The following is a 576,716-nucleotide window of genomic DNA, read 5'->3' as shown; positions in this document are numbered from 1 at the left end:
TCTTCTGCCAGCGTTCAGTAGGTGTTCTGTAGGAGTTGTTCCAGATGTAGATGTATTTCTGATGTATTTGTGGAGAGGAAGGTGATCTCCACGTCTTACTCTTCCGCCATCTTGAAGCTCTCTCTATGGCTCTATTTTTATTCAGTTGCTTTTATGTACTTTCTCAGTATGAATCATATTCCTCTAGTAATGACCAAAGACCACCTAGGCTGGTGGTGAGGAGACTGGCCCAAGGCCAGTGCAATCAGCTGAAATTAAGAGATAGGACAATATAATGGGCTGACTTATAAGACAGTAAATCTTTTGATTTAATGGTGCATGAATAGTGAACCCATGCACATATGACGATGGCTTTAAACTGTGTCTGCAAATTCTATGACACTTCTCCCTTCAAGAAGTGGAGTTTAAGTCTCCTCTTCATGAGTGTGAGAACTTAGTGACTAGCACTTTGTAAAAGGCACTAGAACTTCAGCCTTTCTCTCTCGGGTTATTCACCTGAAGGAAGACAGCATGATGACATAAGGGCACATCAAGCAGCCCACAGAGAGGCCTCCACTGCAAAGAATTGAGGCTTCCTGTCAACAGCCATGTGAGTGAGTCATCTTGGATGCAGATCCTCCAGCTCCAGTCAAACCTTCAGATTATTGCAGCCTGAGCTGACATGTTAACTATAGCATCATAAGAGATTCAGAGCCAGAACTATTCAACTAAATATTTCTTGAATTCCTAACTCATAGGAACAGTGAGATAATAATCATTAAGAATCTCTAAGTTTTGAGGGTAATTTGTTATGCAGCAAGAGATAAATTATACACCCCTGAAAGCAATATTTTCTGCATGTCTCTGAAATGGAGACACATTGAAGTTGAATTGAGTTGAAGATTCATGCAGGTTCTATTGATAAAATGGAAGAGAGATGTTCACTGCAAGCAATAGATGATTTGATCATTTTAAGAAGAGAATAGTTGGCATAAAAGTGGAGCCTTTGGGAAAGCTGCAAATAGTATGAAAAGCATTGAAGAATTTTCCAGTAAAGGTAACTGAAATCACTGAAGGCTACTGTTAACAAGAGGTTTTTGATGTTCATAGAAGAGGGAGCAAGGGAAAAATGAGACACATTTTCATTTACCAAAAATGGAATCTTAGGGACATTCACACACTAGATTTGGCAGTGAATATTTTCAAAATAGAAAAGCTTATGCAAACCCAGTTCGAACATCCTAGCAGAAATGAGAAACTCCTGTACTTGCTATTAAGAAGATTATTCCTCGCTAGTACACCAGAGTCCTGCACTACCCCTTGCGATTTCCCTATATCCTGCCTACACCTAAATAATAATAAAGGACCTCCATAGGTACTTTATTAATCTCTCCTTGAATTGCTTAATTTGAGAGTATCATTTCTTTCTTGCTGGTAGGGTCCTTGGAGATCTTCCCCAAACCCACAATGTTTCCCTTTTGCCATTAGGTGAGGGTACAGCCTTATCGAGGGCAGGGCCACCTTATTTTCATTTGAGGCCCCAGCAGAGCATCCAGCCCACAGTAAGTAGGCAATACAAGTTTAAAAAACACGTGAACAAACACACTCAGAGGAAGTGGAATTAAAACATTAATAAGGAGCAAGCGTGTGAGAGAAAACCCATTCAACAAAGTATATTTCGTATGAACCAGAAAAGTAATATATTCCATCTCCAATATTATGTAACTTGGGAATAATATAGGAAGCTGCATATTTAAAAATTCGCTTCAGATAAAACTGAACCTCTAAGTAAAAACTTGACCTGTAAGTGTAAGTTTTGTGTTTAAGAGCCAAATGCTTTGCAATCAGACAGGTCTCACTGAATCCTCATGCTCCTTTTCTAGTTTTACAAAGTTAAGGAAGTCATTTAAACTTTGGTAGCCTCAGTTTCCTCATCTGTAAAATGGGAATAACAATACCTACCTTTAAGTGTTGTTGTAAAAGTTTAGTGAGATCATGTTTGTAAGGCCCTTAGTGTAGGGTCGCACACTGGTACAGAACTCAACTAATGAAAGTTTTTGTGTTTTTTCCGAAGGCATTATGATTTCCTAAAAGACATACAAAGCTAAAAAAGAGTCAAAACTAAAGCTAAAGAAAACATATGCTATGGATAATCTTTTCCCCTTTATTACAAAATGTAATTCTTGTACTTGAAATATGCTAGTCCTTTCTGAGTCCCTTACACTTGGCCTGATCACTCAATCAATAATTATGTATTGAGCATTTCCATCTTGGCCTCCTTCCTATGTCAACTATGCTTCTGCTTTAGTGCCTTTGCGCTTCCTGTTTTCTCTGCTTCAAAAGCTCTTCTCTCAGATATTTACATGTCTCCGTGTTTCACTTTGTTCAGACTACTATGCAAATACAACATTTCACAGAGATCGTCTCCTTACCTGGCTTTACTTTTCTTTATAGCCCTTATTCCTATCTGGTATGTAGGTACACACAGCCCTCCATATCTGCGAGTTCTGCATCCATGGATTCAACCGACTGTGGATTGAAAATACTTTTCTTTGAGTTATAAAAAAATTCCAAAAAGCAAAACTTGAATTTGCCATGCACCGGCAAATATTTACATAGCATTTACATTGTGTTTACAACTGTTGACATGCAACTACATTGTATTAGGTATTACAAGTAATCCAGAGATGATTTTAAGTATACAAGAGATGTGCATAGATTATATACAAATATATTGCCATTTTATATAAGGGACTTGAGCATCCACAGATTTTGGTATCTGCGGGGTGTGCTAGAACTAATTCCCTGTGGATACTGAGGGACAACTGTACTTATCTCTTGGTGTATTTTCCATCTTTCTCATCCCAGTATGACTCAGGAGGGCAGCGACTTTGCCTTATTCACTGCTGAGTCCCAGTTTATAGAATAGTGCCTAGCACCTAATGAGTATTCAATAAATACTTGAAGAATGAATGGTTGAATAAAATTCTAAGAGTTACAAAGATAACAGTGTATGATGTTATATCCTAATTAGAGCTTACAGACTATCTACCTGCATTTGTCCATTTTTTTCTTCCCGCCTGGAATATCTAAATCAAGTTAGACTTCAATTCCCAGTCCCAACTCTCAACTGTTCCCCAAAAGGTTTGTTCAGTCAGTACAACTGACACTACTATATCCCTTCTCTGACTCCCTTAAGACAGATCCTGATTAATGAGAAGTAATTGAACAAGAGAAGCCATGTGACTGATTTCCTATGGTTAAGAAAGATAATTTGTGCTTTAGTGAAGGTAATCTCTATTTAACGTCTTTAACCTAATAGTTTTTGTAAATAGTACATACAAACTCACCTCGTGTTGGTACCTCTAGAGCCTCCTGTGGAAGGTATGGGGGCATATGAACTGGACAACTCAATTTCGGCTGGTACCTGAATCCTGTAGAAGTCATTCCAAATGCATGGACTGACCAGTTAACATAGATCTGCCCAGCCCTTGAGATAAATACATTAGCTTTCTGACTAGATAAGAGAAAGCATGTTCAAGTTATCATAATTCTATTCCAGACCCTGAAGAGCTAGGAAATTACTCAGTCATCATGCCAGGAGAGATTAAGGAAACAGGAGGCATTTCCCAAGAGCCATGGAGTAGATGGGAAATTGGTTCTAGGATCAATCTAGTTTCAAATACAAGCTCTGTGTTCTTGAGCAAATTGTTTAATTTTTCTGAAACTCAGTTTTCTCCTCTGGAAATGGGAATAATATTTGGCCAACTTATCACACAAGGATGATCTAAGAATCAAATGACTTCCTATATGGAAAATGGCTTCATAAGCTACAAAGAGCTTTATATATTTAAGTGAAATTTACCAAGTGCTGTGGTCTTAGCAGATAGCTATCGTGTACTAAGACAATGATTGTGGATGTGATAAGTGCTACAACAAGCCTTGGGCTACTGAATTAGTTTTCAAGGGCTGCTATAACAAAGTACCACAAACTGGGCAGCTTAAACAACAGAAATTTATTGTCTCATAGTTTTGGAAGCTAAAGTCTGAGATCAAGGTTTTGGTTCCTTCTAAGAGCTGTGAGAGACAATGTGATCCATGCCTCTCTCCTAGTTTCTGGGGTTTTTCTGGCAACTTTTGGCATTCCTTGGCTTTAGAAGCATCCCCTCGATCTCTTCCTTTATCTTCACATGATGTTCTCCCTGTGCGTGTGTCTTTGTGTCCAAATTTCCCCTTTTTATAAGGACACCAGACATAATGGCCTAGGACTCATCCTTATGACCTCATCTGAATTTAACTAATTACATCTGCAATGACTTTATTTCCAAATAAGTTTACACTGTGAGATACTGGGGGATAGGACATCAGCATATGAATTTTGGGGAGACAATTGTGTACCCAGAATACCTTGCCAGATCAGATTAGTGAGAGGCAAAGGTTTGTTTCTGAGTTAATCTAACTTATCTTCCCTTGGGATATGTTCTCTTTCCTCTAGCCCACTGCCAGTACACTTCCATGACACCTTCCCATTGGTGCCCAGACATAAGTGCCATACCAAGGAGGAGAGAGGCAGGAGTGGTCCACCCCAATGGAGATGAGTATTTTATCACTCATGTTGTTCAGAATTGTTGGTGCAAGGTGATAATCAAAAGCAGATGAACTTTTAGTTGGTTTTATTATTGTTGTTAAATTCTCTACAGACAATGCATCCCTTTATTGCCGGCACCCAGGGAGGATTGCTCCCACTGCCCTGCCCTTGACACGCCACTGCCGGACCTGGCCAGACATAGCTCAGTTCACCAGTGGGAATGGCATAAATGATTTCCCAGGAGGTTCCTCAATCCCTATGCAAATAGAATTTCACCAGACCTCATCCACGAATGCGTACACACGCCCAGATATGCTCTTTAAGAAAAATTATTCAAAACTTGAATAGGGCCAAGACAGTACAAAATGACCTTCTAAAAAACGTACGGGGGTATGGTTTAACGAGCCCAACAAGGACCATTTGTCTGTGGAAATGCAATACATTTTATGGCTCTGCTCTCTATTGTTTTTTTGGAAATGGGTATTCACTTTATTATTTTTTTAATAGATCTTTATTGGAGTATAATTTCTTCACAATACTGTGTTAGTTTCTGTTGTACACCAAAGTGAATCAGCCGTATGCATACATATGTCCTCATGTCCCCTCCCTTTTGAGCCTTCCTCCCACCCTCCCTATCCCACCCCTCTAAGTCGTCACAAAGCACCGAGCTGATCTCCCTGTGCTATGCTGCTGCTTCCCACTAGCTAACTGTTTTACACTGGGTAGTGTATATATGTCAATGCCACTCTCACTTCGCCTCAGCTTCCCCCTCCCACCCCGTGTCCTGGACAGCTACATGTGAAAGAATGAAATTAGAACACTACCTAACATCATACTCAAAAATAAAGTCCAAATGGATTAAAGACCTAAATGTAAGACCAGACACTATAAAACTCTTAGAGGAAAGAGTAGGAAAAACACACTTTGACATAAACCACAGCAAGATCTTTTTTGACCCACCTCCTAGAGTAAAGGAAATAAAAACAAAAATAAACAAATGGGACTTAATTAAACTTAAAAGCTTTTGCACAGCAAAGGAAACCATAAACAAGATGAAAAGACAACCCTCAGAATGGGAGAAAATATTTGCAAATGAAACAACAAAGGATTAATCTCCAAAATATACAAACAGCTCATGGAACTCAGTATCAAAAAAACAAACAATTCAGTTAAAAAATGGGGGCTTCCCTGGTGGCGCAGCGGTTGAGAGTCCGCCTGCCAGTGCAGGGGACACGGGTTCGTGCCCCGGTCCGGGAAGATCCCACATGCTGCGGAGCGGCTGGGCCCGTGAGCCATGGCCGCTGAGCCTGCACGTCCAGAGCCTGTGCTCTGCAACGGGAGAGGCCACAACAGTGAGAGGCCCGTGTACCGCAAAAAAAAAAAAAAAAAAAAAAAAAAAAAAAGGTGGAAGACCTAAATAGACATTTCACCAAGGAAGACATACAGATGGGCAAGAGGCACATGAAAAGATGCTCAACATCACTAATTATTAGAGAAATGCAAATCAAAAGTACAATGAGATATCACCTCACACCGGTCAGAATGGCCGTTGTCAAAAAATCTAGGAACAATAAATGCTGGAAATGGTGTGGAGAAAAGGGAACCCTCCTGCACTGTTGGTGGGAATGTAAGTTGATACAACCACTATGGACAACAGTGTGGAGGTTCCTTAAAAAATCTATTGATAATTAAAGACTCAGATTCTGTGAAGTTACATGTTAACTTCATGTAGGTCTTGTCCAGCAGAGATGCAAATAATTTTTTCCAGTTGAAGAGATAAACCCTGTAAGGCATTCACCTAGCAATCTTATTGTTACTTTTTTTCTTAAATGCCTATAAATATCCAGTTTCTCAAAATATTTTTAAATCAAATTTATCATCTTAGTGGGTCCATTATTAATTAGTTAATATATCTTTGATACCAGTCAAAATGTATCAGTCAGCAGTAGAAGGATATGCTTAGGCTGCATCCCAATTTTTATAGTTTGTGGCTTATTCCACTAGAACTGCTGAATGTTCTGAAGTATGGTTAATGAAGACACTGATATTTCTTCTGTTTAAAATATTTCTGTCTCTTCTTCCCTTTGACTCCTGTCAGTGCTTCACCCTTTTTTACTTAATGTGGGAAAAAGCCACCGATAAAAGGAGAGGGAAATTTTGTTCTAATACACGTACAAGAGCATTTAGAAGGAAAGTTTTGAGTAGAAAATAGAGTGAAATGTCTATTGGTTGAACTGTATACTTGCTGCACAATGAAAGTTAATCTCTGGGTAGATGATGTCTGAAGAGAGAGGGGACATGATTTCTCATTGGTGGGAAAACCGGGAAAGATACTGGAAATTCATTCTCTCTAGGACTCTTTCCATGTTTCCTGAGTAGGCAGCTTTCTGTTTTTTCAAAAACCTAACCAATAGGTGATTGATTATGAAGAGAGATGGCAAACTCCCTGTTTCACTGAAGTTAAAATTTCTTTTTCAGGTTCCCAAGTTGGTCACTGCTGTGTGTATTCCCAGGTTTTGGTTGTAGAAGAGGATGTTAAAATGGAAGGTATGTGGTAGAGACCCTTATGCACTAATATTAGACATTAAAGTGAGTTGCAAATCATCACCCTCTAGGATCTCCAAGAAGGAAATCAGAAGTCAATTACTCCCCTAACATTCATGAGGATTATAAAAAAATGTCTAGATAGGTGGAGATGAAGGGAGGAGTTGTGGCAAGGATTTCTTTGAAGAGAGCTAGGCTGAGTCCCATCCACCACCTTTTCCCTAAGATAAGGGGCAAGGGGTACTTTGTCTTTAGAGAGAGATGGCAACAGAGCTACTCTGAGAGCTTGTCTTATGTCCCTTGAACTTGGAAGACACAGTGGTTCTTGGTTGTGGAAGATGAGTTTATCTTTAAAACATGGTTTCTCCCTCTCCATCTCCATGAGTAAAGGGTACCTCACCTGCCCCTTGACTCATCCCTGTACTATGTGGCTTGATCTGTCAATGGGATGTTAACAGCTGATTCAGGCAGTGGCTTAGAATATGCTTGCATGGTTGGGCATGGCTCTTGGTGCCTCTGCCTTTGTCATGAGAAGAACATGCCTGGCTAGCCCCTGGTCCAAGGAGAATGAAAGATTCGTGGAACAGGCCTGCTGCTCCAACCAATCCACACGTGTAAGAATCAACTATTATTTGAAGCCACTGAGATTTGAAGTTGTTTGCTATGCAGCATCCTTGTAGTCATAGCTGATTGCTATCTTGTCTTACTGCTTTGATGGTAGAGAAAAAGAGATCTGCTGCTTGCTGCGTTAGAATCAGCCCCCACTCTCAGTGCATCCAAAGACATGCTTGAGTGTCTCCTATAGACCGGATGTGCACTCTGTGTTGGAAAGAGACTTAGCATGTGAATTGTGTCAGGCAAGGCTGACAGATTCGGTTAGTAAAAAAACAGTGATCTCTTATTTTAGTCAACTAGCTTATTACTCATATAGACAGCAAAATCAAGGGTAGTAAATGTGCTAGTTTTCTGTGTTCCTTGTTCCACAGGACAACGCCAGAACAAAAGGGGTTATAGATACTACAGCATGAATAATGGAACATCCTGGCCTTGAAAAGCCCATGCCTTGCTGCAGGTAAGCCATTTTACAGCCTGCAGATCTACCCTAAGTGGGAGTGAGACAGAAAGCCTCCGACCTTGTCAGAATCCAGGAGGCACTGAAGAACCATCTGGTGACAGCCTCCCAGGAAGACAGGGAGACAAGTGAGAGATGGCCTTGTAGCAGCTCCTTTCACACTATATATCATCATTAGTCCTTCAGCACAAAGGAGTGTTTGAAAAGACTGCTGCCAGAAGTAGTTTCAGATTCCAAAATTGCAAGCAAATTTTCAAGTGCCAAGAAGAAACCTACAGTAATATTTATTAAAAATGTTCTAGTTCCATTTATAATTATAGAGATTATCAGAGATCTTTTTTAAGGCGTAGCCATGGATGCAAGTAATCACAGCGCAGAAAATTTTCCTTTGTGCAATACTGTGTGTGTGTATATATATATATATAGTATATATATTATATAATATATATGCATATAGGATAATACATGTATTATCCTAAAAAGACTTGCTTGTAAGCCTATTGTGAATAAAATCCCTTCTAAATGAGAGTTCAAAATAATACCAAATTTTTGTGAAGACTCTCATGTTGAGTTAGAATTTAGAAAATTTTTACTGCCTTTGGGGAGATAATACAAACACAAATTTTAGTAAATATTTGCAGAAAAGCACAGAAAATATATAGTCAGAGTTGAAGCAAAGCATAGATGATTCTATGGGAAGTGCTGGCTGACCTGCCCATACTCTGTGTCATGCTGCTCAAGCAGCATTTGATGTCCTTTCTATTGGCATTGAGGTAATTGTCATGAAATTCTCGTACTTTGGCATTTGTATTGTCGGAATTGAGCAATTAAAGGATTTTTGTGATTTTGTTGGTATTTAATATTTTTCAGTCTTCTCACATTCCAAAAACCCATTGTCTCTCTTTGACAAATGCAACTGAGAGAATCCTCAGTTTATCTGAAGCATTGAAATCATATTTTTATTCTGAAGGGAAGCCCCTTCCCAAATTCTTACTGACTTTTAAAGTAATCTATTGAGGGAAGTCTACTAATTTCTTATCACTCACAGTTTTCAATATCTCTTTAGCAATAGGATAATGCAAATTAAAATAAAAGTAAACGGTGTTATTGAAGAATCCATTGCTTAAAGAAACTCATCAAGTGTGTTAAAGAAAAATGACAGAAAAATTTATCCTTTTAAGTGTCAAGGCTGTTCTTAAAAGGACAAACTTGGGCTTCCCTGGTGGCGCAGTGGTTGGGAGTCTGCCTGCTGATGCGGGGGGCATGGGTTCGTGCCCCGGTCCGGGAGGATCCCACGTGCCGCGGAGCGGCTGGGCCTGTGAGCCATGGCCGCTGGGCCTGCGCGTCCGGAGCCTGTGCTCCGCAACGGGAGGGGCCGCAGCGGTGAGAGGCCCGCGTACCACAAAAAAAAAAAAAAAGGACAAACTTACTTATGAGCAGAAAAAGAAAATCTGACTTGAAGTGGATAATTATTACAGTACTTGCCACGACTATCTTTTGAAATGGATTTCATCGCTTAAAGAATTCAATTATGTTATATGGATGTTACTAAATACTCTTGTAATATGTGTAGTGTTGAAGAAGGGATTGAAATTTGATGATCATGCTCTTTCTTTTTTGTTTTGTTTTTGTTTTTGCGGTACGCGGGCCTCTCACTGTTGTGGCCTCTCCCGTTGGGGAGCACAGGCTCTGGACACGCAGGCTCGGCGGCCATGGCTCACGGGCCCAGCCGCTCCGCGGCATGTGGGATCTTCCCAGACCGGGGCACGAACCCGTGTCCCCTGCATCTGCAGGCGGACTCTCAACCACTGCGCCACCAGGGAAGCTCCATGCTCTTTCTTTTTTGTCAGTGGACAACATTTAAAAAATTGTTGATCAAGAGATTCAATGTAATCCTGAAGAACGGAAGAATGTAATCCTGAAGATATGCCATGAAAGATAGCATTATGTGCTGCAAAAAAATCAAATCTGAAGAGCAAGTCTTAGAGTTGTTAATTTTATGCAAGTACACGTTCAGTGAAATGGCTCATAATGCTAATTTGACCGTAGCGTCTCATTAATGAATGTTCAATGGACAACAGAACAAAATAAGTTGGATGTGACCAACCAAAATAAGTTGGATGTATAAACTATGTTACAATGTGATGGGAAACTAGACTGTAACTGTAAGAAATTTCATAAGCAAATTCTGCAAAATAAGTAACTTGTTAGGAAAGCCAAATCAGCAGAGAAATATCATTAAAGAAAGAGGTATGTAATTTAGATACTTATCGGCTATTTCAGAGAGACAACGAGTAATCTTTTTAGTATCATATATGTCATGCAGTATTTTTCTTTTGTATCAATCTACAATGCATGGGCAATTTGAAATAATTAACATTTACCTGAGTATTGCATATCTTTATTTGCTTAATCCGACAGCCCTGGTCAAATGGAGCATGTCTCGGGGCTCTCCTAAGCGATCTGATTTACTTAGGAACCAATCTTGAACACAAACAGATCATGAAAGAAAGAGGAAAAATATCCATGATAATTATATGGTCTTCGGGTAGACGTAGAACTCTGGAAATTGTCTGGTCCAACAGGAGAAGAAATCCGATCACTAAAGATGGACATTCAGCTCTGCCTCAATAGCCTAACAGCAGGAAAGATGCAAGTAGACAGCCGACACACTTGTATAATTTTTTCATTACTTTGTAGACTTTTTAAAAGTCACAGTTTACATAAAAGTAACTCATGGCTCTTGCTGACTGTAGACAAAGCTAATGTTGAGCCCCGGAAGATGCTTCCCTTGAAGGAGTTTGAGCACAGAGGAGTGCGTAATCTGTCTACCTGAGGCTTGCCCATCCCTGGGGGCATCTGGGAGTCTCTGGGTTGCATTTTTAGTGTTTCTTAAGTAGCAGCAGCACTTCCATTAACATATTCCCTGGTTAGAAGGTAAACTTCATTCATAGAAATGTTCTCTAGGGTTTTCCTTTCTTTCTATAATGCTTCTCCTAATGGCCTCTCAAAACATTACATTTTCTGTCCTTGTTTCAATTTTACACCAAGAAGCATGTTGCTCTCTCCTGGTTTGAGTGTAGGGTTTAGCAAAATCCTCATGCCATTCTATTGCTTGCAGGTTACTGTTAGAAGAGGTGATGAGGAAAAGCAGAAGAGCCAGCAGGTGGGATTCACAGAAAAATAAGGCAGCACTTCGGGTAACAGAGATTCTTTAACAATGGGATGGTGACTGAGGGAAGATGCACAGGGGCACTAGCTAGGCATCCAGGACATGCCCGAGAGGCAACTCACCAACCTGAGGTCAGCCTTAAAAAGTGAAAGTGGAATTCAGGATGCACTAGTATTTAAAAATAAAAGGAAGGCTTTGGTGGAAAGAGCAGTGGATTCACACTCTTATAGATTTATATAGTGATAGGTCCGAGTTCAAGGTTTTGCCAGAAAAAAGTCAGTCCCTTGCACTGTGTTTCCTCTTTTGAAAAAACATATGGGTGGGATGACTTTCTCACAAAATTGTTGTGAGGAACACACACAACAGGCACTCAGTAACTGTTATTTGTCTTTCCCCTTCATTTATTCATGCCTCTATAGAGTCATTCAATCTACAGGTATTTATTGAGCACCTACTGTGTGATTGTACTCTGGCGGGTGTTAGAGATATAACGAGGACAAAACTCCCTCCCTCCAAAAAAGCCCAAAGCCCATGATTCTGACCCTTTATGGCTATTACACTGGTAGAGGAGACAGACATTAATAAGACATTAGACATCAGACTATAACTGGGATGCTTGATACGAAGGGGAGATTTTGGTGCTATTAAGAATACACATTATGGGGCTTTAGGTAAGGTTTCCCTGAGAAAATTAAAATTGAGTAAAGATCTGGGAGTTCCATGGTGGGGTTTTTTGTTTGTTTGCTTGTTTGTTTTTGCGGTAAGCGGGCCTCTCACTGTTGTGGCCTCTCCCGTTGCGGAGCACAGGCTCCGGACGCGCAGGCTCAGTGGCCATGGCTCATGGGCTCAGCCGCTCCGTGCATGTGGGATCTTCCCAGACCGGGGCACGAACCTGTGTCCGCTGCATCGGCAGGCGGACTCTCAACCACTGCGCCACCAGGGAAGCCCCATGGTGGCCTGGTTTCTAGGATTCCGAGCTTTCACTGTCGGGGCCCGGATTCAATCCCTGGTCAGGGAACTGAGATCCTGCAAGCTGTGTGGTGCAGCCAAAAAAAAAAAAAGAGTGTAGATTCAAAGGATGAGTAGGACATAACTGGGCTAACAAGGACTAGCATGTGCAAAGTTGGGAGGGAGCATGGGGCACCCCGGGAAAGGAAAAAGGCCATCAAAGATAAAGCATATTGGAAGCCATAAAGGAAAGTGGAGAGGGTTAGCACATGGTTTAGTCTTATTTGCAAAGTTGAAGGAAATGATGTCAGAACACTCCTATTAGCCCTAAAATTCAGTACATACAACTTCATGTTCCATATTGTGGACTGACTCAGTGCAGAATAATGGATTAGATTTTCCGTAATGTTCACTCAGTTCAATTATTTATTGACCAAAGTAACCAGATCATAACCAATTATTTCAGTTTTCTTAATAACACATTAGCTTGATTACAGCAATAATTGTGAAACATGACCCCGTTAATTGGTTTAGCGGAAAATGGGTTTTCCCATATATGTAGGGCTTAATGTAACCTAATATGGTTTGGTTAGAATCCAGTTGGAAATGGAAAGATGTGTTCATGACAAGCTAGTTTAGGCTTTAAAAATATGTCTTTGTTTATGATCTTGTAGTACTGATCTCATATTGACCTGACATGACCTGATATATATTATGCGTGGCTTCTAGGGTCCAAGGATATGTCCATATATCTGTCAGACAGCCCACATCAGTAACGGAAACCTTGAGTGTTTAGCAGAACAAGATACTGCACTATAGTGTGAGAGGTCTAAGACACATGACAGATCATGTCTATAGTGTTTATCCCCAGATATAGGTTGGTGGATCAAGCCTGAGATTTGGAATCACCCAACCTGGGGTTTGAATCTAAGCTTGACCATGAGCTGTGTGACTTTGGGCAAATGACCTAAGTTGTGTGGGGTCTCAGGTTTGTCATCTGTAAAATGGGAATTATAATGCTCATTTCTGAAGATTAAGTGAAATCAAATACACAAAGGTAGATGTCCAACGAATATTTATTACTTTATCACCTTTCTTTATAAGTTAATTGAGGCGCCTGGACACACACAACGAGGAAACTGATGACCCCAAATAGCAGTTCCGAGGACAGAAAGGAGGTCCACAGGAATGACAGTAGAGTCCTGTGGAGAGGATGTCAGGACAGAACTCAGGAAGAGAGGACAGCCTCTGGCCACAGAGGATTCATCACCCAGAGATGGGAAGTCAATAGTGGTGACTATTGGACCTATTAGACCCATCTGCAAAGAAGCTGGTGTGTTTGAGAATCACGGAATAACTTTGGAATATCTGTAGCTAAAAAGACCAATATGCAAACAGCTGTCCTTTGCTCTCCATGCAGAAAAACCACTGCTCTAAATGAATTCTTTTATTTCTTCAGCTCAAAAGACACAGACTCAAAAGGCTTGAGGGGAACTGATCTGCCATAACTAGTGTGAAGTCATTGTTGTTCTCAGGAGATCTACACAGAGGACCTGGCTATGCTTATTATTATCAACTCAGAAAGACATAGAACTCTCATTCTGAGGAAGCCAGTTTCAGTTTTCCAAGATCCTAAGGACCCCTCAGCCTGCAAGAGAATTCTGTCGGCGTTCGCTTGGAGTTGGCTGCAATTTGTGTTCAAATCACCATCCCATTAGCCGTGGAACTATTAATCTTCTTAGAGACTGTTAGACAGAAAACCACAGGCAGTGAAATAACAGCTGGTTGGGAGTGATGAAACTTTAAAGGGCACAGCTGAGAGGCCTGGTGTGAAACCACACCAAAGCCCAGGCTTCCAGCGGCAAACTCGATTGCCGTCCCAGATAGGCTGGCTGAAACACATTCTTAGCTGGAAGATCCACAAGGTGGATGTGAGGAGCCTGGGATGCCCTGTTACTCATGTCACTCACTGCATAAGCCTTGGAAGAGGAAGCCAAAAACTAAAATCTCTGAGCTCCCACAAATTCTGGCCAGCCTACAGCACATTTCTCTCTCTCCACTTCCCACACTTACCCTTGTCAGCCACGGCACAGGCACTGGCAAACTGCCCGGAGAAAGGTCTGGACATAGGTTGGAGAATTTATTATTCTATTAGGACTCATATTTGCTCTCAGAGCAATTTTCTCAGTACCCAGCCTGGGCTTTAGCTTAAAGAGCTATGTTATTGTGCTGGCTTAAAGAGCTATGTTATTTAAGCAAAATTTAGTCATAAGGTTCCCAAGAGTTAAAATGAGGATAACGGTAGCCAATCGGGTCAGCCACAGGAGGATTATGGCTTTAAGGACAGGACCTCTGCCACATCTCAGAGCTCCCAGTGGCTCTCAGGAGTCTCCAGGTGTGGATATGTTAAATTGGACTTGGTACAGTTATAAAATCACCCAGCCTCGTCCCATGAGCCAAGAAAAAATATCAATGAGGAAAAGCAAATGCTGATATTCAGCTGGAAATTGTCACAGTTGGGGCTGCAGAGTGTAGGGGAAAGAGTGCTCCCCTTGAGAAAGAGCCAGTGGAGCCCAGCATCTTTGGTGCAGGATGGCATTTTCCTAGGTGCCTGTGAGATGTGCATGATGGTAACTACTCAGGAGTTACCTTAGCTACTTTTCAGGGCTTTGCTTTCTCAGATGTTTTTCTTTCACTATTTGCAAAAAGAAACCTCCTCCATGAGGATGTGGAGAAATTGGAAACTTCCTAGTGTTGCAGGCAGGGCAGCCACTTTGGAAAAAAGCCTGGCAGTTCCTCAAAAAGTTAAACGTAGAGTTACATTATGACCCAGCAATTTCACTCCTAGGTATATACACAAGAGAACTGAAAACATATGTCCACAAAAAACTTATATTCAAAGGCTCATAACACCATCATTCACAATAGCCAAAAAATGAAAACAACCCACGTGTCCATCAACAGATGAATGCATAAACAAAATGTGGTATGTCCACATAATGGAATATTATTCAGCCGTGAAAAGGAACGCAGTACTGATATATTCTACAACATGGATGAAATTTGAAAACATTATCCTAAGTGATAGAGAAGTTGGATGCAAATTATGGTTCCATTTAAATGAAATGTTCAGATAGAGACAGAAAGTAGATTAGTGGTTGCCTGGGACTGGGGTGGGGGCCATAGGGAGTGACTGCTAATGCATATGGGGTTTCTTTTTGGGGTGATAAAATTGATCTGGAATTAGATAGTGGTGATGGTTGCACAACGTAAATATACTAAAACCCAATGAGCTGTGTAGTTTAAAAGGTGAATTTCATGGTATGTAAAAATATCTGAATTAAAAAAAATCTCCAAAGTGAAAAGACACTCTAGAAACTTATAGCTAAGAGACAGAATCTAGATTTGTGTTTGGAGGTTCGCATGCTTACTTGGAACCTTGCATAGACATGTTTCATTTTGAGCACTTTATAATGTCTATAAAAAGATACTTTTTTTGAAAAGGTAAAATCATGAATTTCAAATATCAATAAATATAAATAAAGCAAATATAAAATGAACCCATATCAGAGGCTTTAATTATTAATTAATGAGGAAATTAGTAAGATATAACAGCAGGTTCAAGGAGTATTCAAAGAATGAGAAATAGATGAGCAGTAAGGGATAATGAAATAAACCTTAAAATAAATATAAAACTAGCCTACCCACAGGGCAATAATCAATTGTGTTCCACAGGACATAATGTATTTGCATTTCTATGGGCAAGACTCATTTGCATTACTATCGGTATTCTTCAATTTACAAAGTTTTGAAATAGCTCAAAATCAATAAAAGGCAGAGGAAAACCCCCAGAAAGATGTGCTAGAGAGGAGATATAGTAAACAAAACTTTTTGCTCATTTTAAAGTTCATAATTTTTCTTGGCTTGTTTAAGATATTGTAGGTACTTTGATGGTTGAATGGAAGAATGAATGAATACTATTGTTTTTTAAATGTATTTTGTTTTAGTCAGGAGTATTCAGACTTATATATTCCATAATAAATGTCAGTCATGTCAGTCATTATCCAGTTGACACGTATTTATTTAGAAGCTGCCCGGTGCCAGGTCAGGAACTTACAATTTAGTTGGGGTGGGCTGGATGGGCGGAACAAAAAACACCTGAATATGGATGAGAAACACTGACAGCACAAAAGGGAGTCCAGAGGAAGGAGAAATCACTGCGGGTTGAAACAACCTGAGAAAGGAAGTGGCATTTTGAGCTGAACCTTCAACACACAACAAATAGTTAATGATCAATCACTAAAGGTAATATACTGAGATAAGTGCATGTGTTCAGATGACACTCAACCCGGACCTAATCTCAACTTTACTCTCTGTGTAAAGTAAGTCGGGCAAGCTACATAACCTTTCCGCACCTCAGTTTTCTCTTTTTCAAAATGGGACTAATAAATAAAACCTATCCCATGAATTTCTCGTGAGGATTAAGTGAGCTAAGAAAGGGAAAGTGCTGGAAGCAGCATGTTGCATATAGTAAACTCACAGTAAATAACACTTATGTCCATTAAACTGTTACTGAGTTCCATTTCTTGCCCTGTAATAGCACAAAGTCAGGAGGCAAGATAGCTGTGTACAGGGAAGGGGAGCCGATTTCTTAAAATGCCTATAAAGTGAAGGCCCTCCCTGACACTTTTATATACATCATTTCCTCTAATTCTTACAATAAACTTGTGGGTTAAATATCATCACACCCTTCTTAAAGGTTAGGAAAGGGGGGCCCACAGAGTTGATTAAAATCCTGGTTCATCTTGGGTTGAGAATCAGTGTTTGCCATATATATGCCCTGTGCTCAGAGCAGGAATATACGTGCATTGTGCTGATAGAACACATAAGGGGAGTCCTTCCCTATCAAGAGAAATGTTTTGGCAGGGGGAGAGCCTTCCAGGTTGGGAAACGGCTTAGATGGAGACACAAAGGCAAACGGGAAATGGGAAATGAGAGATAGGTTCTATAAACAATGACAATAACACATGCAGCAATGACAAGACAAGAGGAAAGACTAATAATATCTTTATGTTTGGAAGAAAACACACAAGGAGAAGGAAAGAAGGCTGAGAGTGGTGCTCTCAGCAGGAGCATGTAGAATAGATTTAACTCCTTCAAGCCTTGCCATTTCCCTTAGATCAGTGTTGTCAAGCATTTCATTGTAGCATCAGGATCCTTTTGTTCAAACACAACCTAAAATAACTCAGTTAAAAATGAACCTCTGATTGAGACTGAGGCTAGTTGGGGGCTTAGAGTCTTGCCCACTTGGCCTTCTCTACTTCCATTTGCCAAAAGACAGAACTTGAGGAAAATCTTTGGGGCCACAACATTTTCCATAGCTCCCTGGTTCATGGAACACTGTGCAGAAAAACTGAGCTGGATAGAAGTGACAGTCCACCTAAGCAATGTGGAATTCTACACCCAATGGGCAGCTGTCTGAGGTCAGAGGTAGGTGATGTCAATAGTGGTGAGGGCAATGATTCAGGCCAGTGGGGAGGAATGAGGTAACTCACAAGAATAAAAAATCTGGGTCAGATCCACAAAATCATGGTAGTAGACTGGAACTCAGTAGTGTAAAATGTAGATCAGAGAGCGGAAGCACGTAAGAGGGAGGCACAACTTCCAGTATCTTTGAGGTAAAACAGCTGTTTGTGGACTTCTGGTGACTTTTATACTCCTGAGAGCTTGACCGTCTGGCCTAGTCACTTTCTCTGAACATCTGTATCCAAATATGTATTGTACTGTCCATATCGAAGACAGAGTCACATCTTGTGGTTGGCCAGGGGAAATAGCAGGAGGGTTATCAATCCCAGGTGCTTCTTCATATCCAACTAGGAGGGTGGTTTAAGCTTGAGGTTTTGTGCCAAGACCTCTTCATCATCTGAACCATTGTTTTCTGAGACCCTCGTTGGGGGACTCTATTGGCTGAAAGTCAGTAGGTGTCTGAGGGTTCAGCTTACACAAATCAATAGAGCGTTACCAATATATTTGATGGATTTTGTCTCTGAACCTAAGCCCTAGTGACTTCAAGGTCACACTGCTCCTGGTTTTAATTTCAAATTTTCTTTCATGAAGAACCTTTAGAGAATCAATAAAAAATGTTCCAGCCAGGCTGCTGATGACAGAATATGGCCTTTCAGTTGTAAGAGAAAAATATCTATTGGACCTCCACTTGGCAAAGAAGGGAGGCAAAGAAGAGTCTAAGTTATGGAATTTTCTTTGCAAATTGTGAATGTCTTTGTGTATAGTAGTTTGTATAATATTCACTAAGGGTTATTAGAATCTGATAAGCTTCTTTCTTGCTTATAACAGGCCATGCATGCTGAGAGTAACAATCTAATTATCCAAACTGCTGGTATCCAAGATACTGTCTCCCAAGATTAATGTGTTTGCATTATGAGTTTCCCTCTGAGTGAGAGACAGTGGTCCTAAATAAATTGCACTGAATTGCTGTAATGAACAATGAAAATAAATCAGCTTCTCACGTCAGTTCTAGATGTGAGTGATTTCCACTGTTGATAGAGCAAGGCCAGTTTTGTGTGTTAGAATTAAAGCAAAGCAATTCTGTGGACCATAAAAAACCATGACAGTCCTTCTCAGTTAAAGAGCTTGCTGCTTTTCTCGAAGCTCTGTCACCTGCAATTGTCCATTTTATTATTCCTTTCTTCAGATATTCATTTCACCGCATGGCTTTCAACCCTGCCCAGATGCCTTTGTGTAGTCCCAGAGACTAGACTACCTGTGGCAGAGACACCCTGACACTGGGGTTGCTTCTAACACAGTGATTGAAAAGAGACTCTGGAGGCACATTGCTCAAGTTCAGATCCCAACTTCTGTATCTACTATGCACCCTGCAAAGTATTTAACCATTCTGTGCTTCTGTTTCATTGTCTGTAAATGGGGATGATATTGCAAAAATATTTAAATTTTTTATGAGGACAAAATAAATTCTACACGTAGAATGTGTAAAATAGTGCCTGGCACATAGTAGGTCTTAATAATGTGAGTTCTTAATATCTTCATTGTTACTACATACTATGATGGAAAGTGTCCTGGATGTGGAGTCAAAATCGCTGGGTCCAAACCCTTGTTCTCCTAGTGGAATTCCAGATCTACGAGTTTGGGAGGGAAATGTTATTTCAACTCTGAAGTCTGCTTCCCATCTATAAAAGGGGGTAGAGTCTACTTTATGGAGTTCGAGAGGATTATGTAGGAAAGCACATGGAAGCAGGGATAAATTACATAGTGGTCAAGGGCGTACGATATGGAACCACACTAAGCTGGGCACATACGTCAGCTAGCTATGTGGCCCTGGGGAAGTTATTTTTCCTTTCTAGACCTTAGATTTATTTGTAAAATGGGGATAGCAGTGCTATTTATTTTTGTGAGCATTAAATGTTTTAGCAGTTTCTGGCCTGAGTTCCACTGAGCAATCAATAAACAGCAGTGAACCGTGTTGTCAATAAAACACACAGCCAACACCCAGCCCATAGGTGATGCTCAGTGCACCTGTTTTCTACCTCCTTCCTCTCTTTCCGCACCCACCCCTTGGGACCTGCCAGCAGCCTCCTCCCCCTGCACCCAGTTAGGACTTGCTTGTCGCGGTAGCCACAGCTCTCAGACCCCTTCTCCCCTATATGAATTATACCTTATTTCAGGGACCTCAGCTCATGGAATGACTATTTCTTCTCCTACTCGTACTAACACAGGGAATAACACTTCACATTTTTCTTTTTGTAATGCTTTGCACTTTCCAGAGGGTTCATATGACAATAAAATTCTATGGAATAGGGGTATTTATCAGCATGGTTCAACAGATCAAGGGAGTGTGGGCAAGAACTCACATTTATGGAGGGGCTAGGATGTGTCAGACACTCATGAAATAGATCTCATATCCCAGTTATGCAGATGACGAAGATGAAACGCAGGAAGACCAATGGGCTTGCTCACCATAACACAGATGGGAAGACCCAGAGATGAAAATCAACAATGGGCCTGTTTGCACAGAAAACAAACTTATGGTTACCAAAGGGGAAAGAGGGGAGAAGGATAAATTAGGAGTTTGGGATTAGCAGATACAAACTACCATATAAAAAATAGATAAACAACGAGGTCTTACTATATAGCGCAAGGAACTGTATTCATTATCTTGTAATCAACTAACAGAAAAGACTCTGAAAAAGAATATATATATATATATATATATACACTTATATATGTATAATTGAATCACTTTACACTGGAAACTAACACAACACTGTAAGTCAACTATACTTCAATTAAAAAAGGATCTGCTTGATTCCCAGAGCTTGAAGTTTTAACACAAATCACAGAGAGAGTCAAGGACTTGCCACAGGTGTATTATTACTAAAAATTGGTAGGGAGAAGATTATTTGAATGCAGAGTTCGGTTTTTGCTTTCCTAAGTAAAGAAAATAGTGAAATGTCCTGAATAAGTCAAGAATCTGTCCCTAAGACACTCATAGTCCATGAAACTCATTTGTACAAAAGAGATATTTGTATAACATGCAATAATTCTGAAATAAACTTTTAGTAAAATCAAAACCTGCATTGTACAATATGGTAGCCATTAATTCTATGCAAATATTTACATTTAAGTTTATTCCAACTGAAATTAAATACAATTAATGCAATTAATGCTCTACTCTCTGGGGTCTCTGGCCAATACTGCCTGAGTCAAGAGCTGGGGAAAGTTGTGCCCTGCAGGAACCCAGCACCGTAGAAACTGCATTCTTCCAGCAGTGAAGAAAAGAGCCTGCTCTCCCGGGGACTGGGGAGCAGGCTACCCCACAACCAGGAACAGAAGCTCTTCCTTGCTCCAGTCTCTCTCCTAGAAAATGAAGAAGGGGCATGAAGAAACTTGGGGTAACGGAAATATTCTGTGTTGATTGAGGCAGTGGTTTTATGGGTGTAAACATCTGTCAAAGCTCATTGAATTTTATATTCTAAATGGATGTAATTCCTTGTATATAAATTGTACCTCAGTGAAATCGATTTTTAAAAAATATGGTAAACTCTAAACAGACACAAGTGCGTGCTTGCACACCACCCACCACACACACACTCAACCCAAGCTCAGGATGGCTAAGATGAGAAAGACAGAAAATACCAAGTTTGGTGAAGATGTGAAGCAACTGGAACTTTCCTAACACTGTTGGTGGGAAAGAAAAACGTACAGTGTTGGAAAACCTTTTGAAGGAACTATTGAACCTGAACATGTGCATACCTTTGTCCAACAATTCCATTCCTAATAAATAACAGAAATGCAAACATATGCTCACCAAAAGATGTGTAGCAGAATATTCATAGCAGCACTGAAATGTTCAGAACTTCAAATTGGAAAATATCCAAATGGCCATAATAGATGAATGGGTTAACCCGCTGTTGTATATTAATATAATGGAATATTAAATGGCAATGGCAATAGACAAACTATAACCACACAATGTGGGTGAAGCTTATGAATACCATGTTGAATGTAAGAAGACAAACAGGCATGGAAGAGTATGATTATTCCATTTATTAAAAAATTCAAAATAGGCAACAAGTTATGATTAAAAGTCAGGGTTGGACTTCCCTGGTGGCGCAGTGGTTGAGAGTCCGCCTGCCGATGCAGGGGACACGGGTTCGTGCCCAGGTCCGGGAAGATCCCACATGCTGTCGAGCGGCTAGGCCCGTGAGCCATGGCCGCTGAGCCTGCGCGTCCGGAGCCTGTGCTCCGCAATGGGAGAGGCCACGACAGTGAGAGGCCCGCGTACCGCAAAAAAAAAAAAAAAAAAAAATTCAGGGCTGTGGTTACTCATGTGGCGGTTAGTGACAGGAAGGGGGCATTGAAGGGCTTCTGGGTGCTCTACTGCATTCTTTCTTGATGTGGGTGATGGTTACGTGGCGTGTTCAGTGTATAAGTCGTTGCATTGTGCCCTTATGGTTTAAGTCCTTTTTCTATATGTATGTTATGCTTCAGTAACGAGTTTACTTTAAAAAAAAATTTTCAGCACTGCTTAGTACACTCAGAGCTCACAACCAGTTGGGTTTGAATCGGTTTTAAGGGAACTTGTGCTTCTTCAGAGGGAATGAGCTGTTACCATTTTAGTATGTTGTGAATCTGTTCTTGAGGACCCCCCCAAGTGTCATCTGCAAGAGCATATGGGGTTATCACAGGCAGGACAATATAAGGTGCTCTTCAACTCCCTGTTAATGCGAGGAGGAGAAACCAGGCTGGAGCAGAGAAAGCACTCCTGGTCCAAGGCTGAGAAGCCCTGGAATAAGAGCAGGTGAGCCTCCTTCCCTTGGTAGAAGTTTAAAAGGAAAGGACTTCAGATTGTTTCACTTTACTTTCCTCTGTTAGCTGTCTGTCTGTCTAATTTGTGCATCAAGGCAAGAGGAAACTTAAAGATAGGCCAATGACATTGGTGTAAGCTTGGGTGGTGGATGGTAGTAAGGCATCCTAGCGTAACAGAGGGAACTCAGGCCTTGCAGACACGCATGCCTGAACTTGAACTCTGAATCGCCATTCCTCGGTGTATCTGGGTAAACTTGGAGAAAGTTATGAACTCTTTCAGAGCCCCAGATTTCTCATGTAAAAGAGAAGAGATACATTTCACATTTGGGGTATTAGCATTAAAGTATTAGCATTAAAGTTCTATACACTTTTTTGACCATGATCTTCATTAAGATAAACTTTTAACATTTTACACAGGGACCCAATACAACTTTACATACATGCACATGCACAGAAACAAAACGTTTTACAAAATGATACTCTTGTTATTTGTGGTGGACTGATGTTTTTGACTCTATTTCATTTATTTTTAAATAAAAAGTGCCAGTTGCAACCATTTAAATCTATTTCATCACCTACTAGGAAGCCACTGCCCACAGTCTGAAAAACACCAGCACACAACCCTTAGTGCAAGGCCCGCAGTCATCAGGCATATGCGCGACCACCATAAAGTTGGAATCAAATAACTTCTTTAAAATTCCATCAGAGTCTGCTGTTCACTAGCAAAACAGGGTCTTTCCAAAGCAAAAACCCCTGAAAAGCATGGTTGTTGGTGGAACTCCTGACCTCAGTAGTGGTTCCCAACTTTGCATCCATAATAGAATCACCTGTGCTCTAAAAACTCCCCAGACCCAAGCCACACCTCAGTCCAATTGAATCAAAACTTCTGAAGGTGAGATCCAGGCACCACTGACTCCTGAAGTCCTCCGAGTGACTCCAATGTGCAGTCGAGACAGTGACCCCTGGTCTAATGGGCCACGTGGGTGCCTGTCCCTATGCCAGCTCTTGCTTCTTCCTTCTCAGGGATCAGAGACAACTGGGCACTCAGCCACCTATTTTGTCGAGGCCCTGAACGCCTGCCAGGAGCATTACCAATGCCCTAGTGATGATACCTTGATACCTACGCCCTGTTGGAAGAGGAATGAGAACTCACTTTCTCAGGCCCTGAGCAGTGACTAAATTGGCATTTATCTGTGAATTCACCTAAAATGACATGAAGGGGCAGTCTGGTGACTTCCTCGGGCTCTTGTTGGGATCAACAGGCTAACGTTGGTAAAGCACGTTGAGGTTCCTGGATCAAGTGACCGAGAGATTATGTTAACAGAGCTGTGGCATTTGGCGTTTACTATTGAGCAGAAATGAGGACAAGACAGTGTTTCCTTAAAGGGTTCACTCAGATCACACCCTGCTGTTACTTCAGCTTGCCATGTGTCTCATCATGTAGATGCAGGGAGAACAGAACTTTGCCTTTTTACCTGCATTCTGAAATATATTTATGATCAAAACATCTCATGGCACATAAGATGCTTTTCCAATCACATCAGAACATAATTGTAAAGACACCCTAAATTTCCAATCTAACTGCAGCACATAGCCCTACCAGAAATCTCTTCCTATTAAAGAAAATATAGCTGAAAAGTGACATAGCAGAAATGCTCAGCAAGTTTTCTTCTCTTGATTTTTGCAAGCTACCAGGGTTTAACCTCTCACAAATGAGCATTTAAAACAAAGGTATATTTGCTTCTTATACAAAAATATATTTCCACTTAGCATTTTCAGACATGCTACCATGGGAGAAGGAAAAGAGGTCTGAGAGAGCGCAGAGAGACCATCTATCTTTTGTGTGCGGTTCCGATCAATCATTCCATTTATCTCGTGGTACCAAGCACAGGAGTGACTGACTGCAGTATGGGACTTATCGAGCTCAGCTCTTTGAGACCCCATTTACTCTTCTAGAAGTATGTGCTCTGATTAATAATAGATGCTTAGCCACATAGTTAAGTAGAATGATTGGTACCTTTTACTGGTTGTTTTTAAGACTAATTTAGTGAAACTGGCTGACCAGAGCAGAGGTTTGTTGCTGGGCTAGCTAACAAATGTCTGCCTGTTTGTGAACTCAGAAAGCCCTCCTTCCAAAGATCAAGCTATTGGTGCTCTCTGGAAATTTGCTCCGTTATATGTGGTGCTCAAATCCTTGTGAAGACTATGGCCCCTGAGTCTTCCCTTCTTTTTTCTATAAGGATATTTCACCCTTTTGGTAATTGTGGAAAAGTTGATGCTGACACATGTGCCCCTCTAAGCCAACAACATAATTAGCTGTAGACGATATCCCATGGACTAGGTAAAGTTTGGGAAAGAGCAGACTGAAGTTCGGTTGCTAAAAACTCTGCTAAGGAATGTGGAGTAAATAAACACTTAATCCAAAACCTAAAAATCAAAAACAAAAATAGAAAGCCTGACATTACAGTTAACATTACGTGCATAGGTGAGTATATATATATATATGTTGAGATCTATTGATATATTGAGCGTGGGACAGGTTTCTTCAAACCCTGCACACACCCTGTAGATAATCCTTTTATTGAAATCTCCCCAACACCTCAGGTTGAGTGGGCCATCTGATTCCCTCCTGGGCCCTGTATGTAGAGATGAGGGTCTGGAAATTCAGATTGCATAAGTAACTTGGCCTTGGCCGAGGTCATATTAAGAGGAGTTGGTGAAATTGTGCTCCATCCTTCAGGAACACAAAGCAAGTATCATTAGATATTGCAGGATACACAGCTATGACTCGCGTTTTCTCAAAGGGGGTGGATGACAACTCAGGTGAGTGTATGAAAACAGGTGAGGAGGGCGGTGTGCTGGCCAGCAATTCTGATGCTTCCCATGGGTCAGTCACCAGTTCTGCTGCAAAGAGATATTAAACAGGGGAGTGAAGGCATCAGCACTTCTTAGAATTATAGGGTCATCTAGACACCAAGATCATCTAGAGGCAAAGCTGAAGCTCCTCAGAGACAGGAAGCGACCACTGTCTGACACTTGCCTCTGTACTATCAGCTCTCTGGCAACTCACCGAGGGATTCTTACTTTCCTCTAGAACTTTCTTAAAACTTTTGCAGTCCAATGGGACTTAAAGATTAACAGGATTGATGTATAGCAAAACATCTATGCAGGTGGAGCTACTCAGCCCATTAAAAAATAATAATACAACTAATATTCATTGAGTGGTTATTATGTGCTAGACTGTGATAGTAACTGTGTGTACACTGAAGTATTTAATTCATCCAAAAACCCATGATGTAGGTCTGGTAATGTTCCCATTTTACAGATGAGGAGACTGGGTTGTAGAGTGACTCAGAAACTTGCTTAAAGCTTAGTGGTAGTCAACGGGTAGAACTGGGACTCAAATCCAGTACTGTTTGATACCAATATCCTTGCTCTGGATCATTATACTCTATAGCTATATAGGTTAGCTTCATGGGTATTTTTTCCTTGCTATTTTCCCCAAAGCTGTATGCTTACAATTATCTCCTGAATATTCTCCACCTTTCACCTCCTCCTTAATACACATTTTCTCTTATTTCTTCCCAAGCACCCAAAAGATGTCCTTTCAATGATGGGAGAGCTCCTTTCTCCTAGCGTAAGCAAGACACTGTCTTTGATCTTCCATAGCTTTGAAATGATTGAATCTAGATATTGCCCAACTCTCTTGTCCATTCTGTAAGTGGAGAGAGCAAGTTTGTACTAAATGTTAAAAGTAATGGACCAATATCTAAGAAGCACTAAGAGCTCTTCCACTCAATACTTTCCCAGAATGTAGAAGTATTTCCAATTACTCTGCTTTTCTCCAAACCTAGGATCAACAAATGAATAAGAGATGTCAACTTTCATGGAAGGCTACTCACTGAATGCAGTCTGTTCTTGCTTATTGGAAAACCTTTAGCATGGGTTCTTTGTGTTTCGGTTACCATGACAATATTTGGTCCCTTCCCATGTTTTCTTTTTCCAGATCTGAGGCACACTTCACAGTGCCTCACTTCACAGGAAAAGTTACAACAAGTATTATTTGCTGCCTATGATGATAATCTTAAGTGGATTTCATTCACTGTCCTTTATCAGGATCATGCTGTTCATAAGATGACTTCAGTTTGTCAAGTTATAACATTTAGCACAATTGATTTTTTCATTATTTATGTTTCAGACTTCAGCTCAAAGATCACTTGCTAAGAACTGCTTTCTTTTTTTTTACATCTTTATTGGAGTATAATTGCTTTACAAATGGTGTGTTAGTTTCTGCTTTATAACAAAGTGAATCAGTTATACATATACGTATGTTCCCATATCTCTTTCCTCTTGCGTCTCCCTCCCTCCCACCCTCCCTATCCCACCCCGCCAGGCGGTCACAAAGCACTGAGCTGATCTCCCTGTGCTCTGCGGCTGCTTCCCACTATGTATCTACCTTACGTTTGGTAGTGTATATATGTCCATTCCTCTCTCGCGCTTTGTCACAGCTCACCCTTACCCCTCCCCATATCCTCAAGTCTTTCTTGACTCTGCAAGACTACACTAGACTGCTAAGGTCCCTGCATTATCCCTTTCATTGCACTTTCCACAATCAGTGAAGTTTTCCTTTTCAAAAAATAGGCTTTAGAGCAGTTTCAGGTTCACAGAAAAATTGAGCAGGCGGTATAGAGGGTTTCCAGACACGCCCTACCTCTACACATGGACAACCTCTCCATAACACATCCTGTGCCAGAGTGAAGATTCGTTACAATTGATGAACCTACATCAACACATCATTATTACCCCAAGTCCATAGTTTACATTAGGGTTCACTCTTGGTGTTGTACATTCAATGGGTTGTGATAAATTTATAATGACATGTAGCCACCATTATAGTATCATTGAGTACTTTCACTGCCCTAAAAATCCTCTGTGTTCTGCCTACTCATCCCTCCCTTGTCCCTAATGACAAGTACTGATCTTTTTACTGTCTCCAGAGTTTTGCCTTTTCCAGAATGACATACAGTTGAAATAATACACCTTTTCATATTGGCTTATTTCACTTACTAATATGCATTTAAGGCTCCTCCATGTCTTTTCATGGCTTGATAGTTCATTGTTTTAAGCACTTACTAACATTTCATTGTCTGTATGTACCACAGTTTATTTAACCATTCACCTAATGAAGGGCATCTTGGTTGCTTCCAAGTTCTGTCAATTACGAATAAATCTACTATAAACAACTGTGTGCAGGATTTTGTGTAGACATAAGTTTTCAGTTATTTTGGGTAAAGACAAAGGAGCACAATTTCTTGATCGTATGGCAAGAATATGTTTATTTATTTATTTATTTGGAAACTGTCACACTGTCTTCCAAAGTGGCTGCACTATTTTGCATTCCCACCAGCAGTGAATGGGAGTTCCTGTTGCTCCACATCCTTGCCAGTGATTGGTGTTGTGTGTGTTTTGGATTTGGTCATTCTAATGGGTGTGTAGTAGTGTCTCATTGTTTTGTAATTCCCTGATGACATATGATTTTTTTTTTTTTTTTTTTTGTACACGGGCCTCTCCCTGCTGTGGCCTCTCCCGTTGCGGAGCACAGGCTCCGGACGCAGAGGCTCAGCGGCCATGGCTCACGGGCCCAGCCGCTCCACGGCATGTGAGATCTTCCTGGACCGGGTCACGAACCCGTGTCCCCTGCGTTGGCAGGCGGACTCTCAACCATTGCGCCACCAGGGAAGCCCGACATATGATTTTTAACATCTTTTCATATACTTGTTTTGCATCTGTTTGTCTTCTTTGGTGAGCTGTCTCTTCAGCTCTTTGCCCATCTTTAAATCAGGTTATTCGTTTTCCAATGTAGTTGTTTAATGCCTGTGTTCCCGGTAGTAACATAAAGCCCCTAAAGGCCGGGGCTGTGACTTTTTTCTTACCGCTGTATTCGCAGCACCTAGCTCAGGGCCTTCAGGGATTCAATAAGTGTTTGTTTAATAAAAGAATGAGTGTGTTCATGAACCTGACCACTACTCTAGTCAACCTGGTATCATTGATACCTGTATTTGCCAGTTTACTCATTTAATGACCATAAGTAATTTATTTATTCTACGTCTCAGTTTCCTTATCTCCAAAGTGAAGATAATCCTAAAACCAAACCTTCTGACAGGTGAGAGTTATATGAGATAATAACTGAAAACACTTTGTGAACTTAGTGAACTATTTCTAAGATATTACTTATGATAAAGTCCAGGAAACTTGGCTTTAAAGAACTATTTCAGGAAAATTTTAGGTGTAGGATAATTGTCATCTACTTCAACAATTGCAGTCTGGTTACAATAAAGCTTAAGGATAGCTCCTGTTAAGTGAGTGTGTTCTATATGCCAAGTGTTTGTCACACATGACTTCTAATCATTGCAACCACCTTGCACTGTAAGTATCATTTTTCACAGATGAAAAACCTGCAGCTCAAAGAACTTAGATAACTTGTGCAAGATCACAGTGACTGAGCAAGAATTTGAACACAGGTCAGGTTGACAGCAAACCCTACATGTTTCTACTTGTCTGGAATGGTCTCTGACAACTAAACTAAATCAGCTCACATGAAAACTTTTAGCCTGTATATTTTTAGAATTTTCTGTAAGAATAACTCAGTCTATGCCAAAGAAAATTGAGAAACTAGAGAATTTCACTGGTTACTTTGGGTGGTCTTTGAGAAAGTGTCCCGCGTGCACATGCTCCCTTCATCTGAGCTGTGTGTTTGGGTCATTGAGAACCTGAGGCTCTAAAGCCCTCACGCACAGACGGGCAACAAGGACTCAGGCAGGGAGTGTGGTCAGCCCTGCCTTGGCCTTGCTGTGAAGCCAGCCTCTTCACGTCAAATATGGGCTGTGATTCTTTCCCCAATGGGACTGCATGTTTCAGCCTGAGGCCCAGATGTGAAGACATGAATATGTTCCTTACCCATCGGCACAAAGATCAGACTTAACTTGATGGAAGGTTCTTTATTACCTACAGTGGGATTGTTTGTTCATATCTGTTCAGTGACTAAAAGACTTGACTGTTGAGAGTTGATTTCACAGTGACCCTTCCCCCAGCATCTTGTTACATCCATAAGACTCTGCCAGAGAAAGATTAGGAGGCCACCTGGAGAACAGAGCACCTCAGAAACAGGGTTTGGAGCTGAATCTATTCCTGTTACTCAGCCACAACACAACAGATGTAGATCTAAAGGAGTCTGTTAGAATCAGTCCCGGGCAAATTTTAGGAGGTTGACAATTGCTAGGATTTCTATTTTAGTCTAGAGTCTGAAAATGTCTTTAGTGCTTATTCTGCTACCTAGGTACATAATTCTCCTAAAGAATGCTGGTCCTTGCCCTAGTTTTTCTTTTCTAAAAGTCTTTTCAAGGCAGAAACATTTCTCTTATTTGTATTGCTGTAGATTATTTCTTATAAAATGTATCACTTCATCTATGATAAAACTAGAAAATTGGCTAAGTGCTCTGTCATTATTAAAAGGCTACAAACAAAAATGACCTTTCTACCCCACTCTCTGCCAGCCACCTGCCCCCAACCAGGCCGTCATCTCTGTCCAAAAACATTTGATCAGGTCTTTTAGGACCTCACATGTGAAAGGGCATCCCCAGCACTAAGACTGACTTCTGCCCTGCATCAGTGCATTTTATTACCCTTATCTGCTTATTGGATTACCATTAGCTGCTTATCTTGACAAATGCACAACGATAAATATAATTTACAGGATTTTGAAACTGTAAGTCATGACTTGTTTACATCGTTCTTTGTTTCCAGGCAGGATTTAGTAGCACATACATTTTATTAAGGAATCCTTCCTCTGCCCCAGTCCAGGCTAGCGAATATATTTCCCAGCTCCTTTCCCCTTTATTTCCCTGCCAAAAAGGCCCAAATAGAAACTGTTGCTTGGTTTATATCCTCCTGAATTTTTTCCCTGTAACAGAAGGCTATGGCGTTTGAGCAAAATATGGTACTTCCTTCACAGCAATTTGTATGTTAGTGATGAGAATAAGCCAAAGTAAAATTCAGAAATATTCCTGACACCTATGTCTCATACATGTGCCAGCGAAGTTTCAAATGGGAATTCACGAAGTAAAGAATCTTTTCCTATTTCACCTTTAATGAATGCATGCCTTCCTTCATTTGAGCAGCGTATATCTTATGAAACTCTTGAAGACAAAGCACCTATACTTGGAATCTGCCATGGGCGAAGCTCTATTCTGCCTCAGCATCAGCTCTGGAAGTTCTTTAAAATGTCTCTTTCACTTATTCTAAAACAACCAAACCTTACTCTCTGCCTTGAATGCTTTCCCACTGATTAATTGATGTTTCTATTTGAAACACTTGCCTGGATTCTGTTGTGGGAGACTCAGGGGCAGGATATAAACACCTGGGTTAAAAATTTTTACTTGGAGTTGAAGGCAAATCCAGAAATAGAATTCAGTGGCTTGGGCATGGGAGGGCTTCAAGAGTCTGCAGACCCTGCTAATGGACTCTGCCCTCACTGCGTTTTAAACCTCGCATCAAGCTGTTCGTAAATAAGCAGGGAAGACCTGCCCTTTTGCCTGTTCTTGAAACACATGCTCTCCTTACTTCAGCTTTCAGAACCCCCAAAGGGACCCCAGGGCAGTGATCCAGGCTGCCTTCTGACCTGTAAACCCCCTGGGTTATCACAATATACCCTTCAGAGTTGGGAGCAGGTATAGCTCTTTCACTCACACAGGCAGATGCAAGGTAAAAGCATTTGCAAGTGATTTTATTATTTTTACCAAGTGTGCTTAAGAAAACAAAATACTCTATTCAAAAGACCCCAGAATTCGCCATTCAAATGTCTCAAACTCCTGGGGTGGCCCTTGATCTTAGTATGACTCAATAAGACAACCCAAGCCCCCATCCCACCCTCCAGGAGGGACTCCTCCCAATATCCCAGGAGATTTCTGGGGAGCTCTTGGTCTCCTGGTAAGTCCACACAGCATCCAGTTTGGCAACAGGCTTTAGGTTCTGTCTTGCTGGTTTCCTTCACCCCACACAGGAAGTCATTCCGAAACCTTTCCTTCCTGAGAGTACTACTAAGTCTTTTGTGTCTAGTGAAATTTATGGAGAGTTTGAATTAACAGAAGGAGATTACTGCAAGCAAAAACTTCACCTTGGATACTGGAAATCCCTGTCCAGAGATTCCATCAGCCAGTTCTCACCATAGGCAGTTTATCAGCAGCCAGGCTCTCTTGGGTACCATCTTGTCACCATCTTTTGGGGCCTCATCCTCCCTTGATGGCCCCTCTTCCTCCCTGCTTCCTGTCTCAGAACATAAACTCCTTACATGTCAGACAAGCTCTTGACTTCCTACCTCACATTAATTTATAGGGCTACATCTGCATAGGCAAAAACTTACTGAGGTCTTCTGAAAAACAAAGGATGATCTACTCCATCCAGCTATCCACATGTTATTGGCACAAATCCAGGGGCATATTAAAATATTTAACAACTGGTATAGCATGGACCTTATTAATCAGAGTGCCAGCCATAAAGCGCCACATGGCCAGACCATGTGCACCATTAATATTCAACTGTGGGGAAAAAGCATGAACAGAAACTATGAAATTATGGTTTTCCTAGGTAGAAGTTCCCTCCTTACCAAACTCTGCAAGCACAAGTGGAGTAGTTTAAAGATGTATGTTCTCGGGCTTCCCTGGTGGTGCAGTGCTTGAGAATCTGCCTGCCAATGCAGGGGTCACGGGTTCGAGTCCTGGTCTGGGAAGATCCCACATGCCGCGGAGCAACTAGGCCCGTGAGCCACAATTACTGAGCCTGCGCGTCTGGAGCCTGTGCTCCGCAACAAGAGAGGTCGGAACAGTGAAAGGCCCGCGCACCGCGATGAAGAGTGGCCCCTGCTCGCCACAACTAGAGAAAGCCCTCGTGCAGAAACGAAGACCCAACACAGCCAAAAATAAATAAATAAATTTATTAAAAAAAAAAAATCCTCTTCACAAGGAAAAAATCTTAAAAAAAAAAAGATGTACGCTCTCACTGACCAGGGCAAGTCCTTTGTTTTTTAATTTTCCTTCCAACTGCACTAATATTATTGATATTATTTATTAGTACATGAAATATCTAGACAGAGAAAATGAACATTCATCAGGTGCTTGCTGTGGGCTGGGTGCCAGACGTATATAACTGAAATCTCATACACTGATACTTGGAGGCAGGTAACATAGTCCACATTTAATAAGGAAAGAATGGGAGGCTCAGAGCCTCTAAGATGCTAAATAACTTGCCCGAGGTCACACTCCTGGTAAGTCGTGGAGATGGGATTTGATCCAAGGCCTGGCTGATGTCTCAGTCCTTGCCTCTCCCTGCACACGTAAGAGTGAGTTCCCTAGAATAGCTTCTCTGGTCCTACTCCCTTGCCTTTTGGGGAGACAAAGATCATAATTCAGGCAGTTGAAGAACGTAGGAAGCAGACGACTCCCAATAGCTTCAGCTCCTGCCTTCTGTCTCCTAAACATACACTGAACTCCTTAGAGAAAAAGTTTACTCTCCTGCCTGTAAAAACCCTTAAGTTCTCCAAAGCTTCACAGCTGTGTGACGCACACTATGCCCTTCCCCACCCGCTCCCACCCAAAAGCCCTGCTACAGAACATTTACTTTGCAGAAAGGCTCAGATTTTATTCACAAACACCTGCTGTATTTTATCCCAAACACCTACTGGCACAATTTATTAACATTGTTGTTATAAATATTCTAGGTGAGGAATTACAATAAACAAAATGACCTAGAATATAGAAATGTTCTTATTTTCCCCCCCAAGTGGAAGTTTAAGAATCTCTTTTCTCATGTTCTCCCATCTCCTACAGTGACCCTCCCAAGGTCATTGTCTCGTCCACTCATTTGGGATAATGACGGGGTGACTAATGGCCATGTTGGGAAGGTGGAGGTCAGGGATGTTTCTGATGGCACAGGCCTCTCCTTGTTCCTGAGATCTTCCAATTACAATTGTATCTGCTGACAGATGCAGACCTGCTAACTCAGAGAGAAAAAAGAAATTTTGGTATTTTTTCTTGGCACTTAGAGTTACCACGTTTCTCAAGATCTTCTTCACTGGAGGGAAAGAAGAAAGGATTCACTGACAGATTAGACCAGAATTGGCTTTTTCATAAAGTGATCCTGGATTACATCAATTGCCATTAATGAAAGGTATCTTTTCCCTGCCAATAAGCTTCCAAATGTTCAACAGAAATCCCCAGGGCAATGCTGAGACAAAATCATGGTGGACAAGCCACCATCATCTCTCACATGGATTAATGTCTCCCCTTCCTAGCTGCTCTCAACTGTGTGCTGGGGGGCCCCAAGACCACTCTCAGGCTCAGTGATTTGCTAGAAGGACAGACAGGACTCGGAAAAGTTGTTATATTCATGGTATAGTTTATCATAGCAAAGGCATACAGATGGAAATCAGCCCAGGGAAAAGGCACATAGGGTGGAGTCCAGGAGAAACCAGGCACAAGCTTCCAGGTGTGCCATCCTGGTGGAGTTGCACAGGACACACATATTTCTTTCAAGTGTGACAACGCTTGTGAATTGTTTCAGCCAGGGAAGGCTTGTGTCCAGGGTTTCTATTGTGGGTCAGTCGTGTAGGCATGCAGCATCTACCTGACCGACCCTGGCTACCCAGACTGCAGCCCTCTTATCTGGTAAAACTGGTACAGCCTGGCCTAAGGTCTCATGTTCAACAGAACTCTTTTCAAGCAGAGGATTCCAAGGGCACAAAAGTTATCTCCCAGGAGCCCAACAAAGGCCTCTCCTGAAACTAGGCCTTTTCTGTTGAATGTGCAGAGTTTGAGCATCCCAGGCCTGCTGAGTTAACCCTCACTTCCCTTGAGTCTATTCTCTGCAGAGATGACTGTTTAAAGTCAGAGAGGTGCTGTTTAAAACTCTGCTCAGAACTCTCCACTCTCTTCCCTTGGTAACACGACCTTATGACTCCACGTCATCTGGTTCCCTATCATGCCTTCACTCACCCCATTTCCTCCTCCTTTGCTCTCTGGACTCCAGCAAGACTGGCGTCCTCCCTGTTTCTCAAAACCACAGGCACATTCCTACCTCAGGGCATTTGTTTCCTCTGCCCAGAGTGCCCTTGCCTCAGATGTGCACACGGTTTCCTTCCTTGGCCACACCATCTGACGTTTAACCCCACTCCCAGCACATCACATATCTTATTCTTGTCTGTTTTTCCCTCCTTATCACTTATCATTAACCATCATCCTCCATAATTTACTTCTTTACTGTTCATTGCTAGTCCCTCCCCTAGAATGTAAACTCCTTAAGTGTGTTATCTGTTTGTTCTCTGCCGTATCCCTGGTTCCTAGAATCAGTGCCTGACATACTCAGTACTATTGTTGAATGAACAAATCAGTGAGGCAAAGTGGTTGCATCCATTCCCATCCTAAGTAGGTAGGGAACATTCATCAGCATCATCATATCACCATCATTAATAAAGGCTTACTCTTTTTTTCAGCCATTTGACAGATTACAAAGAATTTTTGTAACCGTTAACCACCTGAGCCTCACCACCCTGGGAAGCAGGTAGGATACGTGGCAAGTGCCTCTTCTGTACTAATGTGGGATATGGGAGAAGGTAGGTAAAAGGCAGGGAGATGCAGAGTAAAGGACACTGGATCCAATGTCTTCTACACTTTGGTCTTCCACAAACTTCCATTCTATGGGGCTTGCATGAGACACTTTATCATTTATGGATTCAGTTTATCTTTGTTTATAAAATAAAGAAGTTGAACTTGGATTTGCTAATTTGAAGTCCTTCTCCTTCTAGAAGCTGGTTGTAAAAGTCCAGTTTTATGAGGTACAGTGTGGTTTCTTTCGACTCATACTGTCCAACTCTTTTTCTGAGAAAGGGCAGCTTGGGTCAATAGTCTTCTCTCTTCAACTCCCATGATTGAAGTTGGGGCTTCAGACCTGTCCAGAGGTTCACTTTAAACTTCCTGTGGAAATCTCTGCTACTGAAACCAGGAAGGGTCATTAACCCCTCCTAAGTCCACCCTTTTATTCTAACCAAGAGTCTTTTGTGCTTTCAAATATGTAACAGTGTTTTAATAACATGGAGAAATGCTTATGCTGTCTTACTAAGTGTTCAAAGCTGCATGTAAAAGTAAATCTAAAGTATTGTCTTCATTACGTAAAAACATGTATAGCAAAAAGAATGGAAGTATGCAAAATGTCAGCTGTGGTTTCCTTTGTGTAGTTAACTTATGGTTTTTCCCACCTAGTATTTGTTCATTTCTATACTTTTCAAATATTCTAAAATAAATATGTATTGATAACTAACATTATTTCTTTAATTTGAAATTTTAAGACAAAGCAAATAATAATAATAAGAAAACAAAGTATAGAGAGGCATAATTTATAAGTTATTTTTATTTTCCAAGATCATATTTTGAGATTCTGAACACAGCTGACAACACAAGTTTAAAGTTTGCATTTCCTCTACTTGGGCTTTCTTTCAGCACTTAAGCAATGCCAACGGATAGCCAAACTCTCCTTTTGGGGATGTAAGCTACAGGATCAGAAGTTTATTTGAGGAGAGTAGCCACTAGAATCACAAATCTTAATGTAATTTAAATTGCTTCCAGAGCTATCTTTTGCCCCAGCTTAAATGTTTTTTCACCCATCACAATCCACTGAGAAGTAACTCAGAACCAGAAGGCTTTGCTCTTTATCAGTTCTGGGACAGGTAGACTTGAAGCAGCAGCAAGTTCTTGTTCCAAATGGATGAATCCAATGTTGTCGACAGTGGTTCAAAACAAGTAGGATAGTTCCAAAGCTAAAGCATATGTGTGTGTGTGTGTGTGTGTGTGTGTGTGTGAGAGAGAGAGAGAGAGAGAGATTCTTGATACTCTCTTAAACTGAGCACTTCCTGCCTGCCCATGTGTAACTGTCCCTAATTGTTGGAAAGTCATGATATACAATAACAACAACAACAGACCCCTCAGTGAGCAATTTCAATGCTTCACTTATGCCTTACCATTTAACTGCATGCTGAGGTACCTGAATTTAATCCTCTCTTTTTCTCTCTTAAGTGCCAAAACTGAGTGTCGGTTCTTGTACAAGAAAAGCAAAATCTGTTCTCTCAGGCATCAGGTTTCACAGGAGGATGTTGCATAGATGTGACCAACTATATCTGCATGTGTTTTGAGTAAACACTTCAACTTCCATTATTGACGTTAATGTACCAGCAAGCCTCTGCCTACATGTCCAAGGGATTGGAACTCAACTGAACTAACTTCCCATAATACAAATCACCTAATTGTGTTCTGTATCAGTGTATGTCAGTATATGTACTTCATCTTCCTTATAAAATTACAAGCTCTTAAACATTAGGGGCAGAATCTACTTTTAAAATTTTCAAATTCTGTCACACAGTGTCTTTGTAACAAGAGGTGATGGGTTGTCACTGAGACTACCTACAACTGGACACTAAGTGGCCGTGGTTGATGGAGGAATGGGGACAAAAGAGGACAGAGAACTAAGATGCATTGAGCACAAACTCTTGACAGTCACTGAACTAAGAACATTACAAAAATGCATCTTTTCCATAATATCTGTTAGAGGCGTATTATTAGCCTCACTTTACAGATGAGGAAAAGGAGACTTGAGTGAGTGACACCATTTATAAGTGGAAGCATTAAGATTCAAAAACATTTCAGTCTAATACTCCAATTTTAAGTCTTTTGATTGACTGTTCCAGGACTTCACAGTGGCCTTGGCCTTGAAATTTCCTCCAGATTACCTGACAGTCATGGACATTTCATTCAGTACAGCAAGAAATGTACCATCTCTCTCTTGCTTTTCTATAGGGTCCACTTCCTTATTTGTGACGGGCATCTGGAGCCTGGGAGAACAATTGTTTATTTTGAAACTTGGCTTTGAATATTAAACCCTTTTATTTATAAAGGGCACTTAAGAGCTCTCCAGGGGCTGATGGCTCTAGTATATGCAGGTCGATCCCTGCCCAAACTGAGATCATCTCTCAGAGAGTAACATTTGAAGGCAATGGTCTTTCTCTCTGCTTTCTTGTCTTGTTCGTGGCAGGTAGCTCAGTCAACAGCATGTCAATCAAATCTCAGTTATTAATGGATGTCCTCAGAAAGGACATTTTAGAAATGCACACATCACGCTGTGCGATCGTGAATGTATTTGCTTTTGCACATGACACCCTATAAACGAAGCATATGTGTGCAGTCTGGCCCCTTTGCTAACTCCAGATGTGGAACCAGCTGGACGGAAGTTCTTGCTCGCTGGGCTTTGTGATCACTCCAGTGAGCCAGCCTCCCTCCCTCCTGTTCACAGCATTATAGGCAGCTGGTGATCTTGGGGATACATCTTACATATATATTTAGGGAAAGCCGAACTGGGAAGGGCTGCTGGAAATGATAGGAATGAGGCACCCTGTGGGCTCCACACAGCCAAAGTACTGCTCATGTGGGTGGCTGTGAGGTTGGAAATTTACAGGGGAGGGGCCAGCGGTAAACAAGACGACCCCACCTCGGCAGGGACCCCCTCACTCCTCGGGGACCGTGAGGTCCCCTCCTAACCTTTCCTCACCCCCAGCTTACTCCAAAGTGGTCTGTGCTGGTTGAGAGCTTGGTAGGAACATTTGCTCACTTCACTAATTTATTTACACCACACCTGTGTATAAAGAGCTCCCCCTGAGATTTCACAAGACCCTTGACATTACCCAAAAAGAGCGTCAGGAAACAGGGAAAGCACGAGTGTGTCTGCCTACATGCAGTGGAGACGTCAGAAAGAGAGCCATTCTGGACACCCATGGATGGCCAAATGCTGTGAGCTCAGAGAGCCCACATGTGCTTTGTGAAAACAGGAACTGACCGTGGGACTCTTGTGCCCGTAGTTTCTGTCAAGTTCTTTCCTCTGAAGATTTTATTTTCCTTGCGCTTTTCTTTGGAGAGAGCTGGACTTGAGACCTCGTTGGTTGTTAATCGAAAACACAATAAACATCGCTTTTACTTAAAATTAGATTTTCATTCCTTAATACTGAATGGCCACATGAAATGGGTTGTGTAACCCAGGCCGACCGCCTGCTTCTCTTTTTCATAATGAAATGGGCTTGTCTCTGGTTTCATGGGCACGGCAGAGTCTGGGAAAGGCACACATCAGCTTTGCTCCTGAAGGAACACGTCGGTAAAATTCCTCTGCTCTGAGCTGCTTCTCTTTCCTTCACTCCCCCTGCTGAGATCTTCCTTCCTTACTCGACAGAGGAGGAACTGTTTTGGGGATGAAATAAACTTAAAATGAAGTCTGACTCTGTCCCTTACATGGGTAACTTCTCCCCACTTGTGCCTCTATGTGCGTCTCTCTGTATTTTCCTACCCTGACTCAGAGGTTTGTCTATTTTCACCAGCAGACAGCCTCCCACATGCCATGACCCTGTTCCTAAGGTCCCTTTCTGGTTTGTGTTAGAACCTAGAATGGTTGTGTTTGGAGGTTGGGTCCCAACCTCCACCCAGAGTCTGAGGTTCACTGTGGTCATAACAGAACCTGACCCCCGAGGCTGAGAGTGTTGGTATGTGAACCAACACTCCAATTCCAACTTGCTAAGGCAGGACGATGGTTGAGGTTTTATAGAGAGATGGGGAATATCCTACCAGGGAGGTGAGTGGAAAGGTGTATGTTTGGAGCGGTGGGGGGATCTTCAAACAAGAAGGCATAAGCCTCTGCCGGTCAGTTTCAGGCAATGTGGCAACTAAGGGAAGCTTATGAAGTGAGAGCCCTTCCCAGGGTACACTGACTCTCATCATCAAGGTAGATGCTGGCTGTATACGTGAAGGCCAACCTGGCTGCCCACACTAGCCCGAGGTAAGTCAGATACTCTGGAGGACAGGTGCTGTACTAGCAAGGTGGAGATGCCATTGGCCAGGAGGGAAACCCTGAGGAGGAGCGTCTCTTTTTACAGTGGGAATGCATGTCCCATTTCCCCAGCTGCTTGCTCCCTGGAATGGCATCCCAAGCCTTGACCCCAGGCTACCAGGCATTGGAGCTGAGCATTCAGCTTGGAATGGCTTGGCATCCAGTCAGTGTGCACATCTGGGACGTGCAGCTGGATTCAGAACTTTGCAGTGGACTCTGGCACTTGGCAGAGTTTTGGGACTGTTAGCACTGACTGAGCTTGGAGGGGTTACAGCCCATCTTTCCTCAGAAGGAGCATCTTGTTCATCAACACCTGCGGCCCAAGGCGGAGAAGGAGACTCTCCTCCACTCAGGCAAAGAGAATGAGGTCACGTTTAAGTTGGATGAACGAGCACATTGCAGCAGGTCCGGAAGTCTGTCAGCCATGGGACGGTGTTTTCCATCCAGAGGACAGCAGTGAACAACAGGATGTGATTAGGGATTCACAGAACAGACTGGCAGCCTGTGGCCTCTTCGTGGCACGCACAGTTCACCCAGGCTACAAAGCAAGGCAGGCAGAGGAAGCCATGCCCACCCTCTCTCCCACCGTCATACTTCCTTAGTGTGTCTGACTCTTGAACGACAGCAACAGCCATTTGTTGAATATTTATCATGTGCCAAGAATTGTACATACATAGGCTCACTTAACCTTTGCAAGAACCCAATGATGTATGATTCTTACTCAACTTTGAAGCAAAGGAAACGAGACTCAGAGAGTTTAAATATCTTGGCCTTGGAGACACAGCTAGGAAGTGGCCAAATGAGATTCTGTGTTGTTTCTATCTGACTTCAAAGTCCATTATGCCTCATGGCTTTGTCATGCCACTTTCCACCTTGCTTCCCAAGAGCTTTGATGAGGCTTACATCTGTAGTTGTAGCATCTAACTGCCCAGATTATCTAGGATACTGTGTGACTGCTGTAATGAAAACCCAAGATAAGAGTAGCTTATACAGATTAGAAATTTAATTTTTCTCAGCCTGAACAAAAGCAATCCAAGGCTGTTGTGGTAGCTCCACAACGCCAGGAAGGCACTACAGCCCCTGCTCACCCACATGGTCCAGTGTGGTTCTTCATGATGTCTTCTTCCAACTGGAAGGATGAAGAAAAGTGGGGCAAGATAAGGCACAGCCCCAAAACGGCTTGGTCATATACTCACACATAGCAATAAGGATAGCATGAAAATTAGCCTTTTTGGGAACATTTATATAGATGACTAAAGTCTAGTACCAAAGAAGCAAAGAAGAGGGCAAGAATGGACATTGGGGCACACCTCTCCATCTTTGCTGTATATTTTAATGGCCAATCTAAATTTCAGAAGGAAAAAAAAGTGTGATACCTCTAGTATAAAGGCATCTGGGACTTCCTGGAGGGAACTGATCAAGGATAATAGGAATCTGAGGTACAAGCAAGCCATATTCCTGGAGGGAGAGACAAACGGGAAAGGAAGAAAGATATCTGTAAAGACACCAGCGATTCACAGACCACTGGATAGAACTGGTCACATGACTCTAATTGGACTGCAATGGAGGCTGGAAAGTATAGCAGAGCTCGTGGATTTGGGATGAGCATCGGTTGTCTCTGCTATAGAGATTTCACATAAAAACTAGAATTTCCAACTTTTCTTGGAAAATCAGATGTAGCAAAGTCAGCTCAACTCTACTGGGCAAGATCCACAGGAGCTCCTCAACTGCCCCCTTTAGTCAGAGAAATTGGTTTCCAATGTGTCTTATTTACCATTTAACATCTCACCTTTGGGGCCCAATAGTGTCAGAATACAGTTTTGAATGATTTCAGAAGGCTTGCTCTAAGTTGCTCATGACAAGCCAAGGCAATCCATTTTATAACCAGAGCTAGAATCATTTCTCCCTAAATGCATTGCCTTACATTTTCCTCAGTGACTCTGTACACTTCCTCACACTTTGCCTGTGAGAACAACCTTCTTGTATTCCTGTGGGTTGATATTTTGTCACTCAAAGATTGTGGGAAACATCTAGTGTGGGCTTTGTCAGCAAGTATATATAAGAAATATTATTCTGTACATTTTAATGAAAATTTTATGAATGGCCATGCCTCCTCTTTTAATTCTATTCATGGAAGGTGTATAGAATTAGCAACCTAAAGACCTAGGTTGAAGTGTTGATCCTATGACTTGTTAGCTGTCTGACCATAGATGCATCTGTTAGCCTCTCGGAACCCTCATAAAACATTCAGTACAAAGGTGGTCGTGGAAATTCCCTGGCAGTCCAGTGGTTAGGACTTGACGCTTTCACTGCCATGACCCAGGTTCAACCCCTGGTCAGGGAACTGAGATCCCGAAAGCCACACAGCACAGCCAAAAACAAAAAACAAAACAAAACAAAAAAATGTGGACATGAGGACTAAGTGAGGTAGAGTTTGTGAAGGCATTGTAAACGGCAACACCAAGAACACCAATTCAGTTTCCAATCCAGTTATCTTTTAAGTTTCGTTGTTTTCCATTTCTTTTAAATTTCGATGATGCATTCTCCTCTACATTTTACTTTATTTTATTTTACTTAAGAAAAAGAAGGCAAGAGCTGAAGCACAGCTCTAGATATTTAGAAGAGACAAGAAAAATGTTCTCCTTTTACAGTCAAAGAAACTGACCAACAAGTAGGCTTATCAAACAGCCAAGGCAGAATAAAAGTTGAAAGTTTGTGGCAAAATTGAATGAAAGACCAAATACAGCTGATTCTCGTTATTTGAAGATTCTATATTTGCAAATTTGCCTACTGGTTAACATTTATCTGTAATTCTAGAATCAATACTCCTGGAGCTTTTGTAGTCATTTGCAGACACGAGCAGAGCAGTGAAAAACATGAATCACCCAACAACGCGCATTCCTAGCTGAGTTTGAAAAAGGTGACACTGCCTTCTTGTTTCAGGTCTCATACTGTAAACATGTGTCTTTTTGCAATTTTTTTTTCCATTTTTTTGCTTCTTGTTGATGTTTTCACTCTCTAAAATGGCTCCCAAACAGTGTTGTCTAGCACAAGATGTGTGTGATGTGCCTTATGGAGAAAGAACGTGTGTTAGATAATTTCATTCAGGCATGAGTTATGTTGCTGCTGACCATAAGTTCAATGTTAATGAATCTCACACACACACACACACACACACACACACACACACAGTATGTATACACACACACACACACACACACACATATATGGTATATATATTTAGTGTATACACACACACACACACACACACACACACATTGTAAGTTGCTTTAAATAGATAGAAAAACGTAAAACAAGATCATGTATTGATCATTTGATCAAAGTGTTGTGACCATAGGCTTGCAGGAACTTAACTCTATGTTTCCCTTAGAAGCAATCGTTCAGTATTAGCTAATTCGTATGTTTTAGGTGACTTCATAGAAAGTAATAACTGTGAATAATACAAATCAACTGTACATTGCCAAGTACAAACCCTTCATCATAATTCAAAAGTTTTAACAAGATTGCTTTCATTTCAAGCCCCCTTCAAGTATAATAATGGAACCAATGAAAAGTTCTGTGTTTTGGTGGGCATTCTTGACATGCCACTGACATTGTCAGCTAATTTTGGAAATATATGGCCCAGCCACGATCACTTCTGGCTCCATGTGAGCTGTGGCATCGTCCTAAATTCAAGACTTAGGTTCTAAAGTCAGAACTAAATGTATTTCATTCATTTTGACTTCATAATCAAAGTAAGCTAAAAGCTGAATGATTGGTAGGTTAGGTTAATGGGACAATAAATTATGGAACATTTAGATTCCTTATTTCCTTTTGAAATAGTTATGTAAATCGTCTTTTTGCCTTTCTTCTCTCCTTGCCTTCATTCTTTCCCTTTCTTTCTTCTCTCTTTTTTCCTCTGGATTTTAATCCCTTTTACCTTTCTTACGCCCCCCTCTTTCTCCTTCTCTCCCTCATTTCTCTTTTCTGATGTTGTTACACTTTTCTTGTGTACAGAGCACAAAGCAAAACAGAGACCTGATAATTGCTCATTTAATTTTATGACTACAGAGAACCAGCCTATCAAATCCACTCTGAGAACTCTCAAAATGCAAAGATCAAAAGGCAACTTGAAAGAAGCTGCGTTTTGAGATAACTTTTAAAACCCCAATTTGTTTTTCTCATAGCTCAGGGCAAAGGAATGAAAAATAATAGAAATACATTTTAAAGAAATCCCTTAGAGTTGAACTGTATTTCTAGGTAACTTAGATCACAAAAGTGACTTTTAAAAATCGAATTAGCTGTTGACTGCATTGAGCAAAGCCTGGAAATAAATGGAGAAACCAGTTCACTTGGAAATTTAGTTAGGAATTAAGTAAATTTGGAGCTTTGACTGCCCTTCATGAAATATCCACATGTTGCATATTTCACATTTTAATAACTAGCCTGGCTTTGTTAAAAATGTGTGAGCATTGGAGGTAACAAGCTTGATCTTGTTTAGATCTCTTGGGGTACTCTCTCTTTTCTCCCTTAGATACACACGTTTCAGTCCTGATTCATCATCCCACGATAAGAGCTGGAGAGTTTTTAGTTGAAGCGTAGCCATTTAGTGCATCTGAAGGAAGTCTCAGTGTGGCTTCCCCGTTAGCCTGGAGTCACGTTAACGATGCAAGGGAGCACATAATGCACTTTACCCTGATGTTTCATTACTTCGGGCACTAAACCATTGTCAGATCCACCATCAATATCTTATTAAATTCATCATTATGTCCTTGACATTATTTTAATAGCACTGGCAACTGCATGATAGATACAAATAAATCACAGCCTGAATTTTCTTTCATGTGACTTCCTGACTCAATCCACCACTCACTTTCTCTTTAGCTATAAAAATCCTTAGGCAAGACTTCCCTGGTGACGCAGTGGTTAAGAATCCGCCTGCCAATGCAGGGGACACAGGTTCGAGCCCTGGTCCGGGAAGATCCCACATGCCATGGAGCAACGAAGCCTGTGCGCCATAACTACTGAGCCTGCGCTCTAGAGCCCATGCGCCATAGCTACTGAGCCTGTGTGCCACAACGACTGAAGTCCACACGCCTAAAGCCCGTGCTCTGCAACAAGAGAAGCCACAGCAATGAGAAGCCTGTGCACCGCCATGAAGAGTAGCCCCTGCTTGCCGCAGCTAGAGAAAGCCCGTGTGCATCAACGAAGACCCAACACAGCCAAAAATAAAGAAAGAAAGAAATTTAAAAAAAAATGCTTAGGCAACCAGTCACTTTTTCAGTTGGTAGGAGCGCTAAGATGGAGCTTTTTGTAGCTGCTTTCTGAAGCATTTGCTTTAACATTGCAGATTTATCCATGGAGCCAAACCCTTGAACATCAAAGACAAGGGTTTTGTCTTTGATTGTTTGATTGACCCTGGTCTACTGAGAACTTGGCCACAACCCTCTCCAATTTCAGGTACCTGGGAAACACCTGTTCTCATGATTCATCTACATAGGTAAAACATGGATTGAAATGCTTTCTTCAATCCTTGCTAGATGGGAGCAGCATTACTATTTTGAGCTTAGCCAGCAGTCTGGATTTCTCTATTTCACAAGCTTGAATAGATCGAACATCTCATTTTGAAAGTTCTCTGCCCTTTTCTTTCTGTCTTTTTCTTTTTTTTCTTAGCAACATATGAGCTTTTACACCATTTACTGATGCAAATTGCAGATATTTTTTTAGAACTATGCTGTGGCTAGCTTCTTTAGGCTATAAATACTCCAGCTTGACTATGTTAGAGACAGATGATTTATGAATTTCGTGGAAAATCAGGGTAAGATCACTATTAGATAATATTATGGCCAAGGGAACACAAGTCCCCAAATCATGCTTCTTGAGTACTCGCCCTTCCATGGATTATGCCTGAGAAGCAGATGTAACCGCAGGTGATAAACTGCAAATGCAAAATAAAGTAGCATTATTTTTAGCTCACCCCCATCCTCATGAAAAACTTGAGTGAAGCATACTGGATTACAGGAAAGGAGATTTTCCTTCTACAAGTTAAACCCAAGTTGCTCAAATTTGAGCATGCATCAGAATCTCCTAGAAGCCTGGTTAAAATGCAGATCACTGGATCCCATCCCCAGAGTTTCTGATGTAGTAAGTCTGCGGTGGGGCCTGAGAATTTGCATTTCTCACTTTGAGACCCACTGAGTTAGGTTTTCATCACCTCAAGATAAAGCAAAACACAGGGTCCGACTGGCCTATAGCCCCTTCAAGTCCACACCCACGTTTTTGATCTTACCCTGTGATGTCAGGAAAACCCCCCGAGTTCCTGGCACTGAACTGGCCCCATCCCAGTACCCTGGGCATTGCATTGCATTTTAGTAGCTCCAGGCCTGCCTGATGGATGAGAGAGACTCACTACTGGGCCCCATGGGTGGAAGAGAAGAAAGAAGACAGTGCCACTCCCTCATCCACTGTTCCCCATCAACGTTGAGAAACTCTGCCCTTCAAACATGGCCCACTCATCTGTATGACGGGAACTGACCAGTCACCTCAGTCCCCCTCCTTGCACATCCAACATCAAGGAGGGCATGCAGAGAAGGGCCCACACTAGTTTTAGAAAAAGAAATTGTATCCCCATGTTTTCCTCCACTAGTAAGTTTCCTCTGATAAACCACAGACAGCGATAACTCCTGTGTATCTCTTGCCCACTGGTTCGAGGGATATTCTTTGCATGTGTGCCTCTATCTCAACAGCAGAGTGCACAATTATGTTTGAAAACAGACTCCAATTCTAAATGTGTTTGTAGAAAATATCCTTAAGAGTAATCCTATAAGGAGCATTTTTGTAAATTATGTCTTTTCTCCTTAAATCATCCATTTTATATATTTCTACCCTCAAGGGTACAGTCTGCTGTGAGACGTAAATTTGCACTTATCTGCCTGTTGCTTATTTTGTTGTTAACGTTTTATTGTGGAAAATTTCAAACATGCCTTTGTTTTTTTCAATTTTTTAAAAGAATATTCTTTGCTTTAAAAAAATGTTTTCCCCGACTTTTCTGTTGTTTCAGCTTTATCTGGTGTGGAGGGAAAATACAAAGCTTTCTTCAGAATTTACTTTAAAGACAGTATACTTCCTGTCACATAGTATTTTCTTATGAGCCTTTGGTGTTAGGAGAAACTATGCTTTACTTGAGGAAATGGTATCCTTTTATTGGGCAAATAATGTGAATCTTGCTCTGATGGTGTTTCCCTTTACTTTAGCTCGAGGTCTTTTAGAGTCAATTTGCAATCAACTTCTAGCATTTGTACAGAACCTCTGGACACTCATTTCGGAGTGTTAAAGTGGCTTTTAATTTCTTCCCCTTGTCTCTTTTTAAATTCTATTTTACTTATAACATTTTGGTAAACTCTTTTTGATAATCTTTGAAAAAGGAGATAGGGTAAAAACAAATGCATTTTTCATAAAAAGGCATTATCTTCCTGCCCTTAAAATACAGCCTGTGGTGGAATCTGTGTGCCAGACAGGAAAAGCACTTGATCTCATCGAGAGAAATCTGTACCCAGCAGCAAAGGGACAAACACCTCACAGGAACATCAGCGGTCATCAGGAGAATGAGTTCTTGTGGCCAGTCTAGATGGCTCTTTGCATCTGTTACCCTCATGTGGAGCTCACTTTACTGAGTTCCAGTGAAAGAAATGGCCTTTCAAGTCTGCTTCCTTCCAACCTGCAATAGGCTGTGATTCCATCAAGTTCTACTATTCCGGGTTGTAGAAATGTTATATATTAAGGTAAAAAAACCTGGACAAGATGATTTATAATATATAAAAAGGTGATACAAATCCATACAAAAAAGACCAACAACTCAGAAAAATGGCATTGGATCAAACGAGCAATTCACAGAACTAAAAAATGACCACACACATATGAGAAAAGTCCGGGCGATCTCATTCATAACAGAGAACAAGCAAATTATATAACCAATAAAATAGTGGCTTTGGCCAACTAGATTGGCGGTATTTTAGGAAGAGTAGGAAAGAGTGTGGGAAATGAATACTCTTAATCACTGTTGATGGGATTATTAATTGTCCTAGACTGAGGGCAAGTTACAAAGAATTATCCAAAATTTAAATGCAGAGGCTATACCAGGAATTCTTCTTTTAGGGACTTATCCTACACAAATATTGGCACATGTGTACAGAGGCATGCGTATGCATGGAATCGTCATATTAGTGATAATATTGAAAAAGGGATAATTAAAGTATGCATCAATAAGGGAATGATTAAATACTATATGGATGTATTCATACAACGGCAGCCTGTGCCACAGTTTAATGAGCTTGATAGCTCTCTGTGTGCCAGCATGGAAATACTCTTCAAAACATATGGTTCAAAGGATGAAACTAAGATGCAGAACAATATGAAAAGAGTATGAGTCCACATATGTAACAAACTACTGCAGACAATATGTTTTTGCGTATGTGTCTATAAGAATGCAAATACATAGGGAAAGAACTTTTTAAAAATAGCCCTCTCTGGTTAGGGGAGTGGGATGGAGATGGGGATGTCGAGAAGGAGAGTAAAGAAGGGCTCTTATTTTTTTATCCTATATCATTTTACATTGGTTTGAACTTTTTCATGTTTGCACCCCTATATTGTGCAATTAATTACCTCAAAAAACCTTTAAAATAATGAGAAAAATAAAGATAAGAGGACTAAATAGATACATATTCAAATATAATCTGGGTAATGGATAGTTTTTAGTTTTTTTGAGCTGTTGTTTCCAGATTTTTACCATGAGTATATACTGTTTTGTAAACGGACAGAAACAAACAAACAAAAATTTTTCAGCGTGATACATTTTACTCCTTCCTTTCTAAACACATAGAAAAGGGATATGACAAACCACTGTATTTCAACCACTATGATTTTCTTTCCCATTCTTTCAATCACTCTTATCATTAGAGGGCGGCTTCTGTTTCCCTCCATTCCTGTACTTTAATACTTTCTGACAGAGATTTCTGGTTCAGATTCTCTGTGTCTACTCCCAAACGCTAGGAATAAGTTTCAGCCCTGATAGTGTCTTATTCCCAGAAACGCCCATCAACTTCGCCTTCCTCCAGGGGGTTGTTAGGGGAAGGATGCTGAACATTTTTTCTAATTTGTCCTTTTCGTGGGTACAGCATTATGCAACCCGGAGTCTCCATCTCCTGTGGATTTACCTGGATACCTGGAAATTTCCTTTCTTAAAGGAAACATGTTTTCTTCCAGCTGTGCCCTCATGGGCAACCCCCCTCTCCATTTGGTCTGGAGCTTTCACAAGCTGAATTCCTGCCAGTCTCCCTTGGATCAGCTCAGAGTCACGCCTTCTCTTGAACGCGCCATATGGACTACTGTGGATGATTTCCCACGGCCTGCTCGCCTTTTATCATAAGCGCGTCAAGGCATCCCATGTTTTTGAGAAGTAAAAAGAATTTCATGGAAATAGATCCATGAATGGGCTTCCCTTCCCCCAGCCACCTTGCTTTTCCCCTCAATGGTATCTCTTCTGTATACAAATTATCTCCTTAGGGCAGACTTCTCAATCTGTAACACACATGCAGATGGCCTGGGGATCTTGTTAAAATGCAGATTCTCATTCATTAAATCTGGGGTGGGACCCAAGACTTTGCATTTCCACCAAGCTCCCAGGGGATGGTGATTTTGCTGATCCGTAGGCTGCACTTAGAGTGGTAAGGTTCTAAGGGACATTCGTGGGAGTTAGTCCCATCAAAGCCATGTAAGGGTGATGTGGGACTTGTTTAATTGCAAAAAGGAAACTGTCCACACAATAGTGCTAGAGAATCAAAGGTATGATTGAACTTACGGATATAGGTTTCATTTAGATTTATCTTCTTAAGCATAAACCAAAAGGCCCACAGTTTTATAGAGGGACCTGGTTATGAAACCATGAATCCCAGAATCTCAGGAATGGAAAAGCAGCCTAGAAGGTGTGTACTGAGCTCTCAAAGACAAAACATTTATTCCATTTCATTTTTGATACATTTAGAATTTATTTCAGGTTATCAAATGGGATATGGAGTAATTAAAACACAGTGCGGTTATTTGAACATTTTTTATACTGAAGTATTTGTTTTAAAATTTTCTTTATACTGAACATTATTTATACTGTTTTGAGTATATTATTTTATACAGTTTTCTTAGTAGTTTATCTATGTGCTACAATATACACATGTACCTTACAGACATTTAACCACTTCAAGTGAAATATAGAAACCTTGTATCCATTTACTTCTCTTTACTCTCTCTCTCTCTCTCTCTCTCTCTCTCGTTACAAAATACAAATAACATAAAATTTGCCATTGGTGATATTTAGTACATTCACAATATTGTGCAACCATAACCACTGTCTAGTTGTAATATTGCACATTCTAATCACCTTCAAAGGAAACCATGGACCCATAAGTAATTACTCTCCATTCCTCCTCTCCCTAGTCCCAGGCAACCACTAATCTACTTTCCGTTTCTATGGATTTGCTTGTTCTAGATGTTTTATATAAGTGGAATCATAACACGTGGCCTTTATATCTGGTTTCTTTCACTCATCATAATGCTATCAAAGTTCATTCATGTAGTAAGATGTGTCAGTACACCATTCATTCTCATGGCTGAATTATATTCCAGATCAACGGGTATATGAATGGGAAGCTTCTACAGTATTAAGTCATTATACATTTGTGTTCATTCAGGGCTGTGGCTAGGGTGAAGTAAATGAACCAAGTGAGGTAATTATTTTGAGCCCTAAATTGGAAAAGATGCTGAAAAACTTAGTAGTCATGATAAAATAGTAAGGCAATATTTTAAAAATCAAAATGAATGCAAAAAGTACATGATAAACAAAATCTCAACATTTTAAATAAAGACAGGATCAGTATTACTGATGTTTCCTTTTGACTTTGGCTGTGATGTGGCTTGGCACATCACTGTTATTGGCACTATATTTAAAAAGTTGATATTTTGTTAGTCCTACATTTTTATACTGATTTTGATAAAATATTATACTAGGACATTATTTGTTTTGATTCCTGAGTTTTTGGTGTCAACTTAAATTGGGCACCGGAGGAGAGAGTACCCTGCCTCAATCACTTGACCTTAATCCTGGCCTGTTGTCCATTTATTCTGGCAAATTAGCTTGCCCTCATGTTTGCTAATAAAACAAGACAGTTTACCAGCAGAATGAATGGAGCAAAGAACAAGATGATTTCCAAAGTGAAATTAAATTGAATTAAAAATTTAGTGAAAGGCTTGAAATATAAAGTCTGGACAATCTTCGGGAAGATAAATCCAAAGACAATGACATAAAAGTATGAGAGAAAAAAATGTAAATTTAGAGAATCAGACCTGAAAAAAATCTAACATCAGACTATCAGGAATTATAGAAGTTAAAACACACACACACATTCACACACACGCACACAGGAGGTATTTATTAACTAAGTCATACCAGAAAAATTCTATGACCTCAAAGATACATGTCTCCTTGTTAGAAAGGCCCAATGAATGATAAAAGATTCAAACTCAGGAACATCATTGTGAAAATTCAGGACAACAAGGATAAAGGCATATAGAGGGGAAAAAACAGTGGAAAAACAAATTGCCGACAAAGGAATGAGTATCAGAGTGACATCAGGCTCTTGACAGAACACTTTAAGCACAACGTGGGCAGATACTCTGCTGCCTGGTCTGCCTCATTGTGAATGATGGCGTTACGTCTGAAAATAAAAATACAATAATGGTAAGTGACATTTGTAGATAAATCTGAACCAGGTGGTCCCCAATTACAATGCAATCAAGAGTCTGAAAAACCCAGAGCAGGTGGAAGGTGAGCAGCCATCCTTAAAATGGCCTGTCCTCTTGTCCCTTTGGCACGTGCAGAATCACACCACAATATACGCTCCACAGGACCTGGGACCTGCTTTATCTGTTCACTGAAGTATCTGTGGCATCTAAAATATGGTGTGGCATAAACAAGTCCTCTGTAAAAACTTACTGAACAAATGAAGAAATGGATCTATGAGGCTCATCACTTATCATCTTATGAGGAAGGCAGATATCATGTAAAAAAATGTACATAGGTAAGCTGGGAGCAAGAAAACCCTGGTGTGGCATGAATAAGAACTGGCAAGGAGCACAGAGGCCTCCCATCTTTTCAGGTGCATATTGAGAATTTGGATGTCCCCCTTTGGCCTACTTCACGATACACACTTAGTTTTAATTAATAATGGAGACTTTAATGAAACACTTGAAAGCACAGAGATATTTAATAATAACACAAAAACACTTGCTATTAGAAGGCTTCATTTCTAATGCATGCCCACTTATTACCTTTAGGTTTGCTTTTATGTTTTCCAACAGTTTAAAATGTTTGTTTCCTAGAGAATTCGGCACGTCTATTTTCAGGGTTTGAAGAAAACATATTTTTGGCGTTTATATAGTTTCTGTCTCATTTGGTGGTTTACTTTTTTTTCCTGGTATTTATTTTTTCTCCTTATTTCTAATCCCTGTAATGAATTTAATCTCCTCCTTCACATGTATATGCCCAAGACAATGTTATGAACCCTGGAAGATCTCAACTAAGTACTTTTTAATTAACTCACTACCACTTCCATCCCTGGTTTCATTTGGACCAAAAAAAAAAAAATGTCCTCCTGTCTCTAGCAGATGCCTTGAGGCACCTGACAGCGCACTGTTGTGAAAGACTTCAGCAAATTTGCCAAGCAGACTGAAGGCGCCTTCCTTTAACCTTAAAGAAATGTCCCAATTTTAAAACTACTTCCAGAAATACATGCCCCCTACCCCAGGGGAAGAGGGAGCACAGCGAAGCCATATCATGTTTCTGCTTAAATTCTTGCTAATCTGATTTTCAATTTTTTTAAAAGTTTTCCTCTGGTAAATGTACCAAATAAGTGCATGTGATTCACTTCAGGGACCAAGGCAGTTCTGCATTAGAAACAGGCCAATCCTGTGAGTGATTAGAAAGTTTCCTAGAGGACCATTCCATGCAAATTGGACTTAGTACAAGATCTGACTTCAAAGGGCAAAACTAATGGTTAAGTGGAGAAAAATTACTCCCTTATGATTAAAAAGAAAATGGTATATTTTGTGCAGACTGGAAGCATCATTCTGATGCAAAAACTTTCCTCTCCTCTCTCCTGTTCTGTTTGTGCCTTCTGTGAGGAAGCAGCAGAAGAGAGAGAGAAACTAATCATACCCTTAGAATTTCCTCTCCCTGGGAAAGCTCTGGGCCAGTGCTACTTTAAGTGAGGACTGGCTGCCAGTCCTCACACTGTTGGTTGCTGTTAACAAGACAGATAACTTGCAAGGGAATGTAAATCCATTCCATCATTAAGCAGACTTTTGGGTCCAGCTGAAATTCACAAGGTGACTTTCTTGATGAAGGAAGCAGTGTCTTGATTCACATTCTGGAGTAAACTTGTCTCTGTTGGACTGACACTTTGGGTAGCACTGGGTTGTCCATGGTGTAAGGAAAACTCCTGAACTGACTCCTGAAGAAGCCACTGAACTAGTTCTGGTTGCAAGTAACAGCAATACACTCAAGCCAGCCCAAGAAAAGAACTTATTTTAGGGATACAAACATGGAACCTCATGGAAATCCAAGATCTGAGATCACAGAGTTGAAACTCCCAGAAGCTAGTGCCAGAGGCCAGCTCCAGAACAAAAGTTCTCTAACAGGAGCAGCAGCAAAAGTGTGGACCCACATACTTATGCTGTTCAATTAACAGGTTTTGGAGACATTTCACTCCCTTGTTTTTACTTACAGTTTCCACTCCCTCCTGACTGGGTATCTCTTAGTATCTAGCACTTAATGAATCTAATTCAATTTGAGGTCACTCTTCTCTCAGTGAATTCCATTAAAGGTAAAGGAAACTGGAGTTATTAAGCCTCTGGGGTTTCTAGAAAATACTGGGGCTTAAGCAATGTATTTGAAAAAGCCTTTTCTTTCCATCGGCAGTGATATAAAAAAGTTTTTGATGAAGGCGTAGATCATAATGCCAGTTGCCATAGATAAGGAAAGGGTGAATAAGAAGCAGAGCTTAAAATAAAACAGTTTAAAACAGACCAAAATCTGTTGTCTGAGGAACGGATCTACATTGCAGATGTGCTTTATTTGACCTACATATTGCTTTCATACACACACACACACACACACACACATATATATATATACACATATATGTATATTTAAAATTTTACCCATGTGTATTATTGCCACAAACTTGGTTCTTACAGTTCTGGAGGCTGGAAGTCCAAAATCAATTTCACTGGGCTGAAATCAAGATGTAGGCAGGACCATGCTCCCTCTAGAGGCGTTAGCTGAAGATATGTTCCTTGAATCTTCCAGCTTCTGGTGGCTGCCAGCATTCCTTGACCTGTGGCTTCATCATCTAATCTCAGCACTCACATTGCCTTCTCCTCTTCTATGTGAAATCACCCTCTCCTCCCTCTCATAAAGACACTCATGATGGCATTTAGGGCCCACCTACATAATCCAGGATAATCTCCCATCCCAAGATCCTTAACTTAATCACATTTGCAAAGACCCCTTTTCCATATAAGGTAGTATTCACAGATCCCAGGGATATCTTGGGGGTTATATTCAGCCTACCGCACCCTATGAAATTATTATTTGACTGTTTTTGATCTGTAAATGTAACTTTCATATAATAAAAAAATACTGGTTGCCAGAAAATAAATCAGGTTTAATATAAAATACAGATCTCTGTCTTTTCTTGAAAAATGAGAAGATCTGGATAAGCTGGGGCCAAATCCTCAATAGCAACACAACTGGATATCAGCAGCATCTGTCCCTGTGTAAGACTCACCTGTGATCTCCAGCTCACTGTTGCACCCATTTACGGTACTTACTTGGACCCTGAATTGATTTTGAGTTTGTAACCTCTGACAGTTGCAACATCCACAAATGCACACCTCTACTACAAAGCACCAGGATACACTCATGGAGAAGGTCTGTTTGAGGTGGTTCTAAGGGGTAAGTCAGGCAGAGTTTAGGGTAGCATGGAGGTAAGCTCATTCTAAGTAAGTGAGCAGAGCTTGGAAGCTGGAAAAGTACTAAGTCCTAAGCCACCTTATGGCACCCAGATATTTCTTCCTACAACCTTGAAAGCAAGACTGCTCTTACATAATGTGGTTGAACCTGCCTGGAAGGAAAGCTAAGAGAGTCTGAGAAATCCCACTGTGATCTGCACCCCATTGACCTTGTATCAGAATCTTGTGGTAGTTGGGCTTCTGCAAGGTCCTGGAAGAGAACATTTGTTCCTACGGCAACTTGCAGACACAAATGAAAATGCAGAAACAAAATGAGATCCAGTGATACTCATTGATGATGAAAAAGAAGTATACAGTTTTGATTACCTTTATCACAGTTCCTAAAATTTGCGAGGAGGTGTTTTTAGGTTTTTTCTTTTTTGGGGCACTTACGCGATAATGACGTCAAACCCTGTTATTTTTTCGGAGTTATGAATTATACCTATCTTAAAAATCTGTGGAAGACAATGTATTTCATCATGAAGAGGTAACATACTTAAAAAATATATATTGGGTCAGTCACTAAAAAGTGAGTTTAGCTGAGGTCAGGTTGACATTTTTGCAGTTTTTTTTGAATTAAAGGGAGGAAGTGGGAACAGAGATGTGTGGTTGTTCCCCCAGGTGAATTTGTGTCTTTGAGAAAAGGAGAAATGTGTGACTCCCTTCTTTCTTTCTCATTTTTCCTTCCTTTCCTTCCTGCTATGCCTTTTCTGTTCTCATGCATGAAACAAGTCTATTCCATGATTTGGGTGGAAGCGGGGAGGGGCAAATTTTGATGTTTTGAATTAAATTATAATGATTAGGGTGTGGGTTGTCCCTGATGAGACAAGGTAAACATCTCCAGTCAGAATCCTGGGCAAGAAACTGCAAGTAAATGTCCTGGCTGTAATTTAGTTAACTGTTTTTTCCTTGAGAATTATAATATGGGTGTTAAGAGTCAAATTTCTAGGTTCTTCTCTGGAGAAGAGTAAGTGAAGTTCACCAAAGTCTTGAGCATGAAAACATGTAGTTTTGTCTCTACCTTCTACTCCATCCACATCTTTAGTGAGTATCTTTTAATTTCTTATTCATTAATTCAACCAATATTTCATGAGTATCTAGGCATGGTTGGCACTGTAGAAGGTGATGGGCATATTTCAGTGAAAAGAATACACAAAAATCTCTGAAACTTGCAGATTACATTCTAGTGGGAAGAGCAGACATAAGAATACACCCAATAAATAAGGAATGATTTCATGCATTAGAAGATGATAAGCTGCCTCGGGGACTAAAAGGAGGATAAGGAGCTAGGATGCTAGGGGATGAGTTGCAGTTTTAAATGGGAAGGCAAGATGGACCTCATTAAAGAGGTAACATTTATGCAAAGACTTGAAGGAGGGAAGGGAGTGAGACTTGTGTTTATCAGGAGAAAAAGGAAGAGTGAATCATGCCGAGAGACAAACCAGTCCAAAGGCCCTGAGTTGGGAGCACACCTGGTGTGTTCCAGGAGCAGTGAGGAGGCCGGTGGGTCTGGAGTGAAGGACTGGATTGAGAAAATAACAGGAAACAAGGTGAAAGAGAGGCTTTTGTAGGCTGTAAAGGGATTTGATTTTTACTACGGTAAGATGGAATAATATGGGAAGATTTTGAGCAGGGGAGTATTATGATCTGATTTGTCTTTACCAGGCTCACTCTGGCTGCTATCTAATCTGGGGGTTAGGTTATAGCTAGTCCAGAGTGGCAGAGGAAAAATCAGAGAAAGAGTCACACAAGAGAAGAGAGCGTCTGCCCAGTGGTAGGCGTTGAGGGAGACATGTTTTTGAAGGGAGAGTAAAAAAAAAAAAAAGTCACAAACCTCTTACACTAATTAGAACCAAGAACATCAATATGTAATTGTGTCCTAATTTAAGGCAATGTAATAAGGTTTCAGGGGAAGGGCTATGGCATAGAACTACAATAAAACTCTACACCATCCCGAAAATACAGTAAAATGAGCAAAACATATGTTTTAAAGAATGGGAAAATAGAAGCGTAGCACTGAAACTGCATAGCTCCCATGCAGTGACCTCATAATTTATAGAGTCTCTACCATGATGCTCTACATTAGCCTATTTCTCATCCCCTCCAAAATAAATAAAATATACAGTGCCATATGCATTAGTAAATTTGACTGAAAATTCTGTGTGAAAAAAGGAAAGAATATTTATATCACATACAAAGATCCTAAGAAAATTTCTTGACATTTTTGTTCTTTGCTATTGATTATTCTCAAAATCCAAGTCTCTTCGTCATCATTCTCTGTACTTCCACCAACTTTTGTACAACAGCCCCCTTACTGTCCAAAGGAGTTAACCTCTGGCTCTCAACTTAAATCCTCAAAACAAAACAAAAACTAGTTGGCTCTCCCCTCACTCCTCAGATGCAGCAACAATCTATGTTATTGTTATTCAAACATAACTCCAAGTTCTAATCCTCTATTGCAAGCAGTCTATGAAAATATTAACCCAACAAATATAGGTCTTTTCTTGGATTGGGGATGCTGCTGCCAGGAAATATAATTTTTCTACACATTGTTACAAAAGGAAGTTTGCAATTTTTGTATCAAAACTATAAAATATCAAACACTTTGTAAAGTTTCTTCCAGAAATAGAGAAATGCAGGAGTACCTAAAATGGCACACAGCTAGTGGTGTCCTGAAACCAGTTCATAGTGGCTCATGAAAGCCATTCGTGTATGCTCTTCCCAACTTCCAAACTCAGTGACATCATGTTGCAGCTGAAATCAGCCATGATGGTGGTATTTACACCACAGGAATGAAAATACTGAAAATCAGGGTTTTTTTCCTCTATAGAATCAATTTAACACATACCACTTGGCACTTATTGGAAGAGATGGCAGAAAAAATATTATAAAAACCTCACTTTTATTCTCAACTTGAAACAAAGAAGATTGAGAAGTCTAAATAAAAAGTCTGCAGAGAGAGAGAGCTTCAAGATGGTGGAAGAGTGAGAAGTGGAGATCACCTTCCTCCCACAGATACATCAGAAATACATCTACACATGGAACAACTCCTACAGAACACCTACTGAACGCTGACAGAAGACCTCAGACCTCCCAAAAGGCAAGAAACCCCCCACGTACCTGGGTAGGGCAAAAGAAAAAAGAAAAAACAGAGACAAAAGAATAGGGATGGGACCTGCACCAGTGGGAGGGAGCTGTGAAGGAAGAAAGGTTTCCACACACTAGGAAGCCCCGTCGCGGGCGGAGACTGCAGGTGGCGGAGTGGGGAAGCTTCGGAGCCATGGAGGAGAGCGCAGCAACATGGGTGCGGAGGGCAAAGCGGGGAGATTCCCGCACAAAGGATCGGTGCCGACCAGCACTCACCAGCCCGAGAGGCTTGTCTGCTCACCCGCCGGGGCGGGCGGGGCTGGGAGCTGAGGCTTGGGCTTCGGTCGGAGTGCAGGGAGAGGACTGGTGTTGGCTGCGAGAACATAGCCTGAAGGGGCTAGTGTGCCACAGCTAGCCGGGAAGGAGTCCGGGAAAAAGGTCTGGAACTGCCGAAGATTGTGTCAATCACAATCTCGCAGTTCATCCCACCTCCCCCACCCCTGCTTTCCCCCGTTGGTGTCCATACATTTGTTCTCTACATCTGTCTCTCCATTTCTGCCTTGCAAACCAGTTCATCTGTACCAGTTTTCTAGATTCCACATATGTGCATTGATATACAATATTTGTTTTTCTCTTTCTGACTTACTTCACTCTGTATGAGAGTCTCTAAGTCCATCTATAAATGACCCAATTTTGTTCCTTTTTATGGCTGAGTAATATTCCATGTATATATGTACCACTTCTTCTTTATCCATTTGTCTGTCGATGGGCATTTAGGCTGCTTCCATGACCTGGCTATTGTAAATAGTGCTGCAATGAACATTGGGGTGCTGTGTCTTTTTGAATTATGGTTTTCTCTGGGTATGTACCCAGTACTGGGATTGCTGGGTCATATGGTAATTCTATTTTTAGTTTTTTAAGGAACCTCCATACTGTTCTCCTTAGTGGCTCTATCAATTTACATTCTCACCAACAGTGAAAGAGGGTTTGCTTTTCTCAACACCCTTTCCAGCATTTGCTGTTTGTATATTTTCTTATGAAGCCCATTCTAACTAGTGTGAGGAGATACCTCATTGTAGTTTTGATTTTCATTTCTCTAATAATTAGTGATATTGAGCAGATTTTCATGTGCCCCTTGGCCATCCATATGTCTTCTATGGAGAAATGTCTATTTAGGTCTTCTGCCCATTTTTTGATTGGGTTTTTTTTTTTTTAATATTGAGCTGCATCAGCTGTTTATATAATTTGGAGATTAATCATTTGTCCATTGATTCATTTGCAAATATTTTCTCCCATTCTAAGGATTGTCTTTATGTCTTGTTTGCAGTTGCCTTCGCTGTGCAAAAGCTATTAAGTTTCATTAGGTCCCATTTGTTCATTTTTGTTTTTATATCCATTACTCTAAGAGGTGGGTCAAAAAAGATCTTGCTGAACCTTATGTCAAAGAGTGTTCTTCCTATGTTTTCCTCTAAGACTTTCATAGTGTCCAATCTTACATTTAGGTCTTTAATCCACTTTGAGTTTATTTTTGTGTATGGTATTAGGGAGTGTTCTAATTTCATTCTTTTACATATAGCTGTCCAGTTTTCCCAGCACCAATTATTGAAGAGACTGTCTTTTCTCCATTGTATATCCTTACCTCCTTTGTCATAAACTAGTTGACCATAGGTGCGTGAGTTTATCTCTGGGCTGTCTATCCAGTTCCATTGATCTATATTTCTATTTTTGCGCCAGTACCATATTGTCTTGATTACTGTAGCTTTGTAGTATGGTCTGAAGTTGGAGTCTGATTCCTCCAGTGCCATTTTTTCCCTCAAGATTGCTTTGGCTTTTCTGTCTCCATACAAATTTTAAGATTTTTTTGTTCCAGTTCTGAAAAAAAAGCCACTGGTAATTTGATAGGGATTGCATTGAATCTCTAGATCACATTGGGTAGTATAGTCATTTTCACAATGTTGATTCTTCAATCCAAGAACATGATCTATCTCTCTATCTGTTTGTGCCATCTTTGATCTCTTTCATCAGTGTCTTATAGTTTTCCGAGTACAGGTCTTTTACCTCCTTATGTAGGTTTATTCCTAGGTATTTTATTCTTTTTGTTGCAATGGTGAATGGGATTGTTTCCTTAATTTTTCTTTCTGATCTTTCATTGTTAGTGTATAGGAATGCAAGAGATTTCTGTGCATTAATCTTGTATTCTGCAGCTTTACCAAATCCATTGATTAGCTCTAGGAGTTTCCTGGTGGCATCTTTAGGATTCTCTATGTATAGTATCATGTCATCTGCAAACAGTGACAGCTTTACTTCTTCTTTTCCAATTTGGATTCCTTTTATTTCTTTTTCTTCTCTGATTGCTGTGGCTAAAACTTCCAAAACTATGTTAAATAATAGTGGTGAGAGTGGGCAACCTTGTCTTGTTCCTGATCTTGGGAGAAATGGTTTTAGTTTTTCACCATTGAGGATGATGTTGACTGTGGGTTTGTCATATATGGCCTTTATTGTGTTGAGGTAAGTTCCCTCTATGCCTACTTTCTGGAGGGTTTTTATCATAAATGGGAGTTGAACTTTATCAAAAGCTTTTTCTGCATCTATTGAGATGATCATATGGTTTTTCTCCTTCAATTTGTTAATATGGTGTATCACATTGATTAATTTGCATATATTGAAGAATCCTTGCATTCCTGGGATAAACCCCACTTGATCATGGTGTATGATCCTTTTAATGTGTTGTTGGATTCTGTTTGCTAGTATTTTGTTGAGGATTTTTGCATCCATATTCATCAGTGATATTGGTCTGTAATTTTCTTTTTTTGTAGTATCTTTGTCTGGTTTTGGTATCAGGATGATGGTGAATGAGTTTGGGAGTGTTCCTCCCTCTGCTATATTTTTAGAAGAGCTTGAGAAGGATAGATGTTAGCTCTTCTCCAATTGTTTGATAGAATTCACCTGTGAAGCCATCTGGTCCTGGGACTTTGTTGGAAGATTTTTAACCACAGTTTTAATTTCATTACTTGTGATTGGTCTGTTCATATTTTCTATTTCTTCCCAGTTCACTCTTGGAATGTTATACATTTCTAAGAATTTGTCCATTTCTCCCAGGTTGTCCATTTTGTTGGCATAGGGTTGCTTGTAGTAGTCTCTTAAGGTGCTTTGTATTTCTGTGGTGTCAGTTGTAGCTTCTCCTTTTTCTTTTTAATTTTATTGATTTGAATCCTCTCCCTCTTTTTCTTGATGAGTCTGGCTAAAGGTTTATCAATTTTTTTTATCTTCTCAATGAACCAGCTTTTAGTTTTATTGATCTTTGCTATTGTTTTCTTTGTTTCTTTTTAATTTATTTCTGCTCTGATTTTTATGATTTCTTTCCTTCTACTAACTTGGGGTTTTGTTTGTTTTTCTTTCTCTAGTTCCTTTAGGTGTAAGTTTAGGTTGTTTATTTGAGATTTTTCTCGTTTCTTGAGGTAGGCTTGTATTGCTATAAATTTCCCTCTTAGAACTGCTTTTGCTGCAACCCCTAGGTTTTGGATCATTGTGTTTTTGTTGTCATTTGTCTCTGGGTATTTTTTTATTTCCTCTTTGATTTCTTCAGTGTTCTCTGGGTTATTTAGGAACATATTGTTTAGCCTCCATGTGTTTGTGTTTTTTACTTTTTTTCCCCTGTAATTTATTTCTAATCTTATAGTGTTGTGGTCGGAAAAGATGCTTGATCCAATTTCAATTTCCTAAAATTTACTGAGGCTTGATTTGTGACCCAAGATGTGATGTATCCTGGAGAAAGTTCTGTTTGCACTTGAGAAGAAAATGTAATCTGTTGTTTTCAGATGGAATGTCCTATAAATATGAATTAAATCTCTCTGGTCTATTGTGTCATTTAAAGCTTGTGTTTCCTTATTAATTTTCGGTCTGGATAATCTGTCCATTGATGTAAGTGAGGTGTTAAAGTCCCCCACTATTATTGTGTTACTGTCAATTTCCTCTTTTATAGCTGTTAGCAGTTGCCTTATGTATTGAGGTGCTCCTATGTTGGGTGCATATATATTTATAATTATTATATCTTCTTCTTGGATTGATCCCTCGATCATTGTGTAGTGTCCTTCCTTGTCTCTTGTAACATTCTTTATTTTAAATTCTATTTTATCTGATATGAGTATTGCTACTCCATCTTTCTATATATTTCCATTTGCATAGAATATGATTTTTATTCTAGCAAGCCTGTGTCTTTTGGTTGGAGCATTTAATCCATTCACGTTTAAGGTAATTATCGATATGTATGTTCCTATGACAATTTTCTTAATTGTTTTGGGTTTGTTTTTGTAGGTCTTTTTATTCTTTTGTGTTTCCCACTTAGAGAAGTTCCTTTAGCATTTGTTTTAGAGCTTGTTTCATTGTGCTGAACTCTCTTTGCTTTTGCTTGTCTGTAAGGCTTTTGATTTCTCCTTCGAATCTGAATGTGATCCTTGCTGGGTAGAGTAATCTTTGTTGTACTTTGTTCCCTTTCATCAGTTTAAATATATCTTGCTACTCCCTTCTGGCCTGTAGAGTTTCTGCTGAGAAATCAGCTGTTAACCTTATGGGAGTTCCCTTTTATGTTATTTGTCATTTTTCCCTTGTTGCTTTGAAAAATTTTGCTTTGTCTTTAATTTTTGTCAATTTGATTACTATGTGTCTCGGTGGGTTTCTATTTGGGTTTCTCCTGCCTGGATCTCTCTGTGCCTCCTGGACTTGGGTAGCTACTTCCTTTCCCATATTAGGAAAGTTGTCAACTATAATCTCTTCAAATATGTTCTTGGGTCGTTTCTCTCTCTCTTCTCCTTCTGGGACCCCTATAATGCGAATGTTGGTGAGTTTAATGTTGTCCCAGAGGTCTCTTAGACTGTCTTAATTTCTTTTCATTCTTTTTTCTTTATTGTGTTCCATGGCAGTGAATTCCACCATTCTGTCTTCCAGGTCACCTATCCGTTCTTCTGCCTCAGTTATTCTGCTATTGATTCCTTCTAGTGTATTTTTCATTTCAGTTATTGTATTGTTCATCTCTGTTTGTTTGTTCTTTAATTATTTTAGGTGTTTGTTCTTTAATTCTTCTAGGTCTTTGTTAAACATTTCTTGCATCTTCTTGATCTTTGCCTCCATTTTTTCCCGAGGTCCTGGATCATCTTCACTCTCATTCTGAATTCTTTTTCTGAAATGTTGCCTATCTCCACTTCATTTAGTTGTTATTCAGGGTTTTATCTTGTTCCTTCATCTGGTACCTAGTCCTCTGATTTTTCATTTTGTCTATCTTTCTGTGAATGTGGTTTTCATTCCACAGACTGCAGGATTGTAGTTCTTGTGGCTTCTGCTGTCTGCCCTCTGGTGGATGAGGCTATCTAAGAGGCTTGTGGAAGCTTCCTGATGGGATGGACTGGTGGTGGGTAGAGCTGGGTGTTGCTCTGGTGGGCAGAGCTCAGTAAAACTTTAATCCACCTGTCTGCTGACAGGTGGGGCTGAGCTCCCTCCCTGTTGGTTGTTTGGTCTGAGGCAACCCAGCACTGGAGCCTACAGGCCTTTCGGTGGGGTTAGTGGCAGACTCCGGGAGGGCTTACACCAAGGAGTACTTCCCAGTACTTCTGCTGCCAGTGTCCTTGTCCCTGTGGTGAGCCACAGCTTTCCCCCAACCTCTGCAAGAGACCCTCCAACACTGGCAGGTAGGTCTGTTTCAGTCTCCTATGGGGTCACTGCTCCTTCCCCACTGGGTCCTGATGTGCACACTACTTTGTGTGTGCCCTCCAAGAGTGGAGTCTCTGTTTCCTGTAGACCTGTCACAGTCTTGCAATCAAATCCCACTAACCTTTAAAGTCTGATTCTCTGGGAATTTCTCCTCCCATTGCCACACCCCCAGGTTGGGAAGCCTGATGTGGGACTCAGAACCTTCACTCCAGTGGGTGGATTTCTGTGGTATAATTGTTCTCCAGTTTGTGAGTCACCCACCTAGAGGTTATGGAATTTGATTTTATTGTGATTGTGCCCCTCATACCATCTCACTGCGGCTTCTCCTTTGTCTTTGGATGTGGGGTTTTTTTGGTGAGTTCCAGTGTTTTCTTTTCAATGACTGTTCAGCAGTTAGTTGTGATTCTTGTGCTCTTGCAAGAGGGAGTCAAGATTTCCTTCTTTTTAAATGCTGAATAATATTGTTCTGTATGGATATACCACATTTTGTTTATTCATTCCTCCATGACAACTTGAATTTCTTCCACATTTTGGTTATTGTGAACAAATGCTACCATACACCTGGGTGTACAAATATCTCCTTTGAGTTCTTGCTTTCCATTCCTTTGGGTACCTACCCAACAGTGGAATTGCTGGACATATGGTGATTCTATCTTTAATGTTTTGAGGAACCACCTTATTGTTTTCCATAGCAGCTGTACCCATTTCCATGGGATATTTTATATTAAGTTTTTAAATGAAAAGGAAACTTAAGACAGAAGCTAAGTTCATTTGTAGGAAAACAAAGAAAATTAAATTTGTTTTCCACACCTGTGTTTGTTAACTGAAGAAATGTATACCTGCTGTGCTCATCTGAATTAAGGATTCTGCTTTCTACCTCCTGAGGTTTGAATTCAGTAACTTCCCCCTTATTTTTTGTCATCTGCAGAGTGCCAAAAAAAGATGATTTGCATGGATTTTTCCTTTGCATCCTGTGTCTCAGCATTACGGAAACAGCCTTTCCTTGCCTTCTCATGGGTGAAGTCGGCTGCAGCTCTGACTGGGGACATTGCTTTTTCTTCTAGCCGTCCACCTCTTCCTTGACATCTTTGTTGGACTGGATCCTGCTGACCAGCCTCCTTTACACTTTGTTGTTCCTTGGTTTCCATTCCTATTTTCTTTTCTACTTCTGTGATCATGTCTCTTCCTCCCGAGATGTCACATTGTAGCCTGCAGTGCTCAGAGAACCCTAGGAAAGAAGAGTGGAGGCCAGGAGTCAGAAGCCTTTTGACATTGATGCAGCTCTCAGTGGCCAAGTACATGGTGTGGCTGAGGGAGTGGGAAAAGCCAGGGCTGAGATGATTCGGAGGTTCCTCCTTGGGCAGCTTGTGAGGGAAGTTGCCACCACCTGTGAGGGAAAGCAGGAGGAAGATAAGGACTTCAGTTTTAGACACATTAGGTTGAGCTGCCTGCAAGACATCCAGGTGGCATATGCTGCTGTTCTATCTCTCACATCTCCCCCCATTCCAATCCTCTGCCAGTGCCCTGATCACTGCTCACCTGGGCCAACTGAACAGCCTGAACAGGCCAGCTGAATGGGGTCTCTGTCTCCTGGTTTCTACTTCCTGTCCCAAATTCCCCTGTGCTGCTGGGTTAATCATCCCAGAGCGAGACCACAATTGTATGCCACTCTATCCTATTCACACAAGGCACAGTGTATGCTACCATACAATCATATCCCATACTTCATCACATGCTGCCTGTCACACAGTACACACTGTCACACAATCATATCACACACTGTCATCATATATTGTGTGTCACATAGTACACACTACTACAAGTCATATCACATGCTATCACATATCATGTCACAAGATACAAACCGTCACACAATCAAATTCTGTCCTCTCCTACATCACTCTTCTCATAGTACACACTAATATACAATTACATCACGTGTTACTGCGTTTGTCACACAGCACACACTATCACATAATCGTATCACATGTAAAAACTGCAACCCATCAACAATCTTAAAAGTCATTGCCTATCCTTCTATATTAAACGTAAATTTCCTACCCTGGAATTCCACGTTAGGATGTTTTTGGTTGCAAGACATAAATCCTTACTTAACATGTTTTAAGCGACAAGGATACTTAATATTTTTTACCCCAGTCAGGTAAATGATATTAACTCTGGATCAGAGAAGAGGAAATGGAGACGCAGAATTGTTAAGTAATTTGCCCAGCACTAAACGGCTAATAAATGTCAGAGTCAAGCCTTTTAACTCCATCCTCTGTCTCCAAAGCTCCTGATATACTCCCTCTCTATACTACCTGATGTGAGTTGACGTTTGCATTCTCCATTCCGTATTCTAAGAGGTTAGGTTGAGTGAGGTCTTGCCGAATGTCAACATTTTTTCAATTCTTATCCAGTGAATCAAAAAGTCTTTTTAGAGCATCTGCTGTGTCCCAGCACAGTGGGTAACATTGAAAATTGCATGGCCCAGTCTTTGCCCTGAAGGAGTGTCCAACCTGGTAGGAGAAAGATGGCATAAAAGCACAGCTAATCTTTAGAGATTAATAAAGTGGGTAAGTCTGTAATTGTGTAGAGCAGAAGATAAGCTGATCGTACTATGAATGCCTGGATCTTGTAAATGGGTAGGATTTTCATGAAGTGAGTGTGAGGAACATTGTAACAGCATGAACAAGGGCACAGCAGCAGGAATACATGAAGAAATCAGTATCTATTAAAGAAGAAACTCCCCTATCCTGCTTTTCTCTGTATGCCCATGGCTATATACATGTAGTTAATATATGTAACAAAGATCATATGTGGCCCCCAAAGCCTAAAACATTTGCTTTCTGACCCTTTATGGAAGGGGTTTGTGGACCCTGGTGGAGATCGGGCTATCTAGATGGCTCAGAAAAGTGTCACATTGGGGGTATTTCCATTTCCGGAATTGTCTTCATGGCCTCTGGGGCAGGTTCCCTCAAGGTCCACGAGGGACCAGACCCTCTTCTCTAAAGTTGTAGGGGCCACCCCAATCCATGGGAATCGCCTTCCCAGCACTGCCCTCATGGGAACTTAGGGCTTATTCTAGTGTTCAAGATTAGTCTTATAAATATTCTACATACTCGGGGTATTTTTTAAATTGAGAAGTATTTTTCAACAAAAGACTAATATAATTTTTTTAAAGGAGAAATTATACAATGAAAGAGTCTTCCTTCCACCCTAGACTCCAAATTTGAAGGAACTGCTATTGAGAGTTTCTTGTGTATCCTTAATCTGTGTGTGCGTATGTATGTGTGTTACTTTATACAATGGGGAACAAGTTGCCCTACTGTCCTGGCTCTTGCTTTCTTGCTTCTTTTTTTTTTTTTTTCTTTTTAACTTAGCAATATAATGAGAAGATCTTTCCACATCAGCAAATGCAAATCTGGCTCCTTTTGAATAGCAGCATAGTATTCTTTTGACTGATGTACTACATTTGAATGACCTATTCCCTTATTAATAACAATTAAGTAGTCACCAGTGTTTGTTACAAACTATTTAAAATTTCTAATCCTTATACAGGTAGCTTTGTACAAATGAGTGAATGTAACTGGAGGATAAAGTCCTAGGTGTGGAATTGCTGAGTAAAGGGTAAGTGTTTTAGATTTTGATACATCATGACAAATAGCCTTCCAGAAAAGTTGCACAGAATCAACTCTCCACCAACAGGAGATAAGAATTCCTTTTCCTCAACATCTTCCTTAACATTGAGCCTTATCACTACCAATTTGGTAGGTGAAAATCAAAGTCCACTGTATATGATTGTATAACATTGTATAAACCATAACCTTTCATGTTTATTTTTATGGGATCCGTCAGTTCATGCTTTGCTCATTGAGGTGTTGGAGTTTCTCTTTTTAATACCTCCTACACCTCATCCACACCTCATCCTTCCAGAATACAGGGACTTTATCTGTCTTTTTTGCCCACTGTAGCCCCTGATGAATGCCCAGAACTGTGCCTGACACATAGTAGGCAGATAGTATTTGTTAAATTATGAACAATTTAAAAAATCATTATACAGTAAGAAAATTAGGCCCTCTTACTCCCAATATGTGTTGCAAAAATTTTTTTCATTGTTAGATTCCCTTGGTTATTTATTTATTTTTACAATGTAAAAGGTTCATGAAAATTTCCATGGTTAAGAATATCATTCTTTGATTCATTTAAAATATATTTTGTTATAAGATGTGTGGAAGTAATCTAACTTAAAATTTTCTGCCTTAATGTGTTTGTGTGTATTTTTTTTAATGTCTTCATTGGAGTATAATTGCTTTACAATGTTGTCAGTTTCTGCTGTACAAAAAAGTGAATCAGCTATATGTATACATATATCCCCATATCCCCTCCCTCTTGAGCCTCCCTCTCACTCCCCCATCCCACCCCTCTAGGTTGTCACAAAGCATCGAGCTGATTTCCCTGTGCTATGGACACTTGAATGAGCCTAGAAAGCCCGCTGCATACTGGTTGGTCCACAAAATCCCACCATAAGCACATCATGCCTTCATCTCAAGGCTTTGGGTCACATTTCTGAGAAGTGTAGATTTTATTCGATGGAATGATGGGACAAAGAAAATTGCTGGTTGGTGTAGAGAGAGAAGTTTCCACTAAAGAGGCAAGTGTATAGGAAGAGAAAATTGGAAATTCCAAGAGTGAATTTTGCTTATTCACAATAATTCTAAGACTAACTTAACTAGGATACCTTGCTTTTGAGATATGTGCAATTTTATTTTGGAGTTTTCTCATGCAATACAGAGATGTCAATTCTGAGCCTCCGTGCCCCTTGAGATGTGAGAGACATTGGATGGTCTGAAGCCCATTCAAGCGTTTTTGAGAATTTCTGGAAGTCTTAAGTTCTCCTGCTTCCTCTGCCTCTTCATCTTCAGCTTGTTCACCAGCTCCGCATGTGAACCCCAGGCAAACACAGATCCTCCTCCACTGTCACTACCCAATCACCAATGAAAATCCCTCATGCCAAATCTTTGTGGGTGGAGTGGAGTTTACTGAAGACACTTTTGGGTGAAACTTTCTATCATCACTCTGGCACCATCTTTCTCCCCATCCTAACACTCTGCCTCTGTTTGTCACCATCTTCCCCACTGCGCTGGTCTAAGGACTTATTTCCCTCCCCTGAAATGTTGCCCAGCAGGAAGGGGAGAGACCACATAGACTTTTTCCAACAAAGACAGATTTGTACCCAAATGGAAATCTGGTGCCAACACTCGAAATCATAAAATGTTGTCTACCTCGTTGTATTTACATTACATTTAACAGGTCCATTACTGCTTTCTCCCATCACACTCCGACTACCACCACACACAGCCATCCACATGCACATACTTCTCCCCTTGCCTCTCTTTGTGCATTACAAAGCAACTTAACCAATATGAAAGCCAAGTGAATTAAAATAATTGATAGCCTTTGAGACACAGCTGAGTTTTTTTCTGGTTCAGACACAGCTGAGTTTTTTTCTGGTTCATTGCAGTGCAATAGATTAGACAGATGGGGTCTATACTAGATCCAGAAATTAGAACTGCAGACTCTTAGTGGGCTTAGTGGTCCCCTGACAATTTGAAGTCCTAGGACAAAGTCCAGACTGGTAGACAAAAGGTAACAGATAAAAGGGAATAGTCTAATACTTCCTCTGGCACCAGGGGAGTCTACATAGACTCAGTGACACAATGTCCAGCAGGTGGGCAGGGACTGACAATGGAGAACCCAGCAGCGGCTAATCACACATGGGTGGATTTGCTTGGTGTTCTCAATTGCAGGAACTTGGGGAGCATCAGCGAAATCTCACAGCAGGGAGCAGACCCCTGCTCTATTTCAATGCACAGAACTGTTGCCCCAGAAACAAGGTAAAGGTGTGAGAAAATGAGTGGGAAGTGTCGCAGGCTACTAAAACTGAAAATGGGGAAAAACCCAAAGGGAAGTCAACTTGACCATGAATGTCTGGAAGAGGGGTCAGCACGCTATGGCCTAATGGGCCAATCTCACCCACTACCTATTTTTATAAATAAAGTTATATTGAAACACAGCTACACCATTCATTTGTCTATTGTCTATGTCTGCTTTCATGCTGTAACGGCAGAGCTGAGCTGTTAAGACAGCGATCATATGGCCTGCAGAGCCTAAAATATTTACTACCTGGCCCTTTCACAGGAAAAAAAAAAATTGCCTACCCCTGCTTTAGAATGAGTTCTGAGAGCAGAGGGTTTTTTCCGTCTTGTCTACATCTCTATTTTCAGAATCTACAAGAGTGCCTGGCCCATCTTAGGTTTTCAATCAGTATTTGTTAAATGAATGAATGAGCAAATAAAGCCCTGAATGTTGGGAATCTCTTACATCCTAAGCTCCTTTCTCCAAAGAGGAGGACTGGTCATGGGGACTAGGATGGGGTCCCTCTCAGCTGTGGAGAGAGCAAGGTTTACAGAGAACATCCCAGAACATGAAGATCACCCTGTAGACAAAAGGAGGTTCTCAGATGCCCCTAACTGCTTTACCAGCAGAAACATCCACTGTGTATCTATTTCTGGAAATTAAGCCTAATTTTAAATCTGCAGAATTAGCTAAGCACTCTGATAGTTTTCACTAAAGAATTCTAATGCTTAGTTTCTTAATGGTTTTCTCCCTTCATCAGGTCCCTTTGTGCTGGCTCTGCTCAGAGGGCACAAAATGATACCTACTGATTGTATTTCTTCAACAAAGAAAGCTTTGAATTCACTGCAGTTTTCTTTTCCTTTCCTTATTGATCTTCCTTGTTTTCACTGTTAATTATGAGCTGATAGGAAAAAAGTAATACAAGAATGGCAACCAGTGGAACCTATACTGATAACCCATATAGGAATATAAGAAAAGAATCTGAAAAAACATACATACATATATATATATATAGAGAGAGAGAGAGAGAGAGAGAGTCAGTTCTCTCTCTCTCTCTCTATATATATACATATATATACATACATATATATATACATATACATATATATATATACATACATATATATATATATATAGAGAGAGAGAGAGAGAGAGAGAACTGAATCACTTTACTGTACACTTGAAAGTAACATAACATTGTAAGTCAACTATACTTCAATTTAAAAAAATACAGGAATTGCAATCAGCTAGTCATGTTCAGCTTTCAGTTCTTAAGTGCCTGAAGCTGACTTTTCAGACCTTGGGCTTGCGTGAAACTTGGTGTTAAGTGATCATCCCTCCTCCCCAACCACCAAAGTTTCTAAAGAGGTAAAATAAAGGCCTCATTCTTAGGATCAAAACTTGACAAGGATATCATATCCTACCTAAGGCACCAAAACTGCTAAGCAAGAGGCACCCTACTCTCTCAAGCCTCCCAGCTGAGCATGTAGCAAAGGGCTCCATTGGCCATTTCCCTCAAGTTTTCTTTCTTAAGGGAGAAGGTAGATTATGCCCTAATTGACAAATGTCCAAACCCCATAGGTGTGGTCTCCTCTTGTCTTAGTCTGTTCAGATTGTTACAACAAGAATACCATTTACTGGGTGACTTAAACAACAGAAATTTATTTCTTACGGTTCTGAAGCTGGGAAGTCCAAGATCAAGGTGTCAGCAGATTTGGTGACTGGTGAAGACCCACTTCCTAGTTTGCAGATGGCCATCTCACTGTGTTCTCACATGATGAAGAGAGAGATCATCTCTCTGGTATCTCTTATAAGGGCACTAATTCTATTCATGAAGGCTCCATCCTCATGACCTAATTGCCTCCCAAAGGCCCCACCTCCAAAAACCATCACACTTCACATATGAATTTGGGGGGCGAGAACAAACATTCCGTCTATAGCACCTACACCATTAAAGCACTAACATTAGGAAATGGTACACATGCTTTCCTGGCTTTTCTGTCACTCTGACTGGTTTACATCTTCTGAGGTTTTCCATGAGAAGTTACTGGATGTTTGTTGCAATCATCATATAGCCACTCTCCTCACTTCTGCACTCAATATACACTGTTTATACAGTTTGCCGTTGTGGATAATGAGGCATCACACCAGAAACTGCACCCAGTATTTGCAGCCAGTCAAGTCAGAAGTATTTATTGAATATGTTCTATGCATGTGACATTCATCTGGATATGTGCTGGAGCTATACGGATGAATAAAACAAGATGAGGACGCATCCTGAGAAAAAGTATAAGGGAAGATAAAGCTCAGAGGTACCCATATAGTTACTATTCAACGGGTACTTGATTAAAATCCCAGGATCATCCTTAAGTCCAACCAAGTAGGAATGTGATTGAAACATAAAACTTAGGTTCACTTACAGATACCACCCAAATGTCCCAATCCTCCCAGGTGAGGCTGGTGGGCCCTGTTGATAAGGCAGTTAAAGTTGCCTTTAGCAATCCTCCTCAGAAAATGCAGGTGAGAGATCTTTGTTCTCAGCACTTCTTTTAAATCTGCATAGGACTCTGGAGACACATCAGTTTCTGGATTGTCTGGATATTTTTCAGGATTGATGCTGAATTGGAAAAGACTAGTGATTGATTTGGAGTGAGTATTTAGAATTTTTCAATGTCAAACTTGTAACTTTCCCTGTAATTTTTCCTGTAATCTATTTTTGAAGTGAATTTAGAATTGGTTTTAAAAATAATGGATGCATACTAAAACCATGCTAGTGGAAGTTTTTCAGATTTAATAGAACTCTAGAAAATGATGAATATTATATGTAAATTTCAAACATAAAACGTACTCCCAAGTCATCCCCTGATGGTATTCACTGTGCAGGAGAATGTAGCTTTGGATGGGTATGTTTTGGTCATAATCAGAAAATTTGCATTTCTAAAAATAACTTTATGAGACAATATCTTCTATTATATAAAAATTTCACTTTCCCTGCTTCTCCTTACTGAATTTCCCTCCTTAAGTACCTTGTCTAAAAAAGCTGTCCTTCAGCTTATCCTGCCTCTTTTCACCCCTTCGACAGCTTTCTCTGATAAATCACTACCTCCAAGCAGGAGAGCACAGCAGTACTTTTAAACATGGGAAGTCTGCCTGATGAATCTGCAGTTCACTATCAAACAACCTGAATGTGCAAGAATGTTTTTTCAATTTGGAGCTTGATGCAACTGACTGGTCTTTGTGGATTTCAATGTAAAAGCTAGGATGCTGCTGGGGAGAGCAGAGTGGGCTACCTGCACTGGTCTCCAGGGCACAAAGGACAACTGGTCACAGAGACACAGGGATAGGACTGAAGGCAGAAGATGCTCATTGTATGATTTTAAACTTGTATCCTGCCAAGAAAAATTATCCACAACATAGAAATAAGGCAAAAGGATGACTATGCATCCTTTAGTGCCCTGGTAAAGCATTGCTTAACAAGCCTGCTAAAAAGACAGCTAACTCTCTAGGGGAATGTAACTTGGTTTGCACAACTGATTAAGGTCCAGACATTTACAGTTCTGTGAAACTGTTAAGCTGTGCTGAATTTCTTTACTGATTCTGAGACAGGACAGCCAAAGATGATACTTTCATGGCTCTATGGCATACTCACCAGTGAGCATCTACTTTACTAATCATACGTTGGCATTCCTGGATTTCCCATTGATCATAAACATCCCAAGTTTTCATATTCTCCTTTTTTTTAAATTGGAATATGATTGCTTTACAATGGTGTGTTAGCTTCTGCTTTATAACAAAGTGAATCAGCTATACATATACATACATCCCATATCTCTTCCCTCTGGCGTCTCGCTCCCTCCCACACTCCCTATCCCACCCATCTAGGTGGTCACAATGCACCAAGCTGATCTCCCTGTGCTATGTGGCTCCTTCCCACTAGCTATCTGCTTTACATCTGGTAGTGTATATATGTCTATGCCACTCTCTCACTTTGACGCAGCTTACGCTTCCCCCACCCTGTGTCCTCAAGTCCATTCTCTAGTAGGTCTGGGTTTTTATTCCTGTCCTGCTCCTAGGTTCTTCAGGACCTATTTTTTTCATTCTTTTTTTAGATTCCATATATATATGTTAGCATACGGTATTTGTTTTTGTCTTTCTGACTTACTTCACTCTGTGTTACAGACTCTAGGTCCATCAACCTCACTACAAATAATTCAGTTTCATTTCTTTTTAGGGCTGAGTAATATACCATTGTATATATGTGCCATATCTTCTTTATCCATTCATCTGTTGTTGGACACTTAGGTTGTTTCCATCTCTGGGCTATTGTAAATAGAGCTGCAATGAACATTTTGGTACATGACTCTTCTTGAATTATGGTTTTCTCAGGGTATATGCCCAGTAGTGGGATTGCTGGGTCGTATGGTAGTTCTATTTTTAGTTTTTTAAGGAACCTCCATACTGTTCTCCATAGTGGCTGTATCAATTTACCTTCCTACCAACAGTGCAAGAGTGTTCCCTTTTCTCCACACCCTCTCCAGCATTTACTGTTTCTAGATTTTTTGATGATGGCCATTCTGACTGGTGGGAGATGATACCTCGTAGTTTTCATTTGCGTTTCTCTAATTAATGATGTTGAGCATTCTTTCATGTGTTTGTTGGCAGTATGTACATCTTCTTTGGAGAAATGCCTGTTTAGGTTTTCTGCCCATTTTTGGATTGGGTGGCTTTGTTTTTTTGATATTGAAATGTGTGAGCTGCTTGTATATTTTCGAGATTAATCCTTTGTCAGTTGCTTCATTTGCAAATATTTTCTCCCATTCTGATGGTTGTCTTTTCGTCTTGTTTATGGTTTACTTTGCTGTGCAAAAGCTTTTAAGTTTCATTAGGTCCCATTTTTTGTTTTTGTTTTTATTTCCATTTCTCTAGGAGGTGGGTCAAAAGGATCTTACTGTGATTTATGTCATAGAGTGTTCTGCCTATATTTTCCTCTAAGAGTTTTATAGTGTCTGGCCTTACATTTAGGTCTTTAATCCATTTTGAGTCTATTTTTGTGTATGGTGTTAGGGAGTGTTCTAATTTCATTCTTTTCCATGTAGCTGTTCAGTTTTCCCAGCACCACATATTGAAGAGGCTGTCTTTTCTCCATTGTATATTCTTGCCTCCTTTATCAAAAATAAGGTGACCATATGTGTGTGGGTTTATCTCTGGGCTTTCTATCCTGTTCCATTGATCTATATTTCTGTTTTTGTGCAAGTACCATACTGTCTTGATTATCTTGATTACTGTAGCTTTGTAGTATAGTCTGAAGTCAGGGAGCCTGATTCCCCCAGCTCTGTTTTTCTTTCTCAAGATTTCTTTGGCTATATGGGGTCTCTTCTCTTTCCATACAAATTGTGAAACTTTTTGTTCTAGTTCTGTGAAAAATGCCAGTGGTATTTTGATAGGGATGGCACTGACTCTGTAGATTGCTTTGGGTAGTATAGTCATTTACACAATGTTGATTCTTCCAATCCAAACACATGATATATATCTCCAACTATTTGTATCATCTTTAATTACTTTCATCAGTGTCTTATAGTTTTCTGTATACAGGTCTTTTTTCTCCTTAGGTGGGTTTATTCCTAGGTATTTTATTCTTTTTGTTTCAGTGGTAAATGGGGGTATTTCCTTAATTTAACTTTCAGAGTTTTCATCATTAGTGTATAGGAATGCAAGATATTTCTGTGCATTAATTTTGTATCTGGCTACTTTACCAAATTCATTGATTAGCTCTAGTAGTTTTCTGGTAGCATCTTTAGGATTCTCTATGTATAGTACCATGTCACCTGCAAACAGTGACAGCTCTATTTCTCCTTCTCTGATTTGGATTCCTTTTATTTCTTTTTGTTCTCTGATTGCTATGGCTACAACTTCCAAACAATGTTGAGTAATAGTGGTGAAAGTGGGCAACATTGTCTTGCTCCTGATCTTAGTGGAAAAGGTTTTAGTTTTTCACCAGTGAGGAAGATGTTCTCTGTGGGCTTCTCCTATATGGCCTTTATTATATTGCGGTATTTTCCCTCTATCCCTACTTTCTGGAGAGTTTTTATCATAAATGGGTGTTGAATTTTGTCGAAAGAGTTTTCTGCATCTATTGAGATGTTAAGTGGTTTTTATTCTTCAGTTTGTTAATATGGTGTATCACATTGATTGATTTGTATATATTGAAGAATCCGTGCATTCCTGGGATAAACCCCACTTGATCATGGTGTATTATCCTTTTAATGAGCTGTTGGATTCTGTTTGCTCGTATTTTGTTGAGGATTTTTGCATCTATATTCATCAGTGATATTGGCCTGTAGTTTTCTTTCTTTGTGACATCTTTGTCTGGTTTCGGTATTAGGGTGATGTTGGCCTCATAGAATGAGCTTTGGAGTGTTACTCCCTCTGGTATATTTTGGAAGAGTTTGAGAAAGATAGGTGTCAGCTCTTCTCTAACTGTTTGATAGGATTCGCCTGTGAAGCCATCTGGTCCTGGGCTTTTGTCTGTTGGAAGATTTTTAATCACAGTTTCGATTTCAGTGCTTGTGATTGGTGTGTTTATATTTTCTATTTCTTCCTGGTTCAGTCTCAGAAGCTTGTGCTTTTCTAAGAATTTGTCCATTACTTCCAGGTTGTTAATTTTATTGGCATAGAGTTGCTTGTAGTAATCTCTCATGATCCTTTGTATTTCTGCAGTGTCAGTTGTTACTTCTTTTTCATTTCTAATTCCATTGATTTGAGTCTTCTCCCCCTTTTTCTTGATGAGTCTGGCTAATGGTTTATCAATTTCGTTTATCTTCTCAAGGAACAAGGTTCTAGTCTATTGATCTTTGCTATTGTTTCATTCATTTATTTCTGATCTGATGTTTATGATTTCTTTCCTTCTGCTAAAGTTGGGCGTTTTTTGTTCTTCTTCCTCTAATTGCTTTAGGTGTAAGGTTAGGTTTTTTATTTCAGATGTTTCTTGTTTCTTAAGGTAGGATTGCATTCGTATAAACTTCCCTCTTAGAACTGCTTTTGCTGCATCCCATAGGTTTTGGGTCATCGTGTTTTCATTGTCATTTGTTTCTAGGTGTTTTTTGATTTCCTCTTTGATTTATTCAGTGATCTCTTGGTTATTAAGTAGTATATTGTTTAGCCTCCATGTGTTTGTATTTTTTACAGATTTTTTCCTGTAAATGATATCTAGTCTCATAGCGTTGTGGTCAGAAAAGATACTTGATACGATTTCAATTTTCTTAAATTTACCAAGGCTTAATTTGTGAGCCAAGATATGATCTACCCTGGAGAATGTTCCATGAGTACTTGAGAAAATAGTGTATTCTGTTGTTTTTGGATGGAATGTCCTATAAATATCAATTAAGTTGATCTTGTTTAATGTATCATTAAAACTTGTGTTTTCTTATTTATTTTCATTTTGGATGATCTGTCTATTGGTGAAAGTGGGGTGTTAAAGTCCTCTACTATGAATGTGTTACTGTCGATTTCCCCTTTTATGGCTGTTAGTATTTGCCTTATGTATTGAGGTGCTCCTATGTTGGGTGCATAAATATTTACAATTGGTATATCTTATTCTTGGATTGATCCCTTGATCATTATGTAGCATCTATTAGCATCTATTATCTATCTAATAGCATCTACACTATTATGTAGTGTCATTCTTTGTCTCTTGTAATAGTCTTTGTTTTAAAGTCTATTTTGTCTGATATGAGAATTGCTACTCCAGCTTTCTTTTGGTTCCATTTGCATGGAATATCTTTTTCCATCCCCTCACTTTCAGTGTGTATGTGCCCCTAAGTCTGAAGTGGGTCTCTTGTAGACAGCATATATATGGGTCTTGTTTTTGCATCCATTCAGCCAGTCTATGTGTTTTTGTTGGAGCATTTAATCCATATACATTTAAGGTAATTATCAATATGTATGTTCTTATTACCATTTTCTTAATTGTTTTGCATTTGTTATTGTCCGTCTTTTCTTTCTCTTGTGTTTCGTGCCTAGAGGAGTTCCTTTAGCATTTGTTGTAAAGCTGCTTCAGTGGTGCTGAACTCTCTCAGCTTTTACTTGTCTGTAAAGGTTTTAATTTCTCCGTCAAATCTGAATGAGATCCTTGCTGGGTAGAGTAATCTTGGTTGTAGGTTTTTCCCTTTCATCACTTTAAATATGTCCTGCCACTCCCTTCTGGCTTGCAGAGTTTCTGCTGAAAGATCAGCTGTTAACCTTATGGGGATTCCCTTGTGTGTTATTTGTTGTTTTTCCCTTGCTGCTTTTAATATTTGTTCTTTGTAGTTAATTTTTGATAGTTTGTTTAATATGTGTCTTGGCATGTTTCTCCTTGGATTTATCCTGTATGGGACTCTCTGCATTTCCTGGACTTGATTAACTATTTCCTTTCCCATATTAGGGAAGTTTTCAACTATAATCTCTTCAAATATTTTCTCAGTCCCTTTTTCTCTTCTTCTTTTGGGACCTCTATAATTCGAATGTTGGTGCGTTTAATGTTGTCCCAGAGGTCTCTGAGACTGTCCTCAATTCTTTTCATTCTTTTTTCTTTATTCTGCTCTGCAGTAGTAATTTCCACTCTTTTATCTTCCAGGTCAGTTATCCGTTCTTCTGCCTCAGTTATTCTGCTATTGATTCCTCTAGAGAATTTGAAATTTCATTTATTTTGTTGTTCATCATTGTTTGTTTGCTCTTTTGTTCTTCTAGATCCTTTTTAAACGTTTCTTGCAGTTTCTCCATTCTATTTCCAAGATTTGGATCACCTTTACTATCATTATTCTGAATTTTTTTTCCGGTTGACTGCCTATTTCCTCTTCATTTGTTTGTTCTGGTGGCTTTTACCTTGCTCCTTCATCTGCTGTGTGTTTCTCTGTCTTCTCATTTTGTTTAAGTTTTTGTGTTCAGGGTCTCCTTTTTGTAAGCTGCAGGTTCGTAGTTCCCGTTGTTTTTGGTGTCTGTCCCCAGTGGCTAAGGTTGGTTCAGTGGGTTGTTTAGGCTCCTGGTGGAGGGGACTAGTGCCTGTGTTCTGGTGGATGAGGCTGGATCTTGTCTTTCTGGTGGGCAGGTCTGTGTCTGGTGGTGTGTTTTGTGGTGTCTGTGACCTTATTATGATTTTAGGCAGCCTCTGTGCTAATGGGTGGAATTTTTGTTCCTGTCTTGCTAGTTGTTTGGCATAGGGTGTCCAGCACTGTAGCTTGCTGGTTGTTGAGTGGAGCTGGGCCTTGGCATTGAGAGGGAGATCTCCTGGAGATTTTCACCATTTGATATTATGTGGAGCTCGGAGGTCTCTTGTGGACCAATGTCCTGAACTCGGCTCTCCCACATTAGAGGCACAGGCCTGATGCCTGGCCAGAGCATCAAGACCTTGTCGTCCACATGGCTCAGAATAAAAGGGAGAAAAAGAAAGAAAGAAAAAAAAAGTTATTACAATAAAATGGAAAAAATAATTATTAAAAATAAAAATTTTTTAAGTAATTAAAATAAGAAAGAAAGAAGAGAGCAACCAAACTAAAAAAACAAATCCAGCCGTGATAATAAGCACTAAAAACTATACTAAGAAAAACAAAAACAAAAGGACAGACAGAACCCAGGTCAAATGTTAAAAGCAAAGCTATACAGACAAAATCACACATAGATGCATACAAATACACACTCACAAAAAGAGAAAAAGGAAAAAAATATATAAACGTTGCTTCGAAAGTCCACCACTTCAATTTGGGATGATTCATTGTCTATTCAGGTTTTCCAGAGATGCAGTGTACATCAAGTTGATTGTGAAGATTTAATCCACTGCTCCTGAGCCTTCTGGGAAAGATTTCCCTTTCTCTTCTTTGTTTGCACAGCTCCTGGGTTTCAGCTTTAGATTTGGTCCTGTCTCTGCGTGTAGGTCGCCTGAGGGCGTCTGTTCTTCACTCAGATAGGACGGGGTTAAAGGAGCAGCTGATTCGGGGGCTCAGGTTCAGTCAGGCCGGGGGGAGGGAGGGTTACGGATGCGGGTTGAGGCTGTGGCGGCAGAGGACAGCATGACATTGCACCAGCTTGAGGTGTGCCATGTGTTCTCCCAGGGAAGTTGTCTCTGGATCACGGGACCTTGGCAGTGGTGGGCTGCACAGGCTCCTGGGAGGGGCGGTGTGGATAGTAACCTGTGCTCACACACAGGCTTTTTGGTGGATGCAGCATCAGCCTTAGTGTCTCATGCCCGTCTCTGGGGTCCGCACTTTTAGCCGCGGCTCGCGCCTGTCTCTGGAGCTCCTTTATGCAGCGCTCTTAATCCCCTCTCCTCGCGCACCAGGAAACAAAGAGGCAAGAAAAAGTCTCTTGCCTCTTTGGCAGCTCCAGACTTTTTCCTGGAGTCCCTCCCGGCTAGCTGTGGTGCACTAGCACCCTTCAGGCTGTGTCCACGCAGCCAACCCCAGTCCTCTCCCTGGGATCTGACCCAAAGCCCGAGCCTCAGCTCCCAGCCCCCAGCTGTCCCGGCCGGTGAGCAGACAGGCCTCTCAGGCTGGTGAGTGCCGGTTGGCACCGATCCTCTGTGTGGGAATGTCTCAGCTTTGCCCTCTGCACCACTGTTGCTGAGCTCTCCTCCGCGGCTCTGAAGCTTCCCCCACTCCTCCACCCACAGTCTCTGCCCAGGAAGGGGCTTCCTCGTGTGTGGAAACCTTTCCTCCTTCACAGCCCCCTCCCCAAAGTGCAGGTCCCGTTCCTATTCTCTTGTCTCTGTTTTTTCTCTTTTGCCTTACCCAGGTGCGTGGGGGGTTTCTTGCCTTTTGGGAGGTCTGAGGTCTTCTGCCAGCATTCAGTAAGTGTTCTGTAGGAATTGTTCCACATGTAGATGTATTTCTGAAGTATTTGTGGGGAGGAAGGTGATCTCCACATCTTACTCTTCTGCCATCTTGAAGCTCCTCCCATATTCTCCTTTTGAACTGGTGTTGTCATCCTTCTGTTTCTCCATTAATGAGTGAAATAATATATTGTGAAAACTTCGGCACATGTTCCCTATATATTGTGCAAAATTGTATTTTCACACCTTTTACCAACCCACAATGCCTATACTGACCTATGACCTAGTACCGTTTATAAATCTGTCAATCCCTTTGAGAATAGCTTGGTCATATGCTATTATGTGTTTGTTAAGAGCATTAAATTCTTTAACGTACGTTTAAATTATGGCATAATTCTTGTATCTCTGTTTTGGTATTTATTTTTGATATATCAGGAGTTTCAAAAAATGGAAGAGGCCTCACTTGACTTCTGAGAAGTCCTGGTTTATCACCACCTTCTAAAATGTGCTAGAAAAATGTGAGAAAGTCTCTCCTTGTTGCTAAATTGTCAATGGAATTTTAAAGACTTATTGAACATCGAGAAACATTAACACATACCCCTCTTTTCTTCCTGAAATAGGAACTTAAAGATGTCCCAAGGGGAAGGAAACCTTTCCCCCTTTCCCTTTGATTTTTCTTTCTTTTTTTTTAACGTCTCCTTCACAGTCTGGGTACGATTAACACCTGACAACAAAGTCACAGGCCAGAAACATGATCTTCCTCAGAGGAATTCTAGAGAAAATTACTTTTTAAAAATGACCAGTTACAGCCATGGTATTTTGGGAACCTGAAGGTAGAGAACAGAGATTAGAGACTGCCTTCTAGGGCTGCCTGGATAATGTTGATGTGTGTGCTCTTGGAAGGAGCCCCCTGGATCTGTGCAGTGCATCACCTATAGTACAGCAGCTCTGGTTGGGGGGCTCAGGAGAATCACAAATTTAGCATGTCAAAAGCTGAACTCACGATGTGCTCTTTCTCATCTTCCCCATCTTAGTCAAGAGTCAGATTTTCTGATGACAAACCTTGGAGTCAATTTTAAAATATCTTTCTCTTCTGATGGAACCCAACCAAGTCTCACTATTCAACCACCAAAATATCTCTTGAATTCATCCACATATCCCATGTCCATTGCCTCCAGCTAATGTGAGACAACATTATTTCTCCCCTGAATGACTGCCGTAGATTCCTAACTCACATACTCACATGGATCTTTACCTTCCTCCAGTTTTGGTAAATACAAATAAATAACAGTGCATCAGTTCACTGCTCCCTTAGAGTGAAGCCAACCTGTGACACAGGCTACAAGGCCCCTGATGACTTGCGCCCAGGTATCTTTCCAAGCTCATCCTATTCTTCTCCCCTTTATGCTCTCTCCTCCATCTGCACTGGCCTTCCTTCAGTTCTTGACTATGTCAGGCCCCCATACTGCCCCAGGATATTTTTACATGCTGTACCCCTGCTAAGAACACTCTCTTCTCTCCTTGTCCCCTTAGAGGTGACTTCCTGACCCTTAGGTGGGTCAGACCTTGTTACAAGTTCTCACCTTATTCCATGTTTCTCTATCAAACCATTTGCCACAAAGGGAATGGTAGCAACATCTTAATGTTTGAATATTCAGTGTATCATTGATATGTGAAAAAAATATATATATATACATATGTATATATTCTTTTCCTTTCTTTCTCTTTTTTGTGTGTTTGTTGCAAAAAGAGTCATTTTGCCCATCTTTGATGCAAGGGTGACTCTTTCTAGGTCTGAGTGAAAATCTACCTCTTTCCCTCTACTCTTTCCATCACATGGAGACCAGGGAATTCTTTCTCAAGACCAAGGGCATTGCACCCTTGAGAAAGGGGAAACATGCTTTCTGTTGAAAATGACTTGAGAGCAGGTCTCACAGAGACTCAAACTTCTCCTGATGAGTGAGATTCTGTTAGAAAAGACATAAGGGTTTTGAGCTAAAACATTAAGAGACCAAGGGCAGAACTGATGACACCTCGGGCGGAGGGAGATTTGTGATAAGAAGGAGAGGCTTCTGTGTCTGAGGACTTCTTGGGAACTCCCCATGGGGGGGCCTGATCCAGATTAGTTCTCTGTGAGTGGATTTGCTGGCAAAGCCCACCAGGCAGCCTTCATGCAAGTGGCAATTCCAAGTTACCTGTACCTAAGCCACTCTCCATCCCCTATGTGAGGAGAGCCCCAGGACATCTGTGAACCCAAGGGGATCTCTGGAAGCCTGATGGGGAATAAGGAAAGGTTATAGACTTCTAGAGAGGCTGAGTGCTCTGGAGCACTCCACACTGATCTAGACCACATCTTACTGTATCTTCTGGTAACACTACATTTAATATGCACAGGTCTTCCACTTCCACCCCAGTGGAATGCAACTTCCAAGAGTGCTGGGACTGTCTCCTGATCACTGCTTTATACCCATATCTGACAGCAACAAGACAAAATTCTTGTGGAAGTCCTCCCCAGGCAAATGGGGTGATTGGGCCATATAAATGATTCTTATGGTGACTTTAGCCTCAGAAGTGCCCCTAAAGTAACAATCTTAGAATCCTAATGTGAACATTAGTAAAAAATGAGGGTGCTCTGGCTGAGTCAGGCATAAGCATTTGGCCCTCAGCATCTCAGCAGACCCCTAACTTCCCTGCTCCTTCCTTGAGGGATCCTCTTCTGGGCTCCTTGGAATATCACCCAAAGGACTGGATCATTTATTAACAAACCTGCTCTTCAGTTGTGCAAAGCTGTCCAGTTACAACATGCTTCCCCATACATTATTCTCACTAAATTAGTGACCTTAAAATGCATCCTGTTTTAAGACTGTCTGAAATTTGTGAGCTAAAAAAATTGTAAGCTATAAGGGTCTTAAGGATATTCTTGATGCCCAAAGCTGGAATTCCTGGTCCCCCAAACAGCTTCCTTAGCACACTGTGATGAGCTGATTTTAGTATTTCAATGAAATAAGGAAAGGTTCTCCATGGCCATGGGCCTGCCTCATACCTGCCAGACAGTCAGAAAAGGTTAACTTAGCCAATTCCCACTTTGGATGGGGAGGTCTGTCTGGCTTCTTTGATTAGCTTTTGCATTAGACACACTGGCCTCATCTTAAATCTCTAGTCCTCTCTTACATCTGAGGAATGAGTGTGGGAGCCTCATTCTGCCAATTCTGTTTTCCATCTGCTCACTTCTCCACCCTGCCTTCATCAAACTGTCTGCCACATGTGTACCCTGCTGTACTCCACCAAGACCTGTCACTACTCTGCTCTCCTCCTCTCCTACTTACTCTTAATCACTGGCTTTCAGACTTAAGGGACTGTCCCCACTGAGTAAAGATGACATTGTTTAGACTGCACTTCCTAACACACTGGGGCCAGATTTTCAGCATAAGGCCAGCCCTTATGACAGACATGCAAATTAGCTTAGATCCAAAGGCTCAAGATCTGTAAGAAAGAAAGGGCGAATAGAGCTATTCACTTGTAGGAAAACACATTTTGTATTGCCAATATGACTCATGGCTCTAGGGTGGGCAATTTGGCCCACATCTTCTCCCCTTAATACAACTGATTGAGAGCAGCGCCTGAACCCTGCTGCTCTAAAATCCATAGATGCTTAGAAAGAGGCCCAGGTTCTCCAAACTGCAGGAGAAACCTGAATCTTCATAGGCAAAGATGGGTATGATTTTAAACTTCAATTTAATATTTGATAGACCCTTGAAAAATAACACCTGTGCTTTTTTATTAAAAAAGCGATTGCGTTGCTCTCTAGCTGTGCTTTGAAAATATTTGTCTGACAACAGATATAATTTGATTGATCTTCATGAAAATAATTTCTATAGGCCCTAATTACTATTATCGAGAATTATGACTTCCGAATTCTCTTAGAGAGGGGAGTACTGTCTCAGTTAACCACCCAGAGCCATTCCCTGCCATGGTCCCTCGCCTCCACTACTCCTGTATTTTCTCCAGATGAATTACCCCGTTACAGCATGGAGAAATTCAAGCTTGCGGCTGCTAAGCTGGGAAGCCGGCAGTTGAACTCACATCTGTCAATTTCCAAAGGATACGTGTTTTGCATTCTCCTAGAATAGATTATCTATAAAACCCTTCCTTCATCAAGATTTTACCCATTTTTATTTTTTCCTTCTCCATTTACTTCAGCGCATCCACCTACTTCCCAGCCCCTACCGATATCACTGCTACATTAAGAGCTTTTTTTTTTGTCTCCGTCCATTCTTACTTTGCAATGGCAGAAAGAGCCACAGTGAAAGGAAATCGATTAGAGGATTGGCATGTAAACATGATTGTGTTATTTTTCATCAATTGCACTAGATAACCAAGGATACCATGAGCTTTCCAAACAAGTCCCCTCATCTAAATTTGTTCATCATATAACAATTTCCTAATTTCCTAAGGGGAATATTATTCTTTTGGGGACTAATATGCCGTGTTAGGTTTCTTTTACAATAAAACTTCATTAAATTTGCCTCAAGTCACTGGGAAAGTCCCATAAAGCCCCTGCACTGGGAAAAATGGAGAGATGATTGTTTTTTTGCATGTGTAGGGGGGCATCTATAAAGAAATAATGTGTTAAGCAAGTAATAGTCCAAACCAGGGACATGTTTGACCTGCTTTAAGGAACAAATATTTGAAGAACCATGGTATTTGCATTATTTATGTTAACAACTTCTTCTAAAATACCTATCATTCATATAAAATGCACAAAATATTGGCATATCTTGAATTACATATACAGCTTTCCTTTACATCTACTCTCTCATTTTTAAAAAAATTAACCATTTTTAACCTTTTTTTTTTTTTTTTTTTTTTTTTGTGGTACAAGGGCCTCTACTGTTGTGGCCTCTCCCGTTGCGGAGCACAGGCTCCGGACGCGCAGGCCCAGCGGCCATGGCCCACGGGCCTAGCCATTCCGCGGCATGTGGGATCCTCCCGGACCGGGGCACGAACCCGTGTCCCATGAATAGGCAGGCGAACTCTCAACTACTGCGCCACCAGGGAAGCCCTTTAACCATTTTTTTATTGAAGTATAATTAATTTTTTTAGCATCTTTATTGGAGTGTAATTGCTTTACAATGGTAGGTTAGTTTCTGCTTTATAACAAAGTGAATCAGTTATACATATACATATGTCCCCATATCTCTTCCCTCTTGCATCTCCCTCCCTCATACCCTCCCTATCCCACCCCTCTAGGTGGTCACAAACCACCGAGCTGATCACCTTCTGCTATGCAGCTTCTTCCCACTAGCTAGCTATTTTACATTTGGTAGTGTATATATGTCCATGCCACTCTCTCACATTTTCACAGCTTACCCTTCCCATATCCTCAAGTCCGTTCTCTAGTAGGTCTGTGTCTTTATTCCCCTCTTACCCCTAGGTTCTTCATGACCATTTTTTTTTTCTTAGATTCCATATATATGTGTTAGCATACGGTATTGGTTTTTTTCTTTCTGACTTACTTCAATCTGTATGACAGTCTCTAGGTCCATCCACCTCACTACAAATAACTCACTTTCGTTTCATTTTATGGCTGAGTAATATTCCATTGTATATATGTGCCACATCTTCTTTATCCATTCTTCTGTTGATGGACACGTAGGTTGCTTCCATGTCCTGACTATTGTAAATAGAGCTGCAATGAACATTGTGGTACATGACTCTTTTTGAATTATGGTTTTCTCAAGGTATATGCCCAGTAGTGGGATTGCTGAGTTGTATGGTAGTTCTATTTTTAGTTTTTTAAGGAACCTCCATACTGTTCTCCATAGTGGCTGTATCAATTTGCATTCCCACCAACAGTGCAAGAGGGTTCCCTTTTCTCCACACCCTCTCCAGCATTTACTGTTTCTAGATTTTTTGATGATGGCCATTCTGATTGGTGGGAGATGATATCTCATTGTAGTTTTCATTTGCATTTCTCTAATGATTAATGATGTTGAGCACTCTTTCATGTGTTTGTTGGGAATCTGTATATCTTCTTTGGAGAAATGTCTGTTTAGGTCTTCTGCCTATTTTTGGATTGGGTTGTTTTTGTTTTTGTTATTAAACTGCATGAGCTGCTTGTAAATTTTGGAGATTAATCTTTTGTCAGTTGCTTCATTTGCAAATATCTTCTCCCATTCTGAGAGTTGTCTTTTCTTCTTGTTTATCGTTTCCTTTGCTGTGCAAAACTTTTAAGTTTCATTAGGTCCCATTTGTTTATTTCTGTTTTTCTTTCCATTTCTCTAGGAGGTGGGTCAAAAAGGATCTTGCTGTGATTTATGTCATAGAGTGTTCTGCCTATGTTTTCCTCTAAGAGTTTGATAGTGTCTGGCCTTACATTTAGGTCTTCAATCCATTTTGAGTTTATTTTTGTGTATGGTGTTAGGGAGTGTTCTAATTTCATACTTTTATATGTAGCTGTCCAGTTTTCCCAGCACCACTTATTGAAGAGGCTGTCCTTTCTCCACTGTATAGTCTTGCCTCCTTTATCAAAGATAAGGTGTGCATATGTGCATGGGTTTATCTCTGGGCTTTCTATGCTGTTCCATTGATTTATATTTCTGGTTTTGTGCCAGTACCATACTGTCTTGATTACTGTAGCTTTGTAGTATAGTCTGAAGTCAGGGACCCTGATTCCTCCAGCTCTGTTTTTCATTCTCAAGATTGCTTTGGCTCTTCAGGGTCTTTTGTGTTTCCATACAAGTTGTGAAATTTTTTGTTCTAGTTCTGTGAAAAAATGCCAATGGTAGTTTGATAGGCATTGCATTGAATCGGTAGATTGCTTTGGGTAGTAGAGTCATTTTCACAATGTTGATTCTTCCAATCCAAGAACATGGTATATCTCTTCATCTATTTGTATCATCTTTAATTTCTTTCATCAGTGTCTTATAATTTTCTGCATACAGGTCTTTTGTCTTCGTAGGTAGGTTTATTCCTAGATATTTCATTCTTTTTGTTGCAATGGTAAATGGGAGTCTTTTCTCAATTTCACTTTCAGATTTTTCATCATTAGTGTATAGGAATGCCAGAGATTTCTGTGCATTAATTTTGCATCCTGCTACTTTACCAAATTCATTGATTAGCTCTAGTAGTTTTCTGGTAGCATGTTTAGGATTCTCTATGTATAGTATCATGCCATCTGTAAACAGTAACAGCTTTACATATTCTTTTCCGATTTAGATTCCTTTTATTTCTTTTTCCTTCTCTGATTGCTGTGGCTAAAACTTCTAAAACTATGTTGAATAACAGTGGTGAGAGTGGGCAACCTTGTATGGTTCCTGATCTTAGGGGAAATGGTTTCAGTTTTTCACCACTGAGGACTATGTTGACTGTGGGCTTGTCATATATGGCCTTTATTATGTTGAGGAAAATTCCCTCTACGCCTACCTTCTGCAGGGTTTTTATCATAAATGGGTGTTGAATTTTGTCGAAAGCTTTCCCTGCATCTACTAAGATGATCATATGGTTTTTCCCCTTCAATTTGTTAATATGGAGTATCACGTTGATTGATTTGCATATATTGAAGAATCCTTGCATTCCTCGAATAAACCCCATTAGATCATGGTGTATGATCCTTTTAATGTCCTGTTGGATTCTGTTTGCTCGTATTTTGTTGAGGATATTTGCATCTATGTTCATCAGTGATACTGGCCTGTAGTTTTCTTTCTTTGTGACATCTTTGTCTGGTTTTGATATCAGGGTGATGGTGGCCTCATAGAATGAGTTTGGGAGTGTTCCTCCCTCTGCTATATTTTTGAAGAGTTTGAGAAGGATAAGTGTTACCTCGCCTCTAAATGTTTGATAGAATTCACCTGTGAAGCTATCTGGTCCTGGGCTTTTGTTTGTTGGAAGATTTTTGTTCGTTTGTTTGTTTGCGGTACATGGGCCTCTCACTGTTGTGGCCTCTCCCGTTGCAGAGCACAGGCTCCGGACGGGCAGGACCAGTGGCCATGGCTCACGGGCCCAGCTGCTCTGTGTCACGTGGGTTCCTCCTGGACTGGGCCATGAACCCGTGTCCCCTGCATTGGCAGGTGGACTCCCAACCACTGCGCCACCAGGGAATCCCTGTTGGAAGATTTTTAATCACAGTTCCATTTTCAGTGCTTGTGATTGGTCTGTTCATATTTTCTATTTCTTCCTGGTTCAGTCTCGGCAGGTTGTGCATTTCTAAGAATTTGTCCATTTCTTCCAGGTTGTCCACTTTATTGGCATGGAGTTGCTTGTAGTAATCTCTCATAATCCTTTGTATTTCTGCAGTGTCATTTGTTACTTCTCCTTTTTCATTTCTAATTCTACTGATTTGAGTCTTCTCCCTTTTTTTCTTGATTAGTCTGGCTAATGTTTTGTCAATTTTGTTTATCTTCTCAAAGAACCAGCTTTTAATTTTATTGATCTTTGCTATTGTTTTCTTCATTTCTTTTTCATTTATTTCTGATCTGATTTTTATGATTTCTTTCCTTCTGCTAACTTTGCGGTTTTTTGTTCTTCTTTCTCTAATTGCTTTAGGTACAAGTTTAGGTTGTTTATTTGAGATATTTCCTGTTGCTTAAGGTAGGATTGTATTGCTATAAAGTTCCCTCTTAGAACTGTTGTTGCTGCATCCCATAGGTTTTGGGTCATCGTGTTTTCATTGTCATTTGTTTCTAGGTATTTTTTGATTTCCTCTTTGATTTCTTCTGTGACCTCTTGTTTATTAAGTATTGTAGTGTTTAGCCTCCATATGTTTGTATTTTTTACAGATGTTTTCCTGTAATTGATATCTAGTCTCATAGCATTGTGGCTGGAAAAGATACTTGATACGATTTCAATTATCTTAAATTTACCACGGCTTGATTTGTGAGCCAAGATATGATCTATCCTGGAGAATGTTCCATGAGCACTTGAGAAAAATATGTATTCTGTTGTTTTGGGATGCAATGTCCTATAAATATCACATAAATCCATCTTGTTTAATGTATCATTTAAAGCTTGTGTTTCCTTTTATTTTCAATTTGGATGATCTGTCCATTGGTGAAAGTGGGCTGTTAAAGTCCCCTACTATGATTGTTTTACTGTCGATTTCCCCTTTTATGGCTGTTAGCATTTGCCTTATGTATTGAGGTTCTCCTATGTTTGTGCATAAATATTTACAATTGTTATATCTTCTTCGTGGATCAATCCCTTGATTGTTATGTAACGTCCTTCTTTGTCTCTTGTAATAGTCTTTATTTTAAAGTCTATTTTGTCTGATATGAGTATTGCTACTCCAGCTTTCTTTTGATTTCCATTTGCATGGAATAACTTTTTCCATCCCCTCACTTTCAGTCTTTATGTGTCACTATGTCTGAAGTGGGTCTCTTGTAGACAGCATATATACGGGTCTTGTTTTTGTATCCATTCAGCCAGTCTGTGTCTTTTGGTTGGAGCATTTAATCCATTTACATTTAAGGTAATTATCGATATGTATGTTCCTATTACCATTTTCTTAATTGTTTTCAGTTTGTTATTATAGGTCTTTTGCTTCTCTTGTGTTTCTTGCCTAGAGAAGTTCCTTTAGCATTTGTTGTAAAGCTGCTTCAGTGGTGCTGAACTCTCTCAGCTTTCACTTGTCTGTAAAGGTTTTAATTTCTCCATCAAATCTGAATGAGATCCTTGCTGAGTAAAGTAATATTGGTTGTAGGTTTTTCTCCTTCATCACTTTAAATATGTCCTGCCACTCCCTTCTGGCTTGCAGAGTTTCTGCTGAAAAACCAGCTGTTAATTTTATAGGGATTCCCTTGTGTGTTATTTTTCCCTTGTTGCTTTTAATATGTTTTCTTTGTACTTAATTTTTGATAGTTTGATTAGTATGTGTTTGGGCATGTTTCTCCTTGGATTTATCCTGTATGGTACTCTCTGTGCTTCCTGGACTTGATTAACTATTTCCTTTCGCATATTAGAGAAGTTTTCAACTATAATCACTTCAAATATTTTCTCCTTCCCTTTCTTTTCCTCTTCTTCTTCTGGGACCCCTACAATTGGAATGTTGGTGCATTGAATGTTGTCCCAGAGGTCTCTCAGACTTTCCTCAGTTCTTTTCAGTTTTTTAGATTTATTCTGCTCTGCAGTAGTTATTTCCACTATTTTATCTTCCAGGTCACTTATCCGTTCTTCTGCCTCAGTTATTCTGCTATTGATCCCTTTTAGAGTATTTTTAATTTCATTTATTGTGTTGTTCATCATTGCTTGTTTCCTCTTTAGTTCTTCTAGGTCCTTGTTAAATGTTTCTTGCATTTTGTCTATTCTATTTCCAAGATTTTGGTTCATCTTTACTATCATTATTCTGAATTCTTTTTCAGGTAGACTGCCTATTTCCTCTTCATTGTTTTAGGTCTGGTGGGTTTTTACCTTGCTCCTTCATCTGCTGTGTGTTTTTTTGTCTTCTCATTTTGCTTATCTTACTGTGTTTGGGGTCTCTTTTTCACAGGCTGAAGATTCGTAGTTCCCGTGTTTTTGGTGTCTGTCCCCAGTGGCTAAGGTTGGTTCAGTGGGTTTTGTAGGCTTCCTGGTGGAGGGGACCAGTGCCTGTGTTCTGGTGGATGAGGCTGGAATTTGTCTTTCTGGTGGGCAGGTCCACATCCAGTGGTGTGTTTTGGGGTGTCTGTGGACTTATGATTTTAGGCAGCCTCTCTGCTAATGGGTGGGGTTGTGTTCCTGTCTTGCTAGTTGTTTGGCATAGGGTGTCCAGCACTGTAGCTTGCTGATCGTTGAGTGAAGCCGGGTCTTGGTGTTGAGATGGAGATTTCTGGGAGATTTTCGCTGTTTGATATTACATGGAGCTGGGAGGTCTATTGTGGACCAGTGTCCTGAAGTTGGCTCTCCCACCTCAGAGGCACAGAACTGACTCCTGGCTGGTGCACCAAGAGCCTTTCATCCACTCGGCTCAGAATAAAAGGGAGTAAAAATAGGAAGGAAGAAAGAGGAAAAAATAAAGTAGGATAAAATAAAGTTATTAAAATAAAAAATAATTATTATGGAAAAAATTTAAAAAGTAAAAAAAAAACCAAAACAAAACAGAATCCTAGGACAAATGGTGAAAGCAAAGCTATACAGACAAAATCTCACACAGAAGCATACACATACACGTTAACAAAAAGAGGAAAAGGGGAAAAAATAATATATCTTGCTCCCAAAATCCACCTCCTCAATTTGGGTTGATTTGTTATCTATTCAGGTATTCCACAGTTGCAGGGTACATCACGTTGATTGTTGAGCTTTAATCCGCTGCTTCTGAGGCTGCTGGGAGAGATTTCCCTTTCTCTTCTTTGTTCGTACATCTCCCGGGATTCAGCTTTGGATTTGGCCCCACCTCTGCGTGTAGGCCGCCTGAAGGCGTCTGTTCTTCGCTCAGGCAGGACGGGGTTAAAGGAGGAGCTGATTCAGGGGCTCTGGCTCACTCAGGCCGGGGAGAGGGAGGGGTACGGATGCGGGTCGAGCCTGTGGCAGCAGAGACCAGCGGGACGTTGCAGCAGCCTGATGCGCGCCATGCGTTCTCCCGGGGAACTTGTCCCTGGATCACGGGACCCTGGCAGCGGCGGGCTGTACAGGCTCCCGGGAGGGAGGTGTGGATAGTGACCTGTGCTTGTTCACAGGCTTCTTGGTGGCGGGAGCAGCAGCAGCCTTAGCATCTCACGCCCGTCTCTGGGGTCCGCGCTTTTAGCTGCAGCTCGTGCCAGTCTCTGGAGCTCCTTTAAGCAGCGCTCTTAATCTCCGCTCCTTACGCACCAGGAAACAAAGAGGCAAGAAAAAGTCTCTTGCCTCTTCGGCAGCTACAGACTTGTTCCTGGACTCCCTCCCGCCTAGCTGTGGCGCACTAGCCCCCTTCAGGCTGTGTTCACGCAGCCAACCCCAGTCATCTCTCTGCACTCCAACCGAAGCCCCTGCCCGCCCCAGCGGGTGAGCAGACAAGCCTCTTGGGCTGGTGAGTGCTGGTCGGCACCGATCCTCTGTGCGGGAATCTCTCCGCTTTGCCTTCCGCACCGCGGTGGCTGCGCTCTCCTCTGTAGCTCTGAAGCTTACCCCCTCCACCACCCGCAGTCTCCGCCTGCAAAGGGGCTTCCTAGTGTGTGGAAACCTTTCCTCCTTCACGGCTCCCTCCCACTGGTGCAGGTCCCATCCCTTTTTTTTTTTTTCCCGGTACGCGGGCCTCTCACTGTTGCGGCCTCTCCCGTTGCGGAGCACAGGCTCCGGACGCGCAGGCTCAGCGGCCATGGCTCACGGGCCCAGCCGCTTCGCGGCACATGGGGTCCTCCCGGACTGGGGCACGAACCCGTGTCCCCTGCATCGGCAGGTGGACTCTCAACCACTGCGCTACCAGGGAAGCCCCCTATTCTTTTGTCTGTGTTTTTTCTTTTGCCCTACCCAGGTACGTTGGGAGTTTCTTGCCTTTTGGGAGGTTTGAGGTCTTCTGCCAGTGTTCAGTAGGTGTTCTATAGGAGCAGTTCCACGTGTAGATGTATTTCTGATGTATCTGTGGGGAGGAAGGTGATCTCCGCTTCTTACTCTGCCGCCATCTTCTCCAGACTCCGAAGTATAATTAATTTATAATGCTTTGTTAGTTTCAGGAGTATAGCAAAAATATTTTTTATATATGTGTATATATACTATTTTTCAGATTCTTTTCCATTACAGGTTATTACAAGATATTGATTGTAATTCCCTGTGGTATACAGTAGGTCATTGTTGTTTATCTGTTTTATATATAGTAGTGTGTATCAATTAATCCCAAACTCCTAAGTTACCTCTCATTTTTACATAAATAAATGTATCTCTAAGGAAAACTTCATATCATCAGATAGGTGGGAAATAAGACTAAGTCCATAAATAAAAGCTACCAGTAAATATTAATTCAAAGGAAAAGAACAAATTATCAACTTCTGTCTAGATATTGCCTGCTGAAGGCTCCCTGCCTGTCACTTATTTTCTCTCTCTCTCTCTCTCTCTCTCTCTCTCTTTCTCTCTCTTTTCCAGTGGAGACTGGCAAGTGTTAAAAAGTGATGATCAAATCATAGTCCTGCATTGAGTCTTTCTCCTTTGGGGAATCAGAATGTATGAAGTGACTTGCAAATGAAATAATTTTTGCTATCCAATTTTATATTAGTTAATACATTATTCCTTTATAACCCCCAATAATATTTTATACCATGAGTGGTATGTGTCCGTCACCCATGAGGGAAATGACTCTCACTCATTTATTCACTCAAAATCTCTCTATAAGGAGTATCATCGTCTTCTTGTAAATATTTTATATCTAGTGAATTTCCCAACTTAAATGTAACAAAACTTCATTCCTTTAAAATACTGCATAATTCAGATTCTTACTACTTTGCAGTGACCCTCTGAGACTTCTCCTCACCTTCTAATCAGACCATATTCATTCTGTGTTTCCATATAAGCAACGTGAATTCACTGGGATGATTGCAATAATCACCAAAATCTTGAGCGATTTCCGCCTGCTGGCAGCCTCTCTCATTCACCTTAAAGGAACCCAGGACCCCTCCTACAAGTGACGTCAGATTTCCTTTGCACCACCTGCTGCAAATGATGAATGGGAGGGGGACTAGTTCAACGCTCCTCCTACCCATCCTCCTTCCAAGATGGTGTCTGGTGAGGTTATCTCTAGGGGATCTGACTGATTAAAGGAAAATGGGCCGTAGTGGCCCATCCAGAAATCTGATGGGATGGAGTAACCGCTTGAGCTAAAGCTGACCCATAGGGTGGCCCATCCAAGTGCTGTCCTCCACTGGGCTCTGGGAGAGGAGCTTTGTCCCACTTATTACTACACACAAGCTTGGTCTCTGCTCAAGTCCTTGCTCAAAGGGAAGCTCCACAAGGACAGGGATTTTGGTCTGTTTGGCTCATTTCTGCCTCCATGGCACCTTCTAAGAGCTGTATCAGGCACATAATTGGTGCAAGAGGATCATTTCTTGAATAAACGCAGGAATGTAATTGTTTCCTCTTGTCCTGCTGACTCTGAACTATATTGTTACCACTGAGGCCCCGACCTTGGTGGCCTCTCTGCCCACTCCCAGGTGTGTGTCAGGACTCAGGCCTCTCAGAATCTCCTGTCACCTTGGGGGACGAAACAGAATTTTCCATCTTCCTGCAAACTTGGGCCCAGAAACATGTACAAAAAAGGATGCTGGAGAGTGTATTCTCTGAGTCCCATCTGTAGCTCAGAGAAAAACTCAAAAGAGCAAAGTGATGATGCTGCATTGATAAGAAATAACACAGCACCCCTTGCTTAAAAATTTAGGAAAAGTTTTCTCTCTTGCCAAAGACTACTGTCTTTCTGTAGGTTCAGAGATCCTATTTTTTTTTTTCTCAAAAGCCTTTTTTTCAAAAGCCTCTGAGAAACTGCTTAAACAGCTCTTGGAGAACATCCTGTCTGCCTGGACTCAAGAGCTCTTTCTCTGCACCTTCTTTGCGTGACTCACCTGTGGTGCATCTGAAGCTTCTGATGACGGCCCTGCTGACACATATGTTCAGTTTCCTGCCTACAGGAAGGAAAAGGGAAGAGGATCAAATGTAATCAGAAAGAGCAGTGTAACTACTGTATATAAAATAGATAACCAACAAGGATAACCCTGTGTACAGCACAGGGAACTATAGCCAATATTTTGTAATAACCTATAAGGGAAAAGAATCTGAAAAAAAATATGTACATATTTGTATAACTGAATCACTTTGCTGTACACCTGAAACTACCACAACATTGTAAATCAGCTATACTTCAATTAAATAAATAAATAAAAATAAAAAAGAGCAGTGTAAAACCTTTGTCCCAGGACCTGGAAATCTAGATTGTCATCCCATCCCTGCCACCACCATCCGCCGGCTCACCCTTAGGCAAACCACTTCACTCCTCAGGGCCTAAAGTTTCTTTAGAATGGAGAGATGGGGCTAGTGCCGTAGGATTCCTTCAGCTTTTACATGATAAGATCCTGTTAGACATGCATTTTTATTTTTTAAGATATATGAATAGAACACACATCTAACACCTTTGTGCCCACCTCCTTTCTGAAACACCAAAAATCACCAATACGCCTCTGTGTCAAATTCCCTTGCACTGTCTTCTCTGATTTCAATCCCCTTCCCCCACCTCAGAGGGAACGCGATTCTGAATATAGTGTTTATTATTCCTTGCATTTCTTTATACTTTGTATACATTTATGCTCCTAAGCAATCTATGGTACTATTACGCATCTTTTCAGCTCGACGTATGTAAATGTAGTCTAGTCTGTGTGTATTAATTTTCTTAGTTGTAAAATATCGTCTTAAGAATGTACAGAATATTTGTATTGATTCTCCAGCTGCTCAGCGTTTAGGTTGTTTTCCGTTGTTTGCTATTACAAACAACCATGTTTTGGTATGTGTAGCCTTGTATACGCTTCTTAGGGTGTATACCTAGGTGTGGGATTGCTGGTCTCAAGGGGCGTGCATGTTCAACTTCAGTAAACTACTTTTCCAAATTGTTCTCTAAAGTAGTTGTGTCCGTTTGCATCCCCACCAGCAGGATATTAGAGTATGTGAATCTGGAAAGTGAGGCCCTGCTATGGTTTCTCCTGGTAAGGCAATGTGATCTCCCCTTCATAGGAGGTGAAGCATTTTGTCTAGTTTAGAGGTGACAGTGATGGGAAGTGGAAAAGAATTAGCACGATTCATTTATTCCACAAATATTCTTGAGCATCTACTACATACCTGAGAAGTGCTGGGGATCAAGGGAGTCCCGTTCTCGTGGAGCTAACCGCGCATGCATTTATTAAATATCTCTTTTGTGCAGGGAGTTTATGCCCCATTTTTTTCATTTAATTGTTGCCATAGCCATTTGAAGGAGACATTGCCAAGCCCATTTTCCAAATGAAGGAACTGAGGCACAGAAAAAGCACATAGCTAAGAGATGGAGATGGATCAGAACCCTGATGTGACTGCAAATGTCCCGTCCATTCGCCTATTTGCTCCATCCCTGCTTGTTGTCTGAATGCATCTGCACAGGCAGAGAAAGCCCGTCCGTGTGCTTGGCTCACGCTGGGATCCAGGGTGGATGAACTGCAAAGCAGAGTGCCTACCTTTCAGACTCAGATGCCTGGAAATCCCTGAGAAGGAAACTGGTCTCTCAAGTTCTCATATCTGAAAATATTTATCAACTCTTGGGAACAGTTCTTATGTCTTCTCCCCTGCTTTCTTTCTGTATCTTTTGGGAGAACTCAAGTTTGAGTATGGATGCCTGGGTTATGGTCTCTGAGAAACAATAGACACTCGTATCCCACAGAGATATGAAACTGTGCAGGTGCTGAATGATATCGAGTTCTAAAGAGCTGCAGTGTTAAGGGGTTTTTGTTGTTGTTGTTGTTTTTTCCCCACAACATCTTGAAAGTATTTTCTCTGTGTCAACTACATATTCTAATCCTAAAAGAGAGACCTTGATATTTGGAATACACAATGTGCCTTTTTCCCTCAGCAAGATGTACAATTAATTCCTTATGTTCTCGAATAAAATGGTGGAGCAGAGAGTGTCTCCAGGATCCCCAGAGATTCCAGGCACACAATAAGAATGTTTATCTTTTCATTTTCAGAAGCAATCACTGCACACCTCTGCCTGCAGGAGAATGAATAGCTGGGATTTCTTTCAATTGTTTTCCCAGAGAGAGAGTAAATGAAGTCATCAAGCCATCTGGTTGACCTTCAGTAGTCATTTACTAAATTCATTTATCATATCTATGTAATAACAAGAAAAGAGCTAGCCACAGGAATAAGAATCGTGGGAAAAGTTTAAGCGTTAAAAGGTTAAAATTTATAAAAGGAGGAAATGGAAAAAGGGAATATAGCTTCCTCATACCTCACGCTTGCCTCAGTCTGCTTGTGTTTACCCATCTCTCCTGCAGTCCTGGCTCTTATTTTGACTCCTCATGGTGACAGGTGGTTTTCATACCTCCCCACTCTGGGGGAAGGGGGAGAGAGGGAATCAAATTCCCGGAGAGTTCCCTCTCTCTCTAAAATCAGAGGCTGTGTATCTGCCCTGAATCACAGCATTTTAGACAGCCTGGAATTCAAAATACTGCCAGGCTCCTAAAACTCTATCCCGCCCTCTCAACTCCCCATCATGGAGACCTAACTGGTTAATTAAAACCAAATATCTTCCTCAAATTAGAGCAGACACACAAAACCAATGCAAGAGTTCATGGGAACTGGGGCAAATTTTTGCAATAGAAGTGAGCTAGAGTAAAATGACTCCTTCCCAATATCTCCCCATTTCCTCTGAAGATGTACATGCAGTGTCCATATCTTCAAAGGACACCTTATCTGTAGGCTATCAAGTAAGAAGTGACCTGTCATCAACTGGTGCCGCAGTAACTTTGGATGTGAATATGCATGCAGGAGGGACACCTCAGAGTCTACATTCTGTCTACCATCATCTGGCTGCAGCAGATTCAGGGAACAAATTCCAACTCCCCACCTGCTGTTGGGGGGCCACCTTAATTGTCTTATCCCTTTGGGTTGTCTTAGAGGATGCTTTTGTTTGTTTGTTTTTGCAGTACGCAGGTCTCACTGTTGTGGTCTTTCCCATTGCGGAGCACAGGCTCCGGACGTGCAGGCTCAGCGGCCATGGCTCACGGATCTAGCCGCTCCACAGCATGTGGGATCTTCCCGGACCAGGGCACGAACCCGTGTCCCCTGCATTGGCAGGCGGACTCTCAACCACTGCGCCACCAGGGAAGCCCTTAGAGGATGCTTTTAAAACAGATTTTAAGAATCCTAATCGAGCTGTTAATTTTGATCTTAGGCTTCCTTTCCTGAATGGCCCTTAGCATATGGAATTTGGGTGGGAACTTTTTACGTTTGATTACTACACATATTAAGTTTTATAGCTGCCCAAATTTCTCCTTTCCTTAGAGTGTGGGAAGAGAGGGCAATGGGAAGAAATTAGGACTGTAGTTGGGGTAGACATTTTAAGGCACAAAGCTTCTCTGGGCCATTCAAAACATAGAAGAGACTATCTAATTTACCTCTACACAAGGCTGACCCTAGTTCTGCATTTTTGCAGGATAATAGGTTTTTTTTTCCCCAGATGCCCAGAATTTGTCAAGTAAGAGTTGCACGTATTTTTTCATACTGTATCTGATTTCTACATATAAAGGAAAAAGAAAGAAAATTAATTAATTAATTACTCTGATGGATAGATTGTGATATATTGCCCAAGTGCCCCTTTAATTAATTAATTACTCTGATGGATAGATTGTGATATATTGCCCAAGTGTCCCTTTAATTAATTAATTACTCTGATGGATAGATTGTGATATATTGCCCAAGTGCCCCTTTAATGAAAGATTTTTTGCCCCAGCTTCTGGGTGTGCTTTCAGCAGATAGCCTTCGATAGTACTTTCAGGTCTCCTTCACCTGGAGAGAGCCCAAGTGCCCAGAGTTGCACCTCTTTCTGTGGAACACAGCATGCTCCTGGGGCAAAATAGTTGGGTGGCTAACAAGGGTACTGATCAATTTGTACCATTACCACATCAAGGATGGATGATAAGAAGTGACATACCATTACATTTGCCATAATCTTTTGGTTAAAAGCACATCACAGGTCCTGCCCACGTTACAGGATAAGAATATAGGAGCACCCTAGCGTCTTTCTCCCACATTGGGTGATCTAAAAGGTTGCCAGCTTAAAGTACCCAAAACAGGAAAGGGCTCTGTGGAAGGTCCACAGTGCAGTGCAAACAGCACGGCTCTTTGGGCCATAGGTCCTGAGATACCCTATGGTATTAGAGGAAAAGTGCTGGGAAGAAAGGCCACGTGGAGTTTATTAATACTTTGGGTGTCATAGTTTCATGTAACACAATAAATAATAGTACTTTATTACTGTGATATCTTGATTGATCATGTGATTTTTCTGACTCACTTTTCTACAAATTCATCAAAACTTAGCGACCTCCTTTTCAATGATATAACTGAAAGCAATATCAGTTGCTCTTGGAAAGTGTAAGAGCAAAAATAATTTTTAATTTTTAGAAGGATCTTTCTGCTGATACAACCATTACTGGAGCTGGTAAGAGTATATTACAGTCTGTGATAACATTGGGACAAATTTCTGATAAATTATTTCAAAATGAGATTTCAGGACTTCTAGAGCATGATTCTAAATCCTTTTCTAAAAAGATTTAACTCTTTATACAAATCATTTTTGTTGAAGTCTGAGTTCAATTTTAAACATAAATTTATACAATGACATTTTAATGCTTCCTCTGAAATTTCATGGAGTTTGTGCAAGAAACTAAAAGTGGCTTTGTGATCTGTATACCATTCAAAATGTCTGTTATGTCATCTATCGCTGGATCTTCAATGGCAAGAAAACATTGATTTTCAGATTGCCTTTCTTGTTAGCAACCGGTTCATTGGAAAGTTTATATAAAACTACAGGTCTTTTCCATTGGAAGCAACAATTTGAAATTTGATTTCTATTTCTAGATATATGGATCTTTGCTTTCTAATCTTGCAACAGATTTCAAAACCAGAGATTCTAAACTCTCTGAAGAATTCTAGCAATTCCCTGATGTGCATTATGTCCTTGTTTATGCTTTCTAAAGGGTTCTGGTTCCAATATAGATATGTGTGTATGGAAGTAGAGGGCAGTTCCCCCACATATCCAAGCAATTCTCAGACACCAGCTGGGTGTCCCACAATTCAACTCAATTCTGACACTATCTATCCAAAAATAGTGTCAGATTCCACAGGTTAAGTGTTCAGTTCTACAAGACTGCTCCCCCTCCTCTTGACACGCACACACACACACACACACACACACACACACACACACACACACACACACACACACTTCAGATGCCAAGTCCAGGTCATCACCTGTGCTTCTGACCCACTGGCTAGAGATCAGAGGTTCCAATGACCCCCTCCTTGGTTTTGGTTAATTTGCTAGAGCAGCTCATCTAACTCAGAGAAACCTTTTACTTACTGGATCACTGGTTTATTATAAAAGGATATAAGTCAGGAACAGTCAGATGGAAGAGATGCATAGGTCTAGGTATGGGGAAAGGGCACTGAGCTTCCATGCCCTCTCCCGATAAGCCACTCTCCCAAAATCTCCAGGTGTTCACCGACCAAGAAGCTCTCCAAACCCCACCTTTGGGGGATTTTGGAGACTTCATTACATAGGCATGATTAATTAAACCATTGGCCATTAACGATTGATTCAACTTCTAGCCCCTCTCTCCTCCAGGGAGGTCAGGAGAGACAGTTTCAACTTTCTCATCATAGGATTGGTTCTCCTGGCAACTGGCTGCTTTCCAAAAGTCACCTGTTTAACATGACAAAAGACACCTTTGTAGCTCTCAGCACTTAGGAAATCCCAAGGGTTTTAGGAGCTCTGTGCCAGAAATGGGAATGAAGACCAAATATGTATTTCTTATTATAATTCACAGTCCACACTTTCCTTTTGTAATAATTCACTGAAATGGTTGCTGGCTGAGCCCAGGTAGTTCCTGTCTTGGTCCTCAGGCTGAAGAGTTAATATTGGTGCAGATGCCACAGGCACAGGCTCCAGGGATGGATGGGAAGGCTGGCCTCTCACCACAGGTCCCAGCATTAAACTCATGAGGTTTCTCCCCTTTCTCCCAGGGCAGTGGCTGCCACCACTGCTGCTTCTGTTGCTGCTGCTACCATCCCAGTCCAGAATACCTCTGGGGTCTTCAGGGCCCTGACCTGCCCCAAGTATGCTTGTGTGCACCAGGTAGCCAGGCCAACTGCTGGGCATGCATGCTGAACACTGCCCGCTGTGCCTGTGGATCTGAGCCCAGGTGTGTGTGCGCTGTTCCCTGGTTATCTCCCCTGCGCACACCCATGCCCTCTTGTTCCATTGGACTTCACCTTCAAGGCATAAGTTCAAAGATAAAACCATTACAAATTTCAAGATGGTATCCACAGAGCGTTAAACCAAGCATGCAGCCCCTTAGGAGAGTGGAGTCCTGTGCGACTACACTGGTTACATGACCATGTCCTGCTGGCAGAACTTGCTCAAAAAGTGAGTGTCACTGGAGGTCTTCCATGCTGCTGGCTGCAAAAGTGTCATAGGAGCAAGCAGGGTAGAACACACAGAACCAAGAAAAGAAGTGCCTTCTCTTTTCCACGTCCCACCAGGGTCCCTCTGGTGCTCTCTACTAACAAAGCTTAATGCCATGCCAGATGGCAATGAGAAGATCGGGTCCAGCTCCAGCATCACAATGCAAGACAGAGAATGGATTTAGAGGAAAAAAGAATTGACCTAAGTCACTTTGGAAAAGAGCGGAGTTTGAAAGGCTAAAGGCAAAAAGAACTGCACATAAAAAGAGTGGAGTTTGGAAGGCTAAAGGCAAAAAGAACTGCACGTAAAAAGAGTGGAGTTTGAAAGACTAAGGCAAAAAGAACTGCACGTAAGCACTGAGTTCTAGTTGATAGTTTGGTTTCATGAGGGTTTGGGTTAACAATTCTGAAACCATTATGCATGTATACTTGGGTTGAGCATTTAAGTAGACGGTGGGAGCCAGGCTGGAGTGGGAGATTATGAATAAGCAAGGGAATGAGGCTAGAATGCTCCATGTGGTAATAGATTAGAGTTGGAGACATCAGTATCAACCCATGATTGGCTCAATATAGATTTACCTGGTTACATATAGAAATATTTATACATACGAATGTATACACTGGTAGTATGCAACAAGTATACCTAGAACCCAGATCTTGGTTTCTAATACTGTTCTCCAATAAAAGGAACCAGGGCTAATTGAAGAAATGGCTTATACTAGGACTGAGGCAGGAAATATACAAAATGAGCCTGGAGTATCCATGGTGCCAAAAAATAAGAAAATGCTAAAAAACAAAAACAAAACAGAAAAATACACGGTAATGGGAAATCCCACAGTAAAGCAAAGGAATCCAGATGCCAACTAAAAGAGTTCCAAATGGCCAGGGCTGCAATGATTTGAGCAATAAAATAAATAATGGAGCATTGAATTATGGCTCAAAGTATAAACTAAATGTCTACGAGTCCATAGTGATATAAATAAATGATTAAATAAATTAATAAGTGGGAGAAAATAGACAAATCTTCCATGCCAAAGAATTCTGAATAATTAATGTGGCTTCTCCTCCACCTTCACGGTGACAACATGGAAAAAGAAAAAAAAAAAAGAGTAACTTTACAATGGAGACCCTGACAAACATCACCACAAGCCAGATGACCAGAGTTAGCGTGAACACTGACAGGTCATACTAATAGCATGTACTCTCCAGTGATGTGATCAGAATGGCCCACAGTTCTGTGACCTTCCTGCCCAAAGCACATTACTCCATGATAAAAACCTCAGACAAATCCCAACCGAGGAACATTCTACACGATAACTGACCTCAAAACTGTCAAAATCAACAAACACAAAGAACATCCAAGAAACTGTCATAACCAAGAGAAGCCTAAGGAGATTTGACTACTAAAAGTAAAATGGATTCCTAGATGGGATCCTGGGACAAAGCAAAGAACATTGGGGAAATCTGAATGAAGAACGGACTTTAGTTAATAATAACGTATCAATATTGTTTCCTTGTGACAAATGTACTATACAAATGCAGGATGTTAGTAATAGGGAGAACTGGGTGAGGGATGTATAGGAATTCTCTGTACTCTCTTCACAATTTTTCTGTAAAACTAAAACTCCTCTAAAAAAACTGTTTATTTTAAAAAGAATAGATTTGAAGCTGAGAGACTGAAACTTGATAAGCGCACAACATGTTAAGTCCTGCAGAGAGTATTCACCCCTGAAAGAGGCACTCATCTACCAAATAGACAAAATGCTTTGGTCCACGAACTTCAGCCAGGCTCTGCCATCAGCCATCACGGAAAAGGTACAAAGGTGCATGCATGAAATGGATGCAGGGGCCAGGGCTGAAGGCCCCACATGGGTTACCAGCATGTACTCCAACATACCAAGGCTGATCTAGCTGTGTCCATTGCTGAATGTCCAACCTGCCTGTTACGGGGGCCAGTGATGAACCTTGATATTGGCACCATCTCTCAACAAGGCAAAATGGCCACTTGGTGTCAAGTGGTCAAGTCAACTACACTGGACCTCTTTCACATTCCCAATGCTTCCTTTTCTTCTTGTCCACAAGTATTCATCCCAAGGGCACTCGTTAATAAACATCTTACATGCTGATCTCCAGCCAGGCAGCTGCATCCCTAGGAACCTAACCTGTGACAAGTGTCCACTCAGTGTCAAGATCTATGCTGGGTGACTTACATTTGTCATCTCCACTATTCGTCACAACACCCTGTGAGATGTTTTGAATGGTGGCTACCTTTAAGAGTTTGGGCAGGGAGCCTCAGAGGTTAATGAACTTGCCCAGGGTTCTATCACTATTAGGTCAAGAGCCACTCCAAAGGCCACGTCTGGGACGTCTACCAGGGTAACTACACCTATTGTAAGAAAAAAGAAAAGGACACTAATGATCATTTCCTCCCACAGACCAGACATTTTGCTAGACCCTTGTACCTACACAACACTCAATTTCACAGCAACCCAATTAAAGTAGAGTGTTGTCCCCATTTTAAACATCGATAAAGCCAAGGTTAAGGGACTTTCACTAGATAAGAGGCAAAGTTGGTTGTGGAACCCAAGCCAGTCTGGTTCTAAAGGTGGCACATTCTTCTCTAGGTCAGGCTGCTTACTCTAAGACGGAGAGCCACCCAGAGAGAGCACGAGAGACTGGAAACCCTGAAACACGTATTTACCTAGAACCATCCCAAACTATGCAGTATTCATTGGCTTATCGACCATAAAGAAGTGTATCTTCTTTCTCAGACCGAGCTTTAGAAATTTTTCCAAAGGGATCTCCCACCAGCCTTCTAAACCCTGTGGTTACCTATAATAAGGTACTTACATAATTTTTGATCCAAAGCATGATACTTGAGAGTATCAGGGGACAATAGGAGAAAAACAGATGGTCATGGGAAAACAGAAAGGAATGCTCCCCCTACTACTGGGGAAAAAAAAAATGTTCTATGTTTCTTACGTGTCATTCTTAGTTCATACTTATTGTCTCAAATCAAATCACACTATAAGTTGAGTTTTAGGAGAGAGTGCTTCAGAGTGACTCACTGAATGGCCCTGCCTTTCATGCATTGTTTTCCCCTGCAAATTCAACCACAATCCTGGCCTCTTAATCACACAGCCACTCGAGTTCCATTCTGATATAAACACTGTGCATTTCCGACTTGTGGAATTGTTTTCCTTTAATTAAGTGAAGGGGGGAGGTGTAGTTATTTTCAATTCTCGGCACAAATTACTACCCAGTAGAAACAGAAGCATGTATTGTAGGTAGTACTTCTTCTATTTATTGTGCCGTCTATTGATGTGTGTTGGACTTGTTCTATTTTAGGAGGCACTGCCATGGTAACTGGGCTCCTGACAAAGGCCTGTGTCAGAGCCGAACTTGAACATGCAGAACTTCAGATAAGTGGTGAAATAAAGAATCAACCTCAGCTGGCTCAAAACTAACAATTTGGAGGACTGTGTTTTGCTCCTAGGTGTTTTTATCCATAAAGTTGGGAAGTTCTGAGAGGCAGATCATGGGATTTACTGGACATCCCACTGGTCCTGAGTGAAAGGGTGGAAGAAAGACTATTTTCACAGTCTCTTAGCCCCCCCATCACTACTTGTGGCTCTGCCTTTGGGTCAGGCTCACAGCTTTAGGCAGAAAGTACAAGCTGGTGTTCAGCCTTCAGAGAGCCAGGGTGGCTTTAGAGGATTGGCCTTGACTCCAGAGCCCTGAGATGTGGCCCTGGCTCTGCCCTTAACTAGCTTAGGGGCTTCCCCAAACTAGGATTTTTGTTCCCACCTATGCACTTGGATGCCCTTGGAAGACTCGGGAGCTCTAATGTCAGGCTCCTCCTGAATCTGGTGCAGGGGGAGATGGGGAGGAATTTGCCTGATTCTCCCTTCTCTGTAGAACCAGAATATTTCAGTGTTCCTGCGGGGAGTGGGCACCTAAACCATGCTGACTTCCTACAGCCCAGGTCTGTAGGGACTAAGGACACCCAGAGGAAGTCCACATGAACAAAACTCCTTTCCCTGGAGGATTTTCCTTTGGATTTTGCATAGAAATAGCAGTCTTGTCACTTTCACACAATTTCTCACTCCTGAGAGACACTGAAAAGTACAAGCAGTGACCAGGTCCAGATCTTCCTTCCCCATCTCTCCCCCATACTCCTTCCTTTTCTTAGAACCCCTCAGCCTATCAGCTCAGGCTCTGTTTAGCTCCTGAGTCAGAACCAGGAGTAGAAAGGAGCTCATGTGCCTAGGGTTGGCTACGGGCCACTCCCTAGAACTCGTCCTGGGGTTCAAAGCTAGTGTGAGAATTGTCTTTCTTCTTCTTTTCCACTAGTTTTAGTCACTGCTCATGGTTTCATGAGCTAAATTATTCAGGCTTGAGTTCAATCTAGAAGCACGATCACCATGTTTCAGGAGCCTGCTCAGAAGGACTGAAAGTAGATGCCTGACAAGTCTTTCTCTGGGAAGCCATAGGTCCCAGAGGGAGGGCTAATGGAAAGGGTACCATCTGTGCAAATTTCCTGACCCCAGGGAGAGCGAATCAGGACACAGATGGGCAAAGGAGGGAAAGTGGAAGGGTTTCCCTGTTTATTAGAGAAACAGCCTCTTACTTGGCTGACATAAAATTTGTAAGATTATCTAGGAATCCCAGCTTCTCACATTAACCATCATTTCCTACTCCAGCATTTGAGAGGTGGTTGTACACTTAGCACTGAAAGGCAGGCTTAGGGCCCCATCCTGTTCTTTCACTCAGCACTCCTGCAACAAAGCACTCGGTGTCCCACCTCCTGATCCTTGGTGACCCCTGCCCCCCAAAGCATCTCAGTCCTTGGCGCTCCCATTGGCCCTCCCTTATCCCCAAGCTTTAACCAGAAGGCTGGACCCTCTCGAGGGTTTCCATGATTGAGAGACCCTTGGGCCAGAACTAACAGATGTGCGCCTGGATTTAGAGCAGACCCAGCTCTCCTCGACTATCTCACCCTTTGCGTTTTCTTTTACTGATAATGGAAATGCCACATTGCTCTCGATCCTACCTCTATTTCTCTTCCCCCAAACATTCCTCTCCCATAAACAACAGAAACGACTGTTTTCCACTCCACAGTCTTCTCTCTTGGGATCCTGGGTATTTCCAGTTAGGGGAGTCAGCTATCATGCTAGCTCCCACCTTCATCCCTCATTTAATCAATTCTTCCTCCAGTTTGTCAAATGTTTCCTTTGCTATGGGGGAGGGTGGAGCAGAGTTGGGGATCCTGGAAGCATTGGGACAACAAGTGTGGAAATCCTTTTAGATTAAAGAACAAACTAACAGGGATTCCCTGGTGGCACAGTGGTTGAGAATCTGCCTGCTAATGCAGGGGACGTGGGTTTGAGCCCTGGTCTGGGAGGATCCCACATGCCACGGAGCAACTAGGCCCGTGAGCCACAACTACTGAGCCTGCGCGTCTGGAGCCTGTGCTCCACCACGAGAGGCCGCGATAGTGAGAGGCCCATGCACTGCGATGAAGAGTGGCCCCGCTTGCCACAACTAGAGAAAGCCCTCGCACAGAAATGAAGACCCAACACAGCAAAAATAAATAAATAAATAAATAAAAAGCAAACTAACTAAGATGTCCAGTGATGGTAATCTTTTGACTTTTCCTACAGGGCAGAGTTCACAGTTTGGGGGAAAGACAAAGAGAAAGGAGTACTCACATCTGGGGTGAATGTGTGTAAAGGTGAGAGAGGGCAGGGAGGAAGTAGGGAACTGGAGAAGTTCCTAATAAACCATAGGAAGAAGACCAAGCTAGGACTTTGTAGTTTTAGGGGTTACAGAACACGTCCAGCCTGTTATGGCTTGAGATGTTAATTATAGGACCTGTGGATATCAGCAGAGATCTTTTAAAAGAATAACTTAAGTGCCTAAAATCCCCCCAAGAATACAGAACCCGTTTTAGAAATGGCCTTCAAAGACAACAAAAGCCAAATACGCAAATGCCTTCTACGCAGGGTGATGCTGGGCAACCAGATCGCTTTCCAGCCTCCCCCCAAACACTGTTGCTAGGAAACCGAAGGGCTATACTTCCATCATCTCCATACTTGCTGGGAGATTGAGTAATTGGTCTCTGGATGTGCGTGTGCTGCTTCCCAAAATATCTCTTTAAAAAGACGTGAGAAGGATGCGGAGCCAGTCGGTAGGATGGTGGAGGGCGGACTGTGTCCTCAGAGGGCAGCGGGTTCCCAAAGTCAGGACTGAAGCGGAGTGGGGGGAGGGGAGGACCCACGTTGGGGATAGAAATGGGGAGCTGTTTACAGGTTTCCCAGATTCTTTCCTATCATCAGCTTTCTTATTTAGGACTGATCTCCTAAGCGGAATCTGGAAATTGGTAGAGACAGCTAAAATCTGGAGAGTAATGTGGTTTGCTTTTCATTCTTACTATTGACACAGCAAGGCTAGGAGAAAGATTTTATTTTGTAGATACTTAAAATATAAATGAACAACCTTTATAGTGCTTGATTATAGCTGTTGAACCTCGTTTGTGGGGCAGGGGGCGGGGGGTGGGGAGTAAGAAATAGGCATGCTGTGGACACACACCCATGCATACATGCACACGGGCCACTGTGATGAAAATGCCTGCTTCACCTGCAGGGAGCCAAAGAAATAGAACATTAGGCCCACGGCTGAGGGTCTCTGGAGGTTAGGAAACCCAGTGATGAGATTTAGCACTGCTCCTAACAGCTACATGACCGTCTGTGACCCTTCTGTGCCTCAGTTTCCTTATCTGTAACCCGACAGGGTTGAGCTAGTCCATCCCCAAAGTACACTCCAAACCTCCACCTTTATTGGCGTCTACATCTAGTCCCACCTTCTCCCCAGAGCCAGGGGACAATGTCATATCATTTGTTTGTGGAGGTTTTCAATTCTTCCCTATTAATTATCTGATTGATTTCTGCATTTTTTATTTTTTCCAATATCGATTCAAATTACTTGTTGCTGGAAGTCCTGAAGAGTAGATTTGCAAGTGAAGTAACTTACTTTTAAATTTTATTATTTTCCGTTTTGTGACACTTTTCATACAATACATAATGTGTTCAAAAATCCACTTTTAATAGTATTACTTTTTTTTTTTAACCAAAGGCAGAGGATGGAAGGAGGCAGGGGGTTCAGGATATATTGACATTATATCCTGATCTTATAAATAAGAACTAAGAATCTGGGGAGTTTTCCTTAAACTCACTGGCTGTATGATTAAGTGTTCTAAAATTCTATCCAGAATTAGGAAACTCACTTTCTAGTTCTGACTCTATCTTCAGCTTCTGGAACCATGACCAGACCCTTCTCTGTAAAATGAGGAAAAAGCCCGTGCTCCAATCCTCATAGGAATGTTAGGAAACAAAATGCCATAATATATGTAAATGCACTTTGGAACGTAGAAAGGGTGCACAGAATGTTCTGCATTCTTTTCACTGTGTGCCTGGGAAATTTATTCATTTATTCAGCAGGCATTTTCTGAGATGCTGCTGCCACCAGGCCCTTGTTAGGTATTGATTCACATGGCATATACCCATGGTCAATGTCTTCCATCGTCTGTCCTGGCCCACAGTTCTGGGGAGAGGGACCCTCGATTACTACAGATAACTGAATTCTCAACAACTGCACCGTCTGAGTACTAGACCTTCCCCCAGGCTGAACCTCTGCCCAGTATGAAAAATGCTCTTAAATCACTCCCACGAGTGTCTGTCTTACTGTGTTCTCGAACACTCCCAGTGACACAAACCTCAGACACTTTATTTCCTGTGTTAATGAGTGCCAGTGCCTAATCATTGTACAAGCAGATGTTCCTCAGCAAAAACAAATAAAATTAAGCCTGTCTTTAGGTTAGCAAACACCTCCCACCCTGGGCTGAGCGGGCAATTAAGCAATGCTTTTCACCTTTTTTTCTCATCAGAGACGACAAAGCTCTCTGTCCCCTGGAACACCCAAGCCCCCTCATTTTCCTTGTTTTTGAAAGCATCCTGGAGGTTTTGGATGGACCTCGGATATAAGGGCTGTGAGGACCATTAGTTGTCTTGACATCACTGATAACTTATTTTATCAGTGGAGAGGAGGAGACAAACCTTACTTTTAATCTTTCTGATCCCATTAAAAGTTAATTCCTCCTTGTGCCAAGAATGAGCTGAAGCCTGGAGGACAAGGGAGGGAAAATGGGACTTGTGGGCTGCACATTAGCTTTACCAGGCAGAGCTGGGTTCCTTCTTTTGTCCTGGGTATTTGGCAAACGTTCCAGAGGTTTCTGTAGGAGGATGGACATGGGAGGAAGAGCACAAGGAGGTTGTAAAGGGATGCCAAGTAATAATGAATAAGAGTTATTCTGTGTACTCTCAGGAGCTCTGAGCCCATGGGAGGCAGATGTTGTTTCAGCACCAAGAAGCGCTTGCTAAGGAAGCTTTGTAAAATGCAAAATGGTCTGGTGGTGGGGGGAGGCTGGGGGCGGGGGGGGTGGGGAGGAGGTCTTCAAATAAATTCCCTTTCACTAGGAATGGACTCCCTGGCAAGGGTGTCCACAGGATTGCCCTCTGTGGCCCCTCCAGCCCTGTGAATCTGTGATGCTATAGGAGCTCCAGGAGAACCATTCTGATCTATAATCAGCCCTCTACCCTAAAGCCAGAAAGGCCACTGATGGTCTCCAGAAAGTTTTGTCCCCAAACTAAGAAAGCACTGAGTAACTTTGCAAAGTGCTGTTTAAAGTCCACTCTAGAAAAGTCCCCAGGTCCAGCTGAATTGAACAAAAATAACTGTCATCCTAAAGATGCCACAATTCTTTTTATGCTTTTTCGTTTGGCCTCATTGCCTGATTTCCAGCAAGCATGGAAGGAGGTCCTCTCTGAGGGACCCTTAATCTCTTACTTCTGAAGATATGGATTCTATTTGAAAGGGAAATGGCTTAGCTGTCCAACTGAAAATAAAAGCCTAGCCATTTTTATTTTCACTCATGGTAGCCTTGCCTCTTCTGGAGGCTTGTCTGGGGTCCCCAAACTAAGTCAAGAAGGAAAATCACTCTCCTTTCACGTGGGAACATTTGAAGTCATTTACACGAATAGCTAACTTTATGGTTTCAAAACATGGATTAGCTCACCTGAAGCTGGAGAAAAAGCCCATATTAGATAGTTTATAAATAAGATAAATTATCATTTATATTTATATTTCAATAGTTCTAAGGCTTAGGAAGGTTAAAATGACTTGCCTAGGGTCACACCGTCTATTTCTAAGCATCAGTCTACTGTAACTACCTGCCTAGATTCCTGACCTCTTATCTCAAGCTCCTTAACATTTGTTCATTCAGTCATTCATTCATTGCTCTGTTCACTCATCTGAAAATGATTGAGCACCACCTATGTGTCAAGAGTCATCCTAGACAGTGAACCAGACACACTGAAATCTCTGCCTGTGTAAAATTTACATTCTAATTGTAGGAAATGGCCAACAAAAATTTTAATAAATAAAAAAATATTGTCACACAAACAAGGGTAAATGGCCAAATACTGCATATAACACCCCTGCGGGAGTGTCATGATTTGGGGGAAGACTCTTGGGATCAGAAACAGTAGCTTGTAGCTGTGTTCCCAGTTGCCCATCACTCTCTGCGATTGCACACGGCAATCCCGTAGGACTGAATTTAGGCTCCAGAAGAGGGATCCTGACCCTGGGGCTGTGGGACTTTTAAGTTGCATGATTAAGAGGTACCGGCCCCTCCCCTGTAGTGATCTCGTGCCAGCATTTAATAGCAATGTGGCAGAACTCGAACTCCAATGTATCCAGCCAGCTCGGTTTTCATGGTCACAGGCTGGGTCCAAGACTTGTGGTTGCTCTGCTTGTTATAGCAAGTTAGCTGCAGGATGTTCTTCATCAGAATCCATGGTTGGAGAACTACCATGTTCTTCTGCCGTAATGGGGAGCTGGAGCCCCAATCTTTCAGTTGATCAGGACTGATTGATTGATTGATTGATTGCTTTCAATACTGGGCCATAATGGGTTTTCACGGAGCTTGGCAGAAAACTTATTTTCTGAGAGAACTTGTAGCTCACTACTTAACTCCTTGGAAACTGCTTTTTAAATCTATCTAGCACTCCATCTAGCATTCTTGAAAGTTCTAGGCCCTTTTCGGTCTGGCCCATGCTCTGCTGAGTCAAGGCCTAGGGCTAGCACCAGGTGTTTCTATTTGGATGGTTGAAATTCTGGGGCCGAGCCTTGTCATCCTCAAGAACAATAATTCTCTACCTTAGCTACACATTAGAAACATCCAGAGGATTTGCACACACACACACTCTCTCTCTCTCTCTCTCTCTCTCTCACAAGCCAGCCTATGTCTTGTCCAACGCAGACGAATAGAAACACGGTGAGGCTTTGGCGTCTACATTTTTCAAAGTTCTCTAAGTGATTCTGATCCACAACAAGAACTGCTCTTGCCAGAAAACTAGGACTGTGTGAAGAGAATCCTCATCTAAATGCAGGAAGAAAGCGTTGAGATTTCCAGGCAAGATGGAAGACGGAACAAGCACACAAGGCTTCCATCTTGTTCACACACACATGCTTGGTGAAATATAACAAAATCTCCAGAAGCCAAAGGAAACTAAAAGCCAAATTAAGGCCTCGTGACTCATCTTGAGAGCAGACAGCCATCATACGTAGTGGATCGAGTGCGAGGGGTTGGTGGCCCTTGCGGGGAGGCTGCAGTGTGTCAGAGGACATCTGTCCTAGAGGCGAGGCTCTTAGCTCTGGCACCAGAGCCACTGGACTGTGATGGACAGTAAATGCGAAACCCTATCGTATTTCCTGGGTATCAATGAACCTTGAGATCCAAAGGATACCCTAGGAAGGGGAGTCACACCCAGTAATTGCTGAGATTGGTTTTGCCCCTGCAGGATGTGGACTTGAGTCAAATATGGCCTGATTTAAAGGAAATGAAGAAAGCGGCATTTCCCACGCATAGGCTGGTATCTACAAATCCATACGTACCTGCTACAGGAGAAGAGGCTGTAGTTGTCCATAGGGAGGTTGTTATAGCATCTGTGTGACTTTAAAATCAGTGTATACAATGGGATGTGTATGTACAAATATAGCCTATATACTAGAAGTGATTAGATATCATGACGTATCTAGTGAGACACGGATGTACTATAGATGACATACGCACTGCCCATGTGAGAAGTGACTTTAGTAGTTAATTGGTATTTAAAATAATGTTATCAATGTCACATGGTTTGCTAATCAGGATAAGGGACATAGATTTTTGTATGTATGTGAAGTGACTGATCCCAAAGATTGAATATTTATTAGAATTATTGTACAAGTGTCATCATTCCTGCATGAAGGAGGCAGAAGAATCCGGCAATGCCCAGCTCTCTAATGCCAGGAATGCAGCTCTCAGTGACCAGAGCTCCCTGGGTCTTCCGTTGTCCCTCCCTGTCACCTGAACAGAGGCCAGGCTGGTCCTGGCATCAGTACATCTTTGCATCTGTGACTTCCATGCAAGGTCAGGCAAGGGAAGTTTCTGGGCCTACATGGCAGGCTTGTAATAAATCATTGCTTGTTGGATGAATTTGGTCTGAACCTGGCAATCCTTGTGAAGCACCACCTGTAGATGGCAGGTGGGGTGGGATGTTTAGCTCTCATACAGCTCTAACCACGGGAGCCTAATGAAGATCCTGACTTTCGGGAAACACAGATTCGCAGAGAGAGAGTCTCACATCACTGAAAGCCTCAGAACCCGCTGCTAAGCAGCTGCTTCCACTGTAGGCTCCCCCTCCCCGAGGCTGATGAGTGGTGGGAAGAGGGAAAAGGAGTAATGGGTCTAGGAAAGCACCAAAGACCTTGCCAGATTTGGGGCCAAATTCTTACCTCATCCCTAGTGACCGAAATCCCTACACTCCAGGTTTAACTTCCTGGAAACTCTCTAGCCTCCTGGAACCTTGAATCTTGGCATTAGATCCCACTGATAAGCCCATTCCTACAGGGCTGGGATGTTGAATTGTTTTTACCAGTCTCTGAGGGGCCTGGAGCCCAGACTCTCAACACCATGCCACATGGTGAGCCCAAACCCCAGCTGCAGGCTTCTGTGGGCCAGCCAGGTGCCTGCATTTCTGCCTATTGCCTGGAGTGGAAACCCCTGAGTTCCTCCCTTGTTTTCAGGATTCAATGACTACCTTTCTGGCAAGTAGTAAACACTACATTTGCTGGTCAATTTCTTTTGACCTAACTTTTTGGCAAGTTCCTTAGCTCTCAGTGCCTCAGTTTTCTCATCTGTAAACTGCGGATAATAATAGTACCTACCTCCCAGTGTTGACGTAAGAGCTGGGTGAGTTAACATACTGTAGAGGTTTAAATGGCGGCCTTCAAAAAGATACGTCCACGTAGTAATCCCTGGAACCTGGGAACGTGACATGATAAGGCAAAAGAGTGAGGGAGAGCTTTTCCTGGATTATCCCCGGTGGGCCTTAAATGCAACCACACGTATACTTCCAAGCCACACACACAGAGGAGAGGACACAGGAAGAAGAGGAGAAGGCAATGTGGCCGCCGAGGCAGAGATCGGAGTGATGCGGCCACAAGCCAAGGAACATCTAGAGCCCCCAGAGCCTGGAACAGGTAAAGAACAGATTCTCCCTGAGGGTCTCCAGAGGGAGTGCAGCCCCGCCGACACTTCACTTTCAGACCTCTGGCCTTCAGAACTGTGAGAGAACACATTTCTGTTGTTTTAAGCCACTCAGTGTGTGGTAATTTGTTACAGCAAGAACACAACATACATAACACCCTGGCATGCAGTAAGCATTTGTTCTATTAGTCAATTTGTTCTAAAGGTAAGGATGCCTGTTTGAATGAGGTTGTTAATCACAATACCTCAGAAGTGTTGTTCCTAGCCAAGCAATTAGGCATCCTCAAGAGTGAACTAAAAACGTGTATCTGAGGGAGAAAATGAGACAGGGTCTACAGAACAGCAGGCAGGGCTCTGGAAAACTTGACTTCAGGTTTGGAATTTAACTGATTACTGATTATAAACATACAAATAATAAGAATATAAAAACGTTGTCTGGTAGAGGTGTAGATCTTTAATAATCCAAATAATCCACTGGCCAAGGCATCAGTGGTTTAACTTTTGTTCTTTAATCCTGTTTCTTTGAGTGGGATACACACTTCAATCCCACAGCAACAATTACATGTTCGTACTTGGATTTTTAGATGAGTTGTTTTCCCCCCTTACACAGCTTTGAATTCCCCAAGTCTCTGCTGAGTTTAACTGGGTTGTATTTTTTTGCGGTACGCGGGCCTCTCACTGTTGTGGCCTCTCCCGTTGCGGAGCACAGGCTCCGGACGCGCAGGCTCAGCGGCCATGGCTCATGGGCCCAGCCGCTCCGCGGCATGTGGGATCTTCCCGGACCGGGACACGAACCCGTGTCCCCTGCATCGGCAGGCAGACTCTCAACCACTGCGCCACCAGGGAAGCCCTGGGTTGTATTTTTTTAACTCAAGGAAAATATACCTGAGCCAGTAAGAGGGGTTTTCACGGGCAAAGTTCCTGAGGAGTTGGATTTGAGGACAGTCTGCTGGCAAACTCTACATTCCTGAAGCCTCCATCAGGTATGCTGCCCAGAAGCCTTCTGTGCCTCTCAGAGGAGATGGAGGGGAAACGGTCATACAGTGGGAAACACGACTGTGACTCTGAGAAATACAAATGTGGGTGGGCTGCTCTGATGGCCAGGAAGAGACAGGCTGCCGGATCCCTGTGAAACCACCCTTCTTTTGTCCTCCTTCACCTTTTAGGAAACACTGGTTAACAGAGAGAACGAGAGGATGTGGCATTTTCTATTTGGCTACCTCTGCTCCTGGGTCATTATGATTCTCAAAGCTGCCCCAACCCTAGGCCACGATTCACAACATTTCTTTTATGGTAGGTTTCTTAGGTCTGATCTGTTAGAAATCCTGGTGATTCTGTCTGCTCACCCTGTGCTGTCTCACATGGTAGTCATGAGCCCCGTGTGGCTATTTAAATGTAAACTAATTGAAATTAAATCACATTTAAAATTCAGCTCTTAGTCTCACTGGCCGCAGGTTAAGTGCCTACTGGCCATATTGGACAGTGCAGATAAAACATTTCTATCATTGTAGAAAGTTCTACTGGGCAGTGATGTTCTAGTTATCCAAGATAGAAGGTGAAAACGTCAGGTTATGGAGGGCTCAGCCAGGGAACTTGTACTCTCGTTGCTTCAACTGCTGAACACGGCAGTCACCTGCAGTGACCTTACATACATACGTACAGACAGACAAAAGAGCACACCATGCCTTGTGAAAATTCTAGTAATCATCATGTCACTTTTAGTGTCTCTTTTAGAGGATGTTATTTATTTTAAGACATCATTTTTATTAGTACACTGTAGTACAAGAGACTTTCCATGTCAGGTTGAGAGAAGCTGGTCACATGATTTACAAACAAAACTTTTTTTTTTTTTTTAAACACTGATATTCTGGTGTCACTTTGAAATCAGCCAAGATGCAGTGGGTCTTAATAAAGCAATGGACCTCCAAACAGATTGCAAAACAAGAACCGGTAACTATCAGCACAGAGACGTCACATTAAAAGGAAAATAAAGCAAATGAAAAGGGAGTTTCAAATACCAGGTCACGATGAAAGGGGCAATATATCTTCAGAGAGGTATTGAAATGTGTGTGTGGATACGGCCCGGATATATACAAACATCTCTCCATGTACAGAAGCAAATGCAGAGACTGTCCACACCTCTAGGCAGATTTGTTAGTGATGGATAATGATTAATGAACGCAGGGAGCAATATTTCACCATAATTTGGTCATTTATCAGGGGATTATATATTCAAAATCCACATTTAATTCAAAGACCTTGTATTTAAACATTTCCAGTTTTTTTTTTTTTTTTTACATTTTTAAAGCAATAGGAAGATATACAACTTGCAAAATGTAGGCCTTTACATTTCATTTTCTCCAAATTTTTTTTCCAGTTCAAACCTGTGGCAATTAGCAGCTTTAGTTATGCTTGCTCCAGCATGTTGGACATTCGGCCAACCTTCACTCAGGATCATTTTCATTAATGTACAGACCAAAGAAATAAAACAAACACAGACCTGGCCTAGAATGCATAGACTAAAAAAAATGACATCCCATGTTTTCCCATTGTGTCTCCTGAGACGTATGTTAAGATGGCAAAAGAGTTGCTTGGTTGCTCTTGTGAAATTCACAGTGTTTTGCCTGCAACACATATACATATATATATATATATATTTTTTGCTTCGCTTTGTGTCTGTGATGAATGGAGCAAAGAAATATATATATAAATAAATAAATACTTAAATAAAGGTAAAAGAAAAAAAAGGAAATAAATACAAAAATTAAGGATATTCGAGAACCTTTGACTTATAGCAGCAGTGATTCATTCCAGCCCTGACAAACGAGAAAATACCCCTTCACATGCTGTCATATTTTGCTACAAATCCCTTCCACCGCAAATTCTTTAGAATAGCATTTGCTGTCTCAACCTCGGAGTCTCAGCATCCCACCGTTACGAATTGTGAGGAAACTGCTTTAACTGCTCACTTAGCCACCTGAGTAGGTGGGTCACCGGCCATCCCCCTACTGGGATTTTCTGTAGCAGTGATATAGGGCCAAACCGAAGCTCCACACTGGAAACAAAAGTCCTCAAATGGGAAAAAAAAGAAAAGAAAGAGCAAGGGAATTGAGACTATGTGTGTCTGCAGTCATTTATTTAATTAGATACACAATTTAAAGCTATTGGCATTATAGAAGGTCCAATTTACGAAAGGGTAAGTTTAAAAAAAAGAAGTCTATTCCTGACTTCTATCCCCTGACAACAGGGGATCCTGTTGCCATGGCTCTTTGCAAAGGCCAGCATTTTACACTGCTGCCTCTTGCATTCCGCTAGGATGTGGGAATTCCTAAGAGTCACTCGCCTCGCCGTGGGGTCTTGGATTCTCACCTTTGGCCTTCAAGACACTGGGCTCCCAACAGTCCAGTTCTCTTCTGGAATGCTTGGACTCTGAACACAAGTGTAAAGGGGTCACAGTGGGACAGGTGAGCGTAACACAAATAAATGTGCAAAAGGATTTAAAAAAAAATCAGTTTTCCTTTTCTGGACCTTTACATAAGGAGATATATTTCCGGCTGCATTTTCCTTTGCAGGGAGCCAGAGGAAGGACTCAACGTAGTGGGATGGTTTTGATTTAGTTGTTGTGTGATAATGTGTTTGGGAAGCACATTATCTTAAATATGTCTTCCACCCATGCAGTATTGCAGAGAGTCGAAAAGTGTGATGGGGTCCTACCCACATGGAGAAAGGAAGCATGAACAGCAACATGACTTTAAAAAAGTTTTGGTTATTTAGCAGATTTTAAGCAAATTATTCATACTGCACCCTACTTATAATTATCTCTATTACTGTGTGCCTATAAATTTATACATAAGCTCACAAACACACTATGCATGTGTGTTTGTCTATGTATAAATCTAGTATTTATAACACACATATAAATACATGGAAATACCACAGGGAGCGCCGATGTGAACATATAATATGAATTCTGATATAGTCTTTTATAGCATAGTTCAAAATGTCTTCTAAATAAGCCTGATTATGACACTGGTTCATTGTACAAGGATTTCGCTGAAGCTATGAGCATGATTATATGTCATGAGATCTCAGCTGCTTGCATCTCACATATTTCATTTTGCTCTTCTAACTTCATATCCTGCTTCATGAATTGGTTAGCGTGCTTTCTCTCCTGGACTGCTTGTGTATATATTAAGGTCTCTAGTGGACCAAATCATGAACATCAGAGTCAGAGTACCTAGATTAAGTCCCAGAGGTGCCTGGAGAGTACTAGCATGCCATTTAACTTCTCCAACTCTCAATTTCCTCACCGTTAAAAAGTGGGAATAATTTGCCAACATATGTGAAAAGTGTTTGGGAAACTATTAAACAATGTATAAATGGAAGCAACTGTCAGGATGAGTTCAGGCTAGAGAATTAGGTTTGTCACCACTCCTGTCGTAGTATTTAATGAATTTGATGGCAGGCCCTATTCTGTGATCTTTACACTGCAGAATGAGGATGCCCTTTTTCTAAATATTACAAGAGCATGAGAAGAGGGGATTGTGGAGGAACAGGGATGGAGACTTGAAGATAGTCTGTGGTTCCTTCGGTCACTTTAAAAGCAATCTGGGATTCTTTCAATGCGAGACGTCTCTGTCATCAGTACATACTCTTGAGACAACAGAGGGAAAAAATGAATAATAATCAGCAATATAAATAACTATAAAACTTTGCACTTGCATAGAACCTTTCATTTCAAGACCTTGAGGGACTTGTCAGAAGGTAAAGAGACATTTTTTTTTCTTCTTTTTTCCTTCAGAGGAAAACACAACACTGGAAGGGGAAGGGAATGCTCCCATCCTCTCATCTGCTTTAAACAAATCCTTGCTCTAAAACTGCACAGCCCTCCTTGAATGTGACCCCTTAGAGTATTACCTCCTTTGCTCTCTGTTAAAATAAAACAAGTAACTTGCAGCTTCTTCCCCCAGAGCAGCTGGCCAGTCGCACAGAATAACAAACCTGTGTAGGTTTTCAGGTCATCACTGGTGGAATCTAGAAAAGTTCTGTACAAATCTGCTTCTTCTTACTGCTTCACAGGGTGCCACAGTGTTTTAACAGTACCATGGGCCCTTAATGGGATATATACGTGCAGGTATATATCATGGAGATATGGCTTTCGTTATATTATTATGTGTGTTCTGGAGGGTTTTTGGTCACCGACAAAGAGAACAATTCAACTCCCATGTCTCATAGGCAGCGCAGAACCTGAAAGGACTATGGGCATCGCCTTGTCCAACCCCCTTCACTTGACAGCAGATGCTACCGGATTTCCTTTTGTTCTCTGTTAATGGACACTTTTGATTTTTTGAGAACTGGTTTTCAGTGTCTAGAATGGAAAATAAGGTGCTTCAGTAACTAAGGGCACAAGCAAAACTTAAACAGAGCAATTGCACCTTCAGAAACAAATATGAAATAAAATGACCTAAGTTGAATTCAAATCACTCCCTTTCAATCTGGCTCGTGTTATAAAGATGTCGAGTTAGCAAAATTCCCCTCACAGAGGGTAGCAAGTTTTCTTGAGGAACAGAAAAATGTTTCTTCCTTGGTATAACTGATCACCCAGATAACTGTAAATTTCTATTTAAATTTACAACCTCTTTTCGCAAAACCCGTGGCTATGCCCAGAAGCACACCTCCAAAGCTTGGCCTGGGCACAGTGTCCCATGGGTATGCTGTGCCTAAGGTTTTGTTTTTACTTTCTTTTAAAATGCAGTGAAAAAAACAAAACAGCATATTGACAATGGAGTACAATTAGAATGAGACCACTCTCCCAACCAGAGCCCAGAGCAAGGTCTCGGCCTGTGTACACTGAACATCAATGCCTGTGATACCCCCAGGGTGGGTGAGGTCTCCTGTCCCTTGGGGGTTGATTTTGCCCTTCTCACAGGGCCACAGTGGGTGCGACATGGTGGAGGATAGCCAGGTTTCAGGGACCATATTTGTTAAAACCCATCGCCACCATACGACCCAGAGACACTTATACTCAGCTGATGAATTCCATTAGCTTCCCCTAATTATATAAGTTATACCTTTTATGGATCTGCTCTACATATCTGGGGCACGACGTCTGGAGCGGTAGTTTCTGCACACAAGATATTTTTATCGACAAAGACCATGCACAATTTTGCTTGCACAGTTAAAAGGACGGGTGGGGTGGAGGCTAGGGGTTGGAAGGAAGTGCTATCTGAAAAGTTCACTGTAAGAGAAACTTGCCTCCAAATTTAGAGCTTGTCCTATCTTTTCCAAGTCCTTGGCTTTCCCACCTGACCCTGAAATGATCGCTGGACAAGAATCCACCTCCTTTCAACTGAACTTGACACAGGCTCAGTGGATAACACTTGGAAAAACAAACCAGCGCCATCACCGTGGCCCACGAAGACAAGACTGTCGGAACGTGTGATGTACCATCTTACCTCCCGGAAGCCATCTTTTCTCTGTTCTACACTCTAGTGTTTCCGGTGATGGGAAAAGAATAGTCCATGGCACAGAGTTCAACAGTCTTTTTACTCCTCAGAAATGTCCTCGGGGGAAGGTGCCGAATACACTGTTCCCAGCTAACAGTCGCTGGGTTTTCTTAAGTTGGGACTGACGCCAGCCGATCTCAATGGTTGTCTTTGTTCTTCCCATACTGCGGTTTATAATAAATCTTCTTTCTCTCTGGTTTTAATCTCCCAAAGATAAAGGCTTCCCAGATTGAACACAAGTTTTCCTTTTTCATACACAGGCTTAAGCCATCCCAAACAATAAGAACAGTAATAATAATAAATAAATAGAAGTGAATCCATAGAAACTCTCGATGTCTGTACAGCAGAAGTGACAAAGTTTAAGTCAAATATTTGTTTTCCCTTTTTTTCATCCACATCAAAGGCAGGAATACAACAAGGCATTGTTAGTTGTGGTGGGCAAACCGGAGTGTCTGCTGATATAACAAATTAGGTTTGTTAAGGCCTTTGTCTATGCAGAGTTAATAGTAATGCAGAAGCCAGATTGATTAAAAAGGAAAGGGTGAGGATTGTGAAGCAGGGAAGACAAAAAATAAAGGAAAGAAAAACAAACAAACAAAAAACTAGGGAATAAACCAAGGGAGATGGAAAGAGAGAAAGAGATAATGCCAAAAAGAAGTCCATACTGTGTCTACGGATGGAGAAGTACACACTGCTTCCCTCGGAAAGCTTCTCGGTGTCTTTGTGGTTAATACTGTCAGAGCGAAGAACAGCAGATTGACGGCATCCAGCGGCAGTTAAAAGACGTTCATCCTCTCGGCCCAACTGAGGAGGTGCTTTGGGAAGGATCGGTCTCGGGGAAAGGGCCCTAGCCTAGTATATCCAGGTAGACCGGAGATGCCTTGGCCAAGTTCTGAAGGAGGGTGTGGATGCCCTTGATGTTCTTCCTCATGTGGGGCTCTCGCTGCCAGCACCCCAGCATCAGCTCATAGACTTCCTGGGGGCACGTTCGAGGTCGCTGCAAGACTCGGCCTTGAGTGATGCATTCTATCACCTGGACGGGACGGAGAGCAAAGATAGGGTCAGACCAGAGGAAAAACAATGTGGATACAATAAATGTCAGTACAAAGAGAGGGCTGCTTTAAAGAAACCCACTCAGTGTTTACTTTTTTTCAGAGGCAAGAGAGTGACTGTTCTAGGTTGGTATGTCATGGTTAATTTGATGGGTTTATATTCATTTTTCAAGCCACACTGATTTCACCAAACTGCTAGAGAAATAATTCATCTATATGGAATGCTCCCAAAGCACACCCTGGAATTCCAATGTTTTACTGGCCTGAGATGGGACCAGGGTCACTTTTGTGTCAGGGCGCTAACTGGCCAGGGAACCCCAGGGTACAGAAATGAGCGGTCATTTTGGATAATGGAATTGGATAAAAGACAGACATGGGCCTGAAGAAGTGAGGTGCTTGACCAAGAAGTGATGCCTCAAATATAGACATATTTGCAAACAGATTAGAAAAGGAAAATAAAATGTTTGAGTTTTCACTAGAAGTGAATGTTCTAATGAAATATGCAAAAAGGAGAGAAGCTTGAAACCTTAATGGAATAATACCAAAGCTAGCTGGACTCGAAGGGTACCGGAATGCCACATCTGCTATCAATTTACTAGATGAACAGCACGAAATGACTCCTGGGTCCCAATGCCAGAGGATCACAGGCGCGTCAGCAAATGCCGTGCTTTTCTCTTTCTAGAACTCTTAAGTTTGGAGCGTGACTATAATTTGGCCATGAAATTTAGGTACATGGCAGGCCGTTTGGGAGGTGCTTCTCCCAACAAAGCCACAGGAGAGCGTGTCCTGACTTCCAGCCCGGGGATGCCTCTCTGCGTCAGCTCTCTAGGGGTCTTGGTGCCACCCGCCTCTCACCTCGTTGTTTGACAGCTGGTACCAGGGCTGTTTGCCATATGTGAAGATCTCCCACAACACGACCCCCAGGCTCCAGACGTCACTTTCGGTGGTGAACTTCCTGTACATGATGCTCTCTGGAGGCATCCAGCGAATGGGCAGCATCGTGTGGCCACCGACCTGGCAGAAAAGGGGTAAGCAAGGCGGCATCAGTGCCCACCATCAGGAGAAAAGGTTTGGAAGGGAGATGTGGGGGACATTTATTTCCCTTTCCTTTATTTGTATTTATTAATTTTAATTGTTTATAAAACAGAAGGGAAAGACGATTGGTTTATAATCTCAAGCAACAGAGACAGAGGGCAAAGAGTGGTCAAAGGATTTTTCTCACATTTTTGCAATTCTCTCTTTCTCACAACTAGACAGGAGCAGAGATGGTGATTGGGTGGGTATTCATCCTGTATGAAACACAGACAGGGCTTCCCTGGTGGCGCAGTGGTGGAGAGTCCGCCTGCCGGTGCAGGGGACACGGGTTCGTGCCCCGGTCTGGGAAGATCCCACATGCTGCGGAGCGGCTGGGCCCGTGAGCCATAGCCGCTGAGCCTGCGCGTCCGGAGCCTGTGCTCCGCAACGGGAGAGGCCGCAACAGTGAGAGGCCCGCGAACCGAAAAAAAAAAAAAAAAAAAACCCCAGACACACCTACTTTCTGGTATGAGGATGACTTGATCTTGTAATTAACAAGATAACTTTGGTCAGGATAACAAGTAGAGAGTTTTGCATCCAAAATGACCCACCGAGGGACTCTGCTTCCTTAGCAAGGCCGGAGCTTCCTTCCACTTTAAAGTGTAAGGAGCGCACACAGAGCTGCCTTGAACATGCTTACCACAACCCAGCAATGGGCAGGGCAGAAATGATTATTCACATTTTACAAAAGGGGCAACTGAGTTTCAGGTTGCTATGGATACAAAGAAGTCCAGTCTTTGGAATTTCATCTACTACAGGAAACTTCAACTGAGCTTATTTACAAAAGTAAAGAAGCAGGAGGAGCTTCAAGATGGTGGAAGAGTAAGACGCGGAGATCACCTTCCTCCCCACAGATACATCAGAAATACATCTTCATGTAGAACAACTCCTACAGAACACCTACTGAACGCTGGCAGAAGACCTCAGACCTCCCAAAAGGCAAGAAACTCCCCACGTACCTGTGTAGGGCAAAAGAAAAAAGAATAAACACAGACAAAAGGATAGGGACGGGACCTGCACCAGTGGGAGGGAGCTGTGAAGGAGGAAAAGTTTCCACACACTAGGAAGCCCCTTCGTGGGCGGAGACTGCAGGTGGTGGAGGGGTAAGCTTCGGAGCCGCGGAGGAGAGCGCGGCCACAGGGGTGCGGAGGGCAAAGCGGGGAGATTCCCGCACAGAGGATCGGTGCTGACCAGCACTCACCAGCCCGAGAGGCTTCTCTGCTCACCCGCTGGGGCGGGCGGGGCTGGGAGCTGAGGCTCGGGCTTCGGTCGGATCCCAGGGAGAGGACTGGCGGCGTGAACACAGCCTGCAGGGGGTTAGTGCACCACGGCTAGCCGGTAGGGAGTCCGGGAAAAGGTCTGGAGCTGCCGAAGACGCAAGAGACTTTTTCTTCCCTCTTTGTTTCCTGATGCGCGACGAGAGGGGATTAAGAGTGCCGCTTAAAGGAGCTCCAGAGACTGGCGTGAGCCGCGGCTATCAGCGCGGACCCCAGAGACGGGCATGAGACGCTAAGGCTGCTGCTGCCGCCACCAAGAAGCCTGTGTGCAAACACAGGTCACTATCCACACACACCCCCGCCCCCCCGGAGCCTGTGCAGCCCGCCACTGCCAGGGTCCCGTGATCCAGGGACAACTTCCCCGGGAGAACACAGGGCGCACCTCAGGCTGGTGCAACATCATGCCGGCCTTTGCCACCGCAGTCTCGCCCCGCATCCGTACCCCTCCCTCCCCCCGGCCTGAGTGAGCCAGAGCCCCCGAATCTGCTCCTTTAACCCAGTCCTGTCTGAGCGAAGAACAGACGCCCTCAGGCGACCTACATGCAGAGGCGGGTCCAAATCCAAAGCTGAACCCCGAGAGCTGTGTGAACAGAGAAGAGAAAGGGAAATCTCTCCCAGCAACCTCAGGAGCAGCGGATGAAATCACCACAGTTAACTTGATGTACCGCATCTGTGGAATACCTGAATAGACAATGAATCATCCCAAATTGAGGAGGTGGACTGTGGGAGCAATTATATATATAGTTTTTTCCCTTTTTCCTTTTTGTGAGTGTGTATGCATGCTTCTGTGTGTGATTTTGTCTGTATAGCTTTGCTTTTACCATTTGTCCTAGGGTACTGTGTGTCCGTTTTTTTTTTTCTTTTTTTTTTGCTTTTTAGTGAAGTTTTCAGTGCTTGTTATCATTGGTGGATTTGTTTTTTGGTTTGGCTATTCTTCCTTTTTTTTTACTTAAAAATTTTTTTTATAATAATTATTTTTTGTTTTTTACTTTAATAACTTTTTAATTTAATTTAATTTTACTTCTTTCTTTCTTTCTTTCTCTCTTTCTCTCTTTCTTTCTTTCTCCCTTTTATTCTGAGCCGTGTGGATGACAGGCTCTTGGTGCTCCAGCCAGGTGTCAGGGCTGTGCCTCTGAGGTGGGAGAGCCAAGTTCAAGACATTGGTCCACAAGAGACCTCCCAGCTCCACATAATATCAAATGGCGAAAATCTCCCAGAGATCTTCATCTCAACGACAGCTCCCAGCTACACTCAACGACCAGCAAGCTACAGTGCTGGACATCCTAACCCAAACAACTAGCAAGACAGGAACACAACACCATCCATTAGCAGAGAGGCTGCCTAAACTCATAATAAGTCCACAGACACCCCAAAACACACCACCAGAGGTGGACCTGCCCACCAGAAAGACAAGATCCAGCCTCATCCACCAGAACACAGGCACCAGTCCCTTCCACCAGGAAGCCTACACAACCCACTGAACCACCTGACACTGGGGGCAGACACCAAAAACAATGGGAACTACGAACTTGCCACCTGCAAAAGGAGATCCCAAACCCAGTAAGTTAAGCAAAATGAGAAGACAAAGAAAGATGAAGGAGCAAGGTGAAAACCCACCACACGTAACAAATGAAGAGGAAATAGACAGTCTACCTGAAAAAGCACTCAGAATAATGATAGTAAAGATGATCCAAAATCTTGGAAATAGAATGGACAAAATACAAGAAATGTTTAATGAGGACCTAGAAGAACTAAAGAGCAAAGAAACAATCATGAACAACACAATAAATGAAATTAAAAATTCTCTAGAAGGGATCAATAGCAGAATAACTGAGGCAGAAGAATGGATAAGTGACCTGGAAGATAAAATAGTGGAAATAACTACTGCAGAGCAGAATAAAGAAAAAACAATGAAAAGAATTGAGAACAGTCTCAGAGATCTCTGGGACAATATTAAACACACCAACATTTGAATTATAGGGGTCCCAGAAGAAGAAGAGAACAAGAAAGGGACTGAGAAAATATTTGAAGAGATTATAGTTGAAAACTTCCCTAGTATGGGAAAGGAAATACTTAATCAAGTCCAGGAAGCACAGAGAGCCCCATACAGGATAAATCCAAGGAGAAACACATCAAGACACATATTAATCACACTATCAAAAATTAACTACAAAGAACAAATATTAAAAGCAGCAAGGGAAAAACAACAAATAACATACAAGGGAATCCCCATAAGGTTAACAGCTGATCTTTCAGCAGAAACTCTGCAAGCCAGAAGGGAGTGGCAGGACATATTTAAAGTGATGAAAGGGAAAAACCTACAACCAAGATTACTCTGCCCAGCAAGGATCTCATTCAGATTAGAGAGAGAAATTAAAACCTTTACAGACAAGTAAAAGCTAAGACAATTCAGCACCACCAAACTAGCTTTACAACAAATGCTAAAGGAACTCATCTAGGCAGGAAACACAAGAGAAGGAAAAGACATACAATAGCAAACCCAAAACAATTAAGAAAATGGGAATAGGAACATACATATCGATAATTACCTTAAATGTAAATGGATTAATGCTCCAACCAAAAAAAATAGACTGGCTGAATGGATACAAAACAAGACCCGTATATATGCTGTCTACAAGAGACCCACTTCAGACGTAGGGACACATACAGCCAGAGTGAGGAGATGGAAAAAGATATTCCATGCCAATGGAAATCAAAAGAAAGCTGGAGTAGCAATTCTCATATCAGACAAAATAGACTTTAAAATAAAGACTATTACAAGAGACAAGGAAGGACACTACATAATGATCAAGGGATCAACCCAAGAAGAGGATATAACAATTGTAAATATCTCTGCACCCAAAATAGGAGCACCTCAATACATAAGGCAAACACTAACAGCCATAAAAGGGGAAATCAACAGTAATACAATCATAGTAGGGGACTTTAACACCCCACTTTCACCAATGGACAGATCATCCAAAATGAAAATAAATAAGGAAATGCAAGTTTTAATGATACATTAAACAAGATGGACTTAACCGATATTTATAGGGCATTCTATGCAAAAACAACAGAATACACTTTTTTTCTCAAGTGCTCATGGAACATTCTCCAGGATAGATCATATCTTGGGTCACAAGTCAAGCCTTGGTAAAATTAAGAAAATTGAAATCGTATCAAGAAACTTTTCTGATCACAACGTTATGAGACTAGATATCAATTACAGGAAAAAAATCTGTAAAAAATACAAACACATGGAGGATAAACAATACACTACTTAATAACCAAGAGATCACTGAAGAAATCAAAAAGGAAATCAGAAAATACCTAGAAACAAATGACAATGAAAACACAACGACCCCAAACCTATGGGATGCAGCAAAAGCACTTTTAAGAGGGAAGTTTATAGCAATACAATCCTACCTTAAGAAACAAGAAACATCTCAAAAAGACAACCTAACCTTAAACCTAAAGCAAGTAGAGAAAGAAGAACAAAAAAACCCCAAAGTTAGCAGAAGGAAAGAAATCATAAAGATCAGATCAGAAATAAATGAAAAAGAAATAAGTGAAATGATAGCAAAGATCAATAAAACTAAAAGCTGGTTCTTTGAGAAGATAAACAAAATTGATAAGCCATTAGGCAGACTCAAAAAGAAGAAAAGGGAGAAGACTCAAATCAATAGAATTAGAAATGAAAAAGGAGAAGTAACAACTGACACTGCAGAAATACAAAGGATCATGAGCACTTACTACAAACAACTATATGCCAATAAAATGGACAACCTGGACGAAATGGATAAATACTTAGAAACGCACAACCTTCCAAGACTGAACCAGGAAGAAATAGAAAATATGAACAGACCAATCACAAGCACTAAAATAGAAAACGTGATTAAAAATCTTCCAACAAACAAAAGCCCAGGACCAGATGGCTTCACAGGCGAATTCTATCAAACATTTAGAGAAGAGCTAACACCTATCTTTCTCAAACTCTTCCAAAATATAGCAGAGGGAGGAAGACTCCCAAACTCATTCTATGAGACCACCATCACCCTGACACCAAAACCAGACAAAGATGTCACAAAAAAAGAAAGCTACAGACCAATATCACTGATGAACATAGATGCAAACTTTTACAACAAAATACTAGCAAACAGAATCCAACAGCACATTAAAAGGATCATACACCATGATCAAGTGGGGTTTATCCCAGGAATGCAAGGATTCTTCAATATACGCAAATCAATGTGATACACCATATTAACAAATTGAAGGAGAAAAACCATATGATCATCTCAATAGATGCAGAGAAAGCTTTTGACAAAATTCAACACCCATTTATGATAAAAATCCTTCAGAAAGTAGGCATAGAGGGAACTTACCTCGACATAACAAAGGCCATATATGACAAACCCACAGCCAACATCATCCTCAATGGTAAAAACTGAAACCATTTCCACTAAGATCCGGAACAAGACAAGGTTGCCCACTCTCACCAGTATTGTTCAACATAGTTTTGGAAGTTTTAGCCACAGCAATCAGAGAAGAAAAAGAAATAAAAGGAATCCAAATCGGAAAAGAAGTAAAGCTGTCACTGTTTACAGATGACATGATACTATACATAGAGAATCCTAAAGATGCTACCAGAAAACTACTAGAGCTAATCAATGAATTTGGTAAAGTAACAGCATACAAAATTAATGCACAGAAATCTCTTGCATTCCTACACACTAATGATGAAAAATCTGAAAGTGAAATTAACAAAACATGCCCATTTACCATTGCAACAAAAAGAATAAAATATCTAGGAATAAACCTACCTAAGGAGACAAAAGACCTGTATGCAGAAAACTATAAGACATTGATGAAGGAAATTAAAGATGATACAAATAGATGGAGAGATATACCATGTTCTTGGATTGGAAGAATCAACATTATGTAAATGACTATACTACCCAAAGCAATCTACAGATTCAATGCAATCCCTATCAAACTACCACTGGCATTTTTCACAGAACTAGGACAAAAAATTTCACAATTTGTATGGAAACACAAAAGACCCCGAATAGCCAAAGCAATGATGAGAAAGTAAAACAGAGCTGGAGGAAACAGGCTCCCAGACTTTGGACTATACTACAAAGCTACAGTAATCAAGACAGTATGGTACTGGCACAAAACCAGAAATATAGATCAATGGAACAGGATAGAAAGCCCAGAGATAGACCCATGCACATATGGTCACCTTATCTTTGAAAAAGGAGTTAAGCATATACAATGGAGAAAAGACATCCTCTTCAATAAGTGGTGCTGGGAAATCTGGACAGCTACATGTAAAAGTATGAAATTAGAACACTCCCTAACAGCATGCACAAAAATAAACTCAAAATGGATTCAAGACCTAAATGTAAGGTCAGACACTTTCAAACTCTTAGAGGAAAACATAGGCAGAACACTTTATGACATAAATCACAGCAAGATCCTTTTTGACCCACCTCCTAGAGAAATGGAAAGAAAAACAAAAATAAACAAATGGGACCTAATGAAACTTCAAAGCTTTTGCACAGCAAAGGAAACCATAAACAAGAAGAAAAGACAACTCTCAGAAAGGGAGAAGATATTTGCAAATGAAGCAACTGACAAAGGATTAATCTCCAAAATTTGCAAGCAGCTCATGCAGCTCAATATCAAAAAAACAAACAACCCAATCCAAAAATGGGCAGAAGTCCTTAATAGATATTTCTCCAAAGAAGATATACAGATTGCCAAAAAAACACATGAAAGACTGCTCAACATCATTACTCATTAGAGAAATGCAAATCAAAACTACAATGCGATATCATCTCACACCAGTCAGAATGGCCATCATCAAAAAATGTACAAACAATAAATGCTGGAGAGGGTGTGGAGAAAAGGGAACTCTCTTGCACTGTTGGTGGGAATGTAAATTGATACAGCTACTATGGAGAACAGTATGGAGGTTTCTTAAAAAACTAAGAGTAGAACTACCATATGACCCAGCAATCCAACTACTGGACATATACCCTGAGAAAACCATAACTCAAAAAGAGTCATGTTCCACAATCTTCATTGCAGCACTATTTACAATATCCAGGACGTGGAAGCAACCTAAGTGTCCATCGACAGATGAATGGATAAAGAAGATGTGCCACATATATACAATGGAATATTACTCAGCCATAAAAAGAAACAAAATTGAGTTATTCGTAGTGAGGTGGATGGACCTAGAATCTGTCATATAGAGTGAAGTAAGTCAGAAAGAGAAAAACAAATACCGTATGTTAACACATACATATGGAATCTAAAAGAAAAAAAAAAAAGATCGTGAAGAACCTAGGGCAAAACGGGAATAAAGACGCAGACCTCCTAGAATGGATTTGAGGACACCGGGAGGGGGAAGGGTAAGCTGGGGCGAAGTGAGAGAGTGGTAGTGTATATATGGACGTATATACACTACCAAATGTAAAATAGATAGCTAGTGGGAAGCAGTCGCATAGCACAGGGAGATCAGCTTGGTGCTTTGTGATCAGCTAGAAGGGTTGGATAGGGAGGGTGGGAGGGAGGGAGATGCAAGTGGGAAGAGATATGGGGATATATGTATATGAATAACTGATTCACTTTGTTATAAAGCAGAAGCTAACACACCACCGTAAAGCAATTATACTCCAATTAAAATGTTAAAAAAAAAGTTAATACATAAGTATGGTTTTTGAAAAGCCCATTTTAGTAAAAGCACCAAGTCTGAGGCATTAGATAGCAACAGCATTAGCACAGGCAAAGAAAACTTTGACCAAAGAGGTTTGTTTACGATTTCCTACTTTCTGGAGAAAAATTAAGTGTATTCCATACAGGTTTGTAGCCCATCAAGGCTGTCTGATTTTTAAACCAAGATAAGATTTCTGCACAGTAGCCCAATGGGTGGCAGGTCCTACTTTTCACGCTGGTGAACCTCAGCGCTACCTGCCCAAATGCCATGCTGACAGCGGGGCAGTGGGTGAGCTCACAGGACAGCAGGAATTAGATTTCCCAGACAACTCCCACCCCCTGACCTCTGAGAGCAATGCCACACAGAGTTTCTGCCCGATTATAATTCTCAATATCCATTTCTGACTCACTAAGGGAAGGAGGGAAGGAAATGGACTAACAGTGCCTGAAAAATGCTGCTCAACTCCGTAGCCCAAGGAGTGGAGAGTGTCAGAGATGTCTAATTTGCTTGGTGATTTCAAATGATGCTCTTAGCATCAAAGAAAGCATGCACGATTTTTCCCCATTCTTCTCTGTACGAGGAATCCAAGTCTGACAAGTCGAAACATGACTTGCTGGCTCAGGGTTAAGGCGCCCCTGTATTTTTACTGTTCAGCTTTGAATACACCAAAAGTTCATGCGCTAAGTGCAAGCTTGTTGCCTTCCATCAGCTTTCAATTTCCTCGCTTTCTCCTCATTCCGCAGGACAGGTTGTCACTGTTCAACGAGCGCAGATTTCCCTCATGGAGCTGCCTGGACATGACAATACTCACCACCAGGGTCGATATCGAAAACACAACCTGTGCAACACAGGCACTGACCAGAATGGTTGCTGGTGTTCATACTGGCACAGACAAATGGGCGTGTTTCTGGCTGATGGCTATCTGCCTGACTCTGCAACTCTGAAACCCCACGTACCCAGGACTTTGGGAAAGGAAATCTGCCAACACACAAGAGTTTCCTACGTTTTCAGATACTTACAAACACGAAGGATACCAAGGCGGAATGGTCCCCCGGGTGCTGGCAGCCTATACCCCAGCACCAAGGAGAGGCTTTGTGGCAGTGCAGGGAGCTATATGCACAGAGTGATGGGGAGTGAGAGGTCTCTGCCCAGGTTTTTAGTGAAAAAGACATAATTCTTTCTTGAATGGGAATAGTGAAACAATTGAAATTGACATATTGAAAGTAGAATTAGAAAAATATTGAAATTAGACCATACAACCAATGTACAGTTGGTCTGTGGTAGTAAGGGGAAGAGTGGGATATTATGGACCAATTCGGTGTTCTTTTGGATACCTGACCCTCAAAGTATTAAGAGCTAGCTTGCCACATGTGTTCCTAGTTCAGATGTGTCCAATATACTATAACCTGTAACCCTCTTCATTTCTTGGAGATTCATAATGCACAGAATTCCCTTGAAGTGTCTCAGGCAGAAAGAACAGATTTAACTTTGTTTAACTTAGTGAATTAAACTAATTTGGCTGTGTGTTTGTGGGGGAGAGGGAGAGAGATGGAGAGCCACTCACATACATTCCTAGAACCAGACGGTAAATATCCCACTTTGGGACATGTTAACCTATGGAGACGCCAGGCTTTCCATATTCTTTTTGTGTTCCCAGCTGTGGTGCAGTGGACAACACTCAATTCATGACTTTAGAAGGGGGCCAAAAGGTACAAATTTCCAGTTGTAAAATAAATAAGTCCTGAGGATGTAAGGTACAGCAAGGTGACTATAGTTAACAATATTGTATTGCATATTTGAAAGTAAATCCTAAAAGTTTTCATCACAACAACAAAAAATTGTAACTATGTGAGGAGACAAATGTTAACTAGACTTATGGCTGTGATCATTTTGCAATATATACAGATATCAAATCCTTATATTGTACACCTGAAACGAATATGATGTTATATGTCAAGTATACCTCAATTAAAACAAAAAACAAAAAACACCCTGGGCTCCAGAGTTAATTTCACTACTTGCCAAACCTCTCTGTGTCTTAATTTTTCCAACTATAAAATGTGGGTAACAATATATACCTCCCAGGGTTAACTCAAGCAGACAATATTTGTGAAAGCCCTTTATGAATTTTAATGCACTAAATGCTTTCTAGGTGTTGCCTCTTTCTCTGTAGCCTGTATTATCTAGCCTTTATTTTCTCAATGGGAAGCAGCCAGGGAGACATTAAGAAGAGTCAACACTACAACTCTCCCACACTCCTCACTCTGCAATGACAAGTACTCTGGGGCCCCTCTGATTACACCTACTCTTCCGGATTCTCTGTCCTGTATTGCTAATGGCCAAAGAAGAGGCTCCTGTGTCCTTTAAAGAAGGGGAAAAAAAGATTCAATTTCTGATTTACATGTTTTCCCATCTGATCATTTATTTTATGCTTGCAGTCTCTTTGGGACAGATTTTTCACTCTAATTCTTTCAAGAATCCCCTCTGGGATTTCACACATGCCATTACAAATAATGCTTTCCTTGTTCTGATGTCAAATGGGTGAGTGGTGGGAGCATCTAATAAAAGTTCAGACAGGGTTCACAAGTTTTCTAAACCCGTTTAGAACATTTCTGAATATTTCTTTCGCAGCCCTTTCTCAGGATTTTGGAGCATGTCACAAAAGTGGGCCCAAAAAGTAAAAATAGAAAAAAAGAGCCACCGTGGTTACAAATTACTGTCACATTCCAGTCACAGTCACTGGATGGTTTTTAGAACTCACAAAACCACATACTGTGCAGTGACAAACACAATGAGATATTTGTCTTGTATGTGCAACTTGGCCATCGGCCCTCACACTCTTGCTTAAATATTTGTGAGATGGAATGTGATCCCAAGGGTGACACTGGGAGTCAGAACTGTTGCTTTGACTGCCAGGTACTCAGTGGTGCCAGGAGAGACCTTTCAGTGATCGACTTGGGTCAGGAACATGCTCTTCACTAAACGCATCAGAATGAGCTGATGCAACATGGGAAATCCACTTAGCTGGGGAGTTGACTCGGACTTGCAGGTTTTATTTTTCTCAACCCACGAGCCTGGGGTTTTAGCTCTGTAATTAACCACTTGTCACCACCTTCCCACCATAATCATCTGTCAACACAGAGCAGTTGATCTTTACAAAGAACTTCTACTCGATGATCTCACTTGAGCCCAATAATTACCCTCTTGAGAGGACGTCAACTTGCCTTCACATTATAAGTAATGCCCCCCAAATTCAGAGAGTTTAAGTAGCTTATCTAAAAACACACACACATAACCCCTCCCCACAGGACATCTTGTACTCACTCTGATGGGTCACTCTGTGTTTCTGGCTTCTGCATTCTCCAATTCATGCCCTATATTCTGCCAGCAAACTTAGTTGTGGCTCCTCACCCAGGCCGAACCTACTCATGCCTCTTGGAAAGTTTGATCTTTTTTTCTACCTACTCTGGAAGGTCTCCTAAAGGCAAGTTCAAGTTCCATCACTTCAAGGAATGTACCCTCCCTGCTATAGCTCAGCAATGTTTTTAAGCACCCCTCAGTACAGCTCTGGTAACACTGCAGGCATTCCCTATTTTTGCTAACGGATCACATGCCTCAAGAGGAAGGACGCTGAGCAGTTATGGCTGGCAAGGCATGGAGGGGGTTGGTTGGTAAGCAGACCACGTCTTCGAGTTTCTTCTGACTGTTGAGATTTGGGGAGGAATTCTCAATGTGCTCCTTCAAAGAGATCAGTGTTCACTACTTTCCCATCCACCGCCAATAACTTCTCTAAACTCTTCATAGAACCAACCTTAGATTAAATGGATGGAAACTGGCTCACCTAATTGATGCTACAAATAAGAACCATTCGATGAAATTCAAAACTTCTTAATAAAATGCAATCCAAAATACTGGCATTCACATGGAGTATAAAAACTCTCTAAGCTGTGTGTGAAATCCCGTTCGTTCCTCAGTTTATCATCTGTACAGTAGATGGGGGAGTCTGTGGTGCAGACCTGGTACTATTCGACCTGGGAATGAAGTTTAGGAAGACGTCATGATGAATAACATGAGAGAATATTGCTCTATAAGATAGCATCTCATATCCTCTGAGGCGAGAGAGGAAGGACAGAGACTAACGAAGAACATTAAACCATGAAAAAGGAAAGAATGAATGGCCATCAGGGCTGCTAATCACCGTGACTTGCTTAAATCGGTGACGTTAATCAGAACAATGTCTGGAGCCAATGACCAAAAAGAAATTCCGTAGTGTCTAAAATAAATCAAGTTATGGGAAATAATGGATTCTGTTTTTAAAACATCTGCAAAAAGAACTGTTTGTTTAGCTCTTACTGTTTATTTCCATGACACTTCATAATTTTGATGGTGAAATGTACAGAATGATCTGGTTTTAAAAAAAACAACAACCTGTTCTAGGAAAAATACCTAGGCCTGAGCATCCTTTAAATCTACTTGTTTGAAAGGTGTAAAGACAATAAATCCTGGCAAGAATACTAAAAGGCCTTTGGTAAAACTGTCTTGTGTCCGAAATGCTGTATAGCACAGGGAGCTCACTCAGCTCGGTGCTCTGCGATGACCTAAATGGGTGGGATGGGCAGGGGAGGGAGGCCCAAGAGGGAGGGGATACATGTATACGTATAGCTGATTCACTTTGTTGTACAGCGGAAACTAACACACCATTGTAAAGCATCTATACTCTAACAACAACAAAAACAGAAATGGATGATTTTATTATTTTTAAATCAAATTGGGAACATCTAATCAGTTCAACTACAATATTTATTTCTTACCCAAGAAATACTCTTTGGGTACATTCTCTTTGGTGACTAGGTTGTAAATGGTGACTATTTCCCCATGGCTTAACAAACAATATGATTTATTTTTCTACACTGGAAAACTAGAATTTAGGAAGGTCAAGAAACTTGCTGAGCAAGTGGAGATATGAATTGGTGACCAGCAGTATTGAAGACAGCTCTCTATCCCACTATTATTCATGCTGGGACCCTAGGTTCTTACTTAATTTTTACAAACATACGAAGCATCTTTATCCCTGGTACAAGTTTATGAGGAATGCACAACCCATTTTCCAGGGACCTCGGTTGATGAGAGAGGAGGTAACAAGCATCCACCCTCCTCCTTCCTCCCTCATTGTCTTCTCTTCTCTTTCAGCATCCATCCCTCTCAGTGTGGGCCCTCCCAGTCCATTCCCGATTCCCTTTCTTTGAATCTCCTCTCAAATCTCACTTGTCCAGTCCCATTTCAAATTCCAGCGTTGCCTTTTGTCTTGCCCAATTCTTTTATCTCCCCAGAGGATCACGCTTGTCTTCCCCACAAGGCATTCCCCATCCATGGGGATGCCTCGTCTCCCTTCTGTGTATATGAGAGGCACGGTGGCAGGCTGGAGCCCTTCTATAGACCCAAAGCAAATGCCTAGCTGGCTTTGAAAACACTGGTGACTTAAAGGTGAGAAAAGCTAATCTGGGACCTTCTCTACTTAAGTAGCAAAGAGCAGTGATGCCTGGGAGGCCACTTTCAGCTTGTGGTCTTTACTAAGTGAGTGAGTGATAACTTGTTTGGAAGCGAAACGTTTTACTTCCTTAGAAACGTGCAGGCCAAAGGGCAAGCCCCAGTAAGAGATGATTAGCTGTCAGAGGCTTTTGGCCACATTAAATACTGAAGAGGCTCATAGACCTTCTTGTCACACCCTGCACCCGCTTCCTTCGTTTCAACAGTTTCTCCTGATCTGTTCCTTAAAAATTCATGATAGCTGTAAACTTTAAGAAATAACTGGACATTATGTATTATGTGTTGCATCTGTAATATGAAGTTTAAAAAAAGGAGAAACAATTTGTGCAAAATCTTCTCCTTGGAGAACCTGGGACCATTGTGGTCAGACTGTGGGTGCCTTATGACCACATCCAGGAAGATCAGGGTTCTCCTGTTACAAAGAGTGATGGGGTGCTTCCGTGGCATGTGGCTACGGAACCAGGGGATACTTCATGGGAAGTGATTCAGCTCTTCCTGCCTTGCCTATAAGTCCTGAATGAATGGAACTCAGTGAAGGCGGTCATGAATGAATGGGGCCAGGAGGAGTGCTAGGGACAGCCTGGTTGCCCCTCTCTCTTACAGCGGGAAATGTTTATCGCTATACCTGAAGTTGCTGTTGCTTGAAACCTGGAACATCTTCCATTATCTTTTACCATTACCAATTTGGTCACAGATACAAGGGTTGTGACTTCCTAACTACAAGCCAAGGGTTTTTGAATTAGTCACGAGAGGGTATGCTGGACCTTATTGCTAACAATATTTTGGGAATATTTTTTCCATTGAGAATTGATTTTGTCTTTATTCTACCATGAAATAATAATATAAACAGTGAAAAATAATAATACCTTATGTTTGTATACGTGTTTTGCTTTTCCATAGCATTTCCGCATCCATGCATTCAATAATGGTACCTACCTCAGAATATGGTTGTGAAGATTAAATGAGTTGATATTAGAAAAGCTCTGTGGTCCCATCCTGTGATGCCATTTGTATGACATTCTTGAGAAGGCAAACTGTAGGTCTAGAAAACGTATGGTTGTCAGGGCCTGGGAACTGGGGGTGGGGGCTTGTCTTACAGAGGCATGAGGGAATTTGGGGGGAGGTGATGACAATGTTCTAAGTCTTGACTGTGGTGGCAGTTAAATGACTGTGTTTGCCAAAACTCAGAACAGTACACTAAAAAAGGTGAATTTTACTATACGTAATAAAGCTCTTAGAATAACACCTGTTACATAATAAAAGTGTAAAATATATTAGCTGTTGTTGTTATGCTAAGTATTTGATTCTCCAGTAATCCTCTGGGGTAAGTCAGGCATGTTCTTTTATCTCAGTTTAAGTGATGAGGAATTCCCCAGGCCCAGAGACAATGCGACCTACCCAAGACCACACAGCTTAGACGTGGTAGCATCTACATCAGGACCCATATCTCCAAACCAAACGCATTCTGCCTCCAGTCTGACATGGAGTCAGACTCAGGGCTAGGAAAGGCTCTCTGCATTCGTTTGCTCAGTCTGCCATAACAAAATACCATAGACTGGGTGGCTAAACGAGACATTTATTTTCTCACAGTTCTAGAGGCTAGAAATCCAAGATCAAGGTTCCAGACAGTTCAGTTCCTGGTGAGAGCTCTGTTCCTGGCTTACAGATGACTGTGTGTAGCTTGTGTGTGTGCAGAGAGTGCGTGAACTTCTGCCGTCTCCTTTTACAAGGACACTAATCCTATTGGATGGGGGCTCCACCTTATGACCTCACTTAACCTTAATTACTTCCTCAGAGACCCCATTTTTAAATGCAGCCACACTGGGGGTTAGGGTTAGATCTGAGTTTTGGGGGAACACAAACATTCAGGCCACAATACTCTCCTTGTCAATGCTTCCCCTTCTGATACTAGCACACTCCAAGGAGGGGCAAGAACAGCTTCAAATACTAGGAGCTGTGCAATTCTGGTCCATAATGCAGATCTGTAGTGCTCTCTCAGCATTTGTATGGCCCCAAGTTAAGACTCAACGTCACTTCTCTTTTCCCTTCTTGGGTTACTCTTGACAGTTTCCCTGTCATCAACTGATTCCAGAGCTTAGCAGGTGCTGTTGTTCCACAGCAGCCCCCAGATTCAGCTTATTTCCATGGCAAACCTTAGGGCAATCTTAGTCCTCACGCTGTCACCCCCAGTCCACCCCAACTACCCTGGGGGTAGCTAAGGGAGAGGGAGCAGACCCTGGAGCTCCCCGGTCATGTACAGATAAAGGCAGAAGGGCTTCCTGGACTCCATGTCACCTCAAGTGACATCCCTCGTGGGCCCTATTGTCCCCTGCTTGTGCACTATATATACTTTCAGGAGCCAAGAGCCCCTTTCACCTTATTTCACATTAGCTCTAATCAGGAGCAAAACGTCTTCTCTCAGTACAGCTTAAAACTGCCATCACACCCATGTTTAAGAATCACACTGAGATCTAGAAATGAGGATTCTTCATTTTAACAATACAGTGAAATTAAACAGTAACAGCATCCCCCTTCCTCTGACTGCCTCCCCCCTCCTCGCCCCACTAAGTCTTACCCATTTTAATGGGGAGTTTCCCAAGTGGCTCAGTGGCAGGATGAAGCCTTTGGAAAGAACGAAGACAGCATGCAGGCTGCCGTGTGGTCACTGTACTCAGCAATGTCACATCACTCAGCAATGGGAACTTGTATGTTCCAACGATCCACATCTCATCAAGCTGTCATTATTTTAACGTTCAGTATTACTGAGCTTTCTATGGCCTCCTGAGCATTATGGTTTTTAACGCAGGAGATCATCTGACTCCTTAGTACTTGAGACCAAAGCATCGCATCCTTTTATGAAAAGATGAAAAGCCAACAGAGACTGACACGTGATGAGCAAAGACAACCAGGAAAGCAGGAGTTGTATAGATTCATGTCACTGTCTATGTCAACGTAATGATCACATTACGTTGGTTTAGTACCAAAATTCCAGTGTGAAATTGTTTCTATGGAAATAACTCAGAAAGGCTGGTATTCCAGCTAGCTTTAAGTAAAGGAAGAAATCAGCGATTTGCCAACAGGGTAGGGGGAAAAAGCTTCTCTGTACTAGAGACAGCACTCTCCACACCAGCTGTAATTACCGTGATTCTTCTGCTCTCAAGGCATCATGTCTAGTACGTGGACAGATCAGGTTTCTGGTTGGACGGCGCGTATCTGTGCCACCATTAACCCCAGCTTGTTAGTTAACACTGAGGACCTGCCAGAATGTAATTCCACCATTAACCTGAGATGAGAACTTAATACGCCAGAGCCAGTTAAAAATGAATAAGTTGTCTTTCTTCCCAGTTCATTCTGACACAGAAACTGATGTCTGTGTCCTTGTGAGTGTAACATTAATGGGAAAGTTGCTTTCTCCAGGGAGTTCTGAATGCCTACCTGGCATCATTATGGTCCTCCTGTTATGTCTGTGATACAAGGAATGCATAGAGATTGTGACCTTGGTTATAAAAGACACTGTGATTTCTTATGATGATTGGGAGAGCTAAGAAATCATGTAATACAAGTAACTCTCAATTACTGAGCTCTTAGGCTGTGTGAGATGTTGTGTGCTAAAGACATCACTTACACTTAAAGCTCCTATTTTCATACCTCTCCCGACATAATTACAGATAAAATATACCCCTAGAAAGTGCACATATTCTAAGAGGCAGTTATTTTGTGATTGTGAAACTGGAACTCAGTTTCTGACGCTTTCCTCTGCAGCTTTCCTCTGCAGGGTGGACAGAAAAGAGTTAATAACAGTGTTATGGGAAACCAGTGTGCTGGCGCTGGGGGCCTCTCAAACCATTCCACCAAAGCACCCACAACTGCAGAGAGAAGTAAAGGACCAGGGCAGTGGGGAGGAATTGGGACCACGTCTATAGGCCTAGACCAAGGTGCTTATGGCAGGCGTGGAATTTCTTTAAAGTCTTGTATTTCATCTTTAACATCTGATATAATTGTGGCGTTCGATTCCACAGTGTGATCTGTGACGCTTTCTAAAGTGATGCTTTAGAAACTTGGGCCATGTTGATTTTGTGGCTTCGTGAGTCTCTGGTCTGGACACACCAACTTGTGTCCAAAGTCTACCCAGATTCCTATTTGAGAGGCACTGGTGGCAGAAAGTAAAAGGGTTTTGGAGTCAACAGACCTGGTTTCCTATTCTAGCTTGGCCACTTACTAAGTGAATATAAATAAATTACTTCATATCTTAATGTCTTTCATTGTCTATAAATAGGAATAAAACCTTATAAGCCTAAATCAAGCCTATATCCTTCCTCAACAGGCTAAGTTCTAGAAACGGTGGTAAACAGCCCGATGGCCAGAACTAAGCAGAAAGAAATATTCAGGCAGTCGCCTTGGGATAACAGCAACACGCCTGGACCAGGATCCTGCACAGTCCTGAGGGGCCCTTTTCCCACTGCGGTCCATGCAGATGCTCCCTCTTTTTGCCCAACACGGTGTCCTGCATCAGAAGCCCGGGGGTCTACTCTGGTGCTTACCAGACTCTCCATGTGACATTGGCAATGTCATTGCCTCCCTCTAAGCCATAGATTTTGCACGTATAGAATGGAGACCGTGTCATTATCTGTGAGGCTCAAGTGAGGAAGCTGAGATAAAATATGGCTTACATGGTAACACCTAATCCACGTGGCTTTATGCTAGTACATTTCAACCCATTTGCATTTAGTGCTACGTGCACTATGGGGAGACAATGTTGGATGAGGTTAAGTCCTTGCCCTTGGGAGCTTGTTCTATAACCATAACGCAAGATGGGGAGTTGATGCCATAGTGGAAATGTGACCAACTGCTGGGGCTCATGATACCGGCACAGTTTGGCCCATTCCTTAATCTAGTGATGCTTTCAGCCCCCTTCCACTAAGAAGTTGATATCAGGATGCCTGAACATTTGCCACCGTGTCCAGAGGGTCACAGGAAAGGAGACTGTTGGGAAAGAGCTGGAGAGAAAGCTGTCAACGAAGATGAAGGTCCTGATTCCCCACTGAAGTTCCCTGAGAAGAAGGAACTGCCCCAAAGAGGCTGCGATGGCTGGGGTGTGTTTAGCTTTGTGGCTCATGTTCCACATCCAGATACCACGTACTGCAGGCACAACCAAGAACTTTACACATGCTACCCCACTGAGCTGCAATGAACCACAAGCTGAGCCAATGCAGGGATGCAGAGGACACAACAGTTACGGATCACTGTCAGCTCCATGGGACAGAGACAGTGGCTTAACCACGGAGCGGGGGAAGGGGTCCCTTTTCTCCCTTACTAGAAGTCCTGAAGCATGCAGTCAAGGGCTGGTGGGACTCTAAGAAGTCCTTCTGAGGACATCCTTCAAAAGACAACTCTGTTTACTTCTTTCTACCCTTATTTTGATGTCCCGGTTGGGTCATTTCCCTCCCTCAGCCACTGTAACATCCTCCTAACTGGTCTGTCATTTCCCTTCTCACCTTTTTCCAAACCACTGTCCTTACAATAGCAAGAGCAATTGTCTTAAAATAATTAATTGTATCAAATCTTTTGTTTTTCTGCTATAAACTCTCCAATGACTTCCCGTTGCCTTTAGGATAAAATTAAAAGTCACTGGAATGGCTGATAGCACCCTGGTTGATCTCAGTGCTTCCTTCCGCAGTCTCCTCTTTCCCCCTTTCCTTGCGGTAACCTATCCATCCGGGTCTTAAATGTCCTTAGCGCTCTCTCACCGCTGGTTCTTCACACATGCAGCTCCTCAATTTTTACCTGGTTAACTTCTACTTGTCTACTAGGAATAAACTTCAATACCATATGCTTAGCCACCAGAAGCAAGTTAGACTCTCAGGTAGCACTACTTACCTTCCCCTCACAGCACCGATCAGTAGCAATGATGTGCTTATTTGTGTGGTTACATGCTTGCTCTCTTCCTCTGCGTCTGACTACAAACTTCATGAAGGAAGCATTAGCCAGCGCTTGGAGGCCCAACAGATATCTGTCAAATAAAACAGTTGCATCTGGCTGCCCGGGAGCATGGTCTTGGTGGATAGACAATACATTATAAAATAAATATGGAAGAAGAAGAACGGGCTAAAGCCCCAAAGGCAGCTTCCCGTCAGCCTTCCTCGGGGCTGTCAGCACAGAGCCCTTGGAGCCTGGATGGGTGCCGGGACGGAGTGGGGGGGGGGGGGGAAGGAAAAAACGGACAGTAGCCAATTTGCTTTAGAGAGCAACACTCGTTTCTAATTTAAACTGTAAATAAGGAATGGAAACAGACGTGTGCTGTACACAGAATAATGAACATATGGGATCAGTTACCAAGAAAAGCCGTGGAAGCTGAAGATTACTGAGCTGAGGTGACACCTTGGAGAAGAGGGTGAGGGCGCGGGGGAGGGTGGAGTCAGAGAGGAAAGGCTGGGCGTCCTGTCCTGGGGGTTCCCGTCCCTTTGCTCGTCCTGTCCTGTAATGCGTCCTGTTGGCCGTCCCGACTTCCTTTGATGAAGCCATTCCCACTTACAGCGCCCCCGTGTGGTCTCATCAGAACCTCCCCAGGGAGGGGCTTGAGGGTTGTGGGCGGGGCGTAGACGCGTGGAGGTGGGAGAGGCGCGTCCTGAAGACGCCTTGGACGGCACCGCCGAGGCTTAGTCTCCATGGCTGGAGACGTAAAGGGGGCAGATAGAGATTCACGAGAGGAGGTCTGAAGCCCCCAAACCTCCACTCAGCATCACCCCTGCCTCCTGTATCAGCTACCCTGTGACTCTCACCTCCACCACAGCTCCAGAGTCTTAAATCCTGAGCAGAGTGCTCGGAGTAGCCAAAGTCTGGAGAAGTTCAGCTAAAAGCCAAACCCCCAACTTCAGAGGACTATCCACTGCCATCTCAGCAGATGATATTTTAAAAAGTTGTTACAACATGTTTTGGATTCTCAAACCCTCATTGCACAGGGTAAAGATTGATCTTTTTCAGCACTGAATTGACAATCATTTGTTTGTTTTGGTATCATTCACTCATTCAGCAAAAACTTACTGAGCTACCTGGGCTGGGTGCTGAGCAACGTCGTGGGCACTGGGGTGTGGACGTGCGTCCTCTCCATGTTCTCACGAAGCTCTCATTTTCGTGAGAGGCGCAGACCACACATCAGTAAACAGATATCTGTGCTTGATAATGCCAGGAGGTGAGAAATACTGTGAGGAAAAGGAGGTAAAGAGATGGAAAGGTGAGAGCGGCAGCGATATTTTAGATGGGTAGGTCAGCACAGGCTTTTCTAAGCAGGTGAAATCTAAGCAGAGTTCTGAATAAAGTGGAAGAACAAGACATGCAAACATCAGGAAGAAGGGCATTTCAGGCACTGCGGTCAGCAGGTGCACAAGCCCTGAGGTAGGAACAATCTTGATGTGTTTGGACAGTAAGGGGACCAGTGTGGCTGCAGTGACTGTAGCAAGGTGGTGACAGGTAGGACAGGGGGTGCAATGTTACTGGGGCCATCATTGGTGGGGTTTTATGTAATGGCACAGCTGCACTGGGTGTGTGTGTGTCTGTAGCTGTGTATCTGTATCTATATGTATGCCTTAAGTTCGATATCTAAATAATATGCTGTGTCCGGATAGTATTTTAAGGCAAGCCACTTAATATTGTTTTAAAGCAAATACATCATCTATGACCTAACCATCATTACCATTTTCCAAGTAGAGAAACTATGACATAGAAACCCAAGGCCACAATCAGAATCAGGGTCTGAGGTGACAATGCAAGACCCCAAATCCACGAGTCTTGCCTCTTTCTCTTTGATTTTTGCCCCTTATTTTGTACCACTTCCCCAAACCCACCTGGTGCATGACCAGCCATGCAAGCCAGCTAAAGCAGTTATCAGCCACATTCTCTGAGTCCTGTTCAGGAAGAAATCCCTTCTTCCCTGGTCCAGACAAGCCAACAATGACATCATTGCATGCAGCAATAACCAATGCTTTTTTTTACACGAAGTGATGGATTTAGGAAACAAAGTGAGTCTGACTGTGTGGGTCCCCCACCCTTTCTTTCAGTGGAACGAGGAATGAGCAGGAGAGGGATCCTATTACTTCTAGTCCCTTAAGTAGCACAGATGCATTCCTGAGTTTAGCAGAACGATGAGTTATAGCACCCTTGGTGTTCCGCTTTAGGACTTATGCTAATGGTCCCAGCATACTTCTCTCTGTCAGCAGAGAAGTAGGAAGCTCCCTCCACATTACCTTGTTTTTCCTGATTATTCCCCCAATATTCCAACAGTTATACAATCACATCACTGCTGAGGTCACCCTTTGACTCCTAAAACACTTTGAGTTTCCTTTGAGGAAGAAAGCTCCCCTTGAGTTAGCCCAGGGGAGAAGAGGAAAGATTCCATAGCCTTGGGGTCCTTAATGCTGGTCTGTTAGTGTCCTTTCTTTGTGTATCTTCCTTCCTGCCTCTCAACCCCTTAGTCAAACCCTGTGGCATTTTATTTTCCTGCAAATTCCCTCCCAAGGTCACTATCCCTGGCAATAATATTTTGTTTATACCAAATCATCCATTTACGTACAGATCATTGGCATTTAGGATACTATATTTACTGGTTAATATCTGCTCGACTTCATTTACGGAAATAGCTTGCATGAAACACATAAAGGTCTTCAAGCACCACCGTCTACTCTGTGAGCACAGACTCTGGCATAACAATTCTCTTCAGCCCTGAATTTGTCTTCAGAGATGAAGACAAGAACACTCCAGAGAAGGGCAAGGTTTATACAGAGCGAACAAGCTACTGCAAATTAACTGAACACTGTAGGAAAAGGCAGAAATGATTCCCAGCTGAAGAACACTGAACTTTAAAACAATCTGTCCCCCTTTCCAACAGTGGTGTGTCTTCTGCTTACCTCAAGGTTAAACGTCCTCAAATTCTTCCCCCATTTGAATCCCTGTCCGTCCCTCCGTCTTCCCTTTTCCCCTAAATAGCACCACTATATCCACCGACCATCACTATTTTTGTTCAAAGCTAAACACCTAGGAGTCACCACTGAGCCTCCCTCATCTGCCATGTCCAAGTCATCATCAGGTTCTTTCAGCTCGACCTGCAGAGCATGCCCTGAATGTGCCCACTTCCTCATTTCCACTGTTACCGCTTAATCCAAGCCATCATGTGCGTGTACCCGGACTGTTGCAGGAGTCCCCTCCCAGCTCTTCTAGCCCTACCCTCCAAGTGCTGTCCCAACTCGGAGGGCAAGTGACCCGAGTTCCTCGTATCCTAGCCTGGCCTGATGTTGAGGGCATCCTTTGAAGACAACCTCACGCTGCTCCCAGAAACTCCTTCCTGGTCTTGCTGCCTGCCACCTCTGCCCCATAGGAATGACTCACTGAATGGCCTGTCGCTTCGCCCTGGGGTCATATTTTAACCTTTGCCCATCACCGTAACCAGATTTGAATAAAACTGAATCCTGGAGCAGTCAAATGACAAAAAGTATAGGCTCAGGTGGTTAGTCCTCTAAGGGCTGTACTTGGTAAAACTTTCGAAGACAGGAATGTTTATTTTTTGAGGAATTTGTGAAAGGCTTTTTATCCATTTGCTAAACACGTTAATGGTCACTTCATCGCCTCTCTAAATTAAATCACTAAAGTTGCACCATTATTTTAAAGTGGGAAAAGTAGTCACCCCTGGAGGGAAAAATTAGGTTCAGCAGAAAAGGCACCCAAAGTGAGCTTTATAGAGTAGAACACCTTGGGGAGACAACGGCAACTAACAGCACCTGGGAAGCCCCGCACTCCCACACGCCTGAGGCTCACACCAGCCGTGAACCACCAGCCTCACGGGCCAGGCTCTCAACGATCTCCGCTAATGAAAACTCAGCCAATCAGAACTGGTCTCATTCTGAGAGTTATCCTCTTGGGGTCTCCAGAAATTAGGACCAGGCTTGCTTTGCATTTATATCACCCACAGTCCTGGTCAGGAAAACTAGGAGCTAAGCAATGGGTGGGGGGGTGGGTAGGAGTTTATTCACCTGGAGGGAAGCAGGCTAAGGTGTAACCAAACGTCATCTTCAAGTGAGGAAGCAGGATCATCGGGCGAATAATGCCTGCCTGCTCGTCCCCAAGGGCAGGGCAGGTAAAGGTGAGGGTGGACTTAGCATGAGCATCTCATGTTTGACATAGTCAACTTTTTGACGTGAATACCAATAGGTCATTAACTGCTTGACTGCTCGGATGAGGGCGGCTGTGAAGTCCCCCTCTGATGTCCTGTATTGATATACTCAGTGGGGCTTTCCCAGTTGCCCCCTGATTTAAAAATTCTAGGCTTTAGCTGAAGGAGAAGGAGCTCTGGGTACCCCCTATTCTAGAGAAAGTCTCTATATCAGTCAGGGTCCAGCATCTGAAAGCTGAACCAGACTCCTGCCCCATAATAGAAAAAGCCCTTCAGTAACCACCCCCACCCTAGATCCCCCCACCATCTCTCAGTCTGTGTGGGGAGAGAACTGGGGAGGGGAGTGAGCAAGAGTAATGGGGCCACTGGTCTGGGAGCCACTGGTGGAATGTTCCTGAACAGAGGTCATTTCCTTCCCTTCTCCTTCTCTCTGCACCAGCCCATCCTCAACCTGAAATCCAGTAGAAGACTTCAAGAGAATTCCTCATGAAGACTGGGGTGCCTTAAGAAGGGGAGACTGGGACCTGATTTTGCATTTGGACTTCTGTGTAGGCGGCAGACGGTGTGCCCTGCGCAGGAAAAGGGAAGAGGATGGAGGAAGATGGGGGAACTGACCATGGGTGGCAGAAGAGCCTGCTCTCCCATCGTTTGGAAGGACAGAGGTGTGTGAGATTCTCATGAATGAGTGAACACTGTTTGAGCCTTCCTGTCTGTACCTGCAGAGAAACAGTAATGAAAAAGAAGATCACAACTGAGAATAAAGAGATGTTTGCTGTTTATCCTCAGGCTCTCCTCCCAGCTCCTAACCTTATGGGAACTAGAGACAGAAGACGAAAAGGGAGACGTCCACCCAGTGATGACAGAGGGGAAGATTTGCATCTGATAGAAGAATGAAGATGTAAACTGGATACGACTGGTTTCATAACTGAAAGTGAACAAAAAATCTTAGAATCTATCCAAGATGCTCTTAAGTGGTAGGAAATATTGGCTTCAAAGTGCTGCAATGCATCCCATTCCACACCTACTAGATTGATGAAAATCCAAAACACTGACAACACCAAATGCTGATGAGGATGTGAAGCAACAGGAACTCTCATTCATTGCTAGTGGGAATGGAAGATTCAGCTATTTGGGAAGAGAGTTTGGCAGCTTCTGACAAAACTAACATATTCTTGTCACATAATCCAGCCATTATGCTTCTCAGTATTTACCTCAAATTAGTTGAAAACTTATGTCCACACAAAAATCTGCACGTGGATGTCAACAGCAGCTTTACTCATAATTGCCCGAACTTGGAAGAAACCAAGATGTCCTTCAGTAGGTGAATGGATAAACGGTAGTATATCCACACTGGAATACTATGCAGCACTGAAAAGTAATAAGCCACCAAGCCGTGAAAAGACAGGAATCTTAAACGCACACTACTAAGTGAAAGAAGCCAATCCGAAAAGGTTACAGGGCGTATGATTTCAACCACGGGACATTCTGGAAAAGGCAAAACTATGGACACAGTAAAGAGATCAGTGGCTGACAGGGGCTAGCAGGAGGGAGGGGTGAACAGGTGGAGCACAGAGGATATTTAGGGCAGTAAAACTATTCTGTATGATACTATAATGGTGGCTACATGTCAGTATAAATTCATCAAAACCCATAGGCTGTACAGCACCAAGTGTGAACTATTATTGAAACTATGGACTTTGGGTGATAATGATGTGTCAGTTAGGTTCACGATGGTAACAAATGTACACTCTGGTGGGAGAGCTGATAGTAGAGGCGGCTGTGCGTGTGTGGGGTTAGGGGGTGTATGGGAACTCTACTTTCTGCTCAATTGTCTATAAACCTAAAACTACTCTAAAAAAGAAAGCATTTTTTTTTTAAGTGTTACAGTGAGCAGGCTGTGGCAGTGACTGAGGGAGGCTCTGTTGCTCACTTAGCACCCATGCCGTCTACAATTTGTGGAGAAGAGGTTGCCAGCCCGCCTGGTTCTCACTGTGATCTTGCTGTCGTTCACTGGGCTGTGAAGGCTGCCCCACAGGGACTGAGAACCCAAGCAGTGAACACAGAAGCGTGGCTGGAGGAAAGCAACAGAGAACACAGCAGGGTGGAGGCTGGCACGGAGCCATCCACCTGCCCAGCCCCGGCACGGAAGTCGGTGTGGCTGGAAGTCCACCCTCAACAGGAAGCAGGAAGCTGAGATGCTCAGGAATCTCTGAAATGGGCGTGCAGTGAGGGTTGGGGAAAGAGGCCACGAGAATTTGGGGCAGGACCATTCCTACCAAGATGAAATTAAGTTTCCTGTGGAAGGTACACACTGTTTTCCCCACATATGACTTGGAGCAAAAAACACTTTTTTGTTTAATTCTGAGAACTTGATAGCTAAACTCGCTAAAGACAATTACAAGGATGTTGGGCATATCAGTAGAGCAACGATGCTGAGCTGGCGTAAAATTAAGATGAGGAAGAACTGAAGGATATTAGTGAGAAGCATCTTTAATTGTAATGACTTATGCCTTAACGGCCTAATATGTTGTTAGTGCCATAGCGAAAGATACTAGAATATGATTTTCATCATGATAGTTCTCTCTTAAGGATCTTGGAGTCTTAACAGACAGTAAAAAATGAGCTTTCATAGCTTACTGATGGGGAGGAGTATCAACTGAGAGCAGTGAATGTCTTATGACTGTTCTTAAAAGCTTCGACTGGGGGCTTCCCTGGTGGCGCAGTGGTTGAGAGTCCGCCTGCTGATGCAGGGGACACGGGTTCGAGCCCTGGTCTGGGAAGATCCCACATGCTGTGGAGCAGCTAAGCCCGTGCGCCACAACTACTGAAGCCCGCGTGCCTAGAGCCCGTGCTCCGCAACAAGAGAGGCCACTGCAATGAGAAGCCCGCACACCGCAACGAAGAGTAGCCCCCGCTCACTGCAACTAGAGAAAGCCCGTGCACAGCAACAAAGACCCAATGCAGCCAAGAATAATAAATAAATAAATTTATTTAAAAAAAAAAGACAAATGGCTAAATGAGCTGCCTGGGTATTCATAGGAATAAGTGACATATGAATAAGTGACCAGGTTCTCTTATGTGAACCAAAGAGCGGGGGGGAGCCCAGGAGGCACTCGAGAAAAATTGTTCGAAAAATGGACCAAGAACCCCCAAGGACAGAGGACAACAGGGAAGAGCTTCCCTGGCTGAGAGAAAGGAAAAGCTGCTCCGGGGGTTCAAAAAAAGAGACTGACAAACCTCAACTACAGATGAGGGTCCATTTGGGGCAAATTTTCACACCCTGGGGCTTCACAAAAATGAAGATCTGAGTCTGTATTGCAGAACCACATCAGGGGTGACACTGTATCATGTATAAATGAGGTCCTTCCTGTAGCAAATTCCTTTTCTTTCCTGGATGAATTCACCTCATGTCAAATGCTAAGAAATGAAAATGGTAGCAGGAAGGAGAGTTTCTCCATGAAGCAGAGCCCGAGGCTAAGGCTTACCTGCTCCTACTTTCTCAGGGAGTGCAATGCCAGGGAAGCAAGAGTGAGGGGTAAGGAGAGCGAGGTAAGAAAGGAGGCAGAGGCGGTAGGAAGAGTTAGCGAGCTAGCCCCTATGTGGGGTCCATGTGACTGACTGCTTGCCCGTGGGCTTCTGGGAGGCTACAGGGAATACTGGGTCTCAAGAGAGTCTGAGCGAAGGGAAGATCGGGTCATAATTTATCTACAGGCTCCCGTCTCCTATTGCTCAAAAGTTCCAACACTGGGTCTCGACCTCCCTGCACTTCCATGTTGAGCTTGCATTGGTATCAGAGTGAGTCCAACAGAGTTTGATATCTCAGCATCAATAGAGAGACACCCAGCCATGAGGTGAGAGGTACGTACTGTGGGCAAGGTGTAAGGTGCTGTGCAGTCCACTGGGGAACCTGCACAGAGCTGGTCATCGCAACAGGAGCTGGAGCAGAACAAAGTGGTCAATGGTCCCAAAGACAGGCAAAGCCAAGAGGATCTGAAGCGTGAGAGGTATCTGCTACAGGAAGGGTGCGAGGCAGTAAGACCCCACTAGCTCTTTCCTCTGCCGTTCCACCATGGCTGGACCCACCTTTCCCCACCCAGGTTTACAGACCCATCATGGCTTAAGCAGCCTAAGCTTACCCCAACCCCTTCCTAAATTTTTTTTTGCTGAATACAAAATCTGCCTCCATGTCAGGCTGACTTGGCAACTCTCCCACCTTATGCCTGGATTCATTCTTGTTCTCCTGCCCCAAGGGGCGGCGAGTGTCTGTGTTGACAAGCTCCCAGCTCAAAGCTCGCAGTGCTGGAGTGTTTCCAGTCAGGCTCTTTCCCGGTACAGGGATTCGGCTTGATCTCATTCTAGTTATCACTCCAGTAACGTTACCTGTCCCTCAGGCTCCCAGGAATACCTGGATCTGTGCCTCTAAACACAAGCTCAGTGACTATCCCTGTCCCTCAAGACAGATTCCTTAAAACCAGTTCCGGCTTGACAGATCTTTGAGGTACCTGTGCATAGCACTTCTCATTTCTGGGCCCATCTGTTTCGAGGGACACTCAGCTTCTTTTTGACCCCTAGCCTCAACTGGAGACTGATTTTTTTTTTTTTTTTTTTTTTTTGCGGTACGCGGGCCTCTCCCTTCTGTGGCCTCTCCCGTTGCGGAGCACAGGCTCTGGACGCGCAGGCCCAGCGGCCATGGCTCACGGGCCCAGCCGCTCCGCGGCATGTGGGATCTTCCCGGACCGGGGCACAAACCCGTGTCCCCTGCATCGGCAGGCGGACTCTCAACCACCGGAGACTGATTTTAATCTCAGACACAAACTTTGCCCCTGAGCTAATTCCCTACCACTTGTTGGACCTGCTCATCATCATTGTGCCCAGGTCTAAGTCCCAGCAGCTGCCTGGCCCTACACCTGCCCTGTCTCGCTGCTACGTCATCTCTGTGAATTCGACACTACGGTGACAACAGCTAATCAGGAGCTGATGGAGACTTCATCCTTAGCTGCCTTCTGGCACAGTTCTGGGTAAAAAGGTGCACATGCTCACCTCCATGGCCAGGTAGAGACAGGGATGCAGACACGTGTTACTTATCACGTGGCTTAATGTGGACAAAGCCCCAGGTGATTCTGCATGTGGGTGAAACTGGGTTCACCAGCCTGGAAACAGCCACGGAGAGGAAGAAGGTCAACTGGGAGAGCGCAAGAAAATCAGCCTCTTCCCAGAGCACATGCTGCGATGCAGCACATACCTGAGGTAAGGGGCAGGCTGTTATCTATCTCTCCATCTCTTTCTCTCTCCATCTCTCTGTACTTCTTCTTCCTCTGACTTTCTTTTAATTTTATTTTTCATGTAATACCACGATACAGATGGCAGATCTGGTACTTAAAGGCCTGTCCAAGGCTAGCAGCTTCCCAGCTGCAGACCTAGAATAGAGCCCTAGCTCTCTGACTCTGAATCCAGGGCCCACTACCCTCCACTGCATGGTGGAGGGTAGTGGGCATGGTGTCCTGGGACACCAATCTGTGTCCTCTCCTGGGAACCACACAGGGAGGGCAGACTCTGAGACTCCAATGTAGGATCTCTCTCCTCCAATAAGATGTGATCGGGAGACAGGCAGAGTAAGAAACAGCTCCATTTTTCCACCTGCAAAACTGAGCTTTAAATGACTTGCCTCTGGGCATCTGTGCTCTGTCCACTAGCCCAGAGTCACCTGGGGCAGAATCACTGTCTTGCTGTAGCTTGTCCCTCTGACAAGACGCCTTAAAGCTTCTTTGGTAAGCTTGGTGGAGTAAAAACCATGAGGGAGGTCATGGTCTTATCACATCTATGACTTTCATGCTGAGTGCTTAATCACTCACATTAATGGGAAGGGGGTTACATCTTTAGAAATGCTTTTTCCCAAGGTTAATATTTCATGCTAAGTCTATTCACCCTTTTGACATTTTTGTGACCTGTGTACAGCAGTCTCATATGTTCACAATAATGTTCAAATTGAAAGAGCATGATGATCACTTCACAATACAAAAAATACTTTGTTAAGTCAATTTTAAGCATCTTGTTATATTTGAGACTTGCATCCAATCAGATATCTTCCTTTTAAAGCTCTGCCTCCTGTATTTTCCCAGGACTGTTAACAATATTGAAAGGCTAAGAAGAGAATGCTGACTTCCCTGGGGATCTCAGGTGTCCATGTGTTTCTTGTCCCCTCTTAAAGGCTAATGACCTTTAGACAAATGAACGTGATCTACTGAGTTAAAAACTTTATGAGTCTGTAATTGTTAGCTTAATTTGGACCTGATCTCGAGTTTCTGTTTAGTTGGCTAGATACAGGTGGTATGTTCCAGTGCTGGAAACATCACCAATGCCCGTTCCAGGCCATATGCTGGTTCTTTACATAGGTTCATTTATTTAATTCTTGCAACAGCCCAGCAAGCTAGGCATTATGATGTCCAATTCTCAGAAAAAGAAACAGGGGCTCAGAGAGGCTAAACGATTTGCCCAAGTGTGTGACAGAATCACTCCAGCAGCACCTTGACTTCCAGGCCAAAATCTAATTTTCTGGAATTCTCATGGTGCCTTGGATTCAGTTCAGAACCTACGGAAGTCATACCTGTTCTTTGCTTGGGCATCTGGGATGCCATGGGCCCTGATGGGGCAGAGTGAGACTCAAGAGTCCACCCCAATGCAAAAAAAAACAAGAAAAAATGCCAGGGATAAGGAGTGATCTTTCCTTAAATTCTACCAACTTTGTAATTTTTCGGGGTAGAGGTGGAGAACAGCAACAGTATGTAGTCATCCTTGGACATGCAGTCCAGTGCAGTGTGATCCTTTCTGAAGCCCAGCAGGCTTTCTACAGCAGTTCCTGCTGACAGGGGGCCAGGGGCTGCCTGCATCTCAGTAGGAATCTATGGACTACATTTCCCTTAGGGAAGGCTCTGCAAGGAAAAAAATATATACAATTTCCAAGACTTTTCTGTTTCTAAGGACTCACGTGGAGCTTATCATTCACTTTGCTATTTTTAAAACGGTCTAAGGCTGCGTCTAAGCCCTGAACAGTGTCGCCTTTTCTCAGGGACAATCCCTCCCCCCCCACCCCGCCACCCCCGGTTGGAGCATGTTGTGTGCACTGCAACTGGGCTCTCTGTACATCCGTCCTTCTGCACGTTAGTGATTCATCTGGGTCTAATTTAGGCCCCAACACACACCGGGCAGGAACTCTTCAATCCCATGTTCTCTTCAATGTTCAGCAGATTTTGTTCACTCAACAAATGTTAAATGCCAGTAATAACTAACACTTTCTCTCTCTAAATAAAGCACTATTTTGAGACAGCATATGCATGACCATTCTGATTTAATCTTTTATTTAGAGAACAGGAAAAAAAAAAAAGCCACACACAGATTTGTCAGCAATGCTTGAGTTTCGAAGTCTGAAACTGGGTCATGGTAACAGGGTGGAGGATATGGGATGCTGAAGAGTCTGGAAGCACTGAAATTATCTGGGGATGGGAATAATAAAAAGTGTCTTCTGCAAGACATCTTGAAGGAGACGGGGTGGGAGAATGGAAAGAGCGCTGGATGGGGACTTGCAGCTGAGCCAGGGCAGAATTAGCCGGCAGCTTCATCTTTGTGGGACTCGGGGGTCAAATTGGATGATACCTGAGAAAGGTCTGCTCATTCACTTAAATGAGTCATTCGTTGAGCACATATTTATTCAGTGTCTACTCTGTATTCCATATGGGGAAAATATTGGTGAACATGGTCCTTCCCCTAACAGAACTTAGAGATATTCATCAAATAATCTCAAAATAGGTGCGAAATTCAAGTGTAATAACTGTTGTAGAGGAGAGGTACATGCTACATAAAAATAGGAGAGAGAGTCAAAATATCGAATAAGCGCGGACTAAAGGTAACCTACATAAAGCTTGGGGTCTGAAGGTTCCATGTTGTGTCTGGAGACAACCCTCCGGTGGCTGAAGGAAGTAGACTTGGGGTGGTGGCTGTTTACTAACTGGCGCAGAAATATTTCAGATTTTGCAACTAGCGCTCTGGCTGAATACTGGCATTGTCCAATAGCTTCTAAGAGAAGGATTTGCTTTGGGCTGGAAGACTGGTAAGAGGCTTCATATGAGGGAGACATTTGGGCCAAGACATGAAGAATAAGTAAGAACTAACTAGGGGAAGAGAGGAGGAAGATTATTCTAGGCATAGTGAGTGGAGCATGTTCCAAAGCCCTGTGGCAGAAGGGAACAAAACTTGTTTGAGGAGTTTAAAAAAGTCCAGAAGGGCAGGAGTGCAGGAAGCAATGGGAGGCAAATAGGGGATGAGGCAGCAGATTTGGATAAGATCCAGAACTTGCAGGATCTTGAAGGTCAGTGAAAGGATTTCATTTTTTTCCCTCTGAGCAATGGGAAATCATTAAAGATTTTAAGCTGAAAAGGGCATGGCCAGATTTGCATTTTACACAGAACACTTAAGCTGCTGTGTAGAGCAGGGATGGCCCTAGGAGCAGCTGAAAAGGCTGCTGTGATCATCCAGGGGAGAGGTTGGCGGCTCAGACTAGGATACTGGTGATAAGGGTGGAAAAAGTCTATAGTTTCTTGTTTGCTAAGTTGGTAGATGACAGCGATCCACTGAGCTAGGAAACACTCAAGTAGGCCTGGGACCATGCTGGAGTTGGGAGCCAGAGAGAGACTGTTGGAAGGGAAGGGGCTGATCATGTTGCAGTGGAGGGGCCACTGCAGTATCCAAGGGGAAACCTGGGTGCAGGGAAATAGTCTGGACTGGAGGTGGGCATTTGTGAGTCATCTTTGCAGCAGGGGTCACTGATGGCCAGATGGTGCAGGAGAAGCCTAGGGAAGAGCAGTGGGCCGAGGAGGGGGCTTGAGAAATTCCAAAAGTTAATGGCCGGCCCTCTATCTAAGAAAGAGTAACTAGAGTGGACGGGGAAAAATAAAGTGGTCCAGTATCAAGGAAGCCAAGGAGAGAAAAAATTCCAAGAGGGCATGGATGACAATTGTCAAATGGGATGAGGATGGAAAGGCCCATCGGCTTGAGCTCGCGAGAGATTTCACTGACGATTTAGTGAGAGCTGCTATAATTTCTTTTAACTTTTCACTTTGAACTAATTAAAGACTCACAAATAATTGCCAGGATAGTGCGGAGAGGTCCCCTGAACCATCATCCAGCTCCCCAGATGTAACGTCTCACACAGCTACAACATCAAAACCAGGAAACGGACATTGGCACAATACAATGAATTCAACCACAGACTTTAATCATATTACAGTAAGAGCTGCTCTGATGGAACGATGAGGCCAGTAGTGGGTGGGGCAGGGAGTAAAAGGAGGGAAGAGAGACATGGTACAGAGTAAATATTTATTGTATTCCACTCTGTGCTAAGCATGAGGCCAGGCCCTGGGCACAGTGTGGAGCCCTGCGGAAACCTTGACATCCTTCACGTTCCCAGGATCTGGACAGGGATTCAGGGGAAGAGAAAGCTGAGGGTAAAAATCTACCTGTGGCAGTGGGTGCCAACGTCAGAGGCCACAGCGGGTCAGGGATCAGGGGCACTAGTGGTGAGTCATTGAGAACAGGCTCTGAACCCCGGCAGTGGCTGGAGAAAGGAAATGTCATCAAGTCTGAATTCCAAGATCTAGGAAGGCCCTTGCTATGGGGTTGGGCGACATGAGTTCCCTTGTGTCTTGGGGTTCAGTGCATTCATCTATAAAGTGGGCTTGTTATGAATGTGTTACTCCTACCCACTAGCTAAATTACCCTCTAAAATTCAAGTAGAAAACGTAAGAGATGTAAAATGTTTTGGGCTCCACTGCAGAAAGGTCCCCTGCTCTTAAAAGTCTCTAAAATCTGAGAGGCATCGGGTTGACAAAATCCCCAGAAAATCTGTCCTGAAGGAAGAGCCTTGATGCTTCTGTCTCTGTATGTGTACTTTCTCTAGCCACTGCCGGGGAGGTCCCTTCTTCCTGCTTTGCCCTGGATCTCAAGAAACAGATTCTACTGAGCTGTATAAGTAGTATAAGTAAGTATAAGTAGTCATTGCCTCCTATGAAAGTTTGAAGATTTTCTTTTCTCTAATACCACCCAAGTTGGCTACCCCCAGGTATCAAATAGCCAACAGTATCATAGGACATGTTTTCTATTTGTCTGTTGTTACGGCTGATGGATGGTCAACAACCAGAAAAATAATTAAGTAGATGAAACCGTGAGGATAGATATTACTGCTGTTCCTCATTCCAACTCCTACCCCACTGGGCTCATTCCGTGAAGCTGTGTTCTCAAGATGGAAGGAGGCAAAGAAGAGGAAGTCAAAGGAGGAGACACAGATGGAACGTGGCAGCAAGACCTGGATCCCCACGGGACTGGGGCTGCAGTCAGCCTCATTTAGACAGGTGTGCTGGGAGGTTCCCCTCGCCTGCCTCATTCCATCTCAGCTGCTGGGACTTAAAGAGTGCTGGCTGCTGTGTGAGAGAAGCTGTAACAGGAGGCTCTGGTCCTGCATACTAATTGGCCCATTTAAATGACTTTTCATACCCTCCCTGCAACTGCAACAATCCCCTCTTCCGAAATCGCCTGCTCCTAGCGGAGGAGGCTGCTACCATGGCAACCAAGCCTTCCAATGCTGAGAAAACTCACCATAGAGATGTGGGGAGAAAAATTCCACTGTTGGATTTCCAAAGAAGAAGGGCTCAAAGGGGAGGGAGAAGGAGAACAAAGATTTGGGAGAGGATGTGACTGGAGTCAGGGAGCTTTCCCGGCTGAGGGCTGTGGGTGCCCCATACAAATGTGCGTCCAGTCACATAAACCCACAGAGATAAGATCAGAGGGGGCCTGGCTCTCTGAGACACCATCTACATACGCTTATGTTCACATCACCTCACCCACAGGGTGGCCAGTACAGAAGAGTGAAGACAGGAACACGTCTGCAACGGCCTGTCTCCTTAATAAAATGCTCCCTCCATCCTCTGTAAAATACAGAGAAGTTCGAATGTGCTCTGATCAAAATGTGGACTTTGTCACTGAGAGCTTTTGTTATTGTTTTTGCTCTACTAGAAAATCATATATTGGGCTTCCCTGGTGGCGCAGTGGTTGAGAGTCCGCCTGCCGATGCAGGGGACACGGGTTCGTGCCCCGGTCCGGGAGGATACCACATGCCGCAGAGCGGCTGGGCCCGTGAGCCATGGCCATTGAGCCTGCACGTCCGGAGCCTGTGCTCTGCAACGGGAGAGGCCACAACAGTGAGAGGCCCACGTACTGCAAAAAAAAAAAAAAAAAAAAAAAAACCTAAAAAAAAAAAAAGAAAATCATATTTGGAGCATATTTGAAATTATATCTTCTTTGAAAAGAGAGGAAATATATTCTACATGACGTGTGTATTGTTTGCCTGGTGCATTTGTTTGGAGGCAGCCTGCTCCCACCCACCATGACCCAAGACTTTGTGATGTTGCTGTGGGGAAAGATGCCAGGCCAACGGCATCTGGAGCCTCTTAAATAGGACAAAGCAACAGACAGGGGTGTTTGGTTATCCCCTCTAATTCTGGGGTCCCCCTCAGCATTGTCTGAAGCTCTATCCTTCCTGAAATACTTTAATTCATTCCCCTCTGTTCCTTCAAGCTCCCCTTCAGATCCCTTTTCTTCCTGTTTCTAAAGCAAGGCAGTGTCTTTTGCGTCACGAGCCCGTGGCATCATTTCTGAAACACCCCAGTGTTCAGAAGCTGGCGCACATAATGTCAAAAGGGGTGTTTAGTTCTCAAAACCAAAGCAAACACACACACAAATGTTCTCTCCGGGACCAACGTGGGAGAGAGTTTCTAAAGGCCGACCACAAGCTGATTGTGTTTCTGACAGTCCCCTTCTCTCAAAGGAACGGGCAAATTCCCCCACGCCTTTCTATGTGCCTGACAACTCCCAGAACCGAGCCAGGGCTGGGAGCTCCCTTCAGATCCAAGCCAGAAAAGCCTGAGAGCAGGAGATGGCCTGCGCTTGGAGAATGAAGCACTGGAAACCACACAAAAACAGGAAGCACTTGTTTTTCAGATGGAACAGAGAAAAGCCTTCTTTGGTTGTGTAAGATACACAACAATGTCACATTTACCTTTGTTCCTCTGATGTCATTTTTGACACAAAGACTTTGTGACATGCTTGACTCCCAAGCCCTGGTTTTCAATGTGACATTTGATAAATCTTCCATTCATTTCTTTTCAACAGATACTTACTTATTGAGCAAACTCTGCTATATGCCAGAAACACAAAGACAAATACCCGCCTGGCCTCCTTTTAGAGAGTAGTGGAGATGATAGTAATCTCCTACATTTGCAGACTACTTCTAGTTTCCAAAGCACTTCACACACATCATCTCATTTAATTCTGGGGACCAGCCTGCCCGGCAGAGTGTACATAAAGCCTGGGCTGCCTGAGCAAGGAACGAGAGGCAGGAAACCCTTGACAAAAGATGCCACCAGGGTTGGCGGGTCTTATCCTTGATATTAGCAACTCACTTTGCACCTAGGAAATTTAGGTGCTAAAAGTACGTGTTCTCTGGGTACCGAAGTGCAAGGCTGAGTATGCAGAGCCTCTCGGGAGATTAAGTATGTTATCCTTCAAAGAAATCTTTGAAAGTGAGGACACTTTATTCAGAAAGAAAATTGGCTTTACTCCCAAAGAAGACTGCAAAGAAGATATTTTCAAAGAGCTGGCTTAATGAGGTAGAAAGAAAACTGAACAAGGAGTTGGGAGGTTGATGGTCTGGTCCTACGCTGTGGCTTTTGGCAAATGAGGAAATTGGGCCAGATTATTTCTAAACTGTAGGTCAAAAATTCTGCATGATTGACCAGACAGGTTTGCCACTTTAAATGTTGTTTAGCAGTTTCTGAAAAAGGTTTGAGCAAATGCAGTTTTAGAAATTATGCAATTATTGTTACTTATATGTGTATTTACATAATTGCCAAGACTGGTCCAATGTCAAGGGCTAAATAGCATTTTCTAGGTCTTGTTTTGAGGTCTCCTGTCACATGTACTATAGGAAGGATAAGGATGGGAAGCATAATGCCTGGAACAAAACAGACATTCCATCAGCATTTGCTTCATAAACACATGAAGACACAGATGAATGAATGAATAAATGAGGGACACATGACCTTAGGGAGCAAAGAACAGAATTTTGTCCTGACGACAACCTGGAGAATGCGAAAGGATATGGTTCTGAGAAGTGTATCAAAGTATCTTCCACCAAAAACAAAAGCCACGCAACCAGGAAACAAAATAGTCCCTTGCAGGGAAGTGGGGTGGGTGGGTACATGTGTACAAGAAGTTTTAGTTTTGCTCCTTTAGTCCTACTATTGTTTCCTCAAGGTTAGTCTGGTGATTTATTGTTAAGTAGCTGAGTTGCTTGTGTTCTCTGATGCTAGATATTTGCATTTGGAAAACGCAACCAGCCCCAAGCCAACACAATTCTGTGCAGATCCAAGCATCAGTTTTAAGTCCAGAGTCCCAGCTTATAGCAAAGACATTTGTCATCTGATGTCACCTCCTGCCATCAGATAAGTCACTCATGGTCCCTTCTGCTCCTTGGCATTTTGGCTTGTGGGCTGTCACATTGACAGTGCCCCCAAGCTTATGTCCACCCTGTCTGCTGTGTAGGTGAACCCTGAAGGACTTGACACCTCTAGACTGTGTCTCCCGGGGAAATGTGCTCATTCTTCTGGATCTTGTCAACTCCCTTCAAAATACAGAACAGTCTTCTTAGTATCACTCTATGAACCCCCCGCCCAATACACGAGAGCATCTAGCATTTACTTTTTCTGATAAAACTACTTACGGGATTATCATTTTATGCATAAACTTTGTCCTTCCAATAACATTAAAATGTGTAGAGTGGAAACTGTATTTGGTGCATATCTGTGTCCCCAGAGTGCCCAGGAGGTGTTAAATAAGCATTTGTTGATTGATGGTGATGACAAACTGAAATTTTCATGGCGTAATCACAGTTTGGGCATACAAAAATGGACTTGGGCGGCCATTGACCATCTGGTCTCAGACACGTCTCTGCATCCCTGAAAACTTGGACTTTCTTTGAGCTGTACCAGGTCCAAGGACATCACCAGCCATATTCAGAACAACACCTGCCAGCTGCAACCTTACAGTCTCAAGGTCTCCCTTTATAATCATGCAATCATTTCGGGCTCCAACCAACCCTTACTTAACAAGCACCGTAACTTCTTGCCAGCTCCAATTATAATTCTCAATAAACAACTCATATAACTAACTATAACTTTGCTGTGTTTGCCTTTATAGCAAAGCCTCCCCATTTTGCAGTCTAGTGGAACATAATTCAGGTGCTTCTTAAATCTTGTGTCTCCTGGGCTGTAGTCCTAACAAACCCAAATAAACACCTTTTTATTTCAATCAGGTTTCTGCCTCTAAAATTTTGGTTAACAATGGATAATAAATACATAATGGTATGCATAATAAATACATTAAGGAAGTAACTGCAGCATTTAAAAAGTGTCAAATTAGAAATTTACAACTTTTAAGCATAGGCAAATATAGAGCATTAATTATATGTGGACCAGAATTGTAAAAAAAAATTTTAAGTACAATAAAAGTTCAGAAGTTCCATCATTAAAATTCTTATTGTAAAAATAAATTAAAATTTGTATTTTCTGCATCATAAATATACTTTAGTAGTGGTAAGTTTAACAATGAAGAAGAAATTATTTACTGGGCATATACCCTGAGAAAACCATAATTCAAAAAGAGTCATGTACCACAATGTTCATTGCAGCTCTATTTACAATAGTCAGGACATGGAAGCAACCTAAGTGTCCATCAACAGATGAATGGATAAAGAAGATGTGGCACATATATACAATGGAATATTACTCAGCCATAAAAAGAAACGAAATTGAGTTATTTGTCATGAGGTGGATGGACCTAGAGTCTGTCATACAGAGTGAAGAAAGAGAAAAACAAATACCGTATGTTAACACATATATATGGAATCTAAAAAAAAAAATGATTATGAAAAACCTAGGGGCAGGACAGTAATAAAGATGCAGACATAGAGAATGGACTTGAGGACACAGGGAGGGGGAAGGGTAAGCTGGGACGAAGTGAGAGAGTGGCATGGACTTATACATACTAACAAATGTAAAATAGATAGCTAGTGGGAAGCAGCCGCATAACACAGGGAGATCAGCTAGGTGCTTTGTGACCACCTAGAGGGGTGGGATAGGGAGGGTGGGAGGGAGATGCAAGAGGGAGGAGATGTGGGTATATATGTATATGTATAGCTGATTCGCTTTGTTATAAAGCAGAAACTAACACACCATTGTAAAGCAATTATACTCCAAAAAAGATGTTAAAAAAAAAAAGAAGAAATTATTTAAAGAGAAAAGCAGGAACAGAATTATCTCCTCACGTGCACCATTGCTTAGTTAATCCTTCTGCTCAGAAAAATACTTCAGTTGTTCAATTTGGTGTTACTAATTTTTCATTCTTAATGCTGTGCTACCCTTTGATTCCTCAAAAATGAATCATGAGCTTTGAATGTTTGTGAGGCTACGAGGACGGATCTAAAGAAAAGCAAAAGGAGGGAGTTTAAATGATGGAAGAAAGAAAATTTTATTCTCTGCTTTCTTCAAAGACTGGTGTTCCCCTCTCTGAAGTGAGTAAACAATACTACTTGCATTCTCCTAACTTAAAAAAGAAAATGGGGGTGGGGTTTCTTATCCATGTGTTTTATAAAACTCCATCACAATCCATGTGCTGAGTCACCTAAATGTAGTTACCGGATCATTTCTTCTTCCACCCAAATCAGTTATGACCAGATATTGATGACAGCCCAACCCATTTAAAGCTGGGTGCTCAGTTAACATAAATCTGTAATAATGCCCTTTCAGTAGAGTATTAGGCTACAAGGCTGAATTTCCTAACAATTTCCTTTCACCTTGAAATGCAAAATTGGGCCATTTTGGGTCTCAAATTCTCACGTTTTTAAATCAAAAGATATCAAATCTATGGTCTCATTTACAAGAGAAAGTGTGACTTTTCTCCCTCAGTCTCATCAGAAACAGCCCCAGCTAACTGCCTTCACATTTCCTTGGTGACATCACCTGTGTTTCAAGGCCCACTTATCAGATGATCTCCTCTGATTGAAAGGATACTTTTACAGGGTGTTTAGATATATCTTAGAATGTCCTGAGTGGGACAGTTAAATTAAAATCACCTTTCTGGACTGAAACACAGTGAGTACGAAAGTGGGTCCCCAATTATGGGCACAAGTCTCTCTCTCCCCCCTCACTCTAACTCTTTTGCTCCTCTCGTCAATAATTTATTAAATCGTTTCAGCAGATCTAAAGGAATGAAGTCTACCAACAAATGAGATGCATAAATGACCATGAAAGTTGTTACTATCGTAAGTGGAAGAAGTTTTGAGGGTGGCAAAGCTTTCACCACCCTTTCAGTGGTGACTGGAGCATTCCTTTTAAAGAGTTACCATCAGTCAGTCTGAATTGGGGAGGGCTTGAGAACTTTATCATTTGGCTTGAGGGCTGTTTGTCCAAGGCTAGTCATCTCTGGCCTTCATATAGCAGCCAGATAAGAATTGTAATTTAACCTATTCATACCTTACTGTCTAGCAGCCACCTTTTCAACTCTGGGGGTGGTTCTACAAAGAACACAGAGAGCATTTCTGTGTAATTAAAGTTCCAGCTGAATGGATCTGCTCACTAGAAACTCAGAGTCCCGGAGACCCGTGTCTCAGAGGCTTCCCCTGTCCCCTCCCACATTCTCTCTTGTTTCCTCCTTTTTCCCGCCCTTTCTGGCTTTATAATTCATCTCTGAAACTGTGGCAGACAAACTGCAAAGAAACTAATAGTCTCACTTCCTAACTAAATTGGGTGCTCCTTGAAGGCATGTCCTATTTATCTTAACACAGAGCCTTAATAAATGTTTGGGGGAATTAATGGAAGTTCCCTTTGCCGATGATGATGCTGGCAAAAACAATACTTGCGTGCAAATGAATCATGCACCTTAAAATCTTCAATCCTCTCTCAAATTGTGCTTAACCCATTCAAGGAGGGTAGATTTTATTCTTCAAGAAGATACCACAATAATGTTTATCCATATTTGTACCAAACAATGAACATAAATATTAATTCGCGGGTAGGTATCACTCTTAACGAGTCAATCGCATACTGAAAGGGCAGGCTACTAGCGCTTAGCTTTTTGGCAGAGGGATAGTTAAGATCTCTGGCTGTGGAGGGAACACGCTGCAGGTTCAAATCCTGGCTTTCAACCTTTGTTGACGGTGTGGATGTAGGCCTTTACAGCAGGGCCCAGGATACTCGTGGAGTTGTTGGCTGAATTTATGAGTAGCACCTATAATGTTCTCAAAGAGGTTTGTCCTTAGTAAGGCTCAAGAAACCTTAGTCATCAGCCAGCTGATCACAGTACTACTCTCTCAAGCAGAGATACAAATTATGGGGTTTCAGAAAGGGCAACCTCACTTTGTTTCCATCATGGGAAAGGGACATGAAAATAACATCAAGAGATTGATTCATACCTGATTACTAGTTCCCTATGTGCCTGATTTGTCTAAGTAAAAATAATATATGGACAAAGGGCATGGCTGTTTCTACAAACAACCTTGCAAGGACAGATAAGAGATTTTTTGTCTCTTTTTCCTAAAAAGACACAGTCTTGTACTGGTAGCTTACTCAAAGGCATTTCTATGATAGGAGAACAAAGTCATGCTCACAGCCCATAATGACAGCAGCAACTCTACTGTCCTACTGGTTAACATACTGATACTGTTTCAAGGGTTCATAACGTATGTTCATTCATGTGATCACCATCTGCCAAAGATACAGGAGAGAGAGAATCAAAGTGAAACAGAGAAGGTTAAGAAGTTTTACTTTGGCAATACAATGAATTAGTGGCAACAGTGAGACTGGAACCTAGGTACCTTGACTCTAAACACCCAGCTCTTTTTAGTTTACCACGAAATACTCCCTTATGAACTACAGTTAATTTCTAAAAATCTGAGTACATGCAGTAAACATTCTGTCATACCATGTGGTGGTGGTTCTCAGCAAGTAAGCCTAGACAAGCAACATCTGCTTTACCTGAGAACTTGGTAGCTGTGTAAATTCTTGGGGCTACCCTAGGCCTCCCGAATCAGAAGCTCTGGGGGTGGGGCCCACAGTCTATTTAACCAAGCCCTCTGTGTGATTCCCATGCACACCAAAGTTTGAGAGCCACTCCCCTAGAACAAGGAGGCTAGTAATAACTAAATTATCTCATTTAGTCTTTACAACAGCTCCAAGATATGTAATATCATCATCACAATCTCAGATAGAGGAAACCAAGGCTCTAAAAGAACAGTCAATCTTTCTAACATCATGTGATCAATAAGAGAAAACTGAAGCTCACACCTATGTCTGCCTGACTCCAGAAGTCCAGCTCCTACACCCACTGCCTCATTGCCTCTCAACAAGTGTAATTGTCAGAAAGAATTTTACTAGAAAGTATTCAAATCTGTTTATCTATAATTTCTATCCAAAAAAGGCTATTCTTTTTCTTCACAAAAGACCTTCCCATTTAAAATGATGGCTATCATGTCCCCCTACTCCCATCATATAACTTAGGGGATGAAGTATTAACATAATCAGTTTGACAGTGGAGATCTGAGCTTTTCTACAAAATGATCACACAAATACCCAACTCCAGTGGGATCCAGGCTCATATAGCCTAAGTCACTTTTTATACTACCCCAAATTTGGAATTGAAGAACACTTTTTTTTTTTTTTTACAGTACGCGGGCCTCTCACTGTTGTGGCCTCTCCCTTTGTGGGGCACGGGCTCCGAACACGCAGGCTCAGCGGCCATGGCTCACGGGCCCAGCCGCTCCGCGGCATGTGGGATCTTCCCGGACCGGGGCATGAACCCGTGTCCCCTGCATCGGCAGGCGGACTCTCAACCACTGCGCCACCAGGGAAGCCCTGAAGAACACTTTTGGTCGCTGAGCTCCTCAAACGGTTGGCACTTATTTTCTAAGGGAATAAAAATGTAATTGACTTCCATTTCCATAACTAGAACTAGCTCAAGGATGCAAAGAGAGTTGTTTATAGTCAGGTAAAGACTTAAAATAATGGTGAAGGCCTGAGTTAGCAGAGGAAGCCCCCAGTGGAAGTCTTGAAATACTTTTCAGAGAACAGCAGGTGCTCTGTGGCTATGTCCTGGAATCTGTTGATGCTAATCTCAGGACAGGGCCTGTGCTTAAGAGGTTGCATATTTCATTTAATGTTGCTTCTCACTCCATCAGTCTTACCTTGGGGTCATTAAGTTTTCAGGGAGCCATGGGAACAGAACTGATGATAAACTTAAAGGACAGCAATTTGGTATTAAGATGCTGTCAAAGGGCAAAAGGGTAGTAATTTTTAAGACTAGAATTGGGAACACTTAAGGGGCCTTTTTGTCCTTAGCTCATGCATCTGCAAAATGACCTCGCTACCAAGAACTGATTCAGAAGGGTCAGAATAATAGTACGTGCCCTTTCCCACCTCCCTATCCTTGCTTTACCCAACAAAAGTTGGGTGGGGAAAGAATGAGACAGAAGAAGGAATCCACCACAGCTCTGAGAAAGAAAATCTATAGAATGTCCTTAACTGCATGCTGTCCGTCCCCTTTGATAAATAGTCATGCATTATTATATTTTGTTTACAAATCTTTGTGAAATGGAAATTAACTGCGGATATGTGCTATCTTTGAAATTATTTTTAAGTCAAAGCATATAAATTACTTCCTTTAAACCTAATGGTCATATGAACATCAAACAGTAGCTATGCCATGTACTGGAGATGTGTTACCCCACATTTGTCTATTCTGTGGCATGTGCACAGAAGTGTAATTTTATCATTAGCACATTGGTTTGTAGCTAAGAGGTAAAATAGGTAGAGAGCTTGGGACAAAGAGAATAAGGTGGATCTGCGAAAAGCATAGGATTTTTGTGAGGACAGTGTTAGCATGTAAAGGGAGAGGCACTTGGCTACCATGTGGATTTAGAGTAGATGCCTCCTTTCATATAATTTAAGGTTAAGGTCCTGCTGAGAAAGAATCCTGATCAATTGCGCTTTGCTAGTCCTCAGTCAGTAAGAGCCACCCAGGGAAACTGGGTCCCTCCTCGCATTGTGGCCATGGGTGGGTTTTCCTAAAAGCCACCTTGGTTAAAGGCCACCAAACTCTGCTCCCTTTCCTAAACCTCTAATACTGACATCTCATATTAAAACTTTGTACCATGAAGGTGTATAATTCATGATTCAACCTAATCAAAAGGAAAAGTGTTATTGCATGGAAGCACTAAGAAAATGCAAAACATTCTTAATGTACATTAAGAATGTACATTAAGAATGTACATTTACATTTGCGTTAATCAGAATGTTTACCCAATAACAAAGGCACTGGGTAGAAATTCAGAAATTAAATCTCTTGGTTAGTTATGCCACATGATGCCCGTCCATCAACTGGATTGTTATTCCCCTTGCCCACTGAGTTAGCTGATTCCTTGACTAAGCCAATTTAATTCTAGCTGCATAGATTCCTCTTCAGGCTAATCAATAAACATCCAGAAACTATCATTTTAAAGGTTAAATGGCTAAATGATTCAAAACACAGGCATTTCAAAATGATTTCTCTCATCAAAACTCTTTCCTTTTTATCCTGTGGACATGATGACTGAAGTGAAATGGTATTTTTTAAAAAATACAATTCTTCCGCTTATGGAGAAAAAGGACATTGGAGTATCATGCTTCCTCAACGGACTGAAGAAAACAATGAAAAAATCAACAAGTTCCAATGATTATACAACTTGAACTATAGGTTAGATAAACTATGTTTTGTTTCCAAAATAAAATGGAAAACAACGGATTAGGAAAAATATTTGCTTAATTACATATAGATGAGTAATTACATACACACACACACACATGCACACACACACTCACATCCCACATATTTTAAGGAATTACTCAGTTAAAAATAAATTAAGTCCTCAATGTGTAAAAGGCACATAGGCAGAAAATCTACATAAGAAAAAACAAGAATGGGTTACAAAAATTGGGGAGTGATTGATTTAGTCATTTGTCCTTTCCAGCTCCTTTGGAAAGATCTTCTCTACCTGTGAAGGCATCACCTAAATTCATGTTAAAACCTGGCATGGGTATCTGAAGAATTTATTTCAGACTACTTCCTCTCTCACAGTTTGACCCACTAACTCTTGCTTCTATCGTCCCAGTTTCTTCATTACATCTACTCTAAGGTACATGTTCAGCATTACATGCTTTGATGTCCCATCTTGGACACACTACCCAAGTGGGACCCGGCATGCCCTCCTTCAGATTCACATTCAGCCTCTGCCCTTGTATTGGGATGGTGCGGGAGGGACCTTCTTGGCTGTTGACCTCCTGCCTTGCCCCAGAGGAACTCATCAACAGTCAGAGGGACAGAAATCATGCATCCATAATCAGAGGAATCCAGATTCACACCCAGGGGACAGTGTTTTATTTAAGAATTTGCCAAACTTTTCATTTAATCACCAATCATCTCAGGCTTGGATGCAATTGAAACACCCAGGGATTGGTGGTCACCAACATTTATATCGCGGTGTATCCTGTGCAGCTGTTTTAAAAACGGGATGACAATACAGATTGAGAGTCATAATGATGTTCATATTCTGTGAGGCTATGAGTCCTCTATTGGAGCTTATCCTATGTAAATCATTCAAAAGAAGAAAAATGTCCTACATGCAATCATGCGCTTTGCACAGTTATTTAAAATAGTAAGAAAAGGAAAAATCTGGAAATCCAACGATAGGGAACAATTAGGCTAATTACGGTAACTCAACTTGATGGAACATTACTTAGTCATCAAAAATGATCATTATACAGTGATCATTCACTGTAACAAGAGAAATGTCTATCATAGAAGACTATGCACAAAAACTAAATAAGAATTCTAAGTTCAACATGATTACAACTACATAATGTGTGTATATGTACACAGTGTATATGCTACAGATCCTCATTAATCATAAAGTCTGTATTTGCAGATTCGCCTACTCCCTGATATGTATTTGTAATCAATACTCACAGTGCTTTCCTAGTTATTCACAGTGAAAATTTGGGGTCATCTTCACGTTCCCAGTTAAGCTGCAACAAGGCAACACTCTGCCTTCTTGTTTTAGCTCTGACACTGTAAATAAGCACCTTTTTCATGGTCTATTTAGTGCCATGTTTTTTGCATTTTTATGTTTTTTGCTGGTGAATTCACTGTTTAAAGTGGTCTGCAAGGGTAATGCTGAAGGGCTGTCTAGTATTCCTAAGGGCAAGAAGGACATGATGTACCTTACAGAAAAAAATATGTGTGCAGGATAAGCTGCATTCAAGCATAGTTATACAGTTGGCCGTGAGTTCAGTGTTAATGGATCAAAAATATATATTAAAGAAAGTGTCTTAAAACAGAAACACACATAAAACAAGGCTATGTATTGATCAGCTGACAAAAATATCACGACCAGAGGCTCACAAAAACCTAACCGTGTATTTCCCCTAGGAGCAATGGTTCAGTATTTACTATCTCAGTGTTTGTAGAACACAACTACCGCTAATAATAAGAACTGACTGTATATACATACCTAGACATATGTACATATATACCTAGACGTAGATACATATATATACACACATATACACACACAATATAAGAGATTAGTGTGTACAAATACACATATATGTAATTATGTGAGTTTAAGAATGGTTTAGCTTCTCTCTTAAAATTTTTAAAATGTTTTTATAGCATGGCTTTTACCATGAAAACATTTAAAATGGACAAAAGCCAAAGAACCCCTGTTGACTAATAACAGAGCTCTCTAGTCATATGTATAGGTCTCTTAGAATCAGTGCCTTACAACCTCCATCAAACAAAGCAGGTTGGCCAGCATGTGTCCTTCATGCTGCTTTCCTGGACACGTCACCTGATCTTGCAATGTTTAAGTTGGCTCTACTAAGAGGTAAGAATGATATCGGGCCTAGTATGAATGTATACATTAAAATCTTGCAGTAAGTTTCCCAGGGAGATATTCTGATTATCTTAGGCCTCTATCAATGTCTTCAGAGTATCTATTCTAAATTGTTCCTTGGTAACAATTGACTGAGTTTTCTCTTCCAAAATTCACAAGTTGAAACCCTAACCCCAAATGAGATGCTATTAAGAGGTGGGACCTTTGGGAGGCAGTTAGAATTAGATGCAGCCATTAGGCCCTCATGATGGGATTAATGCCCTTATAATAAGAGGAGGCAACGAGGAACCTCTCTTTCTCTCTCTTTTTCTTTTTGCTTCCTCTCTGTGTTCACATGCCAAGGAAGGCCATGTGAGGACATAACCAGGAAGAAGGCCCACACCAACAAGCTGACCATGCTGGCACCCTGACCTTCAGACTGTGAGAAATAAATTTCTGTTTTTTAAGCCATCTGGTCTATGGCATTTTGTTACGGCATCCCGAGCTGACTCATGCACTTGGGTTCAGAGGACAGAGCGTTGGGTGTGGAATCATCACAGGCTGGCTACATCCTTTTACCAAAAGTCACAGCTCCTGTCAGATGGCCCTGTCCAGGTGCTACCCTTCTTGGATTCACTCCTTCCCCTGTCACTTCAGACCAACAGGTGATGGGGTCCAACACTATCCCTGTGGTTTCCCTAAAACCTACGTACATTTTTGTAAATAGTCCTTTAATTCAAATATGGTTCTATTACTCAGTGTGGCACTTTTTTCCTACCAAAACTCCGACAGGATCCAACAAAACATGGGAATTGCTAAAAAGATTATTTTTATAAAAACAAAATTCCAAACATTATCTCTCTGATAAAGAGACTGAGACCCAAGAACTCCTAATTAACTGGTAACAATGTCACATCCTCAAATGGGGTCACCATGGGACAGCGGCTGTTGCATGGCCTATACTGCTTGGCGTGTGATGACAATGCCAATGTGATGGTAAGAAACGAAATCTTCTCTGATCTGCCTAGAGCAAAACTTATTCATATTACATTTTTCTTCCCATAGTCTATGAGCCAGATTGTCCATAATCTCTGGTTCCATTTTTATTTTTGCCATGTCTTTTCCCGCATCTTGGTTCCATTCACTGAAAAGTCTCCATTGTTCTAGGGGTCAGGAAACACAGGCAGGGTGGGTGCTTGTTGTGAACTGATTGCCTAGCAACCCATCTTTCTTATTCCAAGGACAGAGGCTATTTGCATTTTGGGAAAGAAGGAAAAATGCTCCCCTTCTCATGAGTCCCGGGGTAAGAATGTCTTGCTGACCACTCCTCACAGGAACCTTCCTTCCTCTGAGAACTCCCCCTGGGTGGCCTGTCTCTGCCTGCTGCCACTGTGTGTACTCCCCTGGGGGTGGGTGCCGCCTTCCAAGGTGCACCCAGGGCTGCCGAGGGCAACAAGTGCCTTCTGGCAGCGCCAAGCTGCAGCCCCAGGCAGGCAGCACCAGGACAGGGCTCAGAACATCCTGATCTCATTCAAGTGGACATTGCTTTCCCACACTACTCTTTCCTTTTGTAGCTTTCTTTCCTGGAAACCTGCCACACCAAGGGGATGTCCAGGCCTGCTGTTCTTAACCTCCAAACTGCCGGTGAGTTCCTTGAACTTGCTTAGGGAAAGCTGAAGCCAACAGGGACAGGGAAAGAGGAGGAGCTATAACCCTCACTCGGAAGCACTTAGCCGACCTACAGGAGGTGGGAACCAAGAGAAGAAAAAAGATTGTTCTTCCCATCATTTGAGAAACTGAACTGGGTTTATATATGGAAAAATCACTATTCCAAACCGGAGACCTCCTGCCAAAAACATCTCATTCTCTGTCCTGCTCAGTCTCCATGCTGAAGGAATAAAGGACGGTCCTCTTATAAGTGATGTGTGAAGAGTGATGAGATTGGAGCCCTCCTTCTTTTATGCCTTAAAGAGGTAAAGAAGACTCTTGGGCTATGTGGCTTCAAGTTGGGCAAGGCCTTTAATCTTCTGAAGCTCTGAATTGCCATCTATAAAACTGAGATCTTTAAGAATTACACTGACAACTGTTGACAATGTTTAATTTATTTGAACAGAGCCAAGTAGCACAAGGTATGTACCCTGGGGTATACTATTTAATGAAAACCATCTCATGACTGTGTTTACGTTGGTTCTTCTGCCTCTCTAAGATATTCGTCTTGAGGAGAGGCCCTGGTTTTCCACAGATGATGTTGATCTACAACATGATAGCAGATACAGCTGCCTTAAGATGTTATCAGGTTTTATAGAACTTTGCATTCCTCTGCCATTTTATGTATTTCCTTGTACACATACAATCCAAGACAAAGAAACCTGCATAAAGCTAATAAACAAATTTCTTTAACTGCTATAGGGATACTCCTCCAAGGGAGAAAAGGTAGAAGGAGATAATACCACCTAATCCTCTTATCTGTTAGGCCAGGAGATAAATGCATCCCCAAGAAAATTCTGAAAGATTCATGGAAGTTGGGGTATGAGAAGAGAACAAAGAAACACATTTAAAAAAATATCACTAACCAAAATTTTACCTCCTGTGGAAGGACATAAGTGTGGCTCTGCTTTTGTTATTTTTGCCAGATTTGTAAATTCTCTAAAAATTGATCTTAAGTCTTCTCTGGGCAGAAAATATTTAATTCAGTGGAATTGGGAATTGAGCTTAGCATTTTAAGGCTAGAAGGACTATAGACGTCATCTGACCCAAGCACTGCCCTCATTTCACAATTGAGGCCCATACACTGAAGCCCAAGGAAGTTTGGGTTTGCCCAGATGACAGGCAAATCATATGGGTGGTACTTAATGCACAGAAATCATTACTTATGACACTTTGGGTTCATGTAACCACAGGCAGCTGACTTTATTAATAATGGGAGTACTATGCTTGTTAGCAGGCCAACTTTGTTTGTCACTTGAAAGGGTTTTGAGGTATAGGCGTTTGGAAATGAAGAACCTAGAATGCTATGCAAGGGGCTGAAGTAGGCTGCCATATTTCTATTCATTTCTCATTCATTTCAGTGGGAGTATTTAAGGACACACTGGGTGTTCTACCACTGAACGGGCAAGAAGAGAATATGGTTATAGCCAAGTGTGTCCTTGGGTGAATGTTCTCTCTACTGCAAAGTTGGTGAGTTTTGCTGAGAATCTAGAGAATAGTGAAGCAGTCATCTGGTAAAAAGTTGAATCAAACATTCTCTGGGTTTCTCTGATCTGCTTGCTATTTTCTCTCTTTCCTCTTTAACTACTGCCACTTCATTATTCACAGCTTCAAAGCTGTGAACATTCTCCTCTCTGTGACATGGAGAAACTGTTGGGCACGGTCCTTAAACCAGTTAAATAATTATGTCATAAGTATAATGAGATACTAAGCCTCAGACTTGTTAGAATAGTCCATGCACATATCATCAATGGCTTGAAAGCTCAGATGAAGTTTGGCAAGTTTGAAAGAAGTAAGGAGAGGGCTTACTGGAGAGTGTTGGGTGAATTGGAACCACGGTTGATTCTGGAAGCAGATTGTTTCACGAATTTCTCCCTGTACATAGAAGAACTATATCTGGTCATATCCTTTTTGTTTGGGCTAAAATAATTTACGTAAATGAGAATATGGTAGCTGATTTTGATTGTCAGGATGAAAACCTTGAAATCTTTGAGTGATAAACGGCTTTAGAAGTTATCTACCTCACATACAATCTTAAAACAGAATCCACCAAGCTAAGTCAAATAAAAATGCATCATATCAGTCTGAATTTATTTATAAAATTTTACCTTGGTAACATTTATGGATTATAAATCAAACCACAAAAACACATTAAAGGTTTGCTGTTGCCCAGTGTACTAAAACTGTATGTGCAACCCATCTGAGCATGTTGGTTTCCATTAGTTTTTATTAATGGTTATAATGCACTTAGTAATAATAGTTATATTAATGGTTATAGTACACATAAGCAGATGACATTTAAATAAACTGTTTATAGAACTAATCACTGAAACCCTCCACAAAAATCCCTGTGTTCCACAGAACACAATTTACAAAACACTGAGCCCTTTCTACAGCATCATGGAAGATGGAAAGCCTATGCTTGGACGCTTCCCTCCAGTGACAAGAAACTCATCTCTTGTCAAGGCAACCCCTGTCACAGTTCTCCCTCACAGCCTCTTTACATGGTGCCAAATCTTCTTCCTGAAACTTTTACCCAGCAGTCCAAGTTCTGGCCTCTAGAACTACTGTCCTCATCTGCGGGGCAGAAGACAGCTACTGAGTCTACATCTAGGTCTTCCTTTCTCTCGTCCCAACGTTCCCCATTCCTTCAATCATCCCTCCTATGGCATGGTCCTAGACTTCTTGACCACCCTCCTCTGAGTGTCCTCTTGCTTGTTAGAGCAAGAAATATACACCCTAGAAATACAGATGGCTTAAAATTACATCAAACTCAGCATGTGCCAACTGAGTTCTTGTCTGCCAGCCCATTCCAAAACCAGGACAGGGAATAGCACCACTGTCTGTCCAGCTATGCAGGTCAGAAATCTATTTCACATCCTTGACTTCCTGTGCTTTGTACTTTCCACACCCAATCCACCACTAAGTCCTGCAATTTTGCCTTCTAAATAGCTTATAAGCCTCTTCACTTGGCTTTGCCTCCACTGTCATCACCTGTGACCGCCATACCATCGTGTCTTTCCTGAACTTCTGTAAGAACCTCTTAGCCCATTTGCCTACAGCTGCTCTGGCTCTCCAGAGTTGCACCATCCCACATCTTACTTAAAATTCTTAGCAGCATCTCACTGTTTGATGATAATGAAAAATCCTTAGCATGGCTGACAATGTCCTATGTGATGTAATTCCTTTCTGCTTCTCCATCTGAATTTTGCACCCCCTGCTCTGTGCTTAGCACACTGGCCATCTTTTGTTTCCTTCACTCTGCTCTGCTTCTTCTGCCACACGGCCTTCCTACCTGTTGTTTTCTCTGCATGGAGGGTACTTTTCTCCTCTTTCAGCCTAGTTAACCCAACCTGCAGGATGAAGCTCAAAGATTCCTACCTCAGTCTTCCCAAAGTTCCTATACCAGGTCAGATCGCTTGTTACAGATTCTTGCAGCCCTCAGGACATCTGCTTCATGACACTTATCACAGCTCTTATTTACATATGTTTATCTGACTAATGCCTGGCTCCCCAGCTGGATCATTAGCTCCACTAGGCTGAGATGTGTCGATTTTTGCTCACTTTTTTTCCTCTTAGTGCACATAAGGTGCTCCGAAGTATTTATTGAGTGAGTTAACTGTGCAATTCCTATTTTGATATTCTCTGGTTCCATCAAAGAAATTGACCTTAAATCTAGAAAAAATGGCACAAGTATTATCAAGAGCAATTTGAAACCCTAAGGAGATGAATACATGGAGAGCTCAAAGGTTTTTTTTGTTGTTTTTTTTTTTATAAATTTATTTATTCTTTTTTTTTGGCTGTGTTGGATCTTCATTGCTGTGCATGGGTTTTCTCTAGTTGAGGCAAGCAGTGGCTACTCTTCATGCGGTGCACGGGTTTCTCATTGTCATGGCTTCTCTTGTTTCAGAGCACGGGCTCTAGAGCGCAGGCTCAGTGGTTGTGGCGCACGGGCTTAGTTGCTCCGCAGCATGTGGGATCTTCCCAGGCCAGGGCTCGAACCCATGTCCCCTGCATTGGCAGGCGGATTCTTAACCACTGCGCCACCAGGGAAGCCCCTCAAAGTTGTTTTTAAAAGAATGTGTGGATTCTTTGGATTGGATTCCATCTAATTTTCACTAACCTATCAAAAAGTTAGCATTTCCAATTCTTAACATCAGCCACAAACCACAGTAGTATCAGCAGCATGTGTGAAGTTGTCACACATAGATCAGATATTTTCATATTACATTATTGTTGCTGCAGATATCTCAAAACATCATTTATGCTCATCACTTTGAAACTACAGTGGTTATTAGACCTGCCACCAGCTCTCATTATTGAATGTTTTAACAAAAACACTTGCATTATTATATCACATTTTAAACATGTAAATGTATTGCAATGTAATTGTGTTCCTTTTCATCCTCGTGTACTTTTTTTTTTGGGCGGTACGCGGGCCTCTCACTGTTGTGGCCTCTCCCGTTGCAGAGCACAGGCTCCGGACGCACAGGCTCAGCGGCCATGGCTCACGGGCCCAGCCGCTCCGCGGCATGTGGGATCTTCCCAGACCGGGACACGAACCCGCATCCCCTGCATCGGCAGGCGTACTCTCAACCACTGCACCACCAGGGAAGCCCCCGTGTACTTTATTTTATGCATTTAAAGCCTTATTTGGGGAAGGAGTCCCTAGGCTTCATCAGATTGCTAAAGGGCAGAGGCCGTCCTACGTTGTCTAAGTCAAGTTTGCACTGCAGTGTGTGTAGTTTAGGCCATGATGATTTCCCTTTTATGACACGTGTTTCATGCTCAAGCAAATAGTTATGACTCATCATGGCTGCCAAAGGTAAGCAAGTGATAGTTCTGAACCAACCACAAAGAGACAAAGGAAGTATATCACACAGAATATTAAAACGTGCTTCCTGTGGTAGCAGCTAAAGTTGTCTTTATGGATATAGTAGAAGAAATACAGAGTAAAAATCAACAGCCAGAAAGGATCAGGGAAGCCCTTTGACATTATCAAAGACCTCATACACATCACTCTAGCCTGGGGGGGGTGGTGCCCAACAGTGTATAAAGAGTGGCTGTAAAACACTTGTGGGATGTATGTCATAAATCCAGGAGGTAAGAATTGAAGGAAAGAGTGATGGCCAGTGTATGTGCCCCAAAGGCAGCACCCTGAGACTATTCCATAAAGATGTGAGACTATGCCCACATTCTTAGGAACCCATCCCAGTTTCAGGGATGTTTATCTAAGAGAGCACTCCTCCAAACAAGGGAGGCGGAGCCCAACATATACCACAGGATTCCACGTTGTCCCTGTTCACTGATAACATCAAGAAGAAGAACTTACATACATATTCTCTACACCTTCCATGGTGGCTTCATGACAGCGCTAAGTAGCAGGCAGAACAGACTTCTTCACCATTTCACTAAGATGGAAAGTAAGGTCAGAGAAGTGAAGTGAGTTGCTCAAAGCTGCATGCTGCATACATACTGCAGGTGAGAATGGAGCCAGGTCTGCTGGTTCCATGTTCCTTTGCGTAGTAAGCAGATTTGGCATCTGGAAAGAATCCAGATTCCCTCCTTGAGAAGTCAGACTGGCTATATCTGAAGCCCTTTAAGGTTGTGTGTGGAGCCCTACGTCAAGGACACAGGACCAAAACTCCGGAATTAACTGAGCCCCCATAGCAACTATTGTCAGGGGCTCTCCTAATCTAAACCAGACAGCCCCCTGACTCCCTATTAGGTAAAATAATCACCATGTAGTAACCTTGTAGCATCCTGACCAATCACCTAATGTCAGCCTGCCAGCAGGAATTTTCTTTGTCTTGAGGCTGTAAAAGTTGGCCACTAGCCCACAAAGCAGGTCGGCTCTCCCTGGTCTATCAGGAAGTCGGCCCACTGTATTTGCAGCACCCCTCACTAACTCTGCTCTTTGTTCTCAATAAACTCACTCTTTTCTAAAATACTTTGTGTTTGGAAATTCTTCTTCCAAACCGCGCTTGGGCCACGACATTGTTGTTCTGAAATTTAAAGTATCCCTTTTTCTCCTGCAGCCAATAAAGCTTTAGGACACGGTCCTACCCAGTGAGCCAGTGTCCTAGATGGACCTGTTATGACCACTAAGGGCAGAACTCTGAGAATTCACCAGGCAGCTGTGGTTGTGCTGAAGGCACCAGGGAGGTTCAGAGTGGGAAGAACACGGTTTTCTCCTTCCAGAACAGGGGTTCAAATGTCAGCTCTGCCACCTGGGTGAGCTAGGCATCTCAGGAAACTGACTTCACCTCTCTGAATATTACTCTCTTCATCAGTATGCTAAAGATGGTTGAGAAGGTTACATGTCAAGCTGAGATATTAAAGAAGGCCAGTAAATGTTAGTCTTCCTTACAAGACCCAACGTCAACCCTCTAACACATTAACACGAGTCTTTTAAGGTCACAATTGTTTCCTACAATGAAGCCTAATGAGTTTTCCAGAAGAAATTCACTACTTGCCTTAAAAGAGCTGGGAAGCATGCAGACACCTGAGGTAGCTGCACACACACACACACACACACACACACACACACACACACACACACATGCTGATATTGGATTTAACTCCCTGTGCAGCTTCACCTTGGAGTAAATTTTCCCTCTGTGCCCTGAAAATTGGGGCATCAATCCCTCTATACCCTCGCAAAAGGTTTCTGTGTTCAAACGAATTCTGAGGCATGAGCCTCAAATCTTCCTCACCCTCCACGGCCGTATCCCCGTCATCAGCAACATGTGAATGAACCAAATTATCTCCAGGGCTGAGGGTGTGGGCCACATCGCCGGGCTCTGCCGTCAAAGGAGCCCAGCGTCATGTTCCACCCCCTTAGGAGACGGCTGATGCTGTCATAGGGCTGTGAGGGAGGAAGCCAGCCTGGAAATGCCATGTAGGGAAGAAACTGTTCCATTTCAGTGTGAGAATTCTAAAATAGCTGCTAATAAAAAGCCTTCATACTGTGACACTTCAATACAGACACCCACAAGGATACCTTGACAAGCTGTTTGACTCCTCACAAGTCTTTTCTTGCTTTTCCTGCACAGGGCCCGAACCATCGCCCACACGGCTATACAACCATGCAGTGACGGAGAAGGCCAGCAGGGGTCTGCCTAGTCTGCGGCGCCAGCCAGGGAGCCCGGGTTCCTTCCTGGAGGGAGCCATCGCTGATCTGATGTTGGCTTGTCCAGGCACCTGTCACAGCAGTTTGAACCTGCTACTTATTCTGTCTCTCTCTCTATCCTCCTGTTGTCTTTGACAATACTTACCCAGATAATGAGTTAAGTTTACTTCCTAGGATGAGAGGGGAGAGTATCAAATAATATTTCATTTACCAATTCAGAAATGCCATGGTTTAATGAATCTAGGCTCTGAAGATAAGGAGAGTAGGATATGACTGTACGATAGTGATTAAAATCCAAAGAGTTTTTCCCACTGGAAGTCCTAAAAAATCCATTAATTACTATAGCACTATCTCCATCAGGAAAACAATGGGTCAAGTTTGAAAGAATTTTTAACAGCACCTATTCTATTTTTGAAGCTTGATAATTAAGATCTTTTATAAAGTTACTATATGAATCTTAGCATAGCTGAGACCATGTTAGCTATTTTCTATAAATGCTGCTGAGCAGGACCCATGCGATTCTTGTACCTGGCTGTCCATCAGACTCACCTAAGAAGCTTGTTAAAAATATAAATTCCCAATTCTCATCTTCAGTGATGCTGGATCAGTATATCTAAGGTGAGGCCTAGTCATCAATATTTTGAAGAAAGCACTTTGAGCTATTCAGAGGTATGGTCAAGCTTGGGAGCCTATATAGTGGGGAGCACGATAGTACCAGGCAAGGTAACCCTGCTATGCTTCCATTAGCATGAAGAGAATTTGAGAAGTTGTCTCACAGTTGGATATCATAAAGCAACTTTATGTTTGAAAATTCTCTTAGTGGAGTCCAATTTGGAATTCGTTTTTATCTGGTCAGTAGAATTTTTCAGGTTTTATGCCTGTACTAAGTTCTCATGACCACAAATGGAATGACCACCAAGAGAAGCTGCTGCAACTCTGCAGAGGAATCAATCCTGAAGTTTTTTTTAAATTTTATTTATTTTTTGGCTGTATTGGGTCTTTGTTGCTGGGTGTGGGCTTTCTCTAGTTGCGGTGAGCGGGGGCTATACTTTGTTGCAGTGCACGGGCTTCTCATTGGGGTGGCCTCTCTTGTTGTGGAGCACGGGCTCTAGGCAGGCGGGCTTCAGTAGTTGCGGCACATGGGCTCAGTAATTGTGGCTTGCGGGCTTAGTTGCTCCACGGCATATGGATCTTCCTGGGCCAGGGATCTAACCCATGTCCCCTGCATTGGCAGGCAGATTCTTAACCACTGCGCCACCAGGGATGTCCAATCCTGAAGGTTTTAATGTCTTTGCATGTACACAGCATTAGGTGAGGTTGTCGTAACAATCTTTTGTAGTTTTATAATTTTTTTCAAATCTGGACAAATAGACCAAACAGGAATGCGAACTAACTGCTTGAGGACAGAATTCTAAGAAAGTTTTATGGAGAGTTGAGAGATGGAGTCAAATCATACTTGCACTTGGAGCTATTTCCATCCTGAAGACCCACTATGGTGGATAACATCTTTACTTTTAAAGACTTCCAGGGGGAATGGTATATAATCTTTCTCAGACCTTCCTTTTAGGCAATTATCATTATCACTAAGAACCTAGAAAGTGCTCAGCACTGTGTGAGGCATTGTGGAGGTCAAGGTTAGAAGATGCACATTTTGCCCAAGAAGCACTTGTAATCAGGTCACCTAGTCTTGATTATAACTTCAGTCATCTGCAATAGTCTTTAAGTTCAATAACACCTTCATCTGCTATTCTTCCTTTAAGACCCAGGTCAAATCTTATTTCTTCCAGAGAATTTTCCAGATTTCATCCCACATGCCAATAAAAATCAATTTATCTCTACGTCTCACAACTTGTATCATACTGCCTAGCATCAGAGTGATTCACTATGTTTCTTCTCCCCAAGAGATTGGTGGTTTTCTTTAGGGAACAGAACATGTCTCATTCAGAATCTACATATTGAAGAAGTATGGCTAAAAATTATATATGCAGTACCATCTTGGACTAATTCAGTCATTTATCCATCCAAGGTGCTCTGTCTCTGACCACAGGACAATGACTGTGGGAAAATGTAAAAAGTGTGGAGCATTATTAATATTCTGCCCACACATCTTTTTCCAAAGCCTTCTTGAACCAGTTCACACTTTGAGCCTGGGGAATCTCTCAGAGGTAACAGGGAAGCTTAGATAATTTCCTTTTGCTCAATACTCACTGAAGATGGAGACAATCTACTGTCTTACTAAAGTAATAATCTTGTGTAGGCAGGAAAACTTTGATTGTAGAAGAAGTATTATGTAAATGTAAGTTATTTAATTAAAAAGAAAAGAATCCTTCACAGGAAGTAGATGTTCTAAAGATGTGGGAGAACTTGTTTTCTTTACTGCAGTTTGTAAGTGGTTCACTGATAGATTCTTTTTAATGACATATTAATCATGAGAAATGGCGACTGTCTTCTACCTTTAGGCAAGGTGGAGTACCAGGGAAAAAATATACCTTCTTATCTGAAACAACCAAAAACCGGCTTAAATATATGTATATGAAACAATTATTTTCAAGACACTAGTTAACAGGCAATGAGGGATAACGATTCTTGAGAGATGAGAAACAAACATAGTGAGTTCTATGGTTACCAAGCTTAGTTCACTGAAAGAGACAGAGGGCTCCAAGTGGAGCCCAGCATGCTCCCTGGATTAAGGAGATGGAGCAGAGAGCCTGGAAAGATCAAGGTGACTAGAATGGAAAAGACAGAATACCTAAGAAGAGAGAGCTGCTCACAGAGAAAACTCTGAAGATTTATAGAATGTGCCCCTCACGTATTCAGCTGAGTATTGATCACTGCACACATGTGAGGACACTATCAATGGCTGGGGAAGACTGTCCAAAAGGATCAGTGCCCAGTGCTCACACAGGACCAGTAATACTGCCAGTTCCCAATGAAGCAGAGTGAAAACCTCATGATTCATGGGGAATTAGGTAGAGTACCTAGTAGATCTTGCCTCAGTAGTGGGGAATTATTAGCTCTAAAGTAGGCACTGGTCTGATACTGCCTAATAAGTCTTAACAGCAACACACAAAGGGATCAAACAGCTTCGAGGCAACATAACCACATTCCAGAACAAAGCCCAAAAATATTTTTAGGAAGGCAAAATATCTAGCATCCAACAACATAAAATTCACAATGTCTGGCATCCAATCTAAAGTTACCAGGCATAAAAAGCAGCAGGAAAATAAGATCCATGATGAGAAAAATCAATCTATGGAAATTGATCCAGGACTGACACACATGATGGAACTACAGACAAATATACTGAAAACATTTAATATAACTGCATTCCACATGTTTAAAAAGTTAACTAGAAGACTAGAAAGTATAAGAAAAGGCCCATATTGAACTTGTAGGAATGAAAACTTGAATATGTGAGATGAAAAATATATTGGATGGGAATAATGGAAAATTAGACACAGCAGAAGAAAAAAAGTTATGGAAGTTGAAGACAGAGTAATAGAAACTATCCAAAATGAAACACAAAGAGAAGAGAATCTGAAAATATGAAAAGAGCTCAGTGGGCAATGAGACAATTTTAAGTAGTTTAATAAAAGTGAAATTGGAGTCCCTAGCCGGTACGTAGGGAGAACAGAAGAAATATTTGAACAAACAATGGTCAGAAAATTTCAAATTGATGAAAACTATAAGCCCACAAATCCAAGAAAGCCAATGAACCCAAGAGAAAATCTTAAAAGCGGCTTGAGAAAAAAGAAGCATTACATACAGAGGAGTAAAAATCTCCTACTGAAAAACGCCAGCACTTTTGTATTTTTAGCACTGATTATGTGCCACTTCAATTTATTGTCCTCAACAAGCTTTAAAGGCAGGAGCTCATTGAGAATAAAGAAACAGAGACCATGAGGGCGCATCAGGTGAGTATGGCATGGTTTTCTTTGCTCTTCCCAAACCCATTCACCCATTCACTTTCAGTTCCTTTTTACCTATAGTAGAACCATAGTTTGTCTAGGTCTTCAGAAAGCCACTGATCTCTGCAAGTGTATTCAGTCCTTAGTCTTGGCCCACGTGTGGCCAGTGAAATATAAGAAGGAGTCTTTGCAGAGGAGATGTTCTGGGAAAGATTTACTTCCTGATGAAAGGAAGGCATGCAGGTAGAAACTATCTTTTCTCTGCAGCCATCTTGCCCCCTTCCTCCTCCAATTGCATGTTTGACACGTTTGGAGTTGCTGCACCCATCTTTCAGCCATGAGGAAAAGACCAAGAAAATGCCAAGTGCCAAAAAATTGCTCTGACATTGAAAAGCTTCTGAACCAATCAGAAACTGCCTACCTGTGAACTTCTTGTCATGCAAACAAAAGCAACTCCCTATCTGCTCAGGGCATTGCTAGTAGCTAAGTGTTAAATTCATTCCTAATGGATAGAATCATAAAGTTAGAAGAGAGAAATTGGAGATTCAAACCTTTGCCCTTAGGACCCCAGTCTGATGCTCTTTCCTCTATACTCCAGCTAACTCTTTGTTGCCAGCTTCCTTTTTTAAGGAGCTCCGGTCTCAGTGATGCAAAGATATGGAATGTCACAGACATGAGATAGCTGAGGCCTGACTGCTTCAAAAATGGGTAAAAATGGGAGAAAGTACCTGCTGAGGATACCTCTCAGTACTCTGAGGAATAAGAATCCTTCTGGCCCAACCAAGTCAATAGGCTATGGCCTACCTTCCTTTCCAGCATACCTGAAAGCACACTTAATTTCTGTATGTAGTACTTCCATGTACAAAGCGGATGGACTTTTGATTTCAAGAAGAAGAGACTAAGAAGACTGAAAAAACAAGAGGATTTATGCCATCTCCCGCTAACAGACTTTACTAGTTAGGAAATGGATGAAACCAGGCCCCTGGACAAAGGATCTCCAGGCCAGCTCTCTTGTGCAGGCTTTGGCCGCTTTCCATAGCCCTTCTTAAAAGGCCACAAGTCCCAGTAATAGATTAAAGGCTCTGAGGCGTTCTGTAGAAAGGAAATTATTCTTACCTTAGTGACCATGGATCTCTTTTACTGGTGAACAGCCTCTGACAGCTCATGGTTCCAGTTTGAGAGAGGCTGCTCTAGGCCAAGCAAATATATACAGCAGTGGAGATGTGGGGATCTGTTGGGCGGATCTATTTTCATAAGCTTCCAGAATGCAATCTGACATGTCACTTTCTGGCATAAAAATTCGCAGTGGCTTCCCACTGACAAAAGGACCAAGTCCAAAGTCTTTGGCATGGCAAACAGGCCCCCGTGAAATCTGATAATAGCCTAAATAGCCTACTTTTTTAGCCTCAGAGGCATGCAAAGGAGTCCCATTCCCTGGCCACGCTTTGCAATGTTTACATTGCCATCTCTTGTCCTATGCTACCTCCTATGCCAAGAATTCCGCCCCTCCCCTCCTGGCCCACAGCCTTCTTGCCTCTAGAGCAATTTTGGGTTCATATCTTAAATACCAGCTCAAATGTCATGTCTCTGTGAACCCTACTCTGGTTTCCCAGTGTAGGCTGGTGGCTTTCTCTTTAGGGTTCCCAGTACATATTTCTATTACAGCATTCATCACATTATCACGTGTCTAAAACATCCTCCTTTATTATTTAGTACAGTATCTAACACATAGCAGCTGCTTCATTAATGTGTGTTGAATGAATGAATGAATGAATGAATACTCACCCACCCTGTTGCAACTCCAAAGCATATGTGAAAGGTTCACAGGGCGGCTTGAATACAAATTAAGCCAATTTAGAATCTTGAAACAATTTATGCCAATCAGCTTTTATATAGAATTAGTCTGAACTCAGTGTTCTGATTTCTCTCCAACAGACAGGTTCCTCTGAACTGCGCTCTCTCTAACTGTTGTACAAGGCATAAATTGAAGATGATTTCAAAGAATAAACAAACTCTTACATTTCTGGGGCCACTTTAATCAAAAGAACCCAACCAGAAAGGTCTATAATTGTTCATGTGAAAGTTAAGAGTCATTGTGTGAGTATCTATTATGGAGGAAAATAAGGAAATGGTATCTGCAAAAGAGAGTTAATGACATAGAGGCATTCTTCTTTCAGGAAGGGATTGTGTTGCCTCTTAAAATGAATGCCATGCCTGGCTTTATGGGTTCTAGGCAAAGTATATCAGAAGTTTTTCTATTATAGTATTAATGTAAATAAGTTTAAGCTCTGAGTTTTCTACTGAAAATAAATTGTCTGAAATAAGGATGTCCCTATATCTCTGGCTTTACTTCCTGAAGACAGCACTCCTAGACTCACAGACAGGGTATCTGCAAATCTGAGTATCTTCTGTATTCATCAACAGGGCTAAAAAGATATGCTCATCAAGGCTTTTCCTTATGTGTGTCCTGTTCAGCATACATAGTGTGTGCCCTGCACTCTTACAGTTTGCACAGATACAAAGATATATTAGACTTGTCCTCTCCCTGCTCTCATATCAATGAGAAGACATGCACATGAACAGGTTTCCATGATGCAACGTGCTCTATGCTGTAATGCTTATTTATATGAAGTATTGAGGGATCACAGATTTGTGAGCCATTACTCTGTGTGGAGAACATCAGGGAGGAGGTGGAACTGGAATTGGTAGATGCCATGCTGGTCCTCATAGCGGGAATGACCTGGGCATTTTACACAACACACTAAAAACATCTGTGGAATGAGCTGAGATCGATCTATCTATCTATCTATCTATCTATCTATCTATCTATCTATCTATCCATCCATCCATCCATCTGTCCGCCTACCTACCTATCTAGAAATGTTCACATTACATACAAATATTTCTTTTAAAATAAATACAATTTTTCAAAGACCAAGGTATGAAAGTTCATCCTTGATTATTTCCTATGTGCTTGTCCAGTTCTTAAATTACCTAAGCCTTCTTCTCTCCTCTATGGTTCAGGACTTTATTTTCCAGTTTATTACCCCTCTTCCTTCAGGGTGGGCAGATTAAGGGACAACGTACTGAAGTTCAAAACAGTTCTTTTCCTACTTGTTATATCAGCTTATTTTAAGAAAAACCATCGTCTTTTCTCTCTGCTGTTCATAAACTGTATTAAGCACTTGAAGATGATTTCTAGACTTGTTGTTTATATCATTTTAACACTTTAGGATTCTGACCATGGCCTTGCTTAGCCAAGCTATACTTATTTGCTTCTTTTAATCTCCACCATTAATCAATTTGCCGATTCTGCGTCCTTCTCTTTCCTTCTTAAGTGAAAGATGGATTAAAGGATAGGATTTCTTACCTCTTGCCACCATAAAACTAAAGCCCAAAGGGGTATAAGACTTAAAAGCGAGGATTTCAGATGTTTGGGGCTCTCTACTTGCCAACGGTCACATTCATTTTAAATGCATGTTGAAGCCAAATTGTGGAAAATACCAAAGTGCACATTAAAAAAAATTCAGTGGATACACTGTGGCATAGTAATGACCAAGTAGAGTGAGATCCTAGGTCTCTGACAGGAATCTGGTTCAGATGCTTCCTAAATGCCAGGCTTTGCCAGTGGAGGGAAGGAATAAAAATGAAATGAAAGACTGGTACTGCAGAGCTGCTAATTAAAATAATTCAGAGAACATAAATGCTAGAGTAATTTTGGACCTGCCATATCAGGCTGGTTTCAATGCAAATGTAGTGTTCCGATTTCTTCCTTCTTTGGGAAGATATAATTAGCTCAGCTGCAACAGGGTGGAAGCCTCGAGGCAGCCGTTTCCTGGTGCTGCCAGCTCCCCCATGATGGAGAAGCAGCTGCCACCTGCCCCTCCTGCCATGGATCGCACAGAGCTGGGGCCACCCTGCAAGGCTGCTCACAAGCCACCATGAACAGAGGCTCAGGCTGCCATTGGGACTGGTTCTTGCTTAAAGATGAGGGACATGTTGCTCCTTAATAATCCAGTTGACTCTAGGCCCAATCGCCATCCTTCCATATAAGATAGCCTTGCTGAACTCAAAAATCCTCCTTTGTTACTGTGGCAGGAAGGATACTTAACACTGGTGATGACGGCCCACATTGGCCACAGCAGCTCCCCACCTTAGAGTGTGCAGGCTTTGGGAGAAGCTAGAAACAAAGCAATGAAGAAAACATGCCCACAAATGAGAAACCAGAGCTGTAAGGAGAACACATTCCCCAGCTGACGTGGCAGAGAAGATGAAGAGACACTATGATGGGGACAGGCTCAATGCTAAGCTTGTGGATGATCCAACAGGCGGGTAACTCATGTGAAAGCAAGAGTGTCCTGGGAAATAGCCATTGCATGATGTACTCAACTCACCTGCAGAAACAGAGCACCAGCTTCTACTTGTCGATTTGACAAACTCAAGAGAATGGACTCTACTGACAGACTTTTGATATTTAAATAAGCAATAATATTCTACAAATGAGTTCTATGACAATAAATACTTTCATGGAACCAAAAAGTGTACCACCATTTTGAAATTTTAGACAAGGCAAAATAGAATGCATAATTTCTTAGTTGTCCTAAGCTACCATCAAATTGTCAGGTTCTTAAACCCATCATCCACTTTCCTACCGGCTCCCACCCAGGCCCACCTATCATAGAAGCCAACAAAAGGCCGTTTTTTTCTCCTCCTTCTCAATGGGAACAACAAACAACCAAGCAAACATACAAACCCTGCAGCTGCCACTGAGTAATGACCATGGTGGGGGGATTAAATCAATGCGGCATCTGAAGAACATTTCTTAATGACTGGGATAGTTCTGTGAAGACCATTTAATAAATAAAGGAACTGGGAATCATTGTTTCCTCCAATCAGTTCAGAAGGAAATACTTCAGGAAAATGTCACTTAAGTGGAGGATTTTCTTTTCAACAAATCAGAATATATGGTAGATGACAAATGACAGTGTTTTTATAATGCATAAATGACCAAGGCTAACTTCTCGTGTCTATAACGATGGTCACTGTTTTGTTAGTATTTTTTAGGCTTTTTTATTGAGATACAATTCATATACTATAATATTTACCCTTTTAAAGTATACATTCAATGGTTTTAAGTATATTTACACATATACTAAACAGTCATCACACTATAGAATTCTAGAACATTTTCATCGCCCCAAAAAGAAACTCCATATCCAGTCACTCCTCGTGCCCCATTGCCCCCCAGCTCCTGGCAACCACTAATCTATTTTCTGTCTGTGTGGATTTGCCTCTTCTGGACATTCCATATAAATGGAAGCATGTCGTATGTGACCTTTTGCACTTGGCTTTCTGCACTCACCATAGCGTTTTCAAGGTTCATCCACGTTGTAGCATGAATAAGTACCTCATTCCTTTTAATTAATGAATAATAGTACATCATATGGATGACCACATTTTATCTGTTCACCAGTTAACGGACACTGAAATCGTTTCCACTTTGGAGCTATAATGAATAATGCCGCTATTTCGTTTGTGTACAAGTTTGTGTGCATGTGTGTATGTGTGTGTGTGTGTGTGTGTGTGTGTGTGTGTGTGTGTGTGAACATATGATTTCAATTTTCTTGGGTATATACCTAGAGGTAGAATTGCTGGGTTATATGGTGACTCTGTGTTGAACATTTTGAAGAACTGCCAAACTATTTCCAAAACAGCTGCACCATTTTACATTCCTGCCAGCACTTTATGAGGGTTCCAATTTCTCCACATCCCCGTTAACACTTCTTATTGTCTGTTTTGCCAAGTGGATGTGAAATGGTACCTCACTGTGGTTTTGATTTACATTTCCCTAATGACTAATGATGTTGAGCATCATTTTATGTACTTATTGGCCATTTGTACATTTTCTTTGGGGACACCAAAAGAAACTTAAACCCTTTGCCTATTTTATGATTGGGTAATTTATCTTCATATCATTGAGCTTTTCAGTCTTCTTCCTCTGAATTATTTTTCTAGAGATTGTAGAAAAGGACACTGAGTTCTACTTAGTTCAGTCCCAGTTTTGAGAATGAAGCATAACTTTATCGATTTGGATAATGATAAGGTTGAAAATATTTATCGAGCACTTATTTTGTGCCAGGCACTCGGAAACCTTTATTAACTTACTGCGAAAGGGAGAGCTATTGCTTGGGCCACATGTTTCTTCCTTGGATGCTCATCAAGATCAGCACTTAAGGAAGAACTCACGTGTTCCTTTGTCTCCTGAGACCGGGAAACGCCCCTATCCCCACTTCCTGCCAAGGGAGCAGAGCTAACGGAGAAGATGCATCCATTGGCAGGTAACCTCCCGCCATTAGCTCTCTGGAATAAACTAGTCAGTCATTGCTAGACTCAGGACAGGTGCTTTGCAACTCTGTTTTGAACACCTGAAGTTAAGACTGCCCATGTTTCCTGCAAACACACCCAAGAAAATCCTTTACGATTTGGTCTCCATCCTTTCTTGCTGTATAAAACGTGGACAGTGCTCATCAAGGTGACAAAGGAAGAAACCCCACGTATCAATCTCTAGAAGAATACGCAGCAAGGCAATGGATTCATTGTCTTAGACTAACTGTAGGAGAGTCAGCTCGGCTACAGGGCAGAGGCACTGGAGGTGAGGGAGGCTGCAGGGAGGAGTACAGGAGACAAACTGAGAAGGCTCCTCCTCAAGCATAAATCATCAAGGGCAGAGCAAAGGCGAGCACAGGCATTTTCTTCACCAGCCCTAACCTAGTATGAAAGTTAGTGGAGTTCTAAGTTGTACCCTCTTAGGTAATATATTTCTAGAACATTTATTTCTTTTTCTTCCTACATCCCTCTCCCTTTAAAAATCAAGCAAAACAATAAGAAAACAAAATTGGTGGTTTGAGGTGTTAGAACACAACCCAAATTTTCAATATCATGACTTCCCGGTTTCCAGAAATAACCCTTTTCTTTCATACCCAAGTTCTGAGATGTCAGTTAAATCTAACACGCCAAGGATGCCAACTCCAGGTAATCAGTGGATTTGAATCATTGTCTATAACTCTAGCTGTTAGTGTTTCAAATGGGGGAACCCCAGGCAGACTCGGTAGGACAGAACCTCTTACCAAGATGGCCACCAGCCAAGATGGTTCTGAGTGGGAACTTCCAGGGTCTTAGTGTACTTTCATTTATGTGAACCAGCTCACCCTAGATCAAGCCTCAAACAAAGGCTCCTGGCATAGTTTCACAGAATCAAATCCAAACCTCAAAATCCTTTAACCTCATGGCCTCCTGGAATTTTTCCAAGGGTTCCCCTGGCAGAACTCTCATGTTGAGAACTCTTTCCTCTTGGAGATCTCACAGACAGCTCTGGAGAGCCATGGAAAGAGCAGGATGGTGTTGTGGGCTGAGCTGTGTCTCCCCCCAATTTATATGTAGAAGGCTTAGCCCCTAGAATCCCAGAACACAGCTATATTTGGAGATAGGGCCTTTAAGGAGGTGATTAAGCTAAAATGAGGCCGTTAGGGTGGGCTCTAATCCAGTCTGACTGGTATCCTTATAAGAAGAGGAAATTTAGACACACAGAGAGACCCCAGGGATGCCCGTGCACAGAGAAAAGGCCATGTGAGGGTGTACATAGTGAGAAGGCACTGTCTGTAAGCCAAGAAGAGAAGCCTTAGAAGAAACCAATGCTGCCGTCACCTTGATCTTGGACTTCTAGCCTCTAGAACGGTGAGAAAATCAATTTCTGTTGTGTAAGCCACTTAGTCTGTGGTATTTTGTTGTGGCAGCCCTAGCAAACTAATACAACGAGGGAGCCCCAGGGAAGGATGGCCCTGGGGTCTCTTTTTCGGTACAGCCACTCACCCTGTAGTAGTCAGTGCTGTACACGTCCCGGGACATGCCGAAGTCCCCGATCTTCACCAAGAGGTTCTCGCCCACCAGGCAGTTCCGGGTGGCCAGGTCTCGGTGCACGAAGTGCTGGGACGCCAGGTAGACCATGCCCGCGGCGATCTGCTGGGCGATGTGCAGCATCTGCGACTGCGTCAGCTCCGTCGGCGGGTTGCCCTCGGCCATCAGCACGGCATCAGGTCCGTGCGCCCTGGGGAGAACACAGAGGGCCTTGCTGGAGCCTCAGCTCTTTGCCTTGAGGGGCCCTTTGCCCCACATCAGCTGCTGGTATGGAAAGATGCTGCCTGACTTAGCAAAAGAGGAGGGAAGGATGCTTCACCCACGGTTTTATCTCTAAAGCCTCCAGAGCACCTAGGCTTTATTTCCGAGAAAGTCTAGCATTTCCTGGGCCATGTGGGCCTGAATAGTGCCCCCCTCGACACACAGACAGGTTCACATTTTAGGGTTCTGGAACTATGCTGGGATCAGGCACTGGCTAGATCCCAAGACCCTGAAAAGCAGTGGGTGGATGAAGCAAAAAACAAGCAAACAAAAAAACCCAAATCAAAATAAAACACTGGGGGAAGAGTTTGGCTCTCCTGGAGTGAGGGGTCACTGCACCCTAGCAGGAGCCCCAACTCTGTCCTCCCAGCCACATGCTGCAGCAGAGGGCCCTCACTCCCTCCAGAGTGCAGCTCTGCTCTCCCCTACTCCACCTGCCCTGTGGCCCAACATGGCTTCAAGCTGCCCATGTTATCCCCAAGCCCAACTCAGCAGAATCCCAGGGCATCCTCATCCCGGACATTCATTCCCAGTGAAAAATACCATCTCCTTCGGCCCACACCTACCCCGACCTCCAGCTCAACACATGTCCTGGGCACCACACAGGAGAGCCTTTTGAATCACAACACATTTATTCTTTTACTGGGCAAGTCTTATTCCCCACACTATGGTGGGGGGCGGGGGAAGCTGGGAAGTACGGTGTCTTATATCTTCTTTATCCTCTGTCTTACACACCCAGCCTTTTCCCAGCTATGCGACAACTTAAGGCACCTTTTTTTTTTTTTTTTTTTTTTTTTTTTGCAGTACGCGGGCCTCTCACTGTTGTGGCCTCTCCCGTTGCGGAGCACAGGCTCCGGACGCGCAGGCTCAGCGGCCATGGCTCACGGGCCCAGCCGCTCCGCAGCATGTGGGATCTTCCCGGACCGGGGCACGAACCCGTGTCCCCTGCATCAGCAGGCAGACTCCCAACCACTGCACCACCAGGGAAGCCCGACTTAAGGCATCTTAACACTGGCATGTGCTTCAGGGAGGGGAGGGTCCCAGTCTTAGGATGCTATCATGAACCGCTCCCATCCCCCTTTCCGCATTCCCCACCCCGGAACCCTGCTGAGCTGACTGGAGTCACTGCCCCTGAGGGGTGCTGCAGGGCAAGGAGTAAATGCGTCCTTTGCTGCTGGACGTGCCAGGGTGGGAGTCAAAGGGCTTCTGTCTCCCAAAGGGAAGCAAGGGAGGAGATCTCCTTCAGGACAGTTGGAAGCACTTAAAACAAACATAGAGGATTCTAAATGTTAGAATTTAAAGTGGGTGACCCCACCTATGGGCGTCCAGAGCTATATGAGTATTTGAAAATAAGAGAGCCAGAATTACCCAAGAACATCCAGCTCGTTTTGCCCCTCCTCCGACCCACCAGCCCCATAGACCCTCCCGTCATGGCTCCAGCCACAGTGGTTCCCAAAACACGCTGTCACCAGATCAGTCATTCTTGCATTTTCAGAGAACAAGTACTGGACAAGGAGGTGAGGAGTTTCCCAGTCCTCGCGGTGTCCAGCCCCATGACCTGGGGAAGACTTTTAACTTGTCCAGTCTGCAATTTCCCCATTAGGCAAAAATCCATAGGGGTATTATGTTGGGTGATCATTTAGGTTCCTTTTATCTCTGAATATCTGGATTTAGCCATTCCTGTTTTTGTACAAGGCAAGTCCTGACACATTTATTTCACCTCCATTCAAACTGCAGCCCCGACTGCCAATGGTCACACGGAGGAGAATACGGGAAAAGCTTCAGGTTCTCTCCAGCTCAGAATCTCCCTCTGGAGTAAGAAGTCTTACAGTGCAGCGGCCAAGAAGTCTTACAGTGCAGCGTTCTGGGGTATCAGAACTGGACGTGATCTCCTTCTAACATGCTAGCTGTGGGCTGAGGTAGGCTACAGAACGTCTCTGGGCCTGTTTCCTCATTCTGTAAAGTGGAGATACTGACTACACCTTCCTAATAATATGACACTGACAGGGGATACGTGAGACCCTGCTTGTATGGTGCTTTGTAGACTTTCATTGGAAAGCTGGAGAGAAAGGCTTTGCAAACAAAGTTTTCTTTAAAAAAAGAAATGGACGGTGATACGAAAACACAAGTCATCATCCGTGCATTTCTTTTTGTGGTTGGCCTGTGATGGGGCTCTCAGGGTCAGCCCCGCCCACCTCACTAAAGGTCACTGAAGCTCAACCCTTCCTAGCACTGAAGGGGCAGGGGAAAGTGACAGTGTTTTCACTCATCATAGGAGACACCAGGAAAAGGATCTAGGGATGCACATGAATTATGGGAAATCCTGAAACACCCAGAGAATATAGGCCAGGATGAAATCTTCATAGATTTAGTTCAAAGAGGGAAATAAATTGTTGATTTTTCACAGCCTTATTTCAGCTCCAGAAATCCAGACTCCTCTAAGAATCTGTCTATTGCAAAGACTCCAGGAAAGAGGAAACGTTAGAGGCCAAGCACAAAAGGCCACCTCTGTGCAAAGCCCCCATCTGCCAGCTTTCCATTCTGCGGCACCGGAGAGCTGGCGCCCTCCAGGGCCCTCTGCACTCCACCTCCTGGAGTTGGGGCAGGCTCCTGAATTTTTAACCAGCTGTTGCTCCTGCTTGGTTCTGGGTATTTGAACAAGGCTCATTTTAATAGAAGAAGCCTTTGAATGCTTTGCTTGGGCAGAAAGTCCTGCTATAAAACCAGGGCAGGCAAGTCTTCTAAACAAGTTCTTAAGAGGAGTATAAACAATGTTGCTTTGCTTCACTTTGCTTCACTCCACAGGTTACCCCTCAGCTCTTGGAAATAAAAACGTATTTCACCTCTTCCAGGAGAACACACCTTAAGAGGGGAAAGCACCGCCGGCGCCCTGGCTCGGGGAGCAGGTAGTAGCTTCAGCGGGATTCTGACGAGGGAGGCTGCCCACCCTGCCTTGTTCGGCCTGTTGCCTCCCAATGAGGGGGACGGCAGCCCTTAGCCACACTCCTCTGGCTCCAGAATTCTACAGGACACTGCTTTCCTTCTGGTTTTTTAATGGCCACTTCAAGAGGAAGTAGTGACATGGTTAAGACTATGGGTTTTGCAGCCCTGGCTATGGGTTTGAATCTCAACTCTGTCACTCACTAGCTGCTTGACTCACTTTCTTCAACTGTAATATGGAAATGATGGTAATAATAGCTTACTATGTTGATACATTTAAAACATTTACAATGCTTAGAAAGGCTCAACAAATAAATAGCTTTTCTTTTTGGCCTTGCCACGCAGCTTGCGGGACCTTAGTTCCCTGACCAGGGATCAAACCTGGCCCCGGCAGTGAAAGCACTGAGTCCTACCTAACTACTGGACCACCAGGGAATTCCTGATAAATAGCTGTTATTGCTTGAAAAAAAAAAAGCTGTGTCTATCTTCCCCTCATTGGAAGGGGATTCAGGAGAATTCTAAGGGGAAAAATTGTCATCTCCTTGAAAGCAAGGACAATGTTTGACTGCTCATCTCCCAGCCAACCTAGCATAGGGCCTGGTCATGTTGGTCCTCAATGTATGGCTTTTGGATGAATAAAAAGGGTGGGAGGGTAATTGTAGACAGCTGTCTTTGTAGGGCAGTTCCAATGACACTTGGGGACACATTCATGGCAGTGTAAGGGCTGGGTTCCCTTCCAGAAGGAGAGGACAGACTAGTTCACAGCACATCCTTGGACCTGAGAACCTGATTCTTGGCATGGAAAAGCTCTTGTTCCCAGAGTTCAGCAGATTCTGAAATGGAGCACAGGAGGTTTTCAGCAGCTCCATGCCCTGTGCAAGCTGCTAAGGGAGAGTTAGGTGCCTGCTCCTTCTGGAAGGCAGGAAGGAGAGCAAGGGATGGAACTGAAAGAATCAACACACACACACACACACACACACACACACACACACACACACACACACACACACACACACACACACACACGAGTCTGAGCTCACAGAGGCATTTAATTGCATCCAGGTGAGTACATTTGAATTTATTATGCTACAGTTTTGGGAAAGTACCATTTTAAGTTAGGGACATATCCTAAAACATGGGAACAAAGGAAATTAGCTCTATAAGCAGCAGACCTCAACCAATTTCAGCTTCTTTTCTTCCTTCATATTAGATTTGTCAAGATAATGTGCAAAAGCTCCCATCATCCTCTCCCCTATCACCCGTGCACATGTATTCACGAGGCTAGGGATGGTCAAAATGATCCAGACTGTACAAATCATGGGATGACATTTCTAAACACAGCAGTACTCTCTTACCCTTCCACTGTTGTCTCAGCAATTGACTTATTCCTTAAACTGTACAGTTCCTGAACCTTCCAGGGGCTGCATGAAGCTACTGGTGCCGATTTCTGTGGAAAGCTCTCTTCAGTGCCCGTAGAAACTAGAGGAGGACAGGGCAGTCTAGGTGCTGCTGTAACGCAAAAGGCGTCACTTCCCCGGGATTACGGATGCCTCAGCCAAAATAAAGAGGAAAATGTGTCAGAGAAGAAGGGTTGTGGGGACAACATCTATTGATTCCCTGCCATCACAAGAGTCCTGACACTAGGCCTTGAAATGGGTGTTATCACACCCATTTTACAGGTGAGGAAACTGAGGCCAGTGAGGAACATCTTTCTTATTTCTCCTAAATTATACTAAGCTTTCAAAGATTAGTTATATTTTAAAGAAAACAGTGTGCGAGAGCCAGATGTGACTTTAAGAGTATCTAACTCAGATCCACCTGAGAGTTCTGGCGGCTGAGGTGCTGTGGCTGGGGACCCACCCAAGGGACCCAAGCATCTGATGCTGAATAGGAGGGAGAACCCGGGTCTCCCAGCCCTCACTACTGGGACCTCTTACTCTTTCCATTGTTCGAGACCATAAATGTGCGGCTTCCATCGTGCCTCTGCTTAATGCAAATGAAAGCATCGCTTGTTCTCCTTCACCGAGGAGGGTCTGGATCAGCACGTTTCTTCTCTCCCCTGGTAGATACAGGATGAGAACACTCACTATGGGCTCCAGCAGGGTGACCACCAGCTTCCTCTGTCTCTCTCATCAAACTCAGCTCTCCTTTCGATTTCTCTCAGCTGGTGTCTGAGTAGAAATCATTACTAGCAGAATTCAAGCTTCTGCTTGTTGAAAACTTCCTACTTGCTCCTATGCTACGAGCTTTCTGTTTATTCTAATTCAGCCCTCCTGCCTACCCTGCTGGCTCAATATTATCATCACAACAGCTAAGAGACTTGCCCAAGGTCATTCAGCTAATAAATGCTAGAGCTGAGATTCAACTCCAGCTCAACGTGCTGCCCGGATCATTACTATCTCCTCGAGAGACGCTGCCCTGCGATCCCTTTTACTTTGCACCGTTGTCCTCACTGTTTCAAAGCAGCGCCGCCCACCCGCGCACCCCACCCCCGGTTATGCACACTCGAAACCGTCTTTCACTTGCTCTATCCCGCGGCCCCTCGCGGGCCCCCGCACCCATCACCGCAAGGAAGGGACTTCCTGAGAACCCACTGCTGAACCAAAACCCAATTAGGCCCATGCTAGAAATCCAAGTTACAACGCTATTTAACAACCCAACGACTCCCTTTTATCCTCGACATTTTCCCTTTCCTCACTTTGCTGCCTTCCAGTTTTCCCCGCTGGTCACAAAACCCCTCATGTCGAAGCTGACCATCTTTTTCTGACCTCCGGGACTCAGTAAGGGCCCCAGTCCTCAGTCTTCAATGGTCCTGTCCAGTGTCGTTTTACCTCCTTCCTCCTAGACGTTTTGCTCTTTCGATGCTGTTCTTTGCGCTCTATCCTCTGACCGACTGACTTCCTGGTTCTTCATTCTGTCCTCAGAGTAAAGTCCAAATGCTCGCCTTTCCAGCCGTGACCCTCTCCTACCCTGTTTTCCACCTCCCCTTGCCCTGGTTTATTGTGTTGTTTGGCATCTCCAGACTCTCCACTCTTCACCAGACCAGACCTTTCCCTGTGACACCTGGGTGCCTGAACTCTTGCTGTTCCCTTCGCCCGAATAACATTCTTCCCTTATCCACCTGGTAAACTCCTACAGAGCCTAGGGCCCATCTCAAACGCACAGGTCATGTACCATTTAATGAAGCAACACTCAATAAACACAGGTGAAATGGAGTGGAATCATTAGTATCACATTATGTAGAGTTTGTTGATTCAGGAAAAGGAGCCATGCAGTGGCTTCAGGTTCTTTCTCTGTAGTAGGCATTGATGTTGTCACCAGGACAGGCTGTTCCAGAGAAAGGTCCAAGGGCCCCTTGGTCCTTCCCAGGAAGCCCCCTCTCCTCACCCCCAGGCTGTCTGGAGCCCACCTCCCACGTGGCCCCCGGTGCCCCCCGTACCTGAGGAACTTGTTGAGGTCCCCGTGCTTCATGTACTCAAAGACCATGATGAGTGGGTCACCCTCCACGCAGACGCCATAGAACTTGACGATGTGTTCGTGCTGGAGGTTGGTCAGCAGCTCAGCCTCGCGGTGGAAGTCCTTGCGTGCGTTGTCGCTGGCATCCTTCAGCGTCTGGGGACCGGGGCAGAGGGGAGAAAACCGACACAGCTTAGACTGAGGGCATGAGAGGGAAGCTGCGTTGAGAGGGATTCCTTTAGGGGGCTTTGAGGTTCCTGGATGGGAAGGACATTCATCTCATGTATCACCCAAAGATTGAAAAACTAGCCTAATTCCTGAGGAAATAAGGTTTGTATGAATAACTGAGGAAAAGTTCCTTCTGGGTACGCAAAGGTTTAGTTTATGAAGGATTTACATAGATGTTCTTTCATTAAGTGACAGACATGAACTTTTTACAAGATATTGAATATAGTTCCCTGTGCTATACAGTAGGTCCTTGTTTATCTATTTTATCTATAGTAGTGTGTATCTGTTATCTGTTAAACCCAAGTTCCCAATTTATTCATCCCCCTCACTCCTTTCCCGTTTGGTAACCATAAGTTTGTTTTCTATGTCTGTGAGTCTATTTCTGTTTTGTAAATAAGTTCATTTGTATAATTTTTTAGATTCCACAAATATTTGTCTGACTTCACTTAGTATGATAATCTCTAGGTCCATCCATATTGCTGCGAATGGCATTATTTCGTCCTTTTAAAGGGCTGAGTAATATTCCATTGTACATACGTACCACATCTTCTTTACCCATTCATCTGTCAATGGACATTTAGGTTGCTTCCATGTCTTGGTTATTGTAAATAGTGCTGCTGTGAACACTGGAGTGCATGTCTTTTAGAATTAGAGTTTTCTTCTTTTACAGATATATGCCTAGGAGTGGGATTGCAGGATCAAACGGTAAATCTATTTTTCGCTTTTTAAGGAACCTCCATACTGTTCTCCATAACGGCTGTACCAGTTTACATTCCCACCAACAATGTGAAGGGTTCCCTTTTCTCCACATCCTCTCCAGCATTTATTATTTGTAGACTTCCTGATGATGGCCATTCTGATGGGTGCAAGGTGCAGACATTAACTTTTTATCACCTTCATCCTTTTTAACCCTGGTCCCAATTACTACCTCGGACATCTCTCCCATTTGGGGGCTGGTTGTACTTTCTAGGCTGCTCTGCACACCTCGCCCCTGCTCATATAACCTTTGTAAAGCTTTATATTATGGAAATATTCAGTAGAGAGAAGATCATAATGACCCCTCATGTACCCATCTTCCAGCTTCAACAATGATCACTTTGCCAGTCTTTATTAAGTGAGGTCTCCAAAAAGCCTTCCCCAACGTGTGCCCACACACACTGCTGGCTCAGGAAACACCCTTGCCAGTGAGCTCAAGAAGGCCAGTCATGCTGCCACAAAGACAATGCCCAGGAGCATGCCAGCTGGCCTCTGGTGCCTCTAGTTCTCTGCTCAGCCACCACGGTGTCACAGCAGGACACAGCTGGCATTTGTTGGTGCCACGCACACATGCGGAGCTCCTGTCCTGTGTCAGTCACTGACCAGAGCTGTGGTGGCATCAAGAAGACAATGACCCAAACAGGGGCCTCAGACATTCATGAGCAAATAGGGTGATACATCACAATGATAATTCAAGCTCCAAACACAATGCCTGAATGAACCGGCTCCGCTGCGTCTCTGTACAGCTTGATCTCTTGACATGCCTGTCTTGAAACTTATGCTTCCACCTTATGAAATGTCTGCAGCTGCCCAAATGACACGGGCCATGCCCCCCTGCCCCTGCCCGTGTTCATCCCTCTGCCTGGGATGCTGACTTGGTCAGGGTCACTGGTGTTGGAGGTTGAATAATGCCCTGCCCCAAAGGTATCCACATCCTAATCCCTGTAACTTATGAATATGTTACCTTACATGGCAAAAGGGACTTTTTTTTTTTTTTTTTTTTTGCGGTACGCGGGTCTCTCACTGTGTGGCCTCTCCCGTTGCAGAGCACAGGCTCCGGATGCGTAGCCTCAGCAGCCATGGCTCACGGGCCTAGCCGCTCCGCGGCATGTGGGATCTTCCCGGACCGGGGCACGAACCCGTGTCCCCTGAATCGGCAGGCGGACTCTCAACCACTGCGCCACCAGGGAAGCCCCAAAAGGGACTTTTTAATAAATTTATTTATTTATTTTTTGGCTGCGTTGGGTCTTTGTTGCTGCGTGCAGGCTTTCTCCAGTTGTGGAGAGCGGGGGCTACTCTTCGTTGCAGTGCGCGGGCTTCTCACTGCGGTGGCTTCTCTTGTTGTGGAGCACGGGTTCTAGGCACACAGGCTTCAGTAGTTGTGGCTCACAGGCTCTAGAGCGCAGGATCAGTAGTTGTGGCACACGGGCTTAATTGTTCCTCGGCATGTGGGATCTTCCCAGACCAGGGCTCGAACCCGCATCCCCTGCGTTGGCAGGCAGATTCTTAACCACTGCGCCACCAGGGAGCAAAACGGGCTTTGCAGATATGATTAAGGATCTTGATATGGGGAAATGAGCCTGGATTATTCGAGTGGGCCCCAGTGTCATCATAAACAAGGGTCCTTCTGAGAGACCGGCAGGAGGAGGAAGAGAGAGAAGCTATTAGGATAGAAGCAGAGGTCAGAGAGGAGAGAAGATGCTGTGCTGCTGGCTTTGAAGAAGGAAGAAGAGGCCATGAGCCAAGGAATGTGGGCATCTCTAAAGGCTGGAAAAGGCAAGAAAACAAATTCTACCCTAGGCCCTCCAGAAGGAGCCAGGACATCTTGACTTTAACTAAGTAAACTGATTTCAGACTTCTGCCTCCAGAACTGTGAGAGAAACAATTTGCGTTGTTTAGGCCACTGAGTTTGTAGTAGTTTGTTACAGCAGCCATAAGAACTAATACACCTGGCTAACACCTAGCAGTCCTCCAAGACTGGGCTTGGCCATCACCTTTTTGAGAAACATTCGCTGACCCCCTCATCATTGTCACATCCCCACGGCCTGGCCTCCCAGGCTAGGTTGGATGACCCTTCTAGGTACACCTCGTACCCACCTCTATCCTATTGCCAGCCACAGTACATTCTCACTGCATGTTTATTTGCTTATCTCTGGTGTATATGGTGAGCTTCTTGACCCAGGGACTGTGCCTTCCACCTCTACACTGCCGGCATTGGGCACGGCACCAGGCACATGGCAGGTATTCAAGATTTATTGGTGCAATGAGCCAGGGTTTAAACCTGGACCTTTTGATGAGAAGCTAGAACTCCTCCCCTTTGGGTACCATAGTGTGAGGATCTGCCTTTGACTGAAAGGAGAACACAGACTTTGGCTCTGCTCTGGACCTCTCTGAACCCTGGTTTTCTCTTCTGTAGGGTGAGGGTAACAATATCATCTACTTCACAGGGTCCCTGGGAGGATTGGATGAGATAGACTAAGTTGAGATGCCCCCCAGGCTCCCTGGTACAGACAGAGATTTGGGAGATTTGAATTTGAAACTCCAACCTAGTTGCATTCAATTTGCTCACGCTAGGATCCAAGAAGGCCAGAAGGTGCATGGATAAGGCAGGGGGCCAGCCCAGGGCATGAAAGTGCCCCTGAGTCTGCCACTGGTTCCCTCCTGAAATCCCTTGAAGCCTGCAGAGTTTTCTCAGAGATCCAGTCTTTTATGCAGGGGCTTCTCTGAGTCGCTGAGATAGCTTATTTCTATGGCCTTGGTCCATCTTTAACAGTGTGTTGGAGAAGGCAAATGAAACTTTCAGGTCATTTTCACAAAGCATGGACAAATTCTGCATGTAAATTTTCTTCTCAAGTTTCAGCTATGTAGTGTTGATTCAAGAATGCTAAATTTTGTGTGTGTCTGTGTGTGTGTGTGTGTGTGCGTGTTAGAGAAAGAGGTGGGGGGATGTCAGACAGTGGGGTAGAGTGGGAAAGAAGATAGGATTTTCACTGGGGAGGCACCAAACTGAAAGACTTAACAAGCATTTCATATTTCCATTTCCTCAAAGCAAAATCCTACGGGAAGAGACTCCGCTCTTGGTGCAATGCTAAAAACTGTGCTTCAGTAACATTTTTGAATTTAAGAGAGGAGATTTCACTATTCATGGGACAAATGCATTTCACAAACCTGGCCTCATCCTATGTGCCCATCCATTTTTACATGTCAAGTTCTTTTTCTAAATTATAATCCAATTCTATTTTAAGAGATTCAGAAAATATGGCGGTAACGAGTTGGGCAAAATCATCTTCTGAATTTGGCACTCGAAGGACAGAATTTTTCTAAGGGTGGAACCATAGCCAGACAGCAATCAGAAGCTGGAAAAATTCTGCTATCAACCCTATTTATAGAATTCATCTCTGTTTTAGCACCATGGCTGATTGTGTCCCTTGGCAATGGACATGAGGCGGCAGCTTCCCTCACTGACAACTCCCTCCACTGAAGTTTCATTTTGACAGGCATATTTGCCCCATCACTGAGCATTGCTATTTTCTTATTCCTAGTGTCTGCTTTGTAGCTTCATTTCTTCTTATTCCTGGTGAATTTCCTGACACTTTAAAGATGCCATCCTGTCTGAAGACATTCTCAAGGGAGAGGTCTTATCCTGAGCTGCAGCGAGTTGCTGTCTGGAGTACACACTGAGTCAGAGTTGGAAGAGTGGATTAGCATGACATAAAGTCAAGCACAGAACTGAGAAACTAGTGAAAGTAAAATAGAAGTAAGAAAATAAAAACAAAAGGAAGCTGAACATTCGTCTGAAATGCTTCTGCAGAATATTAAGGCTAATGGGAAGCTGGTAGCGGAGGCAAGATCACTTATTTGAAACCATTGGTGTGATTGGATGTTGTGAGTCATGACAAATGATTGTGCATTTCAAAGTATAGGTGGTTTTGGAGGCACAAGGTAACACGAAGATTGTGTCCTTTTTAAAATACTGATGTCATATTCTTCTCCTATACTTTTTAGAGAGCATAGCCACAGAGTTAAGGTGAAAGAGAAAAAAAAGAAGAGATTATTATGGCAAAACCTCACAATGCCCAATGCACACCACTGGGCTTAAAGCAGAGACAGAAATGAGTAAACCCTCCCATGAGGCAACCAAGATGCATTAGAATGTTTGTCCACATGCCTAAGCTCTTCTGGGTCAAGATCTGTTGCTAATGGAGACTGTTTACTCTTCTGATATCTTCTAGACCTGCACTGTCCAATATGGTAGCCAATAGCCATGTGTGGTTAGTGATCATCTGAAATACGGTCCAAATTGAGATGTGTGTAAAATACAGATTTCAGATTCTGAAAACTTGGTATGCATGAAATACCTCATTAATATTTTTAGATTAATAGTATATTGAAGTGATGGTATTTTAGATAGGTTTAATTAAATAAAACACATCAATACAATGAGTTTCATCTGTTTCTTTTTACTTTTTAACAGGTAGACTAGGAAATTTTAAAACAGAAATGTGGCTTGCTTTTGTGGTCCATGTTATACTTCTATTGGACAGACCTGTTCTATAAAAGTCACCTTAGTAAGCTGTTAATGGGTCAACCTACCTCTTGGGAATGTTGGAAAACAATGCTAAACTGAAATAGAGTTAAGGCAGACACCCTCCCTATGAGGTCCTTAGAGGCAATGATTATTCAAGTACTTAGGGTAAGCCACAGTCACGAGGCTATGTGATTCTTCTAACTTACAGGGTCTTCTCTAAAGAAAAGTGGAGGAAGCTTCTCACCAATGCTTACAAAAGTGAACTTTTGAGGAGTATATTGTAATAAATTCAGAGATAGAAAGAGCTTGATAGAAACAAAATCTTAGAAACTAGGAAGAGTGTAGTAGCTGTCTCCCCAACATTCCTACAAATGTAAAAGCTAATTAGATGACTGTGTAAAAACAGTAAGGATCACACACACACTCAGATAGTGCTCGCTGTACTAGAAACCAACACTCTGTGTAACTGTGCAGTTACATATGATTGACGGCAAAGGCCTTTGCAAGGACTCTATCAAATACAAGATTCATAGCCAGTGTGCTGACCGCTGCCATGTTTATTTTCACAATGGTGCTCTCATGGTTCCAAATCTAACAAGCCAACCATCCAATGGGAAACATGAGGTTAATTTCTAATTCATATACTTTAAAATACTTGCAATAATTTGGGGGATAAAATGGATGGCTTGTGCGTGTATATTACATCAAGTTGCATAGTACAAATGCTCAATCTTTGAAAGATGGGAAACTAATTCATAGCAACTGTCATATTAGAGAAATATGGACTCAAAAGAGTGAATCAGAAGTTGGCCTCCGACATGGACAACTGCAAGATATTTACAGGCTTTAAATATGCTAGCATACAATTGACTGAGACAATTCCACTAGACAGAAAGGAGCTGGTAGGTCACAGTAGACCATGACTCGATTACGAGTTCTGCTGTCACGTTAAAGTCAATTAAAAAGCAGCCCATCTATCATCTATCACAATGTACATGTTCTAGAGATACTATGTTTTGTATCAGATGAGACCTCATTAGAGTGAAACGCACTGCTTGTTTTCAGCATTTCTGAAAAGATGTGGATAAATTGGAGAAAAGCCAGAAAAAAAGGGTTAACAGGACAAATTAACAAGACAAAAAACAGATCTCCCATCAAAGGTTAAAAGTTGAAGTTACTGGGAAAGGGACATTGATGGAGAAACTTAATAATGGGGGCCTGCCATGACAAGTACAAGAGGGATTCTGACACGGAAAATGTTACTGACCATCCTACAGCACATGTGGGTGTGTACGTACACACACACACAGACACACACACACACACAAGCACATGCACTCATATATGTGCCAGGGAAGAATGAACTTCCACTAAAGGACATAGAAATCTATTAAGCAATGCCCGGACCATAAAGATGATTAAGCCTTTTAATAAGCCACTGTTAAATGTTCTACCATTTCTGTTCCCAGAAACTTGTAAAGATGGAATTGATAGTACTTTCTGCAACATTATATTCTGTTAAGGAATACAATCAATTTTTTTAGGGCAACACTGACCAATGTTCTCTTAAATACACTAACCTTGTCATCATCAATTTCTATTTTGTGGGAACAGGGATTTCACACACCAATTTACATGGAGAAATGGAGGGGGACGCGGGAGGAGGAAGGAATGGTTGAGAGGCTTCACAGTTAATCAAGAAGTGAGGACTGATGTGACAACTATCAGTAGAAAATAAAAAGAAGGAAGGAAAGGAAGGAAGGGAGGGAGGGAGGGGGGAAGGAAGGGAGGAAGGAGGGAAGGAAAGAAGGAAGGAAGGAAGGGAGGGAGGAAGGAAGGAAGGAGGGAGGGAGGGAGTGAGGGAGGGAGGGAGGAAGGGAGGGAGGGAGGAAGGAAGGGAGGGAGGAAGGAAGGGAGGGAGGAAGGAAGGAAGGGAGGGAGGGAGGGAGGGAGGAAGGAAGGAGGGAGGGAGGGAGCGAGGGAGGGAGGAAGGAAGGGAGGGAGGGAGGAAGGAAGGGAGGGAGGAAGGAAGGAAGGGAGGGAGGGAGGGAGGGAGGAAGGAAGGGAGGGAGGGAGGAAGGAAGGGAGGGAGGGAGGAAGGGGGGAAGGAAGGGAGGAAGGAAGGAAGGAAGGAAGGAAGGAAGGAAGGAGGGAGGGAGGGAGCGAGGGAGGGAGGAAGGAAGAGAGGGAGGGAGGAAGGAAGGGAGGGAGGGAGGAAGGGAGGGAGGGAGGGAGGAAGGGAGGAAGGAAGGGAGGGAGAGAGGAAGGAAGGGAGGGAGGAAGGGAGGGAGGAAGGGAGGGAGGAAGGAAGGAGGGAAGGGAGGAAGGGAGGGAGGGAGGAAGGAAGGAAGGAAGGAAGGAGGGAAGGAAGGGAGGGAGGGGGGAAGGAAGGAAGGGAGGAGGGAAGGAAGGGAGGGAGGAGAGGAGAAAGAAAACAGCCATCTGCCTTAAAAATAAACTTGCCTGGGGAAAGCACTTGAATGGATGAACTCTTGACGCTCTTTCTCATTTACAAATTGTTTCCCTGTTCCAGAACTGAAGGATAAGCTGTCTTTTTTGAGCTCTTCTTCTGCCCTTACACATATTCTGAGACAACTGGCTCTAGTTGCTTCTGGCCCATAGGTGGCCTCGCCTGTGTCACATGCCCACCTTGGATGCTTGGACCTCAGGCAGCTGCCTGGCAGGAACACTGACCGGAGTAACTGGTCGCATGGCATTTCCTTCTTAAGGAATCTGAAGGTGAGTAATAGAGACCGCAGGAGCAGCAGCGGGCAGGAGGCAGCAGCCCAATGCTAGGGAACAGCGGAGGGGAGAGACAGCTGCGCCACACCAGCAGGGAAGCCTGGAGGAGAGCCCTGGTGCCTCCTGCGAGGGTAACAAAGGGCCCGTCCTAAGGGCCAGCTCAGATCCTGGTGGGCTTCTGGATCCCAGCTGCCTCATTCACAGTGAGGCCCAGTGGTCCTGCAGGTCCTATTTGAGTCATTCATCTTTCAGTTTGTCCTGTCAGGTCTCTTTCCCCTGTCTTTTTGTTTAGCATCTCTAATATTGTTTCAGAGAACCAATGCCTCCTTACATTTGGTCCATGTGTGTGGTTAGAGCTGACCTCATCTTCCATTTGCAAGGATATGCATGTGACCCAGGCCTAGATAACCAGAACATTCTATTCCCTTGGCTGGAGGGCCTGGTGAAACAACTCAAGACAAGCCAATACGAGTTGGCCCTTCGACTTTTGCATAATTGTTGGGAAAGAAGAGCTCTCTTTTGGGTTGCTAGGATGGCCGCATCTAAGCCCAGAGCCACTGCTGACGAGTCTTTAGCATAGTGTGGGGAGAGCCTGCCAGAGAATACAGTCAGCAGAGAAGAAAGCAGAGCCAGGAGATGGAGAGAGAGAGAGAGAGAGAATTGCTGATGCCCTAGATCTTTCAGTGCCTGAAGCTAGAGCACCAGCAGCAAGGTCTTCCAGTAGCTTAGGCAAATACATTCCCTTTTCTACTTAAACCAGCTTGAGTTGGGTTTTCGATGAATATTATACTGCTCTTATTATCAAAGCTGATTAAGGTATTTTGCTTGTATCCTCCTGAGGCCAAGCACTCATCCGGAATCATTTTCCTTATTTCCACCTATTGCCTTGAATTACATTGCTACCCAGGAAAACATGAAAATCTCTCTCGTCATTACACACACATAAGCACAACTACACACTCCTTTGTATTACTTGATAGGTGGTATTACGTTGAATTTCCTCAGCTTGGTTTATTAGGGCATGTGTAGAATTCAGGACGTGAAAACGTGGTGCACAGTAGGCACGGGGCTGGTGAGGTCGGCGTTTTAGTCCTAGGTCTGACATGAAGTGATCTCATTCAAGCCATGTAATTTTGGATAGGTCATTTATCTTCCCTGGACCTCGTTGGCAAAATGTATCAGTTAAGCTAAAGAATTTCAATAATAGCTCTATATATCTGCACAGTGATTCGATCATTTCTAAAATGATTTCTCATTAGATTATATCATATATATATATAATCTCATGAAATTATTTCTTACCTAGAAATGCCAACTGCCAATTATTTACTTTTTCAAAAGGCTATTATTTCAATAGCCCATCCATCCATCCATCCATTCAACAAGCATTTATTGCCTGCTACTACATATTAGGCAATGTGCTAAAAGGCATGGTTCCTACGCTCAAGAATATGCCACACTAATGGAGAAGATAGACACTCATGTCATTGATTAAATATACCCACGAATACATGTATAATTAACAACCTTGACATATGCTGTAAAGGACAAGTACAGATGCCTTAATACGTGGAACTGGGAGTTCTGACCTTAACGGGGGAGCAGCAAGGGGAAGTCTCCTTGAGGGAGCAACTCTAGCTGAGAGCTGATGGGTGAGTGGGAGCTGTGTGGCCCCGAGGCTGCGCTGGGGCCCTCCAGGCACGGGCGTGGCCACAGCGTGTTGGATGCTACTTTGGGCTGGCCCATGGTAACGTGCCACGGGGTGTATCAGTCAACTCTGCCAGAACGCTTGCATCATTTCCTCTGTTGCTGACAAGCAAATATTCAGAAACGTGAAAAACAAAAAGCCTTCATTAGGTGCTAAAGAAAGTGCCTGCTGAACTCAGATGTCACCATTTCGCATCTCGCCAAGTCTTCCTGTGCAGAATCTCTGACTCGCTTTAACTTACACCTTGAGGAAGCCACTCAACTTCTCTGGGTCTTGGATTTGCCATTTATAAAACATGGGACTTGGATTATAGATATGATTCCTAAGGCCTCTCTTGTGTTCACCATTTTTCTGTTTCTAGAAGTATACCTGAGTTAGTGGAGAGGGGGAAGAGAGGCCATGAATCCTACAAAGCCCACTTCTGGCTGTATTTAAAAAATGAAAATTAGCGCCCATTCACAGCACAAGGAAAGGTTGTAGGAATTGTAGCTATTGAAATGCAGGTTGGATGGAGCCAAAATTAGTTAACGCATCCACAGCTAATGCAGGGAAATGGTGATGCAGTGTTTCCTTGGCAATTGAGTTACTTAAAGGTAAAGGAACTCATTTTGATCAAAGACCGGTTTCTCTGCTTCTCATCCTCTCTGTGGGTTCTTCGGTTGTCATTCAGTGGAAAGTGATAAATCCATTTCACTAAAAAACAAAGGTCATCCAAAAAATCAAGAAAAGGGCAATCCGGCTGGATCCAAACAAGCAGATCCTCTAATGGGAGGGGCGTGCTCAGCCTCCCACGCGCCCTTGAGGGCCTTGCGCATGCCTTAGGATCGCTCCCACCTTAAACTGGCTTCTGTAGGTCCCTCAAACCTTAAGTCATTCGGGGCAAGCGATGCCAGAATGTACAGGAACCTGACATCTGTCAGTCTGAAAGCAAAACCTCGGATTTCAAACCCGTCAGTTCCTTCTAGAGAAGGAAAAAGGACAATAGCTGCTATTTCTTAGCATGCATAATCAATGCTGCAGGGGTTGCTAGGCAACAGGCAGGAAGACCGTCAAACATCCCTGGGTGCCTCCAATGGAGGAGAAGCAGCCCTGGAAGCCATTCCTCAGAGGTGAAGGGCTATGCAGGCCCTGGAGGCCACGTTCAGTTTGTCTCATTCCTTAAAAAAAAATCCCTTTATTGTGGTCAGGACGGAACCATAGACATTTTCCTCCCAGGCTTATTAGATAGTCTTTGAATACACTTTCAATTGGCCCACAAGCTTAAAAATGAGCAGATCAGGCTGGTGAGAGGCAGCTCTATGAAAGGTTCATGTGTTTTTCTGACCCAATTCATCCCGGAGCCCATGAAAAATCAGACTTGTTTCTTCCGTGGCTGTAGCCTCTGGATCCCAGAAAGTTAAAATGGGCCTCCTCTCTGAAGCTTGAAATCATTATGGCCAATGTAAGCAAAGCCTCCGATTTCAACAAAAGTTCACATTCAAGGTCATCGAGATGCGATTTCTTAGCTGTGTGACCTTGAAGTTGAAATGAATTTTTAAGCTGTAGATATTTTGCTCTCTCTACGTGAGATAAGGGGACAAATTTGCTTGTTTTTTTTTTGTTGTTGTTTTGTTTTTTTTGTTTTGCGGTACGCGGGCCTCTCACTGCTGCGGCACGCGGGCCTCTCACTGTTGCGGCCTCTCCCGTTGCGGAGCACGGGCTCCAGACGTGCAGGCTCAGCGGCCATGGCTCACGGGCCCAGCCGCTCCGCGGCATGTGGGATCTTCCCAGACTGGGGCACAAACCCGTGTCCCCTGCATCGGCAGGCGGACTCTCAACCACTGCGCCACCAGGGAAGCCCTGGTTTTGTTTTTGTTTTGTTTTTCAGCAATGTTGATTAAAGAGCAAACGCTCATCGCGGGTCGTTAATTTATAAACATTTATGGCAAAGCCAGGAGGTTTATGGGGACTAGGGCCTGGGTCGGAGTCAGGGGTGGGATTAGGGCTATGACTGGGATTTAAACCAGAAAGAAGCCCCACCGGCAGTAGTGATGGGAAGCATGCTGTGGACAGAACAGCTGGCTACACCCTGCTGATGCTGGCTGATCCTTCATCATGACGAGCCCAAGCCCTGACATCCTGTTTTAGCACTAGTTTGGAAGGAAATGTAATGTCTGAGTTGAGGGCGCCATGGCGTTAGTCTCCTTAAGGACACCGCAAGAAGTACGCCGAAGCAGGAGCAGAATTAGGAGTGATACGGAAATGAAAGGCAATACCCACTGAGAAATTCTGTGAGTCTATCTCTTTGTCAGGCTGAGGTCTTTCAGCTATTCCTACACTGTCCTCTAGGTTTCCCTAATCTCCCAGGATTTTCTCACATTCAAAGATTTCACCTTGTGACCCCATGAAGTGAATTTCTGAAGGCCTGACTTAGCTCCCTGGATGGCCTCCTGGCCTCCCCAGGGCCTTCAGTCTCCCTGCCTATGACACATGCTAGACTAGGCTTATATGTTCCCTAAGCGTCTTCCAGCTCTAACCTTGCATCAGGCTATGAATCTACAAAAACAGAGGCACCTTTCGGTCCCATTTTTCCAAAGGGGGGAAAAAAAGATAGCAGCAGAAGAAAGCAAAGACTGCAGATATAGCACTGCCAAATGTTCTGAACATTTTGTGCTTTAAAAAATAACAAACTTTTTGAGTAAATGAAAGAAAAGAGGAAGCAATTGCAGCAGCAGGAATTAAGCATCCTCAGCGTCCCCTCAGGATTCTCACTTTACACCACTCACCGCACTTAACCTCGCATCTCTCTAGCATCTCCCTTCCCCTCTTCTCTCCTCTGTCTCACTCCCCTCCTCCATTTACCTATCTTAGAGATGATGTTTATTTGATTGATATTACATTGCTCATCCCTAGAAAGGTCTGTCCTTTATTCGCCCCAGAGTGCAGCTTTTTAGGAGCCTTTGCTGAGAGTCTAAGAGTATCCGTGCCAGTCGGCTTAGTTACTTTTGATGACAAGGAAAGCAAATACACAGTGTTTCATCTGGATGAACTTTAACAGAAACTGTGTTTAGTCTGCAGGCTGGGGAAGTTCAAGAATCATTTAATTTCTCTCCTCTGTTACCCATTACACATATATTAAAGTATTTTAAGGCTAAGTACAACAGTAATGGAATACATGTCTCATTTTTAAAAAGCTGTCCTGGTTATAATGAGTAAATAAATGTCATTTGTACAAATATTCTGTGTTTGGCCAAACAAACAAACAAATAAAAACCCAAACTCAATCATGTGAGGCCAAGAAGTTACATTTTATTACATTAGCCACATCCGTGTGCATTCGGCATTTAATTCACTTTATAAACATATGCCTCTTTTAAGTGTTTTATATATATTATACTTGTGTGAGTTGTTCCGTTTGTAATTTTGACAATGCCATGTGTAAACGATATGCTGAAGTCTTTTGTGCTATTTATGTTGATTCTTGTGATTTAGAGAGCTCAGTGGAAATTTTAGCCCTTTCAATAATGTTTATCTTATTGAAGAACAGGTCTCCTGTTTTGAGTTTACGAAGACATGGCTATGATGAAGGACTTTCAGACTTCTGTGTAAAATCTTGTGTCTCCTAGGGAGGTGGGATCTACCAGAGATGTCACCCATCCCAGATGGAATCATGCCTAGGGCCTTGGAGACATTTGGGAGGGACAAAGTAAGTATAACAGAAGTTCTCAGCAGAACTGAGGCTGAGAGGGGAAGTGAAGGCCACAGTCTCCCTTCCAGAACCTTCGAACAGGAGACAAACTCCCACTGAGCTTGGACGAGCACCAAGCAACCTGAGGAGACAGTGGGGTCTCCAAGACTCAGCCGGTTGGATTCTGTTTGACCTCACTGACCTCTATCCAGAATTTAGTTCACATTGACCGGAAAGAGTAGCTCAGAGCCATTCACAGCCTGTAGACTGGAAGGCTGTCCCTGAGCAGAACCTCTGACAGTTGGTTGTGCCCCAAATATCCTTCCCACTGTCCATTCCTCTAAAGGAATTTGAACACATCCACCATAGCAGATGTAATTTGCTCCTGAATTGGCCACTACAATAACATAAAATAAAGCATCACTTCCACACCTGGGTGTGACCACGGATAATGAGACGTTCTGGGGTGTTCGCTTACCTTCACTGCCACCAAGATCTTGTCCTGCTCAGGACAGAGGTTATAGCATTCAGCTAGGAAAACTTTTCCAAAGGCTCCTTCGCCTAGCTCCCTTTTCAGAACAATGTTATGTCGCTTGATGTGCTGAACAACTGTAAAACAAAGACAGAATGGACATTGGAATAGAGGCATGTGGAGCTGCAGGCAGAGGATGGGGAGTCAGTGGCTGCACCCTGAGCTTGCAGGCCCCCGGTTCTCTCCTCCGCACAAGGATAACCAGACGGGAAGCTCCGTGTCCAGCCGCAAGGTCCACCCCAAAGGGTTGGAAGGTGGTGGCGTTGGCCTGCTCTCCGGAGTGGAATTATTGTTTCTGATAGAACTAAAGGAACCACCGAGCCGTTGGCTGCAGAGTGTCATTAATGAGCTTTACAGACTAGGAAAGGGGAGAAATGAGAAGGGAATGGATATTAATGGCAGGCCTCTCACGAGCCAGATGTTTTGCATGTATTTGTCAGTTATGTGTCTGGTGGGAAAGGCAGAGAGCTAGCCAGGAAGCCTTAAGTCTTTGTTAAGCCCCCTCAGACTCCTGGGGGAGAGAGGCTCAGAGGATACAAAGGGAAAATGCAAGATCTGTGCATTGCTGATTGAGGCTGTGTCCTCACCTCACTTTTCACCTCCTGCTGAGGTAGGCTCCATGGTTGAGCCGTAGTGACTCCTTTTGTTTAGACCAGAAATGTCTAGAAAAGGCTGGCTTCCTTAGCTCCTTTCTAAGATTGTGTCCTAGTCTTGGCTCTCCAAAGCTAAGAGGAGACAAGAATAGAAGCATCTGGGGAAGGGAGAATATTCCTCCCTCTCGTTCAGAGCAGAGCTGGCCCATGTCACTCATCCATGCGCCTTACTGGGGAAAGAGGCAGGAGGTGGTCCATGGTCCTTTAGAGCCCAGTAGTGCAAGGTGGGAGGGGAGTGAGTGATTCTCAGGACAGAGCCAGTGGAGAAGCCCAAAAAGAGACTGTACAGAGGACGGAGCTGCAGTGTGAGCTTGGGCCTCTTCACCCAGCACATCAAGTGTTGGATCCCTTAGACCAGGGTTTCCACCAGGTCAATGGCACCATGCTTTTCTGGACAAGTCATCCCTGAATGGCAGAGTTTAAAAGCACTGTGACTCCCTCTAGAGCTTGGAATGTGCAGCCGACAATATTCTCTCATTTGACCCTCACCACACTGGGAAGCATTCCTTCCTACATTTTATACTTGGAGAAACTAAGTCTGTGAGAAATTCAACGATGCACAGCATGGGAATGGAGGAGTTGGCATTTGAACTTAGGTCTGCCTGAATCCAGAGTCCGTGATTTTTCTTTGACACCACAAAGTTCCTTTCCAATTGTAAATTGTGTTAAGTATAACAAGAGAAATAGAAATATATAATAGACTAAAAAGTAAAAATAGTCTTCCCGCTTCCTCTCTGCTTAGTTCACTCTTCAAAGGCCAGTTCAAACTCTCAAAAGTTCAAAAGGAAATACAAGGCATATCTCCGTAGTTTTAATAATAATAAAGTGAATACCCAGGAACCCACCATTCCATTGTAAGAAACAGAATATCACTAGTACTTTTAAAGCACCACTGTGTTCTTTCTTGATTGTACCCACTTCCTACTCACCTCCCAGGGGTAACCACTATCCTGTATTTTGTGTTAATCCTTTGCCTTATTGGTTTGCTATCAATGACGTATCCTAAACCAGAGAGTGTTGGGCTTTGCCTGTGTTGAACTTATATAAATGGAATCGTACTACAAGCATCCTTCCATGTCTTACACCTGTCACTCAACAATGTCCTTGAGATTGAATTACACTGTGTGTGTAGTAGTAACTCTTTTGCTTTTACTACTTTATAATATTCTGTGGAAGGACTGTAACACCATTTATTTATCCATTCTATGTTGATGGATATGTTATACAGTTTCTTTTTAGATACAGCTCGATATAAAATGCAACTGGTGATTAAGGTTCTGTTTTAATAGGATTTTTTCCCCTTATAATTCATGTGGTTTGGAGCTACGGCTGCTTCCATGGGCCTCTGGGAACTCAGGGTGATAAAAACCAAAAGGTCTTTTATGAGTAACATTATTAATGAATCTAAGAATGTATATTAATTTCTCATGCTCCAGTAGCAATGATTGAATTTAAGAGGGAGAAATGTGTTCATTAGGGAGAGTGCCCATATGAAGAGACGAATGTAATTCTTGCAGAGAATTAGCTGCCCTATTTAAATCTAATATTTAACTCCATGGTTGTCACATGTTCATTGGGAATTAAATTGCCACTTGATTTACTTTACACTCCAACCAGATCAAGGCAAGTATTTAACTCTTCTTTTTTTTGCATTTGATTTATACTTTTCCTCTTTCCCTCCCTCCTTTCTTTCCTTCCTTCCTCCCTCCCTCTCTCTCTCTCTCTCCCTCTCTCCATTCCTTCCTCCCTCCCTCCTTTCTTTCTCTCTTTCTTTCTTTTCTTTGTTTCTTTCTCCCTTTCCTTTCCTTCCTTCCTCCCTCTCTCTTTCTCTCTTTCTTTCTTTCTTTCTTTCTTTCATTCCAAGCAGTAAAAAAAAGTTGGTGGCAAATAAGTTCATAAAGCTATGGATAAAGCCACAACTTGGTCATCTTCAAAGCTAAAATTGATGAGACCAGTTTTCCCATGTTGACCTTGAAGGCAGTAAATGCACCTTTTCTTTAAGAAATGGGCTATTTTGCATTAATTTGTTTTGCTATGTTTGAGATATAATAGATTACAAGAATGCTGGCCTTTTGCAAATGTACTCCCTCTAAATAGAATGAATTTCTCTTTTCTAAGACTGGAAGCCACCAAAGGGCACAGGTAACAATTTTGTGTTTGTATTTGCATTCCTGCCAGGGTCTCACAGCTGGTGCTACCCAAACATTTGTTGAAAAATGTGCCGAATGACAATAAAAACAACAGACAAATACTGTTTAGTTATATTATTTCAGTTAACTGACAATAACCCTATTGAGTATGTAGGCAATAAAGCAGCCCAGTTCTCCAAGATATCAGGAGTAGGGAGAACAACTAGTCTGGAGCTATTACATCCTTGAGCTAAGAATTTCTTCCCATTCCAGGAGAGCATCGGGGCTTATCCCAACCTGCCTCATTGTCTGCTTCCCTCAATCAAGGGAAGTCCCTGGTACGCTCTCAGGGCCTCCCTCTTTATCCAGCCTCAAACCCCCAAATTGCTCATAAGTGCCCAAGGCTGAGCCAATGCTCACGTCTTCACCTTCCTCACAACCCCTTCCATCGGTCCCTCTGGGCTCGCTCCCCTGTCATCCACAAGCTCCCTGTATCCTCAATCTCTCACCTCCTCGACTCAAATAAAACCTTGGCTATGCCTGAGGAAACTCATGCCTTCTCCCTGCAGCCCTCTCAAATGAAAGCCATCCCCACTCCTCACCCCCAGGTTCTTCAAGGTCTGTGTGCCTGATGTCTGACCATTACCCACCCCACTCCTGCTAGAGCCCCAGCCAGCTGAAAGCATCTATCTTACAGAACCATCAGCCTGACCATGTCTGCCCCCTCGCTCTGACATCTGGGCTACTCCTCTCACCCACTGAGCTCCTGGCTCAAGCTTTCCCTCTCCATCCTCCCGATGCCATCATTCTCAGGGCCCAAGGCACAGAGGGCTGAAGGAGCTTGCCCAAGCTGTACAAACACTCGGCTGCCATTTGTCTTGTGTCTTTCAATAGTGTGGCTGAGAGGCGAGGCATTGGGAAGTCTGGTTTGGCTGTTTGCATGGCATTTAGCTGACTTTTTCTGGGAGCAAGACTTCCTTTTTTAAAATTTTATTTTATTATTTTCTTTTGGCGGGGGGGTAGGGCTCACCATGTGGCCTGCAGGATCTTAGTTCCTTGACCAGGGATCAAACCTGTGCCCCCCTGCAGTGGAAGTGTGGAGTCCTAACCACTGGACCACTAGGGAAGTCCCAAGACTTTCTTAATGAAGGAAGCAATGCACTGATTCCTATTCTAGACAGTCTCACTGTGGACAAGCACTTTGAATAACACTGCCTTAAAGGGTCCTAGGAACCCTGGGTTCGTTGTACACAAAATATCCTCAGTGAAGTGAGTCTAAAGATTCCATGATAAATAAGCTATCAGGTAAGCATGTTAAAATTTTTACACGCTTCATTTCTCTGAGGTCAGTCAATTCTCTGCTTTTAACTTTGGAGACCCCAGTAAAAAAACCTCAAACCCAACATGAATAACTAATAAAAAAATAAATGAAAGCCCAGACTCTACCATAAATGGCTCCTTAGTTTTGGAGGAAAACGCAAAACAATAATTGATTTTTTTAAAAAAAGTTTTATAAAAAAAGTATCTCTTTGAAATTCACCTTGCCAAAAAAAAAAAAAAGAAAGAAAGGAGTATCTTGAAGAGGTGTAGGTGGTGTAGGAGCTATACCAACAAACTCATGTGGTCTGCAGACTGATCTATGTACGTTCACATAGTCAAAACAAAGGGTGTGATTAGATTATTGTGCAAAGAAATCTGCTCTGTGGAATTGGGGAGAAATTGATGACCAGCAATAATAATCGTGATGAGGGGCTAAAAACTGTCTGGATGTCTTTATCACTAATGGAATTTTCCAGAGTGAAAATTTGGTGCCCTTAGTCATTTGCTTCCCATGTACCAGAACTGAGTAGATTTCTGGTTTTGTATTAGTATCACATTACAGCCACTGAAAAATGTATTTTGTCACAAAGTAGCTTCAGTAGTTTATAGAGATGCTTTGCAGTTTCAGATGGTTTAAATCAAATTCCTGGTATCAGTATCTCCCAGAAGTAAATATTCCATATTTACACATAGGCTATAGTATCAGCCCATCTCTGTATTCATTATTACTAAATCTAAAACTAACAAAACAAATAAATAAATACAACTCTACCCACTTAAGGTTGAAATCGGAAATATATCCTCCCACTTCCTCAGTAATGGGGTTTCATAGAGATCCTTGGCCTCCTGGACACATCCTGCTCAGAACCTGGACATTTGAGACATTTATTGAGTCTCTAATATATGTCAAGTACTAAGTGACCTGCAGTTAAAAGGAAAGATATTTTAAAGTTGTGAGTAGGATGGTAAAAAGTAATATACCCCAGAAGATAATGTTGTGTATTAGGATCAATCTTTCTGTTGCCCTACAGACCTGAATGTAGGGCCTGCCTCAATAGTTCCAATGCAAAGGACCAGATGGGAACAGAAGCTAAAGATCATTGAGGCTGACTCCCTCGTGTTTGACAGTAAGCCAGTGAGTCTCAGAGAGATGAAGTAACTTCCCCAGGACCACACAGCTAGAAGGAGACCAAGCTAGAACTCAGATCCCCTGACTCTCAGAAGAATGACCTTGCACTCTGTAACACAAACCCCATTTGAGACTGCAGGCAGCGAGCATTCCCTGACAGTAAAGTGATAACAGGTATTTCATTTAGTTAATTATCTCTTCTACTAGAAATACTTGAAACATTGACGTTTATCATCTGAAATGGATCAAGTATCTCATAATGAAGAATTTCATTAGAAAATGGCCAATAAACATAAAATATGAGCGCAAAAAGCGTGATGTCAAAACTATGAGAAATGCTTGAGCTTGATATTAAATGCAATTAACAAAAATTATTTACTAAATATCTTAATGTCTATTTCATAGGGAGCATATTGAAACAGGTTAAATCATCCACCTTGTAAAAATAAATTTGTATGAAAGACAGGAACTATGCTTTTTGATTTCATCTATATTTTTATTAAGATATAAATTGGGACTAAATTGAAAATAAATGCAATTAAGACCAGAGATATAACCACACCAGGACAAGACAAAGCCAAATATTCATAAATAATATTAATGATGAAATAAAACGTAATAGTACTGAGCCATTCTTAAGCACTTTTCAGCAAAAAATCTCAATGTGCATTACCATCGATTAATTTTTATATCCCTCTGCATGAGGTCAATAGTCACATTTATTTTACATATGACACCTCAATTAATTGACTATCTTGTGAGCAAGCCACTTATCCTTTTCCAAGTGCAATTTCCAATGAAATGAGGAAATATGGAGGGAAGAGAGGAGCCCTAACATGTGCTGATTGCTATTATGGGCCTGAAAATGTGCTGAGAGGTTTACAAGCAATATCAATCTTCATAGCTATCCAGTAGGGCATCCTTATTTCCATTTTCAGATTAAAGTAAAAAGAAGAGGATCATATGAGCTAAATAAGTCACCCAAGTTTGTACAATTGGTAACAGGCAGAGTTTAAGTTCTTTCCACTACAGCACTCCACCTTTCCTTGGCCTTCTTACAACAGACAAAGTGTAAGAGAAAGTGAGCTTGACTTTGCCCACCTAGGGAGTCATGGGTCGACTTTTATCAACTTACTTCAACAAACCTTTATTAAGCACCTACTATAGCCTGGGCATTTTTCTGTGGCCTAGTATAAAGGATGCACAAAATAATCCCTTTTCTCAAGGAACTCACAACATAAAAGGGCAGAAAAACACATGCTTATACCTATCGTAACTTTTACTTGCACCTCTGCTTCATTCACAAAAGATTTCAGGTACTTTATGTGATCATGCAAGAGAAAGCAAAAACTTAAACAAGAACTGAAGTCAGAGAAAACGGAAAAGAAGGCTAAAACAAGATGTTAAGTAGAAATGCAAACATGCAGATTCTAAGGTTCTAAGATTCTAAGCTCCTCATGCTTATTAAAATTAAGTCATAAATTGATTCTGAGTTTCCTGGCAGACGAAGGCAGGAGGAAACAAAATAATTTATAAAATTTTGACTACCCATAAGTAAGAACACAGATATGTCTTATGGTAAGTAAGATTCTTCACAGCATTTAGTTTTGAAAGGAATTTATGGAATGGATTTTACATAGGAGATCAATGTCCTTAACAATGTCTGTAAAGTAAATAGTGAATTTCCTAAGAATATTTCTCATGGCAGAGCTCAATGAGAAATAAACGTATGACACAAAAGCCACCCTCAGTCAAATATGCACAGCGCTTATCATCGTAATGGCGTAAAAAGCAATGTCTATGGGCTTATTCAAGAATGCTTTGGGCACTCTCCCTTGTGAGAGCACTGGAATCACAACTAACTGCTGAACAATCATGGACAGGAAGACACTGGAACTCACCAAAAAAGATACCCCACATCCAAAGACAAAGGAGAAGCCACAGTGAGGCAGTAGGAGGGGCACAATCACAATGAAATCAAATCCCATAACTACTAGGTGGGTGACTCACAAAGTGGAGAACACTTATACCACAGAAGTCCACCCACTGGAGTGAAGGTTCTGAGCCCCACGTCAGGCTTCCCAAACTGGGGCTCCGGCAATGGGAGGAGGAATTCCTAGAGAATCAGACTTTGAAGGCTAGCGGGATTTGATTGCAGGACTTCGACAGGACTGGGGGAAATAGAGACTCTACTCTTGGAGGGCACACACAAAGTAGTGTGCGCATCAGGACCCAGGGGAAGGAGCAGTGACCCCATAGGAGACTGAACCAGACCTACCTGCTAGTGTTGGAGGCTCTCCTGCAGAGGTGTGGGGTGGCTGTGTCTCACTGTGAGGACAAGGACACTGGCAGCAGAAGTTCTGGGAAGTACTGCTTGGCGTGAGCCCTCCCAGAGTCTGCCATTAGCCCCACCAAAGAGCCGGGTATGTTCCAGTGTTGGGTCGCCTCAGGCCAAACAACGAACAGGGAGAAAACCCAGTCCCACCCATCAACAGACAAACAGATTAAAGTTTTACTGAGCTCTGCCCTCCAGAGCAACACCCAGCTCTACCCACCACCAGTCCCTCCCATCAGGAAACTTGCACAAGCCTCTTAGATAACCTCATCCACCAGAGGGCAGACAGCAAAAGCAAGAAGAACTACAATCTTGCAGCCTGTGGAACAAAAACCACATTCACAGAAAGATAGACAAGATGAAAAGGCAGAGGACTATGTACCAGATGAAGGACCAAGGTAAAACCCCAGAAAAACAACTAAATGAGTGGAGATAGGCAACCTTCCAGGAAAAGAATTCAGAATAATGATAGTGAGGATGATCCAAGACCTCAGGAAAAGGATGGAGGCAAAGATTGAGAAGATGCAAGAAATGTTTAACAAAGACCTAGAAGAATTAAAGAATAAACACCTAGAAGAATTAAAGAACAAACAAACAGAGATGAACAATACAAAAACTGAAATTAAAAATACACTAGGAGGAATCAATAGCAGAATAACTGAGGCAGAAGAATGGATAAGTGACCTGGAAGACAGACTGGTGGAATTCACTGCCACGGAACAGAATAGAGAAAAAAGAATGAAAAGAAACGAAGACAGCCTAAGAGACCTCTGGGACAACATTAAATGCAACAACATTTGCATTATAGGAGTCCCAGAAGGAGAAGAGAGAAAGAAAGGACCCAAGAAAATATTTGAAGAGATTATAGTCAAAAACTTCCCTAACATGGGAAAGGAAATAGCCACCCAAGTCCAGGAAGTACAGAGAGTCTCAGGCAGGATAAACCCAAGGAGAAACACACCGAGACACACAGTAATCAAACTGACAAAAATTAAAGACAAAGAAAAGTTATTGAAAGCAGCAAGGGAAAAATGACAAATAACATACAAGGGAACTCTGATAAGGTTAACAGCTGATTTCTCAGCAGAAACTCTACAAGCCAGAAGGGAGTAGCATGACATATTTAAAGTGATGAAAGGGAAGAACTTACTCTACCCGGCAAGGATCTCATTCAGATTCGACGAAGAAATGAAAAGCTTTACAGACAAGCAAAAGCTAAGAGAATTCAGCACCACCAAACCAGCTCTACAACAAATGCTAAAGGAACTTCTCTAAGTGGGAAACACAAAAGAAGAAAAGGACCTACAAAAACCAAACCCATAACAATTAAGAGAATGGTAATAGGAACATATATATCGATAATTACCTTAAATGTGAATGGATTAAATGCTCCAACAAAAAGACACAGGCTCACTGAATGGATACAAAAACAAGACCCATATATATGCTGTCTACAAGAGACCCACTTCAGACCTAGGGACACATACAGACTGAAAGTGAGAGGATGGAGAAAGATATTCCATGCAAATGGAAATCAAAAGAAAGCTGGAGTAGCAATACTCATATCAGATAAAATAGAATTTAAAATAAAGAATGTTACAGGAGACAAGGAAGGACACTACATAATGATCAAGGGATCAATCCAAGAAGAAGATAAAAAAATTATAAATATATATGCACCAAACATAGGAACAACTCAATACATAAGGCAACTGCTAACAGCTATAAAAGAGGAAATCAACAGTAACAAAATAATAGTGGAGGACTTTAACACCTCACTTATACCAAAGGAAAGATCATCCAAACAGAAAATTAATAAGGAAACACAAGCTTTAAACAACACAATAGACCAGATAGATTTAATTGATATTTATAGGACATTCCATCCCCAAACAGCAGATTACATTTTCTTCTCAAGTGCACATGGAACATTCTCTAGGATATATCACATCTTGGATCACAAATCAAGCCTCAGTAATTTAAGAAAATTGAAATCACATCAAGCATCTTTTCTGACCACAGTGCTATGAGATTAGAAATAAATTACAGGGAAAAAACCGTAAAAAACACAAACACATGGAGGCTAACCAATACATTACTAAATAACCAAGAGATCACTGGAGAAATCAAAGAGGAAATCAAAAATTACCTAGAGACAAATGACAACGAAAACATGATGATCCAAAACCTATGGGATGCAGGAAAAGCAGTTCTAAGCGGGAAGTTTATAGCAATACAAGCCTACCTCAAGAAACAAGAAACATCTCAAATAAACAATCTAAACTTACACCCAAAGGAACTAGAGAAAGAAGAACAAGCAAAACCCAAAGTTAGTAGAAGGAAAGAAATCATAAAGATCACAGCAGAAATAAATGAAAAAGAAACAAAGAAAACAATAGCAAAGATCAATAAAACTAAAAGACAGTTCTTTCAGAAGATAAACAAAATTAATAAAGCTTTAGCCAGACTCATCAAGAAAAAGAGGGAGACAACTCAAATCAATAAAATTAGAAATGAAAAAGTAGAAGTTACAAGAGACACCGCAGAAATACAAACCATCCTAAGAGACTACTACAAGCAATTCTATGCCAATAAAATAGACAACCTGGTAGAAATGGACAAATTCTTAGAAAGCTATAACCTTCCAAGACTGAACCGAGAGGAAATAGAATATATGAACAGACCAATCACAAGTAATGAAATTGAAACTGTGATTTAAAATCCTCCAACAAACAAAACTCCAGGACCAGGTGGCTTCAAGGGGAATTCTATCAAACATTTAGAGAAGAGCCAACACCCATCTTTCTCAAACTCTTCCAAGAAATTGCAGAGGAAGGAACACTCCTAAACTCATTCTACGAGGCCACCATCACCCTGATACCAAAACCAGACAAAGATACTACAAAAAAAGAAAATTACAGGCCAATATCACTGTTGAATATAGATGCAAAAATCCTCAACAAAATACTAGCAATCAGAATCCAACAACACATTAAAAGGATCATACACCATGATCAATATTTATCCCAGGGATGCAAGGATTCTTCAATATATGCAAATCAATCAACGTGATACACCATATTAACAAACTGAAGGAGAAAAACCATACGGTCATCTCAATAGATGCAGAGAAAGCTTTTGACAAAATTCAACACCAATTTATGATAAAAACTCTCCAGAAAGTGGGCATAGAGGGAACCTACCTCAACATAATAAAGGCCATATACAAAAAAGCCACAGCAAACATCATTCTCAATTGTGAAAAACTGAAAGCATTTCCTCTAACATCAGGAACAAAATAAGTATGTCCACTCTCGCCACTATCATTCAACATAGTTTTGGAAGTCCTGGCCACAGCAATCAGAGCAGAAAAAGAAATAAAAAGAATTCAAATTGGAAAAGAGAAGTAAAGCTGTCACTGTTTGCAGATGACATGATACTATACATAGAGAATCCTAAAGATGCTACCAGAAAAACTACAAAAGCTAATCAATGAATTTGGTAAAGTTGTGGGATACAAAATTAATGCACAGAAATCTCTTGCATTCCCATACACTAATGATGAAAATCTGAAAGAGAAATTAAGGAAACATTCCCATTTACCCTTGCAACAAAAAGAATAAAATACCTAGGAATAAACCTACCTACGGAGACAAACGACTTGTATGCAGAAAACTATAAGACACTGATGAAAGAAATTAAAGATGGTACAAACAGATGGAGAGATATACCATGTTTTCGGATTGGGAGACTTAATATTGTGAAAATGACTCTACTACCCAAAGCAATCTACAGATTCAATGCAACCCCTATCAAATTACCAATGGCATTTTTTACAGAACTAGAACAAAAAATCTTAAAATTTCTATGGAGACACCAAAGACCCTGAAGAGCCAAAGCGGTCTTGAGGGAAGAAAAAGGCGCTGGAGGAATCAGACCCCCTGACTTCAGACTATACTACAAAGCTACTGTAATCAAGACAATATGGTACTGGCACCAAAACAGAAATATAGACCAATGGAACAGGATAGAAAGCCCAGAGATAAACCCACACACCTATAGTCAACTAATCTATGACAAAGGAGGCAAGGATATAAAATGGAGAAAAGACAGTCTCTTCAATAACTGGTGCTGGAAAAACTGGACGGCTATATATAAAAGAATGAAATCAGAACACTCCTTAACACCATACACAAAAATAAACTCAAAATGGATTAGAGACTTAAATGTAAGACTGGACACTATAAAACTCTTAGAGGAAAACACAGGCAGAACACTCTTTGACATAAATCACAGCAAGATCTTTTTTGATCCACCTCCTAGAGTAATGGAAATAAAAACAAAAATAAACAAATGGGACCTAATGAAACTTCAAAACTTTTGCACAGCAAAGGAAACCATAAAAAAGATGAAAAGACAACCCTCATAATGGGAGAATATATTTGCAAATGAACCAGCAAACAAAGGATTAATCTCCAAAATATATAAACAGCTCATGCAGCTCAATATTAAAAAAACAAACAATCCAATCCAAAAATGGGCAGAAGACCTAAATAGACATTTCTCCAAAGAAGACATATGATGGCCAAGAAGCACATGAAAAGCTGCTCAACATCACTAATTATTAGAGAAATGCAATTCAAAACTACAGTGAGGTATCACCTCACACCAGTTAGAATGGGCATCATCAGAAAACCTACAAACAACAAATGCTGGAGAGGGTGTGGAGAAAAGGGAACCCTCTTGTACTGTTGGTGGGAATGTAAATTGGTACAGCCACTATGGAGAACAGTATGGAGGTTCCTTAAAAAACTAAAAACAGAACTACCATATGACCCAGCAATCCCACTACTGGGCATATTCCCTGAGAAAACCAAAATTCAAAAAGAGTCATGTACCAAAATGTTCATTGCAGCTCTATTTACAATAGTCAGGTCATGGAAGCAAACTAAATCCTCATCGACAGATGAATGGATAAAGATGTGGTACATATATACAATGGAATATTATTCAGCCATAAAAGGAATGCAATTGGGTCATTTGTAGAGACGTGGATGGATCTAGAGACTGTCATACAGAGTGCAGTAAGTCAGAAAAAAAAAACAAATATCATGTATTAATGCATATATGTGAAACCTAGAAAAATGGTACAGATGAACTGGTTTGCAAGGCAGAAATAGAGACACATGTAGAGAACAAACGTATGGACATCAAGGGGGAAAAGTGGCGGGGGTGTGTGATGAATTGGGAGATTGGTATTGACATATATACACTAATATATATAAAATGGATAACTAATAAGAACCTGCTGTATAAAAAAGTAAATAAAATAAAATGCAAAAATTAAAAAGAAAAAAAAGAATGCTTTACGGATGGGGTTAAAGAATAGATGTAATTTCCCACACCCACTACTGGGTCTAGAACATATTAGGCAATCAGTAGTATTTTATGAATAAATAATAACATAAACATGAAAAAATAGATGAGTGGTTGAACAAGAGATGAGAATGGTGGGAAGGAGGGCATTTAAAGTGGGGGAAGAGAAAAAGCAAGGATGAAGAGGAGGAAAAGTCCAGATTATCATACCAAGTTTAGTTAGAGAAAGACAAATGTCATATGATATCACTTATATGTGGAATCCAAAAAAATATGATACAAATGAACTTATTTACAAAACAAACAGACTCACAGGCACAGAAAACAAACTTATGGTTACCAAAGGAGAATAGGGGCGTGGGGAGAGGGATAAATTAGGAGTTTGGGATTAACATATACACATTACTATATATAAAATAGATAAACAATAAACAGCAAGGACCTACTGTACAGCACAGGGAACCATATTCAACATCCTGTAATAACCTATAATGGAAAATAATCTGAAAAAGAATATGTATATGTATATAACTGAATCACTTTGCTGTACACCTGAAACTCACACAACATTGTAAATCAACTATACTTCAATAAAAATTTTAAAAAAAGAAACTTTGATTTATATTGTTTTTTTCTGAAGAGAAAAAGCAGGCAATACTCAGTAAAAGGAGGACAAGGTTGGACCATAGAGGGCCCTGAACACCTCACTAAGTAGTTTAAACAATCTTGGGCACTAGTAAGTATGGACTCAGACAAATGCTTCACTGCTATTTTGCCTTCATTTCATCATCTTTAAATGAAGGAGTTTAGACTAAACAGCATTTCAGATCTGCTCTAGCACACACGCAGTTCCATAATAGGTGAGCCCGTAGCTTGGTTCTGTATGTAAGTCTTATGTAGAAGACTTTTGAGCATGGAAGAAAAGTGACGAGGACAAATTAGATTATTCTGGCAGTGATCAAACTGGAGGCAGAGAAGCCAGTTCTGATATAACTTAGACCTCGCTCTCACAGAGGCCTGTGCTGAGCAGAGAGCGGGCTCCAGCAGTCACTCATCCATCTTTCCTCTCCAGCCCCTTGCCCATCGAATGCACACAGCTCAAGGTGACAGACTCCAGGGAAGCTGAGTTCAAGTCCGTGACCCTGAAGGGAACAGAGGATGTCACCAAGGACTAATCCTGATGTTTTCAGGGAAAGACAGAGAACAAGGTGCAGTAGAACAAGACCCAAATGGACAAATGAGAGAGGCAGGAGAAAGGGCCAGGGATGGGCATGAGGAGAGCAGAAGGCAGACTTCTGGGGGCAGAGGACACAGCACTGGGCCACAGAAAGAGGAAGTGGACTTTCAGGGATTCCCAAGGGGCCCAGTCGGAACCTTTGGACTAAACCTTGCATTGGGTCCAGTGATGGACAAGATAAGACTCTTGCAAGGTGACTTGGCATTGAAGGAAGGGCACCAGGTACTTACTTGGATGCCCCATACAACATCCAACAGCAGCAAAGGACCCTTTCCTCTTAAACCAAATTTTAATACCCTATGTTGAATGAGAACAGAGCAGCTATGGAGAGAAAGGCAGGATTGGGCTTAATCTAACCTGAACATCACATCAGATAAAAGACTTGAGTTATTTGAAGTTAAAATTCCCAAAAGTTCTTGTAGAAAACAGCCAGGGAGGGGGAAAGCCCCAGAAATCTTTCAAGCTGTTAGACTGAAGGGAACACCACACTTCAAAATACACATACGGCACATCCTTCGCTTTGACAGCCCCTAACAGACAAAATTATATCTGTTCTACACACTGGCATGTGGTAGAATTGGATTGATTTGCCCTGACAGCCCTCCCTGCTGGAACAATACTTGTCAGTCAGCCCCGGCAATGTTTGTATTTTCAAGAATAATTATGCAGAGTGATTGTACAAGATCCTGGCAGGTGGGCCAGACAGGCTTAGCTGTCTACCTCTCCGACGCTGTGTCCCTGAGCCCGAGGATGGAAAACACCCCTTTAACATCCTGCTTCCCCCCTCCCAAGCTGTGTGCATCAACCTCCATTTGAGAGTTCTATGCTGATGTCTGTTTTATCATTTGGGATCCTCCACTCCCATGCCCTCCAAACAGAAACCTTCCTTCCTTCAATAATTTCAGCTGGTAGCCACTATGTCTTCCTAATTGACTTCTTCAAGTCAGCTGGCCTTAACCAACGTACATCTGAATGAATGCTCCATCGTGAAAGACATGTTTTGTCTTTGGTGGAGATAATTCACATAACACACACACACACACACACACACACACACACGCACGCACACACACATGCGTGCACACACACACAGTGTGCATTCAGGGGCTTTCCTAGCCTGTGTCTTAATTGTGAATAGTTTACCCCAGCATAAATATATCGAGTCTCTTTTCTGTGCACACACTCTAGTGAGGGTTAGAGAAATGCAGATATAATGAAAACGGGATCAGAATGCGACAAACGGTAATGAGAGGGGCCAGCCAAGTGCTCTGTAAGTGAGGCCATTCAGGAAAGGCTCTGTGGAGTCATTGAGCCAATTCTAGAAAAGCAAGTTAGAGTCTTTATGAAGAAAGCTCTGAACACAAGAGAATGGGGCAAGTGCTTAGCCTAAGAAGCAGTGGGGAGCCAGTGGGCACTTCATGAGGTCCGGAGTTCTGTGCCAGCTTCCCAGGCTGCCTCACATGGCTGTAGACTCTGCCCCAATTCCACAGAAACGCAATGCTCAGTAGAGCTCACAACCAATGATATGTGGTGAATGAAAGAGACAGGATCACAGACAAGATTTTTGGTTGCATCCCAAGAGTTTTCCATCTCTGGATGGATTTCTGTCCAATTGATATGTCGAGCAGAGTACTATGCTATTTCCTCTTCAATATGATTATTTGAGAACTCATATTTTCAAAGGTAGGACTAATGTTTGTTTTCCTTAAAGGATTTTGCAATATTTTCAGCATCTTTCAACCCAACATACCTTTTTTTTTTCCTCTTCATTTCACCATTTAAGCACCTATGTGTAAAGAATTGTGTTTGATGCTGTGGAAGGTTCAAGGGTGAATAAGGGCCACAGGAAGCCAGTGTTCATTAATTGCACATCTGCTGCGCGAGAGGTATCATGTCAAGCATTGTACATACAATCTTTTATTCAGACATCCTTCTGCACCTAAGAAGAGACATCACTGACTCCATTTGGGGAATGGAATAAGTAAGTCTTGGAGATGTTAAGTAATTTGCCCAAAGCCACACAGCTGGAAAGTGGCCAAGGCAAGCTAGAAATGGCTTCAAAACCAAGCAGTCTCTCACAGTAGAACACAAATCTTTCCCCTAAGGGAACTGTAGTCTAACAGGGAGATGCGACACAAAGTACACAAATAACAGTTGTAAAAAGAAGAATGTAAAACCCACCATGACAGATGTTAGAAATACAGGGTTGTGGGTGTTCAGAAGAAAAACATTCTTTGAATACAGGGTTTGGGGTTGGAGGGTGTGCCATTTGAATTTTCCCTTGTAAGTTGAGCAGGGCTTGAATGTTGGTTGGAAAAGAAGGGCATTGTTGAATGTAATGAATTATGACATTTTCAAATTGTCAAGATGTCACTGACTTGATCATGTACTGGACCTTCATGTTAAGACATACCTGCATTAAAGTCCAAAATCTGAACCCTATTTAGGTTGAACCAAATGAAATTTCCATTTGTGCAGGCCCAAATGAGACAAATATCAGCTATTTCATGTGGCTTAACATTAGGTTGTATCTTTACAAACAGAAACTCTGAATGTTAGAAAATACATATCTTTTAATGTACAAAAAAACATAAAGGAAAGCAATACATGCACATGGTAACAAACCACGAGCCTTAAGACAGAAAGAAGTTGTACCCTTCCATACTCATCCCTGTCCTTGGTCCTACTCTCCTGGGCAACCAATACAATACAATTTAGATTTTGGTTTTCAAGTGGTGAGCTCCATAACTCTAATTAATATGGTATACCTCTTGTTCCTGTTTTCTCAATTTAAGACACTTATTGATTCTCCACTATATAAGAGGAGGATTTTGCTTGCACTGTCTCCCACCTCCACCCAATAACTGGGTGCTGTATTAGTTATTAGTTCTTCCATTGATTATCTATTATGCTATACCTCTATTTCAGCCAGTATCCTGACACTCTTCTGTATATGATGAGCATATTAGCACCCCTATCTTCCCTCTACCCCACTCACATATTGAGGTATATTCTTTGAGCTTGACCTACAACTGTGTCAATATTATTGTTATATACATTCCATTCCCAATATGATACAATTAAGTGTCTTATGCTTCTAAAAATTGAACAGCAATAAACAGAATTTATGTTAATATGACCAGCTTAATACTGTATACTACAAGGCTAAGTGGGTGCCAGGACTGCATTCGCTTTTCATGCCTAATGGTCATGCAGAGAACTTCTGAGCCACTTGAAGGAGGATGTTCATAGCATCAAGATCAAAAGACTTCTCTCTCTTAAGCATCAAGATTGTTACAGCATCAAATTCAGGCAGACAGATTTTTCATTTCTCCTGCTGGCACTCAGTGGACCTCTCAATTTGAGGTCCACGGTGCTTCTTCAACACTGAGGAGTCATCTTTGTTTTTTTCTTTGATAATTTTCTCCCTGCCATTTTTCTCAGTTCTCATCATTATCTGGAAATCTTAATAATCATATGTCGCCTCTCATGATACAATTGAATTGTATGAATTCTCTCTCATGAATTGGTTATCTATTTCTCTTCTTCTCCAGCACTATTTCTGCCTTTTTGCTCTTTATTTTGGAAAACGTTCTTGCCTATCTTTCAGACCTGTGATTGAAACTTTTACTTCCACCACCATATATTTAATTTTTATGAGTTCCTTATCTTATAATTCCTTTTTCCTAGGTACTTAACTTTGATTTATGTGCATAAAATCTCAGATCAGAGAACACTTTTTTCTTTTAAATTTTCTTACACTCCTAAAAAATTTCTTTTCCCTCCAAGTCATTTATTCTCTTTGTATCTTCTCTTTCAGGTGCTTATTGTCCTTACATGTAGAGTGGATCTTGAATTCTATTTGTATTGAAGAAAGAAAGACTGGATCGCTAATAAGGGTTTCCTGGGCTCTTGTGTCAGTATTTCTGATTTCAAATGGGAAGTTTGGTTAGGAATTGGGTCATGGGTAGAACACATAGATTGGAAGGGCTTGCTTTAGGGTGAATAGGCAGAGAATGGACCATTCAGCTGGAGTATAAACATGCCAGAGTAAAGAGAACAGTACTCTGTTCTCCCATACCCATACTAACATTAGCCCTCATCCTCTAGGACAATCTGGCAATTTCTGCACAGAAGTGTTTTAGATTTTTTTGGGGGGGGGGGTATGAGGATAAATAATGGGCTATCTGCTTCTCCGCTCAGTTGGAGGTGGGAGTGCATACCACTCATGCAGTGCCTCCCTTGTTTTAAGCCCTTTCCCACTGCTTCCTTCTGTTGAAACTGTTGCATGCACATGATGGCCCCAAGCCTGCAACCATTCCAGGTTCCACCAAACAGGGCACTCCTGCCTCCACTGCAGACCCCCATAGCATATTCCGAGCTGAAGATTCTTCCACTATGTTTCATGCATCAACATGGCAACCAGGCACCATCTCTTTTCCAGAAATCTACTGAAAAATCTTAGCCATTAAAGCCTCAGCCTCTGCTTCACTGTTATGAATAAGAGGCAACAGATATGTTCTGCTCAGCAATCTGGATGGAATGTCTTCAATACCTTACTAGGGAAGTGTTCCTTGGAGTCTCCACACAGATGGAATGTTCTCCAAGAGCTCAACCAGCGTGCCTGAGGACTTTGAATAACCTATTCATTTCACAAATGAGAACAAGGCACAGTAAAAGTGCTAATTTCCCAGAGCTGAGCCAGGACCCACCATTTGCTTGCCCTCAAATCCAGTGCCATTTTCATTATACCATGATATTTCTCATTATAGATATTTATCAACCAAACACAACACATAGTTCAAACGTGTAAGAAGAGGGGAAGGCAGGGAAGATAAAGGCTGTATGAAGTCAGCAGAATATTGCTATAGCCTGTCCTCAGAAGTCACATCACCCTTCCTCTGCAGCTACCAGATTTATCTCTCTTGTCCTCTGCCTATTCACACGCTCCATCTTCGATGAGCTGCAAAACCTTGGGTGTGAACTCACGTCAAGAAGCATGGTGTTGAAGGCAGTTTATGAGCTGAGGGCAGATTTATAACGTGAGACTCGTGGTGCTTGGGTTTCCTTCCTTTCTGTCTTGGGATAAGGATGTGTTTTTTGTGATTCTGTCAACTGGAACACTTCCAACCTTTACAGTCGATGCTACAAACTCGGTTTTTGGAGAACAGTTATAAAAAGTGCACAGTTATGCTACGGTACCTAATCCCACTGCTTTAGAGGAAAGGGCCATTCCTATCCATCGGGCTTGGGGTACTGCTGTAGAGGGTCACACAAATCTGGCTCCTGCTATGGTTCCCCAAATGTTATAATGAAGTCCTTTCTAGAAATTGCCTTCTCCTGAGAGAGTTTCAATGCAACTATTACAAAGGGAACTACTTATGCCGGGTGATTAAAAATTATGTTGTTATATGTTAATATGAACCATTTACAGCTGGGATTAGTTTAGTCTAAATTATTAAAATGGCATCAAATATTCAGAGTAGATTATATCAAATTCATTCGAGAAAACAATGGGACCAACAAGGGATTAATTTCTAAAATACACAAACAGCTCATACAGCTCAATGTCAAAAAAAACAAAACCTAATCAAAAATGGGCAGAAGACCTAAAATGACATTTCTCCAAAGGAGACATACAGATGGCCAACAGGCACATGAAAAGATGCTCAACACCGTTAATTATTAGAGAAATGCATATCAAAACCACAATGAGGTATCACCTCACACCAGTGAGAATGGCCATCATCAAAAAATCTACAAATATTAAATTCTGGTGAGGATGTGGAGAAAAGGGAACCCTCCCACACTGTTGATGGGAATGTAAATTGGTGGAGCCACTACGGAAAATAGCATGAAGTTTCCTTAAAAAACTAAAAACAGAGTTACCACATGATCCAGCAATACCACTCCTGGGCATATATCTGGAAAAGAGGAAAACTCTAACTCAAAAAGGTACACACGGCCCATTGTTCATAGCAGCACTACTTACAATAGCCAAGACATGGAAGATGAATGGGTAAAGATGTGGTATATAGACACAACGGAATAGTACTCAGCCGTAAAATAAAAGAATGAAATAATGCCATTTGAAGCAATCTGGATGGACCTAGAGATTATCATGTTAAGTGAAGTCAGTCAGACTGAGAAAGAAAAGTATCATATGATACCGCTTACATGTGGAATCTAAAAGAAAATGATACAAATGAACATATTTACAAAACAGAAACAGACTCACAGAGAACAAACTTATGGTTACCAAGGGGGAAAGGGGTGGGAGATAAATTGGGAGTTTGGGATTAACAGATACATGCTACAATATATAAAATAGATAAACAATAAGGGCCTACTGTACAGCAGAGGGAACTATACTCAATATCTTACAATAATACCTATAATGGAAAAGAATCTGGAAAAGAATATATATGTATATAACTGAATCACTTTGCTGTACACCTGAAACTAACACAACGTTGTAAATCAGCTATATTTCAATTAAAAAAATAAATAAGAAAAATATTGGATTGGCCAAAAAGTTGGTTCGCGTTTTTCCATTCCATCTTAGGGAAAAACCCAAACGAACTTTTGGGCCAACCCAATACAATAAAAAGAATAAGCCAGTGTTAAATCATATGGTATGCTGAAGTTGAGGCAATAATCAGCTGATGACAATTTGTCTCTATGGGTGTGGCTAAACAATGTCCAGCCCTGCCTTGTAACTCCACCTGGGGCCTGAGTGGACAAGCCTCCAGGGAGAACCTGATTCCTCAGGAGGGTTGATATCTGCATGGGGTTGAACTGATAGTTAGGATCTAACATGGGACTCAGGTCACTTATCTGATCCAGGCTCCTCCACCGTAAAATACCTGAGTGAACCAAAAGTATTTGGAAGGAACAATAAAATGTTCTTAAATTTTGTCCCCCACCCCTTATGAATTTGCATATGATTATAATGAACTGAACAGGAGTGAGATCAGTACAAGCCCAGATGAAAACACTATAACCATGCAAGAACCAATGAAGGCCCAGGAGGAAAATGTCCATTGAGGAAGAAAAGTGAAAAACCAGGAGGAAAGTGTCCCGTGGGCAGGGCCCAGGGTGATGATGGGGGAAGCAGTGAGTGAAAATGACCACAATTTACAGGCAGGGATTAAGAGGCAGAAAGGAAGTCTCAGTCCAATTGTTGCTAATAACTAACTGCATAAGTCACAGCAATTCACTTAATGTATCTGTTGATTCCTCTTCTCTCGCTGTAAAATGGGAATAGAAATACCTGACCCCTGCATCCTAGAGAGAACAACATGGTATTCTAAATAAAAAGCACTCTGAAAAGTAAAATGTACTATAAATGTTACATGGTGTGACCACTGCTATAGAGCAATTTAGTGCTCAACATTATACAGTGCCTTACAGATACATTTTATTGGTTCAATTTAACATTAAATATTATAAACAAACTACAATACTAATGGGGCCTTCTGCTCTCGGAACACTTTAAAGCTTATAAAGTACTCTCACATATTACTTTATTTGAGCATGAAAATAGCTCTGTGAAATGGGCTATGAACATTTCCCAAGTTCCATTTCACAGTTGAGAAAGCAGAGGCTCAGAGAGGCTGAGGGGCTCATCCAAGTTTGCACAGCTGGACAGTTATAGAACTAGACACCAAGCTCGGCCTTTTGATTCCAAGTTCAATATTCTTTACACCAAAGTGGCATAGCAGGGATTCTGGAGACTAAGAATGACAGAAGTAAAAAAATTCATTCTGGATAAGACTTGTAGATATGATGCTAAGATCAATGCAAGATACTAGTGCAAAAATAGTGCCAGGCATGTGTCTACTAGACAGATATGAACTCAAGAAAGGAGAAATTAATGCGGATGGGTAATCACAGGAAAGGCTTCACATATTAAAAAAGGTCTGGGTTTTCATGTGAAAAATGGATTTCTTTGAATAGTTGGAGTTAAAGGAGAAGAAGCGAAAGCATGAAGTCAGGATGGTGGGAATAAGATTGCTCTGTTTAACCAGGGGTATAGTAAGAGGTGGTGGGATAGAAGTTTTAAGAGAAGTTTTGATAAGTTAAATGGGACAAGATCATAGAGAGCCTGAAGGTTAGATGAAGGGGTCTAGCTTTGACCCTATAAGCAGAATGGAGTTATTGTAGGTTCCTGAACAAGGGAATGGCATTATATATCTAGTATACTGTCTGGTAGGAATACACACAGTGTATTAAATGCACCCAGAAGCACAGAGAGTAACTAGAAGATTGTTGCATTAATAACAGCATAGTCATGGAGTCCCTGTGTCACAGTGGTGGCAATGAAAAGAAAAGGAAAGCTACAAATCCTAAGAGCCAAGTCATTGGATAATCAGAGCAAGAGAATTACTCGCTCAGCTACCACACTCCAAATGACTCTCAGAAACATCAATAGTTTTCTTAATCATATTTTCCCTTAACCATGCTGCCAAATTAAGTGACCCAGAGTCGCCAAAGCAAAGAGTTCATTAAAAATCTCTGGAATTTGTCTAAAATGTTCTTTAATTCACCCCTTGGTCTTCTTTCCAAGAAGACTTCTCAGAAGTGAAACGATTATATACACACATAAACACCATTAGAGTCATCTTCAGACCTTCCCAATGCTCTTAACTATGTACTCATATCATATGAATCCCTGCATCTAATGTCAGAAGATGTTGTCGTGTCACCTTTCATTGGATCCATACCATCTCCGAAGAGGTGACGTGAAGATGGGGAGAAGAAACAGAGGCAAAGAAGCCCCAAGTGCCAAGTGTGGAGCAGAGAAGGAGGAGGAGAAGGGCAGGAAGATGTGGACCAGTATGGTATCGTGGATGGAGAGCCTGGATTCTAGTAACTTGGCTGCTTGGTCCAGCCTGAACTCAGTGCCTGAGTCTGCCTTTTCAACACTTACCTGAGCCCTGCCCCAAAGCAAAGAGGTTAAGGATTGAAATTGGTCCCCTTTCTTTGGTTGGCAGGTGGGTTCATAAACATGGTCTGATTTGAACAGCCTCCATTTTCCTAAGTGAATTTTAATAAAGACATACTTTCCCTTTAAATTTCAACAGCTCTGCTGTGTTTTCCATTCCCTCTTCATTTCAGCGTGTGGGCATCACACACACACACACACACACACACACACACACACACACACACACAGACACCTCGCACGCTGCACCGACAGCTGCTTGCCAGTCAATGAAGTCACGTTACTCTGTCATGAGGACGTGTGAAATCAGCCGCCTCCCGGGAGGTGGGCAGAGGCATGCACGATGCAATCAATGTAAACAGGATTTTTCTGTCTCCTGCGCCTGTTTTGTTGGCTCATTCAGCAGAGAAGTGAACAAGCTTCACTGGGTGCAGAACTGTATTTAGGAAAAACCTTTTCTTTTTATTGCCATTATATGTGATAATGACTTCAGGAGACTGTCACCTTTAGATTCACACTGGTTGGATGAAACAGGCTCCCTGCTTTCAGAAAAATCCAACAGAATTGACCTCTTTTTCCCATGAAAATGTCGACAGCAATATACAACCCTCACTCCCTAGGCAGGCATACCAGAGCCCCTCCAATGGCCCCAAGGCTGTGGACAAGCTCCATCACTGCCATGGTAGCTTCAGCACCTCAAAGCATCTCCCTTAGTGCTGAGGATCACAGTGCTCCATGCCAGGCAGTTGTCACTGCTGCCAAGGATCTGTCAGCCCCGGCGCTCCCCTGGCTGCACGCATATTCATGGCTCATTCCAGCAGAAGAACCTCCATCCCAGACTCCAGCAACCCAGACATGGATGACTTAAACCAAGTACCTGAGAGCTTAATTCTATTATTCCATAGGGATTTTGTACTCCATGGCAAGAACTTATGAAAGACAGATGTTTATTTTGGGTCAAACACACTTACATAATGCTTGATGGTGTGCAAATAATGGTTTGTCTCACCCGACATTGTTAGACTACCTACAAGGACTTCCCTGCCCCCAGAGTTAAACCTCTATCTAAAACCAACCAAAGCCAACAAGCAGGCTTCATTGTTCAAATAAGAAGTGTACAGTGGGAGAAATCTCCAGGACACTGGGATAGGATGAGACCCTGGATGGCTAATTAACAGGACCAGGGAAGGGAGTGTGACAGAGTCTGACACACAAGTGAGCTGGCAACCCTAACTAATTAGCAACAATTAATTTTACAGTAGGAGCAAGAACACATGTATTATGTTCTATAAAAGCTTAATAGATGTCACCATAAATCACTCTCATCTCTCCCCTGAAACTGAACTTGCAAGTAGGCTGCCTTGAAATCTTCAGGAATGAACAATATAGAGCTACCTTCTATCTCTTGGATCTTAATATGAAAGCAAGACAGCTTTTGCTCTGCTACTTGGCCCTTGACAAATCTCAGCTGTTGTAACTGAGGTTGGCATCAGTAGGCTCCACTGTACCCCAGCCCTGAACCAATTCTGATTAAGGAAGGCAAGAAATGATCAGCCCGAGTTCCTGGTAGGATCTGGGATCCATAGTGCTACCCTAGTTGGATGTCCAGTGTTCCCAAAAGGAGCTTCCTGCCTGAGACAGAGAACAGATTTCTTCATTTATGTCTCCTATCGATTGGAAGTACCTGCGTGGAACATTATGTTGAAAGGATTGGGGCTTAGTGGGAAAGAGTGCCAGGAGCAACTAGTAATGTCTGCTAGGCACTAGGATTAGAAGCACTGTGGTTTTGTTTGTTCTGTTTTGTTTTAATTTTCCACCATTTTTAAAAATTGTGGTAAAATACGTATAAGATAAAATGTATCATTTTAAAGTGTACAATTTAGTGGCATTAACTGCATTCATAATTCTGTGCAACCATCACTACTATCATTTTTTAAAAATTTTATTGGAGTATAGTTGCTTTACAATGTTGTGCTAGTTTCCTGCTGTACAGCAAAGTGAATCAGTCATACATATACCTATATCCACTCTTTTTTAGATTTCCTTCCCATTTAGCTCACCACAGAGCACTGAGTAGAGTTCCCTGTGCTATACAGTAGGTTCTCATTAGTTATCTATTTTATACATAGTAGCATCATTATTATCTAGTTCCAGAATTTTCCCATCACCCCAAGTGGAAACCCTGAACCTATTAAGCACTCACTTCCCATTTCCCCCTCCCCTCAGCCCCTGGAAACCACTAATCTGTTTTCTGTCTCTATGGATTTGCTTATTCTGGAAATTTCATATGGATAGAATCATACAATATGTGTCCTTTGTGTCTGGCATCTTTTCACTTAATGTTTTCAAGGTTCGTGTTGTCGTAGGTATCAGCACTCTTGTTTTGATCACCTTGACCTTTGATCACCAAAGTCCTGTCTTTGGTGAGTTCTCTTCTTCAGTTTCCTAAACAGCATCTCAGTTCTCATCTGAGTCATGAACCCACATTGAACCCCAGCCAAGTCTTTCTAGGACTCTTTGTCAAATGCTTGCACTTTATTTTTCATCCTCCCGGGCCCCTGGTGGAACTCTATTCTGAGAGGGCAAAGTAACTGAAACTGGGACTCTGTTGTTTGTTACATGGCTCTTGATGCCATGATCCAGCAACCAGACTGGACTCCCTTGGAATGGAGGCAGACCTGACCCATTCTTCAGGGCACTGTACATTGCTTTCTCAAGACTGATAGATTTCAAATGCCAGACTTTAGCCAGGTGAATTCCCCCAGTCCTGAATCTATATTGGAGCAGTTTTATTAATTTTTCAGAAAGCTAAACAGAAAATGTGGGATATAGAGTGGTAAATTAAAATGTGAGAGATGTGACCTCTACTTCTAGGAAGACAAAGTAGGTATACTTTTCTCAGTGAAATATTTCTCAATGTTTCCCACTGAGTACCATTGAGAAACATTTTCTCAATGTTTCCCACTAAGTACCATTAAGGACCCTTAACAATGTATATTAAGCAAACATAAGAATACTCTAAAAGGTGGAGAAAAGAAGGAATGATGATTGAAATTTCCCAAATCTAGCAAAAGACATAAACTTAAAGATTCAAGAAGTTAACCCCAAACAGGATAAGCCCAAAGAAATATACACTATGAAGATTTTAGTCAAACTTCTGAAAACTAATGACAAAGAAAAAATTCTTAAGTGTAGTGAGAGAGAAATGACACCTTATCTGTAAGGGAAAAACTATTTTAATGGCAGTGGATTTCTCATATGAAACCATGGAGACCAGAAGAAAAGTAGCCTGACCTTATTCAAGTGATCAAAAAAAGTTAAGTACTGTCAACTCAGAATCCTATGTCCAGTGAAAATATCCATTAAGAACAAGGAAAGAGTACTAGGGCACCTACCAGACGCTGGTGGGGGACCTCGACACCCAAGGGGACAGGAGGAACCCCAGAGGGACTGGGTAGGACATGGTGGGGAGCGAGGGGGGAGGAGAAGTGGAAGCCAGATGGGACTGGTGACCCTGAGGAGTGGCTGGGGGATAGGAGGGGTTCCCACATCTGGAGGATCCAGGGGAACATGGCTAGCATTTCCCCCAATCACTCAGGCCCCAGGAAGCCTGCTGGGGTCCTGGTCCTGGTCCTCTGCCCTCCAGGGCCCCCTCCAGCCACATGGGTCCTAGAGGCATGGGAGGGAGGGTGGGGGGAAGAAGAGTAGAGGCCAAGGGGGAGTGACCCTCCGGGATCAGAGGATGGGGAGGAATGTGACTAGAGTTTCCCCCTCCCACTCAGGCCCCAGTGAGCCTACTGAGGCCCCAGGCCTGATCATCCACACTCTGAGGCTGGAGGCACTCCAGGGGCCTTCTGGCCACCCTAAGCCTAAGCCCCGCAGCCCCACCCCTACCCCCCAGGGCCTTTTCTGGCTGTGTGGGTCCTAAGCCTAGACCCGCCCCCACCTAAACCCCATCACCACCTAAGCCTGTGCCCGCCTAAGCTCTGCCCCCACAGCCATGGCTTTTCTGGCCTTTTTTTTTTTTCTCTTTCCTATCACAAGTAATGAAATTGAAACTGTAATTAAAAATCTTCCAACAAATGTCCAGGACCAGATGGTTTCACAGGTGAATTCTATCAAAACATTTAGAGAAGAGCTAACACCTATCTTGCTCAAACTCTTCCAAAAAATTGCAGAGGGAGGAACATTCCCAAATTCATTCTACAAGGCCACCATCACGCTGATACCAAAACCAAAGATATCACAAAACAAAGAAAATTACAGACCAATATCACGGATGAACACAGACAAAAAAATCCTCAACAAAATACTAGCAAACAGATTCCAACAACATATTAAAAGGATCATCCACCATGATCAAGTGGGATTTGTCCCAGGAATGCAAGCATTCTTCGATATATGCAGATCAATGTGATACACCATATTAACAAATTAACGAATAAAAAAAATATGATCATCTCAATAGATGCAGAAAAATCTGTTGATGAAATTCAACACCCATTTATGATAAAAACTCTCCAGAAAATGGGCATAGAGGGAAACTACCTCAACATAATAAAGGCCATATATATGAAACACCCACAGCAAACCTCATTCTCAGTGGTGAAAAACTGAAAGCATTTCCTTTAAGATCAGGAACAAGACAAGGATGCCCACTCTTCCCACTCTTATTCAACATAGTTTTGGAAGACCTAGCCACGGCAATCAGAGAAGAAAAAGAAATAGAAGGAATCCAAATTGGAAAAGAAGAAGTAAAACTCTCACTGTTTGCAGATGACATGTTACTATACATAGAAAATCCTAAAGATGACACAAGAAAACTAGTAGAGCTAATCAATGAATTTGGTAAAGTTGCAGGATACAAAATTAATGCACAGAAACATCTTGCATTCCTATACACTAACAATGAAAGATCAGAAAGAGAAATTAAGGAAACAATCCCATTTACCATAGCAAAAAAAGAATAAAATACCTAGGAATAAACCTACCTAAGGAGGCAAAAGACCTGTATGCAGAAAACTATAAAACACTGATGAAAGAAATCAAAGATGACACAAACAGATGGAGAAATATACCATGTTCTTGGATTGGGAAGAATCAATACTGTGAAAATGACTCTACTACCCAAAGCAATCTGCAGATTCAATACAAACCCTATTAAATTACCAATGACATTCTTCACAGAATTAGAACAAAAAATTTACAATTGTATGGAAACAAAAAAGACCCCAAATAGCCAAAGCAATCTTAAGAAAGAAAAACAGAGCTGGAGGAATCAGGCTTCCCTGACTTCAAACTATACTACAAAGCCACAGTAATCAAGACAGTATGGTACTGGCACAAAAACAGAAACATAGATCAGTGGAACAGAATAGAAAGCCCAGAGATAAACCCATGCACATATGGTTACCTAATTTATGACAAAGGAGGCAAGAACATACAATGGAGAAAAGACAGCCTCTTCCATAAGTGGTGCTGTGAAAACTGGACAACTACATGTGAAAGAATCAAATTAGAACACTACCTAACATCATACACAAAAATAAACTCCAAATGGCGTAAAGACCTAAATGTAAGACGGGACAGTATAAAACTCTTAGAGGAAAACATAGGAAAAACATTCTTTGACATATATCACAGCAAGATCTTTTTTGACCCACCTCCCAGAGTAATGAAAATAAAAACAAAAATAAACAGATGGGTCCTAACGAAACTTAAAAGCTTTTGCCCAGCAAAGGAAACCACAAACAAGACAAAAAGACAACGCTCAGAATGGGAGAAAATATTGGCAAATGAAGCAACAGACAAAGGATTAATTTCCAAAATATACAAACAGCTTATGGAGCTCAATATCAAGAAAACAAACAACCCAATCAAAAAATGGATGGAAGACCTAAATAGACATCTCTCCAAGGAGGACATACGGATGGCCAAGGGGCCCATGAAAGGATGCTCAACATCACTAATTATTAGAGAAATGCAAATCAAAACTACATTGAGGTATCACCTCACCAGTCAGAATGGCCATCATCAAAAAATCTACAAACAATAAATTCTGGAAAGGGTGTGGAGAAAAGGGAACCCTCTTGCACTCTTGGTGGGAATGTAAATTGATACAGCCACTGTGGAGAACAGTATGGAGGTTACTTAAAAAACTAAAAATAGAAGTACCGTATGACCCAGCAATCCCACTACTGGGCATATACACTGACAAAACCATAATTCAAAAGGACACATGTACCCCAATGTTCACTACAGCACTATTTACAATAGCCAGGACATGGAAACAACTAAATGTCCAATGACAGATGAATGGATAAAGAAGATGTGGCACATATATACAATGGAATATTACTCAGCTATAAAAAGGAACGAAATTGGGTTGTTTGTAGAGATATGGATGGACCTAGAGTCTGTCATTCAGAGTGAAGTACGTCAGAAAGAGAAAAACAAATATCGTATATTAATGCATGTAGGTGGAATCTAGAAAAATGGTACAGATGAACCTATTTCCAGGGCTGGAATAGAGACGCAGGCATAGAGGATGAATACGTGGACATGAGGGGGAAGGGGTGATGGGACGAATTGGGAGATTAGGATTGGCATATATATACTACCATGTGTAAAATAGATAACTAGTGCGAACATGCTATAAAGCACAGGAAGCTCAGCTCCGTGCTCTGTGACGACCTAGATGGGTGGGATGGGGGTGGGGGTGGGAGGAAGGTCCAAGAGGGAGGGGATATATGTATACATATAGCTGATTCACTTCATTGTACAGCAGAAACTAACACAACATTGTAAAGCAATTATACTCCAATAAAAAAAATGAAAAAAAAAAAAGAACAAGGAAAGAAAAAAAATCTTTGGCAAATAGAATATTTTTTCCTTCTCTTTTTGAGTTTTCTAACTTGTGTTTGGGGGATGAAGCAAAAATTATAACATTGTTTCATTGTAGATATATGTAGAAAAAATATTGAAGATTATAATTATATATAATTATAATTGAAAAGAGAAAGTAATAAGGGGGGTAACTTTTCTGCATTTCATTTGAACTGGTAAAATGGCAAAACCAGTAGACTATGATAAGCTATGTTAATATAATACCAAGAGCAAGCACTAAAAAAGGTATACAAAGGGACACACTCAAAAAAAGTATAGATACATCAAAATGCAATTATAAAAAATGTTCAAGTAACCCAGAGGAAATCAGGAAGAAGAAAAAAGAGAAACAAAAGCAGCAACAAAATAGAGCAAACAGAAAACAAAAAATGAAAGACTTAAGCCCTAAGATGTCAATAATTACATTAAATGGAAGGATCTAATTAGGCCAATTAAAAGATAGAAATTGATATATGATGATATATGCATGACTCAACTGCATGACATCTACAAGAAAGTCACTTCAAATATAACAATATAGGTAAGTTGAAAATAAAAGGATGAATGGAAGATGATCATGAAAACATTAGTCAAAAGAAAGCAGAAATGACTATATTAATATAAGATAAAGTAAACTTCAGAGCAATGAGAATTACCAGGAACAGAAGGAGACATTACATAATTGATAAAACAGTCAATCCACCAAAAAGGCATAGCAGTCCTAAATGTAAATGCACCAAGAGAGATGAAAAATATGTAAGAAAAAAGTGAGATAACTGAAAGGAGAAATAGACAAATCCACAATTGTAATTGGAGACTTCAATATCTTTCTTTCAGTAATTGATAAAACTACTAGACAGAACAGTTAGCTAGGATGAACAAGACCTGAAAACACCATTAACCAACAGAATCTGAATGACATTGATAAGACATTCAACTCAACTGTCCAAGTACCTATAGAACACGTACCAAGGTAGACCATATCAAACAAACAACAACAAACGTAAATGAATTGAAATCATGTAGTGTGTGTTCTCTGACCACCATAGAGTCAAAATAGAAATCATCACAGAATGATAACAGGAAAATACTAAACACTTGCAACTTAAACAAAACATGTCTAAATAATCCATGGATCAAAAAGGAAGTTTCAAGGGAAATTTTTTAAGATACTTTGAACTGAATGAAAATGAAAACACAACATATTAAAATTTGTAGAGCACAGATAAAGCAATGCCGAGAGGAAAATTTGTAGCACGAAATTCTTACATTAGGAAGAAAAAGAACCTCAAACCAATAATCTAAGCTCCTGCCACAAGAAACCAGAAGCACGAAATAAACACAAAACAAGTAAAGAAATTTAAAAAGATAAGAACAGAAATCAATGAAGAAAACATAAACAATAGAGAAAAACACTGCACCAAAAAGTTGGTTCTTCGAAAAGATCAATAAAATTGGCAAGTCGCTGGCAAGACTGACGAAGAAAATAAAAGAGAAGACTCACATTAACAAAATCAGGAATGAAACCTTATCGATGTTACAGACAGTGAAAGGATAATAAGGGACTACTATGAGCAACTCTGCACACATAAGATCAACAAATTGGATGAAATGAAACAATTCTTTGAAAAGTAGAAACTACCACAACTCACCTAAAATGAGATAATTTGAATAGTTCTATAACTTTTAAGGAAATTTGAAAACTCCCCAAAAGGAAATTTCTAATTCCCAATGGTTTCACTGGAGAATTCTACCAAACATTTAAAGATTTAATGCCAATTCCATACAATTTCTTCCAAAAAATAAATGAGGAGGGAGTATTTCTAAATTCATTTTAAAGCTAGTGTTACCTTGATATCAATACCAGATGAAGATAGCACAAAAAACAAAACTACAAATATTCCTCTTAAATATAGATATTAAAATTCTTAACAATGTATTAGCAAATAGAATTCTGCAATATATAAAAAGAATTATACACCATGACCAAGTGGGATTTATTTCTGAGATGGAAAGTTGGTTCAATACTCAAAAGCCAATCAATGCAATCCACCATATAAACAGGCTCAAGAAGAAAAATCACATGATCTTATCAACTGATGAAGAAAATGCATCTGATAATCTTCAATACCTGTTTTTGGCAAATACTCTCAAAACATTGAGAATAGAGGGAAACTTCCTCAACTGGATACAAGTATACACGAAAAACCTACAGATAACATTATGCTTAACGGTAAAAGACAACGCATTCCCTTCAAGATTAGAACGGGGAGAGGTTGTCAGCTTTCACCCTTCTTATTCAACATAGTAGTGGAAGTTCTAGTCAGTGCAATAAAGCAGTAAAGGAAATAAGCATACAGATGGAAAAGGAAGAAGTGAAAGGCCATGACAGTCTATACAGACCATTCCAAAAAATCTATTTAAAAAATTCTTTCTAAAATAAATGAGTTCAGCAAGGTTGCAGGATACAAAATAAACATGAAATCAATTTTGTTTCTATAAGCTAACAATGAACATGTAGACACCAAAATTAAAAATGCAATACCATTTAAAATTGCTCCAAAAATATGAAATACTTAGATGAAATCTAACAATGTGTTCAAGACTTACATGTTGAAAACTACAATGCTGATGAAAGAAATCAAACGTCTAAATAAATAGAGAAACAAACCATGCTCAAGGGCCTCTGGAGGCAGCAAGGCCCTATAGACACTGATTTCGGATTTCTGGCCTCCAGAAATGTGAGAGAATATATTTCTGTTTTTTTTTTTTTCTTCGGTACGCGGGCCTCTCACTGTTGTGGCCTCTCCCGTTGCGGAGCACAGGCTCAGGACGCGCAGGCTCAGCGGCCATGGCTCACAGGCCCAGCCGCTCCGCGGCATGTGGGATCTTCCCAGACCGGGGCACGAACCCGTGTCCCCTGCATCAGCAGGCGGACTCTCAACCACTGCACCACCAGGGAAGCCCTACTTCTATTGTTTTAAGCCACCACATTTGTGGTAATTTTTCATGGCAGCTGTAGGAAACTAATACAATAGCCTTTCAACAAATGGTGCTCCCACAATTACACATCCTTGGGCAAAAAACTGACCTGTGACCTAAGTCTCACACCTTATACACAAACTAACTAAAAAATAAATTAAGCTTAAATGTAAAACATAAAATTATAGAATATTTTAGAAAAACAAACAGAAAACAATCTTCAGGATTTAGGGCTAGGCAAAGCACTCCTAGATTTGACTCCAAAAGCATGATACATAAAAGGAAAAATTAATAAACTGGACTTAATCAAAAGCAAAAATTTTTACTAAATATTCTGTTAAGGGGATGAGAAGACATGCAAAACACTGGAAGAAAATATTTGCAACCACATATGTGACAAAGTATCTAGAATACATAAATAATTCTCAAAACTCAATTGTTAAAAAACAACAAAAAAGTCCAGTTATGAGATGGACATGAAGAGACATTTCATTGAAAAGTATATACAGATGGCATGGCAGAAAAGGACATGAAAAGATGTTCAAAATAATTAGTCATTAGGGAAATGCAAAGAAAAACCACAATGAGATATCACTACACACCTATCAGAATAGCTAAAATAAAAATCGTGACCCAATGCCAAATGCTGATGAAGGTGAAAAAGTGGGTCACTCTTAAATTGCTAATGGTCATGTAAAATGGTACAGCTATTCTGGAAAACATTTTGTCAGTTTCTTAAAAAAAAACTAAATATGAAACTACCATACCACCCAGCGATTGCCCTTCTGGGCATTCATCTTAGAGGAATGAAAACTTATGTGTACACAGTATACACAAATATTTATAACAGCTTTATCCATCATAGTCTCCAAATGGAAACAACCCAGATGTCTTTCAATAGGTGAACGGCTAAACAAACTGTGATACATCTATACCATGGAATACAACTCAGCAATTTATAGATACACACAAAAACCTGGATGAATTTCTGGAGAATTAGGCTGATTGAGAAAGAAAAAAACCCTCGAAAGGTTATATCCTTTATGACTCTATATGCATAGCATTTTTGAAATGAAAAATTTATAGAAATAGAAGATTAGTGGTTGCGAAGGTGTTACGGATAGGAGAGGGGAGTCTAGGGAGGGAAGAGAGTGTAGCTATAAAAGGGCAACGTGAGGGATCCCAGTAGTGATGGAAATGCTCTGCATTTTGACTGTACCCATGTCCATATCCCTGTTGTAATATTGTCCTATAGTTTTACAAGATATTACCAGTGGGGGAAACTGAGTAAAAAATACACGGGCTCACTCTGTATTATTTCTTACAACTGCCTGTGAATCTACAATTATCTCAAAGTAAAAAGTTTGAAAATGTCAGAGACATGCCTTGTGCCATCGGTTAAGTTTTTAATATGGACAAAGCACATTACTTGCTTGTAAGGAACAGTTTGCCACTAAAAGCTACCATTCATTATGAACAATTCTGGCTTTGGGCCCACCTGCATCATAAGTGAGCTCCTTGAGGGCCTGACTCATGTATTATTTATCCATAAATATCCCGTAGTGCATAGAAAGCACCCTGCTATGTAATAAGTGCTCAATAAATGTTTGTTGACTTAACGTTTTTATCAGTAATGCCTTGAGTATGTGAGTACATGTATGCTGCACAGTTAAAACATTGCTTGCTGCAAATGAAGAAGACATTAAATAAATGTGTCATGGAGTAAATGAATGCCATCCTTAAAAAAGCAATTAGATCTCTTTCTTTGCTTTTTCACTAGTGTTCTATTTATTTACTTTTCTTTGTTTTTGTTGGATTGCAGATGTAATCAATGTTCATTGTAGGAAAGTTTTAAAGTCTAGAAAGGTGAAAAGGGCTTTCATTGTACTATTTTAATGACCAGATGAGTCACTTCTAATTTGACATGGTATGTTTCCAAAGTGCTTGACCTCCATTTTCTTGTTCATTGAGTCATCCATTCATCAGACTTACGCTGAGGACCTACCAAAGGCAGTCATGCAGACCCAGAAGTAAATGTGGCCCCCTGCATTCTCCTACAAATAAAATGAACACACTTGTTTGAAGGGTTCAGCCAGAGGAAGCCTGTTTCTCTTTTCTGTTATCAGAATAACCTGTTTCCTGTATTTTGATATCTTAGAAGGATAGTCCTCCCTGGTTAATGATAAACACAGCTGAGTATTTCCCCAGCAGTAAAGGTTTCCAGAGGGCATCTCCAGGGCACATATCCCGGCCAGGCACCACAATCAACAGAGAAGGCAAGAAATAGCAAAAGGTTATCGACTAGTCTTAAATAAGAGGTTGGGAGTTCAGAAACTGTAAACTTGGGCAAGATTCTGAATGTATTCAAATGCATCAGAAACAGAAGATAGCAAAAAGCAACACAGGACAAGATGCTAGGGTCCGTAACCACATTACATTTACATCAAATCCATATTCTTGGAAAAACTAGGAAAAGCAAAACAAGCATTAACCTTTAAAGGGAAAAAAGTAATACCTCCAAAGACAACCAGGCAAAAGCTGTTACTTTATTAAGAGAAATGCATTATTTTCCTCCCCTGATATTTGTTGCTGGTATAGATTTTATCTACCAGCCTGAGAAGAATTAAGCAAAGCTTTGGGAATTTTTGCCAGGCAGGTACAAAAATTATGTGTGCTCTTGTTTTGTTCCACATTTTGAAAGAGAAGTAAACTAATTCAGAGTGTGTTTCTGTTTGTTTATTGCCCGTTAACGATAGTGGGGAACCAAAGAACCCAGACTTTTACCAAAATACTAAGTGGGATGCCAAAAGCAACATGCTTTTCAGTTCATTTCCTGAAAAAGTTCTGTTGCTATGGAAATGGCTTTGAACTTGTCCAAATGAAAACCATTCTTCCCAGGTGAGGACCTTCTAACTGGGTTCACCATATTTCCTCACCTCTCATGTGTAATGATCTAGTCAAAACCTGCATTAGAAGCAGTCCTGCCAGCTATGAACAGAGTGGTAGGTGTCGAGTTCACATTCTCCACCACTTATTATTAGTGGTAGGTGATGCTAAATATATTTTTTGTGTGGTTTGAAGGAGATTCGCATGTTTCACTTCAACAAAGATTGATTCCACACTTGCTCCAGGATTGTTGCAAGTGCCCCAACACCCACTGTGTTTATAGAAATGCTTTGAATTTCCCCAAAAGCATACTGGAAATTTCTGAGCCACATAATTTATTAAAGTTTTCCTTTTTTAAAAAAAAGAGCACCCATTTACACATTACTTTTACAAAAGGGAAAAAGTAAGGAATAATTCCAGGCTGCAGGTCAGAAACGGTGGGGTGCTGTTGTATACTGATAAGTACAGTTTACAAAGGAATAAACAGAAGCAGTGAAAACAAAGCAGTCTGTCCACAGGCGCAATGGGCAACTGCCCACATGCGATCAAGAACACCAAGGACCCTTCTGCCTGAAAACCTCTCTAACTAGCCCTCAGCAGCTCTGTCAGTCCCAGAGTGAGCTACAGTCTTCACAGACTGGATGTTATGTGACTGGAGAGGGCTCATTACCATCCACCAACTCTAGGGCTCTGATGGGTCCATTTTGACGGAAAATACACTAAGTTCAGCAAAGGTCATTGATGTAGGGGTGGCAGAAGTGTGAAAAACCAGTCAACTGGAAGCGCCAAATCAAATCTCATTCACTCTCCCTGTCTCTGCCACTCTCATTGCCTTGGGGCCTCACCACCAGATCACAGAGCCACTATCCCCACCCATGGTGGTCCCTCCACCAACTGGTGGTCTGGTGAAACTGCCCTCCAAGGCCACTGATTGGCTCCATCTCTTGGACCCAGTTTTACTCTCCGCCTTTATCTTCTTTGTCCTCTCTTGTGTTTTCTCTTCCATGACACTAGTTCTCTTGTTTCCTCTTTTCCCTCTTTTTTTTAATTTTCTTTTTTTCTGCTCCTGAATTCTAGGCATTCCCACGCCTTGAATTCTGGAATTGATATCCTCTTTTTCTTCCTCTTTACACATTCTCTCCAACTACCACTACCCGTTTTTTTCCAAGCTTCAAATCTTCTTTCTGTACTGATCTCTTTTCATCAACATCTCTAGTCCCATAGTCTTCTGAGCTCGTTTTCCATTTCTTGCTTCCTTTAGGACACTTTCCCCTGGATGTCTTTCCTGCTCTTTGAATGCAAGCATTAAAAACTGAATGCATCTTTGGCTTCCCCAGTCTGATCCTCCCTGTATGTCCCTGATACCTTTTCTCGCACACACCCAGATGGAAACAAATCAACTTTAAGTTTCTCCCCGTCTTCACAATATACATCCAATCAGTAGCCAAATCTCGTCTATCCTGCCTCTATCATTTCTCCCACGTCTGCCTGTCTTCATTCCATTCGCTGCCATCACAAGAAAGGCCCTTCGTCCTTTAATCTGTGTTAATATAATAGTCACCTATGTAGAACCCACCTACCTGACACTCCCAGTTAACTACCTTAAGGCACGAGACAGACAGGATCCTTCCCTGATTTTGACCGCAATTCAAATGAAGAAATATTTTTTACATTGTAACCTAGTACACATAAGCCACTCTTTACCTAAAATTTCATAAAGCACATATATCTACTTTCAATAAGGTCACTTTTTGAAAGTCAATTTAATTCAATTTGACTTCATTTTAATTTCTTTAAAAGAATGACTGGTATTGAAACAGAGCAGGACCCTATAGTCCTTCCCCCCATGTCCTCAACCTGCCTTTTGTCTGTGGAACAACTTCAGCCAAAGAATAACTTTAATCAGAGAAGTGAGAAAATGCAGAAACAAAGGAAAACAGTCAAAGGAGACCAAATAATAATAGTTTAGTCATGAAACAAAGTCAAGGACCTTTAGGTTCCTCCTCAAGGGCTATAGATAATATTCAGAGCCATACCCTGTGAGCTGTCTTATAGATGCTGAAACCGCCACCAGGTGGAAGAAGTTAACTACATGATGACCAGACTGTAGCCATGACATAAGCTGCCACAATTCCAACTGGCCTCAAGGAAATGGGAACAAACTGACCCTGGCACTGAAGATTAACTGTACTTAAAACAATCAAGATGATGCTGGTCAGACCACCGCATGACCAATTTCAAGGATGACTGTCAGAGCTGACCGTGCTGCTTCTGCCTGTAACCCCCTTTCTCCATCTCTAAATGCGCTTCTCCACTGATAGTCAGTGGGGGGCAGTCGGCCTTTGGACAGGAGTCCTACCTCCCCAAGCCCCCAACCCCGGTTGCCAGCATCCGAAATAAAGCAAGCTTTCCTTTCCACCAGCCTTGCCTCTTTAGTGGCTTTTGACTGGTGAGCAGCCAGACCCCACTTACGGTTACAGTATGACTTACTAATGCACTGAAACACACAGTTTAAAAAGCATAGGTTTATAAGACAACTTAGTAGAAACATTGTCCTCTTATCCTCTCTCATATTCTATCTTCTACCATTCAGGGGAAGCAGAAAATTTCATCATTCTTTAATTATGCCCAGCACATTTTTTACTGTGATAGATTTCACATAACATAAAGTTTAGCATCTTAACCATTTCTAAGCGTACAGTTCAGTGGCCTTAAGTACATTCACGCTGTTGTGCAACTGTCACCACCATCCATCTCCAATCTCATTTCTTGAAAAACTGAAACTGTGTAGCCATTAAACAAAAACTTCCCATTCCCCTCACCCCTGGCCCTTGACAACTATTCTACATCTTGTCTCTACGAATTTGACTACTGTACCTCATATAAGTGGAATCATACAGCATTTGTCCTTTTGTGGCTGGCTTATTCCACTCAGCATAATGTCTTTAAAATTTATCCATGTTGTAGCATATGTCAGATTTCCCTTCTTTTTTAAGGCTGACTACTGTGTACATTGTATGTACACACCACATTTTGTTTGCCCATTCATCCATCGATGGACACTTTACCTTGTACTTTTAAAGCCCTGCTTCTGTGTCCATATCATTTCCCTGCACATTCCTAGTTTCTATTACACACACACACACACACACACAAACACACACACACACACACGTGTCCACAAACACACACACCTTCCAAACCTCCACCACGGAGTACATATGGGGACAATAGTACCACCTGGTGTTTCACTTGAGGAAACTTCCCTTCCCTCCACATCTCCAACATCTCCCCTCTTCCCCTTCAGAGGGACTGTCTGACATGCTATCCTCCTCTATTCTCCACTTGGATGGTACCTTCCACAATAAAGATAACTACACTAGCAAATCCTTTCTCATGAACGTGTACACCTCGAGGGCACACCTCAAGAGCCCTGTGTGCCTCCTTTCACCTAAGCCTACACAGTCACAACAGCACCATCTCTCTATCCACCTTTCTTTTCTCCTTTTTATTAAAGGAAAAAAAAATAAATCTCTAATGCTCTTTAAGGTTGACAAGCCTAAGTAAGGCTAGGAAAATACTGGTATAAAGGAGAAGAAAAGACAGCAATTTATAAACTAAAATGGAGATGTTTTCTATTTCACTTAAATACTTGGATTAAAACAGCATTACTTTCCACTATTTTTCATGGCAAAACTAGAGATCTGACTGTGAGTGAAACAGACTTGTGTGAGCTAGCCTCACAGTCTAACCACAGTGTATGAAATTGTTCCTGTGAGAGTACTGCATTCAAAAAACTGGCTTTATATTCAGCGAGCATATGTAATATGAGAAAAATCTCTCCTCTCTCTTCACAGAATATCTTGTTATTTAAAGTGATATCCCTGAATTTTCATCTCTGATATCAAAAGGGAAACAGAGTTTGAATGCAAACATTCACAGAAAATTCAGATGCCATTTTTAGCAATTAGCTTGCACTTTCTTAACTACATTTTCTTAAACTAGAGTTGTTACGAGAAGATAAAATATGAGGGCAGTGGATGATAGCAGAAAATGCCATCCATAGTGGAGGTATGAAGAGGAGATAAGGCAACGCATGTGAACAAACCATAAGGTAGAAATCATGCTTAAAGAATAAATGGCTGCCTTGCTGAGAGCTTATTAAAATTCAAAGGTATTTATAAAGATTAAAAATTAAGGTTGGCTGCAGTTACGCAGCTAGGCAAGTTCTCTGCAAATTCCATTAATAATTAAAACTTTTATAGCATTCCATGTGATTCCTAGAGGAATGCATTAAAGACACGGTGTGTCCTCTGCCCAAGGTTAGGCAAGAAGCCAATTCAATGATGAGGATAAGAATTCATGAATTCTCAGTTCAGAACACCATGTGCCTAGCATACACAGTAGAAGAAAATAACCTATAATAACTTCTGATTAAGAAAGGGAGGCCAGAGAAGAAGGTATTGAAGTAAGGGCATTTCCATAGGTAAGCTGTTTTGCAGCACCTATCAGATTTTGGTCTCATTCCTTCTCTTTGAAATTGTAGGCACCGTTTGCTTAGATTCACTAATTTTTGAACAGCCTGAAGCAGCTTCTTGGTAATAGTTGAAGCATCTGCTTAGTAATACTCTAGGCAGGGAGCTCTGCAGATTCATTTGGTGAAGCATCCACCTGATTCAATAAAAAGATCACGGCTCCCAGGTCAGGTCATGTCTTTACTCTATTCTGGAAGGAGGTAAAGCCAGAAGGAAGGAAGGAAGGAAGGAAGGAAGGAAGGAAGGAAGGAAGGAAGGAAGGAAGGAAGGAAGGAAGGAAGGAAGGGAGGGAGGGAGGGAGGAAGGAAGGAAGGAAGGGAGGGAGGGAGGGAGGAAGGGAGGAAGGGAGGAAGGGAGGAAGGGAGGGAGGGAGGGAGGGAGGAAGGAAGGAAGGAAGGAAGGGAGGGAGGAAGGGAGGGAGGGAGGGAGGGAGGGAGGGAAGAAGGAGAAGAAAAGGATGAATGAACAAATGGAGGTCAGGACAGAGAAGGAAAGATTTTCCTGCCTACTAAGAGTACATTGCTTTTTCTAACTGGCCTCTTTTCCCATCAAAAACGAAAACAAAACATGATACATTGAGATCAAAGACTTTGTCCAATTTAAGACAGAGTTAGTAAGTGTTTTAGTGCTGGAATGATTGTAACATGGGAATTGGGAAAGAAGATGAAGTTGTAAGAATATGATTAGTTATAGTCTATCTCTAAATGATCAGCTCTGTCTCCAGCCCATCCCCATAGCTTCCATCCTCAAAGTCACCTCTGATCACAACACTGACCCTGCAGCTATAGCTGCCCTCCAAGAAAGCTCTACCCAGGGGCTTTTGCTTATATTTATTGGCCAGAACTGCATCACACCTATAGCTGCAAGACAGTCAAGAGAGCCGAACACTAAATCTTTTAGCAATAATGGAAACATTCTATCTGTGCTGTTCTATGTCATAGCCATTTGAAATAAGGAACTGAAATTCTAATTTTATTTCCTTTTAATTAACTCAACTTTAAATAACTATATGTGTAGATTTTCAGCTAGGAAGTCCAATAGAATCAGAAAATTCCCTAGTCTCCAAGTTACATGGTGACTGCGATGAGATGAGCTGGGGTGAGGAAAGGGATGAAGAATCATTGAGATAGCTTGTTTGTAAACATGTGAAACCATGCTACGGACTTGATAATTATTTTTGTAGTTAGAGCTACAAAAGCTAATGCAGGCTTTGCTGTACCCATTTTACAGAAGAAAGAACTAAGGCTCAGTTTGAATAACTTGGCTGAAACCGTAAAGTTAATAGCAGTGGTGTTGAGTTTTGAACCTGGGGCTCTCTGACAGCAGAGCCCATGTTGTTTTCACCATCGCAGAAAAGTCACAGGGACCAGCAAGGAGGAAGCAGGATTCTTAGACAAGGCACCCAAAGGTGGAGGCGGGAGAGGTAGCAGGTGCTTTTTAACTGGAGTGCCCTTCTGCCATCCTTACCTTTCTACTACTAGCCCTGTGTATTAGTCTGCCTACTTCCCTTCTCCCAACAATAATCTGAAATTTTAAAATGTTTAAGAAATTTAAGCCAATGTACACTCACTGTTTGCAAAAATTCAGATTTCTTCTAAAAGTGCTAAAAACAGAAAACAAAAAAGTACCCCAAATCCCACCCCAGTCCTAAAGCTTTTCACCTCACCTCTCTTTGTCTTGAACTGCTGTGAAATAGAATACAGATTCACAGATTCACCCTAATCCCCACGTCTCTAAAGGATGCACATGGATCCTTCAAGCTGTTCAAAGAACACAAAAGAATTTTTTTACGTTTCTTGCCTTCTCACTGGTAGGAAAAAGACAACGTTCCTTAAAGTCTAAAGCACTGATAAGATTGATGGTACTCTTTAGATTAAACTCTTACTAGGCAACGGCATGAAGTAACATGCGTATATACTTCAAAGGAAAGGTGAATTTCTGGGCATTGTGAGCTGTGGAGTTATGGTTTAGATATGGGTGGAGCTGGGGCTTTTGAGAAGAAAGCACCCAAAGGTGGACGCGGGAGAGGTAGCAGAGGGAAAGCGGAGCCAAGACCCAGGGGTGAGTCACCTTCTCTGCAACCACCATCATTATTGCATTTTGGGCACAACCATAATATTTTGGATAAAGCAGGGTTATAAATAAAGAGACAGATGAAAACACATATGCTTTTCATAATAATTTGGGCTTTCTTATATAATTATTAATATGGTGCATTCATGCTTATTTTACAGGACTCAGAATTGTTTCAATTTTTAAAATTATAAAAGAGCTTAGAGTAATTTATCTCCTCATTTGGGGGGTCCTATCTGCAAGTTAATTGCTTAAGCAAACACGTAACCTGTAATTGCACATTTTCTTTTAGAAAATATCATTCTATTTACAATGTTTCCCTTAGTGATTTTATTTCTAAGTTAAAATGTGAACCAACTGTATGCAGTTCACTGGCACAGGTGGCTCCGCCCTCCTGTTACCTACTCACTCATCTTTTGATCAATGTGCTGCTTCCTTATACTTGAAAAAAAAGTTTTTGTACTTAAATTGATAGACGTTTTTGGCTGTTAAAAAAACTTTTTAACGGAAGATTTGGGGAAACACATTTTAAATGAATCAATAAAACGAGGCCTTTTCATTACGGTTTTATCCAGGCTGCCCTCTGTCATCTCAGAAGAGCTGGGGAGGCTTCCTTTCCAATTCAATGATTGGAGAAGATGATATTAATGATTCAGTCGCTGGAAAAGTTGACAATTTACATTTAGACTCACAAGTGCAATTTTTTTTTTTAAATAGCACTGTGTGATCTTCCCAAAGCATGCCTCTGAAATGCAGCTGCTGTGGCTGACTTTCGAATTGCTCCATCTAGAATTGTCGAGGCTCAGAGACACAGATGATGTACAAAGTAAAAAGGAAACCATGGAAGCCAAGCCCTCCCTGTGCCCATGGTATTCTTAGGACTGTGTGGAGGTTCCAGATTTAAGGGTGAAAACTTCAAGAATATCCTCTCTTCACAGTCCTCAACCCGATGAACACACCCAGAAACACACAGAATCTTTCACACACCCTGAACCCCAGGAGGGCAGGGGAGAGAAGGGCAGTAACAGAGCCCCAGACAGAAACAGGTTAATAGACTTCTCATCCCATCTCTGCTACTCATTAGCTATGAGACGTTGGATCAGTCCCTTACCCTTCAGATAGTTTTCTTATCTTTTAACTAAAGAGGTAGAACTAGATGACCTCTAATGCCCCAGCCAACACTAACATTCTGAATGTGATTATGGCTGTAGAGATGCCATCACTTCCTTTCCTTGATATGAATGAAACATCTGATTCCCAACAAGAGAAGCATTTGGCGCTGTGTCTCATGGGAAAACATGGAGTTATGAAATATTTGTTTTGCTTGAGTTGTCCCAAAAGTAAGTTGTTTCCTTAACATGGCCTCCTTCCTTTATATCCACACTGATGGGTATTGTTAAATCTACTCTTTCCTTAGATTTTCTGCCTGGCCCTAAAATATAGGCAGTGCAGGAACGTTTCTTTCCATAGACCAAGGAACTAAGAATTTGAGGAGCTGACTGTCCACACGATAGGGGACTAGACTCCTGTTCTGGGGGGTTCCTAGCTTGCACACGCTATTATGTTGCTCTGTTCTTTGTCCAGACACATTCTCAGTCTTCATAGTCCTCTCTGTCCCTGATTCTCTCTCTTTCTCTATGACTCAAATATAAGCAGTAGAAATAGAAATACCCAAGTAAATAGTATAGGGTAGTGTGGCATGTTACCTTAAGAGCTGGTTCAAATTTCTGACCCACATTCACATATGTTACTCAAGCAATGCCCTTTTGGAAGACCTAAATAGACATCTCTCCAGAGAAGACCTATAGATGGCTAACAAGAACATGAAAAGACGTTTAACACTGCTAATCATTAGAGAAATGCAAATCAAAACCACAATGAGGTAACACCTCACACTGGTCATTAAAAAGTCTACAGACAATAAATGCTGGAGAGGGTGTGGAGATAGGGAACCCTCTTGCACTGTTGGTGGGAATGTAAATTGATACAGCCACTATGGAGAACAGTGTGGAGGCTCCTGAAAAAACTAAAAATTGGATTACCATATGACCCAGCAATCCCACTCCTGGGCATATATTCTGAAAAGATGAGAGCTCTAATTTGAAAAGATATATACACCCCAATGTTCAAGAAAAGGCTATTTACAATAGCCAAGACATGAAAACAACTCAAGTGGCCAACAACAGACGTGGTTGGTTTAAGAAGATGTGGTATATATATACACAATGGAATATTATTCAGCCCTAAGAAAGAATGAAATAATGTCATTTACAACAACACAGATGGACCTAGAGAATATCATACTAAGTGGAGTAAGTCACATAGAGAAAGACAAATATTATATGATATCACTTATATGTGGAATTAAAAAATAATACAAATGAATCTATATACAAGACAGAAACAGGCTGACAAACATAGAAAACAAACTTACAGTTACCAAAGGGGAAAGAGAGGAGGGGAGGGATAATAATTTGGGAATACAGTATTAACAGATACAAACTACTATTATATAAAATAGATAAGAAACAAGTTCCTACTGTATAGCACAGGGAACTATATTCACTATCGTGTAATAACCTATAACGGAAAATTATCTGAAAAATATATACGTATATAACTGAATCACTTTGCTGTACACCTGAAACTAACACAGTATGGTAAATCAACTATACTTCAATAAAAAGAAAACAATGCCCTTTTCGTTCTCAAAGATATAGTCCCAGGGATGGGAACACCAGACCCAGGAGTGAGGCCTGACAGCTGGAAGGGCATGTGACCTCCCAACTTTCCAGAGACAGAAAAAATAATCAGATGATAATGACTGATAGAACTGTTAAACATTCTTTTTGGATTGAAGGTACATATTTAAAACCCACATAGAAAACAAACTTATGGTTACCAAAGGGGAAGGTGGTGGGGGAAGGGATAAATTAGGAGGACGGGGTTAACATATACACACTGCTGTATATATAAATGAGACAACCATCAAGGACCTACGATAAAACAAACAAAAACATTGCTACCATGCCTAGAGTCTTCTGCACATCCCTTTGGATATTTTAGGCACACTCTCCTGTTATATCTTGAAATACATATTCAGCTTTTGATGGAGAGTTACTGTAGAATTAGATAAGAGAAAGAATAAAATCTCTAGGTCATTAGAATTTTCTGAAAAATCAATACTCTGATTGTCTTTACTAGAAACGTATTTAGTGTTTCTCAATGCAGTGAGCTAAACATCCATGATGGCATCCTTCCAAAGGAAGTAGTAATGCATCAGTTTTGAGAATCATCATCATCCTGCCCCCAGATCTCAGTGCTCAGATCACTCAAAACGGCACATTTGTGCTACAGTAGCCTTTGCCGGCACTGAAGACAAGTATCTCAGTAAAGCGAGCTTTCGTTCAGAAATAAACTGAAAACACTAAAAAAGCTCTTTCCTCAGTAACTTTAAAACCACCGTGTAATTCTTCAAGTCTGAGTGTGTCTATAGTAAGAACCAGGTCCATTTGTCCAATCAGAAAAATCTACTTCACCTAAACAGATTGTTCCCGGCCACAGGCAAACCCAATTTTTTATATCACAGCATTACTTGGAAAACCACAAACAACTACAGGCACACCTCAGGGATACTGTGGGTTCAGGTCCAGACCATCGTAACAAAGCAAATATCACAATAAAGTGAGTCACACAAAACTTCTTGGTTTCCCAGTGCAAATCAAAGTTATGCTTATACTCTACTGAAGTCTATTAAGTGTGCAATAGCATTATGTCTAAAAAACAATGTACATGCCTTCATTAAAAATACTTTATTGCTGAAAAATGATAAATCATCCTCTGAACCTTCAGCGACTCATAGTAGTAACATCAAAGATGACTGATCACAGATCACCATAACACATGTAATATGCAGCATTGCCCCAGACCTTCAATTTGTAAAAAAAAAACACAGTATCTTCGAAGCACAATAAAGTGAAGTGCAACAAAATGAGGTGTGTCTCTTGTGAAATATAGATATTCTTCTGAGAAAACGACGGCACCATGGATGCCAGCTGTGAAAGAAGCAGGCTCCTCAAGCCCAGGAGTAAGATTTCCAAGCTACTCTTATGGGACTTTAGCAAATCGCATCAGCTAAAGTCATTTCCCACTAAGGCATCAGAGGCTGTAGCATTTCCATCAGAGTTGAATCTGTCTTATAAAAGGGGTTTTCAAAACCAGTTATAGATGTCACGGAAAGAACAAATGGTAGCAGATAGAACCCCTCAACTTTGTCTGATCTGTAGGCTTTTCTGCCTCTGGGTTTCTTTGCAAGTCAAAGGGATCACCTCACACAAGACAGTGGGTCTCGCCTTCTACCCACCCCGGGGCTAGGCTGTAGTTGCCATGGCTACAAAGGCAAGAACATCCCTTGGGCTTCCCCTCAGGAGCCTTTTCAGTTGGCATTTCATGTATCTTCTTCAGATCCCCGTGTGTCAGGAATCAGATGGAATTCACGACTGCCTCGCCTAACGTGGGTGATGACCAACCTACGAGTGATGGAACAGAAGCGAGTGATGGAACAGAAGCAAGTGATGGAAGAGAAACGTCCCGAGGAAGTGGTTTGGGAGGGTGTGGACAGAGGGCTTGCTTCTGCGCCCCATCCTTCTGGGTCCTAAGGCACTGATCACACATGGGTGCAGGCATCATTCTCAGCCTCCCGCTGTTTTCGTCCAAGGACAGGACAAAAGGTGCCAGCACCCAAGGGACCCTTGTGCCAGAACAGGCAAGTGACCATGGTGGCTGGTGTTAGAGGTCCCGGAGCAGAAGTCAGAACCACAGCAATACCCAGAGCACGGGGTCCCGAGGGATGTAGAGCATAGTGGTTAAGAGCTTGGGCTCAGAAGGGGACCTCCAGAGGGCTAGTTTGCTCTTCCATTGGCCAGGCACCTAGCTGTGAGAAGGAATGCACAACACCCCACCGGGGCTTGCTTGCCTCGTGTGTGGAATGCAGATAACAGCATTAATAACAGCATCTCTCTCTTAGGTCTGTGACTATGATTCCGGGAAGAGTCAGATGAGCAGCTCTGGGAAAGAAGGTGGCCCACTCACCCCCCACATGACATCCATCTCTCCTGCTCTTAATTTCCAGCTACTGTCATGGACTTCCCAAGGGCTATCTGACTCTTCACCAACCCATTTCCTCTCCCCTTTCCTAGTCGTCATTCTCCCCATCCTTACCAGAAGCCGCTCCTAGAGGAAGGCAGAATAAGAATTTTGCTACCTGAGCCATTCTGAAGTTGGGGCTTTGAAATATCTCATTATTAAATTTTAAGATGTATGGTATGAGGTCATTTATGTAAAAGTATAGTCAAAAGTAACGGGATTTTAAAAAAAGGTGTTTTAAAAAAATCAGTTTCTTTTAAACAAGCAGACCCTTCAAATGCACTTATACTTTGCCAGTTTCCCTTCAGAGATGTGTTAAAAGAGCGAGATGGCCCAGAATCCTGCAGGATGCTAAATCACGTTAGAGACACACCACAGAGGCCTAACATGAAATTACTTCTTTCTTTCCAATTTTGGGGGATTACACAAGTCATTAGAATTAGGTTAGTTTTGCGGAAGAAAATATGTGCTTTCAATTCCCATCACCGCAGGCTCCATCCATGCAACGTGTTACTGAGCACTTCCATGGTGCCAGGCAGCGTTTCAGGCACTGAGGATACAGCAGTGGGTAAACGAGACAAAATCCCTACCCTCGTGGGGCTTACGTTCTTGTACAGTGCCTGCTGCATGGACACGTGCGTGCACTTTCACCCTACTGACCAGACCATGCCGCTAGATCTGAAGTAGCTCTGTAAGTTCTTCAACAAGCATAGCCACGTGCATAACCGAAGTTGCCATGTTCAGAAAAAAATTTTTAAACAAACCAACAAACTTTGATTCATTTCACAGAGACCCTATTTCAACAGAACAACAACAAAACAAAAGACAGACAGAGAGGCTTACTCAAATGTGAGCAGCCTAAGAATCTTAGGAAAATGCTGTTTAGAAATTAACATAGACATAGAAAACAAATTTATGATTATGAAAGGGGAAGGGGGGAGGGATAAATTAGGAGGTTGGGACTAACAGATACACACTAGTATATATAAAATAGGTAACCAATAAGGACGTACTGCACAGCACAGGTATCTAGCTGTGAGAAGGAAGTATTGGGTATATTGGGTACAGCACTCGATATTTTGAGTATAGCACTCAATATTTTATAATAACCTATAAAGGAAAAGAATCTGGAAAACATAGATACACAGGTATGTATAACTCAATCACTTTGCTTTACACCTGAAACTAACACAACATTGTAAATCAACTATACTTCATTTAAAAAAATTTTTTTTAAAGAAATTAACATAGGCTCTGAAAGAGAACAACGTATCACACCTCGTCTTCCGGCACCATTCATCCTTTATTGTTAGATAATAATTCCCCAAATGCCCTCCAGCCAGTAAACAAGCCCCTTATAAACACGCTTCTCCAGCAGCGAAATAGAAGAAGGGAGCAAAAGGAAACCTGGCAAAGACCAGCCTCTGCAGCTCTATGCTCCTTCTCTGCAATACTCAATTGACTGGCTCACACTCCCCAAAGATCTGAGACATTTTATAACCACGACCATAATTGAATGCCAGCAGGGGTTCATGGGGACTTCCCTCTTTAACATTTAAAGAGGCAATAAGCATCAGTTTAAAAGCCATAAACCTTACCAAGAAGCCAAGGCAGCGCCACAGACGGCCCCTACCTTCCTGACCTCTGCTTCCTTAACTGTGGCCGTGGATGCCTGGCCACGGGCTCCAGAGACACATGGAGAAAATTCCCCGTCCCTCCTCTAGGATTTGATGAACTGGCTGCCAGGACAGGATGACAGGCAGGAAAAGGGAAGGAGAACTGCTTGGGGAGAATCATTTCCAGGGAAAAGCAATTAAAAAAGCCTTTCATCAAAAACTGCTGCAGTGAACGAGACAGGTAATGGATCAGACGGTGCCAGGAACTTCCCAACCTATCCACTTCTAAACTCGCATCCAGGCAGCATCCCTGGATTCAGAGAAAGTGGAAGTCTCTGTGCCAAAATCCCTGCTTACATGTTAGAGCTGGAAAGTTACAAAGCATGTCTTTAAAATTTAAAAGACATTCACAAGAAGAGTATAAAGTCCACGGAGCCTCTTGTCTGTTTGTCTGACAGCCAATATCCTGCTGTCTCCTCACCCTTCACTTCCTCCTCTGTCCCGAGTTTCGTAAGTTGTGCACGTTATTGTCTCAGGTTGCCTTATTATCTAAGCATTATATTTTCCCCATTATTCTTGGATAAGCTTAAATCATAGATCTCTATATCTTCCTGCAATTTTATTCCAGCCGAGCCAAGTAGCAAATGCCTTATCTTCTCCGATGCCTGTCCAATTTCCCTCTACCTATTAAGCTTTGTCTGCAGCTAATTAGAGGAAAGGTTTATGAATTGTGCACCCAATCCTGTATTGTTTTTTGAAGTCATCATAGATAATATTAGAGGTGATTGATAGTATCTGTTGTCTTGAGATGCATACGGCGCTTCGTTAATTTGATGTCTGTCATCACTCATGGTTCCATGTATTTGTAAATTATACTTCAGGGTAAGATTTTTGTAGAGGAACTATTGCTTGGATGATAATTTTACATGAACACAATATTTCCATACTGGGAAACCCAAGGAAGCTTCCCGCTCTCGGCCAGCCTTAAGCAAGGTATGCTGAAGTTCAGATAGGACATTTTGGTGGAGGTGGGGGAAGACAGGGAATCTTCCTGTTATTTGCTGACTGATCCATGTAATGAGATAGAACGGAAAGTCGGGACGACTAAACTGCAATAATCCCCCCAAAACTGCTCACCTTTGCCTTAGCTCAGTAGCCCATGACCCATTAAAGCACAAAGCTAAATAAAGTCATCTGCTAGTGGAGATAAGCGTGATTGCTGCTGGTCTGGTTATACAAACTGTGTCCCATTAAATTAAGCACGTGAGATGCAAAACAAAGAGAACGAGCTCACAGTTGGCATGTGTTCAAGGCGCTGGAGCAGCAGCTCTCTTAGATTAATGTGGGTGTACAAGGCAGACTATTAAAACCCCTCCGAGCGTGCGTGAGATCGCTGGGTACCTGCAAGACTTTTCATTTATCCAAATAACACTGAATATACTCATTTGGGAACACACCTGCTGCACAGCCTGGCCCTCTGGATTTCACAGCCTAATGATAGCTCCTTGCAGCACTCGGTTGGAGAGGCCTCCTGGGGTGCATTTCATCTGGGTTGCCCTCTCTTTGTTACTGAATGTACCACATCTATCTCGGAAAGTAGGGTGACCTGTTTCTTGTCCTCGAAAGAGCCCTGTGGGTTTGGAAAAGCCTCAAATATAACGTCAGCTCCCCATGCAGCTCCTTTTTCTACACTGGAGGCAGAGAGGGCAGCATCTGCTTGGTTAGCTGAGAATCTTCACCCTGCTCAGGAGATAAACACAGTTCTGTCCCTGGATTGTGCTGCATGCTTTGAGGCAAGCTATTTCCTCCTTTGTCCCATGGAACAACCAGAATCAAACCAATAATACAGAGTCCAGTTCACAGACACAAAGGCAGACCCGCTAATAAACACAGCCACGCCAGGGGATGTATGGGGTCTGCGTGGGTGTCCCTGGCTCTCTGATCACTGCCATGTGCCCACCTGAACATTCTCATCCTCCTTGTCATTGAGAAGCTGTTGTTGCTGCAGGCTTGCAGGGACCGAAATCAAGACTCAGGGTCAACTGCCCCCAAATTGCTGAGCAGTCAAGGATGACTCCCTGCGGAAAAATTCTTGCTTCTCCATGAGGCAGCGAAAGGAGCCATGGCTCTGAGAGCACAAAGGAGAGGTACACTTTCCAGGTTTAAGATTTTTTTTCAGTATTGGATAAAGAAGCCCAGTTCTAACCCAGAATACATACTGTATAATTAATATAAAGCTCTAGTATAGGCAAAATGAATGTAAGCCTTAAAAAAATCACAACAGTGATTGTTGTTGATGGAGGGTGGGTGGAAGGGATTGACTGGCAAGGCACAGGAGGAAACTTTATGGGGTGACAGTAATGCTCTGGGTCTTGATGGGGGTTTGATTACACGGGAGTATGTATTTGTCAAAGCTCAGGGAATAAGACATTTAGGACTAGTGTATCTCATTGCATGTAAGTTTCATCTCAAAGAAATAAAGAGAGAAAAAAAGGAGAGAGAGAAAGGGAAGGAAGAAAGGGAAGGAAGGAACGGAGGGAGGAAGGGAGGGAGGGAGAGAGAGACCATAAACAAATACTGAACTCTAGCTTGTGCTTGTTGAAGTGTTTAGGGTTGAAGTGTCCTATTGTCTGCAGCTTACTTTGCAATGCTTCTAAAAATGAAGGGATGGATGATGATAAAGAGGTCTCCACTGGAGAATCCAGATGGGTGTATGGATGTTCACTGAACCGTTCTTTCAACTTTTCTGTATGTTTGAAACTTTTTGTTAATAAAATAAAGGGAATGGAAGGAAGAAATTCAATTCTATGTTTCAGAAGTCAGGTTTCAGAGTTGGTGATTTGGGGGATGTGCCAGATGGAATCTCTCACCCAGAGAGCAGTCTAAGATGTAAGACCCAGGGCTGTCGCAAACAACAGCAGTACACACAGTTCTTCCTGTGCTCTGCATGGATTCTACTGCTTGGGGCCTCTCTCTCTCTCTCTCTCAGCTCTGCTGGACTGTAATACACAATTCTGCTTGGCAGCAGAGCTCAGATAACTTAAGCAAGAAAAATTTCCTTTGGATAATTTGCAGACTTTGACCTGAAATAAGGGCAGATACATTTAGATATATGATTTGTTTTCTGGCTGCTGTGCTATTTCAAAGTATCTTTGTTACTGCTTGTGATGGAAAACTCCTCCACCATCAGGGAAATGAATCAGACTGAGTTACTAAAACCTTACCCTACAGCTCTCCTGCCTATATCCATCTTACTATCATATTGACCTAAGTTCACCTCTTTAAAAAAATTCTTTTAGTGTGATACATGCTGGTAAAGAATTCTTTTTTAAAAAAAAGCAGAATATATTGGCTGACCAAACAAGTTAAATTACATCCCTGGACACCTTAACAACACAGGGTCCTTTCTAAACTTCTTTAGGTTCTAATTTATAACTCTCAAGTCTAAGGGCTAAAGGATGAGAACAAAGACATGAATATCAATAAAAATTACTGGTCTTTGCTTTGGGATTCAGTCTTAGATGCTTACTAAGTGAGGTAAATACATGAACTAACTATCTAGGGTGTATCCCACTTTCCTCCCAGATCATCCCTCCTGCTAAGTCCCAAGACCCAACCAGACAGCTGAGAAAAGAAGAAAAACCTGGAACTTGCTTTCCCAAGTGGCATGTCCATGGTAGTATGCCAAGGTTAAGTAAGACTGTGGAACTTCCATAAGAGTTCATTTTACTTGACTATCTGGGGGAATACATTTTCACACTAAAATATAACACATATATTCTGGGACAGTGTGCAAAGTTCCCATGTTGTAGTAGACTGCTACGTTGGTGGTCTCAATAAACTATGACTCCCTATTTTCATGTTCTTGTGTGAGCTTCTGGCTTTGAATCCAGGCTGGCCCTACAGTCTGCTTTAACCAATAACTGAAAGTGAAACTGTGCTGGTTCTAGACCTTAAGACTTAAGAAGGCCTTTCAGCTTTCACTGTCACGCTTTTTAAAATGTTTGACTACCTTGAGTCTTTCACGCTGTGAGAAAGTACAAGTGTCCATGTGCAGAAGTCCATGTAGAGGAGAACTGAGTGCCTTGACATAATCCCGCTGAATTCCCAGCCAGCAATCACCAACTTCCTGCCATGTGCAAGAGACAATTTTGGACCCTCCAAAAGTCTAAGCCAACACCGTATGAAGTAGAAAACCTTCTGGTCAACCCACAGAACTCTGAGAAATAATCAATTGTTCTTGTTTTAAGCTGCTAAGTTTGGGGGCAGTTTGCTACACAGAATTAGATAACCAAAACTTATGTTTAAAATAAAATTTGTGATTTCAAAGAAATTTTATTTTAGTTTTTAACTTAAAAAAAATTTTTTTTAAATTTATTTAACTTATTTATTTTTGGCTGCTTTGGGTCTTCGTTGCTGTGAGGGCTTTCTCTAGTGGCAGCGAGCGGGGGCTACTCTTCGTTGTGGTGTGGCGGGCGTCTCATCGTGGTGGCTTCTCTTGTTGCAGAGCATGGGCTCTAGGCACACGGGCTCAGTAGTTGTGGCTCACAGGCTCTAGAGCGCAGGCTCAGTAGTTGTGGCACACGGGCTTAGTTTCTCTGTGGCATGTGGAATCTTACTGGACCAGGGCTCAAACCTGTATCCCCTGCATTGGCAGGTGGATTCTTAACCACTGCGCCACCAGTGAAGCCCCTCAAAGAAATTTTATAATCGAAAAAGGCATCTTACTTAGAGTTACTCCCTGAGACCTCTATCTACCAGTCAAGGTACTTCAGTGAAGATGATCAAGAGGCATTTCTTTAGAATATAATTCACGAGAAGATAATCCCCCAGATTCAAGTGTATTTTCTAGTTGTTACATGATCAAGAGGAGCCTCATATCCTAAGCCTTTGGTAGATGATCAGACATAAGCATTTTTTAATCATGCCTGTTCGTACCAAGGGATCATTTCAAGACATTATGGAAGTAGGAACCTCATTTATATCAAGTGTATTTTCTTCTCTCAAATTACTGCTCTTGTTTCTAAGAGCCTCTAGCCATATGGCCAGTTGCAACTAATCCTAGACGGTGAGAAAACATCAGGAAAGTCTGGTCTACGTCTGTTCTACACAGCGCGAAGAACCTAAAGCTAAGGCTAAGGACTGGACCCTCACTCCAGCAGTTCATCAAATGGCCCCTGCATAGCAAGACCCCTTAAATCTCTGAATTAACATAATGAAGAAGCCCCGGCCTGGGTCAGGACCTGTCACATGAGGACAATAAGGGTCGCAATCATTAGTACGAATCAGTCACATCCATGGACCCATTATTTCCCAGCACGGGAGCCTGAGCGATGGGGACCTAATGTGACCCAAAGCTGAGGTAGAGAAGGAAAGGGAGACACAGGAGAACGTCTATTGACCACGATTGACATGTATTGACCACAGTGAGCTGTGCATAATATACTAGATGCGTTATATGCATTCCAAATCCGTGAAGATGCACGAGAAGCAGACCTGCTGGGCATTACTATCCTCATTTTGTGCATACTGCGATGATGTTGGCACACTACTTAGCACAGCAGCTGGCTCTTAATGAGTACCCCAAGAGAGTAGCCATGGGTATTTTTTATCATGTTAATATCATTTTACAGAGTGGAAACTGAGGCTGATTGAGGTTACGTGACTTGCTCGAGGTCACACAAGAGCAACAGTGGGAGGCCAGGATTAAAGTCCAAATCTTCCTGATGCCACTGTCTCCATACGAGCAATAATGATGGTGTTATAAGGACAGCTGTTTCCTCCTGGCAATGGGCTGAAAAAGTTATACCCTTAGACTATGCCCCAATGATATGTTAAAGTTATATACAAATTCAAAATACAAAAATATTTTGGGTCCTGCTTAAAGCATCAAGGGTGTTTTGGAATTAAAGGAAGGGAAAAATGTTTTAAAAGAGCCATTTAAAAAAGTAATTGCTGGGCTTCCCTGGTGGCGCAGTGGTTGAGAGTCCGCCTGCCGATACGGGGGACACGGGTTCGTGCCCCGGTCCGGGAAGATCCCACATGCCGCGCAGCGGCTGGGCCCGTGAGCCATGGCCGCTGAGCCTGCGCGTCCGGAGCCTGTGCTCTGCAACGGGAGAGGCCACAACAGTGAGAGGCCCGCGTACCGCAAAAAAAAAAAAAAATTAATTGCTATCAGTGGTAATAAATGGAGAAAGTTCATTCATGAGGCAATCGGCCTGCAGATAAAGGCTGAGCTTCTCAAGGATTTCAACCAAAGCAAATTTTGTAACCCATGATTTGTCCTGATAATGGACTCAACCTTCCACTACTATGGCTGGAGTGTCTGGGGTCAGGTCAGTTTCATAGTGTGTGGCTCTCTAAGGATGGGGCCCCATCCCTTAGGGATTTCCGTAGGGTTGGCGGCCAGGTGCTTGGAGATGAGTGGTGGAGACAGAAGTGTTCAGGTAGCTCTGAGGTGGGAGAAGCTGGGTTTTTGTCTTTTCTCTTCCACTTTCTACCTAGACCATGAGTCTTACTTAGACTCTCCAAGTCTCACTCTCCTCATTCATAAGAAATTGCCTGAACTTTAGCTGAGATAATGTACATGGAAACAGCTCATGGTAAGTCTCAAAAAAGTTTCCTTTCCTCATCCCTTTCTAGAACTGGTTAAGCTCCTCTCTAACATCTGAACCCAAGAATAACATTTTCTTCTGCTTTCTTTGTCCTGGCTGACTTTTGTTTGCCTTATTAACTACTTGGAAAGTAATGAGGCAGAATTTATTTTGTTTTCTGTTCTACTCTGTGGTTTGTCAAGAAGCCATGTACCTTAAAAAATGGGTTTTGTCACTTCTTGTAAAATTAATCTGAATCTTAAGCAAATAGGACATGAAACAAGATCATGTGTCCCTCTTTTCCCCCACTTTATCAAGAAAATAATTTGTGACCTCAAGTAACACTAATAAATAATCTTTCCCCTAAGGAAAAAAAAAGTGTATATTCAGCCCTTCTGTCCAATCCCAAGTTAAGAGATTTTTCTACTGGGATCCAAGCCAGAAAGCTGAAATTTATATAACAAAGCGAATCTGAGAATGGATACTGCCATCTTGCTGGAGATGGTTACCTAACATCTCAAGAGGCAGTGACTGTTGATGGCCAGAAAGAGAAACAGCATCTGGGACCACACTCTGGACTTGAGCTTACACATCGCTGATATATTTGGTCTGGCCTTGTGAAGGATGCTCAGTACAGCTTACAGTCAAGATTCAGAGAGGCTGCCATTTTTGTTTTTGGATATCAAACCATTTTCTTCTTGAATGTCACATCTTTTGGCTCCACGGCTTTACCAGCTGTCATTAATGATGCTAGAGGATCATTTTTTAATTCCTTTGACAGCAGTAAAACATCCCCTCCATGGGGCACTTAATTTCTTGCTAGTCACTTGATGATGAATAGGTCTCAAGGCCTCTGGCAGCTGTTGGCCAGATTCACGCCATCAGGGGAGGATGCACGGCGATGGGAGATAACCTCAAGTCAATCCTTAAAAATTCCTTTGCCTTGAAAACTAACGTAGGGAAAACGCCTGGCTTAAGGGGATGAGAAGAAAATGAGCAACACACACTGGGTTACAAAATACCAGTTGTGGCCTTTGCAAGAACCTCTTCCATTTCCTGAAATATGATCCATTCTCTTAAAATAAAATGTGTGAAGAAGTGACACAAGTCATTGATTTTTTTTGTTTTTTTTTGTTTTGGATGAACCACCGCCCAAGCAAAACTTATTCTCAGGAACAGAGTCCAAACCCACGTGGAATCTTTATCTTTTGTTCAAATCCCACACTTGTTTTACCCGCAGCGAGTTTAGGCAGAAACTGATAGCTAATGCTCTTCATTAAGCCAGTCAAAAAAAATTGCTTACCAGGTTTTACTCCTTCATCAGCCTGACTAATTACACCCATTCACTGTTTCTTTCAGACAGAGATTTCAAATTCCAATTCTCAAAGACTCGCACCACCCAAGAGACATCTGCTTCCTGGCTCACTCTGTCTCCTTTTTATATTACCCAGTGAAAAATACTCAGTGGCCCAGAAAATGCCTGTTAAGCAAAACCTGGAAGCTAGAACTGGTTCCAAGCTGGTAAAGGGTCAGGTCAAGGAGAAGGTGTTGAGATAAAGGTCATGGGAGATAGTGAGATGAAAAGACAGGATGGAATCTTCTCAATCAACTCATTCAGGGAAAGGCATCTGGCCTCCAGACTCCAGTGACCAGTCTCAGATACCTCTGCATGGCGACAGAACAAACAGAAATGTGTGCATGTTACTGAGGCAAAGCTGGTCTGAAACACTGAGGCACCAAGCTGGAGTGGGTGCTCCAGGGGTGGCAGTAGCACGAGGTTTGGGTGATAATAACTAAGGCTGAACTTGAACGCCAAGCCTAGATAGTGTTCAGGTAGCAATTACCTTTCTCCAAACCATCAAATGTGGGACAATTTGGAGCTTAGGGGCCCAACAGCTCCACAAGCTTGGGAAGCAACTTCCCATGGATCCACGGTCCAAACTGAAATTTTACCTTTAAAAGAAAATATGGGGATACAATCTTCAACCTCATAAAGTATGGTAACCTTAACTTTCTCTCTGTGGAAAGTTCTTTGCCCGTGAACTGCGTTAGCTGAGTCCACATCAGATTCTTCATAGTAGTCAGGAACATCTACAAAATCATACAGCGCTGCCCTAACGAGTATAAATCCCATTTCCCATCTGTGTGTTATAAGTTCTTTGAAGATCTCATCTTTCTGGCTAAGTAATCTGTTGGTAGAAACAAGGTAAGAAAGCACAGCATCTTCAAAATTGCTGTTGGAAAACCATTTTGCATACTGGGTTTAAAAAACCTCATGGGAAATAGGTCCTCCTGACACCTTTTTCTTCTGAAGTTGCCCAAGCTAACTCTTGTTTATGCTTTCAGCTTAGGGCTTTCATAAGTGCATGATATAATGCTTCTCTAGATTATTCAAAGCAAAAAAAATAAAGGATAACTTCTACTACAAGTTAATTTCACACACTTGGTTTATTACAGCACAAAGAACACCAGATGTGGTTCAAATTTAAATTGCATCTTTAATATAAAGATCTAGGGCCACTGAAATCATGCACATATGATAGCCATCCTTCAAAAAGCTGTTTAATTAGCTGAAGATCCCGTTTTGAGGGCTCGACCCCACTATTTACAACTCAGTTCTTTTTCAGTGATTTGTCACTTGAACCTCATTTTTAAGGGATCATCAGAAAACAGGCTTCTGGCCTTTCAGTTTTCCAATTAGTGAGGTCATATTTTAAATGCTTAATAATTTTTGATCAGTGAGGCTTAATTAGATCACAGATTTCCAAACTGACTAGCTTAAAGGGGCCGCAGTGATCATCTCTACCCCAGAGAGTTAAAAAGTACTAGTTAGTCCAAGGGACACATTTCAGGACCGTCAATGCCCTATTTCTTTCCACTGTCCATGGCTAAACTAGGAAGCAAGAGTAGAGGCTTTTCCCATCAGTTTCCTTGCCTCTTAACCACATCCAGCACATATTTTATATATTGTATGTTTAGCTTTGTGACATATCTTTTATGTTTAACATTTTGAGAAGACACTTCAACTCTGAGAAATACAAATAACAGTGCAGTTGCAAAATACCCTGTTTGCATTGAAATATAGTAAATAAATATTTAAAATCGCCCTTACTGGCACTATCCACCATATAATTAGGGTTAAGCATCTGTGATCAATTGTGACTAACAAATTGCTCAAGCATCATAAGCCTTGTGAAGAGACCACAGTTTTATTAAACACTGGAAATTGCATTTTTCCCAGTGGTTGTACTGTAAGATAACGAACTCCCCGTGAGTGGCAGGAGAGATGCAAATTCAATTTTGCACGAGACTCACAAATACCGTGATATATTATGCTGATAGAGACACGGCCTCCATCTAGACAAAATGAAAACATTTCTTCGTGTTCAGTAAATGTGTGTAATTAAGAAAATATGAAGGACAGCTAATCATCAATATTGCAGGCATGCCTGTACCTCCAATCTTATTTTGTAAAAAAATTCTAGTTGAAAGTTGAACCTTGGTCTTCTGGGTTTCAGGTTTCAGTTTTCAAAGGGACTATTGATATTGATGAAACCAGAAGGCACCTTAATCAGGCCCCAAAAATGTGCTAACTTTTCCTTAAATTTTTGCTTTCAACCAAGTGGCATGCCTAGGTTTTAATTTATGAGAGCAGGTTTTATTATACAAATAAGCAGACACTGTCTGGGGGACAAATGTGAAGCAGCTCTGATAGCTTTTATTAATTTATTTGATTTACTCTGGTTTCCCTTACCCAATCTTATTTATGTCAAAGTAAGTTGAAGCAGAATTCATTATGTAGTGAAATCCAATTTGAACACTTTTTATTGGGACATGGTGATTCAATCATTCCTCTCCTTAAATCCCATTATCTCTTCTCACATTATTTGGTACAGATCAAATCACATAAGATGAAATTCCGAAAGAAACTTAAGAACTTGCGGGCGGGAATGAAATAATATCCGAATAATTTCTTATACTATGAATACTAAGTTATACCACAGTTAGCATTCTTATCACTTTGCATTCTAGTAGCATATTTTCTCTGAAGAAAATTAACTGAGTTAGCGAACTTGACTTTCTTAAGTAAACTTTTGAAGTAATCGTAGTTTCTAATTGTCTTGATACAGAATCATCAGAAGCGCTGAGTCTAATCTGACCCCATTTGGGCACCTTGATATCTTGTTTATTAAATGGATTGCAAAATTTGCCAAATTCCTACTGACTTTCCTCTTCAAATTGTGGAGTTTAGGAATTCTCAAATTTTGGTAACTTTATAAAAAGTGTTTGTGAAAAAATATTTATTTACCTATTGTGTCAGGTATATTGTTCATACGTAGGGACTCCTCAAGTCATAAATGAATCTAGTTACCAAAGTCCATTTCCACATTGATTATTTAGAAATGGGAGTCATTTTCTCATGGAGACATTGCAGTTATACTTAGAATGACAAGATTATCCCCTAAATGCCTTTTAAATCCCTGTGCTACCATACCTTCCAAATCACAATTCATATGCCTTAACCCATCATGAGTTAAATATTTCCATGTTTAGAGACCTCTAAGAGCTCTTTGCAGACCAGAGAGGGTAACCAAATTCAGCAATTCAAATGGAAAGGTTGCCTAACTTCTGCTCCTAACAGAATCAGAGGAGAATTTAACTTATTAGCCATGTCAGACGCCTGGTGAAGTAGAGGCGTATTTTTCTCCCAAAGCTACAGTACAGTTACAAGCACAGCAAATACACTTATCCATTCATGTGTTCCTTCAGTTATTCACCACATGTTAATTATGCAATGTCCTGGGTACCGTTCTAAGAGCTGGAGATGCCAAAGCACTTGTTTGTCCATTGAACAGTCTGTGGTTAGAAACTTACACAATTGTCAATAAGTCTTTCCATCTGCGATTTTCAATATCATTCGATGACTACTGCCACTCAATTCCCGGGTAAGACGTGACTTCCTGATTATACACATTCATCATCCGACAAAGACATATGATTATACAGGCTGAACCAAATCTGAACTTTCATCCTCATCCCCTCTATGCCGCCCTATCCGGGAGTTTCTTTGTTAAAGATTTCACACAGTATCATTAGTCAGAGATTTGTTTGATTTCATTTCATTAGGAAACTTTTCCATATTGGCAAATGGTAGGTACAAGCAAAACACACACAATACTTATTCCAGGGTAAGCAAAAGACTCATCAAATTCTCTTTGGAAATATTTCAACTCTGCTTGTGTGAAGTCTGATCCTCTGTAGTCTCTCCAAGCCGCTCTCGGGCTGCATCTTAACAAACACTAAAGGGCTGCCCAAGCTTTACAGCTTTGTACTGTTACAGGCATGGGTGTCTAGGGGGCCTAGAAGTCTCCAACAAACAATAGTTTGATTGTAACCTTATTTGTTATGATGGCCTTTGAACGGCAACTGAATAATTCATACCCCGAACTCTGGTCTTTTCTAAGTTATTAAGATAATTAAGAGAGTAAAACATTGGGTCAGAAAAGAATTTATTCATTTTGGCTAACCTCCCCATTTCTAATTCATCTGCACTCGTCATGTGCAGTGAGGCACTGCTATGTGATGTTTTGGGGGAGCACGTGTTACTTTACTTACAAGATTACCATGAAGTCACACTTACAAATCTGTGGGTGTACGTGCCCCTGTGACAAAGTAGATACCTTAGAATATCAGCTCCCTGACCTTATGAAGCTCCTGATGTATGCTCTTCCCATGGAAGAAATGCCACGTACCAAAGGTGATTCCTGTTTTTTAAAAAGACTCCTTAAAGGCTAAATATCTATGAGAATCTTGACCCCTTTCGAGTAGGCAATTTGGAAACATGGACCTTTGCATGGAAAATGAAAACAATGAGTCATAGAGGGTAAGCCAGAAAAGTGACTTGTCTGTCCTACAAGATGTTCACACATGGCTGGCATTGAAATTGGTTGTCTGTAGAATGGTTATCGAGAAGGCAGTATTAGCCTGTGTCCTCTTGGTCTCCCTGGAACAGGGTGACCCAGGCAGATGCTGTGGGTGCTTTAACCCTCGCAACACTGGTTTACAAACCTCAGTAAATGTGTGCACTTCATCTGACTCCTAAAACTCTTGGTACTCTTTGAACTCTGTCTTTGGAGAGATAGACATCAAGTTCACCTAGGAAAAGTGATGTGCTTATCTCAGAGGAGTGAAGGTGTCCAAGAAAGAGTCAGAGATCTATGATATAGGATTCTTTTCCTAGGGTTTTCTGAAATAAAACAAAAAAGGCCAACATTTTAGAGTGGGTTGGGGTGGGAGAAGAGGGATTTTACATGATTTTAACCAGAAAAAATAAAAATAAGAGTTTATTATTCATGATTATTTAGTACTTCTGGTAACGACTCCATTGAGAAGACCTCCCTAGTGACCCCTGTGTCAACCCTTACATTAGAGACTGGGCCCGGGGTCAGCCTACTACTGGCTCCTTTCTCCCCAGCAATAAACCCACTCCCCGCTGTCTGGCACGACCCTGGCTGCATGTTTGAAGGTTAATACCCTCAGCCTACCTTGATAAGCCCACATGAAAGGTACAACACCAACATTACAATTCCTCTTGCAGAGTTTCAAAATTGCTCCATGCTATTTTTGGAAAAGATCAGCAGCGCACTCAGCTGGAAAGAGCCCCAGACTTCAGGGAGGCCGACTGGGGACTGAACAGAAACTCCCCCACATTGGGGCTGTAATTTGGGTTCATTATTTTTCCTCTCAAGCTCTCCGAGCCTTAGTTTTCTCATCTATAAAACAGAGTAATAATATCTATCCTGCAGTGTTGACAGGGCTTCCTCTTTTTTTTTTTTTTTTAATGTGAAAATGCAACTCATAAGGCCTGGCACATAAAAGGCATTTGGTATTGGTTGTTTAAAATAATCAAAAATGCACACATTACAAAAGGGGCTCATGACATTAAGGAATAGGCTAAGTGAAAATGGAGTATTTTAAATCTCAAAGAGTATATATCTCTAACTTAGCAAATCTAACACTACAACTCCAAATGTGGGGAAATGAAGCAATATCTAATATATTTTTAAATTTCACTTATATTTAAAAATTTTATCCAATTTTTCCCTAGATTAATTCTCAAATTTTCTAAGAAGATCCCTGGACCCTCCTATCCTTTCTGGCTTTTTAAAAGAATCTCTCTTGCTCTCTCTTTTCTTGTCTTTCTTTCTTGTCTTCTTTCTTTTCTTTTTTTTTTTTTCTTTTTTTTGTGGCAGTCTTGATTCATTTCCTCACTCTGGAGAGTCACATACAGAAAAAAGGCCATCAGAAGATGAGAGTGCCCATCTATGCAGATATTTCAGCAGATAGCACAGGATGGTTAGTGCCAGGGATGCTGAGGCTGGCTGAGCAAAAGGGAGTCAGAGAAATGTATCTCCAGGGGCAGATGGGATGGAGGGAGGAAGGACAATTAGGCCAGGAATGCAGGAAAAGAGAGAAGACCGAAAGCTAATCAACCCAGCAGCTAATGTATACAAAACAGAGCTTTGCAAAGGCCAGAGGTTTACACAAGATCCTGGCCAAAAGGAGCCTGAGTCCAGGGCCAAGCTAGGGTGAGGGGAGTGAGATTCTTGCCTTGTGCACAAAATTTAAGGGAGCACCACAAATTCAGTAATCGACATGAATAATGTTTTATTTTTTCCCTTTGTTTAAATTATTTTTTTATTGAGGTATAGTTGATGTACAATATCATATGTTTCAGGTGTACAATATATGACTCACAATTTTTAAAGATTATATTCCATTTATAGTTAATATAAAATATCAAAACATTATGAATAATGTTTTAATGTAATATTAAAAAAATAAAATTTAACAAAAACATCTATGAAGAAAAAAACTTGAAATTTCAAATAACGACAGTATTTGACCTTGAATTTGTAGCACTCACCTCACCCTAATCCCCACCCTCTCAATCCTGTCTTAATTAAAAATTTTTAAATTTTCTTCATAGATTTCTTTCATTAATTTTTGGCTTTTAAAATATTGCACTGAAATATGATTTACCTTGATGGCTGAGTTTGTTGGTGCCCCTTTAAATTCTGCACTTTAATTGAGGGCCTCCCCACATTACCCTAATCCTGGCCCTGCTGGGTGCAGAGGGGGCTGCTTGGGAGCTAAATGGGAATCAGCGGGACAACTTCTAGGAGGCTGTCTGTAGTGCCTTTAGGAATCCCAACACTGAATTATATTCTCAAGTTTATGTAAAAATAATTATTAGTAGGTGATAAAAAGTAGGCAATGGAGACCATTAATCTGACACTCTTGTCTTTATTGGTGTACGAGTTTGGTTCTGACTGATCAACTACATCACAAATTCCAATACAACAGATCTCATTTCCATCAGTGTGTCTGTATAATAAAGATTTCCAAGCTCTATTATCATTTATACATATGTGTGGACAAGCCCTGGAGGTTCTGAACATAGTAAAAGAATGCAGGTCATGTTTCAGGTCCACTCTCTTCAAACATAAGAGAGGGAAATAAAGTTAAGCAACACGTAGCAGTCAACAGAGACCCCTCCGTCTCCCACCTCTGCAGATCGTGGTGCAGCATCAGAGGGAGAGGCCGTGCTGAGACCAGCACGGCAAAGCAGCAGGCAGGTGCCCAGCAAGCGGTAAAGGGTTCATTGCTTGTCATGGGGAAGCAGGGAGACCTCCGAGAGAGGACCACGCTAACACCCACACTGGGTGCGCGTTAGCAGAAGGATCTGCTTGGGGAATGTCATCCATACCAATCCACACAAGCCCCCTCTTTCCAAAAGTGGGCAGAAGGTGTGAAGACCATATGGATTCACCCCCAACCTCACAACCCCCTCCCATAGCTTGGCCCCCATGCAGAAGCTTGGCCCTCGAAAACACAGATCTCTTCTACAAGAACAAAAGAAGGCCCTGGGTTGTTAACACCAAGGACTGTACCCATGCATCAGTCATTAGACCCCATTCCGGCTAAGATCCACTTTAATTTAAAACTTGGGATGCAATGTGCAGGAAACAGCAGAGAGTATACACAAGCCCAGAGGAGACGCATGATTCAGGAAGTGAGTGATAAGGTCATTCCCTTTGCTACTTGGCCGTTGTCTTCTTCCTCAAAGCTCAGGAGTTCAGGAATCTAAGGCAGAGCTCCCCATCATCAAAATGTTACTAAGAAAATGAGAGTTTTCCTCTTCCAAAACCAATGTTGATAAAGGTCTAGGTAGGGCTCAAGGAAAACTAAAACCTTATATGTACACAAAGGTATGTTAGTCAAAACTAAGGCTCTTGAGAGGGAGAGAAATATCCTAAAAGTGAACAGCACTTGGAAAAGAAGAAAATGGTCCTCTCAAAATAAGGCTTAAGCAGTGAGACAGAATCATAACTGCTTCTCTGGATATCAGGAAATGGCATTAATGGAACTAGGAACTTGGATGAAATGTCATCATTAGCATCATGGTTCCTGAACCCTAATATATAGAGAAAAGGAGGGAAGATGACAGAATGAGATGGGCAAAAAAGGACTTGATGTTTATGGGTCAGAGGAAGTAAAGCCAGGATAGAGACAATGTGAGGCCAATTAGTCCAGCTAGCCGGAGTACTCTATTAATAGAAAGTAAGACTAGGTCCCTGGGTAACCAGTTAGCTTCTCTCTGTTCATTAGCAACTCACTCGTAAAAGCAAACTCCTTTCAGGAGCAAGGGTGGGGATCGGTAGTGGGTATGAGAGTATAAACAGATCTGAAAATCCATCATTCTTTCAGGAAAACATGTGAGATGGCTACTCAGTGGTGTCACCTCTGCTTATTTTATAAGCAGATATATCATGTAATCTCCTCTAAGGAAAGCATTCCATAATATGGAGACTAGCTCTTTTGATATAATTAGATAGTGTGGGATGGTATCCTGTCCCCTCTATATCAACCACTTATTGGAACATTAGGAATATTGCACTTAGTCTAAATGCCATCATTATCTCATAATGACCTGGGTTCTACTTTAATGCACCCAGAAGGTCAATGGCATGGTTAAATAAATGTGCTAAATAATAGCAACAGGGTAAAAAGAATGTTGATGTCTACCCATACTCATAACGTATATAGTAATTGATAAGCATAATAGAGAAACTAGGCATTAGATTATTGTTTCCTTTCTAGAATTCTTCCCAACCCCTTTGGTTCAAAGTCGCACAAATCTAATCTCTTACAAAGCATAGGAAAATATGTGTTCTGAACTCATTTTTAGAACCTATCAACTTTAATATTACTGTGCAAAATGCCAACTCTGAAATACTGCTGTACGTCATACTATTGATAGAAGTCCCCTGGCCAGAACCCCAGCTTGGGCCTTGATGCCTGAGACATGAGAAGAGGAAGCATTTCATGAGGGGAAGACTGGAGAATATTAGGCTACTGACTCCATCAAGTTTAGGTGAGGCTGAATGATTAAGGGGAGATTCCAATTCATCAGAGGTCCTTGCACAGCCGAGGAATCCTGGGTGGAAGAAAAGGCATCTCTAAATAGTGAGAATCATATCAGATGTAACCAGACTGGCCCTTTCAGATCCAGCACGCTTGGCTCTCTGAAAGGAGCTACCCAGCTGGGGTGAAGAACTGGGGGCAAAAACTGATCATCTGCTCCAGCGGAGCAGACAACTACATTTGGAGTCATCAGAGAGCTGACCCTAAACTGGAGTGCTCAGCCTGCCTTGGCAGATCCGGGACCCTTTTGCTCCCTGAGTCCTCCTGGCCCATAACACAAGGCTTGTCTCCTCTGTGACACTCACCCTGCAAAAGCTAAGCTCCTCTGGATTCACGGTCCCTTGAAACCCGACCTGCCATGGCCAGTCCAGCCCAGCTCTGTCTTAATCCCTATGCATCACCAAGCAAATAGAAAATCTGACACTGACAATAATATACCCAGCGAGCCTCCTATGGACCTTCCAACACAATTCACCCAAGACAAGCCTTTACTATAGAAATATGAACAAAGCCCAGTACAAATAAAGGCCAGGGTACAAGTGGTTAGACTTTATATCACAGGAGGTTAAAAGGACACTCATAAGATGAGGAAGTTGGATATCCAAAGTATATTATCAACAATTATCTCTGTTGGAATTATAGATGAGTTTTTATTTCATCTTTGTTTCTTACGTTTTCCAAATTTCCAACTACAACCTATATTATTTATTTTAAAGAATCACATTTTAGGGTATCTGCAGGCATTTTGGGTAAGGAGGACTTAATTCTGTCTTAGTAGCAGAAATCATCAGAGCTATACCAACTAGGGTGACCAATCCATTATCATTTGCCCAGGACTATCCCAGTTTTAAAACTGAAAGTTTTGCAGCCTAAGAACCTCCTCAGCCCTGCGGGTGGAGGGGAGGTCACTGTGATACTGACATGTCCTTTTCCTTTGAGACACAAATGCCGCCTTCTAATTTTTCCCTCCCTGAGGGAGCCCAAGCATTCAGAAACACACAGCATCTTCTCAGCCAGAGGGAGCCGGCTCAGACAGAGGGCAGCGTGGACTCAGGAACCTTTTGGGCTGTTGTCTCCATCTCAGGAAGCAGCTTTCCTCCTAGAGGCTGAGCTCAAGGAGTAAGACTGCCTTTGTGCTTGGTTATCAGGTTGAACTAAGTAGATCTCTCTCCAATTCTTTCCTGTCCATGGTGTGGAGCAAATTCACCTTACATGCCTTTCAAGAGAAGTAACGACTACCAAGAAAAACAGCAAACAAATAAACAAGTACAACATCGTGAATGAAAGGCAGCATGGCTGCACTTCATAAGGAGAGCTGGCATAATGACTAATCTGAGAAGATCCCAACCATGGTGGCTTACCCTCTCTGGCTGGCAGAATTAGCAAAGGCAGAGAAAACTTCACAAGGAGAAAACCTGCACTCTGTTACATTAGCTGCCATGAAGAATTGAACTGTGAGCGAGCACCGCATCCAAGAAAAACTCCTGTTCTTTCATTTCTCCTTAACGACAGGGAGCATTCAGTGTTCAAAGCATCTGGGTAGCAGGAGCTGCTTAGCAACATAAGAGGTTCCTCTGCATATGTGTTTGCTGAGCTGGTCCTGGTCCCCAATCTGCTGGCACGTGCAAGAGTGACCAACCAGATACCAAAATGGGGGTGCATTTGATAAATTCATCATGCTGGTATCCGCTCTCCAGTTGGTCTGGGCGTTGGGAAATACCCAGAAGAAATGCAGTAGCATCCTGCATCTGCCTGCATGCTTCCAGCACATCACTGATGATTTGGTGAAAGTGGACTGAACTGTCTGATGTGTGAGGGGTGCATAATTCCCTCTTGGTTGGCCGATAATGTGGAAGTAAAATCAGAATACCATTGTGAGTGTCTCCCTGATCTAAATCTATAATTGTTTTTCCCTTTTAGTCATTAAATGTAAGGTGGACTGTTTTCTCTAAGAGGTCTAGGTACCCTGTAACTGGGTGGTTATTTCTTTTTTGATAACAAATAATGTCACCCAGCGGTCAAATGCTAATAGAATGATGTCTCTTATTTTACTTAGTTGTAAATGTGCTTGAAACTGGTTTCCTAACAAATCTCCTTCTCAATAGAGTTTGTAACATGGCTTACGTTTTACATGTAATTGTGCAGCATGTATTCGTTTCCTTTCTTCTAGGGAACTCAAGTTGCTTTTTTTTCAGCATTATTTGATAGCTTCTTACCATGTCCTCTGGAGTTGAAAGGAGAATATAGTATCAAGCTGTTATAGCTGGCAATGGGGGACTATGGTATCAAGAGACAGAATTGCACTGGGACCTACAGAGGCTGAGCAACGTGCCATGAAGACCCCCATGAAACGAGTCGTCAGCCCACTGTGCCATAAACGAAGCAATTTCTAAGGATCCTAAAATAACTGCGTTCTCTCGCCCCTAACACTCATGCTGGGCAAAACAGACTTAGGTTATTTTTAAAGTGCAGGCCATGGCCTTCAAAGGGATATAAACAGTTCCCAAAGCAGTTATTGTTTGGCCAATTAAATACTTAGAAGAAAACATACTTTTGAAAGACAAAATTAGTAGGCAAAGGACCTAGGAAAGTGCTATAGCAATTGTTTCTGCCTGTTTTTACTTCCATCAAATGGACCATCAAAAGGGACCATGGGCACAGATTGCACTGAAGTTCAAAGATAACCTCTGATAACTCTCATCCCTTGATATAACGAGCTCCTGAGGTCTTGGATATGATTCAGAATTTTTGCTCATGTGTACCCAAAGTAATGTTACAAACATTTTCAAAACCTCTGCAGTTCTGTGAAAAATACCACTTCCATTCCCTCCCCTGGTTGGTAACACAATGACAGGGTGGGTATGGCAGTTAAGGGGCGCAAGAGGGGTGTCCTGTGTGATCTTTTCAACTACTGTTAAAACACTCCCTCCCTTTATTATATTTAATCTCCTTAGTCTTAGCTGGTCTATGAATCTGTGCTTATCTACATAGTTGCCTAATAAGCATGTAACCAATGGGAAAACACACACACGAACATATATACACACGTGAACGATAATACTTGAAGTATGGCACACGCTGCAGGAAGTCAATAAACATCCATTTCATTGGAAATGGAATTAAAGTGGAAAAAAGTCAGAATTCCTTATCTGCATCTGCCACAGAGTTACTAGCCCTAGATATACACAGAGGGCATGCGCTGTAAGAACAAACACATACAGTATGTATTTCAGGACAATTCTCATTTAATTTAGGCCCTCCGCCTAGGACCCTAGCTAATTTACAAGGCTGCTCTAGGAAAGACACAATTCTAGGGATGACAATGAGTCTATGGCATTTGCTTTTCCTGCAGGGGAAGCTATAACGCGTTCCCACCCTTCAAGAGAACCCAAGATTGATGATTCGGGGGTTTTGCTGGTTAGAGTGGTTTTTTTTCTCTTTCTTTCTTTCTTTCTTTTTCTTTCTTTCTTTTTCTTTCTTTCTTTCTTTCTTTTTTTTTCCAGCTCAGAAGGTGTGTTTCCATTGTACCCTGTCAAAAATGTTCTTAGCAGTCAAGGAGAGGATAGCAGCACAGCTGCCCTTGAGCCGGGTTGGTCAGTCCTACTGGGAAAACACCCCGTGCGGACAGATGATGTGGTTTTCAGACACGTCTACACAGACTAGTTGAATTAAAGACCAACTCCAGCCTTGATGTTGCTGAGCTCCTCAGCTCCATCTTGCCATCCTGATTGATCGAGGAGATGGGTCTATAGTTAGAGTGGCATAGCACTTTAGTCATTAGAGCACACTGCTTTCTCTTGGGAAGGCAACTTCTTGCTTGGCTAGGTTTTGGAAGCTAAGGAGTGACGTCAAGTTGTTCTCTGGCCAGAATTTGCAGATAACCATAGAACTCTTCTCCTCCATCAGGCATGGATTTAGCCTCCTTTAGTTCCTGCAGTGACACAGGAGCCTCCAAATACCAAATTATTATCAGGCGGTCTTGGGGGAACCTCTGGGCCCTGCAATAAAGTAGACAGACTTGCTATTGGAAAGTGCTCAGGAGCAATTCAGCCCTGTTCAGATTGTTCTAAAATCCTGCAAACAACCTCTGGACTTTGTAAATGAAAACCTCACATAGCTCCTGAGAGTGAAAAATTACTTAGGGGGATAAAATTTATCATCATCCTTCACTCAAATGATCTTACACATCATTTAAAGAAATATGGTTTAATCATGATTTTTTGTTTGTTTGTTGTTCTATTTTTAGAGCAAAGCTACACGAGCAGGGAGGCTGTATTACTTTTGGACAAGCCATTTCTGAGCATTGTCTGTAAAATAAGGTGTATGTATTCATTGAACTTTAAGGTCACAAACAGTTGGTGGATTGTGGACCAAATCTGACTCTGCTGATGTATTTTGTTGGTTCCACCCAGCGTTTTAAATCTTGGAGAATTCACATAAAATATAAAATGCCTGCGCTCTCTGGAAAACTTGGAGTATCTGGTAATACCAAGCCCACATGCCATCATGACCTTCACTATACCATATCATCTTTCTGATCTAGCCTGTTTCTCTCATATTGACCTGCCCGATCCTTGTCAGGGTTTAGGATCCTTGCTCTAAGCTATGCTATCATAGTGCACTGTGATTATACGATGAAGTCTTTCACCACTGGCCTCCCCAAGGAGACTCCCTGAGGGCAAGGAACATGCCATCATTATGACCAATTTCCAATTCTTAGTATTGTAGGAATATTGTGGGTAGCCAATAAATATGTAATGAATTGAACTTCACCTTCTACATTAGATTCTTACAATTCAGTGAAATAAGCTGGGATCACTGTTTGTAAGAGCACACATATAAAGCCAACATCTTTGAATAGCAGGCAGCTTTAGGAAAGAGAAGTAAAAGTGCTGGTTTGTGACCCAAGCCTCTGATGGATCCAGAGCTTGGTGGTATACTGTCTATGTGATATTTTGCTTTAAGCACATGGGAAAAATTCCATACTTTTTCTGAGAGCTTCTTAAATTTGTTTTTCAGATGTAACCTATCCAACTTCTTGGAAGAGCCCTTCTTTAGAGATTGGTTGTAAAAATACTTGATGGGAATAACTTAACTGAAAGCTAAGCTCCCAAAATATCATGGGTCTATAGCAACAGATCCCTCTGTACATCAGATCTATGCATTTTGAAATATTTAAATTTCTGAACGACTACAATTAGGATCTTCAAAGAAAGGATTTTTTGTTAAAGGCTTATTTCTGCTAAATTTGCTATCTAAATCTATTTAAACTGGCTAACATGTTGTTAAAAATACATCTAACAAAGTCTACACAGGCAAATTTAATAGGAAAGGACCCAATGTAAAAGGGTCAATGTAAAAGGTCCTCTATACTTGTTACAAGTCTGTTAGTAATTAATATTTCAGCAATATATAGCCATATCTGGTCAACATCTGGCCAACATCAAAGGCACATCATGTCCCATGCTACGAAGATGTAGTTCAACAAGTATAGTTTCTGCTCTCTAGGAGCTTACAATCTAACCTAATCAAGACTAGAGAAACATACACCAGAGTGGTCATACTCAGGACTTCACAAAAGGCAACAGATACATTGAAGATAAAGATAAAAAGTATGGGGTAAAGGATGGCATTTAAGAAAGGGTAGAGGGAATGAGAGAAGTAAATTGCTTCTTCATTCCCATTTCTTTGAAAAAGGATTTATGGAAGATGTGTTATTTTAAGTGTTCTTAAAATCATGAAAGAGCATATGGCTTGATGCTTGGAAGAAATAAAATTTCTTCTGATATAAGATACTAAGTGATTGAGAACACTGAGCCAGTAAGGACTGCTGAGTGAAGGACCCAACAAGACTTTATAAGGAACAACTAAACAATCAATGGTCTGGTGCCCTCTGGTAGAGGGCAGAAGCTGAGGGGAAGCTGCAGGTCTCCTCAACTCTTCCAACTCTTTCTAAGTGGGAGTGGCTGAGCCACAAAACCAAGACTCCTCCAAAATTACCAAAATGTCTAATCCAAAACCTTTGTAGAAACTTCTATGAACTCTAGATTAAGGAAATGACCTTTGGAAATTTTCCTGTGGAACTTCTAAGGGAAGAAAGCACTTCTTGAAAGAACCACAGACTCAGAAGCCATCTAGCTCACTTGATTCTATAGGCTCTCATTTGTTTGCTTTCTTGCTCATTGGTTCATTTTCTCTTATTGGACTTGCTAGGCTAATGCTATCTACTTGATTATTCAGCTTTATCCTTCCTCCATTGACAAAGAAAAGCAAATTTTTGAGTACAGGTTGATTTTAGTCAACTTCAATTTTAATGCAGTCTCAGGTTAACTAAAGTACATCATACAGACTGGTGCTGGTGGTGGTGACAGGGGTGTCAAAGTACTCTGTTCCTAGGGAGAACAATCAAAATGATGACAGAATCTCTCATTACACTATCTTGCTTTGCTTTGTTCAGTATTTGACTGTTACACATGCAGGGCATTTCAGGAACCATTGGAGGATGCTTATCTCAACAAAGAATGCACATTTTAAGCAAACCTCCACACATCATGTTCACACCATAATAATAATATTAGAATTAATAATACTTTGATTTCAAAGAATACCTTTTATTTCAAGGAGCTCAATATTCTTCACATATGCTATTCTATTTATCTTATCATATTACATATTCAACTGAAAGCTATGTTGAGGTTCAGTCTCACACATTACAAGACTGTAATACTGTTCACCCTAATGATTAAATTCAAATCCATTGTTAAACATACCTCAGGAAAAATTTGAATGAATAGGAGGAAATTACAGATGTTTCTTTGTATTTGAAAAGACACTCACTGCTAAGTCCCCTTATCCATGAGCATTCTCAATGGAAAGTCAGTCCCCAATATCTAACCTTGAAATAGTCCTACCTTACCTGAGACAGGGCAGGAGAACAGTATTTAAGATGGGGCAAGAACATGCAGATAGACAAAAGGTACCCACTTGTCAGTGCCAGAGAACCCCTGGGACCTTAGCCACCTGATATTCTAGCCCTTATGGCCCCTTATTCATGTGTAAGGGAAGGCCTGGAGTTCCACTGGCATAAGCCTGTTTGTCTACTGTGACTTTATTTCTTGTCCTTCAGGCTGTGTTCCAGCCTCTATATTTGAGCACTGGCTCAGAAGATAGGATAAGATAAAGATTCCAAGTTTCCCAACAGAGGCTAGTGGGTTAACTTGGTTCTAAGAAATATAACTCAGTGTACTTAACAGGCAGACCATCTGTTGTGATGTCCCTTTGCTATTGTGACATCACAACAAGCCTCATACTGGGAACTAGGACTGAACAAAGAAAACAGAACTACCTAAATTGATACCACCTGTGTGCAACACAGAGCATTCCTGACTACCATTAGTGTATATTTTAAGGACTTTCAATAAACCAAATTTAAATCCCACCAATTGCTTGTCTTCTGTAACTGATGTATGTGCATTCTAATGGCACTTCTGGTTTCTGTCTATCTTTTTCAAGATAAGCATGCCTCGATTCCAACTTCATGTTGACAAATGGTTTTGGAAAATGGATCTCAAGAGAAGTCAGTATCTGCCCACAGTTCCAATCCCAGCAGCAGACACACCCTGAGAACTCCATAATCAACAAACTAAATGATCTATTCCTTGGGCTCAAAGCCCCAAGGATACTCAGACATTTCACATGGTACCCTCCCCTCAGTCATCCTCGTCAGGGACTCTGATAAGCATGCTGCTTGATACAGCTATGCAGCAAATGGGCCAATAAGTATAAACAGCTGTACTTACATGTGTCTGGCTTGAGCTGACTATTGGTGATGCCAAAGTACTGGGGATTTTCAATGACAGGAATCTTGGTCATTCCAATAATGACAGCATCAGGGCCACCCTCTGAAGACGACGGAGTGTTACTCCCATTGGAGATGTGATGGAGTGGGCTGGCAGAGTCATCATCATTGCTGATAACTGAGGCTGGGCCTGGAGTTGGAAAAATACATATTCTCCTGTAATTTTTCATGGCTTTGTGGAGCTATAATTCACATACCTAAAATTCACCCATTTAAAGTGTACAATTCAGTGGGTTTTAGCATATTCCAAGAGTTGTGAAACCATGACTACAATCTAATTTTAGGAGATTTTTATCATCTCAATTAGCAGTCGCTTCCCATTCTCCCCGCTTCCAGCCCTGGGCATCCACAAATTTACTTTTTACCTCTATGGATTTACCTATTTTGGACATTTCACATCAATGGGATCATATAATATGTGATCTTTGGGGCTTCTTTCACTTAGCCTAACGTTTTTAACGTTGATTCACGTGGTAGCATGCATCATTACTTTATTCCTTTTTATTGCCAAGTGATATTCCATGGCATGGATACACCCCATTTTGTTGACCCATTCATCAATTGTTAGAAATCTGGGTTGTTTAAAATTTTTGGCCATTATGAATAATATAGCTATGTGCACTCGTGTACAAGTTTTTGTGTGGATATATGTTTTCATTTCTCTTGGGTGGAAGTGCTGGGTCATATAGTAGCTTTACGGTTAACCTTTTCAGAAGCTGACAAACTGTTTTCCAAAGTGGCTGCACAACATGTCTTATATCCGCAACAGCAATGTGTGAGGGTTCCAATTTCTTTACTTCCTTCTCCTGTAATTCCATATGCAGCTTTCCTCTCTGTTCTCTGAACATCTTTAGAGCACGCTCTCATTGAAACTCCCAGCATGAATCTAGGATTCCTGTTGTACAGTGTACTGAAAGACGTCCTAGAAGTTCAAAGGTCTGATCCTTTCACCACTCTCTGGACAAATCACTTAACTTTTTTGTACCTCTACATCTGCTTACATGTGTAAAATATGCAAAATAGTATCTGCTTGTTACTTTCTGAGACTGGAATGAAACTACTGACATGAAAATGTGCTTCATGAGTATGAATTACTACTAAGTATTACTAAATAAACTTATGAATAACTGGTTGACTAGAATTGCATCGGCCTGTCCTATTACTATGCTCCACTTTCTGTATATTCTCTCAGCAGCGGCACCACTTTTGCGCGCAAAATAATGGTCCAATCCCATAGCAAAGTTCCCTGTTTTGCCTTTAGCCATAACATTATTTGTAGTGTCATTACATGGATGTCTTTATACTAAAGCAATAACCATAACATTTTTCATACCAGATTTAAACTTTCCAGTCCAGAGTCTCAGAACGTATATACCCATAAATACAGTCTACTGTATCTTATCTAAACAATTCAACCATTGACCTATAATGTTTGCAACCAAAAATACATTCACAAAGATAAAGGTCTACATTCATTGAAAACTTGCAAACAATTAAGATCTCAGTGGCTTTTGACAGACACGCCCTACAGGGAAAGTAGACAAAGCCCCCTAGTATAGTACACAGGATTCTACAGTATCCTGAATAGGTGCAGGGTCTTCCAGAAGGCTCCCACTGGCCAGGGTTACTATAATAAGCTAAGAGGAAGACAGGAAGAAAAGGATATGGAGGAAAGACAAAGGGAGGGCAATGAGAAGGCAAAATCCAATGTGCGGAGAAGACAAATGTGTACTGGTTAAACGAAAGCCTTAATCGCTACTTCCTGAGCAAGACCACGTGCGTTTGCCCAGCCCCCCAGGACGTTTCAGCACCTCCAGCAAATCTCTCCCTCTTCCTCACATTTTACTTTTTCTGTAAGAAGCACAGCAATAGAAACAAAAGTTGTTGTATCATACTTTTTTGAATTCCCTACGAAATATCACGGTAATCCATCCCCCAACCTCCAAGATCCATTTTCCCTCTTATATGGGGATTATCACAGTTTGTAGGGATAACGACATTCCCCAGCTAGCTGAATCTTAAACTAGGCAGGAGGCAGCCAACTGCTATTATAGGTTTTTTTTTTTTTTTTTTTTTCGGTACGCGGGCCTCTCACTACTGCGGCCTCTCCCGTTGCGGAGCACAGGCTCAGGATGCGCAGGCTCAGCAGCCATGGCTCACGGGCGCAGCCGCTCTGCAGCATGTGGGATCCTCCCGGACCGGGGCACGAACCCGTGTCCCCTGCATCGGCAGGCGGACTCTCAACTACTGCGCCACCAGGGAAGCCCTATAGGTAATTTTTAAAAACACTCTCTCAAGGGGATGTGTATTTAAGTTGCTTTTAATGATACACTCTGGCTTAATTCTGCAAGCAAGTCCTCACACAGCCAATTTAGAAGCCACAGAACACTCAAAGCAAAGGCAAGCTTACCAGTTGTATTCATCTTGAGCCTAGCTCACCAGTGTTAGTAAACAGTGGAAATTCTGCCAAGAATAGCTACACAGACAAGTCCTTTCTAATATCCTTAACCATCCCTGTTTTATGATTCGTGACACCCAGAGCTTAAACCCAGAGGTGGAAAATGGACATGTGTTATGCTAAGCTTTCTGCATCTTGTCAATAAAACCTTCCCATCATGGGCTCCCTTGCTCCAGTCCCGGTGCAGCTGTCCCCTCCTTCGACGTTACCAAAGCACGCTACTGTCCGAGCTCCCCGGGAAGGGTGCGGTAGAGGCCACACATTTCTCAACAGATTCCAGGCTTCACATTTACCCCCAGAAATGCAAGAGTTGTCATGTTCAAACACTCCACATGCTGTCAGAAGGCCAGCGATATCTGCTTCTGGACTCCCTGCAACAATTAGAAACGCACTGATCCTAGTTGCTTTTCCTCTGATTCCCTTTTGGCCCAGGACAGGCTATCCACATTCCCATAGCATTTAATCATTTTGGAGGAGGATGATACTTAGAAGACAATGTTGAAATTCCTCCAGGAATTAGGGCTCTGAAGCATCTGCCATGCACACAGTGGAGCCTTACTTAAAGAGTTCAACCAAGGGACTTGCTCTTCGCTTCTCCATCATCAGAGGACACCCTTTCCTTCCTGTGGCCTCGCTGAGTAAAACCCCCAACTCTGAGGTAACAGATTCCAAGGGGAGAGGTTCTCTGTTTGGGGGGAAATTTTTTAAGCACAGAAGCGGTATAAAGCACCAGAGGTAATCTTTCAAAAGCTTTTTCACTTTGCCAGAAGGTCACTGTTGACAAATCTGAGCGACATATAAACCTCAACAGTTTATCAACTGGAATGTTAATTCAAGTGCTGTTTTCTTCATTATTGATGTTCCAAATCCTGGAAGATTGATACAGCTGGCAAGGTTGCAGAGATTCAGCCATTTTTCTATGAACATTTTGATCGAATGGAGCACAGCAAAGCTGCAAAGGGGGAAAGCTCTCAGGGGGGAAGATGAATGTCTATATAATTTGACAGCAGCCTGTCTGCGCATATCATGGATGTCTCGTTATGTGTCTGTGCACGTGGGGAAAACACCCCAAAAAGACAGACAGAAGAAGAGTCAGGGGCACATCACAGCGGGTGAGAAATTCATAGGAGGACTTGAAAAGATGTCTTACAATGTTAACAAAGTTTTAAATTGCTGGGTATGTGCGGCTTGCTGAGCTTGGGGTACATAGTTCTAATTACTGAGCTGACAAGTAGGAGCTATGCCTGGAAACATTTTTAGCCCATTTTTATTTTAATATGTCTCACATGCAAAGAGGCACTTTTCTTTTACCAGAGCTGCTCAGTAACGTATCCTGCATAAATGACTTTACAGACATTTTTAAACCTGACTGAGACTTTTTTCCCTGATAAGAATTGATGTAAGTCATCTGGAGAAAGAGATTCCTTCTCTCAAGACCAACATGTCTTCAAGGAGAGAGACAGATTATTCTTCTTAAATAGCTGTATTAACCATGTCTTTTATTTTCTGTATTCTGATGCTTCAACATCTGAGGCTTTGGTGACAGAGAAGGGACTGCCAATTCCTAGAGATAATAAAGTACCTGCCTACGAGAGTACGTTTCATATACAAACTGACCAATCCACAGTCTACGCCCCCAACCGCATCACTTACCAGGCTCTCACACTCCAGTCCACTATCCACCTGCCCCATCATCCCAGAGCCAGGTATAAGACAACTGGGGACTGTCCCTACATCCCAGAGCCCACTGACCTTACTCAACCCAGCCAGTCCTAAACCTGCTTACCCTGCCTCGCCCATTCCTTTCTGCAGAAACCGCAATAGAGGCTCTTGTCTATGTTTTCCCCTTACTCCCTCTGCCTCCTGATGGACCCTTGCCCCCTTCAGCACCACGGTCCCCACTGTGTCATGGCCTGCCCTCTTCTCTTGGGATCTGTGAGTAACAAAGGATATTTTCAGTGGCAGTCGTCTCCAGACCTGTGGCCTCCCCACAGCTGAAAAATCATAAAACCTACATTTTAAAGCAGCGGCACTTCTGATGAACTGTAGCTGAAATAACAATTCTGGAGAAGAATTCCCTCTGCTGTAGCCTAAAAGGGTGAAGCCCAGTTTTTGAAGCTTTCCAGGAACAAGTGCCTCTCCGCAGAGCAAACAGGCCTGGAAAACACGTACGTGGTTGCACCATGTAAAATGCCAATAAGCATAGTTAACTATTAATTTTATTTTTAAAGGGGAGATAAAGAGTAAGAGTATGGTGTATACATTTTCAAAGGATCTATATATGCCATAAAATTTATTTTCTTTGTAAGGACATAAGAAATATGTGATAGGTACATCTCTTGGGAGAGAGCTGGTGGGGGGAAACCATGGAGGTGGGTAAGAGAGACATTGTTTAATATTTACATTTCTGTACTGTTAATTTTTGAAAAATCTTATGGATGTATAATTTTTCTCTATGTTAACAAACACTCTCTGGGTACAGGGATAAATGGTGTTTTCGTTTGCTTGTTTTATTCTTTATCCTTTTCTGTTTTAAAAAAATAAATATTACTTCAAAAAAATTTTAAACAAAACCAAAGCAAAACATTTACATGGTTGCACCGATCTGCTGTTTAGTGGAAGGAAGACCCCATTTCATGGCGCTGTTGTGAGAGAGTTTGTCACTCAACTCCCCTCTTCACCTCCATACACAGAGTGAGCACAAAGCCTTGGAACAGGGTACCTTCAAGACTGTATGGACAATCTCTCTGCTATCTTGGCAAAGTGCCTATGATCAGCTGGATCTGAAATTTGTCCCTGGGGAGTCACAGACAAGTCCTGAGCTGGTGGAGCTTAATGTTCCAACTGTGCCACACTCCACTTTCTCTATGCTGGTTAAGAGCTTTAGTCTTGGAATTCCTGGGGCTAGCTAAGGGTGAGGGTGACTTTCCCCCTTCAGGCCCTCTCTGGCTCAGTGTCTGCCACCTCTGGGTTCAGTGATTTTGGATCACTGGACCGACACTGAGAAAGGCTGTCCAATAGGAAAGATCTGCTATCGGGCTCAAAAAGAGAAAGGAAACAGGCTTCCTTGTATGGATGGGATGAACACGTACGGGGCGGATGGCTCAGAACTGGAAGGCTCCATGACCCTGGTACACTTCCCCTATTTTACAAGTTTCCCTATAGCCAACCTTGCTACCGAAATAAATACTAACCAACAGATACTAAAGATGGGGCCAGATCTTGGAAACACACAGGCAAGATGTAAAGACAGTTTGTGTTTTCATGCCTTCTAAGCAATTCCTGTTCATTGTCTCTGTACCCATAGAAAATACTGAACAAATTGGAGGTCCCGGGAGATCACACCTGATTCCAGTCCCAGTAATGAGGTACATTATCTGCATTCATTTCATAGCTACAAACTCTGCTTTTCAATTTCCAGCACATAGTCTGAATGCAAGGAACAGAATGCAATCAAGCACAAATCGTAGCGTCTGGACGTTAGAGTCTTGCTTTGAAAGAGAAGTGGTCATAAACGAACAGCTGATTTCCCAATTCAGAAATTTATTACATGTTGGCCAATGGAAGAAAGTTAAGATCCGAACTTGCCCAGACTTGAATATTCAGCCAAATGTTTGCTGTACATGGAGTTGGAGTGTAGTTGCATTTTATTTCCTTAACCTTCTTAAAAATGCAGCAACAAGCTAGATCTGGATGACGGTTAACACTCCCCCATAGGATAAAAACAAGGTGATGTCAAAAATACAAAACCGTTTACTAAAGTCAATATTCCTTTTCTGGAAAATTCTAGGCATCTTTCTTCAGCAAATCAGAAACCGGGAACACAGAAAAAGAATCAAGGACCAACAAGTATAAAGAGAGTCAAAGCAGTTTCATCCTAATTAAACAACACAAACTCATTACTTATCCAAAGAATGAGGAACTACTTACCAACACCTTGTCTTGATTTTACTTTCCCAAATCCAAACCATGAGAAATCTGAAAACCACAACAAAACATAAAATAAACTTCGAAACAGAAGCGTAAACCAGAAGCATTCAGCACTGTCCCTAGAGAAATAACAAACGGCCCCAAAAAGCTCCACTGGGGACCAAAGCTTCCCCTCAAACACCTGGAAACTAACCCTTGGATTTTTGTGTAAAGATTTATTTCTCATCCTGAGAACATGGAGGTTGGAATAAGATAAGAGACAGCAAGAGCTTGTCTTTGAGAAAAATTGCCCAAACCTAGGGTTAAAGGCACTGAGCAGATTTTCCTTCTCACTGTCTCTCTTCTCCCTTAAGTATCGAATCATCAAACAGGGAACTGCAGGGATGAAAACAACACAGTGCATTCAACAAATGCACCATGGCTCTCAACCACAGACATATGGGAAAATAATCAAAGAAAACAGATCTTTTCTGGAGCTAAGACAGACAGTACAAAAAAGGAACGTGAAATCCTCTGGGAGAACTGACACTTGGACTAGATGGGAATTCAAGAGGAAAAAAGGGGACCACAGTTCCACAACTGACTTGCTGTGTGACGGTGGGCAGCTCCCAGCAGCTCTGCGCCTCTTTATAACACAAGGTTCCATGAGGCACGTGTGGGAAAAAGTGTGCCAAATGTTTGGAGGTCCTCCAGTGAATAATGCCACAATGAAATGCCTATTTATTTCCTGGGCCCGACTGTTCCCTTCTAGGTAATTTCCGCTGGGTTCAAAGTAAACTCTGCACAGTGGGGAAATCCCTGGATAAGAGGCCAATAAAGGGAATGGAGCCCAAATAAGTAGTAACTGTGTTTCTCAGCTCCTTACATCTGTAGTGATTTTTACAGGCAGGATAAAAAGCTACATAAGAGAAGAGCCCATCAAAATGAAAAATACATACGAAAACACTCTGCACACTCAAAAATGCCTTACAAAGTTGTCATGAATACTATCTTTTTCAAGTACATTTAGCCTTTCCTTTCTTAGTATTCTACAACTTCAGCTCTAAGCCAATTTTTACTTCTGATTGTTATTCCTCTGAATGCTTTCTTCCAGATTTTAAAAGGCAGGCCTCTGGCCTCTATCCAATGCCAAAGAAAGATTCGTTTGCACAGAAGAAAGTGACCTCATTCACTGGGTCCTCAGTGTAGCGAGGCCAGGCTGTGCCTGTGGATTTCTTAGTTACGACTTATCTCTTTCAAAATGGAGTGTATTTTCCTACTGGTCACTTTTTGTTTTTCTATACTTGTTTGATTTACATAGTTTTAATTAAATCGTGGATTGAATATCTGGACTCCTTTTTTCACTTGAGTATTTTTTCAAAATCATGTTTCTGTCTTACAGAGAGCCCACTGAAGGGCAAGGCCATAGCACTCCTCACTGGTTACCTGATTCAGATTATTGTCCACCATCCACTATCATAACCACAACTGCAATGAACATCTTTGCACGTCTTAGGTGCTCCCATCCCCATTTTCAGAAATCATTCCCTCAAGATAAATCCCAGAAATGGAATTACTGTGTCAAAAGGGGGAAATATTGTTAAGGTTCTCGATGCACGTTACCTAATTGTTTTCCCACTACATGAGGTATTACTTTCACCAACAGCGTACAAGAGGGTGGAGTGTATTTCCAATGGGAAAGCTAAGGGTGAACCATTTCCGACGTCTATCCTGCCATTAGTAGGTCTCCACCTAACTGAACAGAGACCTGGTAAGTACTCTCCTCCCATCTGTGCCGCATGATGCCACTCACCCCCCATGTGTCCTAGGCTGGTGTTTGACACAGGTGCAGTAGGGAGAACTACAGGTATGAAAAGCATAAGAATAAAGCAGGTAACACTTGTGCAATCATCATAATTCATAAAATGCCTCCCCCACCTCAGACATTTCTCCCTTAGTCCTCAGTCAAACCCTGTAATATATCCCAGTTCCTTAACAAGGGATTGAGATTCAGAGAGGCCGACAGACTTAGCAAAGGCCACAGCCTTTCGATGCCAAATCCAGTTTTTCCATTCTTTCTTAGTTGCCTTTCCAATCCTCCAAAATACTTAGCCAAAATTAGCCAAAGCTGATGTAAATGTTGTAGCGTTTACAACGCTTCAATTAGGATTCAATCTTATATATAGAAAAGCACTAGAAGTAGTTATTCATTCCTTGTTTATTTATTCAGCAGGCATAGCAGAAGATTCAAATACAAAGAGCTGTATGGCCTGCGCTCAAGGAGTTTACAATCAAGGATCAACTCTCGTGGAAGTACAACCGGGGTGTATGGGAACTCAAACAAGGAGTATCTAGCTGAATCTGGGAAGCAGGTAAGGGGGGAGCAGGTAAGGGGGGAGAGTTCTTTGGCTTCTGGACAATAGATTAAAATTTGCCAAGAATGCGAAAAAGCAGAGGAGGACATTCTCACTGTAAATAGTCCAGTTCTGGTTAGAGAGGGAAGCATTCATTTGTCAAGGGGCTGATGAAGCTGGAAAGCGGAAAGAAGCTGAAACACATAAGCAAGGGCCAGGTTAAGAGTTTGGAATCTATGGTGAAAATTGCAGGTAGGCCCTAGAAACCAACCAACCAACCAACTTCAGGCCAGGAAGGAACATAATCACAGTTAATTTTAGAAAGTGGTTGCAGGATGGAAACAGGATGATGTAATGGAAAGACTGAGGGCAAGAGACTGGTTGAAGAGGCTGCTGGAGAAATCAGGGCCTGAGAGAATTGTTACCTGAGCCAGGTAGTGGGGAGGTGGGGCAGGGATGAGGAGGGGATGGCTGTCCGGCCTCTTTAGGGGAATCAAGAGGACTTGGCGATCGATTGCAAGTTGAGGGGAATATCGGAAATGAACAGGGACGTTCTTGGGTTTAGACTACAAGACACATGGTGATGCTGCCCAGTGTCTCCAAGGAACCTGGCAGGAAAATAGGCAAGGGGTTCAACTCACAGCATGCGTGTGGGGCATAATTCCCAAATAAGGTGACTACGTGTAGAAAGCCTCAGAGGGAGGCATCCAGTGTCTGGGGCTCAGGTCTGGAGCTCAGAACCCAGGTCTAGTGTCCCAAGTGGATCTGCTCAAGTTTAAGTGGAGCCCAGAGTCCAACTGAGAACAGAAGCTGGATGCTGCAGCTGGGACACATTTCTTCTTGGACACATAAAAAAACACCCCTTTTTGTAGGTACAAATAAAAGGATATCCAACGAGGCTAACTTTTGACAAACTTATTCCTAAATTGCTAAAATACTTCTAAGTTCTTTTTAACAGTCACACAATTATTACATAAGAGAGACTATAATCTTCTTGACCATACGCCAGAGTTCTTGGAAAATTTAACAAATTAGGCAGAGCACCATCACATTGATACGTCTCCCTTCCAAGAACTGTCCTTTGTTCGACTTTTTCTTGATGAATTTAAGCAGTAGTCTTAAAACCGTGGTACTAAATTTCACCCGCAAAAATTTCCCATAAGGCCAAAAAGAAACAATTTCTCAATTTCCTGTGATGTTTCACCCATTGGGAGCAGAGTCCTGCCAAAGATTCATTTATTTTCTACTTAATAAGAGACACTTTATTCACTGCAACATAAAGGGCTCCTTCAAAAGCAAATGTAATTGCAGCGAGCTTAAAGGAACTCCTTCTTTTGGAATCAAGACCAACAAAGAGTCTAAATTATGAAATTAACCAATTAAATCCATCTCTTCTTGAAGAAAGTTCAATCTTCCCTATCCAGAGAAGAGGAATGTAGAAAAGAAAATAGCGTATTAACACATTAACAGCTCTAAAATGGAACTCTAAATAAAATAAATAGCAATAAAGATTCCTTTTCAAATGTCTCTCAGAGGAAATCACTAAAATTTAGGGGGTTGAAAAGGAATATTTATGATGCAAAGGAGAGAATCAGAGGAAAGAGCGAGAAACAGGCAACATGGAAGAAATTTAATCTTCCCTGTGGTGCTGAATGGTACAAACACTAAATGTGATTTTTAGAAGGGCTCTGAACTCAAGAGAATGCCATTTCTGGATTTTTTTTGTAAGTTTCAGAAAAAATTGATTTTGTATATTAGAAGGAAAAGCAGCTCTTCTAACTCTGGAGGAATTAAAATTTGCTGTGTTCTCAATTGAAATTTCTTTATATATATATATATATATTTTAATTATTGAAATTTCTTTATATTTTAAGGCAAAACTCATCACCCTCTGCCCCCAAGAAAAGCATCTCTAATGATGGAAGCTAATGGGAGAATATGATTCACTGACAGAAATGCACTTCACTTCCAACTTCTTCTTCCTCTCCTTCGGAGAGTGGGCCACACCCACTCCCCGAAGGACACATAAGAGAGGAGCTATGGGCTCCTTGCTGCCGGGAAAGTGTTGAGCCCAGAGTAGACTCCATAAGTGCTTGGGTGAGCAGCCGACTGCCTGTTACCTCACACAAAGTAGGATGACTGGTCATTGCAGTGGAAAGGAAATGAATGCAAAGGACCGCTTTGTGGACAATACAATCATCTCTCTTTCCAACTGACACATAATCGGAGTGAGTAATAGTTTGCTTCAAATTAATTCCAGTTCCTCAGGGCACAGAATAGTGTCGTTTGGGGCCAAGTTTCCACTTCAATTTAAACTTAATCTTTTACTTAAGGACACAACCTTTATATATAAGTCCCATCTCCACAGACCAAGAAGAGGGCTCACTTTGAGTTAAACTAGTTCCCGAAATCACAGTTCAAAAGGGTCCTGGAGGGCTTCCCTGGTGGCGCAGTGGTTGAGGGTCCGCCTGCCGATGCAGGGGACACGGGTTCTTGCCCCGGTCCGGGAAGATCCCACATGCCGCGGAGCGGCTGGGCGCGTGAGCCATGGCCGCTGAGACTGCGCGTCCGGAGCCTGTGCTCCGCAATGGGAGAGGCCACAACAGTGAGAGGCCTGCGTACCACAAAAAAAAAAAAAAAAAAGGGTCCCTGGATTTCTCCTGACCAGCCTTCATTGGCTCCATCCTTTCCCTTCCCTCAAACTTCCAATGTGAGTTATGTCCACTGTTCTTAAGAAAAGGAACACTGAAGACCTCCAATGTGACAAATTTAAAGAAAAATATGTGTTTTGTGGCTGAAACTGCTAGCTGCTCTCTGAAGTCTGTATTTCCCTCTTTTCCCTGGGCCCACAGCTAGACTACATTTTCCAGCCCTTCCTGCAGTTAGTCGTGGCCATACTATTAAATTCCAGCCAATGGAAGGTGTGCAGAGCATTGAGCACCACTTCTGGGCTGGATGACTTATAAATGTATGCTACCCCATGCTCTTTCCCCTTCTACTTGTCCAGAAGGAAGACTGAAGACAATGATTACGGTAAACTTGGAAGTTATGACTTGAAGATAGCAAAGAAATTCTCTGCTCATTCTCCCAGTATTGTTTGGTGAATGCAGACAGTGTAGAAACCGAGTTCTTCTACCTGAGGTCCAATGAAGCTGAGCTATGTATCCTCCAACTTTCATCCATATGCAAGAAATAAACTATTGTGTTTGAACCATTTTCCACTTCAGGACTTTTTTTACTATGGTAGAGAGCCTATCCTAACCAGTACAAAGGGAAAGATATACACACATGTACACATAGAAATTAACTGACTCCATAACCTCTAAACCCCCCATCACAAATTCATAATTGTGTTCCATGTATATCTACATTTTTAAATCCACAGTGTGAAAATCCACAGATTTCATTAGATTTTCCAAAGCTACTTCATTGCAAAATGCTAAGAACCCCTGAAATACATACAAATGGTTTCAGAGACAAAGATATCAATGCATAGGTACTCTGCATTTCAATTCTATTTGATTATATTCCCTATCAACACTTGAACCTGGGTGCTGATAACCATCTATCATCTCTCACCTAAACTTCTATAGCAACCTTCTCATTCATCTCCTGCTCTGTTCTTGCCTCCCCGGAATCTCTCCTCTGCAGAGCTGCTGGGATAATTATTTTCAGGTATCAGTCAGATTATTGCATTCCCCTGCTTAACATCATTTAAAGGTTTCTCCTTGCATCTAGAATAAACTCCTGATGATGACTAGAGTCCTGTACGACGTGGCCTCCCCCAGCCTCCCCCGCCCCCCCCCCCACCATCTCCTGTGAAACGACCACAGCAGTCTCTTTCCTGTTCCTGCTCACTCTGCACGTTTCCTTGCCTCCTTCCAGAATCCTCTGTTTGGGCTCTTCTCATGCCTAACCACCACCTCTCATCCTTCGGGTTTCAGGGCAACTATCACACCCCAGAGGAGCCCCGACCTCACCACTAACCCAAGCCTCTCTCAGCCCCTCTCACTAACTATCATCTCCTCCTTCTCAGTATGTACCAAGAAAGGACCTGACTCACTTCAGGTATTATTTCTTGTCTGTATCCTTTACTAGGACTGGAGCTTCACAAAGTCCGTGACTGTCTTAGAAGAGGCTCAGCCCCCGCACCCCCACTGGAAACAGACTCTGACACAAGGATTCAAGTGAAGGCAGTTTAGTAGGAAGGGATCCAGGAAAACTAGAGGGAGAGTGAGCCGGTGACACAGGGAGTGAGGGAAGCCTGCAGTGGATGCGTTATCCAGCGGGTTACACTGTGGACAACTAGAGTTCAAATCCCTGGGGTGCTTGGGGAGAGGGTGTAGAATGCATCTCAGAGTTTTCCCATCCAAAACATGAGGAAGTTGGGTCATTTACCTTCCAACTACCATCTGTCATTCTGCTAAGAGAGAGCACTGGGGTAGATTCCCGGGTGTTTGCAGTAGGACACTGGGGGCCAGCACGGAGGCCAGCATGGGGATGGTGGGACTTGGGAGGACCTGGTGGGGCATCAACAGGATTTGCTACAGGGATCTTGTCTATGTAGCTCACCACCACCTTCAGTGCCTAGTACAGACCCTCAATAAATACTTGCTGAATGAATGCATGAGAACAACCATTTTTAAAAGCATAACAATATGAAGTACAGCAAGTGTAATGAAAATACCAACATGCAAATTATACACTCAACGTAAAAACCACAATATTTTGCAAGCATATTTGCTGCCGTCTTGAATCATTTATGGCCCTCCCATGGAATCTCATGGTAGACAGTATTTAAAAGTGAGCAATACCCAGAACCCAGCATTCTGGGCAGGAATGTGGAATAAAGATGCTGGATCAGATGTCAGGCGCGGGGTCTCTCTAGATGCTGTAAGAAATGAACTGCATGACCTTGGGTGAGTCACTTCCCTCCCTCATAGGCTCTGCTTCCTACTCCACGAAGACAGAGGTTGAGAAGTGGCATCAAAGGTCCGTTTGAGCCCTAGCAGTCTATAGTACTAACCATCAGGCACATATGACTGGGAGTAAATTGCCACATGGCCTTATATAGCTTTCCTGAGCATGGGTATTTTGGGAATGTGAGATCATGTGCAATTTAAAGAAAAGCATTCAGTCAACTGGCCTAGATTTCCTCCTACTCAGATGCTTTGGGGTCACTATTTCCTCATCTTGCGAGAAGGGCCTGTGCTCTGCAAAAGCAATTTTTGAAAAACAGTACTTATTGATTACTTGCTAGATGCTAGGACACTTACTAGAGATTAGATATTACTTTAATCAGGGAAAATTGGTCAGCTTCTATTGCAGCATTAAAAAAATAAAATCAGACTCAAATGATTTTTAAACGCTACAAAGTTCAGAAGCCTCAAGTGGGAGTAGATGAAATAGACTTGCTCGGAATGTGGAAAACTGTCCCCTTCCCATATTTCAAACATTTAATTTTGAGCACAAAATGTTGCCAACTATTTCCCTCTTTCATTTGAACGTGTGGAATATTTCAAAGAAAATTCATTTGGTCTACATCTTAGTCATTCACAGTTAAACATTACAACGTGTTGGATTTTTTTAAATCTATTGTAAATTCTGAAGGCTTTTTCTTTAACAAAGGAGGTCGCACGATCTTCTCTGAGTGGGTAAAAAATGGAACCTGGGACCCCTAATGGTTCGTTTTAAACTTGGGACTTTGAGAAAGGTAGAGGCAGCCTCTGTTTACTAGTAATAGTTGAAAGAGATGAAAGAGGCATATCAAAGCTTTGTCTCTGTGGTACCACCCCAGTGAGAGCTCAAAACACTCTATAAACAATTTTTTTCAGCTGTCACAAGCTCCCTGCAGGGAAGACAGGCGATGTCTGGTTGTACACACACAAAATTTCCCTAATACTGTCTTCACATTGAGGGAATGACTGCCTGAGACCCATCCCCAAACCCCCATCTCTCTGCAAAGCAACACTGGTAAGCACTCAGAGCAAGTCTTTTGGGAGGGAAACTGGCTGATACTCATCATCTGAGAAGTGATATTAGTGGCCCTCAAAGAGAGTAACAAACCCAGAGAGGCCGGCAAACACTTTATGTCAAATTCCCCTGAGCTTTCATTTCCATGGAAAACCTAAACAATGACTCAGAGACCTGAACTGACTTGCTCAGACCTGTCTCTCGTGCCCAGTCACCGAGTGAGGTCAAAATGTGCTCTCTGCTCTTCCTTGCACAAGGACTGTCGCCACATGACATGCATTTGAAAATGCTTTTGTAATTGCTGCTATAAAGTCATAGTTATATTCATATTTATGCATATATATATATATATATATATATATATATATATATAACATGCAAATTCTTTTTTCAGTTCCTCTAAACCAACATTTGCTGCAGCTAATGCAAAGCACCATGTAGGAATTTTTTTCTGTGGTTCTATTATGGAATTTTGGAAAGAGTAGGAGGATGGCAGCATTTCTAGCCATCTCACTTTAAAATATTTTCAGTTGTATCCAAATTCTTCTCTCCAATCTTGGAAAGACCTGCTTCATGCACCTTTGTCTTTCTTTTTTTTTTTTGCGGTACGCGGGCCTCTCACTGCTGTGGCCTCTCCTGTTGCAGAGCACAGGCTCTGGACGCGCAGGCTCAGCGGCCATGGCTCACGCGCCCAGCCGCTCCGCGGCATGTGGGATCTTCCCAGACCGGGGCACGAACCCGTGTCCCCTGCATCGGCAGGCGGACTCTCAACCACTGCACCACCAGGGAAGCCCGCACCTTTGTCTTTCTTTCCAGTGACCCATTGTCAACCTTCCCCTCCCCACCACCCCCGAACAACACTCTTAAATCCAGCCAAGGTCAGGAAATGTGTGAGGCTAACACAATAGCTAAGATGTTCATTTAATTTTATTACTTTGTGCTCTTCTATTAGGAAGCTCCCATAATGGAATAGAACATAATAGGATTATATACACTTATAAAGCTGGGTGCTGAACACAAATAGTTGAATAAAATGACCATAAACAGAACAAAATGAAAACTCATTGTCGAAAATGCAGCACCAGTCATATGAATTAACTATCGGCCACCCACTTCCTGCTTAATATCACTGGAGGTGGTTTACACACTGTCAGTGGAGGAAACCCAAATCCATAAGATGAAACCGCATTTCCTTCCTTCATGTTTTCCCACTAAATGCCCAATGTGCTCTTTAAGATCCACTGCCTTTCTGGAAACAAATCAAAATTGACTGGCTAGGTCAGTGGTCTTGAATGGGGATGACTTTTGCCTCCCAGGGGGAGTTTGGCAACGTCTGGAGATATTTGGGGTTGTCACCATGGGAGGGGTGAGGTGGAGAGGCTGTGCTCCTAGCGTGTGATGGGTAAAGGCCAGAGATGCTGACAAACAGCCACCAATACACAGGCCAGTCCCCACACAACAAAGAACTTAAGTCCCGAAACATTAATCGTGCCGACACTAAGAAACACCGGCCTAAGCCGTAGCCCAGCAGAGGCGGAATGTATCCCCAAATCTTGTAGCTCTGTCAAAAAGAAATCCTAGCCTGTCTAAGCTCACTGCTACTACAGGAGTTTAGTCTTCTCTCATGTTATTCCAATGTTCTTATCACTGGTCCCTCTCTCTCAGTTGCCCATATTTTGCAAGAAATGTCTATGATATTGTCATTTCTGCTGCTTCCAAACACCAAAAAGTGCTGCTCTGATCCAGAACAGATAGGCAATGCAGTATGAAGGGATGGGAATTGCATGTGGACCCCAAGTCTTGGGTTCGAGTCTTGGGTCCTCCACTTCCTGACAGACACCCCACAGTGACTTGGTCTCTCTAAGAGTCCTTCCTCAGAGCAATAATTACCACCCTGCCCATCTGAAGGGGCTGTTTTAGGATCAACGGACCGATGTGTCTGTGACACCTCCATAAACTCTGGTATTATATAAACATAAGAGTAAGGAAAATTTTCAATGGCATTCAAAACCTTGACTCGGCCCCAGCTTTATCACTTATGACTTGCCTTAAAATACCCCAGCTTTGGGCTTCCCTGGTGGTGCAGTGGTTGGGAGTCCACCTGCTGATGCAGGGGACATGGGTTCGTGCCCCAGTCCAGGAGGATCCTGCATGCCGTGGAGTGGCTGGGCCCATGGGCCATGGCCGCTGGGCCTGCGCGTCCAGAGCCTGTGCTCCGCGATGAGAGAGGCCACAACGGTGGAAGGCCCACGTACCGCAAAAAAAAAACCAAAAACCCCAGCTTTCAGTTAAACTGTTAGTTTGCATTCCTTAAATGAGCATGCCTTATTTGCCTATTTCTTCATTAATTCACTGAAAAACTATTCTTTGACCACCTGATAGATACAAGACACAAGACAGTGCTGGGAATGTAATAAAGAATAAAGTAATCACAGTCCCTGCACATGTGGAGCTTCCAAATGTTGTTTCTTTGCACCAGCTGATTTTTCCTACTGAAATATAACCTTCAATCTCAATTTTTTTAATCATTAAATCCCCTTTATTCAACAAAATCCACCTTAAAATTCACTTCATCATGAGCATTTCTCCATTCCCCAAATCAGAAATACCCCCATTGACATTTAGGTGGTCTGTCTCACGATAAATACCACATTCTCTTCTGTATTCATATTTATATAGTCTTACTGCTCCTATTAGATTTTAAGCACTCTGAGTTAAACAGAAATCTTCTCATTCACCCTCTTCCATAAGCTTCCTAACAGTTACAACAGTGTCAAGCAGGATACTTTACATGTGGTAGCTACTTAGCAAATACTTCAATTGCTGATTGGGTCCAAGTAGAATGATTTGAAAACAGGGCACGAGATGCCCACAGAAATAGTAGGGACTAAGTTGGAAAGCGAGAGATAGACAACAGTAGGAGCCTTCATTATGCCGACTACTGTTTTCTGTATTTCCAAGACACACTGTTCTTTGCCCGCCATAGCTCATCTCACTCTGAATTTTAATTATCTACTTACTTGTTGTAACCTCTCCCCACTGGAAGGTCTCTACGAGTAACAAAAATATTTCTATCCTGTCTCCCCATTGTACTTCTAGCATTGAGCACAGTGCCTGGTACATTTTAGGTGCTCAGTAAAGATGTATTGAATGAATAGGTGAACAAATTCCAACTTTTTTTTTTTTGCAGTACGTGGGCCTCTCACTGTTGTGGCCTCTCCCATTGTGGAGCACAGGCTCCGGACGTGCAGGCTCAGCGGCCATGGCTCACGGACCCAGCCGCTCCGTGGCATGTGGAATCCTCCTGGACCGGGGCACGAACCCGTGTCCCCTGCATCAGCAGGTGGACTCTCAACCACTGCGCCACCAGGGAAGCCCCATAAATTCCAACTTTTCACCTTTGAATTTTTCGATCACGAGCCCAACTTGGTGTGACATGGGATCCCGATTGTGTTAGACACCACACTGCCCCCTCTCCTTCCTGGCCCAGCAGAGGATTGGAAACCACCCTCCACCACTACCATCACCAATCCACATTGCTTGCATTTGCCAGTGAAAAAGGAGCAGAAATGACATGTGTTACTCCTGGGCAGAAGACTTAATAGTTAGTAGTAGGTTTTCCACTTCCTCTTCATCCTATCATCGTGAACCATGAAGTCTCATGTTTGGACAAACTGTGTTGTACATGGAGCAGGAGGAGAAATAATCTTCTCTGTCTTAAGGGTTATTTGTTTCTGCAACGTAACCTAGCCTATTCTGACTGATACAATAGTGAAGTTCCAAGTGAACCTTACTAAAAGGTAATCTTATCTATAAAAATACCAGGCTTTTATTTTATAAAAAGACTGACATGTACGGTTAAGAGAATATATGCTCACATATGTACTCTCTAAAGCATATGCAGGTGTGTGTATAAATACATAATGTATAAATATTCATGATAAAGTAATACAAGAAGTTTTTAAAAGCTCGTTGTAACTCACATTAAGAAATCAGAGTTGTAACCCTGCAAGCAATTCCTTCATTGGCCTTCCTGCAAGGCCATGCCTTCTTTGCAAAGATACTGTTCCTGTTTATCACGTTTTCAGAGCTCGTCTTGGGGAATTATCTTTAATTAATGTAGCAGAGTCTTCAAACTATGGAAAGCTTCATTATTTGAGAGGAAATTTGAGAGGAAATTTTAACATCCAAAGATCATTTGCAGCCAGATCTGATAGAACGTGTGGGCGATTAAGCTGGACCACGTCACTATTATTCAAAATGTCAGGGGGTCTGATTCTGTAGTCTCAAGTCTCCACCTTTACTGGGGAGCTCATAACTTTTCACTAAAGGCACTTCTGAAAGATGAGTTCCAAAAAGGCACAAGGTCTCTTTTCCGGTGATTCTCAAACTTTTTCATAGTCCTAGAATCATAACTAAATGTCAGTCTCCAGGAACTTCCTTGGTCCCTTAATTCATGGCCGTTAAGTAGATACAACCCGATTGAATGCATGGCTGGGTGTTCCTCACAGCATCCATTAGAAGCTACCTAAGCACATTTACTCTCAGACTATAAGATCATAAAAACAATTGACTCCTGGTGGATAAAAGCCCACCTAAAACAGGATTAATTAGAGATGCACGGCTGGGGGTTATCATTGTTGCTTGTGTTCCACACTGAATTTTATATCCCCAAAATTCATATGCTGAAGACCCAGTTCCCAATATAGCTGTATTTGGGTCTTTAAGGAGGTAATTAAGGTTAAATGAGGCCATAAGGGTGGGGGTTTAATCTCACAGGACTGGTGTCCTCTCTTTCTTTCTCCACGAGCCACAGAGAAAAGACCATGGGAGGACACAGTGAGAAGGTGGCTGTCTGCAAGCCAGGAAGAGGGCCCTCACCAGGAACCTTACCGGCTGCACCTGACCTTAGATTTCTAGGCTCCAGAATTGTGAGAAAGTTGTTGTTAAGCCACCCAATCAGTGATGTTGTGTTACGGTATCCTGAGCAGAATATTCTAGTTTGTTTATTTAGTTTATTTGTTGTTGTCATCACTGTTTGGATTGCCACCCTGTAACCACTTCCTCCTGCTCACTGATCATGATTTTCATTTGGTTATCCACCTACCCCCAGACAGCCAATGTGATTCAAGATGGAACCAATGGCTTAGGCATAAAAATTCAGCATAATTCCATTCCCTGCCCACAGCGTGGCTTAAGAATCGGCATGTGACTAAAGTTAGTCTGATCAAAACCAAGCCTGGGATGTGTGTACAAAGGTTGACGTAAGTTATGTTTTCTTTCCTGCTGGATGGACATCTGGGAGGATTAGCACCAGGACTGAATGGAACTCATCTTTGCTGCAACCATGAGAGAAAAGTTTGTCTCCAAGTCAAGCCAATCCAACAGAAGAGAGCCAAAGTGTTTGGGCCTTGGATCAAGCCATATCCAGAGCTTGGTATTTACTCCTGGATGGTATATTTATTGTTCGAGACATTTGCAACTCTAAGATGCCAAACTAATACAGGGATGGGGCAAAAGAGTAGTCTAATTGTCCGTAAGTCACTCCTGTGTCCCCAGAGGCTGGAGTAAATGGGTACCATATTCTAGAGTCCTTCCATGCCCCCAAGTTTTATTACCACTAATGTTGAGCTGGCCTGTTATGGAGATGTAAATGTCCTGCTCTTCAAAGGCATGCTTGACAGGATGAAACGCTTTGGGATTTCAATGACTTTGACTCCTCAGGAGATGGGGGGACAGCCTATTTTAGCAATTTCCATGGGAATGAATAGACATATACTTCAGCTATTCAAATATTTAACTAGCTCTTTTGTTGCTGTTTTGAATTCCAGCGAGCTGCAGCTGCCTATTTGTGTCTGTTGTGCCTTTAAGGGGCTTGCTGATTCAGTGGGATCCCTTGAATGCATTAATTAGCCTTCTCTCATTTTCCCAGCCCATGCTTAGGAAGAAATGAGCAACTGCAGCTCCAATTGTGGAACCATGTGAGTCCTGAGGGTACCAGATAAATGGAGACTCAGAATTGCCTGCTTTTTGATGGGCATTTTTATGCTGGCAGCAGCCTGCATGATGAATTTATTGGCGATCACTATTGGCAGGTGAATGAAACACAGGCCCTGGATTAAAGTGTAACAGGGGAGATGGGGCATTAATCAGCCCAGGTACATGAGTCAGAAAGAGGTAAAGATGCAGAGAAAATAAAATGTCATGGAAGGCTGGAAAATGATTTATCATTTTTAATATATATGATCTAAACCCACTCTTTATCACTGCTTGTAGGCCTCCATGTTGGTGAAGACTTGTGCAATAAAATATTCCTTTTCTAAAGCACTGAACTGAAACATGCTGGTGAGGAAAATAAAGAAGCACGAAGAGCGAACTGCCTATAAAAGAAAAAACTGTTTGGCTTAAAATTAATTTACACTCTTTTCTTTTAAAATGATTTATAGATACAGCTTTTGCTTGGAAAAACTGCATTCTATTGATCAGACGGAGAGGAAGATGAGAGGTCTGTCTGTGAGGGTCCATTTCTCAGATCGTTTTTAAAATTATTAAAATATGAGACAATGTACTTTTCAAGAGTAAGTGTCCACGGTAGGCATAACTGTTAAGCCAGCTGATTAAATTGCCATTAACATTGAATCCTTGAGCTTGGAAGCTTGGTTCTACACAATTAAGCATTCTCAAATATGGAAGTTAGCAAGAGGAAAGTCTAGCAGCTAGGTTGAAAATTATATGCAAGTCTTCCTTCGGTTTTTTCAACCAAGGAAATTGTAAAAACCTTTTTCAGGAAGGTTCCCCTTTCTGTCATGGGCAGAAACAAATAAGAGCACATCCCTCAGCATTCTGTAACACTTTATAGCTTCTAACAGCAACTGTTTGTCTTAGTTCCCCTTCAGAAATGTCAGGTGTTTCTAGCAAACAGGCAAAGACCTAGGAAATGTACATGTTACCCAGAACCATCAGGAAATGTAATAAGAGAAGAATATCAGGGGGTCCATTGTCTGCTTCTTCATTTTACCTCCTTTATGAAAGTTCTCTGACATTCTATGACAGGCTACACATATAAACATAGAGCCTATTGCTTTTCTTCCAAATAGTGGACCATCTATGGCCAGACTAATGCTAGCTGAAAAGGCAATGGCTGCTGCTCTGGTCCAGGCCTCTCCAGCTTTCATGACAGCTGCTACCTTGGCCTATTGCAGTCTCCTGCCCTTCTTTTGCCCTCCTTAGGTACATCCTCCATGCTACAGCTGGACAGAACTTGCCAAAATGTGCAGATCCTCTTCTTTTCGTCAACATAATCGAGGGCTCCACGTCACTGCCTTACAACCCAAAGTCCTAATCTGGGTCTTGGCTTCAAGTTCCTTTCCAGACTTCTCTCTTCCAGTCCCTTTCTCTCATCTTAACGCCTAGCAACTGAGGTAGCGATTGGTAGCTCTATGCTTAAATTGTGCTGTGTCTTGTCTGTGTCTTTGCTCTATGTCTTTGCTAACTCCAGTCCTTTCCCTAGTTTTTTCCTCTGCATCCTTTACTACTCGAGGTTCATCTCCTTCAGGATGCCTTCCTGACCACTTCAGACTGGGCTAACGTGTCTCTTCTCTGCTCACATGATACCCTTTGCAGATGTTGATTAAAACCATGCATTACAACAATCTTTTCACATATCTAACCAAGTCCTCAACTAGATTATACAGCTTTGAGAAGCCTCTAGTCTTTCAAGGGTTTATTGATACACAGTGCATGGCGTACAGCTCCCCCTGCCCCACAACAGGCACACACAAGGCTGATGCATTGCACACCCCCTCACTGGTGCCCCTGGAGTTGTTCAACTCAGGGCAGGGCCAGGCTGCATGTGGTCCTCAATAGAGGTCCACATCTTTGAGCTCTAGCTCTCAGCCTTCAAAAACCACTGTGGAAAATGCAACCATCCCTGGCCATAGAACACATCAAACCAGCATAGCCATGAAGACCAAGCACTGTTTGACTGAGGTGCTGGCCAACCTGTCAGTAGGGCCCTGAGGAATGAAGGACAGTGGGCAGCCACCTTACATGAAGGAAAGTGAAAAACAACTATGTACAATAGCCAAGACAAGGAAACATCCCAAATGCCCATCAACAGATGACTGGCTTAAGAAGATGTATATATACAATGGAATATTACTCAGCCATAAAAAAGAATGAAATAATACCATTTGCAGCAACATGGATAGACCTAGAGATTATCGTACTAAGTGAAGTAAGTCAGACAGAGAAAGACAAATATTATATGATATCACTTATATGTGAAATCTAAAAAATAATACAAATGAATCTATATACAAAACAGAAACAGACTTGCAGACACAGAAAACAAACTTACGTTTACTAAAGGGGAAAGGGGAGAGGGATAAATTAGGAGCATGGGATTAACAAACTACTATACATAAAATAGAGAAGCAACAAGGATTTACTGTATAACACAGGGAACAATATTCGATATCTTGTAATAACCTATAATGGAAAATAATCTGAAAAAATATATATATATGTATAACTGAATCACTTTGCTGTACACCTGAAACTAGCACAATATTTAAATCAACTATACGTCAATATAAATAAGAAAATCCTGGAGCTTTGGAGACTTCCTGGGGGCTGGTAGAATCCTGTACTGGGAAAGGAGGCTCTGAGAAGGGGGTGAGGGCTACAGGAATCAAGGTTTATCTGCTTTACAAGCCTTTCTGAACATCTTCAGGTATAAGAACTGCTCAGTTATTGTAGACCCAGGGAATCAACCCATCAACTAAAAGTGTGATTATGGGAAGGACTAGCATTTACTGAGTTCTTCCTAGGTACTAGGCGTCTTATTGTTGGATCCTCACCATTACACCATCAAGTAGGTATTATTATCCCCATTCCTAAGATGCAGAGGAATTCAGTAATCTTTGGATCATACAGATGGGAAATGGAGCAGAGGAAATGTACAGTCAAGAATTAGTCAGGGACTTCCCTGGTGGCGCAGTGGTTAAGAATCCGCCTGCCAATGCAGGGGACATGGGTTCGAGCCCTGGTCCAGGAAGATCCCACATGCCATGGAGCAACTAAGCCCGTGCGCCACAACTACTGAGCCTGCGCTCTAGAGCCCTCAAGCCACAACTACGGAAGCCTGTGTGCCTAGAGCCCGTGCTGTGCAACGAGAGAAGCTACCGCGATGAGAAGACAGCACAACATAAGGAAGAGTAGCCCCCTCTCGCCACAACTAGAGAAAGCCTGCGCACAGCAATGAAGACCCAATGCAGCCATAAATAAATAAATAAATAAACATTAAAAAAAATAATTAGTCAGAAAGGCTGGGTCACAGTGATAATTTGTGGGGTCATCTAAGTATGTACCCTCTCTCATACTTCTCCGCACACAAACACTCATGGTCTTCCGTAAACTTCTGGAAAACTGGGTGTTCACAGTCTAAGGTCTCCTAAGGCCTTCAAGTTGGCTCTAGTAGTGGGTCTAGAACTTGTCTGTCCAGCTGTTTTCCCAGATGTTCAACAAAGTCTAGCTCTCCCCAAATTTAACCTAAAGAATGGAGGATTCTCATCAGTGCTGCCAGACTGTGGACAAAGTGAGGTTCCAATTCTCATACAGAGGAAAACCCCAATCCTTCACTGAAATCAGGGGCCCAGGGAGAGGGCAGGTTCCCACAGGCATGCAGGTCACTTCCTGACACACAGTGTGACAAGCGAAGCAGCACTGAGTGGATGACAAGGAGAGGACGAGTTGGAGACCTAGCCCTGGGAGCTCAGTCAGATACCAGCAGTCCTGGAGTGGAGGGTAAGTCCAGACGCAAATCGACAACTTTGGCCAAGGGTCTTCCTTTGAGCTCAGAGCCGATTTTATTAATTCATCCAGGATGAGGATGGCATTCACACACAGTGCCTGAAAAATAGTGCTTACCCTCAGAGAATGTAAACATGTGTTTATGAAGATAACCCTGGCAGTCATGGGAAAAATGATTTACAAGAGGGCAAGACTTGAATCAGGAGGGTGATGGGCTACGAGGTCACTGCTGTTAATCAAAGAAGCCCAGGACCTCTTCACATGGAACAGAACTCCATCCCCAAGTATGTCAACACCCAGACTAAGATTACTTAGTCCCTTACTGTGCTTAAGAGCTGCAGTGGCATGCAAGGGTGGATGGAAATGGAAACAGGAGGAGAGGTGGGATTCCAAAGTCACCCACATTGGCTGGGTCATCAAATTTGGGGGAAAAGGATTAATAATTCTGCCTGTTGCTTTAATGTTTTGTCTATAAGATGCAACATATCTGAATGTGTAGCATGTCTGCTAGTGATTAGTGCCCCAGAGACAAGTAAGAGAGGGAAGAGGGACGGCGACCATCGAGCAGGAATAAGTACCGCAATTTGATAAATGGTTAGGGAAGGCCTCCCAGGGGTGATATCTGAGCAAAGATCTGAAGGAGATAAGGAGAGCATTCCAGAAAGAGGAAACCACAGATACAAGGTCGTGGGGAAAGAGTGTGCCCAGGGCGGGCTCTGAAGAGCAAGAAGATTTGGGAGGCCAGGTAGTATAGGAGGGAGATCAGGGAAGAGAGAGACGGAGACAGAGACAGAGTGGGCATCAGTGTTTGTGGTCTGGGGAGACTGAAGGACTGTTGGCCCATGGCAGAGAGTGAGCTGGAAACGGGATCGGGGATGGGGGTTCTTGAGATTACGGAGAGGCTGGTAATGACAAGGTCAAGAAAATGTCCCCAGGAGAGCAGGACAGACGTCACGTTTCTCACAAAGGACCAAACAGGCTGTGTATTTTTCCTAATCAGTGAGAATAATCCATAAAGAGATCTGATTTTATTTCTAAAGTCTTCAGGAAGGGAGGGGAGAAGGGAGGGAGAGAAGGAGGGACGTTGGTGGCAAAACACAGCACTCAAAACACGGAATTTATGAAAGTTGAGCTTGAGAAAAAGGAACCGAGAAACCCAACACCCTGTATGTAGTTCAGAGCTTCCCCGACTCCTTTGTCCGGACCTCTAATAAAGGGCAGCAATTTGTCTGCATCTTGCAGACCCGCTTGACGTGCTGGCAGTCTCCTCACACACTGCCGGTTTGTAGGGATTAGGGGGAAGGCGGCGGCAGGACTCCCGGGCAGCAAAACTGAGAAAACCCACAGGCACGCTGGGGCCTGGAGAGGGAGCAGCTTATCCTGTGCTGGCTCTGGGTTCCGAAAGAAATCAGCTCCACATCAGAAAATCTCACGCTTGGCCAAGTTCAGCACAGAGCCAGGCATGGCGCGAGCACTCCAAAAATGTTTGGTGTTGTCCAGATGAAGGAGACCACCTCTGCTCCGGATCTTTCTTTTTGGCCCTTCAGATGAGGGCCAAACTCTGCCGAGACCCTGCTGGGGGAGGGACGTGTCCCAGTGAAAGGAGATTGTGGGGACAGTAGTTTGAAGTCCCAGATTTTATTCTCATTTCCCTCCAACCCACAAACCTATAGTGAACAACTATCACGTACTAACCTCTGTGCAAAGAACTGGGGGTCTCATGTAATCCGTCCATATTACATATTTACTAAAGCGGATAAGAGAAAATAGAGGCCAAAGGAAGTTAAATTAAAATTTGTGCTCACCTGTGGTCTATATTGTTTCAGGTTTTTTTAAAAGTATATTTTGACTCTTCTGGTGAGAAGTTGTCAGAAGAGAAGATGAGAACTACCTCAATATTTCACACACAAAAATAAAAAATACCCATTAAGTTGACCACCAAACCACAAATGGAGAGTAATAAATAATACATAGCATTCGTCAGAATCAGCACAAATGTGGGTTAATTACTACAGTAATAAAGGAAGTGAGGTAATTTATTTTTTCTAAGAGTTAATGAAATAGATGTTTCACCTTCCAGGGCCATCTTGTACATCTTGGTGCTTTCTTTGTTCCAGAAATTGAATCCAAGTCTTGTAGGAAGACATTATGAAAAAAAAATCATTAAAGCTTCTGTGCAGAATTTCAATTATTTTTACAATGAAGCACAAGGTAAATAGTATTGTTCTATATTTTAAACACAAGATCTGGCTATTTTCAGTAAATAAGCCATTATTTATTTTCCTTTAAATTATATATCAGCAATGAAAGTTCACAAAATAGTATATGTTATGGGAAGAAAAGTAACACTAGGTAGGTGAACTCACTCCTGTGGGAATAGTTTTTTCCTTAAAAGCTTTTGAATAACTTTTTGCATTATAAAACATGTGCTTGCCTTTTGTTGAAACATTGAAAAGTGAAGAAAGTATAAAAAAGAGAATAGAAATCACCTATAATCCCACAGCTCATAATGATTAACATTCTGATGCTTTTATCTCATTTTTTCCGTGTAAAAAATAAGTTTGAGGGCTTCCCTGGTGGCGCAGTGGTTGAGAGTCTGCCTGCCGATGCAGGAGACGTGAGTTCATGCCCCGGTCCCGGAAGATCCCACATGCCGCGGAGCGGCTGGGCCCGCGAGCCATGGCCGCTGAGCCTGTGCGTCCGGAGCCCGTGCTCCGTCCGCAACGGGAGAGGCCAGAACAGTGAGAAGCCCGGGTACCGCAAAAAAAAAAAAAAAGTTTGAAATCAGGATCCATATAGAATACAGTTTAATATTCTAAACTTTTGACTTTACATTGGGAGCACATAATTTATCTTACTATCTTTGGAATTTCACCATCATTTAATTAATCATTCTCATATTATGGAACATTTAGAGTTTTTCTTTTCTTTTCCTTTTTCTTTTCTATTATAAATTCTATGGAGAGTATCAACTTTATACACACCGCTTCCTCCCCATCTCTGTCCCTGTTTTGTTCTGGATGTGCTGTCGTGATTGCTGTTGTTGTTTTCCTACTCTGAGGGACCTTTTTTTTACCATCCTATTGTCTCACATTATTGCTAACTTATGGATGAGCTACTAAATAATCTGTTTGGTATCCTGCCAGATTATGGAAACTTTAGATTCAGTACTAGGTTTATAAATTGGTTCTCCACCATTTTCTAAGCACTCACAATATCTATAAATATCATATCTTTCCCTTTTCCTTAAATAAATCTCTTATATTTGCTGTCTCAATCTGTTAGCTAGCACTTCCCAAACATGATAAAATCATAGAGATGATGTACAGATTCTTGTGTTGCTTCAGATTTTAATGGGAAAAGCTACTGAAATTTCACCATTAAGTCTGATGGTGATCGTATCAGATGTAGCCCCTTTATCACACAAAGAGGGTATTCCTTCTCAGTCTCGTAATTTTTACAAGTTATTTAATTTTGTCAACACCTAAACCAAATGGGGATCACCAGATTTTCTTTTGTGACTTAGTCACTGGATTCTTAGCTTATTATAGTAGCATTAGGGTTATTCTTTTACTATTAGCTTGTATGAAAAGCTATCTGAAGTTTTATCTATATAGCTAAAAGCCCTCTTTATTCCATTGGACAAAATGCCAGGTGACAATATCTCCCTCCAATGTCTCAGATTTCACTAACATTCATTGAGAATCTATTAGTTCCAGGCAGTTTCTGAGCACTTTACATACATCTCTAAATGACCCTATGAGGTAGATATTATTGTTATTCCCATTTTACGATTGAGGAAATGTAGGCACAGAGACTTCAAACCTTTCCTTTGAGTTCACACAGACAGTGAGTGATAGAATGAGGACTTGGACCCCAGACAGCCTGACACCAATGTGTGCTCACAGCTGCCACGGCCATACCCCCTAGTTGGGATCACAGCTGTATCATCTGCCACCAGGTTGCCTTCGGCGGGTCACTTGACTTCTCCTAGAAACAGTTTCCTCATCTCTAAAGTAAGGATAATAGTAGGAGTACCTAGCAGCATTGATGTGAAGCTCTCTATGTCTGCCATGGAATAGACATTCAATGAAATAACAGTTAACATTTCTTATTATTGCTTTTATGTTCTTAACAAATATTGACTGAATGCCTACTCAGTGCCAGACATTATTCAGGGTATTTGGGAAATAACACTGCCCTCATGGAACTTCTGTCACTGTATATTCCAAAATTATTTGAGATTACATTATTCTATAGGACACTCTACCACAGATCCCAATTTATTATCTGCACTTCTGAAACCTGAAATGTTCCCAAACCCCAGAGTTAAACTCCTTTGGTGCTAAAACCGGACCTGAACTGCTATGAGGCTATTTGTAGACTTGACTTATTCCTGTAGGTGTGACGAGTCCTCAGTTTCACTGAAGAAATATCACAGATTGTGACTACAAAGAGCTCCCCCAGGTCGCACTGGAGGTGGTAGTGATATTCACTGGAGGAACCATATTGTGTTTCTAAAATTTAATAAATCCCCGAATCCAAAGCACCTGGTTCCAAGGGTAAAGAAGTGTGGTCCTGTACAACCTGAGGTAATATTACATTATGCCAGAAAAGAATCACATTACGTTCGAGGAGAATACAACAGTGTGATCAATTTCTTCTCTCAATTATAATGCAAATCCCAGGAAGTGAGGGGAGGGATAAATTAGGAGTTTGTTGGGATTAACATATACACACTACTATACATAAAATAGATAACCAACAAGGGCCTACTGTATAACACAGGGAACTAGTCTCGATACCTTGTAATAATCTATAATGGAAAAGAATCTGAAAAAGAATATACATATTTTTATATATATGCGTATAACTGAATCAGTTTGCTGTACACCGGAAACTAACACAACATTATAAATCAACTATATTTCAATAAAAATTTAAAAAATAAAATAATGGCTTTCTCAGAAAAAAAAAAGAACGCAGGTCCCTTGAAGGCACTGACTTGTCTTGCCCATCACACTGTTTCCCACAGTAATTCACATGCTTCCAAGTCCCTGGTGGGTTCCTGATAATCATTCTGCTCAAATTAATTCAATCCAAGAGCATGTTCCTTGATCCAAGATATTTCAGTTCCCTGAAGGGCTCCTTCCCTTGGATAAAAATATCAACAGAGCCATCGTTTTCTAACCAACTGTGGGAAAAATGGGCAGGACAGACCATAGCAAGGGCTGCCCTTGACTTGTACATTTCTGTATACCTAGAGATGCTTTTCTGCCTCATATCAACATGTTTGGCCTTACATATCTGCAAAGTAGCTGTTTTATTAATAAAATGCTCAAAAGCTGTCGGCACATTTTAATAAATTTACTTCCACCTTAAGGCTAACTCAAAACGTTTTGGCAAAGAACAGAACTATGGTGTTTGCTCAGTTTGTAAGGAGCTCTGTTTCTCTGAGCTTTCTGCTCAAGGATGGCCCCAAGATGTGATGGGATCCAGCGTTCTGCCTTGGCACACGGCATGAGACATTAAATCTTGTCTTACACTTCAACCACAAGGGTCTCTTATGTTTCTGGAGCTGTTTCATCTTGTCAATCGTTTTGAGTTGTATATTAGATTAGGATTTGCTAGCACTGCAGGGGAGATTCCAAAACTGCCCCAAACAGGTTCTATAAGCCATGAATAGGAAGAACAATGACTTACATTACTTTCGCACATTATATTTTTCAAAGTACTTTCACATACACGATTTCTGAATCGCTTCCCACCAGCTGGCTTCCCCAGGTCAACCTTATGTGCCATTCCCACACGGCTATCTTCAGCACTGATGGAAAGAGGAATGATTTTGTAGGATTTTACAACAGGATGATCACAACGGATGTGGGGGGAGGACAGCTTTGATGTGTAGCCAACCTAATGCATCATCCTCGGATTTTTGTAGGTTAATTGTTATCTCTATCTGAATCTCACAGTGGCAAACGCCAGAAAAGTTATCCCATGGTTCTGGCACCTGAAAGACACACTCTTTTTTGATGTGGAGAAACTCACTGTTCCAAAGGCAACAATGGCTGTCTTTCAAAGCCAGGATAGTTTCACTGACAGAAAATAGCTTAGCACACTCCATCTGGCAGTGCCAGGTCATGCACAGATGAACACTGAATACGTGTGCTGTGATGATTGATAATGATGATGGGGCAAGCGAGGAAAGGTGCCTTGCACAGGGCAAGGTACTCAATAATCGCTGATTGATGAATGGTGACAGCTACTAAATGCCATCCTAAAAGATATCTACTCTTGAAAAGATATGTAGGTTAATTCAAGCTCCCAGATAAAATGCCTGGGATTGAATTGTGCAAGTCTTTCTTAACACAGGCATGCCTGGAGCAGTGGGAAGAAATGCGTAAGTAGTTGTTATAGGTTTCCCCTGCCAAAGGAATAGTGCTCACCCAAGAGAGAAGACTAAGTCCACATCTGCTACAAGGAATATAAATTAGTGCCTGGGCAGGAAGGCCACTAACTTTAGTCTATTTTGCCTATGTTTTGTAGTATGAGCTGGACCCGTGACATAATTTGCAGTGACCAATAGTAAATGAAACGGGGACCCCTTGCTCATAAGTTATGAAGAATTTCAAACATGTTGGCAGCAGAGTATTAAACCAAGAATGCAGTGCTTCTACCGGGGGCCTTGTGTGAAGGCACAGACCGACACCCGTGAAGCTGGTGCTGAGCGTGAGTAACGGTTTGTACGTAATGTTACAGTTATCCTTCTTATTACCTGTAATCGGTGGGCTTTTGGAGTCCCAGATGGCTTGACAGGTGGACAGACCCAGTAACCTGAGTCGGGAATGATTAGGTCAAGTGTTATCTTGGCTCCACATGAAACACTTCCCTCAAATAAGAAACGGAAAATGAATAGGCCACCCGAGGGTTCCTAGAAGCTCCAGGCTAAGGGCTGACCTTGATAATCAAGGGAAAATGTGATTAGGAGTTAACTTCATGAGGTGGGATATAAAGTCATTCCCACCCTGTGAAAAGATGCTCAGTGAACAGAGCCTCAGAAGTTAGCACTCAGTGAAGAAGTGCTAACCCTTTGGGGCTCAAGTCTAATTATCCTGGAGGCAAGCACTAGGGCACCATAGGGCCTGCTAGCCTGGAGTTCTGTTATCAACTGGAAAGTCAGAAACCTGCCATTTAAAATTTTATTTTGACTTGATTTCATTTCCTCTATAGGTTGGATTAATACAGGATGCCCAGCTAAATTTGCATTTCGGACAATCAGGAAATAATATCTTGTGTAAGCATTTCCCAAATATTGCATGGGACATAATTATAATTAACAAGTCATCTGTCATTTACCTGAAATTCAAATTTAACTGGGCATCTTGTGTTTCCTTACTAAATCTGGCAAGCTTATTGATAGGTTCTTGATCGTTCTGCCTCCCTATTTTGTAAGGTTCTATAAGAAAATGTCAACTTCTCACAGCTAAGCTAGAATTTGAGGGAGATGACAGTATAATACAGGCAGAAGTGGCCCTGCAGACTGTAGCCAAGCTGCCTGAGTGGAAGGGAAACTCAAATGAACGAAGCAGTGGAGACGCCTCTGTGCCCATCTTCACCTGCGTGTGGTTCTCAACACTCCCTGCACTCTGGGATCACCTGGGGAGTATTAAAGACATTGACACCAAGGTTCTGTACCCCAGAAATCCTTATTTAATTGGTCTGGGAGGTAGCCAGGGCAGAGGGAGTTTTGAAAGTTCCTCAGGTGAGAATTATTGCACTAAAACCCCAGTGGGTTACCGGATTTGGTTTATCAATGGAAGTCACTATTAAAACCACAAGTATATATATCCCCCAAATCCAAGGGTAAGAAATGGATTGGACATTCACTTTAATATCTACAGAAGTGATCATTTCTCTCTTTCATTTTTTCACGTAAAGCACTAAACGCACAAGCTTCATATTAGGACCAGCCAGTACCTGGACTACATCCCCAGATAGTTGCGTTTACTTCATCTGGTGGGGGTCAGAAGTATTTTTAGAGGCCCTCCAGGGATCCTAACAAGGGGTCTCAAGCTTCAGTGTGTATCAGAACCCCTCGGGGAACGTTTTAAACATGAAGATTCCTCCTTGCCCCAAACCAACATCCCACGATGTGTAGGTACTTTAACAAGCTGATTCGTTGCATCTCGGGCGGGTGGTGGGCTCCTCAGTTGCAGGAATCCTCCTCCACCCAGCCTCGCCTTCACAGGACCCAAGAGAGGTGAGGGGTCTGCATGCACTCTATTGGGGGCTGGAACAGTCACTCATATCACTTTATGGTCCCAACAAGAAAAGCAAGGATTGGGGCCAATTCGCCTGCATCCTTCCATGAAGCCGGAGCCGTGGACAACAATGTGATATTTTTAACACATTGAAGAACAGTGTCTCATCACATGACACAGCTGGGCTTCCACATCTACCCCATCCTGATATGTGTCCCCAGGTCCCCCTCACCTCCATCTCTTACACATCTTACCCATCTTTCCAGACCCGGCAGAAATGCCAGCTTCCCTGTGAATCCTTCTCTTGATCTCCATGAAGCAAGAAATTGTGTCTGTCTGTTCACTGTATCCCCATCATTCTTTAAATCTCTTGAATGGTATCTATCTTATTCTACCTTGCTCTATGTGTTTTGCAAACTTAAAATTCCCTGTGAGATTATAAACCTCTTGAAGCTATGCCTCATATCTCTGTGTCCCTTTTAAAATGCCCAGCATCACCACATGAACTGTGTACTGAATTAAATCATGATTGTTGATATAGCATTTCAAGCCTATAGCTAAGAATCCAGGAAACCCACTGCGTTTCAAGTTAAAGGGAGAGCAGCAGAGGTGGCAAGAGAATACAGGAGGATCAGGTTCACTGAATTCATGTTCTCAAGATCAGCATGAAAGGAAAATGCTTACTCCTCTTTCTGTTTTTAAAACAATTATGTTTTCTGGACACAACCACAAATGTAACTTCTGAATATTTTGGAGTTGATTTGGATCTTACCATGAAGAATAATTTACAAATTTTGTTTTCTGAGACTATAAAAGACCTTCCTGTTTGAACTCAAATATTTTTCTTTCTTACAGATTTATCTTCCTTTAAGCCTGGAACCTACACCTACTCTCCCATTCACAGAGACCTGTGAGAATCTAAGTTTACTTCTATCCTTTGAGTGCCTGTGCTTACCACACATTCTGTCACCTGGCCTAAGCCCCGAAGCCTCCTTTTTCCCCTTACAGTTGTTGAAAGCTCTCCAGGAATGTTTGCATGGAGACTGGAGACAGGAGAGCCTGATTGAATTCTGGCTGTGACACTTAATAGCTCTATGACCTCAGGTAACTCAATGCAGCTGCCTTGGGCCTCAGCTTCCACCTCTGAAAAATGGGGACAGTAGTAGCATCTACTATGAATAGTATCAACCACTAGCATCCTATCTAATAGGAGTATTATGAGGATTACAGGCGTTGGCATACACAGAACACTTAAATTACCTAGCACTTGGTAGTTCACCTCTCTTGGCTCTGGGAGACTAGACACATTGTTCTTTCTTACTGGCAGTGAGTACACACACACACACACACACACACACACACACACTCAACCACAGGTAGACATAAACATTAAAGCAAAGATAAGGGGAAAAAAACTACCAAAACTCAATGCAGAAGAAGTACTTCCCAGAACTACTGCTGCCAGTGTCCTTGTCTTGTGGTGAGCCATAGCCACGCCCCGCCTCTTGAGGAGACCCTCCAACACTAGCAGAGCAGTGAGCTTCCTGTCCTCATTTCTGGGGTCAAGAAGCAAGGCCTTGATGACCTAAATCCCTGTGCCTGTGCAGCCATGTGGCTGACAGGATCTTGGTGCTCCGGCCAGTTGTCAGATCTGAGCCTCTGAGGTGGAAGAGCTGAGTTCAGGACATTGGTCCACCAGAGACCTCCTGGCCCCACGTAATATCAAATGGCAAAAGCTCTCCCAGAGATCTCCATCTCAATGCTAAGATGCAGCTCCACTCAAAGACCAGCAAGTTACAGTGCTGGATGCTCTATGCCAAACAACTAGCAAGACAGGAACACAACCCCACCCATTAGCAGAGAGGCTGCCTAAAATCATAATAACTTCACAGACACCCCAAAACACACCACCAGATGCGGTCCTGCCCACCAGAAAGAAAAGATCCAGCATCATCCACCAGAACACAGGCAACAGTCCCCTCCATCAGGAAGTCTACACAACCCACTGAACCAACCTTACCTACTGGGGGCAGACACCAAAAACAACAGGAACTACGAACCTGCAGCCTGCGCAAAGGAGACCCCAAACACAGTAAGTTAAGCAAAATGAGAAGACAGAGAAATACACAGCAGTTGAAGAAGGTAAAAACCCACCAAACCAAACAAATGACGAGGAAATAGGCAGTCTACCTGAAAAAGAATTCAGGGTAATGATAGTAAAGATGATCCAAAATCTTGGAAATAGAATAGAGAAAATACAAGAAACGTTTAACAAGGATCTAGAAGAACTAAACATCAAACAAACTATGATAAACAACACAATAAATGAAATTAAAAATTCTACAGAAGGAATCAATAGCAGAATAATTGAGGCAGAAGAACGGAGAAGTGACCTGGAAGATAAGATAGTGGAAATAACTACTGCATAGCATAATAAAGAAAAAAGAATGAAAAGAATTGAGGACAGTCTCAGAGACCTCTGGGAAAACATTAAATGCACCAACATTTGAATTATAGGGGTCCCAGAAGAAGAAGAGAGAAAGAAAGGGACTGAGAAAATATTTGAAGAGATTATAGTTGAAAACTTCCCTAATATGGGAAAGGAAATAGTCAAACAAGTCCAGGCAGCAAAGAGAGTCCCATACAGGATAAATCCAAGGAGAAACATGCCAACACATATTAATCAAACTATCAAAAGTTAAATACAAAGAAAAATATTAAAAGCAGCAAGGGAAAAGCAACAAAAAACATACAAGGGAATCCCCATAAGGTTAACAGTTCAGAGTTCAGCAGAAACTCTGCAAGGCAGAAGAAAGTGGCAGGACATAGTTAAAGTGATAAAAGGGAAAACCTACAACCAAGATTACTCTACCCAGCAAGGATCTCATTCAGATTTGATGGAGAAATCAAAAGCTTTTCAGACAAGCAAAAGCTAAGAGAATTCAGTACCACCAAATCAGCTTTAAAACAAATGTTAGAGATTCCCTGGTGGCGAAGTGGTTGAGAATCCGCCTGCCGATGCAGGGGACATGGGTTCGTGCCCTGGTCCGGGAGGATCCCACATGCCACGGAGCAGCTGGACCCGTGAGCCATGGCCGCTGAGCCTGTGCGTCTGGAACCTGTGCTCTGCAACGGGAGAGGCCACAACAGTGAGAGGCCCGCTAACCCCCCAAAAAAAACAAAACAAAAAAAAAACCAAATGCTAAAGGAATTTCTCTAGGCAGGAAACACAAGAGAAGGAAAAGACCTACAATAACAAACCCAAAACGATTAAGAAAATGGTAATAGAAACATACATATTGATAACTACCTTAAATGTAAATGGATTAAATGCTCCAACCAAAGGACACAGACTGGCTGAATGGATACAAAAACAAGACCCGTATATATGCTGTCTACAAGAGACCCACTTCAGACCTAGGGACACATACAGACTGAAAGTGAGGGGATGCAAAAAGATATTCCATGCAAATGGAAATCAAAAGAAAGCTGGAGTAGCAATTCTCATAACAGACAAAATAGACTTTAAAATAAAGACTATTACAAGAGACAAAAAAGGACACTACATAATGGTCAAGGGATCAATCCAAGAAGAAGATATAACAATTGTAAATATTTATGCACCCAACATAGAACCACCTCAATACATAAGGCAAATGCTAACAGCCATAAAAGGGGAAATCAACAGTAATACAATAATAGTGGGGGACTTTAACACTCCACTTACACCAGTGGCTAGATCATCCAGACAGAAAATTAATAAGGAAATACAAGCTTTAAATGACACAACAGACCAGATAGATTTAATTGATATTTATAGGACATTCCATGTGAAAGTGTCAGAATACACTCTTTTCTGAAGTGCACATGGAACATTCTCCAGGATACATCACTTCTTGGGTCACAAATAAAGCCTCAGTAAATTTAAGAAAATTAAAATCATATCAAGCATCTTTTCCAACCACAATGCTATGAGATTAGAAATGAATTACAGGAAAAAACTGTAAAAAGCACAAAGACATGGAGACTAAACAATACACTACTAAATAACCAAGAGATCAATGAAGAAACCAAAGAGGAAATCAAAAAATGTCTAGAAACAAATGACAATGAAAACACGACGACCCAAAACCTATGGGATGCAGCAAAAGCAGTTCTAAGAGGGAAGTTTATAGCAATACAATCCTACCTCAAGAAATAAGAAACATCTTAAATAAACAACCTAACCTTACACCTAAAGCAATTAGAGAAAGAAGGACAAAAAGACCCCAAGTTACCAGAAGGAAAGAAATCATAAAGATCAGATCAGAAATAAATGAAAAAGAAATGAAGAAAACAATAGCAAAGATCAATAAAACTAACAGCTGGTTCTTTGAGAAGATAAACAAAATTGATAAACCATTGGCCAGACTCATCAAGAAAAAAAAGGGAGAGGACTCAAATCAACAGAATTAGAAATGAAAAGGGAGAAGTAACAACTGACACTGCAGAAATACAAAGGATCATGAGAGATTACTACAAGCAACTATATGCCAATAAAATGGACAATCTGGAAGAAACAGACAAATTCTTAGAAAAGCACAACCTTCTGAGACTGAACCAGGAAGAAACAGAAAATATAAACAGCCCAATCGCAAGCACTGAAATTGAAACTGTGATTAAAAATCTTCCAACAAACAAAAGCCCAGGACCACATGGCTTCACAGGCGAATTCTATCAAACATCTAGAGAAGAGCTAACACCTATCCTTCTCAAGCTCTTCCAAAATATAGCAGAAGGAGGAACACTCCCAAAATCATTCTATGAGGCCACCATCAACCTGATAGCAAAACCACACAAAGATGTCACAAAAAAAGGAAACTACATGCCAATATCACTGATAAACACAGACACAAAAATCCTCAACAAAATACTAGCAAACAGAATCCAACAGCACATTAAAAGGATCATACACCATGATCAAGTGGGGATCATTCCAGGAATGCAAGGATTCTTCAATATACGCAAATCAATCAATGTGATACACCATATTAACAAATTGAAGGAGAAAAATCATATGATCATCTCAATAGATGCAGAACAAGCTTTTGACAAAATTCAACACCCATTTATGATAAAAACCCTTCAGAAAGTAGGCATAGAGTGAACTTACCTCAACATAATAAAGGCCATATATGACAAACCCACAGCCAACATCATCTTCAATGGTGAAAAACTGAAACCATTTCCACTAAGATCAGGAACAAGACAAGGTTGCCCACTCTCACCACTATTATTCAATATAGTTTTGGAAGTTTTAGCCACGGCAATCAGAGAAGAAAAAGAAATAAAAGGAATCCAAATCAGAAAAGAAGAAGTAAAACTCAATGTTTGCAGATGACATAATACTATACATAGAGAATCCTAAAGATGCTACCAGAAAACTACTAGAGCTAATCAATGAATTTGGTAAGGTAGCAAGATACAAAATTAATGCACAGAAATCTCTGGCATTCCTATACCTTAATGATGAAAAATCTGAAAGAGAAATTAAGGAAACATTCCCATTTACCACTGCAACAAAAAGAATAAAATACCTAGGAATAAACCTACCTAAAGAGACAAAAAACCTGTATGCACAAAACGGTAAGACACGGATGAAAGAAATTAAAGATGATACAAACAGATGGAGAGATATACCATGTTCTTGGATTGGAAGAATCAACATTGTGAAAATGACTCTACTACCCAAAGCAATCTACAGATTCAGTGCAATCCCTATCAAACTACCAATGGCATTTTTCACAGAACTAGAACAAAAAAATTCACAATTTGTATGGAAACACAAAAGACCCCGAATAGTCAAAGCAATCTTGAGAAAGAAAACAAGCTGGAGGAATTAGGCTCCCTGACTTCAGACTATACTACAAAGCTATAGTAATCAAGACAGTATGGTACTGGCATAAAAACAGAAATATAGATCAATGGAACAGGATAGAAAGCCCAGAGATAAACCCACGCACATATGGTTACCTTATCTTTGATAAAGGAAGCAAGAATATACAATGGAGAAAATACTGCCACTTCATTAAGTGGTGCTGGGAAAACTGGACAGCTACACATAAAAGAATGAAATTAGAACACTCCCTAACACCATACACAAAAATAAACTCAAAATGGATTAAAGACCTAAATGTGAGGCCAGACAGTATAAAATTCTTAGAGGAAAACATAGGCAGAACACTCTATGACATAAATCACAGCAAGATCCTTTTTGACCCACCTCCTAGAGAAATGGAAATAAAAACTAAAATAAACAAATGGGACCTAATGAAACTCAAAAGATTTTGCACAGCAAATGAAACCATGAACAAGATGAAAAGACAACCTTCAGAATGGGAGAAAATATTTGCAAACGAAGCAACTGACAAAGGATTAATCTCCAAAATATACAAACAGCTCATGGAGCTCAATATCAAAAAAACAAACAATTCAATTAAAGAATGGGTGGAAGACCTAAATAGACATTTCACCAATGAAGACATACAGATGGCCAAGCGGCACATGAAAAGATGCTCAACATCACTAATTATTAGGGAAATGCAAATCAAAGCTACAATGAGGTATCACCTCACACCAGTCAGAATGGCCATTGTCAAAAAATCAAGAAACAATAAATGCTGGAGAGGATGTGGAGAAAAGGGAACCCTCCTGCACTGTTGGTGGGAATGTAAATTGATACAACCACTATGGAGGACAGTATGGTGGTTCCTTAAAAAATTAAAAATAGAACTACCATACGACCCAGCAATCCCACTACTGGGCATATACCCTGAGAAACCATAATTCAAAAAGAGTCATGTACCACAACGTTCATTGCAACACCATTTACAATAACCAGGCCATGGAAACAACCTAAGTGTCTATCGACAGATGAATGGATAAAGAAGATGTGGTACATATATACAATGGAATATTACTCAGTCATAAAAAGAAATAATTGAGTTATTTGTAGTGAGGTGGACCGACATACAGACTGTCATACAGAGTGATGTAAGTCAGAAAGAGAAAAATGAATACCGTATGCTAACTCATATATATGGAATCTAAAAAAAATAGACTCTGAGGAACCTAGGGGCAGAACAGGAATAAACACACAGAGGTAGAGAATGGACTTGAGGACACGGGGAGAGGGAAGGGTAAGCTGGGACGAAGTGAGAGAGTGGCATGGACATATATACACCACCAAATGTAAAATATATAGCTAGTGGGAAGCAGGTGCATAGCACAGGGAGATCCACTCGGTGCTTTGTGTCCCCCCCTAGAGGGGTGGGATAGGGAGGGTGGGAGGGAGACGCAAGAGGGAGGAGATATGGGGATATATGTATATGTATAGCCGATTCACTTTGTTATAAAGCAGAAACTAACACACCATTGTAAAGCAATTATACTCCAATAAGGATGTTAAAAAAAAGAAAAGATTAAAAAAAAAAAAAACTCATTGCTAACAATAGTGTAAGAAGTGAGCATCCTGTACACCTTTGGTGTGACTACAAATTAGCCAATATTTCCAGAAAGTAAATATTATGAGGATCTTAAAAATATTAAAACGTCATGATTTAGAAACATTATGTCTGGAAATCAATCTGAAAGGGGAAAAAACCCCAAAGACATGGTTTAGGCACAACGAAGCCCATGAAAGTGTTATTTTTAATAAAGAAATTGGAAATTATTTAAATGCCCAATACTAGGAAATGATTAATACATTATGGTTTACCCACAGGATGAAATATTATGAATCCATGAAAAGTGTTATTTATGAGAAATGTTAATTTCAAGAAGAAATCTTTATAATACACTGTTCAGTATATATAATAGGAAATTTAAAAATATTTACATACGCTTGACCTTTGAACAACATGCAGTTGAGCTGCGTGAGTCCACTTATACTCGAAGTTTTTATGGTAGTAAATACTACAGCACTACACATTCGCGGTTGGCTGAATCCGGGAATGTGGAATCATGAATATGGAAGGCTGACTATATGGAGGGTAATTTTCATTGGCACAGAGGGTCAGTGCCCCTGATCCCCACATTGTTCAAAGGTCAGCTGTACAGCATTATTTCAATACTGTAACAATTATAGAGAGAGAAAAGTACTGAGGAAAAAAGTAAAATATTTCTGGATGGCAGGGTTCTACTTTAACTTCTTTCTTTGTAGTTTATAAATTTTAAAAAAAACACAGTACCGTGGGCTTCCCTGGTAGCACAGTGGTTAAGAATCTGCCTGCCAATGCAGGGGACATGGGTTCGAGGCCTGGTCCAGGAAGATCCCACATGCCCCAAAGCAACTAAGCCCGTGCGCCACAACCAGTGAGCCCGTGTGCCACAACTACTGAAGCCCGCGCGCCTAGAGCCCATGCTCTGCAACAAGAGAAACCACCGCAATGGTAAGCCTGTGCACCACAACGAAGTGCAGCCCCCGCTCACTGCAACTAGAGAAAGCCCACATGCAGCAATGAAGATCCAACACAGCCAATAAATAAATAAATAAAATAAATTTTCCAAAAAATAAATAAAAACACAGTACCAGTATAATTTTAAAAATCACTTGGGAAAGGACATAACATAGAATATGGACACCAGAATTAGTTCATTCATTGTATAGAAATTTCAAAACATTTTATGTGATGTTGAGAAAAGCTTTAGAGATTAAACTGCTCCTACCTGAAATGGGGTAAAGCATATTTGCGCAATAACCTACCTTATTTATCACACGATCTTTCTCTCTCATAGGCTAAGAACAGTTCAAAGAAAGATGAAAACAAAACAACACACATACACACCCCAACACACACACACACCCTCAGGCCACTCAGTAAAGCATGAGAGGGAGAAAAGGGAGTAATAAGGAGCGTAGCTTGTTCCAGCTTCTAAGAGCTACTTATTTGCGGATCGTCTCCATCACCTTTCTAACCAACATTGCCAAAGTGGAAACATTCATGAAGACTCATAACCCCTGTCTGGTTTAGATGAGATGACGTGGTGGAGAGCCTTCCAGGTGTAGAACACTACACAGACGCGATGGTCACCACAACTGGCAGGGGCTCTCTCTCAGGAAGCCTTGATCCAAGAGAGTGTGACCCCAGGAGGGGGCTGGGAAAGGTGGGAAAAGCAGACAACCGTGGGGTCTGAATGAAAAAACATCTCCTAACCCGCTCCTACTGCCAGAGCCACTGAGTGTTTCCATATTCAGCATAACTTACATGAATCTCATAATGCCTTAAATCCAACTGCAAGCAGGCTTGGTGAGGAGTGTCTACAGTTGGGGTGGTGGAGGGATCGAAACCACTCCTATTGTGGAGTAGCCCAGAGCAGCTCTGCCCCGAGATGTTTTTGATGGCATATTCCCAAGAATGACTAGTGTTCTCATGCACTGATAGATGAGAAACAACACACCTTCAAATTCAGTGAGGGGGAAAAAAATCCTTGCTATCTCTTGTGGAAAGGTAATGGCCATCCAGGAGTTCCCAGTACAAAAGAAAAACATGGAGCTTAGTGAAGAGGATTAAACTGCCTCATCCATCAGAGGCAAAAACAGAGTCAAAAATCCATGAGCAGTCCCAGAAGGCGTCGGATGGACCCCACCATCCACCTTGGAACGTCAGAGAGGAGCGAGTGTGGGTCTTTGAGATGCGCCCCCATCACAGCCTCCTCTCACACTTGATCTGGAGCCTGACAGCTACCCAATCCAGTGAGGCCAACAAGAAGATGATTTAACAAATCAGATCCCAAGAAGAATAAGAGAGCAAAATTATTTTAATTGTTCAATTTGGAAGAAGCAAAGCCATCCTAAACTATTGAGGAGCATGGTGTACGGTAGAAATGGCATCCAGGAGCCCGTGGAGTAAACTTGCCCTCAGATGTGCTTTGTTTGACTATTACATTGTTCAGAAAAATCTATACATGATCTGCCAACGTTTTAAAATCAGGAAATTTCATGCAAAAATACTGATTCCTGGCTTCTCTTTAAAAAAAAAAATGAAATGGACAACGCTGCAGAATGATCTATATTCTGTCAGCAGAAATGAAGAAGTGACACCCTGTAGACAGGGCATGCAATGTGGCCAGGAGCCCACTGCACTGATTTATGTATTTGCCAGGACCCTATAATGGGCAATGAGTCCACACTCCCTGAATCACAGGTGATACAAGTAAATGTAACAACATCTCACCCTACTGCAGCTTGTAGAAGAGACTGACATTTTCTTCCTCCCCTTTCTTTGAACTTTACTAGGCAAAAACAAAAGTCAACAATAAAAAAATTTCATTTTTTTTAAAGAAACAAAAACATATTGAGTGAGAGATAAAAGAGGGATAATTCTCCTTTTATTGTTGGGGTTACTAATGAGTCCATTTGAGTCCTCTTTGGAATGGATAAGAGAATTCATCTGTTTGGAGGGGAGGATGGAAGGTGAGAAATTTGTCTTATTCTCTAGAAAGTCTTCTGCAGCCTGAATGTCTCTAACGACAAGCAGAATTAAGGAGAAGAAGCAGATCTATGGAAATGCAAAATTTCCCTGTCATGAGAATAAATCCTAAAAGATAAATTTTTAGCTTCAACATAGACTGAAGTTATAGCTTTTTGACAAATGATGTTCTGGGTTGTCATGACAACTGGGCCTGTTAGAGGTGTACATAGAGGCCTGCCCATAAATCAGAACACTTTAGGAAGGGGTTAAAACAAACATTTCTAGACTATTCCCAAGATGTAGTGCCAAAAATGTAATTACAGACATTTGTATCAGTCTGCCATAAAGCATGACAGCTCCAATTTTACAAAATGTTAATTTAAAAAATCTATTAAACCCATGTCCCTCTGAGAGAAATTAATATCACACCTAAGGTTGGGAGTCAGTGCAACTCAGAGGCTGTGAAAATTGGGATGGCAGAGTCAGAAAGAGAGGCTTAGACGCAGACTAATCCATAAGCATTTTAGTGAAGAGTTTGGGGTAGATTCTGACCCTCCAGAGAAGAAATGCTCAGGGCAGATGACAGTGCTCAGAGCTTTCTACGAGCTTGAGAGAACTCAAAAAAGCAAAGATTTGGAGATGTCATTAGAAAGGAAAAGCTGATAGACGGAGGTTAGCTCACCTGGAAATAGAGGGATGAAGCACCGAAGAATCATTCAATCCAGGAGGACACAGACAACAAGCAATAAAGCATTAGCAACTTCCACTGAGGTCAGGAAAAATGAGAGTTAGCTTAAAATCAGACACTAGAAAAATGCTTCTTAACTTAAAGGTCAGGAGATTCCACTCCAAGGGTCACAAATTGGCAGCCTGAGGCCAAATTGAGTGCAGAGAGAAGTTCTTTCTGGCCTGCACAGTGTTCTTTTAAAAATGTACAGTGTTTGCCAACATTTAAAAATCAGGAGATTTGACATAACATTCTGGCTTCTTCTCTTTAAAAAGCAGATTATCTGGCAGCAACAGGCCTGGATTCCTGTGTGGCTGGTGAGAGGAGATGGGTTCAGAGAGCATAAACTCCATGAGGACAGAGCTTCGCCTTGTCCAGTCCTGTGGCCTGAGCACCAAGAACAGTGCAGGGCATGTAGTAGATGTAGAAGGTACACAACTATGTTTGAATGGATAAGAGCAGCAGCTGCCCTCTTTATATAAGACATGTACTCTCCGGGTGATTCCCCACCCACACTGTTACCTGCCTGGCCCCTAAAGGCATTTGAGTTTTCCACTTTGCACTGTAAGATTTTGTTTAGTTGGGACACTCCATGTTGCCTCATGACATGAATTCCCCATGGAACCCATTCTCATGGCCTCATGTGCGGGCCACTGAAGCAAAATGACAATGCAAATAATATTCTTTAAGGACTTAAATCATCCAAAAACAAGCTTCCCTTAGAGAGTTGGCATCAACGTTCATCCTGCAGGCAGAAAGCAGGCCTAAGAGACTTGCCAGAACCTCTTCCAGTGCTTGGAACAGAGCAAGCATCACTGACAGGCTTCAGATCTGAGCATTCACTTATTCATTCAACAAACACTGAACCATTTCTAAGTGCTAGTGGCCATGTGATATGTCTCTTGATAGGCAGAGATTTAAATTTTTATTAAATGAATGAATAAGTAGTGGGAACCACTACAGACAAGAAATACATTGTGAATCTGTTATGTGCCAGGTATATACATACTTAACTAAACCTCGACCTGTGTGTTAGAAATTATTGTCCCTATTTTGTAGAAAAGGAAGCTGAGACTTGGGTCCGCAGCACGGGCAGAACAGGGATTTGAGCTTAGATCTGCTTGGCAGCCCCACTGTGTGCAATCCAGTATGCTACCAACCTCTGAGCTAAACTCTGTTCTCAAGGGGAGTGGGTTCAATAGTGGCCTCCAAAAAGATATTTTCAATTCTAATCCCTAGAACCTGGGAAGGTGATCTTATGTGGAAAAAAGTCTTTGCAGATGCAATTAAGGAGCTCAAGATGCCATCATCCTGGATTGAGGGTGGGCTCTTAATCCAGTGACCATTATCCTTTAAGAGGAAGAGAAGACAGAGACGCAGGGAGAAGACGGCGATGTAAAGACAGAGGCAGAGACTGGAGTGATGTGTCTACAAGCCAAGGAGCTCCCGGAAGTATCAGCAGCCACCAGAAGCTGGCAAAGAGGCATGGGACCAACCTTCTGTCAGATCTGCTAGGACGAACCAACCCTGCCAACACCTCAACTTCAGACTTCTGGCCTCCACAATGATGACAGAATACTGTTGTTGGAAGCCACCGAGCGTGTGGTCATTTGTTACAGCAGCCCTAGGAAACTAATACATTAAAATATTCCTGGTGCACGGAATGGAGACGCTCCCCAGAAAACTGTGTCTGTACTGTTCACGGTGAGGATTAGGCTGCATTCCAGATCCTAAAAATTTACTGATCTTCTTTACTTCAGAATCTCCCTATTTCTGAACAAGCCTTTCAGCCTGAGGCCTTACGCAGCTGTATCCAAAAACCAGCTCGAATCTCTACAAAAGTGAACTCAACTGAGAATTACATATACTTCCTTTGCTTCTTTGCAAGTACAGTGAGTACCTCTGTCAAGAATCTCAAATTCAATATAAAGCAGCAAGAGAGGACCCAGGCTCTCCTCACCAGAGGATCAAATATGGAGCAATGCTACTACGGGAGGATAGGAAAGAAGGTGTGAATTCTGTGTGAGCCATTCTGGGGAAGCTTCTGGGAGAAAGGCGAGGATTGAGCTGGGTCTTGAAAAAGGACAAAAGTAAGGATAATCATCGTGACAATGCTATTATCTACTGAGCACCTACAACATGTCACATGCAGTCTTACTGACCTGCCATAAGTTTCCCATGTAATTATCCAAGTTACCCCACAAGCTCAACCTCTGCCCCCATCATTTTCTTGAGGGGAAATCTGAGACTGAGAAGGGCATGCCAAGTTCAAGGTCACCCAGTCAGTAAGTGGCAGGACTCTGACAGCTGAATGTACAGGTGGTGAGAGGAGGAGGGTCAAACCAGGTGGCGTGAGTGCCTTGGGAAAGAGGAATAGAGGTGATAGATGGGGATGACGTGGCTACAAAGACAGGCGGGACGGAAAATGCCCTTTTGAGGAGCTTGGACATGATCCGCTTAGCTGTGTCAGTTGCCAGAGGTATATGAGTACAGGCCCAACCAACGCAAGTCTGTATCTTGGGAGGAAAATTTCGGACTTGGGGATAGAAGCAAGGGGACAAGAACACCCGTTTGCTCCTCTCAAATATGAAGGGCCTGAGGGAAGGCAGGGGGGATGGGAGTGGGAAACACAGGGCAGGTGTGAAAGATTGGGGAGCAAGACCTGACTTGACTTCAGGACGGCCTTCAAGAGGTGAGGGCGAGGAAGCCGTCCTGGCTCACCCGGAGGTTTGGAGGGAGGAGTGAGCCGTTAACCACAGCAGAGGACACAGGGCAAGGGCTGCAGGGGCCAACATGGTGAATTCCGTTAAAAAAAAAAAATCTGGGGCTTCCCTGGTGGCGCAGTTGTTGAGAGTCCGCCTGCCGATGCAGGGGACACGGGTTCGTGCCCCGGTCCGGGAAGATCCCACATGCCGCAGAGCGGCTGGGCCCGTGAGCCATGGCCGCTGAGCCTGCGCGTCCGGAGCCTGTGCTCCGCAACGGGAGAGGCCACTACAGTGAGAGGCCCGCGTACCGCAAAAAAAAAAAAAAATCTGATTTTTTTGCCTCTGGGTCCCTCACACTCCAGAGATGTCTGGTTAGCAGATGGTGCTGTAGCTTCTACCTTTTTGCCTGCCTCCAATGGATTCCCTGCAAGGCGAACTGGTTGGAGTTTAGAGGGTATATCTTTAAATTAAACACATGAAGAATTTTCAGCTCTCCAAAGGAAATAGGACACTCTAGGTTTGAATCAGGCAAGATGTGTCTTGTAAGCCCAGAGCTCAGCACTGGGGCACAGAGCACCCCAAACACTGTCGGCATCTCAGATATGAACCACCAAACTCAGTGAGGAAAACTTGGAGCTGGGAGCTCCAAGCTTCCGGCTCGCAGGAGCCCTCTCAGTTCTGACTAGGAAGTTGCTGGCTTACAGCACCTTCCTAGTTTCTATCGACCTGCCCCCCGCCTTCTCCAAAGAGCCACGCTGTCCTCCCTCCAGGCAACCCAAGAGGATGAGACCAGCTAGGAGTCTGGAGTCAACACACCAAGTAGTCAGAATCTAAGATAATCCAAACTCTGCACCCTGATCTCTTTCTGGAAAAAGTGTCAATAAGCAGGGGACTGGACTGGTGTCAGAAGATCGAGGTTCAAATTCTGACTTGACCTGTGATTCTTATTACCTATGGGCTTGGCAAGGTCACAGCTCTCGGTGGTGGGATGTGCTGGGGCCCCTGGGGCCCCTGCTCTTGTGCGCCCAGCCCGGGCAGCAGCCAGCGCCTGCATCTCTTTGCTGGAGGACTGCCCTTGAGCTACTGGAGCCCACTTTTGCCTGTTGGGACCCTCAGCCAATGATCTGTGGGTACACGAATACGAAAACCCAAGTACCAAATCTCTGGGGGGCAACTTACACTCAGGGTTTCCCCCTCCACCGGGCTTTGTCTGAAACCATTCTCCTGTGAGGCCCCTGCCCTGTCCTGCCTTCCCCACTCCTCCCCCAGGCATCCCTGGGACACCCCCTTCACCCGTCACTCCCAAGGGCATCCTCAGGGCAGAGTCAGCCTCCAGGAAGCTCGACCAAAAGACCAGTGTCTGCTCTAGGCCATTATGGAGGAACGTACCCTAAAGGCAGCACGCTGAACATCCAGTACAAGGGTCACAAGAGGCAAAATCTGGCAAAAAGACGTGTTTTGTTTGGCTCGCGGAGACTGTAAAAAATGTGAAGGGCCTTGCCAACACTTAAAAACTGGGAGATTTCACACAAAACCCCAGATCTCCCCTTGCCTTGAAAAATCAGAAGATCTGGCTACCCTGAGTCTGCATTGCTGCACAGCAACATTGGCTGGGGCGGAGGGCAGCTGTGCCCATGCACGGGGCCAATCCCCGCTGGCCCACCTACTCATTCCCATGACCCTTCTGGTCTCCGGAGTCAGTGGAGTTGGCAACCTATGGTGCAGCCCCATAGAAAGCACTCAGTAAAGTCTGCTGAATCCGAATAAGGATTTTTCTTGAAAATGATTCAACTCCAGGCTGCCGGAGAGCAGGGGTGAAGAATTGTGTAAGAGGACGCCTCTGTCTTTTCCTCTCCAGCTCTTTCCTCATGCCTGGCAAGGTACTGATGTACACTTCCATAAACACTCTTCCGAAAGAAGCTGAATCGATGAGGAGAGCTGCCACAACAGAACATTTGTTTGACAGGGAACACAAATTGAAACGAAATCGAATCACTGGTGGTTTGGGGAGATAGACGAGAAAAACAAAAGCAGGTCTTAGTTTCAGATGTTGCTTCATGTTGCCATAAATAAAAGGATGGCTGCATTTTAAACTTTCCAAAAATTTCAAAATGTTGACTTGCCCAGTCTGTGTAGTTAAAAAAAAAAAAAAAAAAAACTGATTATAGCTGAAGCCCTTTAAACCAGTGTAACTGGTAGGAGGTCATTTAAGGAAGTAACGGTTCCCTTGAATACTGGAACCCAATGGTCCAAGCAGGAGTGTTCAGGGCACTGTCAGATGGGCAGTATGATTTACAGAGAGTGGGGGAGCAGAAATTATCCAGTACATTGCTTAAGTGGAGCTCAGATAATACTGGTCCTATTGTATGAGAGCACTCTGTGGACCCTCAACTTCAGGGAGCATGATTGATCAAGCCACACCCTGAAATCCATCTGTACTCTGAAATCCACCCCCTCGTTTGCACAGAGTCCATGCCCCCATGGGCTGCTCCAGCACCAATGACTGAGTGTGGTCAGAAATTCTAAGGCAGACGCATCCCAGGAGACCAGGGACACCTCTGATGGCCCACTCTGGCTCACAGACTCCCAGAAGCCCCAAATCACCCAGATCTACCCCTAATAGCTCTGCCCACACTTCCTCAGATTGAATGGCAGTCTGGGATGCTTGACCCAGCCTTTCTTCTCTCCCCCCGTCCCCCGTGGCCATGCTTGCACTGCACTCTGATGCTCCGCTGTCTTCTCCAGTTCCTTCTCCATTTTCTCATGCAAGAGTTTCTCCTGATTAAAAATCCTTGCAGCTTTAATCCCCTCTTGGCGCCCGCTTCTCTAAGGACACATTCTGCATTTGAAAATTCCTCCTGCCTGTATTCCGAAAAATCTGTCAGCTCTACCTAATAATAAGAGGCTCCCGAGTTCTGTGAGGTAACAGGAATCCAAAGAAGGAAGTACTTACAAAATGAGCTTAAGATGAGTGGGCTTCAAGGAACTGGGTATGGAGTCGAGAGAAAAAGAAAAAGGAGGAGGAGACAGCTTCTCAGTAGTTCCTCCGTTTTGACACTTTTCTACTGAGAAAATGGGCAGGGAGATCCCCAAAAGATGAGTTCACACCTCTGGGAAAAACTTCCTGAGACTTTCCAGATTACCTGTCTTGCTCTAGAGTCCCAGCTGTTAAATTGCCATTTGGGGACGAGATGTACAGTCCTTTAGAAAATTGCTGTCCACACCCCAGACCTCAACCTTTCCGACTGTCGTTTTGTGGAAAGGCAGAAAAAGGGAAGTTCACTGCCTGTGTGAAAATGCAAAATGTGCCTTACAACCAAGAAAAGAAAGAACACAGTAAGACACACACACACACACACACACACACACACACACACACTTATGATGCTAAGAGGGTTAATGTTAAAAGGAAGGCTTCAGGCTGGTTACTTCATAATTCACAGCAAAACAGAAAAGGGAGACAAAATCAGCAGCATCGTTTATAAGCCCTGGAAAATGGAAGTCTCCAAGCTGTCATAAATAAGGATGGAAGCATTTGCCAAGTCAGAAATTTTGCCAAGTTTGAAATCCACTCAATCCTTCTATCTTGGAGCTCAGAATGGAACACCAACCTTTTGGGATTTGTAATAACTTTTTCTCAGCAAAACTTTTTGCTATTTATAAGGGAGTAAAAACAAAAAGCAAAAAAATACAATATGGAAAGTCTTTCTTTAAAGGAGCATTAATGCCAAGTGAGCATTAATGGGGAGGGGATAATGGTAAAAATGGTATAGGTACTGGGATTAACTTCCCATTTATTCAAACAAGGCTTAACATATGCAATATTCCTATTCCACAAGTGTATGTGTATATATGTGTATGTGTGTGTATGTGTGTGTGTGTGTGAATTGAGTCTTTCCTTGATGGTATCTCTCTCTTGCTTTCTCTCTCTCTCTCTCTCTCTCTCTCATTCAGACACACACACCATCCCACTTCAATGAACATATTCCACCCAACCAATTGTAAATTTAAAGTTTAATTGTGAAAATTAAAGAAAGGATAAAGCATATTTGTGTGTGTTTGTGTTGGGTGGAAAGGGAACCAGAGGAAAAGTAGAGGGGAAAAATAATAAAAGGAGAAGAGAAAATAGGTACCAAGGTACCAAGGCCTGGGATAGCTTTCACCAGTTTACACTGGGTCAGAAAGAATTAGAGCCACCAAGGTGAAGCGCAGAGGTCTGATGACTATCTCGGAGCAGGCAGCCGAGGCTCCCACAAGAGACAAAAAAAGCACTGTCCTTAGAGAGTCAGGGCCAAAAGCATGGATTTCCTAGGCAGAGAGATCTTATTTGTGTGACCTTGCACAAGTTACTTAACTTTCCAAGCCTTTTTTTCCTCGTGTGTAAAGTATGCATGATAACAGTGTCAACATTACAGACACCGTAACTGTATAACCGTAGCCCAGGAGGTCAAAGATGGTGTCTGTTTTGATAACTGTGGTAATCCCCCCAATGCCTGGCTCATGTCTGACCTATAATTAACAATACTTATTGAATTTTGAATAGACTTGATCTAAGATAAAACAAGATCATGTATTAAAGAATTTAGTATACTTATGTCTCAGTTGGAGTCGTGTCAAGTAAAAAGAATTCATGGGATGATGTAGAGACATACGGGCAGGTTAAAGGGACGCACAAGAGGCAGTGAGGCATGGAGACGGACCATAGTGGGAAGCTTTTCCCACCTCTAGGGTTGAAGGGACAGAGGAGCCCATCGGCATTCAACTCAACAGTATTTAGAGCAGGAGGGCCATGGAGAGGTAGCTGGCCTCCCCTAAATCCAGGTGCCTGGGTAAATGCAGAGAGAAAACGTTGTCCAGGGAGTAATCTCTGAAAAGCCTGAAGCACCCTAATAGACTGTCTTAGTTCATGTTAAAAACCTAGAACTCCCCCAAAAGGCCAAACAGTGCTGGCGCCTCTATACTTCCCACCCGGCTCAAGGGTCTTTAGTGAAATTGCATGAGCTTTATCTGAAGCTGAATGCCAATTCTTAAAGCAATCTAATCTACAGTTTCATTTAGCGATTCAGCATGACTAATTACTGTATGATGAGAATTAGTAGAAAGGGATGGAAGGGTGGCAAATCAACACAAAAGAGGCTTTGCCTTTCCTCCTTGAGAATACAATAAATTCTTTAAAAGAAGAGAGAGAGAGAGAACTGTCTGTTCATTAGTTTATGGCTGAGCAGAAATTTTAATTCAGTAAACACAGGCACCGGGGTCTCGCGGTATGTGAGATGTGACTTGACCAAATGACTGGAAAATTAGCATGTGCCCTTGGCAGTCTCTCTCAGTCACTGGCTGCAGACAAGACATGAGGGGACAGGAGCGACGATGTGACCACACTGCTCAGATGCTGGCCTGTCTCGTTGTGTTCCCGAGGCAAGGAGCCGCTCAGACATCTCCCAAAACCTTGTTCCAAAGTGCAGATCCTCTCCAAGGAGGTGGCAGGATGTGTCCTCAAGCGAAGCTTCCCACCACGTCCCAGACCCACACCCTCCCCAAGGTGGTTTCCCTGCCATCACATACACTCACTGAAGAGCAGTGATTGCTCCTTTTGAATGAGAAGTACTCCAGCTCAAGAGAGAAGAGAAAATTCGCTTTACAACCATGAAAACCAACAAATCCTTCTTCAGGTACAACGGACAAAGCAAACATGCTCTGGGTTTTCATTAGCTAATTAGCAACAAACACATACTGGATGCAACTTCTCTGTTTCATAAGGTAAAATTTAGAAAGCACGTGCCAAGTTCACTATGGTGCCACAGACTGGCGAGTCAAGATTGGCAAGGGCTTTGTGAGAGGCACGAATTACTGGGGGTAATGGGGAGGTGTTTACTGGGATAGAAGAGCCTCTCCAGTGACTTCAATTAGCCTTACAATCCTGCATCTTTTTTTAATATAAATTTATGTATTCATTTATTTATTTTTGGCTGTGTTGGGTCTTCCTTGCTGTGCGTGGGCTTTCTCTAGTTGCAGCGAGCGAGGGCTACTCTTCGTGGCAGTGCGCGGGCTTCTCACTGCAGTGGCTTCTCTTGTTGCGGAGCACGGGCTCTAGGCGCGCAGGCTTCAGTAGTTGTGGTGGGCAGCCTCAGTAGTTGTGGCTCATGGGCTCTAGAGCGCAGGCTCAGCAGTTGTGGCGCATGGGCTTAGTTGCTCCACGGCCTGTGGGATCTTCCCAGACCAGGGCTCGAACCCGTGTCCCCTGCATTGGCAGGCGGATTCTTAACCACTGTGCCACCAGGGAAGCCCCAATCCTGCATTTTGACAACAATAATCTCTGCTCAACTGCTAGTGCTGGTAGGAGTGACCACTGGGCATTTGCATCGTCCTGAGGGTGCCGTAGCCACCTCTCTGGCCTCACCCCAGTCCTGGCCCTGCTCAAGGGTCCCCCCCATGCCTGCTAGGTGTTTCAAGCACCGGCTCTCAGAGCCAGCCTACCTGAATTCAAATCCTGGTGTTACCACTTGTTAGCTAGGTAACCTGGGGCAAGCCCCTCAGTCATTCGATTCCTCAGTTTCCTAACCTTTCAAATAGGAGCAATATTAGCTTCTGCCTCATAGGGTTGTTGGGAGAACCGTGAAGCACTTAAAACAGGGCTTGGCACACAGTTGGAAATCAACATCTATTAACTATGGCTACCTTTTAGATCCTATGGTAAATATTGCTTTAAAATGTGCTAGAAAAGGTGGTAACAACAGTAAAAGTACCTTAAATTAAGTGCTGGTAAAAACTTCAGTGCCACTTACTTAAAATGATTTAACAAGAAAAAAGCCCAAATTACCAAATGTTTCCTAAATAAATGAAATTTTATTATTTCAAACGTGACCAATCACGTGTTACCTGCTAGAGCTATCACGAAAAACTACCTCAGGAAGCAGAAAAGTTATTTGTAACCCACTGCCTGTAAATACTTGTTTCTAAGGGAACTTGAAGCAAGTCTTTCCTTTCAAACAATCTCTCAGCCAATTTGTTTGTTATTTTTATTCTTAGGCAAAGATTTTCAAATGGATAATTCAAAAGTCAGTTAATGGAGACCCCCATCCAAATGATTAAAAATTCTGAATTAATGAAATGAGAACAAAAGAGGAAGACCATATTTGGGATATGACCTTCAATGCTTTTCTTCCAGAATCCTCAAACTACAGAGCATCATTTGAACTCACTGAATAATCATAATATAGGCCGGAACAGACCATGTCCTCCTCTTTTATCAAAACCAAATCTGGTTATGATCAATGTGCAAGAATCACCTGGAGGGAATCTAGGAACAGAATTAGGATATCTCCTGAGAACGTTTCAAAGTGGTGTTCACTGCTTGGCTCACATCCAGAATGACCCAGGGAGGGAAGTTCCCCTTCACTTAGACTCCGTTATTTGTACCCACGCAATCGCCTTGTGACCAATACAGGCAAATGAGTCTGTGATGCCAGGGCATTTACGGAGGCACACCCAGGCGCAGTGCAAACCCACGTCCTTCCGAGTATTTTTATTAGTGATACCAAGTGCCCCCCCACGTGCACCACCTCATTCAACTCTCATAGGAGCCCAGTGCGGAGGCACTACTACTATCATCCTCATCTGAGGAATGGAGTCATGAAATAGCTTTCCCAAGGTCATTCAGTTTGTGAGCAAAGCTGGGATCCAATGCCTACCACCTCAAATTACCATACAACTTTCCAATGGCCAAAAAAACCTGTTCTCAGCTCAGCAAATTTAAAAGGCCCTTTAGAGAAAGCACAAGTCACCAGCACTAACCAGGCTCTTTGAAGACAGTCAGCATACTTGGCTCAGTAGAACATCAGGTCACGTTTTTCTAATCCCTAAGTCTTCGATTTGGAGCAAAAACCTTTGCAAGGTTACGAGAAGGTGAAAGCAGTCTCAAATGAATCAGAGCTGGGAACCTTGCTTTTAGCTCCTATCCGAAAAGGGGAAAACGAGGAAGAGACAGTGTGGCCAGGCAGGAAATGGAGACCAAAGGAGTGTGAAGTACGGGCACCAGGTTAACAGTCAAGGTTCAAGATGGTACCTTATCTCCGTGCCCACGTGTCTTCCTCTCTCTCCCCCTCCCATGAAGCACAGGTCATCATGTCCATTTGACCACAAAGTTACTTAGAATGGAGGGGCAGAGCACCAAGTATACCTCCTTCAGGAAGCCGAGTCATTCCAAGTTTTGAAAATACCGAAGAATTTCTCACTGGATATAAGTTTTATTTTTTTAATTCCCTTAAACTTTTCTGTTGTTTTTCAGGATTGCCTTTTAGCCAATGAAAATAGATCTGATGCAGGAATCAGTAAACCATAAATGTATTACTCACATTGATGAAAATCTTAAAAGTCGTATTTTTAGAAGAGATTTATTTCAGAATCTACAGTGGATTTGGGACTCCCCCCAAACTCCCAGTGACATTTCTCACACTTTCTTCTAACACCTTTAGTCTTGGACACCACCAACGACACAAGGGGTGATGGTATGTACTTGAAGAAGGGGGGAAACATACAAGTCCCTACACAGAATGCAAGACACATGGAGATAAATTATAAAATTTTATTGGTTTGTTAAAAAAAAATGAATGAATTCAGCAAGTACATTTATGGTCTATCCACATTGTTAAAACAGCACTTAAAAATAAAATAAAAATGATTATCCATTATTTACAGGAAACATGAAAAAAATGACTTTAAGACCTGGAACATTATGGGGAAAAAAAACAGGGCATGAGAATGATTCACAAGCTGCCTATATGGATTACAGCAAATGGATCTGAACACGACATGAGGATTTGCCATTCTCTGGAGTCTCTTGCTATTTTTTTCCTTTTTGTCTTTTCAGCTTCACTGAGGTATAATCAACAAAGAAAACTGTAAGATATTGAAAGTGTACAGTGTGATGATCTGACATATGTATACACTGTGAATAGAATCTCTTGCTATTTTATATTTGTTTACAGAAGCTCCATTCATAAATAGACTGTCTTAAAATAAAGGTGGTGAAAATCTCTGTTCTTTTCTTTGCCTTTCACACACTTATTTTTCTGTGAAAACTAAGACTCCTAACATAGCCAATGTCAACCCATCTTGGGTGCTCACTAATGACCAGCCCAAGGCTCCAAGCCACACTAGCCTGAATTAAACTCAGGGTGATTTCTCTGTCAAAATCAGATGGCTGGAAGGTCCCTTTGTTCCTGAAGACCAAAACAAGGAAATGGGCTAACTTGAGATGAAAACTGCCTTCTGTAACAACCGTTTTCATGTCACTTTCTGGATTGGGAACTCTGTTAACTTAACTCAGCCTGGCAGCACCCTGCAGAAAATTACATCTTTGCCCTGTCCAGCAGGGTCCTTAACCTTCCCAGGTGCCCTTGAATAAACCTGACATGGTTTGCAGGTGCTGTAGGTGTGTGAACACAACAGAACACACTTAATAGAACGGCTACCTCTGTCCTAGTTTCCTGGGAGTCCAGTCTGCTGAGTGGCAGAACCCCAAGGGGTCCGCCGACCTTGACCACACAGGAATGGCACAGCACACGTGGCTGCATGCAGCAACCCTGTGAAGACCCTGGATTTTATGGAATCTGTCTGTTACCTAGAGTCTGGACAAAAGAAGATAAAATGAGCTTCTATTGTAGTGGGAGGAAATTAGATGAAAACAAAGGGAGGAGTTCTAGACAGAAAACAATAGAGCAGGTGAAAGCGGAAATCATCCACTCTCGGGTGGAGGGAGAGAAGAGTTAGTATCAGTCCCGGTTACTGCTTTGATTCCATTTTGCAATGGGGAAAAAAAAAAAAAAAAAAAAATTGGTGTGTGCAAAGCAACCAATAAAGCAAATAAAAATAAACTCTCAGTTTGTCATGGAGTCAATTTGGAGTGTTAGAGAGAGAGAAAAGAGCCAAGGTTTTTAAGACAATCAAGAAAAAAATAAAGAGGAGAGGAAAAGCAGGAGCGCCTCCATCATGCTGGCCCTCACTCCTGGCAGTGACCTGAATTCCTGCCTGTACTCCTTGAGCTGTTTACTCCTACAGCTGCTGAATCCTGATGGCCTCTGCTCTGTCTGAGGGGGAGCTGCAAGCCTCAACCACTCTGGGTGTGATTCAGGATTACCTGAAGGACTTGGAGCTAAAAGCAAAGCTCTGGGTTCTGCATTGCGGGCTTGGAGCTGGGATTGTTCACGTCTCATCTCTGCTCCTTACTCTTGGAAAGAACACTCCATGGGTCAAAATGAAACCAGTCCCTGCTGGAGACCAGGAGGGAAAATCCTTGAATTCGACTGTCTCTAAAGTACGTGGGGATTCACTTCGCCTGTTGAGAGATGGACCTCCTTTGGCCTCAGACTGATGTATCACATGATGACAGTGGGAGTTTCTTCATCTTTCTCAGTTGCCTCGGAGGGTCTCAGTGGGACCCGATTCAAGATACAGGACCTGAACCACGCCTCTTGAAGATGACACACCTGTTTTTCTTTTACCAATGGCCCTATCGGTATGTTAAGGACATCCATGAAATGGGGCCATGTGCTTTCCCATCTGAACCTGGCTGCCCCTGAGAGGGCCAAGCGACATGAACACCGGTGAAAAGAAAGTCGTGTCAGACAAAACAGGAAGTAGGACTCACTAGGTGCTTCTGGCCACGTGGAAGTGGGGCCCACTGCGGGATTGGGGGAAAGCATTGCTACAAGAGAGTTCCAGGCAGGGTGAGAGAGCCAAGGTCCCAGCTAGCGAAGCTATAAGACAGCCCCAAATTAAGTGACATGCTGCAGATCCCTGGGTTGCTAAACTCAAGGGTACTAAAGCGCTCGACGGCGGTGCCAGGAAGTGTGTTAGCAAAGGCAAGATAGTGGGATACGTTAAGAGAACAATGATCTTGCTTTAAGACCAAAGTAACAAACTGGCAGCCCACAGACATGTTTTGTTGGCCTACATAATGTTTTAAAAATAACTGAGCCAACTTTTTAAAAATAGGGACATTTCAGATAAAATGTCCAGGTTTCAAGTTTCTCTTAAAGAGTCAGAAGGTTTGGAAATTTGGGCCTATCCTTGGGAGGCACGAGTTGGCTGGGTCTAGGTGACAGCTGCCCCACTGGAGCGGAGGGTGTTCACTTATCCGGCTCACGTTGTTCATTTAGGGTACCTGCCTCGAACTGAAATGCCACAGCCTTGTTGGAGGGTGACAGACTTGATTTCAGCAAAACTGCCGCCTTTCCTTCTGTAATGCTGAAAATATGCACAATACGTGCCTTTAGGAAGCTCGAAAAAGACTCCTTATAGGGGACATCAAAAGCAAAGGATGACAGAGGTGGTCTGGAGTATAGAAATGAGAAGCTAGGTTGCTGATTGAGGTCTTCAGGGATTAAAAAAAAATGAAAAGAACACAAGACCATATGAAACCATTTTCCAATAGCCTGATGGTTTCATCGTTCCCTAGGAGATGTCAACTGCTTGTTGATAGATTCAATTGCCTTATCTGTCCACTTTTCTCCATTTTAAAACAAAAATCTACCCTGCAATTCTTTTAGCTGCTGAGGGCAAATATTCTTTTTTTTTTTAGGGTCTGGGATACTTCTAAAATAGTCCTTAAACTGTTCACTGCCTTTTTATAGCTCCACGGAATAACATAAAAGCTTTAAAAAAAATTGTACCAAATGGCCGATATTTAAGAACCCTTGCTGTCCTGACAGCCTCTGCTTGGCTCTCAGTTTGAATTTCATTTTTCTTTCAGGGGGCAGGATTTCTACAATTAGCTGGCCTTTTTGTAAATCAACACTTTGGGGAAAGATCAAAATCTAAGTAGTGACAGGAACAGTCATTCAACAGTGAGCAAGAAAATGGGAATTCAGAGAATATTGAGACCTCCCCATACGCAGGGTCAGCTGCCCTCACACTCAAATATCGTTTTGGAAAGACAACTTCTGAGAACAGCAGCCTGTTTATGCTTTGGAGAAACCGCCCTTCTTTCAGGAGTGGGTATAGAATAGCCAAGTCAAATGCTGTAATCCATAGGACTCCGTGAAATGTCTGCATCAAGCAATAACATACTTAGTGGCTAATGTAAAAGACAGAGTATAAAATATTCATCACGCATAACCTTTTTATATCAAGCGGTGCCTAAATGGATCCTGGTTTATTGAGATTAATGCCTTGGTTACACAGGATTCAAAACAATGTTTCCAAATATGTTGGACTAGTTAAAAAAACTATAAAACCTTAAAGCTGAACTGCAAAACTTTAGTAACCATCTCCCCTCCAGAAAAGGCTTTTTGAAAACGTCAGTAAGTTTCCAGTTCAGCTGTGGCATCTATATGCAGACGCTCACAGTCAGAGCCAATTGTGTTTTCAAACAAAATGCTCCAGGCCTGGCTCTGAAGTTCCCCTAACAAGAAAGGTGTGAAGCGGGGCAGGGGCAGCCAAACCTCACTTCAGGACAGGGATCCTGCCTGCTGCACACTAAGCAAAGCGTACAAAGGCCACCGTGAAGGCCAAGTGCGTGAGACAGTTGTCCACATAAGACTAAGGCAGAGATGCAGGATTCTGTAGCTCTAAGGCTGCCCTTGCAGCATTGAAGCTGGACATTATAAAGCACATATTCATTAGCGACCTGCCACCTCTGTGCTGCTGGGGTCAGGAAGAACCGTCCAGCCCAGGAAAACCCAGCAGAGTGTAGTACGTTGTAGGGGGACTAGGCTTCTTAGAATATAGTCTCCTGCTCACAGCAGGCCAGCCATTCTGCTCACAGGCCTTTTCAGAGTAGAAAAGCTGCACTTCTGTCATGGGAACAGCATGAGATGCTGCGGCCTTCTTACTCGGCAAACTTCTAAAAAGCAGGTGGATCACAGAGGTCAAATAAAAGGACATATGCACCATATGCATATATTTCACTCTTTTTCTGGAACTGACTATGACTAACTGAAATCCACAGCCCCTGACCAAATAGCTTTTTCTTTTCTTTTTTTTTTTTTTTGCCTAGTGATAAACTTTAAGGAAATCGTTACTGTTGACTGCGTGGCTCTGGACCTTCATGACCAGTGAAGGAAAGAACCTCTCAGGGATACCCCCGAGTCCCCACAGCGATGGTGGATATGCCCTTAACTCTTTTAGTCACTGCATTCTAGGTGGGAAAGTGAAACTTTTTGAATTCAGTACTGATTAAACAACAGCAGAAAACAATGCTAAAATTCATGTTAAATGGAGATTAGACTGTTTAGTGTGTACTTACACCTGTCCCTAAATTTAGATTTTTTTAAACTTTACAGTTCACCTTTAATAAACAGAAACATTGAAAATCAATACATTTCCAGTATGGTCAAACAGCACACCTTTCCAAAGAGAAGCACAATCCAATGGCATTTCATTTCCATTTTGTATTTGAACGATTGTGAGAACAAAAGAGAAGCATTAATTTAAGATGTTATCTTGACTTTCTTAGCTGCCTGTGAGCTGTCTCTGCATTGGTGTCCCCCATTCACAGCTCACAGCACCTGCAGGCTTCGTACAGTATCTCCTGCAAACACCACCCACATCTACCAGAAAACCCCAGATCAGTGGCACTTCCCGGGAGAAGCCAATGCCAGCCCCAAGAGTCCAGCTTACAAGGCAGCATCAACCAACAAGCACCACAGCCCCCTTCTCTGTCTTTTCCTTTATTTCAGCTACCCATCCAGTGGGATCTTATGAAACAAAACAAAACCTAAAAGAAACACAAAATAAAACATAAGTCATGCTCAAAAGAAAAATCAATGGAAATTAACAAGCAAGTACAGTCACTATTAAAAGAACATAATAAATAAAAATCAAAATTAAGACACAACATGGAATATGCTTGAAAACATAAATACAATATAATTACAAAACAGAAATCAGGAGAAAATGGCAGTCTCGTTACCGAGCAACTTAGTTTTAAACTTAAGACTGATTTTACGTGGCACATGAAACACAGGAAAGAAATGCAAAGGATTTCTGCACACGTTTCCACCCACAACTGTATCAGATGTTAACATCTTAATTTAAGGAGGAGAAATCTGTGCACAACATAAGATGACTCCTGAATAATTTTTATATATAGGGAAAAAAATAAAATTCAACAACAACTATCTACCCAAATTCTCATTTTCTTTTCCCGCCTATAAAACCAAGTTATTTCTAAAATAACTGATTAATTACTCAGCCATATCAGAGAACTGGCTGGCTTTAACCAGTACAATATTGAGCCCACATGAAGATTTAGATTCTTTTTCAGAAATCCTACTATTAAATAATTAACCGCCTATATTTAAGTACCATACCATACCTATGGCACATATATATAATCTATTACATAGCATATGGTATACAGCATGAAGTATATTGTATGTATATACGTTACTTACACAATATAAGACATATAGTGTCTAGTACATATAATATATAAAACATATATAATACTTAACATCAATTCATTCTACAAACATTTACTGAGAACTGACCAAATAGTAGACACTGTAATGCATGGTGCAAAAATAAAGAAAATGGATTCCTTGACTTCAAATACTTCATTGGCCACAGATGGAGAAAGATGAGGGAATAACTTACACAACAGGTAAAAGCTAATCTACTTTCTGTGGGGCTGTCTTCTAAGCTCTTTGCCAAATCAGCCCTTTTAATGTCACTATAACCCTAGGAGATAGGTTCTATTATTGCACTCTCTTTACTGGTGAGAAAACTGAGGCCCAGAGAGTGAAGCAGCTTGCTCAAGGTTAGACAGCTAGTGTGTGATGGAGCTCAGGTTCTGACCCAGGCGCTCGGCTGCTATAGCTACCCTGCCATGACCTTATGTGGAGGGACAAACTCTCTGTGAGCTTGCCTATGAAAACCCAGCAGGAACAGGGAAGGGTCTATCACATAGAATTCTGTGGGTAATGTGCATGAATCTTCATCAGATTCCTAAGTGACAAAATAGATGACATCATAGTAGAGACCCCCAAGATATTTCCAAGACGTTTTAAAGTTCAGCTTTGGAAGACGCTTCTAAACCCTACCCTCCAGACTCTCGATCTTCCTCAACCTGGTGTTTGGTCTGCCAAGTGCTGGTGTCATCTGCCTCCAGAGCTGTCATTACCATCACTAATCTGTATCATCATTTACTACAACACTAAAAGAGTCCACGGAGCTTAATTTCCATCGCATTTCTCTCTCCCGCCCCTCCAAGTCTCAGGAAAATAACTGGGGACAGAGGCCAAACATCGTTTATGGATTTAATCTCCCACAAAGCACTGAGAATTTAGGAAGTACACAGTGGGCACATAGCTCGAGCATACCAAATGAACTAACCAAACACCTGAGCTATCCTTTCAGGTTTTAAGAGGGTGGATCTCAAATTCCTTCCCACTGAAACAAGTGGATTAATTTGAGGATGCCAAGTTTGCCAAAACAGGAAACACTTGGTGATACAAATAGAAGACATCACCCCCAAACGAAATGATTTGTTGATTCAATATACCAGTTTCTCTGCACATGCAATTCTGAAGGGTTTATTTGATGAAAATAACAGAACAGATTAAACTGCTAATGAAAATCTTATTTCCACTGGGGTTATGGTACAGGAACTTGAAAAGTGTACTGATGTCAGAGTGTTTAATCGGAGCCAGGCCGCTCTTCCTTTACTTCTATTTGCCACTTTCTTCTGTCATGAACTTCCCCAACCTCCACTACAGGCTCTTTAATTATTCCAGTTGGGAGACACAATTTGCTTGGCTAAATGCAAGCTCTCTCGGACTGCCATCCACTCAGGCTGCAACAGCATCTTCCCCATCTAGGCTGATGTCGTGTCGCTCTTTAACCTTCTTCTGCTTTGCCTTTGTACCCTTCTCAGAGACACACATCTCAGCTCCACACACCCATGCAAGAAAAGCAAGTGAAGCCACCCTAAAAACACACTCGATGACTTTCTTGAGGAAAAGCCAACTTGTTACAATGATAAGCAACATGCAGTGTCTCTGTTCAAAGCATCACTTATACCACCCCTCACCTCAAGGAAGGCACGTCAACCTCCTCTCCATACCCTTGATTTTCACATACTGTTGATACACTTAAGATATGCCACCATCTCATGAAAAATTAGTTTGATTTAAAGACTTGACTATTTATAAGGAAATGCATCCAATGCTTCATGTTTCCAAGGGGTTGACAGTAAAATTCAATTAGGGCCCCAATTTACCTACTGGGATCTTATGACTTATGCCCTCTCATGTTATAAGAAACTCACAAAAGGGGCCACAAAATGATATAAAACAATAGATAATTATTTTCTCCTAGTGAGGGGGAAAGTTTTTAGACCACAACAAATGGCTGAACATCTTGTGGGTTTAGCAGCCAAATGAGCTGTCTAGCTTCTGAGCCTGAAATATAGATATTTTGACAATGTGACATTATGAAGCGTTTGCAGAATTCCGATGGTGTACGGTAGTTATCGTGACAACAGCTCCTTTATCAAAAACAACTCTAGAGAAACTCTGCCACCACTGCTTACACTTAGTTGAGCTAAATAAGAACAAGGATAAAGCAGGTGCTGAATGAGAAATGTGATGTAAAGTTGAAAGCAGAGAAGAAAAACCCGGATGTGTCTCTGCTATTTGCTGATTCCGGATCTGCTCATTGACCTCTCCAAAGGGAAGGACTGGGGTGGGGGCTGAAGGTCAGTGAAGCACTGTGCTTTCTTTGCCATTGGCTTCCGGCTCATTTAGATTTCTTTACATTCAAACGTGCACACATTTTCCTCCTATTACTCAGAAGCAATCAGCCATAAAATGGCAAGGATCTGCAGTACATTTAAATTAACAGCAATTTATCTGGAGCAAAAAGGAAAACTGCTGAGTCGAAAGGATGCAAAGGGAGCGGAAGAAAGATGCAGCTGCAATCTAAAAAAGCAAATCTTATCACATTTGTCTTTGGAGAAGTAGAAAACGGCCAGCTTGGTGTCTGCAAGGCACGGTGCCACTTTGGAGACAGGATGGCGGCTAGGGTGCCAGGATAGCAGCTCACCTTCATTGGAAAGCAAAACAAAGCAAATGTCCCCAGAGCCTTCTGGAAAATGTTTACCAGGTAAAAATCAGAGAATATACTCCTGTGTTCTCATAGTATTAGGTACCTAGGAAATGGTGGGGGCAAAAGGTTTCCTTCACAATGTTAGACTTGAGCCAGGTGCAATTCCGTTTTATTTCAGCACCTGGGCTTAAACCCCGATTGTCCTAACTTGACATCTGTGGAACATTTAATATCTGTTGGTTGTTGCATCAACTAGCCCTTGCTGTCATGCTTTTTCAATTTTATTTTATAGGTGACTCAGCCCGAATGGCTGTTGTGATATGTCCAAGGTCACCCAGGAACACAGTGAGAGCTGATATCTAAACCTCTGGATGGTCAGTCCATCTTTTAAAATGGTATCACCAACACCTGTGGCGGAAATTTCCCAATAGGTAAGTTTAGGTCCTGGTACTTTCTTCTCTGCACTCATTCCAAAAGTTGCTTGACCATTCTTCAAACACCCCTTTTGCTTCCTAAGGATGTTCCTTTTGTCTACACACCATCACGTCTCCTAAGATCTCCTTCCACCAAGCAAGCCTTCACCATTCTTGAGGATCCATTGTAAAAGCCGTCTCCTATGAGAATTTAGTTCACCCCTTCTTAACTTCTCTGGCATTCTCTTCCATTCATTCACATGTTCTTCTTTTGTACTTTTGCTAAACTCATATTTTTCTGTTTACTTTCCTGCATCCCAGACTTTAAGCACAGGAGGGCAGAGAGAGCACGTCTCCACATCTTCTATGCCCTATGCTGCCTCGCATGCTACCAAGGACAGAATGCATTTTAAGTTTTAGTACAGTAATATCTAAACTCTGAGTTTTATTGGAGAACTTTGATGGACTTGGTAACAGAACCAAAATGGAAGAGAGGAGAGGAGACAATACAATGTAGGGTCCACTGCTTCTCATTGGTAACTGGGTTAATCAAATCACTTCAAACTTCCTGTACAAAATCACACATTTGGTCAGAAGTGTACTGAAGCTTGCAGGGTTAGACACAAGAACACCCAGTGAGTTCCTCCTGAAGCACTTCAAGCTCCTGGGGAAAAAGGGCTAGACTTAGTTCATTCTAATTCTCATGATGATCAAAATTATGGGGTGTGGGAATGGAAAAAAGGAAGCTGTTGTCCACTTGTTAGCTGGAGGCAAAAAACTAAAGCAAACGGCTGAGGGTAGTCAGCATAGCTCTTAAAGCTCTGGTTTGACTTTGCAAAATGAAGTTTAGTTATGAGCTGAAAATTAAAGCAGGAAACACAAAGTTCTTGGCAAAGCTCGAATATGTAAGGAAAGCAAAAGCCACTGCACAATTACAATTCAATGATTCTAAGGAGGATGTGATCTGATCAGCAGGGCCTTATGAAAAGTGGCCTGGTGAAAAGTGTCCAAGGCCACAAGCACTACCATGTCAGGGACTTCACATAGGATGGGGAGTTTATCCAAAGACCCAGGCCATTGTCGTTATCTGGGGAATCACCTAAAAGTGCTGTAGGCAGAATAGGAAAAAAAAAGATAGAGCTTGTGGTTTCAGGGGCATTAAAATACTCAGAAGGCTTTCACTACAACCACAATGAGAAACCTGAATCAATCTATTGTTCTCCTGTGGGGTGTGTCTTGCTTTCTGGCTTATGACACTAAACATATATTGCAAAATCTATAGGGTAGCTCTTTGTAAGGTGAAATGATATCTTCTTAAAGACACTGCTTCATGATTCTCAGACCAGACACTCACCAATGACTCAAACATTCAGTGCATAAGCATGGCATTATTAATTTCATTATAGAAGACCATGTACTTGCTGCTGTCACAAATATAAATTTGTGTCTAGATTTGTTTTTGCCAAAATACTCCAGACAGTGATTCTTCTTAGTACCTGAAGCCAGAGTACTACAGTCTAGTGTCCAAACAGGAAACAAATGACATAAAACCTATTGCTCAATTAACCTATAACTACAGAAACCAGCAAGAACCTCAAACACACACAAAGGAAGTTGCTCAGCTCTGCTCAGTTGTGGGTGAAACCACTGCCCACAGACCAAAATGGATCTGGAAATAAATTTCTGGAAAAGTAAATAATGCATAACAGAAGCAAGAGAAAAGAAGTGGACATGGGTCAGCCAGAGCCTGTCTGATGGTGATGATGGTGGTGGTGGTGATGATGATGATGGTGGTGGTAATGATGATGGAGGTGGTGATAATGATGGTGGTGATGAGGGAGGTGGTGATAATGATGGTGGTAATGATGATGGAGGTGGTGGTGGTGGTGATGATGGTAGTGATGATGATAATGGAGGTGGTGATGATGGTGGTGATGGTGGTGATGATGATGATGATGATGGTGATGACGATGGAGGTGGTGATAGTGATGGTGGTAATGATGATGGAGGTGGTGACAAAGATGGTGGTAATGGTGATGGAGGTGGTGATAATGATGGTGGTAATGATGATGGAGGTGGTGATAATGACAGTGGTAATGATGATGGAGGTGGTGATAATGACGGTGGTAATGATGATGGAGGTGGTGATAAAGATGGTGGTAATGATGATGGAGGTGGTGGTGGTGATGGTGGTGATGGTGGTGGTGATGATGGTGGTAATGATGATGGAGGTGGTGATAAAGATGGTGGTAATGATGATGGAGGTGGTGACAAAGATGGTGGTAATGGTGATGGAGGTGGTGATAATGATGGTGGTAATGATGATGGAGGTGGTGATAATGACAGTGGTAATGATGATGGAGGTGGTGATAATGACAGTGGTAATGATGATGGAGGTGGTGATAAAGATGGTGGTAATGATGATGGAGGTGGTGGTGGTGATGGTGGTGATGGTGGTGGTGATGATGGTGGTAATGATGATGGAGGTGGTGATAAAGATGGTGGTAATGATGATGGAGGTGGTGGTGGTGATGGTGGTGATGGTGGTGATGATGGTGGTAATGATGATGGAGGTGGTGATAAAGATGGTGGTAATGATGATGGAGGTGGTGGTGGTGTGGTAGTGATGGTGGTGGTGATGATGGTGGTGATGATGACAATGTAGGTGGTGATGGTGGTGGTGATGATGATGACAGTGGTAATGATGATGAGGGTGGTGATGAAGATAGTGACAATAATGAAGATGAAAGTAGGAGATGGAAGAAGGAAGAGCAGGAGGAGGAAGAGGAGGACTTAAAGGAAAAGCATTGCTATTGATACACTTGGGAGCATGTAAAGAGGGTAACCCCAGTTATTGGAAAGTGAACATGGAGATAATAAGGTCTCAGAGCAGTACCACAAATCCATGTCCAAGTTTAAGCTGATCCTTCAAAGAAGAGAGTAGGTAAAAATAAAATTTGTCCTGGAGCTCCGCTTTTTCATTAGGCACTCCAAGCCACACTTCAGAAACAGAGTTTGAAGATTATTAATACTTAGGATGCTTGCTAAGGAAGCAACTATTGGGGTGTCTTTGGAGTGCCCAGTGTCTCTGCTTATTATTGCAAAGCTGAAAAGTCAGACCCACTAACGGTTCCAGTAAAGCAGAGGCAGGTCTAACAAATTACCTTCACCTGAATAGAGGTACCTCATAAATCTCATCTCCATTTAAATTAGCAAAGTGCACAAGATAATGAAACCTCAGCTAAGCACCAAGTATTCCAGGAGGCAAAACAAAGAGAAGTGGAGTTGATAATCCCCATGAACTGACAACAATAAACATGAATTATCCAAATTTGCCTGAGAACGGGCTCGGAAACAAAGGCCTTTGTGCTGTCTGGCAGTGGACATCTTGGGAGGTGGAGTGCCCTCCGATGATCTGGTGCAGACAAGGTGAAACTGCCAGAGGCCACGTCCTGAGGACTTACCTGTGGCTCTTCAAGGAGTCTAGTTTGTGCGGCCGCTCCCCCACGCTGCAACGGTTCCCTCTCTCATGTGTTGCTGCTGCATCACTCCCTCCTCACTGCCCAGCCCCGCAGGCAATGACATTACCTCCAGCTGCCCTGGTTCCTGCCCCCAGACCACAGCTCTGCCTCCATGGCTGCTGCAGGCACACACAGCATGCTGCCTGGCTTCAGAGATCCTTCTCTGCCCTCCGCCTTTTATCCAGAGAAGTGGATGTGCCCAAATTCAGAAACAGGAGATGATCACGGGGCGGGAAGGAGGTCCTCCACCCAAACGTGCCCTTTTTCTCTGGTACCTTTTCTCCAGGACACCATTAGCAGAAGGACTTCCATCATCTCAGATGTTATCTCACTAGAATGAGAAATAAAACGTGCCTCTGCTCCACAGCATCTGAGATGTGATGGGGAATTTTGGGTCTGGAAGGTGGTTCACCTGCCCTTGGTGAGCCTATGTGGGACATTACCTGACACTTCTCTTGTAGGTAAAAGTTAAAAGTCCCAGATCAGACCCTTCAGAAGTGAATCCAACTCAAATTCCAGTGGTCATCTCTTAACCTAGCAAGGTTTATAAGGTAATATCCCAGAACTGCTCATCAGTCTAAAAGAGTACCAGCCCATTCCCGCCACCAAGAACAGGATCTATGCTCCAAAAGTGTTTCTCCATCAGGTAGAACCCACAGGATTCTGGTGCCACAGCCAATGGTCTGCACGCTCCTTATGAATAGTAGGTGACCCATTTCAAAAAGCCTCAATAAAATGAAGGTCACACTCTATTCTCGATAGGAAACTTGAAAAGTGCAAAGTCAATCCCAGAGTCACAGCCTTATATGCATTCAGACTTAGGCAGCCAGCAGAACCCCTGACATGACTTAATTAACCCCGAAGTTCTGGAAGTCTCCACTGTTGTGACATTTTTATTTGCTCAAAGAGTTCATTTTGGAAAAAGTCCATCCCACCTCACTACCCTGACTAACCCTGCAGCAATGCCTTACGGCAGCTGGACATATGCCAACCTCAGAGTTGGCATGGCAACACCCCTATCTGAGAGATGGAGAGATCCTCTCGATGCCTTGATTCTTTCATGTGGTAACACAGAAAGTCCCTTCATATTTCTTTGGTTCAGGTACAACTCACACATGGAGAAAACTCTGAATTTTCAAGAGAGTGCATTTTTACACACACCAGATTTCAGTTTATTTTCCTTTTTAAATAAAGTATGCATGGCATACATGGCATACCAAATATAATAGCTTGGTTAAGAATTATAGCAACCATGCCAAGAAGCAACTAGAACCAAGACACTGGAAAAACAATGTATTCTTGGTTTTTTTTCTTTTAATGAAAATTTAGTATAGCCAAACATCTGACATTATTTTAAGGAATGTTTTCCATACCTTAAGGAAGTTCTTTGCTGAGTCAAAGTGACTAAAAGGGAAAGGCTATTTACCTTGTAACTCTACACATATTCTTAGTTCAAAACAGAAATCACCATCTACGTAAGCACAAGAGGCATTCAAAGAAAGACATGTGAGGGACAAACACATCGCCTTATGTGAAAGCTGTAACAATTTTAAAATGTCACATAGACGAAAGGACAGAGTATAATTACATGGGCATCGCAGGAATGATTGGAGTATAAGTCTTTTCTTTCATTCTTCATAATTATGGCCCTTTGCCATCCATCGTTTAACTATTCAAGACCCTAGAACTTTACTCACAAGCTACCACTGGAATTAGAATATTAATTGCCTCAACTGCCCGTTCTAGAACAGAGATGAAATAAATCTAATATATTGTGATGACTAGAGTTGATATGAGTACCTAATACTCTCCATGCCATTTACAGTTTCCTCAGCTCAAGACAGTTGCTAGAATTATGACATTTAGACAAAGTGCCAAGCCTTAGAAATTCCAAACTGTCCCACTGATTAACAAAACACAGTTGGAATAATCTCTCTCCTGACCTTGGTCCACCTTCATGGAGCCCATTTAGGACTTTGTAGTAAATGCTCACTATGACTTTGAACCAATTAATGACTATATCCTTAAAGCTCTCAAGATTGGAAGATACCTTCACAAATGCTTGCCTGGTTCCAGGCTGTGTAACCAAGTGTCTTTCACTTTCATCTCCCAATTTCCCATCTTCCTGATTCATTTTTCTGGGCTGTCAAAATGACTTTTTGGGGATATATATTCTCTCTCTCTTTTTCTCTCTCCTTCTCTCATGTCTTACTGTCTCTGCATCTCTGGGTCCTTCTCTCATTTTCTCCTGTGGACTGGGAAGAACTGCGGCATATGTTGACATCGCTATATTTGTTTCTCGAGTGGAACTTATGTTCTAAATTTCAATATGATGTGGTTTCCTCTTTAAAAATCCTAATATAGATTCTACTTTATTGGAAGTTATCTTGCCATTGTGCTGCTGTGGTTGTTTTGTTTTGTTTTACTCTGATAAAACACTGGGGGCAAAGAACATTAAAGCTAAGTACCAATCAGAAATGAAGATACACCATTTCTGAAAATATTACTAAATAATGTAAGCAAGATAAATATGGCAATTTATAAAAATCTGGTTTCCCTACACCTTTTCAAGTATATATGAGTCACATTTAACACACTTCTTTTGGGAAGGGGGCTATCATTTGCTTACTGTGAAATGAAAAGGAAGGTTAGCACTTCCATTTTACGGATGAAAACAAAGGCAGAAGGGGGCTAAGTGATCATATGTCATTTAAGTATATGATTTTTAATGGATTACAGTTGATTTACAATATTGTATTAGTTTCAGGTGTACAGCAAAGTGATTCAGTTATACATATGTGTGTGTATACATATATATATATTCTTTTTAAATTCTTTTCCATTATAGGTTATTATAAGGTATTAAATATGGTTCCCCGTGCTATACAGTAAATCCTTACTGTAAGTATATGTTTCATTCACTAGTCACACAGTAATAAGCCACCTTCCATTGTGATAACAGGATACCAAAATGTTTTTTTAAATTATCTTGTGTAATTCAGCCTAGCACTTTAGGACAAAAAATTCTCCAGCTTCCTATCCAAAGTAAGGACCTCTGTCATCCACCAAGAAACAAATGCCTCAGGAACCAAGGGGACTTTAAAGTAGATGAACCCTTGCTCCACCCACCACTGGGGTGTTGCTGGGATGCCCTTGTGCTACTCACTAGAATAATCCTGCCTCAGTGCTTTCCAGATTTCCAGTCACAGTCACGAGCAGGACACTCTAACCCTGCATACAGTCAATTCAACAGCCACTGCAAACAACTGCTTTCAACTGCATTTTCAGGCACAGGTCCAGATAAATCCTTTGTTATGAGCTATAAAGTAAAAACTCCCAGAAGAGAACTTTGCCCAAAACTTCCATCTTCACACTCCTGCAAAAGGGTGGTCCTCACAGTTAGAAGCCCTGGGATTGCTGGAGGAGGGCTGTGCCGAACCATAGCTACCAGAGCCAATGGGCTGGCCAAGGGTCCTCTCCCACCACTCTCAGGAGGTAAGATGCTTTTTGATGCCAAAATGGTGGCCACTGGTTGGTGATATCACTGAGTCTGAAGACTGGCCAGTGCCAGGGATTCAGGGATTTCACACCCATGGTGGAAGACATCTGAGAACCATTCCATGGCTTCAGTTCACTTCCAGAACCACAAAACAAATTTGCAAAAGGATTTTGCCTTCATCCACAGTTCTAGGAGTCTACAGTTCCACAACTGAGGAATACACATGGATAAAAAATATGAAACCTCACCTTGATAGATTTTCAGCTTGCCCTTGTCCTAGACACCTGCACCAGCTGCTCCAAGGCCAGGAGACAGCCTCCAGACACACGTCCTCTAGATCCAGGTTTGCCTCTGAGACGTCGCTCGTTTCCTCCCATCTAACACCTTCCAGCAGTAGCTAAATGAACCAAACCCTAACTAAATTTAACTGGCTAATTGCACCTAAATTACAGTCACAAAGTCCCTTCAGAAGATTCGGTCAATTTCTTGAGGGAGAAAGTAAATGTTTTACTATATAATTATAAACTTAATTAACATAAAATAAATTAATTAGGGACGTGTGCTCGTAATGAACACCACAGTTTAGCTGTTTATTTTTTTGTTTTGTTTTTTCTTTTTTTTTTAAACATCTTTATTGGAGTATAATTGCTTTACAATGTTGTGTTAGTTTCCGCTGTATAACAAAGCGAATTAGCTATACGAATACATATATTCCCGTATCTCCTCCCTCTTGCATCTCCCTCCCACCCTCCCTATCCCACCCCTCTAGGTGGTCACAAAGCACTGAGGTTTAGCTGCTTAGTGCTGTATTTTCCAGGGGAAGCTAAACGTGGAGAAGAGGGCTAACTTGTGCTTTAACTAATTCCATCTCACCTCTCCCACCCTCAACTGAACTGTTTAGATTTCTGGTTTATACTCAGTAGCGCAGCATCTAAAATCCTACAGATTTCACATGGAGAGAGTTTCTGTGCTAATCTCTAGGAAAAAGAAGAATTCCCATCCTAAACCATCATAGCTCCAATAATTCCTAGCTGGCAGTTTGCTGAAATAACAGATGATTATACAAAGCAAGAGTTCTCTGTCCCAAAGTACAATGACAAAAACTCACCTAGAGCCAAAATAACCATCTGCCACAGATTGTTCCACATGGTTTGTTTGCTTGTTTGTTTTTTAATTCCGAGAAAGAATTCAAAAATCGTTTTGGCAAAGAAAGATGATTTCACAAAAATGACCCAGTTTCCAACCTGTATTGCCTGAACTATTGTCCTAAATTTTTTTTTTATCTGACTTAGGAGAGGAAGAGGCTGAGAAGAGGACCCTTGAGGATGATCTTGATGGTGCAGAGTAAGTTTCTGGTAAGTGAAAAAAGTCTTGTTCTAATTTTCAAAAGTGGCCGTAATTTCTAGGAACTCCAGCCTGCATCTCTCATACTTGTTTTCCCCCTTGATTGCAGTGAAGATGGAGAATAGCTGCTATGCAAAATCTGACCCACGGGAAGGTAGGAGAAAGAGTGGTTGAGAGTAAGGGTCTGAAGCTAGAACACACAATGATGGTGCGACCTTGGGAAGGCTGTCTCAGTGTCATCTGTGAAATGGAGCTAATGATAGTATTTAATTTGGGGCTCCTGCAGATTAAATAAGCTAATACATACATAGCAAGTGCTTAAAACAGGGTCTGGCATCTAATACACGTTCAGTAAGTATTAGCTATTTCTGCACTGTAGCTCTTAGCTTTTGTCCCTTCGAAACAGCTAATGTTGTATGTTCAAAAAGAGTTGCGAATGTTTACTAATACAGACCTAATTTGTTGGACATTCTGGTCAATACATGCACCAAACGGAGAAGACAATTCAGGGTTGATATCGTGAATAAAAAGAATCCTCGTGTTTTAGATAAGAAATGATCTATGTTGTCACAGAATCAGAGAACTTAGTGAAGAAAGGGAACTAAGAGACCCTGCAGCCCACGCACCCCAGACAGTCTACCCCTTTCATCTCAAGGACACAGAGCTGGCAAAGGGCAAACTCAGGGCCCTGTGGTGCTGGCTACAGACTCAGAGCTGGAACAAAATGTCAACATGGTGAGAGCCTCTCTCTTTTGGTGGAAGCCAAAGACAGAAATGGAACCAGTTGATTTTTATTTGAAAATAAATGTCCCAGTGGATCTGGTCTGGGAGTTCTGAATGCGTTTCTGCTAAATTACCTATTTACTTTATTTTATTTTTACTGAAACATTAAATTGATTTCCACGTGGAGGGGAAGTGGAACCCAGTCACTGTGTTCAGCTATCACAGAATCACCCATGACTGGTTATACAGGGGTTATCAAATGTTTTCTGGGAAGAGCCAAATAGTAAATATTTTCAACTCTGTGGGATATATAGTCTCTGTCACAGTTAGTGTGTCATTCTACCACTGTAGCATAAAGGCAGACACACAATATGTGAGGGAATGAGTTGGCTTTGTTCCAATAAAACTTTATTTATAAAAACAGAGGGCAGGTTGCATTTAGCCCATGGGCCATAGTCTGCGATCTTTGATTAATGCAACCACCTGCCTGATAGTGTTTTTACCTTATTTCCTCTACTCTTTGCTACCTTAAGCTTCCTCCTTAAATGAATGTTCATACTGTTTCAATATTCTTACCACGATATGATCGATATGCAGTAGAATCTAATTTATGGCATACTAGAAAGAAAAGCCAGCATGAATTTATGAAAGCTCTAAATTATGAAATATGTTTAAAGAAATGCAGCTTTATTACTTTCGTATACATATAGGAATCGAAATTAAGCCAATAAAGCATTTCCAGCATGTTTTGGCAAGTAGGGGGTAATTCAGCCTTACCCAAAAGTAACGAAGAACTTAAAATTACATAATTCATCAACTGTTTTCATGAGATTTCTTCTAAAAGGCTTTAAAGGTTTGTTCCCTAAGACAGTGGAATTTGATTCCTACCACCCCATCTTATTTCCACTATTAAACTATGAATTGATTTGGTGATTCCTTTGTTCACAGAAGATGCCCAAATACTCCACCAAGCCAATGTCTCACTAAATTCATGATCTGAGTCAGCCAGAGTTTTTGAACTATCAGAAAAACTGCACAAATTGTAATCCTATGACATCATAGACTCATACCGTCCTTTGAAACAGCTTTACTGCTCTTTCTCCGAGTGCTTCTATCTGACCTTTGGCAGATATCGTGGGTTGGCTATGCAAAATCCATCCACAAACCCCTTTTCCCTTGTCTCCCTCTACTTTTTGAGGGAGAAAAGCCAATATAATTGATTTCCCAGTCTCCCTTGAAGCTAAGGGTGGGCATGGGCCATGATCCTGGTCATTGAGGTACAGCTAGAAGTCCAGGGGCGGGGGTCCTCTCTTCTGGAATTAAAAGGCCAAATCTCACTGCCCTCTTCCTTCTTTCTACTTGGGGTGTAGATTTGAAACCTGGAGGCAACACAGCCATCTTGAGACCACAAGGTCATGAACATGAGGAAAAGGTCTACCTGCTAAGGATAGGAGAAAGGAAAGGCAGAAAGAGCCAGGGTCCCTGAAGACACCATTAAGCCACCATACAAGCTTTGGATCCAGGAATTCTGGCTGTGTGAAACAAATAAACTTCTGTCTAAGTGGTTGCTTGTTTTTGCTTGCAATTCTAAATGACACAATTCAAGGAAGCTTTGGGCTTTTTTCGTTATTCTCAGGGGTAGGGAGAGGGAAAGAGGAAAAGGTGGAGGGAAAGAATGACTCTAAACTAAAGAGCCCTACCTACAACCAGAGAGAAGTAATCAGCTTTCAAGTGACACTGTGGCATCTGTGTGACACCTGGAACTCTCCTCAAAGACCCATGTTACAATAATGCGGGGCTGAGTGGGGAGACAGGACAGAAATGCCCTAGGGACAGCCACCCTGGGGCCCCAGAGAGCCAGGGAGTGGGGGAGTAAAACCTCCCCCATGCCTCTGAAAGGGTCACAGAAGAGACCCCGAGAGAAGAATGCTGCCCTCAGTTACATGATCAAGGAGACAAAAGAAATGTGGGGCAGGGGAGGGGGGTCCAGGAAACAGAAGATAAGTAATTTTCCCAATCTCCAACAAACAATAAAACACAGCTATATCCAACCTCAACGCATACTGCATTGTACTGTTTCGGTTTGGTTTTCGTTTTCACTGTGCCGTTTTGTTAGCCCATCTGAATTGCCTTTGTAACCTGTTAACTCTCTCTCCCAAACAGGAAAGTAAAGAGTCCTCAAGAGCCTTTGCCCTCGTCCCATAAATAAATGTACCAATGGCAAAGGACACGGAAGCCCCCATTTTGAGGTGATGCCTCATTCTCATTACTAGTCAATTTCTCCCAAATCTTCTTTCTTGTAGTTGGGTGTTTTCATAGATACAATGTCCCCTGGTAATACTGTCAAATGCTGAAGGTGAGGGTTAAAATATTCCTGGATGTAGCCCCAGGCAGATGCAAACATTAACACCTGAGACCACCAAGCCTCCCTCCTTGCCAAACTTGCATCTCTGGACATGAAAAGCAGGCAGGTTGAGCTTGTGTGGAGTCAAACAGGTTATCTGAAACCACCCCCTCTGTGTTCCACATCAGGGACTGGCATGGATTTTCTGAAAAGGGCCAGGTAGCAAAGATTCCCAGCTGCACTGTCTACATGGTCTCCCTCTGAGGCAACCACTCCACTCTGCTGTTTTAGTGCAAAAGTAGCCATTGACAATGACACACGGACGTGGCCATACTCCAGTAAAACTTTATTCACAGAAACAGATTTGGCCCACAAGTGTTCTGTAGTTGTTTCTGTAATCCACACAGTAGGAGGGTTAGCTGTCCTCCCTCCCTCTGAAATAGAAGAGCATGGAAATTCTTCCATGTTAAAATATCTCAACCTGTGTAATATAAGCTTACCTATATGCTGTACCCCAAGTGTCTTCTGGAAAAATTCAAAATCTCGTTTCATAAAATTATCATCTGTGTTTGTGACTGGAGAAACGAATGCCTCAGGGCAGGCAAATGGTCCTGAAGCAGTGCGGCGCCAGTGGGACACAGCTGGGAGAAGATTCCTGGCCGCACTCACCATCCCCAACTTCACCATATGAAAAATGCTCCCTCTCAATTAGTAGCGCAGAAATAGTAGTACTTTCATTATGACTCACGCTTTGCAATTTAGGTCATGCCTACGGCAATCAATAAAACCCTCCACTTAGATTCTCCACGGCTAATTTGATCCCCCCTCCACCCGCCCTAAACCAGGAGATTTTTTTTTTTTTTAGTTGTTTTCAATTAAGCCAATTTGTCACAGACACCTCTGTTCTCGACAGGGCATTTTCAACCCAAATTTCTCTTTTGTTTTGAAAATAGCAAAGTGGGTGAAATGCATGTGCCAGTGTTAGGCTCAAATCACTACAATGTGTGCAAGGAGTGACTGAAAATAGAGGAGAGACCTCAGTAATCTCACACACACACACACACACACACAGTTGCCTTCCTTTACTGTCTCATTGTGTGTGTTCTGTACACACCCTTGAGTGAGTGGCATGTTAGACCCTGATGGTGGTGCTGACGGTGATGACAGATGTACTTTATTAAGCATCGCTACATAATGGACACAGTGGGAACCACTTCGCACGTGTCATCTCAAATCCTCATGACAGCTCTGCTCTCCCTGTTTACAGAAGAGGAAATCGAGGCTTAGGGGACTTATATAACGTCTATTCTACAGGGAGGCTATGAAACACTGAGGTCAAAAGATAGCTCAGAGTTTAAATCTCCACCTTACTAATGTGTGACGTTGAGCAGCTTTCTTAACCTTGGGCAAGGCTAGGTGTTCTCATTTGTAAATGGTGATAATTACATCTTCCTTAAGACTGTGTTGAAAGAACCAGATGAGATGATATCTATAAGCTCCTAGATGGATGCCTTAGCACATGCATTAGTCTGAACCAGATGAAAAGGCCTCTGTTTAACCACTGTCTTAGCCGAGGAAAGTGATAATTTCATATGGCTCAAACTGATGATGGCTCAGCAAAGGGTAGTATTGTTATTATTGTTCCAGAACGATAGCAGGTAGCCAAGAAGGGATTTTAATCTGAATGTGACTGATGGTAAAGGCCAGTCCTTTTTTGCTAACTTAGTGACCCTTACAGAAATACAATGATATTTCTTATGGAGGATTCTCTTGATAAACGGAAACTGACATCAGGGAGCTGGTAAATGACAAGAACAACATGAGTATTTTTTTATTTTACTAACAGCATTTTATGAACAGGACAAAGTCCATTTCATAATCAGCTTGGTATATCCAAAACTTGTTTGAAGTATATTAACCAAATGTCAGTTGAATAAAAATGTGAACTCTCTCCTTTAATGTATGAAGGGTCATGATCTACTGAAAATTGGGATCTGCCTCATTAAACAGTTATAATTAACTCTGCTCATAATATTCCACAGTGGAATTGCTGCTGTAGTTGATTAAAACTAGGAGGATAATTCAGCAGCATTCGATGAAAGAACAATCAGGTTTTCTCTTTCATATTCCATGATGGCAACTGGGATTAAAAATAACTTTCTCGGGCTTCCCTGGTGGCGCAGTGGTTGAGAGTCCACCTGCCTATGCAGGGGACACGGGTTTGTGCCCCGGTCCGGGAAGATCCCACATGCTGTGGAGCGGCTGGGCCCGTGAGCCATGGCCGCTAAGCCTGCGCATCGGGAGCCTGTGCTCTGCAACGGGAGAGGCCACAACAGTGAGAGGCCCGCGTACCGCAAAAACAAACAAACAAACAAACAAACAAAAAACACTTTCTCTTCCCAGGATGCGGAATCTTAGGGTAAAGAGACTTCCCCTCAAATGCCTGTCTGCTCATGGACAGGCTTCAAAGAAATAACGTCCCATCTGAAACTAAACCATTTCTTGTTGTTTTACCATGTTCCCAGTGGCTACATATGTTGAAAGAGTCCAGACATTTTTCAAGCTTGAGCTGCTTTTTTAGACAACATCTTTCAAACCCAGAGATAACTATAAAAAACCTTTTTCCCTAAAATATGAGATTCTGATCTCCAGGGTGTTGCCTCATAAGACTGTAAAATCCGATCAGAAAGAGGAATTTCTCCACTTGCTTTTTTTCTAAATAAATGACAAAACATCATTCTTCGGGTAATGAATAGAGAGGAAATACCACAGTCAAGAAAACATTTGAAAGTATTTGCATAGTATTTTGACTGGAAACCACATGTGTTCTCCAGAAGTTTTCAGGGTGTCTACCCCTGAGGTGTCCACAGTCAGAAAAACTCTCTGGAGAGAAACGTTTAAAAATAACTGTTATCACTGTTGGTTCTGCGCACCTTTGAGTCTGCATGGAACCAAGGATTGCTCTGGAATGTTGCAGAGAGAATGGTCAGTTATTTGGCTCTTTTCGTTTGTTTGGTTTTTGGCTGATGGAGACATAAGCAACTATAAGTAAATATTAGGGCAAAAGCAGTTAACTCTAAGTATTAATCTAGATATTCTGGTCAGAGTCCTCAAATAATGAGATGATCAAAGGGAACACATCTCCTGGAGGGAGAGGGGTCATAGGCCAGGCCCCCTTTCATCTCCCGGTCACCATTTTGATGTTGGGTTGTGCAACCATCAACGTCCCCTTCGTAAGTACCAAGAGAGCGTCACACTTGCTCCATTCAGCAGAAGAGGTAAGGTGCTCACATTTCTCTAACAGTAGTCAGTCACAGAGCCTCTGTTCTAAAAAGCTCAACTAAGCCAATGAATACTAAAGTAAATAAACAGAATGTATGACTCTACTAGGCAAATCCCTAGGGGGCAATGTTACATTTGAAAGGAAAGAGCCAATGAAAATATGACACAAAAATAACTGAAGAGGAGACACATCGATTAATAAAACCACATTACAGCCAGGGTTCATTTTAGTAATAGTAATTGCCTCATCGGTGCAGATCGGCAATCATAAGAGGGGTTTCTCTCTGAATTCCCTAGTTTCTATCTTGAACTAAATTAGTCTTTCAAGCCCCTGAAACTGTACTGTAGATTCCCCTTCATATATCCACCACACATACCCACACTGCCTCCAACACCCGCATTGACCCCACACTCAAAACCCCATCTCCCTGCACCATATCCACCCCAACCTTTCAGGATGGATGCATGGGATGGTTTTCAAAACTCTAAAAAAGACTAGCTGACAAAGCAAATACCATCCTTGAGTGACCTTGAGAATATTGATCAAGCCCTGTTTCTCTGTTTCAAGGTAGGGAAGTGAAACAGTCTTCTAAATCATTAATGGATTCCTTTTCTGTTCTTCTATTCAAGTCCCCTGTCCCTCACCCAAGCCAGGAATCTTCATCCTTACATCTTGGTGGGAAACAGTAAAATTTCTCTTGTCAACATGTTCGAGAAGAAAGTTCAATTTTCTTTCACCACTACTTAAAACAGCCAAGGAAAAATTGATCCACAATCAACTGCCTTGGAAAGATGTATTATTTTTTGCTCCTTTTGTGGGACTGATGGTTAAGCCTCCCTAAGAAATTTATTAAGAAGGTAACAGCAAAGAAGAGAATGATTTTTAAGTAAAAGTTTGCTTGACTTCATTTTTCTAGCTAAAAGTTTTCTCTGATGGAATATTGAGATCGGCATATAGACCATTTAGATTACAGACTGAGAGTATGTCTATGCACTGGGGAGAAACCCATATTTAAAATGCAATGCAACTGTATTACCTGGAAGAAATAGAATGTCACATCCACTACATCCACTGCCACCCTAGTACACAAGCTATTTATTACGTATCCCTAATATACAAGCTATTTTGTTAACCAACCACCTATCAAGACCCTGGGAAGAGAGTAGCAAGAGCTGTTATGGGTAGGAAGATAGAAAAGGGGTCAGAAAGTTTAGGGTTAAGATGAGCTTGACTGATAATCTCTGTAGCCAGAGGGCAAGAAAGGGCACAAAGCAGGGGGTGAAGAGAGAAGACAGAGGCTTTGGAGGGGTGTGTAGTGGAGCGTCTGCAGGTGCAAGAAAGCCCTCCTGGATTTAAGACTGCCACTAACTCCAAGCTGACCTTGGCAAGTTCAAGGGTCACTGAGGGCCTCAGTTTCCCCAAGGAAGCTGAACTAGCGGCCTCGGACCCGCATTTCCAGGTCAAACACCCAGAGGTTCTATGATGCAAACTTGTCTTTCTTTGGTATCCCTAGACCAAACGCTGAGTGTCAGCTCTGGGCTCTCAAGATCTGGCATGGATACAGTTAATTCAGTTCACCTCACCCGGGCCTCTGGCTACTCCCCAAGAGCTCAGCAATTTCACAATCTGCTCGGTGGAAGCTCGTTCGCCTAGTGGTCACTTCTTCAGGCCACACCTGAGGACAGGCAGCAGCTTCTCTCGGGCAGGTCCCCGAGAGCCTCTCTGCTTCTTCTCTCCCCTTCTCGTCGCAAAGGAGAGGCAGACACCTCAGCTCCGGCCATGTCAGAACCGAAACGTTCTTCAACTCGCTTGGAGCTGGGCCTCTGGGCCCTGCCGCTCCTGGCCATCCCCTCACAGCCACCACAAAGGCCTTGGCAACAATCTCTCAATGGCCTTTTCTCCAGCCTCTTCCAGTTGACCAAGCTGAGGCCTTTGGTGTTGGTGAGCACAGCCTACTTCTAAATGCCTCTACTCCCTTGATTCCTCTAACACCATTTTCAGGCCTCTCTAGCCTCCATCTGGCCATCTCTTCCCCTCCCCCTCCACAGTTTTATGGTCCCCAAGGCTCCCTGTTCCTCATTCTCTGGCAGCTCTCCTACAGCTATGCCTTCCCAATCCAGGTGTCTGGTCTGTGTTCTCTGGTCTGTTTCTCCCTGCTGAGAAACAGACACCTGTTCTGGAAGGACCTGAGCCCTACCCTCAACTCATGGTAGCTCCCAAGGCTGATGAAGCCCCTCTCCTACCTAAGTCATCTCCAGGCTCCCTATAGGTACAAGTCCATCCCAGGCCACCCAAGCACACTCTCCCGCTCTGTCAGCTGCCCTTGGTCAGTCTACCTGGATAGTACTGGACACTTTTCTGTCCTCATGCATCTGTCTCAGTCACACATGACACCATTCCCCCAGAGCACCCCACCCTGCCCTCATCCCTCAAGTTCAAACCTCTGCACAGATTTCCCTTTGCTAATTCCCTGCCTGGGGGACTCTTACCTTCAACAGCCAAGCTCAAGTGCCCTCTTCTACATAAAACCAGCCCTGGGTCTCTGAGGCTGGGGTGGAAGAGCCCCCATCCAAGCCCCCAGAACAGACACGGATGACAGAGCGTATCACATGGCTCTCTCTGACTGGCTCTTCAGCAAATTCATTCAGCAAATACTTCTCCAGGGTGAACTTCTCCTCTCTATAGCCCAGCATATAGAACAGACAGACACTCAACCAAATGCCTGAAAAATGGCAGAGGGACTCAATAAATCTGATCAGTATCAGCCAAATGTACATTCTTGTTCATTTTTATTTTCCTCCCATTTTCCCATTTCTTTAAAAATTTCACTTTCACTTTCTTATCAAGTATACTACTCCTGGTCTCTATAAAATATTTTAATTCCCAAAGGTAATATTATATGAGGAAATTATATATATTATAATAAAATATTACACTTGTGATCCTAATCATTAAAATCAGTAATAATAATCAACTTACTGCATGTTATTTTTACACTTACTATGTACAGTCATATAGCTAATAAGTGACGTTAACCATATGCTACACTTTCTTCTGAGTGCTTCACATGTATCAATTCATTCAATCTTCATAACAGCCCTATATGTAGTATTATCATTATTGCCTTTTAGAGGTGAGAAAATTGAGGCACAGAAAGGTGGAGTAACATGGCCAAACTCACAAAGTTAGTCAGTGCTGGAGCCCAAGTTCAAACCCAAGAAACTGACTAGTGAGCTAGACCAAGCACCTCTCTGCACACTATCCCACCCACCATAAAAGGCTTTTATAGAAATTCTCCTATTCAGTCTTGACAGCAACTCTGTAAAGTAGGGTAATAATCATCACCATGTTTGGCAATGAAGAAAACAGAGGTTTTTGAGAGGTTAAGAAATTCCCCAAAAGTCACACGGCTAAGAAGGGGTGGACATTGGAATTGAAAACCCAGTGTTTTGCCTAACTTTTCACATTTGAAAAGATAAGGTGAGGAAAGAACATACAGAGTTCATTAAGTCCCATCCGTACAGTCATTACTGTTTAGGCAGCCGCATTTCACCATGCCCCAGCACCCCAAATACCTGAGAGATCTGTTCACATCATCCTAATTTCACAGATGGGTAAGGAGCCAGTGCCTAGCTCAGTCTAGGAATCATGTCCCCGGGGTCCTGAGACTCCCGAGTTGGCCCTTTTCAGTCGTCTCTGTCATTATATATGAGATCATTTTGCACCTGGTCATTTGAATATGCGTTGTTTTCGGTAGCATCATTTCGAGCTTCCGGAAATCTGACTAGTGTGGAAATAGAATTGCTTCTCCCTCAGTTCAGGAACAAGGACGTTTCCAAAAAAGGGATTCAAATTGAGAGTGGATTTTAAACATGTTTTTCAAGAAGCCTATGATTCCTTGTTAGAGAATCCCTACCCCCACCCCCAGCAAATCCACAGCTCCTTAGAGCAGACAAGGCATTTGCAATCACAGATGTGTGATGATCTCTGGGACCTGGAAGCCTGTAATTCAAACATATGCAACATAAAATCTTTCTTAAAAATAACCTTCTCTCCCATTGTCCCTTTTTTTAGTTTTGAGGTAGCACCTTTCTTTTCACAAAGTTTACATTTTTCTGGTTAGATATTATTCAGCTAAAAAGATTAAAAGGTTAGCCTATAAAGATAAAGAAAACAACACATCCTATTTTGGAGAAAAACAGAAAAAGGAACCAGAAGTAGAGACAGATGGATCAAAAAACCAAAAGGGGGGAAAAAAACAGAAAAGAATAACTAAAAGAATTAATACTAATACTGAACATCACGGACAATTTGTAACTGATATCTGCCCAGATCTGGATCCCAGTATCACCACTTATCAGGCAAGTTACTTCATCTCCTGTATCTCAGTTTCCTGACCTGTACCTTCCGCATCTAACTCATGAGGTTGTTGATGGTATCAAATGAGATAACACATGTAAAGTACGGAGTCGTGTCTGGAACAAAGCACATGCTCAAAAATTGATAGCTATTTGTGGTGGTGATTATTTTAAGGAAGACATAAATTTCACCATCTTGATCATTCCCAGGGCACTATGGGAATGTGAGACCCTTAGAGGATTGGGGTTGGCAGCGAACAATGTAAAGACTAAGGGTTCACACTGGGACACAACATGCTCTGGTTTCTCTGGTTTTGTACAGAAGCATGCATGACTTTTGGAATTCTCAGGTCATGTTTCTAAGAGACTTCTCAGTTCCTTTCAGACCAAAGCTGCACTAAATTCTGGTGCACGCTGCCAGGGGAGAGGCTCCAAGAGCATGGTGCTTGTGGTGTAAGTCACCGAGTTGGCTGGGAATGAAAGTAACTTCAGTTCATCCTTTGTCTGCAATGATGAGCTTTCCCTGGCTCTCCAAATTGATGTTCTAAGAACAGTTAGTCCAACAATGGATGCCTTCCAAGGACATTTTTCTCACGTAATTTAAGTTACTAAAGAACAAACAAAAATCTCATAGGAAAAAATAAGGCACAGTACACAATTAAAAAGCATGTACCATTAACACTGTGTAATTAGGGATTTCTCAAACTCAAAGGTTCTTTAGGCCAGTATTTTGGAGGCGCAGTTAGAAGCCAATTTTTCTATGAAAGCATTTTGTTAGCATGAGCAAGAAGTAATCTTTCTCTCTGAAGGTCCAAGGCAATACCTCCGTCCCTCTTCTGAAAAATTAGTTAGCTTGGCCTTGAGTCATACAGAGGCCACTTGACTGCAAGGGCTACTGCTTATTTAGCCTCATAATCACACTCCGTTCTCCATGTATACACATAGCAGGCCCTTCACAAACATTCAATGAGTCAGTGAATACACTCTTCTTTAGATTCAGAACAGTTCCTGTTTTTTAACCAGTGTGGTTGATAAAGACAGCTGGACTAGGGCAGCCAAGCTATTCCAGGAAATAAATGGTTTTGACCTGTGGAGCATGGTTTTGGTTGGGGTTTACCATTCCTGTTGTTTAAATGGGCGAAAAGAAGTGGAGATATTCCTTTCTAAAACTTCTGTGGCGCTATTTGCATTTTTAAATCGCTGCTAACACCATCTTGTTTATAGACCTGAGGAGGAATACAATGAGAAGATAAAGAAGGGGCCTTCTCTCATGAAATGCATGAACCCGCATTAAATAGTATTTATGACTCTCTGCTTCCTCTCTCTCTCCATTTATCCAACCTCCTAGAGAAAATGGATTCTTACTGGGTTCACCTAAAACATTTTATAAGTGTTCAGTCCCCAAGGTAACTAAAATGTGAGAAGGAAAAAATAATAAGATATGAATAAAACCCCCAAAGGGTTATTTTTCCCAACTGATCTGAATTAAAATGGTAATAACTCAGATGAGTGGTGTTCTAGTATTTTGATTCATACTGGACATTGGACACTTGTTGACAAACAATTAGTTGACGAACATTAATTCTCAAACACTCTCTGCCCCCACCCCTCAGGAGATGTCACTGAGAGGAATAGAGTCCTGGCCTGGGACCTTGCACGTGGCAACCACTGAAGGAGGACTGGTTGAGTGTGTGACACTGTTTGGAAACAAACAGTGTTGAATCAGCACCCAGAAAATACGTATCTGGGTGAAGGCCCTCTCCTTCTCTCTTCCTGCGCATGCCCCAACACACACACTCACACACCTTCAAGAGCAGCTATCAAACTCTGCACGTTTGTTTGTAACAAACAGATACAAACTCGTTTCATCTCACAACACACTCTGAAGAAGAAGCACCACCCCGATTGTCCAGAAGAGGAAGAAAGCAGCTAAGAGAGATGAGAAGACCACCCAAAGCCACACAGCTAGCAACGGCCACACGGGAATTTGAACCCAGATCTGCCATACTCTGCCCATGCCTTTCCATCGGGCCACGCTGCTTCCTTCAACCATGCTGCCTTTGCCACAGCATTTTTGGAACTCATTTTTAAAATCTTACCCTGGAAACCCGCTAATATTAGTTTGAATCACTTGAACTCGGTAAACCCTGCTGAGGGCCCCACCTCCAGTCCCGGTCCCCAGCCCTCCCACCCACTCTTCTCACTGCCCCCAAGATCTTCCTACCACATGTACATCATTAAGATGCTTCCCTCACGCAAAATCCTCTGGGACAAATCCTATCCATGGGGTACCCAAAGGCCTCCAAGGTAGTCTCCCCAACTTTCCTCCAGTCTCTCCGCCCAATTCTCTACACCCACTCCGCTCAGCCAAACCAAAGTCCTTGCAAATGTATGAATGCCACAAGCTTTCTGATACGTTCATGTCTTAAGACGGGAAACTCCTACCCAGCATCCTCCAATACTCCTTCTCTCTGCCCCTCTCCCAACGCTCACACTGCCAGCTCCAAAGGCCCCTCCAGTGTTCCTCTCTAGGACTAATTTCTAGGCCAGTTTAGATATTCCTCTTCAGGGCTCCCACAGCAACCTGCACTTACCTTCTCTCAAAGCACCTTTCAAATTATTGATATATTTAAAGTATCCACTGACTCTCTACTTTCCCAGTAAAGTGTATGCTCCTTGGAGATGGGACCATCTGATCCAATGCTTAGTACGGACACATGTTTGTAAATGAATAAAGGTAAGTAAGAAGAGATGACAGTAAACACTCAACCTTTGGGGGTGAATCTGACTCATAGAAATAGCTGAGAGTTATTCAGAGCCAAATTGTGTAAATAATGGGATTGATCAAGTTGGGTAACACTGTTTAGGGTTCAAAACCATTTCAGCAAAATACATTAAGGGAAAGACTATTATTGTCAAGAAAAGAAAGTCAATCCCTGTTCAGACAAAATGTCCCTTCACAGGCTGCTCAGCATTTCCTAAATATATACCTACGAGTGGAAATGTCATCAGGAGTGCTTGTTACATTACACTTTGTTGGTCTCTGATACTGGGGTGTAGAGGGCAGTGAGAGGGTGTCCATAGGATGACAACAGCCATGCATTTCTTATCTGAGAAATTCTTGCAGGTCCCCCAGAAGAAGCTTCAGCAAGCCTCTCTTGGACTCTCATATACGATCTGCCTTTTCACACTAGGGAAGTCAAATCCCAAATTCCCACCCACTGCAGGATACAAGCCAGTGGATAACATAAGATTAAGCATCAAAGCTTGATCAAAGGCACTGGTTTAAGAAACATAATTTCTACAGAAGTCAATTCTCACCAAGCCATTAACATATCTGTAAGTACTTGCAAGTTAACAGACAGCGTCAGGCTAGGCTGTTAAGACTCCAGAGTGCAGTCCCTTACAAATGCTGAGGCAAAGAGACGTCACTGCCTCGGAAAATGTGGCACTTGGTGATATGAAAAGTACAATAGTATTTATCATCCGCATCCACGGCTTAATGGACATGAGCCATATCTGAAAAGGGAAAGGGTGATTCAGCTTATTAAGTATGCAGAACATCATCTTTCAACACAAGATGGTCCTTGATGATTTTCTTTTTCATATCCAAAGGTTTCCATCCAATCCAAATGGGAAAAATGGAGAAGCGGAACAAGCTACAGCTTTTCTGCTGGAGCTACGGTCACATTAAAACTAGGTATTATTGGGCAGAGGGGTACTCAACAGCATAAGTAAACAACCTCTTCTTTCTTCACAATTCTGTCCCCTAAAGAGGGGCCACACCTCATACTTAACTCTTGCTTTCTCTTTTCCCTACTTTCTTATAAATGATTTTACAAAGTCTTCTGAGAGCTAGATTTCAAGTGTGTTCAGATTAGAAATTTCCAAAATAAAGCTTTCTATAAAAACTTGAGTCTTGGCAGGCCTGCGTCCCTGGCTCGGTAAGCATTCGCTGTTGAACTGAAGATGAATTGTCTAGCAGTTAATGAAACAAATGACATAAAGTTGCCATTTGGTGAAACTTCAGTGTCAAACCGTACTCCTCCCTCCCACTGGCTTTCTTCCTAGCAGGGTATCTTACCTCCTTTAAGCAATTCTCTCTTATACAACTATTTAGTTTTCAAACACCCTCCAAGGTATTATCTAAAAGTCCTCCATTAAAAAATCATTACAAATGACCCTGCTATAAATGACTTTACCAGCTAAGAGATTCCCAAGTTAAAGTAAATGGCATTAAAGGAATTATCATAATAAGGGATTAGTTTAGCTCGTTGTTGAATCTTTTGATTTCAGTCAATATAAAAAAGACCCCTACAACTTGATGTTATATCTTCTATTTACTGCACTTAAATGGGGCATATGCTTAAAAAAATAAATAACTGTGAGCTATGTCAATTATATCCCTAGACTGCCCCATGACTATACTTGATATATTTGTACTAGTCCTACATGGGCCCCCAAAATATAGCCAAGTGCAAATATTTGGTAATGTTGCCACCAGAGGGCATTCATCTCATTGAAAATAAATATTTTTAAACTGTTGGGCTAAATTCAGGGTACAAGAGAAAGAGTGCTAGTTATACTGGAATGACTAAAGCACATAATTTGTATATGAATCTGGACATTGACACTTTCAACAGGAAGCATAAAGACTAATTCTTTTAGTGGGTTGTTCTTGAATCAGATGCTCTGTATATACGGAAAGATGTTATATGACTATGGGAAATTTATTCTTATGTTCTAAGAGGTAATATATGCTGGAGAATGTTATGAACTCAACAAACAAGTGTCAAGTGTCAACAAAACGTATATGTCAAGAGCACCCAGCTCTTAATTTTAGGGGATATCATTAATTTTAGATTAATCTGAGGAGCTATAACTGGTACACTCTTAAAATTCTTCCACATCCTAAAAGTATTAAAAGACTCTGCAAAAGCAAGGATTATCCTTTTTTAAAAAAAAATGCCTGCTTCTCAAACATTGTATCATCTTTCTTCTGACCGGACTACACAGTTACTTTGCACATGTAGGTCTGGACACTAGAAGACAGAAGAAACAGGGCTGTCCTTCTTTGGAAAAGCTATGAAAAGAGGAAGAAAAAAAACAATGGCATATACAAATGTCACACATCTACCATTTTATACTGTGAATCCAACAGTCTTTTATAAAAAATAAAATCAGCGTAACGCTATAACAAACTGTCCAAAAGGACTCAAATATTGAATTCCTAAGAGAATACGTATCAACATCATTCCTTTTTTTTTTTGTTTACCTCCCAAGAACATAGCACACAACGTCAGCCATAACCCTGAAATTACCACAACCCATCCAAGGCAGAAAACTTCTCATTTTTTTTTTTTTTTTTTTTTTTTTTTTGCGGTACACGGGCCTCTCACTGTTGTGGTCTCTCCCGTTGCGGAGCACAGGCTCCGGACGCGCAGGCTCAGCGGCCACGACTCACGGGCCCAGCCGCTCCGTGGCATGCGGGATCCTCCCGGATCGGGGCACAAACCCGTGTCCCCTGCATCGGCAGGCGGACTCCCAACCACTGCGCCACCAGGGAAGCCCTCATTTTTTAATTTACAAAACAGATAGAAAAAAAAAAAAAAACCCAAGTATAATAGTTTATATTTTTACCTATAATCATCTGATATGTTAACTCTTAACTATAAATCAATTGATCAATAAAGACTATTAATCAGTGAGGTCTAGCACCAGTCCTGACCCTGACGGTAGCTATGAACAAATCTCATTCTCTTTCTAAACTGTCTCTAATTTTGTATATAAAGCAAAAGCATCCGCAGTGGGGATCACAGACACTTAAGGTAAAGTTGCAACAGGGAGTTGGGCCTTGGTATTCCTTTCAGCTAGAACTGCCTTCCGCCCCCATCTCACTGCTTATGCACCTGCCTAAAAGAAGTCAAAGCAGTGACCTGTTACAAGATTTGTAGAGTGCTGAATGGTGGGCTGTTATTTTATTAGCTATTCTATTTGCTCTTGTAAGGCAGGGGTCAGCAAACTTTTTCTGTAAAGGACCAGATAGAAAATATTTTAGGCTTTTTGGGCTACACAGTCTTAGTCACAACTACTCGACCCTGACTCTGTAGCATGAAAGCAGCCATTGACAATTTCTACAGGAATGGGTGGGGCTGTGTGCCAATGAAACTTTATTTACAAAAACAAACAATGGGCCAGAATTGACCTGTGGGCCTTAGTTCAACAATTTCTGTCTTAAGGGGGTAGCTCAAGTATTTTCCCTTCTCCTGTACTGGTGGAACTCTGACATGTACCACAGCCCAAAGGGTCCTTAAGGGCAAACACATTAACCATAACTAGATTTTTAAGGGAAAAAAATAATGTACAGTCCCAACTATAGTGACTTATTTTCTATTTGCAAAATCTAGCTGCTAAGGATGCTTCTCTGACCCACCAGTGGTGTAGGTTGTTAATGCTGGTGGTCGTGATCAGAAGTGTCCTGATTTCTTCTTGGTACCTCTGCTGTTTGCTTTTCTCAGCAGTGGATAGAAATAGAGCGGGAGGCTTCTCCAAAGAAAAAGTCCACTGTGGCATTGGAATTTCAGATCCAACACACTGAGAAAAGTTCCTCAAACTTACACACTCTTCTCCTATCTAACTAAATGCCTCACCTTCCTATTCCTGAAAATTTGAGGAGCAAGTAAGTCATGGGCACCTAGCTCAAAACAACTCATCACTACTGTGCCATTCCCCAGACAGGGGCAAAAGAATGTGCAGCAGACATATGGGTTGGCATAGCACACACCCTTCTCAGAGAATCTTCCCCTCTTGCAGAGCAAGAAAACTCCTGAAGATAATTTGTCTCAGTGTGTCTAGACAAAAATCTGGGACAGATAATGCAAAACCCTCTTTTTAAAAATGTACTTCTATTTTTGCCTTCCCCAAGAAAGGGAAGATGGGGAGTGTGGGGGATGGGGAGAAATTGACATCTCGAACATGGCAGATGAGATGTCATTTCAATTTGGCCTTAGCCTAAACAGCAAATCTACGTGTTCCACCTCTTTGCTTGTTAATGCATTTGTTTTACGCTGGAAAGCAAGCCCCCTTGGAAATGGGTGCATCATATTATTAGAAAAGAATCAAGTTGTAATGCAAGCTCTGAATCAATGTTACCAGGTTTCCAACGGAGTTGATGTAGACCCTTCAGAATGTGCATCTATGTTTGGTGGGCCTTTTTATTATTATTACTCATTAATATTTTTACTCTTGTCCATGTGCCCGGAGACCTTGGCAAGATGAACATTTTATAAATCTGATAAATAATTGAAGCCTCCCAATCAATACCACCCAAGGGAGAGGGAAGGAGGCACTCAAGTCTGCATTAAAGTCAAGGTCCTCCCTTCTGGTAAATGCTGGGGGAAGAAGAGACAGGCCTGGGGAAAGCCAGAGGCCAGGAAAAGCTCATCTCACTGGGGTGAGCTGAGTGCAAAGAGCTGGCTACTTCTACTTGCCCCTCCATGGCTTGGGGGAGAGGGCGCAGTGGAGAGCAGTCAGTCCATCATGTCCCGCTCCACACAATGGGCACAGATAGGCCAGAAGATGGAAACATCACAAGGGTGCCCATGAAACCCAGTCCCCCAGCGTGAGCTGGGCAGTTCACTCAGGAGGGCGACTTGCACATCATGAGCTTCATTGGAACTGCAGTGTCTGGGCTCACACTTAAACTCCCTGGGAAAATGTTTCTGTCAACACAACAGTAAAGCACTCCAGAGAGGGACTTCACAAGACTCTGCAGCCAAACTGAGCCCAAGGGGAATTCCACGGTAAGTCTCTTAAAGAGGCACAAAGCCTCATTAGTGCAAAGAGGATTCATCCTGCTCCCGGTCCAACCACAGATGCAGGTGCCTGGTTCCCGGATTTATGAGTCTTTATGATTCTACAGACCACCCAGTTATAAGGAATCAACACTGGCTGGCGCCCGAATAGCCTCCTGATCTTCCAGAAATATCAGTGGCAATCAAACTACACCTACGGGCCTTTCCATAGAAGAGAAATATGCTGAGTTGGCAGTTGGTTTATTTAAAGGAAGCGAATAGCCAGGCTGGTGATACCCACCACGTCAAGGAAGACTTTTTACAAAAAATGAAATCGTACTGTTGAAATGAACTTCAAAAAATCATTTAGGCTGTCATCCTGCCTTAAGGTAAGTCCATCTATGAATCTCCAGGGGCAAACAGGACATACGTTATTGTGAAAGATCTTGAGAAGCTTCTATCAGCAAACTTGCATGGTCAGGCTGCCTTCACTGTCAAAAAATTACTAATTATGACTGTTTTGCAATGGATTGTTGGAACCAGCTCACACTGCTTTCTTAACTTTTTAGGAATTTTGTGAGCCACTGACTTCATGCTGACAGCTTGAAATCAGCCACAGTGGGAATATTCACACCATGGAAAACAGCAAACGCTACAAAATGGCCCCAATCCCACACCGCCCCTTTCATCTGTTAAACATTTACCAATATATCATTGTCATATGCTTTGTAAAACTTCTCCAGTTTTCTCTTCTCCAGCTCTTAAATTCTTTGAGAGCAGTGAAAAACTCCAGAAGTCAAAGAAGAAATCTCTTCTACAATTTTCTGGAAGGTTTAGCCTCCACTTAAACATTCAAAGCAAAAGGAAATCTACTTTGCAAGACAATCCACTTACAGGCAAGAAAACTGCTGTATCAGAAAGTTACCATTAGCCCAAATTTATGTCTGCTGTTCTCCCTACTACTATTTGCCAATCTTGTAAACATCCCTCAGAGTCTCTTCAGAGCTCTCTGAATTACGTCCTATCTCTCAAACTTGAAGACAAGAACAGGTTCAGCATTTAAATGGTGCAAGTGACACCAGCAACCCCACTGTTTATAATGCACAAACCCTCTGTTTTCTTAATAGAACTTCTCCCCTCCTGTAAGGCGCTTAGCTGAATGCCCAGACTGGAAGTTATTTCCCTCCTAGAGTCTTTCTGATAGAACCAACCCTCAGTACAATCCAGGGATTTGGAAACGTTTCTTCCATGGCCTCCAAAAAAATACTTATTGGCCCTAAAACCTAATAATAAAGATGTTCTACTGTCTAGTGTTGGGAGATGGTACTCCCTGGGTTCCTTGCATTTCCATACATCTTACAAAGAGAGGCACTCACTGCCACTTGCTCTGGATTATCGTTTTAAGGATGTTTGTATGGTGAACAGTCTTAGGAGACAGAGATAGTAATCTCTGGAGCAAAGGGAAATTGTGTTTACTGCCCACTTAAAGAGATTCAGATTCCCTAAATTCAGGGGTCCTTTTCTCTAACGCCATCAGAATATGTGCAGGCTTCCATCAGGGCCCATCTGTATCACCACCGTGAGACATGGGGCAGAGAAAACTGACGTAAATACACTGTTCATGCTGCTTCCTGTGGAAAGAGTAATACAGCCCCCGGACTCTGACCCATGAGTCTCATGTCTTCTGCTGTCATCTGTGAAACTGTGGCACGCCAGCTTGCTGGCTTGCAAGCAGAATAACATCTCAGCCCCTTCACAGTTTTCAATACCTGCTACCTATAAAGCTTTTAAGAAGCAATTTACACCTATATTTATATCTCTATCTATCTGTCTACCCACCTACCTATCTAATGAGGATGAATTGTGTGCCTCAGAGATTCTTTATAGCTCTCTTGGGCAATCATGTATAAGACAGCCCACAATGAAGTTACTGGGATGGAACTTGCAGAGCCATTGCCCTCTATTAAAGGTAGCCATGTGAAACTAGGTAAAGTGGGCATAAACAAAACTGACCTTAATGCCCTGTGTGTACTCTAAGGCAGGGCTTCTCAAACTTTAATGAACATATAAAACACCTGGGAATCTCATTAAAATGCAGATTTGAATTCAGTAGGTCGGGGAAGAAGCCCAAGATTCTATGTTTTTAACAATTTCCCAAGTGATGCGGATGATGCTGGTCCAAGGACCACACTTTGACAGCAAGGCTCTAACAGCAACTAATATAAATTCTATACATATTAACACTGACATTTGCATAAACGCTAACATTTTTCATACAAATATCTCCACCAACCCAGGAAGTCCACGTGAATCATAGAACTATTACACTGGTTTAGGAAAGAATAATGAAAACATTCCTGAGTACACAATTATGGGTGCCTGTATACTTATATGTGGGAAATATCAATATTGGTTATGAATTATCCTTCACTGTAAATCATAAACACATTCTATTCAAAGAACCAGGAGCAAAGGGAACATGCAGGAAAAGACCTTCCTAGGCAATACAGTCTTTTAACTGTAGCAAGAATAAAAGAAACAGGGCCAATTACGATCTTACAGTTTACGTCGCTGGTAACTATATCTCTGGCGAAGTTAATGCTGATAGGTTAAGCATAACAGGGAAAGAGAAAATAATATGTGGACATAAGACTGACTCTGAGAAAGCAAACGTGCTGTGAGAGAAAGCCTAGCGGGCAGAGAGTCAGGGGCCTAGGTTGTGGTCCCCACCCTGTTACTCCCTTGCTATGGGAGTTCAGGGAAGCAGAGTTGGTCCCCACTGGGCCACTTCCTAACTCTTGCATCTTGGCCATAGGTTTCACCTGCACAGGCCGCCTCTCAGGCTCATGGACCATTTTTTAATACTGTCAACAGCCCGAAGAAATCAATCTTTCTGTCTCATCTTATTCACTTGGGGAAAAGTTAGTGAGCCAATTTGAAAAGCACGGGAGAGGGCCTAGAAATAAAAGAAAGGTGGAAATTTATTTTACAATTTTATCGGGAAATACTTGGTCACACTTTTACTTTATTCCTTTTCCTTCTTCCACTGTCTCCTTCTTTCCTTTCTTTGGTCTTCTCCTTTCTACCCTCTCCCTCTTCACTGTCTCTCTACAAAAAGACAGCTGGGGAGGCAGCAAGGTGGATTTCAGTATTCCACACACTAATTTCTCATGAGCTCAGTGACTTACTTTTGAAGAGATTTTTGTGGTTGAATATGCTTAGGAAATCCTGGGTTAAACAGAGTTCAAAGGTTTCTTTACTGAGGACAGTCTCAATAGAGATGGTCTTTAATAGGCAATGTATAACCTGACTCTCCGAGAAGGGGCTGGGGGGTGCTGGGTCTTCTATCTTTGACCACAGGACCACAGAAACTAGCCCTCCCCCTGCTAGTGTCTTAAGGAATTCACACTGAGAGAGTTCTGGCATGAAGATTTTGGATACCAGAGTCAAGCTATCATGTTTTAATTAGTTTTACCTTGAATAAACCTCGTGGCCTTGGGCAAGTCACATAACCTCTCTAAGCCTCTGGTTTCTTCACGTGTAGAAGGGGGTCAGTGACATCTAACAGATGGTGCCATTGATGAGACAAAGTACAAAAAGTGCCAGACATAGAGCCCCCTCACCAGCCAGGGCTTTCAGATTCACAGGTGAGGTTAACCCATGTCCCTCGAGGGCTTGGCGGGAAAAGCACCCATGCTACTCAAAATTACTCTTTGAGATGAGGCCACTGGCCTCTCCTGACTTGGCATTGCCTAGTCCCATCTACTCAAACCTGAATATTCCCTTCTAAGGGCTGCCCACCCGGCTGTGTTTGTTTGTGGTCAGTCCCAACAGAGGACATTTACCAAATGAATGAGGGAGAGAAAGAAAATATTGAGACAGAAAAGGTCACAGAAAATAAAGAGAGGCAGAAATGAGGCCAGGTCAGAGAGCACCAGGCATGACTGTCCTGAGGCAGCCTCAACTTTACCTCTTAGGTGGAACGTGGCCTCAGGCAAGTGAAACAACCTCCCAGGGTCTCAGGGTCTCCATTTAAAAGATAAAGATAATGATGCCTTATCTCACAGAATTAAGAGAGATCAGATCTGTTAACCATTTAGCACAGAGTAGGAACTCAATAAGAAAAATAAAAACAAAGCTAAATGTTCTTTGGGGGGCTAAGGGGAAAAAACAGATGCAGTTATTCTCAAATCCAATTCTCTGATTTCTAGATTGGAAACTGAATATCATAATCCTTCTGAGGAAATGCCAGAAAAACGAACACACACAGGGCATCATTCCCTACAACTGACTTCAGATACACCCAATGAGTGGTGGTAGATGTAGTTTTAATGCTGCCATTTTGAGTGCGTGATTGATTGAGAGACAGTCTCTATTATCTACTGGATTCCAAAAAACTTAAGGTCAGCAATGGAAAAACAACATTTCAAATTTGCTGAATAAGGACCCCCTGACTCCCCCATCCCACAGCAGTCAGGTAGAGAGATCACTTCCTTAAGACAGGACTCTCCTCACCTCCTCCACTCACAACTATGTTTTTCCCACGCCCTATACATTTATCAATCTAATGTCATCTCCCTCTATGTCCTCAGGGTCTATCACAGGCTGGCCCAGAGCAGGCTCTCCTTAAGTACTTGCTGAAGAAATGAACAAATCCCACATTATTTATTTAATAAGCATGACCACTTTAGTCCATCAAAACAATATGAAGACCATGAAAACAGAATTTTTTTTCAATTAGTAATGTTGTTATAACTCAAATGAACAGCTTTATTAATCACTTCCAAATTTAATAGCAAATCAAGGAAAAAAGTAAAAAGTCGTGGCAGGAGCCAAGAAATCAACATAAACAAGATCATTCTTCACACTGAGATTTTCTAACCCTGCCTCTCAACGACTTCCTCATCAATCCCTAAATTCAGTGGCTCCGCTGTAACCTCAGGACTAAATCTAAACTCCACGGCATGCAGGGAGGCCTTTTGCATTTTGGTCCTTGTCCATCTTTCCATCCTCATCTCCTGCCATTGCCCTCTTGTATCTTCCACTCCAGCAACAGCCAAACTACCCCGATACAGACCTCCATGCCTGACAGATGCCTGCTCCAATTCATCCATGTGTGACCTCCTACTCATCCTTTCGGACTCCACTTGAGAGCTGACAACCTTGTGAAGTGCTCTCTGATTTCTCTAAACAGAATAAATCAGTCCCCTCCTGTGTGGGGCTATTTAGAGTACCTACTGCCATGTCACCTTCTTAGATGTCACTCTTCCTCTAGACTACAAACTTCTTGAAGACAAACAGTGAGGTACATATATGTATTCCCTGTGCCTGGTACATTGTACACCCTCAGCAAGATGTTTAATGGAAGAACAAACAAATGGATGCATGTCCACTGCTACACACTTTCTATTCTCCCATCACTATCCCTCCCAACTAATCGCCTTTCAACCGTTGACAGGAAACCACTGGGAAGGATCTGAACTTTATGGAACTTCAGGGAACACTTAATATCTGCTGAGCACTATCTTATTAATCTTTAGAATAAATCAAGATTCCTCTATGAAATTGGCGCTGGTATGTTCATTTTACAGATTAAAAAGAAAGAAAAAGAAATTCAGAGAGGTTAAGCCACCAGAAAAGAACCCAGCAGGACTTAGCGTCAAACCTGAGTCCATGCTCCTTCTGCTACCCTATCTGGCCTCAAATGCAAATTTCATTTCATCCTTTACCATTTCAAAGGATGTTCTCTTCCTCATTGTCCTCTATCATAATTCTCACCTCTTAAATCAAGACCCCAAGTAGCCCTCAGATGGCATCTGCCTACCAAACTTCTCCCAGCCTACTGGACACAACCCACATTCCTCTCTCTCCCGGATCCTCTTGCCCTAAAAGCCTGACCTAGTGTTTCCACTGCCTTCTAATTCTTCAATATCTCTCTGCCCAAGTCACTCGGATGGCTTTAAAACAACTTGCAAGAACATATCATGTATACCAAAAAGACATGGAGCTTTCTGCTTTCCTTATAGTTCAATTCAAAACACATTTACTGACTGTTAACTCTGACTTGCACCATACCAAGTACTAGGGACAGAGGGATAATAAAACAAAATTGGTGACCTTGAGAGCTTTTAGGTTAATGGGAGGACTAACAAGTAAGCATATTCTTTCAATATGATGGGATAAGCATTCTTCTGGATGATTGCTCATGGTACAAATACAAATCCACAAAAAAAGGATTTTGTCCATCGTGAGGTATCAGAGAAAGCTTCCTGGAGGAGGTCATGCCTAAGCTTCATCTTTAAAAGATAAGTAAGAAATAATCAGGCAAAGGGGTAGAGGAGGGCCCTTGAGAAAGAGAGAGCAGCTTCAGTTTGTAACAAGTGCTGACATCACCTTACAGAAAATTTAAAAGTTTCTGATATGGTTTTTGTGTATTCTTGCTGAAATTTTTACATGTGTAGGGTTTGTGTCAGCAATGAATAATTCAAACAGAACCCAACACAGATGCCTGATGGATGTCCATCTCGATGACCATGACATCATTGCCATTATCTCTTCATTGTTTTCTTTAAGGATCTTTCTTAAAGATCCTTTCTTAAAGATCGTTTCCTTATCAGTGGAACAGACTGATAACTCGTGTGAGATGAGTTAGGGCTTTCAGAACACTATGCTCCACTTAGAGGCCTGGGGAAGTCATTTTCTAAATAGCATCCTGGTACAATACAGTCACAGGACTGAGCGTAGCCACCCCAGAAGGAGAACCAAAAGAGAAACCTCCATCCTCTGCCCCCGAAGTGCATTCCTGGTGCCCTGTCCTGTTTTCCACCTTCTCTGTAATTTTATTTTTCTATGAACCACTCCAGATTCTGTCATAAACTGGACAGAGAACTTTCTGTACACAACAAATTGATGTGAATTGATTCAAACACTTATTAGATATAATTTTCAATCACTCTCATTCTGGGAAATTAAGTTTGGTGTTTGGTAATGCATTTTGTTATCACTTAATAAAGAGACAGTCTCCTCCAATTTTAGTAAGTCATGAACTTTGATGCTGGAATGCCTCTTTGATAGCATATAGAAATAGACATTTTAATACTCCAACAAGGTAAGAGAGTCAGCAGGGCAGCAGTTGAAAAAGCTAAATCATTAAAAGCAGAAAGATTTGGGTTTGAATTGTGGTTCTGCCAATTATTAGCTCTGTGGCTTGGGCACGTTAATAAACGTCTCTGGACTTCAATTAACTCATCCTTAAAAAGCAAGATTACTATGAAAATCAAAGAAAATGTGTCAGTAAAGTGGCACACAGTGGTTCCCCTCAATAAATGGTAACTATAATCTATACCTCACTTAAAATTTTAATTAAATTTTAAGATCACCCACTTGCAGACTGTAGCCCAAATTAGCAAACAAGAGATTTTAAATAGATTTAAATATGTTGATAAAAAGCATCACATAACATATTCAATTTCTTAGAGCTCCTACAAAAAATGCTGTCTTAGGTCAGTTGCTCAGAAGTATGCTGAGAGAGCAGTGTTCATGGCAAGTGATTTATTAAAGGAGGGTTCCCAAGAGAGGGGGAAGCAGGAGACAGACGAAGGGAATCCAAGCAAGGCTGCAATTTCAGGTGAAGTCTCAGCCTCCAGCTGGATCCTGCTGGAAGCTCTGGAGTGTAAATTACACCACAGATCCTACAGAGAACTTGTAAATTACCCAGTGGAGTTGGCCCAGCCTAAAGGCAAGGGAGTGAGCTTTCTGCTCCTAAACCAGTCAGTCATCAGCAAAGGAGGGGTTGAGGGAAGAGAGAGGAGGGTACTGAACTTCCAGCCACTTCCAGCTGTGCGTGTGTGTGTGTGTGTGTGCGCGCGCGCGCGCATGTGTGTGCCCTGGGCTGGGGTAGGAGGCCCACTAGTTCAAGGCTAGCCCTTTGAAGAAGGTCTCAGGTGCTAGCCCATAGAAGCAATTGTACACAGAAACCAGGGAAAGTGCACAGGACCGGTGAGAGGAGTTTGAGGGCAGCTGGACAGAGCATAGACAATGTGTGCAACATTAATCAAGAGAATTTCATGGACCCACATCTGTGCTGACTCTGCCTTCTGCTCATTGGAGTTGGGTGATCACCAAATAATGTACAGTTCACTGCAAATACATTCATTTTTCTTTGGTAATGTACAAAGCTAAGTTTGAAGTAAATACTTCCTAGGAGTATGAAATTCAATTTTGAAGGTTTGCCCTGAGGCATCAAAAAATGAGCTCTTCAACCTACACGGTTATGGATTTCTACTGAAGAAAGTTGTGCCAGTCACTAATAGAGGGCACAGATGCTGTTCAGACAGAAACGATTGAGAAAGGGCAGTGGGCAACTCCTCAACTACCAAGAAAAAACTGGCAGCAGCAACTCCTGGGCTCTTTCACACATGCATACTCATTTAACCATTCATGTAGCTAGAGATCCTGGGATGCTATTTAAATTGAGCTGTGTAATCTGCGCATCTGGTTAAGAAAGATCTATATTACACAGATTCAAGACTGCTTTATTCAAATAAGTTCTTATAATGTAAAAATATAATTTCTTATACCTTCACGTCCTTATCTGTAGAAAGGGTAAGGGGACTTTAAGACTTCAGGTAATAAGGACTCAATGGAGACAGCCAATTGGATAGGTAGACTGGATCACAAGGTCACCTGAGGATTAACTAATATCTTATTATAAATGACTACAAAAACATGAAATATTACAATATTTTTTAAATAACACATGTAATTAATTTTTTAGGGTCATAAATGGTTCCATACACCCCCTTTTCAAAAATTTCCAATAGGCTTTATAATTTAGCAATTCATAATTTAAGGCAATTATGTCAACAGATACATTAAAATAAAATTCATGGAGAATTTCTGAGGAGCCCAACAGACAGATAACACTGATGATTAATGGGCACTTCAAGTTTTTGCACCTAATAAGTTCCAATTATATATAAATAGCCAGTAACCACAATGGCTTCCACCAAAGGGCAGGGGCTGTGTTCTACTTCTGGACTCTCAGAACACCTCAGGAGCTCAGCAGACACACCTATGGGTGTGGGGAGGGTGGGAGGAGGGGAAAGGATAGAGCCTAAAAATGACTGTCTTCTTCAAACAAAACTGTCAACCTTTACTACTGTTACAAAATATCTGCAATGAGCTATCCTTTCAAGGCGAAACATTTGCTAAAGTTGGTGCTAAAACAATAGGATGAATCTACTAAGACTTGGTGTCCCCCATTCTCGGCATATTTGAATTCTGAGAATTCAGAGTCTGATTATAGCTCTCTGCTTTCCCATGTATTGCTTTGTAATGGAAAAGGTTTGGAATTGATAAGAATATGACGTGTAGTATAAGATGCTGAACAGAGGGAAAACTCAGAAGTCCAACCAAAATTAATGCTGTCCAAGAATCTGTACCAAAGAATGGGATTATCCAAAACCGTGGCCATTGTTTTCCATTTTAGGTTCTCATTACGCAAGTCTGTACATGGCAGATGTGTCTTTTCAAATATGCTTTTTTGCTGGTAATATCTGAGTTTGTTTCTTTGAATTTGCTAATCCATTAGCATATTAGGTGATGGGTGAGAAAATAGACTAGAATAAATACATATCACTAGGCACTTGATAAGGAGGAAGATCTACATGATAATTATGAAGACTTGGGAAGAACCCAATGCACAGATCTTATGGGGGAAGGATGCAGAGGATCCTGCTCTAGACCACCCCAGCCAGAGGAGAGGGACAGTGGTATGGAGAAAAGAAGAGGAAAGAATGTCCCCAAAGGTGATGGTCAGATACTTCCCAAAGAAAGAGAATAAGAAGAGGGTGAAGCATAGAGATAGAAAAATACATTTAAGGAGATCTGGAGAACTGGCCATAGAATAATTACACTGTACCAAGCCCACCTCCCTTGGTGATTCAAGAAAGAAGACTTATCGACACCACAAGATGGCAAAGTGTTATCAGTAACTTGCTGGGAGGATAAGAAGCAGGAAAATCAAGTGCTTCCTCCTCTCTGGAAATGCACAGCTTCAAAAAGTGCAGCCCGACCTTAAGTTCTAGCCCTGGGTTTCAAGCCAAAAATAAGAAACACCATGCAGAGAACATGGGTTCTACTTAACGTTTAATCATCATGGTAAGAAAAAACAGAAGAATCTCCACAATGTCTTTGCTCACTGTGAAAATGCATCATTTGAGTTTTCAAACAGTTGGTGCTTTTCTCCCAATGGCAATTGAGATCTCAAAAAGAGAGAATTTACTCAAATTATATCAGCCATGAAATTAACTACAGTATAATGACCCAGCCCTTGGAGTGAACTGGGCTGCATAAAAGGAATCAGAGTGAAGATAAGAAAAATTATAAGATAACTCAAAGCCTGGGTCCTACCCCTTTCTGCTCTCAAGTGGCCATGGTCTTGTGAAAACTAACAATCACAGTATCCTATGCGTATATAATGCTGGGTAATGCTGATGACAAAAAACTCTACAAACCATCATTTCAGAGTGTGTGTTGAATGTGTGTATGTGTGGGCATATGTGTATGAATGTTGGGGATTGGGAACAGGTGGGAATCATGGTCGTGATCTTGAGCCTGACAAGGAATTTTCTCCACACCCTTGTATCATGAACTTCTCACTCCTACCTCCAAGAAATACCCTTTCCCCCAGTCATCTTTTGTTATTAGACTCTAACTCAGTACATTAATACCTCAGTGTCATCCACGTTTAAATTCTTCACAAACACTTTCACAACTTAGGCCTCATCCAAGTACCTTCTGTACATTAGCTCTCACTCAGGGAAAAGCCTTCTTGAAGGCCTGCAAGTCCCTGTGCATTTCCGTCTCCTCTCTGGTCCCAATTACTGCTCCCCCCACCCCAACCCCACTCTGCTCCAGCCACACTGGCCTGTGCAGTTCTTTCAACACACAGAGCTCCCCCCAGCCTCCACCCCTTGCTTGTGCTGTTTCCTCTGCCTAGAATGCTGTTCCCTCAGGTATCAGCGTGCTCACTCCCTCGCTGCCTTGGACTCTTGGCTCAAATGTCATCTGATCAGACAGGTCTTTTTTTTTTTTTTTAACATGTTTATTGGAGTATAATTGCTTTATAAAGTTGTGTTAGTTTCTGCTGTATAACAAAGTGAATCAGCTATACGTATACATATATCCCCATATCTCCTCCCTCTTGCGTCTCCCTCCCACCCTCCCTATCCCACCCCTCTAGGTGGTCACAAAGCACCGAGCTGATCTCCCTGTGCTATGCAGCTGCTTCCCACTAGCTATCTATTTTATACAGCCAACATTATTCTCAAGGGTGAAAAACTGGAACCATTTCCACTAAGAACAGGAACAAGACAAGGCTGCCCACTCTCACCACTATTATTCAATATAGTTTTGGAAGTTTTAGCCACGGCAATCAGAGAAGAAAAAGAAATAAAAGGAATCCAAATCGGAAAAAAAGAAGTAAAACTGTCACTGTTTGCAGATGACATGATACTATACACAGAGAATCCTAAAGATGCTACCAGAAAACTACTAGAGCTAATCAATGAATGTGGTAAAGTAGCAGGATACAAAATTAAGGCACAGAGATCTCTTGCATTCCTATACACTAATGATGAAAAATCTGAAAGAGAAATTAAGGAAACACTCCCATTTACCATTGCAACAAAAAGAATAAAATACCGAGGAATAAACCTACCTAAGGAGACAAAAGACCTGTATGCAGAAAACTATAAGACACTGATGAAAGAAATTAAAGATGATACAAACAGATGGAGAGATATACCATGTTCTTGGATTGGAAGAATCAACATTGTGGAAATGACTCTACTACCCAAAGCAATCTACAGATTCAGTGCAATCCCTATCAAACTACCAAAGGCCATTTTTAACTATTTACAAATAACAAAACTCTCACTATCCTCCTCTTACCTTGTTTCACTTTATTCATAGCATTTGAGATTACCTATAGATTACATCTAGATATCTTTCTCCGTTTTTCTGTCTCTCCCCTCAACTAGAGTTTAAGCTCCATGAGGCAGAAACTTTGTTCTGTTCAGTATTAAATTTCCAGTGCCTTAGAACAGTCCTACTCAAATAATCATTTTAAAATTGAAATCAGAATTATTTATTTAATATTTTTCTTTATTTCATATTTTTTAAGCTTAAGCTTTATCCTAAACAATAATATCGTGAAACCAAGGGTATGATGTGCCAGGTATATTTTTTCTAATAAATACTAAATATAGAACTATCAATATTAAAGGTGTTAGCCCCAAATATCCCTTCAAACCATCTTGCTACCACTGAGGATATACATCCCCAGCTTTGAGAAATACAGTATCATCCAACAGCAACACATACCAGTGGCAACATGTACTAGTGACATCAATGGCAGTACATAAAAAGCAGTGAATTTGACATGGAAATAAAATTTGTTTATTCTTATAATGTTTCTTAGTCTCACAGCATAAAACAGTAAAACTGGAGTCATGAGGCCTGGCTCCCAGCCCTATATCTGCCACAAACCAGCTGTGTAACCTTAGGCAAGACACTTAAGCTCTCTGGGCCCCAATGTCCTCATCTCTGTAATAAGGACTTGGGATGATTCCTAAACTCACTGGCAGCTCTCACTGTCTTTGACTCTACCAACAACCACAAAGTTGCAGGAAAGAATCCTAAAGCAATTAGGTTTATTATACCTACTTAATGTTTAATCATCATGAAAAGGAAAAATAGAATAATTTCCACAAAGCTCGATGACTTTGAGAAGCACAAAGTAAATATTTTATAAAATAAAATAGTATTTTGGATACAGTAATACTGTGGCCATAAATCTTTTCTGTAACCCCATGACCCTCCTAGTGTAGGCAGCTGGATACCAAACCTCCATGGCCTCAAGAAAGGGTTATCCAGGATCCAGGCAGAACTAAAATTAAGAAGTGGAAATTCTTGGTCAAGACCAGGATGCTCTTTTTTTGTTTTTTCCTTTTTTCTTAAGCAGAAGCTAGTATGTAGAAGGAATGATTGAATTAGAAAAACAACCCTCTGCAATCCTCAGAAATAAAATAATTTTTTCAGGAAAGGGTCAGAACTGGGTACTAAGCCCATTATGTTCAAGTTTTGGGGAACGAAGATATCTGCTAGATGTCAAATTATCATTCTACAAATTATCTACCAACTGCAAAGGGAAACTTGTATTTTCAAAGAAAGGTCACTATTGACATTTTTGGTGGCCACCATTTTTTAAAAGTGGTCAAACTTACAGTAACAGTGTATCAAGGTGACATGTGTTTCTAACTGTGGTACACTGTGAAGTGCTCAGCACCTCTGCTATAGTCTTCTTCCCAAAAACATTTCACTGGCATCTAATCAAGCCTTTAGAAGTAAGTTCCAGTTCACAGGAAATATGGGAATAAATGACAAGTTCAAGAATCCCACAAGGAAACTATCGAACACCACCAGAATGAAGGACATTCTACAGAACAACTGACGGGTCTCTTCAAAAAGTCAATGTCCAGAGGGGGAGAAAATGGAGGTAGCAATCCAGACTGAAAAAGGCCAAGGAAAGACAATGAGCAAATACAGTGTGGTGAACTTTGAGTAGATCTCGGTTTGAAATATAAATAGCTATTAAAGGCAAGTTGAACAACTGGGGAAATTTGAAGCTGGACTAAGTATTATCTGCTATTACAGAGTTGTTTTAACTTTCTCGAGTACAGTGATAATGGTGTTGGCGTTGTGCTTGTAGGAGAAATGTGCCAGAGAGTTTAGGAGTGAAGTGACATGATATGGGCAACTCATAATCAGACAGCAAAATGTTAATCAGAGGTTGAATGCAGGTATTGAGTATACAGATGGAATAGTCTTTCAATTTTCCTCCATGTTGAAAATCTCGTAATAAAAATTTGGACAAAAAACACAAGATTCACATGTATGAAAAAATTATTTGGAAGAAGAAATCAGGAAAAACTGCTTGTCATATTCCTCTGTCCCCATGGGAAGCAGCAAGAGGCAGAGGGGAGATAAATAAGTTAGAGACGGGAAGGAGGAAGTGTGTAACCTGTCCCCTAGTGAAATATGGCGGCTGGGGAACCGGAGAACCTCTAGTCAAGTTTGGAGATTCAAGAAAAGAGGAACCCCTTTTGGTGGGGGTGGACCTGAAAAGGCGGCCAAGAAGACAATCTCAAGCCTATAATGGAAGAAATGAGAGACCATTTCTGGTCTCTCTCTCCAGAGAGAGCCCGGGCCAGTATTCCAGCATTTCCTGTGTCCCCAAAGCTTCATTGATACCCTTACAGAGAGGTGTGTGAAAGTGGCGGACCCTGGCTAGGAACACAGGATGTACAGCTGAGAACTACACCAACTGATAGCCGAGGACAAGTCGGACAACACAGCAGCTACCAACATGGAGAAATGACCACCAGTGGCCACAGAATGTCCCCTTCCGTGCAGTGGCACTTCAGCATCCCTAAGCCCACACTCCACCTGAGGAAATGAAGATGAGAGTGAGAGAACCGGACCTGATGGGACGAACATGAAACGTTCTGTGATTGCCCATAATTTTTAAGATTACACAGAATGGTAGGAGGTTAGATTTCCACTACATCGTGCAAAAAGGGCAAAAAATAGACATTTAATTCATATATAGAAAAATAAAGTCACATATCTTACAGTCTGTGTCTGAGATAAGTGCCTGCCCCATTCTCCATCCTATCCTAGACATTTTAATATTCCTTCACCCACTGCCATAGCATCACAGGAGAACCAAGATATAGTGTGAGGGATAGATTATGCATATAAATATCCATCTGAAATGACCTTGCAGTTGTCCACACTCATAGCTACATGGAGTGTAACACAGAAATTGTTTACAGCCTATGGAATGTGTGTGGCTTTTAAATATGAATAAAAATTTATTCAAATAAAATTAAAAAGCCATGCTGTGAAGTCTGACTCAAAAGAGTTGGGAAGCAGATCAGCTGTTGATCTGCTTCTCGAAAAACCCACATCATTCCAGGAAAAGAGAGCTAGGCAGGGCTGCCTCTCTTTTCTGGAGCTGGGATATCAAAGGTACCCCTGCCAGGGCATATGCTACATGCAAATTAATAGTAAACAGAATTATTGGGAATGTAACTAAATAAGAAATATCTTCTGTTTATAACTGAGAGGCAATATTTTCTTAAGATGACCATAAATTTGAAAACATATCCAGGATTATTTAGCATTGACCATATAGACACAATATTTCACATGTTAATAATAGATTGTGGTTTCACAGTGAAGAAAAAAAAGACTATCATTACACGCCATAATAATAAAGGACATCATCAGAAATGCATGGCAGACTCTTTTAGTGAGTGTGTCATTGTTTTGAAAAATGGCTATGTTACAGGATGGTAGATATTAAAGCTCGAGGAGACCCTCAGATGTCTTTTGGTCCCATACTGCTAATTCTGGTCTTTACACAATTTTCTTTTACAGATGATCCAGGAAGTAAGTGCGGGAAAATCATGGCTTACTCTACTCAAGTCTTGCCGGAACTACTAAAGATGACAACCATGATTGTAAGTAGGAATACCACCTCATTCCCAACATTCTCCCCTCCCACTCCACTCCCGCCCTGAACTTGAGTCCCCTTCCTTCCTTCCACTGATACAGTTAGGGCTGAGATGACATCTCTGCCTTCAACTCAGGATATTAATCTCTCTCATTCTCTCTCTCTCTCTCTCATTCTGTCTGTCCTCAGACCACTAAAGCTCCTAGGTGATCACAGAACAAGCCAATGTAATTCTATTTGTGTTGATGTCTTGATAAAAACAAAGATCTTCCACCACCACTTGCCTGCCAAAAGCCTTGGCTTCTCTGGAAATGCAGCATCTTGGTCTGTGATTATAATAACACAAGTGACAATCAATTGCATAAGGAAGAATTTATTTTCTCCAGAATGCTCTTTTCATCTTTTTCTTTTGGAAGTTTTTAACTTTTTATTTTATATACAAAGAGCTAACATTGTTTCTGTGTAAGGTGGATGTCCTGGATGACCCATTCAAGGAAGCTGTAAATACAATAAGTCCCCTACACACAAACCTTCAAGTTGCAAACTCTCAAAGATGCAAACGTGCATTCCATCAACGTCAGGCGTGAGTGAAACTGCAGCTTGCCCTCCGTCTCTTATTGCTGACGATCCTTCAGCTCTACCATCTCCCACCTCCTCTCCCTCCTCCAATCAGTAACCCTTCTTGCCTGTTCACCCGATTCCAGTCCCTGTATGCCAGCTGTTGTACTGTACTTTTCAGTTACTGTACGATTAAAAATGTTTTATTTTTTGTTTGTTTGTTTTGTATGTATTATTTGTGTGAAAAGTATTATAAACCTATTACAGTACAGTACTATATAGCTGATTGTGTTTGTTGGGTACCTAGGTTAACTTTGTTGGACTTACGAACAAAATGGACTTACGAACGTGCTCTTGGAAAGGAACTCATTCGTATGCAGGGAACTTACTGTATATCAAAAATTAAAGCCTATTTTTGTTAAATTATTTTAGCATTTGCAATCCCCCCTTGAAAAAAGGAAGCACATCAGAACAGAAGGCTCCATGAGCTCATATTTCTAGACTTAAGCTGATGTTATTGAGGGAAGAGGGAGGGGCTCTCTTCCCCATCCCACCCCTGCCTGCTCTTTCTGCCCCTTCCCTACAAAAGTCTACATACCAAATCAATCAACAGATAAAACGGAGTCTTCATAAACCCCAAAACAATTCAAACAGATGAATTGTTCAAAGGACAGTAAAGTTAAGAATTTGCAATTAAAAAAAAAAAAAAAAAAGAATTTGCAATTATTCGCACACAGTATCTTTAAGGACTCAAAGGCTTAAAATAAGCATATGATTCAGCAACTTTATATTCATAATACATACCCATAAAATATAACACATTAAAATTACAATTTTTTTCTATAAATTCAACTAATAAAACTTAAATATACACTGTATGCATTTGGGACATTTTTCTGCAATTCTGAATCAGTATAAATTCAGACAGGACTCTCCTCATACTCTTTTCCTAAGTGATATATTACTAAAACATAAATCTGAACAATAACTGCCTCAAAGAATTAGTTCAACGCGCCAGGCATGAAACTAAGCACTGATTTAATTCTTATAATCACTTAAGAGATGGGTATTATTGCATCTACCAGAGAGGAACCTACGGTTTACAGAGTTTAAAATTTTGCCTAAAATTATAGTTAGCAGGTGGGAGACATGAGATTTGAACCCAAACTTGTCTGATTCATAAGTCTCCAATATTACATTTCTATACACTCGTCGGTTTGAAGACTTAAGAGTTAACAACTTACAAACATGAAGGATGTGCAGTGTTCAAACAGGCTGTCTTCTGAATTACCACGTGACAGTTCCACTGATTTAGAGCTAAATTTATTCCCCGAGTCATTCAGTATTCTTGCTCAAAATAAAGTAGGATAAAGTCAGAGCATATGTTACAATTTAAGCCAAGTTATTATCTGTCGTCTTCACAAATTTGAAAAGCTGGTCCACCAAAATCAGATGCTAGGAATGAGGAGGAAGAAAACCAAAATAGGGAGGGAAGAATGTAAAATTAGGATGCACAGAGATGTGGAAAGACAAAATGGCAGGGAAAAAAGTGAAAGGTAAAAAAAGAGAAATGAAGGGTGAAAAGAAGAAGAAAAGTAGCAGACTTTACAGTTTGGGAAGTCTTTTTTAAAGTGCGTGATGATCTGTGTAAGGAGGTCAAAGTGAGTTCACCACAGGATTTATGGAGGACCAAAGAGAGGGTAGCAAGTTCTGACTTTTAAGTACAAAATCTAATTTCTTAAGGGACCCTTTACCTTTTTGTGAAACTAGTAGCGTGGGAAGTCCCTAAACAATACAGCTGCACTTTCTACATTACAGGCAAACCTGGGTTCTCCCATGAATCACACTGGGCTTATGGGATACCCACGTAAGAGAGGGAATTTTAAAAGTTCAAGGTCAGTGTACTCCGAAAGCTAATGAGAAAAACGCTGCTACTTCTGCTTCCTGTTTTGCCTGATCGAGCCAGTTCCTGAAAGTTCTGGGCCCATTTTCAATATGCTGCAAAGAATATGCACGTTCTGCCCTCACAGAGGCATAACCCAAATGGTGACCCTACAAGAAGAGACTTCAGAAAGTAGATCTTCACCTCACGAATATAAGGGTAAAGGTTTATATAACATCTCCAAAGGACAAGAAAAGCACACTTGGGTTAACTCTTCTTTTGATTAATTTCCACTTTGTCAAATTACTCAATAACTCTTTCAACTGAATGTCTTTTATGAAATTTCCAAGGACTTGACTGTTACTGACAAATTTTGTTCTCTATTAAGAGAATGCTAAAATATACTGAAGCCGGGGAGGGCAGTTAAAAAAAAAAACAAAAACCCTATATTCTCTGATACTCTTTTGTAAGAATAAAATAAGAGAACAAACAAAGCCTATTACTTACTTTAAAAAAAAAGTTAATCACTAAACTCTTCAAAATTTCTTTTTATTAATGACTTTCTGATTCCAGAAAGTTAAAATAGTACTGTTGGTCTCTCTGAAAATGTCACGCAAATATCTTTATTACATATATATCTGAAAGAGACAGTATTTCACATCAAGTTAAAAATAAAAAAGAATTTCAAAGAGATTAAAGAGCATGTAAAAGAAAAAACACAAACAAAGTAAAACTAGTGAAAAAAATATTAAAATGTATGTTTACAACCTCAGGGATGGGAAGACTTCCTCAGCAAAATGCAAAACTTAGACAGAAAAGATGGACAGGTTTCCTTCTATAAAAAAAGTAAATCTTCCTGTTTGCCGAAAGACACTATTTTAAAAAGTCAAAAGATTAGAAGAAAATATGAGCAATGTATATAACCAATAAAAGATTAGTACATATAATTTATAAGGTAAGTCAACAAATAAAAATAAACATTTCTTTCTATTCTTCACATGACAAAAATGCTTAACCTTATTAGTAATCAGAGTAACACTGTAAGTGAATTGGCAAAACTAAAAAAGTTTGATAATATCTGATATGGGTGAAAGCATAAAACGATGCCCTCATCTACTGTTGGTGGGAGTGTAAATTGATAAAGCATTCCTGCAAGGTAATCTATCAACATTTAAAATCAACATTTAAAATATACAAACCTTTTCTCTCAGCAATCCATTTCCAAATGTCTGTCTTTATAAGTAAGGTATTATTTTTATTTACTAAATGCCAGTAACTTTCCAAAGTGCTTCACATACATGAACTCTGTTTATCTTATAACAAGCTTCTGAGGTGGGTACAGTTATTGCCCCATTACAGATGGAAATACTGGGGTAAGAGAGGATGAGAAATTTGCTCAAAGTCACATACTTGTAATGGGCGGAGCCAGGATTCAGACCGAGGTAGCCTGACACCAGAGTACTCAGAAATACTATGGAATAGAATTCAGAAAAGAATTGATTCAGAAAGATCTACAGGCAAACAGTTACCTTTAAAAAGATGCAGAACAAGATTGGTATTATAATGTCTTTATGCAAACAAAAATGAATATATTTGATTATCTACATAATGAATGGAGCTATATATCTTATTATTGACATAATATATGCACTGGAGATGGTTAAAGAAGGTTATCCCTAGGAGTGGAAATGGTAGTGGGAAAGGAAGATGAAGAGGAAGTTTCCCTTTTAGCTCTATGTATTTCTAAAGTGCTTGAAATTTTGAAAAATGAGAACGCATTCATGTGTTACTGTTATAATACTTAAATGTTATTTGTCTTTTTAAAAAAATGGTTGGGGGGGGAAGGATCATACGGAAAACAGTCTGTCCTTACAGAAGTTTCTATAACTGTGTTTCTGGCTTTCAGTCACATTTTTCCCTCTTTTAAAAGTTGATCCAAATATCTGCTAAAGTCAACCTCCTAAATTTTCCAGAATTATTTTCAGCTCATATAAAAGGCTTTAACCTTCAACCTCTTTAGCTTTGGTCCCACTATGTTTATGACTATTTTTAAAGAACCAAATTTTTGGTTGCTGTTGAAAGACATTTAGAAGATCATTTATATAAGAGGAGAAACTTAAACTGGGGACATTGAATCTGGAGTTAAAACCTGGCTCTGTGTTCTCAGGCAGTGTAGTTTTTTGGTCAATTATGAGTTGGAAATGCCTACTGCTCAATTAGCAGGAATGAAGACATATGAGCGGTTTATGTCAAGGACAGGAGGCTGCAGAGGAAATCTGCAGGCCATCAAACCTGAATAAGGGAAAAGGCTTCCTATTCCAGTTCCTCCTGCGGGACCGCTTCAGGTCACTTTTATATTTACTCCAGAAGGACAAAGGATGCATCGGTACTTAGAGAATAAATATCGTATGTGGACTTCCATCAGGAAACGCAAGTAACAGAAAGCTGATGGTCACAGCTATTCTTCACCAGTGTGATGACTGCCAATCCCCCTCCGCCCTTTTGATTCCCTTATTTTTTTTTCCCAACCCTGTTCATTATCAATGCCATCAGGCGGGGCTCCCAATGTGGATCACTTTCAGAAGACTTGGCAGCCCCTGTGCCCCTAGATGCTTCCATTTCCTCTTTATGTGCACTTCTACATTTTCAACGAAGAAAGGGAGCCAGGAAGCAATGTGAGAACTAAACATAAGACTTGGTTACAACAAAAATGAGAGCATTCAAAGGCTTGATTGCCTGTTCCTTTGGCAATAGAGCTGCTCTGGAAAGGTCCTTGAGCCCTACTTCAGTGAAAATTAAAATAAATCACAGGCATTCTTCAAAGAAAAGGGATAAAATTATACATTTACCTCCAGGGTATCGATACAGGCATAGATTTAGATAGATGTGTTATATAGTTCATGCACCCATACTAAACACGCATATGAATAATCCCTATACAGATGGCCAAACGCTAACAGAGGAGCTTTATTCAGGACTCTGCAATTATGATAACTAGATATTCAACCAAAAGCCAAAAGGATGGTGTTAAGGCACAGAAATGAGCATGGAGAAATGGAATAGGATAAATTCTACCTCTTGACATCTTTATTGAAACAGGGCTGGTAGTCTATTGGACACTCGCAACAAGAGGCTTAAAACATATCAAACGATAATGAAACATAATTTCTAGGTTAACACCAAGATGAGAGCCACCATCTGGCACTTCTGCCAGCCTCAAAGCTGGACAAAGACACATATTACGAGGCCACACATTTGGAGGGAGAGAGGCAGAAATTGAAGAGGCTCACGTGCAAAATGGAAAGTCAAAATGAATCCTCCAAACTTCAACAACAATAACAGTTTAAAACAGTGTGTGAAAACCCACACATCCTAAGACAAAACCTGGACAAAATGACCTCCTGTCTATGACCATTACTTATCTGGAATAATTTCTTTTAAGTTTAGAAGCTTAGAAAAGCTCCAATATCTCTCTTTAACCATTCATATACAAGCTGCCCTCCAAACATTAACTGTTTTCCAATTAACAACCTAAAGTGGATGGAGTTGAAAACTCTCTGTGATCATTCATTCCATCAATTAATATTTATCAACTGCCAACTTTGGCCTTGGCACTGGGTTAGTAATGATGAACAAGACCAATATGAACTCTGGAGTTCACAGTCTGGCCTCTATGTTCTAGATTGCACCATCAGGATTTGGTTATAGTGAACTGACAGAACAGATGAAAAAAAATCCTATGAAGCTTACAGTCACATAGACCCATCTCCAAAGAACACAGCACAGCTCACTGCTGTATTCTAAGATCTAGGTTTAACTCCCTGATTTGGAATTTAGGGATCACCTTCCCATGGAAAGCAATGCCACCAATGATGTTTGGATTCTAGGGTTGATCCATAAATCTTGAGTTGCCCTGCATGCAGCTGCAGTGTGATTTTAAGAGATTTCTGGTTTGTGTTACCCTGGGAATCAGTTGAATCAATAGTATTAAACCGTAATCTATAATCCCAACGCTGCTACCATGGATTGAAACAGTGGAGGCTGAAGTGCGCAATGCTGGGGATGCAAAAAGCTGGAAACACCTATGAGTGGGCTGGCTGCCGTCCTTCAGTCTCAATCTGTCCCCAGGACAAGGGAATACGCATGGCGGTAGAATCTCCCCAAAGGTGCTTAGGAGGGCAAGAATTACATTTGGAATAGCTCATTTGCACGTCAGCCATTGGCCTCTTACACAGAACCAAGGCACTGGTTCTGGCCAAGGATATGCACATTTCATACCATTGTTACTCAGAAATCACAAGTGACATGTTTTCTGGTTATTTCAGGAAGTATAATAGTGTTTTTACACATTCTCCCCTTTTAAAAATGTATGTTTTTTCAACAGCTCTAATAGCATTTAAAGTACATTAAGTTACATTAATTTGCTGATTGAAGTATAGTTGATTGAAGAATAGTTGATGTTTCAAGTGTACAGCAAAGTGATTCAGTTTTACATCTATATATGTATATATGTGTGTGATATATATATATATATCTTTTTCAGATTCTTTTCCATTATAGGTTATTACAGGATACTGAATATAGTCCCCTATGCTATACAAGAGGTCCTTTTAACTTACATTAATTGTTAAACACCACTTTTTAGGTAGTTTCATTACATGAGCCTCGTCTTCTCTTCTAGGTCCCCTAAATTACAGCTCAGCATTTGACCAATAAAACAAGAACCTCAACTCAGGCCCATTTTGTCCAAACCATGGCACAGTTAGACGTGTAGCTAAAAATAGAGAAAAAAGCTATTCTAAACAAGAACCTGAGTCTCTGAGACAAAATTTTAAAAATAATTTTATTTATGTCTAAAAATAAGGGAGTAAAACATATGCTCTAGTAGTTTCTGCCTGAAGAAAGTCATTTACTGGATCTGTGACAAGGTTAAGTAAAATCTTTCTTACCAATCATTAATGATACCCTTAGGTTATACCCGGAAAATGTAGGTGCTTCAGCAGTGGTCACCCCAAATTATCTAAATAAAAGACTTTGTCAGTCTTAGTGACAGAGTCACTATATGAAATACAATCTTCTCTGAAACAAAACGTCTGCCTTTTATTCTCCTCCAGCACTGCACTACAGAGAGTGAGTTCACATTTACAGATCATTCTTCTGTTGTTTTCTTAACACAAAGTGGGGGTGGGGAGTGACTCCCAAATATTGCTCCTAGGGTTCCCAAAGCCTTTCTGAGCTCGCAGTAGGACCTGAACATACCCTTTCTCTGAAGAGCCCACAAGATGAAAGTTTCCAAGTCAACCCTCAAGACAGGAAAGTGACAGAGCTAGAATCTGGCTCTGTCCAGTAAACACTCTGCTCGGGGACATCCACCCCAAGTGCCTCTAAGGAAAGAAAGCATCTGATCAGGATGAAGAGAACAAAATTCCATGGGAGGCGGCTAACATATAGAGAGGAGAAGCCTAGGCCAGACCTGGGCGCCAGCCGAACATGGGGACCCAGAAAGGTCTTTGAAGCCATGGGTGGGTTTGGTTTGAAATGCCTCTCCCACATCTTGTCATGCTTGGAAAGAGACCTGGGAACCCATGTTTATCCCACAGAAAGGTGATTCTCTGAGAATGCTTGGGAAAAAGCAGCATCCCTTGGAAACCATCAGAAATGCCCATTTCCAGGCCCACCACAGACCTATTAAATCAGAAACTCTCAGGGTAGCCCAGAAATCTGTGTTTTCACAAGCTCTCCATGAGTTTCTGAGGCAAAGTCAAGTTTGCAAACCACCACCATAGGATTAATTAAAATCACTGCAGTACAGTCCCTCTCCCAAGCCTTATTCATAATTGGAGAATGAGAGGTCTTCCCTCCTTCAAAAGAAATGTCAAGGATCAACAGGCCAAACAGGGAGTCAGGAGAAAGTTTAGGTGTTTTTTTAAGGCTTAATTTACCACGGCTCCTCCTCATTCATTTCAGGTTTGGGAATCTTGGTCATGGGCACCAACAAAGGCAGAGGAAAAAGCATCAGAAATGGATCTGATTCACCCCAGAGCCCAGTGTACATTGGACAATTTACTGCTACTTAAAGATCACTTTCAAGTAAGCAAGTGACATTAATGGTAATTGTAATGAACCGTACAGATCAAGAAAGCCCACCTGACTGTCTCCCCAACACAATTAAGAAAGACACCACTAAACCTTCCTCACAGATTTCCCAAGCGAGTGGCTATTCATAAGAGACCACGCAGAATTTAACGATAACATATGAGTCAATACATACGCTTAAATTTCAGAGCAAATGCTTTTTAATCACTGAAACTCTTGGCTACTTATATCACAAGAACATTTAAATACGTTTCCCCTGTCCCCCAAAATGAATTTTCAATCCTCTAAAAGAGACCAATGTTCTACTGAGAGGCAACAGAGACCCTAATTTTTAATCGAGCACTAGGAACTTTTCCACTAAAATAAAAAGCCACTCATTCACAAAGCATCAATGTACCTCCAAAGGCTGTTATTTTGCTTCCCAACACTTTAAATTTCAAAATGAGACTCTGAAAAAGCAGCAGCAACACAAAAAGCACACCATGGAAATTCTAGAAGTCAAATGTACAACAGAAAGGACCTTTCTACACAAAATACATGTGTCCATAACTAGCCTACTGCCACCCAGCCTGGCCTGCCTTTCTGAAACAAAAGTAAAACTCGGGTACTATTTTTTTATATCATTATTAGGCACTTGAAACTCAAGAAACCAGTTCTGTGTCTTCTGGGATAACTGTCCTCATTGGAAAATGAGTAGTGCTGAATAATCAACATGATTTTGCTCTGTCTTGATTTGTAGTATCATAGCCTTGTTCCTATTTTTTCAGCCTTCACCCCTAGTCATCGTAAATCTAGCTGCTTCCTTCTTTAGTGGTAATTAGCATTAGTCACAAGCCAAAAATGATTCCACATAAGAAGTAAAATAAACACAACCCTTCTTACCTTTCATGCCAAACTTGGAGTGTCTTGCCAACTTCAGCAGAAACAGCATTACCAGCAGACAAAATCCTACTACAGATGCAATTACCACCACAGCATAGACCTAGAGAAAGGAAGGGAGGGCAGTTATGGTCTTGATAATTAGTTTCTTAAATCCAGGTGATGCTGATTTTGATGGAGATGGTTAATATTTATTGAATACTTACTACCTGCTTTTCTAAGAGCTTTATGGATATCAATTAATCTTTAACAACCCTAGGAAGATTTATGCAGGTCCTATTATTATCCCTATCTCTACAAATGAGAAAAGATAAGTTAAAGCTTATAAAAATGGGGACCCAATTGATATTATACAGATTAACATATACTAATACATCCTATATTATTATATAATGTATAGATAATAGATATTTTATCTCTCCCCATCCATCTATCTACCTATGTACCTACCTACCTACCTATCTGGAGAGAGAAGTGAGAGAGAGAGTATATAAAACATGAATGACAAAATACTAATAATTTTTGAAGCTGCTGAAAGATATAATGGGGTTCATGCATGATTTTCTCTACCACTGTACATGTTTGAAAACTGTCCATGATAAATTTTTTTTTTTTTTTAAGTTGACTACTGTTGCTCTTAGAAGTCAGGGTGCCCTAGAGCAGTGAGTAGGTCTGCAAGGGAGCAGGAAGGCACTTGTGGGTGAGCACAGCCTGTGAAAGCTCATGAGGCTGTAGACTTATGACATGTGAACTTTTCTGTATGTATGAGAAAGATCAATACAAAGTTGTTTTTTTAACTTAAAGGTGTAGCTGCAAGTTGTGAATCATACAAGGAGAGAGAGTAGATGCAGATCTTTGTGAATCCTGTCACAGCCCCAAGCTGGGGATCACAGAGGCACAAGTGCATAATGCTAAGTACACACTAACAATTTAGAAACAAAGATCGACACAGGACTATGCATCATCTTCCATTTTGGCTGTTTACCCCAAAGTCCTGCTTCCAAAATAAATTTGTTTCTATAAACCAGGAGTTGGCAAACTTTTCCTGTAAAGGGTCATATATTAAATATTTTAGGCTCTGGGGACCTACAGTCTGTGTTGCAACTAGACAACTCCCCTGCTGTAGTGTGAAAACAGCCACAGACAATATGCAAACAAATGGGCATGTCTGTGTTCCAATAAAACTTTATTTACCACAACAGATGGACAGCTGGATTTGGATATAGTTTGCCTAAACTGTCCTAGATGTCCATACTGACTTAAATGTCTAAGTTTCATTTAATCCACATAACAGTCCATATGACATATTATTGTCCCCATCTGCGGTAATCATTAGTGCTGTTTCCCAAACATTTCTGTTTTCCCCTGTGTTTCCCTTTGTAGGATTCACTTCCTGGCTTCCTTGTGGTGAGATGGGTTCAGGTGACTAATTCTGGCCAATGAGTTGAGACTTGTATCACTGCCAGGAGGAGGATTTCACTGCTTACTGCAAGATCTTAGACTAAAGCAGTGGTTCTCAACCGAGGATAATGTTGCACCCAGGGGACATTTGGCAATTTGGAGTTGTCACAACTGGGAGAAAGGTGCTACTAGCATCTAGTGGGTCAAGGCCAGGGATGCTGCTAAAGATCCTGCAGTGCCCAGGAGAGCCCCCCACAAAAAAAATTATTCATCAATAATAGCAGCGTTAACAGTGCAAGGGTAGTGCTCTCTTTCTCTGTGCCATAATAAATGCTAACTTTTCAAAAGGCGGCTGCCTTGTCAGCCTCATCTTGGAATGAGGATGATGCTGATAGAGCTCCCAGCCGATACGTGTAATGAAGCAATAAATAAACGTCTGTTGTTTTAAGCCACTGACATTTGGGGGGTTTTGTTACTGCAGCATAGCTTATCCTGACTGATATACCCAGCCCACAGTGAGAGGCAGTGTCAAGTGGAGATTAAGAATATGGATTGTTCCTGAGTTTGAAATTTAGATTTACCACTTACTAACTACATGGTTTCCAAATTACTTAACCTCTCAGCATCTCATAAACCTCATGTATAAAATAGAAAATATGATAACACTACCTTGCAGGTTGTTATAAATCCTCAATTAGTCAATGCAGATAATGGGCTTGACATAGTGCTTACTATAATAAGTAATTAATTATGTTGGCTATGATGATGATGATAAAACTGAGATTTATAAAATAAATAAATAAATAAGCAGCCCAAGATCATACCTCTCAAACTTGGGATTGGAATCAAAGTCTGCTCAAGTATAAAACCTGTGATTTATGTGTGATTTACCCACTACATTGCCTCTCCAAAGCATGTGGCTGAGAGCGAAGGCAGGATAATAAAAACATATGGCTAATCCCTCCACAGCACCTTCAGATGGGGTCAGATGGGGACAGCATTAAATAAGCTACAAAGCACAGAAAAGAGCACATGCCAAACAGTTGGCTAGGATGGAGCAAAGGTGTAATCATTCTCTCCTCTGGTGCTTCAGCTGTGAGTGGCTGTCCCACAGAATGCTTTTGCAGATGTCTGAGTACAAACTTAACTCTGTCTCTGTGGCCTATATATAAATAGAGTGGTAGTGATTCCTAAAAGGCTAGTTATAAATCAACTTGCTCTAACCAAGATCATTTCCCTCAAACTTACCTAATGATTTCGGATGTTTCTTTCTCAATCTTTATTTCTAACTAACATTTGCAAGGGAAAGAGATCATAATATTTTAGCTATAAGTTTCTCTACCCTATTATTAAATTCCAAAATTCTACAGATGAAAGAAGAATTCATTAATAAATGAGTTCAAACACTATTTTATAGATAAGGAACCTGGGACAGAGAGACATTTGGAGGACTTGCCCTGAGTCCCAGGATCACTCTGCAGAACCACAGTCTTACCCACTTTGGAAAGTACTCAGCTGGCATTCAAGAGACCTATGTCCTAATGAACCCAGGATACCTTGCCTTTACCAGCTGTGAGACCTCACAGGTGCTTCACTTCTCCCAGCCTCTGTTTCCTCACTTGTACGTGGGGATAATAATACCTGCCCTGCATTATCTACTTCATTAAAGAATATTTAAGTCATCTTAGAAAATGGAAAGGTGTTCTTCTCCAGAAAAGCAGCTGATGATCTGCTAACAAATATTTAAACCTATTGAAGCAGTTCTAAATGTAAAGAATCCTTTAATAAACAAAAACTCCTGTGACAATGAGAAGAATCATTTCCTCAAAAACAAGTTATTTGATAAATACAGAATTTCATGTACTCTGTGCATGTGTGCTGGGGTGGGGGTGGTCTTCACATGGGAGAAAAGCAGGAGTGAGTTTGTTTGTTTGGTTGGTTGGTTGGTTAGTTGGTTTTTATCTGAGGCTACCTCTCAGCATAGAACAAAGAGCTGCTCTCCTCTGAAAATCCAGCAGGGTTCATGAGGAGCATCTGCTAGACCAGAAAGGTGACTGCTTAAGGCTGTCTTGCAAATGCTCTGAAAACACCTTTGAATTTTGTATCAGCTCACTGACTCTGAAACTCTTTTTCTAATCTAATGATCTTTCCTGTGATCAGGGACTGTTATGTATCAAATATTTGATCCACACATAATTTAAAAGTTTTCTTTAAATTCTACAAAACATTGCCTTGTATCTCTCATGCAGATCTCTAAGAGTCACAGGTGAAGTCGAAACATACAGACTTTCAATGAAGATTATTTTCACTCATCTTGCCTTCCAATGACACTACTATAGATAGTTCAAACATCAAGATACGCCAATTGGGGGCTTAAATTTATCATTTGGGTTCAAAAGAGAAAACTGAAGTTGGTATATAATTTTTAGTAATTGGAATACATACACATTTGTGGGCTTAACACATGTTCCTTGGATTCCTTACATATGCAAACAACGTTCTCAAACCAAGAAACATTAAGTGGTTTGGTATGAGAGTAAAAACTGAAATAAATGCATAAGGCAGGAATTAGAAAACATTCTTCAGTTGATTTAACACAACAGTTTTCCTTGTTATTTCAATGCAATGCATATAGTCATCTGTGGAAATGTGTGTGTGGTGTGTGTCTCCAAATACTGGATGTGCATATTTTGAGTTGCAGTTAAGTTGTATCTATTTATGAGCCTCCTGGTCCCACTGCATGGCCCTGGTTTAAATACCCATCACATCTCTTTATCATTGCACCAGACACCTAAATCATCATCACCCCACTTCTAATCCCTCTCTTCTGAAACCCATTCTATAGCGTTCATCATTAGTCTAATCACCTCCTAGGTGCCAGGCACTATTCTAAGGACTAGGGATACAGCCATGAAAAACACTGAGTTGCCTATACTAAGAATCTTACTAAAGAATCAGGGAAGGGAAAAAGATATTGAACATGTAAACAAATAAATAATCAAGGTAATTACACACAATAATAACTGCTCAGAAGAAAATGAAACAGGGTAATGGCTGCTGCTGGTCACTCTAGCTAAAGCTATGTGATGACCATTGGGAAGTGCATACCTTCTAAAGGGAACGGCAAATGTGAAGGCTGTGAGACAAGAGTAAGCCTGGAACATGCAAGAGAGTATTTTAAAAAGATAGTTGGTAAACAGTGAAGAGAGTATGGAGATGAAGTCAGAGAGACAGACAAGGTCAAGATATGTAGGGCCCTGTTAACCACCATGAGGAGTTGGTTTCTATAACAAAAGTTTTATTACAATGCATTGGGAAGACTGTGAGAATGATAATAAAAGAGTGATCACTCAAGGGAGAAGGCTCAAGTGTGGTGTAAGAAGATCCTAAACTCATCTCCTACCATGGACACAGCAAATCTTTCAACTAAATATGAAATAATTCCCTCAGAAAGGGACCTGAAAACTAGATGAACAAAGCCTCCACTTGTGCCATCACAAGTATAAAATGGAGGAATGGGGAGTAAGAAAGATAAAGCTTTGGAATGTGTTCAAATTTAAGTTGCTACCAACTTAAAATAGGCTACTACTTACATAGGATGTTATATGTGAACCTCATAGTAACCACAAGGGAAAAACTTATAGTAAATCCAGGAAAAAAATGATAAGGGAATCTAAACATAACACTAAAGAAAACCACCAAAACACAAGGTAAGAGAGAAAGAGAATAAGAAAGGAACAGAAAGGAACTACAAAGACAGCCATAAAACAACTACCAAAATGACAGCAATACATACTGGTCAATAATTACTTTAAATGTAAAAGGACTAAATTCACCAATTAAAAGAGCAACTGAACAGATAAAAAAGCATAGTCTATCTATATGTTGCCTCTAAGATACTCACTTCAGAAGAAAGAATACACAAAGACTGAAAATGAAGAGATTGAAAAAGATATTCCAGGCAAATGGAAAAAAAAGAAAGCTGGAATAACAGACAAAACAAACACAGTAATAAAAGACAAAGGGCATTACATAATGATAAAGGGGTCAATCCAGCAAGAAGATGTAACATTTACAAATGTATATGCACCCAACACAGGAGCACCAAGATACACAGAGCAAATATTAATGTACTTAAAGGGAGAAATTGAGAGTAATGCAATAATAGTAGGGGACTTTAACACCCCACTTACACCAATGGATAGATTATCCAAACAGAAAATTAATAAGGAAACATCAGACTTTGACACATACCAGATGACCTTACTGGACATACAAAGAACATTCCACCCAAAAGCAGTAGATATACATTCTTCTCAAGTGCACATGGAAGATTCTCCAAGATAGATCACATGTTAGGTCACTAAACAAGTCTTAATAAATACAAGAGGATTAAAATCATATCAAGCATCTTCTCCACTGACAATTGTATGAAACTGGAAATCAATCACAAGGAAAAAATGGGAAAGACTACAAAAACGTGAAGATTAAGCAACATGCTACTAAACAACCAATGGGTCTTTGAAGAAATAAAAGGAGAAATTTAAAAAAAATACATAGCAACGAATAAAAACAGAAATACAACATACCAAAATCTTTGGAATGAAGCAAAAGTGGTTACAAGAGGGAAGTTCATAGCAATACAGGCCAACTTCAAGACACTAGAAAAATCCCAAATAAGCAGTCTAACTTTACACCTAAAGGAACTAGAAAAAGAATAACAAATGAAGCCCATTATTAGTACAAGGAAGGAAATAATAAAAATCAGAGCAGAAATAAATAAAGACTGAAAAGTAGAAAAGATCAATAAAACTAAGAGCTGGTTCTTTAAAAAAATAAACAAAATCAATAGAACTTTAGCTAGACTAATAAAAAGAGAGGACTCATATATAAAATCAGAAATGAAAGAGGAGAAATAACAATGACACCATAGAAAAACAAAGGATCATAAGAGATTATCATAAACAATTATTTGCCAAAAAATTGGACAACCTAGAACAAATGGATAAACTCCTAGAAACACAATTTTCCAAGAATGAATTATGAAGAAAAAGAAAATCTGAATAGACAAATTACTAGTAAGGGAATTGAAACAGCAATCAAAATTCTCTCAACAAACAAAAGCCCAGGACAAAAGGGCTTCAATGGCAAATTCTACAAAACATTCCAAGAATATTTAAGACCTGTCCTTCTCAAATTCTTCCAGAAAATTGAAGAGGAAGGAAGCCTTCCAAACACATTCTACAAAGCTAGCATTTTCCTGATACCAAAACCAGACAAGGACACCACAAAAAAAGAGAGAATTACCGGCCAATATTCCTGATGAACACAGATGCAAAAATCCTCAACGAATATTAGCAAAACATATCCAATAATGCATTAAAAGGATCATACACCACAATGAAATATAATTTATTCCAGGGATTCAAGGATGGTTCAATATCTGCAAATCAATCAATGCGATACAGAACATTAACAAAATGAAGGGTAAACAATCACATGATCATCTCAATAAATGAAGAAAAAAGCACCTGACAAAATTCAACATCCACTTATGATAACAACTCAACAAAGTGGGTACAGAGGGAACATACTTCAACATAATAAAGGCCATATATGACAAACCCACAGCTAACATCATACTCAGTAGTGAAAAGCAGAAAGCTTTTCATCTAAGATCAGGATCAAGACAAGGATGCCCACTCTTGCCACTTTCATTCAACACAGGGTTGGAAGTCCTAGTCATAGAAATTAGGCAAGAAAAAGAAATACAAGGCATCCAAATCAGAAAGGAGGAAGTAAAAACTGTCATGATTTTCAGATGACATGATAAAATGTATGGCATTTCTATACACTAATAATGATCTATCAGAAAGAGAAATTAAGAAAATAATCCCATTTACAATTGCACCAAAAGAATAAAATAACTAGGAATAAATTTAACCAAAAGTGAAAGACCAACACACGGAAAACTATAAGACCCTGACGAAAGAAATTGAAAAAGACACAAATAAGTGGAAAGATATTCCATATTCAAGAACTGGAAGAATTAATATTGTAAAATGTCCATAGTACCCAAAGTAACCTACAGATTCAGTGTAATCCCTATCAAAATTCCAATGGCATATCTCATAGACCTAGGACAAATAATCCTAAAATTTGAATAGTACCACTAAAGAACCCGAATAGCCAAAACTATCATGAGAAAGAAGAACAAAGCTGGAGGTATCTCACTCCCTGATTTCAAACTGTACTACAAAACTATAGTAATCAAAACAATATAGTACTGGCACAAAAACAGACACACAGATCAAGAGAACAGCAGTGAGAACCCAGAAATAAACCCATACGTATATGGACAATTAATTTACAACAAAGGAGCAAAGAACATACAATGGAAAAAGGATAGTCTCTTCAATAAATGGTGCAGGGAAAACTGGACAGCCACAAGCAAAAGAATGAAACTAGACCACTATCTCATGCCACACACAAAAATTAACTCAAAATGGATTAAAGATTTGAATGTAAGACCTGAAACCATAAAATTCTTACAGGAAAACATAGGCAGTAACCTCACTGACATTAGTTTTAATGTTTTTGTGGATCTGAATCCAAAGGCAAGGGAAACAAAAGCAAAAATAAACAAATGGTACTACATCAAAAAAGCTCTGCACAGTGAAGGAAACCATTATCAAAATAAAAATTCAACCTCCTGAGTGGAAGAAGATATTTTCAAATCACATATCTGATAAGGGGTTAAGATCCAAAATATATAAAGAACTCATACAACTCAACAATAGAAAAACAAACAACCAGATTAAAAATGTACAGGAGATCTGAATAGACATTTTTCCAAAGACATACAGATGGCCAATAAGCACATGAAAAGATGTTCAACATCACTAATTATTAGGGAAATGCAAATCAGAACCACAGTGAGATATCACCTCACACCTGTTTGTATGGCTATTATTGAAAAGCAAGAAATAACAAATGTTGTCAAGGATGCTGAGAAAAGGGAATCCTCATACACTGTTGGTGCGGCTGTAAATTAGTGCAGTCACTATGTAAAACAGTATGGAGATTCCTGAAAAACTTCAAAATAGAACTACCACATGACCCAGCTATTCCACTTCTGGCTATTTATACAAGAACACGAAAACACTAATTCAAAAGGATATATGCACCTGTATGTTCAATGCAGCACTATTTACAATAGCCAAGATGTGGTAACAACCTAAGTGTTCATCAATAGACAAATGGATAAAGAAGATGTGGTATATATACACAATGGAATATTACTCAGCCATTAAAAACAATGAAATCCTGCCATTTGTGACAACATGGATGGACCTTAAAGGTATTATGTTAACTGAAATAAGTCATACAGAGAAAGACAAATACCATATGATTTCACTCATTTGTAGAATCAAAAAAAAAAAAAAACAAGCAAACAAAGAAAACAAAATAGAAACAGACTCATAGATACAGAGATCAGATTAGTGGTTACCAGAAAGGAAGGGAGCTGGGGGTGGGCAAAATGGGTAAATGAGGTCAACTGTATGGTGACGGATACCAACTAGACTTCTGGCGATGATCACTTTTTAGTGTATTCAGATGTTGGATCACAAGGTAGTACAGATGAAACTTATAAAATAAAAAACTTATTTAAAAAAGTCACTCAGGCTGCTATATGGAGAAAGGCCAGAAGATCACAAGAGTGGGAGGGGGGACAGGGTAGGAGGCTGTGGCAGTCATCCAGGAACAAGCAATTGTGGCAAACTTTCTCGGCAAAGGGCCAGATGGTAAATATTTCCAGCATTGCAGGCCATACAGACTTTGCTGCAACTACTCCACATGCCCCTGTAGCGCAAAAGTAGCCACAGATGATATGTAAATAGGCATGACTGTGTTCCAATAAAACTTTATTTATGGACACTGACATGTGAATTTCATAAAATTTTCATTTGTCACAAAATGTCACGCTTCTTTTGATTTTTTTTCAAACCACTTAAAAATGTAAAAACTATTCTTAGCCTGTAGACTGCCCCCAAACAGGCATAAGCCAGACTTGGCCCGAGGGCCATAGTTTGCCAGCCCCTGGGTTAGCCTGTGGCTGAGGCTGGGGAGGTGGGGAGACATGGATGGGTTGGTGGTTTACAAGGAGGCAGAACTCACGGGATGTTAGACTGGGCGCACAAGACAGGGAGGAAAAGAAAAGAATGGAGGAATCTGCTGGGTTTTGACCTGAGCAGCTGACAGACCAGCCCCGCCACACAGTCCTAGGGAGATGCAGCCCTGCTGCTCACTCACGCCCCATTCAATGCTCCTCCCTGCGCCATAAAGCTAACTACCTGGCACTGTGGTTCAAGACCTCGTGGCCCTGCCTCGGACTGCCCTCCCTCATACGCCTTACCTTCCAAGCAAGAATGCTTCCAGACTGCAGGCTCAGGCTCACACACCCAAAACGCCCTGCCCTTCGTTTCCGCTATGTCCAAATCCCAGGCATTCCGCACAGGCCATGGAAAAGGCCACCTGTCCCGCAAAGACTCCTCTGGCTCTCCCAGCAGGAAGGAACAGGGCGCCTGCCCCTCTCCTTCGCTCTCTCGCATTGCCTTGCTCAGCCTCTGTTTGTAATTTAGGTGCTAATATTCACATCTCAGGTCTCTGACTTAATTTAAGTGTAAGCTCCAAAGGGACAGATATGTGTTTCATTCATATGTTTATATCCCCCCACGGCCTGTCCCTTCCAGAACCTACTGGATTCCTTACATTTGGTGGGCACTGAAATTTTTATTAAAATATTTAAGGAGACAGGTGTGGAGACAGAAAGAACTCTACATATCCCTGAATGAGAAAGCTGGTTTCTTGCTCTTCTAGTAATAATCTTTTAAAGGACAGATATTTAAAACAGGAATCACCAGCAGTAGGTCACAGGCTATATGGTACCTTTATCACTCTCTTAAACCTTTCCATTAGTTCCTCCACACTTCAACACTCTATTTATAGCTGAACAATAAAAATGTTTTGTTGAAAGACTGGCACTGAAGCAGCTCCATTCCTTCAACATTCAAGCATCCAAAATGCTCAGAACCATTCCACGAAACACTTAAGTATCCCACTCACCGAGAGATGTTCCCGACCGCTTTTGTCAGCAACATCTGTGGAAGGGATTTCATTACTTCTGTTCGTGGTGTCCCCAATGTCATTTGCCGCAGTCCCATAATCTTAAATTGGAGAAAGGGGGAAAAAGAAGGAAGTATGAAGTTGTCATTAGGCTGCCAACAAACATGAGGCCACAGTACAACCCAGAATGAAGCAAGACAAATTACAAGATTCCAAACCACTGACAGCGTGGCTGGGGAGAAGCGTGACCCGCCGTTGGGTTAAATCCATTGCAGCGTTAGGACTGTGCGATGCGAAAATTATATTCAGCCCAGATCTTTACATCATTGTTTTGTTTGGTCAAATTCTAAGCCAGGTCTAGGATTTTTCTTTGCACATAAGAATATATTCCTTTTTTGATAAAGTATTTAATGAAAATACAAAAAAGAATCGATCATGTAAGAGTCAGATTTACAGACCTGGAAGGGTCTTTGGAAATCGAGTCTAACCACAAGTTTTACAGCTGCAGAATGAGAGCTAAGGGATGTTAAATGACTAGTCTAAAGTCAACTGGCAAGAAGGCAACAGAGCCTAGACATGAACCAGGCTTGAAATCAGCACCTCTGATTTCCGAGGCAGAAGCACTCAAGGTAGAATGTGGAATCGGCACCAATAGGGAACTTGGGTCCACATCTGAACTTTTTTGAAGAGCTCTGAATTGCCAATATATCAGTTTCAGAATTAATGTGTAGGGAACTTCACCGATACAACATTTAGAATTGTGAGGGTATGTTCTCAGTTCTCAAATGTAGTTGCTCTTCTGAATCAATTTTAGTCTACAGGGATCAGGATATAAGTAAATGATTTTTTTGTAGGCAAAGTTTTTATTAACATATTACATATAAAAGTCATAAAAAGTTTTTGGTAAGCTTATTGCAGACCATGTTGTTTATAAATTTTTGTATTTTTATTCTAAATAGGTATGGTGCCTTCAATTTCCATCTTGAACAAACAAACTCATTAAGTCAGCCCTAGCTAATCTTCCCTTGGTAGAATTATCAAGCTGGCCTTAGGGCAACCAATTTAAATTATAATTTTACTAGCAGAGGGTTCCTTTGAATGTGAATGAAAATTAACAGAAAAAGCATATATTTTCTATCTGTAGTTGTTTTATTTTTAACTGCAAAACTACATTCTCACCATTTTCATTTTGAATATATTAGAACTTATTAATATTTCAATCAAACAGTAGGAGATATCATTTATTTGCTTATTTTCCCTTTTCATATTATATCCAGCTACTCATGCAAAATTAAACCACTAAAGTATCTATAGTTTAATATCATGACATTGTAGCCCAAAGATCCAAAGTGTGACCTGAGACCAATGGAAAGATGACATTTTTAGAGTCTTAAAAGTTATTGGAAAGGAGTCCAAAACATAATTTTAAAACTGAAAATCACAATTCAAACATATTTCTCTGTGACACAATTTGACATACCTTCTTTAAGCCATATCAGAACAAATAAAAATAAAAATACACAAATCACATGCACAAAATTATCCAAACCACAGCTTGGAGGAAAGATGGCTTAACATGCATAAAGCAGGTAAAGACAATGTAATTCCCTAGTTAAAATTAGCTCAAGTTAAATATACACATGTACAATAAACATACAGAGAATTGTTTTATATTAAAATTATAAACTATATTTATATTAAAAATATAAATATACACATTTGTCAAGGCTTGTATATAAAATTAAAGAATAGATTTTAGAGAATAAATATATAAATGTATCTTTTTAATCAATGTAAGTTTTAATCAATCTTAAATTTCAAGCCAAGTCTTGAAATTTAGCCTGCCACTTCCCCAAACGGAAGCCTCCTGGTCATGAAGGTGGTTTGAAAACTGTTAAAGATGGATTTTCATACCTAGTAAAACAGCCCTGGGATTCAATTAAAATAACAAATATAAGATATTTGGTAAGCTAATATAGTGAATCTTTGGGTTTCTCCCTTTCCACATTCCTAGAAGAATCCCATTTTATTCAAGGGGATCAAGCACATCCTCTGGGGAAGCTGATCGAAACTCTAGGCGTGGGTCTAGCTAGTCAAGGGTAATCCAGCCCTCTTCTCAGTGCTGGAGGCAAAAATGGACCATGACCCAACTGAGTCTTGAATCAGATACAGGAGGGCTTGGTGGAGGTCTCTGGGAAAGTTCTCTTTCTTCTGGAACACTTTCAAAAGCTCTTCCCTTTCTCTCATCAATGTGAATGACTCATCTTAAAACCGTAAGAGAAACCAGCCTTCAGTGAAGCCAGTACAATGGGCAGGAGAGTGCAGAGATAAAAAAAAAAACTTGGATCCCTGATGACATGGTTGAGCTGCTGGTTTCACCAACCTTAAAACGTGCCCTGGGGCTTCCCTGGTGGCGCAGTGGTTGAGAATCCGCCTGCCAATGTAGGGGACACGGGTTCGAGCCCTGGTCTGGGAAGATCCCACACGCCGCGGAGCAACTAGGCCCGCGAGCCGCAGCTACTGGGCCTGCGCGTCTGGAGCCTGTGCTCCGCAGCAAGAGAGGCCGTGATAGTGAGAGGCCTGCGCACCGCGATGAAGAGTGGCCCCCGCTCGCCGCAACTAGAGAAAGCCCTCGCACAGAAACGAAGACCCAACACAGCCATAAATAAATAAATTTAATTAAAAAAAAAAAAAACATGCCCTGCCTCTGAGGCTCCTGTGTGTGAGCCAGCCTTCCTCATTTTGTAAGAAACATAATTTTGAATTGGCTTTACTGTCACGGCCAGAAACTGATACACCTCCCTTTTCTTGGTAGTCATGGCTTTTAAACAGGTAATTAGTTCCCAATTATGGAAACAAAATGTCTGTTGCAGCGCAATGGATTTACTACTTCCAAGAACAAGCAGGAGAGAGAAAACGTTATTTACAGGCATTGTAAATATCAAGGGAAAACAGCCATCAATACTGAATGATTTTTGAAATATTATTTTGGCCTATGTCATGCTTGAAGTATATATTTAACTGAGCTTAAAGTTAGTTCTTCTTTTAATTGTTTTATTTCATTTTAGACAAACATTTTGAAAAAAATACAGACCACAGGATAGCTACCTTCATAAATTACATCAGGATAATTTGGGTTTGCACCTAAAAAGAAAACAAAACAAAGATATCTTGTTAAGTATGCATTTGAAGTTAAAAAATTACTAACTTATACTCACTAAAATCAACTAAATATACATTGAAAGTTTTCTAATTGAATAGACTATTTTATTGGACAGAGGAATAAAATCTGAAATTCTAGGTTTGCTTCATGTTAACCTTGTTGCGCTCTCCAAGCCCACAACCTCCATCCCTCTTCCAAAAAAGGAAAGAAAAGGATAAACAGAATTTACAAATCACTTTAGCAAGAAAATATTCAACAATCAATGAATTATGACCATTTCCTTTTTTTAAAACTGTTTCTATTAAACACTTGGTCATTTTAATTGTAACTTTGGTATTTCTATTCCAGAAACAGATCATTTCTATACCACTTTTGTTATTCTCTGATGATTTGGGGGTTACTTTCAAACTATGTTGTGGCAGGTCCATCTGTATTCACAAACACGTTATTAACCGGCCTAGATAATAATACCTAAAGCACAATTTTGCTCTCCACTTGGTCTTCAGGGACATTTCTATGACAGAATAAACTTTTTTTTTTTTTTTACCCTAATACAACATAGAAAAACAAATGTACTTTCTCTACTGAGATTATAAATAAATGTTATATCACAGAGAAATTCAAGAGTATATCATTTAATTATTTTGGATGTGTCTTTAGTCTCCAAGATGGTCAGAATATTCATTTAAAAATATTCCTAAGAGAATTTGCAAAAAACGAAAAATTTTTTAACTTTTTAAAATCACTGTCAAAAAGAGCCGGTGAAGGCTTCCGGGAAGATGGCGGAAGAGTAAGACGCAGAGATCACCTTCCTCCCCACAGATACACCAGAAATACATCTACACGTGGAACAACTCCTACAGAACACCTACTGAACACTGGCAGAAGACCTCAGACCTCCCAAAAGGCAAGAAACCCCCCACGTACCTGGGTAGGGCAAAAGAAAAAAGAATAAACACAGAAAAAAAGGATAGGGACGGGACCTGCACCAGTGGGAGGGAGCTGCGAAGGAGGAAAAGTTTCCACACACTAGAAGCCCCTTCGCAGGCGGAGACTGCGGGTGGTGGAGGGGAAAAGCTTCGGAGCCGCGGAGGAGAGCACAGCAACAGCGCTGCGGTGGGCAAAGCGGAGAGATTCCCGCACAGAGGATCAGGGCCGACCAGCACTCACCAGCCCGAGAGGCTTGTGTGCTCCCCCGCCGGGCGGGCGGGGCTGGGAGCTGAGGCTTGGGCTTCGGTCAGAGCGCCTGAAGAGGACTGGGGTTGGCGGCGTGAGCACAGCCTGCAGGGGGTTAGTGCGCCACGGCTAGCCGGGAGGGAGTCCGGGAAAAAGTCTGGACCTGCCGAAGAGGCAAGAGACTTTTTCTTGCCTCTTTGTTTCCTGGTGCACGAGGAGAGGGGATTAAGAGCGCTGCTTAAAGGAGCTCCAGAGACGGGCACGAGCCGCGGCTAAAAGCGCGGACCCCAGAGACGGGCATGAGACGCTAAGGCTGCTGCTGCCGCCACCAAGAAGCCTGTGTGCGAGCACAGGTTACTATCTACACACCTCGTCCGGGGAGCCTGTCCAGCCCGCCACTGCCAGGGTCCCAGGATCCAGGGACAACTTCCCCAGGAGAACTCACGGCGCGCCTCAGGCTGGTGCAACGTCATGCCGGCCTCTGCCGCCGCAGGCTCAACTCGCACTCCGAGCCCCTCCCTCTCCCCTGCCTGAGTGAACCAGAGCCCCCAATCAGCGGCTCCTTTAACACCGTCCTGTCTGAGAGAAGAACAGACGCCCTCCGGCGACCTACACGAAGAGGCGGGGTCAAATCAAAAGCTGAGCCCCTGGGAGCTGTGAGAACAAAGAAGAGAAAGGGAAATCTCTCCCAGCAGCCTCAGAAGCAGCGGATTAAAGCTCCACAATCAACTTGATGTCTGTGGAATACATGAATAGACAACGAATCATCCCAAATTGAGGAGATGGACTTGGAGAGCAATATTTATGCTGTACAGCTTTGCTTCCACCATTTGTCCTAGGGTTCTATCCGTCCGTTTTTTTTTGTTTTGTTTTGTTTTTATTTTTCCTATTTTTTCTTAATTATTTTTTATTTTAACAAATTTATTATATTTTATCTTTATTTTATTTTACTTCATCTTCTTTCTTTCTTTCCTTCCCTCCTTCCTTCCCTCCTTCCTTCCCTCCCTCCTTTCTTTCTTTCCTTCTTTCTTTCTTTCTCCTTCTACTAATTCTTTCTTTCTACCTTTTCTCCCTTTTATTCTGAGCCTTGTGCATGAAAGGCTCTTGGTGCTGCAGCCAGGAGTCAGTGTTCTGCCTCTCAGGTGGGAGAGCCAACTTCAGGACACTGGTCCACAAGAGACCTCCCAACTCCACATAATATCAAACAGAGAAAATCTCCCAGAGATCTCCATCTCAACACCAGCACCCAGCTACACTCAACGACCAGCAAGCTACAGTGCTGGACATCCTATGCCAAACAACTAGCAAGACAGGAGCACAACCCCACCCATTAGCAGAGAGGCTGCCTAAAATCATAATAAGTCCACAGACACCCCAAAACACACCACCACACGTGCACCTGCCCACCAGAAAGACAAGATCCAGCCTCATCCACCAGAACACAGGCACTAGTCCCCTCCACCAGGAAGCCTACACAACCCACTGAACCAACCTTAGCCACTGGGGACAGACACCAAAAATAACGGGAACTACGAACCTGCAGCCTGCAAAAAGGAGACCCCAAACACAGTAAGATAAGCAAAATGAGGAGACAGAAAAACACACAGCAGATGAAGGAGCAAGATAAAAACCCACCAGACATTAATGAAGAGGAAATAGGCAGTCTACCTGAAAAAGAATTCAGAATAATGATAGTAAAGTTGATTCAAAATCTTGGAAATAGAATGGACAAAATGCAATAAACATTTAACAAGTAACTAGAAGAACTAAAGATGAAACAACGATGAACAACACAATAAATGAAATTAAAAATACTCTAGATGTGATCAATAGCAGAATAACTGAGGTAGAAGAACAGATAAGTGACCTGGAAGACAAAATAGTGGAAATAACTACTGCAGAGCAGAATAAAGAAAAAAGGATGAAAAGAACTGAGGACAGTCTCAGAGAACTCTGGGACAACATTAAACGCACCAACATTCGAATTATAGGGGTTCCAGAAGAAGAAGAGAAAAAAAAAAGGGACTGAGAAGACATTTGAAGAGATTATAGTTGAAAACTTCCCTAATATGGGAAAGGAAATAGTTAATCAAGTCCAGGAATCACAGAGAGTCCCATACAGGATAAATCCAGGGAGAAATACTCCCAGACACATATTAATCAAACTGTCAAAAATTAAATACAAAGAAAACACATTAAAAGCAGCAAGGGAAAAACAACAAATAACACACAAGGGAATCCCTATAAGGTTAAGAGCTGATCTTTCGGCAGAAGCTCTGCAAGCCAGAAGGGACTGACAGGACATATTTAAAGTGATGAAGGAGAAAAACCTGCAACCAAGATTACTCTACCCAGCAAGGATCTCATTCAGATTTGATGGAGAAATTAAAACCTTTACAAACAAGCAAAAGCTGAGAGAGTTCAGCACCACCAGACGAGCTCTACAACAACTGCTAAAGGAACTTCTCTAGGCAAGAAGCACAACAAAAGGAAAAGACCTACAATAATGAACCCAAAACAATTAAGAAAATGGGAATAGGAACATACATATCGATAATTACCTTAAATGTAAATGGACTAAATGCTCCCACCAAAAGACACAGATTGGCTGAATGGATACAAAAACAAGACCCATATATATGCTGTCTACAAGAGACCCACTTCAGACCTAGAGACACATACAGACTGAAAGTAAGGGGATGGGAAAAGGTATTTCATGTAAATGGAAACCAAAAGAAAGCTGGAGTAGCAATTCTCATATCAGAAAAAATAGACTTTAACATAAACACCATTAGAAGAGACAAAGAAGGACACTACATATTGATCAAGGGATCGATCCAAGAAGAAGATATAACAATTGTAAATATTTATGCACCCAACATAGGAGCACGTCAATACATAAGGCAAATACTAACAGCCATAAAAGGGGAAATTGACAGTAACACATTCATAGTAGGGGACTTTACACCCCACTTTCACCAATGGACACATCATCCAAAATGAAAATAAATAAGGAAACACAAGCTTTAAATGATACATTAAACAAGATAGACTTAATTAATATTTATAGAACATTCCATCCAAAAACAACAGAATACACACTTTTCTCCAGTGCTCATGGAACATTCTCCAGCATAGATCATATCTTGGGTCACAAGTCAAGCCTTGGTAAATTTAAGAAATTTGAAATTGTTTCAAATATCTTTTCCGACCACAACACTATGAGACTAGATATCAATTACAGGAAAAGTTCTGTAAAAAATACAAACACATGGAGGCTAAACAATACACTACTTAATAACGAAGTGATCACTGAAGAATTCCAAGAGGAAATTAAAAAATACCTAGAAACAAATGACAATGGAGACACGACGACCCAAAACCTATGGGATGCATCAAAAGTAGTTTTAAGAGGGAACTTTATAGCAATACAATCCTACCTTAAGAAACAGGAAACATCTCGAATTAACAACCTAACCTTGCACCTAAAGCAATTAGAACAAGAAGAACAAATAAAACCCAAAGTTAGCAGAAGGAAAGAAATCATAAAGATCAGATCAGAAATAAATGAAAAAGAAATGAAGGAAATGATAGCAAAGATCAATAAAACGAAAAGCTGGTTCTTTGAGAAGATAGACAAAATTGATAAACCATTAGGCAGACTCATCAAGAAAAAAAACGGAGAAGACTCAAATCAACAGAATTAGAAATGAAAAAGGAGAAGTAACAACTGACACTGTAGAAATACAAAAGATCATGAGAGATTACTACAAGCAACTCTATGCCAATAACATGGACAACTTGGAAGAAATGGACAAATTCTTAGAAATGCACAACCTGCCAAGACTGAATCAGGGAGAAACAGAAAATATGAACAGACCAATCACAAGCACTGAAATCGAAACTGTGATTTAAAATCTTCCAACAAACAAAAGCCCAGGACCAGATGGCTTCACAGGCGAATTCTATCAAACATTTAGAGAAGAGCTAACACCTATCCTTCTCAAACTCTTCCAAAATATAGCAGAGGGAGGAACACTCCCAAACTCATTCTACGAGGCCACCATCACCCTGATACCAAAACCAGACAAGGATGTCACAAAGAAAGAAAACTATAGGCCAATATCACTGATGAACATAGATGCAAAAATCCTCAACAAAATACTAGCAAACAGAATCCAACAGCACATTAAACGGATCATACACCATGATCAAGTGGGGTTTATTCCAGGAATGCAAGAATTCTTCAATATACGCAAATCAACGTATACACCATATTAACAAATTGAAGGAGAAAAACCATATGGTCATCTCAATAGATGCAGAGAAAGCTTTCGACAAAATTCAACACCCATTTATGATAAAAACCCTGCAGAAAGTAGGCATAGAGAGAACTTTCCTCAACATAATAAAGGCCATATATGACAGATACACACACAACATCGTCCTTAATGGTGAAAAATGGAAAGCATTTCCACTAAGATCAGGAACAAGACAAGGTTGCCCACTCTCACCACTCTTATTCAACATAGTTTTGGACGTTTTAGCCCCAGCAATCAAAGAAGAAAACGAAATAAAAGGAATACAAATCGGAAAAGAAGAAGTAAAGCTGTCACTGTTTGCAGATGACATGATACTATACATAGAGAATCCTAAAGATGCTACCAGAAAACTGCTAGAGCTAATCAATGAATTTGGTAAAGTAGCAGGATACAAAATTAATGCACAGAAATCTCTGGCATTCCTATACACTAATGATGAAACATCTGAAAGTGAAATCAAGAAAACACTCCCATTTGCCATTACAACAAAAAGAATAAAATATCTAGGAATAATCCTACCTATGGAGACAAAAGACCTGTATGCAGAAAATTATGAGACACTGATGAAAGAAATTAAAGATGATACAAATAGATGGAGAGATATACCATGTTCTTGGATTGGAAGAATCAATGTTGTGAAAATGACTATACTACCCAAAGCAATCCACAGATTCAATGCAATCCCTATCAAACTACCACTGGTAGTTTTCACAGAACTAGAACAAAAAATTTCACAATTTGTATGGAAACACAAAAGACCCCGAATAGCCAAAGCAATCTTGAGAACGAAAAACGGAGCTGGTGGAATCAGGCTCCCTGACTTCAGACTATACTACAAAGCTACAGTAATCAAGACAGTATTGTACTGGCACAAAAACAGAAAGATTGATCAATGGAACAGGATAGAAAGCCCAGAGATAAACCCACAAACATATGGTCACCTTATTTTTGATAAAGGAGGCAGGAATGTACAGTGGAGAAAGGACAGCCTCTTCAATAAGTGGTGCTGGGAAAACTGGACAGGTACATGTAACAGTATGAGATTAGATCACTCCCTAACACCATACACAAAAATAAGCTCAAAATGGATTAAAGACCTAAATGTAAGGCCAGAAACTATCAAACTCTTAGAGGAAAACATAGGCAGAACACTCTATGACATAAATCACAGCAAGATCCTTTTTGACCCACCTCCTAGAGAAATGGAAATAAAAACAAAAATAAACAAATGGGACCTAATGAAACTTCAAAGCTTTTGCACAGCAAAGGAAACCATAAACAAGACCAAAAGACAACCCTCAGAATGGGAGAAAATATTTGCAAATGAAGCAACTGACAAAGGATTAATCTCCAAAATTTATAAGCAGCTCATGCAGCTCAATAACAAAAAAACAAACAACCCAATCCAAAAATGGGCAGAAGACCTAAATAGACATTTTTCCAAAGAAGATATACAGAGTGCCAACAAACACATGAAAGAATGCTCAACTTCATTAATCATTAGAGAAATGCAAATCAAAACTACAATGAGATATCATCTCACACCAGTCAGAATGGCCATCATCAAAAAATCTAGAAACAATAAATGCTGGAGAGGGTGTGGAGAAAAGGGAACCCTCTTGCACTGTTGGCTGGGAATGTAAATTGATACAGCCACTGTGGAGAACAGTATGGAGGTTCCTTAAAAAACTACAAATAGAACTACCATATGACCCAGCAATCCCATTACTGGGCATATACCCTGAGAAAACCATAATTCAAAAAGAGTCATGCACCAAAATGTTCATTGCAGCTCTATTTACAATAGCCAAGACATGGAAACAACCTAAGCATCCCTCTTCGGATGAATGGATAAAGAAGAATGTGGCACATATATACAATGGAATATTACTCAGCCATAAAAAGAAACGAAATTGAGCTATTTGTAATGAGGTGGATAGACCTAGGGTGTGTCATACAGAGTGAAGTAAGTCAGGAAGAGAAAGACAAATACCATATGCTAACACATATATATGGAATTTAAGAAAAAAAATGTCATGAAGAACCTAGGGGTAAGACAGGAATAAAGACACAGACCTACTAGAGAATGGACTTGAGGATATGGGGAGGGGGAAGGGTAAGCTGTGACAAAGCGAGAGAAAGGCATGGGCATATATACACTACCAAACGTAAGGTAGATAGCTAATGGGAAGCAGCTGCATAGCGCAGGGAGCTCAGCTTGGTGCTATGTGACCGCCTGGAGGGGTGGGATAGGGAGGGTGGGAGGGAGGGAGACGCAAGAGGGAAGAGATATGGGAACATATGTATATGTATAACTGATTCACTTTGTTATGAAGCAGAAACTAACACACCATTATAAAGCAATTATACTCCAAAAACGATGTAAAAAAAAAACGGTGCCAAAAAACATTTGCCACTTACTCTTCACTGAGAAGTAACTGGGTGTCTATATGAAAGCCTGCTTGGAATTAAAATTAAATTTTGATGTAATATTTAAGTGATTACACAATGAATTTCCAAAGCCACTTTCTATGCTTTTAGTCTTTCCTTACCATGTGAAAAAGTAAAATTTGTAAACCATAAAGTTTACTTGGTTCTCATTTCATTTCTGAACTCTTAGCAGAAAAATACTTAAAATAACTGAAACTTGAGCCAAGTTTCTGTTCATGTGTTCCCCAGTAAAGAATCAAGGTAGTCTAAATGAAGAACCAAATAAAATTAGTCCTAATGCTAAATTAGAATTTCAACCCAGTTCAACTAGAAGAATATCTATTTTAGCAGGGGAAAAATTAAGTAGATTGTTGGGCACTTCGATTCAGGAATGCTACATACTGCCATGCAGTCCATGCTTTGTACAACTCCTGGGGGCACCATTAAGACTATCATCTATGTTAATGGAACCATCTGGAATTGTGCAGTGCACAACCTGTGCAGCCACTTCTGATGAATTCATGCTAAGTTATCGATTCCAGTCATTTTCAATTGTATTTTGAGTTCTATAATCTCAAACACCACTTCAAAGTAGCTTTGCATTACAAAATGCTAATATGCATTGTCAGAATTATTTGTAGCTGATATGACATTCCTGAGAAGGATCTTGAAAGTTGCCCTGCAGGTTGAGGGGTAATTCAGTGAATAAAGCAGGAGAATATCCCAGGAGCAGCCCTGGGAATATCATTTGCAGGACACCCACTCATCCCCTGAAGTCCTTTCTCTTTGCAAAGTCCCTGGACCTAATGGTGTCCCCTCAAGGTGAGGATTTTCCACCCCTGCTGAAGGAAAGGTTCTATAATCCCAAGAGAGCAAGTCATTCTTTGAACTGCTCAGTAATCTGTTACTTTAGAAGAACCCACTCAGATCCCCTTCTCACTGTGCCCTCAACCTACCATCTGAATTTGCAAGGCATCCGCCCACTAGAGTCTACTCTTCACTTCTAGACCTGACTCCGGGTCCCCAGGACCCAGAGTTCCCTCAACACAGGCCCCCCACACACTTGCTGGGACTAGGCAGCCTCTCCCCTACATTGGTCAGCTCCAGGCGGCCTCACCATCAGTGTGAGCTCCCTCCCTCTGACTCAAGACCCCAAGGGTGGGGTGACGACTGAGCAAGAATGGGTGGGCTGAGGTGTCCACATGCACACCCATCCCCTCTCATTATACCTCTCGCCATGTAGCCGGAGGCACAGGGCAGGGGACATGGCCGGGACCAGCTCTACCAAAACCACTATGTTCTGGCTTGGAACTCCAAGAGTCTGAGAATTTGATCTTCAGACCCAGGCTTTCAGGTCATTATGAACATACATTTGCCAAGGTAGGAGGATAGAACCTATTTAACAATTCCTTAACTGGATGTATATTTTTTAAGTATTTGGATATAAGTATGTGGATCCTCATTTGTACTAGATTAACCAACCAACCAACCAAGATTGCCTGAGGCCAAGGAGTTTAAGTTTTAAAACTGGGATAGTTCCGAACAAATCCTTGCAATTTGTCCAGGATGAGCGCTTTCCCTGGACATAGGACTTGTAGTGCTAAAATTGGGACCAGTCAGTCACCCTGATTTATTCTCATGCTCTCAGCAACTCCACATGTAGCCACCACCTGATTCCATAAGAAAGTAAAAAGACTCAGGATTCAGAGCCAGATGTATCTACACCACACACGTGAAAGGGTTTCAGTGAATATGACTGACATACAGGTGTATTCAGGTTCATCGCAGACAGGGAACACCCAAACACGTTACTCACACAAAGCCCCAGGAAGATCCAAAATGTCGAATCAATTTAATTTAGCAAATGTCAGGTACAGAAAACTGGGGTCTGGGGTGGGATCAAAAGGAAATAGGTTAGCTCAGAATCTGGAAAACAGGTCCTTTTCCAGACTTCCGATTCATATCAGTGCATGCCTTTTCTACCAAATTCACCATCAAAACCATTAGGTCATGTCTACACTTTCTGAGAAGCACTATATTTTCCTAGTTTCATTGTCCCAGATGCATGAGAAATATTGTCATTTCACTTTCATTGTCAGGATTAGCCAAATTTAGTGCAAGATTATGAAACTCACAGAAAGACAACGTAGGAGGAACAATAATGGGTTTTTTTTTTCCTTCCCTACCATACTGTACTATTTCTGACGAGGACCTACTCATCGAAAGAAAGAAACGCCTCTTTCTGTACGAAGGTTTAGGAGGCCTGCCGTGTGGACGGATGCACAGACCAGGACTTTATGAAAAGCCAGGGTCACATTACTCCAGCTGACCCCAGCTTATCAAGCAGATTATTTTGCTTCTAGCAACTTCTCAGTCAAGCTAACCTCCAGTGAGGTTTACACACCAATAGCACAGTAGTTATTAACATCATTTTAAATGCAGACACAGGAAAAAAAATCACCATTTCCTTTTTAGACTTTTGGCAATGGTCAAATTTTGAAGATACCCTGCCATTTTAAAGTCTAATTTACTTAGTTTAAATTCATTCATTATGTACCGTTATATGCTAAAGGTAGGAACCGCTGTTGGGAGATAATCAGGATTAAAAGGTGAGTGAGAAAAGACAAACATGAGCTAGAAGGGAAAAAGCCAGTGAAAAGAGAATGAATGAAAGATAAATGCACTTGAGTAATGCACTTGTCGTGGAGATTTGAGAAGGGTTATGTTTCCTTGAAGGCTATCCGAGTAGCTCTGTTTAAGTAAGAAATCTTAGACAGAGGTAGCAGAGGTGGCCTCAAGACCTAACGCTTCATGTTGGGAATCTCCAGAATAAAATATGGACATCCTGGAACTCCCTTAACCCACTGGCATTCTGAACAAGCAGCAGACCATCTCTACCTCCACAGCTCACCCAAGAGCAGAAGCTACACCAACCAAAACCAGACGAGTGCCAATGTCTGCTTGTCTGATGTTCAAGTACTGTCTTCCCAAGAGTCTGCTGAGCATCTCCAGGTGCTACACTCACTAGTATCTTGTGCTTTTTTTTTTTATTATTAAAACAATAAGAATAACAACCATGTATTTGCCCTACTTCTTCAATTTGGGCAGTGCTTAGCGGGCTCCACGTGATGTTGACTGGGGCAGCCCAGCTGGGACTGCAAGATCCAAGTTGGCTTCCCTTCCCTCCATGCCCCTCGGCTGGTATGACTGGGACAGCTTGGGGCTGGCTGGGCTTCTCTCCATATCTTTGTAATCCTCCACAACCTCTTTCCCAAGGTTGGTGTTTATCTCCAGCCAACCTAAAGTCTAGACTCAGAACTGACACAGTGTTATTTCTCCCATTTGCTATTGGCCAAAAAAAGTCAAAAGGTCAACCAAAACTCAAGGGGAGGGAAAAAGGACTGCATCTCTTTATGGTCTGAGAAGATGGGTGCAACAAATTCTTCCATTTCTGTCAGTACCTCATTCTTGATCCAAGGCATGTTGTCAGGAATTATGGGAAGAGGACTAAGGTCCAGGGTGCAGCCTGAAATCTGAAACGCCCCAAGTGAAAAGAGCAATGGAAACTGTATTATAACCACACACACACTCCTGACAAAGCTTTGTATTCAACGTGCCACGTCTGCACCTCCAAGACACAGACCCTTTGGGCATTTAGGCTTCTAAACATGGATGATAAAATCATTTTTCTCCCCTCAACAATATCAAACCAAAGCACTCCGCCATCCTCTTAATTCCATGCTAAATGACTTCATGCAAGGACCTGTTTACTTCCATTTTCTAATCTCATTTATAGCTGGTGAGTAAATCTTATGACTTTATATAAATCTTCATGAGAAAATCTTTATGACTTTTTAACTGTAAAACTCTACAGTAAAAGGAAAAGCACATTTGTAGGATTAAAAAAAAACTGTGGGAAGATAGGTAGCCTGACCAGAGGGTTCACTTTCCATTCTGCTCTAAAGATAAAAATAATAGTGGAGGCCAAGAGACACATCTGTTTCTTTCCTTTAAGCTTTTAGTCTCTCTCTAATGCTCAAAAAAATTTTTTTTAAGACTTTTCTTGCAATTCTTTTTGCAGACTCTTTTTAGTGTGATCTTAAAAAATATTTCAAAGAATTCCATATGATAAAGGCATAGCAAAAGATTTGTTCTTTTCAAATAAACTGCCCTTGCTTTGTCAACAGTGTTTTCTAACTCATGGCAGTCTGCCTTTTGATTTCCAGATCCTTCTCCTCTTCCCTGTCTAAATGGTAGGCTGAACTCGGGGCCTGAAAACGTCGGGGGTTCGGACGTCTGGGTTTTCTTTCTGGATGAACCATTACTGTGCCATGAAGCACTGGGAGCCTCTTCCCATTTTCTGTAACAAAGGAGTCTTCATCCGACAGAAGAGGATAATAGCATTGGCTTGGCAACTCCTCAGGAGCTTCAGGAGGCATAATTAATTAACATTAGTACTCTTGAGACAAAAAGAGCTATTTAAGTATAAATCTTAATTATCATGATTATTATGAGTCTATAGCTGAACCATACCCTTCTCCGTTTTTAAGGCAGAAAAGCAAGTAAAACTTTCTGTCCTTTCACTCCCAGGACAAGACATGGGTCCTGACAAATGGCCTTAAGAACAAGTAGTGGGGGGCTTTATATTTTCTTAATGTGTAACATTTGGAGAAATTTCCCCACCGTACATTCTTTGGCCTAAGTACACCAAACCTAAACAGGCCGGTTCGAGGGCAATTCTAAGTGCTGTAGAGAGCTCTAGCTCATCCAGACGTCATGAGTCTTCGGATAAAACGGCACAAATGAAAAGCCGTGGGGAAAACTCTTCCAATATTTATAGTTTGCTCCTGACGCGCATTTTGCATAGGAGGCAACTGCTCCCAAATTAGGCAGCATAAGTCACTGACTCCCACTGCTTATGTGAATGAGCATTCTTGAGCTGTGACATTCTTCCTGAATGAGTGGGCCTTAAAGGCACTCTTTATGTACAGCCTAAAGAATGGAAAGCTTTAAAACCCGGGTGTTTTATCATCTAGTGCTCTGGCTAGGCTTGTTCCAAGCCTAAAGTATTAATCATTTGATTAATGATTTCAACAGGAGAATCCACTCTTAAGCAATCAACGTGTTCACGTTTACAGTAATATCTGACCTTGAAAATTCTTAGAACTTGTGCTATCTAATCAAAAGATGCTAACAAAGGCTCCAGGTTTCTTCCTCATGGCACTCGCAAGCAATCTCTCTGCCATGAATTTCTGCTTAGAATTGTGCTTAAAAGGTGCCCTCACCACTCCTAATCTCCACTCAGTCTCCACCCACACATTCGTGCTCATGAAGGGACTTCTCTATAGGTGGGATTGAATTCCAGTGACATCCACATAATGGATCAATTTCATCTTAGACAAGTCTTATTTTTGACCTGTAAGCTAAATAGGATACAGCAGAATCTTTAGAGAATCCTCAGATAACCCCATGCTTTCTATGTTTGTGCCTGCACTGCTGTCTCTACTTATTCACTCTCCCAAGCCTCCTTAAGCCATCCTACCTTTTGCCAAGCCCAATTAGAGTGCATCTCTGTGCACCAACTATTCCATATTTTTATCATTATTGCTGGTTAATACCCTTGGAGAGTCAGTGAGGTAACCTCGATGGATGCCTGACCAGTTCTTTCAGTGCTCACACCCCACCACCACCACCACTGACCCTAGCTAGGTTCTGCAGGGCAGAAGCGAACTATCCTTACTACTCAAAGTGTGGTCCATGGATTTTGAGCACCATCTGGGAGCTTGTTAGAAATGCAGACTCTAAGCCCTTCTCCAGACTCATAGCATCAGAATCTGCATTTAACAGGATTCCCAGGAGATCTAATTGCTCATCAGAGTTTGAGAAACCCTGGTTTACAACTCCATGGCAAGTCTGACCAAAGTCAAAAGGCCCCAAGTGAAGCGTAGAGCAAACCTGAAAATAGCATACCTAAATATTGAGGGGGGAGGGCAGCGACTGCAGAAAATATTAGGGGTAAGGGCAAGAGGTGTGTTTTGTCCCCAGTGGCACATGTCTGGACCCCACTCCAAATGGAGAGGGGGAGGAGACAGCTTAGACACCTGAGAGAGCTCACATTCACCCACCCTCTCTAGGAGCCCAACGCTGACTTAGTTTTCTCCTGAAAGGGCCTAGTCTAGAAAGCTCAGGTAGTCAGGGGGCAGAGTCTGGAGGTCCTCTTCTCTGGGCAAGCCCAAGCCTCTAGATGAGGGAGGACAAAGCTGAGAGAAAAGCGTTTCTGGTCAGCAAGTTTCTTCCTAAAGGCTACAGAGCATAAGCACAAAGGGACGTGAGGATGGGTACCGTGTCATTATGCTCTCACACCTCCCTCAGGAGAGGACCACACTGAGCTCCTCCCTATTCTGGGTCAGGTACCCTGAGGGCACTCCCAGACGCTCATCTTCACAACCACCTTCTAAGGAGGTGCTAGAACCCTACATTTTACAGAGAAGCAAAGCTAAGTTTAGAGGTGGTAAGAAAATCACTCAAAGCCACACAGGTCGTGAAAGACAGAACTCTTATGTGAATCAGATCTGAGTTCCAAACCCAAACCCTTCCCCCTGTGCCAAGCTTCCTTTGGAATAATGAGGAGAGGGGGAAAACTATGTTTAAATTCCAAGCTCAAACACCAGATATGAATGAGTCATTTGGATCCACAGCAAAAGACAGGAGTTATCTCATTAAAAGTAAAATTCTTGAGGTTCTACCTATTCCACTTAGTTTTTCTGTTCAACAGCTTCCACAAAAAGAGAACATTCGAAGGGGTGCTTAATTCTTTATTGCCTGCCATTTGTGCACACCTTCAGCTGAACAGCTTTCCTTCCTGCCTTCCATGAGTAGATCCTGCCTAATAGCGGGACGGGGACATCCCTGGGAATTAGAAGCCAGGGTAAAGACCACCACAAACAGAAGCAGGGGACAGAAATGAAAGCCCAAGTGTTTCTTCATCTTTCATCATTTTATGGGTGGTTGCAGTGTTTTCTATTATTTGGAGAAAGGGCTTTGTTTTATTGCCTGTTGGTGGGTAGCCCAGCGCCCTCTGTTTGTTAAACCTCCAGACAGATCTGACAAATTGTTCAAAATCCTAGGATTCTAGTACAACAGGATGTTAAGCAAGACTCTCCTGCCTTAGTAACCGACACCAAAGTGAACATGAGACACTCACAGGCGGAATTCACAAAGGAAATGGCTGAGAACTGAATCCACTGTCCTTTGAAACATCTGATTCACGCTGAGACTTCAAAAGGTCCCAGAGAGAAGAGAAAAAGGAAGGACTTATAAAGAAGTTTCTTTGGGGAGAAGTGTTGCCAACGTCACCACCCCACCATGGGGCTTCCACCGGCTGCGCTTGAGGACGTGTCCTGTGTTCTCTGCAGGCGAAAGGCTCAGAGGACAAGTGTCTGGCTCTGCCAGAGAAGGCTCAGGCCACCTGTGGTGGAACGTTTGGGTTCCACCTGTACACCCAGAAATGTCAGGCAGGACAAGGGATCACTAGGGTTCCGCGTGGACCAGATGGAGGAAGTCTGCACAGGGAGTCCAGAGGGCCAGAGGGACCCCAAAAGCACAAAGCTGCATTCCTGGGTGCTGAGGAAGGAGGTGCTTCCAGCAGCCAGAACAGAAATGCATTTATGTCGTGGGAACTGCAGGAGAGGGTGCTGCAGAGAGAGGAATCTCCACAAAGGTCTCCAGGAAACAAGATCGGTGAATCGGCATTGAACACCGCCAGGTCCCAAGAGCACAGAGCCACCAGCCAGCACACTTCCCCGCCCTCTGTACCCCAAGCCCAACCCCTCCGCCTCATTAGCGAGCTCCAGCCCCCGCCCCCATGCTGCCAGCCCGAACTGGGAGGGGAGAGGACACTGACCCTCAAACCAAGTCCAGAGTTGGTTTCTAACTCAGAAGAGACATCCTGTTTCTCAGTTGAGATTTTGTCTGCAACCTCAAGTGACCAAAGGATTGTCTGTTACTCAACAATGAGCAGAAAAATCTTACTTGGGTCAGAGCTCCCATCCAGACCAGTGACTCTCACACTTGGCTGTACATTGGAGTCACTGGGAATCTCAAAAATGAAAAATGCCAAAGCCGGAGCCACTGAATCAGAATTGCCAGAGATGGGCCCCAGGAATGTGTCTTAAACAATGAAATAAGATAAAACAACAATTAAAACTCACCGGTTGATTCTAACGTGCAATATAGAGTGCGATGCTACTGTTCTAGGAACCCGAGAAGATTACTCTTACTGACTAAATTGTAAAGGGCCGATGGAAAACCAAAACAAAATGAAATTAATTTGACTGTCACCAGTTGTGCTCTTCCATGTGTTAGAAAGATAAACACCACCGTTCTCTAGATTGCACTGCATGTCGTGCTTTAGACATAACTCAAAACTGACCAGAGCAGAGTTCAGTTCTAAGCATGGGATCCAAAACAATCCATCTAGTGTTTGAAGTTTGGGAAAGTCTTTCCTCCCTTTCTCAGTTGCTAGCCAGGCTGCCAATGATGATCAGATAGAAAAAGCACTGGCCTGGTACCCGGGCCCTGCTGACATCCGGAGACCTGATAACACCTGTCCCTCCTCACAGCACCCTGGCTAGGGCTGGTGTCTGGTGTCGGACTCTGCAAGGTCCCAGCACCCTGGAGAGACGTTATATGGGGATCTTTACTGCCTTCCTCCCAACCTCACATGCCATCAATGGCACCCTCCTGGCCTGGCTGATGCTGGCTCAGGGTCTCTCTGCCCCATCCTTGCTCCAAGTGGAAAGCAGAGTGTCTGCCACCACATCCCGCGTTCCCACACCATGCTGTGCGAGAGGCAATCGGGACTGTCACTAGGTTCAGTCAGCCATCATCTTCCATGCTCATCCATTTTTCTTTTATCAGGGACTTTTTATTTGTTTTTATTTCTGTTTTAATTTCTTTCAACACGCTTCACTCTCTATCTCCAAATAGCGGGTGAATTCCTAAGCAAAGGGACCATTTCACAGAAATTTCAGTTCTGAGCTGAATGAGGAATACACATGCAAGGACGAAAGAGCTGCCATTTTAATTCTTCTGGCTTCATACGGTGATGCAACCAGCTTCACAGGGATCCCAAGCTGCTTGCTTCCTGGTAAGTCCAGAAACTCCCAGTGTGAAAGAAGGGGATCTCATCAAAACAACTAGGAAAAAAAAGTAGCTGAAACTTCTTATCATAAAGATTTGTGGGAGCTAAACTTCTTGAGCAATTACTATAAGATGACAGCAGAAATACTGAAGGGCTATAAATCCAAATGTGACCTGATGTCCTTAACTTGGAATGTACATTTAGACCAGAAGGGAAATTACATATATATATGCTATTTGTCTATTTTTCTTTAGTTTTAAAGAGGGTTAAGAGGGAAAGAAAACAATTCTAAGAAAAGCCATTATCTGTGGGCTACGGCTACAAATCTCATAAATACCCACAAAGATTCTATCACACAAAGCCAAGTAAGATCACACTCTAATTGGTCAAAGTGGTTTATGGCCCATAAGGGCCATTTATATCCATGATCAACCCGGGCCAAGTCTCTTTCATTTCCACTTTCATTTATTACTCCTTGATAGCTGGTCCTTGAGTAAATACTTAAAAAGAAAAAAAAATCAGACTTTTCTAAAAGCTGTATTTACATTGAAGATCTGATAAAAAGGAATAAATGAACAAGAAAATGGAAAAAAAAAAGGAGAGAAGAAAACATCTTTATAAAATGTGGCTTAATTTTTGTTTTAGATAAATACACATTTCCTTTTAAGGGAATATTTGAGAGACTCCAAAATATTCTTATGCCAGAAAACCATTCTTTCCTATCACTAGCTAAGTTAAAACTAACAAAGTGATCGATAAAAATGAGGCCACAGAGATAAGAGGAGATAAGTTCTACCAAATATTGGTACCATACAGAAATGTTCAAAAGAAAATACATCAAAATCTTATCTAAAATAGAAGCTACTGGCTTTACACTGACAGAACAGTGCTCATATCAAAGCACACAGACCACTTCTAAAACTTTTAAACACTAGACCTTCACCCTGGAATCAAGTTCACCTCCAACTGTTTCAAAAGTCAGTTGTTGGCCAAATTCACATAAAGTCTGAAGTTTAGTTAAGAGTAACATACCAATGTCAGTTTCTTAGTTTTGACAAATGTAAGTAATGCAAGATGTTAGCATCAGGAAAACAAGGTGAGGCGTATCTGGGAACTCTGGATACCATCTTTGCAACTTTTCGGTATATTTAAAATTATTCACAAATCAAAAGTTTATTTAAAAACAGACAAAAAGCACTTGTCCCAAAAGCAGTCTCTGAATTTAACTATAAAGCTGTTATCCCTCCAAACATGCAGGAAAAGAAACATAGCAATCTAGCTATTTACTACAGCAAATGTAGCCAAGCAACTAAACTCGCAATTAAGAGGAAGATTTAATGAAACAGACAACAACTGCCAAGGTGTCTGGGTAAGTCATCCAAACATAGCTTCTTTTATGTGCTCCTGAAATGTTGTTTGTAAATCAAACTTATGTAATTCAAATCACATTTTGAGCACACTAAGGAAGCCTGTGCATTTAAAAAGCTGTTGAGGGGCTTTTTGGAAGATGGCAGAAGAGTAAGACGTGGAGATCACCTTCCTCCCCACAGATACATCAGAAATACATCTACACGTGGAAGAACTCCTACAGAACACCTACTCAACACTGGCAGAAGACCTCAGACCTCCCAAAAGGCAAGAAACTCCCCACGTACCTGGGTAGGGCAAAAGAAAAAAGAATAAACAGAGACAAAAGAATAGGGACAGGACCTGCACCAGTGGGAGGGAGCTGTGAAGGAGGAAAGGTTTCCACACACTAGGAGCCCCTTCGCGCGTGGAGACTGCGGGTGGCGGAGGGGGAAAGCTTCGGAGCTGCGGAGGAGAGCACAGCAACAGGGGTGCAGAGGGCAAAGCGCAGAGATTCCCTCACAGAGGATCAGGGCCGACCGGCACTCACCAGCCCGAGAGGCTTGTCTGCTCACCCGCCGGGGCAGGCGGGGCTGGGAGCTGAGGCTCGGGCTTCGGTCGGAGCGCAGGGAGAGGACTGGCAGCATGAACACAGCTTGAAGGGGTTAGTGCACCACCGCTAGCCAGGAGGGAGTCCGGGGAAAAGTCTGGACCTGCCGAAGAGGCAAGAGACTTTTTCTTCCCTCTTGGTTTCCTGGTGCGCGAGGAGAGGGGATTAAAATCGCTGCTTAAAGGAGCTCCAGAGACGGGAGCGAGCCGCGGCTAACAGCGCGGACCCCAGAGACGGGCATGAGACGCTAAGGCTGCTGCTGCCGACACCAAGAAGCCTGTGTGCGAGCACAGGTCACTATCCAAACCTCCCTTCCGGGGAGGCTGTGCAGCCCGCCACTGCCAAGATCCCGTGATCCAGGGACAACTTCCCTGGGAGAACGCACGGCGTGCCTCAGTCTGGTGAGACGTCGCGCCGGTGCAACGTCACGCCAGCCTCTGCGCCGCAGGCTCCACCCGCACTCCGAGCCCCTCCCTCCCGCCGGCCTGAGTGAGCCAGAGCCCCCGAATCAGCGGCTCCTTTAACCCCGTCCTGTCTGAGCGAAGAACAGATGCCCTCCTGCGACCTACACTTAGAGGCGGGGCCATATCCAAAGCTGAGCCCCGGGAACTGTGCAAACAAAGAAGAGAAAGGGAAATCTCTCCCAGCAGCCTCAGGAGCAGCGGATTTAATCTCCACAATCAACTTGATGTACCCTGCATCTGTGGAATACCTGAATAGACAACGAATCTTCCCAAATTGAGGAGATGGACTTTGAGAGCAAGATTTATGATTTTTCCCCCTTTCCTCTTTTTGTGAGTGTGTATGTGTATGCTCCTGTGTGAAATTTTGTCTGTACAGCTTTGCTTTCACCATTTGTCCTAGGGTTATATCCGTCCGTTTTTTGTGTTGTTTTTTTCTTTTACTTAAAAAATTTTTTTCTTAAAAATTATTTTTTATTTTAATAAATTTATTTTATCTTACTTTATTTTATTTTATCCCCTTTCTTTCTTCCTTTCTACTTTTTCTCCCTTTTGTTCTGAGCCATGTGGATGAAAGGCTCTTGGTGCTCCAGCCAGGAGTCAGTGCTATGCCTCTGAGCTGGGAGAGCTAACTTCAGGACAGTGGTCCACAACAGACCTCCCAGCTCCATGCAATATCAAATGGCGAAAATCTCCCAGATATCTCCATCTCTACACCAACACCCAGCTTGTCTCAACGACCAGCAAGCTACACTGCTAGACACCCTACGCCAAACAACTAGCAAGACAGGAACACAACCCCATCCATTAGCAGAGAGGCTGCCTAAAATGATAAGTCCACAGGCACCCCAAAACACACCACCACACGTGGACCTAACCACCAGAAAGACAAGATCCAGCCTCATCCACCAGAACACAGACATTAGTCCCCTCCACCAGGAAGCCTACACAACCCACTGAACCAACCTTAGCCACTGGGCACAGACACCAAAAACAATGGAAACGACGATCCTGCAGCCTGCGAAAAGGAGACCCCAAACACAGTAAGTTAAGCAAAATGAGAAGACAGAAAAACACAAAGCAGATGAAGGAGCAAGGTAAAAACCCACCAAACCTAACAAATGAGAGGAAATAAGCAGTCTACCTGAAAAAGAATTCAGAATAATGATAGTAACGATGATCCAAAATCTTGGAAACAGAATAGAGAAAATGCAAGAAACATTTAACAAGGACCTAGAAGAACGAAAGATGAAACAAGCAACGATGAACAACACAATAAATGAAATGAAAAATACTCTAGACTGGTTCAATAGCAGAATAACTGAGGCAGAAGAACGGATAAGTGACCTGGAAGACAAAATAGTGGAAATAACTACTGCAGAGCAGAATAAAGAAAAAAGAATGAAAACAACTGAGGACAGTCTCAGAGACCTCTGGGACAACATTAAACGCACCAACATTCGAATTATAGGGGTTCCAGAAGAAGAAGAGAAAAAAAAAAGGGACTGAGAAGACATTTGAAGAGATTATAGTTGAAAACTTCCCTAATATGGGAAAGGAAATAGTTAATCAAGTCCAGGAATCACAGAGAGTCCCATACAGGATAAATCCAAGGAGAAATACTCCAAGACACATATTACTCAAACTGTCAAAAATTAAATACAAAGAAAACATATTAAAAGCAGCAAGGGAAAAACAACAAATAACACACAAGGGAATCCCCATAAGGTTAACAGCTGATGTTTCAGCAGAAACTCTGCAAGCCAGAAGGAACTGGCAGGACATATTTAAAGTGATGAAGGAGAAAAACCTGCAACCAAGATTACTCTACCCAGCAAGGATCTCATTCAGATTTGATGGAGAAATTAAAACCTTTACAGACAAGCAAAAGCTGAGACAGTTCAGCATCACCAAACCAGCTTTACAACAAATGCTAATGGATCTTCTCTAGGCAAGAAACACAAGAGAAGGAAAAGACCTACAATAACCCAAAACAATTAAGAAAACGGGAATAGGAACATACATATCGATAATTACCTTATATAAATGGATGAAATGCTCCCACCAAAAGACACAGACTGGCTGAATGGATACAAAAACAAGACCCATATATATGCTGTCTACAACAGACCACTTCACACCCAGAGACACACACTGAAAGTGAGGGAATGGAAAAAGATATTCCATGCAAATGGAAATCAAAAAAAAGCTGGAGTAGCAATTCTCATATTAGAAAAAATAGACTTTAAAATAAAGACTATTACAAGAGACAAAGAAGGATACTACATAATGATCAAGGGATCAATCCAAGAAGAAGATATAACAATTGTAAATATTTATTCACCCAACAACACATAAGGCAAATACTAACAGCCATAAAAGGGGAAATTGACAGTAACATATTCATAGTAGGAGACTTTAACACCCACTTTCACCAATGGACAGATAATCTAAAATGAAAATAAATAAACACAAGCTTTAAAAGATACATTAAACAAGATGGACTTAATTGATATTTATTGGACATTCCATCCAAAACCAACAGAATACACATTTTTCTCAAGTGCTCATGGAACATTCTCCAGGATAGATCGTATCTTGGGTCACAAATCAAGCCTTGGTAAATTTAAGAAAATTGAAATTGTATCAAGTATCATTTCCGACCACAACACTATGAGACTAGATATCAATTACAGGAAAAGTTCTGTAAAATATACAAACACATGGAGGCTAAACAATACACTACTTAATAACGAAGTGATCACTGAAGAAATCAAAGAGGAAATTAAAAAATACCTAGAAACAAATGACAATGGAGACACGACGACCCAAAACCTATGGGATGCAGCAAAAGCAGTTCTAAGAGGGAAGTTTATAGTAATACAATCCTACCTTAAGAAACAGGAAACATCTCAAATAAACAACCTAAGCTTGCACTTAGAGCAATTAGAGAAAGAAGAACAAAAAAATCCCAAAGTTAGCAGAAGGAAAGAAATCATAAAGATCAGATCAGAAATAAATGAAAAAGAAATGAAGGAAACAATAGCAAAGATCAATAAAACTAAAAGCTGGTTCTTTGAGAAGATAAACAAAATTGATAAACCATTAGCCAGACTTATCAGGAAAAAAAGGGAGAAGACTCAAATCAATAGATTAGAAATGAAAAAGGATAAGTAACAACTGACACTGTAGAAATACAAAAGATCATGAGAGGGCTTCCCTGGTGATGCATTGGTTGAGAGTCCGCCTGCCGATGGAGGGGACACGGGTTCGTGCCCTGTTCTGGGAAGATCCCAAGTGCTGTGGAGCAGCTGGGTCCATAAACCATGGCCGCTGAGCCTGCACGTCCAGAGCCTGTGCTCCAAAACGGGAGAGGCCACAGCAGTGAGAAGCCCGCGTACCAAAAAAAAAAAGAAAAAAAGAAAAAAAAATCATGAGCGATTACTACAAGCAACTCCATGCCAATAAAATGGACAACCTGGAAGAAATGGACAAATCTTAGAAATGCACAACCTGCCAAGACTGAATCAGGAAGAAATTGAAAATATGAACAGACCAATCACAAGCACTGAAATTCAAACTGTGATTTAAAATCTTCCAACAAACAAAAGCCCAGGACCAGATGGCTTCACAGGCGAATTCTATCAAACATTTAGAGAAGAGTTAACACCTATCCTTCTCAAACTCTTCCAAAATATAGCAGAGGGAGGAACACTTCCAAACTCATTCTACGAGGCCACCATCACCCTGATACCAAAACAAGACAAGGATGTCAGAAAGAAAACTACAGGCCAATATCACTGATGAACATAGATGCAAAACTCCTCAACAAAATACTAGCAAACAGAATCCAACAGCACATTAAGAGGATCATATACCATGATCAAGTGGGGTTTGTTCCAGGAATGCAAGGATTCTTCAATATATGCAAATCAATCAATGTGATAAACCATATTAACAAATTGAAGGAGAAAATCCATATGGTCATGTCAATAGATGCAGAGAAAGCTTTCACCAAAATTCAACACCAATTTATGATAAAAACCCTCCAGAATGTAGGCAGAGAGGGAACTTTCCTCAACATAAAAAGGCCATATATGACAAACCCACATCCAGCATCGTCCTCAATGGTGAAAAACGGAAAGCATTTCCACTTAGATCAGGAACAATACCAGGTTACCCACTCTCACCACTCTTATTCAACATAGTTTTGGAAGTTTTAGCCCCAGCAATCAAAGAAGAAAACGAAATAAAAGGAATACAAATCGGAAAAGAAGAAGTAAAGCTGTCACTGTTTGCAGATGACATGATACTATACATAGAGAATCCTAAAGATGCTACCAGAAAACTACTAGAGCTAATCAATGAATTTGGTAAAGTAGCAGGATACAAAATTAATGCACAGAAAATCTGGCATTCGTATACACTAATGATGAAAAATCTGAAAGTGAAATCAAGAAAATACTCCCAATTTACCATTGCAACAAAAAGAATAAAATATCTAGGAATAAACCTACCTAAGAAGACAAAAGATCTGTATGCAGAAAATTATGAGACATTGATGAAAGAAATTAAAGATGATACAAATAGATGGAGAGATATACCATGTTCTTGGATTGGAAGTATCAACGTTGTGAAAATGACTATACTACCCGAAGCAATCTACAGATTCAATGCAAACCCTATCAAACTACCATTGGCATTTTTCACAGAACTAGAACAAAATATTTCACAATTTGTATGGAAACACAAAAGACCCCGAATAGCCAAAGCAATCTAGAGAAAGAAAAACAGAGCTGGAGGAATCAGGCTCCCTGACTTCAGACTATACTACAAAGCTACAGTAATCAAGACAGTATGGTACTGGCATAAAAACAGAAATATAGATCAATGGAACAGGATAGAAAGCCCAGAGATAAACCCACATACATATGGTCACCTTATCTTTGATAAAGGAGGCAGGAATGTACAGTGGAGAAAGGACAGCCTCTTCAATAAGTGGTGCTGGGAAAACTGGACAGGTACATGTAAAAGTATGAGATTAGAACACTCCCTAATACCATACAGAAAAATAAGCTCAAAATGGATTAAAGACTTAAATGTAAGGCCAGAAACTATCAAACTTTTAGAGGAAAACATAGGCAGAACACTCTATGATATAAATCACAGCAAGATCCTTTTTGACCCACCTCCTAGAGAAATGGACATAAAAACAAAAATAAACAAATGGGACCTAATGAAACTTCAAAGCTTTTGCACAGCAAAGGAAACCATAAACAAGACCAAAAGACAACCCTCAGAATGGGAGAAAATATTTGCAAATGAAGCAACTGACAAAGGATTAATCTCCAAAATTTACAAGCAGCTCATGCAGCTCAATAACATAAAAACAAACAACCCAATCCAAAAATGGGCAGAAGACCTATATAGACATTTCTCCAAAGAAGATATACAGAGTGCCAACAAACACATGAAAGAATGCTCAACATCATTAATCATTAGAGAAATGCAAATCAAAACTACAATGAGATATCATCTCACACCAGTCAGAATGGCCATCATCAAAAAATCTAGAAACAATAAATGCTGGAGAGGGTGTGGAGAAAAGGGAACACTCTTGCACTGCTGGTGGGAATGTGAATTGGTACAGCCACTATGGAGAACAGTAAGGAGGTTCCTTAAAAAACTACAAATAGAACTACCATATGACCAAGCAATCCCACTACTGGGCATATACCCTGAGAAAACCATAATTCAGAAAGAGTCATGTACCAAAATGTTCATCGCACCTTTATTTACAATAGCCAGGAGATGGAAACAACCTAAGTGTCCATCATTGGATGAATCGATAAAGAAGATGTGGCACATATATACAATGGAATATTACTCAGCCATAAAAACAAATGAAATTGAGTTATTTCTAGTGAGGTGGAAGGAACCAGAGTCTGTCATACAGAGTGAAGTAAGTCAGAAAGAGAAAGACAAATATCGTATGCTAACACATATATGGAATCTAAGAAAAAAAATGTCATGAAGAACCTAGGGGTAAGACAGGAATAAAGACACAGACCTACTAGAGAATGGACTTGAGGATATGGGGAGGGGGAAGGGTAAGCTGTGACAAAGTGAGAGAGTGGCATGGACATATATACACTACCAAATATAAAATAGATAGCTAGTGGGAAGCTGCCGCATGGCACAGGGAGATCAGCTTGGTGCTTTGTGACCACCTAGAGGGGTGGGATAGGGAGGGTGGGAGGGAGGGAGACGCAAGAGGGAAGAGATATGGGAACATATGTATATGTATAACTGATTCACTTTGTTATGAAGCAGAAACTAACACACCATTGTAAAGCAATTATACTCCAATAGAGATGCAAAAAAATAAATAAAGAGTTTAAAATCAAAATAAATAAATAATTAATTAATTAAAATGCTGTTAAATAAATACCAGGATAACAGGAAGATGTATTGTGTAATGAGAATTATTGCCTTCTCGTTTGGTGAAGGTGGCTTGCAGCCATCACCTTTGTCCATGTGGCTGCCCTGCGAGCCACACTAGTACATGCTGCCCAAGCAGCCCCTACCCCATGGGCCTCCAAGTTTCTGTTTTCCCTTCCCCTCTGCAAGGCTGTTTTTGTGTGGCTTTGATTAACTCGGGACTATTATGGTGAGGAATTCTAATCATGTACAGGTCCCAGTATCCAGAGGGCTCAGTCTCTACAATAGTGCCAGGTATTTGGGCAACACAATCAATCAAGTAAGAATACTTCACTGAGCAAGAGCAACTGGAGCAGGTAAATGCATGACATCATCCCTGCTTTTACTGAGGCTCCCACTGAAATTCTTCTGCTGACCATGTACCGGACTCCTGATGCCAGCCATCCTTTTCCCAACCCAAACCATTGGTCAGATTGGAACTTTTACCACTCCTAGAAAAACAATTCAGGATCCCATCAAAGGATGCCACAACGCAGTCAGCCCAGGTAAGCAAAACATTCCACAACACTAGTTTCTCATCCATGGATGACAGAGCAGGATTCTGAGTCCCAAATGGATAAGGGACTAGAAAATATATCTTAAATAGTTCATGAGCCAACCAAATACAGTTCACCCACTCACAGATTTGTTTGGGTTTTGCCATTGTGGATACAAAATCTCATGTAACACTCGAGAGAAAAATAATGTGTGTTTATCAGAATATTGTTCAAAGTTATTCATCCCCATCACCTCCATGGAAAGAGTATGAATCCTTGCCCCTGGACTTGGCTTTGGCATGATGTTGTCAGTAATTGAGTGATATACCCTATCTTCTCCCCAGATGCAAAAACATCAGGTACTCACCATCATCGATTCCAGGCCAGCCCATGAAGTGAGCAGAAATCTGTTTCTCATCCTTCCCATACTCATTCTTGGCTACTAACTTGTAGTCCCCATTATTCATGTGAGTGGGATTATCCAGCTGGAGGCAGCCGTGGTACTCCGTGTGATTGGTAACATGGATTTTAGTACAGATGTATTTGGATTCATTCAAAATTGCCCCATTATAGAACCACTGAAGCGCTGGTTTGGGGTTGCCTTTCACAGTGAATGGAATGCACCAGTGGTGGTCTGAGGTTGGAGATTCGAGAAATGTGATAGTTGGAGCAACTAAATTGAAAAAGAGAGAGTTAATAGCATCAGAAAGCTCAGAATTCTCCCCATCTCCAGATCTCTGTGTCATCAATAGGGGATTTTTATTCAACCATTGTTTGGTTTAAGAAAACACATGACCCACAACTCTGGAATCCATCAATATTTTGTATCATCATCAAGGTTGATTTAACTTCTACAGAGAGCTTCAGAGAGACTCCTTTCCCTGCTCTGCTTAAAGCCCATGCATTGTAGTCATTTTCACATCTATTCAGTGTGAGAACCAACTCCAAACAGATCCCTGAGACTTCTGACAGTGGAAAGCGTTCATTTGAAGTTGGCTTTGGTTTCTAATATATATGTCTTTGATACTAGGGAGATTAATCACCAAAACATTGAGGACTACTATTTTTACAGGACTTCACTAAATAATACAAATAACGACAAAACTGACTTTGCAAATCTTGCCTGAAGCCCTGATCTTGCATAACTTTTCTAAAACAAGTAAAACTGGTCAATGCAATGAATGTTGCTATCGATGTTGATTGACTATTATAAAGTCTGATAAACTGATAGTATTTTTCACCGATGGTCAATAGGAAACTCTCTTTAAAAGCACTACTTTTCATTACAGTACACCCATTTTTGCTGGAATTGGAGATATCAAAGTTTTGATCCTTTAAATGTCTGAGGTCCTATCTAAACCTGAACAAACAAACTAGAGATTATTTTAACCTGAAGTATAAAGCACTTTATTCTTAGGGGAAACAAACATTATCAAGTAGCATCTTTAAACAGAGTACTTATCCTGAGTGAAGCTATTTAAAATCCCTCATAATTGTTTATTTTTATGTGATCTGACTTTGATAATTATAAAATCAAGGACTGGAAGAGACCTTTGAGACCTAATAGCATCATTTTTCAGATGAAGAAACCCAAGTGCAATAAGGTTAAGTGACTTGGTCAAGGTTACTGAGTGAGGAAAATCTGGAACAGGAATCCAGATCTCCTAATACCTAATCCAGTAGCCCTTCCCCTCATGCACTGCTTCCTGGTTGTATATGTTCATCACACAAAGCGGGGGAAATCATAGCCTGCTAACAAATACACTCTGAGTGGGATCACTGCAAAGGATGTCTCAGTTGCTAATATTCTTTATCACTTATTCCTTCTACTTGTTATCTAAACTTTGATAGACAAGGCCAATTCTCAAGACCATGGAGACTACATAGATATTAACCTAAACTGAGAAAAATTTGAATTGGAGTGCCCTTACTTATAGGTCTGTGTCACAAACACAAGGACCATGATGGGGCAGGGACAATACTTACCTTCCTCCTACCAGCCCAGGTGCCCATGCCTAGGCCTCACTTTTTCCTGTCACCACGCTCAAATTAGCTTTATGTGAGGTGTTGACTTAAGGACATAAAGTTGGAAACTGGTTGCATGTGTTTGGGGATGACATTGACTTCAAGCTTCCATGTGGGTCAAAATGATGAGAAATTATGAGTCCAGGACCTTCTGGGCGTCAGGGTAGTATTGACAGTGACAAAAGTTGGTGATTTCAATCATTCACTCCAACAATCACATACGGAATGTGTGTTATAAGTGAATGTCAACCAGTGTATCAAACCTTGTGCCTACATGTGTGTAATGCATATTCATACTTACACACATGCACACTCGTGTTTTTCTCATCCAAATCTTAATCCAAACAGAGTAAAACCTCGTTACTTTATACCATGGCAGCTCAGAATTTCCACTCATGTGAAGATTATGTATTTTTTACTGAATACATACACCGTTCACACTGAATGCAACATCTGGAATGTTAAGTTATATGTTGTGTTGCTTATGATACTGGAAAATAATGCACATATGCTTAAGAAACTTTAATATCGTATGTCTTCAGTAGAGAGAAATTTAAAACAGTTATAAAAGTTTTTTTGCAGGTGATAATAATTTTCAGTCATTTAAGTAGGACTCCTCCAATTCCCCACAGAAGCTTGATGTCAAATAAATGGGGTAATTTTTTTTTTTGTATCAACAGTATAATTAGGTGTTTGTGAACAGCCAGCTCAGTACTTTAGGTATCACAACTTTAAAGGTTCATATTGCTTTTACAGAGAAAAAAAATTTAGAAACTGGTTTATCAGAATTTAAACTACAACTTATTAACAAAAAGAGGATAACCAGCTCAAAATACATTCTATCAAGACAAGACAGTGGAAGGCACAAGAGGACACGCTTAAAATCGGAGAAGAAGCTTAAAGATAACGCGTGAACAAGAGAGATTAGAAGAAATAGGACAAGTGAAAGGGGCTGATAATATTTCTTAATTAAGGATACACAAAACACTGCATATACTTTTTTAATGCACTAAAGCAGCACCCAGAGTGCCCCAACCACAAATGTAGGTGTAGCCACAATCATCTGCTATTAAAAACACATGCCGATCTGATTACGTACAATGTACAGTGAGGTTGACAGAATCTTGATCTTCTCCTACAAGATTTTCTGCCACACAAGAGATTTGCTTTCCACTGTCATCAGATGAAATGTTAGTTATCCTTAAGGAGCCCTGTGTGTGGCTTGTTTCATTCTACAAATGAATTAACAGACAAACATAATCTTGGTTAGGACTGAACCCAAAGTAACAAGATTTGGGGTTTCTTCCCCTAACTGCAGAAAATCATCTATAACATTAGAAAAAAGTTTCTAGCCTAATTGGGCTTAGGCAAAGGAGTTAATCAGAAGCTATTCTATTTCTCTAGATTTCAATTATTTAATGTGTGAAAGTTGATTTAATCCTTGAATTCCTACCTACTTTCCTCCGAGGGAAAAGACCACAAGGAGAGTCACTCACCTTGCTCACAGTGACATAAAAAGCTTACTAGAGACCTACAGACTTTCCAATCTATGGAGTACAAATAACTAAAATGCAACCTGCATTAGTCTTTGTTAAATAAGAATAGATAGAAAGTAAATGCACAGCAAAAACTCATTGTAAATCTCTCTATGTGGCCCTATAAAATATTAAGTGATTTTCACTAGGTTAATACAATCTCAAGTTCTGAGACACTCTCATCTCTATGAACGCACAGTCAAACACAAGCCTTACCATATGCTTGGAAACCAGATTACCAACATCCCAGTACAAATTCGGAACTGGATCGCCTGCAACGCTACAAGTTAATGTGATAGACTTTCCCTCCTCCACAGTGAGGTTAGGTGCAGCCAAATTTGCTGATGGCAAACCTGTGCAGCAAGGAAAGTAAAGGAAGACATATACAGATAGTTAGATGCATTATCAAAATAACAGCAACAAGCTGAAAACTCTTTCTGCTTTAAACTCAATAATTATTTACTTTCTGAGAGTGATTTATGTTGATCTGAAAAGTTGCCAGATTGATGAGCTTTACGGATTTGATGTGAACTAAAAGATATGTGATGAGATCTGAAAATAAATTTTGCACACTTCTTAAAAATATCATTGCAGAGTAACCTTTTATTTTTAAAAACTCCACTAGTTTATAGAGCTATGTCTTCTAGCTCTTGTTCTGTTTTACTGTTATCAATCCAGTTGTTGCACATAAATAGTCATTTTATCTGTAGATCATCTTACTTTTCCCTCAGTTTCCTCTCTTCCATTTTTTATAGTCAAGGACAAAAGTGTGGGAGGCATCTACAATTTTTGCATAAATCCACTTTTTGCATTAAATAACTCATAAATCTAACTTACTACCAGAACTAGATTTTGAAAGAGACAAACTATGATTTTGAAATATAAGTTTAAAAATCAGACCTACATTTTGAAAGAGTCCAACTGTGGAAGTCAGTTTCAAAGCGTTTTTCAAAGACATGAAGCTTGAACCATAACAGCATTAGAATGTTTCAAAGCTATATAAATCATAGTTAAATATTATAGGTAAAATTGGTCACCCTATCTATGATATGATGAAAAAAGTTTTATGGATCGTTATTCCAATGAAAAGTTCTTTTTTGGAAAAACCTTGAGAAAGTATTTGTTACAGGATGAAATTCTGATGCTTATAAACATTTCTTAATATTTCAGGACAGCATCATTTTTATACTTTGATATTTCAAAAGCTGGCTCTTCTTTATTAATGCTATCACTTCATTAGACTATTACACCATTTGGAGGTTTATACTGTTTTTTTTGTTTGTTTGTTTGTTTGTTTTTGCGGTACGCGAGCCTCTCACTGCTGCGGCCTCTCCCGTTGCGGAGCACAGGCTCCGGACGCGCAGGCTCAGTGGCCATGGCTCACGGGCCCAGCCGCTCCGCGGCATGTGGGATCCTTCCGGACCGGGGCACAAACCCGTGTCCCCTGCATCAGCAGGCGGACTCCCAACCACTGCACCACCAGGGAGACCCTATACTGCTTTTAATCATAGTATTTTTAACATGAAGGTGGGTCTCAGAATACATCACGTCCTGCCAGTCAAGCAAGACCCTCCCTTTGTATCAGAAACTCTGCTTAGGACTATATTCACCCCAACAGCTGTGTTCCATGGAACTATGACCCTCAGGAGGAACCCAGAGGTCAGAAAAGGCAATTCATCTTCAACGGCCATTAAACTGCAATTAATCTGCCCACCTAGTGGTATCTGACCCGTCATCTTCACCATACTATGCACAAATCCTTCTCTTACAATGCAGTCCTTACTGACAAAGCCATTATTATTTATTACTGAAACTACACTATAGCAAGACTTATACAGTATATGTCTCATGGTATTCCCACCATTGATAGAGGACTTCCCAATAAGATCTGGCTTTCAGTGGCTGGTGTGACTTCTTTAGAGCCCTTCCTTCCTGCCAGCATCCAATAGAGAGCAATGTTATATATTTCACGGGGTTTCAAACAGCCCCCTAATACTCTGAGTTGAACAGGGCAATGAAGTGTATACAAATGATCAAGAGGCACTGCAGTTAACCGGAATGAACACTGGGTCAGGAGTCAGGAACCCTAGACCCTAAATCTGGAACATACTGTGTGACTTTGGGTGAGTCATTTCTCCTCTCAATGTGTTTTCTTCTCTGTAAAATTACACTGTTCAATTAGAAGATCTAGCTCTAAAATTTTCTAGCTCTAATATCTGATGACAACTTCCATGACAATTAAGCTTCCCAATGTAAGAAGCATGCCATGGCAAGATATAAGAAATGGGTTTATTTTTTTTTAAATCTCCTTGAAGCCAGTGGTATGATCTAGGTGACTTTTTCAAAATATGCATTTTTTTAATCAAAATACATAGTCACATAGTTTAAAAAGTCTATAATTCTACAAAACTTGTTATATAAAACACTCAAACTACCTCTAAGTTCAGGAACAAGAGAATGATGCCCACTCTAGCCACTTTTATTCAACATAGTATTGGAAGTCCTAGCCACAGCAACCAGTCAAGGAAAATAAATAAAATATATCCAAATTGAAAAAGAAGAAGTAGAACTGTCACTGTTTGAAGATGCATGATACTATATGTAGAAAATCCTAAAGATACCACCAAAAAACTACTAGAGCTCATCAATGAATCTGATAAAGTTGCAGGATACAAAATTACTATACAGAAATCTGTTGCATGTCTATACATTAACAATGAACTATCAGAAAAAGAAATTAAGAAAAAACTCCATTTACAATTGCATCAAAATAATAAAATACCTGAAAATAAATCTAACTAAGGAGGTAAAAAACCTGTACTTGGAAAACCATAAGACACTGGTGAAAGAAATTGAAGGCACCAGCAACAGATGGAAAGATATATTGTGCTCATGAATTTGAAGAATTAATATTGCTAAAATGACCATACTACCCAAGGTAATCTACAGATTCAGTGCAATCCCTATCAAATTACAAATGTTTTTTTCACAGAACTAGAACATATAATTCTAAAATCTGTATGGAAATACAAAGGACTCCAAATAGCCAAAATAATCTTGAGAAAGAAGAACAAAGCTGGAGGTATCATGCCGCCTGATTTCAAACTATACTACAAAGTTACAGTAATCAAAAGAGTATGGTACTGGCACCAAAATAGAAACATAGATCAATGGAACTGAATAGAGAGCCCAGGAATGAAGCCACACTTATATGAGCAGTTAATCTACTACAAAGGAGGCAAGAATATATAATGCAGTAAAGACAGCCACTTCAAAAAATGGTATTCAGAGAACTGGACAGCTACATGCAAAAGAATCAAAGCTGGACTACTTTCTCATACCACGAACAAAAATAAGTTCAAAATGGATTAAATATTTAAATGTAGGACCTGAAACCATAAAAATTCCAGAAGGAAGCAAAGGCAGTATACTCTTTGACATTGGTCTTAGTAATGGTTTTTTGGATACGTCTCCTCAGAAAAGTGGGGGAAAAGCAAAAATAAACAAATGTAACTGCAACCAACTTAAAAAACTTTTGCACAGCAAAGGAAACTATCAACAAAATGAAAAGGCTGCCTACTGAACAGGATAAATATTTGCAAACTATATATCTGATAAGGAGTTAGTATGCAAAGTATACAAAGAACTCATTCAACTCCACATTAAAAAAAATCAATTAAAAAATGGGCAGAGGATCTAAATAAACATTTTTCCAAAGAAGACATACAGATAGCCAGCAGGCATGTGAAAAGTGGCTCAACATCACTAATCATCAGGGTGCAAACCAAAACACCCTGAGATATCACCTCACACCTTTCAAAATGGCTATTATCAAAAAGACAACAAACAACAAGTGCTGGCAAGGATGTGGAGAAAAGGGAACCCTCATGCATTGGTGGTGGGAATGTAAATTGGTGCAGTCATTATGGAAAACAGTATGGAGATTCCTCAAAAAATTAAAAATAGAACTACATATTATCCAGCAACTCCACTCCTGGGTATTTATCCAAAGAAAACAAAAACACTAATCAGAAAAAATACCTGCATTCCCATGTTCATTTCAGCCTTATTTACAATAGCCAAGATATGGAAGAAACCTAAGTTCCCATCAGTGGATGAATGGATAAAGAAGATGTGGTGTATATATTCAGTGGAATATTAGCCATAAAAAAGAATGAAATCTTGCCATTTGCAACAACATGGATGGACCTAGAGAGTATTATGCTAAATGAAATAAGGAGACAGAGAAAGACAAATACCATATTTCACTTATAGGGGGAATCTAAAAACCAAAACAAATTAACAAACATAACAAAACAGAAACAGAGTTACAGGTACAGAGATCAATCAGGTAGTTGCCAGAGGGGAGAGGGGTGGAGGGAGGAAAGAAATGAGTGAGGGAGATTAAGAGATACAAACTTCCAGTTGCAAAATACACACAGGTATGAAATGTACAGCGAGGAATATAGTCAATAACTATGTAATATCTTTGTACGGTGACATATCATAACTAGGCTTAGCATGGTGATCATTTTGAAATGTACAGAATACTGAATCACTATGTTGTGTACCTGAAACTGAGTGTTGTAGGTCAGTTATACTTCAAAAACAAACAAACAAACAAGCAAACTCATAGAAAAAGAGATCAGATTTGTTGCTACCAGAGGTTGGGGGGTGGGTGGAAGGAGAAGAAGTTAGATGAAGGTAGTCAAAAGGTTCAGACTTCCAGTTATAAGTAAATATTAGAGATATAATGTACAACACAGGGAAAACTTTTTTCCGTTTCTTTAATTTTGAATCAATATGAGATGATGGATATTCACTAAACCTATTGTGATAATTTCATGATGTATGTAAGTCAAATCATTATGCTATACACCTTAAACTTATACAGTACTGTATGTCAGTTATATATCAATAAAACTGAGAAAATATAAAAACAACTACAAACTCAGGGGAAAAAAAGAAACAAAAATATTCAAACTACTATGTGAGAAATAGTACCCATGTGGCACTATTTCCTATTCCCAGAAGCACTCATTTCACCTCTTTTAACTTCTTTGGGTATTGATCTCTATATCACTAAATATCATGTTTATATTGCTACTTCTTGTTTTTTCTGTTTTAACATTATCTACTGACCTCTCACCCTGGAAGGTGAGAACTAGGCTCATGTTCACACAGAAAGCCAGCTCTCCCCACATGCCCATACCACACTCACACTATTCTGTCTTCATATCTTACCATCTGCTAAGAAGTTTTTTGTTTTTTTGTTTTTACTGTGGTACGCAGGCCTCTCACTGTTGTGGCCTCTCCCGTTGCGGAGCACAGGCTCCGGACGCGCAGGCTCAGCGGCCACGGCTCACGGGCCCAGCCGCTCCGCAGCATGTGTGATCTTTCCAGACCGGGGCACGGACCCGTGTCCCCTGCATTGGCAGGCAGACTCTCAACCACTGCGCCACCAGGGAAGCCCGCTATGAAGTTTTGTTGTCTAAATGTACAATAAAGTTTACTATAAATACATAAACTCTACAGACAGCTGAACCATTGTGTGTAACAGTTATCATATTTTATCAAATTTAAGACAGCTTTAATTATAGGACACAACACTGTGATATGCACCACGATGAAAGGGAAAAAAAAAATGATGCCAATTCAACTACGCTGTAATGCTTTCTCTCACCACTTAGCTCTCCTATTATTTGGAGGCTGGACCTTCTGGGTGGCCTATCTTTTTCAATCTTTTCTCTCCTATTTTCCATCTTTTTGTCTATTTGCTCTATTTCTGTCATACTTTTAGTTTTTCCAAGGCTTTTTGTTGTTGTTCCTGAATGGTCTTCTATTTTTTTAACACCATGTGTTTGTTTCACGGATGCAATATCTCTGTTGATCTCTAATATCTATGAAATATTAATTATAATTTCTTGTGAATTTTTCTTCTGTCTATATCAACTTTGTTTCTGCAATTTTTTTTCTTTCTCTCTGTTTTGTGGTTTTCTTTCATATTATAAACTTTTCTCAAACAGTTGGTGATCCTTGACTGTTCGTTAATTTTTTTTTAATGTAGATTTTATTTTATTTATTTATTTATGTGGTTGCTCTGGGTCTTAGTTGCAGCAGGTGGGCTCCTTATTTGGGGGTCGCTGGATCCTTAGTTGTGGCATGCAAACTCTTAGTTGCGGCATGCCTGTGGGATCTAGTTCCCTGACCAGGGATCGAACCCAGGCTCCCTGCATTGGGAGCGCAGAGTGTTAACCACTCCGCCACCAGGGAAGTCCCTGTTCTTTCATCTTTAAGAATGGGGTAATAGAAGCATTGCACATTTATTAACTGTCAGCATCACTAGGGCAGTATTACTGGCCTCTGTAATGGGTACCACCTGATGTCAGTATCATTAACTCCTTCTGGGGATGGGATTGATCAAATTATTCAGATAATTCTCTTGCAGTGTACTGTTTGGAAGAGGAAGAGGCTGGAAACACAGGTTTTCCTGGCTATCAGAACGCAGAACGCTCCTATGAAACTTTTTGACGAAATGACATAAAGTAAAGAAGTAATTACCTCAGGACACCTCCTTCTAACAGATGCACAGAATAAATCAAAATAAAGCACAGATTCTCACAGACACAGTCAAAGCTATGGCGGCGTGATGATGAGATGCTGAGTGTAGCTCCCAGGAAGGAGCTTAGTGGTGCCCCCTCCCTGCTTGGGATGTGCGCTGCCTCTAAAGAGCTCCATGTAAAACAAATGCTGAATGCTATTTTTGCTTTTCACCTTTTTTAGGAGAAGCAAAAATCCTCTTCCGATTACGTTCAGAAAAGCGAAGTGGTGTAAAGAAAACTTCCAAAAATTGGAGGATACCTGTGTCAAAACTCAGTTGTCTGTAAATCCATCATCCTCTCTATGTCTCTCACAGCCTCAGCTCTACCTGGAATTCCTCTGGGCCTTTGTTTTATCCTCTTTAGAGAACAAACTTCCAGTTTTTACACCTGAGATGTATGGAACAAAAATCTTTCAACCACTCTCCTGTGTTTGGTGTTACCTGTTCTCTCACTTCCTGAGCCTTGCAGTAGTTCTGCAATATACACCAAGCTTTCCTCTCGGCTTTCCCCATTGTCCACTTGGTAACCAGCATTCTCAGCCTTTAAGTCAGTCACTACTCATCCATCTACTTTCCAATGGCAACTGCAGAAACACAAAGCTGTGTTGACTCCTCTCCCGTTCTCTTGTATTTATAGATTTATCTGGCTGAATCTGGAGAAACCATGGAGCCAGGGCTTGCCATGGTGCTTGCTCTTGAGGTATGAGCTCCCCCACCAGCAGACTCCACCAATGGATCTTGGTGACACCCTTCCTGGCACCTCGAATATAAACCGATGGTGTAAACTTCCACCTTGTATAAATGTATCTAAAAGTGTGGAAATTCTAAGCAGAAAAGAAGTTAAAATAAAGAGAGTCTCAGCAGAGAATGCTATGCTATAATCTTAATCTCCCCTGTAAAATCTAATGTCGTTTATTTTTTCCTTCAAGCCTAAATTTACATGATTAATATCTCTAAAAATGTCTGCTTAATTATAGTACTAGCAATAACATCTATAGGGCATTCACTGAACCAGAAACTCCTGTCTAGTACTTTACATTTTTGTTTCATTTAATTTAATCCTTACAACCAAGCTTGAAGTTAAGTATTTATCTTCATTTAATTAATAAAGAATGTGAGTTTTGGAAAAGTCCAATACATCTTCCAAAGTTGCCCAACTACCTAGGAACTGAACTCAAAGATCAAGATGTTCACCACTACAATAGACTACCCTTCCCAGACTGTAATATCCATTTTAGCACAGACTATAAATACCAATACATATCCATAATCTAGGAATTTGGTTCATTAAAAAAATAATTACGTGTCTATCTGTGAGAGAAGAGTGAGTCTCCTTTATTTATAGAGAAATTGTATCACCCCGTCATAGCAGTTTCCAAAGGAATCTGTGCAAAATTGGCCAAGTCTAGATCTTTTAAATGTAAAGTCTTCCACAAATGAGTAAGCATCTGACTCACGTTAATTCTACAGCATTAATAGGCTGGCCAAAGATTCAATAATGGAAAAAACAATCTGTACTTGAAATACCACTTGAGGTTTAATTAGCACAATAAAAATGAATTGGGAAGCATGAATAGCCAAGGCAGGATAAACCACGTGCCAGGCACTACTTCCTGGCTTAATAAGATTTGAAATCAGCACAAGTACAGAGCAAAGCTCAGCAATGTCTCCAAGAGCTTCTATGGTAATGGGATCCTGACTTAAGTATCAGGGCTGTCCTCCTTTACACGCCGGGAAACCTCGCTGGAGATCAGAGAAGACCAGCTGCCCGGACAGACAGACACCTCTGAGGCATGGAAGAGCCCAGTAAAGGATGCAGCTGATCAGTGTATTGGTTAAGGCCCTAGACAGACAGATGTGGGTTAAAGCCAACCCCTACTCATTAGATGTTTACTCATGATGCTTGGTAAGCTTTCATTTCTTCAACTGGAAATAAGGATACTAATGACATCTACTTTCTAGAGCTTTTAGGATGCCTAATAAGATAATATGGAAAATATTTCAGATGAGGTCTAGTGCATATTAAGTCCTTAATAAACGTTAGCTATTAATGTTATTACCAATATCAATATGGATATTTAGCTTTAAATATATTTTACATCTGAATTTATACATGTGTATATCTGATATTCTGTCAAATTACTTCAAGTAAAAATAGCAAAGCCATAACATGATATCACAAAGAAATGGTATGTACTCAAACAACCTTGAGGACCATAAGATCAATGGAAGTTACATGGTTCTTTTCGAGCAGGAATTCTTAGAGCTTTTAATATAGTAATGTGCACAGTGAACGTCCAGAGTTACAGAATTTTCTATATTTTTTTCTTTAACCTTGGGTTTTTCTTTTTCCTACACAGAGCATCTCAAGGAATTAGAGTTGCACAGAACATAGAGTGGGGAAAGTTTGGTGGACTAGATGATTGCTCAGGCTCCTGTCAGGTGTAAGAATAATAGTTGTACAAGCAAAAACCCAACGAATAGTCCAACACCCATTGTCTAAACCCTTGCTACTCAAAGTGTGATCTATGGAACAAGGGGGTTGTTAGAATGTGGACTCTCAGGCCCCAACCCAGACCTGCTGGAAAAGAAGCAATATTTTAACAAGATCTGCTGGTGATTCATATGCACATTAAAGTTTGGGAAGCCCTGGTCTAAAGACAGTCAGCCTTTTCACTGAATGACTGATGATTTTCTGCTGAGGTCTACTGGCTGGTATGTCCTTTCCAACCATACTCAGGTGAACAGCCACTGACACTGCGCCATCCACTGGTGCACACTTCTTGAAAGTTGACCATATTGACTAGGCCCTTTGATCACTAATTCAAAGTATGCACGTTCTCACTTCCTAATAATTGAGGAAAACTAACCTCTAAACTTTTTGAAATATTAACTTGGCTTTGCAATAAATGAGATGGGTCAAGTTAGGGTTTTATTTTTCAATATCCACCTGTAGGCCTGAGTTGTGTTCTTTTTCACCTCATTTTAGTAAGCCTAAGCTCTGTTCATTTCTTATTGGATCATCACTCCATGAGTATAAAAATATTCAAGTAAATTATGATTTTTGTCAGCTCTCTGTCTTCTCTCCACTCACTTTCTCTCTTCTTGGGAAGAAATATCTTCCCATTTTTGTGTCCCCTAAACATACATATTTCACAACCAGGAATGAAGCCAGAATGAGCCTGACCTATTTAGAAGTGGCTGCCTTACACCTGGTTGCAAAAATGACAGAAAATTAGCAAAGTGACTTTCCCAGCTCAAATGGGAAACTGTGCTTCTAGGCTTGTGTGAGCCATGTCATGACAGTGACAGCAACCACAAAACTTCTAAACACAAAAATCTGAATAGCAGCTGACAGGTTAGAAAACCTGCTTTATTTGCCTTTCTAAAAAGACAAAGAAAAGCACTGGTCCACTGTGTGGCTTGCTGTGTTTTAGTGGGTAAAACCTGATCTCTAATAAAAGGAAGCAAAGCAGTAAACTAGACTTTGTATTTGCTTTTCAGAAAAAAAAAAAAATCAATCCAGCTAAGATGCTAGGAAAACAATGTTTTTTACCAATCTAATTTATACATGGAGTATTAATACAGCATTTCATTTTAATCTTCTGTGAATGCTAACAAAATAGAATTACTATCCTATTTTCCTAGTTTAAAACAAAAGAAGGAGTATGTACAAATATGCTAAACAGACATGCATACTACAAATTATAGTGGAAACCAAAAGTAAATCTTAAAAATAAATCATTCAAATCAGTTTACCTCAAGGAAACAGGCCTCTCCTCCTGGGCACCTGTGAACCGACCTTTCCCAACATAAATAATATTTTGTCAATGTGTTGTAAGGAGGCTCTACACTAAAAGTTTGAAGGTTGGAAAAATGGAAAATTGAAATTGTCATTATAAATAAAGAAACCAAAGGCAAAGCTGATTTCAATCCATGGGACCATTAAGAGTGTTTTATATAGTAACTACACTCAACCCTCAACTGAATTACCATCTTATCTTCACTGTGGGGCTAGCATGTTCTACGGTAGCTAGTTACCAGTAAAATGGGTTGAGGGATTGTTTTGACTTGACCCAAAAGAATACTGCCTTTTAAATATATTTGTTGTCTGCTTAGAACAGAGCATATCATCCACTATTAACACTTCCTGAAGAAACTCTCTTCCAGAGATTTAAATCATAATTATAGTACAAAAAAATTAAAGTATAAAGTACACTGTTCTTTAATAATGCCATCCAGCCAGGGGAAAAGATTGAAAGGTTTGTACTGCAAACCTAACTACTGAAGATCAACCAAATGTACAGGAATTGAGTACAAGAATTTAGAATATACAATGTTATAAATAATGTCATTGAAAAACACTAAAAGAAGTAGCAGGAACACTTTTATCTGGAGTGATAAATCAGCACAATCTGGAAAAATAACTATTCTTCACTAACACTTGTGTAATTCAGTTTCTGTCTTCAGAACCACTGCTCATAGCACCCCTTTTTTTCTGATTAATGTGGAAATTTTACATGAATATGTTTTGTTGCCTGGTAATTAACAAAGTTTTTCTAAGGTTAAAAAGGACCTGGTGGAGAAACAGACCACAACATGTTTCACAGCATGAATAAATTTACAGTAATTCACAGCAGGAGGGGCTGTTAGAAAAATATTGTGAGACATTTTGACTGTGCTGTTAATGGGATCGGGAATGGCACAGCTAAACTTCCCAGCCCTGCCTACCATGCTCGCTCAATCGCTAACTGCAGAGGAAAAAGAAAGGAGATTCTTTCAAAATGCAATGATGACAGACATTTCAAAGGGAACTACGAAGTGCTAAAATACGGAATAATTTGGCTAGAATAATATAAATGTTTCAGTTATTTTTACTTAACTGAAATATCTGCACCATTATATCAAAAATCTGTTTCAATCTGATCATTAATATAATGTGGATCATGCATTTATTAATTGATCAATTCAGCAAACATTAATCAAATGACTGTTATGTTCAGGGGATACATCAGGCACCATGGAGGAGACATTTTTGCTTATAAAATGTAGAGAATTTGTTCATCATATAATGCTTACATGATGAAATACTAAAAGAGGTATTTTTTAAAGAAAGCCCACCTCATAAAGGAATGAAATCCCAATAGCTCTTTTTTATGGAAATTAAAATATTACCAGTTGCAAACCAAATACAATGGCCGTAGTTACTGGCAAATTGTTGGGTTTACAGTGATGAAATACACAAGACCATACTCTTATGAGTTACTTTTTGAGTTAGCTAACAAGCTTCATAAAGAAAAAAAAAAGAAAAAAGTGGAAGTACGATGACCTCCGTGAATCTGTGACTTAAACACAACAGGTATATTTTAAAAGTCTGCTGAGGGTGAGACCTAAAAGAAAAGCCAACTGACCATGAATTCATGTTTTAAACAAGACATCTAACTTGAAGACTTGGGGATATTATCCAACTTCTCCAACATGGAATTTCAGAGACAGAATTTAAATTCAACAATGTAGCATAATTTACTGCTCAATCTGCCTAACTTCTCTTAAAGAACCAAAGTTGGGAAACCATCAAGAGGAAAATTAATACATGACTAAGACCCAAACTGAAGGCTCCCCCTCTCATCTCAAATCTCTAGAAATTAGGTTCATTTTTTTAAAAATCCAGAACCACGTTGGAAAATCAGAAGGTATAACTGTTGGTGGATAAGAACAATGAGAAACTCCTGAACAAGAGAAAGTGGGGAAATTAAATGAAAGAAAAACAGCACAGTTCCCAACAGACACATAAGTATGTGCCACACAAAACAGGGAAGCTGCTGGGCTGACCTGAGACTAGGGGTGGACGGCAGGGCAGAGTGGGGCCTCCCCTCCACTAAGCCACGGGGTCACTGGTTAAGAAAACAAGTAGAAGCACACAGGAATAAACTCTCCACATCCTACCTTTGCCCTCCCACCTCAGGCACAGCATCCAACAACTGCTGCAGCTGCCCCCAAGTAGAAGCAATGAGTGTGGGAAGTTTACAGGAGAAAGTCAGTCATGCTAGGTACCCTAGAGATATGGTGAACCCCAGTATGGAAAAGCGTATTTCAGTCACTAAAAAAAAAAAAAGTCACTAGAGATTTCAGAAATTAAAAATCAATTGGCAGAAGGGAAAATTCAGTAGCTGGAGAAATAGCTGAAGGGCAAAGTAGTGAGTAAACAATTCTCCCATTATGCAGCACAAAAGGACAAGCAGATGGAAAGTATTACAGGAAGGGTGAGAGGTATGGAGAGAGGAGCCTGAAGTGTAAATAACCATCTAAATAAATTAGAAAATTCTTCCAGAACTGAAGATGTGAACACTCATATTGAAAAGGTTCACTGCATGTCAAACAAAATAAAATTTTAAGCATGCACACATTCCTAGTTACAGTGTAGTAAAATTTAAGAATAACATGGATAAGAAGAAAATCCTAAAAGCTTCTAGAGAAAAAGAAAAGCATAGGTTACCTATCAAGAAATAAGCATCAGACTGGCCTCGGGCTTCTCATCAGCAACAATGAACACACAGAGAACGTGGTATAATATCTGCAAAATTCTAAGAGGAAGTTATCTGGAGCCTAGAATTTTACACTCAGCCAATTCCAATGAGAAGAAAAAATACAGGCTGCTTTTGCACTGGGCAAGAACGTGAATTTTATTTTTTTAATTTCTCTGAAAGAAATATTAGAAGATATACTCCAGCAAAAAGAAAAACCACTCCAAGAGGAAGTAGTGGAATACAAAAATCAATGATATAAAAAGAAACAGTAAATCCTCAAAAACATCAAGTAACAGTCTAAAAATAAAATCTCATTACTTGAATTAGCTCTATGTGTGTTAAATAAATTTAATTAATTAATTTTAAAAAGTAAATAAATAAAAAATAAAATCTCAGATGATAACAATCAGAGAAGGGAGGAGAAAGTAAAGGGAAGTAAAAGTATCTTTTTTAATCTTGTTGGGGGTTCTTTCTAGATACTTACAGAAAATATGTTTAAATATGTGTGGTAAATATTTTGGCACTGGGCTTCCCTGGTGGCACAGTGGTTGAGAACCTGCCTGCTAATGCAGGGGACACGGGTTCGAGCCCTGGTCTGGGAGGATCCCACATGCTGCGGAGCAACTAGTCCCGTGAGCCACAACTACTGAGCCTGCGCGTCTGGAGCCTGTGCTCCGCAACGAGAGGCCGCGATAGTGAGAGGCCCATGCACTGCAATGAAGAGTGGCCCCTGCTTGCCACAACTAGAGATAGCTCTCGCACAGAAACGAAGACCCAACACAGCAAAAATAAAAATAAAATTAGTAAAATCCTACCCCCAACATCTTCTTAAAAAAAAAAATTTTGGCACTGTGTATTTACAAACAGAGAAACATAATTTATAACTTTCGAAAAATTAAGAAAAAATAAAACAAAGAACACTGTCAGTGGAAGAAAAGGAAGGAAAAGGAATAAACTTGTAGAAAAATAGACAAAAGGTATAAATAGGCCATTCAAGGAAGAATAATCACAATGTCTAATAAACATAGAAGATACTCAATAGCAACCAGGAAAGTGCAAACTAAAAAGCAATGACATACCATGTTTTAGAGATACAAAAAATAAGAAGTTGGCTAATATCAAGGTATACTTTGCTGGGGTGGCTATAAATTGGTACAACCACTTTTTAATGTGCAAACCATATTAACCAAAAATTCTGCTTCCCGCTATGTACTCTAGAAAAATCTTTGCATCTGTATGTATGTACAAAGATCATGTATAAGGAGGCTGGTTGAAACACTTTTGTAGTAAAATGGGAAATGCCCATCAATATGGAAGATTTAACATAATCAAGATATATTCTAGGGCTTCCCTGGTGGCACAGTGGTTGAGAGTCCGCCTGCCGATGCAGGGGACACGGGTTCGTGCCCAGGTCTGGGGGGATCCCACATGCCGCGGAGCGGCTGGACCCGGGAGCCATGGCTGCTGAGCCTGCGCGTCCGGAGCCTGTGCTCCGCAACGGGAAAGGCCACAGCAGTGAGAGGCCCGCGTACCGCAAAAAAAAAAAAAAAAAAAAAAGATATATTCTACCGTGAATAACACACAATGATTAAAAAGATAGGATAGATCGATGGCTTCTGACCTGAAATGGTCACAAACAAGTAAAGATAAGCTTTATGTGTAAATGTAGAAAATATTTTTGCAACAAAATGTATCAATAGTATGTGTGCAATTATAAATAAGTAAAAAACACTGGGAAAGAAAATAAAAATTAGCAGAGAAAGAACAAGACAGTTTAAGAACACAAAAAAGTAAGTCTATCAGTTCACCTTTTCTAATGTTGCTTTCTGAAAAGCATTGCTGACCCTGAAATTACCATAAATGTAATCATTCAATCCTAATCAATCAAACACATGCCCTCTGACAGTGGATTCAAAGCCTCACTCTCATACACACAATTCATTGACAAATTCGTAGGAAACAAATTTTAAAACACTGAAAATTGACAAAGTGGTCAGGAAAAATTAGAACCAGCTCACTCCTACCCCTCCCCTGCTCCAGTCACAGCGGTCTATCAACAGCACATTAGGTGGGTACATTACAGGAATGCTGTCAAGACAATATGGCCAAAAATTAAAATTAAAAAAAAAAAAGAGAATTGGTTTCAGGCAAGGGCAAAGCAGACGTCTATTAAGAGGCCTTTTGTGAAATCAGAGCAGGAGTCAGATGCTTTCTCTTTTTTCCTCTCAGTGGTTGCTGAAACAATGTGGCCACACAGCCATGGGGATCTGGGAGCTGGCCAAGCAGCCAGGTGACTCAACATTGAATTTCTTGTCCCTCTGGGCAATTTCTCTCAGCGGTACAAATTTATACCAGAACAGAGAACAGTTATCCTCTTATCAATCAGGAAAAGATAGATATTAAAAAAAATTTTTTAATACTGCCTAATAATGAAAGTCAAGGGAAGCTGACAAGGGAACAAAGCTTAATTCCCCCATTATGAAACCAAAGGGCTCTCGTTACAACAAAAATCTGTGGGAAGAGTAACTGCTGTCTTCTAAGACCCTGCAGGGGAAGAAACAAACACTTAACACTCCTTTATTACACTCTCATTAAAAATGAGCAGGAGCTAGGGGGGCTTCCCTGGTGGCGCAGTGGTTGAGAGTCCACCTGCCGATGCAGGGGACACGGGTTCATGCCCAGGTCCGGGAGGATCCCACATGCCACGGAGCGGCTGGGCCTGTGAAACATGGCCGCTGAGCCTGCGCGTCCGGAGCCTGTGCTCCGCAACAGGAGAGGCCACAACAGTGAGAGACCCACATACCGCAAAAAAAAAAAAAAAAAAAAAAAAGAGCAGCAGCTATATTTTCCTTAAATAAAAATTGACTCCAAACAACAGGATCCTCTGAAAACAAAGACCTGGAAGTTTATGGTTAATATACAGATTCCTCTCGGGCAAGAACCAGGTGCTATGTGGCTTTCTGCTGTGTCACCAGCCACTAGGCGAGAAGATCACATTTAATTGTTAACTGATTAACTGGTTGACTGATTAAAATTTCAACTCAGGAATAATATGCATATGTGGGTACTGCAGAGGCATGTCCCAAGAGCCCTTAGCAGTAAAATCCTAACCAGAACACTTGGATTTTCCCTTCTTGTAAACACATTGGCATTCACAGAGCTGTAATTTTATCATATGATGCCCTTTTAAATTCTGGAGATTGTAAACCCAGAAATGGGGGAAAGCAAGTCAAAGGGCGGATTTGTGGTGCCCCATCAAGATACACTGACATCCGGCAACAAGACAAGTGTAAGGGAATGTTCTGGATTGAGCTGCATGTTCTTGTGCTGCCAGGACACTTGATCCCCCTGAGATCCTTCCTCTGCATGGCCTAGGTGCCAACCAAGTATATCTGTGGCCAGTGAAGTACCACACTCTCAGCCAGTACTTTTTGGATGAATAGTTGGATGGGTGAACAAACGAACAAAGAAACAAAGGAATAAACAGTGTATTTTTTTTCTCTGTGCACTTTAAAGTCAACCATTCAGAATTAATATTCTACTGGCAAAGAACACTCAGCAAAGTTTCTCCCAGCTGATTTCTCTACACTGCACATGAAAGTGGCCCAACTCAGTGGAGCTATCAACAGCATACATATAAAATCCAGGTAGTGGTAACCTTCCCAGACTCTCTACCACACCCAGGGAATTAGAATAATTAATAGCAAGTAGAACTTATTGATTTAAAAGTAAATTACCACAATGGGATATCTGCAGGTTTGCCAGGGAAATATTCTTGCTGTTTTCATCGAGGCAGTACAAGTCCTGAGTTTCTGGACTGGGTTTAGTCTCCTGAAGAGTCTTAATCCACATAATGTCGCAGGAGCATGTAAATGGGTTGCCCACCAGGATCCTACATGGAACAAAAATGAAATCCAGTCAGCCTTCTCTTTTTCAGTTTTAGCTACAGAAGTGTTTATGAAGCACTAACAGCATTATGAATCTCTTCTAGCCGGCTATCTTTGGAAGTCACACCCATCTTTATAGCATAACGGTACTTATTATTCATTCATTTATCTGATACTTACTGATATTCTGCTATGTGCAAACACCCCTGTAGAGGCTAAAGGATGCAAAGTGATGTGAGACCTTTCGGACCCATAGGGAAACAAGGTAGGAACAGAAATAACTATAATATAGGATAGAAAAAGATGTCTCAAAAGATGGGGGAAAATAAGATACCGTAACAAATTTATCACAGATATTATACAGTTATGAAGATCTTAAGTGAAGAAGCCAACGTTAAGTTTTCGGGAACACTAACATACTTATGTCTAACCAGGCTAGAGATTCAAGTGTTATCACTTAATAAGTTCGAACTTCAGTAGAGTGCAGAGCAATTTCATCTGAATTGAAAACGAGACTGTGAATACAAGGCTAAGACTAAAGTGTGAGAGCCAGGAGGGTGCACTCCCAGCTTTCCAAATGATGCAACCACAGTTCAGTTTGACTGATGCAAGAAAGCTGGAGTGAATGTGAGAGACAGAACCTGGAAGGGAGCTCTTAGACCTCCTTCACACACACACACACACACACACACACACACACACACACGCACGCACGCACGCACGCCAAGCTCAGGGTTTCCGAGAGCAAGTGCAACCAAGGTCCAGACTGAGCTACTTAGCCCATTGTGGGAGGGTCTGCAAAGAGAAAGTCACTATTCAGCCATGCTGCCTGGACTCCTGTGGCCTGTGATTGGTCAAGGAGGAAGTAGTCAAGAGGAAAATAAAAACCACAAGAAAAAAAAAATCTTTAAATGCTTATTTATAACACTCAGTGGCCTGTTTAAAATGACTTCCATTTATGGCAATGAGCCTTTAAATGAGGCCATTTAAAATCATTACATAGGCTCTGCCTGGCATTAACCACAATACTTAAGATTTCCATGAGGACAGGACCTGGGCTTTGCAACATCATTTACTCCTGTGGTTTTCTGGTTGGGTTCTAACAATCTCAGGGAATCCCTGGAGACTTTTCCAGGAGTTTCCTTGGAGAAAATGTGGTCCTGGCAGACTCGTTTAATTTGTGTCTGCTTGATTGCCTCCAAATATCCCTCCAAGACCAAAATAAGAGTTGAGACTACTAGGTATGGAATATAATGCAGATGATATCCACAATGTTTAAACCCCAACTAATCCAAGAGGTTTCCTGGTGTTCTGAGTCCATGAAAAACTAAGAAATCTTTTTTGAAAGCAGGTACGACTGAATCCACAGAAGAGATAAAGAAGCAAAGGGATCTTGAGCTACAAAGACAGCAACGTTCGTCTGACCACACGGCACGGGCAGACAGCTGGCTTCTTCCTCTCACACACTGTACAAACTCCTTTTGCAGTGACTGTTAGAGCGTGTTGTACTTAATTTGTTCAGGCTTCTACCGCTCCCCCTGGATAGCAGAGTCCTGGAGTACAGATACCGTTCTCCTTATATCCCTATGGCCTAGTGCCATGTTAGTTTGATTTGCAACAGGTACACAATTAACATTTGTGGAATGAATTAATTAAATATGCTGCAGGGGTGGTATTGAGACATGTGAATTTGAAATCAGAACTCTAATTTTTAACCCATCAAGAAAATTCTCTGCAATGATGCTCAAAATTTTTACACTGAGTAGCCTACTTTATTGCACATAACTTCCTTAAGTTTTTTATGCGTATCCCTGGGTTAGAAAGCCAGCGCTTCAACTCCCTGAATTAAGTCTCTCCCAAAAGAATTGCCACCATGTAACTCTCATGACTACCTATTAACTTGTTATCGCACTACTAGTGGCATCTTCTAATCTGCACGATTTCCTTGTGAATAGGGGTGGACCCTACAACTCAGGCAACAGATAGTTTTAGCAAAAGCTATTGCCTGGTATTCAAAGGCCTTGTCCATCTGGGCCCACCTCTGACACACAGAGCCTGTGCTTTAAGGTTCTTTGGGTACCTGACCCATAGGAATGTCAACAGTTTATATTTGCTTCACGGTGATAACACAAGAATTAAGCACACTTGGAAATGCTGGCTATTAGTAATCGATACATTTCAATATCTTCCCTATCATTTTTCAGCAAAGGGGATTTGGGGATAAGGATAAATCCTGAATGCAGTGGCAGACCTAGAAGGAAATCTCACAAGGATGGTCGGGTAGGGAGAGGACTGCCTCTCCCCAAATGTTCACTAAGGGAGCGCAGGCACTGTCGTCGGGGTATAAACTGACGAGTTTTGCCCATTGCTGTTTCTCCTTGAATGAGTTTGCTTTCCATTAGTGCCTGGACAGAACAAGGACCAAACAGATGCTATGAGACATGTTGCCGCCTTTTTCACACAAAACCCTCATCTTTTTCTCATTTTCCCTCCTTTAGAAAACAAGTCTTTTATGTAAAAACAACATTTAAACTCATTATAAATGATATATTACTACTGAGATTTCTTTTCTTTCTTTCTTTTTTTTACTGCTGAATCATGTTTTCATGGAGGAATAAAAGAACAAATGACCAAAATTTAAGAAGTCATTTTTCATGAGTTTTGATATAAAAATAGACCTGCAGCATCACTTATTTTAAAAAATACGTGATTACACTTTCCTTTGGAAATTTTTTCCCCAAATGCCATACAAAATCATTACTTACAGCTCAGACAAGTCAAGGTGACGAAAATGTTTCCTAGACAATACCGTCAGTTTATTTCTGGTAAAATTGCTGAAAGGAATCAAAAACATTAAATGTGAATTACAAGTGTACATTTCAGGAATAAAGTATTCAAATAGAGTTTTTTTCAAAATGTAATTTTATGTGATCATGGTTCATGCCGTACTTTAGATCCAGTAATCTCTTCCTTTCACCTAGAGTAATACCTTAGTTTTCCCTGCCTCTCCTATAATTCTTGCTTGAGAGTGGGGTTGAGGGGGCCTAATTTTCGTAATGGTTATTTTGAATCTCTTTTTTACCCAAAATTTTCTTTTTCATATTCAGAGCCAAGTTATATACCTCCTAGAGATATCTGATCTACTGAACAATTAATAGGGAAATTAAATTAAACTAAGTTAAATTTAAACCATAAACTCACTAGGGGAAAAGATACTTGAAAACTAAAAAGCATCATGAATATTTTGAAATTACATGACACACGAAACTCTGAATATTAACTGAATTTAACACATCCTAATAGGAAAGATAACACCTATTGATTGATAAACTCTGCTGAGATTGTTTATATATGACTTCCAAATAACTAGATAAATTCGTGATGAGAATAACAACAAAATATCAGATAAAACTATGTCAAATTTTATCTGGAAATATTCTAGCAACATATCATTTTAAGATGTGGACCAACCAGACAATGAAACGATGTCCTATTTGTGACCGAAAAATAATAATGAATTTACTGATGTGTTCCAAATATGTAGTTTTATTCAAGGGAATGGGAGTTTCGGTTTCCAATGATCAGTGCCATGAGACCTTGAGCTGGGAAATTCAGACCCTTAATCCTGGCAGCTGACTCGCTCTGTGAATTTGTTTACCGGTCAAATTTATTTAAAGCGTGTGCAGTGCTTGGTCCTCTAGACGTGTGTTTCATGAGTCACATGAATGTAAAACAAACATCAAATTTTACAAAACAGCTGAGCCCTCAACAGTTTGCCATGAGCCTTTCAGTATCTGATTCCCGTTCAGGAAGGTGAGCACCGGTCTGAGAGTCAGGTAAATACGGGAAATCTGCGGCGACAGCAATCCTGGCCTCACTGAGGCTAGTCTATTGCGTCTGTCTCACCAAATCGCGGGCTGAAGTCTGCTGGTCTGTCTGGCCAGTCTCTTTCACAGAAGGGTTAAAGACCAGGGGGAGCTAATACATGAACTAAGACTAGTCAGCTGATGGATAAAGAAAATGCCACTTTAGCATCTCATCAATGAAGAAGGCACACGGCCACTCCCAGCTTAATTCTATATTGAGATTTCCTCTCATCCAAACCCCCATCTACAAGAGGGTGCCCTCTTCCTTCTACGCTGGCATCTTCTCTCCTCACACTGAGTGTAAAGTGCTCACCCACGTGAAAAAATAATCCAGCGGGAAGTTGTAAAATGTGCCCACATAAATCTTTTCTTTTGGAACGTGAATTAAGAATGGGTTTCACTGCAGTATAATACACTGACAAGTCACTCTGCCTGTCTTCACCAGAGCCTGTGAGGCACAAATGTTTTCATCTCCATCAGAAATCCCCATCCTTCTGAAGGAAAAAAAAAAACAAAAACAGAAACAAAAACCCTATTCTTCCTCCCAAGAAGAAAGAGGAGCGAGGAGGCAAAGAAAGAGGACACACTCATTGTCAAGGTTCCGGGTCGGCTAGCAAGGCCGGCACCGGGGCAGCTGCCCTGTCAGGCTGCTAGCAGCACAGCCCAGAGCAGGGTTACACGCCAAAGAACAAGATGAGTTGTATGAACCATACTTATTATTGGGTCCAAAAGCCAAATGGGAGGAGGAGGGAAGGAAAAAAAATCAACAATCCTGTTACTGTTTGATTATAGAACTTTTGCAAAGGAGCTAATTAGCACCTCTGCAAAGTCCCTGGAAAACACAAATACTGGCTTTTCTCACAGTTTCTGGGTTCTCAGGGGCCAGGCAGGAATTAAAGGCACCAAGAAATAAACTCAGGGACCAGTTCTAGGGGCTCTGGACAGTCAGCATGGGAAGCTAAATATGCACAGGTTAGGGGAGGAAATGACGAAAGTGACAGACAGGATCCAGTCTGAATTCCGCTAAAACCCAAAGTGAAATAGATGCTCTTGTGTACATTTTTATTTTATTGGAGAAACTCAGAGAGATAATCATTATATCCCAAGGGTACGGAGAAACAGCCTCTCATACACATTTCTTTATCAGCTCCCTTGCAGCCATGGTGCTGATGTTCAACTAAAGATGCCGTTTACTACATGCGGCAATCAGGGAGAACAGGCCAGCACCTTCAGTCATGAGCACAAGTTGAGACCCAGATCTGGAAAGGCAGACAACTGACTTAATTTCCTCCTCCTTGCCATTCCCTAGAGCCAACTGCTTAATTTAATTTCTATTTTGGCGATTAGGAGCCTCTTTCATCACGTGAATATCTGAAGCTTACTGACATTGTAACTTCTTTCTAACTGTCTGAATATTAGCCTGACTTCCTACTGCCTTACCATTTGACAATGGCTACAAATACCAGTAATTTTTGCGGTCTGATCAGTAACTGGGCTTCCCAACTATTGGCTTTTAAAGAAGCTGTGTAAGATACGTCCATCTCCTTGGTTTCCTATTTTCAAATGACACCTCTTCGGGAGACTGGGACTAATATTTGGCTTTATGTAAGTATGTACAGCACACAGAATACCATTAAAATTATTCTTCCGTAAATCAGCCTGAAAAAAATACAAAAGGTGGTTTTGGTTTTCATATAAATAACTTGGAACAAGGAAAGTAGGGAAAATATAAGAGGCATAGCAAAGTCATAAAAAGGTCTATTTCTAAAACAATTAACCATAGCCCACTATATAGATCACTACGTTAGGGGAAGTGATGTAGTAAAACAACCAGTAAAACGTGGTCGTTGAGTAATTCAGGGCTGCAGTCAGCAGTAATGAAAATACCAGAATGTAACCACTGAGGTCATTAATTACACTTAAGTGATTGCATTAGAGCATTTTGCCTTTTTCTTGTGTCCAACTTCTCTCTTGTTTATGCTAGCAAGGCCTACGCGAGACATCAGAATTTGTGCAGGCAAACCAACTACGGAGATGTTGCCAAAAAGCCTCTACATGAAATGTGTTAATAAAGTTCCTTGGAGTTTTGTCACCTTTTTGCCAAAAGTTTTATATCTTAATTCTACTGACTTTATTTTTAAATTGACTTCCTCATTAATGCCACCTATGAAATATGAAGTCATTGTACTGGCTTGATGAAATTAAGGTTTTTCGTAAGATCCACAGATCTCCATAGAGCGTCCAGGCAATCTGCTCGAAGAGAACGATTTCTTTTACAAACTGACCTGGAAATCAGTCAGGGAACAGTTCTCCCCAAGAAAAAGAAAGAGGACAAATGTTACAAGAAGGGCTGATTCTCTCATTATATGGAAAACACACTTTATTTTCTGTCCTCTTACTAAAAGAAGATAGCCAGGAGTGAGCCCTGAGTCTGCCACTTCCCATCTGTGGACCTGAGTCTGATTTTGCACTTATGAAATGGGAATCAAGAAGATTCTCCCTACCAACTGTCAGAAAAATCAAGTGAGATCAACCACGTGAGAGTTCTGTATGTAGATCGTAGTCTATGAAACACATAAGGTATTGTTGCAGAGCATCTGCAAAGCACAAAAGGGCCAATGAATGCAGGCAACCTTCCTGCCACAGAAGTTCCTACTGAAAACTCGGGGTGGAAGGCGCCCATCAGAGCTTAAGGGTGATCCTCTGTTTCATGAAGAAACGTCTCAGGAAGGCCACACCTTACTGACCAACTGCCATCATCTAAGAAGATTTAGCAGCAAACAACCTAAGAGCTCCCACTGTCCGTATTTCCATTTGACTTCAGTTGGTATCACCCTGACTTCGGTGGAAGCATTTGCTATTGTTACAGTTGCCTGAACCTCTGGCATGTTCCATGATTGAGTTTTCTCCGCTTCCATCAATCATGACACATAGCTTTTGGGAAAAGAAGGTTCAAAAGAGGATCTGTTGGGGGAGGAAGAGCATTAGCAATTTTTAGTTCCCTAAAAAGGCCAAGGCCAAGTCAGTTTCTTTCAATTCCACTAGTTTGATGTCTTCCAGGGAACATGTCATGATTCCAAGGAAAAGAATCGAGGACGCTGTACCAGGACATAGTTTTCACATCAGACTCCTTGCTGTTGGCCTATTGCTCTGTCCAAGATGGAAATGGCCCAGAAATTCATGAAAGGGAATAAGCAGGCTGTTCTAAGTACCCCTCTAAAGCTATTCAGAAATCAAAGCTAATGCTTCTAAGCTATTGTCAAAGCTACACTAACTTTTTAAAAGGAGGTTTAGAGCTGGAGAAGAAGGAAAAATAAACAGAGGGGGAAAATATTGAATAAGTTGGGTCCTGGGAAGCAAAAGAATCAACCTTTACTTACATGTGCTGTAAGTTACTGTTTTTCAGAAATGCTTTATGAGCTACAAATTTCAATCCGGAATCCACAATGGTCCTAAGAAAACACATAATTGCATGTATGTTAGAGCTAACAGACGACTGTCCCTCTGACAGTAACAGAGCATAAGAAAAAGTTCTGAGATAAGGTATGCAAGCCCTGAGTACTCACAGGTTTTTCAGTCCCACATAAGCTTCAATATCATCTTCGTTGATGATTTCTAATCTTTTCTGATTTGCAATGTAACTGCAAAAAAAAGCAGAGTGCAAACTAGTAACTCAGAATTCAGGCAGTCCATAAAAAAATGGGTAATTTCCATCCAACCTCACCAGGCTGCTCAAGGCAATCCCTCCCCACCCACCTAGCCCCACCATTTATTTTAAATACAGCAAGGGCAGCAAAACCAAATGAGACTGAGGAGAAACCATGGTTGAGCAGGTTTCATTGTCAATGACAGGATCACCAGGTTTCATCTTCTTTTCTTAAACTTTTATTACTCTTTCAACTAACAAGTTCAGTTTGCCCCTCCACTCAAGGTATCCCCTGTGTATAGAGGTGAAAATAACTTGGAAATGCATCTACTACCTCTCAAAAGCATTTCACCCTTATGGTGACAGCCACAGGGAAGCTGGCATCACCACACAGAGGACAAAACACATCTTTCCTCACATTCCAAGAGAAGCAGTCACTCCCTCCTTTTACCTCCTGAAACACTGAAGAAGATTCCCCTCCCTCTTTCTCTCTCTCCCTCCCTCCCTTCCTTCCAACTCTCTCTTTTCCTGGCCCAGGATCCCCTCGTTCTGCTTTTGTTAGTAATAAAACCAATTTTTCCTTTCAGGAACCACAGCTCACAAACCCCACATTGCCCTAGTGCGCTCTCTACAGAAATCTCCTCTTCCCCGTTCACCAAACCCTCAAATACAGGAGTAAACTGGTAACTCTGGCTGCGTGGAGAGTTCTATCCCCTGGATCATGAGGACTGGCTTAGAAATGTGCCTGTGACCTCAACTAGATTAATGAGAAGCTTCCCTTAAATTAAAACATGAATGCCATGACAGAGTCTCTCTTTCTCTGGGATTATAGCTGAAAGATTACGTAGGCCTGGGGCTTCTATGAGAAATATTTCCGGCACAAGGAAAGAGAATGTATGCAGTATGCAGTCAGCACACAGGAGGAAAGAGAGCTAAGAGAGATAAAGAGAGACAGAACCCTGAAAATGTTACTTGAGCTTTTGGATCCAATCATCTCTGAGGTTAGCCGTCACTAACAGAAGTTTGATCTGAATTTCTGTCACTTGCAACCAATAAAATCCTTGGTAACACAAACACAAAGCTATCAAACCTACTACCATGGAATTTCCCTGTGCTACAGTTATCTGAGTATCTGTCTATTCGCTTTTCTTGATCACGATCTCTTTTTGAAGACAGCTGGATCCTGCTTTATAATTCTTAACATGCACCACAGCATCTAGCAAAGAACCTTGCACAATGTAGGTCTTCAAGGATGATGGATGGATGGATGGATGGATGGATGGATGGATGGATGGATGGATGGATGGGCAACACTTGGAGTTCCAAAGGCACTCCAGGAAGTTGTATTAGGATGGATTTTCTCCTTTCTTCTTCAAAAAATTTAAGATACATAACATTCCAATTAAGACACTGAAAACAAATATGTAGCTCTACTGTTAACAACATGAATTAAAATGAAAACAATAGTAACCAATGAGGGAGGAGATACATTATCTACAGATTCCTTCTACCCAATCCAAAAGAAGGAAAAAAAATAGATGTCAAAATACATGGTAAGTATTGGGGCACCCATTTTTAGAAAATATATTTTAGAAATAAAGCAAAATAAGTAAATGCTCTGAGGGAACAAAATTACACCAAAGATAAATAATTTTAAAAGGACCCACATAAACATTGCCCCTGTTACATAAAAAAAAACGTCCAAGATAGAAGGGCATCTTCTGCTCAAAGATCTTGGTTCTCAAACAACAATTTTCAACGTTAAGAGTTTTTATGAAATGTTTCAAAATTATCACACATTTTTCCAACATTTTCAATCCACTAACATTTTCAGTAGAAACCACAGTGACCTCCCTCTTCTAAATTGTCTCCCAATAAGAATTGCATTCAAGAGGGCCCTACATTTTAATGCTTTTTTTCATGCAACTGGCAGAAAAAAGGACAAATAACGTGGGCAAGGTTTCCTCTGGGGTCACAACCAGAATTCCCGAGAAGCTTGTTCACTGCTAACAGCTGCGCTAGCATGGTGGCTGTCACTGTTCTGAAATTGTCTGAGAGATTCTCCAGCTCTCTTTGCTGGCTCATCACTGCATCCTCCATGCTTATGACAGGGGCCTGACACTCAGGAGGTATTTAGTCAATGTCTGTGGCACAAGGCATTTATTTTTAACTTTTTATTTAGTTATTTATGCCCTTTATTTTACTGGTATTTCATTTTTGTCAGATTTTTAATTTATAAACTCTCCAATTGTATTCAATAAAATACAGCAAGCTAACATAAATAAAAATGAAAGGCATAATAGAAAGAAGAGCCAGGGCAGAGACATCAGTGGAGCTAGGAATTGGGTTTAAAATGCTGGGAAAGGGCCACAAGCATAATTGTAAGCTTTCCAGTGACCACTGCCCCTGAAAAGAAGGAAAGGGGGATACATTTAGCCAGTGGTAACTTCACAGTGTTCATGAGGTGAAAATAAGTCAGATATTAAGCAAAGCGTACCTGTTCTTGAATCTAAGACCAGACAAAAGATTTTGTTGAAAACCATCAAAAGAACCATGTGAAAGTATTAAAAATGGTCATTAAAGAATGTTCTTCCACTGTGAAGGCAGGGATGCCCTGGATAAAGAATGAATTTTTCTCCTGGTCAAAATGGAAAAAAGCAACAGAAGAGCTGGATTAAAAGGTCAGCAATTGCCCCTCTAGATGCCAAGAATTCCCTTTCATAAGTTACCATCTGCAGAAAGGCCCACAACATAGCCGTGGGCTATAAATTGCTCATGAAATCTACCCCTTAAGAAACACTCCTTAGACACCATTAAGTGAGGAATCATAGGGTTAGAATGGGAGCCAGTAAAGTTAATAACAAACAATTCACAAAGGAGAAACCTCAACGACCCAGGAACATATGAAAATCTGCTCACCCCTCAAGGAATATGAAATGCAAACCAAAGTCACATGGACTTACCATTCCTCTGCCACTAGCTGGACAAAATGTTTAAAATCTGACAATATTAAAGCATTGCTAAGGATGTGGGGTATTTCTCTTATATTGTTGGAGGGAGTCTAAATTGGCACAAGCACTTTGAAGAGTAATTTGCCAGCATCTTGGAAAATTATACATCACACGCTTTACAGAGTCCAGCAATTCCATTTCTAGGTTTTCACCTGAGAGAAATGCTCACTCCTGCACACGAGGAGACATATACAAGAACATTCATGGTAACACAGTCAGAATAAAAATCTGGCTGCACGGAGAGTGTCCATCAGTTAAGAAAGAGAATAAAATGAGGCGTGTTAAATAATTACGGTAGATTGAACCAGATCTTTATATCTGAGCAGAAAGAAATACTCATGCTAAGTGAGAAAGAAAAATAAGCAAAATTTCAAACTGATATGTACATATCATATAAAACAACTGATGTGAACTTTTAAAAAGACAGAAAACAATACCACATAGTGTTCATAGTCAAGGATAGTTGTAAAGTACAAAAGGAAGATTGCAAGGAAAGTCACCTTGGGAAAGGAGACGGATCTGCAACAGGGATAAAGAAACTGAAACTGTTAAACTGTTTTATTAAACTACTAAACTATTTCTTTTCTTAAAAGAGAAAAGCCTTTGTAACAAAAAAGACAAAAATGTTAAAGTGTCAGTTCTGAATATATGCACCTGAAGTTATTGTTATATCATTATATTTTTATGAATTTTTTAAATGTATGAAGAAAAAAGAGGGAAGGAAGGGAAGGAAGGAGGGAGGGGAGGGAGGAAGGGGGGAAAGAAAGAGGGAGAGCCAAAAAAAGCTGCAAAGGAAAAGACCGCAGGGAAGCTGGACCCCAGGGCTTCTCAGTTACTAGGTGACCAAATACACCAGGGCCCAAGTCCTTGGTTCCTTGGACCACCCCAAAGCAAACAGTCTAAAAGCCTTCTGATCCCTGCCCCAGAGCCCCTGGACGGGACCAAGAAGACTAAGGAGCATGCTGGGCTGCCCCCTACTGGTGACTTCCACGTGCCTCCAGAAGGACCTTGGCAACACCAGGTCTTTCGAGCTCTGCCATCTCATCCCTGCCAGTGATCAGAAAAGCAGCAGCTGCAGAGACCAACCCAGGGTTAGGAAGGAGAGAGGAAAGGCCAGGCCAGGACAGACAGCTGAAAGATGTGTGGACAGGCAATGCGGTAGGCTCTCCCCCAGAAAACTGTTCCCTGTCACTCCAGTCAAAGTGCTGGCCAGCTCTGAGGGCTCTTTACTAAGTCAAGCTTTGCTTAATAGAATCCCCAAGAAGGGTCCCACTCCCACTGAAGCAGTGGAAAGGACAAGCATTTTGGTACAGACCTCTCTCTCCATGACAGCCCCTAACTCCTCTGACCCAAGCCCACCGATCTGGAAAGCTTAGGCCCCAGGGGCTTTAAGGCACAAGCCCTCCCCCTAGAGCCCATGCCCCAGTGCTCACACGAGTTCAGCCAAACTTTCGAGCTTCTGCCCTTCCAACCTTAAGAGTTTCTCTCCCTTACCTCCTTGGCCTCCAGGTCCCTCAGGCCCACCCCTCCATCTGCAATCTGTGTGGAATCATTCTCGGCCTTCGACCATCCTGTTTTGCCCAAATATGCCTTCTTCCTTTCTAAAAGCCATCTATAGTACTCTTTCTTGGGCCTCACATTATGAGGGTTGTTTTTTATTGTTGTTATTTACTTTTACTACATCCCAAGACTACTGTCTTCTGCCCTTAAAGTTGGAACTTCTCAATGAATTCACCTAAAACTCTTCTGGGTCCCTACAATATCTGAGATGCTGCTTGATTCACAGGCAACATCAAAAAGCCTTTTTCCAATCAAAACATGTTTATTCCATCAGTTGGCAAGCATTTCTTTAGCATTTATTCTCCTTCTTAACTTTATAATTAAGAATCAGAGGGGATGGAGGTACTCTTTGTACCCATCATTGTATTTTTGTACTAATATACCTAACTCTCCTGCTGAACTGTTAACTCCTCAGATGGAAGAGTGTTATTCATCAAACTGCACGTCCAGTTCCGAACACAGAGCTGATGCTCATAGAACACTGGCTGACTTAAAGCAATCAATCTGACCCACAGATCCTCCACTGGAGTTTTTGTTGTCTCACTGGAAAGACCAGACATATACACACTATAGACACTAAATGAAGATTGTGGTAATAGAACATAACTTCATTTGTCACATAGAAAACAAGGAAAAAAAAGTAACGACCATAACAGAGGAAGACAGCCAATTCTGAAAGCAAAATTTGTCCAATCTAGAAAGCAAGCTTAGATCACAAGCATACAACACAGTCAAACCAAACACTCATTTATTTTTCGTAAATGATGAAAACTAATTGCCCTCGGAATATGAGCATTCATTTGTCATCTCAGTTTCAGAAATGTTAAGGCTAGAAAGAATCTTCAGATCCAGCTCTTCTTGACCTTGAGGGGTTGATGCTCCTGAAGGTCTGTGCTCACTGCCACGGTATTTGATGAGCAAAAGGGAGAAGTTTCCAAGCAGAGGTCAAGTACGTGCACTGCGAGGGTACAGTGGAAGGAATTACAAGATATCACTGGGCAGTGAAGGCTTCCATGAGGTCAGGCTTTGAAGGGTGCCCAGAAAGTCAACAGATAAAAAATGTGAACATAAGCAAAGTCCACACTATTTGCCATTTTATTTTGTGTTGTCACCAAAGCTTTTCCATTCTCAACATGACATCCAGGGCCTTCATTATGACATTCTCTTGAGGGTAAAGAATTTCCTTTCCTTAGGCTTACCAAAAAGCCCGTAGGTGGCTTTTTGGGGGAAAAAAAAGAACAGATAATTTTAGGAAAAATTCACGGAAACATTTTTGAATTACAGGTTCCTAGAAAGGATACTCATCTCATTTGAAAAGATTTCACATTGGCTTGAACAACCTATCAAATAATTCCTCCAGGCAATCTTTCCAAGTAACAAAGAGTGGTTTCTAATGCATCTTTTCTTCCTGTGTATTAGCTTAACAGCAGGCTTGCTCCAAAGTAAAATTTCCCTTTACCTTAGGCTTTATTACCTGACCTGTAGGTTGACGATATATCAAAAAGAAATGGAAAGAGTCGTGAGTATTTCTAATAGTTGCTCTTCAAAATGGAATTGCTTCCCACTACCCTGGCTACCCTCACCTCACCCCCACCACATAAATAAATAATTAAGCTAATAAAAGTAGATAGAACTCAAATGTCACAAGAGATTGTGATACGTGCTCAGGCTTACAGCCATGGAGTGAGGCATTTCGGCTCCGACAGGATCCTCTCTGCCATAAGATTTCCATCACGGGGAAGAGAATAATCCATTTTTTAAAATGTGTCCTTGTTCCCTGAGTCCGTAACCAGGTAGCTTCAGTTGCTCAGCAAAATGCTAAGAAAGAGTTTTGAAAAGCAGTCCCTGATGGGCCGAAGCAGGATTCAAAAGAAGAATCTCTCAATCTATCCCTCCATTCCTAAGAGAGGGTCCACCACCCCACCTGTGACGACGTGAACGCAGAGAACACCAAATAAGTGGACTCAGAACCTGAATTCCAGCACCAGCCTACGAGCACAGGCTGATTAGCTGCAGCACCTCCATCTTCTTTTTGGCCACGGGAATAGAAGCAGCCCCAGTAATTTCCTTTTAGAGAGTGCTGTGTGCCAGGCACTGAGGTACCCAGGGGGTGTCTCCCTTAACCCGACAAAGCTACCAGGAGAGCACTATGATTGCTTCCACTTTTTGGAAGAGGTAACTGAGGCCCAACCTTGCTAGGTCATATCCCCAGGATTATATAACTGCCAAAACAGGATTTGAACCCAAATCTACCTGCCTCTGAATTCTGAGCTCATACCCACTCTACCGCCCCACCAGGACCATGGACTTATGAGTCCTGCACCTACAATGAAGAATACTTTCTAACATTTCTGCAAAATGCATCTTGACAAATAATCACAGCCTGAAAACAATAGTAATGAAAAGGAATGAGGACATTTTACAGGTTGCTCTCATGTGTTATACCTACAGAGGTAACAGGAAATAAATAAAATATCTTCTCAGATCCTTACACAATGCCAAGCTCTGAGAACTGCAGCTCCCCACAATGCCAAGCTCTGAGAACCGCAGCTTCCTAGAATAGCCTAAATTCCTTGGGAACTTAAGAATTCAAGTGCCTGTGGAGAGGGTGTGGACAAAACGGAACCCTCCTACGCTGTTGGGGAAAATGTAAATTGGTGCAGCCACTATGGAAAAGAGTATGGAGGTTCCTTAAAAAACTAAAAATACAGCTCCCATATGATCCTGCAATCCCACTTCTGGGCATACATCCAGAAAAGACAAAAGATCTAATTCCGAAAGATACATGCACCCCAATGTTCATAGTGGCACTATTTACAACAGCCAAGACATGGAAACAACCTAAGTGTCCATCGACAGATGAATGGATAAAGAAGATGTTTTATAATATAAATGATGTATTGTACCTACAAAACAGAAACAGACTCATAGACATAGAAGACAAACTTATGGTTACCAAAAGGGAATGGGGGGAGGGATAAATTGGGAGTAGGGGATTAACAGATGCACACTACCATATATAAAATAGATAAACAACAGGAATTTGCTGTATAGCACAGGGAACTATACTCAATATCTTGTAAGAAACTATAATGGAAAAGAATTGGAAAAAAAGAATATACGTATATATATATATATATATATAACCAAATCACTTTGCTGTACATCTGAAACTAACAAAATATTGTAAATCAACTATACTTCAATTAAAAAAAAAAAAGGAATTCAAGTGCCTGGAAAATAATAAGTAGTGTAAAGTGAGGGATAAACACACTCCATTAGCTTCACCTCTTCCCAGTTATGCGACCTTGGGCAAGTCCCTACACCTCAGTTTCCTCGTCTTAAAATGGGGTAGTAACAGTACCTGCCTCAGGGAGTTGCTGGAACAATAAGAGAACTGCCCTAGCCCATATGAGGACCACAGTCACTGTTGATTATTAACAGCAAGCAGCAGACTGGGGTTCAGGGACTGGCTTGGTCACTAACTAACTGGTGAACTGAATCTCAGCCTGCCTCCAGGGCCCACGGGCATGGAACAGGAAACCTGGCCTGGAGAATGTCTCAGTTCCCATCAGCACTCAAATTATAAGAAAATTTCTGCAACATATTATGAAGAAAAAATTACACACTGAGTTTCTCTCTGAGTATTTATATAGCATCTTTCTCATCCACCTCTCTCAATGAGGTGGTGCCCAAAAAGAAACACTGCAATTTGTGACCAGAAAAATTAACTACGAAAAAACCCTTAGAGTTGGCTTTCTACCTAAAACGTATCAGTCTCCAGCAGAAAAAATGTAAGTTTAATTTGACTTAACTAAATAATAGCCTCCATGAAAATTTAGGATTTGACCCCAGCCTACAAATAATGTGACGTGTAAACCTTATACTGGAGGGTGAGCAGGGTGTCAATATATTTAAAATAAATAAAATTTCTTTTTAGCTGTTAACTTTTCAAAATGGGAAGATTTCCCGTTTTAAAAATCTGAATTTCCACATTCTCTTAAGAAGCCAGAAGGTCCTCCAAACTGGACTAGCATTTCTTCCTGGCAACAGTCAGGGCGAGCTGAGTAACATTGCTCCTGGGGGTCTGCAGCACATTTCCAGTTGGTCACATTCTGACCTCAGCTATTTCACTGGCTCATAGAAAGATTTTTATGACACCTGATCTAATTCTTGCTTGTAATTTCCTCTGAGACTTCAATGCTCCGACCCTTCTCCTACATTGGTATGTCATCTCCATGCACAGAGATCCCTAACAGAGATTCCTAAATGAGTTTGCTCAGATAAAATGACACAAAGACCACAGTAAAAATACCTCCTTTTCTTAAAGCAGTTACTTCTACCTGTTCCAGAACCTTTAGAAGCTTCCTCTGTTTAGAAACAAACTAAAACTGACACAGACATAGCCAAGTATAATTTTATACTTGGTACAATGGTACAGAATCCCCAAGAGGAGCAAGGGATGTGTTTTTCCTGACAAAAAATTGTTTTCCTTCCCACTAATTTATTTAATATTTTACATTAGGTTTCAGATCTTTCGATAGATCATAGTAACTTGCCATAGCAAATGGAAAGACAATTAACTAACCGTGTACCATGGCATGGTTTCGCCATATCAGATGAAGAACCCAGGATAGAAATGGTCCTGATATAGCACTGCCATCAAGAAAGAGGCTTAAGTGATGTTTGAGCCAAAATTTTATTTTGGACAGGTGTACTCTAACGTCAGTCAATATGAAACCACCAGAAATATGAGTCAGCTCACTGGGTCCCTCGGGGTACACTCTGCAGCTAATTTATCCTGGCAGGCCCACAAGGGGCCATCCCTCTCAAGGCTGGGGGCACCCCGGGAGCCTGAGAGGGCTTTTCCTCTGGCTGGGAAGCCGTCTGGTCACACCTGCTCCTAACAGCTTCTAGGCTAAAACCATCTCTGCTGTGCTCTGTGGGTGGATCTCTGCCGTCTCAATCAAGCATCTGTCCACATTCCGAGGCAGTCATAGCGCTACTTCCCCAGGCAAGCCTGGATCTGCAGCCTGCTGGTACCCCCACATCTCATCTCGTCCGCAGACAGGGTGGCTTCCACCTGGATGCGCACACAAGCCAGGCTGCTTGGTCTTTGTAAAAGGATGTCAGCCCCACCATCTGCTTGTCTGGCTTCCAAAGAGAATGGATCTGGCTTTAACCAGGAACAGAAATTAACATATTCCAGCTCTGGTCAGAGGGGACAACTTCATATCATCTGCAGTCCAGCTTCTAGCAAAGCCTGGCTCAGCAAAGGGTATGAGGGGATGGGCAACTAAGATCCTGCATTGTATGAGTTTTATAATTACAGCATCGGGAGATGAAATTCTTGGACCACGTTAGCGTCCTTGCAGAATTGTCATCCTTGTCACTTCCCCCAACTTTCACTGACTTTCTCAGTAAGAAGAAAATGAAATCTACTTTCTGCATTTTTCATAAAAGCTGTGAATTACATCACTCATATTCTCTGCAAAAGAAACTCTTTTCAGAACAGAGTGCCAAACAAAGCTATGTTCCTGTGGAATTAGTAGGCATTCTCCTCCTTAATAATGAGCTTCTCTTTTCACTGCCAGGAAGTTGAGGACAAATGCTGTGCTCAATTACAGCAACTATGTCAACCGTTAGAGTTAGTTGGAGTTCTTGTCTCTTTTTTTTTTCTCACTCCTCCCTCTCATTTTTACCTTATTAACCTTATTGTGTAAAATAATTATCAGCAGTTATTCAAATACTAATGATAAATTGATGAACTGTGACATTTCTATACTCGTCCAATACAAATTATATGGCCATTACGATCAATATACTGGTATGATAGCATCATCTTACAGTTGTTTTCAAGAAATGAATTGGAAAACCATATTATCCACTATTTTTGTGTGTTTCAAAGTGTTTATAAAAAGTGAAATCTTGCAACTCCAATTGAACACAAAATTATCTTTTTTCCAAAAAAGTTTTTTCCTCTTTTCCCATTATTTCACGTCAGTCAACGTTTCGTTGATGAAAAGCGAAGAAAAACTTCCAATGATTAGCCCAGGACTTAAGAATTCTAAGAAGCATTCAAGTCAGCACAAATCACAGCAGAACACACTTTTGAAAGCTCTTGGCCTCCAATCGGGCCAAATCATTCCATAGCAAGAGAATTTTTGGAACTAATATTTCTGCTCCAACTTCAGGATAGATCAAGCATGGCACAGGGAAAAATGAGCATCAGGCATAATGTCAAGAAAAGAGAATGATTCAAGCAGTAAAATGTTAGGATCTCTTCGAAGGTCTGTTTTGATTTTGACACAATTTCTCGGCCCACATGTATAGGCTGTGGGACTAAGGAGAGTGATAGCATGTGAGGAACAATTCCAAGTTCATCTTCACTGGTTTCCCTTCACGTGTTAACCTTTAGTCGCTTTTATAGAAGGTTAGAGATTATTTTCTTTGGAGTTAAACTACAAAGATATTGGTGGAAAGGGATCCCAGTCATAAGTGGTCATGTAAGGCCACAATAAAGGGAAGCTATTTTACAGAAAGGAAGTGTGAGTGCATCAAAAAGTCCTAAACAAATCTCTTATAAAAACTTTTAATTCAAGGGATATATCGTTGCTAGAAAAGACGTATATTTTGGAGGTACCTAGAGGAGTCAAATTCATGGAGATGGAAAGTAGAATGGTGGTTGCTAGCAGCTAGGGGGAGGGGAGTGGGGAGTTGTCATTTAATGGGTACAGAGTTTCAGTTTTGCAGATGAAAAGAGTTGTGGATTATTTGGATAGCTGTGCTGGTTGCACAATAATGTGAACGTACTTAATGACACAAACTGTACATTTTTAATGGTTAAGATGGTAAATTCTGTTATGTACATTTTACCAGAGTTTTAAGACAAAGAAAAAAGGAAGATATATATTTTGTAAAGGCCTTGCAATTAAAAAGAGAGAAAGACGATGAAAAGAGAAAACGGAATACAAATTGATAACCTCCAGAGTGCAGGGGAGCTGTTGTAAACAACCTAATAAATGAAATGGACCAGGACTGTTGAAGAAAACAGTTGCAGAACAAAGATCATGACCTGAGTCCCCGTGGCTAAATCTGACCCATCACTGCTCCGGTCAATATTCCAATCAGCTGAGCATGCCAAGATGAAAGTAACATGCAAACCAGGGAAAAGGCACCTAAGGAGAACCAACACCCTCTTACATCTATCCTCTTTAACCCCAGCGCCTGTTCAGTGCCACACTCAAGACAGATTCTTTTGCTTTTCTGTCCTCCCCAAGACCTAGAGAGTCTACTCTCCTTCAAAACATAGTTGAGGATAACCAGACAATAAAAATAAAAATGAACAGTCGAACTCTAACTATGCGTTATGCACTGGTACAATTATTTTACATGCATCGGCTCATTTTAACCTCACAGAAACCCCATGAGAAAGGTTCTATTACTGTCCACTTTTACAGATGGAGACACGGAGGGCTTTATAAACTAGTCCAGAGTAGCAGGGGCAGACCAGCTTCAGAGTAGGGCTCTTAAACCTCCAAGCCACCCAGCCTCATAACCTGTGTGATTCCCAGACACGAACTCCCAAAGAAAATGAAAACTTAATTTGTTGATCCACCTATGCGTGGCAATGGACATATTCAGTGATTTTTCAATTTGGATAAAAGTATATAATGAGAAAAGGAACTTTTTAGGCACAGTTTCCACAATCCTAGGATCCTCCTAGGGTGCCAGTAAAAAAATTATTCAGCCATAATGAGCTGAATAATTCTTAAAATAGTACATTCAGATCTAGAGCTTTCAGGGTCAATGATAGAATCTGTACAGGGAAGAGAGAAAGGTAGAAACAGGTAGCTACTGATGTTTAACAAGCCCCATTAACTTCTGGGGACGGATCTATGCTTTGCTGGTCTGTGTCTGTGATATCACAAAGCTCGCTGTAACACAAGTCAGGGAAGGAATCCTGCACAGCTCTTCTTGGAAACATGGACCCCCATGCTTGAGAATTCCCCTGAAGAAGGTGAGGGTGCTGCAATGGGAGGAGCAGTCTGGAGAGCCTGGCCACCCCCCTGCATGCTCCTGTGCAGAAGCCCTGCACTTCCTCTATTCCAGAGCATCATCATGGCTCAAAACCACCATGATGCAGAGGTCAGATCCACAAGGCAGAGGCCCAGACAGCCTTGTCCCTGGTGCCCTTAACTCTGGACAATGGACCCAGGCATGTCAGAGGCCCTCACTCTGGTATTCCTCCAGCCAAGTTCCTCCACATGAGGCAATGGGATGCCCCCACCTGGAAATCACTCCTTCCCTTCTTGACCTAGTAGGATCTCAGAATTTCCTACCCAAAGACCCTAAGCCCATTCCCAAGGCCCACACAGGCCTTTTCTGTGGGTATGTCCTCCTGTTATAGATATACGTGCTCCTAGGCACAACTTTGCATGTGTGTGTGTGGGGGGGAGGTGTTTGGGGTCGGGGGGTCCAAGGCTGCTGTCTGTAGGGCTGTTGATGGAGTTCAAATGTGTAGGACAATGATCTGACTGGAGACCCTACAACAGACCATATAGATGAGAGAAGCTGGCCTAAGTCTTATTACCCAGGACCCAGAAAACCACCTGGTGGGAGGACATATTCACAGTATATTTGTTGGTTAACTAATTGACTAGATGAATGAATGAATAGAGCAATCAAGCAATCTATCCATGCATGTATAAACAGTCAATTCCTGTCCTCCATTTCAGCTATCTGAGGGAAAAGATGACTTCGTCAAGAGAATGTCTATGGCACTCTGAACTGTACATGTATAGATATAAACTACAATGAAAGGAGAGTCATGACAGAGTGGACTCTAGGGTAGGCTGGCGTAAATAAAAGGCTCAGTAGTGCCTTCAAGGCTCCAGGCAATTAAGCTCCAGAAAACACTTTTTTATTTTGGTGAGAGAGCAATTCCCTGAAAAAATAAATGAGATGGCAAAGAAGTTAAACCCCAGAGGGCCACCTAGGCTTACCATGAGAGCCAACAACTCAACCAAAAATAAGACTTTTCTCAGAAGAATTAAACATTATATGCTGGTTCCATAATACCCATTCCTTTTTAAGTTTAAATTTCAAAATACACGTGGAGTCTAAACTATTTTCATTTGTATGCATATTATGAACATACTGCATCGTGTAAACATAAATAAACGGATGTTATTTATCTCAAAGGAAAATTATCTTTTTGGATTATTCAACACAATCTGTTCACCTATATACTTCCCCACTCTATTTTTAAAAGCCTTCCAATCTCGTACGTCTATCAGTTGTTTAATGATCAGTTTCGCAAACAACTATTGAAATTTCTAAGACGCCTGATAATGTCAATTATTATAAATATAAAGGAAGTCCCATGAAACATTATAGGATCAGTCCAACGCAGCTTGATTGTAAAGGTGCAACAGTATATGCATCAGATGCTTCATTAAATTGGACTTGACACATTGTTTATACTCCTGATGTCTGCAGTTCTTTAAGAAAAATGAACAGCCTCTACCATCCATACTACAAGAAGGATAAATCACATCAGAAATCTCACACCAGAATTGCTTTTTTTTTTTACCCTGTCCTGCTCGCCTGCACTTTATTTTTTTATTTTTTTTAACATCTTTATCGGAGTATTATTGCTTTACAATGATGTGTTAGTTTCTGCTGTATAACAAAATGAATCAGCTATACATAAACATATATGCCCGTATCTCCTCCCTCCAGAATCGCTTTTTAAGTGAAGCACCATAAATGCAGTCACAGGGAAAACTGGAATTGATCCACTGGGATATGCATTATTAGCTATTACACAACAGAAAAGGCACAAATCTTCCCCATTAGACCCATTTGTTTGTTGGAAATCGGATGTTCCTGGAATGATTCTTCTTCCCTGGATTTACCTTGTTTTTGAGCTGGCCTGTTCTGCATCTCTCTTCGTCTGCTTACATTCACCCTCCATCTCTTCCCTGTCTCTCCTTCCTGTTGGATACACAATCAGCCTGCCTCATCAAAGCTTTGCCTTTCTTCCTTTCCAGCTATACTGTCTCTACGATGAATTGATTTCTTATTGTGCATGAACCAACATAGCGCTACTTAATTCCATAAAGGTTATTTATGTAAACAAACATCTTAATCTGATGACTTTATAAAAGTCATGTCTAGAAATTTACACTTTGACAGCCCAAAGAACAACCTATAAATACTCTAATTTGGAATTCTAAATGATAGATTTGTAGGGGAGGGGAATACATATGCATATATCCTTGAGTCTGTGTATAACATGGAGATCTAGAACATTGTGCTGGGGAACAGCAATAAACAAGATCCACATGGTTCCTGCCTAAATTCATGCAGTTTATATTCTAAGGGGGTGTAGAGACAGGTACTCAGGTGCACATTTACAATACTAGGTGACCTATGGTGGGATTGGGAAACACTGGGTAGGGGGCTATAAGAACACACAGAAGAGACACATAGCCCAGAGGTGGAGAGGCAGAGGAAGTTAGCCGGAGGCAGAAGCCATGAAAATGGTGTTCCTGGCAGAGAGAACAGCCAGTGTGAAGCCTGGGAGACTAGAGCTCCATAGGGGAATTTAAAGCTCAAGGAGGCTGCATCATCGTATTAAAGAAAGGGAGAGGCAAAAAATGAGGCTAGAGAAATGGGTTTGAATTTGAGGATGCAAGGCTTTTAAGACTTGTTAAGAAATTGTGAGTTTTTAATATATAAATATAATGTTACCCTAATTTAGAACATCAATATCATGCGGGGGGAGCTAGGCAAGCAGTTCCTAAAATTCATATGGAAAAAATTATCATGCAAGAATACTCTTGAAAATTCTGAAGGTAATTGATGAGTAAGACTAATACTTCAGGTAGAAAAATTTATATATATGTATACGAAACTTTAGGAGATAAAAAGTTTAGTGCTAGCATGTAAACAGACAGACTGATTAACAGAAGAGGACAGATGTCAAAATAGGCCAAAATACAAAGATGATCTTCATACTTAATCAAATTGTTATTTTAAATTAGTGAGGGAAAGTTCGAATTATATAATCAATGGTGTCAAGAGACCTGATGGGCTGATTAGCTCTTGAAAAAATATAAAACAATTTTTTTTGCTACTTCACTTCTTATATTTTAAAACTCCAGATAGAGCAAAGCTTTAAATACAGAAGCATGAAATAGTAAAGGTAACAGAAGAAAATATAGGAGACTTATTTTAATCTCTTATAGAAGGGAAGACTCTTTTTAGCTACATTTACAATACAGAAGCCATAAGGAAATAATAAATTTTACTACAAAAATATTTAATTTTGCGTTACCAAAAAAAGAACTATAATCAACATCAGAAGACAAGCAAAACATTAGACAAAGCATAAATTTTTCTTATTGTTAAACAGATTTTAGGAATCCATTTTTTGAAAAGGTCACCAAACCAATAGAAAAAGAAAATGGGGGCTTCCCTGGTGGCGCAGTGGTTGAGAGTCCGCCTGCCGATGCAGGGGACACGGGTTCGTGCCCCGGTCCGGGAAGATCCCACATGCCGCGCGGCGGCTGGGCCCGTGAGCCATGGCCGCTAAGCCTGTGTGTCTGGAGCCTGTGCTCCGCAACGGGAGGGGCCACAGCAGTGAGGGGCCCGCGTAATGCCAAAAAAAAAAAAAAAAAAAACAAAAAGAAAATGGTTAAGGGATACATAGTTCACAGGAAAAGAAATACAAATGGCTTACATGTATATAAAAAGATTTTTAACCTAGATCATAATTACAGAACTGTGAAATAAAACAATGATGAGATGCTATTTCCCAAGAATATGATTGACAAAGGTCAAGAGGTTTGATGACAAACAGTATTGGCTTGGCTGTAGAAAAAGAGGTGCTTCCAGTTTGGGTGGGAAAATAAAATGGTGTGATCTTTTTGCCAGACAACTTGGCAATATCTATCAAATCACAAATGTCTTGCAAATGTCCCTGCAATTCAAATTCTAGGAAAATCATGCACGTGTGCAAGAACTTGAGCACAAGGTTGTTCAACTGGAGGTGAGTTAAATAAAAACTATTCATTCAATGGGTAATGTGTGGCTGTGGGAAAAAAAAAAAAGGTTTGAGTACATATGCGGATACAGAAACATTTTTAAGATATGCTGTTAAGTAAAAAAAACACCAAGATGTAGAACACTATAGCATGCCCCTCATTTGCATAAAAATTGTATATATATATTATATATATATATACACACATACTCACATACTCATGTTATGAGTAGACTATTTCTAGAAGCAGACACACAAACTAAAATCAAAGTTTCTACTGGAGAGAGAGGCTGAGGGATTAGTAGGTTGGAGACTAACTTCTCATGATACACTTCTTTATACTGATCATATGTCTTATCACATTCAAATATTACTTTTTAAAAAAAAACTAATTACTAATAAAATTCCATACAATAAAGTTAATGCATTTCAAAGAAAAAATGTGCAAAATCACTTTAAAGACTCAGAAAGGCTCCCAGGCTTGAGGAAGTCTTGGCTAAAGGCACTAACCTTTCTAAAGAAAGAATGTGTCAATCAGAGTTGGTGCCTGGCAGTGAATGAAGGAGAGAGAAAGGAGTGTCGATCCAGGGGACACAGGTCTGGGCCAAAGTACTTCAAGTTCTGCATTCCCTTTTGTGAAGGCTCTCCCATTATGGAGATAGATGCCTCAGGCAAGCTTAGCTTAATGCCATTTAACATTTTAAATGCAGAATTAAGTGCCCTTGCTCTAATTCCAAGATCACCAAGCAAGCTTCCAGTTATAATTTGTTCTCCATTATAGATCTGCTAGTGTAGAAAGCAACTGTTACGTTGATCTGTTTATTCGGGTCTATGTGATAGTTACATGCTTCGCTATATAGCGATATACTGACAATCTGGTTTGATTTGGTTTTGTTTTAACCTGAAAAAAAAATACCTTTGGACTTTATTTTAAGAGACATGGGGAGCCATGGGGCAATTAGAAGCAGTGACATAAGATAGCATTTTGGAAAGAACACTCTAGCGCAGTGTGGTATATGGGTAGAGAGGGGGCAAGACTGGAGACCAGGATGCCATGTAGGAAGCCGTTGCAGCATTGTAGGCAAAAATGACGGTGGAATGAATTAACTTTTTGGTTATGTAAGTACTTGTTTGATGTTCATTTCCCCTCCCAGACTGCAAGCTTGGTAAGGAGAAGAAACCAGGTCAGTCTTTCTTTCGACCAGATCCCAAGTACTTAGCATGACACAGAGCAGATGCGTTAATATCTGTTGGAAGGAAGAATAAACGAGAGAATGAATGCGGGTAGTAGAGATAAAAAGAATTGGACAAATTTAAGAAATATTTAGAGAAGTGAATTGGCAAGACTTGATAATTGAGTGAATACAGGGGTTAAAGAGAGGAAGAAGCCAAGGTTCTGGACGTGCAAAACCTTTTGACCAAGTGGGCAGTGGCGCCATCCATTAACATAGGGAACACTGGAGATGGTTTGGGGTGACCATGATGATTTAATTTGGAAATGTCGAGCGTGATGCACTATGACATATCCAGGAGCGATGTTCAGTAGGCAGACGACCCAAAGGTCATCCCTGATAGTTGATGGGGACGATTATTAGGACATAAACAGCATGCAGAAGGCAACGGAAGTCATAGGTGAGGATGACATATCCCAGGAAAAGAAGCAGCCCTAGGAACGAAGCCAAAGAGGCATCAACTTTTAGGAGAGAAGCAGGGAAAAGGAAGCCCTTAAGTAAGAAGACTCTCCCTGGCCAGAGGGATAGGAAGAAAACAAGGAAAGTTCATTGACACCAAGGCCAAAGAAAAAGGATGCTTCAGGGAGAGTGAGAAATGAGGCCAAGTTCTGCTAAGAAGCAAATGAGAGAAGGACAAAGAAATACGCCTTGGATTTAGTCCTGTGAAGGTCTTTGGGGAAGGCAGAGCAAGTTTGATGAAGCAGTGGGCTGAGACTGGTTTGGGAGGGGAGGAAACAGACACAACGAATACAGCCCAGTCTTCTAAGATCAGGATTGGAAGGGAGAGAGGAAAGGGCCGAGACTAAAGGGAAATGGAAGGAGAGGGGACAGAGCTAAAGGAAAACTTTTCTAAGAAGGAAGGGACCTGGTCCTGCTTAAATTCTGATGTTGACAAGAGAAAGAGACTGAAAATACAGATGAGAGAAGGATAGTCATCAACAGTGAAAAGTCTGAGGGGATGGGATCTGTAATAGAGGTGGAGTGACTAGTTTCAGCCAAAGGCGTTCCAGCCCTTCCCGTCTACTGGAAGAAAAAGGTTCGTTTCAGATACAGGCAGTTTGTTCAAATGGAATATAAGTGGATGAGGCCACAAGAACATCACAAGTATTGACAGAGAAAAAATAACCAAACTCAGCTGGGTTACTGCCATCATAGGAAGTAGAAATGGGGATTGCTCACATCCAGTCTACATGTCTACGGCTCCCACTATTAACAGTGTAATGTATGCACGTTTGAAAGGGAGCACCCTTTGTGATGGGCCCCACGTCTGGCTGAAGCTGAAACAATCACCATATAAATGTGGGTTTTAGCCTCATGTGCACTGACTGTCCTTATCACATCATATTAAAATTAGATCTGTCTCTCCCACTAGATATAAACTACTCAGGGGCTTCTTGCTTCCGTAAAGTACTTTATTTGTCTGTAGCATCACTAATGTCCTCAATAAACACTAGTTGAACTGAACTAATGTTTGCATGAAGTTTGAATTAGATGGCAGGCAGCCCAAATGACAATCGGGAAACATATTCCAGCCAGAAGGAAAGGAAAAGTTGATGGGGGCAGGAAGATGAGATTTGATTTCAGTGCACATTCCTGCTTTGGGGGTCATAGAAGATGGAGACTGGCAAAGAGGCAAGCCAGTAAGAGATCCCTCCGGAGCACCACCCACAGGAATGCACCAAGAGTGGGCTGAAAAGGTCAGGACACACCAGAGTGGCGGGTGTTCCGATCACATGTGAACATATGGATTAGCTGATGCAATTACCTAAAAGTGCAGGTAGAGAGTAGACGTTAAGAAAACGATCAAAAAAATGTTTGTTTCAATGAGTGGGAAACCTTAGGAGCACTGCCACCCAGGTTGGCAGGGAGCAGGTAACCTGCAAAGCCATCTGACCTGAGCTACAGAGGTGGACTTAGAGAAACTCACTGAGAGGACCCTGTTGTTTAAGCCACCAGGAGGACTAGAGCAAGCTCTGGGCTGGCCCAGAGGAGGAGGCAAGGGCGAATTCCAGGACAGAAAAGGAAACACTGGTGCCCATGGCTGACTGATTCAGAACCACAGAACCTTTCAGAAATTAGAGTCCATCTGAATCCCAACCTTCTGTTTCAGGATTAGGGGACTGGCTGGTGAGATTAAACGGCTCACCCAGGATCCCAGGTTCTGATGCTGTGAGAGTGTGGATATGAACCCCCACTCCCATCTCCCCCCATCCAGGTCCCCTTCAGTTACACCAGGTTCCTTTATGCTGCTGCCTCTCTGACTACATTAACCTTAGTAGGCCAGGTTCAGGTGGAACCATGGTGATGACCCACAGGTCCTGTAACCCAAGATTTCTTCACAATCCACGAAAGGGGCTTTGCAGCCAAGCACCTGCCTGAGCGCGTGTGTGTGTGTGTCTGTGTCTGTGTGTGCGCGTTGGGGGCAGCGGGGAGGGGGATAAGAAACATCACCAGAAACAGAGGAAGGAGACTGAAGGGTCACAGAGGGAGAAGGCCAAACCTAGAGTGCAAGGACAACACGCCAGAAGCAAAATCCCCCGTGACACTCTGAGTTCAGGGTGACAGCAGAGGGGCTGTGAAGTAAAGCTGAAAGCAGACCAAAAAGGGTATGTGGTTGGCTGGTTGGTTGGGTTGTTTGGAGAGAGGTGCTTGTTTTTCTACCATGCCTTGCCAGAGAACTTAGCGGCCACCGTGTCAAGCTCTCTGGCCCACCACTCCCCGGCCCCGGGAGTGAATGGTAAGTAAGCCCAGGCTCAAGAAGGGAAGCGAGCTGCCCCCACGGCGCGCCACAGTCAGAGAATTTGGGCCCAGACCCCTCTACCACCTCCCAGCAGGGAACTCCAGGGCACATGAAGCAGAAACAACTCTTATGACAAAGATTAGAGTTTAGAAGAACCCACCTTTTAAAGTGCACCATATTTCAGAGGTCAAAAACCAAAATTTTAATGTCTTTTGGTTTAAATGACGCTATTGTAGAACTGTTCAAAAATACTTCACTGAAATAAAATTTTTGTTTCTGTGGAGGACTGATCAAAGAGCACAGACACATGGGTTTCTGAGTAGCCAGGTCGGCTAACGGACTCGCTGCTATAAAGCTCACATATTTCACCCAGAGAAGACCTCCTGTCAGGTCCTCATCGAGAGAAATGCAGAATGATTAAAACAAATTTTTTAAAAGTCTGGGTGGGGATGTAATGTACAGCATGGTGATTATAATCAACAAGACCGTATTATATATTTGAAACTTGCTAAGAGAGTAGATCTTCAAAATTCTCATCACACGAAAACAATGTGCTAACTATGTGTGCTGATGGATGTTAACTAGATTTACTGTGGTGATCATTTTGCAAAATACGCAAATATTGAATCATTATGTTGCATGCCTGAAACTAATGTAGTGTTGTAAGTCTATTATATCTCAATTTTTTTTAAAGTCTGGATGGTTTAAGGAAGTAAATCCTAAATTGTTAGAAAAATTGTACAATTCAAGATAATTAAGTCTGAAAGGACCACATCTAGTAGAGTTTTATACGTATATGTATATATTCATAGACACATGGTACACACATAAATAGAATTCTGGTGTGGGGGGGTGTCTGCCTGCCCAAGAAATTATTGGGATATGAAGACTACAGGAAAGGGTGGGGTACTAGATAGCAATAGGTCATTCTCTGCAGTAAAAAAGGGAACTGTAAATGATGTGTGATTATTAAAATTTTTACCCTATACTAGAAGATGCCATATTCCCAAGGACATACAAATCATTTATCTTTTAATAGTATAACAGGTTACAAAGGAGGAGATGATGGTAGAAGGGAAAAGACATGGATGAAGCCTCAGTCCACCTCCTTCCCGCTGCCATGCTGTTTAACTTGTGAACATTTGAATATCTACTCCTCCTAAAATTGCTTGTACTCTCAAGGCGAAATCTGGGCAGGTGGGGCTGAGCAGACAAAGCCCTAAGCCAGACGCTAGATAAAATTCTCTCCTGAATTATTCTCTGCTTGACCAGAGAGCCCTGGGCAAGCCAATCAACCTGACAGTCCCTCCGAGGCTGTCAGGACCTTCCCACCTACTTCAGAACTAAATAAGCAGATGTCTGTAAAGTGCTTTCCAGGCCCCTTGGGGAGAAGCCCTGCGTGAAACCAGAGGTATTGTGTATGTCTCAGAAGTGTGCTCATAACTGGAAAAGCCTTAGTGCAGGCTGCGTAAATGGTAGCAGAATGAATTCTGAACGTGAGTCCATACCCCTTAAGCTTGTTCACTGGCTCAGCCATCAATCTTGGGGCAGTGAGAAGTCAGGGGAAAAGAGAAGGCTGGAAAGAATAGTACTCTCTGGCCACAGGGCTTTCATGGGAGCTAAGACAGACTTTGTACACAGGGCTGTGGGTTCCTCCACGTACATAACCACCCCTGACTGTGGCAAGGACTCCAGGGCAGCAGCCTCCATTCTGCTCTGTCTGCTCTGCCCTCCCTCCTATCCCAACCTACCAAGATGGTCCAGCAGGTGCAAGGTCAGCGTCCCTCACTGCAGCCAACTCATGAAGGCTTTTCTCTGTAGTCTGACTTTTGTGTATGCATTACTTACAGAAGAGGAAGACTTAAAATTAAAACAAACAAACACACTCACAGTAAAGTAAACAAAAAAACTGTATTTCTTCCCATGTAAAGATCAAGTCATTGCTTTGGGATCAGGAGCTCATGAACTTTTTAACTGCTTTGTCTCCAGTGGAGACGGGTTCACGTGGACTTAGCCAGACCAAGCTTGTCTGCACATCTCTGATGCTTCTCAGATGGTGAGCTGGAGTCAGGACCAGTCCAAGGACACAGAACAGAGGGGAGGCATCCTAAAGTGAGGACCTTGGCACTTCGGGATGCCAGGAGGAAGCTTCTAGGCCCCACGATGTCTTTAATGCACCGTGTCCTTAAAAGCGACTCTCTTCACTGCCCCTTGTTCATGCAGAGGAGGTTGGAGCAAAGCATTTCTAAAGCCCCTTTTTTCCCGTGATCCTGATTTTAAGTGACCCTGTGGCCTTGGTCTCATCAGCCCAGCACTAACATGCCACGAGTCCTCTGAGCAGCTCACATTTAAAGAGACATGGATGTACTCTGAAATAACCTATATGGGAAAAGAATCTTAAAAAAAAAGTGGATATATGTATATGTATAACAGATTCACTTTTCTGTACACCTGAAACTAACACAACATTGTAAATCAACTATATTCTAATAAAAATAATCAAAAATAAAATTTTTAACATATTTATTGGAGTATAATTGCTTTATCATGTTGTGTCAGTTTCTGCTTTATAACAAACTGAATCAGCTATATGTATACATATATGCCCATATCCCCTCCCTCTTGCGTCTCCCTCCCACCCTCCCTATACCACCCCTCTAGGTGGTCACAAAGCACCGAGCTGATCTCCCTGTGCTATGTGGCTGCTTCCCACTAGCTATCTATTTTACATTTGGTAGTATATATATGTCCATGCTACTCTCTCACTTCACCCCAGCTTACAACTTCCCCCTCCCCGTGTCCTCAAGTCCATTCTTTACGTCTGCGTCTTTAAAAATAAAAATTTTTAAAAAGACATGGATGGCTTGGAGAATTCAGAGCAGATACTGAAAACATGCACATAGGACATGATGACACTAAAAGTCCTCAGATTCTCTCACTGCTGGGCTCTGAGCACACAGCACCACTATTACTTGATAGCTGATGTATAAACTGCACTTTCTCCTGAACGAAAGCTTTGCGGAGCTTCAGAATCAGAGCATGGAATCCAAAGCCCTAGGTTTACATCTGACAAGCTCAGGCCCAGAAACATTAAGGAGCTGTTTCAAGATCAGGTAACTCCTGACTCCAGCTTTCTGTAACATATGGGGTTCTTTGGAAATATGTAAGCTTAGTACCTATGCATTATTTTTCTTCCCAGTTTTAGAACAAACACATGCATTCATTCACTCCTTCATCTCTGAGATGAATATTTATGACTTCCCAGTCCTTTGGACAGCCCAGAGAGCAAAGTGAGTGGTGAGAAGGCATCCTGATTATGTGGGATCTGGACACGGGGAGGGGAAAGGGTAAGCTGGGATGAAGTGAGAGAGTGGCATGGTCATATATACACTACCAAATGTAAAATAGATAGCTAGTGGGAAGCAGCTGCATAGCACAGGGAGATCAGCTCGGTGCTTTGTGACCACCTAGAGGGATCAGATAGGGAGGGTGGGAGGGAGATGCAAGAGGGAGGAGATATGGGGATATACGTATATGTATAGCTGATTCACTTTGTTATACAGCAGAAACTAACACACTGTTGTAAAGCAATTATACTCCAATAAAGATGTTTAAAAATAAAGAAATCAAATATGGAGCTAAAATTATCAGGCCAATGCAGAGCTCAGATCTCTGCCACCTGGGTAGTGAGATTTGTGTTTTAAAGACTTAGACCAAATAAATTATGACAATGGTCAATCAACTATTAATAATGCAAGGCTCAGGTTTTTTCTATCCCTTTCTTTCTCTCACATACATCAAACAAGAAAAACATCGCCCTGTCTAAATAACCACTCCCCCAAATCACCCAATTGATTTGTAAACACTAAGAAGAACCAAAACTTGGTATTGCTCTAAGGAACAGCAGGTTCAGTGTCACATTCTACCCCACAGCTTTTGAACCTATAAGAAGGTCTCTAGAAAAGTGGTAAAGTTAGTTGGAGGGATAATGTCAGGGTATGATATTCAGTAATGGCTTGATAATGTTTCTCTTCCTAACAGGCAAGATGAGCAATGAGTTAAAACAGGAGGCACTTGCTTGGTACCAAAGGTTAAAAAAAAAAAAAAGGAAAGGAAAGAAGGGAGCAAGGGAGAAAAAAGAAAGAAAGAGAGAGAGAGAGAGAGAAAGAGAAAGAAAGAAAAGAAGAAAAAGAAACCTAAAACAGAAAAAGAAAAGAAATTCAATTCCCTTTCCCCAGCTAAATAAAAACTCTAGGTTTTATAGCCCTATGACCTAGAGATAGTCAAAGAAATCATACAGAATGTTCCTGAGGAGAAAGAGACCTCAACTCTCAGCTGCTCAGCCAACTTTTCGGCTTAGAAAATGTCTTTACAAGGGAATATTGAAAAAACACAAACAGAGGTTTATGGGATAGAAACACTGAAAGATCTTAAACAGAACTAAACACAGTGCTGCAGAGCTATGACCACATCATCTCAACTTCCCATTACTTGCTTCTAATAGCATATAACCCAGGCTCTTCTCTTAACTCTAGTGCTCCGAATTCCCATAAGGAAATATCACTTTTCGGAGAAGAAAAAAAAATCAAACACATTTTCCTTTAGAGTCAATGAGAGGTGATGGAAAGGGGGAGGTGGAAGAAAGTAGGGTCAGAAGGTCAGGGGATCTCTCAGTTGTTTTACCCAATGTAATAAAAACCTCCTCAATGTAGAGATAGAAGATATGAAACTAAGAAGATTTCAAATGGTTGTGCTGAGCTGAATTCTGTAAATACCTTCACCAGGAAGACAACATGCTTTCAACTCCAGCTTGCAAGTTGTATTGAATAATGAATGATGTAAATAAGACCACCTTATTTATTAATAAGTCCAGTGTGGCTTATGCAACCACACTCAAAACTTAGTCTGTGGTTCTTAAATGCATGTAAAGCACAATTCAAGGTTCTAGAAGCCCCAATGGAGGGGCTGAGAAGTAATATCAGAGTAATAAAATCCGATGCCTTTCACTGAATCCTTATAATGGATCCAGAATTTTTTTTAGTACAATTAATTGCCATGGAAAAGCTTACTAAGGTGAGAGAGCCAAAATCAATGGGTTAATGACATAACATTACAGCTGCTTAACCAAGCCAACAATAAATTGCATACAGAGGCTCTGGCAGCAGAAGCTACAAATTCTATTTATGTTGTCCTAAGAGGAAAAATATTAGACTGGTCTCCAAATATTAATCCAAAATCAGCAAATGTCACCAAGGAAAATTAGAAATAAAAGGTCAGTGCTGGTCTTCATAAAATATGGGCAATATAAAAATGCCCTTTCACAACCATGTGAATATACTTAACACTTCTGATACGGCAGACTCTATGTCATGTGTTTCTGACCACAATTTTTACAAATCCATGACCTATTTTATATTTCAACCATACCTTTTACCACTAGGTGAGACAGAACTTGTCCTTTGCAAAGCATTTTGCCACATTCTGAGACTTAAAGGTCTGGTTACATAACTCCAACCACAGACTTTACTCTTGAATCCCATTTATATGTGACAATAGTATTGTTCGTAAATTTAACTTAGCACTGTTTTGGTGTAACCATCTCCAAATAACAGAAGCTGGCACATACTGGCAGTGTGATGTTAGGCAGCTGTGATGTGTATCTATAGACAGAAGTAGATCTAGACAGGGGTCACGTTAGTGGGTAAAGAGTATGAGACAGATACTGTGAAGGGGAGATTTTTAATAAAATAGGTTCAAACAGTGACTGAAAACGAAATGTCAATGTGGCTTAAAATATGCATATAGCATCAAAAAATAAAATCCTCTCCCTTAATTAGTCTATACATATATTTGTAAAATGTTCTACCAGGCGCTCTCTCTGTACCTTAAAAGGCACAATGGTTGTGCTTTCCCCCCAAGATATAGATATTAAAAGATTTACTATTTTTAAATGATAGGGTAAACTGTTGTTTCAGCAAGTTCTAATCATGGTTTATTTAGTTACATTGGTCCTATTTTTAAAAGATAGAAACATATAATTTCAGCTAAACTCCATTAAACTAGAACTTTAAAACAGGTTATTTTAGGAATACCATTGGGTCTAATAACAAAGTTAAAAAAAAAAGTGTAATTTGGTTTCAACTGCAGCTGGTATCCACTGGCCGAGAATTTAAAAGCTGTTTAAGCAAATATTAATATGTAAGAAAGACAGCACAGATGGTGTCATATAAGGATGAGAGTGAAACAAGCCCTACCACTGATGTCACTTTGATATCAAAGCAGCAAAATTCAAAATAATTATACAAAGTGCTTTCCAAACAAAGATTTCAATACATTCTACAGACAAAGACACTGGGACACAAACTGCCCAGGCTCAAATAAAGCTGAGGGGATGAGCAGACAAAAGTACTTTTTCTCAGAGTTCACCCCTATCAGCCTGACTCATGTTTCTAACCTAATTCTCCATCATGAACACTTAGCCTACACACCTCTCCGTTCTATCAGTCTCAGTGGATTTTCAAATCAAAAGAAGAAAATGAGTAGAAATTAGGAGTTATGGTTAGCCATTATTAAATGAATAACTGTGACAAATGCTTTGGTAAATGTAAAAAAAAAAAAAATTAAGCCTGAAAATAGGAACCTGCCATCAGATAAAAAAGCAACAACAATTGTGAGAACTAATACATGAAAGCTCTACTCAAGTCTGTTAATTTCATATATATCAGGCAGCTAAGACCACTAAGGCGTAAAGTAATATTTTTGAAATTTAAAGAGTTTTATTTTTCCTCCAATTATGGCCTTAAAAAGTACTAAAATGAAAAAAATAGGCCCTAGTTTTCCTCCTTCATTACGTATCTATCACCTAATACAGAATTTATAAACAATCACAAAAGAAAACAACATCGAACTGTATACAGACACTCCCCATGGCCTCAGAATAGTCTAAAGAGCTCTGAATTCCATATGGCTTCCTCCATCTGACTACTGACACCCCATCTCATGAAAAAGACACAGATCCTGACAGAGGGCCACGGACACTTTGACCAGCCCGGCACGCTTCCACCAGCCCAAGCCAGGGCCAGCGCAGTCGGGGCCCTACCCACCCTTCCTCTCCAGCCCTGCCTCTGCCCTCCTTGCCAAAACGATTGCCATCCGAGCGTCCCAGAGCCAGCCTGACAGTTGGCTGCTCCCGGCACATCTCAGCACTGCTGCGCCGGCACGTTTCTGCTCTGTTCTGTTGTCATTGCCTTCTGCCTGAGCCTTCTAACAGGAGCATCACCAGCAGAACAAACAACAGAGACTGGGAAGGTCTCTTACTTACATTAAAAAACAGGTTGTCTCGGTCAACTACGTTGGCACAACCAGGGTGGGCGTTATCCGTGGGGGGGAGGAAATGCATGCGCACTCGCCAACCGGAAGGCCACAGCCCAAGCCCTACTTTCAGGGCTGCCTATCGTGGTGTCAAACAGCCTCAAGAAAACCAGGAGAAACTTGGCCTTATAAGCCTCTATATGGATGAATAAAATCTCATGTCAATGAAACACATAAAATGGCAAAGTCCCTGGGAGGTGGGGGGGGGCAGGGAATCTCTAATAGAGGGGACAGGGGCATGCTGGAGAAAGGACTGGTGAATTCCTACTTGGTAATGGATTTGTCACAAGGCATCAGAATAGGAGGACAGAAATACATAATTCTGCTTCTCCATTCGACCAGGACAAGCTCAAGCATTTCCAGGGACCTAGGGGTCCCAGGCTAAAGGTAGCATTCATCAGATTATTACACACTGCTTTATCATCCAACTTCGTCCTGGGGAACTATTCAATGGGCGATTAAGATTTATAATCCAAATGGTCTCAAAATTATATCTCTGGGAAGTCAAGTCCAAATTAAATCAGACCAGGCTTTTAGGCTTCCAACGATCACATTTTCTCTTTTGAGCCAGTGCATTTCAACTCTTAGAACTTCTCCTCTTACAGATCATTTTCAAGGCCATCTCTGGATGCAATCTCCCAAGCAAAATCTGATATATAAAATGAAAAGGGAAATTGGTGAACTCCAAACCTCAAAGAACGAAGCTAAGTGGGGGGACTCTAACTTCCTTCAACAGATTTTTCTAAAGTTAATTATTTTAACCTCCTTTCTCATAAATATGACTGGAACTTCTCCTAACACAATATACACAGAGCACCTTATGAAACAAAAATATCCAAAACTAAGTTATTGCATATGGAAAGCCTAAAGTACACCCAGCAGGGCTTTGAAATATAAAGTGCATAGGAATATAATATAGTAGACATTTGGAACATTTTAAATTGTCACACTTCTCGTGTCAGCAGCCCCAAGGCAGTGAAACAGGTAACTGACAGATGGTCCAGCCCTGCACCTCTCACCTCTGACTTCTCCCCAGACTTGAAACAACACTCATGCCCAGGACGGACCCGCCTGGCCAGCCCCGGCCCTAGAGGCCAGGAGAGGAGGAAGGAGGGAAAGCACCAGCAACTCACATTTCGGTGATGTTCTCGGTGTCTGCACTGGTAGACTCCAGCCTCGGAAATGCCACGATGCCAGGAAAAGGGTCGCTGCACCAGATCCGAGAGGCGCTGCATTTGCAGGATGTGGGACAGGCAAGAGTGGCCCTCCAGAAGCCCACGATCAGCCAGCAGAAGCCCCAGAGCTGCGCCATGGCGGGCCCATGCCACCTCGTCCAGGACGACATTCCTAGCCACCAGTGCCAGCCCGAGTCAGACTGAGTACGTGTCCCTGCGCGGCACCGGTCGGTCTCCCCTGCCGGTGCTGGGTGGCCTTTGCCCCGCTCGCCGCTGTCTCCTCTTGGTGCTCGTCTCAGGGGTGCAGAGCCGAGCGTGTCCGGGGCTGAGCGTGTCCTGGCGGACGGCACCGTTCACAGTGGCAGGGGCATCCCGGGCCTCCTCACAGGGGGCGCTACCGCCGCTCGGGGCTCCGCCGCGGCCGCCGCTGCATGGCCCAGCGAGCCGAGCACCGGCCCGCGGCGCTCCCGGGACGCTCTGGGGCGCAGGCTCCTGGCTAGACTCGCGCTGAGATCCGGGACGCACCTCGGGGCTGAGGACAAACAGACACGCGTAAGACTGAGCTGAAGACCCCATACACCACGAATTGGGGTACTCTCCCTCCGCGCTCGCGTCACCCCCACCCCGAGCCCCGCCGGGGACTGTGGATGCATGAGTGCCCAGCTCCGGCCCCAGGAATAAACTGGCTCCTCGATGGCACTGACGCCGCGGGGCCTCCGGTGTGCTCACTCTTTCCCTGAGCCTGAGGTTGAGGGAGGGGAAATAGGGCAAGGGTCCCCGCGACAGGATTCCATGACACGGACCAGGGGGAGGACCCTTTAAAGGGAGACGCGGAGACTGCCAGGGACGATGGTTCCGCGACGGGGCTCCCGAATGATGCTGCAGAATCCGCCACGGCCCCTGGGCGCAGGGGGCGCGGGCAGGTGGCGCGGCGCGTCCCACCTGGGGAGCCGCCGCGGCCGCCCCAGCGGGGGACAGTGAGGGCCGAGACGACGGAGGGCACTGTCCGCGCTGCTCACCCGGGCTCTGGCACCTACCGCCCGCCGGTGGCGCCTGGGTCCAGGCTCCTCCTGCCGCTGGGCACGGAGCTCGGAGAGCGCGAGCGAAGGAGCGAGCGAGGCTCCTGCTCCAACCCAATTCCGGGAACCGCCGCCGCCGCCGCCGCCGCCGCCGCCTCTGCTACTGCTGGTGAAGTGACGTGAGGGCTGACGCAGAGCAGGGGCAGAAACTCCAGAAAATTAGTCTGAAATCCAAAAACACACACGCTCATACACACACAAACCCATAACACCCTCCAGACAAAAGCAACAGGGAGAGGAGGGGAATCTGGGGGCGAGCAGAGAGGAGGGAAGCATCGGTGCCACTGGCCAGAAGCAGACAGCAGCAGCATGTGGGAGTTCACACACGCGCACACCCGCACACAGCCCGGCCGTATAGACGCGCGCGCCTGTGTGTGCTTGTGTGTGCGTGCATTTAGATCCAGGTACCTCTGAGATGAACCGTTGCTCCGCTCTGACGCCTCCCAGTCCCTACACACCACGGTCTCTTCTAATAACGCAGAAGAGGCCGTCTCCTTTTTTGAAATGGAAACCGTTCTCGGTTCAGCTCTGAAAAATGCGCTGATTCTTATTATAGGAATCCTCCCTCCCTTCTCCCTCCAGGCTGCATTCTCCTTTCCCATCCTGCCTAAAAGGGAGGACGAGCTATCCTAAAAATAAATAAATATTGTAAACACCAAAACGTGTCCAGCATTGGTAACCAAGGATAACCGCCCCCATTCCGGGCCATCTATTTGGGGATCGGTGTTTTTGGAGGGTCTTCCTGTTTGTGCTTTGGCAGAGGAAGGGGAGTCTCCAAACGCAACTCTAGCTCTCTAAGTGGGTCTTTTTCCTGCTGTTTTCTGGCATCACACGCCCGGGAAACAGAGACATGTGAGGGAAAGGGAGCGCGCCTGACGCGTATTGGGTTCCCTAAATGCGCGGCAGCAACCCTGGCCTGTCCGATGTGTGGCGCCGCGTCATTTTTTCTCATCCTTCAACCTGTCAGGATGAAGCCATTCCCAGATCTTAGCTTCATTCCCCGCGATGCCCACCCCCACGCGGGGCACCCAGAGCCCTTGCTCCCCTGCCGTACCTTGCGCCTTTTCGTGTGTGCGCGGGTGTGCGCGAACGCGTGCCCTGCGCCCGCGCTGCCCGGAGCACGTCATACATCCAGCTACTGAGAAGCCCGGCGCGGGCAGAGCCTCGGGATCTCACTAGGGACAAATGAGGCGATCCGGGAGGGTCGGGTGACAAACCGTAACTGCTCTGCGGGTGCAGTTAAATGATGGCTGCGGGGCATTCGCAAGCCTTGTCTGAGAATCCGTCTTCCCATTTGCGGCTCGGAGAGTCTGTTTTTCCGCAGTCATTTAAAAGGGAACTGGGAAAATGCACCGCAGTGCCTCACACTTCCGAGGGCTCTGGTGCCCCCGCGCGGGAAGAGAGCTCCCGGCACGCTTGGGAGCACCAACCCACTGCCGCGGCCGCGCCGGGCACTGCGCGGGGGGCGCGCTCTGGCTCCAGATGCGCAACCAGCGGCGCCCGACGCGTGCGCGCCCCTGCCCGACTCGAGCTCGGCTATCCAGTCCTCGCCTAGCTTCCGCCCCGGGAAAAGGCGGGCTGCCCTCCGCGCGAAAAAGGGCGACGGGATGGGATCTCATCCAAAAGATAAGAACGGTCACCAATCTGTCCGAAGATGCTTGGGGTGGGAAGGATCGAGAACCCCGAACGTCAAAGTGAATGCTCAGATCTCGGCAACGCCTTAAATATTACAAGGGAACTGAGAGCATTCAGTGGGGCTTTTCGTACAGACCCTGAGCGCTGAGTGTAAGCGGGAATCCTTGCGCAGCATCCAAAAATCTCGTTGCAGGGCGGGAGGACAAGGCCAGTAGGCCTTCCTCTCTTCATCATCACTCGGCTGTGACACGCATTGGATGCTGAATGGCCAGACTGAAGTTCATTTCTAGCTCGGCCCCTGCTGGGTGAGGATGTGCCAAAGTAGGGAAGCCAAGGGCAAAAATGTCTTGGTCCAGGTCATACAATAACACTCCTCCTCCTGCCTTGCCGATGTCCTTAATGGAGCTGCCCCTGCGGAACACCTGGGGGAAGAGTGTATACAGAAATATCCACATCTCTCTCACACCTCCACTCTCATCCCATTTTTCCCAGAAATGGCCCATTTGCACCCTAGTGGCTGCAAACTGTCAGTGCAACATCCAAAGGACAGTTTTAGAGTGGTGTGCAGACCAGAAGATTCTAATTATGTTGGGATATCTTTAGAATTTGTATTATAATAGATATATAATACTATTATATTTAGATTCTAAATATGCCCCCACTGAATTTCTCTCACTTAAAATTAAAACTGGCGGCCTCACTTCTAATCACCCTTCCCTTCCTGCCCTGTTTCTTCTATAGTACTTACCATCTTTTAACAGATCATTTACTTATTATATTTACTAGTTATTGTATCTCTCCCAGTAGAATGTAAACTGCATGAAAGCAAGGATCTTTATTTTTTCATTAACACATCTCAAGGATGTAGTGGGTATTAAAATATATGTGTGTGTTTAATGAAATAAACTGAAGTTGAGATTCCTCAAATAGGCCATCCACATTCTCACTTTCTTTGTTTTTCTTTTCTTTTCTTTTTTAAAAAATATTTATTTGTTTATTTGTCTGCGTCGGGTCTTAGTTGGCACCTGCCAGATCTTCATTGCTGCATGCAATGAAGCAAGCTCTTCCTTGCAGCTCGCTGGGCTGCTCTCTGGTTGTGGCACGTGGGCTTAGTTGCCCCAGGACATGTGGGATCTTAGTTCCCTGACCAGGGATGGAGCCCGCGTCGGGGAACTAAGAAGGCAGATTCTTAACCCCTGGACCACTAGGGAAGTCCCCACATTCTCACTTTCTTAACCTCTAACCCTGCAAGTCTACCTGAATGATTATCCCTGGACACCTTCCTTCCTGTCTCCACAATCTTCCCTGTGCTGTGAAAACTCACAGCATTTCTTGAAGCCTGACTTTCTGCCTTCTCTAGTGGCCAGGTATGTTCTGGCGCTAGGTCAGGGAAGGCTTCCCTCTGGTTAAGGCTGGTACCTCAACATTTTCATGCACAGTGCCTGAAACACACTGGGCAATCAGTAACTGTTTCTCAACCCATAGAATTATGAATCTATCTCAGTTTAAGACCTACAAGGTATTTCACAGAGATATCACGGATTCTCAGACCATGGCTTTGTAGGTGATAGTGAACATTTTTCAGGTGGACAAAATAAAACAGAGATAATTTTCCCTAGATCATATGAACTCTTCAAGGCAGAGATGGAGACTAAGTATTGCAGACTCTTGCCTGTACTGGACCATGATGTACCTAGAACAATGTTTCTCAAACTATTTTCACCATGGCCTACAGAAAGAAATGCCTTTTATATCACAATCCAAGGCACACATACACATATGCACTAAACAAAACTTATTTTCTCTTAATGCATAGAATACAATGATATTTTGTTTTCTATTTTATACGATTTCATTTTCTAATGCTTGTAATAACACAATAAATTGATTTTAACATTCAATACTGGGTTATTAAAACAGAAACAGAAATACTGCCAGTTTCTGCTTCTGACTAAGATGGAGTAATAGGGAACATTTAACCTCCCAGTCAAACCAACAACACACTGAACAAAACACCTGAAACAACAATTTTCAGGACAGTGGACACAAGACAATGAAGGCTGTGGCTCAGGGTGAGGGAACCCAGGCAAAGTCCAACTCCCTGAGTTAACGAGATATAGCTGACAGTCCAGGGAAATCAAGGAGGGCAGAGTTCACAAGGACAGAGTAGCATGGAAGAGAGTGATGTAGTGAGAGAGCACCCCAGAGGTCTGCAGAGGGTCCCTCTTAAATATTCAGCAAAGTACTGATTAGCACATGCAGGTAATGAAACTACCTGAGGGCAGGGGAAGAAAAGATAAAAGGGAACAGGGTCAAAGAAACATTCAGAAGGGAAACTGAAAATACCACATATCAGAATTTGTGCTCAATAAAGCTGGAAAAAAAGGCAGAAGTTAAACAAATTTTTAGAAAAAGAATTTGTGGGATGCCACTAAAGCATCTTCAGGTATTTAGGAGGAATTCTATAGCACTAAATACCCGAAAAGAAGAAAGGTTTCTAACAAATGACCTCAATTTCCACCTTAAGAAACCAGAAAAAGGAGAACAAATTAAACACAAAGTAAACAGGAGAGAGGAATGGAAAACAATGCAATAAAACAAAAAACAGAAAAACAAGAGAGAAAATCTATGAAACCAAAAGCTGATTCTTTGAGAAGATGAGTAAAATTGATAAACCTCTAGCCAGACTGACCAGAAATGAAAGAGAGAAGACACAAATTATCAATAACAGGAATGAAAGAAATGACAACACTGGAGAGTCTATGGATATTAAAGGAATAATAAGAAAATATTGTGAACAACGCTATGCAGATAAAGCTGGCAATTTAAATGAAATGAGAGATAAAAGCTAACAAAGCTCACTATAGAAGCAATAGGTTACCTGAATAGTCCTGTATCTATTTCAGAAGTTAAATTTATAATTTAAAATCTTCCTATAAGAAAACTCCAGGCCCAGATGGCTTCACTGGTGAATTCCACAAAATAATTAAGGAAAAATAAGACCAGAAAATGAATAGTACCAAAATATACCAGGAAAATGAAGAGGAAGGAACACTTTCCAACTCATTCCGTGAGCCCAGCATTGCCTTGATACCAAAATCAGACAAAGACATTACAGGAAAAGAAAACAACAAAGTAAATATCCCTCATGAATATAACTGTTAAAATTCTAAACAAAATTTCATCAAATTGAATCCAGCAAAACACCATACACCCAAAAACATCATGATCAAGCAAATGAATTTTAGTTTAATATTTAAAAATCAATCAATGAAATTTACCATATTTGCAGACTAAAAAGCTAAAATTATATCACCATTTCAAAAGACACAGAAAAAGTATTTGACCAAGTCCAACATCTATTCCTGAAAACTCTTGGCAAACTAGAAATAAAAGGTAATATCCTCAATTGATAAATAGAATCTACAAAAGAACTCTACAGCTAACATAATGCTTAAAGTGGAAGACAGAATGCTCTTTCCCAAATATCAAGAAGGAGACAAGGATATCCACTTTCACCATTTCTATTCAACATTCTGCTACAGATTCTAGTGGGTGCAATAAGTCAAGAAATATAAATAAAAAACATCCATATTGGAAAAGAAGAATAGAACTACCTTTATAAACAAACGACATGATCTCCTACACAGAAAATCCAATAGAATCTACAAAAAAAGCTATTCATATTAATAAGTGAATTATCAAGTTGGCAGGATACAAGTTAAATGTTTACAAATTAATTGTATCATATACTAACAACAAAAAAATAAGGAATTAAATTTTTTAAATAATACTAATTACAACAGCATAAAATATAAAATACTTAGAAATAAAGCACAATATATAAAAGGAAAAATGGATAAATTGGATTTTATAAAAATTAATAATTTCTGCTCTTCAAAACATGCTTTTAAGAGAATGAAAATAAAAGCCCAAAACTGGGAGACATATTTGCAAATCAAATATCTAATAAAGGGCTTGTGGAGAGTTTATAAAGAACTCTCAAAACTTAATAATAATAAACAATTTTAAAAGTGTGCAAATAATTTCAACCTACACTTTACCAAAGAAGGTATACAGGTGGCAAACAAGCACAAGAGAAGATGCTCAACATCATTAGTCATTGGGGAAATGCAAATTAAAATTACAATGAGATACCTACATCTCATTGTAATTTTAGAATGGCTAAAATTAAAAAGACTCACCACATCAAGTGTTGGCGAGAATATGGAGCAACTGGAACTCTCATACACTGCTGGTAGGAGAGTAAAATGACACAACCACTTTGGAAAAGTAGAACAGTTTCTTAAAAATTGAAGCATACACCTACCATGTGACCCAGCCATTCCACTTTTATGAATTTACCGAGGAGATATGTCCACACAGCAACTTAACATGAGTATTCATGCAACTTTTTTTGTATAGCCAAAAACTGAAACAGTTCGAATATTCATCATTAGGTAAATGGATAAACAAATTGTGGCATATCCATACAATGAAATGCCACTCAACAATGAAAAGCAATCAACTATTGATACCTGCAACCATATGGATGAATCTCAGAATAATTATGCTAAGTGAGAGAAACCAGACAAAAAGAGTATACCCAGTATGATCCCATTTTTATAAATCTATAGAAAATGTAAACTATCATGACATAAAACAAATCAGAGATTGCTAGTGAGGTGCAAGGAGTGGGCAGGGAAGAGCCCGAAGGAGAAATGAAATAGGGGCACAAGGAAGTTTAGAGGATGATGAATGTATTCATTATCTTTATTGTGGTGATGGTTTCAATATTATCAAATTGTATGTTTAAATATGTTTAGTTTATTATACTTCAATTATACCTCTGTAAAGCTATAACATGCTAAAGTACTTTAACTGTGATCTTAAAACTGCATAAAAATATTTAATAAAAATTTGGAAAAAAAAAAAGCAAGAAAGAAACACTGTCCTAGATCCTCCTATCATCAGCTTCTTGTTCCCATTGAAATGCTATTAGCACCTCCAATTTAAGGAAGCAATTACAAAGTCTGGAAACTTTTTAATAAACTCAGATTCAGTGATGTTCTAATTTTAGAGGGACCTACAATGTAATAGTTTTCACATTTTGAAAAATGTTTGCGGAAACCATCATTCAAAAGATAGTGGCTCACACCTACAAGAGCCCAAATGGCCATTAATAGTAGAGAAACTCAGTAAATTACAATGCTTCCATTTTTTTAACATTACACACCTAATTAAAATGAGTTAAAACTATATGCATTGACCTGGAGGCTTGTCCATAGTATATTAAGTGAATAAGGCAAGTCACATGGTAATATATAGTCTGACCCTACAAAGAAAGCCGATGATGTGTTTTGTGGGTGTGTGCATATGGAGAAAGGCAGAGAATTACTGACACCAAATGTAACACTGGTAACCTAGAAAGATCAGAGAGGCTGTTTGAAGGAAGAGGAGGACAAATCAGAAAACCTGTGAAATGTTTCTTTGGCATTAGTAACCTCCTTACCCATCACATGCCTTTTGTTTTTTTCACCTTTTCCTCTTTTTGCTGCCTCTTTTCCCCTCAGATCCAGTGTTATCCTATTTCTAGAGTCCCTCCCTTTGGTGGAAAGAACGGAATCTAAAGCATGTTTACAACCTAAATAATGTTTACCACTGGATGTTTCACTTTCCCGGGAATATCTGTATGTTAGTAGAGGACACTGGGGAGAAGACATAATCCAAAGGAATTTCAGGTACCACAGCATCCATAAATGGGAAGTGTTTGGGGATGTAGCACCTTCAACACTGGAGCCAGAGGTTGATATTCATGACTAGCTCCACTCTCCCTCTCACCCCAATCCCCTCTTTTGCTGTTCAGAAAGTTTCCAAACTGTTTTCAACCTCACACCCTCCAGCTCTGAGTTAGGGTCTCACATTTTCCCATCTCTCCCCACATAGTTGGTGAACTCCACGCTGCCCTGTCACCCTGAACCATAGCCACACCCATGATCTCATCCCACTTCCTTCCTTCCCTGTGTCCAAACCTTCCACTTTTAACTCTTAGTCATACACTTAACACATGCTAAGTCAACAGACTTATGGAGATTTTATGAACACCTAAAGGTAAGAGCATATGGAGAATATTTGACAGAGCTCCAGGAAATTGAAGTCACGGATAACTGGGTGACCCTGAAATATAAGTTTGAACCATCAGTCTGACTAGGTCTCATGGTAAACTCTAAGTTGTTTTCCTAGTCTATGTCAATAGTCCTGTATCAATACCCATACCTGCCCCTGTGTTGTCCTATTTGATCAAGAGCTATCTTATCACACCATCAAAGAACTCTGTTTTTTACAAAGGAGTTTACTTATTCCTCAATAAACAGTTATGGTATGTCTTTTCTGTGCCACCCAGCCTAGATTTATTAGGGCAGTCAAGTTCCTGGCTCCAATTCAACTGGCAATTACAATCCATGCAAAGAACAGTGTTTAGAGCCATAAAACCCTTAAAGGTAAAAAGGTACAAGCATTCAATTATAACAGACCTCTACAGATACTTAACTAAAAGTTCCTCTAACTGAAGTAGCAACCCATTAATAAGTCAACTTAGCGGGTTGTGACGAGGACATTTCTAATGAAATAGACTAGGCTATACTAGAATACAAAACATCAAGGTATATCACACAGGTATATCACACAAGCTCTCTTTCATTATGCGGTGCACTGGATTGTGTTATGAAGGCATTTCTTACTGTGATTCACAAACAAGTTTGAGATCCACTAGCAAAGTACAATGTCTCAGTCATTTGCAGAAATCCTCTCTACAAGGGGATACAATTCTAAGTCGGCCTGAACACTTCTAGCAACCCTCCCTTATCAGCACGTTAGTAATAAGAACTTTACAGATTATATTAAAGTTAGTCATTAAATTGTCACCAACTCTTTGAGGGAAGTAATTCTCTTATTTGTCATGGTAACCTTGACATCTAACAGAATACCTTGAATGGAGCTCAATATATGTTGGTCGAATTAAAGTTAATCCCATTTTGCACACCTCTAATTACTAGAAAGTTCCATTTTTATGGAAGTCTGTATCTGCATCCCTAATAATTCTCATCCATTGCTCCTTAGTTTTAACCTCTTAGCTGCAAAAGAAAAAACGATGAAACCCTTTCTCCATGTCACACCCCTTTCAGTATTCAAATGTAGTGTTCATGTCCTTTTTAAACATCTCCAGGTTCTTTATCCATTTATTATTACCTGTTTCCAAAGGTTTCAACATCATGGTTGTGATCTTCAACGTCCATAGTTTATGACCAATATCCTTCTAGACCCATGCTGTCCAATATGGTAGCCAGTAGCCTGAGTGGCTGAGTACTTGAAATGTGGCCAGTCCAAAATGAAATGTGCTGTAAGTGTAAAATACACACTTAAGAGTAAAGATTTAGTTAAAGAAAAAGAAAAAGAAAAAAAACAAAGAAAGAAAGAAAAGAAGGAAAAATATCTCAAAAAATTTTATATTGATTGATTTTATATTGAAATAATATTTTGAATTTATTAGGTTACATAAAATATATCAATACATCTTTTATCTGTTTCTTTTTACTCTTTTGGTGTGGAAAATTTTATTTACTTTTGTTTTTAAGTTATCAACTCAACATTTATCCTTCCTAAAAACCCCATTGCTGTTATCTTTGAATCAATGACCCAGATCATTGAGTTTTTTTGAGGCTTACAAAATCTCGAACCTTCCATCCAACAACCCCATTGTTCTTCCTATATTTTTTCACCTGCAGTTTTAATATATATGCTTCTCATGCATCCATTTAAATCACTGATAAAAATTATTCAACATGACAGGTCCAGACATTCAACTAGAGACATTATCTAGGCTGACATTCATTCCTTAACTAGTTAATTCATCTTTACATTGAATGTGTCTATTTAACCAGCTAAGAATTCACCAAACTGAATTCCATCTGATGTCTCCCTTGACCCTTGGCCTGAGCCACCTATGTGCCACACACTCAACTGCATAAAGACCAAGCTAGTATTGCCCACTAGTCTACTACTAGTTCTTTGTTTGGGGGAAGAGGGTGTTGTTGTTTTGTTTGTGGTATGGGGTTTTTTTCTTTTTCTTTTTTTTCAATCCCCTTGAACTCATCTCTCATGCCAACTCCAGATCTGTCCTCATTCTAACCTGATGTCAAACAAGTACTCATATGGCTTTGTGACCTATACCCCCATTTCTTCCTTTGGTCCCTTTTCATCCTTATACCCTGTTTCTCCAATATTAAAATATCAGCTTCTTCAAATGAATTTGTCTTGACTGCCCTTTCAGTCCTTGTGGCACTGGGTTGTCTTGGATAGTAATTCCTCCTTCATAGCTTAGGCTTGTGAAACCCAGCTACGGCACCTGGCCAGTTTTACAATCATTCCCCTTCCCCTGATGTGGAAAGACACATTTCTTCAAGAGAAGAAGAGTAGAGTAGACAAGGGAGGATTGGCCTGAGAAACAGAATGAACAGTAATTTAGATACATTCTGGAACCCACTTTTGGTCCTTTTTGGATAACTGAGGCATTTTCTATTCTTTTCTTCAATGTACCATCTCTCCCCAAGTATTATCATCTGTTGTTCCTTGATGACATAAATAAGCCCAGTAATGACCTTTATCATCTTTGCAGCTGTTTAAAATGTTACATTAAAAAACGTTATATCTCTTTCAGGTCTCACTTAGCTAAGATGTCAAATTCTTGTTAACCATATTACCTCTACCATTTCCAATGTACAGATCCTTTTTCTCACCAGAGAACACAGAATAAGAGGTGAATAATACTGTGTTGTTTCTATGATCTGTCTCACCATCCGCCCCAGCTCTGAGCTTGTCTCTTCATTCTTCCTCTTCGTACTCTAAGCCTGGTTCCAATAGCTCTTTTTTGTTGCTCTCTGTATTTTTTTACAACCTTAATGCATTCTGGGCTTCAAGTCCTTCTGCTACTGTTCTCACAGATTTGTGAAGCTCTATTGTGTTCAAAAATTGGCTATATACCTCACCTTCCAACTTGTTTCACACCAAAACCCACAGCCTAGTTACCTAAGGTCTCATTTCTTCCTCATGGGGATCATTCATGCCTATGTGGTCAGAATTTTATATTTTAGAGCTTCCCTTCTCTCTCAAATTAATATTCTCTTATGGAGTCAGCTAGTCGAAGAATTTTATCTCTTTTTCCTCAGAAAAAGAAAAGAAAAGAAAAAAGTATTCTCTGAAGTCTAGGATACATAACAGTCTTCTCAACAGCCCATACTTAGCCAGTATGATCTCTAGTGCTGCAACCAGGGCAATCTTGTGGGTTTCCATGGGCTTGTCATGAGTGACCTTCCCTCCCCATCCACTGAGTCCTAGGAACCCCTATAATAACCAAGCAACATTTCCTCAGGACCAGGACAATGGTATTATCCATGACTGAAGTGGAAGCATCCTAACAGAAAAGAGGAACAACGGGGCAGAATCAGGCTGAAGCAGGGTTGTCTGACACTCCTTTCCAATTAGAGATGCTCTTTGAGAGGCTCAAACTTTGTGCTGTGCTTTGTCTTAATGAGAGGCCCCTCATGCCTGTGCCCATGTCTTCTCTTCCAAAGTTGTAATTTCAACTAACAGAGATGGGAAACACCTGTGTTGGAAGCTTATATCCCTAAGGTTTTCCATTTCTGTAATAGGTAGGGTAGAAGTTAACCTGCTTTGATAAAGAGACCCCTGAATACAGTAGCTCAAACAAGTAGGAAATTTATTTCTTTCTCATGTCACAGTTCAGAAAGAATGCACATTCCAAGAAGGATTCATGTACCTGTTCCATGGGCTTATCCACAGACTCAGACTCCTTCTATCTTGTTCCTCGGTCATTTTCCCAGGGTGTGTCCTCATATACTGATTCACCAGCCTGTAAGAAGGAAAGGGGACAAGAAATGGAGGGCAAACAACTTCCTTCTGAGGAAATGATGTGGAAGTTGTACATCACTTCCACTTACATTTCTCTGGTAAGAACTTAGCCAAGTGGCCATTCTTTTACTGCAAAAGAGGTTGGGAAATATAGCCATTTAACTGCATCTGACCAAATGTTCTGAGAAATTTGAAGCAGAGGGTTCTATTACTCAGGAGAAGAAAAGCAGAATGGACACTGGGGACCAATTAACAGCATTTACCATCATTTCCTAAACAGAACTTCAGTAAGATATTGTCTAGATTTTTCCTGACTACATAATCTTTAACTTAAAGCAGAATTAAATGGATAACTTGAACTTCAGGTGACACCTTGACACATTCCCTTTCGGTCCCTGAAGAAAAACCATCTTTCTACCACATTGCTCCCTCAAGTCAGCTCTAAAAGTCAGCATTTTACACAGGACTTCTTAATAAATATAAGCATAATACTGTGAGAGGCAAGCACTACTGTCTTAATTTTCATTTCTGAGGATAGCTCTAAATTTTGACCATTATTCTAAACAAAAAAAAAATCTATAGGGAAAATAACTTGTTTGTGTCTGTTCTTTCCAGTAGCTTTTTTGTGTGTGTGTGTGTGTGTGTTTTTGTGGTACGCAGGCCTCTCACTGTTGTGGCCTCTCCCGTTGCGGAGCACAGGCTCCGGACGCGCAGGCTCAGCGGCCATGGCTCACGGGCCGAGCCGCTCCGCGGCATGCGGGATCCTCCCGGACCGGGTTACGAACCCGTGTACCCTGCATCGGCAGGCAGACTCTCAACCACTGCGCCACCAGGGAAGCCCTCCAGTAGCTTTAACTAAAGGTTTTTCTCCTTATCAAAAAAACAAAAAAGAGTGAGCTGACATAGAAGAAGTCTATCCACAGCGTCTCACAATATTCTCATCTTTGCTATAGAAATCATTAGGCTTGAGTTTTGTTTCTCAACGACGCCACTTAGTAGTTTGCGTGGTGCTCTTGGGAAAATAATTTACCTATCCTAAGGCTCAAGTTTACCTATCTGTAAAATGAGTATGGCAGTTTGGAAGCTGGACTGTGGATTCTTTGATACCACTCCTGCTGAGAAGTAGACTCCATAGCCCCTCCCCTGAATCTGGGCAGGCTTGTGACTGCCTCAACTAATATAAAGTAGGAAAGGAATCACTATGTGATTTCTGAGGCTAGGTAACCAAAGGAGATGCAACTTCTGCTTCTTGCTATATAAGACTTGTTCTTGGAATTCCGAATCACCATGTAAGAAGCCCAACTACCCCGAGGCTACCGTGATGGAAAACATCTCTGTCGACAGTCCCAGCTACACTCAGCCTTCCAGACGTACCTAGACCCTATCCAGACCCCATTCATAAAATCATAAAATGAACCCTCTTGGACCCTCCAGACCAATCTGTCCACCAACTGAATACCACTGAGTGAATTATGTTGATGCCACTAGGAACAGAAGAATTAGCTGACCCTGCCTGAATTCCTGCCCCACAGAACTGTGAAGCAGAGTAAAATGTTGTTGTTTTAAACCACTAAGTTTTGGGTAGTTTTGCTACACAGCAATGGATAGCCGAAATCATAAGGAAGTAGATACCCTCAATGGTCCCTTTCTGCACTGATATTCTAGGATTTTATGAGAAAGAAATGGAGGTATAGCTACCTTATTTTCACTGGGCACTAAATCTTCTCCATGTCTCTTATACTTCTCTTTGCAGATTCTTAACCACTATTACATAATTAATTAATTAGCCGTCCATCTGTAAAGTAACTGGTCTCCAGCAAAAAGATAATTTCTGTAATGATACAAACAATAATATTTGGTTTTTCTTGTGAAAGTGATATTTCCTATAACCTGGAACTTTTGAAGGCACTCTGAGACTTCCTTACAACCAGCAACATCTACAAGCCAGTGGAGAGCTACCCACATCAGTTCTCATACCCTGACTTCGAGGGAGATATTTGGGAATGGTGGTTCCTTAGCCATCAGAACTTCGATTCTCTTAATTGACAGACACTGCTTAGCACTGGAAATATAAAGAGAAATAAGACATAATCCCTGTCTTCTAAGCACTTTTAGCCCTATAGGAAGATGTACAAAGTAGATCTTTTCAATTTACAAGATGTAAGACTGAAGGCATGTGCTGGGAGCTATAGGAAACAAAAGAGGAACAGAGATCTCCATCAGAGATGCAGCTAAGGTTTCAAGGAGGCAATGAAAAAATGACCCTTGAACTGAGTCTTAAAGGATGCACTTGAATTCTCCAGCAGAAATGACCAGGAGGATGACGTGAGTAAGTGCAAGGAGGCCAGAAGCAGCATGGCCTGTGTGTGGAACTACATGCTGCTTGAGTGGTGGTCACTGCCTATACCTTTCCTCTACTCTACTCACAAAATTAGCACCAACTGTCTATGCTGGCCTCTTGCCCCAAAACTAAACTCTAAGAAAACTTGGTGACTGCTTTCTTACCACTTCCTTTTGCTCTAATCAGAGTCTGCCCTATGACTGGTCTACCTTCAGCAAAGCAGCAGCATCTCTGAAGGGTGACTGGCGGTTCCTGCCAAGACCTGCATCGGACAGACCCTGAAACTTTTGTTCTTCTTCTTTCCTTCTACGGAAAGACCCTAGCCCTTGGCTTTATATGACCTTAGAACTATTCAATGCTAAGTCTGATAAATAGACACCCTTACAGACACAAAGTCCGTATCATAATTGCACTTCTGAAGTCATCCCAGAAAAAAAAAAAATCTGTAGAACAAAATCTACCTCTTCTTGAGAGTCTGTTTTTCACCTATGTGGTAAAAGGACTTTCATGTTGACTGACCTCATGCCTTATAAGTACCTCTTTTCTGTCAGAAGTCTTGGAGATTCTGCAAGGCCCTTTATAGAAACCGCAGCTTTTGCCTTTCCTCTATTGCCCTTTTAAAGTTTCAGTATACCTTCTCTACTGTTGGAAGACTTCTCCTGTGCACAGGGTAAGATTTCTTGTGGATTAAGAGAGAGGGTCCTGGAGATGGGAGATGCTCTCCTACCACCAGCTCTTCTTACCCTCACAAGTGAGCTGAGCAGAAGAGAAGATTCTGTCCCCAAAGGCTATTTCAATTTCTCAGGGTAGATAAAGCTACTTCTGGGTTTTCCGTACTCCAGGGTATTTCTAATGATCTTCACATAGTGTTATCAGATCCATAAAACACAACCCAAAAAAGCAATATTTTTTAACTTCAACTTGAAACATTCTGTCACTTGGTACTTTTAGATTGAGAGGGGACATCCTGAGAGCCATCCCCAGTAATCTTACGACCCCAAAGATGTTATCGGCCACTGCCTTTTGTTGTTTCTACAGTGTCCTTTGAATTCTTTGTTCTCTAAATAACTGAAAAAGAATATTCAAAGAAAGATCACAAGATTATTTATGAAGCAAAAGGATGTGCAGTTTTAAATTCTCAACTTGCCTTTCTGCGCCTGTAACTCCACATTTAACAAACAAGGATAATGTTTTCGCACATCTCCTATCTCACAGGACTCTTGGATGAGTAATTAGATATTGTATTTGAGTGTCTGAAACTTTAACTCTGAAACTTTCTTTATGTGATGGATATCACCTCCAAAAGTGATGGTATTGCTTTTATTAATCTCATTTTGTAAGTGAAGAAAGTCATACAATGGAGGCATCACATCACTTCATTGAAAGTTACTGAGGGATTGAAAGTGTCGAGGTAGCCCACCCTTTGCAGGATGGAAGAAACAACAGTCATCAGAGAAGTTACCTCTGTGCCTCTAAGAGGGACTGCCCTGCAGATGGCCATCATGAGAAGTGGCAAGGCACAGAATGATCTCGCCTCATCCCAGCAGCAGCAGCCTGTCAGCTTCCTTTGCTTTGGGGCTTTTGACACGGTTCTGGGTTGGCTGTAAGGACTGGGCTACCATACCACCTGGGCTATCTTGGGTGTCTCATTAGAGAATGTCAAAGAGCTTCTTGCTAAGTTAGCCTTTCTTCCTTGTTCATCTTTTCATCCTGGGATATGATTTTCTGTGCAGAAAAGAGGGTGCCCCAGAGTAGTTAGTTTCCTCCTTCATTTTGGATTTCAGTGGCTACAGGAGAAAAAGAGGGTCTTTTACTCTTCTTTTTATTATTTGCCTATGAGTTTGCTAAATGTTTGCTTGCTAGAGTTTGGCATAGCTCTTTGTATAAAGAAGATACTTCTCATTTTCTTATTTTCACAAGAACACTGAAAAGAGGTCATCATAGTCTAGCCCAAGGCCCCTTCCATCCCAGAACTAGGGCTCTTTGCCTGCCACCTCCCCAGCACATATGGTCTCTGCTTCCCCTACATCCCTTGACTTTCTTAAGACCTTTGCTCTAGAACGGCCAAAACATGCACGTGGGACCCACGCCCACACGTATTTAGCAGAGACCCAAGACAAGCAATGGAGCCAAATTTTAAAACAAAGCAAAACACAGCACAAAAAACCTTGCATTTATTTTCGTGTCTTTCCTTCCCTCATCATCCTTCCTGATTACTATTTATTTTTCAGTATTTCTCAGCAACACGAGCAGTTTTGTTTCTGCTCTGTTTCCTATCACTTTTCTCCAGACAGCCGCAAGGAGTGAAGCAGACCTAAGACTGCCATCTTGTGCTCAAGACAGTTATCATTGTTTCTTTTGCAATCAAAAGTGATTTGTGGGATTTGAGAGAAAGCTTTGGAGTCCAGGTCTGACGTTCTCTGACCTAAGTTTTCCCAGAAGCTTTTGAAATTTCCCATCCTTTGGCATTACTCTTTCTTGGCCTTCTCTCTCCAGGATGCCATGAGTCATCCCTTGGTTGAAAGTCTTTTTTTCCCAAATGACACCAAGTGTGCCTTAGAATAATTATAGTTGATATGCCACGACCTATGCTTTTATGACTGAGCTCAGTGGCTCAAGTTATGGGCCACTAAATGCTCAGGGGGCATTAAATAACTATGGCATGACAGGTAGTTTAAAACCAAAGACCTAGTGGGTATTCTCCATACCCTACCACCATCTCCACTTTGGAAACTGACCACACACAGATGGTGTACTATATGTCTTGACCCTGGCGGGAGGTCCTGCGGGGCCAAGATCCCACAGGATCTAGGAACACCCAGATAGGCCACTCTCAGGTGACATTTTAGAGCCAATCACAGTAGAAAGTGGGCTTAAATCAATAAACTGGGAAAGACAGAGAAAAGGAGAAAGGTAGGGGAAACAGAGTGAAAGGAAAGAACCACAGGCCAAGAAGAGAAACCTAAAGTGATCACACATACAATGGGCTGAAGTAAGCGAAGAGAGCTCCCTACAGGAACAAGCACTGGACAGTTAAAACAATAATGCCAAGAAAAAAATAACTAGGGGAGGTGACACTGACAAGAGCTCACAGTGCCAGGGAGTCCACAGGGATTGTCATACACTGGAAAGGCCATGTCCCAACCAAAGAACTCAACTCAAGGACACAGTTGTCAGGGAGTAAAATGGCTCTAAAATACTGAATCTTCTGATGTTTAAGGAGAATCCATAAATCTACATTTGCATGTGAAATCTTCACAATTTTTTAAAGTTGGCTCAAATTTTTTTAAAAAACACTGTGTGGGACAAATATGTATGGAGGCCAGAATCGACCTGTGGCTGCTAGTTTAAGACCCTCCTCTATGCCTGACACAAAATTTTTATTGAAACATGGGTGCATAAATAGATACGATAGCTGTACCTCCATCCTGTCCCCCTGTCTCTCATTCAAGAAAGTTTGTGAAAACAGAAGTAAGGTAATATCATTGATGGTATGACTTACCTCATTTCTTTTCAAAAAACACTCACACAATTAGACATCTGTAAAAAAAAAAAAAAAAGTACCTTGACCTTAACGTCATTCCTTATACAAAAGTTTATTCAAAATGGATCATGGACTTAAATGTAAAACATAAAATTGTAAAACTGTTATTTTAAAAAGCATAGGAGAAAATGGTTGGGATCTAGGCCTAGGTGAAGAGTTCTTAGATTTGACATGAAAAATGTAATCCATAAGAAAAAATCGATAAATTGGACCTCATCAAAATTAAAATGATCTGTTCTGTCAAAGATCCTGTTAACAGGGTGAAAAGACAGATTACAGAGTGGAATATACATTTGCAAACCACATAGCTAACAAAAGGACTTATATCTAGATTACACAAAGAACTCTCAAAGCTCAGCATGAAAAAAGTATAGAATCCAATCAGAAAATGGGTCAAGACATGAACAGATATTTCACCAAAGAGGAAATACAGATAGTAAATAAATATTCAGAAAAAGTTCAAAATCATTAACTATTAGGAAAATGCAAATGAAAACCACAATGGAAATATCATTACACACCTATCTGAATTGCTAAAATAAAAAATAGCGGTAACATTAAATACTGACAAGGTTCACTCATTAATTTTTGGTGGGAATATAAAATGGTACAACCATTCTGTAATATAGTTTGGCAGCTTCCTCTAAAACTAAAAATGTACTTACCATATGACCCAGCAATTGCACTTTTGGGCATTTATCCTAGAGAAATTAAAACCTATGTTCACACAAAAACTTTTACATGAACAATAATAGCAGCTTTATTCATAATAGTCGAAAATCCCTTCAGTGGGTTAATTGTTGAACAAACTGTGGTATGTGTACACCACGGAATACTACTCAGCAATAAAAAAGAATAAACTATGGATACACACGACAGCTTGGAAGAACCTCAAGGGAATTTCGCTGAGTGACAAAAAGTCAAATACTATATGATTCCATTTGTATAATATTCTCAAAATAACAAAATTGTAGAGATGGAGAACAGATTAGTGGTTGCCAAGTGTTAAAGATTGGCAGAGGGGAGAATGCTAAGGACTGGAGGGTGGGTGTAACTATAGGAGTGAGCATGAAGGGTCCATGTGGTAATGGTACAGTTCTGCATCTTGATTATGAATGGCAGTTACACAGAGCTACGTGTGTGATATAATGCATGCAACAACACACACACACACAACTGAGTACAGGTATAACTGGTGAAACCTGAATCAGCTCTGTAGATTGTGCCAATGTCAGTGTCCTGGTTTTGATATAGTTCTATAGTTATACAAGATATAAACACTGGGCCGAGAGGAGGTAAGGAGGCTCATGGAACTTCCTTGTACATTTCTTTTCAATTTCCTCTGAGTCTGTAATTATTTCAAAATAAAAAGTTTTTAAAATTCACAAATTCTAGCACTTCAACTATAAATAATAATATATCATTTATGCTACACTCTGCAACAGAACATAGCACACTGTGCATCACTGCACCTGAACTGAAAACGCAGGCCCTTCTCCTTCCCTCCAAAATGGATTGCACTTAAATGACCTCATACAGTGGCTTTCACAATTACTGACTAATCCAATGGCCTCAGAAGAAACTAAATCAAACATCCCAGGAACAAAAGTGTCTTTGTCATTCCCCAAAATCCCATCGATTCAGGACTTTCCTTCATGTTAAGTGAACTGTGAGTCACCTGCCTTAGAGATTAGCTGATGAATAATGAATGTTCACAAAGACAGTGGAGTGAGTGGCTCAGTGTATTAGCCAGGACAAGCTAAATGCTTTAGGAAACAACCCCCAATTCCAAGTGGTCTAACACAATGGAAGTTTATTTCTCACTATGCCAAGTCCAAAGCAGATATTCCTGATTGGACGAGTCTCCTCCCACAGTGACTCAGGGGATCCAGGCTCCTTCATGCTCATCTACACCATCTTCAATACCCACTTGCTCCGGCATCACCCAACTGCAGAGAACAGGGCAGAGGGAATATACTAAATGGACCAGGATGCTTTCTGTGTCACCCTGGAGCAGCAGGCATCACTTCCTCCAGTGCTACTCACATGACTCCATCTACAAGCAGGTGGGCTGCGGGATGCAGTTCAGCTGGGTGCCCAGGAAGAGGAAATGGGTTTGGTAAGCACATAGCAAGTCTCTGCTACACAAACCTTTGTAGAGGTCCTTTTCCTGAAAGTGAAAGTTAGCTGTTGAAGGACTAAAGAGGAGATGACATATAGGAGGCAACATGGGACTGAAGTAGCTGGAGTGTGGGACACAGAAGGTTCTATATGGAGGATCTATTTGCAGAAACTACCAGAAAACTATAACTTGTCAGCATTCGGAGGGATCCTGAAATTTCTACACGATTGAAAATTGCTCTCACAGCTGCGGTGATGTGATCCCATATGTTTTGCCAGTTATTTTTCTTGTTACTTACACTGATAGTGCTAAAAATTATTCACTGCATGTAATAGTTATAATAGTTATGCATTATAAATTATAAATTATTCAGACCTCAATTCTCCCCTCCCATTTCTTAAAGGTGAAATAATTCACCAAATAGAGTCACAAAAAGAGGAAAACTCTCCCACTAAACTCCTCCCTTATAAGAAGCTAAAGCTGAGTTAGAGCACGGAATGCCCATAGCTTCAAGAAAATGCAATTTTCTAGACATCTTTCTTTGCTGTACAGGAAACTGCCAGAACTTACAAATAAGAAATTCAGTTGCATCATGAGGAGAGTAGACCCAGTAACACATCTCTTCCTTGGCCACACCCCTCAACAGGACTAAATTTGGCCTCTCAATGGTACAGGTGGGTTATAAAAAGAGTTATCATACAATGCTCTGAATGTGAAGCAAACCATCTAAATATTTATGAAAGACCCATTTCTAGCCCAACATGGTTTATTTCTACCCAACATCCCTACTAAATACCCCATGAAAATGCCCCTCTGGTTCTGAATGCCCCACAAAATCTTTGCACGCACCCACAGTGCAAATACTGCTCCCACCTGCTCCTGGCACAGGCTTCTGGAGTGGTCTCTTCTGCTAATGGTGTCACCATGAATCTGACTGTCTGAGGTAGAAATCTGAGTCATTCTTACATCCCTCTTTCTCTCTCACTAGCATAATGAGAAGATCAACAAGCTACTTGGAAGAAGATGCCAGTCACTTCTTTAAATCAAGCAGCCTGGGCTTCCCTGGTGGCGCAGTGGTTGAGAGTCCGCCTGCCGATGCAGGGGACACGGGTTCGTGCCCCGGTCTGGGAAGATCCCACATGCCGCAGAGCGGCTGGGCCCGTGAGCCATGGCCGTTGAGCCTGCGCGTCCGGAGCCTGTGCTCCGCAACGGGAGAGGCCACAACAGTGAGAGGCCCGCGTACCACAAAAAAAAAAAAAACTGAACTCATCTTCTCCACAAAACTCACTCTGCCCAATTGTATCACTCAAGCCACCCAAGCTCAAAACTTTTAAGTCATTTTTGACACTTTTTTCTCTTCTCCCACCACATCTAAATAGTTGCCAATTCCTACTGATTATTTCTTTGAAGTAGCCCTTGAGATCTGCCTCTTTCTTTGGGGTCACTGTCATTACTCCAGTTCAAGTATTTATTACCTCAAACCTAAGATTACCAAAAGAACTACCTTACTATCATCACCTTCTCACCCGTCTACTGACTCTGTTCTCATCTGTCACTCACCTATTTAAAAACGTTTCTTGGCTTCTCATTCCCAAACTCAACCTAGCCTCAAGATTCTCCAAGATCTGATGCTAGCATCCTTCTACAGCTGTTTCCACCCTTCCTCTTCGAACACCCTCACGTACCTCCAGCCAAAGTACCTTTCTTATTTCCCAAAAAGAGCCTCCAAGGTCCTTCCTCCTCAGCTTTGCTCATGCCAATCCTGACCATTTGGAGTACGCTTTCTTCTCCTTCATCTCCTCTCCTCCCTCTTCTATCAGTTATGAAACTTTGCTCCTTAAAGATTCAACTCAGTGATGTTTCTGCATTAGGAACCACTGCAGGTTTTAACCTACTCAGTTTTAAATCTCCAATTCCTATTCGTCTTCTGATCCTCCGCAACCCTTCCCCCAGTATGGAGGAACTCGCTTCCTTGATGAGCAAATGCCCACTTAGCCTTCAAGTCCTACCTCAAATGTCACCTTCTCCTAGATGCCTTTCTTGACTCCCCAAAGAGTTACTTCCCGCACAATTTTCATGTCTCACTTGTGACTCTGATTCCCTACATTATCATTTTTTGCTTATATAGGTTTTATCCTACAGGAATGTAAGGACAACCATGTCTTATTCATTCTTTTTGATCTTTATGTGTTTCAAGCTTACCGCAGGGCTTGCGTGACATGTAATACCCAGAAGCTGCAGTAGGTTTAGCTGTATTAGGACAGATTGCTGCAAGCTGGCCTATTAACCTGGTTTGACTGCGAGTAGTCTAATAGTCAGATAGGGTCCACCTGGAATCATAGTAAAAAACTGGCAACAATGGAAAGGTCCAAATCTGAGGATGGGTAAACAGACTATGCCATAACTACATGATACATCGAATACAGCCTTTTAAAATTACATTTATGAAAGTCTGAAATAACACAGAAAATTCTAGTGTTGTGTTGGTCGGTCAGCAAATCTTTACTGTTAACCCAAAGTTTAAAATGTAGAACACAAATACATATATTATGCCAAAAAATTACGTCAAACAAACACATGAGCTATTCTCAAGGAAAAACATAAAATATCTCAAAATACAAATAACTGTGTATAAGTAACACATAGTGTTTTCCCCTCCTTCTACTCTTCCTTTTTTCCTTGTCTTCTGTAATGAATACATATTTCTTTTTAATCTAAAAAGTATATTCTTAAAGCCTTTATAAACTATCATTTCTAATACTTCATAGTTTTTAGTTTAAATTTTTGTACTTCAGGTTAAATTTTTATATTTCAGGTTTTGGTATAAAAGTTTTCCCTAGGGGCTTCCCTGGTGGCCAGTGGTTGAGAGTCCGCCTGCCAATGCAGGGGACACGGGTTCGTGCCCCGGTCCGGGAAGATCCCACGTGCCGCGGAGCGGCTGGGCCCGTGAGCCATGGCCGCTGAGCCTGCGCGTCCGGAGCCTGTGCTCCGCAACGGGAGAGGCCACAACAGTGAGAGGCCCGCGTACCGAAAAAAAAATTTTCCCTAAATTATTCCCTCCACCTCTCCCCTCAGGATCATATCAAAGATGTCTGAACGTAGCGAGCTGAGTCAGCCTTATTTGAAATGATTCATAGCTGTTCTGTCAGAGAAAGGATGTTTGTCAAAGGGTGTGGAAGGAGCCAGCAATCTCTGCTGTTAGTATCCTGCCGCTTCCATAGGACGAGCCAAGAATTATTACCTCAAACCTAAGATTACCAAAAGAACTACCTTACTATCACCACGTATCTTAAAGCAACATTCGTTGTTTTTTAACATTTTTTGGCCAAAAAAAAAAAAATCCCAGATTCTTCCTCTTTCTTTCTCTCTGTTATTCTGTCCCTCCTTTTTCTTACTCTCTTTCAAAAATAAACCTCGAAGCACCTAGAGTTTTTTCCAAGTTCAGCACAAGGTATAAATGGCCGTTTTTCGGTTTTTCCAGACTAAAGAGAAAGTCTTCACTGTTCGAGTTCCAAATTTTTCTTTTGGGTACATCTTCCTATTTGAGATACCTGTTGGAGAGCATATCAAACCAATCCTCAAGGCATTCTCCTCCCTGGAGTTCATACTATAGAACTTGAATTCTGTGATTATAAAATTATTTTTCTTAGGGAAATGAATATCTTTGTTTCTGCCTTTCCATGTTTTTATTACTATTATTATTACCACACGTGTTAATTGTTTGGGGTTAAATCACATGCTGCTATTCAAGCACAAAGATGATACAGACTTACTGCTGAAATTACTTTTCTAACAGAGTCAATCTTTCAGACTTGTGCTTATGACATGCTTTCTTCCCTGTCATCTCTTTCTTATTAAAAATAAAACTCCAGGGCTTCCCTGATGGCGCAGTGGTTGAGAGTCCGCCTGCCGATGCAGGGGACACGGGTTAGTGCCCCGGTCCGGGAAGATCCCACATGCCGGAGGAGCAGCTGGGCCCGTGAGCCATGGCCTCTGGCGTCCGGAGCCTGTGCTCCACAATGGGAGGGGCCACAGCAGTGAGAGGCCCACGTACCACAAAAAAAAAATAAATAAAAAAAAAAAAATAAAACTCCAAACATGAATTTATAACTCCCTAATGATTTGACCAGCGAACCAACAGATCGTGTTGACAAACAGGTTCACTAAGTCAATGAAATCCACAAGAATTAACTTTTAATTGATGGTCTTGGTTGTAAGTCAATAGACTAAACTACGAGAAGGAAAAATATTTTATTGGGGCATAGTCAGACACTGCAAATCTACTTGTCTCTGAACCAAGTAAGCATTGCTGCAAAGACACCCTCACTCTTTAAATCTTCTAGAAAAGGTAGAGTCAGGAAAATGTTTTCTACTCCGGCAAAGTAGTTGATTGGCTCAGGAAAAGACTGGTTAGCATAGCATCAGGATTCAGGGGAAAATTCCAATCACTGGTCAAGAATGAGCAACATATTTTCCTGAACATTTTGCTAAAATTATTAAAGAAGAAGGTTGCTGTTCAAAACAGGTATTTATCTGCTAGAAGACAGGGAGCAAGGGGTCAGTGAGGAAGAAGAGATAGCATCGTGGAACCAGCCCTTACCTAACATCTGCCTTTAAGGACTTTTGAGGCTTTCATGTACACTGAATTCTTTTTAATAATTTCCCAGATAAGTGACCCTACTTTAACACTGTTCATAATTGGAGCAACAAAGAGTGCTGTGTGGAGTCTGAATTTCAATACCTGTAATTACTACTCTCAATAATTTTTTTCTTTGAAATAGAAGTTTTGCCCCAAGACTACTTAGGGATAGAAACAAAAGGCAAGTCTTTGAAAAAGCTTGTTTATCAGCCTAATTCTCATTTGCCCAGGGAAGAACAGCAAAGGGAAATGGGGAGAGGGGTGGAAACTGTATAGGATCTCACAGATTTCGTGGTAGGTCCAAGGGACTTCTCAGGACACATGAGCAGTCAGAAAGAGGTGTTTCTCACTACATTCCAAGGTGAACGCCATCCATTTATAGTCCAAGGTGAGGCTGCTCCACTTGGAGGTGGCCAATTCAAGTTTCTCTTCATACTAACACACCAAAGGCTAATAGAGGCTAAAGCATTGGTCCCAGTGACAGCCTCGCCTACACTGGATCTGTCCTGTCCTCATCAGCATTTGAGGCTTCCTTGCATAGCCTCTGGGACCCCTGTCTTAGTGGGTAGTTCTTACCTAATACCACTGATACTTCTTTTCCTGTGCACATGTTATATCTCCAACCAGCAGTAAAGAAACCTAGTTCACTGAAGAGGCAGTTTATTGTTGCATTTACAAATATGGACTCTGAAACCAGACTCCCTGGGTTCGAATTCTGACTCTACTTCTTACTGAGTGACATGGGGGAGGTGGCTTAGCCACTCTGTGCCTTAGTTTTCTTATCTATGAAACAAGGATAATAATAATAACATCCTCAGAGGACTGTTGTAAGGATGCAAAGTGAATGAATGTAAAGTGTTTATGTATTTAAGTGTTTGCGATTGATATTTCCCAATACCTTCTCTGAAGTCATTTGGAGAAGTGCACAAAAGTAAACGTGTATATATTGTTAAAAATAAGTCAGCAGGCCCAAAATGGAGTCACTTAGGCTAAGCCCCACATCACCAAACGAAGACTTGACTACAGTTTCAGTTCCCCCAGAAACAGAATCTTAAACCAGTCAATTGGGAATCACCTGATAAGCATTAGTTTGTTGAAATATGCCTGAAAAACCCCTGCCATCCCCTAAAAGGGAAGTAATCTTGCAGTAACTGATCCGATTTTTTTGCCTAGTACAACTTCCTTGCTTCTTCTCCCCTGCTTATGAAATTTCTTGCCTTGTACAGCCCTTCAGAGCTCATTCCATATGCTAGATCAGATGCTGCCTGATTCATGAATCATTGTATAGAGACAATAAGATCTTTAAAATCGGGCTTCCCTGGTGGCACAGTGGTTGACAGTCTGCCTGCCGATGCAGGAGACACGGGTTCGTGCCACGGTCCGGGAAGACCCCACATGCTGCGGAGCGGCTGGGCCCGTGAGCCATGGCTGCTGAGCCTGCGCGTCCGGAGCCTGTGCTCCACAACGGGAGAGGCCACAACAGTGAGAGGCCCGCGTACCACCAAAAAAAAAAAAAAAAAATTTACTCAGCTGAATTTTGCTTTTTAACAATATCTATATATTCTAATATAAAAAACTTTATTCTTTATGACTTTCACATACAATAAGCCGCTTCTTAAACTAAATTTTCAAAATGTAGCTGAACCAGAGGCAAGATGGTTAGATGGAAAAGGTAAGTATTGTAGATGGAAAAGTATTGTAGCCCAGAGAAAGTTGAAGATTTCATCCAAACCACTTTTACCATAAATGCCTAAGCTTGCACATGACGAAGTGAAGGAGGCTCTGTGTAAGTGCAGGAATGCAGAGCTCAGACCCCCATTCAAGAAAGGACTGGCCCTGAGGCTTCCAGGAGCCCGAGCCTCCAAGTGATAACTCTCGCAGGGCTCATCTCAGCTTTCCTGCCCAGGTCAGTCTCCTCCGGGGCAACCCCCGACAATGACCATGCTGAACAGTGGTACAAGGGCTCAGTACAAGGCCCCAGTGAGGGACTTGTCTAAAGGGCATCCAGTTCTTCCCAGGGTGTTTTCATCGGGGTCTGATGGCTTCTTCCACCCAACCCTGCTTCCCCTCTTTTCCTTTCACAGATGTTACACCCCACAGACCGGCTGCAGTCCCAACTCTGTCCTGGCATCTGCTTCCCTGAGACCCAAACTCCCACGGTATTTTTTCTAAACTTCATTAGACCAATGGTATAGGAACCTCAACCAAGCTAGTGCCATGCAGAAAAATCTCCCCAAAGGAATTTTTTAGTGTTTCACTTTTTAGACATTTAAAATGTGCTCTAAGATTGACATATATACCCTAATTTGTATGAAATAGCTAACTAAATAGCTAACTAATAGCTAGCTAATTAACTAACTAAATAGCTAACTATTAGCTAACTAATAGTAACTGCTGTATTAAAAAATAAAATAAAATGTGCTCTAAGAAAGTAATTGTGTTCTTTATAAGAAACTTGAATATGACAGAAATTTATAATGTACAAAGCAAATATCTCCTGTAGCCCCAAATCGCTTAACCACCCTGTATTTTTACCTCCAGGCTTTCTTCATATGCACATGCTAATATGTCTGGTTGTTATTATATTGCAAATAGAATCAGACTCTACTCTTTTGTAGTTTGCTTGAAAAATACATGCTAGATACATCTATGTCTATTCATATAGAGATACCTCACTTGATTACCATCTACATGAAATTCCACTATATGAATATTCTATATTTTTAAGCATTTCAACACAAATAGGCATTTGTGTTGTGTCCAGTTTTTCATGATTGCAACAGAGCTTTTGCACTGTTTAATTTGAGTTTACATATTGAAATGTCTGTGAAAGCATATATATGAGTTTCATCTTCATTTATTTTTATCATCTATTTTGGAATCTTGGGTGGGGGTAGTATAAAATGGGATTTGAGGGACTGAATGCACATTTATAATTTTGGACCTTTACGTAGTAAAGATTTGTGAATCATTTTCCACTAAGTGGGATTTTGCCCATAGTGATGAGAGGTTCTCACTCCTAACTGTCATATTTCTCTCACTTGCCTTGTGACCTTAAGAGCAGGAAAATGAGAGCTGGTGGGAGGGCAAGGGGTGGTAACTAGTAGAACAGACCCAGCCGTTAGCCATGTCCATGGCTCCACCCTTTTAGATCTTGAGAGCTTTGTGCTTACAAAGAGATCCTACAAATACCAGTGTGCAGTAACATTCTAGATTCTAATCTAGGTTCCAGATACTGTAACATTCTATACAGTGTCTATTGTAACATTCTAAAATGTACAATAGGTCCAAACATAGCCTATACTCTTTTTCTAGAAAAGTACCCTTTTCTTGCCTTTAAGAACTTCTGTTGTATAGAAACCTCTTTTTGTCAAACTTTTAAAAAAGAAAACAATGACAAAAGATAAGGACATTAAAGCTATCAGCCCAATCAATGTTTGCACCACTGCCAGCTGAGTCTGTTTGGCCGGTGGATCAAATGATTGTGCCAAAGTGAATTCACCCCATCAGACATTCCCCCGTCTTTGAGACAGCTTACGAGCTGCTCTGCAGTTTCTGCCAGTGCTACCCTAGCAAAAATGTCCTTGGCTTACAAATGTCTGTGCATTTGTTTGGTTAAAGGACCCATATAACCTCTTGGAGGCAGCAGAAGAGGTCTCCCCGGTGAGCAAGAAGGGCTAAAAAGGCAAAACACATCATACAAATGCCAATAAATGGAGATCAGGATGTTGACAGAACATACGCGTCAGTGACTCATAGATAGCCTAAATTTCCTTGAAAATAATGAGAATTATTTAAATGTCTGCTTTTAAAAAATAAAATAAACCAGAATTTTTTTCTTTTCGTTTCTTTTTCCTACTTGAACCAGGAAAACAAGGATTGAGTTCCTAAATTTTTCAATTTATACACCCATGAAGCCAAACAGTGAAGGTATAGATGAGGTGAAAAACTACACCTAAGGATTAGCTCTCAGCCTTTAATGTGCTAAGGGCTGTCTAAGGAGCTCACCAAAATGGCAAACTCCTTGATCCACTTGCCAGAATTCTGATTCAGTATATTGAAAGCGAGGCCCAGGAATCTGCATTTTAATAACTCCAGGTGATTCCCATACAGGCGACAGGGACACGACTCTTTGAACTGGCTGAACACTGGCCCAAAGCCTGCAAGACTTTTTTTTCTATTCATAGTCTGTTAGTGAGTTTCAACATAGCTTTGGACCAAGTCACATTCATCGGGTCCCAATTTCAGTCTATAAAGTGGGGATAGTCATATTCGCCACCTACCTCATTACCATCACATGTAAATTCATGAGATGATGCCTGTGAAGTCATTTAAATTCCTCAGTAGAAAGGCGCTATATTTCACGTATTATCAAGTATTTATTTCTAGTATTACAGTGACGCTTTATTTTTTAGGGACCTACAAAAAGTGGTACCATTCCTGTTAAAATATGTGAATAAGACTACTACACTACAGGTTCAGTCAAATCACATAACTTGTACACTGAAGGGGAATGGGTTTCTGCCTCAGCTTTGACTTAAAAACTCACTAACATCATGGTCGATGTCATTTTTCAACTACAAACCATAATCTGACATTGCATGGTGTATCAGTCACGGTTCTACCAGAGAAACAGAACCAGTAGAAGAGGCATCCAGATCTATATATACAAATACATGTATACATATTCGTATATACCTATATGTGTAACATGTATTTGTATATGTATATACAGATACATATGTTTATTTACACATACATTGGAGTTTGATTGAATATAATTAAGTGCTACAGTCTAGCCAAGCTGACACATAAAACTAGCCAACACACACAGTTTCATGGTATTTTTCAAGGATTGCCAGTTAAGGAATTTATTGGGATGGAAATAAGTTCTATCCCTAGAACTTAATAATTGCACTGATGAAGTAAAAAACTTGCCTTCAATTAATTCTTTTTATTACTGTGTAGCTTGATAGGGCAAATAGGCTAATCATTAGATTTTTCCTGGGCCTAAAAAGATCTTGTACCTATTTTCTAGGTTGTAACATGGCCTTTCTTTGTAAAGTCTTAATATTTTATAAGAAAAGGCATAAAGGTACCGAGCCTAGAGTAAATGACCGTTGTTTTTGCCTAGTTTGACTCCTTCTTGTGGTGCCAGCCCCTAGCTTTATCTATGGAACCATTTCTTCCCCATCTTTTTTTTTTTGCGGTACGTGAGCCTCTCACTGTTGTGGCCTCTCCCGTTGCAGAGCACAGGCTCCGGTCCGGGAAGAGCCCACACGCCGCGGAGCGGCTGGGCCCGTGAGCCATGGCCGCTGAGCCTGCGCGTCCGGAGCCTGCGCTCCGCAACGGGAGAGGCCACAACAGTGAGAGGCCCGCGTACTGAAAAAAAAAAAAAAAAAAATCAAGTTAAGAATGTACTTTCTTGCAATTCTAATGATGTCGTCTATTACCCTGTTAAAAGAAAGTTCTCGAATGCTATTCAAGTTTATATAACCCTGAAAAAGATGCTTCAGAATGGCATCGTGCGCGTTCGAATACAAGAACAGGCCTGCTTTATGACAGCAAGATGGCCACCAACTGCCACAGGCTGACTTCACGTCCCCTCCGGGCCCAACAGAAATAGAGCTTCTCTTCCCCAGGATTCCAGCACAAGGCCCATAGCAGCTTTATTTGAAATATCAGTAATGTATAGAAAGATAGCAATAAAAGTAGAAGTAATCCAAATATCTACTAAACAGGTGAATGAATACACTAGTTGTGGTATATCCATAAACTTAAACATTACTTAGCAATACATGAAATGACCTATTAAAATACACTACAACAAGGATGGATCTCAAAATAATCATTCTGAGTAAGAGAAAGCCAGACCAAAAAAGAAGAGTACATAGTGTATGATTCCATTTATATAATATTACAGAAAATGTGTCTAATCCGTAACAACAGAATACAGATCAGTGATTACCTGGGGATGGGACTGGAAGGGGCTGGGGGTGTGTTGTGTGGGGAAAGTTGAGTGAGAAAGATTATGAAAGGCAGGAGAAACTCTTGCGGGTGGTGGATATGTTTATTAATCATGGTGATGGTTCCTTGGCTATATACATATGTGAAAACTTTTGATATTATACACTCTAAACGTGTGCAGTTTACTGTATGTCAACTATCCCTCAATAAAACTGTCTTCAAAAAGCTAAAAGACAAAACCAAACCAACAAACAAAAGAACAGGCCTGAACCTAGCATTTGTTGAGTTCCTCACGTGGGCCAGGCACTATAGTGGAGAGTAGTTTCTTGCGCTCTGCATCCACTTACTATTATCTCCGGAAGGGTAAGCAACCTGATTTTGCTTCCAGGGAGACTCCACCCCTGACTCCAGCACACGACTTATGCCTGGCCAAAGAGCAAGCATTTCTCCAGCCATGGTGATTGGTTGGAGCAGGGGCATGTGACTCAGCCCAAGCCAATCAGAGCTAATCATAACTAATTCCCGTTAATCCCAAAGCCATTGCTTTCCAGTTGGGTTTGAATTTGAAAAGTTCTGGGGTAGGAACCATCTTGACCGCACATGAAAGTGAGAATGAAAAGAAGAGAGCAAAACGGAACTGAAAAGTGGGGAAGCAACAACAAAACAAACAATATTGATCACTCCTTTTAGCTATGAATTCAGCCTGTGGTTTATCCTGTGGCTTTTCAGTTACAAAAGCTCTCTTGCTTAAACCCAATTTAAGTTGGGTTTGCAGTCACTGACAACTGAAAAAGTCCCAACTGGTACAGGCATTTTATATACTCTTCTTACTTGATGTCCCTAACAACTCAGTAAAGAAGGAATTATTATCCTGAATTCAAAATAAGAAAAAAAAAGGCTTAGAAAGATGAATTACTTGTCCAAAGACACACAGAGAGTGTCAACTGTAATTTTGGAGAATGAGGATCATTTTTAATCTCTGTGACTATTTAAAATCATGCACAAGTTGCTGTCATAACCTAGAGTCTGTCATACATAGTGAAGTAAGTCAGAAAGTAAGTCAGAAAGTGAAGTAAGTCAGACTCATAACCTAGAGTCTGTCATACATAGTGAAGTAAGTCAGAAAAGAACAAATACTATATGCTAACACATATATATGGAATCTAAAAAAAAAAAAAGGTTCTGAAGAACCTAGGGGCAGGACAGGAATAAAGACGCAGACGTAGAGAATGGACTTGGGTACACGGGGAGGGGGAAGGGTAAGCTGGGACAAAGTGAGAGAGTGGCATGGACTTATATATACTACCAAATGTAAAATAGCTAGCTAGTGGGAAGCAGCTGCGTAGCACAGGGAGATCAGCTCGGTGCTTTGTGACCACCTAGAGGTGCGGGATAGGGAGGGTGGGAAGGAGGGAGACGCAAGAGGGAAGAGATATGGGGATATATGTATATGTATAGCTGATTCACTTTGTTATACAGCGGAAACTAACACACCATTTTAAAGCAATTATACTCCAATAAAGATGTTAAAAAAAAAAGAAAAAAATAACTATTAAAAAGAATAATCTGTTGAGAATCTGAGGATAGATAATTTGCCTTTTAGGTTTCTTCAAAATCATGTGCGTGCACACGCACACTAGTGAGCAAGCGTGTGTTTTTATTCAATGTCAAGAGATGGTCTGTACAACAGTTAAGAGCTTGGATTCTGGAGATAAAACTCCCCAGTTCAAATTTCAGCTCTTCCTATACTAACTGTGTGACCTTGGACAGATTAATCTCTCTGTGCCTCAGTTTCCTCATTTGAAAATTGGAATGAGGATAATGATAGCAATCGCCTTATGGGATTGTTGTATGAGGTGAGTTAACATATAAGAAGTGCTTAGAAGGTGTCAGGAAGGAGGAAATTTCCCCCACCCTTCTGGGTTCCTTTGGCTGATGTAATCATTAAATTGACACAGAGAAATTAACAGGAGAAAAAAAATTAATTCACACATACAGAGGTCTCATAGAAGTGGAACCCCCAAAGTGACCAAAGCAGGCTGTTTATATATCATTTTTAGACAAAGAAACAATTTTTCATGAATACTTAACAAAACAAAAGGGTTAGTGCTTGGGGTAGCAAACTAAGGAAGAAGTAACTAGATTTGTCTCTTCAGCTTTCTTAGCCTTGAATTCCCTAACTCTGGTGAAAAAGATACTTTCTGTCTTCCTGATATAAGGAGGATACCTTCACATGGGAGATTTATTTCCTGCTTTCAGGGGAAAGAAGAGGGTGCCAGAATGAGTTTTTTTAAATATAATTTTCATTCCACTGGCCGTTTCTCAAGTAACTTTAATTCTAAGTAATCAATATTCCACTTTGGCATATTTTGGGGTGGCCTGTCCTGAGCCCAAAGTATCCAGCATATAGTCAGTGCTGCTATTACTATGGGTATAATTATATGTGAGGTTACCCATATATCCCAAATTATAAAAATATAAATTACTTTTATTTCCTGTTTGTTTATGCTGTTTATGCTTCCCTAAAAAAATATATTAAAGACAATCATATCTTCCCAAGCACAGTCTTTCAATAAAACCCTCATACAGCAAATACAGCAAGGCCAGAGCAGCAAAAAGTGGCCCAAGTTAGGAAAGACTGGCAGAGTGTATTGTCATTATTCAAAAATTAGTAACATTTTTACAAGTGCAATATCAGCTTCTAAGCAGGAGTTGTTTCAGAGCCAAGTCACAAGAGATACCATTTCATTCATGAGGAGGAAGTAGCCACTTCCTGGTCCAGAGGGGTTAAGCAGCAGTTAAGATCCCTCACTAACAGCCCAAGTAATTGCAAAACCTTCAGTGTAATTGCCATCTCATTGTATTTTGCAGTTTTCCTGTTGGACATGTTCATGGACTTCAATTCCATTAACTCTTAGAAGCCCCCTTAGTTTCTATCCTAGATACACTTAGCAGAGCTGGCTGGTCCAGAGAGGAGACCTGTGTGTTTTCAAAAAGCAAAGTGGGCTTTGTCCCAGAGCATCTATCTTGCCCCTACCATCTCGTTACCTTCACTCACTCTCCCTCCAGAGAAAAAGAAATGGAATCAGGCTTGCCAGCATCACCTAGACTCTTCTAGTATTCTGCTGTTATGCAAGGGATAGGCCCCACCAAACTCTTAATTTACACTACATGGGATGGAATAAGCAGGAACCTACTATTCTCTGATGGAAACAGCAAAGGCACCTGGTAAAAGGCAGACAGTGAGAAGTGGAAGTACCTTAGAAAAGTGCAAAGTCTTCCCCTCTGCATCTATCACAATGGGAAGGAGTCAACCAGGTAAAGAACACTGGGGAAAGTATCCAAGCAGGGTGAGTGCTTCCACCATTGTCCAGACAGGATTTCTCTGGTTTGGTCTGCTAGCCCCCAAATGATCGAATCATGAAGTAGGCTTTGCTTTTCTCCACTCACACTGTGTAAAGTCCATTGAGAGTTATTTGGTATGGGACGGATCAACTACAATTAGGGTTAGCTGCAAGTGATATAAAACCCACATTGACAATAGTTTGAATTAGCTAAAAGTACATTTTTCTTGTCTAAACCAAAGCTGTCCAGAGCCAGTACTGCTCTCCATGAGGTCAAGGATCCAGGCTCACTTTCTTTGCTCCATCATGGTCCACCTCATGGTCCAAGATGGCTCCTGGATTTCTAATCATTATTTAAATTTCAGTGACCTGAAAGGAGATAAGCCAGAAGAAGGGACAAAGATTGCATGCTAGCATTTTCACAAACCAATTTCCTGGAGCCTGTGCATATCCTCTACCTAATCTTCCTTAATAACGTAGAGTTACCAGATACTGTAATGAATAGATATCAGGTCCAATGGGCCCTACACACAAACGCACGCATTATCACAGTCTACATCCTGGTCCCCAGAGCAGGTAGAACCGGTGAGCATCATCTCTTACTGAGAGTGCTGCCTTAGCCAGACTTCCTGTCTGCAGTGCCAGACGTCTCACACACAGACCACCAGTTTCTCTAGAGCCTGTATTAAGGTCAGTATTTTCTGTTTCTCTCTCTCTCCCCCCTCCCCTCTCTCCCTCCCTCCCTCCCTCTCTATCTCCATCTCTCTCTCTATTTCTATCTCTTTTTACTGTAAAATAGACTTGCTTTCACCTCAAAATTGATTTTGGATCATTGAAAAAACTTACTTTGAGTATTCTTTTGAGCCTATTACCTTATCTTTCTAATATTAATATTTTAACATTGCTGTCATTACGTTCTTAAAATATAACACTATCATCAAGAAACCAGGAGCAGAGTCCAAGATATTTAGACCATAAATCCATGACACAGACCTAAGCTTTCAGACTCAGACTTACCATAGATAACCTGACTGCTTTGGTTCCCTGTCTCCTTCCTAAATTTGCCAACCTGGAAGGTGATGAGGGGTCCAGCACTTTCTATCTCTCTATATCACTCTTGAATAAAAATATAAGGATCCCAACTATGTGATTGGGCCCGGTGGGCACTCCAGTGTGAAGTGGCTCTTCAGCAGATGAGTACTGTTTGCAGTGTGGTGCAATGACTAGGAGAACAGGCTTTCTAGCCAGACAGCCTGGACTCCAAGCTCAGCTCTACAATGTATGGGGTGTGTGATCTGGGATAAATTACTGTCTGCCTCAGGTGAGTAGGATTCAACATGTGTTTCATATCCCCCACCTCACAGGTGGTTTCTGAGATGATTCCATAGGTGTCAAATGCTTAGCAACAAGTACCAAATGGATAATGATGCTCTTAGTAAATGATAAGTTTACACCTTAGAGGCTGCCTCTGTATTAAAAAGTAAGGTAGACAATACTTTTCCCTTTTAAGGATAATTAAAAGAACTCACTCATCAAATATTTATTGATAAAACACTGTAGTTTATCTCGGTTAAGCACTTTCACCTATAGTGGTAAAAAGGAGAGAGAAGAATAGAGAAAGGGAGGAAGGGAAAGAGGAAGAAAGAAGGGAGGGAGTTGGGCAAGCAGAACATCTAACAGAAGTCCTCTGAGCATGTACTTGGGGACCGAGACCATCACTGAGAACAAGGAGACAAGTGTCTTCCCGAATTTCTATGTATTCCCACTCCCTCAGGTAGGTTATTCTCTGAAACTAAAGGCTGTGTGAGCATCCAGGCAGGGAGAAGGTGTTAATTTACACAGACTAATTAATAGCCATTAATAGCACTTTAAAATCCAAAAATCCAAGAAGGATGTTCTAACCATTCATACCAGAACCAGAATTCTGAGTGAGGCTCTTCTTGTGTGGTAGCACACATCATCATCACCATCACCATCACCATCATCACCATCATCATCACCATCAACATCACCATCATCATCACCATCATCACCATCATCATCATCACCATCATCATCACCATCATCATCATCACCACCATCATCATCACCATCATCACCACAACCATCAACATCATCATCATCAAGTTTTCCTGTCTTATTACCAACACAAACATTTCCTGTCCAGCACTGGAGATTAAAAGATGAAAGATCTGCTCTCTGGACCCAGAAGCCTATAGAATGGAAGGCAACGCTGTCTGGAACCAACCACAATGTAACGTGATGACAGGTATATGAGGAAAATGAACTAAGCCCCATGAGAGAATGTGATTAATGGTCTGTTTTCTGCCTAAAATGGGACCTTTTACCATCAAATACTGTTCAAGAGCAAAGGAAGTTCACCAAACAAAACAGCAATGATGATACAAAACAAATGAATACAACTAACCACAAAGGAATGTGCTTCCTAAAAAGTCTTGTAAAACTTCAGGAAAAGGGCAGAGTGAGGCTCTATAGAGTATATTCCCTTTCCTTGGTCTGGCTCCAAACACATAGTGGATAAAATAGAACCATTAAAAAATTCTATTCTGATTTCAAATCAGGAACCAGGAAATAAAGGAGAAATCAAAAGCTACAGAGCTAGATCCTACAGTTGATGCCATGGATGCCCAAAGAAGGGAGTTGCGGGTACTAGGGAAAATCCAGGAGTTCTGAGGGGATAAGATATATGGCCTTGAGCCCTGGAAGGGCTACTTTCTTTGAGAAGAAGGGTCTAGAAAAAACCAATACAGTTGTAGCAGGGAAGTGTTATCTCCACCCATGGCTTCAGATGAATGGAACTAAAAATTACATGCCTGTGCCATGTGTGAGTTAGGGATCCCATGTATATACCCTTTCCTGTATGGGCACCTTCATGGTGCCATGATGCCAGCTGCACATAAATGGTCCTAAGCAGGTAAAACCCATCGGACACCTGGTAGAAACAAACAAAATCCACTCTGTAGGGATGCTTCCACATTCCAGAAACCAGAGACCCCTGTAGGAAAGAAAATAGCCCCCACTGAAGATGCGCTCACAACCAGAAATGAAAAGCTTATAATAGGAAACTATCTCCCATGAGAGAGACCCCATAGGCACAACCCAAGAATACAATAAAATATCTGAAAGAGATTTTAAAAACCAACAAAACAATACAAACAAAACTGTACACGCTAAGTTTACATGGCTGAATAAGCAAACGTATTTAATATGACCAAATCTAGAAAGCCCCTCACCCAAGGACCACTCCCCCTCTAGAGTTTGAATTTCAACTTTTAGTAAATCATTCCTTCATATGAAATATTTTCTTCTTTCAGCCTTCCTTTTAAAAGATGCAAATACTCCTGGGAAAATTAATACAAGTTAGCTTTCTCAAATTTCAGTGTTTATTGGAATCATCTGTCGAGTTCTTCCAAAATGAGCCCTACCCAGTGAAATTCTGGTTTAAGTGAACTTAGCATGGGACCCAGGAATCTGGATATTTAACTAGTGTCCCAAGTGATTGCCAGGGTACGGTGAGGATGGGTTTGAACTCCTGACCAAGTGGTCTACTGTAAAAACTGTTTAGGGGCTGGGAATCTGCTTGGTTGAGAACTTCTAGTTAAAAAATCTATATTTTGAATTAGAATAACTTTATGTATACAGAGCAATATATAGTCCATAGATATTCTTCTACATACACATCTTTTAAGTCATATTGACTTTATACCTTTCTTTTAAGATTGGATTTTAGCATATGGTCATGGATATTGGTAGTAGAAGTGAAGAAGAAGGAAGAAGAGAGGAAGGGAGAGCTGCTAAGTCCAAAGCTAAGATTTAAGTAATAACAAGGAGGAACTGTTATCTCTGTCTGCCTCAAATATAGCCTGGGGTGTCAGAGACATTTACTACTTGCCAGATATCCCTGTGCTCTTCCACATTTCCAAACCTCCCTGCAGGGGGTGTGGCCATGTGGCTATTTGTGGCAGTGAGCAACAGCGGCGTATGTCACGTGCAGAATAAACCCTTAAGAGCTGTGTGCGGTTCTCTGCCACTCCGTTCCTCTCCCACAAGCGTAGAGGTCGACGGCCCAGGGAGGGTTGCCTGAACCCAATCAAGCTTGTGTGAGCCATAAATAAACCTTTTGGTGTTCAGTTTGCTGAAATTGAAGGGAGGGTGTGCTCGTTACCACAGCAAAGTCTAGCCTAATGAGAAATGCCCAACCTAGTAGTTATAGATACAGTTCTTGTCTTGCACTCTGTTTTTCTATTTACTTTCTATCACTGCTCCCAACATCTTTAAATTGTTAAGATGAATAAAGATCCGAATAAACTCCAGGAAACTGCTTGTTCATTTTCTTTTCCTACTATCTAATCCTTTAGGCAGAGTTCCATGGAGCTATGCTCTGTGTGTGTGTGTGTGTGTGTGTGTGTGTGTGTGTGTGTGTTAAGGTATTGTTTTTAGGAAACAAAAGATACTGATATTTCTGGTCCATGCCTGGGAAGAGTAATAACTGGCAATGCTCACACTTTACTGACCTCTTTAGAGCTAGTTTCCTTTTAGTGTAAAGAGAATAGCAGAACCAAGCAGATGTTCTGGCCACTCTGCAGCTGCTTGATTTACAATGTGACACCACATTTATGAGATCAGCTGGGGGACCCCATGGCATCCTAAGGTTTCAGGAAGAGAAATTCACGGGTGTGAGTCAATCCAGGTTCCAGTGTTGTCAAGGGCTCTGTGATGGGAAGTTGCTGTGAGTTTCCCAAAGGACAGCCAAGGATGCTGGGGGAGGGCAAGAATGAACATAAAGCAACCTGCTCCCTTCCTTGACAGGACCAGTGGGAGGGATAGCAGGAGGAGGAAGCATGGAGAGGAAATCCCAAGAAGAAAGGAAAGAAACCCCATTTTTCAAACGGATACCTTCCCCCAAGTTTGCTTCCCAACTCCTACTCCAGCATGAGAAGGATTAAGGAACCATCTCCACCACAGTGAGGGAACACCTGCCCAGGGTTCGTGCAGAAGTTTGCACCATTCTCTCCACACTCATCCTACTCTTGTTATGCTTAGAATAAAAAACATGGTCTCTGTGGGCTGCAAAGAGGTCTGGTTTGGAGATTAGTGAGCCAAAGAGAACCAAATAAACTTTGACAACATTAGGGTTGAGAAAGCTATCCTGAGGCAACACACTTAGTAATTTGCAATGATATTTCAGTGCAGGAACTTGCAAAGACGCAATCTGAACAATCTGTTGTTTTCCACTTCTAAGCAGAGTCCATAATAATTGCATTTTTTAAAATGTCTTTGAACTTCTCTCTTGCTTTTAAAAAAATTACAAAACCATGGGTCATGACTTTTGCCAGTCACCCTTGTGATAAAAACAAAACAAAATAAAACTCAATTGTCCCCTAGGCATTGCAACATTTGTTGAATAAATGAGTGGATGAATGGTCAAGAGGAGAAGGTAACTGTGGGAACAGTGGGAAATGCAGTTTTAGACATGTTGGGTTTAGGATGCTAATTGAAATATGTATGCTAGACTGACAGATTTGACTACTTAAAAGTTTTAAATTCTGTATGACAAAGGCCACCACAAATAAAATTGGAAGACAAACAACACATTGGAGGAAAGTATGTACACGTACTAAATGAAAGATACTATCCAAAATATACGTGTTTCCTAAAAAAATCTACAAAAGGCCCATATCTCAATAGTTAAATGAGTGAAGGCTATGAACAGACAATTTGCAGAATTACAAATGTCAATAAACAGATGGTGAAATGTCAATAAAAAGATAGTGAACTGCATTAATAATAAAACAAATGCATATGAACAACCAGATTTCAATTTTTGCCAGTCAGTTTGGCAAAAAAAAAGAAAAAGAAAGAAAACATCGATGATTTCAAGTGTTGAAGATGCTATAAAGAAACAAGCTTCTCATTCAATGTAGAAGTATACATTTTAAAGTCTTTTGTGTGCAGTGGGAAGCAATTTGGCAAGGGTTACCACAATTTTAAATATGTCTACACTTTTAGCAAATTCATTGCTATCAACCTATCCTAGAGAAAATGCACATGTGCCAAAGAGCATGAACTAAGATGTTCTTCGCTGCTTTGTTTACAATACTGAAAACTGGAAACAATCCAAACGTCCATCAGCAGTGGAGTAATTGCATATATTATGATATACCCATTTAAAGAAATTTCATACTGCTGTTTTAAAAAGAAGGTAGTAGATTTTTATATGCTGATATGGGAAGATCTCCAAATCAAAAAGCAAGTCAACTGGTAAAGTATAGAACACATGAGTCCATTAAATTACATGGAAAGAGGACTGGAAATATATCCACCACACTGTTCATGTTCGTTTCCTTTGGGGCGGGTGATGGTTATGGGAAAGGTGGAGGGGTTACTTTTACATTTTACTTCAACCATTTCCATGTATTCTTTATCACAAAGGAATTTTAGGAGACAGGAAATTGATGGAGTATAAGGCAAGATAATCCATTTGATTTTGTTGCTTAGGCAGAACAGTACAGTAGTTAAGATCATGGGCTCTAGAATCTTACTGCCCAGTTTCAAATCCTGTCCACCCTGCTCTACTTAATACTATGTAAACTTTGGGCACGGTTCTTAATCCCCTGGACCTCTGCATCCTCATCTTTAAAGTGAGATTGGTAGATTTCACACAGAAGTGATACCATACAGTATTTGTCCTTCTCTGTCTGACATCTCACAAATACTGTAGGATATCACTTCTATGTGGAATCTAAAAAGCTGAACTTGTAAAAACAGAGTAGAATGGTGGTTACCAGAGGCTAGGTAGGGGTGGGGAATTGAGGAGATGTTGTTTAAAGGTACAAACTTGCAACTAGTAGATAAATAAGTCCTGGAGATCTAATGCACAGCATAGTGATTATAGTCAACAATACTGTATTATAAAGTTCACAGTTACTAAAAGACTAGATCTTAATTGTTCCCACTGCAAAAAAGAAATGATAATTGTGTGATGTGATAGAGATGTTAGCTAAAGCTACAATGGAAATCATATTGCAATATATAAATGTATCAAATCAACACACCATACATCTTAAACTTGCACAGTGTTATATGTCACTATCTCAATTTAAATAAATTTTAAATTTTATTTTTAAATTTATTTAAAATAATAATTTATTTAAAATAATATTTATTTATTAAATTTAAAAAGTGAGATTGGTAGTGTTCCATATGTACTAGTGTTATTATTAATATTGCTTCTAGTGACAGCAGGTTAGGTTATATTTTGTTCTTTCAGTGTCCAATCACAATAATCAGGCAATAAATAACATTTACATAATAAAATATCATAAATTTTGATTATTTTTAATGTTAAGAATGAACATGTGGACAATGCATAGAACAATGAATCACATTTGTGGAGCAGAAAACAAATGTTTTTAACATTAACACTATGAAAGTAATAGCTCTTGAAGTTGTATAAATAACAAAAAGAATTAAAAGGTAAGAATAGGGCTTCCCTGGTGGTGCAGTAATTCAGAGTCCACCTGCCCATGCAGGGGACGCGGGTTCGTGCCCCAGCCCGGGAAGATCCCACATACCGCGGAGCGGCTGGGCCCGTGAGCCATGGCCGCTGAGCCTGCGCGTCCGGAGCCTGTGCTCCGCAGCGGGAGAGGCCACAACAGTGAGAGGCCCGCGTACCGCAAAGAGAAAAAAAAAAAAAAAAGGTAAGAATAGCTTATTTTAAAAACTGGAAAGGGAGGACTTAACGTTTCGGTTGATTTAGTTAAAGTATTTCAAAATAGAGAATACTAGATCCTATCTAAAGTTGGTAAGTGAAGAAATAGAGGTATATGCATTTTATTCAAAGTACGAAGCTAGATATCAGAAGCACTAAAAAAAAATAAATGGTTCTAAGAATTTTCTTCAAGAAGAAGCATCAGAGGGCCTTTTATTTTGAAATTGATGTCTTCTCATGCAATTAGAATTTTATAATGTAATGCACTGTTTTCATGATATTCAAACAACTGGAGGCTCTTCCATAATGAAGCCATGGTATGTGTGTTGATTGCATAGAGATTTAATAGATGAGAGCGATACCCAAAAATCTGATGGCAGTTGTTGTCACTAGGGAAGGAAAGTGATGGCTGAGGGACAGGAGTAAGATGAGCACCTTTCACTGAATTCCTTTTGTAGCTTTTAAATTTTGTGCCATGTGCATGTATCACCTACCCCCAAAACAATAATATTGTAAAGTCTCTGCCTTTCCACAGCATGGCCCTGTCCAACCCTAAACTTCCACATAAAAGTATTACCAAGGCTTGTACCACTCTCCCAAGTTCCTGTGCTCATACTCACTGCTCCTTCTCCAACAGCCTCACCTGAATCCTCACTCACAGCCACCTCCAGAATTCCAGGAAGAAAAGGTGTACCACCCTATGGAGGGCTGTGAATTCACCTTTAGACTGTCTAGTTTTGCAAGAAGTCACAAAAAATAACTCACCTCCTACCATGTTTTGGCCATTCAACAACTGTGGATGGTAGAGAATAATGCAAAGCAATGTATGTGACTGGTGACAAGGTGAGAAAGCAGGATTTTGTGGGGTGGGGGCTGAACCATGTCTGGGGCCAGAGTTGCATGGATAACTCTCCAGCTTTGTCGAACATGTGTCTGTAGACAGGAAGACTGCAGTCACATGCAATCTAGCACGATTAATGACAATGATAATTACCAAGTAATAATGAGCATAAATAATGTTTCAAGGTAACTGTAACAAATATAATAATATTTGGAAGTATCATTGGTTTATTTTTTTGATGGCAAAGTCCCAGAGTCATAGGTTCTGCTAATATTAATGGGGTTTGTTGTTTACATTCATAATTGAAAAAATGCTGTGCTTCAGTTAGAGGTTAGTGAAAGTAAATATGTAATTGGTCCCATCTAAGATCACCTTGAATTTCATCTGTGGACCTGAGATGAAGACCCTGATCTAGACCCATGCATACTCAGAATTATGAATCCTGTTTAAGATGGACTGGTTGGTCTGCAGTAAGGCTTGAAGATTTAGACACATTTTGAGAGCAAACAGAATCCACATGTTGGTCTAGAGAGAATTCCATATTGACTCACAGTCAAATATGTTAAAATCCAATAGAAGAAACCTAGACTTTTAAATGGATTGCCGGGGATGTGTAGCATATCTCACAGTTTGGGGCAAATATAATTGTCCTCATTCACTTTACTTACGCAGGCTGGTAAGAGATAATTACAGAAATCACAAGTTAGAGATATTTTGTGCTTTTAATGAAACTTTACTCCTTTAGCTGAATGGCCTGCTTTATGTTATGTGCAAAGGAATGTCAATTAATGTGCCAGTGTATATCAATTTTAAAACACGGCCTTATGCTTTTTGACATTCTTTTCATCAAGTGGGGTTCTATGTCCCCTTCCCTTGAATCAAGATTGGCTTGTGACTGTTTTGACCAATAGTGTACTATAGAAGTGATGTCATGTGGCTTTCAAGGCTAAATCATAAAAAGTTATGGAGCTTCTGCCTTGTTTGCTAAAAATACTCACTCTTGGAGTCTTGACCCACCACGTAAGAAGACTGAATATCCTGAGGCTGCCATGCTGTGTGGAAGCTCAAACCACATAAGGAGGAGACTTTCCTGGTGGTCCAGTGGTTAGGACTTCGCCTTCCAATGCAGGGGGTGTGGGTTCGATCCCTGATCAGGGAGCTAAGATCCCACATGCCTCGTGGCCAAAAACACAAAACCTAAAACAGAAGCAGTATTGTAACAAATTTAATAAAGACTTTAAAAATTGGTCCCCATCAAAAAAAATCTTAAAAAGAAAAAACCACATAAGGATGCTCTGTGTAGCACCTCAGTTGACAGTCCCAAATAGCCTAGGCTTCACATATGTGAGTGAAGGAACCATCAGATGATTCCATCTCCCAGCTATCTGAGTAGGTCCCCAGGTGTTCAAGCCTTCCCAGCTGAGTCCCCAGTCACAGAGAAGCAGAACCAAGTCATCCCTACTTCGCTTGCCTAAATTCCTGACCCATAGAACCCATGAGCATAATATTGATAAAATAATTACGTGTTTTTATGTCATGAGGCTTCGAAGAATTCTATTGCACAATCAAAGACAACAAAAAATAAGGTCCAGTATCTAACCAAGAGGAAGCTGGTGGAAAAGCTTAAGTGGTCAATATACAGATAGAGTGACCAGATACAAATAGAAATTCAAAAGAGCCTCCCCAAACCAGCCCTTTATATTCATTAAATTGTTGTTCTAAAGCAATGCATTAGCCACAGGCCAAGGGTAAAAAAACCAATTGGCACAAGCACTTATTATCGTATGTTACTTCTGAGCTAAGGCAGTGAAAAAGCTGACCCTTCTCCACCTTTTTGTTTCTTCACCCACCAGTTGCACACATAGGATTCCAAGGCTTAGATGGCTGAGCCATGAGATGGGTGGAGTCTGAATCCCTGAATGATTGTGCAGAGGAAGGCTATCCACTCCCAGAGACACCCACACTGGATTGTTACATGGGTAAACTGATATATTTCTATATATCATTGCAGCACTGGAATATCAGGGTTCATTTGTTACAGCATCTAGCATTTCCCTAACTGATACAGTAATGATAAATAGCACCTCATTTTTTTAAACATCTTTATTGGAGTATAACTGCTTTACAATGATGTGTTAGTTTCTGATTTACAATAAAATGAATCAGTTATATATATACATATGTTCCATATATCTTCCCTCTTGCGTCTCCCTCCCTCCCACCCTCCCTATCCCTCCCCTCGAGGCGATCACAAAGCACTGAGCTGATCTCCCTGTGCTATGCGGCTGCTTCCCACTAGCTATCTACTTTACGTTTGGTAGTGTATATATGTCCATGCCTCTCTCTCTCTTTCTCACAGCTTACCCTTCCCCCTCCCCATATCCTCAAGTCCATTCTCTAGTAGGTCTGTGTCTTTATTCCTGTTTTACCCCTAGGTTCTTCATGACATTATTTTTTCTTAAATTCCATACATATGTGTTAGCATACAGCATTTATCTCTCTCTTTCTGACTTACTTTACTCTGTATGACAGACTCTAGGTCTATCCACCTCATTACAAATAGCTCAGTTTCGTTTCTTTTTATAGCTAAGTAATATTCCATTGTATATATGTGCCACATCTTCTGTAACCATTCATCCGATGATGGACACTTAGGTTGTTTCCATCTCCGGGCTATTGTAAATAGAGCTGCAATGAACATTTTGGTACATGACTCTTTTTGAATTATGGTTTTCTCAGGGTATATGCCCAGTAGTGGGATTGCTTGGTCATATGGTAGTTTTATTTGTAGTTTTTTAAGGAACCTCCATACTGTTCTCCACAGTGGCTGTATCAATTTACATTCCAACCAACAGTGCAAGAGGGTTCCCTTTTCTCCAAACCCTCTCCAACATTTATTGTTTCTAGATTTTTTGATGATGGCCATTCTGACTGGTGTGAGATGATATCTCATTGTAGATTTGATTTGCATTTCTCTAATGATTAGTGATGTTGAGCATTCTTTCATGTGTTTGTTGGCAGTCTGTATATCTTTTTTGGAGAAATGTCTATTTAGGTCTTCTGCCCATTTTTGGCTTGGGTTGTTTGATTTTTGTTATTAAGCTGCATGAGCTGCTTGTAAATATTGGAGATTAATCCTTTGTCAGTTGCTTCATTTGCAAATATTTTCTCCCATTCTGAGGGTTTTCTTTTGGTCTTGTTTATGGTTTCCTTTGCTGTGCAAAAGCTTTGAAGTTTCATTAGGTCCCATTTCTTTATTTTTGTTTTTATTTCCATTTCTCTAGGAGGTGGGTCAAAAAGGATCTTGCTGTGATTTATGTCATAGAGTGTTCTGCCTATGTTTTCCTCTAAGAGTTTGATAGTATCTGGCCTTACATTTAGGTCTTTAATCCATTTTGAGCTTATTTTTGTGTATGGTGTTAGGGAGTGATCTAATCTCATACTTATACATGTACTTGTCCAGTTTTCCCAGCATCACTTACTGAAGAGGCTGTCCTTTCTCCACTGTACATTCCTGCCTCCTTTATCAAAGATAAGGTGACCATATGTGTGTGGGTTTATCTCTGGGCTTTCTATCCTGTTCCACTGATCTAGCTTTCTGTTTTTGTGCCAGTACCATACTGTCTTGATTACTGTAGCTGTGTAGTACAGTCTGAAGTCAGGGAGCCTGATTCCTCCAGCTCCGTTTTTCTTTCTCAAGATTGCTTTGGCTATTCGGGGTCTTTTGTGTTTCCATACAAATTGTGAAATTTTTTGCTCTAGTTCTGTAAAAAATGCCAGTGGTAGTTTGATAGGGATTGCATTGAATCTGTAGATTGCTTTGGGTAGTAGAGTCATTTTCACAATGTTGATTCTTCCAATCCAAGAACATGGTATATCTCTCCATCTATTTGTATCATCTTTAATTTCTTTCATCAGTGTCTTATAATTTTCTGCATACAGGTCTTTTCTCTCCTTAGGTAGGTTTATTTCTAGATATGTTATTCTTTTTGTTGCAATGGTAAATGGGAGTGTTTTCTTGATTTCACTTTCAGATTTTTCATCATTAGTGTATAGGAATGCCAGAGATTTTTGGGCATTAATTTTGTATCCTGCTACTTTACCAAATTCATTGATTAGCTGTAGTAGTTTTCTGGTAGCATCTTTAGGTTTCTCTACGTATAGTATCATGTCACCTGCAAACAGTGACAGCATTACTTCTTCTTTTCCGATTTGGATTCCTTTTATTTCCTTTTCTTCTCTGATTGCTGTGGCTAAAACTTCCAAAACTATGTTGAATAAGAGTGGTGAGAGTGGGCAACCTTGTCTTGTTCCTGATCTTAGTGGAAATGGTTTCAGTTTTTTACCATTGAGGATGATGTTGGCTGTGGGTTTGTCATATATGGCCTTTATTATGTTGAGGAAAGTTCCCTCTATGCCTACTTTCTGCAGGGTTTTTATCATAAACGGGTGTTGAATTTTGTCAAAAGCTTTATCTGCATCTATTGAGATGATCATATGGTTTTCCTCCTTCAATTTGTTAATATGGTGTATCACGTTGATTGATTTGCGTATATTGAAGAATTCTTGCATTCCTGGAATAAAGCCCACTTGATCATGGTGTATGATCCTTTTAATATGCTGTTGGATTCTGTTTGCTAGTATTTTGTTGAGGATTTTTGCATCTATGTTCATCAGTGATATAGGCCTATAGTTTTCTTTCTTTGTGACATCCTTGTCTGGTTTTGGTACCAGGGTGATGGTGGCCTCGTAGAATGAGTTTGGGAGTGTTCCTCCCTCTGATATATTTCAGAAGAGCTTGAGAAGGATAGGTGTTAGCTCTTCTCTAAATGTTTGATAGAATTCGCCTGTGAAGCCATCTGGTCCTGGGCTTTTGTTTGTTGGAAGATTTTTAATCACAGTTTGAATTTCAGTGCTTGTGATCGGTCTGTTCATATTTTCTATTTCTTCCTGATTGTCTTGGCAGGTGGTGCATTTCTAAGAATTTGTCCATCTCTTCCAGGTTGTCCATTTTATTGGCATAGAGTTGCTTGTAGTTTTCGCTACATATTTGTATTTCTGCAGTGTCAGTTGTTACTTCCCCTTTTTCATTTCTAATTCTATTGATTTGAGTCTTCTCCTTTTTTTTCTTGATGAGTCTGCCTAATGGTTTATCAATTTTGTTTACCTTCTCAAAGAACCAGCTTTTAGTTTTATTGATCTTTGCTATCGTTTCCTTCATTTTTTTTTCATTTATTTCTGATCTGATCTTTATGATTTCTTTCCTACTGCTAACTTTGGGGGTTATTTGTTCTTCTTTCTCTAATTGCTTTAGGTGCAAGGTTAGGTTGTTTATTCGAGATGTTTCCTGTTTCTTAAGGTAGGATTGTATTGCTATAAACTTCCCCCTTAGAACTGCTTTTGCTGCATCCCATAGATTTTGGGTTGTCGTGTCTCCATTGTCATTTGTTTCTAGGTATTTTTTTATTTCCTCTTTGATTTCTTCAGTGATCACTTCGTTATTAAGTAGTGTATTGTTTAGCCTCCATGTGTTTGTATTTTTTACAGATCTTTTCCTGTAACTGATATCTAGTCTCATAGCATTGTGGTTGGAAAAGATACTTGATACAATTTCAATTTTCTTAAATTTACCAAGGCTTGACTTGTGACCCAAGATATGATCTATCCTGGAGAATGTTCCATGAGCACTAGAGAAAAATGTGTATTCTGTTGTTTTTGGATGGAATGTCCTGTAGATATCAATTAAGTCCATCTTGTTTAATGTATCATTTAAAGCTTGTGTTTCCTTATTTATTTTCATTTTGGATGATCAGTCCATTGGTGAAAGTGGGGTGTTAAAGTCCCCTATTATGAATGTGTTACTGTCGATTTCCCCTTTTATGGCTGTTAGTATTTGCCTTATGTATCGAGGTGCTCCTATGTTGGGTGCATAAATATTTAAAATTGTTATATCTTCTTCTTGGAACGATCCCTTGATCATTATGTATTGTCCTTCTTTGTCTCTTCTAATACTCCTTATTTTAAAGTCTATTTTTTCTGATATGAGAATTGCTACTCCAGCTTTCTTTTGGTTTCCATTTGCATGAAATATCTTTTTCCATCCCCTTACTTTCAGTCTGTGTGTGTCTCTAGGTCTGAAGTGGGTCTCTTGTAGACAGCAAATATATAGGTCTTGATTTGTATCCAATCAGCCAATCTGTGTCTTTTGGTGGGAGCATTTAGTCCATTTACATTTAAGGTAATTATCGATATGTATGTTCCTATTCCCATTTTCTTAATTGTTTTGGGTTCGTTATTGTAGGTCTTTTCCTTCTCTTTCTTCCCTAGAGAAGTTCCTTTAGCAGTTGTTGTAGAGCTGGTGTGGTGGTGCTGAACTCTCTCAGCTTTTGCTTGTCTGTAAAGGTTTTAATTTCTCCATCAAATCTGAATGAGATCCTTGCTGGGTAGAGTAATCTTGGTTGCAGGTTTTTCTCCTTCACCACCTTAAATATGTCCTGTCAGTCCCTTCTGGCTTGCAGAGATTCTGCCGAAAGATCAGCTCTTAACCTTATGGGGATTCCCTTGTGTGTTATTTGTTGTTTTTCCCTTGCTGCTTTTAATATGTTTTCTTTGTATTTAATTTTTGACAGTTTGTCTTGGTGTATTTCTCCTTGGATTTATCCTGTATGGGACTCTCTGTGCTTCCTGGACTTGATTTACTATTTCCTTTCCCATATTAGGGAAGTTTTCAACTATAATCTCTTCAAATATTTTCTCAGTTCCTTTCTTTTTCTCTTCTTCTTGAACCCCTATAATTCGAATGTTGGTGCGTTTAATGTTGTCCCAGAGGTCTCTGAGACCGTCCTCAGTTCTTTTCATTCTTTTTTCTTTATTCTGCTCTGCAGTAGTTATTTCCACTATTTTGTCTTCTAGGTCACTTATCCGTTCTTCTGTCTCAGTTATTCTGCTATTGATCCCATCTAGAGTATTTTTCATTTCATTTATTGTGTTGTTCATCAGTGTTTGTTTCATCTTTAGTTCTTCTAGGTCCTTGTTAAATGTTTCTTGCATTTTGTCTATTCTATTTCCAAAATTTTGGATCATATTTACTATCATTATTCTGAATTCTTTTTCAGGTAGACTTCCTATTTTCTCTTCATTTGTTAGGTCTGGTGGGTTTTTATCTTGCTCCTTCATCTGCTGTGTATTTTTCCGTCTTCTCATTTTGCTTATCTTACTGTGTTTGGGGTCTCCTTTTTGCAGGCTGCAGGTTTGTAGTTCCCGTTGTTTTTGGTGTCTGTCCCCAGTGGCTAAGGTTGGTTCAGTGGGTTGTGTAGGCTTCCTGGTGGAGGGGACTAGTGCCTGTGTTCTGGTGGATGAGGCTGGATCTTGTCTTTCTGGTGGGCAGGTCCACGTCTGGTGGTGTGTTTTGGGGTGTCTTTGGACTTATTATGATTTTGGGCAGCCTCTCTGCTAATGGGTGGGGTTGTGTTCCTGTCTTGCTAGTTGTTTGGCATAGGATGTCCAGCAGTGTAGCTTGCTGGTCGTTGAGTGAAGCTGGGTGCTGGTGTTGAGATGGAGATCTCTGGGAGATTTTCGCCATCTGATATTATGTGGAGCTGGGAGGTCTCTTGTGGACCAGTGTCCTGAAGTTGGCTCTCCCATCTCAGAGGCATAGCACTGACTCCTGGCTGCAGCGCCAAGAGCCTTTCATCCACACGGCTCAGAATAAAAGGGAGAGAAATTAGAAAGAAAGAATTAGTAGAAGTAGAAAGAAAGAAAGAAAGAAAGGAGGGTGGGAGGGAGGAAGGAACAAAGGGAGGCGGGAAGGAAGGATAAACAGAAAGAAAGAATATAAAGTAAAATAAAATAAGATAAAATATAATAAAGTTATTAAAATAAAAAAATATTATGAGAAAAACAAAAAAGGACGGATAGAACCCTAGGACAAATGGTGGAAGCAAAGCGATACAGACAAAATCTCACACAGAAGCATACACATACACACTCACAAAAAGAGGAAAAGGGGAAAAAATCATAAATCTTGCTCTCAAAGTCCACCTCCTTAATTTGGGATGATTCGTTGTCTATTCATGTATTCCACAGATGCAGGATACATCAAGTTGATTGTGGAGCTTTAATCCGCTGCTCCTGAGGCTGCTGGGAGAGATTTCCCTTTCTCTTCTTTGTTCTCACAGCTCCCAGGGACTCAGCTTTGGATTTGGCCCCGCCTCTGCGTGTAGGTCGCCGGAGGTCGTCTGTCCTTCGCTCAGACAGGACGGGGTTAAAGGAGCCACTGATTCGGGGGCTCTGGCTCACTCAGGCCAGGGGGAGGGAGGGGCTCGGAGTGCGGGGCAAGCCTGCGGCAGCAGACGCCAACATGATGTTGCACCAGCCTGAGGCGCGCCATGCGTTCTCCCAGGGCAGTTGTCCCTGGATCACGGGACCCTGGCAGTGGCGGGCTGCACAGGCTCCCCGGAAGGGGGTGTGGAGAGTGACCTGTGCTCGCACACAGGCTTCCTGGTGGCAGCAGCAGCAACCTTAGCGTCTCATGCCCGTCTCTGGGGTCCGCGATTTTAGCCGCGGCTCGCGTCCGTCTCTGGAGCCCCTTTAAGCAGCGCTCTTAATCCCCTCTCCTTGCGCACCATGAAACAAAGAGGGAAGTAAAAGTCTCTTGCCTCTTCGGCAGGTCCAGACTTTTCCCCCGGACTCCCTTCCAGCCAGCCGTGGCGCACTAACCCCCTGCAGGCTGTGTTCACGCCGCCAACCCCAGTCTTCTCCCTGCGCTCCAACCGAAGCCCGAGCCTCAGCTCCCAGCCCCGCCCGCCCCGGCGGGGGAGCAGACAAGCCTCTCGGCCTGGTGAGTGCCGGTCGGCACTGATCCTCTGTGCGGGAATCTCCCCGCTTTGACCCCCGCACCCCTGTGGTTGCACTCTCCTCCACGGCTCCGAAGCTTCCCCCTCCGCCACCTGCAGTCTCCGCCCGCGAAGGGGCTTCCTAGTGTGTGGAAAACTTTCCTCCTTCACAGCTCCCTCCCACTGGTGCAGGTCCCGTCCCTATCCTTTTGTCTGTGTTTATTCTTTTTTCTTTTGCCCTACCCAGGTACGTGGGGGGGTTTCTTGCCTTTTGGGAGGTCTGAGGTCTTCTGCCAGTGTTCAGTAGGTGTTCTGTAGGAGCTGTTCCACGTGTAGATGTATTTCTGGTGTATCTGTGGGGAGGAAGGTGATCTCCGCGTCTTACTCTTCTGCCATCTTCCCAGAAGTTACTTGTAAACTTTTACCACAACTCATTCGTGACCTGCATGTCAAGAGACTGATAAGCAGTAGTAATAACTATCGAATCTGCAAACATTAGCCCCAACTCAACCCCAGCCAATTTCTGTCATGTGGAAATGTGAAATCTGTTGCCAGATGTTCCTATCTATTTGAGAGAAGCTAGAAGGCATATTATTTACATGTAATATTCTAATTTTTAATGGTCTCCTTCCTTTAAAAAAAAGCTCAGTGAAGCCAAGCAAAACACACCTTGAAGCCCATTTCATGACATTGTACCTCTCTAAGCTTTATACCAAGATTGGTGGGATCCCTTTATAATGTTGGTATTAGATGAATGGGCTAACCTCTATTGAAACCGTGTCATCAGACAGTTAGCTGATATGTCACATCTTCATCAGAGTTACAATCTCAGAACAGCTCATCTCTTCTTCAAAAAAGCCTTCCATTTCAACAGAATAATGTTTTTTTTAGTTCAGCATTCAAGGCCCTCCACAATCTGGCTCTAGCCTAATCTCCTGCAGTATCTTTTTCCAGCTGCACCATTTTCATACTCTTTGCCTTCACCTGTAACTTCCGAACTCTGTGGTTTGCTTATGCTGTTCCATATTACAATTCCACCTCATTGCTCAAGGTTCAGCTACTGGACAACACAGGAAGGAGTAAGAAAGTTGTGAAATTAAAGAAACTTCAGCTAAAATCAGTCAGGACAGGCCTTTAGGGGGGGCTCTCACACCCCACTATGCATCTGTCAATTACTCCAAACAGGAAAAGACAAACGCCTACATCTCTGACAATAAGGTGCCCTTACTTTACTATCCAACAGGAAGAAGAAAACTCTCTGCCTCAGGACAGCCCAGTCAATCAGAGACTGTAGCAGCCCAACCAATGAGAAGTCTTTATACTTTGGAGGCCAGGCTTCCTCCAATGGATCCTTTGGTTATCACAGCCCCTCCCAACTCCCCCCTTTTCCCTATAAAAGCAAGTTCTCCTTCCTGGTTCTCTGGATTTGCCTCTGATCCACCATAGTTTGCACATCTCAAAGTGTAATTCCTCTGCTATTCCCAAATAAACTCACTCTTGCTGGTAAAATACCTGGCTATCATGTTATTAAACTGACAAAACAAATAGATCTTCCCTCAGAGTCTATGACACTTGTTGAGTGGCCTTAGCCAAGTCACCTAAACCTCTCTAAGCAGCCCACCAGAGAGGCTGAAAGTGCCAGGTGCCCCCAGCCATCTATTCAGCTAGTTCAGAGGTCAGCAAACTCTTTCTATAAAGGGCCAGATAGTAAACATTTTCAGTAAATAGTAAGTATTCTCTACAGAGTGGCATCAGCCATTGTACAGTGAAAGCAGCCTTAGTCAATGCATAATTAATTGAGCATGGTTGTATTCCAATAACACTTTATTTATGGACACTGAACCAAAACAGGTGGCTGGCTAGATTCGACCTATGGTCTATAGTAGTTTGTCAACCCATGAACTAGTTCATGTTTGTGTGACCCAACCCTGGCCAATGGGACCTCAGGGAGTGACCCCCTGGAAAATTGTCCTCCTTGTTTTAAGAGAAATTGGGAGGAAGCACACCTCTTCTCGCGCCAGACGTTGTCTTATCTCTACCTAATGGCCTCTTGCGTCCTGAGAAGCAAGCCTGATGATGTTGCCAGGATGTTGAGAGGAATGAAAGATCCTGAATTTTTGTTGATATTATTTAATTGCCAAAGCAACCCTGAAACCATGTGACACCAGACTTTATTTCATGAGAAGATGAAATTCCCTCATTGTTTAGGTGGTGTTTTGCAGTGGTGTACCAAGTAGAGGGAGCAGTAGGGCCAATCTGTCCCAGATTCAGGCTGTAGGGGAGTGTGTAGTCCACAGAAAATTTAAAAACAGTAATAAAACCAACTAAAAGTCCATCTGCTTTTTAGCATCACTATGCACCAGCAATTCTAAACCACGCCAGTGATAAAATACTCACCCTTGTGCAGGCCCACTGCTCCCATGGCTCCCCAATCTTGGTACCCAACTGATATTTTGTAACCTGCCACCAAGTGTTTCCTAACTGGTGTGCAGGCCCCAGCACCCAGCACAGTGTCTTGACTTTAAACATTCTGCCAAAATGTTGAAGAACCCATGATCCGTACACATGCACGTGAGGACACATATGAACCCATGCGTTCATATGTGAGTCATGTTATAATTGCATTCTACTGGCTTAAGAAAAGAAGAGTATTCCCAGGTTTCTGCCACTTGACATTTCTTAAACCCACAGTGGAATTATGAGGCCCCCATCCTATGATGGCCTCACATAGCTTTATAATCACCTCTCAAGGCCTGTCTGTGTTTATAAGGACTGTCCTGGAAAAGGGTGCATTTGATTGAAGGATAAAAGGGAAGAATCCAAATAACTCGCTTGAATTTACTCAAGAAATGCTCAATGTCCCCAAATAAGAAAATTAGCCCAACCTAGAAAAAATATAGCCAAAGCACCCCAGATTCAGAACTATCAGAAGTGGGGATGCATGGGCTGCTGGAGAGGACACGGCCCCTACACAGCACACCTCACACCCTCTGGCTCTGCTCCGGGACCCCAAACCATTTAATCAAGACGGACTATGATTTAGCATGTCCTACAGCCATTCTCTATAGAAAAAGGGTGCACATGACTTAAACAACAAGCTTTCATTTTTAGCAAGGTTCTTTCTCAGCTGCATTTTTGCTGGGCTATAAAATCACACACATATGCGCTCATGCGTACACATTCATACATATGTACACACGAAAACCCATATGTTGACAAATAAACACATACAGACTGCATACAAATGCACGTATGTATGCAGGCACACAGCACACATAAACATGCACACATAGGCAAAGACACACTTGCATATACAAGCAATACACTTATAGATCTATACATAGACATGAACACAAAGACACAGGCATGCACACGTACACACACAACACAAATACGTGCCCATACTACCAACCCTCAGCACCTGGACATTAGATTTCTTTGGTTTAACTTAACTTAGCAGAGTTGATTTAGAGTGGCTCAAAACTGAGACCAAACTGGTTTGAAACCTAGCCCCAACTCTTTCTAACTGTATGATGTTGGATGAGTTACTTAACTTCTCTGCACCTTAGTTCTCTAACATAAAATGAGAATACCAGAAGTCCCTCTCTGATAGAATTGTTGTAGGAATTAAGAGAGACGATGTTTATAAATGTTCAGCACAATCCCCGTCACTTAAGTACTGAACATTTGGGTTTCTTTATCATCATCATCATCATTCTCTGAATCACATCTAGGCAAGCATATATAATAATCAGGAGCCAGACTTGAGGCAGTGCATGTGGTTACCTTGTTCAAAGGGCTGTACGTGGCCCACCAGCAGTAGGTAAGGGTACACTAGCCCACTGGGGGCAGAAACATGCTGCTGCCCCCAAGCCCCTGCCCTGGGCTGTCCCCCCTCCTACCCACTCAGACACATGTGCCAGCAGAGGCGCTGCTCTTGTTGGGCCCGGGGTCCGGGTGGCATGTCACCTACTCACAGGCCCATTCCTAGCACAGGGTGTCTGTTACTGTGCATTTCTAGGAATCAGAGCAAGTGATTTTCACTTTGGAAGGTAGAAATCTCTTGACCTGAAGGTTGGACTAATGCTGCACTCAAAGTTCTCAGGGCTCCAGCAGGCTAGCCAGGCAGGAGGAGGTGTGGGGCACCGCTCACCCTGAGGCCTGACATTCAAGGCAAAGATGTTGACTCCAACAGAAAAACACATCCCAGACTCAGGCAGGGTTCACACCAGGGAAAGGAATCAAGGGAATGAGAGAGGAAATGGTGAAAGTCCCGACAGGGCGTGATGATGGAAAGGGAAACAAGGACATTTTCCTGGCAATGTCTTAAAGCTGGCCTAGGACCTAACCAGAACCATCCATTATCTAGTGAGTCTCTCTCTCTCTGTCTCTCAGTCTCTCTCTCTCCCCAAGAGCACATTCAAAAAATTGCTATATTTTCCTATTACTTGATGAACTAAAATTAAAAATAGGTTATGGTTTATTATTAACTGAGCCAAAACATCTGCACCTTAAGCTGAGAACTACAATAAACAGTCTGCTGTTATCTTGTCTTACAGGAGAGCTGTTGCCTAAAAGTACAGACAGACACACACCCAAAATAAGAAATAAATAAAATAAACAAAATAAAATTCAGTGAGACAAACTCCAGAACAAATTTGCTCCATGTGCCCTCCCAAAGAGCAATAACGATTGTTGCCATTTTGAAATTACCTTAGTGCTTTTTGTCAAGACCACTGGCTTTCCTGAAATTTGTAATCATTTCATGTTTAACAGATATGGAGAAAATGTTAAAACCCCAAAGTAAAGTAGTTTTTTTTAATTGAAGTATAGTTGATGTACAATATTATATAAGTTATAGGTGTACAATATAGTGATTCACAATTTTTAAAGGTTATATTCCATTTAGAGTTATTATAAAATTCTGGCTACATTCCCCATGTTGTTCAATATATCCTGGTACAATAGTTTATTTTATACCTAATAGTTTGTACCTCTTACTCCTCAAAGTGCCTGGCAGGTGACAGAAATACAATGGTGAACACGGCAGTTACAGAACAAGATGCAAAGTGTTTGTCCTGGGCAAGGAAAGGAGTCTGGCTGAATATAAGAAGAAGATGGCTACAGCAAGACACTACCTGAGGGGGCATTTTAGGTTCCTCACAAGATGGAGATGAAAAGTTTGTTGAAGAACACAAACGCAGCCAACTCAAGCCGAATCTACTTTTCCAGCCTGCCTGAAATTTACCCAAATTATTATCCTGGCACTCATGTTGCTTCAACTCCTTCACTTACAGCCAAAGTCCAGCAGCATCTTAAAACAGTGTGCAAAACATTGACCAGCCTAACCTGGTTTTGCTTTCCTGAAACAGGTAGTTGATTAATTTAACCTGGAGTTATTTTACAGAGACTGAACTGTGCATGTGCAAGACGGGAACCCACATCTCTAGCATGACCCCAGAACCAAGAATCTTCAGTCTATGGAATTCAAAGAACAGAAATTTTGCCACCAGAGCCCTTTATGAGGCGAGATGTCCTTCAATAAGGAGAATCCGGTTTCCAGCAGCACAAGTAGCTTCTGTGGACTGATTCAAGACTAGCCAATCATCTTGCAAGTTTAAAATTCCCCTAACCTCTTACATTTTGCCTGAAACCCTGGATCAGGGGGACAGAGTTGAGAGCCTTGCTTCCTCTCTCCAGTTGACCAGTTGACCTTGCAATAAAGCTCTTTCTTTTCTCAAAAGTCAGTGCCATAGTGTTAGCTCCTATGCGCATTGGGCAGTGAGCACTTACTAGGTAACAATCTCTCCCCAAATGACCTCTCCAACCAAGTTTTCATCTCTGCACCACCACTGCAGTCAAGCCAGACAGTTGCTCCCATCCTCTCACTCCCCTGTTTCCTCTGTGTGCCTGGGAATGCCCCCCTTAACTTATAATCCCATGTACCGCCCACTTATATGTGTTCAAAGTCTACCTAGTCTGCTAGACCAGATTTAATCACCACATTTGCGGGGGGGGGGGTGTTAACATCTTTATTGGAGTATAATTGCTTTACAACTGTGTGTTATTTTCTGCTTTATAACAAAGTGAATCAGCTATACATATATATCCCCATATCTCCTCCCTCTTGCGTCTCTTTCCCACCCTCCCTATATCACCACATTTTAAAGGAAGTTTCCCCTGCCTCTTCCAAATGAAATCAATTTTTCCTTGCTCTCTACTTTTATATCTTACTCCCTTTTCTCTTTGCTTCTCTTAAAGTACACACCATTTTCCCCTTGGTCTTAGAGGTGTATTTTACCCCTGCCCTACATTAGAAGCTTCTTGTGGGTACACTTCATTTCCAACCTCATCTCTTTGCCATCCAAAGCTCCAGGGCAGCATTTCCCACACAGGCATTTTGTTGAATGTTTTATACTAGAAAGATCATCCAGGACAGCTGGCACGCATGTAAACTGTAAAATCTGATGTGATCACTCAGTAAACTCCAAATATCTACACTACAGGGAAAGTGATAATAAAGACGAATTTTGTGGCAACTCTTCCGTTCAGCTGTGCAGGCTTCCTGGCAGCAGGGCCTCACTAACAGAAACAAGGCTGAGCCATGGGGAGTCACACAGCTGGAGGACTCAATCGGGGAGTTTCACCTCTCTCTCTGAAGCTAGTCTCAGAGCTCCTGGGCTTGGCATGAGCCACAGGCTCAAGTGGCCACTGCAGGGCATGAATCAGTCAAGCCTTGGACTGACCCAAACTTCAAGGGTGACTGTGACACATGTCTATTGCCCTGCCTTGGACTACTTGGGGCAAAGAGAATCATCAAAATAAAGTTTAGCCCTCAGACTCCCTGTGACATAATAAGAAATATATATACTTGGTCTCTGCCCCCAGTTCCAGAAACAGAGCTCCCAAATCTCTTGTAACTTCCTGAGTGACAAGGGTACTAGGAGCATCTTTTGTTCTAATAGTTAGTCTTTGACCCTGGTTTTTGACACAGAGCCCGTGTAATTTCCTGGGTGATAGGACCATCTTTTGTACTAGTGAGGTGACTCTTGGTGGCTCCTGGATAGGGGCTGATCACCAGAGAGACCGGGCATGATCAGAAGCTTGGAACTTTTGGCCACACCCTTCACATGCTTTTGGGAGGGGAGAAGGGCTGGAGATTGAGTTAATAATCAATCGTGCTTATGTGATGATGCCTCCATTAAAAAATCTCTAAACTATAGGGTTCAGAGAGCTTCCGGGTTGGCGAACACATGGAGGTGCTGAGAGGGTATGGAAGCTCTGTGTCCCTTCCCCATAAATTGCCCTATGTACTGTTTCATCTGGATGTTCTCCTGTACCCTTCAAAACATCCACTATGATACAGTTAAATAAAGGTTCCCCTGAGTTTTGTGAGCAGTTCTAGCAAATTATTGTACCTGAGGGGAGGGTCGTGGGAACCCCCGCTTTCGAACTGGTTGGTCAAAACTACAAGTGACAACCTGGGACTTGCCATTGGCATCTGGAGTGGGGGCAGTCTTGTAGGGTCTGCACTAACTCTGGGCAGTTAGTGTCAGAATTGAGTTAAACTGTAGGACACCCAGTCAGAATCCACAGAGAACTAGAGAGTTACTTGGTGTAGAAAAACCCACACATTTGGTGTCAGGAGTATTCAGAGAGTAATAGAAAGTGTTTTTTTTTTTTTCTTTTACCCCCCAAATCTACTTGCAAGGTTACCGACCCCTCCCATCCTGAGGAAAATGTCTAACATGGAAGGATGAAAGGAAGGGAGGGAGGGAGAGTAACAGGGAGGGAAAAACAAAAGAGGGAATAGGGAGGAAGGAATTTAGCTAACAGTGTGTACTTATAACCACCGCTGCTTGAATTGCAATGTGTTCTGTCCACCATTTGACGGGCTACAGCTAACTGCTACAGATTCTCACCCGGACTGTAATATGCTTAATGTATGCAGCCAAAAATGGCATTTTTTAACATTTATTTTAGTGAAGTATAGTTGATTTACAATGTTGTGTTAATTTCTACTGTGATTCAGTTCTACACATATATACGTTCTTTTTCATATTCTTTTCCATTATGGTTTATCACAGTATATTGAATATAGTTCCCTGTGCTATACAGTAGGATTTTATTGTTTATCCATCCTATATATATACTAGTTTGCATCTGCTAATCCCAAACTCCCAATTCACTCGTCCCCTACCACCCCACCCTCCAGCAACCACAGGTCTGTTCTTTATGTCTGCAAATCTGTTTCTGTTTTGTAGATAGGTTCATTTGTGTCATATTTTAGATTCCACGGATAAATGATATCATAAGGTATTTGCCTTTCTCTTTCTTACTTCACTTAGTATGATAATCTCTAGGTCCATCCATGTTGCTGCAATGGCATTATTTTATTCTTTTTTATGACTCAGTGGTATTCCACTGTGTGTAAGTGTATATGTTATATAACATATATATATGTATATATACATATATGACGTCTTCTTTATCCATTCATTTGTCAATGGACACTTAGGTTGTTTCCATGTCTTGGATATTATAAATATTGCTGCAATGAACATTAGGGTACATGTATCTTTTCGAATTACGGTTCTCTACAGATATATGCCCAGGAGTGGGATTGCAGGATCGTATGGCAACTCCATTTTTGGTTTTTTGAGGAACCTCCATACTGTTTTCCATAGTGGCTGCACCAATTTACATTCCCACCAACAGTGTAGGAGGGTTCCATTTTCTCCACACCCTCTCCAGCATTTATTATTTGTAAACATTTTTTTTGACGGTGGCCATTCAGAGTCATGTGAGGTGGTACCTCATTGTAGTTTTGATTTGCATTTCTCTGATAATTAGTGATGTTGAGCATCTTTTCATGTGCCTGTTGGTCATCCATATGTCTTCTTTGGAGAAATGTCTATACAGGTCTTCTTCCCCCAAAATATGGCATTTTTTAAGTAGGGAAACTGACACCCTCTGGTTATCAAGTTAAACACTGAACTCTAACATGTCTAAATGGCCTCATTACAGTCCTGTAGGACCCTTATATGAGGCCTGGCTTGGCTTTATAAAAATACATCTCTCCTAGCCTTAGCTCTGGTGGAGAGTAGAGAAATGCTCTCAGATGAAAGCCATGGTGTGAGCAGGTTGACCAGTGGGAGGAGGGTTTCACAAAGGCTTTAGAATTTTTTCTTAAATAGGGTTTTCAGTCTCTCAAACTTTGTCTACTATGACATAGTATTTTCCCCTTCATTTAAACGCTTATTTTATTTTCAAAGGAAATTTAATTTAAACAATGTGTTATTATAATTAAATAAGGGACTCAACAATTCAGATACCAAAATTCTTGCTTGAAAATAAATCTTTCCTGGCTTCCAGGACTGCCAGGGAATTTTTAAAAGAACTGCAGCAGGTTCGAGCTAAGAGTTTTCACAGAGCCAGGGTAAGAAAATTAACCAGGAATTTATCATCTCAATATGTTGTGTGCAGCCTGAGGTGGATGAAACTCCTCTCCTTATCCTCATACATTCTTACCACCAGCGTAGATGAAGCAGTGACATTTCAGGGAAAACTCAGAAGCCTCAGCAATCCTTGATTCATGGTGAGTCCACAGCACAGTGTATCATGTTTGTTAAAGAGCAGCCCACTGTTCTGTAAACCCCAACGTGCAGTAAATGCCACATGAAAAATTTTGCGGGAGCTTCAGCTGTGTTAATCACCAGCAATGCTTCCCAGTCACTGACAACCAAAATGATGGGTCGAGCATTATTCTCCTGGAAAAATGTGAAGTTTTAAATGGAAACACAGAGCAGAATGAGTATGCTGACAGAAAATTGAAAAACAGTGAAAACCATCTCAACAGCAAAGGACTGAATAACTTTCGGGGAGGAGACCAGACACATTCCTCGACAGTGCACCAGGAAATTCCTGATTATTTTCTGGATTATGGCAACATCGCTCCCATGAATATGAGGCCATTTGCGATATGCTCAACCAAGGGCAAAGAATCCACACCAGTGTCTGATTCCAATTTGGTGTAGAATCCAATGGGTCAGCCTCAGACAAGGCCACCCCCCAAAACACTGTCAAAGGTGAGGCAGATGGAGGTACGGAGAGAGAGAAGGAAGCTAAGACCATAAGGGGCCATGTTGAAAAACAAACCTAGTCCCCTTTCCTCCTCTGGATAACCACCTGGATGGCTAGGCGTCCTCTTCAGGGTAAGGCCATGTCATTTCCCACCATGACACGTAGTGCCACTCATTTTATTTCAGCTCAGTACTAAAGATTTAGGAATTGATGAAAAGCTCGCTCGTAGGGCAAAGGACCAGGGTCCTACATCATCACTCCTCACTAATCAGGGAAGGTCTCATCTCCTGGTGGCCCCAGAGGATGAGGGAGTGTGTGGAAGGGCAGTGAGTGTGGAGGGCAGGTAAGCTGTGATATAAACAGTCGTATCCCAGGAAGACCTTTCAAGGTCATGGGCAAGAAAGCGAGTCAAGCAAAGTTGTCAGTGTATAGCAGGGTGTGGAACCCAAATGAAAGTAGGGTAAACAACCTGTTCAGATGAGAGACAAGTGGGCAGACCAACAGGGACAGGTTATAATCTGAATGCTGTTTATAAAAACATGGGTATTAATGGATGAAACGGGCTTAGTTAAAAGAGCTGTGTAGGAACAAAGATGCCCGTATACTCAGCCTACAACTATAATTGGTAACATTAATTAAGCATTTACTGTGTGCCAGACACTTTTCTAAGGGATTGATGTATATTATCTCATTTCATCCTCACAGCATATCTCCCTGAAGTAGGTACAATAATCATCATCCTCCTTTTTTAGTGAGGAAATCAAGGCACAGAGGGGTTGAGTAATTTGCTAAGTCACCCTGCAAGCAAGTAGAAAAACTGAGATTCAAACCCAGACAGTTTGGCTTCACTGTCTGTGAGCTGTAATAAACAAGCTGGTGGGGTCTTTAGGGTCTACTCCCCAGCAAGGGTCTGTATCCAGAACTCACTAGGTATTCTGAGGCTCAGACAATACTCCCATGCACAGCAGGATTACTTTAGAGGTGGGGTAACATTCAATCTTGAGAGCAGAACTCACCCTCTCTCCAGCACGGTAGACCCCAGAGCCCAAGAGACAAGCCGTGCCCAGGAAGAGAGTCACCAGGAAGTTTTTATCCTGGAAGAATAGGAAGCTGCAACCATGGGTGGAAGGAACCCCCTTGGGCCCTGTGGACCAGGATGTAACCTCCTCATACTCACAATGTTTAGTAAAACCCAATTTTAGAGTCAGTATTAACTAGCAATGCTTTCAGAGGAAAGTTGAATGGAAGAGTTACTTAACGCATTAAAAGATAAGTGGAAAAGTTGAGCATGAAAGTAAAGACATCTCATAAAATGGTTAATTAGAAAAGTATTTTAGGGGCTTCCCTGATGGTTCAGTGGTTAAGAATCTGCCTGCCAATGCAGGGGACAGGGGTTCGAGCCCTGGTCCGGGAAGATCCCACATGCTTGCGGAGTAACTAAGCCCATGAGCCGCAACTACTGAGCTCGGTGCTCCAGAGCCCGCAAGCTACAACTACTGAGCCCGCATGCTGCAACTACTGAAGCCTGAGTGCCTAGAGCCCATGCTCCACAACAAGAGAAGCCAGCAGAATGAGAAGCGCCTGCACCGCAACGAAGAGTAAGCCCCGCTCACCACAACTAGAGAAAGCCTGTGTGCAACAATGAAGACCCAACACAGCCAAAAATAAGTAAGTTAATAAATAAATTTATCCAAAAAAAAGAAAAGTATTTTAAACACTGTGAATATTTACACTTTGAACATCCCAAATATTTGCATAACTTTATTCCAAGAGGAGCCTTAACAAGGGTTTTCAAATTTTCAGAGGCTATGAAAAGACTTGGATATTGTTTTCCATGTGCTTGTTTTTGAGCAGAGCTCAGGAATTGCCTGGCAAACCCAAAATGAGCCATATTTTCCCTCAGTAAATGTATCAGGATCTGCCCTCATTTCTGGAAATTCCCTACTCCTGCTTTTTTATCATACTCATTACCTCCTTTTCATCCCAGTGTGTACTGAGCCCCAAGTGGGCACTGCTTTAAGCATCAAGGATACAAAGGGCATCACACAAAACCCTCCAGTCCTGGAGTTTGCATTCTAGTGGACAAGGCGGGTATTAAACAAGTGAACATTTGGAACATTTGCAGGTTGTGCTTAACAGTGTGAGGGAAATACACAGAAGCATATGATGAACAATAACAAGGAAAGCCTGCTTGAGGATGGATGACAAGGACAACTTCTCTGAGGGTGTGATATTTCAAACAAAACTAAGACCTGGTTTTTTTTAAGATAATCAAAATTGACAAAACTTTAGCTAGACTAACCAAGAAAAAAGAGTACTTAAATAAATAAAATCAGAAATGAAAGAGGAAGCATTACAACTGATACCACAGAAATACAAAGGATCATAAGAAACTAATATGAACCAGTTATATGCTATATTGGATAACATAGGAGAAATATATAAAGCCCTAGAAATATACAACCAACCAAGACTGAATCAGGAAGAAACAGAAAATCTGAACAGACCAATAACAAGTAAGGAAACTGGATCAGTAATCAAAAACCTCTCAACAACAAAAAAGCTCAGGACCAGACGGTTGTTTTACTGGTGAATACTACCAAACATTTAAAGAATAATTAACAGCAATCCTTCTCAAACTCTTCCAAAAAATTGAAAAGGGGAACACTCCCAAATTCATTTTACAAGGCCAGCATAACCCCAATACCAAAACCAGATAAGGACACTACAAGGTTAAAAAAACTACTGACTAATATTGCTGATGAATATAGATGCAAAAATTCTCAACAAAAGATATGCAAATTGAATTCAACAGCACAGCTATAGTAATCAAAAGAGTATGGCACTGGCATAATAATAAGACACACAGACCCATGGAACAGAACTGAGAGCCCAGAAATAAGCCCTTGCATATGTGGTCAACTAATATTTGACAAGGGAGCCAAGAGTACTCAATGGGAAAATCATAGTCTCCTCAATAAATGGTGTTGGAAAAACTGGATTCACATGCAGAAGAATAAAACTGGACCCCTATCTTACAACACTCAAAAAGTTACCTGGAAATTGATTAAAAACTTAAACATAAGAACTGAAACCATAAAACTCCTAGAAGAAAACATAGGGAAAAAGCTCCTTGACATAGACTTTGGCAATGATTTTTTTGGATTTGACACCAAAAGCACAAGCCACAAAAGCAAAAATCAACAAGTAGGACTACATCAAACTAAAAACCTTCTGCACAGCAAAAGAAGTGATCAACAAAATGAAAAGGCAACCTACAGAATGGGAGAAAATATTTGCAAATCATATACCTGGTAAGGGATTAATTTTTAAAACATATAAGGAATCACAACTCAATAGCAAAACATTAAATAATCTAATTTAAAAATGGGCAAAGAACCTAAATAGATATTTTTCCAAAGATGATATACAAATGGCCAACAGGCACATGAAAATGTATTCAACATCACTAATTATCAGGGACATCAGGGAAATGAAAATCAAAACCATATTGAGATATCATCTCACACTTGTTAGGCTGGCTAGGATCAAAAAGACAAGAAATAACAAGTGTTGGTGAGGATGTGAAGAAAAGGGAACCCTTGTGCATGTAAATTTGTACAGCCATTATGGAAAACAGCATAAAAGTTCCTCAAAAAATTAAAAATAGAACTACCAGAGGATCCAGCAATCCCACTTCTTGGTATGTATCCGAAGGAAATGAAAACAAGATCTTGAAGAGATATCTGCATCACCACGTTCATTGCAGCATTATTCATAATAGCCAAGATACGGAAACAACCCAAGTGTCTGCCAGCAGATGAATGGATAAAGAAGATGTGGTACACATCAGTGAAATACTATTCAGCCTTGAGAAAGAAAGAAATCCTGCCATTTGTGACATGGATGGGCCTTGAAGGCATAATGCTAAGTGCAATAAGTCAGAGAAAGACAAATGCTGCATGATATCACTTACGTGTGGAATCTAAAACAAAACCAAACATATAGAAACGGAAAGTAGAACGGTGGTTGCCAGGGTTGGGAGGTGGGGTAAATGAGGAGACATTGGTCAAAGGGTACAAACTGACAGTTATAAAACGAATAAGTTCTGAGATCTAATGTACAGCATCGTGACTATAGTTAATAATACTGTATTATGTATTTGAAAGTTGCTAAGAAAATAGATCTTAAATGTTCTCACCACAAGAAAGAAACGGTATGTGAAGAGATGGGGGTATCGGCTAACACTATGGTGGTAGTCGTTTCTCAATAAGTAAGTGCATCAAATCGACACATTTTACACCTTAAACTTACGCAGTGCTATACGTCAGTTACATCTCAATAAAGCTGAGAGAAAAAGGATTCCATTGTAGAGAAAGTCAGAGAAGACCTAGAACTTGAGCTTTTCCTATTGCACCAGATTTAGAGCCTACTCATGATAATCCAGGTAAAACAATGTTTGTGAATTTTTTATAGAAATTCTGAAGCCCCATCACTGTCTCCCACCTACTCTTCAAAACTTATCACTTTTCCTCCAAATCTCCTATTTTGATACAACTGGTCTAGTTGGTACTCCCTATGCATGTGACATCTATCCTTACTTCCTCCTCGCCTTCTCCCATGTGTTCTCTCCAGCGGGATTGCTCTTCTCCCTTTCTTTGCCCAAGTCCAGCTGGTGTCATCTGTTGATGACATTTTCCCTGGCTAGCTCTATCTACAAGTGACCTGTGAACACCTGCAACCCACAGTGCATGCATCACTCACTTGATGCCTGGTGTATATGGCCTTGACTGTGAGCTAACTTCTCAGTATTTATATCTATTCAAATAAGCCATGTACAACTTGAGGTCATGAGCTTCTTTGTATATGCCTTTGCTGACACCCAGTGACTAGCCAGGGGCCTCCATAGTCTCTTACAACATTTGGTCCACCACATTGCCTTTGGCAATCTACTTGACTTTCTCCTAAATACCTCTTGCATCCAATTAAGCATGAAGTCCTACTGTGTCAGATTTCTTTATATCTCTTTTATCTATACATCTCTTACCATCATCTCTTCCACCTCTACTTTAGTCCAACCGACCATTATTTCCCACTTCGATTAGTGGAATAAAATCCCAACTGGTATTTCGGCCTCCATTATTGCCCCTACACACCACTCAACATGTAGGGCCAAAGTGGTCTTTCGAAACTGCATATTTGATTGTGTCACTTCCCTGATGAAACCTCCTCTGTGCCCGTCCATTGCACTTAGCATGAAGACCAAAATTATCTCCTGGTCTCCAAGGCCCTGCCCACTTCTCCCACTTTGGGCCACTCTTCTCCTGATACCAGCAAAAGTCTCTTCTGCTGCAAAACACTAATTTTGACCTGCACATGCCCCATCCATGTCTCCATCACGTTTATTCCTGCTCAGAGCACAGCTCACAAGTCCTTCCTCAGAGAATGTGTTCCATCATATCCTCATCGCTTGTGGTCTTATCCTTTGTGCCTCTGACTGCAAGCATGAGTCTATAAATAATTATGCAATGTGTGACTTCATGTCAGTCTCCCTGACTACATCTATGTTCCCAAGAATAGAAACTTTTATTTTCTTGTTCACTCTTTTATCCTGAGCTCCTAGCTCAGTGCCTGGATTATAGTAAAACTTAAGAAATTCTTCTAAATGAACAAACAAATCCACAGTTTAAGTGTAAGCTCTAACAGGCCTGAAACATGTCTTATTTACTATTTTATCCCCTACACCTAGCATAAGGTCTTTCACATCACAGACCCCAAATACATATTTTTTGAATAAGTGGCTCTAACTCATAGTGTTAGCTTTGTATTTTACAAAAGTTGAACGATACGGAGAAAGTGGTAAGTACAGAGGTTTGAAAAAAGAAACTTAAATGATGGAATTTTTTTAAAAATTGACTTTCAGTGCTGATTTAGGTCAAGCACATAACGCATATTTACATATACTGCCTAGGGAGCTAAGGCCTGGATTTGCATGCGAAGCTATGATCTCCAATTTACCAATCTTCAAATAAAATATGACTCTGACCTAAAGTTTAGACATCATCTATGAATACAGATAGGAGCAATTTCCTATGCTGAGCATGGCTTAAAGGTCATTCATTGTTTGGTTGTTGAATTATGCGTTCTTACATTGTTGCATTTATAAAAACAAGCAGGACATTTGTTTTGAGTTATCAGAGAATTCGAATCTTGGCAGCTTCCACCTCTGCTGTATGCAGGACCAGGGTCTCTCAGACATAAGCTACTCTCTTAGACATTTTCTAAAGCCGCATTAACTGCTTCAGGCGAGTCAGAAAATGTGCCAAGAACAAATGGAGACGCGTCGCTAAGGAACAGCCTGTGGCAGTGATAAACCTCCAAGACTAAACTCAAGCCTGCACCCCTCAAGGGGGGAAAGCTCTGGTGGGTGCTGCTAACGTAGTAATGCTACTTTCCTTGTGAAACAAACCAACTGTGAGGCAGCAGTACAGACTGAAAGTTTCCAAAACTGCAGTTCTAATTTGCATGCTTAGCAATACAACATGTGTTGATAAAGAGACTGGTTTGCTAAAGTTAAGTGTGAAAAAAAAAAAAAAAGTCTTGTTGCCTGTTGCTTTAAAGTAGTGATTCATGAAATGTATTCCATGGAACACTCACATAGGATGATAAAGAGGAAGGGTGTCCTATAATCTCTCTTGGAGATTCACCATGCATGCAATCACATTAAAGGCCCTATAGTAAAGAAATCTGTTAGACCTGGCATTTCTCAAAATTAATTGGATATGGAGGCTTTTCCTATGTAACATCCTGTTATCATTTATCATTTTTTTGGCTGCCAGGCCTCTGAAGCACCTTCCTATGTTTCGGGAATTCCCAACTGTGTGAATCTTACTGGGAGGCAAGGCCCGTCTCTCACTACAGAAGGTGAAAAGGCAAACACTCTCACCCTGCCTTACTTCGAGGAAACCAGGGCCAGCTGGCTGCTTCCCCTGGGACTCTGACTCGGAGTAAGTGACAGAGAAGCAGGAGCAGTAATGACTCATTCTGGTGGCTCTGAGAGGCACAAGGTTCAAAGTTCAGAGCCATTGGTGAGGCAAGGAAAGTGTTGCGCCTGCAGGTGGCGGCAGTGTTGTCCCCACCAGGCTGAACCGGTGGCATGATTTTGATTGTGCTTCTGGCCACCTACCCCTCCCTTAGCTCCTGATCGTTTTCTCTACCTGCTCCTCAGTGTTCCCATCATGACTGTGAATTCATGCAGTCCTTCGATTCACCCCTCTTCTCTTATTTAAGTCGTCCAGGGTTAGCTTCTGTGACCTGTAAACGAGGGTTTTGTTGTTACTAGTCTTTTAACATCTGGCAGAGCAAGTATTTAGCAGAGCTACTTTAGAACATGCTGCATTCATACGTGAGTTGGATGCTAAGATGAAAGTATAGTTAATCAATGGGCCTTTACTGCTTTGGTGACCAGACACACTAATACAGCTTCCAAAAGCAATTTACTACTAGGTATGCAGTTTATGAAAAAAAAAAAAGGTCTCAGAAATGAGTTCATGTCTGAGCTCACTCCCAGATAATTTAAGAGGTCTTTAGTAGGCACCACCTAACTTCCTCTGATTTGACCATGACCCCTCCTCCCTGACCCTCCTCCACAACTCAGTTATCTGGTCTTGACATTCCCTTTGTCCTTAAACATAGTCTACCCCCTCTATCTTGGTGGTAAGCAGTGTAAGTTTTGTTCTGATTACGTGGGTTGCAAAACTAAAAAAAATGATAATTGTGCAAGACAGAGATGTTTCAGCCAACATAAGATTTTAAGCTGTTAAATCTTAAAAATGCTGAAATTCAAAAGAAAATATGTCAAAGTTTTCTAGGAGCAAGAATCAAGTGCAAATGGGCCACCTGAGTAGCAACAGGAGTTGGCATCTCCAGTGTCTCTGGCAAGGGGCCGAGGGTTATAAGCATGCAGACAGCTACAAGTGTTAGCACCGGAGGGGTATTTTTTCTCCTTTCCTGGTTGGCAAAAACAATCTCATATGTTTCTACCTAATAATGTCATATCATGAGGGTGGATATGACATATTTCTTCTTAGTGTGGGTGACCTCGGGACCTCTGCTTGAAATACACCATCACCAAATCTGATGTTATGTTATTGTCGATTTTGTCACCTTGGTCTAGCATTTCACCTGTGATAATGGGCTGATAATTGATGAAACGGGATTTTTCTGCTTGTAACTAGGGAAAACCTTGATTTCTGAGTGTGGCCTCTCTCGTCGGAACACACTGGTAACTTCAGCGGATTCTACTTATACCCCTACACACACATCCTACTGGTTCTTATAAGAAAATAAGAAGTTCTATACTATGCCTTTTTAAAAGCTTTGACTAATGCAAATGATTTCTAATAAGTTCTTCATTTTTTACCTTGCACTCAAAATATATCCAGTCAAAGAATTTGGCTTATTTGGAGAGATGATACATTGAGACATTAACCAGGATGGTTTTTCCCTTTTCCCATCATCCATCCCTTGGGCTACAAACCTATACCTATCCTTTTCCCAGGGAGCGTGGGAGGAGAGTTTAGAGCATCAGAAAGAAAATAGATCAGAGGCATCTAATTCTTAAGTATAAAGCTCAAAATCTAGGGGTCCAGGTATAAAAGAAGAGAACTAAAAATGTGGTATGAGTGAGAACTGGAGTCTTCTCCCTTGCAACTAACCACCAAGGGTGTGATAAGCCCAAGGCAACAGCTCAGCAGGCCACTGGGCAGGAGTGGCCAGTTCTAAAGCCCACGTAACACAAGGTACACGTCAGGGGCTGGCAGCAGAGAACTTTACCAGATAGAGGCCAGGGAGTGACCTAATGACATTTGAGTAAACAGTCCCCTTCCTAAACCTTGACACCAACCTGAGGAGCAATAAAGTTTATTTTTAAAAAGGGGGGGTAGGGAATCCCCAAAGTAGCTAATTTTTTTTAACCTGAAGTGATTGAGAAATTACAAAAGTTGACAGTTTACCTTCAAGTAATGAGAATCCATTTTTCTGTATCAGAAAAAATGGAAGCTCAAGAACAGAAATTAAAATTTTATTACCAAGAAAAGACTCCATTATATACTGCTGAACTTGAGAATTGTGAAGTTTGTGTCCACTTAGATTTGCTTAAAGGACTCAGGTCTGAGTGCAATCCAATAGGAACTGGCCTTTCTGATCAACCTGAATTTCTCCAAGTCTTCAGAGATGGTTGAACTGGGAAGAGAAGGGAGATGGGGAAAGATGTGGAAGGAGGCAGCACCTGGAAAGGTTATGAGAAGTCCAAGTCGGAAATGAGGGAAGGAGGGAAAGGGGAAGGACGCAAAGAAGAATACTTCATCGTCTGTCTTCTCTGAAGTCCCGGCGGGGACAGATTCCCTTACTCATCACTTATGCAGGCTCGGGGCAGCGCAAGAGGGAAAGGTCAGGAGTTTGGGGCAAGTGGGAAGATGTCTGCAGATGATGTCGAAAAGATGGATCGGATGCAGGCTTGGCAGGAGACATCTAGCTTGGAAATAGTGATTTTTGAGAAATTCAAAAATAAAACTTTCATGCATAATAGTATAAGAAATATATGCGGTGAAATGGGCAATGAAACCAACCTCCATACTCCTTTATATTTGAGCTGACAGAGTGTTCGTATCACCTCCTTGCATCAGAAGTCTGATAGCTCATTCACTTCTGGTATTGTAGCCCAATTCCAGTACAGGTAATTATACTCTCTTACCTAACTCCTCCTGGAACATCTATTAAGTATGTTTCCCATCCTTTCTGGCCCCTGGTTATTCCTTATTCCAAATCTCTGGTACCCAAGGGATGGTGAGCCATGGTAAGAAGTATTTGTCATATACCTTGAGATCTCTGAATGAGAAGTGCTGTAAAAGTGCAAACTGATCTTCTTTAGCCAGAGCAGGCCAGCATTCCTCAAGCAGTCCAATTCATTTCCCCTTACATATATCTCTCCTCCTTATTTGCAAGTCCCTCACATTTATCTTGACCCTTTCCCACTTCCTTAACTATAAGCATCTTGAGAAAAAGGAGTAGGTCTTCTCATTCTTTGGCAGCTTCCGGAAAATTATAAATATACCACGAAGCTTGGTGACAGATTACTTAATCACTCGATCACAAAGCTGCCGCCGAGTCCTCTTAAGGCCTGTCAGAAACGCATACTCACCAAGTCTGCTTTACAACTCATCTAAACTAAAATAGCTGTTAAAAATTATTTTCCCTGTCTATCTGACATGAAAAAAACCTATATGGTAAAGAGGCAAATATGGAAAGGTGTGTAAGGTGAGCAAGATATGGACGGGAGAGCCCATAAAAGGTGCCACTTAGTAGGTGCTTATAAACATTCCTGAATGGGCATTTGCACCCAAGAATGAATGAAGCAATCAATCGATCGATTGAAGTTTAAACTTAGGGCCCTTTGTTGTTGCAGTGACAGATACTCAGTTAGATCAAGAGCACAGGAGAAAATGCGTTGGGTCTCAGTTCAGAATCTAGGGAAAGTCATACCCCCAGGCTGCACTCAGGGCAGGTGCTTGCAGCTGGGCCTCAGGAGCCAAGGGAACCAAGCACACTCGGGCCATCTTTCAACTCTATTTGCCTCCACAGAACATTTTTTTTTCTTTTGTTGACTCTCTAAACAAGGTCTCTAAGAGCTCCCAGATGTTATACCTACAGTTCACTCACGGCCTGGAGACAGACAGATCCTAAAATGAGTCCCAAGTCCAAATGACCTAGGAAGGCCCTCCTTGGTCTGGCTAGGGTCAGGTGTCCACCCCAGGACCCTAGGATGTCATCATCAGGAGAGTATGAAGTGGGGAAATAGGCCAGGGGTGCTCCGGGGTGTGCAACCCCAAAGGTCAAGCAAAGAGCTAATAATGGACTAAACAGAGGCTATAAGACTGTGTAGAATTGCATGCATTCTACTAAATATCTAAATGTCTAAATGTCTAAATATCCGGTCATGTCAGATGGAATAAAGAAATGTCAATGGTCTGACCTTGTCTCTGTCCCCTCTAGAAAGCCAGCCCTAATGCTAGATGGGGAGTACTGAGACCCCAGCCCACTCCCCAGCCACAGCCACCAGCAGCTTGTGTGGGATGCTGGAGGACCTCCAGTGCTCGCCTAAGGGCCTTCCCAGATGCTTGGGTTTGTGCTTATGCCTGGAAAATCCATCTGCCAGGCCTCATCCTTCTCAGTGTGAGATGAGGAGTGAAGGAGAGAAGAAAGGACAGACACAGGGACATGGATGGGAGGACAGCGGGGAGGGGGGGGTGTTGGCATGGAAGACAGAGAGGTTCAGGTCAACTCGCTGTGGGCCCAGGAAAGATCACCTCTTTGGGTTCCTTTTAGTCCTGTGGCTCTCAGACCTTCTCGGAATGTTGAAGCCCTGGTCCCAAGGCAGGCCACCCCGCCAGGAGGGAGGCAGTGAGATAAGCAGGAAGGACCTGGCTTTTCACCCGGCTCTCAGCAAGTCACTTCCATCCTTAGCATCAGCTGCCCGCTTTGTAAAATTGTGGACTGGTCCATGTGTTTGCTGTGGTATCTTCTCTCTCCGCAGCTAGTGCTTTTATCCCTGTGATGACAGCCGACCTAGGCAGGGGGAAAGATCAATAAATTAACAGGTAACATTGCAACAAGAGACAAGCAAGCTGGCAGGCAATCTTTTCAACATCTTGTGAAGCCCCATTAAAATCTACTCTGCTCCTGCCTCTGGCTAGCAAATTCTGACCCAATCTCACCATCATCCCATAACTGTGACTTTCTTACCTTGGTAAGAGTTAAGAATTTTGAGGCCTTTACACAAACACTGCAATGATTTTGGTTTCACGAGCTGAAGTATAAAAGGCATTGGTCCCACGGTGACTAACTGGGGTTTTATAGGCAGTGTTTCAAACCAGCGCTGGGCAGCATGCCTACAGTTACTGCAGTTATGATTTCATTAGCTTCTCTGATAAATAATGCAGTGACTTTAATGATGCATTTCCTCTTTAAAAAGAAAAGAACCCACAATGGAAACTCCATTTCATAAAGCAAGGAAGAACAATGACTTGTTTAATTTTTATTACTTTTAAATGAATCTGTAAGGGTTTAATAAGTGAAAACCACCTTCTGAGGAAAAAAAATTTAAAGCAAAGAAAAAGTTTAACTTGTTTAAAAGGTACAATCATTTCTGGGTGAGCGTAGGATGGATATAGGTCAAGAAGCAGAATGAAAGCCCCAGCTTCCTCAACTGAGCACTTTCTAGATCACAAAAGGAAAATGGTCCTGCCAAATTAAAACCCTCCATAACAATAAAACCTGATTTAATGCAGTCATTATTTTTCCATTAAATCTGAATATCATCTAATGCATGCATGTTATTTTAAACCTACTACACTAATGCAAATCCAGCATTACCTGTAAATCAGACCTAAACGTTTCATCAGTTGTCATTATTGCTACTGACAATCTCAATACTTCATCCCCAAGGACACCATCCCCTCAACCCCTGACTCCAAAGATGGGGTAGGGAAAGGAGATGTATTTTAATTTCGAACAGGAAGCTGCTTACTGAAGTGTAGAAGTTGGGTCAGTAACATCCTGGATGTCTCAGCTGAATCTGGTAATCCTTGCTTCCCCAGACCACACTAGGCTAGCAAAAAATTCAAGGCTTGGGGTAGGAACAACCAGGAAAAGAGGAAACTCTCTTAAGTTTTCAAAGCAAAGTGTATTGGTGACACAGGGGATAGAAGAGAATGGAAGAGCTGAGAAGCCAAAGGGAGATGGTGGTGCGACCCAGAGATTGGGAACCACAGGGAGATGTTGCCACACCTTGGCTGGAGGGACCAGCTGAAGTGGTACCAGGACCCATGGGGCAGGGATGCTGAGAGGATTCTGGACCCACAGCAAGCCTAGAACGACACAGTGGGATTTAGAGCCACGGACTCAGAGGAGACATCACTGCTGCTGGATGCTGCCTGAGGCACACAGTGGGGGGAGATACGTTGGCTTCTCCCTTTTTCCTACCCTCCCATCTCCTGCTGGTACCTCCCATCGGCAAACCCAGCTAGAAGACAAGTGACCTCGGAGCCTGGGAAAGGCAGCCTCTGGACATCTGTCCTCTTGCGATGCAGAGCAATAGAAGGATGAGGAAAGAGTGGGAGGACAAACAGGCCCAGAGCTGGCAGAGGTTACAACTATATTAGTTTTTGAGGTCTGCCTCCCCAGGCTGGGATCTTCCAACCTCTGCCTCAAACCCCACCACAGACCCCTGCTGAGAGCTACAGAAGTCTGAGGAGGGCTTTGCCCTGCAGTGTCGTAGTTGTTTTAATCAACCTTAAATGACCAGACCTCCATGTGCAACAGTCCCTTCAACCCAGTCTGTGGGGTGGTGGGCATCCCAGTCCACTCGCCAGCAACTAGCCCACACTCTGTGGAGAAGACGTGAGGGCTGAGAGGGGTTATCTCCACCCCCAGCTCCATCACAGCGACTGGTTCAGAGATGGGCCCAAGCAGGTCAGACAGAGCAAGGCATCACCCTCATCACGGGGACTGATTCAGAACGAACTGGTGTCCTAAGTGGACATTTATTTTGCAAATGGAGGAAAGAAAAGCTATGGATGAGGACGCATGTGGCCCCAGGAACCAACCGATGTCGGACACTTGGCTACCAGCCTGAGGACGAGGCAGCTACCCCGCCTCAGAACTTTACAGCGACGAGAGACAACAAATTCTCTTACGGTTTAAACCATTTGAGTCTTCTGTTGCTTATAACAAGAGTCCTAACTGAGATAGGGAAACAGTCACTTCTTCAAAGGTTTGGCACATGGTAGATGTGAATAAAGCGGTGCTTGCTGTTGTTTTCTTATATAGCTATTGAGGATCATACACCAAGCTCCCTGGGAACTGGGGTGACGGTGGTCTGGCTCTCCCTGCATGACATCGTCTTACATGGGATTCCCAATATTTATGACCTGCACTAAACCTGTCTCCAACACAGGGCGCACATCCCACCAGTCCTCTCCACTGCAGGTGCATTTCCTAGCTTCCAACGGCCCCAGATTGCCACACCATGCCCCCTCCCTGCCACCTGAAGGATCTGAAGCCTCCACTCACCTTCTTTGTTCAAAGGGTTCTGAGGGTCTAATTGTTAACTGTTTCTCCTGGTGACAAGGGAGAAGTCGTAAATCACAGCCTTTCTGGGTTAAAAAGATTAGGCTCACCCATGAATCTCCTCTTGTGGCATCCTTCCTATGAGTCAGGCACGCTGAAGGGTGCCAAGAATAAATTAGCCACAGCCGGAAGTTGTAGGCAGAAGCTTTCCCATAACAGAAACTCATTTGCCTCGATTTTCACAATCATAGGTAGAGGGCTCAGTGGCAGCCTTCAAGAGCATAAACTTGAGAAATAAACAGAAAATAGCTGCAAGAAAATTTTATTTGGATAGATGGCTTAAATGACACTGTGTTTCATTGAGTGTGAGAGATATAGGCAGGTGATAACCGATGACATCACGTGAATAAAATGTCTAGAGACAGGGTCTACTTGGATGTCATAGTGGATGTTTCTCTAGGGAAGTGGTTCCCAACTGGGGGGCAATTTGTTGGGGGACATTTGGCAATGTCTGGATACATTTATGGTTCTCACAACTGGGGCTGGGGGTATTACAGACATCTAGTGCGTAAAAGCCACGAATGCCACTAAACATCCTACAACGCACAAGACAGAGACTTATGCACAACAAAGAATTATCCAGCTTACAATGTCCATGGTGTCAAGGTTAAGAAACCCTGCTCTATGGTTTAAAGCCATAAGTAAACACAGAAGAAAAACCAATCAGATTACATTGCTCATTCCAATAGATTTTGGAGTACGCTTAATTTTGGCTTATTTTTGGTCGCAAGGTATAGGCAATCCTACAATTTTTTCCTTCCTTTCTATTTATTATACATTAATTTCTTTATATTGTCATAATACTCTGGCTAGGTTACAGAGCACATTAGAGAAAAAAGTAACAATTGCTTACACCCTTTCTTCTTCCCTTCTTCACTGTTGAGTGTGAGATCTGTTGAAAGCTTTTTGTAGTTACCTATTATGAGGTAGAAAAGTTTCATTCTTTAGCTTGCTAAAGGTTTCTACCATGAATGGATGTTAAATTTTATCAAGTGTTTTTTTCTACATCCACAGAGATGATCAAATAGTTTTGCCCTTTCTGCTATTAATGTAGTGAATTACATTAATAAATTTTTAACATTAAATCAAACTTTCATGCCTATCATAGACTACACTTGGTCATGAGATATTGTGTTTTTATGTATGTTGAATTCAGTTTGCTAGTATTTTGCAAAAGAATTTCAGAATCTTTATTCAGGAATGAGAACAGCCTGTGCTTTTCCTTTCTTTTAATTCCTTTTCTGATGTGGGATCAAAATTATGCTAGACTCTTTAAATGAGTCGAGGAGCGCTCTCATTTCTATATCCTTTGGAAAAGTTCACGTAAGATTGAAATTTTCCATTCCTTGAGTGTTAGGGAGAACTTCCCAGTATAATCATCTAGGCATGCTGCTTTCTTTAAAGTGAAGACTTTAAAACTATCAGTTAATAGTTATAGGACTATGCCCATTTTCCATTCCTTCTTGAATCTTTTGCAATGTTACATATATATTTTTAAGAATTTGTTCACTTCACCTAACTTTTTAACTTCTTTTGTCATAAAATTGGCTCGTAATAGTTTCTCATTATTTTTTTAATCTCTGACACATCTGTAATATCTTTTTTTTCATATTTTGTTTATTTAGCTTATTCCTTTCTTTCTTGTTCCTCTTGCTGAAGTTTTGTCAATCTTATTAGCATTTACAAAAAATCCTGTTTTGGCCTTCTTGATCCTGCCTGTCTGTCTGTGTTTTCAATTTATATTTCTACTGTCTTTGGGTTTATTCTATTATTCTTGTCCTAATTTCTTAAGCTGAATGCTTACCTCATTAATTTTTAGCCATTTTTTCTTAAATGCAAATATATGGCTTTAAATTTACCTCCATATCCTAGTATAGTTTCATCTTATAAGCTTCAGTGTTTTTACTAATGTTTTGTTCCATATACATTCTTACTTATATTATGATTCCTTTTTCACTCATGGGTTAATTAGTAATTTTTTTTAAATTCCACACTTAT

At 41.6% G+C, this 576,716-nt stretch overlaps 1 protein-coding gene across 6 annotated transcripts; it reads right to left on the bottom strand.

Moving 5' to 3' along the window:
* Positions 1-115,839: 115,839 nt before the first annotated feature.
* Positions 115,840-499,686, bottom strand: NTRK2 (neurotrophic receptor tyrosine kinase 2). 6 transcript variants are annotated; one of them, XM_067744760.1, is made up of 18 exons: positions 499,481-499,686; positions 498,402-498,975; positions 469,223-469,297; positions 469,037-469,108; positions 464,556-464,624; positions 461,641-461,795; positions 444,992-445,128; positions 444,340-444,472; positions 441,583-441,888; positions 414,696-414,731; positions 411,588-411,688; positions 401,064-401,163; positions 285,026-285,214; positions 210,844-210,974; positions 196,720-196,892; positions 190,035-190,269; positions 122,428-122,586; positions 115,840-121,553 (listed from the first exon to the last, which is right to left on the bottom strand). In XM_067744760.1, the coding sequence occupies exons 2-18, from the start codon at positions 498,611-498,613 to the stop codon at positions 121,368-121,370; spliced, it is 2,469 nt and encodes an 822-aa protein (XP_067600861.1). In that variant the 5' UTR covers positions 498,614-498,975; positions 499,481-499,686; the 3' UTR covers positions 115,840-121,367. The 6 variants fall into 6 exon arrangements, with proteins under 6 accessions (XP_067600861.1, XP_067600862.1, XP_067600860.1 ...); XM_067744761.1 differs by lacking the exon at positions 499,481-499,686 and adding an exon at positions 499,247-499,386; XM_067744759.1 differs by lacking the exon at positions 499,481-499,686 and adding an exon at positions 291,473-291,520 and having other exon boundaries at positions 498,402-498,796.
* Positions 499,687-576,716: the final 77,030 nt, after the last annotated feature.

The sequence above is a fragment of the Pseudorca crassidens genome, chromosome 7, assembly GCF_039906515.1.
Source record: "Pseudorca crassidens isolate mPseCra1 chromosome 7, mPseCra1.hap1, whole genome shotgun sequence".
NCBI classification, from domain to species: Eukaryota; Metazoa; Chordata; class Mammalia; order Artiodactyla; family Delphinidae; genus Pseudorca; species Pseudorca crassidens.
Note: the sequence above shows the minus strand (reverse complement) of the source record. Positions and strands in the feature narration are given on the sequence as shown.

Excerpts from the sequence above, each read along its gene's own strand:
- NTRK2 (XM_067744759.1), bottom strand. The coding sequence starts at position 498,613 with ATGTCGTCCTGGACGAGGTGGCATGGGCCCGCCATGGCGCAGCTCTGG. Across the intron at positions 444,473-444,991 it reads ATCTGGTTTCCAAGCATATG|AATGAAACAAGCCACACACA; the intron begins GTAAGGCTTGTG and ends ATTCATTTGTAG. Across the intron at positions 441,889-444,339 it reads TGTCAACCTCACTGTACATT|TTGCTCCAACTATCACATTT; the intron begins GTACGTAATCAG and ends TTTTCAATTTAG.